At 40.0% G+C, this 536,771-nt stretch overlaps 2 protein-coding genes and 6 pseudogenes across 2 annotated transcripts; 2 read left to right on the top strand and 6 right to left on the bottom strand.

The window, feature by feature from the left end:
* Nucleotides 1-28,104: 28,104 nt before the first annotated feature.
* Nucleotides 28,105-34,703, bottom strand: LOC122891845 (annotated as a pseudogene).
* A 52,009-nt stretch (nucleotides 34,704-86,712) lies between these two features.
* On the top strand, nucleotides 86,713-86,907 carry LOC122892330 (H/ACA ribonucleoprotein complex subunit 3-like). The gene has a single exon (XM_044228650.1). It carries the CDS (start codon nucleotides 86,713-86,715, stop codon nucleotides 86,905-86,907), a length of 195 nt encoding a protein of 64 aa, XP_044084585.1.
* A 2,459-nt stretch (nucleotides 86,908-89,366) lies between these two features.
* On the top strand, nucleotides 89,367-92,586 carry LOC122891045 (annotated as a pseudogene).
* An 18,305-nt stretch (nucleotides 92,587-110,891) lies between these two features.
* Nucleotides 110,892-371,396, bottom strand: LOC122891044 (ankyrin repeat domain-containing protein 26-like). The gene is made up of 32 exons (XM_044226425.1): nucleotides 371,296-371,396; nucleotides 368,086-368,269; nucleotides 366,480-366,590; nucleotides 364,977-365,129; nucleotides 348,943-349,113; nucleotides 347,784-347,998; nucleotides 345,450-345,678; nucleotides 208,311-208,404; nucleotides 205,525-205,553; nucleotides 205,361-205,433; nucleotides 200,252-200,280; nucleotides 200,088-200,160; nucleotides 197,337-197,365; nucleotides 197,173-197,245; nucleotides 191,380-191,408; nucleotides 191,216-191,288; nucleotides 186,456-186,484; nucleotides 186,292-186,364; nucleotides 181,040-181,122; nucleotides 178,373-178,521; nucleotides 164,373-164,540; nucleotides 162,463-162,496; nucleotides 161,965-162,106; nucleotides 150,925-151,138; nucleotides 147,926-148,109; nucleotides 146,318-146,428; nucleotides 144,815-144,967; nucleotides 130,565-130,735; nucleotides 129,407-129,621; nucleotides 127,102-127,330; nucleotides 112,443-112,488; nucleotides 110,892-111,112 (listed from the first exon to the last, which is right to left on the bottom strand). Exons 1-32 carry the CDS (start codon nucleotides 371,394-371,396, stop codon nucleotides 110,973-110,975), a joined length of 3,807 nt encoding a protein of 1,268 aa, XP_044082360.1. The 3' UTR covers nucleotides 110,892-110,972.
* Nucleotides 223,952-225,181, bottom strand: LOC122892083 (annotated as a pseudogene).
* Nucleotides 267,195-273,541, bottom strand: LOC122892081 (annotated as a pseudogene).
* A 67,940-nt stretch (nucleotides 371,397-439,336) lies between the features above and the next one.
* LOC122892084 lies at nucleotides 439,337-440,521 on the bottom strand (annotated as a pseudogene).
* Nucleotides 440,522-482,371: 41,850 nt separating this feature from the next.
* Nucleotides 482,372-488,583, bottom strand: LOC122892085 (annotated as a pseudogene).
* Between the last annotated feature and the right edge of the window lie 48,188 nt (nucleotides 488,584-536,771).

Raw genomic sequence — 536,771 nt, 5'->3', positions numbered from 1 at the left:
AAGGCCTTAAACGACACACTGGACCAGATGGACATCACAGATATATTCAGAACACTTCATCCCAAAGCAACAAAATATACATTCTTCTCTAGTGCACATAGAACATTCTCCAGAATAGATCACATCCTCGGTCCTAAATCAGGACTCAACCGGTATCAACAGATTGGGATCATTCCCTGCATATTTTCAGACCACAATGCCCTGAAGCTAGAACTCAATCACAAGAGGAAATTTGGAAAGAACCCAAATACATGGAGACTAAACAGCATCCTTCTAAAGAATGAATGGGTCAACCGGGAAATGAAAGAAGAATTGAAAAAAATCATTGAAACAAATGATAATGAAAACACAACGGTTCAAAATCCGTGGGACACAACAAAGGCAGTCCTGAGAGGAAAATATATAGCGGTACAAGCTTTTCTCAAGAAACAAGAAAGGTCTCAGGCACACAACCTAACCCTACACCTAAAGGAGCTGGAGAAAGAACAAGAAAGAGACCCTAAGGCCAGCAGGAGAAGAGAAATCATAAAGATCAGAGCAGAAATCAATGAAATAGAAACCAAAAAAACAATAGAACAAATCAACGAAACTAGGAGCTGGTTCTTTGAAAGAATTAATAAAATTGATAAACCCCCGGCCAGACTTATCAAAAAGAAAAGAGAAAGGGCCCAAATAAATAAAATCATGAATGAAAGAGGAGAGATCACAACTAACACCAAAGAAATACAAACTATTATAAGAACATACTATGAGCAACTCTACGCCAACAAATTTGACAATTGGGAAGAAATGGATGCATTCCTAGAAACATATAAATGACCACAACTGAACCGGGAAGAAATAGAAAGTCTGAACAGACCCATAACCAGTAAGGAGATTGAAACAGTCATTAAAAATCTCCAAACAAACAAAAGTCCAGAGCCAGACGGCTTCCCGGGGCAATTCTACCAAACATTTAAAGAAGAACTAATTCCTATTCTCCTGAAATGGTTCCAAAAAATAGAAATGGAAGGAAAACTTCCAAACTCATTTTATGAGGCCAACATCACCTTGATGCCAAAACCAGACAAGGATCCCATCAAAAAAGAAAGCTATAGACCAATATCCTTGATGAACACAGATGCGAAAATTCTCACCAAAATACTAGCCAATAGGATTCAACAGTACATTAAAAGGATTATTCACCACGACCAAGTGGGATTTATTCCAGGGCTGCAAGGTTGGTTCAACATCTGCAAATCAGTCAATGTGATACAACACATCAATAAAAGAAAGAACAAGAACCATTTGATACTCTCAATAGATGCTGAAAAAGCATTTGACAAAGTACAGCATCCCTTCCTGATCAAAACCCTTCAAAGTGTAGGGATAGAGGGCACATACCTCAATATCATCAAAGCCATCTAGGAAAAACCCACCGCAAATATCATTCTCAATGGAGAAAAACTGAAAGCTTTTCCGCTAAGGTCAGGAACATGGAAGGGATGTCCATTATCACCACTGCTATTCAACATAGTACTAGAAGTCCTAGCCTCAGCAATCAGACAACAAAAGGAAATTAAAGGCATCCAAATCGGCGAAGAAGAAGTCAAACTATCACTCTTCGCAGATGATATGATACTTTATGTGGAAAACCCAAAAGACTCCACTCCAAAACTGCTAGAACTTGTACAGGAATTCAGTAAAGTGTCAGGATATAAGATCAATGCACAGAAATCAGTTGCATTTCTCTACACCAACAACAAGACAGAAGAAAGAGAAATTAAGGAGTCAATCCCATTTACAATTGCACCCCAAACCATAAGATACCTAGGAATAAACCTAACCAAAGAGGCTAAGAATCTATACTCAGAAAACTATAAAGTACTCATGAAAGAAATTGAGGAAGACACAAAGAAATGGAAAAATGTTCCATGCTCCTGGATTGGAAGAATAAATATTGTGAAAATGTCTATGCTACCTAAAGCAATCTACACATTTAATGCAATTCCTATCAAAGTAACATCCATCTTTTTCAAAGAAATGGAACAAATAATCCTAAAATTTATATGGAACCAGAAAAGACCTCGAATAGCCAAAGGAATATTGAAAAAGAAAGCCAAAGTTGGTGGCATCACAATTCCGGACTTCAAGCTCTATTACAAAGCTGTCATCATCAAGACAGCATGGTACTGGCACAAAAACAGACACATCGATCAATGGAACAGAATAGAGAGCCCAGAAATAGACCCTCAACTCTATGGTCAACTAATCTTCGACAAAGCAGGAAAGAATGTCCAATGGAAAAAAGACAGCCTCTTCAATAAATGGTGTTGGGAAAATTGGACAGCCACACGCAGAAAAATGTAATTGGACCATTTCCTTACACCACACACAAAAATAGACTCAAAAGGGATGAAGGACCTCAATGTGAGAAAGGAATCCATCCAAGTCCTTGAGGAGAACACAGGCAGCAACCTCTTCGACCTCAGCCTCAGCAGCATCTTCCTAGGAACATCGCCAAAGGCAAGGGAAGCAAGGGCAAAAATGAACTATTGGGATTTCATCAAGATCAAAAGCTTTTGCACAGCAAAGGAAAACAGTTAACAAAACCAAAAGACAACTGACAGAATGGGAGAAGATATTTGCAAACGACATATCAGATAAAGGACTAGTGTCCAAAATCTATAAAGAGCTTAGCAAACTCAACACCCAAAGAACAAATAATCCAATCAAGAAATGGGCAGAGGACATGAACAGACATTTCTGCAAAGAAGACATCCAGATGGCCAACAGACACATGAAAAAGTGTTCCATATCACTCGGCATCAGGGAAATACAAATCAAAACCACAATGAGATACCACCTCACACCAGTTAAAATGGCTAAAATCAATAGGTCAGGAAATGACAGATGCTGGCGAGAATGCGGAGAAAGAGGAACCCTCCTACACTGTTGGTGGGAATGCAAGCTGGTGCAACCACTCTGGAAAACAGCATGGAGGTTCCTCAAAATGTTGAAAATAGAACTGCCCTATGACCCAGCAAGTGCACTACTGGGTATTTACCCTAAAGATACAAACGTAGTGATCCAAAGGGGTACGTGCACCCGAATGTTTATAGCAGTAATGTCCACAATAGCCAAACTATGGATAGAACCTAGATGTCCATCAACAGATGAATGCATAAAGAAGATGTGGTATATATACACAATGGAATACTATGCAGCCATCAAAAGAAATGAAATCTTGCCATTTGCGACAACATGGATGGAACTAGAGCGTATCATGCTCAGCGAATAAGTCAAGCGGAGAAAGACAACTATCATATGATCTCCCTGATATGAGGAAGTGGTGATGCAACATGGGGGATTAAGTGGGTAGAAGAAGAATAAATGAAACCAGATGGGATTGGGAGGGAGACAAACCATAAGTGACTCTTAATCTCACAAAACAAACTGAGGGTTGCTGGGGGGAGGGGGGTTGGGAGAAGGAGGGTGAGGTTATGGACATTGGGGAGGGTATGTGCTTTGGTGAGTGCTGTGAAGTGTGTAAACCTGGCGATTCACAGACCTGTACCACTGGGGATAAAAATATATGTTTATAAAAAATTAAAAAAATTATAAATTAATTAATTAATTATATACAGTTTTTAAAAATCTTTCTCTTATTTACACAAAGATATAAAGGGATTTTGGGGGGTCATGACTATAATAATGAATTTCTTTTCAGACAATAATGGCTTATATTTTAAATTGCCTACCATTAACTTCCTTTTTGTTGTTGTCACACTGAGGTACTTTTTTTTAAAATTATGTTCAGTAGCCAGCATATACTACATCATAAGTTCTGGATGTAGTGTTCAATGATTAATTAGCTGCGTATAACACCGAGTGCTCATCACAACATGTGCCCTCCTTAATACTCATCACCCAGTTCCCCCATACCCCAACCCCCTCCGTTCCATAACCTTCAGTTTATTTCATGGAGTCTGGTCTCTCTAATAAATTTGTTCCTATTGTTCATGACAGTATTTAAATTCTTAAATAATTCTGAATATGGGACTATTAAGAAAGATATTAAGAGACTGTCTTTTTTCCACACTGTATTTTTTCCTGCTTTGTCGAAGATTATTTGCCCATAGAGTTGAGGGTCCATATCTGGGCTCTCTACTCTGTTCCACTGGTCTATGTGTCTGTTTTTATGCCAGTACCATGCTGTCTTGGTGACCACAGCTTTATAGTAAAGCTTGAAATCAGGTAATGTGATGCAGCCAGTTTTACTTTTGCTTTTCAACATTTCCTCAGCAATTTCGAGTCCCTTCTGATTCCATACAAATTTTTAAAATTATTTGCTTCAGCTCTTTGAAAAATACTGGTGGAATTTTAATTGGAATGGCATTAAAAGTATAGATTGCTCTAGGCAGTATAGACATTTTAACAATGTTTGTTCTTCTGATCCAAGAGCATGCAATGATCTTCCATCTTTTACTGTCTTCTTCGAGTTCTTTCATGAGTGTTCTGTAGTCCCTTTAGTACAGATCCTTTACCTCGTTGGTTAGGTTTATTCCCAGGTAGCTTATGTTTCTTGGTGCTATAGTAAATGGAATCAATTCTCTAATTTCCCTTTCTGTGCTTTCATTGTTAGTGTATAAGAAAGCCACTGATTTCGGTACATTGACTTTGTATCCTGCCACGTTACTGAATTGCCGTATGAGTTCTAGTAGTTTGGGGATGGGGTCTTTTGGGTTTTCCATATAAAGTATCATGTCATCTGCAAAGAGAGAGAGTTTGACTTCTTCATTGCCAATGTGGATACCTTTTATTTCTCTTTGTTGTCTGATTGCTGTTGCTAGGACTTCTAATACTATGTTGAACACGAGTGGTGAGAGTGGGCCTCCTTGTCGTGTTCCTGATCACAACGGGATGGCTGCGAGCTTTTTCCCATTGAGGATGATATTCTCTGTGTGTTTTCCATAGATAGATTTTATGAATTTGAGGAATGTTCCCTCTTTCCCTGTACATTGAAGCATCTGAATCAGGAATGGATGCTGGATTTTGTCAAATGCTTTTTCCTGCATCAATTGCGAGGACCATGTGGTTCTTCTCTCTTCTATTATTGATTTGCTCTATCACATTGATTGATTTGCAAATGTTAAACCATCCTTGCAACCCAGGGATGAATCCCACCTGATCATGGTGGATGATATATTTAATGTGCTGTTGGATCGCATTTGCTAGGATCTTGTTGAGAATCTTAGCATCCATAATCATCAGGGATATCGGTCTGAAATTCTCCTTTTTGGTGGGGTCTTTGCCAGCTTTGGGGATCAGTTTAATGCTGGCTTAAAGACAGTGTCTTCAATAAATGGTGCTAGGAAAACTGGACAGCTATATATGAAGAATGAAACTCAACCATTCTCTTACATCGTACACAAAGGTAAACTCGAAGTGAATCAAAGACCTCAACATGAGACAGGAATCCATCAGAATCCTAGAGGAGAACATAGGCAGTAACCTATTAGACATTGGCCACAACAACTTCTTTCAAGCTAGGTCTCCAAAGGCAAAGGAAACAAAAGTGAAAATGAACTGTTGGGACGTCATGAAGATCAAAAGCTTCTGCACAGCAAAGAAAACAGTCAACAAAACAGAGACGCAACCCACAGAATGGGGAAGATATTTGCAAATGACAGTATCCAAGATCTAGAAAGAACTTCTCAAACTCAGCACACACAAAACATATAATCATGTCAAAAAATGGGCAGAAGACATGAACAGACACTTCTCCAATGAAGACATACAGATGGCTATCAGACACATGAAAAAATGTTCATCATCACTAGCCATCAGGGAGATTTAAATTAAAACCACATTGAGATACCACCTGACACCAGTTAGAATGGCCAAAATTAGCAAGACAAGAAACAACATGTGTTGGAGAGCATGTGGAGGAAGGGGAACCTTCTTACACTGTTCGTGGGAATGCAAGTTGGTGCAGCCTCTTTGGAGAACAGTGTGGAGATTCCTCAAGAAATTAAAAATAGAGCTTCCCTATGACCCTGCCATTGCACTCCTGGGTATTTACCACAAAGATACAGATGTAGTGAAAAGAAGGGCCATCTGTACCCCAATGTTCATGGCAGAAATGGCCACGGTCGCCAAACTATGGAAAGAACCAAGATGCCCTTCAATGGATGAATGGATAAAGAAGTGGTCCATATTCACTATGGAGTATTATGCCTCCAACAGAAAGGATGAACACCCACCTTTTGTAGCAACATGGAAGGGACTAGAAGAGATTATGCTAAGTGAAATAAGTCAAGCAGAGAGAGTCAATTATCATATGCTTTCACTTATTTCTGGAGCATAACAAATAACATGGAAGACATGGGGAGATGATGAGGAGAAGGGAGTTGAGGGAAATTGGAGGGGGAGATGAACCATGAGAGACTATGGACTCTGAAAAACAAGCTGAGGGTTTTGAAGGGGCGGGAGGTGGGAGGTTGGGAGATCCAGGTGGTGGGTATTATGGAAGGCACATATTGCATGGAGCACTGGGTAGGGTGCATACACAATGAATTCTGTTACACTGAAAAGAAATTTTAAAAATAATAGAAAGATATTAGGGGCCCCTGGGTGGCTCAGTTGGGTAAGCATCTGCCTTCAGCTCAGGTCAAGATCCCTGGACCCTGGGATTGAGTCCCACATTGGGCTCCCTGCTCCGTGGGAAACCTGCTTCTCCCTGTCCCTCTGCCTGTGCTCTCTCACTTTCTCTCTCTCTGTCAAATAAGTAAAATCGAGAGGTGGGGGAGAGAAAGAGAAAGAAAACAAGACAGTGAACTTACACAATTTACACATTCGGGTTTTTTTTCCCCCACTGTTCTTTCATTATCAAAACTTTTTTACTCTGACCTCATCTATGTGACCACCAAAAGTACTTCACTCTGAAAAGTCTTACCTGGATTGTTATTTTGTGAAAAATTTTTAAGTCTTTCTTCTGTATGTTTGTCAATTATTTGGTGATTGCTACATATAAAAAGGGTGATAAATAATGTTACTATTTTAATAGATATGAAAAACATTTACCAAATATATCAAACTCATAAGTGTATTTGAAATAATATCAGAGCTAATATCAAAACTTAAATTACCCCATATACTTCAAAGTAAGGTGAACTAGTCATGAAGTAGTAACTTAGCAATTAGTCGTGTTCACTTGCCATAATGGAACGTGTTTTGAATTCAGTGGTCCTAACTCTATAACCACAGCTATTTGCTCTTGGAGGAGCCACTTCTCTCTGTCTCCAAGTCTTCCTCTATAAAACAGGCATCTTACTGCTTTATTTCACAATGTTGTTAAGAGGATTTAATGAAATATTTTATCCAAAACATGGCCTCTCAGGAAAGGTGATGCCCACCACTCTGGCAAGGTCAGTATGAGACCTTTCATCACCTCATAAGAAAAGGCGCTCTGCAGGACTTAAATCAGGCTTGAGATACAGGCCTAATAACAAAGGAGAAAGGAAAGTCCAGGCTCTTCCTATAGTATTATTTGAACCTCTTTAAGAGCTTAGAAGGTCCCAACTATCATCTGCTAACAAGATAGACAAGGAAAATCCTCAAGTGGAACTTCATTATGAAGGTCTGCACGAACATATGGGCTTCACGTAAGACTTGTGAGTGTGAAGGGAAGGGTGTGTGTGGCTAAAGCCAAGGGGGCCAGCAGCCAGAACAGGGTGCTGGTGCCTCAGAATAGCAGCTGAGCATATAAGCATATGTCACAAACTAAAAAATGTTGTAACTTTGAAGTCTCATTGTGGGTCACCATGAAGACTGGGGAATGCAGATCAGCAAGGGCTTCCTGGGAGCAAAGGTCAATCATAAACAGACTACAGGGGGAAAAATTTGCCTTCTAGAGGACAGGTCTGTATAAAAAGTTATTTGCAGGGGTGCCTGAGCGGCTCAGTCATTTAAGTGTCTGCCGTCAGCTCAGTCATGATCTTGGGGTCCTGGAATTGAGCCCGACTCAATTCATACTCTGGAATTGAGCCCCACTCTGGCTCCCTACTCAACCCCTCCCCCTGCTCATGCTCTTGCTCTCTCTCTCTATCTCTCTCTCAAAAATTAATTCTTTATTTTTCTTTCTTTCTTTTCTTAAGATATTTATTTATTTATTTGAGAGAGAAAATGAGAGAGGGAGAGAGAGAACATGAGAGAGGGGAGGGTCAGAAGGAGAAACAGACTCCCCTCTGAGCAGGGAGCCCACCTGGGGGGACTCAATCCTGGGACTTCAGGATCATGACCTGAGCCAAAGACAGTCGCTTAACCAACTGAGTCACCAAGGCACCACACAGCAATACTGCAGCAATAGAATCAAAGGAAACAAGGGAATTATAAGAATGTCATTTTTTCCTTCCAAATGACTTGAGAAAGAGGATGGTCTCTTTGGTCTTTGGGAACTCTTTAGGTTCTTGGAAAATTCAAAGGGGAAAGAATAGGAGAGAACCCTCAAGGGAAAGGATAGGGTTTTCTACTAAACTGAGCATCTCAGGACCCAAGTAACTAGTTGGAGGCGGGGGAGGTGATGTTGGGGCACCTAGGTGGCTCACTTGGCACTTGGTTAAGCATCTGCATTCAGCTTGGGTCACAGTCTTGGGGTCCTGGGATTGAGACCCACATCAGGCTCCCTGCTCAGCAGAGAATCTTCTTCTTCCTCTGTCCCTACTCTGCCCCTCTCTGAAAGAATTATAAATGAAATCTACAAAGAAAGGAAATGAGGAGAGGGAGGGAGGGAGGCAGGAAGGAATAAACACACAAATATAACATTCTTTGTACCCCATGCATAACAGTTATCCTTGGAATGAAACAGATACAGTTAGGATCCCTAAAGATAAAGGTCTCAATAGTACTGAGATCAAAAAAATCCTGCACTCATTTCTAATGCTGACTAGTCTAGCCTTTGTCTTGGTTTCTGGCAAGTGACATGGGCTAACTCACTTCGGTCCCCAAATTGCCAGAATCAAACTACGAACGCTCATCTGTTACATAAGAACTAAGAGTTCAATTATTTTAAACTTCACTTTAGTAATAACTAACATTTTAATGTAAACACTTACCCATCAAATCCACTAAAAAGAGCATAGTCTCCTGCCGTCCATCCACGTTCATCCCGAGAAGAGGTATTAACACCTTGCTGAAGGAGAAGCCTGACTATATCTGGAGATTTAGAAGGTGCAGCAAGCATGAGGGCTGTTCTAAAATAACAGAGACATAACTTCACCCTTAGGAACTTAGGGTTATCTAAACAGCAAATTTCATACACTTTACCAGGTTAATATCTTGCCTGTCGGTACAGAATTGACCATTAACAACTTCAAGTGTTTATCTTTGTAAATTACCTCCATGGCTAAAATTAAAAGACAAAAAAGAAGCCTCTTGTCCCACCTGGGTATGATAATAGAAGTTGCTAGTTTAAAGTCATTTGATGAACAAGAAACTATGCTGAGGTCACTTAACTTAACGAGTGAAGATTTTAAAAAAGAATTCCCATTTTTTTTCCCTTAAACTGATTCAGTGTATTTCCAAGTCTTCTAGAGGACAGGTCTGTATAAAAAGTTATTTGCAGGAGTGCCTGGGTGGCTCAGTGGGTTAAGCCTCTGCCTTCAGCTCAGGTCATGATCTTAGGGTCCTGGGATCGAGCCCCACATTGGCCTCTCTGCTCAGTGTGGAGCCTGCTTTCCCTCCTTCTCTGCCTGCCTCTCTGGCTACTTGTGATCTCTGCCTGTCAAATAAATAAATAAAATCTTTTTTTAAAAAAGTTATTTGCAGGGGTGCTTGGGTGGTTCAGTCTTTTAAATGTCTGCCTTCAGCTCAGTCATGAACTTGGGGTTCTAGAAGTGAGCCCCACATCTGGCTCCCTGCTCTAACCCCTTCCCCTGCTCATTCTCTCTCTCTCTCTCAAAAAACTATATCTTTAAAAATAAAAAAAAAATTTAAAAATCTACTTGCAGGCTTAAAATAACAGCATTCATACTAACAGTAATAAAAGACTATAGTTGCAGTTAATGGTACTAAAATAAGCATGGTTAGGCCCTAAATTAAATACTATATATATAAGATATTATTTACACACAACAACCCTTGAAGGATATATTATCCTTCTTTTCATATCAGAGAACGTATCTGATGATGATAAGTAATGTTTCCAGAGTCACATACCCAGCAAGTAGGAAAGGAATTAAACCTAGTCTTGTGTCTATCTAAAGTCCATCTCTTTTCTCTTTATCATCAACCTATGATTTGTCCTCACAAAAAGGAAAATCTATTCGATTAAAGTTATCTTTCATCCTTCTACCCTTACCAATGAAAAAATATATATGTATATATAACACATGAAAAGGATGATAAGCTCACCCTATCTGGAATAGTAATTAATAATCACTTAGGGATCGTCTAACATCAGTATTCTTTTATAAAAAATTTAAAGCAAGGAGTCATCCAAAAGATAAAACAACTCCTATTTATGTTTAATATGCATCTTTTAAGGAAAATGTATATGAAGTAGAAGTTTCTAAAAAATACTATTAAAGGGTTAAGAAGTTTAATATTGTGTCATAAAATAAAAGGAGTCCACACTTTATAATAAAACTAATATGAAACCCTTTTAGCTAACATAAAATCATATGGCAGAAAAAAAAAGAACGCAGATCACATCAGTCAATAATAGGAAGGAATATAAATTCTGTGTATACTGTTCTTCATGTTGCCCCATCAGAATAATTGCTTTCTAACTGATGACATGTCGACATTTTTCGCTATATAATTATAAATTAATCCTCTTCTTATTAAGTTACTCTTTCTGACTTAATTATTACCACACTAGAACAATATACGGTTTAAAAAACACAACTACTGTACCTTTTAAACTTATCAACCACATGTACATCTGCTTTTTTTCTAATTAACAATTCCACCATTTCGTGATTGTTTTCATTTACAGCAAGTAAAAACGGTGTGAATTCAAACTGTAAAAGTGTAAAAACAATTTATAATTTACAAAATTACATACTTCCATACTGAATTTTAAAACCGGTAAAGGATCCTCTAACCTTAAACACATACATAAGTACTCTCAACACCCCACCTTCCCCAGCCCTCCATCCTCCCCACCACCTCCCACCACCCTTACCCTCCCCCTGACCCCCTCACCCCGCTCTTTCACCATTGCTCCTTCTCTTGGCAACAGCCCTCCTCAGGGAACCTGGGAGGCTCAGTGTGAGCTTCTGCCTTCAGCTCAGGTCATGAGCCCAGCGTTCTGGGATCCAGGCTCACGTCAGGCTCCCTACTCAGTGGGGAGTCAGCTTCTCCTTCTCCCTCTGCCCCACCCCTCTGCTCACGTCTCTCTCCCACTCTCACTCTCTCAAATAAATAAATATTTTTGAAAAAAATAAATTAAATTAAGTTAAATAGCCCTCCTCCACCTCTTCAACAGATTAACTGTACTCATTCTCCAAATCTTACTTCAAACATTGACCGGTTCCAAGAATCTCGGCTTCTATCACAGCATTTACCACTGTATACTCCACTTATTTGATTGCACCCATCGAAACCAAGAGCTTCTTGAGGGAAGGGACTATATTTTATCTCTATATCTCCAAACTCTAAAACATAGCTGTAAAAGCCTAAAGTATTTTTACTGAGTTAACAGCCTAAATGATTATCTCTGGAGTAGTATTTCGTAAATTATATTCCAAAGAACATATACTTTGCTGGAAGGGGAGGATTGTGCCTCACTAGAAAGATTCAATGATCCTCTATGTTTGAGAAATATTACAGAACTGAACATTATCTCTAGTGCAAAAGAAATCGGTTTAAATTTGCTTATCCCCATTTGACAATACTTTCATGGCAAACATTAACATTTCAGAAATTAGTTTCAGGGATACAGTGTCGAGAGCTTTCCAATAAAGGTGAAGCTTTTCTCCAGGCTATATCAACATGCTTGATTCTCTTCTATCAATGGTCTCAGGTTCCCAGATGTCAACATAAAGCACTCTTGCTCCAAGTGGGTCACTAAGGAGATGGACTCTGAATTAAAAGAGCAGCTCTGGGGCATCTGGGTGGATCAGTCAGTTAAGCGTATGCCTTTGGCTCAGGTCATGTTCTTGGGGTCCTGGGATCCAGCCCTGCATCAGGCTCCCCTACTTTTCCCTCTCCCTATGCCCTTCCTCCCTACTCATGTGTGTTCACTCTCACGTTCTCTCTCAAATACATAAAATCTTTCTTTAAAAAAAAGTTCATTAAAGTGAAATCTTAAAACTTCAAATAACTGACTTGACAGTTTACAGCACTGTTAGCCAAAGCCGGCCTCTTTCAAAACTTGAAGAAAACCAACACTTGGGTCAACGAAAACTTAATAACTATAGTCAATTGTAGATAATTGCTGCATTTAAGAATGAAAATGTATCAAAAACTAGTATTAATATCAACTGAATCATAGAGACATAGATCACTTCTCTATCCCTATAATTAGATCATGGTCTTAGAGCAGAATAAGGCATATTCCATGTAAAATTACTCAAAATTACTACTTGGGTTAGAAGTCAAGGCATAAAATTCTTGCTATGTGAAGAACATGCTTTTCTTCTTATAAGTCTGTATATGTGCTTTCTTCCTGCTTTCTTTCTTTACAGCCCCTACAAAAATGTATTTCCTAAAAGTATGCTCAAGAAAAAAAATAAAAAATAAAAATAAAGTGAAATCTTAGACAATGAAGTTATTTCAAAATATTTTCATTTAGGGAATGCTCGAGCTTCTATATATGAAAAATTGACCCTATCTATGTGAACCAACAATGCTTCCTTAAGGGCCGCGGTAGGAGGTAAGGCATGCCAAAGAAATAACAAATGGAAGAGTGAGTGCGGTTCCCCATGACTCCCCATGCACAGCTACTACCCCCTGAGGACCTACACAATGCTGAGCAGGAACTACTCTGTGAAATGGGAGACCCCAATGCGGGACATGGCAGGCAGAGTGGCTATGAGCACAAGTAGATGCCCCTGGAGGATGCCATGACCCGATCCCCTTGCTCTCATCTTCAGAACCTTGGGGCCTGGAGTGCCCGGAGACTGCAACCTGCTGCTTTCTCCTCCCACTCACACTCACCCAAGTTACCCCACTGGGTCAAGGTCTCCCACCCCTTCCCAGAAGCACCCGTTTCCTAAGCCCCTGCACAGCACCCAGCCTCCATCATCACCTCACTCCCCTCAGGCCTTCAAGCCTTTGTGGGCTCTGAGCCCACCATCCACTCCTAAGCACTAATGGAAATATTCTTCTTCTGGGGTGGAAGGGCAGCTGGGAAAGAGAACTCTGCCCTTTCCGTGGGCTTCATCGTTCTCTAGTCCTCCCTGCCCTGGCTTTGGAGTTGTTTCCATGGTACAGGACTTGATGTATAGAATTCAGTATTTATTATTTATTACATATATGAATAAATATGTAAATAAATGTTTTGTAGCTAAAAAAATTTATATATATATATATGTTTTAAAATTTCAAATACTTTATACATAATGTTGACATACCTTGTTTCTTGCTTCAATACTTGCATGGTATAAAATCAGCTTCTCTACTATTGACGTGCTCTCACCAGCAACAGCATAGTGGAGGGCAGTATTGCCAAACTTATCCGTAAGATGTGGATTAGCACCATGTTCTAAAAGAGTAGTTACACATGCCTCTTCCTGGTATTGTACAGCCTGTCAGTAGTATCCCAAGAAACAGAGTGTAAATTCTGGGAATTTAAAGCAAGCATGCTACAACCAATTAGTTACATTTAATTGCAATAGATTTGCATTCTAAGTAATTAAATCAAATCCATCTCAGGCAGACACAGCTGCCACCACACACCTTCATTAGAGGAGTCCTACAGTCTCCATCATAGAGGTCAAGCTTGCATTTCCTCCCTACAAGAAAATCTACCATGTCGGCATGGCCGATGGTACAGGCCAGATGGAGAGGCGTCCTATAAAAGTGAAAGAAAGTTTTAGGAAATTATAGTGCACTATTTCAAAACATGCAATTAATTCATATAACTGTAAACTTTAAATAGCATCTTATTCCTTTGACTCAAAAACAAAGACTTCATTTACTTTCGAAGAAAGTACAATATTTATTAGTGATCATTCACCATACTAATAAAAGAGCAGGCTATCTGACTAGGTAGAGCATGACCTCAGGATTCAGCTCAACCTGGGTTTAAATCCTACTTAATAGGATTTAAACTTAATAGTTATGGTTCAGCCTTATCTTCAATCTCCTCATCAAAATAATGGAGATAAAAACAGTTATCTCATGTTCCCTGCCTTGCTCAGTTTGAAGGTCATGTGACTCTTGATCTCAAGGGTCATGAATTCAAGCCTCATGTTGACTACAGAGATTACTAAAAACTAATAAAAATAAAGAATAGTTATCTCCCAAGACCTCGTCACCATGCTTAAATGAGGATCTATGCAAAGTTTGTTTCATATTATTATTATGACTATTACTATTGCCACTATTGTACAAAGACAACACTCCCATTAGGCAAAGTGATACAATTATGCCTACTTCTCAGATATGTTTTAAATATTCACAAGAATACTATATATCAATGATTCTAGGAGGCTCATTTTGTCACCTTTTAGTATCTCTGACATTGGAATGTGATTTATAATTCAAAATGTCTTACAACTATAATTGGCAGAATTTTTAAAGGTTTCTTCTTGGTATACAAAATGGTGGGGCATCACACAATCAATGTGCCTTACGTTAAATGAAATAATGGTATATACATACAACAGCTCTACTGCAGTTCTAGTCACATGGTTGGCATTTAAATAAATTTTAGTTCTTGAAAGCACTATGGGAAAAGAGGACTAAAATAACAAAGAATTCTTTTTAAGTAAGTCTACACTCTGATTTTCAAGCCAAAGGAAGCTCAGGATTCAAATAAACAGGAAAAGTTTTATTTTTGTACCCTATGTATTTTATATATATTTTATATATGAAATAATGTATATTTTATATATCTTATACATAAATATATATTTATATACAATATATTTTCATATACATTATATCAAATAATAAATGAAAATTTTTTTTCATTTTATTAGATATTTAGATTTATAGATCATATGAAAATCAAGAATTACCAATTATCAATATTAGTACCAAGACTTCTTCTCCAGATAGTTTTCCATAGGTTTCAACTGGTTTTCCCCTCCACTTCAATTTTTACCTGAGGTTCAGGGAGGGGCTCCGAACCACAGCCCCTTCAGTCTCTGGAGGCCAGCATGGCCATCTTCCTTTTGGGGCACTCCCTGGCCCAACGCCCTTTTTCCTTATGGTAAGTGCACTGATCTGAATCTACATCTTCCTGCCTGCCTTCTCTGTGCTTAGGCTTTTCCTTCCATTTACCATCCCCTACCTGCCTCATTGTAATGCCAAAAAATTCCTCCTGTGCATCCCTGCTGTTAAACACCTTTTCTGCTATTCCCACTCACTCAGTCAGATTCTTCCCTTCAAATTCTTCAATTTTCTGAAGTTTCCTCCCTATATCAGGGGCTAACTGACTGGCAAAAGCAAGATCATCTAAACGCGCTATCATGCAACTTCCCTGAAGTTTACCTCAAGTTGTCTAGCTTAGGTAAACAAGCATTTAAAAACAATCAAATGGAGAATTTAACATCCATAAAGGTGTGTTATTAAAACATAATTTTTCTCTCTAAAATAACCCTCATTTCCAGAGATACCCAAATCAGGACTAATTTATTTGAAAAACAAGTCCAGTTTTAACATACTTGGCCTAATTATTTACATAAGCTCCGCAAGAACAGTGAGTGATCATATCAATCCTTTAGAGTCTCCTTTGCTGGAACTTCTCATATAGAATCTCTAGGTTGAACTTCTAGTAGCCTCTCCAGGCCAGAAGCCAAGCCACGTACTTGCCATCAGACATGCCTGCAATACCTCTCGATTTGGGCGAATTCCTCTTCCTGAGGTCCCCAAAGTATCCGGAGGTTCCTGCACCTGCCAGGAAGTGATATCCTTTACTCGCCTGGTGAGGCTGCTGGGAACTCTGTAAGCAAGGTATCAGGCCAACAGTATCAAAGGGCTTTCAGGCTCCAGGTTTTATAAAGTCAACCTTAGTTCCTTTAAGCTGTCTAGTCATAGCTGAGTCTTTTCAAATATGACATTCCAGTCAAAGCCTTGGTAAAATAACCAGTGTTTCCAATGGTGTCTTGTTACAAGGAGAACAGATTCTTATGGAACTTATGCAAATGACTGATTGCTATGGAAGAAAGAATACTTGCTGAGACCTTTCAGTTTCAGAGGGTTCAGATAGAAAGAGTCGAATACCTTGATTTGTTTACAAATGAGTACTTTTACATCTCTATAAGTTACAGATAACTTAAGATAAAGTGTAACGAGCCTGGAAGAGCAAACACTACAAAACCAGTAATGTTTAAAATAAGACAAAACATCAAGAGATACAACATGACAATCTTTCAGCTCATCTAGTCCCATGTTACTAATTCTGGTTTAGTCTGAATGCAGCTTTTACTTCTGGCAATTCTTACCCATTTTAGTTCCAGGATTTTAACATATCAAAGACCTGTAGTTGTTCTGAAAGTCTTCCCATATGAATTTCCTTTAAGGCGGAAGTCATTTTACAAGAGAATTCTTAGAAGGCAAATTTATGAATCAGTTAAGTACAAAACATGTTCACCAGCAGATTTCAAAAGCACAAACACAGTTCCAGCAACAAACGCTCTAGCATTTTATCCCATTTGGTTAAGACCTAGATGTACAACAAATTTAATTCCATTTGTCATTCAAGCAAACCTTCAAACTTTCCCAGTTTCAGGTTACCAAAGACTTTGAGAGCTCCTTAACATTTACTCATTAATACCCTGAGACACACAATTAACCATCAGTTTAGTCACCACTTTGCTAACAGATTTCATGTTCCACCTGGGCCCACTCCACTTCAAATGCCATGCTCTCCTGCCAGCAAGGGGGAGGGGCTAGGCAGTCCACATCGGGCCACAGAAGACAGGAACTGCCCCAAAACAAAGAGAGTTTCAGCAGCTTCTTGGGAATATTCCTTAACGTCTCTGTCTCGCGTTAGACTAGCCACAGTTGGCTCCAGTTATAGCCATTAAAAGTCAGAGTCCCCTTACTCTCTGCTTGCCCCATTTCTTCAAACACAGCAAACAACACAACAGACAACAACAACAACAACAACAACAAAAAAGACAAAGACAACTGCAGGCCTGTGGTCCTGCCACAGGTGGGGATTTTCTAGGGGGACTTGAACCCCCTGGACACCTAGGGGGACTCAAACCCCCTGGCTGCCTATGGGGACTCAAACCCCCTGGTGACCTACCAGTGGAGGGAAGGGGCGTCCCCGCATCCACTCTAGCCCTGGGGAGCATGGCTGCTCCAGCTTCTCCCCGGTGGGCCATACCCTGGAGCTCCACACCCAGACAGACAGGATCCCGTGATCTTACCTCCAGAGGCTTTTCCCAGAAATTCTGATGCTGGCTCAGTGTTCGTCGTTTGTTCCCGGACAATCCCGTAATCAAAGGAACGAGACTGATACAAAGCGAAGGTCAAGCAAAGCTTTATTTCGCGCCAAGCATCGAGAATCAAACTGACTGCCCAGGGCCATCTCTTGCAAAGAGATGACCCCCTCCCAGCCTCACAGACTTTTCTAGAGGTCGTTTAGCCAGGCTATACAAAGGTGGCCAATGAGATTGCGATACACAGAGAAAACTGCAGAATCATGTTAGGTCTGCAAAACACAGAGAAAACTGTCTGGGCTTTCTATGTGTGGCCAACTGAATTTCAATTTACCCTAGTAAATATACGGATGGCCAACTGAATTTCAATTTACCCTACTAGATATGTGCTTTCTATGTGTGGCCAATTGAATTTCAATTTACCCTAGTAAATATACGGATGGCCAACTGAATTTCAATTTACCCTAGTAGATATATGCGCACCCTACTGATTGGATGGCTTCACCTGGCCTGACCTGCCCTTGTACCTAGCCTTTGCAAGTTTTCCTCTGGGAGGGACGTGGTCAATCTAAGTTCACTACATAAACACAAAATGATTCCCTCTGGATAAGCAGGCCCTTAATGCCTATTACCGTTTCCTCTTGTCTCTTTTATTCACGTCTTGCCCACGCAGTAGCAACCGCTGCATTTTGACTATGTTGTCCATGACAGCAACTTTGTGGATCTTTTTGAGCTCTTTCACGCGGATGTTATACCGGGGCTGGGTCTCCGTGACTTCCTCCTTGTGAACCGAAGCCCTCAAGTCATTCATCAGCTCCATGTCAAAGGTCGAGGATGACTGCACCTTCGCAGTCCTGAAACCAAAAAACTTCTTCATTGTAAAGCCTGGCTTAACCAACACTCCACCTTCCGCTCGGCTCTTGGCCGCTTCTAGACACCAGCACCAGTGCTAGAGATAAGCCAAACGTAATGAGCAACAGTTAGGAATCTTGGAGCACCTAACAACCGTAACCATGATGCCAAGCACAAATGCGCTTGCGCACCTCTGAATCCCGCGTGGCTGCGCCTGCGCATAACGGGCAGCGACTAAAGGTGCCCAAAGCGCATGTGCGAGGCCCAAGCCTCTCAGATCTCAGTGTGACAGGGCCTCCGCTCGCCTCGCGCCTCGGGGCGGCTCCGGGCGGCGGGGCTTCCGCTCGGCTCGCGGCTCCAGGCGGCTCGGGGCGGCGGGGTCCCCGCTCGGCTCGCGGCTCGGGGCGGCGCGGCCTCCGCTCGGCATGCGGCTCGGGGCGGTGGGGCCTCCACTCCGCTCGCGGCTCGGGGCGGCGGGGCCTCCGCGCAGCTCGGGACGGCGGGGCCTCCGCTCGGCTCGCGGCTGGGGCGGCGCGGCCTCCGCTCGGCACGCGGCTCAGGGCGGCGTTGCCTCCGCTGGGCACGCGGCTCGGGGCGGCAGGCCTCCGCTCGGCTCGCTGGCTCGGGGCGGCTGGGCCTCCGCTCGGCACGCGGCTGGGGGCGGCGGGGCCTCCATTCGGCTCGCAGCTCGGGGCGGCTGGGCCTCCGCTCGGCTCCCGGCTCGGGGCGGCGGGGCCTCCGCTCGGCTTGCGGATGGGGCGGCGGGGCCTCCGCTCGGCTTGCGGATGGGGCGGCGGGGCCTCCGCTCGGCTTGCGGATGGGGCGGCGGGCCTCCGTTCGGCACGCGGCTGGGGAGGCGGGGCCTCCGCTCGGCTCGCCGCTCTGGGGCTTGGGACGGCGGGAGGGCAGGGCCTATACTCCACTCGCCGCTCGGAGGCTAGATCTGGGTAATAATATTTTAAAGACTCTGAAGACCTATAACAAACTAAGAAGTGTTTATTCATGAAAACTACTCAAGTTTTGGGGCGCCTGGGTGGCTCAGTGGGTTAAAGCCTCTGCTTTCGGCTCGGGTCATGATCCCAGGGTCCTGGGATCGAGCCCCACATGGGGCTCTCTGCTCAGCAGGGAGCCTGCTTCCTCCTCTCTCTGCCTGCCTCTCTGCCTACTTGTGATCTCTGTCTGTCAAATAAATAAATAAAATCTTTAAAAAAAAAAAAGAAAGAAAATTACTCAAGTTTTGATTAGAGTTGTGTGAGTCTGTGCTGTTCTCTTACTTCCCGTGCCAGAAACCTGTCACTTAGACAAGGGACTTGCCTGACATGAAGCAGAGTAAGTCAAAGAGGTGGCCTCCATGCTAAGCAGACAGGGTTCTCTAGCCTGAGGTTGCAATGCTGTTTGGGGGAAACAAGGTAAGAGTAGCAAGGTACTTACCTGTAGGCTCTGAGAGGTCAGGGAGCCATCTGAATGTGATAAGCACTCCACAGAAGCTCCAGGTTTACCCCGGGCATGCAGTCCAAACTGAAGCTGGTTCAAGCCACCCACATACCCATGGTTGCCAAGCCATGCGCATACACGCAAAGAAGCAAAAAGCTTGTTAGCAAGCAAAAACCAGGCAGCCTTGAAAATGACCCAAATGTTGAATGGACTTGGAAGCCCACACAGATCCATCAGTAGAGGAGAAAGCATGAATAATGGGGTCTGCACACAACATCTGCCCAATCTTTGGCTAAATGTTAAAGAATGCAGGCACAGCAGCAACATGTAGGAAGCAAGGCTTAAAAATTTAAGAAATGAACAGAGACATCAATGGCAGCACACTGCAGGAGAGACAGACTTCATAAATTTGCTGGAGGCAAGTTATTAAGCAAAACAAGACAACCCCCTGGGGTGGAAATCAGAACCCCTAATTGCTACATTACCTGAAATTTAACAAGATTATAAAACAAAGAGACAAGAAAGGTGACCCTTACTACAAAAAGCATTAAGGAGAAACCATCGAAGTATTTCCAGATGGTAGATTCAGCAAAGATTTAAAAGCAGCTACATGGACATGGTCAAAGACTAATGGAAATAGTGTTGAAAACCATGATGAAAATGACACAACACATGAAGAGTCTCAATAAAAAGATATACAGGGGTGCCTGGGTGGCTCAGTGGGTTAAGCCTCTGCCTTCAGCTCAGGTCATGATCTCAGGATCCTGGGATCTAGGCCCACATTGGGCCCTCTGCTCCGCAGGGAGCCTGCTTCCCCCTCTCTCTCTGCCTGTCTATATGCCTACTTATGATCTCTCTGTCAAATAAAAAAATCTTTAAAAAATAAAAATAAAAAAATAAAAAGATACAAAGTAAATTAAAGAATTGAATGGGAACTTATAGCTGAAAAATACAGCACCTGCAATGGAAAATTCAACTGATTCGAGATGACAGAAGAATCAGTGAACTTGAAGAATCAGAAATTAATCTTAAGCAGAGAGGGAGAAAAAAAACAATGAAGAAAAGGAACAAAGCCTGAGACCAGATCAACGATAAGTGTACCAACACATATGTAAGAAGACCCCCAGAAGGAAGACAGACAAGGATCAATAAATATATTTGAAGAAGTAATCACCAAAAACTGCTTAAATTTGATGAAAATCTAATCTGCAGATCCTTGAAGCCCAGGAAATCCTAACTAGGAAATAGACAAGCACATCCACACCTAAACATGTCATCATGGGGTCAAACTGCTAAAATCAAGGATAAGCAAAAAAAACCAAACCTTGAAATCTGCAAGAGAAAAAAACCAACCTATCACAAAAGGAGACCAAAATTATGATTAACAGCTGACTTCTTACAAAAAAATAAGGGGAGCTAGGAGTCTATGGGATAACATAATCTAAATGATTAAAGAATTTCAAAAAGGCAACCATGTGTTCTATATCCAGTAAAACTATTCTTAAAAAAACAAAGGCAAAAATAAATGACATTCCCAGAGAAAGACTGTGGAAATAAGATTCTATAAAGCACTAGTTATGTCACTGTATTGTTGAGCTGCTGTAACATGCACAGATATAACATATGACACAAGGAGCACAGAGAAGAAAATAAGATCTACTGAAACAAAGTTCCTACATTTGACCAGAATTAGAGTAGACTGACAAGATGCACACAGTCATACCTAGATCAATCACTAAGATGTAACTCAAAAAAGGAGGAACAGAAGGATCTCTTGAGATATGAGAAAAATAGGAAAGAAAAGGCAAAATGGGAAGTGTAGAAACAAGTATATCAAAACTAAATCTCAATTAACTAAACACTCCACTCAACAGAGATTGTCAATTGGATTTTTAAAAAGCAAGATTGATAAAGAACTTGTGTTCAGAATATATGATCTCTCACACCACATAATAAGACAACCCAAAAGGGACAGTGAGGGTGCTCTGAATGGATGTTTCTCCAAAGAAAATATACACATGGCCAATAAAACAGGAGAGGATATCACTAGTGTAGATAACCGTATGTTAATCCATGAGATATTATTTCATTCACACCAGAATGACTCTAAGAATGACTTTTTTTTTTTTTATCAAAAAGACTCTAAGAATATGCTGTAGAAGATACAGAGAATGATGCATTTCATCAGGTCCGTAAAAAGGTAAACAGAAACTTACTACATGACCCAGCAATTTCTACCCCAGAAGTCTATCTAGGAAAAATAAAAACATGCATCCACACGAAGACATGTATACACACGGGGAGAAGGAAGGAAGGAGAGAGGGACAGGGAAGGATGAAAGAGGAGAGAAAGGGGAAAGGGAAGTGGCCAATCAGAAAATGGGATAATGAATCTGGACCAAAGTTTGGAATTTAGATCAAGTTTGAAATTAGATCAAGATTTAAAGCTACCAAAAAAAAAAAAAAAAAGAGGCAAGATACTGTAGAGCAAACTCGCTCTATCAACTTCTTCAATGAAGACCATATACAGCTGAAAAGTTATTAGAAAACTGTAGGTAATTTTAATAGAATCACTTCAAGAATATAATCTGGTTGTAAAGCCAATACAATGAGCTCTAAAATAATTCTCTATTCAGTTAAATAAAGCCATCTGTAAATCCTGTAACAACATGTTCATATTCACAAAATCTGAGTGAAAAGCAAATATGACTTTCCATAACCAGGAGGGTAATTCAAAGTTCACCTTGAAAGGACTGAGATTTGGGGTTAATCTTTCTTTTAATACCAAGCATAATTATATAGTTATTCAGATTTTGAAGTGACTCACTTTTTATATAACAAAATATTTGTTGCTCTGAAATAAATCTCATTAGTAAGAATGATGATGTTTAAAGCAAAGCAAAAAAAAAAAAAAAAGACCATGAAAATGAAGCTGCATTTCTAAAAGGTTGTCATCATTTTAAAAATTCTGATTAAATCTGTACATTTACAATTCTCTATTAGATAGACAAAAACAGAACTATTTTATATGTGGACAATTGGGAGCACAATAATTAAGTGCATTTTAATGAAGTTTCCACTGACCTGTATAGAAATATGCTTCACTTGAGCCAAACGGCAGCATCTCTTCATCAAAGATAAATGGTACTATCTAAAAACAAAGATAATCCTTCGATAATTTTACGTTGCCAAGTAAAAGTACTTCCCAAGAGCTAAAGGCACAATTTTTATTTACATCTAGTAGAGGAACCAACCATAAAATCATTACTTATTTTCAACTGAATAACTGATTAACACTTCTCAAATAAGCTTCTTCCAGCCCTAATAGTTCTTTATTTTTCTTAACATATTTGCTAGGTTGATAATTTGCCATAGGTGTCATCATGAGAATAACCAGAATTAGATTAAATGTGACAAAAGAGAGACAAAGTGTTTCACACTCTTGAGTGATACCAAGGCAAGAATGGGAGAAAAGCATCGCAAAAGGAGACTACGGAAATGCTCCTTATAAATTCCTGCAGCAAAACCGGCAATGCATCCATGTTAAGAGTTCTCATCTCACTTCCAATTTCTTTCCCTCAAGAACAATTTGAATCTCTTTGGCATCCAAAGTCTCATAGGTTAGTAAAGCTTTTGCTAGATTCTTACGCTCTTTTGCATGAGTCTTCAAGAGACGTTTCGCTCGTTCTTATGAGTCCTGAAATGAAAAAAAGGAGGTATCTAAGAGGCAGAAAACTTAGTAGAAGATAAAATCATAAATAAGAAAAAAAAGTATATCCCTTAAGAATGTGAATTCTATTCATTTCTATTTATAAAAGATAAAAGCATGAATCTCTTTTTAAAAATTAATATAGAATGTATTATTTGCCCCAGGGGTACAGGTTTGTGAATCATCAGGCTTACACATTTCACAGCACTCACCATAGCATATACCCTCCCCATTGTCCAGAACCCAGCCACCCCATCCCTCTCCCCACCTCCCCCTAGCAACCCTCAGTTTGTTTTGTGAGATTGAGTCTCTTAAGGCATGGAGCTTTTAAACACCCAGCATGAAGCCTACTTGATTAATTGATTGATAGATAAGGCAACCTTGGTTCTCAAAGATTAGTTTCAGACTTGAAAACGTTCTATTTTAACCTCAAAATGTATCACATGGATAAGTGAGGACTACTTAGGCAGCTATACTTAAAGATACATAAACATATACTAACCTTATCTGCTTTTTAGATAGGGTCTGCAAACAAAGAAATCTATTTCTCTCTTCAATATACATGTTAAAAGGAAAGACAGGTTTGCTCCATTTGCCTTGTGGGATTTCACCAATTTATTCACTTTAAAGGGTGAGAAAAGATCTACTTTTCTATTCTTATTTGGTAACAACTTACCTGTCAGTCAGTGACCACTATACCACTGTAAAATGAGTTTACCAACAGCAAGAAGCATACGTCATATAAAAATAACACAAGTATTAAAAATAAACATCCTTAGACATTCTGAACAAAACTGTTATGGTCAAGTGAAATATCAAATTAAAGAGAACATATAAAGTATTATAAATATGTTATGGAATATTGAAACTAATAACCTAGGATGAATTAGTATTAACTTTAAAAACTCCACTGGAATGAAACCCGTACACTGTAACATGTAAGACTACGCTAAGGTTTTTATATCTTTAAGTTTCATATACATTTGAACCTAAAATGTATACTAGCTAAGCATCATTTTCCTTAATAACAATGTAAGTGTGCCATCTAGTGGAATGAGTACCTACCGCCCTCGCAAACTTAACATTTCAGAAAAGGATTAAGAGCAAAGAAAGAGTATTTCCGATGCTCTAATACTAGAAGAGATAATTTACTCAAGATAACATAAATAGTAAAAAAAAAAAAAAAAGAATGAAGATTCAGGCAAGGGAGAGAGAATTCCTCTTCTGAAACACCTTCTAAACCTTTCCATCATATAAACTTTTCATAAACTTAATGACTTTAAAGCTTTTACCTCCTTGAGTTAATCAAAACCTGGCCCTCCTGGGGACACTCCGAATCCCTCGACTGACAGCTACTGATTCCCGCCTATCCCAGATCTTTCAGAGTAAAGAGGTGAGACCATTGCTCCCCTCACCGCTGACAGACGATTATTTTACCATCCTCTTCCATAAAGCGTGATTCCTTTGAAGTTTACACCATCTGACTTCAACATCTTCATTCGGCCATCTACAACCCTAATTCCAGTTCTCGTTCACTAGACTTTCTGCCATTTAGCTCAGTCTTTTCCATTCTAAGACCTGCCTTCATGTACAACCAAATGGAATGCACATATCCAACCTCTGCACTAAGCACCAGACCCACGTATCCCTCCCCACGTGAAATCTTCACTAAGACACCTCAAATTCAGGGGCTGAGCTGGTTATGTGTCTGCCTTCAGCTCAGGTCATGATCCCAGAGTCCAGGGATGATGCCCCACATCAGGCTCCCTGCTCAACAGGGATATCTGCTTCTCCCTCTGCCCCTCACCCACCCCACTTTATGCTCAGGCTCTCTCGCTGTCTCTCAAATAAACAAGTAAAACCTTAAAAAAAAGAAAACACTTCAAATTCAATATGTATAAAACTCAGCTTATAATCTACACACTTCCCCACCTTAGGCCATCATCCGTGGTTTCTCAGTCAATGGCACACACAAACATTCTGAGGGTTTTGAAGGGGCGGGGGGGGGGTGGGAAGCTGGGCCAGACTGGTGGTGGGTATCATGTAGGGCACGTATTGCATAGAGCACTGGGTAGGGTGCATACACAATGAACTCTACTACACTGAAAGGTAATTTAAAAAATAAAAAATCTTTTAAAAAATAAAAAAATAAAAATTCTAGTATCATTTGATAGATATTTTCATGTTTGGAAGAGTAAATATGATTCAGTCTTGTAAGATAATGCCTCTCAAATCCATTAACATTAAATATTTGTGAAGGACTATTATCTTGGAAGGAGTTTTGTTTCTTATTTCAATTCCAGGACAGCCAACATGCAGTGCTATGTTGGTTTCAGGTGCACAGTACAGTGATTCGACAATTCCACACGTCACCCACTGCTCACCACAAGTGCGCTCCTTCATCCCCATCACCTATTCCAGCCTAGACGGGCATTCTGAATATAAATATTCAGAGAACCCCTTGTAAAACATGGCTCAAGTAACAGTGTCAATAACCAGAAGGCAGAACAAGGGTTGATAGAGATAGATAGCAGGCAAGCCTCATAAACAAAAGCATGCAAGCTAGTCGCTCTAGGAACAATAATTCTACAGCAGTCCATTATGAGAGCTACACTGTGACCGCTTCCTATCACAACTGCTGTAAGTACAGAATGTTAAACCACAGACTTGGGCAAAGATTACAAAAAACGATTAGATCAAATTAAAATATGAATAACTTCTTTGATAAAATAAAAAATTTAAAACTGCAATAAATTTTATTTTAAAAATGCTCTCCACCACCCCCAGACTTTTGTGATAGAAAGTTGTCAGAAGATTCTTTTAACAACTTGACTGAAATTTAATTCACACATCACAGAATTCAAAGTAGATAATCCAGTGGTTTTTAATATAGTCAGATTTGTGCAATTACCAACAATCTAACTTAAGAATATTTTTACTCCAAAAGAAATCCCACAGCCACCAACAGTCACTCTCCAGTCTTTCCTCCTTCTGGAAGCCACTTATCTACTCTCTGTTGCCCCCGATTGGCTGATTCTGGACATTTCACATAAACAGAATCATATGTGATGTTTGGTGATGGGCTTCCTTCTCTTTTAAAGTTCATCCACGTTTCAGTATGTATCAGTACTTATAAAAATGGTCTTTTAATAAGTACTGATCGAATGCTTCTGGGAAGCTTGTGGCTCCTATTATAACTCCTTCTCTGGGTTTAAAGCTAGTAAAAAAAGGAGGAAAGTAACATTTCACTGAAAATTAAAACAATATACATATAGAACTGCTCTGCACAAAACTATAATTAAATTTAGTAACAGTAAAGAAAAGGGACTGATCCTTTTTATACCCAAAGTGATAAGACATCCCTATTTTTTTTTTTCAGGAGGAAAGGAGGAGGGCGTGTTATGGAAGGCTTCCAGGAAGGGCGTGCGGGTCCGAGGACCGCCCCGGGAAACACCAGTGACTCTGCATCTCCGGGATTTACCTCAGCTGCCCCGTGCTCGCATGTCCACTGGCTTTAGAAGAGTCCGGGACAGAAACCGCGTGTCAAGATTACACCGAAAATGCGACCGGCTTCACTGGGCTGCCCCGAAGCTCCAGCGACCGACCATCGGGCCAGGGGCCGGACACCCCCCCCCCCCAAAACACCAGCCTAACCCGCCCCTCTCCCTCGCTGCCCCGAACACGAACACGGAGCTGCCCGCCGGCGTGCCCCCCACGGTTGCTGGGAGCACCGGTACCGGTTAACCCGCTGAGGGAGTGCGGGGGGCGGGGGCACGTCTGCCCGAAAGTCCTGTGTTAAGGAATCCCAGGCACAGCCCCGCGGCAGCCCCAGGGAGAGGGGGAGTGCGGTACTGGGCCTGAGGAGGGGAAAGGATGGCGAGCGTATAAAAGTTCAGCTATGGGGGCGCCTGGGTGGCTCAGTGGGTAAGCCGCTGCCTTAGGCTCAGGTCATGATCTCAGAGTCCTGGGTTGGAGCCCCGCATCAGGCTCTCTGCTCAGCAGGGAGCCTGCTTCCTCCTCTCTGCCGGCCTCTCTGCCTGCTTGTGATCTCTCTGTGTCAAATAAATAAATAAAATCTTTTAAAAAAATAAATAAAAAATAAAAGTTCAGCTATGCACACAGAGCTTCGGTTTCTGGTTTCTTTTCCTTTCTCCTTTGTAAAAACTTAGCTGCTTTTTAAAACAAAAAGCCTCGAACTAAAATGGCCCTGCTGCCAAACCACTACGCCTGGGGCTGTGGGTGCGGGGGGGGGGGGGGGGGGCAGGGAGGGAGGGAGAGGGATGGGGTCATCTGCACTGCACAAAGGCTCGAGTCACTCCACGGTCACTGTGGACAGGAGGCGGGGACGACATGGGGACGGGGTCGTTTGCTTGCTTGTTTGCTTCGTAGTAAAGCGAGCAGGTCAATGCCACACATCCACAGGGGCAAGCTGGCTGGACACAGAGCTTTCGGGAGTGGAGAAGGGAAGGGAGGTCTCTCAGTCTGGGCCGGGTGGTTGGACGGTGGATCTGGCGAGGTGTCCGAGATGTCTGCGAGTCTGGCTGTGTCCGGGCCCAGCGGCGGCCCTGTCCTCGAGGTGGGGGCGAGGCGTGGCCAAGCACCTTCAGGCCTTGCTCTCCTCCACTTTGACCGGCCCAGGCTTGATTGCTCCGGTTCGCTTCATCTGGGAGGCGGCTGAGGGGGCCTCCTGCAGTTTCAGGCTTCCCAGGCTGGGTTTTTCATCCACTCCTTGTTTGGCCTGTAAGTCTGCGGTGACGCCACGGAGCCTCCGGAAGGAACATTCTGTTTACTGTCGGCAAAGTGGAAGCCCTTCATCTCCATCTGAGAGGACTCTCTGCTGGTGTCAAGGACCGAAGGCTGGGAGCCAGGTGGAAGGATTCTTCGGGGGCCCGACAGAGAGGCTCTGCCCCTGGGGCGGCTGGATGGACTGCGGCAGAATCAGGGGCTGCTGCCCAGAGCCCTACCGTGGCAGGGGGAGCTGGGAGCCCGGCAGCGGCATCTTCAGCTGTGGGAGCTGGGAGTCCAACAACTGGGAGGCGCCCAGGCCAGCAGCCTGACCCAGCTGGCCCTCGTACACCAGAGCTTGGTTTCCACTCATGGGCTGGTAGGGGGAGCCGGACTGGGGCTTCACCATCTCTAAGGGCTGCATGCCTGGGAACGCCGAGTACGGAGGCTTCAAGGCTGTGCCTCCAGAGAGAATCACGGTGCTGGGCGGTGACAGGCTGGGATGCATGTACACCTGAGATCTGAAGGGCTGCAAGGAGCTGAAGATCTCCTGAGCCTGGGAGGCAGGCAGCCCGCCCCTCAGTCCCAGCTGGGCTGGAGCCTGCAGAGACGTGTGAAGGGAAAGCGGGATCTGCCCGGCAGCGGCAGCCTGCTGGTAACTCTGCTGCTGAGGTATGGTCTGGGGAACCAGCCGGGGCTGACTTGCGAACATGTGGCCGTCCAGGTAGAGAGGCGGCAGGTGACTGCCTGGAAGAGAAGCTGAAGGCGCGACAGAGGCCACAGGCATGGGCGGCATGGACACCCCACGGAAGGAGCTGTAGCTGACCCCATTGGAGGCTCCCACAGACGATGGGGGTTGGATGCCTGAGCCCGTCCCACTGGGAGAGCTCTGCACCGGCAAACTGGGGGAGTTTTCCCAAGCCTTGCGTGCAGACTCCATCTTCAGGGTGAGGTCCGCGGTGGGGAAGGACATCTGGGAGAGGCCGATGGCCCTCTGCATGTGATGGTCGCGCCGGAGGATGGGAATACTCGGGGCCAAGCCCGCGTTACTGGCCAAGGCATCCTGAAGTTTGACGACCGGATTCCCCGCAGGACCAGAGGCAGAGCCAGGCGGCAAGCTGAAATCAGAGTCTTCTGGATTGACTCCAAATTCAATGGGCGGCACCGGCAACACAGAATCCACGTGAAACAGGCTGGACGACGGCCCCCTGCAGCCGGTCGGCCCCCTCCGAGCCCTTTCTGTTTTTCAGAGACCGCTCATTGCCGGTGGGTCCTGGTCTGTGCTCCTTGCTCTGTCCTGACGCTTGTTCTGCATCCTTCGGCTGGGACTGCTTCTGAGCCTGCTCCTTGTGGCCGTCAGCCTTGGGCTCCAGGCCAGGTCCGCTCATGTCCTCCGCTTTCAGGGTGTCCTACGGGGAGCTGCACTGGGAGGAGGTCGCAGACGACTCCCGAGACTCAGCGCTCAGGTCAACGCCGCTGTCCCCCTGGCTGCTCTTAAAACCCTCGGCGGAGCCGGGCTCGGCGCTGCTGAAGGCAGTGGCGGCTTTTGTCCAGGAGTCGTTGGTCGGGGCCTGAACGGGGAGGGCCTGGCTGCTGCTCTCCCAAATCTCGGTGCCCAGGCTACTGCCGGGCACGGTCATGTCACTCTGCTCCAGGCACAAGTTGTTTTGCTTTTTAGCAAACCGGGGAGGAATACGGGAGGAAGACCTCGCCCCTTGACAGGCATCTGCACGGCCTGCTCCTTCCTCCTCCTCTCTTCTTCCAGCAGGCGGCGCTGCTTCTTGGTAAGGACCTCGATGCAGCCTTCACCCGGCAAGGGGCCCACTTCACTCTCCTCCCCAGGGCTGGACCCGCACTTTTCAATGATGGAATTTCCGTAGCTCAGGTCAAACTGTTTCATGGTCTCTCCCTGTTCACCCGCCCTCTGAACAGCCAGCTTGGCCTCCTTCTCTGCCTTCTCACAGGGGACATCAGGGGCGTCAGAAGTGGCATGGGCTGGTCGCTCCAGCGCGTAGTGGTCGCTCCCACCACCGCCTCCACCAAGACCTCCAGGCAAGGCCTCGTCTGGGGACCTTTTGGCTTTCAAAGGCGTCCCACTCTGTTGGCTCTCCTAACGGGGAGAAGCGTCACCGCCACCTGGCCTAACCGACTTCTCCCCAAAACCCCCGGATCCAGCTTTCCGCTCTGCCTGTCAGCCAGGGGCCTCTGGCTGGAGAAGCTCCTCTTGGCCAGCTCCTTCTTCTCGCCCACAGCAGCCCCGGGCAGGCTGCCGTCCGCCTGGGGGTCGGGTTCAGCCCCTGGGCCCTCGCGCCACTCCCCCCCTCTCCATGAAGTCGCTGCTCTCAGAGGCCAACTCCCACTCCTCATTGGCGTGATCAGATGAGTTCTGGTATGAGAGCTCGGGGGACCCACTCTTATCCCCGGGGCAGAGCTTGGGCCGGCCTGGCCATGGCCCTGCCGGCAGGTGGGGCTCCTCCTCGGGCCCCCAGAGGCCCAGGGACTCTCGCTCCTGCCGCAGGCGCCGAAAGCCTGGTGGCTTGTCCTGGCGAGGGGGGCGCCTTCTCCGGAACGGCCGGTTCTCTGCGCCTTCTGAGTCGGCCATGTGGTCGTCAGGGAAGAAGGGCCTCTTGTCCTCCAGGCGGCTGTCCTCGAAGGCCCTGGCACCAAAAGAGTCAGAATGTCTGTAGGCATCGGGGACACAGTCCCTGTCTGCGGGTCGCCGGGACCCGCACGCATCTGGGGAGCTGTACTCCTGCCAGGAGGCGCCCAGGCTCTTGCTCGGCCAGTGGGCGGCCTCTTTGGACACGAAGGTTCTCCGCGTGTAGCCTCAGCTGCTCAGCCAGGGAGGGAGCACCCGGCCAAAGGCAGGAGGGCCTCGGCTCTTAGCCTCCAGGCTTCTGTGGTCCTCGGAGCACACCTTGCTAGAGCGCCAGGAGTCCCTGAGTCCCCCTTCCTCAGGGAACTGCCCTCCCGCTCCAGGAGGGAGGCTTCGTTCCCCTTCTCTGGGCCTCGCTGCCGCCGCCGCTTGGGAAGCTCTTCCTACTCAGAGCCCTCACTGTGGGTCTCGCTGGCGATTCGCCGCCGCGGCTTGGCCCTGGGGAAGTCTTCCGGCTGGCCGAGGTCCCGCAGCCTCCGGCCACGGCCGCTCCTGGGCCGCCGCCTTAGATGCCCGGCGCCCCGAGTACCCCCCACTGCAGAGGCCAGGACCGCCGCCCACAGGCCGCCCTCGGAACGTGAACTCTCGGAAGCCGCGGCCGCGGCCCCGGGCCTGCCCTCGGCCCCCAGAGGCTTGCTCCTCATCAATAAAGATCCAGTTGTTCCTCTTTGTCGGGGGAGTGTCGCTGGACTCCCGGGGCGGTCTGCTCTCCCAGGCCCGGTCGGGCTTCTCGTCCTCTTCGCACCTGCCGGCCTCAAGGCCCAAGCCAGCGCGGGCGGAGCCCTGGTCCTCCAACGGGAGGGGGAGGAATTGGCCAGCGCAGGGTCCTTCTCTTCATCCTCATCCTTGTCCGTGGTGCGAACCGGCCCCTTCTCCTTGGCCATGCGGGCACCCTCCTCCCCCAGCTCCTGCTTCACCTTCTCGAGTTCCTTCTCCTTGTCCTCTACCTTGAGGGCTTTCAGCACGGGCTTCTTGATGGGCCGGACCTCCGCGTCCTGCCGGTCTGCTCTGGGTGCTGGGTGCTGGGTGCTGGGGCCCCGGGGCTCAGGCGGCCACTCAGGCTGCAGGGGAGGCTGATTGTTGGGGCTCCCTTCCTTCTCCCAGGAGGAGACATTAAATGATGGCTCCTCCCGGGGCGCCCCCTTCTCGATGCTGTTGGCTGTGTCGGTGGCCTCTGGTGGGTGGCTAACGTCCCAACTGTTATACTCTGGCTTTTTCTCGGCTGGGGCAAAGTCGGGCTCCAGCGGGGAACACCTGAGGTCTGGGGTGTGACCCCCAGGAGCACCTGCTTCCTGAACATGGTCTTGGGGTGGAAACAAAAGCTCCTGGCCTATTCTTTGAGAAGAGACACAGCTGTCAAAGTCGGCTTGGGCCTTCTTGTCAAAAGCACTCAAGAACTCCTCCCCTCTCTCCTCAAGGAGATCGCGCTGGGCGCCTACACCCCCTGACCTTCCGGGTGAGGCAGAGTAAGAGCTTTCATTCCTGACCTGCATGTCCATGGCCAAAGTGTCGTTGGATTTCGGCTGGGGAAGCGAGTAGCCCTTGCTCTGCAACGCCATGTAACCCTCGGGGCTCCACACGGGGGCTGGGTCGAGGGTGGCCACTTTCCTTTCTTGCAGTGGGGGCACGCAGCTCTGGTCCTCAGAGCGACAGCCAGTCCCCCCAAGGGCATCTGGGGCATCATGGGCTTCATCAGTCCCGAGGGGTGGAGGGCAGACGGGTAGAAATCCATGGGGGCGCGAGTGGGCGGGATTCGTGGGTCCATGTAGGAAGGCATCATCATCCACCTGGGATCGAAGCCCAGCATCTGGGGATGGTGGGGGTAGAAGGTGCGCTGTGGGTGCGATGGCGGCGGGTACACCGGCTGCCAGTGCTGCATTTTGTACAGCTGCTCCTGCTGCTGCTGGCGCTGGAATCTGGGAGGAAGTGACTTCTGGTACTTGCTGAACTCCTGCGCGGGGGACCCGGCCTCCCTGGCCCCCTCCTCACTGACGCCGCTCTGGGCCACGGCTGGAGGAGCCTTGGGGGCTTCTTCTGAAAACGTGCTGGGGGCTCCCTGGGCAGAGAACTCAGGAGAGCCTTTGCGCACAGCAGGGCCATTCTCCTGTGGGGGCGGCTTCTCAGTGCCTGGAGATTGGGGCACCTCCTTCTCTGCCTGCTTCTGGGCCTCACCCGCCTTCTGAGCCTGCTTGCACTTCTGATCCAGCTGCTTAAGCTTGGCGGCACAGGCAGCCAGCCTCTCTTCCCGGGCTAGGCGCTCCTCTTCCTCCTGGCGCTTTCGGGCTCGCTCCACAGCCTCGGACATCTCTGACTGCACAAACTTCTGCCGTGGGGCTGGCTTGTCCTCTTTGTCCTCAAGAGACTGTTATGGGAACATGCTGCCCAGCGAGGACTTCTGGTAGTCAGGGCCGGATGCCCAGCTGTGAAGTTTCCTAGAAGTTGGCTGAGGTTCTGGCACTTTCCGGACAACAGGGGTCACTGCTTCGCCCCAGTCTTTTCCTTCCTCCTGGGGACGCTTGGCATCAGCACTGTCCGCGGAGCTCATGGACAACTGCCGCTGCCGTCTGGGGTCCCAACTGCTCCACTTGGGCCTGCCGTCCTTCCCAACGTCCACCTCCTCTTCGTCATCACTGAACTTCAGCTTCTCGGAGTAGTCCACTTCCTCGTGCAGGCCTGCCCAGCCGTCATCGGCGTCGGCGTCCAGGTCATCCAGGCCCTTCAGGTTTTCCGCGTTGATGATGGTGGGCCGTGGGGCCCGGCCCACCAGCTGCCTCAGCGGGCGGATGGGGCGAGTCGTGCCCAGCCTGCTTTCCTTCCCATCTTGGTCATTCATCTGGAACTGTCTAAAAGGAACACGGGGTTCAAGACGGAGCTGGGGAAGGGGAAAAGATCCTCGTTCCTCTGTACCCTGGTTCTCTGATGACTGCGGTGAACACATAAAAGCAGGAAGCATGTCATGGTATGTAGGTGGGTGGTATACATTTCCCACGAACTGTGAAGCCCCTTTGCGGACAGGCTGAGCCGGCGGAGACAGGGGTCCTTAGAATCGCTGGTGCATGCCGAGGAGGGGGCTCCGTCTCCTGCACTCGAGTTCCTGCTGCCCAGCTCAGTTGGCGAGGCGCTCAGAGACCTGGCAGAAATTATGTTTCGCCCACCGCCCTCCCTCCAGCTTGTCACATTCTGAGGGCGGAGGCTTGGTCCTGGCCCATAGGACAGATCAAAGACGCCCCTTTCCTTGCCAGCCTTGTCCTGCCCTCCAGCTGCTCTCAGCGGAAACTCCTCGGGAGAGAAGGATAACAGTCGGCTTGAGCCCCTTAAACCACCTTCGTGTCCTGCTGGCTTTCCATTCAGCTGTGCCCATGACTTTGGTCCACCTGGCACTGAATTTGTGTTCTCCTGGCTGCTCGACTGTGTCGGCTTCTGTAAGCTGGAGACAGGCCTCTGCAAACCCGGCTGCGGCAGCGCCTCCGGCGGCGGAGAGCCGTCGCACTGGAACTCTTTGGGTTTGCTGATCCTGCTTGTTTGCCCATCCTCCCGTCCTTGGGAACTATCACGATGTTGGGGTCCTTTCCTCTGTTTTCAGACTTCAAGCTCGGCAGGTTTGCAGGTGGGGGCATGCGTCGGGCTGTGGCCACTTTCCCGAGACTCTGTAAGCCGCGTCTAGGAATGACTGAGGATCTGACCGCGTCTACTGATTTTCCTTTATACTTATCAAACAGGCTGAGAGTCCAATACTTGCTTTTCCCATCCTTGCCCTTGTTTATTTGCCCCAAACGATCGGACATTGCGATGAAATGTCATCTAGGAAGGACATTTTCTCGGCACCACTCCCGATCTGCCTGGTCTGGTTCCGCGGGCGCGACGGGGCCGGCCGATGGCGGTCGGGCAGCGGTCGGGCGCGGAGGCGGCGGGATGGCGGCGGATTGTGAGGGCCGCGGCGCGGCTGCTCGCTCGCTCGCTCCCTCCCGGGCTCGCTCGTCGCTCGCTGGCTCGCGGAGCCTCAGAGCCTGCGTCTGGCCGCTCGCCTCCCACTCGCACTCGGCTCCCCGCCCCCCCGCCTGCCGCTGCCCCCGCCTCCTCCGGCCTCCGCCCTCCCGCCGCTGCCCGCAGCGCGCCCTCCAGCCTGAGGGGGCCGAGCAAGGGGGGGAGGAGGGAGAGGGATCCCGGGGAGGCTGGGGGGGAGGGATCCCGGGAGGCTGGGGGGAAGGGCACGGGAGATGGAGCAGTGGGGGGTGCGGGGGTCCCGGCCCCTATTATTTTTTAAAACAACAAATGTTACTAGGCCAGTACTCAATAAAACTGCTAACAATAAATCACAAAGTCATCTATGATTACACGGCTTCACGGTATTTGTTCTACTTAGGAAGACATGACCTGACAGAAGCTAGGGTGAAAGATCTCCCGGGGCTCCAAGCACCCCGGAATGGACCCCTTCTCAGGAGGAGACCCCCGGACCCAAAAACCAAGCCGAGTCCACTGATCAGATGCAAACAGCACGAGGTTTATTGAGTTGACACAGGTACCTGTGGGCGATCAAGTCTTAGGAAGACTCGCGCGCCAGCCCTTTGTTCAGGGCCTTTTTATGGGGTTTGGGGAAGCGAAAGCATACGTACAGAAGCAGAAACATAGTTACAAGGTTCTTATTGGCTGGTTTGAATGTAAGGCATACTCGGTGTTTGTAGATTGGCTTTGAAGGACCCCAGCGAGCGAAGAGAAAGGTGGGGAGGGGGAGTGAGGAGGGGGAGTTGGACCTTATTACTCAGCAGAGAAACATCCTGCCTACGTGACTAGGCCCACGTACCTAGGCGACCCCCTTGCCTATGTGACTATGCGCATAAGGTATCCTGTTGAAACAGGAGACCAGTATCACCCCCTAAAGCCAAGTGGTTACAGAAAGGCAAGGGAGTGGTTAAACAATTAACTGGGGGAGGGGTCTAACAGGGGAAGGGCGAGCGATTACAGAAAAGCCAAGAAGCAGTTAGTTAATCAATGGCTGGGGGGGGGGTGTCTATATGCGGAGTCTTTCATTCCCCCCTTTTTCTTTATCATGGATAGAATCTTATATCCATTCGCTCTGGTCCTGTACCAGGTCAGTTTGGGATCCGGTCTGTCGAATTAGCTGATATTGCTGTGTCACCAGTGGTTTTGCAGCCCCAATAGCGACAATAAAAGTGGGATGTCCCACTACAGTAGGTCCACTCTCTGGGTCTGTGAAACACGGGGCATAAGTGTTCTTAACATACTTTGTTGACTTCAGTCCCCATAGCTTCCCCAAGGATTTAACCCGAGTCACCCCGGGGGGGATGGTTGTGAAGGCGGTCAAAGTAATTTTCTACGTCCTAATTGGCTGGAGTTCCCATTGCTAGCTTGCAGATGTTAGGGTGTACTAGCTGCAGGGCTTGCAGATGGGCTTGAGGAACTGAGTTATGTGTCTTTGGAAATTGGGCTATTGATAAGGTAACTTCTTTGTTGTAAATCTAAGGACATTTGCAAACAAAGGGAGACTCCTGCCTTACAAGACTGTGATCTCTGCAATATAAACATTTGTTCTTTTTTCAGGGCAGTCAGGGGTGCCTGTGAAATGTCATACATATTACCAAGGGGAGGGGTGGAGAGGGGGTGCAAGGCGCCAGCCCCTGCTCCCTCTTCAGCCAGCCTCCTGAACAATTTTGACCCTTAAATCTTTAAGGTGGTTGAAGGTGGAAGGTCTTATCTTCTGTAACTTCTTCCTGCTGAATAGGGGCGTAGAGCTGTCCCTACCTACTCAGGTCAACATTGATCAGTGGAGGAATGTATAGGGGAGTTACGAAAGGCGGAGGCAGCTGAATCCAGTGCTGACAGTGAAAAAGTATCTTTGCGCATGGTAAGGATCATCTGTCATGGTGAAGTCATTGCAGCGATGGAGTCTCGGCACCAAGTAGAGAAACAGCGAACAAAGCAACATATTAAGGCTAATAAGGCAATAAGAATGAGAAGCCCAAAAAGGAGATTTGGCTACAGTCCTCCTCCAAACCAGTAAGCTAACCAATTGCTGAGAGAGAGAGAAGGATCTTGTAGAGCTTTAATCTGGGCATTCATATCCTTTATTAATCCTGTGACACTTTTGTGATAGTCTGGGATGTACACACAACATTCTGTCTTGATAATTACATATATGCCACATGACATCCTCTAGTCACAAAGATGGAACAAAAATGGATGCTAAGTGATTATACCATTTAAAAAATAGATCGCATCCATCTTTGTTTTAAGTTGGGGAGACTAGCTGGAGTTGTAATGGTTTTAGTAATGCGCCCATGAATCCAGGCAAATCCTAAGGTACAGCGACCTATCCACCCTGGAGGAAGCCAGGGCCACAGGTTTGTTTCACATATCCAGTGGGTTCTGTTTGGAGCTGGCCATCTAATGCCAGGTCGCCTTGCCCAGTCAGTAGCAAACCAGTCAGTAGCCTGGAGTACTGTTACTTGGGAACACATTTCTAGTGATAGCCATCCTAGATATCGTGCGTTCTTTGCCCAAGTATCACTCGTATGATTTCTTTGTTCCCAGCATAAAACTGCCTTCTGACTGAGCCGTCCAATCGTGGGTGTAAGCCACAGATATGCATCCCAGATTTGATATACACCATCCTTAGTAAGTTAAGGAGGGTTTTGTAACTTAGGCTCATATTTGATTGGGGAGTTATGGCTTGATAGCAATCCCCTTTTTTTTCCAAATTGCTCCATGGGCATGTAGTACCAGGAAGGCATATTTGGAGTCAGTGTTAATGTTTATTCTTAGGCTTTGGCAATTGCAAAGTGCTAGTGAACACTACAGTATACCTAGCTTTTCTTATTTTTTTTTTCTATGAAAACTATTGTCATCAGTAAACTGTCATTCATCTGGCATATCTGTAAGTATAGCCCAATATTTAATTAGTCGGCCTTCATCATTCTTTGGTGGCCTTTGGCTTCTAAGACAAATCTGGGCCTGATGTAAAGTCATCACTGTCAGGGACTGTCCCATCGTGAGCTTTGAGGCTCTTTTATGAGGGCTGTTCTAGGTTTCACTAAAGCATCTATTTGCAATTGCACCTCAACAGAGGTGGCCTCTAGGATAAATATGACTAAGGGATGAAACCAATAAGAAGACCTTTGAGTGGTCCAGCCTTAACAATATCCTGATTACAGAGGATCACTGGCAAGTGAGAAAACTTGTCAAGAGATAAGGGGAGGCCCCCATGCATCATCCGATCTAATTATAAAGAAAGTGGGGTCATCCATTATCTCTGTAAGTCCATAGTTAATCCTATGGAGTGCAATAGGCTGGCCTTTAGGCAATTTTATTATCCCAGCCACAAACAAGGTGTTAGTTAAGTTATATAATTATAGGGGAATGGATCCCATTTTCCAGTTGTTTAATCATGTGCCGTGGGGTCTTGTTAATATACCCACAAGATAATAAGATCGATTAAAGAAGCTATTGTGTAACTTCTCTGAAGTTTACCTCAAATTGTTTAGCTTAGGTAAACAAACATTTAAAGACCATCAAATCTAGAATTTAACATCCATAAAGGTGTGTTACTAAAACATAATTTTTCTCTCTAAAATAAAAACCTCATTTCCAGAGATAGCCAAATCAGGACTAAATCACTTGTGAAACAAGTCCAGTTTTAACAAACTTGGCCCATTATTTACATAAGCTCAGCAAGAACAGTTGAGTGTGATCATATAGATCTTTTAGAATCTGCTTTGCTGGAACTTCTTATAAGGAATCTCTAGGTTGAACTTCTAGTAGCCTCTCCAGGCCAGAAGCCAAGCCACATACTTGCCATCAGGCATGCCTGCAATACCTGTCGATTTGGGCATATGCCTCTTCATGAGATTCTGCACCTACCAAGGAGTGACATTCTTTACTCACCTGGTGAGGCTGCTGGGAACTCTGTAAACAAGGTATCAGGCCAATAGTCCCAAGGGGCTTTATGGCTCCAGGTTTCATAAAGTCAACCTTAGTTCCTTAAAGCTGTCTGGTCATATCTGAGTCTATGCATGTCTTTTTCAACTATGACATTCCAGTCAAAGCCTTGGTAAAATAACCAGTTTCCAATGCTGTCCTGTTACAAAGAGAACAGATTCTTATTGAACTTATGCAAATGACTGATTGCCATGGAAGAAAGAATACTTATTGAGACCTTTTGGTTTCAGAGGGTTTAGATAGAGAGAAAAGTTGAATGCCTTGAGCACTTTTACATCTCTGTGAGTTACAGATAACTTAAGAAAAAGTATCCCTAGTCTGGAAGAGCAAACATTAGAGAGAACCAGCAATGTCTAAAATAAGAGACACAACATTATAATCTTTTAGTTCATTTAGTTCCATGTTACTAATTCTGGGGAATGCACCTTTAGTTAGTTTTGGAAATTCTTACCCATTTCAGTTTTAGGATTTTCAAGTATATCAAATATCTGTATTTGTCCTGGAAGTCCTTTATATAAATCTCCTTGAAGATAAAACTCATTTTACAAAAGAATTAAAACAATTACAAATGACAAAACTCGGAATGGATATGGTTAGAGCTGATGAGACAAGAGTTTACAATTTAGCTGGCAAGGAAATCAGGTTACTTCTGTGACATATAACATTTCTGTAATTATAATATCAAGCGATGATCTTTTAAAACATTTAAAACTTTAGGAAATGTATAGAATCTCTAGAATAATTATAGCATTTTCCCAAATGTAACCCAAGGTTTATCATTGGTTTAAATCTTGTCAACAATTGCTAAAATCTTAGAAAGTTTTAAAGCACATGCCTAAATATAATTAGGGATGTTAAACACGTGATAAAACAAAACATAGAGACTGGGTTTTCTGGGCTGGCAAAGAGAAAACCATTTACATTCTCTTATCTGATCAATTAATCTAAGAAAACTTTGTCCTTTTAAACAAAGAAAACCAGCTTTTTTTTTATACCAGTGTCTTTCCCTTTTTAATTTTATTTCTAAGTGTGCAGTCTTAAGATAGGAGTTTTCTGGGTTTTTCTCCCATCATGAATGATGTCGCAGACAAGGGAGGGGGATCTTTCCCCTGCTGTCCTGCTCGCATTCCCCACAGGAACTTAGGAGCGTTTTAGCTAAGGCCTGTCCGAATAAACCCTAGACCAGGCTACTCCGTGGAGTAGATGACCGTTCTGCCATATGACGCCCTGCGAGACTCAGGGTGCAGCCCACTCAGACTCCGTAGCCGAAGCAGTGAAGCCGTACAGACAGATTTACACAGTCAGGCACTCTTCAGATTCAAACAGGTTGGATACCCTCCCTTTTGGGTATCTCTGGCTAATGGGAGGTGATCAATCTCCCTTTTTACTCTTTACAGATTAGAGTGAATTTCTATGGTTACAGGCAATGGAGGATGGCAACCGGGTGTTTTCGCAGTCTCTCAAGGTTGGGCTGCTTTCTTAATCTCTCAAGGCCAAATGGCCCTTATACTTGGAAGTATAATCTATGTGGAGGCAGGTCAGGAGAGTATTAAATCACCTTGGAGGCTGTTTTTCTTTTTTTAGTCTGTCCTGACCATATCTAAAATTCCTTTTCTGAAGATTTCCCTTTACAAACCTTTTACATCTTTCCTTTGCATTCAGGTTTTGTCCCAAGCCATTTTCTTTCAAACAACCATTTTATTGAGGACAAAATTACCTTCCCTAACCTTCAACAAAATGTATTCCCATTCCTTAAATCTTTCTTACATATCTCCTACTTTCCTATATATAGTTTCCCTTTATTTTCATCAGTCTCAGTTACACTAAGCAGAATTTTGTATTGTTAGAAACACCTTTAGTTATTAGCCATTTGTGAACTGTTACAACAGAATTCTTCAGGTGGCAAATTTATGAATCAGTTAAGTGGAAAACAAGTTTACCAGCAGATTTAAATACTCTTAGTTTCTTTGCAGTAAGAAGTCAAAAGCATAAACCTACATCCAGTAATTAACGACTTAGCATTTTATCCTGTTTGGTTAAGATATAGATGTCCACAATTCAATTCCGTTTGTCATCCAAGCAAAACTTTAAAACTTTCAGGTTACCAAAGACTTTGAAAGCTACTTCAGCAATTACCCATTAGAACTTTGAGACAGACAATTAACCATCAGTTTAGTCATCTCTTTGCTAACAAATTTTAATAAATAACACAAGCTTATTTGACCTTTAATAAACTTTGATAGAATAAAAGCTTCACATTTACTGCTGTAACTTCAAAGACACATCTTATCTTAATTAAACCAACAAACTTAACTTAGTTCCAATAGTGATTTACATTTCACCTGGGCCCACTCCACTTTGAATGTTTACCTGAGACATGCATGGGAAGATCTGGAGTGGGGGTGCGTTAGGTCCAGGGGCTGCTCTTCTTGCTCCTTGACAGTGAAGAGAGAAGGAGCCATGGTGCATGATTGAGAGGCTAGTCATGCAGGCTGCACGCACATTGGTACAGAAATACGATAAGGGGGAAACAGAAGAAACAAAGTGCTGCCAGGAGGCAGAGAAAAGATTCCCGGTTTTAGAGCTCATAAGCCCCAACAGAGGAGCAGATGCCATGCTTTCCCACCAGCAAGGGGGGAGGGGTTAAGCAGTCCAAGTCGGGCCAGAGAACACAGGGAAACTTCCCCGAAACAAAGAGAGTTTCGGCAGCTGCTCGGGAATATTCCTTATGGTCTCTGTCTCGAGTTAGACCAACCCGTTGGTTCCAGTTATAGCCATTAACATGGGAAGTGAGTGAGGGAGAAACCCCCACATCTATTAGGAGAAACTCAGAATCTCTCCAGTGACCTAAAGTGAGACTTAAGGGGGTGGTAAGTGTTTGCCCCATTTTAGAGTCAAAGAAAACACCAAGGACAATAAGTAAGACACACAAAACAGTTAACAAGAAGGACGCTGCGCGATTTCGGTACAAAACCGAAAGCAAAAACTCAAGCGGAGATCCTGGGGGTCCGGATTCCCCCTCTCCAACCAAGGCCACGTATCTCTCTGATACAGGCTGAGCTCCAAATGCCCCGCTGCACCGGGGCCCAAATGTCCCGAAGGACTCAAATGTCCCGCCCGGGAGGACTACAAACGCCTCTGGAACGTCTTCCAGGGCTGCGAGGGAGAAGTCCGAGCCCGTCAGCTCCTTCTGGCCCCCGCCAAATACAAATGGATCCGATCGAACCCCAAACCAAACGCATGCGCAAATACTCAAATGTCCCGTCCGGCGGGACTACAAACGCCTCTGGAACGTCTTCCAGGGCTGCGAGGGAGAAGTCCGAGCCCGTCAGCTCCTTCTGGCCCTCGCCAAATACAAATGGATCCGATCGAACCCCAAACCAAACGCATGCACTTATTCACAAGTAACAGGTTCAGACGCAGCCACAGACGCAACGAACAGACACAACGAATAAAGTGCTGGCCAGCTTACCTCCTGACAGTGGGTCGGTGGTCCTTGGGTGGGGGGTCTCGTATCCCGGACGAGCCCCCAAATGAAAGATCCCCCGGGGCTCCAAGCACCCCGGAATGGACCCCTTCTCAGGAGGAGACCCCCGGACCCAAAAACCAAGCCGAGTCCACTGATCAGATGCAAACAGCACGAGGTTTATTGAGTTGACACAGGTACCTGTGGGCGATCAAGTCTTAGGAAGACTCGCGCGCCAGCCCTTTGTTCAGGGCCTTTTTATGGGGTTTGGGGAAGCGAAAGCATACGTACAGAAGCAGAAACATAGTTACAAGGTTCTTATTGGCTGGTTTGAATGTAAGGCATACTCGGTGTTTGTAGATTGGCTTTGAAGGACCCCAGCGAGCGAAGAGAAAGGTGGGGAGGGGGAGTGAGGAGGGGGAGTTGGACCTTATTACTCAGCAGAGAAACATCCTGCCTACGTGACTAGGCCCACGTACCTAGGCGACCCCCTTGCCTATGTGACTATGCGCATAAGGTATCCTGTTGAAACAGGAGACCAGTATCACCCCCTAAAAGCCAAGTGGTTACAGAAAGGCAAGGGAGTGGTTAAACAATTAACTGGGGGAGGGGTCTAACAGGGGAAGGGCGAGCGATTACAGAAAAGCCAAGAAGCAGTTAGTTAATCAATGGCTGGGGGGGGGTGTCTATATGCGGAGTCTTTCAGGGAACTTAATTTGTGAAAAATTATCCTCAAGCTTACGAATTCAAATTATTTGCTCCTAGACTTCCTGTTTGGTTCCAAAAGGTCATACATGGTTTTAAGAAGTCTTTCCTTCTGGGATACCTGGGTGGCTCAGTGGGTTAAAGCCTCTGCCTTTGGCTCAGGTCATGGTCTCAGGGTCCTGGGATTGAGCCCCACATTGGTTCTCTCTGCTCAGCAGGGAGCCTGCTTCCTCCCTCTCTCTGCCTGCCTCTCTACTTGTGATCTCTCTCTGTCAAATAAATAAAATCTTTAAAAAAAAAAGATGTCTTTCCTTCTTCCAAAGCAACCCTCCTTCTTGCTCTTTATATTATAAAAACTGATGCAAACTTTTAATCTACCACAACACTAAAAGCGAGTCACGAATTTTGTAGGAACCAGCAAACACTCTTTAAGTCTCCAAACAGACTAGAATTCTCAATGGGAATCATCACTTTCCTGTCATGATACAATCAATGAGAAAAGGTAGAGAGTCACCAATTAAGAAAGGTTCACTTATTTGTGGAGCATAACAAATAGCATGGAGGATATGGGGAATTAGAGAGGAGAAGGGAGTTGGGGGAAATTGGAAGGGGAGGTGAACCATGAGAGACTATGGACTCTGAAAAAAATCTGAGGGTTTTGAAGGGGCGGGGGATGGGAGGTCGGGGGTACCAGGTGGTAGGTATTATAGGGGGCACGGATTGCATGGAGCACTGGGTGTGGAGCAAAAATAATGAATACTGTTATGCTGAAAATAAATAAATATAAATTTAAAAAAAAGAGAAAGGTTGATACTTCAGTCACCCCACGAGTAATGGAAAGAACACAATGCAGAGAATCCAGCTTGTCTTGACTTCATGCACAGGGACTACTCTGTTGCCTACATTTTTTCCTCTTTCTTTCTATTTTTTTTTAAGATTTTATTTTAAAGTAATCTCTATACCCCACGTGGGGCTCAAATGTACAACTCCGAGAGGAAGAGCTGCATGCTCCACTGACTTAGCCAGATGCCCCGCTATTTCTCCAATGTTCCCAAATATATTACCATATCCCAAAGACAGATGAAGATTCAATTACCCATCCATTTCAGCAAGAAGCTGATTTACAGTCTGCCTTGAATATGGATGCATTGGAGACTCAATTCGCTTCCCACCAACAGATCTAATTCTTCAGTAAATATAACACAGGGAGCATTTGCTTTTGCTTCCCCTAGGAAAAGAGAAGAGATACAAATAAGCTTAATGAAGTCAATGTTTTTTGAACAAAATCATGTAAGTATTAAAAACCTGTAAAACTGTCAAAGGCAACAAAAGACATTCATTAAGGAGAAAGTCCATAAAGATGAGATCTCTCTTTCTTTTAAAAGTGATTTAAGAATGGTAGCCTCAGGAAAAAAACTGAAAAAAACAAAATGATATATAATAAAAACAGCCGAGTATTCATTCTTCTGACTGTACAAGCCACAGTCAGATTTGAGGCTAAATTATGAATTAATGAATAAGATAAATTCTGAATTAATAATTCAGAATAAATTCTGAATAAATTCTGAAAAATTCAGAATAAATTCTGAATTAATGAATAAGATAAAAAGGACAACAACAACAGAAAACCCAGCTTTTCAGCAGGCCCCAAGCTCACATAACACCTATAGCTCCTCTATTTGGGAAAGTACAGTTCTGTTTTAGGTCACACATTAAATTACCTAAAACCAAAACCCCACAATGGCGAGGTCAGCTATCAATCATAATCGAATAACAAACAGGTAAGAATCCCTCTTCCCCTAAAATTAACAAAATTTCGTATTGTATGAAAGGTACATTAAAGCGTACTAAATAGATTTCTGATATGGCTGGCTCCCACACTCACAAACATTTCATCAAATTCTGATCCAGAAGAATAATAAAAAGGAACATCAGCTTCTCCAGCTACAGCTCGAGCAAGAAGCATCTTTCCTGTCCCTGGTGGTCCAACTAAAAGTATTCCTGAAAGAGAAAACAAATACACTGATTCAACTTAAAAAATAAAAATAAAACCTGATGTGAACCTATGAAACAAACAGTTATTAATTAATGCATACATAGTTTTGAGGTTGAAAGCACATGACTATTATTTTGAAACAAAGCAAAACATATGTCTCTAGTAATGATTCTCTTCAGGAACTTCTTTAAAACTAACTTCCCTCCACCATTTAAGTCTTGAGAGAATGGAACATAATAAATTTATCTGTCATTAAACAAGTAAGATAAAATTCACATAAACACAGATTAAGAGATTAAGCAACCAAATGTGACACATGAACCCTTGACTTGATGTTCTTCCATAAAACACCTATTTCAGAAACTCTGATGAAAATTTGATGTGAACATCTGAGGAAATTTTGAAAAAATTCCGGAGTACAAGATATTAAGGAAATAATATTCAATTTTATTTGGTAGGATAAATTATTCTCTTCAGGATAATGTCCTTAGTCTTAGGTGACACATAACAAAGTATGTAGAAGTAAAGTAGTTCACTTCTGTAGCTTTGTAACTTTTCCTATGTTTGAAAATTTTTATAACAGCAGTACTTTTTCATAAGTTGGAATAACAGATTTCTCTGGTTTCCACAACTTTTCATTTAAAAAGGTAAAAAACCCTTTATTAGTTAATGCTATATTTTAACATAAAAACTATCTTTAAAGGAAAGTTGTTGAAAAATACCCCTAAGACTACCCCTTGTATTGCCATGTTATCGTCATTCTTAACTGGTTTAAGTGGTAGAATGTATTTTTGTAACTGAGAATTTTCCCATAATTTTGTAAAAGATCTCTTGTGATTAGAAAGAAAAGTGTTTAACTATTCTATGACTTTAAACTTTAAACTTTCTGATGTTATAGTACTGATTCTAATAAATGAATTCTAAATTTGCAGAGATTCATACCAACACTTTTATACACTGCTGAACACTGTCAGTAGAGATAGTGGGTGGTATAGAAACAAACCTTAACTATGAGTGCCGCCTTTAACTTACCAATTCCGTTTCTAGAATTAGAATCCAGAATAATGAATAAATAAATGAGCAAATCTAGACTTTATTCTGAAGAGATAATTAAGGATGTAGGCAAAGCCTTGAGATAATAAGATGATCATCACAGTGCTGATTTTATCGTTTTAATTAAAAATGTCTGAGTATAGTTGACACACAGTTACATTAGTTTCAGGTGTACAACATAGTGATTTGACAAGTTTAAACATTATGCTGTGCTCACAAGTGTAGCTACCCTCTGTCACCATACAACACTATTACAGTATCACTGACGGTATTTCCTATGCCTTTTACTCCTCTGACTCACTCATTTGACAACTGAAAGCATGTTTCTCTCATTCTTCTTCATACATTTTGCTCAGCCCTCACACTGCTAATTTTAACCACAAAACACTGGAAACCACAAAAGCTTAATGTAAGTGATTACAGCATAGCATGATCATTTGGTCCAGGGACACCACAAAGTCATTACAATCTTGGACCCAATTCTAGCATATGGTTTTCCCTCACACCAAGAAACAATTCTCCAACACCAGTTGGGCACCCTAACTTTCCAATCAATTCTGATGCTACCTACCTGGAGATAGCATCAAATACCGTAAGTTAAGGACTTCACCCCAAAAGACTGCAGAATACATACTAACTTGTGGAAAGTTCCAGCCCTCTTATCACATGGTTGATTGTCCTGGCAACCAGATGCTACCGTTAGGTGTGCTGTAAGAGCCGACTCATTAACAGAAGACAAATCTATTCCTATCATCACTATAAAACTACAAGAAATGGGACTAAGACCACATATATATTTTATTTTATTTATTTTATTTATTTATTTATTTGACAGACAGAGATCACAAGTAGGCAGAGAGGCAGGCAGAGAGAGAGAGGAAGGGAAGCAGGCTCCCCGCTGAGCAGAGAGCCCGATGCCGGACTTGATCCTGGGACCCTGGGATCATGAACTGAGCTGAAGGCAGAGGCTTTAACCCACTGAGCCACCCAGGCACCCCTAAATATGTATTTCTAATTATAAATCACAACAGTAATTAAAAGAGAAAACATCAAAAACAAACAGGACTATTCCACAAATTAGTATGTATATTGCACAAATTTTAAGGTCATGAAAGATCCACACCCACTCCCATAATAATAGAGAGGGGAGAGGAGACTGGGTGACTGAATCACTTAAACATTAGACTTCGGCTCACCTCATGATAGGGTCGTGAGACTGATCCCAGCATGGGGCTCTACACTCAGTGCACAGTTTGCTTCAGATTCTCTCCCTCTGCCCTCCCCCTCACCGGCTCCTGCACTTGCATGTGTGCTCACTCACTCTCTCTCAAATAAATAAATAGGCTAAACAACTTTTTCAGATTGAAGAAAAATCAAGGGGTGCCTGGGTGGCTTAGGCAGTTAGGCAGCAACTCTCGATTCTGATTCAGGTCATGATCCGTCTGATTGAAGATTCTCATTCTCTCTCTCCCTCTGCCCCTCCCCACTGCCTGCTCTCTCTCTCTCTAAAATAGTTTTTTAAAAAAGATTAAAGAAAAACTAAATGTGTAAACCTGGATTGAGTCTTAAACATGGATTTGGGGTGGGGGATGGGAAGACCTCACTACAAAAGGTATTAATAAGAGAAATGCAGAAATTTGAATATAACTAAATTTCATCATTAATTCTGGAACCGTGTGAAATTTCCTGACTTTAATAACTATACTGGAGTTATGTAATAGAATATTCTTATACTTTAGGATATACATAACAATGTATTTGGGTTAAAGGAGCAGGATATCTATGATTTATGCTTAAACAGTTTAAAAATACATTTATGTAAAGCAAGTGAGCAAATGACAAAGTGCTAAAAAACTACTAGTTTAGTTAAGAGTACAGCCTGGGTGGCTCAGTTGGTTAAGCAGCTGCCTTCGGCTCAGGTCATGATCCCAGCATCCTGGGATCGAGTCCCACATCGGGCTCCTTGCTCGGCGGGGAGCCTGCTTCTCCCTCTGCTTCTACCTGCCTCTCTGTCTGCCTGTGCTCGCTCTCTCTCCCTCTCTCTGACAAAAAAAAAAAAAAAGAGTACAGAAAGTTCTCTGCACTATGCTCACAATTTAAAATCTGAAATTGTAATAAAATTCAAAATCCCCTTCCTCTCAAAAAAAGGTTATAAATGGTATGTTCAGAATGAAGACTTATTTGTAAAATAGCCATTAAGAACTAAACCTTAAGCATTTGAATCAATAAAAATTAAATCAGCAATGGATTATTGTATTTTTTTAATGTCAAGTCATGGTAAAGGGAAGGTACCTTACCCATGGAAGTTTACCTCCAACTACAGTAAATTTTTGTGGGTTTGTCAAGAATTCAACAGACATCATTAAAAATGTTAGCTATCAATTTAAATTAAAAGCACATTTATGTGTGTACTTTTATGTATTTATTTTAAATTACTCTGGTTTAATAATACATTTGCAGCCAATTTGCAACCCTGTATTAGACAACTTTAAAGAGTTCTCAGTGGGGAAAAAAAGAACTCAAGTACACTGGTCAGGGTTAAAAAGAAACTACCTGATACGAAGTATAGCAAAACATAAAATATCTCTGGGCTGAAGGGCATTATGAAAATCTAGAATTAAACTCATGACTCTCTTAGATTCCTAGATCATTTTCTAGGACTTTCTCTAGGAAGAATACAATCGTTACACAGTAAACGAATGTTTTTTATTATGCTTAGAATGGTCTTTGAAAGTTACTGATTAAATTATTAAAACTTAATAAAATGTTTGTAAAGTTAACAGTTGTATGTAAAGCTCGGTCCATCCCTAAGGAGAAATGCATACATATGTTCACCAAGAAACATAAGAAATATTCACAAGACCACTCTTTAGGCCAAAACTAGAAACAACCAATGTCTACCTAATGGAGAATACACAATATTGTGATTCACAGAATGCTATGCAATGGGGATGAATGAAGTAAAACTTCATGTAAAAACATGGATGGATCTCATAAACATCACGTTGAATGAAAGAAGCCATATACACTACATGTATTATGTTTATGTAAAGTTCAAATGCAGGCCAATTAATGTATGTTATGAGTCAGAACAACGATACGCTTGTGGTGGGAAGAAAGGGACACTAGGAAGTTTCTGGTAACATTTCACTTCTTGAGCTGGGCGCCAATAATATACTGAGTTCACTGTGTGAAAACTTACTGAGGTACAGACTTGTGATTTGTACAGTTTTGTGTGAATGCTAAGCTTCAAAATTTATGTTTATAAAGAAATCTGGGGGGCTCAGTCATGATCTCAGGATCCTGGGATCAAGCCCTACTTCAGGCTCTCAGCAGGGAGCCTGCTCCTCCCTCTCCCTCTGCCACTCCCTCTGCTTGTGCTCTTTGGCACAGGCTCTCTCTTGAATAAATAAATAAAATCTTAAAGGGCACAGATTGCATGGAGCACTGGATGTGGTGAAAAAATAATACTGTTATGCTGAAAATAAATAAATTTAATTTAAAAAATTTTTTAAAAAATAGCATCCCCTCCAAAATAAAAAAAAAGTAGATAAAAAGAAATCTAGCCCTTTATCCATTAAAATACATTTTTAAAATATTCAAAGATATCCATATACTGAATGAAGGCCAAAAGACATTTGGTCAAGGTAATCAATAACTTTAAACTGTAGGAAAAGGGAAACAGATTAGATGTCATCTACTACTAAAGCTACATTTTCTCTGCCCAAACTTTCTGTCAAGAAAATTCCCAACTGAGGTATATAAAATCTTTATAGAATGGAGTTTAGGGATCAAGACAATGAATGAAGTTATAAAAGCCCTTATTAGTATTTTTATGGCAACTATATGTAAAATTATTCCTACAGAACCAGAAATTCTAGGTAAGGAAATGAAATTCCTATACTAGCTCTTTAAGAGTCAGTAAAACTGATCACAGGTACCACCTACTGACCCACCTATTTTGGTAAATGCTATAAATTACATTGGTCTATATAAATTTAGATTCGATAGCGATGGTGGCAATATAAAATTGTAACATTAATTATAATATCTGTTTAGATTAGCACAGAAAATTTTGTGATAATCTACAAACTTTGGGATGAGCCCTTTCTAAGATTATCTATACGTCTTCTTTAGCTTCATAATCAGAATTGGACACATTCCAAAAGAAGTGTAGTCTATTGAGTACTGAAGTGTATACACTGCAGGGAGAAAGGAAGAACGCCTCGCTGACCATAATCTCAGCACAGGTTCAAGGCGCATCTTAACATGGGCAGGACCCTTTGCACTCATCAGTTTTCAAATACTCACCGCACCAACCTCTTCCTCAATTATTCTCTTATCACATTCCGACAGGGTTCACAGCTGTTTAAATTGCCAAGGGAGGGGAGCCTGGGTGGCTCAGTGGGTTAAAGCCTCTGCCTTTGGCGCAGCTCACGATCCCTGGGTCCTGGGATTGAGCCCCGCATCCGGCTCTCTGCTCAGCACGGAGCCTGCTTCCCCTCTCTCTCTGCCTGCCTCTCTGCCTACTGTGGTCTCTCTCTCTGTCAAATAAATAAATAGTATCTTTTTAAAAAATTGCCAAGGGAAGGGAAGGACTACTTGGTATAAAATTATCATAGTGACTCCTGATACTTTATTCCCTAATAGTCGAGGCTGTGAAAAATATTTATGCATAGATAGGGAACAGAGTGTGGAAAGAGTAGGTGCTCTCATTCTACTCCATATTAAAGTAGCCTTTTGACTGATCAAGCAAGTCAGGCCCATTAATTATCAAGATCTTTGCTCTCTCTCTTCCTCTGGCTAGAAGTGTCCTTTGCTCAAATACATACATGGTTTAGGCACACCTGACTGTCTCAGTCAATAGAGCATGTGATTCTTGATCTCAGGGTTGCACATCTGAGGCCCGTGTTGGGCGTAGAGGGTATCAAGTTGAGCCCTGTTTTGGGTGTAGAGATCACTTAAAAAAAACATGCATGGTTTACTCCATCATCTTCAAATCATCACTCAGCGTCACATTCTCAATCAGACACTGAATATCCCCATTTAAAATTGTGATCTTTAGGGGCACCTCGGTGGCTCAGTGGGTTAAGCATCTGCCTTTGGCTCAGGTCATGATCTCAGGGTCCTGGGATTGAGCCCCGCATCAGACTCTTTGCTCAGCAGGGAGCCTGCTTCCTCCTCTCTCTCTACCTGCCTCTCTGCCTACTTGTGATCTTGTCTGTCAAATAAATAAATAAAATATTTAAAAATAAATAAATAAAGATAAAATTGTGATCTTTCACTCAAAATTCCCAGTCTTCTTCATGCCGCTCCATATTTTTCCTATAATGCTTCATCACATTTGAGCATACTCTATTATTTCCTCATATGCAATATCATGGTTTAGTTTCTGCTAGAAATGACAGCAGAGATTTATTTCTTCTGTCCCAATACCTAAAAGAGGGCTGGAGAATATGCAGTGAAGCTAAAACTTCCAAGGTTCTAATCACGGCTTCATTTTTCCTAGGGTCCAGCCCCACCCAGGAGCCCACCAGAATGGCTTCATACAAATGACAGTGCCATCGCCCAGGAAATTCCAAGGGATTTAGAAGCCCTGTGTCAGACATCAGCATCAAAGACCAAACTGCAGAAGCAAAGATGCACTTAGTACTCTTGTCATTTAGGGAATTACAAGAGTTTTAGTGCCTCGAACTGGAGGTAGAGACCAATATATATATATATTTTATACTTTTAAAATCAAATATTGGTCTTATATAATTAGTAATATTTGAAGAGTGCAGGGTAAACTTTTTAACTTACTCCTTTAATATGTTCAAAGGTGACATTTTTCATCTGGACGGGATCTACTGCAGATTCAAGCCCTGTTGTCCGGAAGCAGACTAAAGAGAACAAAAATAATTGTTTATATATTTGTTAGTTTCCTAAAATTTCAACCACCCTATTATTCAGATGTAAGAAAGCACAGAAAATTATATCTAAGTTTACATACATTAATTCATAGTGAAGTAAAGAAACTACATCTTCCAGATTTCTAGACCATGTTCAAGGAATAAATGACTCACATTAAAGTGACATCTTTTTTTTTAAGATTTTATTTATTTGACAGAGAGAGACACAGCGAGAGAGAGAACACAAGTAGGGGGAGTGGGAGAGGAAGAACAGGCTTCCGCCAAGCAGGGCATCTGATGCGGGCTCCATCCCAGGACTCTGGGATCATGACCTGAGCTGAAGGCAGACACTTAACAACTAAGCCACCCAGGGGCCCCTTCAGTAACATATTTACACCTTCCAATTAAAATAAAAAATTGGGGGCGACTGGGTGGCTCAGTGGGTTGGGCCACTGCCTTCAGCTCGGGTCATGATCTCAGGGTCCTGGGGTCTAGTCCCATGTCGGGCTCTCTGCTCGGCAGGGAGCCTGCTTCCTCCTCTCTCTCTCTGCCTGCCTCTCTGCCTACTTGTGATCTCTCTCTGTCAAATAAATAAAATCTTTTAAAAAAATAAAAAAATAAAAAATAAATAAAAATAAATAAAAAATTGGGGCACCTGTGTGGCTCAGTGGGTTAAGCCTCTGCCTTTTGCTCAGGTCATGATCTCAGGGTCCTGGGATCCAGCCCCGCATCAGGCTCTCTGCTCAGAAAGGGAGTCTTCTTCCCCCTCCCCCTCTGCCTGCCTCTCTGCCTACTTGTGATCTCTCTCTCTCTCTCTCCGTCAAATAAATAAATATTTTAAAATTAAAAATTATTTCCCTCTTCCCTTATCATATTTAACAAGAGAAATTTAAACCAATCATTCTCAAACTCAACTCTGCATAAAAATCACTTGAGAAATGTGTAAATGCAAGTTCCCAGGCCATGGCCCAGAATTCTGGTTTGTAGTTCTAGAAAAAGGCCCAGGACAGTTTGCATTTTTAACCATCACCCTAAATTATCCTGATACAACTAGTCAGGGATGCACACCACGAGATACACTGCCTTAAACCCAATATAAAAGCTGGCACTAGCATATTTTTTAAAGTGTATACCTTAAAAGGGATTATTTCACTTTTCATGTAGCCTCCTCCTCTAGCGACTGTTATTACTTGCCCTCAGATGATCTATATCAGTAATGACATCATTAAGAATGACATTGAAAACTTGGAAAGACAGTAAAACACTTCAGATCAACTACAGGGGACTATTACAAAGCTTTCTTAAAACCTCTCCCCTTTGGTTAAACTTCCCTACTGAACAGATGTAAGTGAGTAAATAGAGCAATTTCTAATTTCCTCAGAAAAAGACAAAAATATTGTCTTTAAGACAGAAATTTAGATGCAAAAAAAAAGATCAGTAAGCAAAACTAGAGTTTTGCTGAAAACACTTAACATACCAAGAATACACAAGTTGGCAGAGCAAATGTACACTGGACCCTAACAGTTTTAGCCCACTACATTGTTTATTTAAGGATCTACACAGTGAGACTTTATAAGTTATGCAAATTAAATTTATAGCCAAACCACGTGAACCTTATAAGAAATTATAAGGCAATGCACTTCATATTTTGATATATATTTTGGTTTCATATAAGAAATTAAGAAACATAAAACAATAGCCAGAACTAACCCCACCCCTCCAATATCGATCATATGGTGTCCCTACATTAGTTGTGTTTTGAAAATAAGGAGACAAAAGAAGGTGACTAGCTATAAAAAGAATATTCTGGGGGTGCCTGGATGGCTCAGTTGGTTAAGCATGACCTCAGGATCCTGAAACTGAGCCCCACATCCGGCTCCCTGCTCAACGGGGATCCTGCTTCTCCCTGTGCCTGGTGCTCCCCATGTTTGCACTCACTCTCTGTCAAATAAATAAAATCTTAAGGAAAGAAAAGAATATTCCTGGATGTTAAAATCTCATCTAAGATTTGATGCCACAAAAAACTTAAAATAGGGGCGCCTGGGAGGCTCAGTGGGTTAAGCCGCTGCCTTCGGCTCAGGTCATGATCTCAGAGTCCTGGGATCGAGTCCCGCATCAGGCTCTCTGCTCAGCAGGGAGTCTGCTTCCCTCTCTCTCTCTCTCTGCCTGCCTCTCCATCTACTTGTGATTTCTCTCTGTCAAATAAATAAATAAAATCTTTAAAAAAAAAAAACTTAAAATATCTGGGGTAACATGCAAGTTCTGGCATGAAGTCCTGATCCAGACGAACTGTTATTCTTTAATTGTTATTAGTTTTTTCTCTCAAGGTAACCAATCATAAAGAACATAGAAAACACGAAGTAAAAACTGAATAGCTCTCTACTCTGTTCCACTGGTCTATGTGTCTGTTTTTACGCCAGTACCATGCTGTCTTGGTGATCACAGCTTTGTAATAAAGCTTGAAATCAGGTAACGTGATGCCGCCAGCATTATTTTTGCTTTTCAACATTTCCTTAGCGATTCGGGGTCTCTTCTGATTCCATACAAATTTTAGGATTATTTGCTCCAGCTCTTTGAAGAATGCCGGTGGAATTTTGATCGGAATGGCATTAAAAGTATAGATTGCTCTAGGCAGTATAGACATTTTAACAATGTTTATTCTTCCGATCCAAGAGCATGGAATGGTCTTCCATCTATTTGTGTCTTCTTCAATTTCTTTCATGAGTGTTCTAAAGTTCCTCGAGTACAGATCCTTTACCTCTTTGGTTAAGTTTATTCCCAGGTATCTTATGGTTCTTGGTGCTCTAGTAAATGGAATCGATTCTCTAATTTCCCTTTCTGTATTTTCATTGTTTGTGTATAAGAAAGCCACTGATTTCTGCACATTGACTTTGTATCCTGCCACGCTGCTGAATTGCTGTATGAGTTCTAGTAGTTTGGGGGTGGAGTCTTTTGGGTTTTCCATATAAAGAATCATGTCATCTGCAAAGAGAGAGAGTTTGACTTCTTCATTACCAATTTGGATACCTTTTATTTCTCTCTGTTGTCTGTTTGCTGTTGCTAGGTTTCTAATACTATGTTGAACAAGAGTGGTGAAAGTGGGCATCCTTGTCTTGTTCCTGATCTCAATGGGAAGGCTGCAAGCTTTTTCCCATTGAGGATGATATTTGCTGTGGGTCTTTCATAGATAGATTTGATGAGGTTCAGGAATGTTCCCTTTATCCCTATACTTTGAAGCGTTTTAATCAGGAACGGATGCTGGATTTTGTCAAATGCTTTTTCTGCATCAATTGAGAGGACCATGTGATTCTTCTCTCTTCTCATATTAATTTGTTGTATCACATTGATTGATTTGCGAATGTTGAACCATCCTTGTAGCCCAGGGATGAATCCCACCTGATCATGGTGGATAATCTTTTTAATGTGCTGTTGGATCCTGTTAGCTAGGATCTTGTTGAGAATCTTAGCATCCATATTCATCAGTGATATTGGTCTGAAATTCTCCTTTATGGTAGGGTCCTTGCCTGTTTGGGGGATCAGGGTAATGCTGGATTCATAGAAAGAGTCTGGAAGTTTTCCTTCTGCTTCAATTTTTTGAAACAGCTTCAGGAGAATAGGTGTTATTTCTTCTTTGAAGGTTTGGTAGAATTCCCCAGGGAATCCGTCAGGTCCTGGGCTCTTGTTTTTTGGGAGGTTTTTTTTTTTTTTTTTTTTTTTATTTTTTTTTCTTTCCCCAATTTATTTATTTTCAGAAAAACAGTATTCATTATTTTTTCACCACACCCAGTGCTCCATGCAAGCTGTGCCCTCTATAATACCCACCACCTGGTACCCCAACCTCCCACCCCCCCGCCACGTCAAACCCCTCAGATTGTTTTTCAGTGTCCATAGTCTCTCATGGTTCACCTCCCCTTCCAATTTACCCAATTTCCCTACTACTCTCTAACGCCCCTTGTCCTCCATGCTATTGGTTATGCTCCACAAATGAGTGAAACCATATGATAATTGACTCTCTCTGCTTGACTGATTTCACTCAGCATAATCTCTTCCAGTCCCGTCCATGTTGCTACAAAAGTTGGATATTCGTCCTTTCTGATGGAGGCATAATATTCCATAGTGTATATGGACCACATCTTCCTTATCCACTCATCCGTTGAAGGGCATTTTGGTTCTTTCCATAGTTTGGCGACTGTGGCCATTGCTGCTATAAACATTGGGGTACAGATGGCCCTTCTTTTCACGACATCTGTATCTTTGGGGTAAATACCCAGGAGTGCAATTGCAGGGTCGTAGGGAAGCTCTATTTTTAATTTCTTGAGGAATCTCCACACTGTTCTCCAAAGAGGCTGCACCAACTTGCATTCCCACCAACAGTGGAAGAGGGTTCCCCTTTCTCCACATCCTCTCCAACACATGTTGTTTCCTGTTTTGTTAATTTTGGCCATTCTAACTGGTGTAAGGTGATATCTCAATGTGGTTTTAATTTGAATCTCCCTGAGGGCTAATGATGATGAGCATTTTTTCATGTGTCTGATAGCCATTTGTATTTCTTGATTGGAGAAGTTTCTGTTCATATCTTCTGCCCATTTTTTGATGTGTTTGTCTGTTTCGTGTGGGTTGAGTTTGAGGAGTTCATTATAGATCCTGGATATCAAACTTTTGTCTGTACTGTCATTTGCAAATATCTTCTCCCATTCCGTGGGTTGCCTCTTTGTTTTTTTGACTGTTTCCTTTGCTGTGCAGAAGCTTTTGATTTTGATGAAGTCCCAAATGTTTATTTTCGCTTTTGTTTCCTTTGCCTTTGGAGACGTATCTTGAAAGAAGTTGCTGTGGCTGATATCGAAGAGAATACTGCCTATGTTCTCCTCTAAGATTCTGATAGATTCCTGTCTCACGTTGAGGTCATTTATCCATTTTGAGTTGATCTTTGTGTACGGTGTAAGAGAATGGTCGAGTTTCATTCTTCTACATATAGCTGTCCAGTTTTCCCAGCACCATTTATTGAAGAGACTGTCTTTTTTCCACTGTATATTTTTTCCTGTTTTGTCGAAGATTAATTGACCATAGAGTTGAGGGTCCATATCAGGGCTCTCTACTCTGTTCCACTGGTCTATGTGTCTGTTTTTATGCCAGTACCATGCTGTCTTGGTGATCACAGCTTTGTAATAAACTTGAAATCAGGTAAGGTGATGCCGCCAGCTTTATTTTTGTTTTTCAACATTTCCTTAGCGATTCGGGGTCTCTTCTGATTCCATACAAATTTTAGAATTATTTGCTCCAGCTCTTTGAAGAATGCCGGTGGAATTTTGATCGGAATGGCATTAAAAGTATAGATTGCTCTAGGCAGTATAGACATTTTAACAATGTTTATTCTTCCAATCCAAGAGCATGGAATGGTCTTCCATCTTTTTGTGTCTTCTTCAATTTCTTTCATGAGTGTTCTATAGTTCCTCAAGTATAGATCCTTTACCTCTTTAGTTAGGTTTATTCCAAGGTATCTTATGGTTCTTGGTGCTATAGTAAATGGAATCGATTCTCTAATTTCCCTTTCTGTATTTTCATTGTTAGTGTATAAGAAAGCCACTGATTTCTGCACATTGACTTTGTATCCTGCCACGCTGCTGAATTGCTGTATGAGTTCTAGTAGTTTGGGGGTGGAGTCTTTTGGGTTTTCCATATAAAGCATCATGTCATCTGCGAAGAGAGAGAGTTTGACTTCTTCATTACCAATTTGGATACCTTTTATTTCTCTCTGTTGTCTGATTGCTGTTGCTAGGACTTCTAATACTGTGTTGAACAAGAGTGGTGAAAGTGGGCATCCTTGTCTTGTTCCTGATCTCAACGGGAAGGCTGCAAGCTTTTTCCCATTGAGGATGATATTTGCTGTGGGTCTTTCATAGATAGATTTGATGAGGTTCAGGAATGTTCCCTTTATCCCTATACTTTGAAGCGTTTTAATCAGGAACGGATGTTGGATTTTGTCAAATGCTTTTTCTGCATCAATTGAGAGGACCATGTGATTCTTCTCTCTTCTCATATTAATTTGTTGTATCACATTGATTGATTTGCGAATGTTGAACCATCCTTGTAGCCCAGGGATGAATCCCACCTGATCATGGTGGATAATCTTTTTAATGTGCTGTTGGATCCTGTTAGCTAGGATCTTGTTGAGAATCTTAGCATCCATATTCATCAGTGATATTGGTCTGAAATTCTCCTTTATGGTAGGGTCCTTGCCTGTTTGGGGGATCAGGGTAATGCTGGATTCATAGAAAGAGTCTGGAAGTTTTCCTTCTGCTTCAATTTTTTGAAACAGCTTCAGGAGAATAGGTGTTATTTCTTCTTTGAAGGTTTGGTAGAATTCCCCAGGGAATCCGTCAGGTCCTGGGCTCTTGTTTTTTGGGAGGTTTTTGATCACTGATTCAATCTGGTTATTAGATATCGGTCTATTCAGGTTGTCGATATCTTCCTGGCTCAATGTTGATATTTTATATTTTTCCAGGAATGCATCCATTTCATCTAGGTTGCTAAGCTTATTGGCTCTATGGTCAATTAATCTTCGACATAACAGGAAAAAATATAAAGTGGAAAAAAGACAGTCTCTTCAATAAATATTGCTGGGAAAACTGGACAGCTATATGTAGAAGAATGAAACTCGACCATTCTTTTACACCGTACACAAAGATCAACTCAAAATGGATAAAAGTCCTCAACGTGAGACAGGAATCCATCAGAATCCTAGAGAGAACATAGGCAGTAATCTCTTTGATATCAGCCACAGCAACTTCTTTCAAGATACGTCTCCAAAGGCAAAGGAAACAAAAGCGAAAATAAACTTCTGGGACTTCCTCAAAATCAAAAGCTTCTGCACAGCAAAGGAAACAGTCAAAAAAACAAAGAGGCAACCCACGGAATGGGAGAAGATATTTGCAAATGACAGTACAGACAAAAGGTTGATATCGAGGATCTATAATGAACTCCTCAAACTCAACCCACACGAAACAGACAAACACATCAAAAAATGGGCAGAAGATATGAACAGACACTTCTCCAATCAAGAAATACAAATGGCTATCAGACACATGAAAAAATGCTAATCATCATTAGCCCTCAGGGAGATTCAAATTAAAACCACATTGAGATATCACCTTACACCAGTTAGAATGGCCAAAATTAACAAAACAGGAAACAACATGTGTTGGAGAGGATGTGGAGAAAGGGGAACCCTCTTCCACTGTTGGTGGGAATGCAAGTTGGTGCAGCCTCTTTGGAGAACAGTGTGGAGATTCCTCAAGAAATGAAAAATAGAGCTTCCCTATGACCCTGCAATTGCACTCCTGGGTATTTACCCCAAAGATACAGATGTCGTGAAAAGAAGGGCCATCTGTACCCCAATGTTTATAGCAGCAATGGCCACAGTCGCCAAACTATGGAAAGAACCAAAATGCCCTTCAACGGACGAATGGATAAGGAAGATGTGGTCCATATACACTATGGAGTATTATGCCTCCATCAGAAAGGATGAATACCCAACTTTTGTAGCAACATGGACGGGACTGGAAGAGATTATGCTGAGTGAAATAAGTCAAGCAGAGAGAGTCAATTATCATATGGTTTCACTTATTTGTGGAGCATAACAAATAGCATGGAGGACAAGGGGCGTTAGAGAGGAGTAGGGAATTTGGGTAAATTGGAAGGGGAGGTGAACCATGAGAGACTATGGACTCTGAAAAACAGTCTGAGGGGTTTGAAGTGGCGGGGGTGGGTGGGAGGTAGGGCTACCAGGTGGTGGGTATTATAGAGGGCACGGCTTGCATGGAGCACTGGGTGTGGTGAAAAAATAATGAATAATGTTTTTCTGAAAATAAATAAATTGGAAAAAAAAGAAGAAGCTTTAACAGCTTTCTGTGAAAGCTGTGTTTAGCAGAGTAAAGATTTATTCTTTTGTAAAAAAAAAAACAAAAACTGAATAGCTGAGAAAGCAACAGGAACTACTTAGGATGGGCATTATTGCTTCATTTTAGACTGGTCAACTGAAAACTATGAGAATCACTTGAGGCAATTCTTAATTATATACTAAATTTATATATGTGTGTGTGTGTATATAGATACATATATTTTTTTCAATTTATTTATTTCAGAAAAACATTATTCATTATTTTTTCACCACACCCAGTGCTCATATATTTTTTTAAGATTTTATTTGAGATGGGGAGAGAGAAAGCACACAAGTGGGGGAAGGTGCAGACGTTTCGATCCAAGGACCCTGAGATCATGACCTGGACTGAAGGCAGATGCTTAACCAACAGAGCCACCGAGGAGCCCAAAATTTTTATATACTTATGTATAATATATAAATTTTTCATAAATTTATTAGTATGTCTTTGTATTCTTATTATACAATTATTCTACCTGTTTTTAAGTTTTATAATTGGACAGGTGTAACTTTCTAGAAGTCTGGAAAACCAACCACTAACAGAAGCTAAGCTAACATTTTTGCTCTAACATAATCCTTGGAACATTAACAAAATATTAATTATTTTCTCAAAATAAAACTTGAAATTCATACAGTGTCTGCAGGAACTTTTCTTGTAACCCACAAAGCAATGTAAATATAATGAGCCCTGATAATGCAGTTGGCATGTAACCATAACTGATTAAAACTTTTCTACTTCAATGCAAAAAAAAAAAAAAAACAAAAAAAAAAACCTCAAATTGACCCAATCTGTGAACTGTTGACTCAGGAAAGAAAGGCCTAGACACCAGAACAGTAAATGCTGGGGTGCCCGGGTGGCTCAGTGGATTAAGCCTTTGCCTTTAGCTCAAGTCATGCTCTCAGGGTCCTGGGGTCAAGCCCCACATCAGGCTCAAGTCATGGTCTCAGGGCCCTGAGATCAAGGCCATCAGGCTCTCCGCTTAGCAAGGAGACTGCTTTCCCCCGCTCTCTCTGCCTGCCTCTCTGCCTACTTGTGATCTTTCTCTCTCTCTCTCAAATAAATAAATAAAATCTTTAAAAAACAAAAACAAAACAGGAAATACTTCTTTTCTCCTGTCTAAGGTAGACTATGAAAAAAAAAGTCGAGTATTTAAAAGATTAAAAGTAAAAGTCAGATAAATAAAAAGAGCCTTTACCAGATAAAAATGGATTTTTTAAGAGTCCATAAATGCCAAACAGCAGCAGAACGAAGAGAATCAGACAAGTTTGTCTCAGAGAATATGGAAGAGGAAAAGAAAAAAACAATCCTTAAGTCAAATAACAACAATGACAAATGACACCTTGATGAAAAGCAAGAATTAGGTTATTGATGGTAATCATATTCCATCATATGCAATTTGGGAACCTGACATTCTTTTTTTTTTTTAAAGATTTTATTTATTTATTTGACAGAGAGAAATCACAAGTAGATGGAGAGGCAGGCAGAGAGAGAGAGAGAGAGGAAGCAGGCTCCTGCTGAGCAGAGAGCCCGATGTGGGACTCGATCTCAGGACCCTGAGATCATGACCTGAGCCAAAGGCAGCGGCTTAGCCCACTGAGCCACCCAGGCGCCCATGGAACCTGACATTCTTTTGTATAGTTGCCATGATTTCCTTTCAGCACCCTGTTATCAAAAACCTCATGAAGGAACTCCTGCTTCTGTCCTTGACTCTGGTTCTCATTTGAGAAAAGGGAGAGTGTCAACAGGTATTTCCATTTTGACACAGCTTAAGTGACAGATATAATGGAATATAACCAATGAAAAGGTGCATATGTGTTAGAAAAGTATGTGTAACCACTTAAAGGTAGGACTCTGACTTCCTTTTAGGTATACTTCCCAAATATGGATAGTGTCTAATCAACTTACCATTGGTTTTTTGCATTAGGGCTTGAGCTTTCAGACTGGTTTCTGCAAAACCAGTTTTAAGTGCATCTTGGTGAGCTTCAGGTATATTTTTGGTTTTCATGAGTTTGTCCAAACTCTCAACATCTGATCCCCTGTCCAACAGGAATCCCTAAATACACAAACAAGGCATCAGTACTGACTTACTATATAAATAACCCAATAATATAATGATCACTTACAAGAAAAATCCTTTCAAAAATTCTAGAATTTCTAGTTTTTGTTGACCATCAGAAGAATTACACTAAGACTTAAAAATAAATTACTTAATCAACATCAAGGAAACTAACCCTGGAACTTACCCTTCCATCAGTCGATTAAGAAAGAAACTCTCTGTAAGAACACAATATTGAAAACAATAGGTCACCTGTGGACTCAGGGTTCCAATGGTTTAATGTTCACACTCCTTTATCTCTACTAGAGGAAAAACCTCATTAATTTATTAAATGTTTATTGAGTACCTTTTACAAACTTGGACTTGTATAGGTTGTGAAAATGTAAAGATAAATAACCAATGATCAGAATGTTTTCAGTCTACTGGGGAGAGATAAACAAATAACTAATTTTTTGAAATCATTTTGATATTATGTTAGAAATACTAGGTCTAAAAAAAAGAAAGAAAAGAAATTCTAGGTCTGGGAGCACCTGGGTGGCTCAGTCAGTTAAGTATTCGATTTTGGTTTTAGGTCAGGTCATCATCTCAGAGTCATGGGGTCAAGCCCAACATTAGGCTCTGAGCTCTCAGCAAGGAGTCTGCTGAAGATTCTTTCCCCTCTCTTTCCCTCCCCCGCTTTGCTCCTTGTCTGATTGCATGCATTCCCTCTCTCAAGTAAAGAAGATCTTAAAAAGAAAAAAAAAAGAGGTTCTAGGTCTGGTGGTAAAATAAATGCTACCTCAGAAGTCAAGAGAGATGGATGGTACTTTGATAGGAATTGCATTAAATGTATAGATTGCTTTAGGTAGCATAGACATTTTCACAATATTTATTCTTCCAATCCAGGAGCATGGAACATTTTTCCATTTCTTTGTGTCTTCCTCAATTTCTTCATGAGTACTTTATAGTTTTCTGAGTATAGATTCTTAGCCTCCTTGGTTAGGTTTATTCCTAGGTATCTTATGGTTTGGGGTACAATTGTAAATGGGATTGACTCCTTAATTTCTCTTTCTTCTGTCTTGTTGTTGGTGTAGAGAAATGCAACTGATTTCTGTGCATTGATCTTATATCCTGAACTTTACTGAATTCTGAACTGTACAAGTTCTAGCAGTTTTGGCGTGGAGTCTTTTGGGTTTTCCACATAGAGTATCATATCATCTGTGAAGATTGATAATTTGACTTCTTCTTTGCCGATTTGGATGCCTTTAATTTCCTTTTGTTGTCTGATTGCTGAGGCTAGGACTTCTAGTACTATGTTGAATAGCAGTGGTGATAATGGACATCCCTGCCGTGTTCCTGACCTTAGTGGAAAAGCTTTCAGTTTTTCTCCATTGAGAATGATATTTGCAGTGGGTTTTTCATAGATGGCTTTGATGATATTGAGGTATGTGCCCTCGATCCCTACACTTTGAAGAGTTTTGATCAGGAATGGATGCTGTACTTTCCAAAGGGATATTGAAAAAGAAGCCAAAGTAGGTGACATCACAATTCCGGACTTCAAGCTTTATTACAAAGCTGTCGTCAGCAAGACAGCATGGTACTGGCACAAAAACAGACACATAGACCAATGGAACAGAATAAAGAGCCCAGAAATAGACCCTCAACTCTATGGTCAATTAATCTTTGACAAAGCAGGAAAGAATGTCCAATGGAAAAAAGACAGCCTCTTTAATAAATGGTATTGGGAAAATTGGACAGCCACGTGCAGAAAAATGAAATTGGACCATTTCCTTACACCACACACAAAAATAGACTCAAAATGGATTAAGGACCTCAATGTGAGAAAGGAATCCATCAAAATCCCTGAGGAGAACACAGGCAGCAACCTCTTCGACCTCAGCCGCAGCAACATCTTCCTAGGAACATCGCCAAAGGCAAGGGAAGCAAAGGCAAAAATGAACTTTTGGGATTTCATCAAGATCAAAAGCTTTTGCACAGCAAAGGAAACAGTTAACAAAATCAAAAGACAACTGACAGAATGGGAGAAGATATTTGCAAACGACATATCAGATAAAGGACTAGTGTCCAAAATCTATAAAGAACTTAACAAACTCAACACCCAAAGAACAAATAATCCAATCAAGAAATGGGCAGAGGACATGAACAGACGTTTCTCCAAAGAAGACATCCAGATGGCCAACAGACACATGAAAAATTGTTCCATATCACTCAGCATCAGGGAAATACAAATCAAAACCACAATGAGATATCACCTCACACCAGTCAGAATGGCTAAAATCAACAAGTCAGGAAATGACAGATGCTGGCGAGAATGCGGAGAAAGGGGAACCCTCCTACACTGTTGGTGGGAATGCAAGCTGGTGCAACCACTCTGGAAAACAGCATGGAGGTTCCTCAAAATGTTGAGAATAGAACTGCCCTATGACCCAGCAATTGCACTACTGGGTATTTACCCTAAAGATACAAACGTAGTGATCCAAAGGGGCACGTGCACCCGAATGTTTATAGCAGCAATGTCCACAATAGCCAAACTATGGAAAGAATCTAGATGTCCATCAACAGATGAATGGATAAAGAAGATATGGTATATATACACAATGGAATACCATGCAGCCATCAAAAGAAACGAAATCTTGCCATTTGCGACAACATGGATGGAACTAGAGCGTATCATGCTTAGCGAAATAAGTCAAGCGGAGAAAGACAACTATCATATGATCTCCCTGATATGAGGAAGTGGTGATGCAACATGGGGGCTTAAGTGGGTAGGAGAAGAATCCATGAAACAAGACGGGATAGGGAGGGAGACAAACCATAAGTGACTCTTAATCTCACGAAACAAACTGTGGGTTGCTGGGGGGAGGGGGGTTGGGAGAAGGGGGGTAGGGTTATGGACATTGGGGAGGGTATGTGCTTTTGGGTAAATTGGAAGGGGAGGTGAACCATGAGAGAATATGGACTCTGAAAAACAATCTGAGGGGTTTGAAGTGGTGGGGGGGTGGGAGGTTGGGGTACCAGGTGGTGGGTATTATAGAGGGCACAGCTTGCATGGAGCACTGGGTGTGGTGGAAAAATAATGAATACTGTTTTTCTGAAAATAAATAAATTGGAAAAAAAAAGAAGTCAAGAGAGGCATCACAGAGAATAGGATTTCTAAACCACAGAGAACACAAAGCATAAACACTGTGACAGAGCCATGAAATAACAGGCCTAAGCAGTCAGGAATGGCAAGCGATCTTGTATGACAGGACTTTAAATGCCAAGAAACAAGCGGAGCAGAGGATCAGAGGGGGTGCCATATTTAAAGATGAGAACAGAAAAATGGTTGGCAGAGGCCAAATTGATACTACAGCAGGAAACTGACAAGAAAGCAGGGAAGGGGCTAGGAGAAGAATAAATGAAACAAGATGGGATTGGGAGGGAGATAAACCATAAGTGACTCATAATCTCACAAAACAAACTAAGGGTTGCTGGGGGGAGGGGAGTTGGGAGAAGGGGAGTGGGGTTATGAATATTGGGGAGGTATGTGCTATGGTGAGTGCTGTGAAGTGTGTAAACCTGGCGATTCACAGACCTGTACCCCTGGGGATAAAAATATATTATATGTTTATAAAAAATAAAAAGAAAGCAGGGGAATACAATTATTACATTAAAACACTTTAGACAGATGGTGGGTTGGTGGCAGTCTGGAGGCTGGAGTCTGGAGAACTAGGCTGCAGCTCAGAGCTTTCTACCTTGCCTCTCTGCCATGCTCAGCATGTCTCTCATCTGCAGACTAGTTCCCACGTCACAAGCTGGCTGTAGCCTTCTCAGGACCCCATTCAGACACAACAGCATTGAGCAGAAGGAGGGGGACTGCTTATCCAGGTGCCTCTGATAACAAGAGAAGAGCCTTTTCTCCAAGAACACGAAGGCCTCTCACAGGCAGTGGCATGCCCGCATCAGATTCAATAACTGACAAGGAAACCGGGTCACAGTGACTGGCTTAGATCCATTAGAATTTCTTGCTGGGGTCTGGATACTGTATCTTTCTCAAGGCACATGAGTTAGGGTTACACACTGCAATGCAATAAAGGCTCTACATCCCCAGGAAAGGTGGGAACAGCTTTTAAGTAGGCAAACAAGATTTTTATTTTAGGTAACACTTCTGGAAACTTCGACATGCTTCCTAATGTGTATGGAAGAACACTAATTGCAACTGTCCACATCCAATCTCAGACCACCTTGACTATCCTATAATGCTATCCCATCCCAGTAATAGTGTGAGACTTCATCTAAAACTGTGCTAAATTAACTTGCTCCATTTAGTCTGCTTTTTACGTGGCTAGAGAGGAAATAAGGTGGGAGCAACATCTATTTCTTCTGAGAAATTGGGCTACTCTATCCACAACCTCCTCTGGAAGAACATACACAGTAGCCTGCTACATCCCTTTCATGTATGCCATTGAAGGTTCTGCTGACCATTTCACAACAATGCTCAAGACAGCCCAAACCTAACCATCATCACACACTGCTTTCTTTTAGATAGAAAAGTAAATTGTAAAGCAATATAAGAAATCTTTCATCTAACTCCTATTTTTTGAGCTCCTATTACATTCTCTTGCCTGGGACTATGGAATTAATGATTGGCAGACATAAGTCATGACCTTGTAGAGCTTGAATTGAGTAGGGAAGACAGGCATTATTGGCCAACAATAATAATAGAAGCAAATGTAAAATTATCAGTGATAAGCACCAAGAAAGAGCTGCAAGGCAGGTCCACAAAGGCAGACTTGAGGAGCTAAAGCTTGAGCTTATATCACGGAAAGATAGGAGTCCACCTGCTAAGTAGTGGAGAGGTAGAAGAGTGATCCAGACAGAAAGAGCCTCATGTGAGAAGACTCTGTGGCAAGAGAGAGCATGGCCAGAGAGGTCGGAGCATAGAGGAGTGAGGGAGGTGGTGCCAGAGAAACCCAGAGTGTAAGGGAGGGGCCAGATCATATAGGCACTGGTGACTTACGTTTAGAAACTGAGTCTTTATCTTCAATGTAAAGGGGAAATTCTAAGCAGTGGTATCAATAGATTCATATTTGAGGGGCACCTGGGTGGCTCAGTGGGTTAAGCCGCTGCCTTCGGCTCAGGTCATGATCTCAGGGTCCTGGGATCGAGCCCCACATCGGGCTCTCTGCTCAGCAGGGAGCCTGCTTCCTTCTCTCTCTGCCTGCCTCTCTGCCTGCTTGTGATCTCTGTCTGTCAAATAAATAAATAAAAATGTTAAAAAAAAAGAAATAGATTCATATTTGAAAGGGTTACTCTGCCAGGGTGAAGATCAGATTGCATCCAAGAAAGACATTTTTTAGGCTAATAATGCAGTATTCCACATTAAAAAAAATGTCATTCAGACTATGGTAGAAACTGACAGAAGAATTCAAAAGATGTTTCGAAAGTAAAAATTACAGAATGAAGTGGTCGATCGGATGAGTGGAAAACTAGCCTGTCCAAATGAATGGTGGTGCCAGTCAATGAAAAGGGAACATAGAAATAGGACTTGGAGTAGAGCGGATATCAAAAATACATGAAGATCTCATACAATTCAATAGCCAAACAAAACAAAACACAGTCTGATTTTGCAATGAGTAGAGGCTCTGAAGAGACATTTTTCCAAAGAAGACATACAGATGGCCAACAGGTACTTGAAAAGATGTTGGCCAACATTCCTAATGAAGGCATTTCTAATATACATGCCAACTTTTCAGACATTGTGCCTTCTTAGTCCACTAAGAATGGATGATTGTCTATCTCATTTCCTTAAGGCCAATAGGACAATTAACAGGGTAGAAATTATTCCTTAAAGTCAGGCTTCTTACCTGGTGTTTGGTTCATACCACTCAGATAGAACCTTTCTTTCCACAGCTTTGCTGTCAGAGTAAATGTTAAATACTCTGAGAATTTTGTGTAAAATAGTGTAGAAACTATCATTGTAAGACTATGATCAATTCTTTCAAACTAAGCAATCTAGTTTTCATAGTGAGGGGGAGGCAGGGGGACATTTTATTATAAGTCTGTTTCCAAGTTTTCCACAAGAAAACACAGTCATCATGTTAATATAATGGGTCAACCCATTATAAAATAAACTTAACCTAAAATATGTGAGTATATAATTAAACTTCTCAGTATTCTGTTGAGCTCTACAAAAGCTTCTAATACCGGCACTAAGAATGTTTACCCAGAAGAACACTTCTTTTCTTATATTCTCCAGATTTGGCAAGAGCCATCTTCCCAGACACTCACTACAGAACACTTATTACCTTTGTGAGATGGAAATTAATGAAAGTAACTACACCTAGAGCTTTCATTATTGGCACAATTACATGGCCACACATCAGTATAAGGAAACATCTCCAATTCCCTGCTTTGAACACAAAAATTTTAGTCCCAAGATTTCTGTTGGATATCTCATTCCAGGATTCCGAATGAGTCCTACATACAATGGGTCAAAGGAAATCTAGTCACATTTGATGATGCGGTGGGAAGGTACAGAGGGAGGGATAGAAGGAGGGAGAGGGAAAAACACTGATTTTAGTTCAGGAGACTCTGAGACCAGAAATTCTTCTCGAGTCAACCTGCCCACCATTATGCTTACCATAGAAGTAAATGACTAAAAAGAACAGGAAATACTAGAGGATAACAACAAATCAAACCTTTAATTCTCTCTAAGAGACTTTCCTCCTAGGTTGAAGATCTCCAGACTTAGATCTAGTCCTTATCCATAATTATAAGCTGTGCATTTTCCCTGCATTTAGTAGATTAGTTCTCACGCCATTGGGAACATTGGCCTGGGGCCATGTTACTATCCAGATACTTTCTTAGGAAGATATAATGCACATGGGTTACATTTAAAATCTGCCCATCAACCTCTTCTTTTGAGTATTGCACCTTGTGTGGTCCATATAATTCTTGTGCCAAGTGGAGACACAACCCAGACCCATCAATGAGGGTCTTTGTAGGAATACTGGGAGAGAAACTAATGGCTTCTGAGATCGATGGCTATGAAAATCGTGAACGTCTAGTGCAGCTGGGGCAGTCTATCCTGCAACCTGGACAGATGTGAGGAAGAATGAAGACAACAGGGGAAAAACAACAACAGCAACAACAGAACCAACAGTGGAACATCTATATGCAGCTGTTTGAAGTTATTCAAACCCTGAACTTTTAAGTCTCATGTGTGGATAAATCCCCTTGTGTTTAAGGTACTTTGCACTGCATTTCTACTACTTATAACCAAAAGGAATTGGACTGATGAAGAGAAGGAGAACAGGGAATGAAGGGACGGTGAGGACAGGAAGGTCTTAGAACTATAGCTAGACAACAGCCTTACAACAGCATTTATGACAGGAAGGTAGCTGGTTCCCCATTGGTTCCCTTCATTTGTCTTTTGTAGGCCAAAGACAGATTGCTAAACCAGAATATGGTTAACAGAGTTAGGCCAGAGCTGAGAAGTGGGTGGAATTGCCTTCTATTTTTTGCTTCTGCTTTAGGCACGGTTAGGCACACTGATCTCTTCCTTCTCCTTCCTCAAACACAACCTCAGTACTCCCCTCACTTCAAAATATCATTTCTAGGAGAGTTCAACTCACAGCACAGCTGACCTTCTTACCCTCCTTCTCCTCCTGCCTATATTCTCTGCCAGCTCATACCCTTGGACCAGACAGGAAACTCCTGGCCAAGACCACTTTACATCTGACTTCTCGTGGTAACCCAGTTTAAGTTGCCCAATGCCCTTTCACTTACAAAACCCCCAGAGAAACTCCTTTCCCTTAAGCTGAGATTTCAACCATTTCAACCAATTAATCCCATGCATATGCGATGCATATTATAAACCTTATTCCACCTACAAATTCTTATTTAATACTGTAACTCTAGCCTTATAGTCTATGAGCCCGTATTTGAGGGAAAGTTATAACCAAATGTCCCTAAACAGCTTGTAATCTTTAAAAAAATGTAAAAAAAAAAAAAGAAAAATAGCAATGCCAAACGTTTAAAAATAGGAAACTGGTGCCATCTTGTGGTTACAAAGAAGTAAAAATAAAAATTTTATCTCACTTTTTCAATATATTAAAGAATCACTGCCAAAATCAGGCCCACCTTAAACAATCATTTCTCTCAGTGTTCTGAAATTCCCAGATAAAACTTCTTATTCCTCCTTTAGAATATTGTTCATGTGGAGAGTTTTCCTTCTCAACCACACTCATTGCTATCTCAGCCAGGAAAATCTAATTTCCTGAAAAAAATAGTTTCCATTATACTTTGATTTTTGAAACAGAGACAGATCTTAATTCTGAATGCTAAGGTAATGCATTCATGGAAAAGAGCTCTAAGACATTTTTTAGGCATTAACATGGTAATCAGCAAATGTCTTTGAGAGATGATTCCAAGCACTGGAAACAACACATGACTGGATTTTTTAAGAGTCCATGAAAGTATAGGTTGACTTCCAGAAAACGTAATGCTATAAAAAGGGTTAAAATCCTTCTTCCCAGAAATGTCTGGGTTGACCAAAAAATAAGATGAGCACGAGCTAAGACGTCCTCCCAAATGCTGCCCATCTTACAGACTAAAGGAAAATGCCATGAGCTAACTAACAAGCATCCTTACTTTGAATACAAAATGTGCCATGGAAAGCAGAAGCAGACCTTCTGCATTGTAAAGGCATTCTGGTACTTCACATCTGTCCATGAAGACTAAAGGGATATCCCCATAAGCAATAATATTTGGGTGGTCTGCATTTAAACTTATAGGACCTCCTAATATAAGTTGATACAGTAATTTAAATAGTTCATGTTTAAATTTAATAATATACCTCAATAAGCAACATGTTCGTGGGTGCCTGGGTGGCTCAGCCATTAGGCATCTGCCTTTGGCTCGGGTCATGAATCCAGCGTCCTGGGATGGAGTCCCTCTTTGGGCTCCCTGCTCTTTGGGAAGCCTGCTTCTCCCTCTCCCACTTTGCCTGCTTGTGTTCCTGCTCTTGCTGTCTCTCTCAGTCAAATAAATAAATAAATAAAATCTTAAAAAAAAAAAAAAGGAAAGAAGAAACACATTTGTACTTTATAGGACTAGAAAGTAAATATACAGGAGAGCCTGCATGGCTCAGTTAGTTAAGCATCTGCCTTTAGCTCAGGTCATGATCTCAGGGTCCTAGGATCTAGCCCCAGGTTGGACTCCCTGCTCAACCAGGAGCCTGCTTCTCCCTCTCCCTTGGCCCAACCCCCACCACTCATGTGCTCTCTTTCTCTCTCTCAAATAAATAAATACAATCTTTTTTTTAAGTAAACACACAAATCTGTACTCTTTGCCTGATGGGAGTTATTGACAGGAACAATGAGAATAGAAATAGTAGCAGATTTAGAGGATGATTGTGGAACTGACCAGAGCAAGAAGAATAGAAAAAAAGTGAAGAATGCCAGGTCAGGGAGAGAGAAGGAAAGCAAAAAAGTATTACATAAGCATAGGGTAAAATTGTTGTGTGATGATCACATGTGTCTGAGCAAATGAAAGAGTAGTAACAATAAAAGCCAACATTTGTTGAACACTCACCATATGCCAGGTAGAATGTGAAATTCTGACTGTGTAATATTTAATCATCTTTGAAAAAGAAAAAAAACAAGTAGGTGAGCTTCCTAACACTACTATAATTAGACAGCTAGGTGGGATATTTCACAGAATTTTTCTCTTACTTCAAAATTCCTGAGATGGCTTTTAATGTATATGACATTCTGCTTCATAACCTTGCATGCTGTCCATACATTAACTAATCAAATATTCCAGACTTTTTTTTAAAGGAGATTTGAAACATTTTTAAGTGTCCTAAAGTCAGGATAAAATGGCCATATATGCACAAATTTTTGAAATCTCTCTCTTTCTTTAAAATTTATTTATTTAATAATAAATAGAGAGAGAGCAAGCAGGCATGCAAGAGGGGGGCAGAAGGAGAGGGAAGAAGAGAGAGGATCTCAAGAAGACTTCCCGCTGAGTGTGGAGCCTGACATGGGGTCCAATTCCACAACCCATGAGATCACGACCCATGTGATGACCACCTGAGCCGAAATCAAGAGTCAGATGCTTAACCAGCTGAGCCACCCAGGCGCCCTTCTTGAAATCCCTTTCGAAATCACTCTCAAAAGTGAATGACATGAACTTAAGAAATAAAAACAGTAAAGAACAGGTCTTTTATGATGAAACAAACAAACAAACAAAAGGTCCAATCTTATAACACAACCTTGCACCAAATTAAGATATAATGTCAGGAATGGAAAACTGACTTCCTTTCCAGAGAAGAGTATGCAAAGTAGCAGTAAATGGGAAAATTCTGGAAAACCCACAGTGCTAACAGCTCAGGGGCAGAAAGAGCATAGCTGGTTTCCATCCTCTTTCCCATGCTGGCAGGAAAGGGCTCAAGGCCTATGCTTGTAAGAATGGCCAAATTTACCTTCCACTTTGGCCCAAGGAGAAAAAACTGAAGGGCCAAAGTCCAATCACCATTTTTACACTCCTGGCAGTGGAAGTAGCAGTGATTCAGTAGGAGAGGAAAATCCAGAACTATTTTTTTTCACATTTGAATGTCTCTGTAATCTAACTTCTTAAAAAACTATAGCAAAAGAAATTTTCCATCTCCCAGATGGAAGAGTAAGTGATAATACAATCATCATTCCTTGTATTTTTCCTTTACCTTTGAATAGAAGAGTTAACTTTGCTGTGTTTTTTAAAAACTGTATTCTAAATGTAGGTCTCTGTTTTTTTTTAGATTTCTTCTAAAAATTAGTCAATGAGGCATTATTAGCATAGAACTAATACGCATTTACCATAGTGAAGAAAATATTTGTTATAAGAAAATAACTCCCCTTCCATACTCATTTGTGGATCTCTCTGGGACTTTCTAGGACCTTTCTTACTGCTAATAGAATTGGATTTTTCTCTAGGCTCTGAAATGGGACAGAATGGTGTATTAATTGAATGATCTCAGTGGCTGTTCTGAATTTAAAGATGAATGTTCACTTCTTTTCTATTTCCTATTCCAAATTTTGCCCAGCTATATGGTCCAATGTAGCTTCTCAGAGTTTCTGCAATGAGGTCAGATAACAGCACTAAAACATTAAAATGAAATCAAATATTCCAAATTAAATTAAAATATTCCAAAAATCATATATCAACATACCACGGTGATACTCCTAAATTCAATTTTTAAAAAACCTCCCATTGTTAATTTCCCAGTGATATCATTTAAAGATATAAATCTTAAAAAATTAAAATCCAAAATCTTTTAGTTGAAGACCCAAAGGGGTAAAGTGTGAAAAAATTCTGCTGTCTGTGTGCATTACGAATCCAAGAAATTAAAGTCCCCAATTTCAGTTTAAAGTCTAAGTAATCATTCTCTTCAACTGCTCATTTGCTCAATTTCAGTTAGATGAATTTTCCATGTCTTCATTCTTTAGGCAGCCGCAGCCTGGACTGTCCTTCTCTAGACTGGCTGCACTTCAGGACCTCAGATTTTGTGTCTGTTTGCTTGCCACACAGCTCAGCAGCCTCACTATGAAGGATCTAAAGCATATAAAATTACACAGCAATTGTTTTTCATACCTACACATTAACAAAAATAAAACAATCCCCAAATCTTAGGATAGTTAACCCAAACATAGTTATGCTCCAAATCTTAGCACTTAGTGTCATCGAAAGTCATAATAGAAACTCAAAATTAGCTGAAAAATATTTCTTTCAACTTTACTAGTCAACCTATGTTGCTTGTCTGAGGCCCATGCTTATGACCCTAAAAACCAATTAGGATTGCACAAGAATGTCCATAGCAGGGCCCCTGGGTAGCTCAGTTTGTTGGGCGACTGCATTCGGTTCAGGTCATGATCCTGGAACACCAGAATTGAGTCCCACATTGGGCTCACAGCTTGGTGGGGAGTCTGCTTCTCCCGCTGACCTCTTTCCTCTCATGATCTCTCTCTCTCATTCATTCTGTATATCTCTCTCAAATAAATAAATGAAATCTTTGAAAAAAAAAAAGAATGTTCATAACATTATGCATAACAGCCAAAACAAAATGCAAACAATCCAGGGGTGCCTGGGTCCTCAGTTGAGTACTCAACTCTTGCTTTCAGCTAAGGTCGTGGTCTCAGGGTCACTACACTGAGCTCAGCTAGGCTAAGTGCTCAGCAGGGAGTCTGCTTCTCTCCTTCCCCTTCGCCCTCTGTCCCTCCCCACTGCAGTCTCTCTCTTTCTCAAATAAATAAATAAATAAATAAATGTCTAAAAATAAATGTAAACATTCCAATGCTATCAACTGATGAATGGATGAACAAATGTGGCTCATCTATGCAATGACAAATTATTCTGCTAAAAAATAATGGGAGTTGCTACATGTGACAATATGGATGAACTTTGAAAACATTATGCTGAAGTGAAAGAAGTCAGTCACAAAGGCTACACACTGTATGATTCCATTTATATGAACTATCCAGAATTGGCAAATCTGTAGAGATAAAAAGTAGATTAGTGATTACCAGGTGGGGGAGGTGGAGAGAAATGTGACTGACTGCTAATAGATGTGGGGTTTCTTTTTGGTGTGATGGAAATATTCTGGAATTTGTTACTGGTTTTAGTTAATGGTAAACTGGCAATAGTGATAGTTAATATACTAAAAATTACTGATATGTACATTTTTTTTCAATTTATTTATTTTCAGAAAAACATTATGCATTATTTTTTCACCACACCCAGTGCTCCATGCAATCCGTGCCCTCTATAATACCCACCACCTGGTACCCCAACTTCCTACCCCCCGCCACTTCAAACCCCTCAGATTATTTTTCAGAGTCCATAATCTCTCATGGTTCACCTCCCCTTCTAATTTACCCAAATTCCCTACTCCTCTCTAACGCCCCTTGTCCTCCATGCTATTTGTTATGCTCCACAAATAAGTGGAGCATATGTACATTATTAAACCATGAATTTTCTTTATATTTATTTATTCATTCATTCATTCATTTTTAATTGGGGTGCCTGGGTGGCTCAGTCATTTTTAATTTCAATCATTTTGTTTTTTTAATTTTAATTCCAGTGTAATTAACATAGTGTTAAATTAGTTTCAGGAGTATAAGATAATGATTCAACACTTCTATACATTACTCAGTGCTCATCATAAGTGCACTCTCTCTTTTCTTTTTTTGTTTTAATTTTATAAATGTACTCGTAATCCCCTTCATCTATTTCATCCATCCCCCCACCCATCTCCCCTCTGGTAACCATCTAATTGCTCTCTACAGTTCAGAGCCTGGTTTTTGTAAACAAGTCCTTTTATATCTCAATTTTTAAAACCCTTGGGAGAATATCTCAAAGAGGTTAAATTTGATACTATGAGATTTACCACTTTTGTGGGACAAGGATGTGGTAGGGGCTGGGAGTCACTCATTTCTTTTCTCAGGCATTGTCATTTGAGATAATCCTCTCTCTCTCTCTCTCTCTCTCTTTTTCCTTTAAACTGGCAAGGGAGGCAGTTGGCATCAGACCCTGAGAAGCAGTTTTTCCCGTTCAGTTTCTACTTCCCCTTGACGGCCATCTTTCTGCATCAGAGTGGGCTCCCACATGGTGACAGGCTCTGCACTCTCTCCCAGGAACAGGTGTTTTGGGTCCCAAGCTACAAAGGAGACTGCCCCTTGGTATGGAGCATCCTAGGGATTGAGATGTTACAGGCTCTGGATGTCAAAGTGGAGAATGATCTTAAAGGCTTTTATGAACCATGCATATCCATGGCTTAGTCCCTCCATAGATTCCTCCCTTGGCTCTGAATTCAGTTCAAACACTATTAACTGGGGCACCTGGGTGGCTCAGTTGGTTATGCATTTGCCTTTGGCTCAGGTCGGGATCCCAGGGTCCTGAGATTGAGTCCCTGCTCAGCTGAGGGCCAGCTTCTCCCCCTCCCTTCCCCTCTGCCTGCAGCTCCACCTGCTTGTGCTCTCCCTCTGTCAAATAAATAAAATCTTAGCAAATACAATCTAAAGGGGGAAAAAAGCACAAAAGGAGAGCAGCCAACCCACACCTGCATAAGCCCTTTGCTTGCATGCTAGTTATCAAGCTCATACACATGATTTAGCTGCATTAAATTCTTGGCCTGTGGTCCTGGTTGAAGATCAGATTGTAAAAGCAGCAAATAATTACCGCCAGCCAAGATGCTCTTGTCCTTTTGAGTGAATCCTTGCCTCAGATGCACTTGTTACTGAGGTTCTGATGGCCCCTGTCTGCAGGCAGTGAGACCATGTAAAGCTATTAAATACCAGTGTCATTCAAAATAAAGCTGTTGTAATTCAAATTCTAAAGCCAGCCCCTGCTAGGCACCATGACCACCCACCAGTTAGTTCAAGACCAACATCTAAAACAACCACTTCACTGTGGTCAGAGTGGCCATAAATTACAGTGACTCATCAAAGTCAAAATCTCAGGTTGCCTAAGACTTGAAGTGTTTGCCAGGGGCCATGAGAAGTTTGAAAGCATAAAATTATTATAATCTCACTGCACAAAATAGGCCACTGCAAACCCCTACGGATATGAATCCTCATGGCCTGGCTGTAGAGAAACCAGTCTGAATATCATTGTGTTCCTGATTCACAAACAGAAATGGATAGATTATCTGTAACTTCCTACATAACCTCAAAGCCCTCAAACCTTAATCAAACACATAGCTCTATATAATGATCTCAATGGCTTTAAAAATAAGCACCAAAATCCTATGCTCCAAAATAGAATATATAAAAATGATAATAACAACTGTCTTCAAGTGATTGGATGGTGAATGATTTCTATTTTCTAATTTTAATCTCTAAAATTTTTCTATAAAAGTTTCAATCACTTACACAATCAGAAAATTCTCTAATTGACTCTGTGTCATGGAAGGGCCACACCTCCTGCTTCTACCTTCAGAAGCCCAGGGATGATTAGGATTCTGACACTTCCTAGAAACTGCTACAGCCTCCTGACATTGGAATGAGTCTGGATTTCACACTGTATCACCGCTAGCTCAGGAGCCTCTATATCTCCCATGAAGTTATGGGGTTTAACATAGAATCTCTGAAATTATAAGCCAAACAAAAATAAAGCAAAGTGGCCAAATGTTTGGATTTGACTTCATTTACCAGATAGCCAGTAAGCTCACTAAAGCCTTGACTGTCTTCCAGAGAGAGTCGTAGAGAATAGAGAACAGGACACAGTTGTACCTTCACTCGCTAAACAAGTTCACAAGATGGGGCTATGATCAATTTCAATTTAGAGCATTAGCTGAACTAGAAGAAATCTCAGCAGGCACTAAATAGATGTTTACTGTCACGGTGAAGTCTCTAAAGATACATTTTAAAGTTAAAAGAATATTTGATCAAACTAAATCGAACTCAGCATGATGAACAACATGCCATATATGCGCATACACAGCCCCATTCAATGTTTATCAATATGGATTAAAAAAAAATTGAGTCATCTCCCCATCACCTAGTAAGAAAAGCAGTTGAAGTAATAATTTGAAATTCCCTTCCCTCCACTGATGGGTAAACCAGCCCTCCCTCTTCTGCAAGAGTCCTGAAGGAGAAGAGAGTGGCACGGGCCTTCCTCCAACCCCACTGTCTCTTCTTCATCTCCCTTGTCCCTCCTTAGCTTTCCCCAACAAGCCACTGAAACTGCTTTTGCCCTCCTGGTTACCGGATTCAATGGGGACTTTCTTGCCCTCAACTGTATTCAATGTTGACCCCACTGTCTTTCTGCCACCACACAGTCCTGGTTTCCTCCTCCCTTTTGGACAATTTCTTCCTGGCTCCTTGGCTGGCTTCCCTACTGCTGAAACAATGAATGTTTCAGGGCTTCAGGGATTCAGGGCTCAGTTCTGGTCCTCTTCCCTATACAAATTCTCTGCAAGTGACTTCACCTAGTTGCATAGCTTGGAAGACCATATATAGACACTGACTTATATTTCTGGGTCAGACTTTCATCCAAGTTCCAGTCTCATGGACCACACTACTCAACACCCCCAACTGGCTGTCTATCAAGCATTTCAAATTTCCTATGTCCCTAATGGAACACTCCCTTTCTCTTTCCCTTTCCCATTTCAATATGTTCCTTTCTATTCATCACCACCTCAGCAAATGATACCCTTACATATTCAGCTATTCAAGCCAAAACCTAGGAGTCATCTTTGATTCCCCCTTTCCTGGGCCTCCCAGTCCAATCTAGCACTGTCTAGTTGACTCAGATCTGAAAAGATATCTTATCTCTACCCTAGTCCAAGCTATCAACATACCTTACCTGGAAAATTCCAATTCTCTTCTAAAAGATCTTTCAATTTACATTCTGGCCTCCTTATGTTCCAAAAGGCAAAGTTTGAAAACATAAATTCAGATAATGTCACTCTGTTGCTTAAAATCTTTCAATGACAGGTGACTGGGTGGCTTAGTCAATTAAGTGTGTAACTTCAGCTCAAGTCATGATCCAGGGTCCTGGGATGGAGCCACACATCTGGCTTCCTGCTTCTCCCTCTCCTCTCTGCTTGTGCTCTCACTATCTCTCTCTCTCTCTCAAATAAATAAATAAAATCTTAAAAAAATCTTTGAGTGATGTCCTATCATACTTAAAACACAAATTTTTAAAGATAGTCTACAAAGCAACCTGTATGATCTAGTTTACAATTTCATTTTCTACTATATATCCATATATTTGATTTTTTTATATATTTCTTTGTTACCTCAGATCTTTGCACTTTCCCCTTTTACTTTTGTGCTACACCTGAAGAATTTTTAAAAAAGTCTTGAGATTCTTTAGACCAAAACAATATTTTAGATAACCTATGGGAGTTGTTTTCAAACCTTCATAAAAGTATGGCCAATTAAGGATATATCCAAATTCTTTGGCCATGTCTTCCATTGGGAGCTATAGGGACTTCCTTGAACCTATAGACTGTAGAAATGTTTCATTTAGCCTCCTAAGATTACTGCTTCAACCATCTAATGACAACATGAACATTGGTTCCCCTCAAATCTTAAATTGTTAACCCTAGCTCCCCTGATAAATTCTTGGGACTCCTTGCAAGCCTCCAGTCTTGCTGGAATGGACGGATTCAAACTCTTAGTGTTTATGCTGCTTGCACTGTCTAAATAGTACAAATATGGAAGGATCTTTACATAGTGCAGCTTAATGAGGCCCACTATTCCCAATGCAGATTCGGTGTGGCCACTGCTGCCTTTCACTGACCAACCTTCAGAACAGGAGTCCCCTGCCACTTATTTCTTCCAATGGTGTTTGCCAAGGTCTCCACTTTAGTGGGATCTCCAGCAGACATTCCCATGCTGTGACTCTTGTACTGTACTCTTAATGGGTCAACATGAGTCAAATAGATGCTCTGCAGGGGCCTCTCCTGCTCTTCTGAGATGGTCTGGTGATAAGATAGCTGACTTTGATGGACAGCGATGCCACTGATGACTCCCCAGACTGTGGTATGGCCTTCTAGAGCTTGATAAAGGAAGTAATAAAAACATTATAGCTTTTATTTCCAAAATTAATTATAAGGGTAACAGTGATAATAAGTAAATAATGTAAATTTTTAATGACTGTCAATATAAGGAATTGTGCTAACTCAGGATCCATAAAACATGGTTCTTGACTTCTCCCTCTGTTACTATATAGCACAATGATTCACAAATTTTGGAGTGAATTTAAAAATCTGGGAAAGTTGTGAGCGACATCACCAAAATATCAATGTGGGAGACCTCCATCCCTTCAAAAAGATCATTAATCAGAAAGCTATCCGTGAATAAAAATGGCTCTGAGAGAGCTCAGGAGTCCTCTTAAGAAATTTTAGCAACACAGTAAAGCAAAAACGCTTGAGAATAATTACACAAGAAAAGAAGAATGTTTCATTTTGCCTGCATCATCTCACCCCTCAAGTTGGAACTGCTCAGTGCCAAGGGCCCCAGTCAGAGAAAGTTCCACTTACCAAAAAAGGAAAAGCGGAGTGAGTGACCAGCTTCTCCAGGTTTTCAGGGTACTACACAAAGGTCCAAATTCAGTTTTACCCCACCCAGAGACCAACAAAAGTAAGATAAACAGAGATGACTAGGAACAAGAAGAAACACAGTAGCTACTAATAGCAGTCACATAGCAGGACCCACTGCACTGAAGCCAGGCAGGTTTAGCCAGTAAAAAAATCAATTGCCAGCTTAGCTTCCATGGAAGTAAAGTCTCTTCCCATTAATTCCCCTCTCTGGCTGTGAAAAGAGCCTGGAAACTGCACCAGCAGGCAGCCCAGGCCTCTGTTGTTGCACAAGTGTAAGATGCCAGTCTAGACCCCCGACACTGACGCCACCAACATGTGTGCAATTAGGGCCATCCCATCTATCTGTGCACTTGCACACTGCAACCCTGAAAATCCTGATAATTGTCACTGGCCTCTGCTGAAGTTTTCAGGCCTTGGAGTAAGATTGTGGAGACATAGGGGATCACACGAACAGCCAGGGATTCTGCAATTGCTTGTGGGCCTGGACTAGGCCCTGTCTTCTGTCACTAGCCCCACCAGCTGTGCACCCACACATCCCAGGTTTGAATCCTGTCAAGAGTCTACATTGCTGTACACCCATGGAAATATCCAACAGCCATAGTAATGCAAGCCAGTGAGCCTGTAGCTGGGCCTGTCCTTTGCTGCCTTCCATGGCCTCACCACTGCAGGACATGCCCAACTGACACATGACATGACACAGGCACCTGCAGTTGGACTCTGCAGCCAAGTATGCCATCACAACGTCTGGCCACCACCACTACATGCCTAGTCCCTAACCGTTGTACCAGGAAGTGTCCCTGAGGACCCCAGCTACCCTTGAAACCACTATGGATCCCTTCAATGCTTACCAAGGACAACAGTGTTGTCAATGCTGTGGACCCTAGTGGCCTTAGCCAAAGAAAACCATGCCACCCACACCCCACACTTGGTGCCCTGCATCAGCATGCCCCCCTCTGAGGTCAAAGTCTTATATTACCCAAGTCAGGCCATAAAGTTCAGGTGACTACTTCAAAAGGCTATTGGAATCACAAAAAAAAAAATAGGAAAACATGACTCCACCAAAGGAATAGAGTAAATCTCCTGTAACTGGTCCCAAAGAAATGGAGATCCAAGAATTGCACAACAAATAATTGAAAAGAGTCATTCTAAAGATGTTCAGGAAACTATTAAAAAAACATATATAAACAACAAAATTTGGAAGACAATACAAGAAAAAAATGGAAAGCTCAGAAAAGAGAAAACATTTTTTAAAAACACGAAACAGAAATTTTGGACCTGAAGAATACAGTAACTGAATAGTTCAATAGAGAGCTACAATATCAGACTTGACAAACAGCATAAGGAATCAGTGACATAAAAGAGAGATTAACTGAAATTATCCAAATAGGGGAGCAAAAAGGAAAAAGAATGAAAAAGAATAAAGAAAACCTATGAAAATTATGGGGCACCATCAAAACAAAACAAAACAAAACAAAACAAAAAACAACATAAAGATCACTGGAGTCCCAGAAGGAGGAGAGAAAAATGTGGTAAAGAGCTTAGTTAAAGAAATAATGGCTGAGAACTTACCAAACCTGGGGGAGAGATTTGGAGATCCAAGTTAATGAAGGTAATAATAAGTCACCACAAAATTTCAACCCAAAATGATCTACAAGATGCATTATAATGTAACTCACTAAATCAAAGACAAAGAAAGAAATTTCAAAAGCAACAAGAGAAAAAAACTCTATCTTACAAGGTAAGTCGCATGAGGCTACAGCAGGTTTCTGAGCAGGGACCTTGCAGGCCAGGAGAGAATGGGATGATATATTCAAAATCCTGTGAGAAAGAAACTTCCAGCCAAGAATACTTAACCTGGCAAAGTTGCCTCAGAAAGGAAGGCAAAATGAAGACGTAGCCTAAAAAACGAAAGCTGATGGAGCGCACTACCACTAGAACTGCCTTAGAAGAAATGCTGAAAGGAGCACTTGAAACTGAAGTGAATGTATGACAATTAGTAACATGAAATACGCAACACTGGTATGGTAACCATTTAACTCTGGTTTCACAGTTAAAGGACAAAAGTTTTTAAAAATAACTACAGCTACGTATTGCCTGGAGCACTGGGTATGGTGCATAAACCATGAATTTTGGAACACTGAAAAAAAATAAAATGAAATTAAAAACTACAGCTTCAATGATTTATTAATGGATACACAATATAAAAAGAAGTAAACTGTGACATTAAAAATACAAAAGGGGAGTAAAAGTGTAGAGTTTTCACATGTGATTGAAGTTTAATTGTTATCAGTATGAAATAGACTGCTATACATATAGAAGTTTCTTGTAAGCCTCATGGTAGCCAAAAAGCAGAAACCTATGATACATTCACAAATGATACATAAAAGAGAATCAAAGCATTCCACTATAGAAAATTATCAATTCAGAAAGGAAGGAAGTCAAAGAGAAAGAAAGGTATAAGGAAACTATAAAACAGCTAGGAAACAATGAGATGGCATACGTAAGTCTTCACCTATCAATAATTACTGTAAATGAAAATGCACTGAATTCTTCCAGGAAAAAAACACAGAGTGGCTGAACAGATAAAATATATAAGACCCACATATATGCTTCCTACAAAAGACTCCCCTCAGCTTTAATACACATAGGCTAAAGGTGAGTGGATGGAAAAAGATATTCCATGCAAGTGGAAACCAAAAGAGAGCAGGAGTAGCTTTACTTACATTAGACAAAATAGACTTTAAGCCAAAAATAGTAACAAAAGACAAAGAAGGCCATCAAAGAATGATGCAAGAATCTACTGATCAACAATCATAAATACATATATGCATCCAACACGAGAGCACTGAAATATATTAAGCAAATACTACTAGATCTGAAGAGAGGGGCGCCTGGCTGGCACAGTTGGTAGAGCATCCAGATTTGGGTTTTGGCTTAGGTCATGATCAGGGTCATGAGATGGAGCCCCGCATCAGGTTCTGTACTCAATGCAGAGCCTGCTTAAGACCCCCGTCCCCTCTGCCTTTGCCCCTACCCAATGCTTTCTCTCTAAAATAAATAAATCTTGGGGTACCTGGGTGGCTCCGTGGGTTAAAGCCTCTGCCTTCAGCTCAGGTCATGATCTCAGGTCCTGGGATAGAGCCTCGCATCAGGCTGTCTGCTCAGCAGGGAGCCTGCTTCCTCCTCTCTCTGCCTGCCTCTCTGCCTACTTGTACTCTCTGTCTGTGAAATAAATGAGTAAGTAAAATCTTAAAAAAATAAAATAAAATAAGTAAATATTTTTTTAAAAGTCTGAAGAGAGAAACAGACAATACCATAAGAGTGGAAGACTTTAATACCCTATTTTCAATAGTAGATAAACCATCCAGACAGAAAACCAACAAATGAATAAATGTTGGGGTAAAATGGGCAATAATAAATACCAGAGCAGAAATATAATAAAGAAGCTTAACAAAACTAAACAAGGGGCACCTCAGTGGCTCAGTGGGTAAAGCGCCTGCCTTCCACTCCGGTCATGATCCTAAGGTCCTGGGATCAAGCCCTGCATCCAGCCCTCTGCTCAGCAGGGAGCCTGCTCCTGTCCCCCCTGCCCCCACCCCTGCTCTCTGCCTGCCTCTCTGCCTGCTTGTGATCTTTCTCTGTCAAAACAAACAAACAAACAAAAAACCAAAAAACCAGGGTGCCTGGGTGGCTCAGTGGGTTGGGCCACTGCCTTCGGCTCAGGTCATGATCTCAGGGTCCTGGCATCGAGTCCCGCATCAGGCTCTCTGCTCAGCAGGGAGCCTGCTTCCCTCTCTCTCTCTGCCTGCCTCTCTGTCTACTTGTACTCTCTCTCTGTAAAATAAATAAAATGTTTAAAAAAAAACAAAAACAAGAACAAAAAAAATCTAAACAAAACTTCGGCTACACTAAGAAGAAAAGAGAAGAAGACTCAAAGAAATAAAATCAGAAATGATCTTCTATTCCTTCCTGATCCAGTTTTGGAAGATTATATGTTCCTAGGATTTTATCCATTTCTTCTAGGTTGTCCAATTTGTTGGCATATTATTTTTCACAGTATTCTCTTATAATACTTTGTATTTCTGTGGTATCAGTTGTTACTTCTCCTCTTCCATTTCTGTTTTTGTTTATTTGGGTCCTTTCTCTTTTTTTCTTGGTCACAAAATATCTCAAATAGACATAGCAATCTTGAGAAAGAAAAACAAAGCTGGAGATATCACCATTCCAGATTTCCATAATCAAAACATTATGGTACTGTCACAAAAAGATCAGTGGAACAGAAGAGAGCTCAGAAATAGACCTATACTCATTAGCTCAATTAATCTATGACAAAGGAGGCAAGACTACAAAATGGGGTAAAGATAGTCTCTTTAATAAATGGTATAGGGAAACAGGACAGCTATATAAAAGAATAAAAATGGACCACCTTCCAAAGCCATACACAAAAATAAACTCAGAATGGCTTAAAGACCTAGATATGAGATCTGAAACCATAAAAATCCTAGAAAAGAACACAGGCAGTAACTTCTCTGATATCAGTCATATCAACATTTTTTAGATATGTTTTAGATATGTTCCCTAGGGCAAGGGAAAAAAAAGCAAAAATAAACTATTGGGACTACATCAAAATAAAGAGCTTTTGCACAGCAAAGTAAACCATAAACAAAACAAAAAGACAACCCTCAGAATAAGAGAAGATATTTCCAAGAGACATATCCAATAAAGGGTTAATATCTAAAATACATATTGAACTTCTATAACTCAACACTTAAAAAAATTTCAGTTTCAAAATGGGCAAAAGACTTGAAAAGGAGTTTTTCAAAGAAGACATACAGATGACCAAAGATCAATGAAAGATGCTCAACATCACTCATCATCAGGGAAATGCAAATCAAAATAACAATGACATACCATCTTATACTTGTCAGAATTGCTGCAATATAATCAAAACCACAAGAAATACCAAGTGTTGGCAAGGATGTGAAAAAAAAGAAAAAGGAATTCTTGTGCAGTATTGGTGAGAGTGCACATTGCTACAGACACTGTGGAAAACAATATGGAGGTTCCACAAAAAATTAAAAATAGAAATACCATATGACTCAGTAATTTCACGACTATTTACCCAAGAAAATGAAAATGATAATTTTGAACAGACATATACATCCCTATATTTATTGCAGCACTATTGACAATAGCCAAGATATGAAAGCAGCCTACATTTCTATCAGTAGACAAATGGATAGGGAAGAAATAGAAAATGGAACAAACTGAAAAAAACAGTCTGAGGGGTTTGAAGTGGCAGGGGGTTGGGAGGTTGGGATACCAGGTGGTGGGTATTATAGAGGGCACGGCTTGCATGGAGCACTGGGTGTGGTGAAAAAATAATGAATACTGTTTTTCTGAAAATAAATAAATTGGAGAAAAAAAAGAAAATGGAACAAACTGAGGGCTTTAGAGGAGAGGAGGGTGAGGGGATGGTGATGGGTATTAAGGAGGACAATGGGTGTTATACACAAACAGTGAATCATGGAACACTACATCAAAAACTAATGATGTACTATATGGTGACTAACACAACATAAAAGAAAGAAAGGGAGAAAGGAGGGAAGGAAGAAAGAAAGAGAGGGAGGGAGGGAGGAAAGAAGAGAGGAAGGAAGGGAGGGAGGAAGAAAGAAAGAAAATGGAATTCTATGCAGCCTTAAAAAGGATGAGATCCTGCCATATACAACAAAATGGATGGACCTGGATGGTAATATGCCCAGTGAATTAAGTCATACTGAGAAAGACAAATATGGGATCTAAAAAACTCAAATGAATAAACAGAAAAAATGCAGAATTAGACCTATAAATACAGAGAATAACCTGATGGCTGCCAGGGGAGTAGGAGTGAAGGGATGGGCGAAAACGTATGAAGGGGAGTGGAAGATATAGCCTTCTAGCTATGGAACAAATAAGTCATGGAAATAAAAGCCACAGCATAGGGAAAATGGAATTTTATGCATTGTATAGTTAAACATGAAAACTACAGGGGCACCAAAGTGACTTGATCAGTTAAGCATCTGTCTTCGCCTCAGATCATGATCATGATCTCAGGGTCCTGGGACTGAGACCTGCATTGGGTCCCTTCCCAGCAGGGAGTCTCCCTCCCTCTCCCTCTGCCCCTCCCTCTTGGCTTGTGCCCCCCCCTCAAATAAATAAATAATCTTTTCTTTTTTAAGTGGTTTAAAAAAAACAGGGTAGCGACATTTGTGGTGAGCATAGCATAATATATAGAGAAATTGAATGACAATGTTGTACACCTGAAACTAATGGAACATTGTGTTAACTCTACTCAAACAGGAAAAAAAAACAATTAAATAAAATCAGAAATGTAAAAGGAGACATAACTGACACCACAACTATACAAATATCGTAAAAGATTACTGGGAACCATCATATGGCAATAATTGGAAACCAAAAAGAAATATATAAATTTGTAGAAACATATAACCTATAAAGACTGAATCATGAAAAAATAGAAAATATGAACAGACCAAGAATGAGTAAAGACACTGAATCATTAATCAAAAACCTCTCAATGACAAGAAGACCAGCACCAGATAATTATATTGGTTGAATTCTACCAAATATTAAAGAAGCATTGGGAACATCTCCTTTCAGCATTGTCATGTTTCTCCAGTATTGTCTCAATGAGCAGGGAGACCAAGTCTATACTCTGAAGAAGCTTGACCCTATGGGACAACAGAACTGCTCCGTGCATCCTGCTCGGTTCTCCCCGGATGACAAATACTCTGGACACCGAATCAATCTCAAGAAATGCTTCAAGGTGCTCATGACCCAGCAACCACGCCCTGTCCTCTGAGAGTCCCTTAAGCTTCACGTTTCTTCTGCTACCCCTCAGAGACTTTCCGAAACCAAGCTCTTCAAACTGTGAGCCTTGAAGCCTTCTTACCACCCTTGCTGTTTGGAATCCGGTTTCATCATTTCCCTTGATCGTGCTTGTGCAGAGCAGTCATGGTAGCCTCCCTCTTAAGGGAACAAGTTTGAATTTTCTTTCCCTATTTTGAATCACTGCTAGGTTATTAAAATGATTTGAAAAAGCTAAAAAAAATTAAAGAAGCATTAACATCAATCCTTATCAAACTCTTCCAAAAAACTGAAGAGGAAGGAACACTCCCAAATTCATTTTACATGGCCAGTATTGTCCTGATACCAAAGCAGGATAAAGACACTACAAGGAAAAACAAAACAAAACAAACAAACAAAAAAAACCACAGACCAATATCTTCTCTGAACATAGATGAAAAATTCACAATAAATATTAGCAAACAAAATTCAAATCACAATAAAAGTACCATACACTATGATCAGGCAGGATTCATCCTTGTGATATAGGGATGGTTCAATATATACAAATCAATAAAAAACATAATAATAAGAAGAACAATCATAAGAAGAAGAACATCATCTTCATCATCATAATAATAACATCCTTAATAGAATAAAAGATAAAAATCATATGATAATCTCAGTAGATTCATGAAAAGCAATTGACAGATTTCAACATCCATTCACGATAAACACCCTCAACAAACTAGATAAAGAAACATATCTCAACATAATAATAAAAGCCATAATGGATAAGCACCCATATTTCATACTGAATGACAAAAGCGTAACAGCTTTTCCCCTAATATCAGGAACAAGACAAGGATGCTCACTCTTACCACACCGACTCAGTGCAATCAGGCAAGGAAAAAAAAAACTAAAAGTTTTCTAAATCAGAAAGGAAAAAGTAAGTTCTGTCTATTTGCAGATGACATGATTTTATATATGGAAAATCCTAAACATTCCACCAAAAAACTGTTAGATGTAATTAACAAATTCAGGAATTTGCAGGATACAATATCAACATGCTGATATCAGTAGTGTTTCTATACAATAACAACAAATTACCTGAAAAATCCATTAACAATAAAATCAAACACAATAAAATTCTTAGAAATATATTTAACTAAGGAGGTGAAAAGATTGTGAATAGCCAAAGCAATCCTGAGAAAGAACAAAGCTGGAGACATCATACTTTCTGATTTTAAACTATATGTAGTAATAAAGCTATAGTAATCACACAGTGTAGTATTGTTCATAAATTGGAAGGGGAGGTGAACCATGAGAGACTATGGACTCTGAAAAACAGTCTGAGGGGTTTGAAGTGGCGGGGGGGGTGGGAGGGTGGGGTACCAGGTGGTGGGTATTATAGAGGGCACAGCTTGCATGGAGCACTGGGTGTGGTGAAAAAATAATGAATAATGTTTTTCTGAAAATAAATAAATTGGGGGAAAAAAAAAGAAAAAAAAATAACAAAACACCTAAAATTAAAACAATACAGAATATTACTAGTAAAAAAAACAAAAACAAAAACAAAAAAAAAACCAGGCATTTAAATGAACAGAAAAGAGATCCTAGAAATAAACCCATACAGTTAAAGTCAACTAACTTTTGACAAAACATCAAGAATATAAAATAGGGAAAAATGGTCTCTTCAAAAAATGATACTGGGGAAACTACATATCCATATGCAAAAGAATGAAACTAGACTCCTTTCATCATACACAAAAATCAATTCAAAATATATTGAGGACTTGAAGGTAAGACCTTAAACAACAAAATTTGTGGAAGAAAACATAAGAAGTAAGCTCTTTAATGTCTTGGCAATGACTTTTTTTTTATTCCAAAAACAAAGGCAATGAATGAAAAATACATGTATGGGATGGCATCACACTAAAAAACTCTGTGTAAGGGTGCCTTGCTGGCTTGGTCAGTAGAGCATGCAACTCTTGATCTTGGGGTTGTAGGTTTGAGCCCCATTTTGGGTATAGAGATTACTTTAAAAAAATCTTTTCTTAAAAATTAAAAAAGAAAAAGCTCTCTGCAGCAGAGAAAACCACAACAAAAGCAAAAGGCAAGCGATGAAACAAGACAAGGATGTCCAGTCACCACCTTTAGTCTTCATATTCCTCGAAGTTCTACCCACAGCAATCAGATAACAAAAACATATAAAAGGTATCCAAATTGGTAAGGGAAAAGTAAAACATTCACTATTTGGGAGATGACATGATACTGTATGTAGAAAACCAAAAAGACTCCCCACAAAGCTGCTAGCACTGATAAACAAATTCAGTAAAGTTGCAGGATACAAAATTAATGCACAATAATCTGTTGTATCTCTATATACCAAAAAAGAAGCAACAGAAAGAGAAATATTTAAAAAATCCCATTTACAAATGCAATGAAATTGATGGATTGGATGGAATTGGATGAATTGATGGAATTGATGAAGAAATTGTGCTAGAGCCCCAAAAAAGTGACTTTTTTATAAATAAAAAGGTCCGAGATGTGGGATGTGGACTCAGACATACTGTATTTGTTCTGGATGATGGAACAGTGTATACATGTGGATGTAATGATCTAGGACAGCTAGGTCATGAAAAATCCAGAAAGAAACCAGAGCAAGTTGTTGCCCTGGATGCCCAAAATATCGTAGCTGTTTCATGTGGAGAAGCTGATACATTAGCACTAAATGACAAGGGCCAGGTGTATGCGTGGGGTCTCGATTCTGATGGACAGCTTGGCCTGCTAGGATCAGAGGAATGTATCAGAGTACCCAGAAATATTAAAAGTTTATCATATATCCAGGTAGTACAGGTTGCTAGTGGTTACTATCATTCACTTGCACTTTCTAAAGCAAGTGAAGTCTTCAGTTGGGGACAAAATAAATATGGCCAGTTGGGTTTAGGCATTGACTGTAAAAAGCAAGCTTTGCCACAGCTGATTAAGTCTTTGCTTGGAATCCCTTTCATGCAAGTTGCAGCAGGAGGAGCCCATAGTTTTGTACTCACCCTTTCTGGAGCTATTTTTGAATGGGGACGCAACAAATTTGGTCAACTAGGTCTTAATGATGAAAATGATAGGTATGTTCCTAATTTATTTATTTTTTTTAATTATTTTTTTTTCATTATACTTTTTTTTTTTCCTAATTTATTAAAGTCACTAAGAACTCAGAAAATAGTTTATGTTTGTTGTGGAGAAGATCATACTGCTGCACTAACCAAGGAAGGTGGAGTGTTTACTTTTGGAGCTGGAGGGTATGGTCAATTGGGTCATAACGCTACCAGTCATGAAATAAACCCAAGGAAAGTTTTTGAACTTATGGGAAGCATTGTCACTCAGATTGCTTGTGGAAGGCAGCACACTTCTGCTTTTGTTCCTTCATCAGGACGAATTTATTCTTTTGGACTTGGTGGTAATGGGCAGCTAGGAACTGGTTTAACAAGCAACAGGAAAAGTCCTTTCACTGTGAAAGGAAATTGGTTCCCTTATAATGGGCAGTGTCCACCAGATACTGATTCTGAAGAATATTTCTGTGTAAAAAGAATTTTCTCAGGGGGCGATCAAAGCTTTTCACATTACTCTAATCGCCAGAACTGTGGGCCACCAGATGACTTTAGATGTCCTGATCCTTCAAAACAGATCTGGACTGTGAATGAAGCTCTTATTCAAAAATGGCTGAGCTACCCCTCTGGAAGGTTGCCTGTGGAGATAGCCAATGAAATAGACGGAACATTTTCTTCCTCTGGTTGTCTAAATGGAAGTTTTCTAGCTGTTAGGGTGTATTCTTTTTTTCTCTCCCTCTCTCTCTCTCTCTCTTTTTTTTGTTTCTCTTTTATAGCAATGATGATCACTATAGAACAGGTACCAAATTTTCGGGGGTTGATATGAATGCTGCTAGGCTTTTATTCCACAAACTTATACAACCTGATCATCCTCAGATATCTCAGCAGGTGGCAGCTAGTTTGGAAGAGAATCTTATTCCTAAACTGACTAGCTCCTTACCTGATGTTGAAGCATTGAGGTTTTATCTTACTCTACCAGAATGCCCCCTGATGAGTGATTCCAACAATTTCACAACAATAGCAATTCCCTTTGGTACAGCTCTTGTGAACCTAGAAAAGGCACCACTGAAAGTACTTGAAAACTGGTGGTCAGTACTTGAACCTCTGCTATTCCTCAAGATTGTAGAACTTTTAAAGGAAGTCGTGGTACATCTTTTGAAACTCTACAAGATCGGCATCCCCCCTTCTGAAAGAAGAATTTTCAACAGTTTTCTTCATACTGCATTAAAGGTTTTAGAAATATTGCATAGGGTAAATGAGAAATCGGGACAGATTATACAGTATGATAAATTTTACATACATGAAGTACAAGAATTAATAAACATAAGGGATGATTATATCAACTGGGTCCAACAGCAGGCCTGTGGAATGTTGGTAGATATCCCTGTTACAATCTGCACATACCCATTTGTATTTGATGCCCAAGCAAAAACTACTCTGTTACAAACAGATGCAGTGTTACAGATGCAGATGTCTATTGACCAGGCCCACAGACAGAATGTCTCCTCTCTTTTTCTCCCAGTGATTGAATCTGTGAATCCCTGCTTAATTCTGGTCATGCATAGAGAAAATATTGTAGGATGGAAGTCCTTAGGAAAACAAAGAATATAGACTACAAAAAGCCACTCAAGGTTATATTTGTTGGAGAAGATGCTGTTGATGCAGGAGGAGTATGCAAAGAATTTTTCTTGCTCATCATGAGAAAATTGTTGGATCCTAAGTATGGCATGTTTAGGTATTACAAAGATTCCAGGCTCATTTGGTTTTCTGATAAGACATTTGAAGACAGTGATTTGTTCCACTTGATTGGTGTTATCTGTGGATTAGCAATTTATAATTTTACTATTATGGACCTCCATTTTCCTTTGGCTTTGTATAAGAAACTGCTAAAAAAGAAGCCATCCTTGGATGATTTGAAGGAACTAGTACCTGATGTTGGAAGAAGCATGCAGCAGTTACTGGATTACCCAGAAGATGATGTTGAGGAAACATTTTGTCTTAATTTTATGATCACAGTTGAAAACTTTGGTGCAACAGAAGTGAAAGAGCTGGTTCTCAATGGTGCAGACACAGCTGTTAACAAACAAAATCGGCAGGAGTTTGTTGATGCTTATGTGGATTACATATTCAATAAATCAGTGGCTTCCTTGTTTGATGCTTTTCATGCGGGCTTTCATAAGGTCTGTGGAGGAAAAGTTCTTCAACTCTTCCAGCCAAATGAACTACAAGCAATGGTTATTGGAAATACAAATTATGATTGGAAGGAACTGGAAAAGAATACAGAATACAAAGGGCAGTATTGGGCAGAACATCCAACGATAAAAATTTTTTGGGAAGTATTTCATGAATTACCACTGGAAAAGAAAAAACAATTTCTGTTATTTTTGACAGGTAGTGATCGCATTCCTATTCTTGGTATGAAGAGTCTAAAACTAGTCATCCAGTCAACAGGAGGTGGCGAGGAATATCTCCCAGTTTCTCATACCTGTTTCAATCTTCTGGATCTTCCAAAGTACAAAGATAAAGAAACTCTACGCTCTAAACTGATTCAAGCAATCGATCATAATGAAGGCTTCAGTTTAATATAACTTTGGAAATACTAACTAATCAGTTTATTGCAAAAGCATTAAACTAATTATTTGTGTTTTTCTTGTGGTGATGAATTCAGCAAGGTGACAGAGGTACTGTTATAATTCTTACTTGCAAAATGTTCAATGCTCTGAGTATTCATGAAAGCCAAAAAATATTAAAGGAAAATGAACAAACTGTGTTAATATTAAGCTTATTGTACAGAACCATGGATTTTTTTCCATCTTCCAATAAACATACAAGCATTGTGAATACAAAAAAAGGCAACCTATGAAATGGGGAGAAAATATTTCCAAACCATAATCAGTAAGTTGTTAATATCTAAAATATACAAGGAACTCATGCAATTCAATAGATAACTAGATAACCTAACTGAAATCTGGTCAAAAGACCTGAACATTTTTCCAAGATAAAAACACATACATGAAAACATGTTCAACACCACTAATCACCAGGGCAATGAAATCAAAACTATAGTGAGAAATAACTTTATACTTGCTAGAATGTCTAGTACCAAAACAAAAACAAAAAACAAAACCAAAAAAACAACCCCCAAGAGATACCAAATGCTGCTGAGAATGTGGAGGAAAGGAACCCTAATTCATTGTTGGTGGGAATGTAAACTGTTACAGTTACCACTGAAAACCATACGGAGGCTTCTCAAGAAAATAAAAACAGAACTACCATAGGATCCGTGAGTCCCACTTCTGGTATATGTACCCAAAGAAAATTCAATTATCTCAAAAGATATCTATTCTCCTATGTTCACAGCAGTATTCACAACAGCAGTATTCACAACAGCCAAGGTACAGGAAAAAGCTTGTTTTCATTAATGGATGAATGGATAAAATAAATAAATATATATATATATATATATATATATATATATATGCATTTCCTTACTTCAAAGGCTAATATTCCATATATATATGAAGTAAGGAAATCCTACCATTTGCAAGAACATGAATAGACTCGAAGGCATTATGCTAAATAAAGCAAGTGAGAGAAAGACAAACACTGAGTGATACCATGTATATGTGGAATCTACAAAAGTTTTTTTTTTTTTAAATTGAGCTCATATAAAAAGAGCAGAATAGTGGTTGAAGGGGCTGGAGAGTGGGGAAAATGTGTAGAGGTTTGAGAGAAGGACATAAGCTTTTAGTTATAACATGAATGTGTTTTGAAGATCTAATGTGTAACATGGTGACTATAGTTGATAATTGTGTTGTATAATTGAAATTTGCTAAGAAACTAAAACAACTGCTCTCACTAAATAAATAAATAAGTAAATATGGGGGGGCAGAATGCATTAATTAGATTGTGAGAATGCTTTCAAAATGTATACATATATCAACCTGTCACACTGCACGTTTTATTTTTTTAGAGTTTTGTTTGAATTCTAGTTAGTTAACATGCAGTGCAATATTGATTTCAGGAGTAGAATACAGTGATTTATCACTTACATAAAACACCCAGTCCTCATCACAACAAGTGCTCTCTTTAACACCCACCATCCATCTAGCTCATCCACTATGCAACTCCCTCCATCACCACTGTGTTTGCTCTCTATAGTTAAGAGTCTCTTATGGTTTGAGGCACACCTGGGTGGCTCAGTTGGTTAAGCACCTGCCTTTAGCTCCAGTCATGATCTCAGGGTCCTGGGATGGAGCCCCACATTGGGCTCCCTGCCCAGTGGGGAGCCTGCTTCTCCTTGTCCCCTTGCCTCCTCCCCCCTGCTCATGCTCTGTCTCTCTCTCTCAAAGAAATAAATAAAATATTTAAAAAAAATAGAGTCTCTTATGGTTTGGTTCCCTCTCTTCTTTCCCCTCCCATATGTTCATCTGTTTTGTTTCCTAAATTCCACATATGAGTGAAATCATATGGTATGTCTTTTTCTGACTGACTTATTTTGCTTAGCATAATACACTCTAGTTCCAACCACATCTGTGCAAATGGTAAGATTTTATTCTATTTAATGGCTGAGTAATATTCCATTATACATATATACTACATCTTCTCTATCCATTCATCAGGCAATGGACATTTGGGTTCTTTCCATAGTTTGACTATTGTTGATAAAGCTTCTATAAACATCAGGAGAACTATACCTCTTTGAATCTTTAGTTTTGTATCCTTGGGTAAATAACAAGTAGTACAATTGCTAGATCATAGGGTAGCTCTATTTTTAACTTTCTGAAGAAACTCCATACTGTTTTCCAGAGTAGCTGCACCAGTTTTCATTCCCACCAAAAAAGTGCAAGGGGTTTCCCCATTCTCCACATCCTTGCCAACACCTGTTATATTGTCCATTGTTAATTTTAGCCATTCTGGCAGGCATGAGGTGGTATCTCAGTATGGTTTTGATTCACAATTCCCTGATGGAGAATGATCTTGAATATCTTTTCATGTGTCTGTTAGTCATCCAGATGTCTTCTTTGTAAAGGTGTCTATTCATATCTTCCTCCCATTTCTTAGCTGGATTATTTGTTTTCTGGGTGTTGAGTTTGTTAATTTCCTTATTGATTTTAGATACTACCCTTGTATCAGATATGCCATTTGCAAATATCTTCTCCCATTCCATAGGCTGCCTTTTAGTTTCATTGTTTCCTTCACTGTGCACAAGCTTTTTATCTTGATGAAGTCCCAATAGTTCATTTTTGGTTTTGTTTACCTTGCCTCTGGTGCCAAGGTCAAAGAGGTTCCTGCCTATGTTCTCCTCCAGGAGTTTGATGGTTTCCTATTTCACATTTCAGTCCTTCAACCATTTTGAATTAACTTTTATGTATGGTGTAAGAAAGTGCTCCAGTTTCATTCTTCTGCATGTAGTTATCCAGTTTTTCCAAACCATTTGTTGAATATCCATTGGATATTCTTTCTGGCATTATTTAAGATTAGTTCACCATGTAGTTGTGGATCCATTTCCAGGTTATCTCTTCTGTTCTATTGATCTACATATCTGGTTTTGTGCCAGTAGTATATGGTCTTGATGACTACAGCTCTGTAATATAGCTTGATATCTAGAATCACGATGCCTTCAGCTTTGCTTTTCCTTGTTCAGGAGTGCTTTGGCTACTCAAGGTCTTTTGTGGTTTCATATGAATTTTAGGATTAGTTGTTCTAGTTCTATGAAAAACACATGTGGTATTTTGATAGGGATTGTGTTAAATGTGTAGATTTCTTTTGGCAGCATAGACATTTTAACAACATTGGTTCCAATCCATGAGCATGGAATGTTTTTCCAATTATTTTTTTCTTCTTCAATTTCATTCATAAGTGTTCTGTAGTTTTCTGTGTACAGTCTCTAGTTTTCTGTATACAGTCTGTAGTTTTCTGAATACAGACCTTTTACCTCTTTGTTTAGGTTTATTTCTAAGTATCTATTTTTTATGCAATTGCAAATGGTATCAATTCCTTAATTTCTTTTTCTGCTGCTTTATTGGTGTATAGAAATACAACAGGTTTCTGTATATTGATTTTACGTCCTATTACTTTGCTGAATTCATGTATTAGTTATGGCAATTTTTTTGGTGGAGTCTTTCAAGTTTTCTTTTTTTTAAGATTTTATGTATTTATTTGACAGACAGAGATCACAAGTAGACAGAGAAGCAGGCAGAGAGAGAGGAGGAAGCAAGCACCCTGCTGAGCAGAGAGCCTGATGTGGGGCTCGATCCCAGGACTCTGGGATCGTGACATGAGCCAAAGGCAGAGGCTTTAACCCACTGAGCCACCCAGGCACCCCTCTTTCAGGTTTTCTACATAGGGTATCATGTCATCTGCAAATAGTGAAAGCTTCTTCCTTGACAATTTGGATGCATTTTATTTCTTTTTGTTGTCTTATTGCTGAGGCTAAGACTGCCAGTACTATGTTAAATAGTAATGGTGAGAGTGGATATCCATCTTGTTCCTGACCATAGGGGGAAAGCTCTCAGTTTTTCCAAGTTCAGGATGATATTAGCTGAGGGTCCTTCTTATATGACTTTTATGATATTGTGGTATGATCCATCTATCTCTACTTCATTGAGGGTTTTTATCAAGAACAGATGCTGTATTTTGTCAAGTGTTTTTTTTTCTGCCTCCATTTAGAGAATCATGTGGTTCTTATCCTTTTATTAATGTGGTGTATTATATTGATTTGTGAATATTGAACCATTCCTGCAACACAGGAATAAACCCACTTGATTATGGTGAACACTTCTTTTAATGTATTATTCAATTTGATTTGCTAGTCATGTTCATCAGAGACACTGGCCTGTAGTTCTCCTTTTTAGTGGGGTGTTTGGCTTTCACATTGTACATTTTAAAGCTAAAAAATTTTTAAAAAAGAGAAAAATGTAGTCATCACTATTGTCTGTTTAGTGGCCCCTACCCTTAACCTTTATTTCTTTTTAAAAGCAGATCCTCAGGAACCTGGGTGGCTCAGTCTTGAGCATCTGCCTTCAGCTCAGGTCATGATCCCAGGATCCTGGGATCAAGTCCCACAACAGGCTCTGCACTCTGTGGGAAGCCCACTTCTCCTTCTCCCAATCCCCCTGCTTGTGTTCCCTCTCTCACTGTGTCTCTGTCAAATAAATATATAAAATCTTAAAAAAAACCCTCAGCTAATGAATTAAAAAAACATATTCTCAAATAATGAAAAACTAATTATTTTAATAGATTTATTTAAAGACCCAAAGAAAATGTATTTAAAAATACAATTACCCCAATTTAAATTCCTATGGATAGGTCAGACAGCAGCCTGGATACATCAGAGGTGACAACTAGGAAAATAGAAGAAATAATTGAGAATATAAGGAGAAAGACCAAAAAACAACCATGGAAACATGAAAAAGAGGTTAAGAGATATGAAGTTTAGATTAAGTCTAAATATCTTTTGAGACACCAAATCATAGATTCAAAAAGCCAAATGAAATTTATTATATTGTTAGACAGGATATAGTACATCAAAAGTTTTTGTTGTACTGTTCAATGATTTATTAGTTGCACATAACAGCCAGTGCTCATCCCAACACATGCCCGCTTTAATACCCATCACCCAGTTACTCCCTCGTTTGTTTCCCAGAGTCCAGAGTCTCTCATGGTTTGTCTCCCTCTCTGATTTCATCCCATTCCATTTTCCCTCCCTTCCCTGTGGTCCTCAACTCTATTCTTTATCTTCCACATATGAGTGAAACCATATGGTAATTGTCTTTCTCTGAATGACTGATTTCACTTAGCACAATCCCCTCCAGTTCCATGTCAATGCAATAGTGGGTATTCATCTTTTCTGATGGCTGAGTAATATTCCATTGTATATATAAACCACATCTTTATCCATTCATCTGTTGAAGGGCATCACGGTTCTTTCCACTGTTTGGCTCTTATGGACATTGCAGTTATGAACATTGGGGTGCTGTGCCCCTTCTTTTTACTACATCCTTATCTTTGGGGTAAAGACCTGGTGGTACAATTGGTGGGTCACAGGGTAGCTCTACTTTGAACATCTTGAGAAACCTCCACACTGTTTTCCAGAGTAGCTGTACCAGCTTGCATTTCCACCAACAGCACAAGAGGACTCCCCTTTCTCCATAAACTCACCAACACTTGTTTCCTATCTTGTAAATTCTGGTCATTCTAACCGGTGTAAGGTGGCATCTCATTGTGGTTTTGATTTGAATTTCCCTGATGCCTGGTGAAGTTGAATATTTTTTCATGTGTCTGTTAGCCATTTGGATGTCTTCTTTGCAGAAGTGCCTGTTCATGTCTTCTGCTCATTTCTTGACTGGATTGTTTGGTTTTTGGGTGTTGAATTTGAGAAGTTCTTTATAGATCTAGGATATCAGCCCTTAATCCAAAATATCATTTGCAGAGATCTACTCCCATTCTGTGGATTGCCTCTTAGTTTTGTTGACTGTTTCCTTTGCTGTGCAAAAACTTATCTTGGTGTAAGTCCCAAAAGTTCATTTTGCTTCTGTTTCCCCTACCTTTAGAGAGGCATCTTGAAAGAAGTTGTGGCCAGTGTCAAAGAGGTTACTGCCTATGTTCTCCTCTAGAATTTTGGTGGATTCCTGTCTCATGTTGAGGTCTTTCATCCATTTTATCCTTGTGTATGGTGTAACAGAATGGTCTAGTTTCATTCTTCTGCATGTGGTTGTAGAGTTTTCCCAGCACCATTTATTGAAAAAAATATCTTTTTTCCATTGGATGTTCTTTCTTGCTTTGTCGAAGATTAGTTGATCATAGAGTCCATTTCTGGGCTCTCTATTCTGTTCTTTTGATCTGTGTGTCTGATGTTGTGCAAATACCATACTGTCTTGATGACAATGGCTTTGTAATATAGCTTGAAGTCAGGCATTGTGATGCCTCAGTTTTGGTTTTCTTTTTCAACATTCCTTTGACTATTTGGGTTTTTTTCTGGTTCCACACAGATTTTAGAATTATTTGTTTTAGCTCTGTGAAAAATGTGTATGATATTTTGATAGGGATTGTATTGAAAGTGTAAATTGTGCTCTGGGCAGCATAAACATTTTAAGGATGTTTGTTCTTCCAATCCATGAGTGTAGGATGTGATTTCATCTCCTCAATTCCCTTCAAAAATGCTCTGTAGTTTCTAGAGTATAGATCCTTTGCCTCTTTGGTTAGGCTCATTCCTAGGTATATCGTGGTTTTTGGAGCTGTTGTAAATGCAATTCTAATTATGGAACATTATTAAGATAAATAATAAGACATCCAAATCTAGATACATAAGAGCATACCTGCAGTAAACAAACAAACAAAAAATTTTCCCCGTAAGTAAAATCTTTAAAGTAACCAAAAATTGTGGGAAAAAGGAACAGAGTAGGGAATAGATTATGTTCAAAGGAAAAACACGTAGACACCTGATTTCTAAAGAGCAATTATGAAAGACAAAGAGCAGTGGAATGATATTTTCTGTATGATTAAAGAAAATAACTATTCACCTAGGGTTTTCTATGCAGTGAAAATGTATATCGAAGGTAAGAGGAAATAAAGACATTTACTTATTTTTAAAAATTTTGTTATTCATTTGGAAGAGAGTGAGAGAAGAAAAGAGAAAGAGGGAGCACAAGTGGTGGGGAGGGGTAGACAGAGAGGAAGAAGACTCCAGGCTGAGCAGTGAGCCTGAAGTGGGGCTCGATCCCAGGACACTGGGATCATGACTTGAGCCAAAGCCAGACATTTAATCAACTGAGCCATCCAGGTGCCCAATAAAGACATTTTTAAATAGAGGTTCATTACCTGGCAGTTCTCACTTATGAAAATTTTAAAGTATGTATATGATGTATGTACCTAAAGTATATACATAAAGTATGTATATAATCCCAAATAGAAATTCTGAGATGTAAGAAAAAAGAAAAAAACTTAAATACATAGTTCAATTTAAATGAACATTGAGAGTATCATATAAAAGTTATAAAAATGGTCGATTATTTTTTAAAGATACAAGACAGAAAACACAAAGCAACAATACACATAAGTTTGAAGCCAAGTAAATTGAGTTAAATGTATTCAAAATTCCTTGTATTAACATTATCCATGGACAGGAGAAATTCCTCACTAGGATATTAGCATATCAATAGTAGCAATATATGAAACAAATGAATGAAATCACAACGAAAGGAATGAAATTCAGTTTCCCTAAGAAATGCAAGGTTGGTTTAACATGAGCACATAATGTAATTCAACACACTGACAAATTAAAAAAAATTATCTCAATATATGCAAAAGAAACATTCATTCAACATTCATCCATGATAAAACTTAGAAAACTAGTAGTATAAGGGATCTGTTAATATAATTGTAAAATAAAGACCCTCCGTAACCCCATAATAAATGCTCTTTGGTGTTCTCACCTTTTATAATCCTTTTCCCTGAAGTGTAGCCAAGATCTGTGACTTGACTCTAGCCATCAGAACATGGCAACTGTAAAGAAATCTTGCAGATATAATTAATTGTTAATTTCGAGTTAATCAAAAAGGGTTATTTGAAGCAGGTGAAATCCTTAAAAGACCACTGAGCCCTCTTTGCAGGGAAATTCTCCTTACTGGCCTCACGAAGTAAAAAGCCATATTGGAGAGGTCTACCTGGCAACAAACAAGGAACAGCCTTGCTACAGACTGAATATTTCTGTCCTCCCAGCTCCCAAATTAGGGTGTTAAATCTTAGTGTTCAGTGTAATTGTATTTAGAGGTAGAGACTTTGGGAAATGATTACTCGTGAAGGTGGAACCCTCATGAATGGGATTAGTGCCCTCATAAAGGAGTCCTGAGAGAGCTCCCTTGGCCCTGTGCAGTACGAAGAAACAGGAGGAAGACCACCATCCATGAACCAGGAAACAGGCCCTCACTGGACACTGAATCTGCTACTGCCTTGAATTAGGAATTCCCAGCCTCCAGAACTGTAAGAAACAATATAATAAGATAGTTTAGCAAGATAGGTGAATCTAAGCTCAATATGCAAAATAATTTTATTTCTATAACCTAGCAACAGGAAACGAAATTGACTTTTTAAAATAATATTTATAATAGGATCAAAAGTATCAAATACCTGGGAATAAATCTAAAAAATATCTGCAAGATCCTTGTAGGAAATTTTTTAAAAATTGAGAGTTAATCAATTAAAATAGTATTTGGAAAACTCAAGCAGGGAGTGCAGCAGGCAGAGGGAGAAGCAGGCTCCCCAGTGAGCTCAGAGCTCGATGCAAGACTCAATCTCAGAACCCTGGGATCATGGCCTGAACCACCCAGGCATCCCTGATCTCAATTTTATCAGAAGGAAACATAAGAAAAACCTGCACTGAAAGACATTCTACATTACTGGAATTAACTCTTCAAAAAATTAAACGTCATGAAAATCCGGGAAAGACTGACTATGGAACTGTTCAAAACTCAAAGAGACTAAGAGACACAACATCGGAATTAAATACATGGCTCTGAACAGGACCTTCCTTGCTGTAAAGGATATTACAGACAAGTGACAAAACTTAAAAGAACATGAGAATTAAATGATTAAATGATAGAATGTATAGAGTGCTTAGGTGGCTCAGTCGGTTAAGCAACTTCCTTGGGCTCACATCATGATCCCAGGGTCCTGGGATGGTGTTCTATATCAGTCTCTGTTTTCAGCAGGGAGCTCGCTTCTCCATCTCCCTTTGCTTGCAACTCTGCCTACTTGTGCTCTTTCTCTCTCTCTGTCAAATAAATAAATACAATCTTAAAAAAATGTATAGTTAATACAGTTTGAATGGGTGCAGCTATATGCATATTTTTTCAATAAAAACATGACAGTACTGTCAGTGTATTTTCCCTTCCTTAAGATTTTTTTCTTTCTTTTATTAAATTATTTACTTTAAGAAAAACAGTATTCATTATTTTTTCACCACACCCAGTGCTCCATGCAATCCGTGCCCTCTATAATACCCACCACCTGGTACCCCAACCTCCCACCCTCGCCCCCGCCACTTCAAACCCCTCAGATTGCTTTTCAGAGTCCATAGTCTCTCATGATTCACCTCCCCTTCCAATTTATCCCAACTCCCTTCTCCTCTCTAACACACCTTGTCCTCCATGATATTTGTTATGCTCCACAAATAAGTGAAACCATATGATAATTGACTCTCTCTGCTTGACTTACTTCACTCAGCATAATCTCTTCCAGTCCCGTCCATGTTGCTACAAAAGTTGGGTATTCAGCCTTTCTGATGGAGGCATAATACTCCATAGTGTATATGGACCACATCTTCCTTATCCATTCATCCGTTGAAGGGCATCTTGGTTCTTTCCATAGTTTGGCGATCGGGGCCATTGCTGCTATAAACATTGGGGCACAGATGGCCCTTCTTTTCACGACATCTGTATCTTTGGGGTAAATACCCAGGAGTGCAATTGCAGGGTCATAGGGAAGTTCTATTTTTAATTTCTTGAGGAATCTCCACACTGTTCTCCAAAGAGGCTGCACCAACTTGCATTCCCACCAACAGTGGAAGAGGGTGCCCTTTTCTCCACATCCTCTCCAACACATGTTGTTTCCTGTTTTGTTAATTTTGGCCATTCTAACTGGTGTAAGGTGATATCTCAATGTGGTTTTAATTTGGATCTCCCTGAGGGCTGGTGATGATGAACATTTTTTCATGTGTCTGATAGCCACTTGTAGGTCTTGATTGGAGAAGTGTCTGCTCATATCTTCTGCCCATTTCTTGATATGTTTGCCTGTTCCATGTGTGTTGAGTTTGAGGAGTTCATTATAGATCCTGGATATCAAACTTTTGTCTGTACTGTCATTTGCAAATATCTTCTCCCATTCTGTGGGTCGCCTCATTGTTTTTTTGACTGTTTCCTTTGCTGTGCAGAAGTTTTTGATTTTGATGAAGTCCCAAAAGTTTATTTTCGCTTTTGTTTTCTTTGCCTTCAGAGACATATCTTGAAAGAAGTTGCTGTGGCTGATATCGAAAAGATTACTGCCTATGCTCTCCTCTAGGATTCTGATGGATTCCTGTCTCACACTGAGGTCTTTTATCCATTTTGAGTTGATCTTTGTGTACGGTGTAAAAGAATGGTTGAGTTTCATTCTTCTACATATAGCTGTCCCATTTCCCCAGCACCATTTATTGAAGAGACTGTCTTTTTTCCACGGTATATTTTTTCCTGCTTTGTCGAAGATTAAATGACCACAGAGTTGAGGGTCCATAGCTGGGCTCTCTACTCTGTTCCACTGGTCTATGTGTCTGTTTTTATGCCAGTACCATGCTGTCTTGGTGATCACAGCTTTGTGGTAAAGCTTGAAATCAGGTAACGTGATGCCCCCAGCTTTATTTTTGTTTTTCAACATTTCCTTAGCGATTCGGGGTCTCTTCTGATTCCATAAAAATTTTTAGGATTATTTGCTCCAGCTCTTTGAAGAATACCGGTGGAATTTTGATCGGAATGGCATTAAAAGTATAGATTGCTCTAGGCACTATAGACATTTTAACAATGTTTATTCTTTGATCCAAGAGCATGGAATGGTCTTCCACCTTTTTGTCTCTTCTTCAATTTCTTTCATGAGTGTTCTGTAGTTCCTCAAGTACTGATCCTTTACCTCTTTGGTTAGGTTTATTCCCAGGTATCTTATGGTTCTTGGTGCTCTAGTAAATGGAATCGATTCTCTAATTTCCCTTTCTGTATTTTCATTGTTAGTGTATAAGAAAGCCACTGATTTCTGTACACTGACTTTGTATCCTGCCACGTTGCTGTATTCCTGTATGAGTTCTAGTAGTTTGGGGGTGGAGTCTTTTGGGTTTTCCATATAAAGAATCATGTCATCTGCGAAGAGAGAGAGTTTGACTTCTTCATTACCAATTTGGATACATTTTATTTCTCTTTGTTGTCTGATTGCTGTTGCTAGGACTTCTAATACTATGTTGAACAAGAGTGGTGAGAGTGGGCATCCTTGTCTTGTTCCTGATCTCAACGTGAAGGCTGCAAGCTTTTTCCCATTGAGGATGATATTTGCTGTGGGTCTTTCATAGATAGATTTGATGAGGTTCAGGAATGTTCCCTCTATCCCTGTACTTTGAAGACTTTTAATCAGGAACGGATGCTGGATTTTGTCAAATGCTTTTTCTGCATCAATTGAGAGGACCATGTGGTCCTTCTCTCTTCTCATATTAATTTGTTGTATCACATTGATTGATTTGCGAAAGTTGAACCATCCTTGTAACCCAGGGATGAATCCCACCTGGTCATGGTGATTAATCTTTTTAATGTGTTGTTGGATCCTGTTTGCTAGGATCTTGTTGAGAATTGTAGCATCCATATTCATCAGTGATATTGGTCTGAAATTCTCCTTTTTGGTAGGGTCTTTGCCTGGTATGGGGATCAAGGTAATGCTGGATTCAAAGAAAGAGTCTGGAAGTTTTCCTTCTGCTTCAATTTTTTGAAACAGCTTCAGGAGAATAGGTATTATTTCTTCTTTGAAGGTTTGGTAGAATTCCCCAGGGAATCCGTCAGGTCCTGGGCTCTTGTTTTTTGGGGAGGTTTTTGATCACTGCTTCAATGCCATTCCGATCAAAATTCCACCGGCATTCTTCAAAGAGCTGGAGCAAATAATCCTAAAATTTGTATGGAATCAGAAGAGACCCCAAATCGCTAAGGAAATGTTGAAAAACAAAAATAAAGCTGGCAGCATCACCTTACCTGATTTCAAGCTTTATTACAAAGCTGTGATCACCAAGACAGCATGGTACTGGCATAAAAACAGACACATAGACCAGTGGAACAGAGTAGAGAGCCCTGATATGGACCCTCAACTCTATGGTCAATTAATCTTCGACAAAACTGGAAAAAATATACAGTGGAAAAAAGACAGTCTCTTCAATAAATGGTGCTGGGAAAACTGGACAGCTATATGTAGAAGAATGAAACTCGACCATTCTCTTACACCGTACACAAAGATCAACTCAAAATGGATAAAAGACCTCAACATGAGACAGGAATCCATCAGAATCTTAGAGGAGAACATAGGCAGTAATCTCTTTGATATCAGCCACAGCAACTTCTTTCAAGATACGTCTCCAAAGGCAAAGGAAACAAAAGCGAAAATAAACTTCTGGGACTTCATCAAAATCAAAAACTTCTGCATAGCAAAGGAAACAGTCAAAAAAACAAAGAGGCAACCCATGGAATGGGAGAAGATATTTGCAAATGACAGTACAGACAAAAGGTTGATATCCAGGATCTATAATGAACTCCTCAAACTCAACCCACACGAAACAGACAAAGACATCAAAAAATGGGCAGAAGATATGAACAGACACTTCTCCAATCAAGAAATACAAATGGCTAACAGACACATGAAAAAATGCTCATCATCATTAGCCCTCAGGGAGATTCAAATTAAAACCACATTGAGATATCACCTTACACCAGTTAGAATGGCCAAAATTAACAAAACAGGAAACAACATGTGTTGGAGAGGATGTGGAGAAAGGGGAACCCTCTTACACTGTTGGTGGGAATGCAAGTTGGTGCAGCCTCTTTGGAGAACAGTGTGGAGATTCCTCAAGAAATTAAAAATAGAGCTTCCCTATGACCCTGCAATTGCACTCCTGGGTATTTACCCCAAAGATACTGCTTCAAACTCGTTACTAGATATTGGTCTATTCATGTTGTCGATTTCTTCCTGGTTCAATTTTGGTAGTTTATAGTTTTCCAGGAATGCATCCATTTCATCTAGGTTGCTAAGCTTATTGGCATATAACTGTTGATAATAACTTCTGATGGTTGTTTCTACTTCCTTGGTTAGTAGTGATCTCTCCCTTTTCTTTACTTTTTTTTTTTTTTTTTGGTTTTTAAACTTTATTCATTGAGTTATCTTCCTATATGAAATCACCAAGCTCATTACCCTTAGAACATAATTTTTCTCAAAATAGATAAAATGATATACATCAATGAAACTGTGCCTTGGGCACTTTACTTAAAAGAGGTTAAGTGTTTTTTTTTAATTTATTTATTTTCAGGAAAAACATTATTCATTATTTTTTCACCACACCCAGTGCTCCATGCAAGCTGTGCCCTCTATAATACCCACCACCTGGTACCCCAACCTCCCACCCCCCCGCCACTTCAAACCCCTCAGATTGTTTTTCAGAGTCCATAGTCTCTCATGGTTCACCTCCCCCCTTTTCATTCATAATTTATGAATTGGGCTTTCTCTCTTTTCTTTTGGATTAGTGTGGCCAATGTTTTATTGATCTTATTGGTTCTTTCAAAAAATCAGCTTCTAGTTTCATTGATACATTCTACTGTATCTCTGGTTTCTACCTCATCGATCTCAGCTCTAATCTTGATGATTTCCCCTCTTATGTGTGGAGTTGGTTTGATTTGTTGTTGATTCTCCAATTCTTTTAGGTGTAGAGACAGCTGGTTATTCTGGATTTTTTCAATTTTTTTGAGGGAGGCTTGGATGGCTATGTATTTCACCCTTAGGACTGCCTTTGCTGTATCCCATAGGTTTTGGACCGAAGTGTCTTCATTCTCATTGGTTTCCATGAATTGTTTCAGTTCTTCTTTGATCTCCTGGTTGATCCAAGCATTCTTAAGCAAGGTGGCCTTTAGCTTCCAGGTGTTTGAGTTCCTTCTGAACTTTTCCTTGTGATTGAGCTGCAGTTTCAAAGCATTGTGATCTGAGAATATGCAGGGAATCATCTCAGTCTTTTGGTATCAGTTGAGTCCTGATTTGTGACCCAGTATGTGGTCTATTCTGGAGAAGGTTCCATGTGCACTTGAGAAGAATGAGTATTCTGCTGTTTTAGGGTGGAATGTTCTGTATATATCTATGAGGTCCATCTGGTCCAATGTGTCATTCAATGCTCTTGTTTCTTTATTGATTTTCTGCTTCGATGATCTGTCTAATTCTGAAATGGGTTCAAAATGGGTCTCTTGTAGACAACATATGGATGGATCCTGTCATTTTATCCAATATGCAACCCTGTGCCATTTTATGGGTGCATTTAGGCCATTCACATTGAGAGTGATTATTGATAGATACGTTTTTATCGACATTGTGTTACCTTTGAAGTCTTTCTTTCTGTAGACTGTCTCTATATTTCTGTTCAATGCTATTCTTAGTATTTTTCCTCTTTTATAGAACCCCCCCTTAATATTTCTTGCAGTGTCAGCTTGGTGGTTGCATAGTGTTTTAAGCATTGCCGGTCTTGGAAACTCTTTATCTTTCCATCCATTTTGAATGTCAGTCTTGCTGGATAAAGTATTCTTGGCTGCATGTTCTTCTCATTTAGTGCCCTCAATATATCTTGCCAGCCTTTTCTGGCTTGCCAGGTCTCTGTGGACAGGTCTGACGTTATTCTGATGGGTTTCTCTCTGTAAGTAAGGGAGCCTCTTTGCCCTAGTGGCTTTCCAGAGATTATACCTACAATTATAATTCCTCAATTTGACTATCAGGTGTCGTGATGTTTTTTTGGAATGTATAACCTTGGGTGGAGACCGTTCAGCCTCTAGTACATGAACGCTGGTTCCATTCGCGAGATTGGGAAAATTTTCACGAAGGACTTGTTCCACTATATCTTCTAGATTTCTTTCTTTCTTCTCCCCTTCAGGGATTCCAATAATTCTGATGTTGGAATGCTTCATGGCATCATTTATTTCCCTGATTCTGTTTTCGTGGTTTCTAAGCTGTTTGTTCCAGGCTTCCTTCTGATCCTTTCTATATGTTTGTCCTCCAGATCACCTATTCTATCTTCTGTCTCAGTTACCCTAGCTTTGAGAGAGTTTAGATTGGAACTCATTGAGAGCATTGTGAACCTCCTCCCTGGTAGCTTTAAGGTCTTCCCTAACATTGTGAACATCATCTCTCATCGCTTTCAGCTCAGCCCTAATCAATTCCGTTTGGTCATCAATGGATTTCTCCAACCTAGCTATTGCCTGGATAATTGTTAGCCTAAATTCTCTTTCTGACATATTGTCTATGTTGATAGCCGTTGCCTCTGTTGCAGAAGGTCCATCCTCTTTATTATTCTTCTGTTGGGCATTCCTCCTCCTAGTCATTTTGGTAGGGGAAGACTGAACAGATGTAGCTGGATGTATCAACTGTGGTGCAGTCAAGGTGCACCCTGGAACACTCTGAGCAATCAGGATTCCCCACCCAAACTAGAGACAAAAGAAAAGAAAAAGAAAAAGAAAAAGAGAGTGGGGGGGAAGAAAGGGAAGATGAAAGAGAAGGTTCAACAAAAATGGTCCCCAAGGTAAGATTTATGAAGTAGACAAACAAAAACAGACAAACAAAAAGACTGATACAAGTATATGACAAGAGAAAAAAATATGCAAATAAACGAAGAACCTCATCAAAAGGAACCCCAAGTGTAAGATTTATATGCTATCAGGACAAACACAAAAACACAGAAAAACTGGTGGAAGAAAAAGATGGGAGAGTGGTTATAAATTCTCAGTGTGTATGAGGAAGGTTGTTTTGATTCTTCCTGGATGTATCTTGATATCTTTGTTAAAGGATTCAACTTTCCTAAGATAAAGGGGGATTAAAAATTGGTTTACCTATAGGGGTAGTATTGATTGGGGAAAGGTAGTATTGATTCAAACTTACTTTGGAGTTTAACTCTGTATGAATATTAGAAGATAAAAATAAAAAGGAATAAACTAGGCTAAGCTAAGCTAAAATTAAAAAAAAGAATTCAAAAAATAGAAATGCAAAAGGAAAACAGGTGTATGTATCAAAAAGTTCAGCTTAGAAGGCGATTATGAAATTTAATGTACTGTACAGCTCGCTAAATAGGTTAAAAAATTACCTATGTATTAAAAAAAAATGAACCAGAATAGTGGCAACGAGTGAAAAATAAAAGTTTTCGTATGAGTTAGTGGTTGTTCTCTTGTAGTCCTTTTTTTCCCCCTCTGTTTTTTCTTTCTTGGTATGTTTTCTGGGGGAAGGGTCTGCCACGTGGGTTTTCAGTCAATGATGTTCCCTGTGTTAAGTCCTCCCACCCACCTCAAGGGGGTGGGCTCTGAGGAAACTTTTTTTTTCAGGCTTTTGTTCTTTGGCGGTTTTTGTTTGTTCACTTTTTTCTCTCTCTCACTTTGACTGCTTTTGATGGTTTTTGTAGTTTTAGAGGAAAGCAAACCACACCCTGATCTCCCTCTCAGAGAGAAGCCTCAGTCTGGGTGCAGAGCCTAAATAAGTTTCCCCTTGGCTGCTGGCAGAGCAGGTTCCGAGTCGCGGTCCCTGGGGATGTAGGATCTTTTGCTTGTACCTTAAGCCAAGGCCGTGGCAGCTGTCTGGGCAGCTCCAGACCACCAGAGAGGGTCCAAGCCGCAATAGCACACTGAGATTTCCCCGCTGGCCAGGGCTGGGAGTGCCTGGTCTTTCTGGGTCTAAGAACGCCCGGCTTGTGCGCACCAATTTCAGGGGAGACTGTGGGTTGCGCGCGGGTCTCAGGCTCTGAGAATGGGGTGCAGGTCCTAAAGCACCAGGGTAGGCCCTCCGCGAACCTCTCTGGGGGGAGAGTTTGGTCTGAAAGAATGGCGCGTATCAAAGGGCACCGGCCGGGCCTTTGTATCTCTCTCAGGGGAGTATCTCAGACTCTATAGCAGGGCTCCATGTTCTGTCGCCCAGCGTGGCTCCCATCCCCTCACAGGAAATGGACCCCACGCATTCTCGGGTGTGCTGGCGGCTTAGGGACCAAGAGCTGGTTTCCCCGCCGCACTCTCTCTGCCTCAGCACCAGGGGAGGCTGTCCTGGGACTGGGGACTTAAGCCCCTGTCCCTAGCCACCCCGATTCCCACAATTTCCCCCTGCAATCCTTTGCTCTTTTGGAGTGCTTTCAACCAGTCTCTAAGTTAATGCTGGTCCCCAGACGCAGGGCACTCTCACTTGATTGGGGTATTACTTTCCAACCGGTCACCTCTGGTGGCTCCCTCCCCCTTCTGTTTATCTTCTGATATCAGTCTACCGTTCCCACTCAGCTTTACCTGCCCACTGGCATCTTCTGCCCCTGTAGAGATCCAGACGTGTAATCTCAGGCTGATTTCATGGGTGATCAGAGTTCTTTGGTAGGTAATCAGCTCACTTTGGGGTATAGGCTGAAAAGATGCCTCTTCCTACTTCCCCGCCATCTTGTCCCCCCTTCCTTATGATTTTAATAACACTTTCTTTTCTAGCTTATTATAAAAATATAATATGGAATACATATAACAAACAAATTTAGGCTAATTAACTGTTTTTGTAAAAGTTAGTTTTCTGGTCAATAGCAGATTAGTACTCAAGTGCCTGGGGAGTCAAAAGTTATTCACATATTTCTGACTGCAAATGGTCAGTGCCCTTAACCCCTGCAATTATTCAAGGGTCAACTGTATTGGAATTGTCTGATTGTCAAGGTTGTACAGTAGTTATGTGGAATGTACTGACTTGTAGGATATAAATGCTATGGGAATCAGGCATAATTTAAAAATTGTCTTGCAAATGGTTCTGGGGTAAAAGTTCTTTTTTATTTCTTCTAATTTTAAGACTCTTTGTCTTAAAATTAATGTCTGTCTAAATCTCTAGGTTCATATGTAGTAATAAAAATTGGAAAATACCAAAAAGTTCTCAATTAACAAGACTGAAGTATTCATGAAAACTTGGTTGGTTGGGTGCTGTTTAGAAAGCTGGTATTTGGGCAGCCTGAAGCATGTAAAACCCAATAATGCTGATTTCCACATTAAAAAAAATCTGCTTAAAAGTTAATTAGCTACCAAGAAACATAGCTAAAATATTATATAAACTTTCATTACACACATGATCCAAAAATATTTTCCTTTAAGAAAGATTTTTGCATATCATCCATTTAATAGGAAACTATTAAAATGTTGTATAAACATCCAGTAAATAAATTTCTACTATTTATGTTTCAGATGCTATACTTTTTCTTCAGAAACTCTGAGTATTCTCTGTGTGATTTCAGTACGTCATCACAATTTATATGACTTTCAAAAGTAGATTCTAAATAGGTGGTCCCACCAGATGAGCCTGATTCAAATTCAGCAGCACCTGAAAAGAAAAAGATTAATCTAAAATTAAAAATTAATCTAAAATTAAAAGATTAATCAGTCTTTATCTAAAATACTTCATTCTTAACTAAAAGTTATTAAGAAAACAAAGTTGAAGCTTTATGAGTGTTATGAAGAATGAAAAACATCTAATACAACTACAATATAAAATACAAGATTACTTTTAAATCTATTTTGCTCACAGTTGCCCACTGAGGTAATTGCTATTGTGGATAAATATCAGAGCTTCTGTTTTTCTCATTACAAGATGATAACAGAGCCCACCCGTGAACAATCATGTACAACAGACTGAAAAAATCAAACAGGCAATTTTCAGAGTTGAACATAAGAACATACAGAAGGAAAACCCTAGTTTTCTATGAATATCGTCTGCTCTTTGGTGGAGGGGATATGTAAGCTGATACCTGAAGGACAGGGAAGAAGCATGCCAGGTGGAGGGAAGACGCATATACAAAGAACATACACAGAGAGTGAGGAAGAACACTTGTGGAATTGCAAGTAGTCAATGCTGAAGAGGTGCAAGAGCAAAGCAGCAGAGTAGGGTAAATGTTAGCGATAGAGAAGGCTGAAAAATCTGACAAGAACCAAACTGATGTGGGTGTTTTTATTCCATGTATGGAGCTTGGAATTTTATCCAATGGCAAAAGGTAAATCAATGACAAAATCAACGACTGGAGGTTTAAATGTCACCTGTCAAGTGACGGCTATTTGAACTATAATTGCTTAAGTAAGTATCACCTAAGACAAGACTGCTTTTTTTCTTTTTTTTTAAATTTTGGTTTTATATCATTAGCAGAAATAAGGATTTAAGAAAGTCCTCATAGGGGCACCTGGGTGGCTCGGTGGGTTAAAGCCTCTTCCTTGGGCTCGGGTCATGATCCCAGGGTCCTGGGATAGAGCCCCACGTTGGGCTCTCTGTTTAGTGGGGAGCCTGCTTCTCCCTCTCTCTCTGTCTGCCTCTCTGCCTACTTGTGATCTCTCTGTCAAATAAACAAAATCTTAAAAAAAAAAAGAAAGTCCTCATATTCAGGTTGACAGTTCCAGAGGGATGGCAGAAGTGAAGGAAGATTACAGCTTGAAATAACATATAAATAGACATTTGGAGATTTTTTTTAAGTCTGAAAAATGATGACTAAATGAGGAATAAGTATGTTCCTCATTATGTTTATGTTTTACATTTTTATTAGATATATATATTAAAAAAATTAACATAGTACCTATTATCCAAACAATAGAAAGCAATGGATTTACCATTCATAGTTTATTTCAGAAATCAATGACCATCTTAATTCAGAAATTTGGCAACATACCTTCTTCTAGTTCTCTAGTTATATTTTTTTCCAACTCTTGCTGCCTCTGAAATAAGTCAAATATTTATAATGTTCAAGTTAAACAAGACACATAATTGTAGGAATTATATATAGCTTATGAAATGTGAACTTAAAATAACACTATTAGAGATTAAAACTAAGTTAGGGATTGCTTAAATAGAAAGATAATCACATAAATAAAATAAATCCCTACTTATTTTAATCTTAGGTAACAGAAGAAAGAGATATAACACTATTTAGATAAATCTGATAAAAAGTACAATTAATATTGGTCTATTAAATATACGTAATTTCTGGGAGAAGAGGAATATGGCAGAGGCATAGGGGGCCATAGTTTTGTCCAGTCCCTGGAATTCAGCTAGATAGCTTTCAAATCATTCTGAACACCTGTGAACTCAATCTGAGATCTAAGAAAAGAACTGTGATAATTCTACAAATAGAAAAGTGACCACATTCTGCAAGGTAGGAGGTGTGGAGTGGAGAAATGAATCCAAGGTGATACATGGGAAGATAAATTGTTGGGGGGATGCATAGACTGCTTATCAGAAAGTGATATAGTAGTGGTGTGCAAACAGGAACTTTTTTGTTTTTGTTTTTTTGTTAAGAGATTTTATTTATTTGAGAGAGAGAGAGAGAGACCACACGCACAAAGGGAGAAGCTGACTCTCCACCGAGCAGGGAGCCCAGTGGTGGGGCTTGATCCCAGACCATAACCTGAGCCAAGAGCACAAACAGGAACTTTTATACGTATAATCTGGTGAGGGACATCCCTGCTTGAAAAGCACTCAGGTGGAGAAGTGGGGTAGAATCCTAGGTAGAACTGCCTGATCTCGGGATCCCCGGGGTCACACAGAATGGGGTGCCTGAGTATGGGAGAGTTCCCAGGAGTTTCAGCAGGGAAACCAGCTGCAATCAAAGAGCGGAGGAGGGGGCTTTCAGCTCAGTGTTGCCATTAACCACAAACCCCAGACCATTGGGTAACCACTCTCAGAGCAGGGGCCAAACATGCAGAAGAACCAGGACAAGACCTCCTCCCTCCCCCTAGAGGACTGGCATGAATTCAGCCACAGAAGACTGCAAAGTTTAGATACTCCAAAGGGGGTTGCATGGCTGAGATAAAAATGCTCAAAGGCTGGGTGTACACAGAGTGCATACAGAAACCAGGGAGACGAGAGTGTTTGACAGCTCTTCTGTGAGGGCACACTGAACAGTGGAGGGTGCCTGCTTTCAGCTCAAGGGCTGGACACTGGGAGGCTCACATTTTTATTCTAATCCTCTCAAGCAGTGCAGAAAACCAGCAGGGAACGAAAGCCACAAAGAGGAATCTGGAGGCCCTAAATTAGCCTGGACCCCTGGCAAGGGCAGTGCAATACCATCAGGGCAAAGACCTCTGAGAATTAGCGCAACAGGTCCCTCCCCCAGAAAATCAGCAAGAACTTCCTGCTAGGATCAAGTTTAAGGAATCACAGACAACTGCAAAACTCTAGTGCTGGGGGAAAATACTATATAGAATCCGTGGCTCCTTAAACTTTCAAGTTTAATTTTCTTTTTCTTTTTCCATTACAACCAATTTCTCATTTTATCAACTCAGGTTTTTTAACATTTTTAATTTTAATTTTTATAGTTACATCCTATCTTTTCATAGTGCTTAAATTTATTTTTGCATATATATATATTTTTCTTTCTTTACAATTCTGGGATGTAGTTTCCTCTAAGAAACAGACCAAAATATACCCAGAATCTAGTGTATTGCTCTGTTCTCATCACCTGTCTGATTATATTCTTGCTTTTTAAATTTTTATTTAATTAATTTATTTATTTTGGTTTATAAAGATTATAGAGATTTGGTTTATAGAGATTATATTTCTCTGGGGTTGTTGTTGTTATTTTAGTATTTTGTTCTCTCATTTTCTATTCTTCTCTAGACAGAATGACTAGATGGAAAAACTCACCTGAAATAAGAGAACAGGTGGTACGACTGTCAGTTACCTAATCAGTATGGATATAACTAAATGGCAGAATTAGAGTTTAGGATAACAAGTATAAAAATACTAGCTGGGCTTGAACGAAGCACAAAAGACACTGGAGAATCCCTTTCTGGAGAAATAAAAGAACAAAAATATTACCAAGTTGAAATCAAAAGGTTATTAAGGGGATGCAATAAAAAAAAAATGGAGGCTTTACTGCTGGAAACAGTATGGAGGTTCTCCAAGAGTTAAATATATGATCTAGTAATTGTACTGCAAGGTATTTTCCCCAAAGATGCAAACATAGTGATCTGAAGGGGCACCTGGACACCAATGTTTATAGAAGCAATCTCCAAAATAGACTAACTGTGGAAACAGCCCAAATGTCCATCAACAGATGAATGGATAAAGAAGATGTGGTCGGGGAGGAGTCAAGATGGCGGAGAAGTAGCAGACTGAGACTACTTCAGCTAGCAGGAGATCAGCTAGAGAGCTTATCTAAAGAGTGCAAACACCTGCAAATCCATCGGCAGATCAAAGAGAAGAAGAACAGCAATTCTAGAAAGAGAAAAACCACCACTTTCTGAAAGGTAGGATTGGCAGAGAAGTGAATCCAAAGCGCCGGGAAGATAGACCCTGGGGGGAGGGGCCAGCTCCCGGCAAGCGGCGGAGCGACGGAGCACAAAATCGGGACATTTAAAAGTCTGTTCCGCTGAGGGACATCGCTCCAGAGGCTAAACCGGGGCGAAGCCCACGCGGGTTCAGCATGACCTCAGGCCTCGCAGGGAAACAGAAGGATCGTGGGTGTCTGAGTGTCACAGAGCTTGCGGGTATTGGAGCGGGAAAGCCGGCTACAGAGACAGAGCCAACAGTAAGCTCGCAGTTCGGGGTTACCTTGAACCGGTCGCAGGCTCGGTGAGCTCGGAGTGCAGCCGGAGGTCAGGCAGACGGGAGTTACTGGGTGCTGTTCTCTGAGGGCGCACTAAGGAGTTGGGCCCCGGGCTCTCCGCTCCTCCAAGCCAGAGACCAGGAGGCCGCCATTTGTATTCCCGTCCTCCGGAACTCTACGGAAAGCGCTCAGGGAACAAAAGCTCCTGAAAGCAAACCCGAGCGGATTACTCAGCCCGGCCCCTGGTAAGGGCGGTGCAGTTCCGCCTGGGGCAAAGACACTTGAGAATCACTACACCAGGCCCCTCCCCCAGAAGATCAACAAGAAATCCAGCCAAGACCAAGTTCACCTACCAAGGAGTGCAGTTTCAATACCAAGGAGAGCAGCAGAATTCCAGAGGAGGAGAAAGCAAAGCACGGAACTCATGGCTTTCTCCCTGTGATTTATTAGTCTTGCAGTTAAAGTAATTTTTTTTTTCATTTTTTTCTCTTCTTTTCTTAATTTTTCTTAACTTTGGCCCTTTTCATTTTTAACGTTTTTTAACTAGTTTATCTAATATATATATTTTTTCTTTTTCATACTTTTCTTTATTCGTTTTCTTTTTTAATTCCTTTTTATTTTTCCTTTCTGTTTTTTGAACCTCTTTTTATTCCTTCTCCCCACTCACGATTTGGGATCTCTTCTGATTTGGTTAAAGCATATTTTCCTGGGGTTGTTGCCACCCTTTTAGTATTTTACTTGCTCCTTCATATACTCTTATCTGAACAAAATGACAAGGCAGAAAAATTTACCACAAAAAAAAGAACAAGAGGCAGTACCGAAGGCTAGGGACCTAATCAATACAGACATTGGTAATATGTCAGATCTAGAATTCAGAATGACAATTCTCAAGGTTCTAGCCAGGCTCAAAAAAGACATGGAAGATATCAGAGAAACCCTCTCGGGAGATATAAAAGCCCTTTCTGGAGAAATAAAAGAACTAAAATCTAACCAAGTTGAAATCAAAAAACTATTAATGAGGTTCAATAAAACATGGAGGCTCTCACTTCTAGGATAAATGAGGCAGAAGAAAGAATTAGCGAAATAGAAGACCAAATGACAGAGAATAAAGAAGCTGAGCAAAAGAGGGACAAACAGTTACTGGACCATGAGGGGAGATTCGAGAGATAAGTGACACCATAAGATGAAACAACATTAGAATAATTGGGATTCCAGAAAAAGAAAGAGAGAGGGGAGCAGAAGGTATACTGGAGACAATTATTGGGGAGAATTTCCCCAATATGGCAAAGGGAACGAGCATCAAAATTCAGTAGGTTCAGAGAACGCCCCTCAAAATTAATAAGAAGAGACCCACACCACGTCACCTGATAGTAAAATTTACAAGTCTTAGTGACAAAGAGAAAATCCTGAAAGCAGCCCGGGAAAAGAAGTCTGTAACATACAATGGCAATACAATGGCACTAAATTCATATCTCTCAATAGTTACCCTGAATGTTAATGGGCTAAATGCCCCAATCAAAAGACACAGGGTATCAGAATGGATAAAAAAACAAAGCCCATCTATATGTTGCCTCCAAGAAACTCATTTTAAGCCCTAAGACACCTCCAGAGTTAAAGTGAGGGGATGGAAAAGAATTTACCATGCTAATGGACATCAGAAGAAAGCAGGAGTGGCAATCCTTATATCAGATCAATTAGATTTTAAGCCAAAGACTATAGTAAGAGATGAGGAAGGACACTATATCATACTCAAAGGGTCTGTCCAAAGAGAAGATCGAAGAATTTTAAGTATCTATGCCCCCGACATGGGAGCAGCCAACTATATAAACCAATTAATAACAAAATCAAAGAAACACATCAAGAATAATATAATAATAGTAGGGGACCTTAACACTCCCCTCACTGAAATGGACAAGGGGTGTAAGAGAGGAGTAGGGAATTTGGGTAAATTGGAAGGGGAGGTGAACCATGAGAGACTATGGACTCTGAAAAACTGAGCGGTTTGAAGTGGCAGGGAGGTTGGGGGTACCAGGTGGTGGGTATTATAGTGGGCACGGCTTGCATGGAGCACTGGGTGTGGTGAAAAAATAATGAATAATGTTTTTCTGAAAATAAATAAATTGAAAAAAAAATTTAAAAAAAAGATGTGGTGTATTACAAATGAAATATTACAAAGCCATCAAAAAGGATGAACGCTTAACAATTTACATTGATGTGGATGGAAACAGAGCGTACTATACTGAGAGAAATAAGTCAATCACAGAAAGGCAATTATCATATTGTTTCATACATATGGGGAATATAAGAAAAAGTGCATAGAATCATAGGGGAAGGTAGGGAAAACTAAATGGAAGAAATCAAAGAGGGAGACAAATCATGATGAGAGACTCTTAACTATTGGAAACAGACATTTGCTGAAGGGGAGGTGGGATGGGGGTAGGGGTAATTGGGTGATGGGCATGAAGGAGGGCATGTGATGTGTAGAGCACTGGGTATTACATACAACTGATGGTTAACTGAACACTATATCTGAAACTGATATATCATATATCAGCTAATTGAATAGAAATTTTAAAAAATTCATCACGTACATAATGGGTAATGGAGAAATAAAACCCTACTTATCTTTTACACACTTACTGAGCTATAATTAACTAATAAATATTAACTATTTCAAATTTTAAAAATTGGAGGCTCTAACTGCTAGGATAAATGACACAGAAAGGAGAAGTAGTGACAAAGAAGACAAAATGATGGAGAATAAAGAAGTTGAGAAAAAAGGAGAGATAAACAATTACTGGATCAGTAATTCAAGGGGAGGGGAGAATTCAAGAGATAAGTGATACCATAAAGCAAAACAATATTAGAATACTGGGATCCCAGAAGAGGAGGAAAGGGTGTGTGGAAGAAGGTATATCTGAGAAATTACAGCAGAGAACATCTATAACCCGTGGAAGAAAAAAGTCATTCAAATCCAGGAGGCACAGAGAAACCCCTTCAATTTCAATAAGAATAGGCCAACACTTTGATATATAGTAGTGAAGCTTGCAAATTTCAGAGACAAAGAGAAAATCCAGAGAGCAGCTCAGGACATGCCAGAAAGGACTGGCATGGTATAGTCAGGGTGCTAAACCAGAAAAATATGCAGCCAAGAATACGTTACCAGCAAGGCTGTCATTCAAAATAGAAGGAGAGATAAAGAGTTCCCAGGACAGAAAGAAATTAAAAAATTTGTGACCTCCACACCAGCCCTGCAAGAAATACTAAAGGGAATCCTGCAAGCAAAGAGAGAGCCCCAAAGTATCATAGACCAGAAAGGAATAGAGACAATGTACAGAAACAATGATGATACAGGTAATACAATGGCACTCAATTCATATCTTTCAATAGTTAGCCTGAAAGTAAATGGGCCACATTCCCAATCCAAAGACACAAGGTATCAGATTGGATAAAAAAGCAAGACCCATCAATATGCTGTCTGCAAGAGACTCATTTTAGATCCAATAACACCTTCAGATTGAAAGTGAGGAGGTGGAAAACCATTTACTGTGCTAATGGACATCAAAAGAAAGCTGGGCTGGCAATCCTTTTATCAAATTAGATTTTTTTTCAATTTATTTATTTTCAGAAAAACATTATTCATTATTTTTTCATCACACCCAGTGCTCCATGCAAGCCGTGCCCTCTATAGTACCCACCACCTGGTACCCCAACCTCCCCCCCGCCACTTCAAACCCCTCAGATTGTTTTTTCAGAGTCCATAGTCTCTCATGGTTCACCTCCCCTTCCAATTTACCCAAATTCCCTACTCCTCTCTTACACCCCTTGTCCTCCATGCTATTTGTTATGCTCCAGAAATAAGTGAAACCATATGATAATTGACTCTCTCTGCTTGACTTATTTCACTCAGCAGAATCTCTTCCAGTCCCGTCCATGTTGCTACAAAAGTTGGGTATTCATCCTTTCTGATGGAGGCATAATACTCCATAGTGTATATGGACCACATCTTCCTTATCCATTCGTCCTTTGAAGGGCATCTTGGTTCTTTCCATAGTTTGGCGACTGTGGCCATTGCTGCTATAAACATTGGGGTACAGATGGCCCTTCTTTTCACGACATCTGTATCTTTGGGGTAAATACCCAGGAGTGCAATGGCAGGGTCATAGGGAAGCTCTATTTTTAATTTCTTGAGGAATCTCCACACTGTTCTCCAAAGAGGCTGCACCAACTTGCATTCCCACCAACAGTGGAAGAGGGTTCCCCTTTCTCCACCTCCTCTCCAACACATGTTGTTTCCTGTTTTGTTAATTTTGGCCATTCTAACTGGTGTAAGGTGATATCTCAATGTGGTTTTAATTTGAATCTCCCTGAGGGCTAATGATGATGAACATTTTTTCATGTGCCTGATAGCCATTTGTATGTCTTCATTGGAGAAGTGTCTGTGTCAAGCTAGATTTTAAGCCAAAGGCCATCATAAGAGATGTGGAAGGACGCTATCATAATTAAAGGGTCTCTCCAAAAAGAAGATCTAACAATTTTCAAGATTTATGCCCCAACATGGGAGCAGTCAATTACATAAGCCAACTAATAACAAAATTAAAGAAACACATCGAACATGATACAATAAATAGTAGGGGACTTTTACACCTCACTCACTGCAATGGACCAGTCATCTAAGCAGATCAACAAGGACACAAGGGCTTTGAATGACACACTGGACCAGATGGGCTTCACAGATATATTCAGAGCATTCCATCTTAAAGCCACAGAATACACATTCTTCTCCAGTGCACATGGAGCTTTCTCCAAAAGAGATCACATACTGGGTCACAAATCAGGTTTCAACCGGTACCAAAAGTCTGTGATCATTCCCTGCATATTTCCAGACCACAGTCCCTTGAAACTTGAACTCAATCACAAGAGGAAATTTGGGAAAAACTAAAAAACATGGACTCTAAAGAGCATCCTATTAAAGAATGCATGGGCCAACCAGGAAATTAACAAACAAGTAAAAGAATTCATGGAAACAAAGGAAAATGAATACACAACTGCTCAAAATCTTTGGGATGCAGCCAAGGCAGTCCTGAAGAGCGAAGTATAGAGCGATACAAGCCTTTCTCAAGAAACAAGAAAGGTCCTAAATACACAACCTAACCTTCCACCTACAGGAGCTGGAGAAACAACAGCAAAGAAAGCCTAAATCCAGCAGGAGAAGAGAATTAATAATGACCAGAGCAGAAATAAAAGAAATAGAAACCGAAAGTACAGTAGAATATAGCAACAAAACTAGGAGCTACCTCTTTGAAAGAAGTAATAAGATCGATAAACCCCTGACCAGACTTTGCAAAAAGAAAAGAAAAAGGACCGAAATTAATAAAATCATGAATGAAAGAAGAGAGATCACAACCAACACCAAGGAAACACAAACAATTTTAAGAACGTATAATAAACAACTACTTGCCAACAAATTAGGCAATCTGGAAGAAATGGTAAGAGAAAAACCTGAACAGACCCATAATCAGCAAGGAAACGGAAACAGTCATCAAAAATCTCCCAAAAAACAAAACTCCAGGACCCGATGGCTTCCCTGGACAGTTCAACCAAACATTTAAAGAGGCATTAATACCTAGTCTTCTGAAGCTATCTCAAAAAATAAAAATGACGGAAAACTTCCAAACTCTTTCTATGAGGCCAGCATTACCTTGATCCCAAAACCAGACAAAGACCCCGACAAAAAGGAGAATTACAGACCAATATTGCTGATGAACACGGATGCAAAAATTCTCACCAAGATACTAGCCAACAGGATCCAACAGTACATTGAAAGGATTATTCACCGTGACCAAGTAGGATTTATTCCTGGTCTGCAAGGGTGGTTCAACATCTGCAAATCAATCAGTGTGACACAATACATTAATAAAAGAAAGGACAAGAACCATATGATACTCTCAATAGATGCAGAAAAACCACCTGACAAAGTACAGCATCCCTTCTTGATTAAAACTCTTCATGGTGCAGGGATAGAGGGAACATACCTCAATATCATAAAAGCCATCTACAAAAAGTCCACAGTGAGTATCATTTTCAATGGGGAAAAACTGAGAGCTTTACCCCTGAGGTCAGGAACACGGCAGGGATGACCACTCTCACCACTGTCGTTCAACTAGTACTGGAAGTCCTAGCCTCAGCAATCAGACAACAAATGAAATAAAGGCATCTGAATCATCAAGAAGTCAAACTCTCACTCCTCGCAGATGACGTGACACTCTACGTAGAAAACTCAAAAGACTCCATCCAAAAATTGTTAGAAGTCCTACAGGAATTCAGCAAAGTGGCAGGATATAAAATCAATGCACAGAAATCAGTTGCATTTCTATACACCAACAATGAGATAGAAGAAAGAGAAATTAAGGAGTCAAACCCACTTACAATTGCACCGAAAACCATAAAGATACCTAGGAATAAACCCAAACAAAGAGGCAAGGGATTGGTACTCTGAAAACCATAGAACACTCATGAGAGAAACTGAGGAAGACCCAAAGAAATTGCAAAAACCTTTCATGCTCATAGATTGGAAGAAAAATACTGTTAAAATGTCTATGCTTCCCAGAGCAATCTATACATTCAACGCAATCCCTATCAAAATACCATCAACATTTTTTCAGAGCTGGTACAAATATTCCTAAAATTTGTATGGAACCAGAAAAGATCCCAAATGGCCAAAGGAATGTTGAAAAAGATAACCAAAGCTGGTGGCATCACAATTCCAGACTTCAAGCTCTATGACCAAGCTGTCATCATCAAGACAGTATGGTATTGCCACAAAAACACATGCATAGATTAAAGAGCCCAGAAATGGACCCTCAACTCTATGGTCAACTAATCTGTGACAAAGCAGAAAAGAATGTCCAATGGAACAAAAGAAAGTCATTCCAACAAATGGTGTTGGGAAAACTGGACAGCCACAAGCAGAAGAATGAAACTGGACCATCTTGTCACCCTACATTAGACCCCATTTGGGGCATAAAAATAAGATTCAAAATGGATGTAAGACCTAAATGTGAGACAGGAACCCATCATAATCCTAGAAGAGAACCGAGGTTGTATTCTCTCTGGCTTTGGCCAAAGCAACTTCTTGCTAGACACGTCTCCAAAGGCAAGGGAAACAAAGACTTCATCAAGATAAAAAGGTTTTGCATAGCAAAGGAAACAACTGACAACACTAAAAGATGACCTACAGAATGGAAAATGGTATTTGTAATTGACATATCAGATAAGGGGCTAGTATCCAAAATCTATAAAGACTTATCAAACTCAAAACCCAAAGAACAATCCAGTCAAGAAATGGGTAGAAGAAATGAACAGACATTTCTCAAAGAAGACACACAAATGGGCAACAGATTTAAAAAAAATGCTCAGCATCACTTGGCATCAGGGAAATAAATATAAATCAAAAGCACAATGAGATATCACCTCACACCTGTCAGAATGGCTAAAATGAACAAGTCCGGAAACAACAGATGTTGTCAGGCATGCAGAGAAAGCAGAAGCCTCTTACACTATTGGTGGGAATGTAAACTGGTGCAGGCACTCTGGAAAACAGTACGGTGGTTCCTCAAAGAGCTGAAAAGAGAGTTACCCAATGACCCAGCAATTGCACTACTATGGATTTACCCCAAAGATATAAATATATTGATCCAAAGAGGCATCTGCACCCCAATGTTTATATCAGCAATTTTATTGATTTATTTATTTGAGACAGAATGAGAGATAGAGAGCACGAGTGGGGGAAGAGGCAGAGGGGGAGGAAACAGCAGACTCCCCACTTAGCAGACAACCTGCAGTGGGGCTCTATCCCAGGACCAAGGAATCATGAGCTAAGCTGAAGGCAGTCACTTAACCAACTAAGCCACCCAGGCACCCCTCAGTACCCTACATTAGACCCCATTTGGGGCATTCAATGAGAGGGTACCTTTTATAAGAAAGGTCTAAGTAAGAAAATTCTAGATGGGAATGCTTGTAATATACAGCTGACCGTTGACCAACATGGGTTTGAAGGGTGCAGGTTTACTCTACTTACACATGGACTTTTTTTGATACAGTATTTTAGTGTAGTTTCTCTTGTGTTTTTCTCAATAACATTTTTTCTATAGCTTTATTATGAGAATATAGTATATAATACATGTAATGTAAAAAAAAAACTGTGTTAATGAACTATTTATGTTATCAGTAAGGCTTCCAGTCACTAGTAGGCTATTAGTAGTTTGGTTTTTTAGATACCATGCAGAAGTGAAATCATATGGTATATGCCTTTCTCTGCATTATTTCACTTAGAAAAATACTAGGTCTACCAATGTTGTCACAAATGGCAAGATCCCATTCTTTTTTATAGCTGAATAAATACTTCATTGTATATGTATCACACATCTTCTTTATCTGTTCATCTATTGATGGACACTGAGGTTGCTTCCATACTTTGGTTATTGTAAATAATGTTTCAAAAAACATAGGGGTGCACATAACTTTTCAAATTAGTGTTTTCATTTGCTTTGGGTAAATACCCAGTAGTGGAATTGCTGAATGGTACTGCATTTCTATTTTTAATTTTTTGAGGAATCATACCACTTTTGGACAATAACATTATATTCAGGCCTTATAAAATTAGTAATATGACAACATTACTAGACAGCCTTGTAAAATTAATAACTCAATACCACTTGATGGGAGAAACATTTACTGAAGCAATTTTATAAAGCATTAATAAATACTATGTAACATATAAGACACTTTTTTATATGACATGACTTAAGGAATTACCAGTGTGATGTTATTGTCTTTTCCCCAAAAGCTTATCCTAAATATTTACTTCTGTGATCATTATTTCCAAGTGAGAACTGTGTTTAGATGGTGGAAATAGCTTGAAGTCCACTAATAAGGAGAACACATTTGCAATTTTATTTATACTTTTCCACTTATCAAAAAAAATAGGAGGGTAAGAAAATTATACACAGAAAAACAACGTGCAATGTATCAGCAAAAATTAATTCAAAGAATTATTAACGAAGAATTTTCTCATAAATGTTAGTTTGAAAACTATGGCTCATAGAAATCTAAGGGTCCCCTGGGACACAGCAGGATTGAGGGACAAGGAAGTCTACAGGTGTAGTCTTATCTCGCCTTTAGCTAAACAGCTCTACTTGTCTCTGTTTTATATAATACAGTTTAATGCAAAAAAAAAAAAAGATAAGTTCTATTCTTTGGAAAAAACAATTTTTCCCCAGAGGTATAAAAGTCACTAACTTAGTCAACGTCCCTAATTTCACGTAAGAGACAAAAAGGCCTCGGAGAGATTGTAATTTCCCTGAGGTCAAAAAACCACCTAGTTGCAGGCCAGGAATGTGTTTTAGTTACTTCCTCATATTCAGGTATGGAATCAGAAGAAACCCCGAATCGCTAAGGAAATGTTGAAAAACAAAATTAAGCTGGCGGCATCACCTTACCTGATTTCAAGTTTTATTACAAAGCTGTGATCACCAAGAAAGCATGGTACTGGCATAAAAACAGACACATAAACCAGTGGAACAGAGTAGAGAGCCCAGATATGGACCCTCAACTCTATGGTCAATTAATCTTCGACAAAACAGGAAAAAATATACAGTGGAAAAAAGACAGTCTCTTCAATAAATGGTGCTGGGAAAACTGGACAGCTATATGTAGAAGAATGAAACTCGACCATTCTCTTACACCGTACACAAAGATCAACTCAAAATGGATAAAAGACCTCAACGTGAGACAGGAATCCATCAGAATCTTAGAGGAGAACATAGGCAGTCATCTCTTTGATATCAGCCACAGCAACTTCTTTCAAGATACGTCTCCAAAGGCAAAGGAAACAAAAGCGAAAATAAACTTCTGGGACTTCATCAAAATCAAAAGCTTCTGCACAGCAAAGGAAACAGTCAACAAAACAAAGAGGCAACCCACGGAATGGGAGAAGATATTTGTAAATGACAGTACAGACAAAAGGTTGATATCCAGGATCTATAATGAACTCCTCAAACTCAACCCACACGAAACAGACAAACACATCAAAAAATGGGCAGAAGATATGAACAGACACTTCTCTAATCAAGACATTCAAATGGCTATGAGACACATGAAAAAATGCTCATCATCATTAGCCATCAGGGAGATTCAAATTAAAACCACATTGAGATATCACCTTACACCAGTTAGAATGGCCAAAATTAACAAGACAGGAAACAACATGTGTTGGAGAGGATGTGGAGAAAGGGGAACCCTCTTCCACTGTTGGTGGGAATGCAAGTTGGTGCAGCCTCTTTGGAGAACAGTGTGGAGATTCCTCAAGAAATTAAAAACAGAGCTTCCCTATGACCCTGCCATTGCACTCCTGGGTATTTACCCCAAAGACACAGATGTCGTGAAAAGAAGGGCCATCTGTACCCCAATGTTTACAGCAGCAATGGCCACAGTCGCCAAACTATGGAAAGAACCAAGATGCCCTTCAATGGACGAATGGATAAGGAAGATGTGGTCCATATACACTATGGAGTATTATGCCTCCATCAGAAAGGATGAATACTCAACTTTTGTAGCAACATGGACGGGACTGGAAGAGATTATGCTGAGTGAAATAAGTCAAGCAGAGAGAGTCAATTATCATATGGTTTCACTTATTTGTGGAGCATAACAAATAGCATGGAGGACAAGGGGCGTTAGAGAGGAGTAGGGAATCTGGGTAAATTGGAAGGGGAGGTGAACCATGAGAGACTATGGACTCTGAAAAACAGTCTGAGGGGTTTGAAGTGGCGGGGGGGTGGGAGGTTGGGGTACCAGGTGGTTGGTATTATAGAGGTCACGGCTTGCATGGAGCACTGGGTGTGGTGAAAAAATAATGAATACTGTTTTTCTGAAAATAAATAAATTGGAAAAAAAATTGAAATAGAAGTGTTATAAGCTTTAAAAAATGCTCCAAGTAAGACAACAATTAAGGATGTACTCTCAGGTAAGAAAACGATAACAATTACAACTTAAAAAGAAAAATTAATCTTTTTAGCATTACAAGTTTATTTAATTCATAAAAAGGACTTATCATGGATTCTTTTAAATAATAATTATCCATATTTGACTAAGTGTTTGGATTCTTATTGTTGACATATACACAGGGGTGGGAAAAATGGGTAACAGCAAACTTTAAAATTGTTATGAACAATTGCCAACCAGGAAATTTTTCAAAGCATCTAAGTATAGATTTCATTCGTGAGCAATAATATTTACTTTCTAAAATCGAATTTAGATGTAAGTTTTCAAGAAATTTACAATGTGTCCATTTTGAGGTGCCGGGGTAACTTAGTCAAGTGTCTGACTCTTGTTTTCGGCTCAGGTTATGATCTTAGGGTTGTGAGACTGGGCCCCATGTAGGGTTCCACACTCAGCAGGAAGTCTGCTTGAGAATCTCACACTCTCTCCCCCTCTTGTACACTCTCTCTCTAAAATAAATAAAATCTTGAAAAAATAATAAATATGCCAGTTTAGTTTTAATTATTGAATAAAGATAATAATAGGTATCTCTTGAAAGAGCTCCAGGAACAAAGAAAATAATCAAAATTTATGTCTCATTTCTTTATCAGCAATAATAATTATGACTTTTACTTAGTATGTAATAGTTAGCTAAGCAACTCAGAATCTTACCAAATGAAAAACAAAAATTATATGAGAAATCTGAAACCCAAGGAAAAAAAGGTAAGATAATATAACTAACCTTGAACAAGAAAGTCTCAATGTCATTACTTGAACGCCATGAGTTTGAGGTAGGAACCACCACGTTTTCTCTTAGAGCAACATTTCTATTGAATAGTGAACTATTATTAACATTTCTACCATAAGGCAGATCTAGGGCTGGCCTCATATTAATAGTGTCAAGCAAAGTTTGCTTTTGCTGTTTCTCCACCAGAAGTTTGGTACTGGTCTCGGCCAGCCTCTCACTAGTCCTGTTAGGATTACAAAACACAATACGTAGTATTTCATTTCTCCCCAAATCATCCTAAATTACTTGCATTTTTTTTTAAAGATTTTATTTATTTATTTGAGAGAGAGAGACAGTGAGAGAGAGCATGAGCGAGGAGAAGGTCAGAGAGCGAAGCAGACTCCCCATGGAGCTGGGAGCCTGATGTGGGACTCGATCCCGGGACTCCAGGATCACGCCCTGAGCCGGAGGCAGTCGTCCAACCAACTGCGCCACCCAGGCGTCCCTACTTGCATTTTTTTAAGTCTCCATAATAGTAAACAAAATGTGCCATTAAATAGTGTTTTAACATGATAAATGTGACAGAGCAGACCTACTATGTATAATTATAGGTTTAAAACTGTTCTAAAGAAGTCCATGTATCTCTAGGGTTCCTACCTAACAAGTAATTCAAATTAAGGAGAGAGAGAAATGGCTATCAGTGATGTCCATGGCCTAACAGGTTATACCTGCTGCCTTCTGGAATAGTTGTACTTAAAGATTCTTGGGGATGCCATGATACATACTTATATTTAGTAAACCAGTTTAGAGCTGCAAAAATAAACCATCCTGGGGGGTCTGGGTGGCTCAGTCGGTTAACCATCTGCCTTCAGCTCAGGACAGGACCCCATAGTCCTGGAATTGAGCCCCATACTGGGCTCCCTGCTCAGCGGGAAGCCTGCTTCTCCCTCACCCTCTGCCTGCTGCTCCCCTCTGCTTGTGCTCACTTGCTCTCTCTCTCTCTGTCAAATAAATATGACAAGGGGCGTTAGAGAGGAGAAGGGAATTTGGGTAAATTGGAAGGGGAGGTGAACCATGAGAGACTATGGACTCTGAAAAACAATCTGAGGGGTTTGAAGTGGCAGGGGGGGTGGGAGGTTGGGGTACCAGGTGGTGGGTATTATACAGGGCACAGCTTGCATGGAGCACTGTGTGTGGTGAAAAAAAATAATGAATAATGTTTTTCTGAAAATAAATAAATTTTAAAAAAAGTTTAAAAAAATAAATATGCCCTTCAACGGATGAATGGATAAGGAAGATGTGGTCCATATACACTATGGAGTATTATGCCTCCATCAGAAAGGACGAATATCCAACTTTTGTAGCAACATGGATGGGACTGGAAGAGATTATGCTGAGTGAAATCAGTCAAGCAGAGAGAGTCAATTATCATATGGTTTCACTCATTTGTGGAGCATAACCAATAGCATGGAGGACAAGGTACGTTAGAGAGGAGTAGGGAATTTGGGTAAATTGGAAGGGGAGGTGAACCATGAGAGACTATGGACTCTGAAAAACAGTCTGAGGGGTTTGAAGTGGCGGGGGGGTGGGAGGTTGAGGTACCAGGTGGTGGGTATTATAGAGGGCACAGCTTGCTTGGAGCACTGGGTGTGGTGAAAAAATAATGAATACTGTTTTTCTGAAAATAAATAAATTGGGAAAAAATTTAAAAAAATAAAATAAAAATAAATAAATAAATAAATAAATATGTAAAACCTTTAAAGGAAAATAAAAATTTTAAAAATCCCTCAAAGACATTTTTCAAATATTGGGTTTCACCACTCTTGTATATTTCACACATTACCTCAGAGAGATTGATCATTTGGCATTGAGGAAAAATTTAGACGAACAATGGCTAGAGAACTAGTAGATGGCAGAGTCATGATCAGAAAGAACTGAAACAGCTCCAGAAGCAATTAGGTTATAACACAGATACCAGGGTACTGGAGGTGGAATCTACCATTTCCAACTTGACCTTTTGGGTTAAAGATGTACTCTTCAAAAATAAACTAACATTAATAAATAAATATTATAGCGGGGGTGTGGGAGATCGGGGTACCAGGTGGTGGGTATTATAGAGGGCACGGCTTGCATGGAGCACTGGGTGTGGTGAAAAAATAATGAATACTGTTTTTCTTAAAATAAATAAATTGGAGAAAAAAAATTATACTATCTAGTTGGCTTTCACTTACTACTGATCTCATGAACGTGGCTCCAAAAAATTATGGTTTAGAGGCAAATTAATAAGCTAACTCTACTTTCTATGATTGTTTTAACTTACTTGTTCAGTTCATTTGTCAATGACATTCGATGTGTTACTTCTTCTAGGTAGAGATGCTTGTATATGTCCAATTCTGTTTTAGTAACGTCTTGAAAACTTTTCATTTTGGATAATTCAAATTCCAGCTCTTTAATTCTGAGTTCCATTTGACTTCTTACTGAAGCATTATTATTTTCTCTTAACTGTGCTACGCTTTCTTGAAATGCTACTTGCGTCTAAAGCAAATCAAAAGCATAGTTTTAAAATTGTTACAACCTGGGTAATTACAGTATATTTCTTTCTTTTAGTTTTGTGTCAATGATTCAGAGAGCAATTTTTAAAGTGGAAAAAAAAGCTGAAATGTAAAATATTTATCATTAATGTGAAATTGAATTAAATGTGAATAATGTTCATTCTTACATTAGAACTCATGCAATCTGATAATTCAAAGAATAATAAAATCATTTAAATTTTTTAAAAAGTGAACAATACAACTTCAGAATAATCGAGGTACCTGGGGTGCCTGGCTGACTCAGTCATCTGAGTGCTTGACTCTTGTTTTCTGCTCAGATAGTGATCTCAGTGTCCTGAGAGAAAGCCCTGTGTCCTACTCAGCATGAAATATGCCTGGAATTTTCTCTCTACCTGTCCATCCCCCACTCATGCTTTCCAAATAAATAAATAAGATATTTAATATAAAGAAAAGGAATAATCCAAGTATGGTACCATTTCTTTTATGTAGGAATGCCCAGAATGGAGCCCAAACAAGCAACTGACTGAGCCACCCATGTACCCCATGGTCAAAATTTTTAAAGCACAGTTTTTTCTTTTCCTCTCAATAGCCTTGTTTTATACTAACTGGTCTTAAAAAATAAAATGACTTTCTACTGTGAATCATTCTGAAAGATCAATTTAATGTGAATAATAATGAAAACTGAAATTTTTAAAGGGAAGGAACAAATGCTTTCAGAAATTTACCAAATTGCTATAAAGGAAGTAGAGGAAAACTCTACACTGCATATAACCAAAATGTAATTTGCAGTAAAATGAATTAAAGCATTTTATAGACAAATAAATTAATCTCTAAAAATAGATCGACTTCTTTTAATTTTTTTTTACGTTCAATCTTGTCCTTTCTTCAAAATCCCATTTATATTGTTCTATTTTACTATATCCTACCACGTTGCCTTCTACACAACTTCTGAGGTTTACTTCTTGTTGTTCCAACTTCTTTTTATTCTTCTCTAGCTTTTCACATTTCATCTGTATTTCTTTCATAGATGATAACTCCTGAATAAGAACCTGGTTTCTTGAAGACATAGTTTCCAGTTTTGCTGTAAGATCATCAACCTGCATGAATAAAATAATACAGTTTGGAGGCAGAGTGAAAAGAGTCTAATGCAAAAATAAGACCCCAAATTTTTTTCTAAGATTTTAAATCTCTGCACCAAACATGGGGCTTGACTCACACCCCAAGATCAAGAGTCACATACATTACTGACTGCTCCGGGCAGGTGCTCAGATTTTAAAATAAGTTCATTTTCAACAAAATGTTATCTATATTGTAGTACAGTCTTGGAATGCGGAACCTCAAATAACTCAGAAAATGAAGAACAAAATTCAAACCACTAGGAGTTGCTAAAATCTATCTCTGCTGTCATCCTCTTTGCCACACATTTGTATTTAATATTTATACTTTTATTTTTATGATTGTTTCAGATTTTTCCTCTGTAAAATAACTGTAAGTCACGTCTTAGTAGAAAGTCTCTTAACCCTTCCCTCATCTTAACACTCCATAACTTTTTCTAAAGATTTTATTTATTTATTTGAGAGGGAGAGAAAGCAAGACAGCAAGAGCACAAGAGCAGGGAGAGGGAGAAGCAGACTCCCCACTGATCAGGAAGCCAAGCATGGGGCTCAATCCCAGCATCCCAGGATCATGACCCAAGCCAAAGGCACTTAACTGAGCCACCCAAGTACCCTCGTACTCCTTAATTTTTAAAGAAGTTTTAGGAATACCGTATTGACTTATGTAGGTCTGAGCCAATAAATGCTTACCAAAATAAAACTTTGAAAATAAGACTCTAATTAATGAATCTATAAATACTGATTCTATTGCCATCAGCCTTTTTCTGAATTACAAATGTTTTATGCTAATTTCAATTGCATTCTGAGGAGAAATGATTCACAAGGTTAAGAAATCACATCTCTCAGTAAAAAAAAAATAGTGGGGAAAATTTAGTGAGATGATCCATATATTTTTGGATAAAAAAAATTCTTTAACTCGACAGTGTTACAATTTTTTGTTACTTCTCACAAAATAAGAGGATATACTAAGCAATGAAAACAACCAAAAAACTTGCTGGAGTTTCAGTGATGCTGAGTTGGGAAGAACTCCTTTCCTTTAGATATGACTGGAAAGACAAGTGGATGTGGTGGTTTTATACACTGACACTTCTCCCATGACAACCCCTCCGCTTCATATGTGCTGGCCTTAGTAACTAGTTCCTAGTGAACAGAATATGGCAGAGCTGCTGTGTGATTTTTAAGACGAGGTTAGAAAATGTGATATAGCTTCCATCTGACTTTCTTCTTCTAGGAAACCTCACCCTTAGAATCCAGCTGTTATGGGAAAGCCCAGGGTACCTAGTGAGTCTTCATGCAAATATTCCAGCTGAGACTGCCCTAGCTAACATCCTAGCCAAAAGCCAGCCTCAACAGCCAAACATGTGCATGAACAAGGTTTTAGATGATTCTAGTTCCCAGCTTCCAGTCATCCCAGGTGATGCCAAATGAAGAAGAAATGAGTTGGCCTTACTCAGCCTTGTCCAAAGATTTGTGAACAAGATAAATGCTGTTTTGAGCCACTAGGTTTTGAGATGGTTTATTATGCAGCAATAAATAACTGGCACAGATACTGATATTAAAATGGGGTGCTGCCATTAAAAAAGAAAACCAAAAAACTGAAACTAAACCTTCTTTGGACCAGGAGGTGGGTGGAACCTGAAAGAAGAGTAAGAGTGAGAAGGAGAAAAGCAATCTGAGGGGTTTGAAGTGGCGGGGGGGTGGGAGGTTGGGGTACCAGGTGGTGGGTATTATAGAGGGCACGGCTTGCATGGAGCACTGGGTGTGGTGAAAAAATAATGAATACTGTTTTTCTGAAAATAAATAAATTGGGAAAAAAAAAAAGCAAATCCAGGAAGACAAGGCCTATGGATGAAGCCAAAACTATAAACCCTTTATTAAGACTTGAGAAGGACTTAAGGTGTGCCTCAAATTTCTTTAAGGATCTTAAGAGTGTGAGAGTTTGAAAGGCATTGTCAAATGAGAGCTGCACAGGAAACCTCAGGTGAAAGCTTATCTCAAAAGACCCGGGAGAATGGCTTTTCTAATGGCACGAAATCCAATCATATTCAAGGAAAACTCAAAAAACTAAGAGAATTATAGTAGCAAAAACACTGTTTGCGAGCTTGGACTAAAAGAGACCAAAGACCAAACTAAATATAGGTCTTTGAGTCTTAGAATTCCCATCAGGAGGAAGCAGGCTGAAAAACAGGCTGAAAAAGCAGCTACAAATACGCATCATTCCTTATGAAAAGGACAGAACCAAGAGCTCAAAAAGTAAAGCAAACAGCCATGGAGAAGCATTCCCATGGTTAGGACTAAGTCCTCACTGAAGAACTGACAGCATGCTTCAGGGTGTGTTTCAAAACTGCTATGGACTAGTGTGCCTCCCATCTTCTTTCAATGGGAGAGTCCTTAGCAGGTTACCAGAGTGTTCCATTTTGAGTGGTAGAGAACTATCTTCCTTTTTTTTTTTTAAGATTTTATTTTATTTATTTGAGAGAGAGAGACAGTGAGAGAGAGCATGAGCGAGGAGAAGGTCAGAGGGAGAAGCAGGCTCCCCATAGAGCTGGGAGCCTGATGTGGGACTCGATCCCGGGACTCCAGGATCACGCCCTGAGCCGGAGGCAGTCGTTTAACCAACTGCGCCACCCAGGCGTCCCGAGAACTGTCTTCCTTAATTCCCAAGTGCTCAGATGGAGAGGACTTGCACTCAAGGGACTATACTTCAGGCACCTTATCCCTGCGGTACCTGATTAAGATGGTAAGATCTTGGACTCAAGCCCAAACCCAATGCCAGGAGAACTGAGATTTGTGGGAGGTAAGGGGGGGTGAGTGTATTTTTCATGTGGGAGGAATACAAAAAATTGTGGCCAGCGGGTAAATCATGCTGCTTTTAAAATGTGTCCATAGGTTTTTAAATATTCATTCCATTAAAAAAAAAAAAGACCATGGGCCTACCTTTGTGACTTTCCTCTAACAGAATATGGTGAATGTGATGCTCTGTGTATTCCAAGGCTAGGTTACAAAAGACAATAGAGCTTCTGCCTTGCTCTGCAGATCAGGCAGCTTTTTTTGGATTGGAATTTAGCCCGTCATCTTGTAAGAAAATTCAGGCCAAAAAGAGTCTAGGTGTGCCAGTGTAAGTGTTTCGGCTGCCTGCCCCAACTATAGTCCTAGACAATAGCCAGCATCAACACCACCAGATGTGAGTGAACAAATCTTCAAACATTTCCATCCCCAAGCCTTTCAGCTGCCCCACCTGAAGCTAGGCGAAGAGAACAAGCTGCCCTAGCCAGAATTTTCCTAACAGTAGATTTGTGAACAAAATAAATGTTATTTATTTAAGCCACTAAACTTTGGGGAGTTTGTTAAGAAAAAACAGATAGAAAAATGGATGACAAAAAGAGTTAATAAGATACATAATCTATATATTAGAAATTGGTCTCCATTAAAGTGGGAAGTAAAAAAGGTTAAGATTATTTTTTTTAATTTTAAAATATTTATTCATTTGGGAGAGGTACAGAGAGTCAGAGAACAAGCAAGGGGAGAGGCAGAGGAGAGGGAGAAGCAGACTCCCTGATGAGCTGGGAGCCTGACATGGGACTCGACAGGACCTGGAGATCATGACCTGAGCCGAAGGCAGACACTTAACCATCTGAGTCACCCAGGTGCCCCTAAGATTAATTTAATAATGACAAACAGTGCTAATGAGAAGAAGCCCATAACTAGAAGCAAGACCTAAGAAGTTTTTCTTTCTGTTTTCCCCCATTTAGAGTGTCATTACCTGTGCAATTTTTATATATGACCTTTATTAAGTTGAAGTATATTCCTTCTAAACCTACTTTTTGAAGCTTTTTATCATGAATGGATTTTTTACTCTCTTATCATGAATGGATGTTGCACTTTGTCAAATGCTTTTTATAAAAGATTTTATTTATTTATTTGACAGACAGAGATCACAAGTAGACAGAGAGGCAGGCAGAGAGAGAGGGGGGAAGCAGGCTCCCCACCTAGCAGGGAGCTTGATACGGGGCTAGATCCCAGGACGCCAGAATCATGACCTGAGCCTAAGGCAGAGGATTTAACCCAATGAGCCACCCAGGTGCCCCTCAAATGCTTTTTCTACATCTTTTGAAATAATCAGATGATTCTTCTCCTTTTATTAATTTGGTGTATCACAATGATTGATTTGCAGATATTAAAACACCCCCATAACCTAGGAATAAATCCCATTTGATCATGGTGACGATTTTTTTAATGTATTATTGGATTCAGTTTGGAGTATTTTGTTGAGGATTTTTGCAACCATGTTCACCAAAGATACTGGCTTAGAGTTCTTTTTGTGGTGTCTTTGTCTCGTTTTGCTATCAGGGTAATACTGGCCTCATAGAGTGAATTTGGAGTTTTTCCTTCCTTTTCTGTTTTTTGGAATAGTTTGAGAATAGGTACTAACTCTTCCTTTAAAATGCTCGGTAGAATTTGCCTCTGGTCCTGGACTTGTGTTTGTTCATGGTTTTTGGATTAATGATTCCATTTCTTTGCTGGTTTTCAGTCTCTTCAAATTTTCTATTCTTGTTTCAGTTCTGGTAATTTATAAGTTTCTAGGAATTTATCCATTTCTTCTACATTGTCCATATTGTTGGCATATAGTCATTCATAATATTCTTTTATAACTGTGGTGTTGATTGTTATTTCTCCCCTCTCATCTGTGATTTTACTGGGGTGCTTTTTCTCTTCTTTCTGATAACTCTGGCTAAAACCTTATCGGTTTTATTAATTTTTTCAAAGACCAGCTCCTGGTTTCATTGATCTCTCCTATTTTTGTCTTTTTAAATTTTCTATAGTGTTTACTTCTGCTCTAACTTTAAAAAAAATATTTGAGAGAGAGAGAAAGTGGGGAGAGGGTCAAATGGAGAGGGAGTAGAGAATCCTCAAGTAGACTCCCTGCTGAGCACAGAGCCAGAAGCAGGGCTCAATCCCAGGACTCTGAGATCATGACCTGAGCTGAAATCAAGAGTCTGCTGCTTAACCAACTGAGCTACCTACTACTACTACTGCTCTAATTTTTATTATCTCCTTCCTTCTGCTGCCTTTAGGCTTCATTTGTTGTTCTTTTTCTAGCTTCTTTAGGTGATGGTTAGGTTGTTGTAGATTTTTCTTATTTCTTGAGATAGGCCTGCATTGCTATATACTTCCCTCTTAGAACCATATTTACTGTATCTCAAAAGTTTGGTCAATTGTGTTTTCATTTTCATTTGCTTCCATGTATTTTTAAAAATTTATTCTCTTATTTCCTCATTGGTCCATTCATTGTTTAGTAGAATGTTACTTAGCCAACATGTATTTGTGGTCTTTCAGATTGTTTCCTGTAGCTGACTTCTAATTTAATAGTATTGTGATCAGAAAAGGTGCATGGTATGACTTCAATCTTCTTGTATTTATTAAGACCGGTTTTGTGGGTATTATGGAGGGCACGTATTGCATGGAGCACTGGGTGTGGTGCGTAAACAGTGAATTTGGGAACACTGAAAAAAAATAAATTTTAAAGAAAGACTTGTTTTGTTGACTAATATGTGATCTATTCTACAGAATGTTCCAGAATGTGTATTCTGTTGTTTAAGAATGGAATATTTTGAATATATCTCCTTAGTCCATCTAGTCCAGTGCATCATATGAAGCCACTGTCTCTTTGTTGACTTTCTGACCTGTCTATTGATGTAAGTGGTGAGTTAAAGTACCCAACTATTGATTATTTCTATTCCTTCCTAAAATATCTGAATTGTACATTGTCTTCATGGATACTTTTGCAATTGGGAATAAAAGAAATGAATTTCATTTAAAACATATATAATAAAATTAAAGGACCCTAGTATTACTGTATTATTATCAATTAGTTCTTTTATGTTAGTCATTAATTGTTTTATATACTTGGGTGATCCCATGTTGGGTGCATAAATATTTACAACAGATAGTTCTTTTTCCTGTCAGATTGTCCTCTTCATGATATAGTGCTCTTGTCTCTTACTGCAGTCGTTCTTTTAGACTCTGTTTTGTCCAATGTAAGTATTACTATTCTGGCTTTCTTTTTATATCCATTTGCAGGATACATGCTTTTTCCATCCCATGACTTCCAATCTGCAGGTGTCCTTAGGACAAAAATAAAACTCTTGCAAGTGGCTTATACATGGGTCTTGATTTTTTCTTATTCTTCTTCTTTTTAATCCACTCTGACATCCTATGTATTTTGATTGGCGCACTTACCCCATTTATATCCAAAGTAATTATTGATAGATATGTATTTGTCATTTTACTACTTGCTTTGTGGTTGTTTCTAGAGATTTTCTCTGATCATTTTTTGTGTCTTTGATGTTTTACTGGTTTTCTTTAGTGATGTATTTGGATTTCTTTCTCCTCTTTGAGTGTTTATCAGTGGTTTTGTTTTCTTTTTAGAGAGGGCATGAGTGGAGTGGGGAGAGGGAAAGAGAATCTTAAGCAGACTCCATGGCCGGAATAGAGTGCAGTGCAGGGCTCAATCTCACAACCCTGAGATTATGACCTGAGCTGAAATCAAGTCAGATGCTTAAACAACTAAGCCACGCAGACACCACTATTAGGGGGGTTTGCTATATAATTTGTATATAACCTCTTCTGCATATAGCAGTCTATATTAAGCTGCTGGTCTTTAAGTTTGAGCCCATTCTTTTCTCTTCTTCTCCCCATGCTTTAGGTAAAGTATTATATTTTATATCCTTTTTTCCTGAGTTCCTTAACTTATTTTTATATAAATGTTCATTTTTGCTACTTTTGTGTTTCCTGCCTTTATACTGTCACATTTTGTCTCTTCTTTCCACTCAAAGAGTCCCCTTTAATATTTCTTGTGGGGCTAATTTAGTAGTCACAAACTCCTTTAGTTTTTATCTGGGAAACTCTATCTCTCCTATTCTGAGTAATAGGCTTGCTGGATAGAGTATTCTTGGCTACAGATTTTTCTTATTCACCACGTTGAATAGATAATACCACTCCCTTCTGGCTTGCACAGTTTCTGCTGAAAAAGTTCCTGCTAGCCTTAAGGGGTTTCCCCTGAAATTTACTGACTTGTTCTCCTGCTTTTAAGATGTTTCCTTTATCAGTATATTTTACAAATTCAGTTACAATAGGTCTTGGTGTTAGCCTACTATTGTTGATTTGGATAGTTTTCTGTGTCTCCTAGATCTTGATGTCTGTTGCCTTCCCTAGATTAGGGACATTTTCAGCTATATTTCAAGAAACAAGTTTTCTTACACCTTTTTTCTCTCTTCTTCTACTGGGACTCCTGTAACATGAATGTTATTACATTTGATGGAGTCACTGAGTTCCCTAGGTCTGGTCTCATTTTGCATAATTCTTCTTTCTCCCCCTTCTTTGGCTTCATTGCTTTCCATTACTTTGACTTCTTAGTTGTTAATTTGTTCCTCTGTTTTTTCCAGCCTGCTGTTCATTGCATTACGTGTGTTTCTTAGCTCATTTATTCCACTCTTCAACTCTGACTCTTTTTTAACTCTTTTATCTCTGTTGTAAGGGTCTCACTGATGTTGTCATTCTTTTCTCAAGTCCAGTGAGTGTCCCTATGATCACTGCTTTAAATCCTCCATCAGCCATGATATTTACATCTGTCTCACTTCAATCTCTGGACCCGTGGCTTTATCCTGTTCTTTCATTTGAGATAAATGCCTCTGTTTTCTCATTTTATCTAAGTCTCTGCCAGCTTCTCTGTGTTATAAAAGCCAGTTATGTCATCTGCTCCCAAAAGTAATGGACTTATGCAAAAAGACGTCATGTAGCACCCAGGGTCTCGTGCTTAGGGGAGTATGTCTAGTGTGTGCAGCATGCACTCTGCTGTTGTGTTCTGGCTGCTCTATCCTTCAGGCCAGACATCTGCAGAGGCACTCCCTCACTGCTGTGGGCAGTGTTTGGTACCTGGCCTGAATGTAGCAACTTTTAACTAGGTGTGCCCTGGTGTGCTTGTGAAATGAGACCTGTCACCAACTCCACTGGAACTGAGGCCTTCCTGAATCTGGTCCAATGAGGTGTGGGCAGGGGCTTGTGCTGATTTTCTGGGGGAAAGGCCTGATGTGGTGGAACTGAGGCAAGAATGATTGAGCAGGGCAGTTCCACTGGATTACGAGGGGATGGTGCTCGGTGTAAGCAGTTTAGGCAGCCAGTGTCAGAGCTGCACTGCTTCCCACAGATGGCTCTGTCCTTGTGCTGAGGGGCACTGGAGGGAAATGGTACCAGCTGGTTCCTTTGTTCCTAGAGGGTGGTCTCTGTGAACACTGCCTCTCAGGGAAATGCTCTAAAAAGAGTGAGTAATTTCCCTACTGTATGCCCCAGACACTGTCCAGATCACTGTTTCCATGCTGTATGCTCCCGGGTTGTTTGCCTGCCTCTTCTCCAAGAGCAGCACAGTGCACTACAAGCTCTATCCCAGCCAAGCCCAATCACCTTTAGAATTCCAGGTTTTAAGCCCCCCTAGTTGTAAGAACTCATGAAATTAAGCTCTCACTTTCCAGTGTAGACAGTGGCTACAGGGAAATGTTCTTTTTGCACAGTCCCGTGTCTCGCTCCTGCCCTTCTCCATGACCATGACTCCCTCTCCTCTGCAGCAGCCAGGATCTGTTTCTCTCCTAAACCACATCTCTGTACTTCCTCCCTTCTTTGGTGTGGCCTCTTCTCTCAAATAGTGGACTTTGTTCTGTTAGTCTTCAGGGATTAGGTAAACCTAGGCTCCTCTTACTCTGCCACCATCTTCTTTTCTCTTGAGATATCTTTCTAAGTTTCCCTTCAATTACAAATTATTACAACTGGCAGGAATGCATTTTCAGATTTCCCCCTCAAGTTGGGGAAAAGAAAAACTCACAAGCAGAGAGACAATATGATTTGAAGTATAATAGCTAAAAAACTAGAAATGGTTCAATAACCAAAATTTGACCTTTTACCTGATTTCCATTAACTGAAATTCTAAAAGAAATAGACAGCTTTGAGTATTTTTAATCAATCTAATACTCAATCTTTATTCTGCTTTCATCAGTGAGGAAATAAAGAGAACATTATGGAATCATTTTTAATCTTTTCAGTAGAAAACCAAAGGTACTGTCCTTTGGCATTATTTAAACCGAGTATAACTTCTCCTTTATCTTACTCCAAGCTTATTTATGTGGGGAGGTAAGTAAGACCATCTCGTCTTTATGTTGTGCCACAAAGCTTTCCCATATCATACAAACTGATATGGGAAATCAGTTTGGAATTCAAACTGATTATCTACTATTGGTCTCTGAGAACTCCATTAAATAAAACCTGATAATTTACAGCTGTGTTCTTGAAATAATGTAATAAATGTTTATTCCATTAACTACGTATTAAGCCATTAAAGTACATATCTTTCTATTTAAACTAAAAGAAGATGGATAAAGACAACTGTGTTTTCTGACAATGTAGGATCTGTGCCAAGAACAGGATCAACACCAGTGTTATACACAAGAACCAAGTCAAAAGAGTATCTAATTGTGAGTTGCAATTTTGGATTAGCAAGATTTCAAAACAGGAAAGTTAAACGCCCAGAGTTCATCTTTTCCTTCCTAGATGGTGAAATTTATGGATGAGTCTACACTTTATAACAAGTTCATAAAACATAATGAAGTAAATAGTAGACAGCAGATCCTACAACCAAGATTTCATGAAAATGGATATGGGAAGCACTGAGTGAGAGACTGAAGATATGAATGGAGAAAAGAAACAAGACTCTAGCTTTTTGAGCCTAACTTCTCATCGGATCATGGAGTCAGCAAGGCATAAGTTGGTAAAACTCTCCTTTTTAAGAAGCAAAAAATGTCTACAGGAGTAAGGTTAAGTTCTACTACAGTAACTTTTTATTATTACATAAGTGAGCGGTAATTTGCAAGAGGACAAGGGAAGATGTCTCATAAAATTTGATTGGAGAGTGACATAAGGATAGACATATAGATCATTGTATTAGAATTGACCATCTAAAAAGAAAATGCTACATTATGGTGAACTGATGTACAACGAGGGTATAAAACAAATGGAATAAGAATAGTCTTTTTAGGGGCGCCTGGGTGGCTCAGTGGGTTGAGCCGCTGCCTTCGGCTCGGGTCATGATCTCGGGGTCCTGGGATCGAGTCCCGCATTGGGCTCTCTGCTCAGCGGGGAGTCTGCTTCCTCTCTCTCTCTCTGCCTGCCTCTCTGCCTACTTGTGATCTCTCTCTGTCAAATAAATAAATAAAATCTTTAAAAAAAATAAGAGCTAAAACTATAAAACTTATAGAAAAAAAATAGGTGTATCATTTGTGACTGGATTTGGCAACAGTTTCTTAGATACGACACCAAAAGACAAAAAATGATTAAGTATATTTCATCAAAATTAAAAACGTCTTTGCTTCAAACGTCACCATCAATAAAGTGAAAAGTCAAGCTACTGAATAAGAGAAAAGATTTCAAAATCTTATATCTGATAAGGGATCTGTATTTCAGATATGCAAATAACTCTTACAATAATGAAAAGACAACCCAATAAAGAAATGGGAAAATAATTGATTCAGTCTATAAGGAAGATATAGAAATGGATAATAACACACATAAAAAGATGAGATGCTCAACATAATTAAGTTTCTGTGTTTTTTTTAACATCTTAATTATTTGACAGACAGAGAACACAAGCAGGGGGAGCTGCAGAGGGAGAGGGAAAAGCAGGCCCTCTGCTGAGCAGGGAGCCTAATGCAGGGCTTAATGCCAGAGGCATCACAATTCCAGACTGCAAGCTCTATGACAAAGCTGTCATCATCAAGACAGTGTAGTACTGGCACAAAAACAGACACATAGATCAATGAAACAGAATAGAGAGCCCAGAAATGGACCCTCAGGTCTATGGTCAACTAATCTTCAACAAAGCAGGAAAGAATGCCCAATGGAAAAAAGACAGTCTCTTCCACAAATGGTGTTGGGAAAATTGAACAGCCACAAGCAGAAGAATGAAACTGGACCATCTTCCTATACCACACGCAAAACTAGACTCCAGATGGATGAAAGACCTCAATATGAGACAGGAATCCATCATAATCTTTGAGGAGAACACAGACGGCAACCTCTTTGACCTCAGCCGCAGCAAGTTCTTTCTAGAAACATCCCCAAAAGCAAGGGAGAAAGGGAAAAAATGAACTATTGGGACTTCATCAAGAGCAAAAGCTTTTGCACAGCAAAGGAAATAGTCAACACAACCAAAAGACAACTGACAGAATGGGAGAAGATAATTGCAAATGACATGTCAGATAAAGGGCTAGTATCCAAAATCTATAAAGATCTCATCATACGCAACACCCAAAGAACAAATAATCCAATCAGGAAATGGGCAGAGGACATGAACAGACACTTCTGCAAAGAAGACACCCAAATGGCCAACAGACAGATGAAAAAGTGCTCAACATCACTTGGCATCAAGGAAATACAAATCAAAACTACACTGAGATACCATCTTATACTAGTCAGAATGGTTAAAATTAACAAGTCAGGAAACATCAGGTGTTGGCAAGGAGGCAAAGAAAGGGGAACCCTCCTACACTGTTGGTGGAAATGTAAGCTGGTGCACCCACTCTGGAAAACAGCATGGAGGTTCCTCAAGAAATTGAAAATAGAGCTACCCTATGACCCAGCAACCACACTACTGAGTATTTACCCTAAAGATACAAATGTAGGTATCCGAAGGGACACGTGCATCCAAATGTTTATAGCAGCAATGTCCAAAATAGCCAAACAATGGAAAGAACCTAGATGTCCATCAACAGATGAATGGATAAAGAAGATGTGGTATATACACACAATGGACTACTAGGCAGCCATCAAAAGAAATAAAATCTTGCCATTTGCAATGACGTGGATGGAACTAGAGGGAAGGTATTATGCTGAGTGAAATAAGTCTATCAGAGAAAGACAATTATGATATGAGCTCTCTGATATGGAGGAATTTGAGAAGCAACGTGGGGGGTTTGGGGAGTAGGAAAGGAAAAAATGAAACAAGATGGGACTGGGGAGGGAGACAAACTCTTAATCTCAGGAAACAAACTGAGGGTTGCTGGAGAAGAGGGAGGTGCAAGGAATGGGATGGCCAGGTGATGAACATTGGGGAGGGCATATGCTAAGCTGAATGTTGTGAATTGTGTAAGACTGATGAATCACAGACCTTTACCCCTGAAACAAATAATACATTATATGTTCATTAAAAATAAAAAGACTGAGAGATGGTGAAATCAACCCAATTAACTGGGAGGATAAAATGTGATGGCAGGAAAATAAAAATAGATGTCTAGACAATAACTAAATGAACGTTCACAGCAGCATTATTAATGGCTAAAAAGAGGAAACGACCCAAAGGTGCATCAAATGATGAATGAACAAGGGTTTTAGCCCACAATGGAGTACTGTTTGATAATAAGGAATGAAACACTGATATATGCTATGACACAGGTAAACCCCAAAAACATTAAGCGAGGGAAGCTAGTCACAAAGGACCACACATTGTGTGATTCCCCGTATATGAAATATTCAGAATGGGAATCTCTATTGAGGCAGAAAGTAGACTGGTGGTTGCGTGAGCCTGGGGGCAAGGATTAAGGGTTTCTTTTCAGGGTATGCAGCCATCAAAAGAAACGAAATCTTGCCATTTGCGACAACATGAATGGAACTAGAGCGTATCACGCTAGGCGAAATAAGTCAAGCAGAGAAAGACAACTATCATATGATCTCCCTGATATGAGGAAGTGGTGATGCAACATGGGGGCTTAAGTGGGTAGGAGAAGAATCCATGAAACAAGATGGGATAGGGAGGGAGACAAACCATAAGTGACTCTTAATCTCATGAAACAAACTGTGGGTTGCTGGGGGGAGGGGGGTTGGGAGAAGGAGGGTAGGGTTATGGACATTGGGGAGGGTATGTGCTTTTGGGTAAATTGGAAGGGGAGGTGAACCATGAGAGACTATGGACTCTGAGAAACAATCTGAGGGGTTTGAAGTGGCGGGGGGGGGAGGTTGGGGTACCAGGTGGTGGGTATTATAGAGTGCATGGAGCACTGGGTGTGGTGAAAAAATAATGAATACTGTTTTTCTGAAAATAAATAAATCGGAAAAAAAAAAACGTCCTACTTGATGGCAGTAATGGTTGCACAATTCCATCAATATACCCAAACATTGAACTACAAATATTAAATGGGTGAATTGTATGGAATGTGCATTCCATCTCAATACAGCTTTAAAAAAATCCAATGGCAAGACCTAGATAATTTTCTTAATTCTCTCTTTTGGGTGTATATAGTATACATGAACTAAATATTTCTGTGCATTTATTATATATTGAAAAGGAAAAGAAAATGAAGGAAATGCCGAAGTTCAACTGGTTTGTGAAATCACTTCTCTGTACAAGTTATCCTGAAATCAGTACAGATTCTGTATCCATTCAAAAAAGTGAAGATGGGAAATAAGACAATTTTCTTAAACATTCTATTAAACATTATCTTCTGCTTTTACATAGCTTAGCTCATGATGGTAACAGAGAGATCATTAAAAAACATTATTTAGCACATCTGGGTGGCTCAGTTGGTTAAGCATTCAACTCAGGATTTTAGCTCAGGTCATGATCTTATGGGTCATGGAATCAAGCCAGCATGGGGCTCTCTGCTGGGCAGGGGTCTGCTTGAAATTCTTTCCATCTCCCTCTGCCTCTCCAACTGCCTCCACCACAAATAAATAAATAAGTCTTTTTAAAAAACTATTTAGTAGGAAAAAAGCCCAATTTCTGTGAAGAATGATGTATAAGTTTCAACTTTCCTAAGGGTAACTACTATAAGAAAAAATGTATAAAACAAATAACAGAATGAAAGTCAAAGTTTAAGATAAGTACATTGTGAAGATACTAAAATTATACTAAATTAATTATAATGAAAAATAGAAGGAAGTGGTCCATGGAAATAAGCATCCTAAAACACTTCATATTATTTAACCAACTACAGATTAACTTGACACGTGACATTTCATACATACCTGATTCCTACTCTGAGCCAGTTTTTCCTTTAAGTCTTTTACCTCATCTTCTAAATTCATAGGACAACGTGATGTCACCTCCAGTGAAGCCTCTGACATAGATAGTTTTTTTAGGGTATTGGCCAGTTCTTCTTGAAGTTGTCTCACAGCAACCTAATAAGACATTTCTGTTACTGGTTTTATAAATCATCTTACTATTAAATTATGTTAACAATATATAACTTTGACCTATGTACTTGGAAAATTTCACTACAAACATCAATTCATCTTCTTTTCCTAACATGTATACATTATGGCTGTTTAATGAATTTGGCTAAAGACACAAAAAGATGTTATCTGCCTAGTCAGTATTATGTTACTTAGATAATTAATTCAGCCCCACTATCCTTTCCTAGTGGGTGAATTTTCCCAAAGCTTCCCAATCGACTGAAGTCTCAAAAAGAAATGGGTATATAGGTGGGACTAGCATTGGTCAAGTCTACAGTATGAAATGTTTTCCCTCTTTTTTATTAGAGGCTTCAATTAATGTCAGAGTTCCACACATGTTCAATCCTCTGCTCAAATCCTTTTAATAGATAACTATCTCAGAACGTAAGTGAAGTCATTCTAATGGCCTTCAAGACCCTAGATGACCTGGCTTTCACCTCTCTCCATGACCTCCATTCCTGCTACACAAGAATCCTGCCACCCCTCATTAATCTGAAAATGGAGATCCAATGCCCAATTAATAAATAACAGAGATACAGTTCTCTTTGTGTTGGATAAACTTAGGCCCAAATGATAGTAACTGAGATTTGAAATGAGCAAATTATTTGTAAAATTGCTTAAAAAATTATAAATAGCAGTGGGAAGATTAAATCAAATATAGTTTTGCTAAAGCTCATCACAATTGTCCCAAATTATGATTTAATGAAAAGGAAGGGCCTGCAAAGGATTAAAAGGTCATAAGGATACATGATTTCAGACTAAAAATTCAAATTTATATAAATAAGAATAAAATTATGCCAACCTAAAATGTATATAAAGCTACTATGTGTAGTTTGCATAAATGTATAAATATATAAAAGTATATATGTATATAAATATATATATTTATACTTATAAACATATACTTATATATATGTATAAAAAGTACTGAGATACTGTACTTTTTATTCAGTTCACTTGGGAAATCTGGAGCTAACTGTCAAGTTAATCCACTTAATTAAATCTCAATTTCAAAATATGCATGCTTTAAAAATCCTCTATACTTGCAGTGTTGGCTTTTAAAATATATGTACATACATACATGGAGAAAATATATATATACAAATATATATGTATACATATATATATACACAGACATGAAGTGTATATATATATATATACACACACACATATATGTACACACATGTAGATAAAACAATAATTTCAGAAAATAAAATATATATGCATACAAATACATACACAAGTGTACTTCAAAATAACTAAAGAAAATACCCCAGAACTCCTTTTGTTACCCACTTCTATCTCCTCTTGTTTGCAAAGGTGATTCTTTAGAATTCCATCTTGTAATATTCTGGCATCCTGTTCTCGACAAAGTTGTTTTTCAGTATAATACCGTTCTTCCACAACCTAAAGACATATTTTCATTAGGATTTTGGATGACACCGTTAAAAAAAAAATCAACACATACTGTTTCCTGTTTTGTTAACTTTGGCCATTCTAACTGGTGTAAGGTGATATCTCAATGTGGTTTTAATTTGAATCTAGTGTTGGAGAGGATGTGGAGAAAGGGGAACCCTCTTCCACTGTTGGTGGGAATGCAAGTTGGTGGAGCCACTTTGGAAAACTGTGTGGAGATTCCTCAAGAAATTAAAAATAGAGCTTCCCTATGACCCTGCCATTGCACTCCTGGGTATTTGCCCCAAAGATACAGATGTCGTGAAAAGAAGGGCCATCTGTACCCAATGTTTATAGCAGCAATGGTCATGGTCGCCAAACTATGGAAAGAACCAAGATGCCCTTCAACGGACGAATGGATAAGGAAGATGTGGTCCATATACACTATGGAGTATTATGCCTGCATCAGAAAGGATGAATACCCAACTTTTGTAGCAACATGGACGGGACTGGAAGAGATTATGCTGAGTGAAATAAGTCAAGCAGAGAGAGCCAATTATCATATGGTTTCACTTATTTGTGGAGCATAACAAATAGCATGGAGGACAAGGGGTGTTAGAGAGGAGAAGGGAGTTGGGGCAAATTGGATAGGGAGGTGAACCACGAGAGACTATGGACTCTGAAAAACAATCTGAGGGGTTTGAAGTGGCAGGGGGGTGGGAGGTTGGGGTACCAGGTGGTGGGTATTATAGAGGGCACGGATTGCATGGAGCCCTGGGTGTGGTGAAAAAACAATGAATACTGTTTTTCTAAAAATAAATAAATTGGAAAAAAAATCAAAAGCTTAAGAGAACTTAAGAAACTGTTCAAAAGAAGTAGCCTTTTTAAATACAAAGATTTTTATCCTACACGAATAATTCAAATTTTAATTTAAATGACAGCTAAATTTGTCATAGATATACAGGTAGATATAATATGTGAAATAAAATTTCTTTACAAAACATTTAACTAATTCCATCAGAGTCTCAAGGTGATTTAGCCTATATTTTAATATAAAAGATCCAAAACCGGGGTGCCTGGGTAGCTCAGTTGCTTAAGTGTCTTACTCTTGGTTTCAGCTCAGGTCATGATCTCAAGGATTTAAGATCCAAGCCTAAGTCAGGCTCTGCACTCAGAGTCTGCTTGAGATTCTTATCCCTCCTTTTCCCTCCCCCTCTACACTTTCCCCTACTCATGCTCTCTCTCTCTAAAAATAAATATTTTTTAAAAAGTAGCCAACATGCATATTTATGTCAATTTACCCTCCATCCCTTCATTCAGAAAATATACATAGGGTTTATATGAGAAGCCAAGAATTCCAATAAATTAATGATTTTAGCTATAAATATCATAGTTCCTATTAGTATAAAACTAAATTTTTTATCTATTTTATACCTAAGTAATATACATTAAATCAAAGGGATATTATAAATAATAGTGATAGAAATATGCAATATTTATCAGACTTACCTGATTGAAATTATTTCTTACATTCCTCAATTCCGCATCTAGTGCTCTAAGCTTAAAATCAAGTTCTTGTTTTATTTCAACTTCTTTCTTATACTGCTCTTCTCTTTTTGTTAGTTGCTCCTGAATCTTTTCATATAACATTTCAGCGTTTCTTCTTTTTTGTTTTTCTTGTTTTAAAGTTAATCTGCAAATAAATGTGCTTAATTTAAAAGTTGTTTTGTAAACAATAAAAAGCTCATGTTATGATCTGGTGCCACATATGCTGGTTTATTATCCAAATGAAATTTGTATGTTCTCATTTTTTTTCCTTTCTAGGGCTCATGTTTGTAATTTCTCACTTCAATCTCTTCCAAAAGGTGTATATAATTGAAAAGAAGCAATGAAAAAGCATTATGCTGCTTAGTACTAGTATCTCTGGGAGACATCTCTGGGAGATACTAGGGAAAGGAAATTTGAAATTATTCAAGAAAGATTGGAAAATTATTGTTTTGTCCACATACTCATAATTACTCCTCCACTAGAGAAGATAATTTAGTTACTATTTAAAAAGAGAAGTTCCTGTCTCACATTGAGGCCTTTTATCCATTTTGAGTTTAACTTTGTGTACGGTGTAAGAGAATGGTCGAGTTTTTCTCTTCTACATGGATAAAAGACCTCAATGTGAGACAGGAATCCATCAGAATCCTAGAGGAGTACATGGGCAGTAATCTCTTCGATATCAGCCACAGCAACTTCTTTCAAGATATGTCTCCAAAGGCAAAGGAAACAAAAGCGAAGATGAACTTTTGGGACTTCATCAAAATCAAAAGCTTCTGCACAGCCAAAGAAACAGTCAAGAAAACAAAGAGGCAACCCACGGAATGGGAGAAGATATTTGCAAATGACAGTACAAACAAAAGGTTGATATCCAGGATCTATAAGAACTCCTCAAACTCACACACAAAAGAGACAATCATATAAAGAAATGGGCAGAATATATGAACAGACCCTTCTCCAATGAAGACACACAAATGGCTATCAGACACATGAAAAACTATTCATCATCACTAGCCATCAGGGAGATTCAAAATAAAAACACATTGAGATATCGCCTTACACCAGTTAGAATGGCCAAAATTAGCAAGACAGGAAACAACATGTGTTGGAGAGGATGTGGAGAAAGAGGAACCCTCTTCCACTGTTGGTGGGAATTCAAGTTGGTGCAGCCTCTTTGGAGAACAGTGTGGAGATTCCTCAAGAAATTAAAAATAGAACTTCCCTATGACACTGCAATTGCACTACTGGCTATTTACCCCAAAGATACAGATGTAGTGAAAAGAAGGGCCATGTGTTCCCCAGTGTTTATAGCAGCAATGGCCATGGTCGCCAAACTATGGAAAGAACCAAGATAACCTTCAACAGACGAATGGATAAGGAAGATGTGGTCCATATACACTATGGGGTATTATGCCTCCATCAGAAAGGACAAATACCCAACTTTTGTAGCAACATGGACGGGACTGGAAGAGATTCTGCTGAGTGAAATAAGTCAAGCAGAGAGAGTCAATTATCATATGGTTTCACTTATTTGTGGAGCATAACAAATAGCATGGAGTACATGGGGAGATAGAGAGGAGAAGGGAGTTGGGGGAAATTGGAAAGGGAGGTGAACCACAAGAGCCTATGGACTCTGAAAAACAATCTGAGGGGTTTTAAGTGGCAGTGGGGTGGGAGGTTGGGGTACCAGGTGGTGCGTGTTAGAGAGGGCACGGATTGCATGGAGCACTGGGTGTGGTGCAAAAATAATGAATACTGGATTGCTGAAAATAAATAAAAAATAATTTAAATAACTTTTTAAAAAATCAAAAAAAGAAGTTCCTGTTTATAAAGAAGTTATAATTCACTACAAATAAATTGCTACTTCATGAAACATCACAAGTAAGGTAGTGTACGACAGCATCTGCAGATGCATTTACACAATGTACACCCACAGATTACTGTGATCTAGGACTAGGCTAGGGAGTCGAATATCTGTTGCCCTATGATTTTTATGTTTCTTCTTCTGCAATACTCTCAATTTACCTTGTTATTATTCATTTCATTTTTTTAAAGATTTTATATATTTGATAGAGAGAACACAAAAAGGTGGAGTAGCAGGCAGAGGGAGAGGGAAAAGCAGGCTCCCCAATGAGCAAGAAGCCCAATGGGAGACTCAATCCCAGCACCCCGGGATCATGACCTGCAAAAGGCAGACACTTAACCAACTGAGCCATCCAGGTGTCCCTGCTCCATTTTTTCCCCAATTATACACAGATTTTAATTCAGGTAAAGAAGTACAAGGAACACTGGGAGAATTTGGTAATTGTGAGACAACATTTTCACAGAACACAATGTGTTTATTTTAATCTCTTCAGTGGAGGTTTTTTAAAAAGTATCTTAAAAGCCTTGTGTTGAAGATTATACATGCAAATTTGGACTGTAACTCTATAATAGAAACATGGATTATTTTGGTGAAAATGGTCTATAGCAAATTTTCAGTTTTAGATAACAGAATACTCAGATATAGAGCTTGTCAATTCTCATTGCAGGTGACACTCAAATTACACATTTATACATCTTGTTTTTAATTTACTTTTTATTTATTTTCAGCATTACAGTATTCATTATTTTTGCACCACACCCAGTGCTCCATGCAATCCATGCCCTCTATAATACCCACCACCTGGTACCCCAACCTCCCATCCCCCACCCCTTCAAACCCCTCAGATTGTTTTTCAGAGTCCATAGTCTCTCATGGCTCATGTAAAGAAGTTTTCTTCCCTATAAAATCCCAGAAGGTAAGTTAGCAATTTCAAAACTTCTATGCATCTGTAGATAAAAGTAAATAATTCAAAGGGTGCCTTGCTGGCTCAACTGGTAGAGCATGCGACTCTTGATCTCACTCTTGACTTCAAGCCCTATTTAAAAAAAAACACACAAGGTAAATAGGCCAAGTATTTCCTTAAACCAAGATATCATACCTCAAACTGCAGAGTTCATGCTCCCATTCTACTTTTTGAAGCTCCAACTTAGATATCATTTCTTTTGTTTCTGATAGCTCCTTTTGTAGTCCCTTAGCCATATTTTCCATTTTTTTATTTTTTCTTTTAAGTTGTCCACAGTGATATTTTATAAGTTCTATTAATCTTTCATATGAAAGAACCGCATGCTGGATTTTCAATAAACTGACAGAATCTACATCAGAGAAAAAATAAAAACAAATAAAATATATAGGGCACCTAGGTGGCTCAGCTGGTTAAGCATCTGACCTTTGGTTTCAGCTCAGGTCATACATAATCCCAGATTCGTCGGATCGAGCCCTGCATTGGGCTCCACTCAGCACAGAGTCTTCTTGAGATTCTTTCCACCCTTCCTCCCTCCTGCTCTGTTCTTTCCCACAGCCCCAGTCATGTTCGTTCTCAAATAAATTAATTAAATATAAAAAAGAAAAAATATATGAGTACTTTTTTTTCAATTTACTTATTTTTAGAAAAACAGTATTCATTATTTTTTCACCACACCCAGGACTCCATGCAAGCCGTGCCCTCTATAATACCCACCACCTGGTACCCCAAACTCCCACCCCCCCCCGCCACTTCAAACCCCTCAGATTGTTTTTCAGAGTCCATAGGCTCTTGTGGTTCACCTCCCCATCCAATTTACCCCAACTCCCTTCTCCTAACATCCCTTGTCCTCCATGCTATTTGTTATGCTCCACAAATAAGTGAAACCATATGATAATTGACTCTCTCTGCTTGACTTATTTCACTCAGCAGAATCTCTTCCAGTCCCGTCCATGTTTCTACAAAAGTGGGTATACATCCTTTCTGATGGAGGCATAATACTCCATAGTGTATATGGACCACATCTTCCTTATCCATTCGTCCGTTGAAGGGCATCTTGGTTCTTTCCATAGTTTGGCAATCGTGGCCATTGCTGCTATAAACATTGGGGTACAGATGGCCCTTCTTTTCACGACATCTGTATCTTTGGGGTAAATACCCAGGAGTGCAATTGCAGGGTCATAGGGAAGCTCTATTTTTAATTTCTTGAGGAATCTCCACACAGTTCTCCAAAGAGGCTGCACCAACTTGCATTCCCACCAACAGTGTAAGAGGGTTCCCCTTTCTCCACATCCTCTCCAACACGTGTTGTTTCCTCTTTTGTTAATTTTGGCCATTCTAACTGGTGTAAGATGATATCTCAATGTGGTTTTAATTTGAATCTCCCTGAGGGCTAATGATGATGAACATTTTTTCATGTGTCTGATAGCCATTTGTATGTCTTCATTGGAGAAGTGTCTGTTTATATCTTCTGCCCATTTTTTGATATGTTTCCCTGTTTTGTGTGTGTTAAGTTTGAGGAGTATATGAGTACTTTTTGCATATCAAAGACTGTATGTTTTCACATTCACTCATTCATACATTAATCAAATATATATTGAATGATTTCAATATCAAATATATTACTGGGATGCCTGGGTGTCTCAGTTGGTTAAGCATCTGCCTTCAGCTCAGGTCATGATCCCAGGGTCCTGGGTTCAAGCTCTACATTGGGCTCCCTACTCACTGGAGAGTCTGCTTCTCCCCCTGCCCAGCTCCTTCCCCTGCTTATGCACTCTGTCTTTTTTTTTTTTCAGGTCATGAACCATTTTATTCCAAACAAGACAAAAACAAACAAACAAAAACACTACTTTCTTCAATAGGCTTTCTTTTCTTCAATAGGCTAGATTTGATTTGCTATTTTAATTGGAATATTCATATACCATAAGTACAGTAGATTATTTTTAGAGCTGATTTGATTTGGATGTTGTCCTTTTCCAAGTTTCTTTATAGGGTTATGCTAGCCTCATAGCTGTGACTGTATCTTGGAAACTTAGAAGATTTTATGTTAGATATGCTGATACTAGAGGAATCATGTATACCTATTTAATCAGTTTTTTTAATTGGTTCTTACTTTATTCAGAAAATACTCTTTCAAGATTTCAGCCATGCTTTAAAGAGCTGAATATACACACACACAATACAGTGCTGAATGTAAAAAGCATATAAAAACCATTTCCCATGTCTTACTAAAGTAGAATATATGTGTACCCATTTAAAAGATATTTAATAATGCTCTTCCACATTTTCAGATATAGTATAAAAAGCTGAATATACACATTTCCTCATCTTACTAAATTAAAAATGTACACACACACACACACACACACATATACATTTTTTCCCCAGGACTCAGGTCTATCATAAAAAATTGAGTATAAACTTAAAAGAGATATGCATGAAGTTTGTTATTTTACTCAAAATTCAGGGGCAGGGCAGCTCTGCATCGTTTCCTCAGTTCAACAACGTCAAGGATACAGGTAATTCCAATCTATCCTGCATATCAATCTCAGCCTTTCACCCCTCCGGTAGCAAAATGGCCACAATTCCGGTATCACACAGACATACAGACATGCATCCTGTATATAAGAGGACTATTTCCTCCTATTTTGTTGGGCAAGAAAATTTAACCTGAAGCCTACTTGCAGAATTTTGCTCAGATCTTGTATGGCTAGGACTGGACATACATGCCCAGATGCAAAGCAAACTAGGAGAGCAAGACCTAGACTTTCGATGAGCAGCGGACAGTCCTGGCAAAGGGAGAATGGCTAACACCAACAGATAGGCAACCAACAGTGTCTGTCACAACAATATTGCCTTTTTTCTTTAAAACTCCTTTTTTTAGTTACATTTCCTCTCATTCATGATGCTTGAGGGTTTTTTCCTCCCACCTCAGGAAGTTTTCAAGGATTGTTGTTGTTGTTGCTTTGCTTTTGGCTTTGCTCTTAACTGGTTAGTTAGAGCTTTTCTACACACTAGAGCTGACTGCTTATTCATTCCCTCTCTCATTCCTCCGATTTCAACAAGTGTTTCCAGGGAACCTATTAGAACAGGCTGTGCACCAAGTACAGTGCACTTACAATGAACCGTGGCCATTAACTGTCCATATTTTCTACACATATTAAAAGAAGTTAATTTTCCTAAGGATAGCTCTATTGCATCCTACAACTTTCAACATGGAGTTGTTTGTCATTCACTCCAAATTGTAACTTGCCTTGATTTTCTTTCCCCTAGTGAGGCAAGAGGGCAAGGTGAACAAAAAGTTCGGTTTTCAATTATTCTCCAGAAGGAATTACCTGACATTCAAAAGATGATACAAGATGCTCCCATAGTCATGGTACACATAAAAGCCTTCCTCTCATATGATCTCTATCCACAAATATGAAAATAAATAGAAGCAGCTATTTAACTCACTTTCAATATGAGCCATACAATATTCTTTGGGATTTAATGTAATTATTTAATCTTATAATGCTAGTAAGATGGTGCTAACATTAACTTATAACTGAGAAAGTTTAGATCTAGTTAAGTAATTTGCCCTAAAAGGCAAGTAAGACTGAGCATTGCTTAAATCCTTTACCACTCTGCCTCAGTTTAAGTTAATTTTAGAGGAAACGCTTGCAAATATTTAAGATCTGAGTGGGATGGAAGAATCAGCTGCATTTTTAACATTACTGCAGTCTTCCTCAAGTATGAAGTGAGATGAGTAATTTGTTGGCTAAAGCAAATTGGTCTCCTATATTTAAGATATTTATATTATAAATCCTCTTGATTTCCCCCAGGCCAAATGACCTTGATGTTGCGAATTGTTGGTATGACAGTCTCTGACACATTAACTGCCTTCCAAAGCTTTCCCACTTTCCTTACATTCAAGGAGTTTTTTCACTTTTATATCAATTGAACCTTGATATCTAATAAATTTTGAAACATAAATAGAACCCTCTCAATCCCTAACATTTATAAAGTATATCAACATTAACACATGTCAAATAAATTATGGCCCTCAAATAAAGGCCCTGTATCCACAGTGTAAGCTCCGATATTAAGTGATTTTCAAAGGCTATCCCACATTCCTTAAAATCACAGGGGTTTTCGTGTTTTACTAGTTTGACTTTGCAGAGGTCCATAAAATTTTGAGCCTTCCCACTCCACTTCATTCACTCCTCTTTCCTGTGTGAATTCTTTGATGTTTACTAAGGGGTGAACCATGAATAAAGGCCTTCCCACATTGCTTGCATTTGTAAGGTTTCTCACCAATATGAATTTTCAGGTGTCGATTAAGTTCTGAGCCACGACCAAAGGCTTTTTCACATTCCTTACACTTATAGGGCTTTTCACCACTATGACTTCTCTCGTGATGAGTAAGTTCTGACTTTCGAATAAAGGCCTTCCCACATTCCTTACATTTATGGGTCTCTCACCCGTGTGAACTTTTTGATGTCGAATAAGTTCTGTGCTACAAGTAAAGGCCATTTTACATTCCTTACATTTATAGGGTTTCTCACCAGTGTGAGCTCTCTGATGTCGAGTAAGTTCCGAGCCACGACGAAAGGCCCTCCCACATTCTTTACATTTATATAGTTTCTCACCAGTATGAACACTCTGATGTCGAATAAGATGGGAATCAGAGATAAAAGCTTTCCCACATTCCTTACATTTATGAGGTTTCTCACCAGTATGAATTCTTTGATGTAGACTCAGTTGTGAGGCACAACTATATAACTTTCCACACTCCTTACATTCATAGCGTCTCTCACCAGTATGAATTATCTGATGAAGACTAAGTTGCGTGTTGTAACAGAAAGCTTTCCCACATTCCTTACATTTATGGGGTTTCTCACCAGTATGGATTCTCTGATGTCGAAGAAGATGTGAGGGACGGGTAAAGGCTTTCCCACATTCCTTACATTCATAGTATTTCTCATCAGTATGAATTCTCTGATGTAAACTAAGTTGTGAGGTAGACGGAAAGGCCTTCCCACACTCCTTACATTTATAGGGTTTCTCACCTATGTGGATCTTTTGATGTTTCCTAAGTTGTGAGTTAGAATGAAAGGCTTTCCCACATTCCTTACATTTATAAAGTTTCTCACTAGTATTAATGCTCTGAGGTTTAGTTGTTTCAGAGCCATGGATAACAGCACATTTCTTATTTTCTTTACTTTTTTTGCTTTCATGAATTCTCTGATGCTTAATCAAGTCTGACTTACTACTAAAGGCTTTCCCACATTCTCCACATTTACAGTCTTTCCTTATTACGATTTCTTTCATGTTGAAAATGGTGTGATTGGCACCTGGAAGTTTCCTTACATCTCTTGCATTAGTAGGTTTTCACTCTGGTGTGAACTGACTGAGGCACTCTCTGAACTGTGTTCTGAGTGGAAGTGAACCTTTCCTCAGAGGTTATAACAGGTTGTCTGAAATGTCCCTCCTGTTGTTTCTCCAAGTGGCATTTGATTTCTCTGCTATTTCCAAACCTAGTGCACTCAAGGCCGGAGCTTGTGAGTCTTTTTATCTCCAGGGGCAATGATTTAATTTCATAACTGTGCTCCTTTGGACATAAATTCTTGGTTTCTCTTCTGGACTCCCAATCTGGGGACCATTCTTTTTTATCCTGATTTTTAACCACCCAGGGCTCCTTCCCCTGTTCCAATAAGGAGATCACATCTGGCTTAGAATCAGAAAGTCCCAGTGAGATCTCCAACATTACATCACAGTACAAACCCTTCTGGGCAGAGTGCAAGCATTCCCACTCCTTTTGAGAGAAGTAAATGGCCACATCTTTGAACGTGAAGCCCTCTGCCATGACTTTTGATGTACAGTGGCTTTTCTCTCCTCTTCTGGATTCTTCTTGAACTTCTCCCGGGTCCTCACACACCAGTCTGGTCCAATCCGCAGGCGGACCGCAACGCCCCAAACCCTCGTCGCCAAACTCCCGCCAACTCACTAACCGCCAGCCAACTTCGGCCGGAAGTGGCAAATGCCGCAGAGCCCTCAGGGAAATGTAGTCCCGAGGAGGAAAAATCCAGCCAGAGCCTGGCGGGTACAAGGTTTCACCGCCCAGTGCGCGTCGGGTACTTAGCCTTCAGGCCAGTACTGACGGCCCACGCTAGCCTGAGCATCCTGAGGACCTGGGCGAACCGACAGGTCCAAGCAGCAGGAGTCGTCTGCTGGGGGGGAGAGAAAAAAAGTTGTGGACCGTGGAGACTTCTGGGAAATGTAGCCCACAGCGGAGGAAAGGGTGGGCTGGTCGGCCACCAGCACAACCCGAGTCCTCAAAGTTAACCCGTGAGCAACAGTTCTCGCTGCAGACTGCGCAGCGCACAGAGGCGGGAAGTTAAAAGCCGGGAAGCAGACGGTTCAGAGTTCTCTCCGCCAGGAACCGCGCTCTGAGAGCGGGATCAGAGGGGACGACTCCCCGCTACACCATGAATTAGGAGTCCTCCCGGACCTGGGCTATTCAGTCCGCCCCATGATCCTGCCTGGTGGAGTTTGGGTGCTCAGGTTTCAGTTGAGAATTCATCCCCCAGTCCCGGGCGCCACCAGAAAGTGCAGTACTCCCTTAGTCGATATGCTGCATTGTAGCAGCCCGGCATCCCGAACTTTCCACCCAATTCTGCACTCTGTCTCTTAAATAAATAAAATTTTTAAAAAAGCAAAAGCTATTACACTAAGCTCTGCAGATCTCTGGCTTTTATTTAGCTTAAAGTCTAGTGAAGGAGAACACAATTATGAATTCAGATAGTTCCTATAATAAAAGAGTTCTATGATCACATAACATAACTTGATCTATGGTAAGAAGGGAAGATTTCCCTGAGGAACTATTCTGAGAAATGAAGGAGGAGCGGGAAGCATGTGAGCAAACGAGGAAGGAGAGCATTAAAGACAGTCTACAGCATGTGACAAAGTTCTATTGCAATCTGCTTCTGGCCAAGATAGAGTAACAGGTACTGATTTATCTTCCTACCTGAAAAAAAGCCAAACAAAAACAGGTAAAATACACTTTAAAATCATTTTCAAGAAAAAGGAATCCAGGCAATGAAGGACAATGAACCCTGAAAACACAGGAAGTTAGCCTAACACATACCTGAGCTCACTGCCTTGGGACAATTTCCAGGCCATGACACAGGTGAAAAAACTGAGATAGACTCCACCAGACTCCCTGAGTTGAGGTGATGAAACTGAGTCTGGTGAAACCAAGACAGATGAGATCAGTGGTCAAAGCACAGGTGAGGAGAAAGCAGAAGAACGAACGAACCCTGGAGATCAGAAGAGTAATAACCAATGCATGCCCGTAAAGAAATCTCCTGCGACCAGGGGAAAGATCTGTCTAGAAAGAGCAGAGGAAACCCTTCCTGGAGCTCACATGGCACCAGGGGCAGTATCTATCCCCATTAGTCATGCTGGAAAAACTCATAACCCGCAGCACAATGAATAGAGTTAAGTAGGTCGTGCCTCAGCAGTGGGGAATTATGAGGTCTAGGCTGAACACTACTCTGGATTCACCTAACAATTCATAAGAGCAGGATGGGAAAGGATCAAACTGTTTGTCATTAACTTAGCTAGAATTCCAAAGAAAGCATAAAAAGGTAAGTGGAGGCGTAGAAGCTAATTTTTAAAAAAGCAAATAGCACTGACAGAGATTTAAATTATGTCAGACAGGAAAAACACACTGGATTGGAATAAACACATATTAGACAGCTCAAAATAAAAGACTGAAATTTGACATCGGAAAACTGTGAGAAAACTTCAGGTAACTAATATACAATTCCCCAAAGAGGCAGAGGAAAGGAACTAGAAAAAATATTCGAAGAAAAAAACAACGGGGTCACCTGAGTGGATTCATCAGTGCGTGTCCACCATCAGCTCAGGTCATGATCTCATGATCTCAGGGTCCTAGGATCAAGCCCGGGATTAGACTCCCCCGATTAGAGGGGAGTCTGCTTCTCCCCCTCCTTCTGCCACTCCTCCCTGGCTCCTGCACTCTTTCTCTTTCTCCTTCTCTCTCTCAAATAAATGAATACAATCTTTTTAAAAAAAGAAAAGAAAAAATGGCCAAAACCTTTCTAAACTTAATGAAAACTATAAACCCACAGATCCAGAAGGATCTGGCTAGGAGTGAAGAAAAGGAAGTAAACCTTTATAATTTTCTTAAACGACATATGATGTGTTATAACATTACTAGATGGAGGACTATGATGCTCAGGTCATATACTTTAGACTCTAATCACCAAAATAGCAAAACTAAAGAGTTATAGCTAGTAAGCAAAATACATACATACACATACACACATAAATAAAACTAAATCATAAAAATTACTTGCTCAATCTGAAAGAAATCAGAAAAGAAGAGAATGGAATGAAGAGCAGAAAGGACAAATTGAAGTCAAACAACATGATGACAGATTCAAATCAACTACATCAATAATCACATTAAATGAAAATGGTCTAAAAGCCTCAATGAAAAGGCAGACGTCAAAATGGATAAAAATGGAAGACCCAGCTATCTGCCACCTATTAAAAAATGCATTTTAAATGTAAAAACTACAAATGTGTTAAGAGGTCAGAAATATGACAGACCACACTAACACTGGGCAAAAGAAGGCTGAGCCTGAGTGGTTACATTAATAGCACACAAAATAGATTTCAAAACAAAAAACATTAGCAGCAATAAATAAGTTCATTTAATAATGATAAACCAGTCAACTAAAGGAAGCATAATAAACCTAAATGTTTATGCATCTATTAACAGGTTCAAAATACACAAAGTAAAATTGACAGAACTTCAGAGGAACAAGTAAATTCACAATTATAGTCAGAGATTTCAGTAGGCAGAAAATCAGCAAGGACATAGTAGACTTGAATGCCACTGTTCTTCTCAAGCATCCATGGAACACTTACCAAAAGAGATGATATTCTGGATCATAAAATAAATTATAATAGGAAGAGTAAGTCAAAAGAACTGAAGTCATAAGAGTGTATTTTATGACCACAAAGAAATCAAATTAGAAATCAAGAATAAAAATATCTCTGGAGAATACTCAAATATTTGCAAACTAATTAACACACATCTAAATAAACCCTGGGTCAGGGCGCCTGGGTGGCTCAGTCAGTTAAGTGTCTGCCTTCGGCTCAGGTCATGATCTCAGGGTCCTGGGATCAAGCCCCACACTGGGCTCCCTGCTTAGAGGGGAGTCTTCTTCCCCCCCAGCTCATGCTCTTTCTCTCTCTCTCTCTCTCTCTCTCTCAAATAAATAAAATCTTTAAATAACCCCTGGGTCAAAGAAGTAAAGAAAAAAGAAATTAGAAAATATTCTGAACTGAATGGAAATGAACATAGAAAACATATGAATTTCTGGAATCCTGCAGTAGCAGCACTCACATGAACATTTATAGCACTGAATGTATGTACTAAAAAAGAAGAAAAGCCTCAAACTGATGACCTTTGGCTCCACCTTAAGAAATTAGTAAAATAGTAGTTAAAAAAAAAGTTTGATAAACTTTGGTTATGTAGAAAAATCTGAAAGAATTTTTTAAAAAGCTACTAAAACTAATAAGTAAACTTACTAAGTTCAAGAATAAACCTGGACCATACCCTGTATCATAACTAAAACAGAATTCAAAATGGGGGCGCTTGCATGGCTCAGTCAGTTAAGTGGCTGCCTTCGGCTCAGGTCATGATCCACGGGTCCTGGGATCGAGCCCCATGTCCAGCTCTCTGCTCAGCAGGGGGACTATTTCTCCCTCTCCCTCAGCCTGCCATTCCCCCTGCTCATGCTCTCCTTCTCTGTCAAATAAATAAATAAACAAATAGAATCTTAAAAAAAAAAAGAATACAAACTGGATCTCATTGGTCACAGATAGAAATGTAAGACCTAAAACTATAAAATTTGGTTATTCAACTGCAAAACTTCTAAAAGAAAGCAGAGAGAAAACCTCTGACCTTGTGCTAGGCAAAGATTTCTCATATAGGAACACCAAAAGCAAAAATTCATAAAAGAACAAAGATATAAACTGGACTTCATAAAAAAAAAAAACTGCTCTTCAAAAGATACTGCTGAGAGAATGAAAAGTCACAGTCTGGGAGAAAATCTTTGCAAAAAAAAATACAGGTGATAAAGGAACTATATCTAGAATATACAAAGAATTCTCAAAACTCAACAGGTAAGAAAACCCAATTTTTAAAATGACAAAGGATTTGGACAGTTCAAAGAAGATATACAGATGGCAAATAAGCCCACAAAGATATGCTCAACATTATAAGTTATTGGGGAAATGTATATTAAAACCATAATGATACATACACTACAGACCCATCGGAACATCTAAGATTTTAAAAACTGACAATACTAAGTGTTCATGAATATATAGGGAGAAATCAGAACTCTCAGACATTGCTGGTGAGAATTGAAAATGGTGCAACTACTTTAGAAAACCATTCAGCAGTTTCGTAATGAGGGAATACAAAGAGACACGAGACTTAAGGGTTATTACCTGCCTGAATTACAGTTATGGTTTCATATGCATATACCCCTATGTCAAAACTATCAAATTATACAGTTTATGCATGTGCAGTTGTCCTAACTTAAGCTGTTGAGGGGAAAAAAGCTCTATTGTAAGGAAAAATATCTAAAACAGTGGCTGAGATATGGACAGAAGGATATGAAACAATCCAAGATGAGGCTGAGAACTGTGGTCTTTCACCCCAGAATGATGAGAAGTAATAGCTAAGCTTTAAACAAGGGGGTCACGTGATGAAATATAAATTTTTTTTAAATATATGGTAACTATGGTTGCAGAGTAGACCAAGATTCTGGGAGGTGGAATGACAAGGAAAACAGTCCCAAGGTTGTTTCAGTATTCTAGGACAAAAACAGTGGTAACCTGACCTTGGGTGAAGGCACAGAAGAGGAGAGTTAACACACATCAGGTGTGCCATTCCCATGATGAAAAGTATAGTGGAAATTATGGCTCTTTGCTAAGAGTATTCAACATTTCTCTATTTTCATATAAAACGTATTTCTGAGATGAGTAGCTCTATAACACATCAGTGTTGTATGGTACAGCACTAGACAAGAAGTGTACATATTACTATAGTAATGTACATACAAAGGCTTAATATTTACACAATGGTCTTACCTTTACAATCCATGGCATGCTGTTCAATTAGCGACATGCAAATCATATGATTAGAGTCAGGCATGTGGAAACCCTCCAAAATTGTTTCAGATGACAGAGTTAAGACACCGAAGTCATCCATAGAATCAATTTGTTTTTTGACCTACAAATAAATAATACTACTTCAGAATGTCCCCTAAATATTGATAAAATATACTGAGTGTAGAGAGATGATAAATACCCATATCTCTTTATAAGAGCAAAAAAAAAAGGTACTTTCAAAAGGACTGATTTTTATCAAAACAATCTTTACCAATAACTAGTATTTCTGAACAACTTTTTCAAAGTATATGTCTGTACAACAAAGGCAGATTTTCTCTTTTTTCACTATACCTTTCCTAAACTAATTTTTTTATCATGGAATAATATTTCCGATAAACATTATTTATCAAAATAACATAATAAAATAAAAATTTAAAAATTAATAAATGAAAAAAATTTTCCTATATATGTATTTACCTCTTCCTTGTCACTAGATGTTTTCTTTGAAGATCTAAAAAAAAACAGTTCTTTTCAGGCAAATATTAAATACTTAAAATATAAGGAATTTCTAAATCATATCTAAACTATATTATTAATAATGTTAAGAAAGCATTAAATTTAAATCAAACTGAGCAAAGGAAAATCATAACGTTACTTGCATTATTTGATATGATGAAATATACCACATTTTTGTTGTCATTTTCAATAAAAACAAGCTTTTATTGGTTCTGAAAACTATTTGGAAAGTGCAAATTAAGTTCTTATATGGAAGAAACCCTTTTTTAATAATCATGATATTAGTGTTTTGAGGATCTATTGTGTAAATACTATGCATTATTATGAAAACTTCACATGTTTTAAAGCTATTTTAAGCCTCACAACAATCTTACAAAACATAGGTAATTATATTTGGTATTTTACACAGGAAGAAAATGAGGCATAGAAAAAAGTAACTTCCCAAAGCTGGTACAGGTGGTCAGGAGTAGACCCAGGATTCAAATCCAGGAAATGTGCCTTCAAAACACGTGTTTTACAGTATATGGTGAAAGTAATATTTAAGTGTTTTTAAGTAATCTGATAGCAATTGAATCTATTAGTATTCCATTTTTAGCTATAGTTGTAATAATAATTCATAAATTTTAACCATTTTTTAAATAAAAAGACTTCATAAGTAGACAATATTGAAAATCTACTTTCAAACAACTCAAGATTTGCTTCTTCTACAGAAGCTGATCAATGGGCATTTGTTTATTCCCAAACAGACACTTATTGAGTATACTATATATGTGTCAATGACACTGTTGGTACAGGAATCTTCGGCTTTTGTAATTTAGAACTTTATAAACCAAAAGTAATAATCTATGATAGATTGATAAATATGATAGATAAAGTCTTTCCCCTTCCCCCAGAATCTAAACAAATGTTAAGTAAATATAACCAGATAATTCAAAGTCCCTAATAAATCCATAACCATTCATGATACTGTCAAAGGCACTGAATATCTAAAATTATCAAGGAATGGGGGTGCCTGGGTGGCTCAGTGAGTTAAAGCCTCTGCCTTCTGCTCAGGTCATGACCCCAGGGTCCTGGGATCAGGCCCCGCATTGGGCTCTCTGCTCAGCAGGGAGCCTGCTTCCCTTCCTCTCTCTCTCTCTACCTGCCTCTCTGCCTACTTATGATCTCTGTCTGTCAAATGAATAAATAAAATCTAAAAAATATTTTTAAAATAAAATTATCAAGGAATGATTTGTTCTATTCAGAATGGCCTAAGGTTTGTATATTTACTATTATATGTATAGTTTGAAATCCACGAATGATAGTATCTGCATATTCAATTTTACGAGAATACTCCACTGTGGAACCAATTCTGAATAAACAATTTCTTGACACAAAACTACATGAATAGGAGTACTAAGGACAATTACTATATCATCTTTAAAAGAATGTAATACAATCAATAAGCTTTCTAACATTTGGAAATGTGAACAAAATTTAATTAAATAACCATGCCTATCTCTATTGGATCATTTCTGGGAGCATACAAAGGTATTCTAAAAGCTCCCATCTTAAAATTAAAAAATAAAAAAAAATTCTTTTGAACTCCACATTCTTTTTCAGTTATCATCCATTTCTCTATTACCTTTCCCCATAAAAATTCTCTAAGAAGTTCTTTATACTTATTCATTACAGTCCAGCTTCCATGGTGACTGTTGAAACTGCTCCTTCTCAAAGTCACTTGTCCTCATCTTAACCTTTCAGGCAGTGTGTCAGATATACTTGAGTATTTCTTGTCTTCGCCTGTACCTACACTGCAGCATTTTATTTCCATAAAAAGTAATCACTGTTAAAATTCCTTCAGAGGGAAATAAAGAATTTATAGATTTTACCTTCCTTCATCCTGATCGGTTCCACTTGAAGTGCTGTCATTATTCATTTGCAGAGGACAAGAAGTTAGACAAGGGGCTTTCTCAAACCTTGATGTAATCACAGATTCTTTTGATGTTTGTTTTCCTTTATCCTTGGCCCTTCCTTTTTTTATATCCAAAGCAGGATCACTATTTTTAAAAATCCATTTAAAATATCCATTAAAAAGCTAATGTTTTCGGGAGCCTGGGTGGCTCAGTTGGTTTAGCCACTGCCTTTGGCTCAGTGGCCTTCTCCCCTCTTATGCTCTCTCTTACTTTCTATCCCTCTCTCTTAAATAAATGCTCGACATTTCTCTTATACCATACACAAAGATAAACTCAAAGTGGATAAAAGACCTCAATGTGAGGCAGGAATCTATCAAAATCCTAGAGGAGAACATAGGCAGTAATCTCTTCGACATAGGCCACAGCAGCTTCTTTCAAGACATGTCTCCAAAGGCATAGGAAACAAAAGTGAAAATGAACTTTTTGGGACCTCCTCAAGAAAAAAAGCTTTTGCACAACAAATGAAACAATCAACAAACAAAAAGACAACCCATGGAATAGGAGAAAATATTTGCAAATGACACTACAGACAGAAGGCTGATATCCAAGATCTAATAAAGAACTCCTCAAACTTAACACACACAAAACAGAAAATCACATCAAAAAATGGGCAGAAACATGAACAGACACTTCCTCAAAGAAGACATACAAATGGCTAATGGACACATGAAAAAATGGTCATCTTCACTAGCCATCAGGGAGATTCAAACCAAAACCACATTGAGATACCACCTTACACCAGTTAGAATGGCCAAAATCAACAAGACAGTAAACAACAAGTGTTGGAGAAGAAGTGGAGAAAGGGGAACCCTCTTACACTATTGGTGGGAATGCAAGTTGGTGCAGCCAGTTTGGAGAACGGTGCAGAGATTCCTTAAGAAATTAAAAATAGAACTTCCCTATGACCCTGCAATTGCACTACTGGGATTTTACCCCAAAGATACAGATGTAGTAAAAAGAAGAGCCATCTTTACACCAATGTTCATAGCAGCAATGGTCACAATCCCCAAACTGTGGAAAGAGCCAAGATGCCCTTCAACAGATGAATGGATAAAGAAGATATGGTCCATATGTACAATGGAATATTATGCCTCCATCAGAAAGGGTGAATACCCAAATTTTTTATCAACATGGACGGAACTGGAGGAGGCCATGCTGAGTGAAATAAGTCAAGCAGAGAGAGTCAATTATCATATGGTTTCACTTACTTGTGGAGCAAGTAATAACATGGAGCACATTGGGAGATAGAGAGGAAAAGTGAGTTGGAGGAAATCGGAGGGGGAGACAAACCATGAGAGTGGTGGACTCTGAGAAACAAACTGAGGGTTTTGGAGGGGTTGGGGTGGGGGGTTGGTTGAGCCTGGTGGTGGGTATTAAGGAGGGTACATATTGCATGGAGTGCTGGGTGTGGTCCATAAACAATGAATATTGGAGCACTGGGAAAAAATTAAATTTTTAAAAAATCCTTTAAAATTTTTTAAAGGATTTAAAAAACCAATGTTTTCTAATAATTTTACTGGTAAAGAATAAAAAACAATTTTTTGTAAAATTCTGCTAGCCATCTCAATTCATTTATTAGTTCACAGAACAGTTATGAAGTCCAATCATATATAAGCAAATACACATCCCTTGCTTCAAAGATTGATAAATATACAATTACAATACAATGTCTTTGTGGCAACAAAACAGCTGTGGACCTCTTTGTAGGAGCTGTGGAACCAAGCATCATAAACCAAGGGACCTAGGAAAACTCTTGCCTACCCATGCATCAGATAACAGACACACTCACTACAGTCCCAGCTATAGAGGCAGCAATAGCCCACAGACTGGCTCCAGCCCCTTCCTCTCAACCACATCTGGGAGCCCTTGGAACACACCTAGATAATCACCCATTGAAGAGAGAGCCTTTTTGGAAACCTAGATTTCCTACAGTAAAGTTCCAGCACACCACTAGAGCAAAAACAAAACAAAACAAAGCAAAACAGGTTTGGATACACTGGAAAGGTAGTCATTAAAGACTATTTCAAATGCAAAGACAGCAATGTAAAACTTCAAAGAATATAAAAAGTCAAGGAAATATGATACCACAAAATGATCACAATAATCTTCCAATAATTGATCTCAAACACATGAAGATCAGTAGTTTATCCAAAAAAGAATTCAAAATAGAAGTTTTAAGTAAACTCAGTGAGCTACAAGAAAACACAAAAAGCCAATTCAGGGGTGCCTGGGTGGCTCAGTCTGTTAAGCGCCTGACCTTTGATTTTGTTTCAGGTTATGATAGCAAGGTCATGAGATCCACCCCTGCATCGGGCTTATGCTCAGTGCAGTCTGCATGTCCCTCTCCCTCTGCTACTCACCCAGCTCACACACATGCTCTCTCTAAAATAAATAAATAAACAAACAAATAAAATCTTAAAAAAAAAGCCAGTTCAATAAGATGAGAAAAATACTAGAAGAACAAAATGAGAAGTTTAATAAAGAGTTGGAAGGGCACCTGGGTGGCTCAGTCGTTTAGGTGTCTGACTCTTGGTTTTAGCTAAGGTCATGACCTCAGGATTGTGGGATTGAGCCCCAGGTCTGCTTGACATTCTCTCTCCCTCTCTCTGTCCCACTCCCAACCTGATCTCTTTCACTTTCTCTCTTAAGTAAATAAATAAAATATACATTTTTTAAAAGAGCTGGAAATAGTTAAAAAATAACTAAAAAATTCTGGAGCTGAATAATATAGTGAATGAAATGAAAAAAAGCAATAGAAATCACTGACAGGGGTGCCTGAGTGGCTCAGTTGGTTAAGCGTCTGCCTTCAGCTCCCGTCATGATTTCAGGGTCCTTGGATCCAGCCTGGCATCAGGCTCCCTGCAGGGAGCCTGCTTCCCCCTCTCTATCTTCCTGCTTCTCTGCCTACTTGTGATCTTTCTTTCTCTGTCAAATAAGTAAAAATAAAATCTTTTTAAAAAGAGAGAGAAAAGAAAAGAAATCACTGAGAGGAAAATGGATCAAAAAAATCCTGTGAATTTAAAATTTTCAAATTTTAGAACTTTCAAATTATCCAATCAGTGGAGAACAAAGAAAAAAGAAAGAAAAGAATGAGAAAACCCTATGTGATTACGGGATACCACTAAAAGAAACAATGTGTAAATTACTGCAGTTCTGGAAGGAGGAAAAGGGAGAAAAAGACATAAAGCTTAAAGAAGTCATGGGTGAGAACTCTCAAACCTGGGGAAACATTTGGAATCCAAGTTTATGAAGTTCAGTCATCAAAAAACTAATTAAAGAGATTTTCTCCAAAACACATTATAATAAAACCATCAAAAATCAAAATCAAAGAGAGAATCATAAAAGCAGCAGGAGAAAAGCAGCTTGTCACCTACGAGTGAATCCTCATAAGGCTATTAGCAGTTTCTCAGCAGAAACCTTATATGCCAGGAGAAGAATGGGATTGTATATTCAAAATGCTGAGAGAGGGGCTCCTGGGTGGCTTAATGGGCTGGGCCTCCATCTTCAGCTCAGGTCATGATCTCTGGGTCCTGGGATTGAGCCCCACATCAGGCTGTCTGCTCAGGGGGGAGCCTGCTTCCCCCTCTCTCCAGCCTGCTGTTCTGCCTACTTGTGATCCCTCTCTCTGTGTCAGATAAATAAAATCTTTAAAAAAAATGCTGAGAGAAAAGAACTGCCAACCAAGAATACTTTACTGAGCAAAATTATCCTATAGAAATCAATCAAACCAAATCAGTAAGTTTGATACACATTAACAGAATGAAGGAGACAAGATGGCGGGGAAGTAGGAGGAGGCGCCTTTTTAACCTGTACCCCATAGTGAGCTGATTACCTACCAAGGAACTCCAATCACCCATGAAATCAGCCTGAGATCAGAATTATACACGTCTGGATCTCTACAGGGGCAGAAGACGCCAGTGGGCAGGTAAAGCAGAGTGGGAACGGCGGACTGGTATTGGAAGATAAACAAAAGGGGAAGGGAGCCACCAGAGGTGACCAGTTGGAAAGTAATACCCCAGTCTGAGAGTGCCCTGTGTCTGGGGACCAGCATTAACTTGGGAGACTGGCTGAAAGCACTCAAAAAGAGCAAAGGATCACAGGGGAGAAAGTGTAGGAATCGGGGTGGCTAGGGACAGGGGCTTAAGGAAAAAATAAGATAAAAACAGAGATGGAAGCAAACCGTAAGGGACTCTTAACTAGAGGAAAGAAACAGGGCTGCTGGTGGGGATGTGGGCGGGAAGATGGTCTAACTGTGTGGTGGGCATTAGGGAGGGCACTTATGATGAGCACTGGCTTTACATGCAAGTGATGAATCACTAAAGTCTACCCCTGAAACTAAGAATACAATGTATGTTAACTAAGTTGAATTTAAATAAAATCTAAAAAACAAAGCAGAAACAAGTAACATAATGAAAAAGCAACCTACAGAATGGATGAAAATATATGTAAACCACACTATCTAAAAAAAGATTAATATGTAAAGTATATAAAAAATTCATACAATTCAACAGCATAAAAACAATTCAATTAAAAACTGGGCAAGGCATCTCAATAGACAGCTTTCCTCAGAAGATATTCAAATGGCCAACAGGACCAAAAAAGGGGCTCGACATCACTATTCTTCAGGGAAATGCATATCAAAACCATAAAGATATACCTATCACCTCACACCTGTTAAAATGGCTTACATCAAAAAGGGAAGAGATACCACTGGCAAAGATGTACAGAAAAGGGAATCCTTACACACTGTTACAGGACTGTAAACTGGTACAGTCACTGTGCAAAACAGTGTGGAGGTTCCTCAACAAACGAAAAAATAGAACTATCAGAATATCCAGTAATCCCATTTCTGGGAACATTCTGACAGAAATGAATCAGTATCTCAAAGAGGTATCTGTGCCTCTACATTTACTGCAGCATTATTTACAACAGCCAAGACACGGAAACAACCTATGTGCCCATCAGTGGATCCACTGATTTTAAAATGTGGTATACATTTACAATGGAATATTTTTAGCCACAAAAAAGAGGGGAAACCCTGCCATCTGCAACAACATGAATGAACCTTGAGGGAATTAAGCTAAGTGAAGGAAGTCACGCAAAAAGATAAATACTCTATGATCTGACTTACACATGGAATCGTGAAAAAAAACACATTTATAGATTTGTGGTTGCCAGGAGTAGGAAGCTGAGGGAAATGGGTAGATATTGGCTAAAGGGTACAAACTTCCTGTTACAAGATTAGTAAGATCTGAGGATGTAAAGTACAGAATGGTGATTACAGTTAATAATACTGTTATATATTTGAAAGTTGCTAAAAGAGTTGCTAAAAAAGAAATGATAATTATGTGAGGTGATAGAGCTATTAACACTATTATCATTTTACAATATAAAAGTGTATGAAGTGGCGGGGGGGTGGGAGGTTGGGGTTACCAGGTGGTGGGTATTATAGAGGGCACAGCTTGCATGGAGCACTGGGTGTGGTGAAAAAATAATGAATACTGTTTTTCTGAAAATAAATAAATTGGAAAAAAATATAATAGAAATAGAAATAGAAATTAAAAAATAAATAGAAATTTTAAAAAAATGTATGAAAGTAACACAGGTATACCTTACACTTACACAGTTATCTGTCAATTATAGTCAAAATATCTGGACAAAATTCAACAATACTCACATGTCAAAAATAGCAATAATGTGATTAATTTTGTTTGAAAATAAAATTATTGGGGGTGCGTGGGTGGCTCAGTCAGATAAGGTCTGCCTTCAGCTCAGGTCATGATCTCCAGGTCCTGGGATCGAACCCCAAATCAGGCTCCCCACTGAGCTTCTCCCTCTCCCTTTGCCCCTCCCTCCTGCTCATACTCTCTCTCTCACAAATAATTTCTTTTTCATTTTCTTAAAGAAAATGATTTGGTAACTTTTGTATACTTTTAGCTTACTATTTAATCCTAATATAAAAAGCTAGATTTACTAATACAAAATTATAATTATTTTTTCATGGACTAAATGCATGCAAGAGAATATTATTAGCATATAGCTACATAAACTCACAAAAAGACTACATTTCCCACAAGAGATTATTAATTTAGGAATTGAACATGAGCCCCTAAGAGCACTGTAAACAAAAACAAAGCTAGCAATTATTGTTTTAAAACTGTTAAACAGATAACAATTCTAGTTAAAATTTAACATCCAAAAAAGTAGGATCTTCCTGAAAACAATTAGCTGCAGCGTCATGGAGCCATTGCTGTGGTGTGCCAGCCTTAGGGCAGGAGAAGGGAGAGCAACCAGGCAGGGGGCCGAGGCCCAGCGACTGCCATGCTCCCCTCCCCCAGAACTGCCCAGCCTGGTGCTGCCACCACTCTCCGGGTGGGAGAAAGGTGTTCTCAAGAGGAGGGCGAGCCCTGGACCGGAGAAGCACTTTTCCTCCTCCAACTACCTCCTGACTGGCAGTGCCCCCCTCAGGGACAGATCCCCGGCTCGCTGACCTGTCCTCACCTCTGCACTGACCTTGGCGACATGCTGAGGCCCAGCTTGGTGTTCCCTCTCATCTGAATCAATGGTGACATGTGCTTTTTATTTCTGCCCCGAGGGGTCAGGAAGAGTCTTCTGGAAGGTTTTGCCTTGGACATTCATAATCCAGCTCAGAGGCCTTGCCCTGCCCCTCCCTCCCTGCCCCCAATCACTGCAGTGTCCAGCCCAGTGTTGAACAGATTGTAGTGTTTTGTCTCATTACAAAGAAACAGACTTTAATTGGTAAAAAAAAAAAAAACCATCATATTTCATTTTCCTTAATAAAATATAAATGAAGTTTGTGATTCCTTTGATCCATTTTACTATAATTAAAACTAACATGAATACCAGTAAAAGAATAAGTAGAAAGTAACCACAATATTGGGCCCCCCAAAAATTAAAAAAAAATGCATACAACTGACAAGTTAAATTGTCAGAAGGGACCCATGACAAACTTTCCTTTTGTTTAAGTGAGAATTAGTATTATGTTAAAAACAGTATATGCAGTTTAAACCCCATTCACTCAATAAACATATATTGAATAGAACTATATATGCTAGAACATTTTCTAGGCACTGAGAACATGGCAATGAACAGATAAAAATCCTACTCATGAGTGAAGTAAATACAATAAACAATAAACTACCCAGGCAAAATAGCCAGTAGTAGAGGAGAAAAACTAAAGCAGAGAAATCAAATTTTGATGTGCTATAGGATAACCAAAAAATCAGGGTATTTCCTGAAATATAGAATAACCAAGAAATCGGGATAACCAAGAAAGGCCTTAATTTTTTTTAAGATTTTATTTATTTATTTGACAGAGAAAGAGATCATAAGTAGGCAGAGATGCAGGCAGAGAGAGAGGGGGAAGCAGGCCCTCTGCTGAGCAGAGAGTACTATACAGAGCTCCATCCCAGGACCCCCGCATCATGACCTGAGCTGAAGGCAGAGATTCAACCCAATGAGCCATCCCGGCACCCCAAAAGGCCTTAATTTTTAAGCAAAACTTTTAAAAAAAAAGGAAGGAGCAAGGAGCAAGCAAGCCGTAAGAGTATTGTTGGGAAAAGCACTCCAGACAGAGTCAACAGCAAGTAGAGAGGTATGCTCAAAGTGTTTATAGTGAGCAAAAAAAAAAAAAAGAAAGAAAGAAAGAAAAGAAAAGAAAAACATTCAGTGTGCCTCAACAGAGTGAAAAGGACAGAAAATAGGAGTTCAAATCAAGGAGAGGTGGTAAGCAATAGGGAGAGACCCGAGATGAATAGATCATACAAGGCTTTGTAGGTGTTAGAAAAAACTTCGGCACATACTCTGAGTGAAATCGGAGACAATTGGGGTTTGAGCAGAGGAAGACATAATCTGACTTGTGTTTTAAAAGATCCACTGTGTTTAGAATTAATGGAAAAAGAAAAGGCAAAAGAACAAACAAACAAGAAGACCAATTAGTTAATTATTACACTTATATAGACAACAGATGACGGTGGCTTGGTCATGGAGGATGTGTTTGGCTTCTGGATATATTTTGAAAGAAGACCTGACAAGATTTGCTGACAGAATAGATGGGACATGTATGAAAAAGAAAAAGACAGGAGTCAAAGATGATACCAAGTTTTTTGGCAGAGCAACTAGAAGAATTGTCATTAACTTAATTGGGAAAGACAAGAAAGGCAGGTATAAGAAAGCATATCAGCAGTTCAATTTTGGACATGTTAAGTTGCAATACCCAATAACTATCCCAAAGAAATATCAAATAGGTGGTTTTGTATGTAGGTCTGGAATCCCACAGAGAGATGTGGGCTGGCGATACAACCTTGAGGATCATTAGAATATTCAAGATAGTAAAAGTCAGGAGAAGGAAGATCAAGGACTGATTCCTGGAAGACTTCAATGTGGAAGAGGTGGAGAATGAAGAGAAAGAAGCAAACCGGGCTGAGATGTACAGACTAGAAAGGCAGTGGGGAAACCAGGTGAGTGAGTGATATTCTGAAAGCTAAACAAAGACAGAATTTTGGAGAAGAGAGTTTTCCAATGGGTCAAAGATTGCTGATAGGTTAAATAAAACGAGATCTAAGAAATTATGTCTAGATTTATTAAAATGAAAATCGGTGGTAACCTTTGAAAAGTCAATTCTGGAGTAATGGGAGTGAAAATTACTAGTGAGAATTCAATAGTGAATGGGAGGGAAATAAGGATCACTGAGTTTACATGGTTCTTTTAAGGATTTCATAGCTAAGTGGAATGATAATAGATGACTTAATTTTCTTGTTTAGTTCAATCCTTACACAATGATGATGTAGTATTTTTGTAATATCTTGAAATTTTTTAAATTGCATATATGTAGCACTATTTTTTTTTAAGTGCCTGACCAAGGGGATGCCTGAGTGGCTTAGTTGGTTAAGTCTCTGATTCTTGGTTTGGCTCAGGCCATGATCTCAGGGTTGTGAGATCAAGCCCTGCACAGGGTTCTTCTCTCAGTGCCAAGCCGGCTTGTCCCTCTCACCACCACCACACCTCAACCCCCACTCTCTTTCTAATATAAAGAAAAAAAATCTTTTTAAAAAGCCAGACCAAGGAATTAAATAATTCATGAAATTATACAAGCAAAAGACTCCTTAAACATTTTCTAGATATATAATATTATATAACCTGAATATCATTTTTCTCATGCTTAGAAAGACCACAGAAAAACTCTAAGTTCCAACAGCAGTATTTCATGCTTGATAAAAATCATCTAACTCTAGGATATCTTCTACTATCCAAAATCATTAGTCAGATTAAAATTCTGTAAGGAAAGTACAAGGGGTTTAGAATGTAGAAAATATCCCTATTTTGTAAATAGAATTCTCATAAATTCTATAATTTGAAGTTACTATTGAAAATTTTGGTGGGGTGCATATAGAAATAGATTCTCTTTAAAAAGGAAGGATAATAGCACGCATGCATGGTACCTTAAGAAGATGATTCAACACATTAGCAACATCTTAGTTTATACCACAGGGGTCAAATGAAAGTTTGCATAGAACATGGGACAAGTTGCCATATGAAATCTCTTGGTAATATTCAGATCAGTTTGAGGGTCCAACATTTGAGCACTCATGCATTAGGAACCAAAACCAAAACCTAGTGACTAGCAATTTTGTTGGTAATAAGTGTGCCAGTATAGCAGGTAACTTCCTTTTGCAACACATCAGATTTTAAAAGTATTCTATTTTTCAAAAAAACTCGACCATTCTCCTACACCATAAACAAAGATAAATTCTAAATGGATGAAATACCTCAATGTGAGACAGGAATCCATCAAAATCCTAGAGCTGGCGTGGGGGTGAGAGGTTGGGGTACCAGGTGGTGGGTATTATAGAGGGCACGGCTTGCATGGAGCACTGGGTGTGGTGAAAAAATAATGAATACTGTTTTTCTGAAAATAAATAAATAAATCAAAATCAAAAAAAAAAATCCTAGAGCAGCCCATAGGTAGTAACCTCTACAACATCAGCCACAGCAAATTCTTTCAGAACATGTCTCCAAAGGCAAAGGAAACAAAAGTGAAAATGAACTTTTGGGACTTCCTCAAGATAAAAGGCTTCTGCACAGCAAAGGACACAGTCAACAAAACAAACAGACAACCCACAGAATGGGAGAAGATATTCACAACTGACACTACAGATAAAGGGCTGGTATACAAGATCTATAAAGTACTTCCCAAACTCCACACCCAAAAAACAAATAATCAAGTCAAAAAATGTGCAGAACAACAGACCCATGAAAAAGTGCTCCACATCACTCCATAAAAGGGAAATACAAACCAAAACCACAATGAGATACCACCTCACACCAGTCAGAATGGCTAAAATTAACAAGTCCGGAAATGACAAATCCTGGTGAGCATGTGAAGAAAGGGGAACCCTCCTACACTGTTGGCGGGAATGCAAGCTGGTGCAACCACTCTGGAAAATAGCATGGAGATTCTTCAAAAAGTGAAAAATAGAGCCACCCTATGACCCAGCAATCGCACTACGGGGTATTTACCCTAAAGATACAAATGTAGTGATCGGAGGGGCACAGGCACCCGAATGTTTATAGCAGCAATGTCCACAATAGCCAAACGATGGAAAGAACCAAGATGTTCTTTCAAGATGAATGAATGGATATCAACAGATGAATGGATAAAGAAGATGTGGTACACACACACACACACACACACACACACATACATACATACAATGGACAACTATGCAGCCATCAAAAGAAATGAAATCCTGCCATTTGCGATGATATGGATAGAACTAGAGGGTATTGTGCTGTGCAAAATAAGTCAATCAAAGAAAGACAATGATCATATGATCTCCCTGAGATGAGAAAGTTAAAAGGCAACATGGAGGACTTGGGGGGTAGGAAAGAAATAAATGAAACAAGATGGAATCGGGAGGGAGACAAACAATAGGAGACTCTTAATATCACAAAACAAACTGAGGGTTGCTGGAGGGAGGGGGGGTAGGGAGAGGGTGGTTGGGTTATGGACATTGGGCAAGGTATATGCTATAGTGAGTGCTGTGAAATGTGTAAACCTGGCGACTCACAGACCTGTACCCCTGGGGCTAATAATACATTATATATTTAAAAAATAAAAAATTATATTTAAAAAATGGGCAGAAGACATGAACAGACACTTCTCCAAAGAAGACATACAAATGGCTAACAGACACATGAAAAAATGTTCATCGTCATTAGCCATCAGAGAAATTCAAATCAAAACCACATTGAGATACCACCTTATACCAGTTAAAATGACCCAAATTAACAGGACAGGAAACAAGTATTGGAGAGAATGTGGAGAAAGGGGAACCCTGTTGCACTGTTGGGAATGTAAGTTGGTGCAGCCGCTTTGGAAAATAGTGCGGAGGTTCCTCAAAAAGTTAAAAACAGGGTGCGGGGGTGGCTCAGTGTGTTGGGCCTCTGCCTTCAGCTCAGGTCATGATCTCAGGGTCCTGGGATTGAGTCCTGCATGGGGTTCCCTGCTCAGCAGGGAGCCTGCCTCCTCCTCTCTCTCTGCCTGCCTCTCTGCCTACTTGTGATCTCTCTCTGTCAAATAAATAAATAAAAACCTTATATAAATATATATTAATATCTAATATCTAATCATATATATTTTTTCATATAAAAAAGTTGGGTATAGTCTAATATACATATTAGATATATTATATATATAACAGAGCTACCCTAAGACCCAGCAATTGCATTACTAGGTATTTACCCCAAAGATACAGATGTAATAAAAAGAAGGGCCATATGCATCCCAATGTTCATAGCAGCAATGTCTACAATAGCCAAACTGTGGAAGAAGCAGAGGTACCCTTCAACAGATGATATGGTCGTCTGTTGGATAAAGAAGATATGGTCCATATATACAATGGAATATCCCTCAGCCATCAAAAAGGGTGAATACCAACATCTGCATCAACGTAATGGAACTGAAGGAGATTATGCTGAGTGAAATAAGTCAAACAGAGAAAGACAGTTATGACATGGTTTCACTTATTTGTGGAACATAAGGAATAGCATGGAGGAATTAGAAGGAAGTGGAAAATGAAGGGGGGAAAATCAGAGGGGGAGATGAACCATGAGAGACTATGGACTCTGGGAATCAAACTGAGGATTTTAAAGGGGAATGAGGTGGGGGAGTTGAGTGAGCCCAATGATGGGTATTAAGTAGGGCATGTGTTGCATGGAGCCCTGGGTGTTATACACAAACAACAAATCACAGAACACTACATCAAAAACTTATGATGTACTGTATGGTGACTACCATACCGTAATAAAAAAAAAAAAGAAAGAAAGAAAAAGGAATGCTGGGATAGAAAAATAAATAAGTAAATAAAAGTATTCTAAAATTTGCATAAAACATGACATCAAACCAAAAACTTTAAATATACTTTGTTAAACAATCAGTACCCTGTAGACCTAAACGCATTTTTTCCAACAGTAAAACATACTACATTGTTTTACAGGGGTGAAAATTTACTTCCCTATTGACAGATACTTAAGACTATCTCCAACTTGTTTATATGAAAATAATGCTATAATAAATATCCTTAATGTATGTCATATTATATATATATATATATATATATATATATATATATAATGTATAATAAATGTCCTTATAATGTGTGTGTGTGTGTTTACACAAGTCACATTTTCTTATAGGATCTAGTTCTGGCAATGAAGTTCTTGGGATAAGGGGTCAGAATATTTAAAATTTTTGAAACACACTGCTAAATCACCTTCAGAAAGGGTTTACTAATTTTATTCAACAACAGTGTATAAGAATGCCCTTTCCTCCAAAGAGGCTGCACCAACTTGAATTCCCACCAACAGTGGAAGAGGGTTCCCCTTTCTCCACATCCTCTCCAACACATGTTGTTTCCTGTTTTGTTAATTTTGGCCATTCTAACTGGTGTAAGGTGATATCTCAATGTTGATATCTCAATGTTGGTGATATCTCAATCAGAAGATGACCGGCAACTACAATCCCAGAATGCAAGTTGGTGCAGCCTCTTTGGAGAACAGTGTGGAGATTCCTCAAGAAATTAAAAATAGAGCTTCCCTATGACCCTGCAATTGCACTCCTGGGTATTTGCCCCAAAGATACAGATGTCGTGAAAAGAAGGGCCATCTGTACCCCAATGTTTATAGCAGCAATGGTCACGGTCGCCAAACTATGGAAAGAACCAAGATGCCCTTCAACGGATGAAAGGATAAGGAAGATGTGGTCCATATACACTATGGAGTATTATGCCTCCATCAGAAAGGATGAATACCCAACTTTTGTAGCAACATGGACGGGACTGGAAGAGATTATGCTGAGTGAAATAAGTCAAGCAGAGAGAGTCAATTATCATATGTTTCACTTATTTGTGGAGCATAACAAATAGCATGGAGGACAAGGGGCGTTAGAGAGGAGTAGGGAATTTGGGTAAATTGGAAGGGGAGGTGAACCATGAGAGACTATGGACTCTGAAAAACAATCTGAGGGGTTTGAAGTGGCGGGGTGGGAGGTTGGGGTACCAGGTGGTGGAGATTCTAGAGGGCTCGGCTTGCATGGAGCACTGGGTGTGGTGAAAAAATAATGAATAATGTTTTTCTGAAAATAAATGAATTGAAAAAAAAAGAATGCCCTTTTCTTCACATTTGCTAAATTTGGTTGTTAATTTTTTAATAAAATATTTATCATTATGATTGCAAAAAATGGTATCTCATTATTTAAATTTTTCTGATTAGTACCCAAGATGAAATAGCCTTATTAAAAAACATAAAATTTGTTAATCATGAGTGTAGCTCCAACTAGAATTTGTTTTATAGGAAAATAATAATTACCTACTATTTAAATATTGCTACAGGCTTACCCATTAGATTCTTCATTTTCTGTAATAGGACATAGGTTGTTACCAGTTTTTCCACTCCCTTTTGGATGCATTAGTCCAGCAGCAGAAGAAGAATATATGCTTTCTAATACTGCCACTTCATCATTTTGGTGCTCCTCCGTTTCTTCAATCTTTAATAGAAGTTTGATACGAAGGATAATTGTTACTAGTTTATTCATTAAAATGAACTTTTTTCATTAATTATACATGTTTTAAAGATTTTATTTATTTATTCATCAGAGAGAGAGAGAGCACAAGCAGGAGGAGGTGCCAGCAGTGGGAGAAGCAGGCTCCCTACTGAGCAGGGAGCCTAATGCAGGACCCCATCCCAGGATCCTGGGATCATGACCCGAGCCAAAGGCAGGCCCTTAACTAACTGCACCACCCAGGCATCCCAGAACTTTTTTCATTAATTATATCATTTGACTCTTAGTTTGTCATAATTTTAATTGATAAAAATATTTTATGTTTATCATTACAAGTAACTGCAATTTTTATAAATTCTACTTCATTTCTGTTTCAATAAAAAGAGAGGAATTGGGACGCATGGGTACCTCGTTGGTTAAGTATCTGCCTTGGGTTCGGGTCATGATCCCAGAGTCCTGGGACAGAGTTCAGGCCTGCTTCTCCTGCCAGTACTTACCCCTGCTTGTGTGCACACACTGTCTTGCTCTCTCTCTCTCACTCTCTCTCTGACAAATAAATAAAATCTTTGAAATAACTAGTTTGGTTTATACTTTTTTGCCATTTGCATGTCAAACTCTTGGTCTTCCTTCACTTCAAATGTAACCCGTGGATTCCTTACTTTTTTATGTTCTCTGTCACTATCAAAACTCATTTTTGTTAAAAATCTGCTCAAAGTCTGATTTGTTATCATTTTCAGAGTCTGATTTATTTTCACTTAAGGAAAGATCAGAAGATGACCGGCAACTACAATCCCAGTATGAATGAGAAAGAACGACATTTTTGAGTCTAGACTCTTTCTGTTCAGGTAATGCCCGAAGTGTGACAAAGACAGGCACTGCAAATGCATCTTTTTTCTCACAATAAAATCTATCATTTGTCAAATTAGAAGGTATTTCCATTAAGTTTGCTCCTTCTGTAAAGGGACCATGTAGTGACTCTTCCTTAGGATAAGCAGTAATGTTGTTTTTGTTTTTTGTTGTTTTTTGTTTTGTTTTGTTTTGGTTTGGTTTGGTTTGGGGTTTTTTTGTTGTTTTTTTGTTTTTTTCACAAACTTCACCAAACTTCTGCTTTAACTCTCTGGTGATGAGTTTTAACTTATTTTTCCACTCTAATGTGTCCTGTTTGGTCCACATGTCCTCACACTTTTGAACAGAGGGATGTTCTGAATATAACAATATATCATCCTCTCTATCACATTCCCTATTAATTCCTGGTTCCTAGGCCATTTTTGACAGATACAAAACTGGAAAGTGAAAGTGCTGTATTTGATTTTCAGATGTCCTCTCTGTCAGCATACATGTCTGTAAAATAAATTTATCTTTAAGTAATCAAGTATGGACAAAGTAAAAACTAGAAAATAATTAAAATTTAACTGTTAAATTTCTTAATCTATGTTAAGCTGCTCCCAAGTCACTGGATTGTAACTAAGAAGTGAAAAATAACTTGCCCTAGCCTGAAACAGAAGAAAAACACAAATCCATAAACTTAACTTTGTCAGTTTTTTAAACTAAACAATTCATTACATGTTACATCTACCAAAAAATGAATTACATGATTTTCAATGTTACAAACTTAAAAACATTTTATCTTGCCATACCTTAAACAGTGAGCCCCAATACGGCATTTGAGGATGTTTTTTAAAGATTAATAACTAGAGAATAGGCAAACTTATTATGGAGCCAAAATCAATAAACATCAATCAGAAAAGAAAAATAAATTCCTAAATTTTAATTCAAATTATATACTATGATAGTATTACACATCACTATAAATTATCTGCCTGTATCCAGCTATTGTAATGTCCACTGAGAGCAGATAAGAAAAAATGTTAATAATATTTACAGATTCCTTATACTGAAATGAAATAGCTGAAAATGTGCCTGTTTATTACCCAACTACAAAGGTCCCATCCTGGAAGGTGTGATTCTACAATAGGCAATTGTGTTGATTTTATGACCCTACTCTCTGAAGTCAACTACACAGAGATCACAAGGCAAAATAAATCTTTAATCTTGGCATTAGTGACAGGCAATACAGAACTGCACATTTTGAACCACTGAGAACTGCACATTAAGAACCACCAGAACCACTCCTTCTACATGAGTCCAAGTCAGTAGTCATCATTGTTATACTGCTCATAATTTCAACTGCTTAAACATACAGTTCAGTATTTGATGTTACCTTTTTAGCATGTAAAAACTTACAAAAATGGAAGAAGCAAACAATATTCAGGAATTTTTTTGGTCCAAATCCAAGGATAAAGTTTAACTATAAGCTACTATAAATTCTAACAATATTTTAAATTTGGTAACTTGTAAAATTTTACAAAAACTAAATATTAAGTTATAATCTATCAAATTCAATACGTTCTGTTCAGAAGATAATTTCAATTGAACTATGTTACATTCTTAAAGCAGGGAAAACAATATAAAATTGGAAATTTAAATTTAAATTTGTATATACCTGAAGGTGTTTATTTTCACTTTCATTAAAACTTTTTTCCTCTTTTTCTGTTGTCATTCCTAAGTCTAGTTCTGCTGAAAAATCTATATATTTTATTAAAATGGACAAATTAGAATGGTTAGATAAAAACTATGACTTTCATAAAGATAGAAAACAACATCTCATCAATTAAGAGTTTAAATTAAACTTAATCTTTAGCTGAATATTTAAAAAATACTTTTAATTATCAAAAATTTCAGCAAACCATTTGGGAAATACTAAATGTCACTAGGTTAAAGGCATACAAACATCTCAAAGAATCATTCACAAATTTGCCCACCTAATATCAAGGAACAAAACAATCAGAAACAAATTTTTAAAATGCAGCAGAAAGAGGGGCCCCTGGGTAGCTCAGTGGGTTAAGCCTCTGCCTTTGGCTCAGGTCATGATCCCAGGGTTCTGGGATCAAGCCCCGCATCAGACTCTCTGCTCAGCAGGGAGCCTGCTTCCCTTCCTCTCTCTGCCTGCCTCTCTGTCTACTTGTGATCGCTCTCTCTCCCTCTCTGTCAAATAAATAAAATTTTTAAAAATGCAGCAGAAAGATATAAAATCACAACAGACTATTCTTTACCTTGTTGTAGTATCTCTTAAAAAACACCCTAAGCTTCAACTGCAACATTATTCATGGTTTCCAAAATTAATAGTATTTTTTATGCCTGTATCAGTGTACAACCTTCCTAGGGGTGTATTTCCCTGATGAATGTAAACATTCCTAAAATGTTTTCCTCTACTACTTGACAAATTTCTTCACATCTTATAGGACACAGACTGCTACATAAAGTCATCCTTGATTAAGGCTACCCTTCCTTAGATAAATAGATTTTTTTCCTTGGGGCTACATTAGTACTATACAGATTTTTCTAGTGCGTCTTCACCACATGAACTGTAAGATACTTCTTTATGTATATATATATTCCTTTTGTTACTTGACTGTATGGGACAATCTCTCTCTTTCTCTTTTTTTAAGGGGGGGGAGGAGAAGAGGGAGAGAGAATTTTGACCAGGCTCCCAACCCAGCACTGAACCCCACATGGGGCTTGATCTCACAACTCTGAAATCATGACCTGAGCCAAAATCAAGAGTTGGACACTCAACTGACTGAGCCCCCCAGGAGTCCCTGTATGGGATAATCTCATAAATCATCTCTGTGTAAACACTCTTTATTTTACTCAGTAATTATTTACTGAGTACCCAGTAAGTGCTAGGTACCCAGGTTTAAAGAAGAATGTAGATAAAAGGTGTCAGGAATGGATTTTGTAGAGATAATGCCTGAACTGAGACAGCAACACTGAGGTCAGACAGATGCAAAGGGGCCAGAGGGCGGAAAATGGGCGGGGTATACAAGCCCGTAATAAGACAAGGGAGAGAAGCAAGCAACAGGGTAAATATCTGTCTAAAATACAGGAATCAAAGAGGAAGACATCACCAGCAGTTCAGAATGGCAGAGAAAAGGGCAGGCAGTAGAAAGGGTTAGAGAGTTTAGCAGAACTCAAAATTATGAAAGCTTTATATGTAATTTTAAGATACCTGGACACAAACATATTTTCAGCAATGGTTCACAGTCATATTTGCATTTGAGGCAGATCACTCTAAATGCTGTGGGGAGGGATGAATTTGAGAGGCATTGTAATAAAAGATGGGAGATGAATGAGAAGGCACTGATGCAAAATAAAGATGAAGTACACCTGAACTGACAGAATCGTTCTAGAAATATTGAGGATATAAAATTATCAGGGCCAGTACAGAATAAATCTATATTAAATGAATAAACACACAATCTTGGGTCCCGAGCAACCAACTCTGCTCATTACTTTACAAAAGGCATCAAGTGGGAATTATTCTACATGAACTGTTTTAAGTTGCATGTATTTATTTTATAAATTTTCTGTCCCATATCTTCCTGTGGGTGCTTTGTTTTAAAAGTCCTGCTTCTTGGATCCACCAAGCTCATGAGGAAGTAACAGGAGCAAGTCCCTTGTAGAGGTAAAGAACTTTGAATTTATTGTCTGTATTCACTACTCTAGGAGATAATTGAAAATCTTTTGAAAATACAGTGTTAGTATACAAGTAAAGAAAGAACATAAAACTACAAGGGTGAAAAAAATACTGTACAATTTATTAGTACCAATCTGATCATATGACTGATGAAAGGCCCTGAGTTAACTGGTATATTAAGTAGAGCACAAATTAGATATGGTTAATCAATAGACTGAGTATCAGGAGAATATTATATTTAAATGATATAGTACTCCTGAAAACCAATATTTCACCTATTCATCAAAATTAATGAAGGGGGGCACCTGGGTGGCTCAGTCAGTTAAACGGCTGCTTTCAGCTCAGGTCATGACTGGGTCCTGGGATGGAGTCCTGCATCAGGCTCCCAGGTCAGTGGGGAGTCTGCTTCTCCCTCTGCCCCTCCTCCCAATTTTCTCTCAATCTCTCTCAAATAAATAAAATCATTAAGTAATAATTACAATAATAATAATAATAATAATAAAGGGGCATCTGGGTGGCTCAGTGAGTTAAGTGTCTGACTCTGGATGTCAGCTCAGGTCATGATCTCAGGGTCATGAGATCGAACCCCACATCAGACCTCATGCTAAGCATGAAGCCTGCTGCTTAGGGTTCTCTCCCTCACTCCCTTTCTGCCTTCCCTCTCTCCCTCCCCACTTTCTTGCTCTCTAAAAAAAAATAAAAATAATAAAACAAGGAGATAGACAATGCATACATAGTTGAGAAGATGGTACTATATAGTAAATTCTCAGTGATTCCCATTATTGCTGGGAAAGCCAACTCTAAAATAAAGTCATAGAGAATGAGGAAATATTTTAATATTTGGCTTGGGAAGCTGCTTTTTCTAGTTACATTGAATATAATTTGACCAATACTTGTAAATTTAAAGCTATAAAAATAAGGCTAAGAAACTTTGTTTTCAATAAGCAATCTTTAGACCTCTACCTAGTATTCCCAGCAGGGCACAAACGTCTATATATAATCCTGCCACCCACTCTCAAGTGAATGCTAAAAAAAGCCTAAAAGAAATTATTTTCTCCTAATTCATTTTTTAAAAAAGATTCTATTTATTAAAATTTAAAAAAATAAGTATTTCAGAATTAGTGTCACACTTACTAATAATAAAAATTTTAACATTTAGGGAACTAATCCTGTAATTCTATAGTTTCCAAAAGGAGTTTGATTTGGTAGATCATATCAGTCTTTCAAGGGTTTTTGGAAACAACTATCATATCAAAAAATTAAATATCTTTACAAAAAAAAAGGCATAGCTTCAGTATCTCATTTGAATAATAAATACCATAATAACCTGTATCTTTGATGTCCAATAGACCTGAGGAGGATGAATATGTGGCTATGATTTACCCCATGTCTAGCACTCCATCTGCTTTCAGTATTCTTTGTGGCGCTGCTATGATTAAATACGTTCTAGTGCAAATACCCTTGAACGATCTTAAGTGAATTCCCTGGAGTTTCTTGCTCAACTCCAAAACTTCTCAGCTAACATGCTTTTTTTTCCCCTTGTTCCCATCACTGTCCCCTTCCTCAAAATTAATTTCTGAAAAAAAGAAAAAAAAAGTAATTTCTGGGGACATGTGAACAGAGCCTCAGATTGCACATCTGGCTCTTGATTTCAGCTCCCATCATGATCAAAATGTCCCGGGATAGAGTCGGACATCTGCCTCCAGGCTTGGAAGCCAGTCTCCTTGAGGAATCCCTCCCCTCTCCCGTTGCCCCTCCCCCGATCACTCTCTGTCATTGTCATTCTCTCTCCATAGAATAAATACAGAAATCCTTACGACAGAGTTATTGCTGGAACTATGGTATTGATTGTTCTGCTTTGACATCCCTTTTATTATGGATTATTCCAAGATTTCTCTCCTCTTTATTTAGCACTGATATCTTACATTTATGACAACCCTTTCTGCATCTCCTTGCTCGCCTCAAGCTGAAAACATGCTTACAAATAAAAGAAAATAATGTTTTCCTTCATCCTGTGGTGTCTTGAAGTATCCAGTGGCCTTTCCGAGTGTGCGTAGGTGGAAGTCTACACCCTTGCAATGGAGCACATGACTCAAGGATCACTGGCATTCACATCACCTGACAGGTCAGAAGGCAGGAGCCCAGACCTGTGGTCATACTGTTCATTACTTTTTGAAAGATTTTACTTATTTATTTGACAGACAGAGATCTCAAGTAGTCAGAGAGGCAGGCAGAGAGAGAGGTGGAAGCAGGCTCCCTGCGGAGCAGAGAGCCAGATGCGGGGCTCAATCCCAGGATCCTAAGATCATGACCTGAGCCCAAGGCAGAAGCTTAACCCACTGAGCCACACACGCGCCCCTCACCATGTGCATTTCTAACAAGGTCTCCGATGATTCAGTAAAATTGGAGAAATTCTGGCCCATACTGAGTCGCTGCCACATTCTGTTACCTTAACTTCACCTTCCAGAGCAAGCCTCACGTTTGTCACTATCAATTCTTCAAAACTGGAAATGTCTTAAAAGTCATTAACTTTCTAATGGACTTTGAATCATGGCTAAAGCTTCCCTGATTCTAGCAAACTGACCCTGCTTTCTTTCCCCTTCCAATTCTCTTACTTTGCACACAATGATACTACTTAGGAAGTACCACCATGTTATAGCCATTAAGACAAACACACTGCTAACCAAGATATAGCTCTGCATAATCTGCCACATCAGTCCTTAATGTTTGCCAAACTGTGAGGAAAGCAGGAAGGGGGGGGAAATTTGGGTCCACTACTCTGACAGGTTTTGGTAGTGGAAACTCACTTGATATTATTCCTGCATACCAAATAGTCTGCTTCTCATTTTAAAATAACTGACCTAAAACTTATAAATATTAAAAGCTCTTTTTCTAAGGGGGAGGGGTTATGGACTTTAGGGAAGGTATGTGCTTTAGTGAGTGATGTGAAGTGTGTAAACCTGGTGATTCACGGACCTGTATACCTGGGAATAAAAAATAAAAAATTTAAAATGCAAAAAAAGGCTCTTTTTCATAGGCTTGTAAATATCTTTTGTTCTAACATGAATATCAGCAATACCCTCTCCCTTATTTATGTCCAATCCTCCACATGAACTTGGTCAAAAAAATTAATCATAATTCAGAAGAAGAAGACTGTGAGCATTTTAAATATTGAAATGTACTTCTTTCCATTGTTATATTCCTATGGTAAAATTTACCTGACTTGGATGTTTGTGTTTCCTCCATTTCTCCTCCTTTCTTAGGACCAGAACGTTTCTCCTCGACAGGAGGCTGCAGAGGTATTGAAACAATAGGATTAGTACGTAGTGTACATTTCATACAATCTGTAGTTAACGATTCAAAATAAAAATATAAGTTTTACCTTCAACAAAGAATATTCTCCCGGAGACTCTGAAACGCAAAAGGGACATATAGTTAATTATATGTACCTATGAAAAACAACTACATTATCATGCAGTTAGTACTAAGATGAATCCTCATGCCTGGCTGTGGTTACATTAGGTTTTCATTTTCTCTTTCTAGAGATAGGAAGGAGGCTTAGGACAGTGACAAGACAGAAATAGAACCCATTATAAGTATTGAACAAAATAACAGAATATATGGCCCAAAAAACATGCAGTTAGGATTTCGAAAGTCAGATGATGTTTCAAAGGAGCATAACTAATGGAGAAGACTGCACGTATACCAATGTGAACATGCTGACTGTGGGGAGAAAAGCAACTTTTAATAAGAGGAATAAATAATAACCCTGAGAGGACAAATATGAAGGCCAATGGTAGAATGCTACATCACATCCTTAGTGCAGTACAGCAGAATCCTTTTTAACATTATACGACAAGCATTAACCACATTCTTCCGTTTGCCCTGTAATTTAGGCAGTCCACGTTTGCAAGGATAGCTCAACTGAAGGCATGATTGAGTTTTCATCAGAGAGAGCATTATGAATTGATTGCCTTGGATATACACTTGTGGGATAAGGGTTACTAAAAGTACTCATTTTGTCCATCCCCATGTGAGCTACTGCTATGCCTACATTTCCTGTATCCTCTAGTTTAGCCAACTTAAAGTTTCTGGTTTGTTGGTTTCATGGTTCGTTTGTTTGTTTAAGTTTATTTATTTATTTATTTATTTATTTTATTATTTTAATTTATTTTTATTATTTTATTCTTTATTAATAAAATTTTATAATTTTATTTATTTATTTATTTATTTGTCACACAGAGAGAGAGAGCACAAGTAGGCAAACAGGCAGACAGAGAGGGAGGGGGAAGCAGGCTCCCTGATGAGCAGAGAACCCGATGCGGGGTTCAATCCAAGGACCCCGAGAGCATGACCCGAGCTGAAAGCAGAGGCTTAAACCCACTGAGCCACCCAGGTGTCCACATCTTAAAGTTTCTTGATCCACTCATGCAAGAAGGTATATAAAACACATCTAAGAAATAATGTACAATAAGCTGTCAATAGGGAAATATGACTATCAAAGTGGAAGAACTCTATTTAGTTGCCACAGAATACTTAGGCACTGAAAATCTTTTGTATTTCAAAATCAGTGTCATACTTACAGATACTAACAATTTTAGCATGTAGGGATCCAACCCTATAAGTACTTTTGCTTGCAAAAGTACTTTGATTTGGTAGACAATGTCAGGGTTCTTTTCTTAATTTTTTATTTCTTTTCAGAGTAACAGCATTCATTGTTTTTGCACCACACCCAGTGCTCCATGCAATCCGTGCCCTCTCTAATACCCACCACCTGGTACCCTCAACCTCCCACCCCCTGCCCCTTCAAAACCCTCAGATTGTTTTTCAGAGAGTTTGTTATACATTGTGTCTCATGGTTCACCTCCCCTTCCAATTTCCCTCATCTCCCTTCTCCACTCCATCTCCCCTTGTCCTCCATGTTATTTGTTATACTCCACAACTAAGTGAAAACATACGATAAATGACTCTCTCTGCTTGACTTATTTCACTCAGCATAATCTCTTCCAGTCCCGTCGATGTTGCTACGAAAGTTGGGTATTCATCCTTTCTGATGGAGGCATAATAATTTGCATCTCCCTATTGGCTAGTGATGATGAACGTTTTTTCATGTGTCTGATAACCATTTCTATATCTTCATTGGAGAAGGGTCTGCTCATATCTTCTGCCCATTTCTTTATATGATTGTCTCTTTTGTGTGTGTTGAGTTTCAGGAGTTCTTTCTAGATGCTAGATATCAACCTTTTTTTAAATTTTTTTTTATTTTTTATAAACATATATTTTTATCCCCAGGGGTACAGGTCTGTGAATCGCCAGGTTTTCACACTTCACAGCACTCACCAAAGCACATACCCTCCACAATGTCCATAACCCCACCCCCCTTCTCCAACCCCTCTCCCCCCAGCAACCCTCTGTTTGTTTTGTGAGATTAAGAGTCACTTATGGTTTGTTTCCCTCACAATCCCATCTTGTTTCATTTATTCTTCTCCTAGACAACAACCTTTTGTCTATACTGTCATTTGCAAGTATTGTCTCCCATTCCGTGGTTGCCTCTCTGTTTTGCCAACTCTTTCCTTTGCTGTGCAAAAGCTCTTGATCTTCCTGACGTCCCAACAGTTCATTTTCAATTTTGTTTCCTTTGCCTTTGGAGACATAGCTTGAAAGAAGTTGCTCTGGCCAATGTCGAAGACGTTACTGCCTATGTCCTCCTCTAGGATTCTGATGGATTCCTGTCTCATGTTGAGGTCTTTGATCCACTTCGAGTTTATCTTTGTGTATGATGTAAGAGAATGGTTGAGTTTCATTCTTCTACATAGAGCTGTCCAATTTTCCCAGCACCATTTATGGAAGAGACTGTCTTTAAGCCAGCATTAACCTGATGCCCAAATCCGGCAAAGACCCCACCAAAAAGGAGAATTTCAGACCGATATCGCTGATGAGTATGGGTGCTAAGATTCTCAACAAGATCCTAGCAAATGGGATACAACAGCACATTAAAAAGATTATCCACCGTGACCACGTGAGATTCATCCCTGGGTTGCAAGGATGGTTCAACATTCGCAACTCAATCAATGTGATAGAGCAAATCAATAATAGAGGAGAGAAGAACCACATGGTCCTCGCAATTGATGCAGGAAAAAGCATTTGACAAAATACAGCATCCATTCCTGATTCAGACTCTTCAAAGTACAGAAAGAGAGGGAACATGCCTCAACTTCATAAAACCTATCTATGAAAGACCCACAGCAAATATCATCCTCAATGGGAAAAAGCTTGCTGCCTTCCCATTGAGATCAGGAACACGACAAGGAGGCCCACTCTCACCACTCGTGTTCAACATAGTATTAGAAATCCTAGCAACAGCAATCAGACAACAAAGAGAAATAAAAGGTATCCAAATTGGCAGTGAAGGAGTCAAACCCTCTCTCTTTGCAGATGACACAATACTTTATATAGAAAACCCAAAAGACTCCATCCCCAAACTTCTAGAACTCATAGGGCAATTCAGTAACATGGCAGGATACAAAGTCAATGTACAGAAATCAGTGGCTTTCTTATACACTAACAATGAAAATACAGAGAGGGAAATAAGAGAATCGATTCCATTTACTATAACACCAAGAAACATAAGATACCTAGGAATAAACCTAACCAACGAGGTAAAGGATCAGAATACTCATGAAAGAAATCAAAGAAGACACAAAAAGATGGAAGACCATTCCATGCTCTTGGATCGGAAGAATAAACATTGTTAAAACGTCTATACTGCCTAGAGCAATCTATACTTGGAATGCCATTCCGATCTAAATCCCACCAGTATTTTTCAAAGACCTGGAGCAAATAATCCTAAAAATTTGTATGGATGGAATCAAAAGAGACCCTGAATCGCTAAGGAAATGTTGAAAAACAAAACCAATACTGGGGGCATCAAGTTACCGGATTCCAAGCTTTACTACAAAGCTGTGATCACCAAGACAGCATGGTACTCGCATAGAAACAGACACATAGACCAGTGGAACAGAGTAGAGAGCCCAGCTATGGACCCTCAACACTATGGTCAAATAATCTTCGAAAAAACAGGGGAAAAGACAGTCTCTTCCATAAATGGTGCTGGGAAAACTGGACAGCTATATGTAGGAGAATGAAACTCGACCATTCTCTTACACCATATACAAAGATAAACTCAAAATGGATAAAAGAACATCAACGTGAGACAGGAACCCATCACAATCCTAGAGAAGAACATAGGCAGTAAACTCTTCGATTATCAGCCACAGCAACTTCTTTCAAGATATGTCTCCTGGAGATGCAACAAGGGAGGTTAAGGGGGTAGGAGAAGAATAAATGAAACAAGATGGGATTGGGAGGGAGACAAACCATAAATGACTCTTAATCTCACAAAACAAACTGAGGGTTGCTGGGGGGAGGGGGGTTGGGAGAAGGTGGGTGGGGTTATGGACATTGGGGAGGATATGTGCTATGCTGAGTGCTGTGAAGTGTGTAAACCTGGCGATTCACAGACCTGTACTCCTGTGGATAAAAATATATTATATGTTTATAAAAAATATAAATTTTTTTAAAAAAATGATATGTCTCCAAAGGCAAAAGAAACAAACGCAAAAAAGAACTTTTGGGACTTCATCAAGATTTGCTCTTCCTTTTAAAAGAATTAAGCTAGGGGCGCCTGGATGGCTCAGTGGGTTAAAGATTCTGCCTTCTGCTCAGGTCATGATCCCAGGGTCCTGGGATCGAGCCCCAAATCAGGCTCTCTGCTCCGCAGGGAGCCTGCTTCCTCCCCTCTCTCCCTCTCTGCCTGCCTCTCTGCCTACTTGTGATTTCTCTCTCTCTGTCAAATGAATAAAATCTTTTAAAATAAATAAATAAATAAATAAATAAATAAAAGATTTGAGCTAAAGCTTACATGTTTCTTAAGCTCTTTTTCTTAGTCTTGTAAATATCTTTTGTACAAACATAGATATCAGCAATAACGTCTACCTTCTTTATGTCAGAACAGCCACAGAAGGTTCCCCAGAGAAATTAGATAAATAAATAAATAAAGAGACTTCAGAAGAAGAATGCTGTGAGCATTTCAAATATTTTAGTGGACTTCTTTACACCGTTACATTTGATTGTAAAATTTACCTGATTGGGATGCTTTAATTTCCTCCATTTCTCTGGGCCGATTAGGAATACAAGATTTCCCCTCCACAGCAGGCTGAATGGGCATTGAAACAATATGATTAAGACATAATGGACATTTCATGCAACCTGTAGTTAAAACCTCAAAATAAAAATGTAAGTTTTACCTTCACGTAGGAATATTTTCCTGGAGAAGCTAAAAAGCAAAAGGGTCATATAGTTAACTCTCTGTACATATAGAAGCCAACAAACATTCATGCACTGAGTACTAAGCTGAATCCTCGTGCCTGGCTCAGATTACAAATGGGTTTGGGGGTGTTTCTGCAGACAGGAAGGTGGGTTGGGCAGAAGAACAATTTCTAAGGAGAGGAACAAATCGTGACCCTGAGCGGACAAACATGAAAGCCAGTGGTAGAATGCTACACCACATCCTTAAGGCAGCACAGCAGAATCACTTACACCATTGGACTCTAAGTATGTATGACCTTCTTCAATTTGTCCTGTAATGTAGGAGTACAGAGTGCTGATGATAGGTCCACTGAATGCGTAATTGACTTTTCATCAAGCAAAGCCTTATGAACTGATCATCTAGAATATACACTTTTGGGATAAAGGTTACTAAAAGTACTCATTTTGTCCATCCCCATGTGGGCAACTGGTATGACTACATTTCCTGTATCCTCTAGTTTAGCCAACTTAAGGTTTCTGGGTTTTGGTTTGTTTGTTTGTTTGTTTGTTTAATTTTATTTATTTCTTTGTCACACAGAGAGAGAGAGCACAAGTAGGCAAACAGGCAGACAGAGAGGGAGGGGGAAGCAGGCTCCCTGCTGAGCAGAGAGCCCGATGCGGGGCTCGATCCCAGGACCCCGAGACCATGACCCGAGCTGGACGCAGAGGCTTTAACCCACTGAGCCACCGAGGTGTCCCCATCTTAAAGTTTCTTGATCCACTCATGCAAGAAGGTATATAAAACACATCTAAGAAATAATGTGCAATAAGCTGTCAATAGGGAAATATGACTATCAAAGTGGAAGAACTCTATTTAGTTGCCACAGAATACTTAGGCACTGAAAATCTTTTGTATTTCAAAATCAGTGTCATACTTACAGATACTAACAATTTTAGAATGTAGGGATCCAACCCTATAAGTACTTTTGCTTGCAAAAGTACTTTGATTTGGTAGACAATGTCAGGGTTTTTTTCTTAATTTTTTATTTCTTTTCAGAGTAACAGTATTCATTGTTTTTGCACCACACCCAGTGCTCCATGGAATCCGTGCCATCTCTAATACCCACCACCTGGTACCCTCAACCTCCCACCCCCTGCCCCTTCAAAACCCTCAGATTGTTTTTCAGAGAGTTTGTTATTCATCGTCTCTCACGGTTCACCTCCCCTTCCTATTTCCCTCATCTCCCTTCTCCACTCCATCTCCCCTTTTCCTCCACATTATTTGTTATGCTCCACAACTAAGTGAAACCATAGGACATTTGACACTCTCTGCTTGACTTATTTCACTCAGCATAATCTCTTCCAGTCCCGTCCATGTTGCTGCAAAAGGTGGGTATTCATCCTTTCTGATGGAGGCATAATACTCCATAGTGTATATGGACCACATCTTCCTTATCCATTCGTCCATTGAAGGGCATCTTGGTTCTTTCCACAGTTTGGCGACCGCGGCCATTGCTGCTATAAACACTGGGGTACACATGGCCCTTCTGTTCACTACATCTGTATCTTTGGGGTAAATACCCAGTAGCGGAACTGCAGGGTCATAGGGAAGCTCTATTTGTAATTTCTTGAGGAATCTCCACACTGTTCTCCAAAGTGGCTGCACCCACTTGCATTCCCACCAACAGTGGAAAGGGTCCCCCTTTCTCCACCTCCTCTCCAACATACGTTCTTTCCTATCTTGCTAATTTTCGCCATTTTAACTTGTGTAAGTTGGTATCTCGATGTGGTTTTAATTTGCATCTCCCTGATGGCTAGTGATGATGAACTTTTTTGCATCTGTCTGATAGCCATTTGTATGTCTTCATTGGAAAAGGGTCTGTTCATATTTTCTGCCCATTTTTTATATTACAGCATGATACTGGCATAATAACAGACACATAGACCAGTGGAACAGAGTAGAGAGCCCTTATATGGACCCTCAACAATATGGTCAAATAATCTTCCACAAAACAGGTAAAAATATACATTGAAATAAAGACAGTCTCTTAAATAAATGGTGCTGGGAAATCTGGACAGCTACAAGTAGAATAATGAAACTTGACCATTCTCCTACACCGTACACAAAGATAAACTCAAAATGGATAAAAGACCTCAATATGAGACAGGAATCCATCAGAATCCTAGAGGAGAACATAGGCAGTAACCTCTTCGATATCAGCCACAGCAATTTCTTTCAAGATATGTTTCCAAGGGCAAAGGAAACAAATGTGAAAATGAACTTTTGGGACTTCATCAAGATCAAAAGCTTTTGCATGCAAAGTAAACAGTCAACAAAACAGAGAGGCAACCATGGAATGGGAGAAGATATTTGCAAATGACCGTACAGGCAAAAGGTCGATATCCAGGATCTATATAACTCCTCAAACTCAACCCACACAAACAGACAATCATATAAAAAAATGGGTAGAAGATATGAACAGACAATGTCAGTTTTTAAAGGGTTTTTCAATCAGCAATAATATCAATAAATTACCTATGTTAATAAAATAAAAAGCTATAGCTTCCATATCTCATTTAAATAATGAATATTAATCAAACATATATCTTTAGTGTCCAGTAGACTGGAGGAGGATGAATACGTGGCTATGATTTACCCCATGTCTAGCACTCCATCTGCTTTCAGTATTCTCTGTAGAGCTGCTATGATTTAATCTGTTCAGTGCAAATACCCTCAAGCCATCTCAAGTGAATTCTCTGGAGTTTCCTCATCAACTCCAAAATTTCCCAGCTAATGTGTCCTTCTTTTTTCCCTCATTCCTGTCACTATCCCTCTTCTTCAAAAGTAATTCTGGGGGCACCTGGGTGGAACAGCGGATTGGCCATCCAGCTGTTGATTTCGGCTCAAGTCATGATGGCACCGTCTTGGGATTGAACCCCGCATCAGGCTCTAGTCTCAGAAGTGAACCTGTTTGAGGCATCTCTCTCCCTCTCCCTTTGCCTGTCCCCCTAATCACTCACTGTCTCTCTCATTCTCTCTCCCTAAAATAAAGAAAGAAAGAAATCTTTAAAACAGAGTTATTTCTGGATCTATGGTCTTGATCGTTCTGCTTTTACACCCATTTTACTAGGGTTTATCTTCACCGCTTCTTTCCTCTTTATTTAGCCCTAGTATCTCACATCTATAACCTCTCTGTGTCTCCTTGCTCCCCTCTAGCTAAAAGCATGCTCACAAATAAAAACAAAATAATGCTTTTCCTTGATCCCATGGTGTCTTGAACTATCCACTGGCCCTTCCAGACTTCTCTACAGAAACCCCTTGCTACAGAGCACATGACACAGGGACCACAGACATTGGCATCACCTGAGAGGTCAGAGTGCAGAATCCCAAACCTGCTGCTCACAATCTGCATTTTTAGCAAGGTCTCTGATTACTAAAGTTGGAGAAATTCTAGTCCATACTGTGTCTGCTACCACATTTCTTTACCTTAACTTCACCTTCTAGAAGCAAGACTTATGTGCATCACTATCAATTCTTTGAAACTGGAAATGTCTTAAAAGTCGTAAGCATGGGGGCTTAAGTGGGTAGGAGAAGAGTCCATGAAACAAGATGGGATAGGGAGGGAGACAAACCATAAGTGACTCTTAATCTCATGAAACAAACTGTGGGTTGCTGGGGGGAGGGAGGTTGGGAGAAGGGGGGTAGGGTTATGGACATTGGGGAGGGTATGTGCTTTTGGGTAAATTGGAAGGGGAGGTGAACCATGAGCGACTATGGACTCTGAAAAACAATCTGAGGGGTTTGAAGTGGCGGGGGGGTGGGAGGTTGGGGTACCAGGTGGTGGGTATTCTAGAGGGCACGGCTTGCATGGAGCACTGGGTGTGGTGAAAAAATAATGAATACTGTTTTTCTGAAAATAAATAAATTGGAAAAAAACACACACACACACAAAAAAGAAGCCCTAGCAACAGCAATCAGACAACAAAGAGAAACAAATGGTATCCAAATTGGCAGTGAAGGAGTCAAAACCTCTCTCTTCACAGATGACATGATACACTATATGGAAAATCAAAAAGGCTCCATCATCAAGCTACTAGCACTCATACGGCAATTCAGTAATGTGGCAGAATACAAAGACAATGTACAGAAAACAGTGGCTTTCTTATACACTGACAATGAAAATACAGAGAGGGAAATTAGAGAATCGATTCCATTTAATATAGCACCAAGAAACATAAGATACCTGGGAATAAACCTAACCAACGAGGTAAAGGATCTGTCCTCATGGGACTACAGAACACTCATGAAAGAAATCTAAGAAGACACAAAAAGATGGAAGACCATTCCATGCTCTTGGATCGGAAGAATAAACATTGTTAAAACGTCTATACTGCCTAGAGCAATCTATACTTGGAATGCCATTCCGATCTAAATCCCACCAGTATTTTTCAAAGACCTGGAGCAAATAATCCTAAAAATTTGTATGGATGGAATCAGAAGAGACCCTGAATCACTAAGGAAATGTTGAAAAACAAAACCAATACTGGGGGCATCAAGTTACCGGATTCCAAGCTTTACTACAAAGCTGTGATCACCAAGACAGCATGGTACTCGCATAGAAACAGACACATAGACCAGAGGAACAGAGTAGAGAGCCCAGCTATGGACCCTCAACTCTATGGTCAAATAATCTTTGAAAAAACAGGGGAAAATATACCGTGGAAAAAAGACAGTCTCTTCCATAAATGGTGCTGGGAAAACAGGACAGCTATATGTAGAAAAATGAAACTCGACCATTCTCGTACACCATACACAAAGATAAACTCAAAATGGATAAAAGAACCTCAATGTGAGACAGGAATCCATCACAATCCTAGAGGAGAAGGTAGGCAGTAACCTCTTCGATATCAGCCACAGCAACGTCTTTCAAGATATGTCTCCTGGAGATGCAACAAGGGGGGTTAAGGGGGTAGGAGAAGAATAAATGAAACAAGATGGGATTGGGAGGGAGACAAACCATAAATGACTCTTAATCTCACAAAACAAACTGAGGGTTGCTGGGGGGAGGGGGGTTGGGAGAAGGTGGGTGGGGTTATGGACATTGGGGAGGATATGTGCTATGCTGAGTGCTGTGAAGTGTGTAAACCTGGCGATTCACAGACCTGTACTCCTGTGGATAAAAATATATTATATGTTTATAAAAAATATAAATTTTTTTTAAAAAATGATATGTCTCCAAAGGCAAAAGAAACAAACGCAAAAAAGAACTTTTGGGACTTCATCAAGATTTGCTCTTCCTTTTAAAAGAATTAAGCTAGGGGCGCCTGGATGGCTCAGTGGGTTAAAGATTCTGCCTTCAGCTCAAGTCATGATCCCAGGGTCCTGGGATCGAGCCCCACATCAGGCTCTCTGCTCCGCAGGGAGCCTGCTTCCTCCCCTCTCTCCCTCTCTGCCTGCCTCTCTGCCTACTTGTGATTTCTCTCTCTCTGTCAAATAAATAAAAACTTTTAAAATAAATAAATAAATAAATAAATAAATAAATAAATAAAAGATTTCAGCTAAAGCTTACATGTTTCTTAAGCTCTTTTTCTTAGTCTTGTAAATATCTTTTGTACAAACATAGATATCTGCAATAACATCTACCTTCTTTATGACAGAACAGTCACTGAAGGTTCCCCAAAGAAATTAAATAAATAAATAAATAAAGAGACTTCAGAAGAAGAATGCTGTGAGCATTTCAAATATTTTAGTGGACTTCTTTACACCGTTACATTTGTATTGTAAAATTTACCTGATTGGGATTCTTTAATTTCCTCCATTTCTCTGGGCCGATTAGGAATACAATATTTCCCCTCCACAGCAGGCTGAATGGGCATTGAAACAATATGATTAAGACATAATGGACATTTCATGCAACCTGTAGTTAAAACCTCAAAATAAAAATGTAAGTTTTACCTTCACGTAGGAATATTTTCCTGGAGAAGCTAAAAAGCAAAAGGGTCATATAGTTAACTCTCTGTACATATAGAGGCCAACAAACATTCATGCACTGAGTACTAAGCTGAATCCTCATGCCTGGCTCAGATTACAAATGGGTTTGGGGGTGTTTCTGCAGACAGGAAGGTGGGTTGGGCAGAAGAACAATTTCTAAGGAGAGGAACAAATCGTGACCCTGAGCGGACAAACGTGAAAGCCACTGGTAGAATGCTACACCACATCCTTAAGGCAGCACAGCAGAATCACTTACACCATTGGACTCTAACTAAGTATGACCATCTTCAATTTGTCCTGTAATGTAGGAGTACAGAGTGCTGATGATAAGTCCACTGAATGCGTAATTGGACTTTTCATCAAGCAAAGCCTTAGGAAATGATCAGCTTGGATACATACTTCTGGGATCACGGTTACTAAAAGTACCCATTTTTGTCCATACCCACGTGGGCTACCGGTATACCTACATTCCCTGTATCCAGTAGTGTAGCCACCTTAAAGTTTCTTCATACACTTATGCAAGAAGGTGTATAAAACACATACAAGAAATAAGGTACAATAGCTGTAAGTATGGAAATATGACTATGTATATGGAACAAAATCTATTTAATGGCCACAGAAATCTTATGTACTGAAAATCTTTTGTCACTGTCATACTTATTGATAAAAACAATTTTAGCATTCAGGGAACCAACCCTATAATTTCTCTTGATTCCAAACGTAGTTTGATTTGGTAGATCATGTCAGTCTTTCAAGGGTTTTTGGAAACAGCTATCATATCAAAAAATTACCTATCTTAAAAAAAATAAAGTCACAGATTGCTTATCTCATTTGAGTAATGAAGAGCGACGTAGCCCGTACCTTTGACGTCCAATAGACCTGAGGAGGATGAATACGTGGCTATGATCTACCCCATGTCTAGCACTCCATCTGCTTTCAGTATTCTTTGTGGAGCAGCTGTGATTTAATCTGCTCTACTGCAAATACCCTCGAACCATCTAAAGTGAATTCTCTGCAGTTTCCTCCTCAACTCCAAAACTCCACAGCTAGCGTGCCTGTCCCTTTCCCCTTGTTCCCATCACTATCCCCCTTCTTCAGAGGAATTCCTGGGGGCGCCTGGGTGGAGCAACGGATTGGGCATCCAGCTCTTGAGTTCGGCTCACGTGGCAATGGCCCGGTCCTCACAAAAAGCCTCGCATCTGGCTCCAGGTCAGAAGGGACCCTTCACTATGCCCTTCAAAAGTAATTTCTGGGAGTGCCCGGATGGAATAGCGGATTGAGCATCTGGCTCTTGATTTTGACTTAGGTCACGAGGGCAGGGTCCTCAGACTGAACCCGGCATCGAGCTCCAGGCTCAGAAGTGAGCCTGTTTGAGGAATCTCTCTCCCTCTGCCTTTGCCCCTCCCCAGATCTTTCTCTGTCTCTCTCTTTCTGGCTCCCTAAAACAATTAAAGAAAATAAATCCTAATAAAAGACTTATGTGTGGGTCTATGGCCTTGATTAATCTGCCTTTACACCCTCTTTATTAGGGGACTATCTCCACCACTTCTTTTCTCTGTATTTAGCACTAGTACCTTACATCTATAACCTCTCTTTCTGCATCTCCTTGCTCCCCTCTAGCTGAAAACACGCTTACAAATAAAAAGAAAATAATGTTTTCCTTCATCCTGTGGTGTCTCGAGGTATCCAGTGGCCTTTCCAGGTGTCTGTAGGTGGAAGTCTGCACCCTTGCGATGGAGCACATGACCCAAGGACCACTGGCATTCGCATCACCTGACAGGTCAGAATGCAGGATCCCAGACCTGTGGTCATACTGTTCATTATTTTTTGAAAGATTTTACTTATTTATTTGACAGACAGAGATCTCAAGTAGTCAGAGAGGCAGGCAGAGAGAGAGGTGGAAGCAGGCTCCCTGCGGAGCAGAGAGCCAGATGCGGGGCTCAATCCCAGGATCCTAAGATCATGACCTGAGCCCAAGGCAGAGGCTTAACCCACTGAGCCACACACGCGCCCCTCACCATGTGCATTTCTAACAAGGTCTCCGATGATACAGTAAAATTGGAGAAATTCTGGCCCATACTGAGCCACTGCCACATTCTGTTACCTTAACTTCACCTTCTAGAGCAAGCCTACGTTCGTCACTATCAATTCTTCAAAACTGGAAATGTCTTAAAAGTCATTAACTTTCTAAGCTTCCCTGATTCCCTCGAACGGACCCTGCTCCCTTTCTCCTTCCAATTCTCTTACTTTGCACTCAATGATACTACTTAGGAAGTATCACCGTTTTATAAGCCATTAAGACACACACACTTACTGCTGACCAGGACATAGCTCTGCATAATCTGCCACGTCAGTCCTTAATGTTTGCCCACCTGTGAGGAAAGCAGGAAGCGGGGGAAAATTTGGGTACACTACTCTGACAGGTTTGGGTAGTGGAAACTCACTTGATATTATTCCTGCATATCAAATAGTCTGCTCCTCCTCTTTAAAGAACTGACCTAAAGCTTACATGGTTTAACAGCTCTTTTTCTTAGGCTTGTAAATATCTTTTGTTCTCACATGGATATCAGCAATAACCTCTCCCTTATATATGTCCGATCCTTCACTTAAACTTGGTCAAGAAAAGTAATCATAATCAAGAAGAAGAAGACTGTGAGCATTTTAAATATTGAAATGTACTTCTTTCCATTGTTATATTCCTATGGTAAAATTTACCTGATTTGGATGTTTGTGTTTCCTCCATTTCTCCTCCTTTCTTAGGACCAGAACGTTTCTCCTCGACAGGAGGCTGCAGAGGTATTGAAACAATAGGATTAGTACGTAGTGTACATTTCATACAATCTGTAGTTAACGATTCAAAATAAAAATATAAGTTTTACCTTCAACAAAGAATATTCTCCCGGAGACTCTGAAACGCAAAAGGGACATATAGTTAATTATATGCACCTATGAAAAACAGCTACATTATCATGCAGTTAGTACTAAGATGAATCCTCATGCCTGGCTGTGGACAATTAGGTTTTCTTTTTTTCTTTTTTCTTCTTTTTGTTTTTGTTTTTGGATACAAAGCTTTATTATTTTTTTTTAATTTTTTCCCCAATTTATTTATTTTCAGAAAAACAGTATTCATTATTTTTTCACCAAACCCAGTGCTCCATGCAAGCCATGCCCTCCACAATACCCACCACCCGGTACCCCAACCTCCCACCCCCCCGCCACTTCAAACCCCTCAGATTGTTTTTCAGAGTCCATAGTCTCTCATGGTTCACCTCCCCTTCCAATTTACCCCAAATTCCCTACTCCTCTCTAACGCCCCTTGTCCTCCATGCTATTGGTTATGCTCCACATTAGGTTTTCATTTTCTCTTTCTAGAGATAGGAAGGAGGCTTAGGACAGTGACAAGACAGAAATATGAACCCATTATAAGTATTGAACAAAATAACAGAATATATGGCCCAAAAAACATGCAGTTAGGATTTCGAAAGTCAGATGATGTTTCAAAGGAGCATAACTAATGGAGAAGACTGCACGTATACCAATGTGAACATGCTGACTGTGGGGAGAAAAGCAACTTTTAATGAGAGGAAAAAATAATGACCCTGAGAGGACAAATATGAAAGCCAATGGTAGAATACTACATCACATCCTTAGTGCAGTACAGCAGAATCCTTTTTATCATTATACGACAAGCATTAACCACGTTCTTCCGTTTGCCCTGTAATTTAGGCAGTCCATGTTTGCAATGATAGCTCAACTGAAGGCATGATTGAGTTTTCATCAGAGAGAGCATTATGAATTGATTGCCTTGGATATACACTTGTGAGATAAGGGTTACTAAAAGTACTCATTTTGTCCATCCCCATGTGGGCTACTGGTATGCCTACATTTCCTGTATCCTCTAGTTTAGCCAACTTAAAGTTTCTGTTTTTTGGTTTGTTGGTTTGTTTAATTTTATTTATTTCTTTGTCACACAGAGAGAGAGAGCACAAGTAGGCAAACAGGCAGACAGAGAGGGAGGGGGAAGCAGGCTCCCTGCTGAGCAGAGAGCCCGATGCGGGGCTCGATCCCAGGGACCCCGAGACCATGACCCAAGCTGAACGCAGAGGCTTTAACCCACTGAGCCACCCAGGTGTCCCCATCTTAAAGTTTCTTGGTCCACTCATGCAAGAAGGTATATAAAACACATCTAAGAAATAATGTGCAATAAGCTTTCAATAGGGAAATATGACTATCAAAATGGAAGAACTCTATTTAGTTGCCACAGAATACTTAGGCACTGAAAATCTTTTGTATTTCAGAATCAGTGTCATACTTACTGATACTAAGAATTTTAGAATGTAGGGATCCAACCCTATAAGTACTTTTGCTTGCAAAAGTACTTTGATTTGGTAGACAATGTCAGGGTTTTTTTTCTTAATTTTTTATTTCTTTTCAGAGTAACAGTATTCATTGTTTTTGCACCACACCCAGTGCTCCATGCAATCCGTGCCCTCTCTAATACCCACCACCTGGTTCCCCCAACCTCCCACCCCCCGCCCCTTCAAAACCCTCAGATTGTTTTTCAGAGAGTTTGTTATTCATCGTCTCTCACGGTTCACCTCCCCTTCCTATTTCCCTCATCTCCCTTCTCCACTCCATCTCCCCTTGTCCTCCACGTTATTTGTTATGCTCCACAACTAAGTGAAACCATACGATAATTGACTCTCTCTGCTTGACTTATTTCACTCAGCATAATCTCTTCCAGTCCCATCCATGTTGCTGCAAAAGGTGGGTATTCATCCTTTCTGATGGAGGCATAATACTCCATAGTGTATATGGACCACATCTTCCCTATCCAATTCGTCCATTGAAGGGCATCTTGGTTCTTTCCGCAGTTTGGCGACCGTGGCCATTTGCCGCTATAAACACTGGGGTACACATGGCCCTTCTGTTCACTACATCTGTATCTTTGGGGTAAATACCCAGTAGCGCAACTGCAGGGTCATAGGAAGCTCTATTTTTAATTTCTTGAGGAATCTCCGCACTGTCTCCAAAGTGGCTGCACCCACTTACATTCCCACCAACAGTGGAAGAGGGTTCCCCTTTCTCCACCTCCTCTCCAACACACGTTCTTTCCTATCTTGCTAATTTTGGCCATTCTAACTGGTGAAAGGTGGTATCTCAATGTGGTTTTAATCTGCATCTCTCTGATGGCTAGTGATGATGAACATTTTTTCACGTGTCCGATAGCCATTTGTATGTCTTTATTGGAGAAGGGTCTGCTCATATCTTCTTGCCCATTTCTTTATATGATTGTCTCTTTTGTGTGTGTTTGAGTTTCAGGAGTTCTTTATAGATGCTAGATATCAACCTTTTGTCTGTACTGTCATTTACAAGTATCGTCTCCCATTCCGTGGTTGCCTCTCTGTTTTGCCAACTCTTTCCTTTGCTGTGCAGAAGCTTTTGATTTTCATGACGTCCCAACAGTTCATTTTCACTTTTGTTTCCCTTCCCTTTGGAGACATAGCTTGAAAGAAGTTGCTCTGGCCAATGTCGAAGACGTTACTGCCTATGTCCTCCTCTAGGATTCTGATGGATTCCGGTCTCATGTTCAGGTCTTTGATCCACTTCGAGTTTATCGTTGTGTACGATGTAAGAGAATGGTTGAGTTTCATTCTTCTACATAGAGCTGTCCAATTTTCCCAGCACCATTTATGAAGAGACTGTCTTTAAGCCAGCATTAACCTGATGCCCAAATCCAGCAAAGACCCCACCAAAAAGGAGAATTTCAGACCGATATCACTGATGAGTATGGGTGCTAAGATTCTCAACAAGATCCTAGCAAATGGGATACAACAGCACATTAAAAAGATTATCCACCGTGACCACGTGAGATTCATCCCTGGGTTGCAAGGATGGTTCAACATTCGCAACTCAATCAATGTGATAGAGCAAATCAATAATAGAGGAGAGAAGAACCACATGGTCCTCGCAATTGATGCAGGAAAAAGCATTTGACAAAATACAGCATCCATTCCTGATTCAGACTCTTCAAAGTACAGAAAGAGAGGGAACATGCCTCAACTTCATAAAACCTATCTATGAAAGACCCACAGCAAATATCATCCTCAATGGGAAAAAGCTTGCTGCCTTCCCATTGAGATCAGGAACACGACAAGGAGGCCCACTCTCACCACTCGTGTTCAACATAGTATTAGAAATCCTAGCAACAGCAATCAGACAACAAAGAGAAATAAAAGGTATCCAAATTGGCAGTGAAGGAGTCAAACCCTCTCTCTTTGCAGATGACACAATACTTTATATAGAAAACCCAAAAGATTCCATCCCCAAACTTCTAGAACTCATAGGGCAATTCAGTAACATGGCAGGATACAAAGTCAATGTACAGAAATCAGTGGCTTTCTTATACACTAACAATGAAAATACAGAGAGGGAAATAAAGAGATCGATTCCATTTACTATAGCACCAAGAAACATAAGATACCTAGGAATAAACCTAACCAACGATGTAAAGGATCAGAATACTCATGAAAGAAATCAAAGAAGACACAAAAAGATGGAAGACCATTCCATGCTCTTGGATCGGAAGAATAAACATTGTTAAAACGTCTATACTGCCTAGAGCAATCTATACTTGGAATGCCATTCCGATCTAAATCCCACCAGTATTTTTCAAAGACCTGGAGCAAATAATCCTAAAAATTTGTATGGATGGAATCAAAAGAGACCCTGAATCGCTAAGGAAATGTTGAAAAACAAAAACCAATACTGGGGGCATCAAGTTACCGGATTCCAAGCTTTACTACAAAGCTGTGATCACCAAGACAGCATGGTACTCGCATAGAAACAGACACATAGACCAGTGGAACAGAGTAGAGAGCCCAGCTATGGACCCTCAACACTATGGTCAAATAATCTTCGAAAAAACAGGGGAAAAGACAGTCTCTTCCATAAATGGTGCTGGGAAAACTGGACAGCTATATGTAGGAGAATGAAACTCGACCATTCTCTTACACCATATACAAAGATAAACTCAAAATGGATAAAAGAACATCAACGTGAGACAGGAACCCATCACAATCCTAGAGAAGAACATAGGCAGTAAACTCTTCGATTATCAGCCACAGCAACTTCTTTCAAGATATGTCTCCTGGAGATGCAACAAGGGAGGTTAAGGGGGTAGGAGAAGAATAAATGAAACAAGATGGGATTGGGAGGGAGACAAACCATAAATGACTCTTAATCTCACAAAACAAACTGAGGGTTGCTGGGGGGAGGGGGGTTGGGAGAAGGTGGGTGGGGTTATGGACATTGGGGAGGATATGTGCTATGCTGAGTGCTGTGAAGTGTGTAAACCTTGGCGATTCACAGACCTGTACTCCTGTGGATAAAAAATATATTATATGTTTATAAAAAATATAAATTTTTTTTTAAAAAATGATATGTCTCCAAAGGCAAAAGAAACAAATGCAAAAAGAACTTTTGGGAACTTCATCAAGATTTGCTCTTCCTTTTAAAAGAATTAAGCTAGGGGCGCCTGGATGGCTCAGTGGGTTAAAGATTCTGCCTTCAGCTCAAGTCATGATCCCAGGGTCCTGGGATCGAGCCCCAAATCAGGCTCTCTGCTCCGCAGGGAGCCTGCTTCCTCCTCTCTCTCCCTCTCTGCCTGCCTCTCTGCCTACTTGTGATTTCTCTCTCTCTGTCAAATGAATAAAATCTTTTAAAATAAATAAATAAATAAATAAAAGATTTGAGCTAAAGCTTACATGTTTCTTAAGCTCTTTTTCTTAGTCTTGTAAATATCTTTTGTACAAACATAGATATCAGCAATAACGTCTACCTTCTTTATGTCAGAACAGCCACAGAAGGTTCCCCAGAGAAATTAGATAAATAAATAAATAAAGAGACTTCAGAAGAAGAATGCTGTGAGCATTTCAAATATTTTAGTGGACTTCTTTACACCGTTACATATGCATTGTAAAATTTACCTGATTGGGATGCTTTAATTTCCTCCATTTCTCTGGGCCGATTAGGAATACAAGATTTCCCCTCCACAGCAGCCTGAATGGGCATTGAAACAATATGATTAAGACATAATGGACATTTCATGCAACCTGTAGTTAAAACCTCAAAATAAAAATGTAAGTTTTACCTTCACGTAGGAATATTTTCCTGGAGAAGCTAAAAAGCAAAAGGGTCATATAGTTAACTCTCTGTACATATAGAAGCCAACAAACATTCATGCACTGAGTACTAAGCTGAATCCTCGTGCCTGGCTCAGATTACAAATGGGTTTGGGGGTGTTTCTGCAGTCAGGAAGGTGGGTTGGGCAGAAGAACAATTTCTAAGGAGAGGAACAAATCGTGACCCTGAGCGGACAAACATGAAAGCCAGTGGTAGAATGCTACACCACATCCTTAAGGCAGCACAGCAGAATCACTTACAACCATTGGACTCTAAGTATGTATGACCTTCTTCAATTTGTCCTGTAATGTAGGAGTACAGAGTGCTGATGATAGGTCCACTGAATGCGTAAATGACTTTTCATCAAGCAAAGCCTTATGAACTGATCATCTAGAATATACACTTGTGGGATAAGGGTTACTAAAAGTACTCATTTTGTCCATCCCATGTGGGCAACTGGTATGACTACATTTCCTGTATCCTCTAGTTTAGCCAACTTAAAGTTTCTGGTTTGTTTGTTTGTTTGTTTAATTTTATTTATTTTCTTTGTCACACAGAGAGAGAGAGCACAAGTAGGCAAACAGGCAGACAGAGAGGGAGGGGGAAGAAGGCTCCCTGCTGAGCAGAGAGCCCGATGCGGGGCTCGATCCCAGGACCCCGAGACCATGACCCAAGCTGAACGCAGAGGCTTTAACCCACTGAGCCACCCAGGTGTCCCCCATCTTAAAGTTTCTTGATCCACTCATGCAAGAAGGTATATAAAACACATCTAAGAAATAATGTACAATAAGCTGTCAATAGGGAAATATGACTATCAAAGTGGAAGAACTCTATTTAGTTGCCACAGAATACTTAGGCACTGAAAATCTTTTGTATTTCAGAATCAGTGTCATACTTACTGATACTAACAATTTTAGCATGTAGGGATCCAACCCTATAAGTACTTTGGCTTAACAGAACAGGAAACAACATATGTTGGAGAGGATGTGGAGAAAGGGGAACCCTCTTTTTTTTTTCCCAATTTATTTATTTTCAGAAAAACATTATTCATTATTTTTTCACCACACCCAGTGCTCCATGCAAGCTGTGCCCTCTATAATGCTCACCACCTGGTAACCCACCCTCCCACCCCCCCGCCACTTCAAAGCCCTCAGATTGTTTTTCAGAGTCCATAGTCTCTCATGGTTCACCTCCCCTTCCAATTTACCCAAATTCCGTACTACTCTCTAAGGGGAACCCTCTTACACTGTTGGTGGGAATGCAGGTTGGTGCAGCCTCTTTGGAGAACAGTGTGGAGATTCCCCAAGAAATTAAAAATAGAGCTTCCCTATGACCCTGCAATTGCACTCCTGGGTATTTACCCCAAAGATACAGATGTCATGAAAAGAATGGCCATCTGTACCCCAATGTTTATAGCAGCAATGGCCACAGTCGCCAAACTATGGAAAGAACCAAGATGCCCTTCAACGGATGAATGGATAAGGAAGATGTGGTCCATATACACTATGGAGTATTATGCCTCCATCAGAAAGGATGAATACCTAACTTGTAGCAACATGGACGGGACTGGAAGAGACTCTGCTGAGTGAAATAAGTCAAGCAGAGAGAGTCAATTATCATATGGTTTCACTTATTTGTGGAGTATAACAAATAGCATGGAGGACAAGGGGGCATTAGAGAGGAGTAGGGAATTTGGGTAAATTGGAAGGGGAGGTGAACCATGAGAGACTATGGATCTGAAAAACAATCTGAGGGGTTTGAAGTGGCAGGAGGGTGGGAGGTTGGGGTACCAGGTGGTGAGTATTGTGGAGGGCACGGCTTGCATGGAACACTGGGTGTGATGAAAAAATAATGCATAATGTATTTCTGAAAATAAATAAATTGGAAAAAAAGTTAAAAAACATTGTAAGCTTTCTAATGGACTTTTTATCATGGCTAAAGTTTCCTTGATTTCCCCCATACTGACCCTCCTCCCTTCTTCCTTCCAATACTCTTACTTTGCACTCAATGATACTATTTATGAAGTACCACCATGGTTATGCCATTAAGATACACACACTTACTGGTGACTAGAACATAGCTCTGCATCATCAACCAGGGCAGTCCTGAATGTCTTCCCAACCATGAGGAAAGCAGTAAGAGCAGGAAACTTTTGGTATCCTACTCTGACAGGTTTTGGTACTGGAAGCTCACCTGATATTATTCCTGCATTTCAAATAGTCTGCTCCTCATTTAAAAGAATTATTTTGGTGGGGTTATGGACACTGGGGAGGGTATGTGCTATGGTCAATGCTGTGCAGTGTGTAAACCTGGAGATTCACAGACCTGTACCCCTGCAGCTTAAGAACACATTATATGTTAATAAAAAAATAAAAGATTTTAAAAAGAAAATAAAAAATAATTGTTTTACTTTACCACCTTCCACTCTAAGAGCTGCTTATTGTCCTTCATTTACTCCCTGTATTCTTGACTTTCTCATCAGTCACTCTTTTTATCCTTTCCACTTATTTCCTGACGTTCCTTGGGTCTTAGAGTATCTTGAAATGGAACCACTAATTAAGCTCCTTTGTGGCACCCTCAATTTCATCTGCTCCTGACACTGACACCTGATAAGACTTCAACCTATCTCCTTTTCAATCTTTCTCTTTATCTCTAATTCAATAGTTGAATTTCTATGGATATTGAAAAATATCAGTGCTCCCAATTTACACCAATATTTTATCCAATGACTTTTTAATAAAATACAATTCTTACCTTCTACTTTCTCATTTAATGTACTTGCCCCTTTCTGATCTGCATTCCCAGATAAATGATCAAGGTAGGTCTCTGGGAGACTCTCCAAATTACTCTGTTAAAATGAACAACAAAAATGAGTTGCATAAAGATTTCCTAATCCTTTTCTAAGAAAATATCTGAATTTCCTACTTTCATAGTAATCAGACTCACAAATAAGAAAAGCATATACTGAACACCAAAACATTTTAAAAACTCACATATGCTTTCTAAATTAAATATAATGTTTAATCTTCATTTGGCCACTGGCTATAAACTGAACATCAAATGCCAGAGTAAATATTTTCTTGGACAGAACACTGACTTATATGTACATTTCAACAGGAAGTAACAAAACACCTAACTCTCCTTTGCATTCCCCACCAAAATAAAAGGATATTAAAAATATGTATTTAAGTAAATTCTTTAGTAAGTATATTTGCTACAAATTTAAACTGTTCCTAACAGCAGAACATTTTTCCATGTTGAAATAGGACAGCTATATGTAGAAGAATGAAACTCGAACATTCTCTTACACCGTACACAAAGATCAACTCAAAATGGATAAAAGACCTCAACGTGAGACAGGAATCCATCAGAATCTTAGAGGAGAACATAGGCAGTAATCTCTTTGATATCAGCCACAGCAACTTCTTTCAAGATACGTCTCCAAAGGCAAAGGAAACAAAAGCGAAAATAAACTTCTGGGACTTCATCAAAATCAAAAGCTTCTGCACAGCAAAGGAAACAGTGAAAAAAACAGAGAGGCAACCCACGGAATGGAAGAAGATATTTGCAAATGACAGTACAGACAAAAGGTTGATATCCAGGATCTATAATGAACTCCTCAAACTCAACCCACACGAAACAGACAAACACATCAAAAAATGGGCAGAAGATATGAACAGACACTTCTCCAATCAAGAAATACAAATGGCTATCAGACACATGAAAAAATGCTCATCATCATTAGCCCTCAGGGAGATTCAAATTAAAACCACATTGAGATATCACCTTACACCAGTTAGAATGGCCAAAATTAACAAAACAGGAAACAACATGTGTTGGAGAGGATGTGGAGAAAGGGGAACCCTCTTCCACTGTTGGTGGGAATGCAAGTTGGTGCAGCCTCTTTGGAGAACAGTGTGGAGATTCCTCAAGAAATTAAAAACAGAGCTTCCCTATGACCCTGCAATTGCACTCCTGGGTATTTACCCCAAAGATACAGATGTCGTGAAAAGAAGGGCCATCTGTACCCCAATGTTTACAGCAGCAATGGCCACAGTCGCCAAAGTATGGAAAGAACCAAGATGCCCTTCAACGGATGAATGGATAAGGAAGATGTGGTCCATATACACTATGGAGTATTGTGCCTCCATCAGAAAGGATGAATACCCAACTTTTGTAGCAACATGGATGGGACTGGAAGAGATTATGCTGAGTGAAATCAGTCAAGCAGAGAGAACCAATTATCATATGGTTTCACTTATTTGTGGAGCATAACCAATAGCATGGAGGACAAGGGGCGTTAGAGAGGAGTAGGGAATTTGGGTAAATTGGAAGGGGAGGTGAACCATGAGAGACTATGGACTCTGAAAAACAGTCTGAGGGGTTTGAAGTGGCGGGGGGGTGGGAGGTTGGGGGTACCAGGTGGTGGGTATTCTAGAGGGCACGGCTTGCATGGAGCACTGGGTGTGGTGAAAAAATAATGAATACTGTTTTTCTGAAAATAAATAAATTGCAAAAAAAATAGGACACTTGACATAAGAAACCTTGGAGTAGATCATGTTGAGTATAAAGAATACAGTGTGGTAACTGCTGCTTCATTTGTATAAACAAAGCCTTGGAAACTTTATTGACAGGTTAATGGTTAAATGCAATGACAACGTAGGAAGAAAAACTTTTCTTGAAATTATGTTTAAATAATAGCAAAAGGTTTTAGATATAGGTATGAAACTCTCCAAAAAGTATAATAAGCTTTCATAAGGGAATAATAAGAGCATTTATTTATTAATTACCTAAATGGTACCAGGCACTTATTTTAGTATACCCATTTTCTTTTCTACAAACAACAATAATACCAATGGTTATGTCAATGGGGTGGATCTTCCTGCTTCCTGGTCATTCCAAGACATTAGAGCAAAATGATGACAGGTGTGATCCATGGTTCTGTCTGTCTAGAATGTCTAAAAGGTCCCCAAGATCTTCACACAACTGGTCCTTCTCATCCTTTACTTGGCAGCTCTTGCCACACTCAGAGAGATTGTTTCTGACCAACAAAATTCCATACACATTCTCATCTCCATCCTAACTGCAAACTCCCCCACTGTTCCCTAACTTAACATTCCCATTTTCTTTATATGAACCACTAACAGTGACTTACAGTGGGTTGTTGTTTCCTCATTTTTTTGCTTCAACCACTACAGCCTAACCCCTCAACTTGTACAGACTGGTACATAGCTGGTATTCAATAACAAATGTATTTAAGGTCAAAACACTTAAAATAATCTCACTGAGGGGGCGCCTACAGGGCTCAGGCAGTTAAGCAACTGACTGTTGATTTCAGTTCAGTTCATGATCTCTGGGTTGGGAGATTAAGCCCCATGTTGGGCTCCATGCTGAGCACAAAGCCTACTTGGGAATCTTTCTGTCCCTCTTCTTCTGCCCCTCCGCACCCCTCTCACATGCTCTCTCTTTCTTTTTCTCTAAAAAATAACAACAACAAGCTCACTGAGAAGGTCTCAAGTACCAAGTCACTATACTCAGTATCGACCCTCGCACAATGCAAGGTTTAAGAGCATTGATAGCCGTGCAGTCCAAACTCCACATATAACTTTGGATTGCCCAAAAACTTTACTCATCTCCTATTGAACTTCCTACTTCAAAAGCAATTAGACTTAAAAATAGCAAAAGTGTATATTAAAAACCAAAATATTTAAATAGAAGACCTTAGATCTCTAGAGTAGAGATCATTAGATCTGTAGATCTAATCTACTTCTTAATCCTCATTTGAATATTGACTCTGTAAACTGATCACGGAAGGTCAGAGTAAATTATAACCTAATGCTGACCTTACCAATAACGTAAAGTCAATTAACACATTTTGTATGTCCTGTATATTATATACTATACTCCTACAATATAAACTAAAGAAGAGGTTATGAAGAAAATCATAAGGAAGAGGAAAATACATTAACAGTACTGTACTGTATCAAAAAAAATCTCGAGTGTAAGTGGACAAACAATTCAAACCCATCTTGTTCAAGGATCAACTGTATACCTACACAATGTCACTGAAATTTAACATAGCCCAAATTAGAAATCCACCTGCCCATTCTAACTTTCCCCTTCTTTTCTTGACACTACTGCCATTTATTTTATTGCCCTTCAGAAATCTTCACATTTCAAAAAAGTGTCCTCGATATTTAGTAAATCACTAATACTGCTGTGATCATTTTTGTCTTGTGTTTCTATAGTGCCCTTAACAGTTTACAAAGTGTTTCCATATTTGTTCATTACACATACCTGAGAGGTAGGTATTAGAACCATTTTTATGAATGACGTCTGTGACATTCAAACAGGTTAAATAAGTTTTTCTGGGATCCCACAGCTACCAAGTGACAGAACCTGGATGCCACTGTATCTTTTGACTTCAAACACAGTGCTTGCCACGCTGTGTAGCACCTACTTGTGCTAAGAGATCAGGCCCTTTTTACCTCCCTCCATAGTCCGTCACCTTAGAAAAGGTCATCGTTACCTTACACTTACGTTTCTGTAAGTAAGGCTGCCACAAAGATACTCAAGGCATACTATTTTAACTATCGGAAATAGTTTTTGCCTATTGAAAGCACCACTAAACAAGGGATGCCTGGGCATTTCTGGGATCTAGCCCCATATGACAGTGGGGAGCCTGCTTCTCCCTCGCCCTCTGTCCCTCCCCCGGCTCATGCTCCCTTTCTCTCTCTCTCAAATAAATAAATAAAATCTTTTTAAAAATAAATAAAACACCACTAAACCAGTGGAAATAATACCACTAATACCATTATATTTTTATAATTTTTATTATAATCACAATGCTCCTTGTAAATCTACTTAACAATCCAAATATAATAGTTTCAGGGGCCCCCCATGGTTCAGTTGAGCTCTGTGCTCAGACTGGAGTCGGCTTCAGATTCTCCCTCTCCCTCCCACTCACTAACTCTCTCTCTCAACTACATAGATACACAAAATATTTTTAAAATATACATATGCATACATACAGATAGATAGATAGACAGACAGATAGATACACTTTCAAGTCCCAGGCATCATCTTTTCCAATTCCAACTTGTGAAAAACTAAAATCCAAACTCTTTCTAGATCTCATTAGGAGTTTTGCACATCCATGTACAGCACAGAATCATATATCTGGCCATAAGCTGGCCTGCAGTAATTCTTGGTTATTTAGATAATTAATTTCAAAACACAAACTAATTCCTTATCACGTCTAAGCCTCTGTTTTCTGCATTAATACTACACAGTTTTATTAGGTTTAGTTTGTAAATTAATAGAACTGTATTATGCTGGATTATTATATTTAGCACATAAATATTTTATCAATTACAGATAAAAAGTATAAGGAAATAGTTTTTATGGGCAAATGTAGAGATGAGTGAGTAAAGTCTAAGCATCCCTTTTACGTTTTAAAATCACTCCTTATTATTTTAAAATAATAATAAAACGGTACCTCAGAATCCCAAGGTGATTCTTCATTTTGTTCTGAGAACCCTAATGCTGACAGCATAACTATAAAATACAGTCACAGATACATTAATGAGAACTTGTATTATGAATTTTAAACGTATATACAAGCCTATCCCCCCTTCATGAATACTTCAATAAAATAAAAGTAAAAGCAGTAAAGATTTTCAGAGGGTTGAAGAATTTTCAGGAAGAAAAAGCTGGTATACTTAAAAAGAAAGACAGCAAAAAGTAAAAGAAAAATATCTTAATGAAATGGGGAACATAACTGGATCTACATACTGTGATATTTTTTATACTAGCATTTAAGCCTAGAAAAAAATGTGGAGATGTTCACTAACTTACCATGTCTATCATCTTCTGCCCTGTCAGCAGAAGTCAAACAGTCATTAGCTGTTTGTGCTTGTGGAACACTTTCAGTGATACCATTGTCCTTTGTTCCAGTCTCTGGCCGCTCCTCTCCTTCCTATAAAAACAACACAAAACAAAAACCCGACTTCAGAAAACATCACATCAATTCATGTGCTCACCCACTCACTCAGAAAGACAAATGCATCCGTCAAGTCATAGGCACTATCCATGGAGAAGCTGGAAATATAAATAAAAGAGACTGCCATGTATACTTGTAGGGGTAGAGATGGACAAAAACAAGAACAGAAGTGTATCATTTACTAGTTCTACAGGTGAAGTGAATAAAGCACAGTGAAGGCACAAAGGGGAAAACAGTTGTATATGGGAAGCTCAGGAAATGCTGCAAAGGTAGGGCTGTATCTTGAGAGAGAGACTACACAAAGACAGTGTGAAGGGTATTCTAGAAAAGGTAGAATGAGCAAAAGGATGACGTATGGAATAACACAGTAAGTGACGATAGCTACAGAAGGTGGCAAAACTGGAACACAATTTTGGGGAGTGGGATAGAGAGATAGAATTGGAAAACCAGGACTGAAACAAAAAAGGCAAGTGTGAGGCTGGAATATAAACTTTCTCCTTCAGGTAATGGGAATTCAATAAAGAAGCAGAGGAGTTACATCACCACAAATATATTCTAGAAAGATCACTCTGACAGCAATGTAGAAATGAACATAAAGGAACCCCACAAATATATTCTAGAAAGGTCAATATGACAGCAATGTAGAGATGAACAAAAGGAACCCAAGGGGCACCTGGGTAGCTCAGTGGGTTAAAGCCTCTGCCTTTGGCTCAGGGATCATCAGGTCATGATCCATGATGTGGGTGATCGAGCCCCGCATCAGGCTTTCTGCTCAGTGAGGAGCCTGCTTTCTCATCTCCTCTCTGCCTACTTGTGATCTGTCTGTCAAGTAAATAAATAAAATCTTTGAATAAAAAAAATGAACCCAAGCCAGAAGAGGATTTCAAAATTATAGGAGAGAGAGAGAGAGGGAATTATATTAAGATATGAAAAACGGGAAGCAGATACAAAATAGTGAATGGAGAGAGTGACTGAATGTGGTTTTTTCTTTTTTTTTGCTTTTTAATATTTTTTAAAGTTTTTATATTTATTTTTCAGAGAGAGCACAAGCAAGAAGAGCAGCAGGCAGAGAGAGAAGCAGGACTCCTCGCTGAGCAAGGAGCCCAACGAGGGACTCAAGCCCAGAACCCTGAGATCCTGACCCGAGCTGAAGGCAAACCCTTAATCGACTGAGCCACCCAGGTGCCCCTTTTTCTAATTAAATTCAATTAATTAACATATAATGTATTATTGGTTTCAGAGGTAGAGATATGATGATTTTTTTCTAAAAGATTTAATTTATTTATATTTAGAAGGAGAGGGTGTGCTTGCAGGTGGAGGGGCAGAGGAAGAGGAAGAGAGAGAATCCTCAAATAGACTCCCTGCTCAGTATGGGGCCTGACCAGGGGCTTCATACCAGGACCCTGAGATCATGACCTGAGCAACACCAACAGTCAGATGCTTAACCGAGCAAGCCACCGAAGTGCCCCTGGAGGTAGTAATTTCAGGGAAGTTTGGAGTCCAGGATTTTTCCTACTTCAGTGTTTCAGTGGTGCTATCTACTAGGATGGGGAAAACAAATGACAGAGCAGATTACAAAAAGTCAGGGAAGAAGAAAGCATCAGAAACAATGTCTTCAATCTGGGCCTTACCAAATTTGAAGCACCCTGGAGCCTTTTTCGTTTTTTAAGATTTTATTTATTTGTTTGTCAGAGACAGGGAGTACAAGGAGAGGGAGGGGCAGGCAGAGAGAGAAGCAGGCTCCCCGCTGAACAAGAAGCCCAATGCAGGACTCAATCCCAGCACCCTGGGATCACAACTTGAACCAAAGATAGATGCTTAACTGACTGAGCCACCCAGATATCCCAAAGCACCCAGAAGACTTATGAAGAAAGTTCTAGACAAATACATTTGGAGTAGGAAAAATGACATTACTCATGATGTTAAAAAAATAAATATCGGGTGCCTGGGTGCCTCAGTGGGTTGAGCCTCTGCCTTCAGCTCAGGTCTTGATCCCAGGGTTCTGGGATCAAGCCCAGCATCGGGCTCTCTGCTCAGCAGGGAGCCTGACTCCACCTCTCTCTCTGCCCGCCTCTCTGCCTACTTGTGATCTCTGCTTGTCAAATAAATAAATAAATTTTAAAAAAAAGATTAATAAAGATTTGACTGCAAAACACCAAGATTTTTGTAAGAATACTCATTTTTAAAAATTAATCTTAAAAGATGTATTATATAAAAGAAATATGGGATCTTAAAATTTTGAGGCATTTTTAAGTACTACTATGATATATGATAAAATACAAAACTCTATCTTAAAATTCACATGGTTTTCTTATTCCACTGTGAACAGCCTATTTTACCAGTAGTTAATGACCAGAGAAAGAATCTAGTATTAAAAAATAATCATGATCATCCAAGTTGAAGATTTTAAAGTCTCCAAATACATGTGTCATTACAAGCAGGAAACAATATTCACATGAGGAAAGAAGAAAGGGACATAAATAAATAAATAAATAAATAAAATCACCAGTATTTCTGAATTTCAGATATGAAAGAATTCACGTGTTAAATTTAACAACTATGGGAGCTCCTGGCTGCTTTAGTGGGAAGAGAGTCTGACTCTTGATCTCAGGGTTGTGAGTTCAAGCCCCATGCTGGGTATAGAGATTACTTAAAATTTTTTAAATTTAAAAAGAACCCCCCAAAACTAATAGCTATGAATACTAAAGTTCCTGATAATATAAAATATATCCACTGTTGGAGATATTTGAAAAAGTAAAAATCATCTTCCAGAAATAATTCTGTATACTCTGTTAGCAAACTTTCCTTCCTTATGATTCTATAATGACAACTAGTTCATATTAGGAAAAAAACTATAAATTGTGAGTTCATTCATTTGATGTGTGTGGATGTATCTATTGCAGATACAATTCAAAATAAATCAGAATCAAAAAACAAGATGTTAGGGGCACCTGGGAGGCTTAGTGGGTTAAAGCCTATGCCCTCAGCTAAGCTCATGATCCCAGGGTCCTGGGATCGAGCCCCACATCAGGCTCTTTGCTGAGCAGGGAGCCTGCTTCCCCCCACTCCTCTCTCTGCCTGCCTCTCTGCCTACTTGTGATCTCTGTCTGTCAAATAAATAAAATCTTTTAAAAAATTTTTATATTTTTTCTTTAAGAGTATTGCAGCTTAAAATTTATTTCAATTAATGGATAAAGATTAAGAACCTCACTTACATAGTCATAAATTTCAGTTTTAAGTAATGAAAAGACTACATAAGGTGTTTACTTATCTCCTCTCTTTATTCTCAAAAAGATCTAAAACTTTCCAAGATTATACCACACAGTAAATAAATTAGAAACCACAAGAAAGAGCACCTGGTTGGCTCAATTGGTTAAGCATCTGCCTTCAGCTCAGGTCATTATCCCAGGGTCATGGGATAGAGTCCTGCATCAGGCTCCCTACTCAGTAGGGTGTCTGCTTCTCCACTGCCCCTCCCCCTGCTCTTATACTCTCTCTCACACACACAGAAAAATAAATAAAATCTTTTTAAAAAAAGGATAATGGCCAAAATTCAAAATTCATAATAAATCTGATTAAGGCCTAAAACAGATTTCACTTTGCATTATCTATAAACACAGGTTTTGCTAAATTAAATATACAATATCACACCTTATCAACTGAAAAGAAAGAATAAAATTTTCTTCCACTTCTTCATAGAAATAAACTGTAAGTCATTCAGAGGAGTGAGCATTTTTTTTATTACCTGTCTTCGTTTTCTTAATTTGCACTTAAAATAATTTCTACCATATTTTATAATGTAGAGTATCTGCTCTCCCGTAGCCCCACAACTGCTATTGTGTTTTTATAATAATCTCTCTCAACTCTGCAAGCTTTACAGTCATCTAGCCCTTCTTAAATGAATTCTTTCCCTTCACCTCCTCCCTCATCTTCATATTCCATCTATAGCTGTTCTTTCCAGTTGCTCTGTAATTCTTTCCTTCCATAATGGCATACCTAAGAACTGTTCACTCCCACCAACCTTTATAAATCTCAATCCAATTACCTCTCTACCAGTATGACACTGTTTTCTCTTATGATCTTGAGGACTTCCATTTCTTCCTAAGATTCCTTTCATTAGAAGGATCAAGAGGATAAAATATGAAAAAAACATAGGGGAAAAGTTTAAAATGAAACAACTTACCTTTGAAGGACCAAGGCCTAACAATGTGAAAGGAGGTTTTAGAATAGAATCAGGTGATGGCAAAGCAGGAGGAGAAGAGTCACAGATGTCAACAGATGGTTTGGAAGGAACACCAACTGTATCTTCACATTTGTTTTCAGAATGATCATCCTCAAATAAAGTTTTATCTCCCAGTGATACAAGGCCAAGTTCTATTTCCACTTAGTAAAAAAACAAAATAAAGAGTATATGAAAATATCTGTAATTTCAAGTGACAACACAAGAATGGACAAAAATCAGTGCATAACCAGTCTTCAAACAGCTTACAGTTCTTGAAAAGCTGAGAAGCATTCATTAGTTTTCTTAAGTTTGGTTTTGAGGTATTCTGGAAAAAAAAATTAATAGTATTAAGGATTACAAATAACACATTTGGTAAAATAACTATAATATTCACCATTGTCAAATGAGAACCATTACACAAAGAACATGGGTTTTGGAATCATTCAAATGTAGATTCAAATCTCAGTTCTGCCATTTACTAGCCTACATTTTCTCATGGGGTGAGGATTATGAGAGATGTCTGTGTTCCAAAATTCATTGTTTATGCACCACACCCAGTGCTCCATGCAATACGTGCCCTCCTTAATACCCACCACCAGGCTCAACCAACCTCCCACGCCCCGCCCCCTCAAAACCCTCAGATTGTTTTTCAGAGTCCATAGTCTCTCATGGTTCTTCTCCCCTTCCAATTTCTCTCAACTCCCTTCTCCTCTCCATCTCCCTATGTCCTCCATGTTATTTCTTATGCTCCACAAGTAAGTGAAACCATATGATAATTGACTCTCTCTGCTTGATTTATTTCACACAGCATAATCTCCTCCAGTCCCGTCCATGTTGATACAAAAGTTGGGTTCTCATCCTTTCTGATGGAGGCATAATACTCCATAATGTATATGGACCACATCTTCTTTATCCATTCCGCTGAACAGCATCCTGGTTCTTTCCACAGTTTGTCGACTGTGGCCATTGCTGCTATGAACGTTGGGGTACAGATGGCCCTTCTTTTCACTACATCTGTATCTTTGGGGTAAATACCCAGCAGTGCAACTGCAGGGTCATCGGGTAGCACAGTTTTCCAAAGTGGCTGCACCAACATGCATTCCCACCAACACTGTAAGAAGGTTCCCCTTTCTCCACATCTTCTCCAACACTTGTTGTTTACTGTCTTGTTGATTTTGGCCATTCTAACTGGTGTAAGTTGGTATCTCAATGTGTTTTTGCTTTGAATCTCTCTGATGGCTAATGATGATGAACACATGGAACTGGCACAAAAACAGACACATAGACCAGTGGAACAGAATAGAGTCCATATATGGACCCTCAATTCTATGGTCAAATAATCTTCAACAAAGCAGGAAAAAAATACAGGAGAAAAAAGATAGACTCTCTATCTAAAATTCTAAGCTCACAATTAAAGGATAGTAAAAAATAGATTGTAAGCTTCTTTCTCATTTATTTATTTCCTCAACATAATTCATTTGCACTTATAAATCCTAAACATGAAAAGGGAATATAAATTTTTAAATTATGTATTTAAAAAAATTTTTATATTTAATTATGACACATTATGCACATTACATTACTTATAACATTCCATTATACAGAATTCCATCTGTCTGCTCATTAATTCACATTCAAAAAATATTAAAATTGCTTCTTCAAGCAAGGTTTTATTCTAGGTGTTCCAGGAGATGCACAATTATGTTTCCTAACACCCAATAGCTTATAATGATGCAGGAGCTTTAACATGAATATTTAAAGAAATATAAAGTGAATAGAAGTTTGAATCTTAGAATCTGATACAAAGATTATGAGTAGATATTTTAAAAAAACTAATATAAAAGATTTCTGAAAATAGACATTTTACCATATGGGTATGAAAAGCCTCTGCTTCTAGTGTTAATTATTATTTTAGGCAAAACATGTATTCTTCACTTAGATAAAGAGTTTTAACTATACTCTTTATGGAATTATTTTGAAAACACAGTAGAATGCCTTTGCAATATAAATTTAGGAAATTTAAATTTCTAAATTTCCTCAATTTCCAATCTTATTTTGGTCTAAATGTAGAACAAGGGATAGAAATAGCGAAAAAAAAACTTCTTTCATAAAACTGTATGCTACCAAAATAAAAAATGTCCAAGAAAAAACAATCTGTAATAAATAACTGGGTCCACTGAAGATTCATTTAGGCATGAGTATTATAAAAGCCACGTTAGAAGAAAAGAGATAGATAAAGAGAAAAAGAGAAAGGAAAAGAAAAGTCATGATAAGATCATTTAAAACTCAGAGTAAGAATCCTTATCCTTGACCAAATGTCATATTTCCTCCATCATGGGAAAGCTTTTCCCAATATAATTTTCCCGTCATTATATATTTCCAGCCCATTCTTTCTACCTTTGATATTTAACAGTGTTAAAAAAAAAATTCAACTTGTCATATTTCTATAAAATGGTTTGTTCTGACCAACTTTCCACTTCAAACATAAAATGATGATAGGCAGGCCACTGCTAAATTTTAGGAGTAAATAATACACAAAACTACATTCAGAGCAGAAAAATTAATTTCGCAAGAGAGTACATTACCTTCATATTCAAACTTAAGTCTTCATCATCTGATGTAGGCCATGAAGCATTATCATCACCAGGTTTAACGGAAATACTTTAGAGCAAAAATATACAACAAAAACAAGTTAATGAAAAAGAAGAATCAAGTGAAAAGTCATCTATTTATTTATTGAATGAAGTTTCTTGATGTAATTGAACTTTAGCCTCTGTTTTTGTTATTAAGATTTTATTTTAATTCCAGTATCATTAACACACAGTGCTGCATTATTTCATGTATACAATATAATGATTTGGTAATTCCATCACCAAGTGCTCATCACGACAAGTGCATTCCTTAACCCCTAGCTCCTATTTCATCTGTTCCCCCACCCATCTCCCCTCTGGTAACCATCAACTTGTTCTCTATGGTTAAGAGTCAGTTTCTTGGTTGTCTGTCTCTCGTTTTTTGTTGTTTTTTTTCTTTGCTCATTTCTATTGTTTCTTAAATTCTACATGTGAGTGAAGTCATATGGTATTTGTCTTTCTCTGACTTAACTCCACTTAGCATAATACTCTCTAGTTCCCTCTATTTCACTGCAAATGGCAAAATTTCATTCTTTTCTATGGCTGAATATTCCATTGTATATATATGTGCCACTTCTTTATCCATCCATCTATCAATGGACACTCGGGCTGACTATTGTAACTAATGCTGTAGTAACCATAGGGGTACATGTATCCATTCAAATCGGTATTTTCATATTTTGGGGGATAAATACCCAATAGTGTGATTACTGGATTGTAGGGTAGTTCAGTTTTTACCTTTTGGAGGAAACTCCATACTGTTTCCACGGTGGCTGCATTAGTTTGCATTCCCACCGATAATCCAAGAGGATTCCTTTTTCTCCACATAATTGCCAACACTGTTATTTATGTTTTTTATTTTAGCCATTCTGACAGGTAGGCAGTGGTATCTCATTGTAGTTTTGATTTCCATTTCCCTGATAATGAGTGATGCTGAGTATCTTCTTAGGTGCCTGTTGTTCATTGTGTGTTTTCTTTGGAAAAATGTCTGTTCGTGTCTTCTGATAATTTTTAAATTGGGTTGTGTTTTGGGTGCTGAGCTCTATCGATTCTTTTTATTTGTATATACTAACCCTTTATTGGCTATGTCATTTGCAAATATCTGCTCCTATTCCATAGGTTGCCTTTTCATTGTGTGGATTGATCCCTTCACTGTGTAGAGCTTTTGATTTTGATGCAGTCCCAACAGTTTGTTTTTGCTTTTACTGCTCCTGAGGCAAGAGAGTAAAAGCAAAAATAAACAGAAACAGATCCAGAAATACAGAGAATTCTGTATCGCCAAAAGAGAACAGGATGGGAAGATGGACAAAGTGGGTAAAGGGGAATGGGAGGTTCAGGATTCCAGTTATAGTAAGTCACAGGGATACAAGTACAGCATACAGAATACAGTCAAGGGTACTGTAATAGCATCATGCAGTAAGAGATAGTAGCTACGCTTGTGGTAGGCATGGTGTAACATTCAGAGTTCTTAAATCACCTGAAACACAACATAACATTATGGATCAACTATGCTTCAATTTAAATAAATAAACAAACAAATATACACATGTTAAAGAACAAATTTATGTTCTTAGTGGGAATACTGTTCCCAGAGAGATTAAAAACTATAGGGTCCAACTTTTTCCCTACACAGGTTCTGCCTTATTTAGGTCTATAAGAACTAGCAAGACCTTAATAGCCTTCATAAGCACTGAGATACCCAGGAAGAGAGACTGCTATAAAAATAGACTCCTGGTAGCTGTACCTCTATTTCCCTATACACGGCCTAATATTTTCTTTCTGTGAGCTCTTAGATCATTCTTTTGTAGGGCTCAGTGGTACCCTCTTTAGCCTATGAAAGCAGATTCCCAAAACAAGCATAGCATCAAATGGCCAAGAGCAGGAGCCATTTCCTGCTCCTGGAGGACAAGCTAAACAGACTTTCAGTCATCCATGTAATCATCTCAATGTAGACATGTTACCAACTACCCAAATGAAGCTCTGTTACTGATTTGACAGCCAGTCCTAGCCCACCAAACCCTACATGTACATGGGAAGGACATCAGAGAATTAGAAAAAGAGGTGGAGTGAGGAGACCCCTACCTTGGGCCATATATCTGTGTAGTTCCAAATCTCCATTCCCCCATTACTCGAGAGGATCTAAGCCAAGATTGGGCTGGAAGTAGATGGTATCGCATTCCTATATGCTGTAAAAAGCCTTCCCCGTGGCTCAAATGATTTTAATACCTCTCAACAGAAAACCTGAAGTATGCTAGTTCATTCAATTCAACCAACCAACAAAAAAAAACTGCTCATGATTCTCCTGAAACCTCTATTTTAATATGCTTTTCTAAACAACTCCCAATATCCTGTGTCCTTCATTCCTTTCTGTGTGTGTGTATCCTTCATTTCTGTAATACATCTTGATCTAACTTATCATAAGCCCAAATATTCTGACATCCTTTCTAAAATTCTTATTCCTATCCAACCCAGTGTTGTTATTCTTGAAACTCGACCTCTCCTGCCAATACCTTCCTTACGTACCTTCACTGTGTTCACTAGACCCACTCCCCATCTTTCTATTATTAAAACATTCACCTATTAAGATGAGAAAAAAAGGAAAAAACCTGAATGTAAATCTCATTTCTGTCACTTATCATATCCAAGTAAGTCACTTTAATCTCTTTTGCATTTCAAATTCTCCATTTAAATAATCACTTGGTGAGGATGTTAAACACAGGTTGTAGTACCAGAGGGCATTTTGATTAATTCATCTCTAAGATGCCCTAAAATCCTGAAATTCTATGTGCTTTTGATTTTGTCTATAGAAAACCAGAAAATACTTAGCTGGCAGAAAGGGGAAAAGTTAATGGAATAAAAGAAAACACCAAGAAAAGCAGAGAAGAAAGAAAAAAAAAGAACAAGAAAAGTCAATGGAGAAAAGGAAAAAACATCTACAAAAAAAGAAAAAAACTTCAAGGAACTGGTCAAAGGAACTAGCCTAAAGGGAAAACTAGACGGGGAAGTCAGTAAACAGGAATCATTTAGAAATATCCTCTAAATAGATGATAAAATTAATTAATGTATCATGGCCTACACCTAGATTACATATCCATCACTTCTGGAAAAAGCATTCATCTCAAGGAGAGCAGACATCTCTATATCTAAGAACTTGCCTGATTAGGTCTTGCTTATGTAAAAGCTAGGTACTATGGCCATAGATAATGAGAGCCATCCTAAAATCTTTGACAGTAAAAACAAGAGACTAGTTGCCACTGCACTAATTACCCCTAGTTATCACTAGTTGTCAAATATATTAGGACAAATGCTTGGACTAACCTGGTTTCTGAGGAAAACTCTAAATCAATAAACACATAACTAAATTTGATCTAGAGTTGACCTGACTAGGATCTGTAGCTTAACCCCAGTGCTGCTAAGGGACAAAAGAATCAATGTGGGAGTCACGCAGGCTGACAGTCAAATCATGGGTCTACTACTCATTTTTTTTTTTTTACGTTAAAGGATTCCTTTATATTATGATACCCTCCTTAAACAGAAACACAATTCAAATATAAACACACTTGTAAAACTCTTATTCTCTTAATCAAACCTTTGTTGACAACCACACTCAGCTACTAGCAGCATTTGGATGCAAAGGTTTCACTTGTGCTAATCTGGGCAAGCCAGGCAGAGACTCTGATTTGAAGACGTAACAGACACCCCTGCCAGTGGGCTCCTGCTGCTGTTGCTGCTGCTGCTGCTGCTGCTTCCAGACAGCACTGGTGGCATCTACTTAGGTTTTCTGCTTCCAGCTGAAGGTTTGCATATTTGTAATGGTTTCCGAATGGCCTCTTCACTGATAAAGCCTTTTTTGGTGAAGGCTGAGATTCTGATTTCAGGGCAGTTGGAGCACAGTCTCCTGAAGTCACTTCCAAAGTGACTTTGGATCACGTTTGGATGTAGGTTTCTTCTCCTTTTTTTCAACTGGGGATTTCTACCTTCACTTCTTTCCTTTTAATTTCTTCCACTTTATTTTCTCCCAGAGTGAAGTTCGCATCATCATCTTCACTCTCCCTAAAATCAGACTCATCCTCAGACTCTCCACCAGTGGCTTGGTTCAGAGTTCTCAGCACTACCGCCATGACTGCCTTCCGAAAGACTCTTCCTCTGCTGTACCACAGCTTTTGATGCTGCTTTTCTTTTCCCTTGAGCACCGCACACATCATCTCCCTCGGTAAGCTTATCCCAATCTAAATCATCACTGGCTACACTGCAATCGGAGAGATGGATTAGTCATTGTCCCAATTTCGCTGCTGCCACATTTTTTTTTTGGCATTTTTGGCACATTTTTCTGTCTCGAGCCTCTCCCACATCAATGGGGACGGCTGGAAGTTCCTTCACTGATAAAGCTAGCGCCACTTCTAAGTCTCGCTGGTAGAGTTCCTCACCTAAAGCCATCCTTTTTTAGGGGTTTTCTCTTGCAGTGGGATATCTTCTTTCTGGAGATTCTTCAGTTTCAGTTTCCTTGTTTCTAGTATTAACTCCTTTGGTGCTGTTCTGGGCTTCTTATTCAAAGGTGTGGTTGCGGAAAAAAAGTCATCATCACTGCAAGAATTTTCAAACTGTGAGTAACTGACTAGTTTCTTATGCCTCATGGGGGGCACCGTGGCCCCCTCTAAGACTGAAAATTCACAGCGTTCAAGCTCTTGTTACCAGCAGTGGCAGTTTCTGGGTCTGCTACTCTTTAACTATAGGATCATAGGTCAATTAATCAACATTGCTGAACCACAGAAGACTAATTCATTAAAAAATAGGCTGTAATAGCACATCTACTTTGTGATGCTATTGTAATGACTATATAAGTAAAGTAAATGTCAAGCATATAATATAGTGCCTAGCACACAATAGAACTCTCAATAAATGCTTTGCTCTGCATTCCCTTGTTAACACAGAATTTGTAAAAAAAAAAAAAAAAATCCACAAAAATCCTACCTGCTTAAAGAGTCTTCTTCAAAAGTCTTATTCGCCACTAGAGAAAAAAGCAAAGTACATTTTAAATCAACAACAGAAAAATACAGAATATTCAAAGTGTAAGACTGATGTGTTAAAAAGTATTCTTCGGGACCATACCTGGCAACCACACTGGAGTGAATATTAATTATACTATTGGTAGGCAGTTAACTCACTAAGAAATCTTACTTTCTCCTCTACATTTACCAAATGGAAGAAAAGAATGGTATCCATCAGAATTTGATACCTACAAGTGGATATTTATAATGACCACAATTTTAACCAAACCCTTGAGACTGACAGAAAATCGTGTCATTAGCACAATCATCATCATAGACTGACAATGTCAGGATTCTTCTAAATTCTTCAGGACTTTCACTATGAGGTGCAGTTAAAAGAGACTATACTTATTTTGGTGTAACACAACAGAACTTCTCCAGCTCTCCAGCAGGGGCTGTTAAGTTTGGGGTGAAACACCTCATCACAAAGTTTGGTCTACAGCCACGCTACTTTGCAGCATGGCAAAACATAGTAAACAGGGGCACCTGGGTGGCTCAGTGGGTTAAAGCCTCTGCCTTCAGCTCAGGTCATGATCTCAGGGTCCTGGGATCGAGCCCCGCATCGGGCTCTCTGCTCAGCGGGGGCCTGCCTCCCCCTCTCTCTCTGCCTGCCTCTCTGCCTACTTGTGATTTCTTTCTGTCAAATAAATAAATTTAAAAAAAAATATAGTAAACAGACTCTCTCTGGTCTTATTTCCAATTGCAAGGTAAATATAAAAGCTTTTAGCGATTTTAGTGATTCTGGTTCTATAAAGTATAACCTCTTGAGACAACCTACTTTCATTGCTGGAGAGTCTATCTGGATCCACCTCTTAGACCAGAATGGTACCAAAGATTAGTGCTAGGTAGCAGGATATGACGTCATTGTTCTCAACCTTCCCCACTATGTGACAAACGTCTGTAGAAATCACACTTTTTCAGTCTGTAAGGCATATGTCATCAGATCCTACACTGATGAACATAACAAAGGACAAAGATTATCTTGAATCACTATATTCAATTACCTCGGAATTTTAATTTTTTAAACATTCAAGAAGATATCCACTGTATGATTGCAACTAGATGACATTCTGGTAAAAGTAAAACTTTTTAAGTTAGGAGATAAGGGTTGTGACAAGGGGAACAGGCACAGCACAGAGAACTTTTAAGGCAGTGAAACTATTCTATGTGATACCACATGATAGATACATGTCATCACACATTTGTTAAAACCCATAGAATGTATAACACCAAGAATGAACCCTGATGTAAATTATGGACTGTGGATGATAAAGATGAGCTAATATAAATATAACAATGTACCACTGTGGTTCAGGATGTTAACAACAAGAAAGGCTACGTGTGAAGAGGAACATGCGGTAAATGGAAACTCCCTGTACTTTCTGCTATATTTTGCAATGAACTTGAAAATGCTGTCAAAAATAAGGTCTATTTACTGTGAAGGAAAAAAACAAAAGGTATCCATTGAGACTGCTAAGTGTTGGTACAAACCAGGTGATTTATCAAGTACTTATTACTTGATTTGCTTCCGGGAACCAAAATTTTGATATATGCTAGGGAGAAGATGCCTACATGATTATCACTTAAAGAAAACTTCAGGCGGGCGCCTGGGTGGCTCAGTGGGTTAAGCCGCTGCCTTTGGCTCAGGTCATGATCTCAGAGTCCTGGGATCGAGTCCCGCATCGGGCTCTCTGCTCAGCAGGGAGCCTGCTTCCCTCTCTCTCTCTCTCTCTCTGCCTGCCTCTCTGCCTACTTGTTATTTCTCTCTGTCAAATAAATAAATAAAATCTTTAAAAAAAATAAAAGAAAGAAAACTTCAGGCACTGAGTATCTATAAGATTCCTGTATTGGCAGACAACATCTCACATGAGCTGTTGTGATTTAATGCTGGAGGAATTTAGCACACCCATAGGCAGAGGATTCTTAGAAGCCTGCACTTGACTTCCTCTAGACGTTACTCCATGCACCTTTTCTCTGCTGATTTTGCTTTGTATCATTTCACCATAATAAACCACAGGCATGCATACAAATTTGCTGAGACATGTGAGTTCTTCCAGTGAATAACCACATCTGGGTGTCATTTTGGGAGCCTCTAATACCAATGCATCATATGCAATTTTTATGATTAAGGTTGATGTTTTAAGACACGATTACAGTTAGAAGGTTATTTCACAGAACACCTTTCCTTGAATCTGTTTTTCTTAGTATTTGCCTGGGAGACTGCTGTATTTCTATATCCATTTGAATAAAGGCATAAAAGGAATAAATGAAATGTCAGAAAATAATGTGAAACAATCAACAATTTTATTTTAATTGGGAAAAAAAGAGAATTCTGATGATTACCAATATGTCCTACAGTATAAAAGTTCCTATAAAAAAACTAAAAGGTCACATAAATTTTCTGCAACTAAATAGGGCTTAATTCACTTCTATTGTAGTTAAGAATCGATAAGGTAAGGGATAATTATAGAAAAATATATAACTATCATACACAGTACAATAACACACTATTGGTTATAGAGTTTTTTGTTTCCACTCATTTTCTTAATTTCTTATAGAATTAGAAACAGTTCACCTATTAATGGCAGTTGTTGACAAACTGCTCAAAAACTCAGAAATACTACATTCAAAATGTAGGATGAGTTATCCACTCCAGCCTGAAAATAGTGGATTTGATCTTTAGAGATCAAGAGAACTCATTTGGGGGAAAACAAAGTGAGTTATCTTATATACAGAGATGGTTAAAAACTTGTCAATCTAATTGGCCACATATTCTTGTTAAGCCACAGTTTACCAATTTCTGAAAAAATACAAAATCATGTCACATTAAAACTGTTATCAGGTAAAAATTTCTGATAATCCAGAAAATGCTTTCAATCTTGGCTAAACATCATCACTAACTCTGTCACTGTGGTACAGGTACAAAGAAGTTTAGCAAAAGAAACAACAAAATATGAAATACATTTTAGATTGGGTAGCCTGTTACCTTAGAAGGAAATATACATATGGTAGAAATGTGTTCCAATAGTGATAGATTCCAAGACAATTTTCCTTACTGCTTTCTTTACAGATGAAATTCAGAAAGGAGCAGTAAAAGTAGAGATATCAGAAGAAGGCAAATGAAAGAGGATGGAGAGAGACAGCACTAACAAAAATAGTCCAGTACTGACGTTTTTTACTGACACCGAATCCCTAGCAAGTGAGAACTAGTATATTCAGCATATCACCTTATATTTCCTCCTGGATATTATACTAGTTTTCTGCAATAAAATACTTAAAAAGAGGTCAGTTTCTCCCAAACTGCTGGTCTGTATAAAATATTTCTGATCAAAAATTAAAACTGTCAAAATACAGCTGCATCGTGATTCCATTTCAGAGAAAGGGACTGACAGTGGCTTCCTGCTTATTGCTTCCAGATTTTTGTCCTAGTATTCATCCAGGAGAATGTACCAGGGACTTGAAGAAAAGCTCAACTATCTCTACAAAAAACAGGTAAGAAAGACAACACTTTTCCTCACACTTGACCCCTAGGTTTTGACAATTATGGAAAAATGTTGGCCAGTCTACTCACAAGGCTAGACCATTTCCCCTTGACCCTGTCCAGGTAGATACTGCAGTTAGAAAAAGTTAGGAAGGACCTTACTTGATGTGTTATTTTTCCATATTTGGACACAAAATGTACCAGTCACATAAATAACAGACCATTCAACTCAAAAATCGTTCTTTTGAAAAGGTTACCACCAAAGAACTTTTAAAAGTTAAATCCAAATTTTTTTAGTGATTTTATTTGATACAATTAATACTCCATGACATTTTTTTTCAAATTTTTCAACAACATTTCCTCTAATTCCTCTCCTAAGTTTCCCAGCCACTTCTCAGTCTTCTGTACCAAGTCTTACACCTCCATCCACACTTTATATACTGGTATTCCCAGGCTTTGTTCACTGGCCTTCATCTATTTCTATATGTTTTCCATCATGGACAAGCTCAATCTTTGTCCAAGCTGTGACTTTGCCTAATAATTCTAATCAGTTTATTTCAAATCAGCACCTCCAAACTTGATGCTCTATCTCCAGCTAGAAACTCCTAGTATTCTATTATCCAATTACTGAAAATATACTACATGGATATTCCATCAAATTCAACATATACAGAAAATACCTGGTCTTCCCTATTCCCACTTCACTCCGATAAAGTCCTACTCATTCTTCATGGCCAGGTTAAATGTTAGTGCACAACCTGGAAATATATGACTCTTCTAAGATTTCTTCTTCCCTCTCCCTTTTTTAAGATTTTATTTATTTATTTGTGGCGGTCCTAAGGGGAAAATATATAGCCATCCAAGCCTCACTCAAAAAAATTGAAAAATCCAGAACACACCAGCTGTCTCTACACCTTAAAGAACTGGAGGATCAACAACAAATCAAACCAACTCCACACATAAGAAGGGAAATCATCAAGATTAGAGCTGAGACAATGAGGGAGAAACCAGAGATACAGTAGAACGTATCAATGAAACTAGAAGCTGGTTTTTTGAAAGAATCAATAAGATCGATAAGCCACTGGCTACACTAATCCAAAAGAAAAGAGAGAAAGCCCAAATTCATAAAATTATGAATGAAAAGGGAGAGATCACAACTAATGCCAAGGAAGTAGAAACAATCATCAGAAGTTATTATGAACAGTTATATGCCAATAAGCTTAGCAACCTAGATGAAATGGATGCACTCCTGGAAAAATATAAACTCCCAAAATTGAACCAGGAAGAAATCGACAAACTGAATAGACCGATATCTAATAACGAGATTGAATCAGTGATCAAAAACCTCCCAGAAAACAAGAGCCCAGGCCCTGACGGACTCCCTGGGGAATTCTACCAAACCCTCAAAGAAGAAATAACACCTATTCTCCTGAAGCTGTGTCAAATTCTTCTTTCTATGAAGCCAGCATTACCCTGATCCCCAAACCAGGCAAGGACCCTACCAAAAAGGAGAATTTCAGACCAATATCACTGATGAATATGGATGCTAAGATTCTCAACAAGATCCTAGCCAACAGGCTCCAACAGCACATTAAAAAGATTATCCACCATGATCAGGTGGGATTCATCCCTGGGCTACAAAGATGGTTCAACATTCGCAAATCAATCAATGTGATACAACAAATTAATATGAGAAGAGAGAAGAATCACATGGTCCTCTCAATTGATGCAGAAAAAGCATTTGACAAAATCCAGCATCCGTTCCCGATTAAAACGCTTCAAAGTATAGGGATAGAGGGAACATTCCTGAACCTCATCAAATCTATCTATGAAAGACCCACAGCAAATATCATCCTCAATGGGAAAAAGTTTGCCATCTTCCCATTGAGATCAGGAACAAGACTAGGATGCCCACTTTCACCACTCTTATTCAACATAGTATTAGAAATCCTAGCAACAGCAATCAGACAACAGAGAGAAATAAAAGGTACCCAAATTGGTAATGAAGAAGTCAAACTCTCTCTCTTTGCAGATGACATGATTCTTTATATGGAAAACCCAAAAGACTCCACCCCCAAACTACTAGAACTCATACAGCAATTCAGCAACGTGACAGGATACAAAGTCAATGTGCAGAAATCAGTGGCTTTCTTATACACTAACAATGAAAATACAGAAAGGGAAATTAGAGAATCGATTCCATTTATTATACCACCAAGAACCATAAGATACCTGGGAATAAACCTAACTAAAGAGGCAAAGGATCTGTACTTGAGGAACTACAGAACACTCATGAAAGAAATTGAAGAAGACACAAATAGATGGAAGACCATTCCATGCTCCTGGATCGGAAGAATAAACATTGTTAAAATGTCTATACTGCCTAGAGCAATCTATACTTTTAATGCCATTCCGATCAAAATTCCACCGGCATTCTTCAAAGTCCTGGAGCAAATAATCCTAAAAATTTGTATGGATGGAATCAGAAGAGACCCCGAATCGCTAAGGAAATGTTGAAAAACAAAAATAAAGCCGGCGGCATCACCTTACCTGATTTCAAGCTTTATTACAAAGCTGTGATCACCAAGAGAGCATGGTACTGGCATAAAAACAGATATATAGACCAGTGGAACAGAGTAGAGAGCCCAGATATGGACCCTCAACGCTATGGTCAATTAATCTTTGACAAAACAGGAAAAAATATACAGTGGAAAAAAAAACAGTCTCTTCAATAAATGGTGCTGGGAAAACTGGACAGCTATATGTAGAAGAATGAAACTCGACCATTCTCATGCACCGTACTCAAAGATCAACTCAAAATGGATAAAAGACCTCAATGTGAGACAGAAGTCCATCAGAATCCTAGAGGAGAATATAGGCAATAATCTCTTTGATATCAGCCACAGCAACTTCTTTCAAGATACATCTCCAAAGGCAAAGGAGACAAAAGTGAAAATAAACTTCTGGGACTTCATCAAAATCGAAAGCTTCTGCACAGCAAAGGAAACAGTCAAAAAAAAAAAAAAAAAGAGGCAACCCACGGAATGGGAGAAGATATTTGCAAATGACAGTACAGACAAAAGGTTGATATCCAGGATCTATAATGAACTCCTCAAACTCAACCCACACGAAACGGACAAACACATCAAAAAATGGGCAGAAGATATGAACAGACACTTCTCCAAACAAGACATACAAATAGCTATCAGACACATGAAAAAATGCTCATCATCATTAGCCCTCAGGGAGATTCAAATTAAAACCACATTGAGATATCACCTTACACCAGTTAGAATGGCCAAAATTAACAAGACAGGAAACAACATGTGTTGGAGAGGATGTGGAGAAAGGGGAACCCTCTTACACTGTTGGTGGGAATGCAAGTTGGTGCAGCCTCTTTGGAGAACAGTGTGGAGATTCCTCAAGAAATTAAAAATAGAGCTTCCCTATGACCCTGCCATTGCACTCCTGGGTATTTACCCCAAAGACACAGATGTCGTGAAAAGAAGGGCCATCTGTACCCCAATGTTTATAGCAGCAATGGCCACAGTCACCAAACTATGGAAAGAACCAAGGTGCCCTTCAACAGATGAATGGATAAGGAAGATGTGGTCCATATACACTATGGAGTATTATGCCTCCATCAGAAAGAATGAATACCCAACTTTTGTAGCAACATGGACGGGACTGGGAGAGATTATGCTGAGTGAAATAAGTCAAGCAGAGAGAGTCAATTATCATATGGTTTCACTTATTTGTGGAGCATAACAAATAGTATGGAGGACAAGGGGCGTTAGAGAGGAGTAGGGAATTTGGGTAAATTGGAAGGGGAGGTGAACCATGAGAGACTATGGACTCTGAAAAACAATCTGAGGGGTTTGAAGTGGCGGGGGGGTGGGAGGTTGGGGTACCAGGTGGTGGGTATTTTAGAGGTCACGGCTTGCATGGAGCACTGGGTGTGGTGAAACAATAATGAATAATGTTTTTCTGAAAATAAATAAATAAATAAATAAATAAAGATTTTATTTATTTATTTGACAGAGAAACACAGTGAGAGGGGGAACACAAGCAGGGGGAGGGGGAGAGGGAGAAGCAGGCTTCCCATGGAGCAGGGACCCCAATGTGGTGCTTTATCCCAGGACCTTGGGATCATGACCTGAGTTGAAGGCAGCTATTAAATGACTGAGCCACCCATGCATCTGCCTCTCTCCTCTTTCTACATCCAATAATCATGAAACTGTATTAACTATACTTATTTACTATCATTGCTTTATATTTCCCCTGCCACTGCCCTACACAAACATGAGCTCTTAACTGATGACTTCCAGAAGGAAAAAAAAAGCCACCAACTAGTATTGTTATTTCTTAAATGAATAAAAAGATTTTAAGCAAAACAAATGAAAAAGGGGGCACCCGGGTGACTCAGTTAAGCGTCTGCCTTCACCTCAAGTCATGGTCTCAGGGTCCTGGATCAAGCCCCATACTAGGCTCCCTGCTCAATGGGGAGTCTGCTTCTCCCTCTCCCTCTGCCCCTTTGCCCCACTTGTGCTCTCTCTCTAATAAATAAAATCTTTTAAAAGTTTTAAATTTTTAAGAAATGAGAAATACATGAGGCCTAGTAAAAGAACAACATTGTAAATTGATTAAATTGAGCCTCCTGACTTTTTCAGTAAAGAGGAGTGAACATTTCATAATGGGCTGATACTAGACTAAGGAAACATCTGTGTCCATTATCTTCCAGTCTCTTTACATGGTTTTTCCCAATCTATCCTCCACATGAGGGGTGACCAAACTATGGCCACAGGCCAAGTCGGACCAGTCACATGTGCCTGTGCCCCCATAAAACTTTATTTACAGAACCAGATGGTTGGTTCTTGCTATTCACCTACGTATTGCTACAGCTGCTTTCACACTATAGTGGTAGTTGTAGTTGAAAAACCACAGGGCCTAAAATATTCACTATCTGGCCCTTTAGAGAAAACCTTGGTGATCACTATTTTGTGCCACAACCAGAAGGCCCTAATTCAAATCTAATCTTGTTACCCTTCTTCATATTCTCCAGTGAGTCTCTGCATCAAGTACTGCTGGCTCCCTCCCCAATAACCATGTCATAGTCTTCATTCTTGCTGGAAAACCAGAACTTTATTTGGATATTTATTGTCCCAAACACGAAGAAGGTTGCCTTACCCCAACTTCAAAAGAATAAAGGATTATTATAAGCTAATTACAGTACCTGGTTTACCAGTGGCTGGTTTAGGAACAAGCATGTTATATAACCTAGCTTATAAGATGTTAGAGGAAAATTGCTGCAAGCCTCTGAGTTTTCTTCTTATTTAAAAGAAACATATAGGGGTGCCTGGATGGCTCAGTTGTTAAGTGTCAGCCTTCAGCTCGGGTCATGATTCCAGGGTCCTGGGATCCAGCCCCACATCAGGCTCCCCACTCAGGCAAGAGGCCTGCTTCTCCCTCTGCCGCTTCCCCCGGCTTGCATTCCCTCTCTGTCTGTCTCTCTCTGTCAAATAAACAAATAAAATCTTTAAAAAAAAATAAAAGAAGCATATAAAGAAAAACAGTCCTTCCATTCACTGGATATTGTCATGTGAGAATATGCCTCAAACTGTTGCTAATTAGCCAATCAGGAAAGGGCATACAAAATATTGCCAACCTCAAAGCCAAAAAGAGACAACTGGGATCCTGGAGACATCACTGAACCATCAAAACAATTCTGGTTCCTACTGTTTAAGTCTCTGTTTGGTTTGGTTTGCTTTTTTTAGATTCATTTATTTGAGAGAGAGTGAACGCATGCTAGAGAGAGTGCATGAATGGGAGAATGGCAGAGGAAGAGAATCGTCAAGCAGAATCCATGCTGAGCACGGAGCCCTGTGGGATGTGGGGCTTGATCTCATGACTGATGAGACTGTGACCTGAGCTAAAACTAAGAGTCAACGCATAATGACTAAGCCACCCAGGTGGCCCCGTTTTAGTCACTATTATAAGTCACCTGTTATTTGCAGCTAAAAGCATTCAACCTGATAAATTTCCCAAGGTCTACAGGGTAAGAGCTACACCTTTCCATGGTACTGAAAAACTTTCATTAGCTTGCCTTAGCTAAGTATTCACTCATTCCAACCATTCCCATAGCACACTTTTTGCACCAGCAAAACTGAACTGCTCGTAAGTGCTCCAAAGTTCACTCATACATCTGAGCGTCTGCACTGCTGTTCCCTCTGCAAAACATGTAATCTTGATGGACATTCCTCTTGCCAAACATGATTCTTCTGCTTATTTACCTGGCAAACTTACTACTCAGTCTGCATACTATCGACTCAATATTAAATACCAATAAAAACATAACAATGAGAATTATAAACACTAGGGCACTCTGGCACATAGTAAGCACGGAATAAACTAAATAATAAAAATAAAGTAGTAAAAATAGAAGAAATAATAAAAATGACAATGATAATAACAAACTCCTAGAGGGCAAGGATTGTGTTTTTTGAATGTTTGTATTCTCCATCAGAGTGACAGTAGCTAAAAGACACTTGATAGTTATTTGCTAAGTGAACAAATGAAAATGAGTAAATTGCCAAACCAACCTACAGATATTCTTTGATAAAAGTCTACTAAATTAAATGTTTCTTCATGCATTTTAGATTGTACAATGTACTAGATGCCACATCTAGGGAGAATGGTAGCATTTTTGTTATTATGAACCATTTTTCTTCTTTTATTATAATCTGTTGAGCCTCAGTTGCCCATTTGAATTTTTATTATGATAATCTCTTTACTAATGGCAACTGAGTATCATGTTCTAACACAATTACACTATCCCGGGGCGCCTTGGTGGCTCAGTGCGTTAAAGCCTCTGCTTTCGGCTCATCATGATCCCAGGGTCCTGGGATACAGCCCTGCATTGGGCTCTCTGCTCAGCAGGAAGCCTGTTTCCCTTCCACTCTCTGCCTGTCTCTCTGCCTACCTGTGATTTCTCTCTGTAAAATAAATAAAATATTTTTTAAAAATTACACTATCATGACAATTATGCAACAAAAGGAAGAAAAGATTGTTCTAATAAAGTCAACATATCTCATTCTCTTTTACTAATGAGAAATTAGTAAATAGTTGTTAATGGTGAGATCTTGTTGATACAACAATATGTAAAACAACCTATGCTTCTCAAGGCTTTTCTTGTCTGATTCCCGTACCATAGACGGTCACCTTTAAAGAAAAAAAAAAAAAACAGTCTCACTGGTATTGCTGCATACTAGCTAAGGTTTCCAGTTCGTATTTTTTGCCATTTGTTTCTGGTACCAGGAAAGTATTGTAGAGTTCCCAGTTTTAAGGATAGCTCCTTTTTTAATGAGACAAATCAGTATGTAATAATATTTACTAAATGTAATCCACTTGTAAAAATTTAAAGATCAATTTTCGTAACAAGTTCAATTTGTTTTAATATGATTAAAGAGGAAGTATAAAACATACTAACTTAAAAATCTTTCTCTCTAACGGGAAGGAGTCAAGATGGCAGAGAAGTAGCAGGCTGAGACTACTTCAGCTAGCAGGAGATCAGCTAGAGAGCTTATCTAAAGAGTGCAAACACCTGCAAATCCATCGGCAGATCGAAGAGAAGAAGAACAGCAATTCTAGAAACAGAAAAACCACCACTTTCTGAAAGGTAGGACTGGCAGAGAAGTGAATCCAAAGCGCCGGGAAGAGAGACCCTGGGGGAGGGGCCGGCTCCCGGCAAGCGGCGGAGCGACGGAGCACAAAATCGGGACATTTAAAAGTCTGTTCCGCTGAGGGACATCGCTCCAGAGGCTAAACCGGGGCGAAGCCCACGCGGGTTCAGCGTGACCTCAGGCCTCGCAGGGTCACAGAAGGATCGTGGGTGTCTGAGTGTCACAGAGCTTGCGGGTATTGGAGCGGGAAAGCCGGCTACAGAGACAGAGCCAACAGTAAGCTCGCAGTTCGGGGTTACCTTGAACCGGTCGCAGGCTCGGTGAGCTCGGAGTGCAGCCGGAGGTCAGGCAGACGGGAGTTACTGGGTGCTGTTCTCTGAGGGCGCACTGAGGAGTGGGGCCCCGGGCTCTCGGCTCCTTCGGGTCGGAGACCAGGAGGCCGCCATTTGTATTCCCGTCCTCCAGACCTCTACGGAAAGCGTTCAGGGAACAAAAGCTCCTGAAAGCAAAGCCCAGCGGATCACTCAGCCCGGCCCCTGGTAAGGGCGGTGCAGTTCCGCCTGGGGCAAGGACACTTGAGAATCACTACACCAGGCCCCTTCCCCCAGAAGATCAACAAGAAATCCATCCAAGACCAAGTTCACCTACCAAGGAGTGCAGTTTCAATACCAAGGAGAGCAGCAGAATTTCAGAGGAGGAGAAAGCAAAGCACAGAACTCATGGCTTTCTCCCTGTGATTTTTGAGTCTTGCAGTTAAAGTAATTTTTTTTCTTTTTCGTTTTTTTTCTCTTCTTTTGCTAAATTTTTAATGTTTTAAAATTTTTTAAATTTTTTTTTAAATTTTTTAAAATTTTTACCCTTTTCATTTTTAACGTTTTTTAACTAGTTTATCTAATTTATATATTTTTTCTCTTTCATATTTTTCTTTATTCGTTTTCTTTTTTTAGTTCCTTTTTTTTTCCTTTTTTTTTCTTTCTTTTTTTAGAACCTCTTTTTATCCCCTTTCTCCCCCCTCACGATTTGGGATCTCTTCTGATTTGGTTAAAGCATATGTTCCTGGGGTTGTTGCCACCCTTTTAGTATTTTACTTGCTCCTTCAGATACTCTTATCTGGAGAAAAAGACAAGGCGGAAAAATTCGCCACAAAAAAAACAACAAGAGGCAGTGCCGAAGGCTAGGGACCTAATCAATACAGACATTGGTAATATGTCAGATCTAGAATTCAGAATGACAATTCTCAAGGTTCTAGCCAGGCTCAAAAAAGACATGGAAGATATCAGAGAAACCCTCTCGGGAGATATAAAAGCCCTTTCTGGAGAAATAAAAGAACTAAAATCTAACCAAGTTGAAATCAAAAAAGCTCTTAATGAGATGCAATCACAAATGGAGGCTCTCACTGCTAGGATAAATGAGGCAGAAGAAAGAATTAGCGATATAGAAGACCAAATGACAGAGAATAAAGAAGCTGAGCAAAAGAAGGACAAACAGCTACTGGACCACGAGGGGAGGATTCGAGAGATAAGGACACCATAAGATGAAACAACATTAGAATAATTGGGATTCCAGAAGAAGAAGAAAGAGAAAGGGAAGCAGAAGGTATACTAGAGAGAATTATTGGTGAGAATTTCCCCAATATGGCAAAGGGGACAAGCATCAAAATTCAGGTGGTTCAGAGAACACCTCTCAAAATCAATAAGAATAGACCCACACCACATCACCTGATAGTAAAAATTACAAGTCTTAGTGACACAGAGTAAATCCTGAAAGCAGCCCGGGAAAAGAAGTCTGTAACATAAAATGGTAAAAATATTAGATTGGCAGCTGACTTATCCACATAGACCTGGCAGGCCAGAAAGAGCTGGCATGATATTTTCAGAGCACTAACGAGAAAAACATGCAGCCAAGAATACTATATCCAGGTAGGCTATCATTGAAAATAGAAGGAGAGATTAAAAGCTTCCAGGACAAACAAAAACTGAAAGAATTTGCAAACACCAAACCAGCTCTACAGGAAATATTGAAAGGGGTCCTCTAAGCAAAGAGAGAGCCTACAAGTGGTAGATCAGAAAGGAACAGAGACAATATACAGTAACAGTCACCTTACAGGCAATACAATGGCACTAAATTCATATCTCTCAAGAGTTACCCTGAATGTTAATGGGCTAAATGCCCCAATCAAAAGACATAGGGTATCAGAAAGGATAAAAAAACAAAACCCATCTATATGTTGCCTCCAAGAAACTCATTTTAAGCCTGAAGACACCTCCAGATTTAAAGTGAGGGGATGGAAAAGAATTTTACCATGGCTAATGGACATCAGAAGAAAGCAGGAGTGGAAATCCTTATATCAGATCAATTAGATTTTAAGCCAAAGACTATAATAAGAGATGAGGAAGGACACTATATCATACTCAAAGGGTCTGTCCAACAAGAAGAGCTAACAATTTTAAATATCGATGCCCCCAACGTGGGAGCAGCCAACTATATAAGCCAATTAATAACAAAATCAAAGAAAACACATCAACAATAATACAATAATAGTAGGGGACTTTAACACTCCCCTCACTGAAATGGACAGATCATCCAAGCAAAAGATCAACAAGGAAATAAAGGCCTTAAACGACACACTGGACCAGATGGACATCACAGATATATTCAGAACACTTCATCCCAAAGCAACAGAATATACATTCTTCTCTAGTGCACATAGAACATTCTCCAGAATAGATCACATCCTCGGTACTAAATCAGGACTCAACCGGTATCAACAGATTGGGATCATTCCCTGCATATTTTCAGACCACAATGCCCTGAAGCTAGAACTCAATCACAAGAGGAAATTTGGAAAGAACCCAAATACATGGAGACTAAACAGCATCCTTCTAAAGAATGAATGGGTCAACCGGGAAAATGAAAGAAGAATTGAAAAAAATCATGGAAACAAATGATAATGAAAACACAATGGTTCAAAATCTGTGGGACACAACAAAGGCAGTCCTGAGAGGAAAATATATAGCGGTACAAGCCTTTCTCAAGAAACAAGAAGGGTCTCAGGTACACAACCTAACCCTACACCTAAAGGAGCTGGAGAAAGAACAAGAAAGAGACCCTAAGCCCAGCAGGAGAAGAGAAATCATAAAGATCAGAGCAGAAATCAATGAAATAGAAACCAAAAAAACAATAGAACAAATCAACGAACTAGGAGCTGGTTCTTTGAAAGAATTAATAAAATTGATAAAACCCCTGGCCAGACTTATCAAAAGAAAAGAGAAAGGACCCAAATAAATAAAATCATGAATGAAAGAGGAGAGATCACAACTAACACCAAAGAAATACAAAACGATTATAAGAACATACTAGGAGCAACTCTACGCCAACAAATTTGACAATGTGGAAGAAATGGATGCATTCCTAGAAACATATAAACAACCACAACTGAACCGGGAAGAAATAGAAAGCCTGAACAGACCCATAACCAGTAAGGAGATTGAAACAGTCATTAAAAACCTCCAAACAAACAAAAGCCCAGGGCCAGACGGCTTCCCGGGGCAATTCTACCAAACATTTAAAGAAGAACTAATTCCTATTCTCCTGAAATGGTTCCAAAAAATAGAAATGAAGGAAAACTTCCAAACTCATTTTATGAGGCCAACATCACCTTGATGCCAAAACCAGACAAGGATCCCATCAAAAAAGAGAGCTATAGACCAATATCCTTGATGAACACAGATGCGAAAATTCTCACCAAAATACTAGCCAATAGGATTCAACAGTACATTAAAAGGATTATTCACCACGACCCAGTGGGATTTATTCCAGGGCTGCAAGGTTGGTTCAACATCTGCAAATCAGTCAATGTGATACAACACATCAAGAAAAGAAAGAACAAGAACCATATGATACTCTCAATAGATGCTGAAAAAGCATTTGACAAAGTACAGCATTTTCTCATTTCCTTCCTGATCAAAACCCCTCAAAGTGTAGGGATAGAGGGCACATACCCTCAATATCATCAAAGCCATCTAGGAAAAACCCACCGCAAATATCATTCTCAATGGAGAAAAACTGAAAGCTTTTCCGCTAAGGTCAGGAACATGGAAGGGATGTCCATTATCACCACTGCTATTCAACATAGTACTAGAAGTCAGCAATCAGACAACAAAAGGAAATTAAAGGCATCCAAATCGGCAAAGAAGAAGTCAAACTATCACTCTTCGCAGATGATATGATACTATATGTGGAAAACCCAAAAGACTCCACTCCAAAACTGCTAGAACTTGTACAGGAATTCAGTAAAGTGTCAGGATATAAAATCAATGCACAGAAATCAGTTGCATTTCTCTACATCAACAACAAGACAGAAGAAAGAGAAATTAAGGAGTCAATCCCATTTACAATTGCACCCCAAACCATAAGATACCTAGGAATAAACCTAACCAAAGAGGCACAGAATCTATACTCAGAAAACTATAAAGTACTCATGAAAGAAATTGAGAAAGACACAAAGAAATGAAAAAATGTTCCATGCTCCTGCATTGGAAGAATAAATATTGTGAAAATGTCTATGCTACCTAAAGCAATCTACACATTTAATGCAATTCCTATCAAAGTAACATCCATCTTTTTCAAAGAAATGGAACAAATAATCCTAAAATTAATATGGAACCAGAAAAGACCTCGAATAGCCAAAGGAATATTGAAAAAGAAAGCCAAAGTTGGTGGCATCACAATTCCGGACTTCAAGCTCTATTACAAAGCTGTCATCATCAAGACAGCATGGTACTGGCACAAAAACAGACACATCGATCAATGGAACAGAATAGAGAGCCCAGAAATAGACCCTCAACTCTATGGTCAACTAATCTTCGACAAAGCAGGAAAGAATGTCCAATGGAAAAAAGACAGCCTCTTCAATAAATGGTGTTGGGAAAATTGGACAGCCACACGCAGAAAAATGTAATTGGACCATTTCCTTACACCACACACGAAAATAGACTCAAAATGGATGAAGGACCTCAATGTGAGAAAGGAATCCATCCAAGTCCTTGAGGAGAACACAGGCAGCAACCTCTTCGACCTCAGCCGCAGCAGCATCTTCCTAGGAACATCGCCAAAGGCAAGGGAAGCAAGGGCAAAAATGAACTATTGTGATTTCATCAAGATCAAAAGCTTTTGCACAGCAAAGGAAACAGTTAACAAAACCAAAAGACAACTGACAGAATGGGAGAAGATATTTGCAAACGACATATCAGATAAAGGACTAGTGTCCAAAATCTTTAAAGAACTTAGCAAACTCAACACCCAAAGAACAAATAATCCAATCAAGAAATGGGCAGAGGACATGAACAGACGTTTCTGCAAAGACATCCAGATGGCCAACAGACACATGAAAAAGTGCTCCATATCACTCGGCATCAGGGAAATACAAATCAAAACCACAATGAGATATCACCTCACAGCAGTCAGAATGGCTAAAATCAACAGGTCAGGAAATGACAGATGCTGGCAAGAATGCGGAGAAAGAGGAACCCTCCTAAACTGTTGGTGGGAATGCAAGCTGGTGCAACCACTCTGGAAAACAGCATGGAGGTTCCTCAAAATGTTGAAAATAGAACTGCCCTATGACCCAGCAAGTGCACTACTGGGTATTTACCCTAAAGATACAAACGTAGTGATCCAAAGGGGCACGTGCACCCGAATGTTTATAGCAGCAATGTCCACAATAGCCAAACTATGGAAAGAACCTAGATGTCCATCAACAGATGAATGGATCAAGAAGATGTGGTATATATACACAATGGAATACTATGCAGCCATCAAAAGAAATGAAATCTTGTCATTTGCGACAACATGGATGGAACTAGAGCGTATCATGCTCAGCGAAATAAGTCAAGCGGAGACAGACAACTATCATATGATCTCCCTGATATGAGGCAGTGGTGATGCAACATGGGGGATTAAGTGGGTAGAAGAAGAAGAAATGAAACCAGATGGGATTGGGAGGGAGACAAACCATAAGTGACTCTTAATCTCACAAAACAAACTGAGGGTTGCTTGGGGGAGGGGGATTGGGAGAAGGAGGGTGAGGTTATGGACATTGGGGAGGGTATGTGCTTTGGTGAGTGCTGTGAAGTGTGTAAACCTGGCGATTCACAGACCTCTACCACTGGGGATAAAAATATATGTTTATAAAAAATAAAAAAAATTTAAAAATAAATAAATAAATTAATTAATTATATACATTTTTAAAAAATCTTTCTCTTATTTACACAAAGATATAAGGGGTTTTTGGGGGTCATGACTATAATAATGAATTTCTTTTCAGACAATAATGTCTTATATTTTAAATTGCCTACCATTAACTTCCTTTTTGTTGTTGTCACACTTAGGTACTTTTTTTAAAATTATGTTCAGTAGCCAGCATATACTACATCATAAGTTCTGGATGTAGTGTTCAATGATTAATTAGCTGCGTATAACACCGAGTGCTCATCACAACATGTGCCCTCCTTAATTCTCATCACCCAGTTCCCCCATACCCCAACCCCCTCCGTTCCATAACCTTCAGTTTATTTCATGGAGTCTGGTCTCTCTAATAAATTTGTTCCTATTGTTCATGACAGTATTTAAATTCTTAAATAATTCTGAATATGGGACTATTAAGAAAGATATTAAGAGACTGTCTTTTTTCCACACTGTATTTTTTCCTGCTTTGTCGAAGATTATTTGCCCATAGAGTTGAGGGTCCATATCTGGGCTCTCTACTCTGTTCCACTGGTCTATGTGTCTGTTTTTATGCCAGTACCATGCTGTCTTGGTGACCACAGCTTTGTAGTAAAGCTTGGAATCAGGTAATGTGATGCAGCCAGTTTTACTTTTGCTTTTCAACATTTCCTCAGCAATTTCGAGTCTCTTCTGATTCCATACAAATTTTTAAAATTATTTGCTTCAGCTCTTTGAAAAATACTGGTGGAATTTTAATTGGAATGGCATTAAAAGTATAGATTGCTCTAGGCAGTATAGACATTTTAACAATGTTTGTTCTTCTGATCCAAGAGCATGCAATGATCTTCCATCTTTTACTGTCTTCTTCGAGTTCTTTCATGAGTGTTCTGTAGTCCCTTTAGTACAGATCCTTTATCTCGTTGGTTAGGTTTATTCCCAGGTAGCTTATGTTTCTTGGTGCTATAGTAAATGGAATCGATTCTCTAATTTCCCTTTCTATGCTTTCATTGTTAGTGTATAAGAAAGCCACTGATTTCTGTACATTGACTTTGTATCCTGCCACGTTACTGAATTGCCATATGAGTTTTAGTAGTTTGGGGATGGGGTCTTTTGGGTTTTCCACATAAAGGATCATGTCATCTGCAAAGAGAGAGAGTTTGACTTCTTCACTGCCAATGTGGATACCTTTTATTTCTCTTAGTTGTCTGATTGCTGTTGCTAGGACTTCTAATACTATGTTGAACACGAGTGGTGAGAGTGGGCCTCCTTGTCGTGTTCCTGCTCACAATGGGATGGCTGCGAGCTTTTTCCCATTGAGGATGATATTCTCTGTGGGTTTTCCATAGATAGATTTTATGAATTTGAGGAATGTTCCCTCTCTCCCTGTACTTTGAAGCATCTGAATCAGGAATGGATGCTGGATTTTGTCAAATGCTTTTTCCTGCATCAATTGCGAGGACCATGTGGTTCTTCTCTCTTCTATTATTGATTTGCTCTATCACATTGATTGATTTGCAAATGTTAAACCATCCTTTCAACCCAGGGATGAATCCCACCTGATCATGGTGGATGATCTATTTAATGTGCTGTTGGATCCCATTTGCTAGGATCTTGTTGAGAATCTTAGCATCCATAATCATCAGGGATATCGTCTGAAATTCTCCTTTTTGGTGGGGTCTTTGCCAGCTTTGGGCATCAGGTTAATGCTGGCTTAAAGACAGTCTCTTCAATAAATGGTGCTAGGAAAACTGGACAGCTATATATGAAGAATGAAACTCAACCATTCTCTTACATCATACACAAAGGTAAACTCGAAGTGGATCAAAGACCTGAATATGAGACAGGAATCCATCAGAATCCTAGAGGAGAACATAGGCAGTAACCTATTCAACATTGGCCACAACAACTTCTTTCAAGCTAGGTCTCCAAAGGCAAAGGAAACAAAAGTGAAAATGAACTGTTGGGATGTCATGAAGATCAAATTCTTCTGCACAGCAAAGAAAACAGTCAACAAAACAGAGACGCAACCCACGGAATGGGGAAGATATTTGCAAATGACAGTATCCAAGATCTAGAAAGAACTTCTCAAACTCAGCACACACAAAACAGATAACCATGTCAAAAAATGGGCAGAAGACATGAACAGACCCTTCTCCAATGAAGACATACAGATGGCTATCAGACACATGAAAAAATGTTCATCATCACTAGCCATCAGGGAGATTTAAATTAAAACCACATTGAGATACCACCTGACACCAGTTAGAATGGCCAAAATTAGCAAGACAAGAAACAACATGTGTTGGAGAGCATGTGGAGGAAGGGGAACCTTCTTACACTGTTGGTGGGAATGCAAGTTGGTGCAGCCTCTTTGCAGAACAGTGTGGAGATTCCTCAAGAAAAATTAAAAATAGAGCTTCCCTATGACCCTGCCATTGCACTCCTGTGTATTTACCACAAAGATACAGATGTCGTGAAAAGAAGGGCCATCTGTACCCCAATGTTCATAGCAGAAATGGCCACGGTCGTCAAACTATGGAAAGAACCAAGATGCCCTTCAATGGATGAATGGATAAAGAAGAAGTGGTCCATATTCACTATGGAGTATTATGCCTCCAACAGAAAGGATGAACACCCACCTTTTGTAGCAACATGGACGGGACTAGAAGAGATTATGCTAAGTGAAATAAGTCAAGCAGAGAGAGTCAATTATCATATGCTTTCACTTATTTCTGGAGCATAACAAATAACATGGAAGACATGGGGAGATGGAGAGGAGAAGGGAGTTGAGGGAAATTGGAGGGGGAGATGAACCATGAGAGACTATGGACTCTGAAAAACAAGCTGAGGGTTTTGAAGGGGCGGGAGGGTGGGAGGTTGGGAGATCCAGGTGGTGGGTATTATGGAAGGCACATATTGCATGGAGCACTGGGTAGGGTGCATACGCAGTGAATTCTGTTACACTGAAAAGAAATTTTAAAAATAATAGAAAGATATTAGGGGCCCCTGGGTGGCTCAGTTGGGTAAGCATCTGCCTTCAGCTCAGGTCAAGATCCCTGGACCCTGGGATTGAGTCCCACATTGGGCTCCCTGCTCCGTGGGAAACCTGCTTCTCCCTGTCCCTCTGCCTGTGCTCTCTCACTTTCTCTCTCTCTGTCAAATAAGTAAAATCGAGAGGTGGGGGAGAGAAAGAGAAAGAAAACAAGACAGTGAACTTACACAATTAACACATTCGGTTTTTTTTCCCCCACTGTTCTTTCATTATCAAAACTTTTTTACTCTGACCTCATCTATGTGACCACCAAAAGTACTTCACTCTGAAAAGTCTTACCTGGATTGTTATTTTGCGAAAAATTTTTAAGTCTTTCTTCTGTATGTTTGTCAATTATTTGGTGATTGCTACATATAAAAAGGGTGATAAACAATGTTACTATTTTAATACTGATATGAAAAACATTTACCAAATATATCAAACTCATAAGTGTATTTGAAATAATATCAGAGCTAATATCAAAACTTAAATTACCCCATATACTTCAAAGTAAGGTGAACTAGTCATGAAGTAGTAATTTAGCAATTAGTTGTGTTCGCTTGCCATCATGGAACGTGTTTTGAATTCAGTGGTCCTAACTCTATAACCACAGCTATTTGCTCTTGGAGGAGCCACTTCTCTCTGTCTCCAAGTCTTCCTCTATAAAACAGGCATCTTACTGCTTTATTTCACAATGTTGTTAAGAGGATTTAATGAAATATTTTATCCAAAACATGGCCTCTCAGGAAAGGTGATGCCCACCACTCTGGGAAGGTCAGTATGAGACCTTTCATCACCTCATAAGAAAAGGCGCTCTGCAGGACTTAAATCAGGCTTGAGATACAGGCCTAATAACAAAGGAGAAAGGAAAGTCCAGGCTCTTCCTGTAGCATTATTTGAACCTCTTTAAGAGCTTAGAAGGTCCCAACTATCATCTGCTAGCAAGATAGACAAGGAAAATCCTCAAGTGGTACTTCATTATGAAGGTCTGCACGAACATGTGGGCTTCACGTAAGACTTGTGAGTGTGAAGGGAAGGGTGTGTGTGGCTAAAGCCAAGGGGGCCAGCAGCCAGAACAGGGTGCTGGTGCCTCGGAATAGCAGCTGAGCATATAAGCATATGTCGTAAGCTAAAAAATGTTGTAACTTTGAAGTCTCATTGTGGGTCACCATGAAGACTAGGGAATGCAGATCAGCAAGGGCTTCCTGGGAGCAAAGGTCAATCATAAACAGACTACAGGGGGAAAAAATTGCCTTCTAGAGGACAGGTCTGTATAAAAAGTTATTTGCAGGGGTGCCTGAGCGGCTCAGTCATTTAAGTGTCTGCCTTCAGCTCAGTCATGATCTTGGGGTCCTGGAATTGAGCCCGACTCAATTCCTACTCTGGAATTGAGCCCCACTCTGGCTCCCTACTCAACCCCTCCCCCTGCTCATGCTCTTGCTCTCTCTCTCTCTCTCTCTCTCAAAAATTAATTCTTTATTTTTCTTTCTTTCTTTTCTTAAGATATTTATTTATTTATTTGAGAGAGAAAATGAGAGAGGGAGAGAGAGAACATGAGAGAGGGGAGGGTCAGAAGGAGAAACAGACTCCCCTCTGAGCAGGGAGCCCACCTGGGGGGACCTAATCCTGGGACTTCAGGATCATGACCTGAGCCAAAGACAGTCGCTTAACCAACTGAGTCACCAAGGCACCACACAGCAATACTGCAGCAATAGAATCAAAGGAAACAAGGGAATTATAAGAATGTCATTTTTTCCTTCCAAATGACTTGAGAAAGAGGATGGTCTCTTTGGTCTTTGGGAACTCTTTAGGTTCTTGGAAAATTCAAAGGGGAAAGAATAGGAGAGAACCCTCAAGGGAAAGGATAGGGTTTTCTACTAAACTGAGCATCTCAGGACCCAAGTAACTAGTTGGAGGCGGGGGAGGTGATGTTGGGGCACCTAGGTGGCTCACTTGGCACTTGGTTAAGCATCTGCATTCAGCTTGGGTCACAGTCTTGGGGTCCTGGGATTGAGACCCACATCAGGCTCCCTGCTCAGCAGAGAATCTGCTTCTTCCTCTGTCCCTACTCTGCCCCTCTCTGAAAGAATTATAAATGAAATCTACAAAGAAAGGAAATGAGGAGAGGGAGGGAGGGAGGCAGGAAGGAATAAACACACAAATATAACATTCTTTGTACCCCATGCATAACAGTTATCCTTGGAATGAAACAGATACAGTTAGGATCCCTAAAGATAAAGGTCTCAATAGTACTGAGATCAAAAAAATCCTGCACTCATTTCTAATGCTGGCTAGTCTAGCCTTTGTCTTGGTTTCTGGCAAGTGACATGGGCTAACTCACTTCGGTCCCCAAATTGCCAGAATCAAACTACGAACGCTCATCTGTTACATAAGAACTAAGAGTTCACTTATTTTAAACTTCACTTTAGTAATAACTAACATTTTAATGTAAACACTTACCCATCAAATCCACTAAAAAGAGCATAGTCTCCTGCCGTCCATCCACGTTCATCCCGAGAAGAGGTATTAACACCTTGCTGAAGGAGAAGCCTGACTATATCTGGAGATTTAGAAGGTGCAGCAAGCATGAGGGCTGTTCTAAAATAACAGAGACATAACTTCACCCTTAGGAACTTAGGGTTATCTAAACAGCAAATTTCATACACTTTACCAGGTTAATATCTTGCCTGTCGGTACAGAATTGACCATTAACAACTTCAAGTGTTTATCTTTGTAAATTACCTCCATGGCTAAAATTAAAAGACAAAAAAGAAGCCTCTTGTCCCACCTGGGTATGATAATAGAAGTTGCTAGTTTAAAGTCATTTGATGAACAAGAAACTATGCTGAGGTCACTTAACTGAACGAGTGAAGATTTTAAAAAAGAATTCCCATTTTTTTTTCCCTTAAGCTGATTCAGTGTATTTCCAAGTCTTCTACAGGACAGGTCTGTATAAAAAGTTATTTGCAGGAGTGCCTGGGTGGCTCAGTGGGTTAAGCCTCTGCCTTCAGCTCAGGTCATGATCTTAGGGTCCTGGGATCGAGCCCCACATTGGCCTCTCTGCTCAGTGTGGAGCCTGCTTTCCCTCCTTCTCTGCCTGCCTCTCTGGCTACTTGTGATCTCTGCCTGTCAAATAAATAAATAAAATCTTTTTTAAAAAAAGTTATTGGCAGGGTTGCTTGGGTGGTTCAGTCTTTTAAATGTCTGCCTTCAGCTCAGTCATGAACTTGGGGTTCTAGAAATGAGCCCCACATCTGGCTCCCTGCTCTAACCCCTTCCCCTGCTCATTCTCTCTCTCTCTCTCAAAAAACTAAATCTTTAAGAATAAAAAAAAAATTTAAAAAATCTACTTGCTGGCTTAAAATAACAGCATTCATACTAGCAGTAATAAAAGACTATAGTTGCAGTTAATGGTACTAAAATAAGCATGGTTAGGCCCTAAATTAAATACTATATATATAAGATATTATTTACACACAACAACCCTTGAAGGATATATTATCCTTCTTTTCATATCAGAGAACGTATCTGATGATGATAAGTAATGTTTCCAGAGTCACATACCCAGCAAGTAGGAAAGGAATTAAACCTAGTCTTGTGTCTATCTAAAGTCCATCTCTTTTCTCTTTATCATCAACCTATGATTTGTCCTCACAAAAAGGAAAATCTATTCGATTAAAGTTATCTTTCATCCTTCTACCCTTACCAATGAAAAAATATATATGTATATATAACACATGAAAAGGATGATAAGCTCACCCTATCTGGAATAGTAATTAATAATCACTTAGGGATCGTCTAACATCAGTATTCTTTTATAAAAAATTTAAAGCAAGGAGTCATCCAAAAGATAAAACAACTCCTATTTATGTTTAATATGCATCTTTTAAGGAAAATGTATATGAAGTAGAAGTTTCTAAAAAATACTATTAAAGGGTTAAGAAGTTTAATATTGTGTCATAAAATAAAAGGAGTCCACACTTTATAATAAAACTAATATGAAACCCTTTTAGCTAACATAAAATCATATGGCAGAAAAAAAAAGAACGCAGATCACATCAGTCAATAATAGGAAGGAATATAAATTCTGTGTATACTGTTCTTCATGTTGCCCCATCAGAATAATTGCTTTCTAACTGATGACATGTCGACATTTTTCGCTATATAATTATAAATTAATCCTCTTCTTATTAAGTTACTCTTTCTGACTTAATTATTACCACACTAGAACAATATACGGTTTAAAAAACACAACTACTGTACCTTTTAAACTTATCAACCACATGTACATCTGCTTTTTTTCTAATTAACAATTCCACCATTTCGTGATTGTTTTCATTTACAGCAAGTAAAAACGGTGTGAATTCAAACTGTAAAAGTGTAAAAACAATTTATAATTTACAAAATTACATACTTCCATACTGAATTTTAAAACCGATAAAGGATCCTCTAACCTTAAACACATACATAAGTACTCTCAACACCCCACCTTCCCCAGCCCTCCATCCTCCCCACCACCTCCCACCACCCTTACCCTCCCCCTGACCCCCTCACCCCGCTCTTTCACCATTGCTCCTTCTCTTGGCAACAGCCCTCCTCAGGGAACCTGGGAGGCTCAGTGTGAGCTTCTGCCTTCAGCTCAGGTCATGAGCCCAGCGTTCTGGGATCCAGGCTCACGTCAGGCTCCCTACTCAGTGGGGAGTCAGCTTCTCCTTCTCCCTCTGCCCCACCCCTCTGCTCACGTCTCTCTCCCACTCTCACTCTCTCAAATAAATAAATATTTTTGAAAAAAATAAATTAAATTAAGTTAAATAGCCCTCCTCCACCTCTTCAACAGATTAACTGTACTCATTCTCCAAATCTTACTTCAAACATTGACCGGTTCCAAGAATCTCGGCTTCTATCACAGCATTTACCACTGTATACTCCACTTATTTGATTGCACCCATCGAAACCAAGAGCTTCTTGAGGGAAGGGACTATATTTTATCTCTATATCTCCAAACTCTAAAACATAGCTGTAAAAGCCTAAAGTATTTTTACTGAGTTAACAGCCTAAATGATTATCTCTGGAGTAGTATTTCGTAAATTATATTCCAAAGAACATATACTTTGCTGGAAGGGGAGGATTGTGCCTCACTAGAAAGATTCAATGATCCTCTATGTTTGAGAAATATTACAGAACTGAACATTATCTCTAGTGCAAAAGAAATCGGTTTAAATTTGCTTATCCCCATTTGACAATACTTTCATGGCAAACATTAACATTTCAGAAATTAGTTTCAGGGATACAGTGTCGAGAGCTTTCCAATAAAGGTGAAGCTTTTCTCCAGGCTATATCAACATGCTTGATTCTCTTCTATCAATGGTCTCAGGTTCCCAGATGTCAACATAAAGCACTCTTGCTCCAAGTGGGTCACTAAGGAGATGGACTCTGAATTAAAAGAGCAGCTCTGGGGCATCTGGGTGGATCAGTCAGTTAAGCGTATGCCTTTGGCTCAGGTCATGTTCTTGGGGTCCTGGGATCCAGCCCTGCATCAGGCTCCCCTACTTTTCCCTCTCCCTATGCCCTTCCTCCCTACTCATGTGTGTTCACTCTCACGTTCTCTCTCAAATACATAAAATCTTTCTTTAAAAAAAAGTTCATTAAAGTGAAATCTTAAAACTTCAAATAACTGACTTGACAGTTTACAGCACTGTTAGCCAAAGCCGGCCTCTTTCAAAACTTGAAGAAAACCAACACTTGGGTCAACGAAAACTTAATAACTATAGTCAATTGTAGATAATTGCTGCATTTAAGAATGAAAATGTATCAAAAACTAGTATTAATATCAACTGAATCATAGAGACATAGATCACTTCTCTATCCCTATAATTAGATCATGGTCTTAGAGCAGAATAAGGCATATTCCATGTAAAATTACTCAAAATTACTACTTGGGTTAGAAGTCAAGGCATAAAATTCTTGCTATGTGAAGAACATGCTTTTCTTCTTATAAGTCTGTATATGTGCTTTCTTCCTGCTTTCTTTCTTTACAGCCCCTACAAAAATGTATTTCCTAAAAGTATGCTCAAGAAAAAAAATAAAAAATAAAAATAAAGTGAAATCTTAGACAATGAAGTTATTTCAAAATATTTTCATTTAGGGAATGCTCGAGCTTCTATATATGAAAAATTGACCCTATCTATGTGAACCAACAATGCTTCCTTAAGGGCCGCGGTAGGAGGTAAGGCATGCCAAAGAAATAACAAATGGAAGAGTGAGTGCGGTTCCCCATGACTCCCCATGCACAGCTACTACCCCCTGAGGACCTACACAATGCTGAGCAGGAACTACTCTGTGAAATGGGAGACCCCAATGCGGGACATGGCAGGCAGAGTGGCTATGAGCACAAGTAGATGCCCCTGGAGGATGCCATGACCCGATCCCCTTGCTCTCATCTTCAGAACCTTGGGGCCTGGAGTGCCCGGAGACTGCAACCTGCTGCTTTCTCCTCCCACTCACACTCACCCAAGTTACCCCACTGGGTCAAGGTCTCCCACCCCTTCCCAGAAGCACCTGTTTCCTAAGCCCCTGCACAGCACCCAGCCTCCATCATCACCTCACTCCCCTCAGGCCTTCAAGCCTTTGTGGGCTCTGAGCCCACCATCCACTCCTAAGCACTAATGGAAATATTCTTCTTCTGGGGTGGAAGGGCAGCTGGGAAAGAGAACTCTGCCCTTTCCGTGGGCTTCATCGTTCTCTAGTCCTCCCTGCCCTGGCTTTGGAGTTGTTTCCATGGTACAGGACTTGATGTATAGAATTCAGTATTTATTATTTATTACATATATGAATAAATATGTAAATAAATGTTTTGTAGCTAAAAAAATTTATATATATATATATGTTTTAAAATTTCAAATACTTTATACATAATGTTGACATACCTTGTTTCTTGCTTCAATACTTGCATGGTATAAAATCAGCTTCTCTACTATTGACGTGCTCTCACCAGCAACAGCATAGTGGAGGGCAGTATTGCCAAACTTATCCGTAAGATGTGGATTAGCACCATGTTCTAAAAGAGTAGTTACACATGCCTCTTCCTGGTATTGTACAGCCTGTCAGTAGTATCCCAAGAAACAGAGTGTAAATTCTGGGAATTTAAAGCAAGCATGCTACAACCAATTAGTTACATTTAATTGCAATAGATTTGCATTCTAAGTAATTAAATCAAATCCATCTCAGGCAGACACAGCTGCCACCACACACCTTCATTAGAGGAGTCCTACAGTCTCCATCATAGAGGTCAAGCTTGCATTTCCTCCCTACAAGAAAATCTACCATGTCGGCATGGCCGATGGTACAGGCCAGATGGAGAGGCGTCCTATAAAAGTGAAAGAAAGTTTTAGGAAATTATAGTGCACTATTTCAAAACATGCAATTAATTCATATAACTGTAAACTTTAAATAGCATCTTATTCCTTTGACTCAAAAACAAAGACTTCATTTACTTTCGAAGAAAGTACAATATTTATTAGTGATCATTCACCATACTAATAAAAGAGCAGGCTATCTGACTAGGTAGAGCATGACCTCAGGATTCAGCTCAACCTGGGTTTAAATCCTACTTAATAGGATTTAAACTTAATAGTTATGGTTCAGCCTTATCTTCAATCTCCTCATCAAAATAATGGAGATAAAAACAGTTATCTCATGTTCCCTGCCTTGCTCAGTTTGAAGGTCATGTGACTCTTGATCTCAAGGGTCATGAATTCAAGCCTCATGTTGACTACAGAGATTACTAAAAACTAATAAAAATAAAGAATAGTTATCTCCCAAGACCTCGTCACCATGCTTAAATGAGGATCTATGCAAAGTTTGTTTCATATTATTATTATGACTATTACTATTGCCACTATTGTACAAAGACAACACTCCCATTAGGCAAAGTGATACAATTATGCCTACTTCTCAGATATGTTTTAAATATTCACAAGAATACTATATATCAATGATTCTAGGAGGCTCATTTTGTCACCTTTTAGTATCTCTGACATTGGAATGTGATTTATAATTCAAAATGTCTTACAACTATAATTGGCAGAATTTTTAAAGGTTTCTTCTTGGTATACAAAATGGTGGGGCATCACACAATCAATGTGCCTTACGTTAAATGAAATAATGGTATATACATACAACAGCTCTACTGCAGTTCTAGTCACATGGTTGGCATTTAAATAAATTTTAGTTCTTGAAAGCACTATGGGAAAAGAGGACTAAAATAACAAAGAATTCTTTTTAAGTAAGTCTACACTCTGATTTTCAAGCCAAAGGAAGCTCAGGATTCAAATAAACAGGAAAAGTTTTATTTTTGTACCCTATGTATTTTATATATATTTTATATATGAAATAATGTATATTTTATATATATTATACATAAATATATATTTATATACAATATATTTTCATATACATTATATCAAATAATAAATGAAAATTTTTTTTCATTTTATTAGATATTTAGATTTATAGATCATATGAAAATCAAGAATTACCAATTATCAATATTAGTACCAAGACTTCTTCTCCAGATAGTTTTCCATAGGTTTCAACTGGTTTTCCCTCCACTTCAATTTTTACCTGAGGTTCAGGGAGGGGCTCCGAACCACAGCCCCTTCAGTCTCTGGAGGCCAGCATGGCCATCTTCCTTTTGGGGCACTCCCTGGCCCAACGCCCTTTTTCCTTATGGTAAGTGCACTGATCTGAATCTACATCTTCCTGCCTGCCTTCTCTGTGCTTAGGCTTTTCCTTCCATTTACCATCCCCTACCTGCCTCATTGTAATGCCAAAAAATTCCTCCTGTGCATCCCTGTTGTTAAACACCTTTTCTGCTATTCCCACTCACTCAGTCAGATTCTTCCCTTCAAATTCTTCAATTTTCTGAAGTTTCCTCCCTATATCAGGGGCTAACTGACTGGCAAAAGCAAGATCATCTAAACGCGCTATCATGCAACTTCCCTGAAGTTTACCTCAAGTTGTCTAGCTTAGGTAAACAAGCATTTAAAAACAATCAAATGGAGAATTTAACATCCATAAAGGTGTGTTATTAAAACATAATTTTTCTCTCTAAAATAACCCTCATTTCCAGAGATACCCAAATCAGGACTAATTTATTTGAAAAACAAGTCCAGTTTTAACATACTTGGCCTAATTATTTACATAAGCTCCGCAAGAACAGTGAGTGATCATATCAATCCTTTAGAGTCTCCTTTGCTGGAACTTCTCATATAGAATCTCTAGGTTGAACTTCTAGTAGCCTCTCCAGGCTAGAAGCCAAGCCACGTACTTGCCATCAGACATGCCTGCAATACCTCTCGATTTGGGCGAATTCCTCTTCCTGAGGTCCCCAAAGTATCCGGAGGTTCCTGCACCTGCCAGGAAGTGATATCCTTTACTCGCCTGGTGAGGCTGCTGGGAACTCTGTAAGCAAGGTATCAGGCCAACAGTATCAAAGGGCTTTCAGGCTCCAGGTTTTATAAAGTCAACCTTAGTTCCTTTAAGCTGTCTAGTCATAGCTGAGTCTTTTCAAATATGACATTCCAGTCAAAGCCTTGGTAAAATAACCAGTGTTTCCAATGGTGTCTTGTTACAAGGAGAACAGATTCTTATGGAACTTATGCAAATGACTGATTGCTATGGAAGAAAGAATACTTGCTGAGACCTTTCAGTTTCAGAGGGTTCAGATAGAAAGAGTCGAATACCTTGATTTGTTTACAAATGACTACTTTTACATCTCTATAAGTTACAGATAACTTAAGATAAAGTGTAACGAGCCTGGAAGAGCAAACACTACAAAACCAGTAATGTTTAAAATAAGACAAAACATCAAGAGATACAACATGACAATCTTTCAGCTCATCTAGTCCCATGTTACTAATTCTGGTTTAGTCTGAATGCAGCTTTTACTTCTGGCAATTCTTACCCATTTTAGTTCCAGGATTTTAACATATCAAAGACCTGTAGTTGTTCTGAAAGTCTTCCCATATGAATTTCCTTTAAGGCGGAAGTCATTTTACAAGAGAATTCTTAGAAGGCAAATTTATGAATCAGTTAAGTACAAAACATGTTCACCAGCAGATTTCAAAAGCACAAACACAGTTCCAGCAACAAACGCTCTAGCATTTTATCCCATTTGGTTAAGACCTAGATGTACAACAAATTTAATTCCATTTGTCATTCAAGCAAACCTTCAAACTTTCCCAGTTTCAGGTTACCAAAGACTTTGAGAGCTCCTTAACATTTACTCATTAATACCCTGAGACACACAATTAACCATCAGTTTAGTCACCACTTTGCTAACAGATTTCATGTTCCACCTGGGCCCACTCCACTTCAAATGCCATGCTCTCCTGCCAGCAAGGGGGAGGGGCTAGGCAGTCCACATCGGGCCACAGAAGACAGGAACTGCCCCAAAACAAAGAGAGTTTCAGCAGCTTCTTGGGAATATTCCTTAACGTCTCTGTCTCGCGTTAGACTAGCCACAGTTGGCTCCAGTTATAGCCATTAAAAGTCAGAGTCCCCTTACTCTCTGCTTGCCCCATTTCTTCAAACACAGCAAACAACACAACAGACAACAACAACAACAACAACAACAAAAAAGACAAAGACAACTGCAGGCCTGTGGTCCTGCCACAGGTGGGGATTTTCTAGGGGGACTTGAACCCCCTGGACACCTAGGGGGACTCAAACCCCCTGGCTGCCTATGGGGACTCAAACCCCCTGGTGACCTACCAGTGGAGGGAAGGGGCGTCCCCGCATCCACTCTAGCCCTGGGGAGCATGGCTGCTCCAGCTTCTCCCCGGTGGGCCATACCCTGGAGCTCCACACCCAGACAGACAGGATCCCGTGATCTTACCTCCAGAGGCTTTTCCCAGAAATTCTGATGCTGGCTCAGTGTTCGTCGTTTGTTCCCGGACAATCCCGTAATCAAAGGAACGAGACTGATACAAAGCGAAGGTCAAGCAAAGCTTTATTTCGCGCCAAGCATCGAGAATCAAACTGACTGCCCAGGGCCATCTCTTGCAAAGAGATGACCCCCTCCCAGCCTCACAGACTTTTCTAGAGGTCGTTTAGCCAGGCTATACAAAGGTGGCCAATGAGATTGCGATACACAGAGAAAACTGCAGAATCATGTTAGGTCTGCAAAACACAGAGAAAACTGTCTGGGCTTTCTATGTGTGGCCAACTGAATTTCAATTTACCCTAGTAAATATACGGATGGCCAACTGAATTTCAATTTACCCTACTAGATATGTGCTTTCTATGTGTGGCCAATTGAATTTCAATTTACCCTAGTAAATATACGGATGGCCAACTGAATTTCAATTTACCCTAGTAGATATATGCGCACCCTACTGATTGGATGGCTTCACCTGGCCTGACCTGCCCTTGTACCTAGCCTTTGCAAGTTTTCCTCTGGGAGGGACGTGGTCAATCTAAGTTCACTACATAAACACAAAATGATTCCCTCTGGATAAGCAGGCCCTTAATGCCTATTACCGTTTCCTCTTGTCTCTTTTATTCACGTCTTGCCCACGCAGTAGCAACCGCTGCATTTTGACTATGTTGTCCATGACAGCAACTTTGTGGATCTTTTTGAGCTCTTTCACGCGGATGTTATACCGGGGCTGGGTCTCCGTGACTTCCTCCTTGTGAACCGAAGCCCTCAAGTCATTCATCAGCTCCATGTCAAAGGTCGAGGATGACTGCACCTTCGCAGTCCTGAAACCAAAAAACTTCTTCATTGTAAAGCCTGGCTTAACCAACACTCCACCTTCCGCTCGGCTCTTGGCCGCTTCTAGACACCAGCACCAGTGCTAGAGATAAGCCAAACGTAATGAGCAACAGTTAGGAATCTTGGAGCACCTAACAACCGTAACCATGATGCCAAGCACAAATGCGCTTGCGCACCTCTGAATCCCGCGTGGCTGCGCCTGCGCATAACGGGCAGCGACTAAAGGTGCCCAAAGCGCATGTGCGAGGCCCAAGCCTCTCAGATCTCAGTGTGACAGGGCCTCCGCTCGCCTCGCGCCTCGGGGCGGCTCCGGGCGGCGGGGCTTCCGCTCGGCTCGCGGCTCCAGGCGGCTCGGGGCGGCGGGGCCCCCGCTCGGCTCGCGGCTCGGGGCGGCGCGGCCTCCGCTCGGCATGCGGCTCGGGGCGGCGGGGCCTCCACTCCGCTCGCGGCTCGGGGCGGCGGGGCCTCCGCGCAGCTCGGGACGGCGGGGCCTCCGCTCGGCTCGCGGCTGGGGCGGCGCGGCCTCCGCTCGGCACGCGGCTCAGGGCGGCGTTGCCTCCGCTGGGCACGCGGCTCGGGGCGGCAGGCCTCCGCTCGGCTCGCTGGCTCGGGGCGGCGGGGCCTCCGCTCGGCTCGCTGGCTGGGGCGGCTGGGCCTCCGCTCGGCACGCGGCTGGGGGCGGCGGGGCCTCCGCTCGGCTCGCGGCTCGGGGCGGCGGGGCCTCCATTCGGCTCGCAGCTCGGGCGGCTGGGCCTCCGCTCGGCTCCCGGCTCGGGGCGGCGGGGCCTCCGCTCGGCTTGCGGATGGGGCGGCGGGGCCTCCGCTCGGCTTGCGGATGGGGCGGCGGGCCTCCGTTCGGCACGCGGCTGGGGAGGCGGGGCCTCCGCTCGGCTCGCCGCTCTGGGGCTTGGGACGGCGGGAGGGCAGGGCCTATACTCCACTCGCCGCTCGGAGGCTAGATCTGGGTAATAATATTTTAAAGACTCTGAAGACCTATAACAAACTAAGAAGTGTTTATTCATGAAAACTACTCAAGTTTTGGGGCGCCTGGGTGGCTCAGTGGGTTAAAGCCTCTGCTTTCGGCTCGGGTCATGATCCCAGGGTCCTGGGATCGAGCCCCACATGGGGCTCTCTGCTCAGCAGGGAGCCTGCTTCCTCCTCTCTCTGCCTGCCTCTCTGCCTACTTGTGATCTCTGTCTGTCAAATAAATAAATAAAATCTTTAAAAAAAAAAAGAAAGAAAATTACTCAAGTTTTGATTAGAGTTGTGTGAGTCTGTGCTGTTCTCTTACTTCCCGTGCCAGAAACCTGTCACTTAGACAAGGGACTTGCCTGACATGAAGCAGAGTAAGTCAAAGAGGTGGCCTCCATGCTAAGCAGACAGGGTTCTCTAGCCTGAGGTTGCAGTGCTGTTTGGGGGAAACAAGGTAAGAGTAGCAAGGTACTTACCTGTAGGCTCTGAGAGGTCAGGGAGCCATCTGAATGTGATAAGCACTCCACAGAAGCTCCAGGTTTACCCCGGGCATGCAGTCCAAACTGAAGCTGGTTCAAGCCACCCACATACCCATGGTTGCCAAGCCATGCGCATACACGCAAAGAAGCAAAAAGCTTGTTAGCAAGCAAAAACCAGGCAGCCTTGAAAATGACCCAAATGTTGAATGGACTTGGAAGCCCACACAGATCCATCAGTAGAGGAGAAAGCATGAATAATGGGGTCTGCACACAACATCTGCCCAATCTTTGGCTAAATGTTAAAGAATGCAGGCACAGCAGCAACATGTAGGAAGCAAGGCTTAAAAATTTAAGAAATGAACAGAGACATCAATGGCAGCACACTGCAGGAGAGACAGACTTCATAAATTTGCTGGAGGCAAGTTATTAAGCAAAACAAGACAACCCCCTGGGGTGGAAATCAGAACCCCTAATTGCTACATTACCTGAAATTTAACAAGATTATAAAACAAAGAGACAAGAAAGGTGACCCTTACTACAAAAAGCATTAAGGAGAAACCATCGAAGTATTTCCAGATGGTAGATTCAGCAAAGATTTAAAAGCAGCTACATGGACATGGTCAAAGACTAATGGAAATAGTGTTGAAAACCATGATGAAAATGACACAACACATGAAGAGTCTCAATAAAAAGATATACAGGGGTGCCTGGGTGGCTCAGTGGGTTAAGCCTCTGCCTTCAGCTCAGGTCATGATCTCAGGATCCTGGGATCTAGGCCCACATTGGGCCCTCTGCTCCGCAGGGAGCCTGCTTCCCCCTCTCTCTCTGCCTGTCTATATGCCTACTTATGATCTCTCTGTCAAATAAAAAAATCTTTAAAAAATAAAAATAAAAAAATAAAAAGATACAAAGTAAATTAAAGAATTGAATGGGAACTTATAGCTGAAAAATACAGCACCTGCAATGGAAAATTCAACTGATTCGAGATGACAGAAGAATCAGTGAACTTGAAGAATCAGAAATTAATCTTAAGCAGAGATGGAGAAAAAAAACAATGAAGAAAAGGAACAAAGCCTGAGACCAGATCAACGATAAGTGTACCAACACATATGTAAGAAGACCCCCAGAAGGAAGACAGACAAGGATCAATAAATATATTTGAAGAAGTAATCACCAAAAACTGCTTAAATTTGATGAAAATCTAATCTGCAGATCCTTGAAGCCCAGGAAATCCTAACTAGGAAATAGACAAGCACATCCACACCTAAACATGTCATCATGGGGTCAAACTGCTAAAATCAAGGATAAGCAAAAAAAACCAAACCTTGAAATCTGCAAGAGAAAAAAACCAACCTATCACAAAAGGAGACCAAAATTATGATTAACAGCTGACTTCTTACAAAAAAATAAGGGGAGCTAGGAGTCTATGGGATAACATAATCTAAATGATTAAAGAATTTCAAAAAGGCAACCATGTGTTCTATATCCAGTAAAACTATTCTTAAAAAAACAAAGGCAAAAATAAATGACATTCCCAGAGAAAGACTGTGGAAATAAGATTCTATAAAGCACTAGTTATGTCACTGTATTGTTGAGCTGCTGTAACATGCACAGATATAACATATGACACAAGGAGCACAGAGAAGAAAATAAGATCTACTGAAACAAAGTTCCTACATTTGACCAGAATTAGAGTAGACTGACAAGATGCACACAGTCATACCTAGATCAATCACTAAGATGTAACTCAAAAAAGGAGGAACAGAAGGATCTCTTGAGATATGAGAAAAATAGGAAAGAAAAGGCAAAATGGGAAGTGTAGAAACAAGTATATCAAAACTAAATCTCAATTAACTAAACACTCCACTCAACAGAGATTGTCAATTGGATTTTTAAAAAGCAAGATTGATAAAGAACTTGTGTTCAGAATATATGATCTCTCACACCACATAATAAGACAACCCAAAAGGGAGGTGAGGGTGCTCTGAATGGATGTTTCTCCAAAGAAAATATACACATGGCCAATAAAACAGGAGAGGATATCACTAGTGTAGATAACCGTATGTTAATCCATGAGATATTATTTCATTCACACCAGAATGACTCTAAGAATGACTTTTTTTTTTTTTATCAAAAAGACTCTAAGAATATGCTGTAGAAGATACAGAGAATGATGCATTTCATCAGGTCCGTAAAAAGGTAAACAGAAACTTACTACATGACCCAGCAATTTCTACCCCAGAAGTCTATCTAGGAAAAATAAAAACATGCATCCACACGAAGACATGTATACACACGGGGAGAAGGAAGGAAGGAGAGAGGGACAGGGAAGGATGAAAGAGGAGAGAAAGGGGAAAGGGAAGTGGCCAATCAGAAAATGGGATAATGAATCTGGACCAAAGTTTGGAATTTAGATCAAGTTTGAAATTAGATCAAGATTTAAAGCTACCAAAAAAAAAAAAAAAAAGAGGCAAGATACTGTAGAGCAAACTCGCTCTATCAACTTCTTCAATGAAGACCATATACAGCTGAAAAGTTATTAGAAAACTGTAGGTAATTTTAATAGAATCACTTCAAGAATATAATCTGGTTGTAAAGCCAATACAATGAGCTCTAAAATAATTCTCTATTCAGTTAAATAAAGCCATCTGTAAATCCTGTAACAACATGTTCATATTCACAAAATCTGAGTGAAAAGCAAATATGACTTTCCATAACCAGGAGGGTAATTCAAAGTTCACCTTGAAAGGACTGAGATTTGGGGTTAATCTTTCTTTTAATACCAAGCATAATTATATAGTTATTCAGATTTTGAAGTGACTCACTTTTTATTTAACAAAATATTTGTTGCTCTGAAATAAATCTCATTAGTAAGAATGATGATGTTTAAAGCAAAGCAAAAAAAAAAAAAAAGACCATGAAAATGAAGCTGCATTTCTAAAAGGTTGTCATCATTTTAAAAATTCTGATTAAATCTGTACATTTACAATTCTCTATTAGATAGACAAAAACAGAACTATTTTATATGTGGACAATTGGGAGCACAATAATTAAGTGCATTTTAATGAAGTTTCCACTGACCTGTATAGAAATATGCTTCACTTGAGCCAAACGGCAGCATCTCTTCATCAAAGATAAATGGTACTATCTAAAAACAAAGATAATCCTTCGATAATTTTACGTTGCCAAGTAAAAGTACTTCCCAAGAGCTAAAGGCACAATTTTTATTTACATCTAGTAGAGGAACCAACCATAAAATCATTACTTATTTTCAACTGAATAACTGATTAACACTTCTCAAATAAGCTTCTTCCAGTCCTAATAGTTCTTTATTTTTCTTAACATATTTGCTAGGTTGATAATTTGCCATAGGTGTCATCATGAGAATAACCAGAATTAGATTAAATGTGACAAAAGAGAGACAAAGTGTTTCACACTCTTGAGTGATACCAAGGCAAGAATGGGAGAAAAGCATCGCAAAAGGAGACTACGGAAATGCTCCTTATAAATTCCTGCAGCAAAACCGGCAATGCATCCATGTTAAGAGTTCTCATCTCACTTCCAATTTCTTTCCCTCAAGAACAATTTGAATCTCTTTGGCATCCAAAGTCTCATAGGTTAGTAAAGCTTTTGCTAGATTCTTACGCTCTTTTGCATGAGTCTTCAAGAGACGTTTCGCTCGTTCTTATGAGTCCTGAAATGAAAAAAAGGAGGTATCTAAGAGGCAGAAAACTTAGTAGAAGATAAAATCATAAATAAGAAAAAAAAGTATATCCCTTAAGAATGTGAATTCTATTCATTTCTATTTATAAAAGATAAAAGCATGAATCTCTTTTTAAAAATTAATATAGAATGTATTATTTGCCCCAGGGGTACAGGTTTGTGAATCATCAGGCTTACACATTTCACAGCACTCACCATAGCATATACCCTCCCCATTGTCCAGAACCCAGCCACCCCATCCCTCTCCCCACCTCCCCCTAGCAACCCTCAGTTTGTTTTGTGAGATTGAGTCTCTTAAGGCATGGAGCTTTTAAACACCCAGCATGAAGCCTACTTGATTAATTGATTGATAGATAAGGCAACCTTGGTTCTCAAAGATTAGTTTCAGACTTGCAAACGTTCTATTTTAACCTCAAAATGTATCACATGGATAAGTGAGGACTACTTAGGCAGCTATACTTAAAGATACATAAACATATACTAACCTTATCTGCTTTTTAGATAGGGTCTGCAAACAAAGAAATCTATTTCTCTCTTCAATATACATGTTAAAAGGAAAGACAGGTTTGCTCCATTTGCCTTGTGGGATTTCACCAATTTATTCACTTTAAAGGGTGAGAAAAGATCTACTTTTCTATTCTTATTTGGTAACAACTTACCTGTCAGTCAGTGACCACTATACCACTGTAAAATGAGTTTACCAACAGCAAGAAGCATACGTCATATAAAAATAACACAAGTATTAAAAATAAACATCCTTAGACATTCTGAACAAAACTGTTATGGTCAAGTGAAATATCAAATTAAAGAGAACATATAAAGTATTATAAATATGTTATGGAATATTGAAACTAATAACCTAGGATGAATTAGTATTAACTTTAAAAACTCCACTGGAATGAAACCCGTACACTGTAACATGTAAGACTACGCTAAGGTTTTTATATCTTTAAGTTTCATATACATTTGAACCTAAAATGTATACTAGCTAAGCATCATTTTCCTTAATAACAATGTAAGTGTGCCATCTAGTGGAATGAGTACCTACCGCCCTCGCAAACTTAACATTTCAGAAAAGGATTAAGAGCAAAGAAAGAGTATTTCCGATGCTCTAATACTAGAAGAGATAATTTACTCAAGATAACATAAATAGTAAAAAAAAAAAAAAAGAATGAAGATTCAGGCAAGGGAGAGAGAATTCCTCTTCTGAAACACCTTCTAAACCTTTCCATCATATAAACTTTTCATAAACTTAATGACTTTAAAGCTTTTACCTCCTTGAGTTAATCAAAACCTGGCCCTCCTGGGGACACTCCGAATCCCTCGACTGACAGCTACTGATTCCCGCCTATCCCAGATCTTTCAGAGTAAAGAGGTGAGACCATTGCTCCCCTCACCGCTGACAGACGATTATTTTACCATCCTCTTCCATAAAGCGTGATTCCTTTGAAGTTTACACCATCTGACTTCAACATCTTCATTCGGCCATCTACAACCCTAATTCCAGTTCTCGTTCACTAGACTTTCTGCCATTTAGCTCAGTCTTTTCCATTCTAAGACCTGCCTTCATGTACAACCAAATGGAATGCACATATCCAACCTCTGCACTAAGCACCAGACCCACGTATCCCTCCCCACGTGAAATCTTCACTAAGACACCTCAAATTCAGGGGCTGAGCTGGTTATGTGTCTGCCTTCAGCTCAGGTCATGATCCCAGAGTCCAGGGATGATGCCCCACATCAGGCTCCCTGCTCAACAGGGATATCTGCTTCTCCCTCTGCCCCTCACCCACCCCACTTTATGCTCAGGCTCTCTCGCTGTCTCTCAAATAAACAAGTAAAACCTTAAAAAAAAGAAAACACTTCAAATTCAATATGTATAAAACTCAGCTTATAATCTACACACTTCCCCACCTTAGGCCATCATCCGTGGTTTCTCAGTCAATGGCACACACAAACATTCTGAGGGTTTTGAAGGGGCGGGGGGGGGGTGGGAAGCTGGGCCAGACTGGTGGTGGGTATCATGTAGGGCACGTATTGCATAGAGCACTGGGTAGGGTGCATACACAATGAACTCTACTACACTGAAAGGTAATTTAAAAAATAAAAAATCTTTTAAAAAATAAAAAAATAAAAATTCTAGTATCATTTGATAGATATTTTCATGTTTGGAAGAGTAAATATGATTCAGTCTTGTAAGATAATGCCTCTCAAATCCATTAACATTAAATATTTGTGAAGGACTATTATCTTGGAAGGAGTTTTGTTTCTTATTTCAATTCCAGGACAGCCAACATACAGTGCTATGTTGGTTTCAGGTGCACAGTACAGTGATTCGACAATTCCACACGTCACCCACTGCTCATCACAAGTGCGCTCCTTCATCCCCATCACCTATTCCAGCCTAGACGGGCATTCTGAATATAAATATTCAGAGAACCCCTTGTAAAACATGGCTCAAGTAACAGTTTCAATAACCAGAAGGCAGAACAAGGGTTGATAGAGATAGATAACAGGCAAGCCTCATAAACAAAAGCATGCAAGCTAGTCGCTCTAGGAACAATAATTCTACAGCAGTCCATTATGAGAGCTACACTGTGACCGCTTCCTATCACAACTGCTGTAAGTACAGAATGTTAAACCACAGACTTGGGCAAAGATTACAAAAAACGATTAGATCAAATTAAAATATGAATAACTTCTTTGATAAAATAAAAAATTTAAAACTGCAATAAATTTTATTTTAAAAATGCTCTCCACCACCCCCAGACTTTTGTGATAGAAAGTTGTCAGAAGATTCTTTTAACAACTTGACTGAAATTTAATTCACACATCACAGAATTCAAAGTAGATAATCCAGTGGTTTTTAATATAGTCAGATTTGTGCAATTACCAACAATCTAACTTAAGAATATTTTTACTCCAAAAGAAATCCCACAGCCACCAACAGTCACTCTCCAGTCTTTCCTCCTTCTGGAAGCCACTTATCTACTCTCTGTTGCCCCCGATTGGCTGATTCTGGACATTTCACATAAACAGAATCATATGTGATGTTTGGTGATGGGCTTCCTTCTCTTTTAAAGTTCATCCACGTTTCAGTATGTATCCGTACTTATAAAAATGGTCTTTTAATAAGTACTGATCGAATGCTTCTGGGAAGCTTGTGGCTCCTATTATAACTCCTTCTCTGGGTTTAAAGCTAGTAAAAAAAGAAGGAAAGTAACATTTCACTGAAAATTAAAACAATATACATATAGAACTGCTCTGCACAAAACTATAATTAAATTTAGTAACAGTAAAGAAAAGGGACTGATCCTTTTTATACCCAAAGTGATAAGACATCCCTATTTTTTTTTTTTTTCAGGAGGAAAGGAGGAGGGCGTGTTATGGAAGGCTTCCAGGAAGGGCGTGCGGGTCCGATGACCGCCCCGGGAAACACCAGTGACTCTGCATCTCCGGGATTTACCTCAGCTGCCCCGTGCTCGCATGTCCACTGGCTTTAGAAGAGTCCGGGACAGAAACCGCGTGTCAAGATTACACCGAAAATGCGACCGGCTTCACTGGGCTGCCCCGAAGCTCCAGCGACCGACCATCGGGCCAGGGGCCGGACACCCCCCCCCCCAAAACACCAGCCTAACCCGCCCCTCTCCCTCGCTGCCCCGAACACGAACACGGAGCTGCCCGCCGGCGTGCCCCCCACGGTTGCTGGGAGCACCGGTACCGGTTAACCCGCTGAGGGAGTGCGGGGGGCGGGGGCACGTCTGCCCGAAAGTCCTGTGTTAAGGAATCCCAGGCACAGCCCCGCGGCAGCCCCGGGGAGAGGGGGAGTGCGGTATGGGCCTGAGGAGGGGAAAGGATGGCGAGCGTATAAAAGTTCAGCTATGCACACAGAGCTTCGGTTTCTGGTTTTGTTTCCTTTCTCCTTTGTAAAAACTTAGCTGCTTTTTAAAAAAAAAAGCCTGGAACTAAAATGGCCCTGCTGCCAAACCACTACGCCTGGGGCTGTGGGTGCTGGGGGGGGGGGGGGGCAGGGAGGGAGGGAGAGGGATGGGGTCATCTGCACTGCACAAAGGCTCGAGTCACTCCATGGCCACTGTGGACAGGAGGCGGGGACGACATGGGGACGGGGTCGTTTGCTTGCTTGTTTGCTTCGTAGTAAAGCAAGCAGGTCAATGCCACACATCCACAGGGGCAAGCTGGCTGGACACAGAGCTTTCGGGAGTGGAGAAGGGAAGGGAGGTCTCTCGGTCTGGGCCGGGTGGTTGGACGGTGGATCTGGCGAGGTGTCCGAGATGTCTGCGAGTCTGGCTGTGTCGGGGCCCAGCGGCGGCCCTGTCCTCGAGGTGGGGCCGAGGCGTGGCCAAGCACCTTCAGGCCTTGCTCTCCTCCACTTTGACCGGCCCAGGCTTGATTGCTCCGGGTCGCTTCATCTGGGAGGCGGCTGAGGGGGCCTCCTGCAGTTTCAGGCTTCCCAGGCTGGGTTTTTCCTCCACTCCTTGTTTGGCCTGTAAGTCTGCGGTGACGCCACGGAGCCTCCGGAAGGAACATTCTATTTACTGTCCGCAAAGTGGAAGCCCTTCATCTCCATCTGAGAGGACTCTCTGCTGCTGTCAAGGACCGAAGGCTGGGAGCCAGGTGGAAGGATTCTTCGGGGGCCCGACAGAGAGGCTCTGCCCCTGGGGCGGCTGGATGGACTGCGGCAGAAACAGGGGCTGCTGCCCAGAGCCGTACCGTGGCAGGGGGAGCTGGGAGCCCGGCAGCGGCATCGTCAGCTGTGGGAGCTGGGAGTCCAACAACTGGGAGGCGCCCAGGCCAGCAGCCTGACCCAGCTGGCCCTCGTACACCAGAGCTTGGTTTCCACTCATGGGCTGGTAGGGGGAGCCGGACTGGGGCTTCACCATCTCTAAGGGCTGCATGCCTGGGAACGCCGAGTACGGAGGCTTCAAGGCTGTGCCTCCAGAGAGAATCACGGTGCTGGGCGGTGACAGGCTGGGATGCATGTACACCTGAGATCTGAAGGGCTGCAAGGAGCTGAAGATCTCCTGAGCCTGGGAGGCAGGCAGCCCGCCCCTCAGTCCCAGCTGGGCTGGAGCCTGCAGAGACGTGTGAAGGGAAAGCGGGATCTGCGGGGCCGCGGCAGCCTGCTGCTAACTCTGCTGCTGAGGTATGGTCTGGGGAACCAGCCGGGGCTGACTTGCGAACATGTGGCCGTCCAGGTAGAGAGGCGGCAGGTGACTGCCTGGAAGAGAAGCTGAAGGCGCGACAGAGGCCACAGGCATGGGCGGCATGGACACCCCACGGAAGGAGCTGTAGCTGACCCCATTGGAGGCTCCCACAGACGATGGGGGTTGGATGCCTGAGCCCGTCCCACTGGGAGAGCTCTGCACCGGCATACTGGGGGAGTTTTCCCAAGCCTTGCGTGCAGACTCCATCTTCAGGGTGAGGTCCGCGGTGGGGAAGGACATCTGGGAGAGGCCGATGGCCCTCTGCATGTGATGGTCGCGCCGGAGGATGGGAATACTCGGGGCCAAGCCCGCGTTACTGGCCAAGGCATCCTGAAGTTTGACGACCGGATTCCCCGCAGGACCAGAGGCAGAGCCAGGCGGCAAGCTGAAATCAGAGTCTTCTGGATTGACTCCAAATTCAATGGGCGGCACCGGCAACACAGAATCCACGTGAAACAGGCTGGACGACGGCCCCCTGCAGCCAGTCGGCCCCCTCCGAGCCCTTTCTGTTCTTCAGAGACCGCTCATTGCCGGTGGGTCCTGGTCTGTGCTCCTTGCTCTGTCCTGACGCTTGTTCTGCATCCTTCGGCTGGGACTGCTTCTGAGCCTGCTCCTTGTGGCCGTCAGCCTTGGGCTCCAGGCCAGGTCCGCTCATGTCCTCCGCTTTCAGGGTGTCCTACGGGGAGCTGCACTGGGAGGAGGTCGCAGACGACTCCCGAGACTCAGCGCTCAGGTCAACGCCGCTGTCCCCCTGGCTGCTCTTAAAGCCCTCGGCGGAGCCGGGCTCGGCGCTGCTGAAGGCAGTGGCGGCTTTTGTCCAGGAGTCGTTGGTCGGGGCCTGAACGGGGAGGGCCTGGCTGCTGCTCTCCCAAATCTCGGTGCCCAGGCTACTGCCGGGCACGGTCATGTCACTCTGCTCCAGGCACAAGTTGTTTTGCTTTTTAGCAAACCGGGGAGGAATACGGGAGGAAGACCTCGCCCCTTGACAGGCATCTGCACGGCCTGCTCCTTCCTCCTCCTCTCTTCTTCCAGCAGGCGGCGCTGCTTCTTGGTAAGGACCTCGATGCAGCCTTCACCCGCCATGGGGCCCACTTCACTCTCCTCCCCAGGGCTGGACCCGCACTTTTCAATGATGGAATTTCCGTAGCTCAGGTCAAACTGTTTCATGGTCTCTCCCTGTTCACCCGCCCTCTGAACAGCCAGCTTGGCCTCCTTCTCTGCCTTCTCACAGGGGACATCAGGGGCGTCAGAAGTGGCATGGGCTGGTCGCTCCAGCGCCTCTGGCTGGAGAAGCTCCTCTTGGCCAGCTCCTTCTTCTCGCCCACAGCAGCCCCGGGCAGGCTGCCGTCCGCCTGGGGGTCGGGTTCAGCCCCTGGGCCCTCGCGCCGCTCCCCCCTCTCGATGAAGTCGCTGCTCTCGGAGGCCGTCTCCCACTCCTCATTGGCGTGATCAGATGAGTTCTGGTATGAGAGCTCGGGAGACCCACTCTTATCCCCGGGGCAGAGCTTGGGCCGGGCTGGCCATGGACCTGCCGGCAGGTGGGGCTCCTCCTCGGGCCCCCAGAGGCCCAGGGACTCTCGCTCCTGCCGCAGGCGCCGAAAGCCTGGTGGCTTGTCCTGGCGAGGGGGGCGCCTTCTCCGGAACGGCCGGTTCTCTGCGCCTTCTGAGTCGGCCATGTGGTCGTCAGGGAAGAAGGGCCTCTTGTCCTCCAGGCGGCTGTCCTCGAAGGCCCTGGCACCAAAAGAGTCAGAATGTCTGTAGGCATCGGGGACACAGTCCCTGTCTGCGGGTCGCCGGGACCCGCACGCATCTGGGGAGCTGTACTCCTGCCAGGAGGCGCCCAGGCTCTTGCTCGGCCAGTGGGCGGCCTCTTTGGACACGAAGGTTCTCCGCGTGTAGCCTCAGCTGCTCAGCCAGGGAGGGAGCACCCGGCCAAAGGCAGGAGGGCCTCGGCTCTTAGCCTCCAGGCTTCTGTGGTCCTTGGAGCACACCTTGCTAGAGCGCCAGGAGTCCCTGAGTCCCCCTTCCTCAGGGAACTGCCCTCCCGCTCCAGGAGGGAGGCTTCGTTCCCCTTCTCTGGGCCTCGCTGCCGCCGCTGCTTGGGAAGCTCTTCCTACTCAGAGCCCTCACTGTGGGTCTCGCTGGCGATTCCCCGCCGCGGCTTGGCCCTGGGGAAGTCTTCCGGCTGGCCGAGGTCCCGCAGCCTCCGGCCACGGCCGCTCCTCGGGCCGCCGCCGTAGATGCCCGGCGCCCCGAGTACCCCCCACTGCAGAGGCCAGGACCGCCGCCCACAGGCCGCCCTCGGAACGTGAACTCTCGGAAGCCGCGGCCGCGGCCTGGGCCTGCCCTGGGTCCCCAGAGGCTTGCTCCTCGTCAATAAAGATCCAGTTGTTCCTCTTTGTCGGGGGAGTGTCGCTGGACTCCCGGGGCGGTCTGCTCTCCCAGGCCCGGTCGGGCTTCTCGTCCTCTTCACACCTGCCGGCCTCACGGCCCAAGCCAGCGCGGGCGGAGCCCTGGTCCTCCAACGGGGAGGGGGAGGAATTGGCCAGCGCAGGGTCGTTCTCTTCATCCTCATCCTTGTCCGTGGTGCGAACCGGCCCCTTCTCCTTGGCCATGCGGGCACCCTCCTCCCCCAGCTCCTGCTTCACCTTCTCGAGTTCCTTCTCCTTGTCCTCTACCTTGAGGGCTTTCAGCACGGGCTTCTTGATGGGCCCGGACCTCCGCATCCTGCCGGTCTGCTCTGGGTGCTGGCTGCTGGCTGCTGGGGCCCCGGGGCTCAGGCGGCCACTCAGGCTGCAGGGGCGGCTGATTGTTGGGGCTCCCTTCCTTCTCCCAGGAGGAGACATTAAATGATGGCTCCTCCCGGGGCGCCCCCTTCTCGATGCTGTTGGCTGTGTCGGTGGCCTCTGGTGGGTGGCTAATGTCCCAACTGTTATACTCTGGCTTTTTCTCGGCTGGGGCAAAGTCGGGCTCCAGCGGGGAACACCTGAGGTTCCTGAACATGGTCTTGGGGTGGAAACAAAAGCTCCTGGCCTATTCTTTGAGAAGAGACACAGCTGTCAAAGTCGGCTTGGGCCTTCTTGTCAAAAGCACTCAAGAACCCCTCCCCTCTCTCCTCAAGGAGATCGCGCTGGGCGCCTACGCCCCCTGACCTTCCGGGTGAGGCAGAGTAAGAGCTTTCATTCCTGACCTGCATGTCCATGGCCAAAGTGTCCTTGGATTTCGGCTGGGGAAGCGAGTAGCCCTTGCTCTGCAATGCCATGTAACCCTCGGGGCTCCACACGGGGGCTGGGTCGAGGGTGGCCACTTTCCTTTCTTGCAGTGGGGGCACGCAGCTCTGGTCCTCAGAGCGACAGCCAGTCCCCCCAAGGGCATCCTGGGGCATCATGGGCTTCATCAGTCCCGAGGGGTGGAGGGCAGACGGGTAGAAATCCATGGGGGCGCGAGTGGGCGGGATTCGTGGGTCCATGTAGGAAGGCATCATCATCCACCTGGGATGAACGAAGCCCAGCATCTGGGGATGGTGGGGGTAGAAGGTGCGCTGTGGGTGCGATGGCGGCGGGTACACCGGCTGCCAGTGCTGCATTTTGTACAGCTGCTCCTGCTGCTGCTGGCGCTGGAATCTGGGAGGAAGTGACTTCTGGTACTTGCTGAACTCCTGCGCGGGGGACCCGGCCTCCCTGGCCCCCTCCTCACTGCCGCCGCTCTGGGCCAAGGCTGGAGGAGCCGTGGGGGCTTCTTCTGAAAACGTGCTGGGGGCTCCCTGGGCAGAGAACTCAGGAGAGCCTTTGCGCACAGCAGGGCCATTCTCCTGTGGGGGCGGCTTCTCAGTGCCTGGAGATCGGGGCACCTCCTTCTCTGCCTGCTTCTGGGCCTCGCCCGCCTTCTGAGCCTGCTTGCACTTCTGATCCAGCTGCTTAAGCTAGGCGGCACAGGCAGCCAGCCTCTCTTCCCGGGCTCGGCGCTCCTCTTCCTCCCGGCGCTTTCAGGCTCGCTCCACAGCCTCGGACATCTCTGACTGCACAAACTTCTGCCGTGGGGCTGGCTTGTCCTCTTTGTCCTCAAGAGACTGTTATCGGAACATGCTGCCCAGCGAGGACTTCTGGTAGTCAGGGCCGGATGCCCTGCTGTGAAGTTTCCAAGAAGTTGGCTGAGGTTCTGGCACTTTCCGGACAACAGGGGTCACTGCTTCGCTCCAGTCTTTTCCTTCCTCCTGGGGACGCTTGGCATCAGCACTGTCCGCGGAGCTCATGGACAACTGCCGCTGCCGTCTGGGGTCCCAACGGCTCCACTTGGGCCTGCCTTCCTTCCCAACGACCTCCTCCTCTTCGTCATCACTGAACTTCAGCTTCTCGGAGTAGTCCACTTCCTCGTGCAGGCCTGCCCAGCCGTCATCGGCTTCGGCGTCCAGGTCATCCAGGCCCTTCAGGTTTTCGGCGTTGATGATGGTGGGCCGTGGGGCCCGGCCCACCAGCTGCCTCAGCGGGCGGATGGGGCGAGTTGTGCCCAGCCTGCTTTCCTTCCCATCTTGGTCATTCATCTGGAACTGTCTAAAAGGAACACGGGGCTCAAGACGGAGCTGGGGAAGGGGAAAAGATCCTCGTTCCTCTGTACCCTGGGTCTCTGATGACTGCGGTGAACACATAAAAGCAGAAGCATGTCATGGTATGTAGGTGGGTGGTATACATTTCCCACGAACTGTGAAGCCCCTTTGCGGACAGGCTGAGCCCCGCGGAGACAGGGGTCCTTAGAATCGCTGGTGCATGCCGAGGAGGGGGCTCCGTCTCCTGCACTCGAGTTCCTGCTGCCCAGCTCAGTTGGGGAGGCGCTCGGAGACCTGGCAGAAATTATGTTTCGCCCACCGCCCTCCCTCCAGCTTGTCACATTCTGAGGGCGGAGGCTTGGTCCTGGCCCATAGGACAGATCAAAGACGTCCCTTTCCTTGCCAGCCTTGTCCTGCCCTCCAGCTGCTCTCAGCGGAAACTCCTCGGGAGAGAAGGATAACAGCTTGAGCCCCTTAAACCACCTTCGTGTCCTGCTGGCTTTCCAGTCAGCTGTGCCCATGACTTTGGTCCACCTGGCACTGAATTTGTGTTCTCCTGGCTGCTCGACTGTGTCGGCTTCTGTAAGCTGGAGACAGGCCTCTGCAAACCCGGCTGCGGCAGCGCCTCCGGCGGCGGAGAGCCCGTCGCACTGGAACTCTTTGGGTCTTGCTGATCCTGCTTGTTTGCCCATCCCGTCCCGTCCTTGGGAACTATCACGATGTTGGGGTCCTTTCCTCTGTTTTCAGACTTCAAGCTCGGCAGGTTTGCAGGTGGGGGCATGCGTCGGGCTGTGGCCACTTTCCCGAGACTCTGTAAGCCGCGTCTAGGAATGACTGAGGATCTGACCGCGTCTACTGATTTTCCTTTATACTTATCAAACAGGCTGAGAGTCGAATACTTGCTTTTCCCATCCTTGCCCTTGGTTATTTGCCCCAAACGATCAGACATTGCGATGAAATGTCATCTAGGAAGGACATTTTCTCGGCACCACTCCCGATCTGCCTGGTCTGGTTCCGCGGGCGCGACGGGGCCGGCCGATGACGGTCGAGCGGCGGTGGGGCGCGGAGGCGGAGGGATGGCGGCGGATTGCGAGGCCCCGGCGCGGCTGCTCGCTCGCTCGCTCCCTCCCGGGCTCGCTCGTCGCTCGCTGGCTCGCTGGAGCCTCGGAGCCTGCGTCTGGCCGCTCGCCTCCCTCTCGCACTCGGCTCCCCGCCCCCCGCCTGCCGCCGCCCCCTCCTCCTCCCGCCTCCGCCTCCCGCCGCAGCCCGCAGCCGCGCCGCCAGGCCTGAGGGGGCCGAGCAAGGGGGGGAGGGAGAGGGATCCCGGGGAGGCTGGGGGGGAGGGATCCCCGGGAGGCTGGGGGGAAGGGCACGGGAGATGGAGCAGTGGGGGGTGCGGGGGTCCCGGCCCCTATTATTTTTTTAAAACAACAAATGTTACTAGGCCAGTACTCAATAAAACTGCTAACAATAAATCACAAAGTCATCTATGATTACATGGCTTCACGGTATTTGTTCTACTTAGGAAGACATGACCTGACAGAAGCTAGGGAACTTAATTTGTGAAAAATTATCCTCAAGCTTAGGAATTCAAATCATTTGCTCCTAGACTTCCTGTTTGGTTCCAAAAGGTCATACATGGTTTTAAGAAGTCTTTCCTTCTGGGATACCTGGGTGGCTCAGTGGGTTAAAGCCTCTGCCTTTGGCTCAGGTCATGGTCTCAGGGTCCTGGGATTGAGCCCCACATTGGTTCTCTCTGCTCAGCAGGGAGCCTGCTTCCTCCCTCTCTCTGCCTGCCTCTCTACTTGTGATCTCTCTCTGTCAAATAAATAAAATCTTAAAAAAAAAAAAGATGTCTTTCCTTCTTCCAAAGCAACCCTCCTTCTTGCTCTTTATATTATAAAAACTGATGCAAACTTTTAATCTACCACAACACTAAAAGCGAGTCACGAATTTTGTAGGAACCAGCAAACACTCTTTAAGTCTCCAAACAGACTAGAATTCTCAATGGGAATCATCACTTTCCTGTCATGATACAATCAATGAGAAAAGGTAGAGAGTCACCAATTAAGAAAGGTTCACTTATTTGTGGAGCATAACAAATAGCATGGAGGATATGGGGAATTAGAGAGGAGAAGGGAGTTGGGGGAAATTGGAAGGGGAGGTGAACCATGAGAGACTATGGACTCTGAAAAACAATCTGAGGGTTTTGAAGGGGCGGGGGATGGGAGGTCGGGGTACCAGGTGGTAGGTATTATAGGGGGCACGGATTGCATGGAGCACTGGGTGTGGAGCAAAAATAATGAATACTGTTATGCTGAAAATAAATAAATATAAATTTTAAAAAAAGAGAAAGGTTGATACTTCAGTCACCCCACGAGTAATGGAAAGAACACAATGCAGAGAATCCAGCTTGTCTTGACTTCATGCACAGGGACTACTCTGTTGCCTACATTTTTTCCTCTTTCTTTCTATTTTTTTTAAGATTTTATTTTAAAGTAATCTCTATACCCCACGTGGGGCTCAAATGTACAACTCCGAGAGGAAGAGCTGCATGCTCCACTGACTTAGCCAGATGCCCCGCTATTTCTCCTATGTTCCCAAATATATTACCATATCCCAAAGACAGATGAAGATTCAATTACCCATCCATTTCAGCAAGAAGCTGATTTACAGTCTGCCTTGAACATGGATACATTGGAGACTCAATTCGCTTCCCACCAACAGATCTAATTCTTCAATAAATATAACACAGGGAGCATTTACTTTTGCTTCCCCTAGGAAAAGAGAAGAGATACAAATAAGCTTAATGAAGTCAATGTGTTTTGAACAAAATCATGTAAGTATTAAAAACCTGTAAAACTGTCAAAGGCAACAAAAGACATTCATTAAGGAGAAAGTCCATAAAGATGAGATCTCTTTCTTTCTTTTAAAAGTGATTTAAGGGGCGCCTGGGTGGCTCAGTGGGTTAAGCCGCTGCCTTGGGCTCAGGTCATGATCTCAGGGTCCTGGGATCTAGGCCCGCATTGGGCTCTCTGCTCAGCAGGGAGCCTGCTTCCTCCTCTCTCTCTCTGCCTGCCTCTCTGCCTACTTGTGATCTCTCTCTGTCAAATAAATAAATGAAATCTTTAAAAAAAATGAAATAAAATAAAAGTGATTTAAGAATGGTAGCCTCAGGAAAAAAACTGTACCATACAAAATGATATATAATAAAAACAGCCGAGTATTCATTCTTCTGACTGTACAAGCCACAGTCAGATTTGAGGCTAAATTATGAATTAATGAATAAGATAAATTCTGAATTAATAATTCAGAATAAATTCTGAATAAATTCTGAAAAATTCAGAATAAATTCTGAATTAATGAATAAGATAAAAAGGACAACAACAACAGAAAACCCAGCTTTTCAACAGGCCCCAAGCTCACATAACACCTCTAGCTCCTCTATTTGGGAAAGTACAGTTCTGTTTTAGGTCACACATTAAATTACCTAAAACCAAAACCCCACAATGGCGAGGTCAGCTATCAATCATAATCGAATAACAAATAGGTAAGAATCCCTCTTCCCCTAAAATTAACAAAATTTCGTATTGTATGAAAGGTACATTAAAACGTACTAAATAGATTTCTGATATGGCTGGCTACCACACTCACAAACATTTCATCAAATTCTGATCCAGAAGAATAATAAAAAGGAACATCAGCTTCTCCAGCTACAGCTCGAGCAAGAAGCATCTTTCCTGTCCCTGGTGGTCCAACTAAAAGTATTCCTGAAAGAGAAAACAAATACACTGATTCAACTTAAAAAATAAAAATAAAACCTGATGTGAACCTATGAAACAAACAGTTATTAATTAATGCATACATAGTTTTGAGGTTGAAAGCACATGACTATTATTTTGAAACAAAGCAAAACATATGTCTCTAGTAATGATTCTCTTCAGGAACTTCTTTAAAACTAATTTCCCTCCACCATTTAAGTCTTGAGAGAATGGAACATAATAAATTTATCTGTCATTAAACAAGTAAGATAAAATTCACATAAACACAGATTAAGAGATTAAGCAACCAAATGTGACACATGAACCCTTGACTTGATGTTCTTCCATAAAACACCTATTTCAGAAACTCTGATGAAAATTTGATGTGGACATCTGAGGAAATTTTGAAAAAATTCCGGAGTACAAGATATTAAGGAAATAATATTCAATTTTATTTGGTAGGATAAATTATTCTCTTCAGGATAATGTCCTTAGTCTTAGGTGACACATAACAAAGTATGTAGAAGTAAAGTAGTTCACTTCTGTAGCTTTGTAACTTTTCCTATGTTTGAAAATTTTTATAACAGCAGTACTTTTTCATAAGTTGGAATAACAGATTTCTCTGGTTTCCACAACTTTTCATGTTTCATTTAAAAAGGTAAAAAAAACCCTTTATTAGTTAATGCTATATTTTAACATAAAAACTATCTTTAAAGGAAAGTTGTTGAAAAATACCCCTAAGACTACCCCTTGTATTGCCATGTTATCGTCATTCTTAACTGGTTTAAGTGGTAGAATGTATTTTTGTAACTGAGAATTTTCCCATAATTTTGTAAAAGATCTCTTGTGATTAGAAAGAAAAGTGTTTAACTATTCTATGACTTTAAACTTTAAACTTTCTGATGTTATAGTACTGATTCTAATAAATGAATTCTAAATTTGCAGAGATTCATACCAACACTTTTATACACTGCTGAACACTGTCAGTAGAGATAGTGGGTGGTATAGAAACAAACCTTAACTATGAGTGCCGCCTTTAACTTACCAATTCCGTTTCTAGAATTAGAATCCAGAATAATGAATAAATAAATGAGCAAATCTAGACTTTATTCTGAAGAGATAATTAAGGATGTAGGCAAAGCCTTGAGATAATAAGATGATCATCACAGTGCTGATTTTATCGTTTTAATTGGGTGGCTCAGTGGGTTAAAGCCTCTGCCTTCAGCTCAGGTCATGATCCCAGGGTCCTGGGATCGAGCCCCACGTCGGGCTCTCTTCTCAGCAGGGAACCTGCTTCCTCCTCTCTCTGCCTGCCTCTCTGCCTACTTGTAATCTCTGTCTGTCAAATAAATAAATAAAATCTTTTAAAAAAATGTCTGAGTATAGTTGACACACAGTTACATTAGTTTCAGGTGTACAACATAGTGATTTGACAAGTTTAAACATTATGCTGTGCTCACAAGTGTAGCTACCCTCTGTCACCATACAACACTATTACAGTATCACTGACAGTATTTCCTATGCCTTTTACTCCTCTGACTCACTCATTTGACAACTGAAAGCATGTTTCTCTCATTCTTCTTCATACATTTTGCCCAGCCCTCACACTGCTAATTTTAACCACAAAACACTGGAAACCACAAAAGCTTAATGTAAGTGATTACAGCATAGCATGATCATTTGGTCCAGGGACACCACAAAGTCATTACAATCTTGGACCCAATTCTAGCATATGGTTTTCCCTCACACCAAGAAACAATTCTCCAACACCAGTTGGGCACCCTAACTTTCCAATCAATTCTGATGCTACCTACCTGGAGATAGCATCAAATACCGTAAGTTAAGGACTTCACCCCAAAAGACTGCAGAATACATACTAACTTGTGGAAAGTTCCAGCCCTCTTATCACATGGTTGATTGACCGGGCAACCAGATGCTAACGTTAGGTGTGCTGTAAGAGTCGACTCATTAACAGAAGACAAATCTATTCCTATCATCACTATAAAACTACAAGAAATGGGACTAAGACCACATATATATTTTATTTATTTATTTATTTATTTATTTATTTATTTAACAGACAGAGATCACAAGTAGGCAGAGAGGCAGGCAGAGAGAGAGAGGAAGGGAAGCAGGCTCCCCGCTGAGCAGAGAGCCCGATGCGGGACTTGATCCTGGGACCCTGGGATCATGAACTGAGCTGAAGGCAGAGGCTTTAACCCACTGAGCCACCCAGGCACCCCTAAATATGTATTTCTAATTATAAATCACAACAGTAATTAAAAGAGAAAACATCAAAAACAAACAGGACTATTCCACAAATTAGTATGTATATTGCACAAATTTTAAGGTCATGAAAGATCCACACCCACTCCCATAATAATAGAGAGGGGAGAGGAGACTGGGTGACTGAATCACTTAAACATTAGACTTCGGCTCACCTCATGATAGGGTCGTGAGACTGATCCCAGCATGGGGCTCTACACTCAGTGCACAGTTTGCTTCAGATTCTCTCCCTCTGCCCTCCCCCTCACTGGCTCCTGCACTTGCATGTGTGCTCACTCACTCTCTCTCAAATAAATAAATAGGCTAAACAACTTTTTCAGATTGAAGAAAAATCAAGGGGTGCCTGGGTGGCTTAGGCAGTTAGGCAGCAACTCTCGATTCTGATTCAGGTCATGATCCGTCTGATTGAAGATTCTCATTCTCTCTCTCCCTCTGCCCCTCCCCACTGCCTGCTCTCTCTCTCTCTAAAATAGTTTTTAAAAAAAGATTAAAGAAAAACTAAATGTGTAAACCTGGATTGAGTCTTAAACATGGATTTGGGGTGGGGGATGGGAAGACCTCACTACAAAAGGTATTAATAAGAGAAATGCAGAAATTTGAATATAACTAAATTTCATCATTATTTCTGGAACCGTGTGAAATTTCCTGACTTTAATTAAACTGTACTGGAGTTATGTAATAGAATATTCTTATACTTTAGGATATACATAACAATGTATTTGGGTTAAAGGAGCAGGATATCTATGATTTATGCTTAAACGGTTTAAAAATACATTTATGTAAAGCAAGTGAGCAAATGACAAAGTGCTAAAAAACGACTAGTTTAGTTAAGAGTACAGAAAGTTCTCTGCACTATGCTCACAATTTAAAATCTGAAATTGTAATAAAATTCAAAATCCCCTTCCTCTCAAAAAAAGGTTATAAATGGTATGTTCAGAATGAAGACTTATTTGTAAAATAACCATTAAGAACTAAACCTTAAGCATTTAAATCAGTAAAAATTAAATCAGCAATGGATTATTGTATTTTTTTAATGTCAAGTCATGGTAAAGGGAAGGTACCTTACCCATGGGAGTTTACCTCCAACTACAGTAAATTTTTGTGGGTTTGTCAAGAATTCAACAGACATCATTAAAAATGTTAGCTATCAATTTAAATTAAAAGCACATTTATGTGTGTACTTTTATGTATTTATTTTAAATTACTCTGGTTTCATAATACATTTGCAGCCAATTTGCGACCCTGTATTAGACAACTTTAAAGAGTTCTCAATGGGGAAAAAAAGAACTCAAGTACACTGGTCAGGGTTAAAAAGAAACTACCTGATACGAAGTATAGCAAAACATAAAATATCTCTGGGCTGAAGGGCATTATGAAAATCTAGAATTAAACTCATGACTCTCTTAGATTCCTAGATCATTTTCTAGGACTTTCTCTAGGAAGAATACAATCGTTACAGAGTAAACAAATGTTTTTTATTATGCTTAGAATGGTCTTTGAAAGTTACTGATTAGGGACGCCTGGGTGGCTCAGTTGGTTGGACGACTGCCTCCGGCTCAGGGCGTGATCCTGGAGTCCCGGGATCGAGTCCCGCATCAGGCTCCTGCTCCATGGGGAGTCTGCTTTGCTCTCTGACCTTCTCCTCGCTCATGCTCTCTCTCACTGTCTCTCTCTCAAATAAATAAATAAAATCTTTAAAAAAAAACAACAAAAGAAAGTTACTGATTAAATTATTAAAACTTAATAAAATGTTTGTAAAGTTAACAGTTGTATGTAAAGCTCGGTCCATCCCTAAGGAGAAATGCATACATATGTTCACCAAGAAACATAAGAAATATTCACAAGACCACTCTTTAGGCCAAAACTAGAAACAACCCAATGTCTACCTAATGGAGAATACACAATATTGTGATTCACAGAATGCTATGCAATGGGGATGAATGAAGTAAAACTTCATGTAAAAACATGGGTGGATCTCATAAACATCACGTTGAACGAAAGAAGCCATATACACTACATGTATTATGTTTATGTAAAGTTCAAATGCAGGCCAATTAATGTATGTTATGAGTCAGAACAACGATACGCTTGTGGTGGGAAGAAAGAGACACTAGGAAGTTTCTGGTAACATTTCACTTCTTGAGCTGGGCGCCAATAATATACTGAGTTCACTGTGTGAAAACTTACTGAGGTACAGACTTGTGATTTGTACAGTTTTGTGTGAATGCTAAGCTTCAAAATTTATGTTTATAAAGAAATCTGGGGGGCTCAGTCATGATCTCAGGATCCTGGGATCAAGCCCTACTTCAGGCTCTCAGCAGGGAGCCTGCTCCTCCCTCTCCCTCTGCCACTCCCTCTGCTTGTGCTCTTTGGCACAGGCTCTCTCTTGAATAAATAAATAAAATCTTAAAGGGCACAGATTGCATGGAGCACTGGATGTGGTGAAAAAATAATGAATACTGTTATGCTGAAAATAAATAAATTTAATTAAAAAAATTTTTTTAAAAATAGCATCCCCCCCAAAATAAAAAAAAAAGTATATAAAAAGAAATCTAGCCCTTTATCCATTAAAATACATTTTTAAAATATTCAAAGATATCCATATACTGAATGAAGGCCAAAAGACATTTGGTCAAGGTAATCAATAACTTTAAACTGTAGGAAAAGGGAAACAGATTAGATGTCATCTACTACTAAAGCTACATTTTCTCTGCCCAAACTTTCTGTCAAGAAAATTCCCAACTTTTAAAATCTTTATAGAGGTATATAAAATCTTTATAGAATGGAGTTTAGGGATCAGGACAATGAATGAAGTTATAAAAGCCCTTATTAGTATTTTTATGGCAACTATATGTAAAATTATTCCTACAGAACCAGAAATTCTAGGTAAGGAAATGAAATTCCTATACTAGCTCTTTAAGAGTCAGTAAAACTGATCACAGGTACCACCTACTGACCCACCTATTTTGGTAAATGCTATAAATTACATTGGTCTATATAAATTTAGATTCGATAGCGATGGTGGCAATATAAAATTGTAACATTAATTATAATATCTGTTTAGATTAGCACAGAAGATTTTGTGATAATCTACAAACTTTGGGATGAGCCCTTTCTAAGATTATCTATACGTCTTCTTTAGCTTCATAATCAGAATTGGACACATTCCAAAAGAAGTGTAGTCTATTGAGTACTGAAGTGTATACACTGCAGGGAGAAAGGAAGAACGCCTCGCTGACCATAATCTCAGCACAGGTTCAAGGCGCATCTTAACATCAGTTTTCAAATACTCACCGCACCAACCTCTTCCTCAATTATTCTCTTATCACATTCCGACAGGGTTCACAGCTGTTTAAATTGCCAAGGGAGGGGAGCCTGGGTGGCTCAGTGGGTTAAAGCCTCTGCCTTTGGCGCAGGTCATGATCCCTGGGTCCTGGGATTGAGCCCCGCATCCGGCTCTCTGCTCAGCATGGAGCCTGCTTCCCCTCTCTCTCTGCCTGCCTCTCTGCCTACTGTGGTCTCTCTCTCTGTCAAATAAATAAATAGTATCTTTTTAAAAAATTGCCAAGGGAAGGGAAGGACTACTTGGTATAAAATTATCATAGTGACTCCTGATACTTTATTCCCTAATAGTCGAGGCTGTGAAAATTATTTATGCATAGATAGGGAACAGAGTGTGGAAAGAGTAGGTGCTCTCATTCTACTCCATATTAAAGTAGCCTTTTGACTGATCAAGCAAGTCAGGCACATTAGTTATCAAGATCTTTGCTCTCTCTCTTCCTCTGGCTAGAAGTGTCCTTTGCTCAAATACATACATGGTTTAGGCACACCTGACTGTCTCAGTCAATAGAGCATGTGATTCTTGATCTCAGGGTTGCACATCTGAGCCCCGTGTTGGGCGTAGAGGGTTTCAAGTTGAGCCCTGTGTTGGGTGTAGAGATCACTTAAAAAAAACATGCATGGTTTACTCCATCATCTTCAAATCATCACTCAGCATCACATTCTCAATCAGACACTGAATATCCCCATTTAAAATTGTGATCTTTAGGGGCACCTCGGTGGCTCAGTGGGTTAAGCATCTGCCTTTGGCTCAGGTCATGATCTCAGGGTCCTGGGATTGACCCCCGCATCAGACTCTTTGCTCAGCAGGGAGCCTGCTTCCTCCTCTCTCTCTGCCTGCCTCTCTGCCTACTTGTGATCTTGTCTGTCAAATAAATAAATAAAATATTTAAAAATAAATAAATAAAGATAAAATTGTGATCTTTCACTCAAAACTCCCAGTCTTCTTCATGCCGCTCCATATTTTTCCTATAATGCTTCATCACATTTGAGCATACTCTATTATTTCCTCATATGCAATATCATGGTTTAGTTTCTGTTAGAAATGACAGCAGAGATTTATTTCTTCTGTCCCAATACCTAAAAGAGGGCTGGAGAATATGCAGTGAAGCTAAAACTTCCAAGGTTCTAATCACGGCTTCATTTTTCCTAGGGTCCAGCCCCACCCAGGAGCCCACCAGAATGGCCTCATACAAATGACAGTGCCATCGCCCAGGAAATTCCAAGGGATTTAGAAGCCCTGTGTCAGACATCAGCATCAAAGACCAAACTGCAGAAGCAAAGATGCACTTAGTACTCTTGTCATTTAGGGAACTACAAGAGTTTTAGTGCCTCGAACTGGAGGTAGAGACCAATATATATATATTTTATACTTTTAAAATCAAATATTGGTCTTATATAATTAGATAATATTTGAAGAGTGCAGGGTAAACTTTTTAACTTACTCCTTTAATATATTCAAAGGTGACATTTTTCATCTGGACGGGATCTACTGCAGAGTCAAGCCCTGTTGTCCGGAAGCAGACTAAAGAGAACAAAAATAATTGTTTATATATTTGTTAGTTTCCTAAAATTTCAACCACCCTATTATTCAGATGTAAGAAAGCACAGAAAATTATATCTAAGTTTACATACATTAATTCATAGTGAAGTAAAGAAACTACATCTTCCAGATTTCTAGACCATGTTCAAGGAATAAATGACTCACATTAAAGTGACATCTTTTTTTTTAAGATTTTATTTATTTGACAGAGAGAGACAGAGCGAGAGAGAGAACACAAGTAGGGGGAGTGAGGGAGAAGGAACAGGCTTCCGCCAAGCAGGGCATCTGATGCGGGCTCCATCCCAGGACTCTGGGATCATGACCTGAGCTGAAGGCAGACACTTAACAACTGAGCCACCCAGGGGCCCCTTCAATAACATATTTACACCTTCCAATTAAAGTAAAAAATTGGGGGCGACTGGGTGGCTCAGTGGGTTGGGCCGCTGCCTTCGGCTCGGGTCATGATCTCAGGGTCCTGGGGTCTAGTCCCATGTCGGGCTCTCTGCTCGGCGGGGAGCCTGCTTCCTCCTCTCTCTCTCTGCCTGCCTCTCTGCCTACTTGTGATCTCTCTCTGTCAAATAAATAAATAAATAAAATCTTTTAAAAAAATAAAAAATAAATAAAAATAAATAAAAAATTGGGGCACCTGTGTGGCTCAGTGGGTTAAGCCTCTGCCTTTTGCTCAGGTCATGATCTCAGGGTCCTGGGATCCAGCCCCGCATCAGGCTCTCTGCTCAGAAAGGGAGTCTTCTTCCCCCTCCCCCTCTGCCTGCCTCTTTGCATACTTGTGATCTCTCTCTCTCTCTGTGTCAAATAAATATTTTAAAATTAAAAATTATTTCCCTCTTCCCTTATCATATCTAACAAGAGAAATTTAAACCAATCATTCTCAAACTCAACTCTGCATAAAAATCACTTGAGAAATGTGTAAATGCAAGTTCCCAGGCCATGGCCCAGAATTCTGGTTTGTAGTTCTAGAAAAAGGCCCAGCCAAAGGCAGATGCTTAACCCACTGAGCCACCGAGGTGCCGATCACCCTAAATTATCCTGATACAACTGGTCAGGGATGCACACCACGAGATACACTGCCTTAAACCCAATATAAAACTGGCACTAGCATTTTTTTAAAGTGTATACCTTAAAAGGGATTATTTCACTTTTCATGCAGCCTCCTCCTCTAGCGACTGTTATTACTTGCCCTCAGATGATCTATATCAGTAATGAAATCATTAAGAATGACATTGAAAACTTGGAAAGACAGTAAAACACTTCAGATCAACTACAGGGGACTATTACAAAGCTTTCTTAAAACCTCTCCCCTTTGGTTAAACTTCCCTACTGAACAGATGTAAGTGAGTAAATAGAGCAATTTCTAATTTCCTCAAAAAAAGACAAAAATATTGTCTTTAAGACAGAAATTTAGATGCAAAAAAAAAGATCCGTAAGCAAAACTAGAGTTTTGCTGAAAACACTTAACATACCAAGAATACACAAGTTGGCAGAGCAAATGTACACTGGACACTAACAGTTTTAGCCCACTACATTGTTTATTTAAGGATCTACACAGTGAGACTTTATAACTTATGCAAATTAAATTTATAGCCAAACCACGTGAACCTTATAAGAAATTATAAGGCAATGCACTTCATATTTTGATATATATTTTGGTTTCATATAAGAAATTAAGAAACATAAAACAATAGCCAGAACTAACCCCACCCCTCCAATATCGATCATATGGTGTCCCTACACTAGTTGTGTTTTGAAAATAAGGAGACAAAAGAAGGTGACTAGCTATAAAAAGAATATTCTGGGGGTGCCTGGATGGCTCAGTTGGTTAAGCATGACCTCAGGATCCTGAAACTGAGCCCCACATCCGGCTCCCTGCTCAACGGGGATCCTGCTTCTCCCTGTGCCTGGTGCTCCCCATGTTTGCACTCACTCTCTGTCAAATAAATAGAATCTTAAGAAAAAAAAAGAATATTCCTGGATGTTAAAATCTCATCTAAGATTTGATGCCACAAAAAACTTAAAATATCTGGGGTAACATGCAAGTTCTGGCATGAAGTCCTGATCCAGACCAACTGTTATTCTTTAATTGTTATTAGTTTTTTCTCTCAAGGTAACCAATCATAAAGAACATAGAAAACATGAGGTAAAAACTGAATAGCTCTCTACTCTGTTCCACTGGTCTATGTGTCTGTTTTTATGCCAGTACCATGCTGTCTTGGTGATCACAGCTTTGTAATAAAGCTTGAAATAAGGTAACGTGATGCCCCCAGCTTTATTTTTGTTTTTCAACATTTCCTTAGCGATTCGGGGTCTTTTCTGATTCCATACAAATTTTAGGATTATTTGCTCCAGCTCTTTGAAGAATGCCGGTGGAATTTTGATCGGAATGGCATTAAAAGTATACATTGTTCTAGGCAGTATAGATGTTTTAACAATGTTTATTCTACCGATCCAAGAGCATGGAATGGTCTTCCATCTATTTGTGTCTTCTTCAATTTCTTTCATGAGTGTTCTGTAGTTCCTCGAGTACAGATCCTTTACCTCTTTGGTTAGGTTTATTCCCAGGTATCTTATGGTTCTTGGTGCTCTAGTAAATGGAATCGATTCTCTAATTTCCCTTTCTGTATTTTCATTGTTAGTGTATAAGAAAGCCACTGATTTCTGCACATTGACTTTGTATCCTGCCACGCTGCTAAATTGCTGTATGAGTTCTAGTAGTTTGGGGGTGGAGTCTTTGGGGTTTTCCATATAAAGAATCATGTCATCTGCAAAGAGAGAGAGTTTGACTTCTTCAATGCCAATTTGGATACCTTTTATTTCTCTCTGTTGTCTGATTGCTGTTGCTAGGACTTCTAATACTATGTTGAACAAGAGTGGTGAAAGTGGGCATCCTTGTCTTGTTCCTGATCTCAATGGGAAGGCTGCAAGCTTTTTCCCATTGAGGATGATATTTGCTGTGGGTCTTTCATAGATAGATTTGATGAGGTTCAGGAATGTTCCCTCTATCCCTATACTTTGAAGCGTTTTAATCAGGAACGGATGCTGGATTTTGTCAAATGCTTTTTCTGCATCAATTGAGAGGACCATGTGGTTCTTCTCTCTTCTCATATTAATTTGTTGTATCACATTGATTGATTTGCGAATGTTGAACCATCCTTGTAGCCCAGGGATGAATCCCACCTGATCATGGTGGATAATCTTTTAATGTGCTGTTGGATCCTGTTGGCTAGGATCTTGTTGAGAATCTTAGCATCCATATTCATCAGTGATATTGGTCTGAAATTCTCATTTATGGTAGGGTCCTTGCCTGGTTGGGGGATCAGGGTAATGCTGGATTCATAGAAAGAGTCTGGAAGTTTTCCTTCTGCTTCAATTTTTTGAAACAGCTTCAGGAGAATAGGTGTTATTTCTTCTTGGAAGGTTTGGTAGAATTCCCCAGGGAATCCGTCAGGTCCTGGGCTCTTGTTTTTTGGGAGGTTTTTGATCACTGATTCAATCTCGTTATTAGATATCGGCCTATTCAGGTTGTCGATTTCTTCCTGGCTCAATGTTGGTAGTTTATATTTTTCCAGGAATGCATCCATTTCATCTAGGTTGCTAAGCCTATTGGCTCTATGGTCAATTAATCTTCGACAAAACAGGAAAAAATATAAAGTAGAAAAAAGACAGTCTCTTCAATAAATATTGCTGGGAAAACTGGACAGCTATATGTAGAAGAATGAAACTCGACCATTCTCTTACACCATACACAAAGATCAACTCAAAATGGATAAAAGACCTCAACGTGAGACAGGAATCCATCAGAATCCTAGAGGAGAAAATAGGCAGTCATCTCTTTGATATCAGCCACAGCAACTTCTTTCAAGATACGTCTCCAAAGGCAAAGGAAACAAAAGCGAAAATAAACTTTTGGGACTTCATCAAAATCAAAACTTTTGCACAGCAAAGGAAAGAGTCAACAAAACAAAGAGGCAACCCACGGAATGGGAGAAGATATTTGCAAGTGACAGTACAGACAAAAGGTTGATATCCAGGATCTATAATGAACTCCTCAAACTCAACCCACACGAAACGGACAAACACATCAAAAAATGGGCAGAAGATATGAACAGACACTTCTCCAATCAAGACATACAAATGGCTATCAGACACATGAAAATATGCTCATCATCATTAGCCCTCAGGGAGATTCAAATTAAAACCACATTGAGATATCACCTTACACCAGTTAGAATGGCCAAAATTAACAAAGCAGGAAACAACATGTGTTGGAGAGGATGTGGAGAAAGGGAAACCCTCTTACACTGTTGGTGGGAATGCAAGTTGGTGCAGCCTCTTTGGAGAACAGTGTGGAGATTCCCCAAGAAATTAAAAATAGAGTTTCCCTATGACCCTGCCATTGCACTCCTGGGTATTTACCCCAAAGACACAGATGTCGTGAAAAGAAGGGTCATCTGTACCCCAATGTTTATAGCAGCAATGGCCACGGTCGCCAAACTATGGAAAGAACCAAGATGCCCTTCAACGGAAGAATGGATAAGGAAGATGTGGTCCATATACACTATGGAGTATTATGCCTCCATCAGAAAGGATGAATACCCAACTTTTGCAGCAACATGGACGGGACTGGAAGAGATTATGCTGAGTGAAATAAGTCAAGCAGAGAGAGTCAATTATCATATGGTTTCACTTATTTGTGGAGCATAACAAATAGCATGGAGGACAAGGTGCGTTAGAGAGGAGTAGGGAATTTGGGTAAATTGGAAGGGGAGGTGAACCATGAGAGACTATGGACTCTGAAAAACAGTCTGAGGAGTTTGAAGTGGCGGGGGTGGGTGGGAGGTTGGGGTACCAGGTGGTGGGTATTATAGAGGTCACGGCTTGCATGGAGCACTGGGTGTGGTGAAAAAATAATGAATAATGTTTTTCTGAAAATAAATAAATTGGAAAAAAAAGAAGAAGCTTTAACAGCTTTCTGTGAAAGCTGTGTTTAGCAGAGTAAAGATTTATTCTTTTGTAAAAAAAAAAAACTGAATAGCTGAGAAAGCAACAGGAACTACTTAGGATGGGCATTATTACTTCATTTTAGACTGGTCAACTGAGAACTATGAGAATCACTTGAGGCAATTCTTAATTATATACTAAATTTATATATGTCAGAGAGAAATCACAAGTAGACGGAGAGGCAGGCAGAGAGAGAGAGAGGGAAGCAGGCTCCCCGCTGAGCAGAGAGCCCGACGCGGGACTCGATCCCAGGGCCTGAGATCATGACCTGAGCCGAAGGCAGCGGCTTAACCCACTGAGCCACCCAGTGTGTGTGTGTGTGTATAGATACATATATTTTTTTCAATTTATTTATTTTCAGAAAAATATTATTCATTATTTTTTCACCACACCCAGTGCTCATATATTTTTTTAAGATTTTATTTGAGATGGGGAGAGAGAAAGCACACAAGTGGGGGAAGGTGCAGACGTTTCGATCCAAGGACCCTGAGATCATGACCTGGACTGAAGGCAGATGCTTAACCAACAGAGCCACCGAGGAGCCCCAAATTTTTATATACTTATGTATTATATATAAATTTTTCATAAATTTATTAGTATGTCTTTGTATTCTTATTATACAATTATTCTACCTGTTTTTAAGTTTTATAATTGGACAGGTGTAACTTTCTAGAAGTCTGGAAAACCAACCACTAACAGAAGCTAAGCTAACATTTTTGCTCTAACATAATCCTTGGAACATTAACAAAATATTAATTATTTTCTCAAAATAAAACTTGAAATTCATACAGTGTCTGAAGGAACTTTTCTTGTAACCCACAAAGCAATGTAAATATAATGAGCCCTGATAATGCAGTTGGCATGTAACCATAACTGATTAAAACTTTTCTACTTCAATGCAAAAAAAAAAAAAAAAAAAACACCTCAAATTGACCCAATCTGTGAACTGTTGACTCAGGAAAGAAAGGCCTAGACACCAGAACAGTAAATGCTGGGGTGCCCGGGTGGCTCAGTGGATTAAGCCTTTGCCTTCAGCTCAAGTCATGCTCTCAGGGTCCTGGGGTCAAGCCCCACATCAGGCTCAAGTCATGGTCTCAGGGCCCTGAGATCAAGGCCATCAGGCTCTCCGCTTAGCAAGGAGACTGCTTTCCCCGCTCTCTTTGCCTGCCTCTCTGCCTACTTGGGATCTTTCTCTCTCTCTGTCAAATAAATAAATAAAATCTTTAAAAAACAAAAACAAAACAGGAAATACTTCTTTTCTCCTGTCTAAGGTAGACTATGAAAAAAAAGTCGAGTATTTAAAAGATTAAAAATAAAAGTGAGATAAATAAAAAGAGCCTTTACCAGATAAAAATGGATTTTTTAAGAGTCCATAAATGCCAAACAGCAGCAGAACGAAGAGAATCAGACAAGTTTGTCTCAGAGAATATGGAAGAGGAAAAGAAAAAAACAATCCTTAAGTCAAATAACAACAATGACAAATGACACCTTGATGAAAAGCAAGAATTAGGTTATTGATGGTAATCATATTCCATCATATGCAATTTTGGAATAGTTCCCATTCCATTCTTTTGTATAGTTGACATTCTTTTGTATAGTTGCCATGATTTCCTTTCAGCACCCTGTTATCAAAAACCTCATGAAGGAACTCCTGCTTCTGTCCTTGACTCTGGTTCTCATTTGAGAAAAGGGAGAGTGTCAACAGGTATTTCCATCTTGACACAGCTTAAGTGACAAATATAATGGAATATAACCAATGAAAAGGTGCATATGTGTTAGAAAAGTATGTGTAACCACTTAAAGGTAGGACTCTGACTTCCTTTTAGGTATACTTCCCAAATATGGATAGTGTCTAATCAACTTACCATTGGTTTTTTGCATTAGGGCTTGAGCTTTCAGACTGGTTTCTGCAAAACCAGTTTTAAGTGCATCTTGGTGAGCTTCAGGTATATTTTTGGTTTTCATGAGTTTGTCCAAACTCTCAACATCTGATCCCCTGTCCAACAACAGGAATCCCTAAATACACAAACAAGGCATCAGTACTGACTTACTATATAAATAACCCAATAATATAATGATCACTTACAAGAAAAATCCTTTCAAAAATTCTAGAATTTCTAGTTTTTGTTGACCATCAGAAGAATTACACTAAGACTTAAAAATAAATTACTTAATCAACATCAAGGAAACTAACCCTGGAACTTACCCTTCCATCAGTCGATTAAGAAAGAAACTCTCTGTAAGAACACAATATTGAAAACAATAGGTCACCTGTGGACTCAGGGTTCCAATGGTTTAATGTTCACACTCCTTTATCTCTACTAGAGGAAAAACCTCATTAATTTATTAAATGTTTATTGAGTACCTTTTACAAACTTGGACTTGTATAGGTTGTGAAAATGTAAAGATAAATAACCAATGATCAGAATGTTTTCAGTCTACTGGGGAGAGATAAACAAATAACTAATTTTTTGAAATCATTTTGATATTATGTTAGAAATACTAGGTCTAAAAAAAAGAAAGAAAAGAAATTCTAGGTCTGGGAGCACCTGGGTGGCTCAGTCAGTTAAGTATTTGACTTTTGGTTTTAGGTCAGGTCATCATCTCAGAGTCATGGGGTCAAGCCCAACATTAGGCTCTGAGCTCTCAGCAAGGAGTCTGCTGAAGATTCTTTCCCCTCTCTTTCCCTCCCTCGCTTTGCTCCTTGTCCGATTGCTAGCATTCCCTCTCTCAAGTAAAGAAGATCTTAAAAAGAAAAAAAAAAAAGAGGTTCTAGGTCTGGTGGTAAAATAAATGCTACCTCAGAAGTCAAGAGAGATGGATGGTACTTTGATAGGAATTGCATTAAATGTGTAGATTGCTTTAGGTAGCATAGACATTTTCACAATATTTATTCTTCCAATCCAGGAGCATGGAACATTTTTCCATTTCTTTGTGTCTTCCTCAATTTCTTTCATGAGTACTTTATAGTTTTCTGAGTATAGATTCTTAGCCTCTTTGGTTAGGTTTATTCCTAGGTATCTTATGGTTTGGGGTACAATTGTAAATGGGATTGACTCCTTAATTTCTCTTTCTTCTGTCTTGTTGTTGGTGTAGAGAAATGCAACTGATTTCTGTGCATTGATCTTATATCCTGACACTTTACTGAATTCTGAACTGTACAAGTTCTAGCAGTTTTGGCGTGGAGTCTTTTGGGTTTTCCACATAGAGTATCATATCATCTGTGAAGATTGATAATTTGACTTCTTCTTTGCTGATTTGGATGCCTTTAATTTCCTTTTGTTGTCTGATTGCTGAGGCTAGGACTTCTAGTACTATGTTGAATAGCAGTGGTGATAATGGACATCCCTGCCGTGTTCCTGACCTTAGTGGAAAAGCTTTCAGTTTTTCTCCATTGAGAATGATATTTGCAGTGGGTTTTTCATAGATGGCTTTGATGATATTGAGGTATGTGCCCTCGATCCCTACACTTTGAAGGGTTTTGATCAGGAAGGGATGCTGTACTTTCCAAAGGAATATTGAAAAAGAAAGCCAAAGTAGGTGGCATCACAATTCCGGACTTCAAGCTTTATTACAAAGCTGTCGTCATCAAGACAGCATGGTACTGGCACAAAAACAGCCACATAGACCAATGGAACAGAATAGAGAGCCCAGAAATAGACCCTCAACTCTATGGTCAACTAATCTTTGACAAAGCAGGAAAGAATGTCCAATGGAAAAAAGACAGCCTCTTCAATAAATGGTATTGGGAAAATTGGACAGCCACGTGCAGAAAAATGAAATTGGACCATTTCCTTACACCACACACAAAAATAGACTCAAAATGGATTAAGGACCTCAATGTGAGAAAGGAATCCATCAAAATCCTAGAGGAGAACACAGGCAGCAACCTCTTCGACCTCAGCCGCAGCAACATCTTCCTAGGAACATCGCCAAAGGCAAGGGAAGCAAAGGCAAAAATGAACTTTTGGGATTTCATCAAGATCAAAAGCTTTTTCACAGCAAAGGAAACAGTTAACAAAATCAAAAGACAACTGACAGAATGGGAGAAGATATTTGCAAACGACATATCAGATAAAGGACTAGTGTCCAAAATCTATAAAGAACTTAACAAACTCAACACCCAAAGAACAAATAATCCAATCAAGAAATGGGCAGAGGACATGAACAGACGTTTCTGCAAAGAAGACATCCAGATGGCCAACAGACACATGAAAAAGTGCTCCATATCACTCGGCATCAGGGAAATACAAATCAAAACCACAATGAGATATCACCTCACACCAGTCAGAATGGCTAAAATCAACAAGTCAGGAAATGACAGATGCTGGAGAGAATGCGGAGAAAGGGGAACCCTCCTACACTGTTGGTGGGAATGCAAGCTAGTGCAACCACTCTGGAAAACAGCATGGAGGTTCCTCAAAATGTTTAAAGTAGAACTGCCCTATGACCCAGCAATTGCCCTACTGGGTATTTACCCTAAAGATACAAACGTAGTGATCCAAAGGGGCACGTGCACCCGAATGTTTATAGCAGCAATATCCACAATAGCCAAACTATGGAAAGAATCTAGATGTCCATCAACAGATGAATGGATCAAGAAGATGTGGTATATATACACAATGGAATACTATGCAGCCATCAAAAGAAACAAAATCTTGCCATTTGCGACAACATGGATGGAACTAGAGCATATCATGCTTAGCGAAATAAGTCAAGCGGAGAAAGACAACTATCATATGATCCCCCTGATATGAGGAAGTGGTGATGCAACATGGGGGCTTAAGTGGGTAGGAGAAGAATCCATGAAACAAGACGGGATAGGGAGGGAGACAAACCATAAGTGACTCTTAATCTCACGAAACAAACTGTGGGTTGCTTGGGGGAGGTGGGTTGGGAGAAGGGGGTAGGGTTATGGACATTGGGGAGGGTATGTGCTTTTGGGTAAATTGGAAGGGGAGGTGAACCATGAGAGACTATGGACTCTGAAAAACAATCTGAGGGGTTTGAAGTGGCGGGGGGGTGGGAGGTTGGGGTACCAGGTGGTGGGTATTATAGAGGGCACAGCTTGCATGGAGCACTGGGTGTGGTGGAAAAATAATGAATACTGTTTTTCTGAAAATATAAATTGGAAAAAAAAAGAAGTCAAGAGAGGCCTCACAGAGAATAGGATTTCTAAACCACAGAGAACACAAAGCATAAACACTGTGACAGAGCCATGAAATAACAGGCCTAAGCAGTCAGGAATGGCAAGCGATCTTGTATGACAGGACTTTAAATGCCAAGAAACAAGCGGAGCAGAGGATCAGAGGGGGTGCCATATTTAAAGATGAGAACAGAAAAATGGTTGGCAGAGGCCAAATTGATACTACAGCAGGAAACTGACAAGAAAGCAGGGAAGGGACTAGGAGAAGAATAAATGAAACAAGATGGGATTGGGAGGGAGATAAACCATAAGTGACTCATAATCTCACAAAACAAACTAAGGGTTGCTGGGGGGGGCAGTTGGGAGAAGGGGAGTGGGGTTATGAATATTGGGGAGGTATGTGCTATGGTGAGTGCTGTGAAGTGTGTAAACCTGGCGATTCACAGACCTGTACCCCTGGGGATAAAAATATATTATATGTTTATAAAAAATAAAAAGAAAGCAGGGGAATACAATTATTACATTAAAACACTTTAGACAGATGGTGGGTTGGTGGCAGTCTGGAGGCTGGAGTCTGGAGAACTAGGCTGCAGCTCAGAGCTTTCTACCTTGCCTCTCTGCCATGCTCAGCATGTCTCTCATCTGCAGACTAGTTCCCACGTCACAAGCTGGCTGTAGCCTTCTCAGGACCCCATTCAGACACAACAGCATTGAGCAGAAGGAGGGGGACTGCTTATCCAGGTGCCTCTGATAACAAGAGAAGAGCCTTTTCTCCAAGAACACGAAGGCCTCTCACAGGCAGTGGCATGCCCGCATCAGATTCAATAACTGACAAGGAAACCGGGTCACAGTGACTGGCTTAGATCCATTAGAATTTCTTGCTGGGGTCTGGATACTGTATCTTTCTTAAGGCACATGAGTTAGGGTTACACACTGGAATGCAATAAAGGCTCTACATCCCCAGGAAAGGTGGGAACAGCTTTTAAGTAGGCAAACAAGATTTTTATTTTAGGTAACACTTCTGGAAACTTTGACATGCTTCCTAACGTGTATGGAAGAACACTAATTGCAACTGTCCACATCCAATCTCAGACCACCTTGACTATCCTATAATGCTATCCCATCCCAGGAATAGTAGGAGACTTCATCTGAAACTGTGCTAAATTAACTTGCTCCATTTAGTCTGCTTTTTACGTGGCTAGAGAGGAAATAAGGTGGGAGCAACATCCATTTCTTCTGAGAAATTGGGCTACTCTATCCACAACCTCCTCTGGAAGAACATACACAGTAGCCTGCTACATCCCTTTCATGTATGCCATTGAAGGTTCTGCTGGACATTTCACAACAATGCTCAAGACAGCCCAAACCTAACCGTCATCACACACTGCTTTCTTTTAGATAGAAAAGTAAGTTGTAAAGCAATATAAGAAATCTTTCATCTAACTCCTATTTTTTGAGCTCCTATTACATTCTCTTGCCTGGGACCATGGAATTAATGATTGGCAGACATAAGTCATGACCTTGTAGAGCTTGAATTGAGTAGGGAAGACAGGCATTATTGGCCAACAACAATAATAGAAGCAAATGTAAAATTATCAGTGATAAGCACCAAGAAAGAGCTGCAAGGCAGGTCCACAAAGGCAGACTTGAGGAGCTAAAGCTTGAGCTTATATCGCGGAAAGATAGTCCACCTGGTAAGTAGTGGAGAGGTAGAATAGTGATCCAGACAAAAAGAGCCTCATGTGAGAAGACTCTGTGGCAAGAGAGAGCATGGCCAGAGAGGTCGGAGCATAGAGGAGTGAGGGAGGTGGTGCCGGAGAAACCCAGAGTGTAAGGGAGGGGCCAGATCATATAGGCACTGGTGACTTACGTTTAGAAACTGAGTCTTTATCTTCAATGTAAAGGGGAAATTCTAAGCGGTGGTATCAACAGATTCATATTTGAAAGGGTTACTCTGCCAGGGTGAAGGTCAGATTGCATCCAAGAAAGCCATTTTTTAGGCTAATAATGCAGTATTCCACATTAAAAAAAAATGTCATTCAGACTATGGTAGAAACTGACAGAAGAATTCAAAAGATGTTTCGAAAGTAAAAATTACAGAATGATGTGGTCGATCGGATGAGTGGAAAACTAGCCTGTCCAAATGAATGGTGGTGCCAGTCAATGAAAAGGGAACATAGAAATAGGACTTGGAGTAGAGCGGATAACAAAAATACATGAAGATCTCATACAATTCAATAGCCAAACAAAACAAAACACAGTTTGATTTTACAATGAGTAGAGGCTCTGAAAAGACATTTTTCCAAGGAAGACATGCAGATGGCCAACAGGTACTTGAAAAGATGTTGGACATCATTCCTAATGAACGAATTTCTAATATACATGCCAACTTTTCAGACATTGTGCCTTCTTAGTCCACTAAGAATGGATGATTGTCTATCTCATTTCCTTAAGGCCAATAGGACAATTAACAGGGTAGAAATTATTCCTTAAAGTCAGGCTTCTTACCTGGTTTTTGGTTCATACCACTCAGATAGAACCTTTCTTTCCACAGCTTTGCTGTCACAGTAAATGTTAAATACTCTGAGAATTTTGTGTAAAATAGTGTAGAAACTATCATTGTAAGACTATGATCAATTCTTTCAAACTAAGCAATCTAGTTTTCATAGTGAGAGGGAGGCAGGGGGAGTTTTATTATAAGTCTGTTTCCAAGTTTTCCACAAGAAAACACAGTCATCATGTTAATATAATGGGTCAACCCATTATAAAATAAACTTAACCTAAAATATATGAGTATATAATTAAACTTCTCAGTATTCTGTTGAGCTCTACAAAAGCTTCTAATACCGGCACTAAGAATGTTTACCCAGAAGAACACTTCTTTTCTTATATTCTCCAGATTCCCAGACACTCACTACAGAACACTTATTACCTTTGTGAGATGGAAATTAATGAAAGTAACTACACCTAGAGCTTTCATTATTGGCACAATTACATGACCACACATCCAAAAAAGCCATTTTTTAGGCTAATAATGCAGTATTCCACATTAAAAAAATGTCATTCAGACTATGGTAGAAACTGACAGAAGAATTCAAAAGATGTTTCGAAAGTAAAAATTACAGAATGAAGTGGTCGAAGTATAAGGAAACATCTCCAGGGCGCCTGGGTGGCTCAGTGGGTTAAGCCGCTGCCTTCGGCTCAGGTCATGATCTCAGGGTCCTGGGATCGAGTCCCACATCAGGCTCTCTGCTCAGCAGGGAGCCTGCTTCCCTCTCTATCTCTGCCTGCCTCTCCATCTACTTGTGATTTCTCTCTGTCAAATAAATAAATAAAATCTTTAAAAAAAAAATAAGGAAACATCTCCAATTCCCTGCTTTGAACACAAAAATTTTAGTCCCAAGAATTCTGTTGGATGTCTCATTCCAGGATTCCGAATGAGTCCTACATACAATGGGTCAAAGGAAATCTAGTCACATTTGATGATGGGGTGGGAAGGTACAGAGGGAGGGATAGAAGGAGGGAGAGGGAAAAACACTGATTTTAGTTCAGGAGACTCTGAGACCAGAAATTCTTCTCGAGTCAACCTGCCCACCATTATGCTTACCATAGAAGTAAATGACTAAACAGAACAGGAAATACTAGAGGATAACAACAGATCAAATCTTTAATTCTCTCTAAAAGACTTTCCTCCTAGGTTGAAGATCTCCAAACTTAGATCTAGTCCTTATCCATAATTATAAGCTGTGCATTTTCCCTGCATTTAGTAGATTAGTTCTCACGCCATTGGGAACATTGGCCTGGGGCCATGTTACTATCCAGATACTTTCTTAGGAAGATATAATGCACATGGGTTACATTTAAAATCTGCCCATAAACCTCTTCTTTTGAGTATGGCACCTTGTGTGGTCCATATAATTCTTGTGCCAAGTGGACACACAACCCAGACCCATCAATGAGGGTCTTTGTAGGAATACTAGGAGAGAAACTAATGGCTTCTGAGATCGATGGCTATGAAAATCGTGAACGTCTAGTGCAGCTGGGGCAGTCTATCCTGCAACCTGGACAGATGTGAGGAAGAATGAAGACAACAGGGGAAAAACAACAACAGCAACAACAGAACCAACAGTGGAACATCTATATGCAGCTGTTTGAAGTTATTCAAACCCTGAACTTTTAAGTCTCATGTGTGGATAAATCCCCTTGTGTTTAAGGTACTTTGCACTGCATTTCTACTACTTATAACCAAAAGGAATTGGACTAATGAAGAGGAGAACAGGGAATGAAGGGACGGTGAGGACAGGAAGGTCTTAGAACTATAGCTAGACAACAGCCTTACAACAGCATTTATGACAGGAAGGTAGCTGGTTCCCCATTGGTTCCCTTCATTTGTCTTTTGTAGGCCAAAGACAGATTGCTAAACCAGAATATGGTAACAGAGTTAGGCCAGAGCTGAGAAGTGGGTGGAATTGCCTTCTATTTTTTGCTTCTGCTTTAGGCACGCTTAGGCACACTGATCTCTTCCTTCTCCTTCCTCAAACACAACCTCAGTACTCCCCTCACTTCAAAATATCATTTCTAGGAGAGTTCAACTCACAGCACAGCTGACCTTCTTACCCTCCTTCTCCTCCTGCCTATATTCTCTGCCAGCTCATACCCTTGGACCAGACAGGAAACTCCTGGCCAAGACCACTTTACATCTGACTTCTTGTGGTAACCCAGTTTAAGTTGCCCAATGCCCTTTCACTTACAAATCCCCCAGAGAAACTCCTTTCCCTTGGGCTGAGATTTCAACCATTTCAACCAATTAATCCCATGCATATGCGATGCATATTATAAACCTTATTCCACCTACAAATTCTTATTTAATACCATAACTCTAGCCTTATAGTCTATGAGCCCGTATTTGAGGGAAAGTTATAACCAAATGTCCCTAAACAGCTTGTAATCTTTAAAAAAACGTAAAAAAAAAAAAATGAAAAATAGCAATGCCAAACGTTTAAAAATAGGAAACTGGTGCCATCTTGTGGTTACAAAGAAGTAAAAATAAAAATTTTATCTCACTTTTTCAATATATTAAAGAATCACTGCCAAAATCAGGCCCACCTTAAACAATCATTTCTCTCAGTGTTCTGAAATTCCCAGATAAAACTTCTTATTCCTCCTTTAGAATATTGTTTATGTGGAGAGTTTTCCTTCTCAACCACACTCATTGCTATCTCAGCCAGGAAAATCTAATTACCTGAAAAAAATAGTTTCCATTATACTTTGATTTTTGAAACAGACAGATCTTAATTCTGAATGCTAAGGTAATGCATTCAAGGAAAAGAGCTCTAAGACATTTTTTAGGCATTAACATGGTAATCAGCAAATGTCTTTTAGAGATGATTCCAAGCACTGGAAACAACACATGACTGGATTTTTTAAGAGTCCATGAAAGTATAGGTTGACTTCCAGAAAACGTAATGCTTACAAATAGCATGGAGGAAAAGGGGCGTTAGAGAGGAGTAGGGAATTTGGGTAAATTGGAAGGGGAGGTGAACCATGAGAGACTATGGACTCTGAAAAACAGTCTGAGGGGTTTGAAGTGGCAGGGGGGTGGGAGGTTGGGGTACCAGGTGGTGGGTATTATAGCGGGCACGGATTGCATGGAGCACTGGGTGTGGTGAAAAAATAATGAATAATGTTTTTCTGAAAATAAATAAATTGGAAAAAAAAGAATAAAAATAAAACCCACATCAAAAAAAAAAAAGTAATGCTATAAAAAGTGTTAAAATCCTTCTTCCCAGAAATGTCTGGGTTGACCAAAAAATAAGATGAGCATGAGCTAAGACGTCCTCCCGAATGCTGCCCATCTTACAGACTAAAGGAAAATGCCATGAGCTAACTAACAAGCATCCTTACTTTGAATACAAAGTGTGCCATGGAAAGCAGAAGCAGACCTTCTGCATTGTAAAGCCATTCTGGTACTTCACATCTGTCCATGAAGACTAAAGGGATATCCCCATAAGCAATAATATTTGGGTGGTCTGCATTTAAACTTATAGGACCTCCTAGTATAAGTTGATACAGTAATTTAAATAGTTCATGTTTAAATTTAATAATATACCTCAATAAGCAACATATTCGTGGGTGCCTGGGTGGCTCAGTCATTAGGCATCTGCCTTTGGCTCGAGTCATGAATCCAGGGTCCTGGGATGGAGTCCCTCTTCGGGCTCCCTGCTCTTTGGGAAGCCTGCTTTCCCTCTCCCACTTTGCCTGCTTGTGTTCCTGCTCTTGCTGTCTCTCTCAGTCAAATAAATAAATGAATAAAATCTTAAAAAAAAAAGGAAAGAAGAAACACATTTGTACTTTATAGGACTAGAAAGTAAATATACAGGAGAGCCTGCATGGCTCAGTTAGTTAAGCATCTGCCTTTAGCTCAGGTCATGATCTCAGGGTCCTAGGATCTAGCCCCACGTTGGGCTCCCTGCTCAACCAGGAGCCTGCTTCTCCCTCTCCCTTGGCCCAACCCCCACCACTCATGTGCTCTCTTTCTCTCTCTCAAATAAATAAATAGAATCTTTTTTTTAAGTAAACACACAAATCTGCACTCTTTGCCTGATGGGAGTTATTGACAGGAACAATGAGAATAGAAATAGTAGCAGATTTAGAGGATGATTGTGGAACTGACCAGAGCAAGAAAAATAGAAAAAAAGTGAAGAATGCCAGGTCGGGGAGAGAGAAGGAAAGCAAAAAAGTATTACATAAGCATAGGGTAAAATTGTTGTGTGATGATCACATGTGTCTGAGCAAATGAAAGAGTAGTAACAATAAAAGCCAACATTTGTTGAACACTCACCATATGCCAGGTAGAATGTGAAATTCTGACTGTGTAATATTTAATCATCTTTGAAAAAGAAAAAAAAAGTAATTCGGGGTCTCTTCTGATTCCATACAAATTTTAGGATTATTTGCTCCAGCTCTTTGAAGAATGCCAGTGGAATTTTGATCGGAATGCCATTAAAAGTATAGATTGCTCTAGGCAGTATAGACATTTTAACAATGTTTATTCTTCCGATCCAAGAGCATGGAATGGTCTTCCATCTTTTTGTGTATTCTTCAATTTCTTTCATGAGTGTTCTATAGTTCCTCAAGTATAGATCCTTTACCTCTTTAGTTAGGTTTATTCCCAGGTATCTTATGGTTCTTGGTGCTATAGTAAGTGGAATCGATTCTCTAATTTCCCTTTCTGTATTTTCATTGTTAGTGTATAAGAAAGCCACTGATTTCTGCACATTGACTTTGTATCCTGCCACGCTGCTGAATTGCTGTATGAGTTCTAGTAGTTTGGGGGTGGAGTCTTTTGGGTTTTCCATATAAAGAATCATGTCATCTGCGAAGACCCCGAATCGCTAAGGAAATGTTGAAAAACAAAAATAAAGCTGGCGGCATCACCTTACCTGATTTCAAGCTTTATTACAAAGCTGTGATCACCAGGACAGCATGGTACTGGCATAAAAACAGACACATAGGGGCCCTGGGTGGCTCAGTGGGTTAAGCCGCTGCCTTCGGCTCAGGTCATGATCTCAGGGTCCTGGGATCGAGTCCCGCATCGGGCTCTCTGCTCAGCAGGGAGCCTGTTTCCCTCTCTCTCTCTGCCTGCCTCTCCGTCTACTTGTGATTTCTCTCTGTCAAATAAATAAAATCTTTAAAAAAAAAAAAACAGACACATAGACCAGTGGAACAGAGTAGAGAGCCCTGATATGGACCCTAACTCTATGGTCAATTAATCTTCGACAAAACAGGAAAAAATATACAGTGTAAAAAAGACAGTCTCTTCAATAAATGATGCTGGATAAACTGGACAGCTATATGTAGAAGAATGAAACTCGACCATTCTCTTACACCATACACAAAGATCAACTCAAAATGGATAAAAGACCTCAACGTGAGACAGGAATCCATCAGAATCCTAGAGGAGAACATAGGCAGTAATCTCTTTGATATCAGCCAGAGCAACTTCTTTCAAGATACGTCTCCAAAGGCAAAGGAAACAAAAGCGAAAATAAATTTCTGGGACTTCATCAAAATCAAAAGCTTCTGCACAGCAAAGGAAACAGTCAACAAAACAAAGAGGCAACCCACGGAATGGGAGAAGATATTTGCAAATGACAGTACAGACAAAAGGTTGATATCCAGGATCTATAATAAACTCCTCAAACTCAACCCACACGAAACAGAAAAACACATCAAAAAATGGGCAGAAGATATGAACAGACACTTCTCCAATCAAGACATACAAATGGCTATCAGACACATGAAAAAATGCTCATCATCATTAGCCCTCAGGGAGATTCAAATTAAAACCACATTGAGATATCACCTTACACCAGTTAGAATGGCCAAAATTAACAAAGCAGGAAACAACATGTGTTGGAGAGGATGTGGAGAAACGGGAACCCTCTTACACTGTTAGTGGGAATGCAAGTTGGTGCAGCCTCTTTGGAGAACAGTGTGGAGATTCCTCAAGAAATTAAAAATAGAGCTTCCCTACGACCCTGCAATTGCACTCCTGGGTATTTACCCCAAAGATACAGATGTCGTGAAAAGAAGGGCCATCTGTACCCCAATGTTTATAGCAGCAATGGCCACGGTCACCAAACTATGGAAAGAACCAAGATGCCCTTCAACGGATGAATGGATAAGGAAGAGGTGGTCCATATACACTATGGAGTATTATGCCTCCATCAGAAAGGACGAATATCCAACTTTTGTAGCAACATGGACGGGACTGGAAGAGATTATGCTGAGTGAAATCAGTCAAGCAGAGAGAGTCAATTATCATATGGTTTCACTCATTTGTGGAGCATAACCAATAGCATGGAGGACAAGGGGCGTTAGAGAGGAGTAGGGAATTTGGGTAAATTGGAAGGGGAGGTGAACCATGAGAGACTATGGACTCTGAAAAACAGTCTGAGGGGTTTGAAGTGGAGGGGGGGTGGGAGGTTGGGGTACCAGGTGGTTGGTATTATAGAGGGCACAGCTTGCATGGAGCACTGGGTGTGGTGAAAAAATAATGAATAATGTTTTTCTGAAAATAAATAAATTGGGAAAAAAAAGTAGGTGAGCTTCCTAACACTACTAGAATTAGACAGCTAGGTGGGATATTTCGCAGAATTTTACTCTAACTTCAAAATTCCAGAGATGGCTTAATGTATATGACATTCTGCTTCATAACCTTGCATGGTGTCCATACATTAACTAATCAAATATTCCAGACTTTTTTTTAAAGGAGATTTGAAACATTTTTAAGTGTCCTAAAGTCAGGATAAAATGGCCATATATGCACAAATTTTTGAAATCTCTCTCTTTCTTTAAAATTTATTTATTTAATAATAAATAGAGAGTGAGCAAGCAGGCATGCAAGAGGGGGACAGAAGGAGAGGGAAGAAGAGAGAGGATCTCAAGAAGACTTCCCACTGAGTGTGGAGCCTGACATGGGGTCCAATTCCACAACCCATGAGATCACGACCCATATGATGACCACCTGAGCCGAAATTAAGAGTCAGATGCTTAACCAGCTGAGCCACCCAGGCGCCCTTCTTGAAATCCCTTTCGAAATCACTCTCAAAAGTGAATGACATGAACTTAAGAAATAAAAACAGTAAAGAACAGGTCTTTTATGATGAAACGAACAAACAGACAAAAGGTCCAATCTTATACCACAACCTTGCACCAAATTAAGATATAATGTCAGGAATGGAAAACTGACTTCCTTTCCAGAGAAGAGTATGCAAAGTAGCAGTAAATGGGAAAATTCTGGAAAACCCACAGTGCTAACAGCTCAGGGGCAGAAAGAGCATAGCTGGTTTCCATCCTCTTTCCCATGCTGGCAGGAAAGGGCTCAAGGCCTATGCTTGTAAGAATGGCCAAATTTACCTTCCACTTTGGCCCAAGGAGAAAAAACTGAAGGGCCAAATTCCAATCACCATTTTTACACTCCTGGCAGTGGAAGTAGCAGTGATTCAGTAGGAGAGGAAAATCCAGAACTATTTTTTTCACATTTGAATGTCTCTGTAATCTAACTTCTTAAAAAACTACAGCAAAAGAAATTTTCCATCTCCCAGATGGAAGAGTAAGTGATAATACAATCATCATTCCTTGTATTTTTCCTTTACCTTTGAATAGAAGAGTTAACTTTGCTGTGTTTTTTAAAAACTGTATTCTAAATGTAGGTCTCCGTTTTTTTTTTTTTTTAGATTTCTTCTAAAAATTAGTCAATGAGGCATTATTAGCATAGAACTAATACGCATTTACCATAGTGAAGAAAATATTTGTTATAAGAAAATAACTCCCCTTCCATACTCATTTGTGGATCTCTCTGGGACTTTCTAGGACCTTTCTTACTGCTAATAGAATTGGATTTTTCTCTAGGCTCTGAAATGGGACAGAATAGTGTATTAATTGAATGATCTCAGTGGCTGTTCTGAATTTAAAGATGAATGTTCACTTCTTTTCTATTTCCTATTCCAAATTTTGCCCAGCTATATGGTCCAATGTAGCCTCTCAGAGTTTCTGCAATGAAGTCAGATAACAGCACTAAAACATTAAAATGAAATCAAATATTCCAAATTAAATTAAAATATTCCAAAAATCATATATCAACATACCATGGTGATACTCCTAAATTCAATTTTTAAAAAACCTCCCATTGTTAATTTCCCAGTGATATCATTTAAAGATATAAATCTTAAAAAATTAAAATCCAAAATCTTTTAGTTGAAGACCCAAAGGGTTAAAGTGTGAAAAAATTCTGCTGTCTGTGTGCATTACGAATCCAAGAAATTAAAGTCCCCAATTTCAGTTTAAAGTCTAAGTAATCATTCTCTTCAACTGCTCATTTGCTCAATTTCAGTTAGATGAATTTTCCATGTCTTCATTCTTTAGGCAGCCGCAGCCTGGACTGTCCTTCTCTAGACTGGCTGCACTTCAGGACCTCAGATTTTGTGTCTGTTTGCTTGCCACACAGCTCAGCAGCCTCACTATGAAGGATCTAAAGCATATAAAATTACACAGCAATTGTTTTTCATACCTACACATTAACAAAAATAAAACAATCCCCAAATCTTAGGATAGTTAACCCAAACATAATTATGCTCCAAATCTCAGCACTTAGTGTCATCGAAAGTCATAATAGAAACTCAAAATTAGCTGAAAAATATTTCTTTCAACTTTACTAGTCAACCTATGTTGCTTGTCTGAGGCCCATGCTTATGACCCTAAAAACCAATTAGGATTGCACAAGAATGTCCATAGCAGGGCCCCTGGGTAGCTCAGTTTGTTGGGCGACTGCATTCGGTTCAGGTCATGATCCTGGAACACCAGAATTGAGTCCCACATTGGGCTCACAGCTTGGTGGGGAGTCTGCTTCTCCCGCTGACCTCTTTCCTCTCATGATCTCTCTCTCTCATTCATTCTGTATATCTCTCTCAAATGAATAAATGAAATCTTTGAAAAAAAAAAAGAATGTTCATAACATTATGCATAACAGCCAAAACAAAATGCAAACAATCCAGGGGTGCCTGGGTCCTCAGTTGAGTACTCAACTCTTGCTTTCAGCTAAGGTCGTGGTCTCAGGGTCACTACACTGAGCTCAGCTAGGCTAAGTGCTCATCTCTCCTTCCCCTTCGCCCTCTGTCCCTCCCCACTGCAGTCTCTCTCTTTCTCAAATAAATAAATAAATAAATGTCTAAAAATAAATGTAAACATTCCAATGATATCAACTGATGAATGGATGAACAAATGTGGCTCATCTATGCAATGAAAAATTATTCTGCTAAAAAATAATGGGAGTTGCTACATGTGACAATATGGATGAACTTTGAAAACATTATGCCGAAGTGAAAGAAGTCAGTCACAAAGGCTACACACTGTATGATTCCATTTATATGAACTATCCAGAATTGGCAAATCTGTAGAGATAAAAAGTAGATTAGTGATTACCAGGTGGGGGAGGTGGAGAGAAATGTGACTGACTGCTAATAGATGTGGGGTTTCTTTTTGGTGTGATGGAAATATTCTGGAATTTGTTACTGGTTTTAGTTAATGGTAAACTGGCAATAGTGATAGTTAATATACTAAAAATTACTGATATGTACTTTTTTTTCAATTTATTTATTTTCAGAAAAACATTATGCATTATTTTTTCACCACACCCAGTGCTCCATGCAATCCGTGCCCTCTATAATACCCACCACCTGGTACCCCAACTTCCTACCCCCCCGCCACTTCAAACCCCTCAGATTATTTTTCAGAGTCCATAGTCTCTCATGGTTCACCTCCCCTTCTAATTTACCCAAATTCCCTACTCCTCTCTAACGCCCCTTGTCCTCCATGCTATTTGTTATGCTCCACAAATAAGTGGAGCATATGTACATTATTAAACCATGAATTTTCTTTATATTTATTTATTCATTCATTCATTCATTTTTAATTGGGGTGCCTGGGTGGCTCAGTCATTTTTAATTTCAATCATTTTGTTTTTTTAATTTTAATTCCAGTGTAATTAACATAGTGTTAAATTAGTTTCAGGTGTATAAGATAATGATTCAACACTTCTATACATTACTCAGTGCTCATCATAAGTGCACTCTCTCTTTTCTTTTTTTGTTTTAATTTTATAAATGTACTCGTAATCTCCTTCATCTATTTCATCCATCCCCCCACCCATCTCCCCTCTGGTAACCATCTAATTGGTCTCTACAGTTCAGAGCCTGGTTTTTGTAAACAAGTCCTTTTATATCTCAATTTTTAAAACCCTTGGGAGAATATCTCAAAAGAGGTTAAATTTGATACTATGAGATTTACCACTTTTGTGGGACAAGGATGTGGTAGGGGATGGGAGTCACTCATTTCTTTTCTCAGGCATTGTCATTTGAGATAATCCTCTCTCTCTTTTTCCTTTAAACTGGCAAGGGAGGCAGTTGGCATCAGACCCTGAGAAGCAGTTTTTCCCGTTCAGTTTCTACTTCCCCTTGACGGCCATCTTTCTGCATCAGAGTGGGCTCCCACATGGTGACAGGGTCTGCACTCTCTCCCAGGAACAGGTGTTTTGGGTCCCAAGCCACAAAGGAGACTGCCCCTTGGTATGGAACATCTTAGGTCTGTGAACCCAGCTTCCCAGGGAATGTTCATCCCCAGAACTATTTCAGCAGGAGATCCACTTTCAGCAAGTTCCTGAAATAAAGGGGCTTTTGGTGAAGTGCACCTCTAGAGGCCTTGTGGGACAAATCCCCATGTCATTTCTACTGGAGACCGTGCATCCTAGGGATTGAGATATTACAGGCTCTGGATGTCAAAGTGGAGAATGATCTTAAAGGCTTTTATGAACCATGCATATCCATGGCTTAGTCCCTCCATAGATTCCTCCCTTGGCTCTGAATTCAGTTCAAACACTATTAACTGGGGCACCTGGGTGGCTCAGTTGGTTATGCATTTGCCTTTGGCTCAGGTCGGGATCCCAGGGTCCTGAGATTGAGTCCCTGCTCAGCTGAGGGCCAGCTTCTCCCCCTCCCTTCCCCTCTGCCTGCAGCTCCACCTGCTTGTGCTCTCCCTCTGTCAAATAAATAAAATCTTAGCAAATACAATCTAAAGGGGAAAAAAAGCACAAAAGGAGAGCAGCCAACCCACACCTGCATAAGCCCTTTGCTTGCATGCTAGTTATCAAGCTCATACACATGATTTAGCTGCATTAAATTCTTGGCCTGTGGTCCTGGTTGAAGATCAGATTGTAAAAGCAGCAAATAATTACCCCCAGTCAAGATGCTCTTGTCCTTTTGAGTGAATCCTTGCCTCAGATGCACTTGTTACTGAGGTTCTGATGGCCCCCTGTCTGCAGGCAGTGAGACCATGTAAAGCTATTAAATACCAGTGTCATTCAAAATAAAGCTGTTGTAATTCAAATTCTAAAGCCAGCCCCTGCTAGGCACCATGACCACCCACCAGTTAGTTCAAGACCAACATCTAAAACAACCACTTCCCTGTGGTCAGAGTGGCCATAAATTACAGTGACTCATCAAAGTCAAAATCTCAGGTTGCCTAAGACTTGAAGTGTTTGCCAGGGGCCATGAGAAGTTAGAAAGCATAAAATTATTATAATCTCACTGCACATAAAAGGCCACTGCAAACCCCTACGGATATGAATCCTCATGGCCTGGCTGTAGAGAAACCAGTCTGAATATCATTGTGTTCCTGATTCACAAACAGAAATGGATAGATTATCTGTAACTTCCTACATAACCTCAAAGCCCTCAAACCTTAATCAAACACATAGCTCTATATAATGATCTCAATGGCTTTAAAAATAAGCACCAAAATCCTATGCTCCAAAATAGAATATATAAAAATGATAATAACAACTGTCTTCAAGTGATTGGATGGTGAATGATTTCTATTTTCTAATTTTAATCTCTAAAATTTTTCTATAAAAGTTTCAATCACTTACACAATCAGAAAATTCCCTAATTGACTCTGTGTCATGGAAGGGCCACACCTCCTGCTTCTACCTTCAGAAGCCCAGGGATGATTAGGATTCTGACACTTCCTAGAAACTGCTACAGCCTCCTGACATTGGAATGAGTCTGGATTTCACACTGTATAACCGCTAGCTCAGGAGCCTCTATATCTCCCATGAAGTTATGGGGTTTTAACATAGAATCTCTGAAATTATAAGCCAAACAAAAATAAAGCAAAGTGGCCAAATGTTTGGATTTGACTTCATTTACCAGATAGCCAGTAAGCCCACTAAAGCCTTGACTGTCTTCCATAGAGAGTCGTAGAGAATAGAGAACAGGACACAGTTGTACCTTCACTCGCTAAACAAGTTCACAAGATGGGGCTATGATCAATTTCAATTTAGAGCATTAGCTGAACTAGAAGAAATCTCAGCAGGCACTAAATAGATGTTTACTGTTACGGTGAAGTCTATAAAGATACATTTTAAAGTTAAAAGAATATTTGATCAAACTAAATCGAACTCAGCATGATGAACAACATGCCGTATATGCGCATACACAGCCCCATTCAACGTTTATCAATGTATGGATTAAAAAAAAAATTGAGTCATCTCCCCATCACCTAGTAAGAAAAGCAGTTGAAGTAATAATTTGAAATTCCCTTCCCTCCACTGATGGGTAAACCAGCCCTCCCTCTTCTGCAAGAGTCCTGAAGGAGAAGAGAGTGGCACGGGCCTTCCTCCAACCCCACTGTCTCTTCTTCATCTCCCTTGTCCCTCCTTAGCTTTCCCCAACAAGCCACTGAAACTGCTTTTGCCCTCCTGGTTACCGGATTCAATGGGGACTTTCTTGCCCTCAACTGTATTCAATGTTGACCCCACTGTCTTTCTGCCACCACATAGTCCTGGTTTCCTCCTCCCTTTTGGACAATTTCTTCCTGGCTCCTTGGCTGGCTTCCCTACTGCTGAAACAATGAATGTATCAGGGCTTCAGGGATTCAGGGCTCAGTTCTGGTCCTCTTCCCTATACAAATTCTCTGCAAGTGACTTCACCTAGTTGCATAGCTTGGAAGACCATATACAGACACTGACTTATATTTCTGGGTCAGACTTTCATCCAAGTTCCAGTCTCATGGACCACACTACTCAACACCCCCAACTGGCTGTCTATCAAGCATTTCAAATTTCCTATGTCCATAATGGAACACTCCCTTTCTCTTTCCCTTTCCCATTTCAATATGTTCCTTTCTATTCATCACCACCTCAGCAAATGATACCCTTACATATTCAGCTATTCAAGCCAAAACCTAGGAGTCATCTTTGATTCCCCCTTTCCTGGGCCTCCCAGTCCAATCTAGCACTGTCTAGTTGACTCAGACCTGAAAAGATATCTTATCTCTACCCTAGTCCAAGCTATCAACATACCTTACCTGGAAAATTCCAATTGTCTTCTAAAAGATCTTTCAATTTACATTCTGGCCTCCTTATGTTCCAAAAGGCAAAGTTTGAAAACATAAATTCAGATAATGTCACTCTATTGCTTAAAATCTTTCAATGACAGGTGACTGGGTGGCTTAGTCAATTAAGTGTGTAACTTCAGCTCAAGTCATGATCCAGGGTCCTGGGATGGAGCCACACATCTGGCTTCCTGCTTCTCCCTCTCCTCTCTGCTTGTGCTCTCACTATCTCTCTCTCTCTCTCAAATAAATAAATAAAATCTTAAAAAAATCTTTGAGTGATGTCCTATCATACTTAAAACACAAATTTTTAAAGATAGTCTACAAAGCACCCTGTATGATCTAGTTTACAATTTCATTTTCTACTGTATATCCATATATTTGATTTTTTAATATATTTCTTTGTTACCTCAGATCTTTGCACTTTCCCCTTTTACTTTTGTGCTACACCTGAAGAATTTTTAAATAAGTCTTGAGATTCTTTAGACCAAAACAATACTTTAGATAACCTATGGGAGTTGTTTTCAAACCTTCATAAAAGTATGGCCAATTAAGGATATATCCAAATTCTTTGGCCATGTCTTCCATTGGGAGCTCTAGGGACTTCCTTGAACCTATAGACTGTAGAAATGTTTCATTTAGCCTCCTAAGATTACTGCTTCAACCATCTAATGACAACATGAACATTGGTTCCCCTCAAATCTTAAATTGTTAACCCTAGCTCCCCTGATAAATTCTTGGGACTCCTTGCAAGCCTCCAGTCTTGCTGGAATGGACGGATTCAAACTCTTAGTGTTTATGCTGCTTGCACTGTCTAAATAGTACAAATATGGAAGGATCTTTACATAGTGCAGCTTAATGAGGCCCACTATTCCCAATGCAGATTCGGTGTGGCCACTGCTGTCTTTCACTGACCAACCTTCAGAACAGGAGTCCCCTGGCACTTATTTCTTCCAATGGTGTTTGCCAAGGTCTCCACTTTAGTGGGATCTCCAGCAGACATTCCCATGCTGTGACTCTTGTACTGTACTCTTAATGGGTCAACATGAGTCAAATAGATGCTCTGCAGGGGCCTCTCCTGCTCTTCTGAGATGGTCTGGTGATAAGATAGCTGACTTTGATGGACAGCGATGCCACTGATGACTCCCCAGACTGTGGTACGGCCTTCTAGAGCTTGATAAAGGAAGTAATAAAAACATTATAGCTTTTATTTCCAAAATTAATTATAAGGGTAACAGTGATAATAAGTAAATAATGTAAATTTTTAATGACTGTCAATATAAGGAATTGTGCTAACTCAGGATCAATAAAACATGGTTCTTGACTTCTCCCTCTGTTACTATATAGCACAATGATTCACAAATTTTGGAGTGAATTTAAAAATCTGGGAAAGTTGTGAGCGACATCACCAAAATATCAATGTGGGAGACCTCCATCCCTTCACAAAGATCATTAATCAGAAAGCTATCCGTGAATAAAAATGGCTCTGAGAGAGCTCAGGAGTCCTCTTAAGAAATTTTAGCAACACAGTAAAGCAAAAACGCTTGAGAATAATTACACAAGAAAAGAAGAATGTTTCATTTTGCCTGCATCATCTCACCCCTCAAGTTGGAACTGCTCAGTGCCAAGGGCCCCAGTCAGAGAAAGTTCCACTTACCAAAAAAGGAAAAGCGGAGTGAGTGACCAGCTTCTCCAGGCTTTCAGGGTACTACACAAAGGTCCCAATTCAGTTTTACCCCACCCAGAGACCAACAAAAGTAAGATAAACAGAGATGACTAGGAACAAGAAGAAACACAGTAGCTACTAATAGCAGTCACATAGCAGGACCCACTGCACTGAAGCCAGGCAGGTTTAGCCAGTAAAAAAATCAATTGCCAGCTTAGCTTCCATGGAAGTAAAGTCTCTTCCCATTAATTCCCCTCTCTGGCTGTGAAAAGAGCCTGGAAACTGCACCAGCAGGCAGCCCAGGCCTCTGTTGTTGCACAAGTGTAAGATGCCAGTCTAGACCCCCGACACTGACCCCACCAACATGTGTGCAATTAGGGCCATCCCATCTATCTGTGCACTTGCACACTGCAACCCTGACGATCCTGATAATTGTCACTGGCCTCTGCTGAAGTTTTCAGGCCTTGGAGTAAGATTGTGGAGACATAGGGGAGCACACCAACAGCCAGGGATTCTGCAATTGCTTGTGGGCCTGGACTAGGCCCTGTCTTCTGTCACTAGCCCTACCAGCTGTGCACCCACACATCCCAGGTTTGAATCCTGTCAAGAGTCTACATTGCTGTACACCCATGGAAATATCCAACAGCCATAGTAATGCAAGCCAGTGAGCCTGTAGCTGGGCCTGTCCTTTGCTGCCTTCCATGACATCACCACTGCAGGACGTGCCCAACTGACACATGACATGACACAGGCACCTGCAGTTGGACTCTGCAGCCAAGTATGCCATCACAAGGTCTGGCCACCACCACTACATGCCTAGTCCCTAACCGTTGTACCAGGAAGTGTCCCTGAGGACCCCAGCTGCCCTTGAAACCACTATGGATCCCTTCAATGCTTACCAAGGACAACAGTGTTGTCAATGCTGTGGACCCTAGTGGCCTTAGCCAAAGAAAACCATGCCACCCACACCCCACACTTGGTGCCCTGCATCAGCATGCCCCCCTCTGAGGTCAAAGTCTTATATTACCCAAGTCAGGCCATAAAGTTCAGGTGACTACTTCAAAAGGCTATTGGAATCACAAAAAAAAAAAAAATAGGAAAACATGACTCCACCAAAGGAATAGAGTAAATCTCCTGTAACTGGTCCCAAAGAAATGGAGATCCAAGAATTGCACAACAAATAATTCAAAACAGTCATTCTAAAGATGTTCAGGAAACTATTAAAAAAACATATATAAACAACAAAATTTGGAAGACAATACAAGAAAAAAATGGAAAGCTCAGAAAAGAGAAAACATTTTTTAAAAACACCAAACAGAAATTTTGGACCTGAAGAATACAGTAACTGAATAGTTCAATAGAGAGCTACAATATCAGACTTGACAAAGCAGCAAAAGGAATCAGTGACATAAAAGAGAGATTAACTGAAATTATCCAAATAGGGGAGCAAAAAGGAAAAAGAATGAAAAAGAATAAAGAAAACCTATGAAAATTATGGGGCACCATCAAAACAAAACAAAACAAAACAAAACAAAACAAAAAACAACATAAAGATCACTGGAGTCCCAGAAGGAGGAGAGAAAAATGTGGTAAAGAGCTTAGTTAAAGAAATAATGGCTGAGAACTTACCAAACCTGGGGGAGAGATTTGGAGATCCAAGTTAATGAAGGTAATAATAAGTCACCACAAAATTTCAACCCAAAATGATCTACAAGATGCATTATAATGTAACTCACTAAATCAAAGACAAAGAAAGAAATTTCAAAAGCAACAAGAGAAAAAAACTCTATCTTACAAGGTAAGTCGCATGAGGCTACAGCAGGTTTCTGAGCAGGGACCTTGCAGGCCAGGAGAGAATGGGATGATATATTCAAAATCCTGTGAGAAAGAAACTTCCAGCCAAGAATACTTAACCTGGCAAAGTTGCCTTCAGAAAGGAAGGCAAAATGAAGACGTAGCCTAAAAAATGAAAGCTGATGGAGCGCACTACCACTAGAACTGCCTTAGAAGAAATGCTGAAAGGAGCACTTGAAACTGAAGTGAATGTATGACAATTAGTAACATGAAAGCACATAAATACGCAACACTGGTATGGTAACCATTTAACTCTGGTTTCACAGTTAAAGGACAAAAGTTTTTAAAATAACTACAGCTAAGTATTGCCTGGAGCACTGGGTATGGTGCATAAACCATGAATTTTGGAACACTGAAAAAAAATAAAATGAAATTAAAAACTACAGCTTCAATGATTTATTAATGGATACACAATATAAAAAGAAGTAAACTGTGACATTAAAAATACAAAAGGGGAGTAAAAGTGTAGAGTTTTCACATGTGATTGAAGTTTAATTGTTATCAGTATGAAATAGACTGCTATACATATAGAAGTTTCTTGTAAGCCTCATGGTAACCAAAAAGCAGAAACCTATGATACATTCACAAATGATACAAAAAAGAGAATCAAAGCATTCCACTATAGAAAATTATCAATTCAGAAAGGAAGGAAGTCAAAGAAAAAGAAAGGTATAAGGAAACTATAAAACAGCTAGGAAACAATGAGATGGCATACGTAAGTCTTCACCTATCAATAATTACTGTAAATGAAAATGCACTGAATTCTTCCAGGAAAAAAAACACAGAGTGGCTGAACAGATAAAATATATAAGACCCACATATATGCTTCCTACAAAAGACTCCCCTCAGCTTTAATACACATAGGCTAAAGGTGAGTGGATGGAAAAAGATATTCCATGCAAGTGGAAACCAAAAGAGAGCAGGAGTAGCTTTACTTACATTAGACAAAATAGACTTTAAGCCAAAAATAGTAACAAAAGACAAAGAAGGCCATCATAGAATGATGCAAGAATCTACTGATCAAGAAGATACAACAATCATAAATACATATATGCATCCAACACGAGAGCACCGAAATATATTAAGCAAATACTACTAGAACTGAAGAAAGGGGCGCCTGGCTGGCACAGTTGGTAGAGCATCCAGATTTGGGTTTTGGCTTAGGTCATGATCAGGGTCATGAGATGGAGCCCCGCATCAGGTTCTGTACTCAATGCAGAGCCTGCTTAAGACCCCCGTCCCCTCTGCCTTTGCCCCTACCCCATGCTCTCGCTCTAAAATAAATAAATCTTGGAGTACCTGGGTGGCTCCGTGGGTTAAAGCCTCTGCCTTCAGCTCAGGTCATGATCTCAGGTCCTGGGATAGAGCCCCGCATCAGGCTGTCTGCTCAGCAGGGAGCCTGCTTCCTCCTCTCTCTGCCTGCCTCTCTGCCTACTTGTACTCTCTGTGAAATAAATAAGTAAATAAAATCTTAAAAATAAAATAAAATAAGTATTATTTAATTTATTTATTGGGGAAAAAAAGAGGAAATAAAGACATTTACTTATTTTTAAAAATTTTGTTATTCATTTGGAAGAGAGTGAGAGAAGAAAAGAGAAAGAGGGAGCACAAGTGGTGGGGAGGGGTAGACAGAAAGAGGACTCCAGGCTGAGCAGTGAGCCTGAAGTGGGGCTCGATCCCAGGACACTGGGATCATGACTTGAGCCAAAGCCAGACATTTAATCAACTGAGCCATCCAGGTGCCCAATAAAGACATTTTTAAATAGAGGTTCATTACCTGGCAGTTCTCACTTATGAAAATTTTAAAGTATGTATATGATGTATGTACCTAAAGTATGTACATAAAGTATGTATATAATCCCAAATAGAAATTCTGAGATGTAAGAAAAAAGAAAAAAACTTAAATACATAGTTCAATTTAAATGAACATTGAGAGTATCATATAAAAGTTATAAAAATGGTCGATTATTTTTTAAAGATACAAGACAGAAAACACAAAGCAACAATACACATAAGTTTGAAGCCAAGTAAATTGAGTTAAATGTATTCAAAATTCCTTGTATTAACATTATCCATGGACAGGAGAAATTCCTCACTAGGATATTAGCATATCAATAGTAGCAATATATGAAACAAATGAATGAAATCACAACAAAAGGAATGAAATTCAGTTTCCCTAAGAAATGCAAGGTTGGTTTAACATGAGCACATAATGTAATTCAACACACTGACAAATTAAAAAAAATTATCTCAATATATGCAAAAGAAACATTCATTCAACATTCATCCATGATAAAACTTAGAAAACTAGTAGTATAAGGGATCTGTTAATATAATTGTAAAATAAAGACCCTCCGTAACCCCATAATAAATGCTCTTTGGTGTTCTCACCTTTTATAATCCTTTTCCCTGAAGTGTAGCCAAGATCTGTGACTTGACTCTAGCCATCAGAACATGGCAACTGTAAAGAAATCTTGCAGATATAATTAATTGTTAATTTCGAGTTAATCAAAAAGCGTTATTCTACGTAAGCCTGATTGAAGCAGGTGAAATCTTAAAAGACCACTGAGCCCTCTTTGCAGGGAAATTCTCCTTACTGGCCTCACGAAGTAAAAAGCCATATTGGAGAGGTCTACCTGGCAACAAACAAGGAACAGCCTTGCTACAGACTGAATATTTCTGTCCTCCCAGCTCCCAAATTAGGGTGTTAAATCTTAGTGTTCAATGTAATTGTATTTAGAGGTAGAGACTTTGGGAAATGATTACTCGTGAAGGTGGAACCCTCATGAATGGGATTAGTGCCCTCATAAAAGAGTCCTGAGAGAGCTCCCTTGGCCCTGTGCAGTACGAAGAAACAGGAGGAAGACCACCATCCATGAACCAGGAAACAGGCCCTCACTGGACACTGAATCTGCTACTGCCTTGAATTAGGAATTCCCAGCCTCCAGAACTGTAAGAAACAATATAATAAGATAGTTTAGCAAGATAGGTGAATCTAAGCTCAATATGCAAAATAATTTTATTTCTATAACCTAGCAACAGGAAACGAAATTGACTTTTTAAAATAATATTTATAATAGGATCAAAAGTCTCAAATACCTGGGAATAAATCTAAAAAATATCTGCAAGATCCTTGTAGGAAATTTTTTAAACATTGAGAGTTAATCAATTAAAATAGTATTTGGAAAACTCAAGCAGGGAGAGCAGCAGGCAGAGGGAGAAGCAGCCTCCCCAGTGAGCTCGGAGCTCGATGCAAGACTCAGTCTCAGAACCCTGAGATCATGACCTGAACCACCCAGGCATCCCTGATCTCAATTTTATCAGAAGGAAACATAAGAAAAACCTGCACTGAAAGACATTCTACATTACTGGAATTAACTCTTCAAAAAATTAAACGTCATGAAAATCCGGGAAAGACTGACTATGGAACTGTTCAAAACTCAAAGAGACTAAGAGACACAACATCGGAATTAAATACATGGCTCTGAACGACCTTCCTTGCTGTAAAGGATATTACAGACAAGTGACAAAATTTAAAAGAGCATGAGAATTAAATGATTAAATGATAGAATGTATAGAGTGCTTAGGTGGCTCAGTCGGTTAAGCAACTTCCTTGGGCTCACGTCATGATCCCAGGGTCCTGGGATGGTGTTCTATATCAGTCTCTGTTTTCAGCAGGGAGCTCGCTTCTCCATCTCCCTTTGCCTGCCACTCTGCCTACTTGTGCTCTTTCTCTCTCTCTGTCAAATAAATAAATAAAATCTTAAAAAAATGTATATTTAATACAGTTTGAATGGGTGCAGCTATATGCATATTTTTTCAATAAATACATGACAGTACTGTCAGTGTATTTTCCCTTCCTTAAGATTTTTTTCTTTCTTTTATTAAATTAATTTATTTACTTTAAGAAAAACAGTATTCATTATTTTTTCACCACACCCAGTGCTCCATGCAATCCGTGCCCTCTATAATACCCACCACCTGGTACCCCAACCTCCCACCCTCGCCCCCGCCACTTCAAAGACCTCAGATTGCTTTTCAGAGTCCATAGTCTCTCATGATTCACCTCCCCTTCCAATTTATCCCAACTCCCTTCTCCTCTCTAACACACCTTGTCCTCCATGATATTTGTTATGCTCCACAAATAAGTGAAACCATATGATAATTGACTCTCTCTGCTTGACTTATTTCACTCAGCATAATCTCTTCCAGTCCCGTCCATGTTGCTAGAAAAGTTGGGTATTCATCCTTTCTGATGCAGGCATAATACTCCATAGTGTATATGGACCACATCTTCCTTATCCATTCGTCCGTTGAAGGGCATCTTGGTTCTTTCCATAGTTTGGTGATCGTGGCCATTGCTGCTATAAACATTGGGGCACAGATGGCCCTTCTTTTCACGACATCTGTATCTTTGGGGTAAATACCCAGGAGTGCAATTGCAGGGTCATAGGGAAGTTCTATTTTTAATTTCTTGAGGAATCTCCACACTGTTCTCCAAAGAGGCTGCACCAACTTGCATTCCCACCAACAGTGGAAGAGGGTTCCCTTTTCTCCACATCCTCTCCAACACATGTTGTTTCCTGTTTTGTTAATTTTGGCCATTCTAACTGGTGTAAGGTGAAATCTCAATGTGGTTTTAATTTGGATCTCCCTGAGGGCTGGTGATGATGAACATTTTTTCATGTGTCTGATAGCCATTTGTAGGTCTTGATTGGAGAAGTGTCTGCTCATATCTTCTGCCCATTTCTTGATATGTTTGCCTGTTTCGTGTGTGTTGAGTTTGAGGAGTTCATTATAGATCCTGGATATCAAACTTTTGTCTGTACTGTCATTTGCAAAATCTTCTCCCATTCCGTGGGTCGCCTCTTTGTTTTTTTGACTGTTTCCTTTGCTGTGCAGAAGTTTTTGATTTTGATGAAGTCCCAAAAGTTTATTTTCGCTTTTGTTTTCTTTGCCTTCAGAGACATATCTTGAAAGAAGTTGCTGTGGCTGATATCGAAAAGATTACTGCCTATGCTCTCCTCTAGGATTCTGATGGATTCCTGTCTCACACTGAGGTCTTTTATCCATTTTGAGTTGATCTTTGTGTACGGTGTAAGAGAATGGTTGAGTTTCATTCTTCTACATATAGCTGTCCCATTTCCCCAGCACCATTTATTGAAGAGACTGTCTTTTTTCCACGGTATATTTTTTCCTGCTTTGTCAAAGATTAAATGACCACAGAGTTGAGGGTCCATAGCTGGGCTCTCTACTCTGTTCCACTGGTCTATGTGTCTGTTTTTATGCCAGTACCATGCTGTCTTGGTGATCACAGCTTTGTGGTAAAGCTTGAAATCAGGCAACGTGATGCCCCCAGCTTTATTTTTGTTTTTCAACATTTCCTTAGCGATTCGGGGTCTCTTCTGATTCCATACAGATTTTTAGGATTATTTGCTCCAGCTCTTTGAAGAATACCGGTGGAATTTTGATCTGAATGGCATTAAAAGTATAGATTGCTCTAGGCACTATAGACATTTTAACAATGTTTATTCTTTGATCCAAGAGCATGGAATGGTCTTCCATCTTTTTGTGTCTTCTTCAATTTCTTTCATGAGTGTTCTGTAGTTCCTCAAGTACAGATCCTTTACCTCTTTGGTTAGGTTTATTCCCAGGTATCTTATGGTTCTTGGTGCTCTAGTAAATGGAATCGATTCTCTAATTTCCCTTTCTCTATTTTCATTGTTAGTGTATAAGAAAGCCACTGATTTCTGTACCCTGACTTTGTATCCTGCCACGTTGCTGTATTGCTGTATGAGTTCTAGTAGTTTGGGGGTGGAGTCTTTTGGGTTTTCCATATAAAGAATCATGTCATCTGCGAAGAGAGAGAGTGTGACTTCTTCATTACCAATTTGGATACATTTTATTTCTCTTTGTTGTCTGATTGCTGTTGCTAGGACTTCTAATACTATGTTGAACAAGAGTGGTGAATGTGGGCATCCTTGTCTTGTTCCTGATCTCAATGTGAAGGGTGCAAGCTTTTTCCCATTGAGGATGACATTTGCTGTGGGTATTTCATAGATAGATTTGATGAGGTTCAGGAATGTTCCCTCTATCCCTATACTTTGAAGCGTTTTAATCAGGAACGGATGCTGGATTTTGTCAAATGCTTTTTCTGCATCAATTGAGAGGACCATGTGGTTCTTCTCTCTTCTCATATTAATTTGTTGTATCACATTGGTTGATTTGCGAATGTTGAACCATCCTTGTAGCCCAGGGATGAATCCCACCTGGTCATGGTGGATAATCTTTTTAATGTGTTGTTGGATCCTGTTTGCTAGGATCTTGTTGAGAATTGTAGCATCCATATTCATCAGTGATATTGGTCTGAAATTCTCCTTTTTGGTAGGGTCTTTGCCTCGTTTGGGGATCAATGTAATGCTGGATTCATAGAAAGAGTCTGGAAGTTTTCCTTCTGCTTCAATTTTTTGGAACAGCTTCAGGAGAATAGGTGTTATTTCTTCTTTGAAAGTTTGGTAGAATTCCCCAGGGAATCCGTCAGGTCCTGGGCTCTTGTTTTTTGGGGAGGTTTTTGATCACTGCTTCAAACTCGTTACTAGATATTGGTCTATTCAGGTTGTCGATTTCTTCCTGGTTCAATTTTGGTAGTTTATAGTTTTTCAGGAATGCATCCATTTCATCTAGGTTGCTAAGCTTATTGGCATATAACTGTTGATAATAACTTCTGATGGTTGTTTCTACATCCTTGGTTAGTAGTGATCTCTCCCTTTTCTTTTCTTTTTCTTTTTTTTTTTGGTTTTTAAACTTTATTCATTGAGTTATCTTCCTATATGAAATCAACAAGCTCATTACCCTTAGAACATAATTTTTCTCAAAATATATAAAATGATATACATCAATGAAACTGTGCCTTGGGCACTTTACTTAAAAGAGGTTAAGTGTTTTTTTTTTTCAATTTATTTATTTTCAGGAAAAACATTATTCATTATTTTTTCACCTCACCCAGTGCTCCATGCAAGGGGTGCTCTCTATAATACCCACCACCTGGTACCCCAACATCCCACCCCCCCCCCGCCACTTCAAACCCCTCAGACTGTTTTTCAGAGTCCATAGTCTCTCATGGTTCACCTCCCCCCTTTTCATTCATAGTTTTATGAATTGGGCTTTCTCTCTTTTCTTTTGGATTAGTGTGGCCAATGTTTTATTGATCTTATTGATTCTTTCAAAAAACCAGCTTCTAGTTTCATTGATACATTCTACTGTATCTCTGGTTTCTACCTCATCGATCTCAGCTCTAATCTTGATGATTTCCCCTCTTATGTGTGGAGTTGGTTTGATTTGTTGTTGATTCTCCAATTCTTTTAGGTGTAGAGATAGCTGGTTATTCTGGATTTTTTCAATTTTTTTGAGGGAGGCTTGGATGGCTATGTATTTCACCCTTAGGACTGCCTTTGCTGTATCCCATAGGTTTTGGACCGAAGTGTCTTCATTCTCATTGGTTTCCATGAATTGTTTCAGTTCTTCTTTGATCTCCTGGTTGATCCAAGCATTCTTAAGCAAGGTGGCCTTTAGCTTCCAGGTGTTTGAGTTCCTTCTGAACTTTTCCTTGTGATTGAGCTGCAGTTTCAAAGCATTGTAATCTGAGAATATGCAGGGAATCATCTCAGTCTTTTGGTATCAGTTGAGTCCTGATTTGTGACCCACTATGTGGTCTATTCTGGAGGAGGTTTCATGTGCACTTGAGAATAATGAGTATTCTGTTGTTTTAGGGTGGAATGTTCTGCATATATCTTTGAGGTCCATCTGGTCCAATGTGTCATTCAATGCTCTTGTTTCTTTATTGATTTTCTGCTTTGATGATCTATTTCTGAGAGAGGTGTAAGATCTCCTACGATTAGTGTATTCATATCAATAGGACTCTTTATCTTGATTAACAGTTTTCTTAAGTAATTGGCTGCTCCCATATTGGGAGCATAGATATTTACAATTGTTAGATCATCTTGGTGGATAGTCCCTTTAAGCATTATGTGGTGTCCTTCTTTATCTCTGACTACAGTCTTTAGTTTAAAGTCTAATTTCTATGATGTGAGAATTGCTACCCCAGCCTTCTTTTGAGGCCCATTGGCATGAAAAATGCTTCTCCTCCTTTCACTTTCAGTCTGGGTGTAACTTTAAGTTCAAAATGGGTCTCTTGTAGACAACATATGGATGGATCCTGTCATTTGATCCACTCTGCAACCCTGTGCCATTTTATGGGTGCATTTAGGCCATTCACATTGAGAGTGATTATTGATAGATATGTTTTTATCGACATTGTGTTACCTTTTAAGTCTTTCTTTCTGTAGACTGTCTCTATATTTCTGTTCAATGCTATTCTTAGTATTTTTCCTCTTTTATAGAACCCCCCTTAATATTTCCTGCAGTGTCAGCTTGGTGGTTGCATAGTCTTTTAAGCGTTGCCGGTCTTGGAAACTCTTTATCTTTCCATCCATTTTGAATGTCAGTCTTGCTGGATAAAGTATTCTTGGCTGCATGTTCTTCTCATTTAGTGCCCTCAATATATCTTGGCAGCCTTTTCTGGCTTGCCAGGTCTCTGTGGACAGGTCTGACGTTATTCTGTTGGGTTTCCCTCTAAGTAAGGGAGCCTCTTTGCCCTAGTGGCTTTCCAGAGATTATACCTACAATTATAATTCCTCAATTTGACTATCAGGTGTCGTGATGTTTTTTTGGGATGTATAACCTTGGGTGGAGACTGTTCAGCCTCTAGTACATGAACGCTGGTTCCATTCGCGAGATTGGGAAAATTTTCACGAAGGACTTGTTCCACTATATCTTCTAGATTTCTTTCTTTCTCCTCCCCTTCAGGGATTCCAATAATTCTGATGTTGGACTGCTTCATGGCATCATTTATTTCCCTGATTCTGTTTTTGTGGTTTCTAAGCTGTTTGTTCCAGGCTTCCTTCTGATCCTTTCTATATGTTTGTCTTCCAGATCACCTATTCTATCTTCTGTCTCAGTTACCCTAGCTTTGAGAGAGTTTAGATTGGAACTCATTGAGAGCATTGTGAACCTCCTCCCTGGTAGCTTTAAGCTCTGCCCTAACGTTGTGAACATCATCTCTCATCGCTTTCAGCTCAGCCCTAATCAATTCCGTTTGGTCATCCATGGATTTCTCCAACCTAGCTATTGCCTGGATAATTGTTAGCCTAAATTCTCTTTCTGACATATTGTCTATGTTGAGAGCCATTGCCTCTGTTGCAGAAGGTCCATCCTCTGTATTTTTCTTCTGTTGGGCATTCCTCCTCCTAGTCATTTTGGTGGGAGAAGACTGAACAGATGTAGCTGGATGTATCAACTGTGGTGCAGTCAAGGTGCACCCTGGAACACTTCTGAGCAATCAGGATTCCCCACCCAAACTAGAGACAAAAGAAAAGAAAAAGAAAAAGAAAAAGAGAGAGAGAGAGAGAGAGAGAGGGAAGAAAGGGAAGATGAAAGAGAAGGTTCAACAAAAATGGTCCCCAAGGTAAGATTTATGAAGTAGACAAACAAAAACAGACAAACAAAAAGACTGATACAAGTATATGACAAGAGAAAAAAATATGCAAATAAAGGAAGAACCTCATCAAGAGGAACCCCAAGTGTAAGATTTATATGCTATCAGGACAAACACAAAAACACAGAAACACTGGTGGAAGAAAAAGATGGGAGAGTGGTTATAAGTTCTCAGTGTGCATGAGGAAGGTTGTTTTGATTCTTCCTGGATGTATCTTGATATCTTTGTTAAAGGATTCAACCTTCCTAAGATAAAGGGGGATTAAAAATTGGTTTACCTATAGGGGTAGTATTGATTGGGGAAAGGTAGTATTGATTCAAACTTACTTTGGAGTTTAACTCTGTATGAATATTAGAAGATAAAAATAAAAAGGAATAAACTAGGCTAAGCTAAACTAAAATTAAAAAAAGAATTCAAAAAATTGAAATGCAAAAGGAAAACATAGGTGTATGTATCAAAAAGTTCAGCTTAGATGGCGATTATGAAATTTGATGTACTGTACAGCTCGCTATGATGGTAAATAGGTTAAAAAATTACCTATGTATTAAAAAAAAATGAACCAGAATAGTGGCAACGAGTGAAAAATAAAAGTTTTCCTATGAGTTAGTGGTTGTTCTCTTGTAGTCCTTTTTTTCCCCCCCTCTGTTTTTTCTTTCTTGGTATGTTTTCTGGGGGAAGGGTCTGCCACGTGGGTTTTCAGTCAATGATGTTCCCTGTGTTAAGTCTTCCCACCCACCTCAAGGGGGTGGGCTCTGAGGAAACTTTTTTTTTTCAGGCTTTTGTTCTTTGGCGGTTTTTATGTTTGTTCACTTTTTTCTCTCTCTCTCTCACTTTGACTGCTTTTGATGGTTTTTGTAGTTTTAGAGGAAAGCAAACCACACCCTGATCTCCCTCTCAGAGAGAAGCCTCAGTCTGGGTGCAGAGCCTAAATAAGTTTCCCCTTGGCTGCTGGCAGAGCAGGTTCCGAGTCGCGGTCCCTGGGGATGTAGGATCTTTTGCTTGTACCTTAAGCCAAGGCCGTGGCAGCTGTCTGGGCAGCTCCAGACCACCAGAGAGGGTCCAAGCAGCAATAGCACACTGAGATTTTCCCGCTGGCCAGGGCTGGGAGTGCCTGGACTTTCTGGGTCTAAGAACGCCCGGCTTGTGCGCACCAATTTCAGGGGAGACTGTGGGTTGCGCGCGGGTCTCAGGCTCTGAGAATGGGGTGCAGGTCCTAAAGCACCAGGCTAGGCCCTCCGCGAACCTCTCTGGGGGGAGAGTTTGGTCTGAAAGAATGGCGCGTATCAAAGGGCACCGCCTGGGCCTTTGTATCTCTCTCAGGGGAGTATCTCAGACTCTATAGCAGGGCTCCATGTTCTGTCGCCCAGCGCGGCTCCCATCCCCTCACAGGAAATGGACCCCACGCATTCTCGGGTGTGCTGGCGGCTTAGGGACCAAGAGCTGGTTTCCCCGCCGCACTCTCTCTGCCTCAGCACCAGGGGAGGCTGTCCTGGGACTGGGGACTTAAGCCCTGTCCCTAGCCACCCCGATTCCCACAATTTCCCCCTGCAATCCTTTGCTCTTTTGGAGTGCTTTCAACCAGTCTCTAAGTTAATGCTGGTCCCCAGACGCAGGGCGCTCTCGCTTGATTGGGGTATTACTTTCCAACCGGTCACCTCTGGTGGCTCCCTCCCCCTTCTGTTTATCTTCTGATATCAGTCTACCGTTCCCACTCAGCTTTACCTGCCCACTGGCGTCTTCTGCCCCTGTAGAGATCCAGACGTGTAATCTCGGGCTGATTTCATGGGTGATCAGAGTTCTTTGGTAGGTAATCAGCTCACTTTGGGGTATAGGCTGAAAAGACGCCTCTTCCTACTTCCCCGCCATCTTGTCCCCCCTTCCTTATGATTTTAATAACACTTTCTTTTCTAGCTTATTATAAAAATATAATATGGAATACATATAACAAACAAAACTCAGGCTAATTAACTGTTTTTGTAAAAGTTAGTTTTCTGGTCAATAGCAGATTAGTACTCAAGTGCCTGGGGAGTCAAAAGTTATTCACATATTTCTGACTGCAAATGGTCAGTGCCCTTAACCCTTGCAATTATTCAAGGGCAACTGTATTAGAATTGTCTGATTGTCAAGGTTGTACAGTAGTTATGCGGAATGTACTGACTTGTAGGATATAAATGCTATGGGAATCAGGCATAATTTAACAATTGTCTTGCAAATGGTTCTGGGGTAAAAGTTCTTTTTTTTTTTCTTCTAATTTTAAGACTCTTTGTCTTAAAATTAATGTCTGTCTAAATCTCTAGATTCATATGTAGTAATAAAAATTGGAAAATACCAAAAAGTTCTCAATTAACAAGACTGAAGTATTCATGAAAACTTGGTTGGTTGGGTGCTGTTTAGAAAGCTGGTATTTGGGCAGCCTGAAGCATGTAAAACCCAATAATGCTGATTTCCACATTAAAAAAAATCTGCTTAAAAGTTAATTAGCTACCAAGAAACATAGCTAAAATATTATATAAACTTTCATTACACACATGATCCAAAAATATTTTCCTTTAAGAAAGATTTTTGCATATCATCCATTTAATAGGAAACTATTAAAATGTTGTATAAACATCCAGTAAATAAATTTCTACTATTTATGTTTCAGATGCTATACTTTTTCTTCAGAAACTCTGAGTATTCTCTGTGTGATTTCAGTACGTCATCACAATTTATATGACTTTCAAAAGTAGATTCTAAATAGGTGGTCCCACCAGATGAGCCTGATTCAAATTCAGCAGCACCTGAAAAGAAAAAGAATTACAGTCTTTATCTAAAATACTTCATTCTTAACTAAAAGTTATTAAAAAAACAAAGTTGAAGCTTTATGAGTGTTATGAAGAATGAAAAACATCTAATACAACTACAATATAAAATACAAGATTACTTTTAAATCTATTTTGCTCACAGTTGCCCACTGAGGTAATTGCTATTGTGGATAAATATCAGAGCTTCTGTTTTTCTCATTACAAGATGATAAAAGAGCCCACCCGTGAACAATCATGTACAACAGACTGAAAAAAATCAAACAGGCAATTTTCAGAGTTGAACATAAGAACGTACAGAAGGAAAACCCTAGTTTTCTATGAATATTGTCTGCTTTTTGGTGGAGGGGATATGTAAGCTGATACCAGAAGGACAGGGAAGAAGCATGCCAGGTGGAGGGAAGACGCATATACAAAGAACATACACAGAGAGTGAGGAAGAACACTTGTGGAATTGCAAGTAGTCAATGCTGAAGAGGTGCAAGAGCAAAGCAGCAGAGTAGGGTAAATGTTAGCGATAGAGAAGGCTGAAAAATCTGACAAGAACCAAACTGATGTGGGTGTTTTTATTCCATGTATGGAGCTTGGAATTTTATCCAATGGCAAAAGGTAAATCAATGACAAAATCAACGACTGGAGGTTTAAATGTCACCTGTCAAGTGACGGCTATTTGAACTATAATTGCTTAAGTAAGTATCACCTAAGACAAGACTGCTTTTTTTCTTTTTTTAAAAATTTTGGTTTTATATCATTAGCAGAAATAAGGATTTAAGAAAGTCCTCATAGGGGCACGTGGGTGGCTCAGTGGGTTAAAGCCTCTTCCTTGGGCTCGGGTCATGATCCCAGGGTCCTGGGATAGAGCCCCACGTTGGGCTCTCTGCTTAGTGGGGAGCCTGCTTCTCCCTCTCTCTGTGCCTGCCTATCTGCCTACTTGTGATCTCTCTGTCAAATAAACAAAATCTTAAAAAAAAAAGAAAGTCCTCATATTCAGGTTGACAGTTCCAGAGGGATGGCAGAAGTGAAGGAAGATTACAGCTTGAAATAACATATAAATAGACATTTGGAGATTTTTTTTAAGTCTGAAAAATGATGACTAAATGAGGAATAAGTATGTTCCTCATTATGTTTATGTTTTACATTTTTATTAGATATATATATTAAAAAAATTAACATAGTACCTATTATCCAAACAATAGAAAGCAATGGATTTACCATTCATAGTTTATTTCAGAAATCAATGACCATCTTAATTCAGAAATTTGGCAACATACCTTCTTCTAGTTCTCTAGTTATATTTTTTTCCAACTCTTGCTGCTTCTGAAATAAGTCAAATATTTATAATGTTCAAGTTAAACAAGACACATAATTGTAGGAATTATATATAGCTTATGAAATGTGAACTTAAAATAACACTATTAGAGATTAAAACTAAGTTAGGGATTGCTTAAATAGAAAGATAATCACATAAATAAAATAAATCCCTACTTATTTTAATCTTAGGTAACAGAAGAAAGAGATATAACACTATTTAGATAAATCTGAGAAAAAGTACAATTAATATTGGTCTATTAAATATACGTAATTTCTGGGAGAAGAGGAATATGGCAGAGGCATAGGGGGCCATAGTTTTGTCCAGTCCCTGGAATTCAGCTAGATAGCTTTCAAATCATTCTGAACACCTGTGAACTCAATCTGAGATCTAAGAAAAGAACTGTGATAATTCTACAAATAGAAAAGTGACCACATTCTGCAAGGTAGGAGGTGTGGAGTGGAGAAATGAATCCAAGGTGATACATGGGAAGATAAATTGTTGGGGGGATGCATAGACTGCTTATCAGAAAGTGATATAGTAGTGGTGTGCAAACAGGAACTTTTTTGTTTTTGTTTTTTTGTTAAGAGATTTTATTTATTTGAGAGAGAGAGAGAGACCACACGCACAAAGGGAGAAGCTGACTCTCCACCGAGCAGGGAGCCCAGTGGTGGGGCTTGATCCCAGACCATAACTTGAGACAAGAGCACAAACAGGAACTTTTATACGTATAATCTGATGAGGGACATCCCTGCTTGAAAAGCACTCAGGTGGAGAAGTGGGGTAGAATCCTAGGTAGAACTGCCTGATCTCGGGATCCCCGGGGTCACACAAAATGGGGTGCCTGAGTATGGGAGAGTTCCCAGGAGTTTCAGCAGGGAAACCAGCTGCAATCAAAGAGCGGAGGAGGGGGCTTTCAGCTCAGTGTTGCCATTAACCACAAACCCCAGACCATTGGGTAACCACTCTCAGAGCAGGGCCAAACATGCAGAAGAACCAGGACAAGACCTCCTCCCTCCCCCTAGAGGACTGGCATGAATGCAGCCACAGAAGACTGCAAAGTTTAGATACTCCAAAGGGGGTTGCATGGCTGAGATAAAAATGCTCAAAGGCTGGGTGTACACAGAGTGCATACAGAAACCAGGGAGACGAGAGTGTTTGACAGTTCTTCTGTGAGGGCACACTGAAGAGTGGAGGGTGCCTGCTTTCAGCTCAAGGGCTGGACACTGGGAGGCTCACATTTTTATTCTAATCCTCTCAAGCAGTGCAGAAAACCAGCAGGGAATGAAAGCCACAAAGAGGAATCTGGAGGCCCTAAATTAGCCTGGAACCCTGGCAAGGGCAGTGCAATACCATCAGGGCAAAGACCTCTGAGAATTAGCGCAACAGGCCCCTCCCCCAGAAAATCAGCAAGAACTTCCTGCTAGGATCAAGTTTAAGGAATCACAGACAACTGCAAAACTCTAGTGCTGGGGGAAAATACTATATAGAATCCGTGGCTCCTTAAACTTTCAAGTTTAATTTTCTTTTTCTTTTTCCATTACAATCAATTTCTCATTTTATCAACTCAGGTTTTTTAAACATTTTTAATTTTAATTTTTATAGTTACATCCTATCCTTTCATAGTGCTTAAATTTATTTTTGCATATATATATATATTTTTCTTTCTTTACAATTCTGGGATGTAGTTTCCTCTAAGAAACAGACCAAAATATACCCAGAATCTAGTGTATTGCTCTGTTCTCATCACCTGTCTGATTATATTTTTGCTTTGTAAATTTTTATTTAATTAATTAATTTATTTATTTATTTTGGTTTATAAAGATTATAGAGATTTGGTTTATAGAGATTATATTTCTCTGGGGTTGTTGTTGTTATTTTAGTATTTTGTTCTCTCATTTTCTATTCTTCTCTAGACAGAATGACTAGATGGAAAAACTCACCTGAAATAAGAGAACAGGAGGTACGACTGTCAGTTACCTAATCAGTATGGATATAACTAAATGGCAGAATTAGAGTTTAGGATAACAAGTATAAAAATACTAGCTGGGCTTGAACGAAGCACAAAAGACACTGGAGAATCCCTTTCTGGAGAAATAAAAGAACAAAAATATTACCAAGTTGAAATCAAAAGGTTATTAATGGGATGCAATAAAAAAAAATGGAGGCTTTACTTCTGGAAACAGTATGGAGGTTCTCCAAGAGTTAAATATATGATCTAGTAATTGTACTGCAAGGTATTTTCCCCAAAGATGCAAACATACTGATCTGAAGGGGCACCTGGACACCAATGTTTATAGAAGCAATCTCCAAAATAGACTAACTGTGGAAACAGCCCAAATGTCCATCAACAGATGAATGGATAAAGAAGATTGGTCGGGGAGGAGTCAAGATGGCGGAGAAGTAGCAGGCTGAGACTACTTCAGCTAGCAGGAGATCAGCTAGAGAGCTTATCTAAAGAGTGCAAACACCTGCAAATCCATCGGCAGATCAAAGAGAAGAAGAACAGCAATTCTAGAAAGAGAAAAACCACCACTTTCTGAAAGATAGGACTGGCAGAGAAGTGAATCCAAAGCGCCGGGAAGATAGACCCTGGGGGGAGGGGCCGGCTCCCGGCAAGCGGCGGAGCGACGGAGCACAAAATCGGGACATTTAAAAGTCTGTTCCGCTGAGGGACATCGCTCCAGAGGCTAAACCGGGGCGAAGCCCACGCGGGTTCAGCATGACCTCAGGTATCGCAGGGTCACAGAAGGATCGTGGGTGTCTGAGTGTCACAGAGCTTGCGGGTATTGGAGCGGGAAAGCCGGCTACAGAGACAGAGCCAACAGTAAGCTCGCAGTTCGGGGTTACCTTGAACCGGTCGCAGGCTCGGTGAGCTCGGAGTGCAGCCGGAGGTCAGGCAGACGGGAGTTACTGGGTGCTGTTCTCTGAGGGCGCACTAAGGAGTGGGGCCCCGGGCTCTCCGCTCCTCCAGGCCAGAGACCAGGAGGCCGCCATTTGTATTCCCGTCCTCCGGAACTCTACGGAAAGCGCTCAGGGAACAAAAGCTCCTGAAAGCAAACCCGAGCGGATTACTCAGCTCGGCCCCTGGTAAGGGCGGTGCAGTTCCGCCTGGGGCAAAGACACTTGAGAATCACTACACCAGGCCCCTCCCCCAGAAGATCAACAAGAAATCCAGCCAAGACCAAGTTCACCTACCAAGGAGTGCAGTTTCAATACCAAGGAGAGCAGTAGAATTCCAGAGGAGGAGAAAGCGAAGCACGGAACTCATGGCTTTCTCCCTGTGATTTTTGAGTCTTGCAGTTAAAGTAATTTTTTTCTTTTTCATTTTTTTCTCTTCTTTTCTTAATTTTTCTTAACTTTGGCCCTTTTCATTTTTAATGTTTTTTAACTAGTTTATCTAATATATATATATTTTCTTTTTCATACTTTTCTTTATTCGTTTTCTTTTTTAATTCCATTTTATTTTCCTTTCTTTTTTTTGAACCTCTTTTTATCCCTTCTCCCCACTCACGATTTGGGATCTCTTCTGATTTGGTTAAAGCATATTTTCCTGGGGTTGTTGCCACCCTTTTAGTATTTTACTTGCTCCTTCATATACTCTTATCTGAACAAAATGACAAGGCAGAAAAATTTACCACAAAAAAAAAGAACAAGAGGCAGTACCGAAGGCTAGGGACCTAATCAATACAGACATTGGTAATATGTCAGATCTAGAATTCAGAATGACAATTCTCAAGGTTCTAGCCGGGCTCAAAAAAGACATGGAAGATATCAGAGAAACCCTCTCCAGAGATATAAAAGCACTTTCTGGAGAAATAAAAGAACTAAAATCTAACCAAGTTGAAATCAAAAAACTATTAATGAGGTTCAATAAAACATGGAGGCTCTCACTGCTAGGATAAATGAGGCAGAAGAAAGAATTAGCGAAATAGAAGACCAAATGACAGAGAATAAAGAAGCTGAGCAAAAGAGGGACAAACAGCTACTGGACCACGAGGGGAGATTCGAGAGATAAGTGACATCATAAGATGAAACAACATTAGAATAATTGGGATTCCAGAAAAAGAAAGAGAGAGGGTAGCAGAAGGTATACTGGATACAATTATTGGGGAGAATTTCCCCAATATGGCAAAGGGAACGAGCATCAAAATTCAGGAGGTTCAGAGAACGCCCCTCAAAATTAATAAGAAGAGGCCCACACCACGTCACCTGATAGTAAAATTTACAAGTCTTAGTGACAAAGAGAAAATCCTGAAAGCAGCCTGGGAAAAGAAGTCTGTAACATACAATGGCAATACAATGGCACTAAATTCATATCTCTCAAGAGTTACCCTGAATGTTAATGGGCTAAATGCCCCAATCAAAAGACACAGGGTATCAGAATGGATAAAAAAACAAAACCCATCTATATGTTGCCTCCAAGAAACTCATTTTAAGCCCTAAGACACCTCCAGATTTAAAGTGAGGGGATGGAAAAGAATTTACCATGCTAATGGACATCAGAAGAAAGCAGGAGTGGCAATCCTTATATCAGATCAATTAGATTTTAAGCCAAAGACTATAGTAAGAGATGAGGAAGGACACTATATCATACTCAAAGGGTCTGTCCAAAGAGAAGATCTAACAATTTTAAATATCTATGCCCCCAACATGGGAGCAGCCAACTATATAAACCAATTAATAACAAAATCAAAGAAACACATCAAAAATAATATAATAATAGTAGGGGACCTTAACACTCCCCTCACTGAAATGGACAGATCATCCAAGCAAAAGATCAACAAGGAAATAAAGGCCTTAAACGACACACTGGACCAGATGGACATCACAAATATATCCAGAACATTTCATCCCAAAGCAACAGAATATACAATCTTCTATAGTGCACATGGAACATTCTCCAGAACAGATCACATCCTCGGTCCTAAATCAGGACTCAACCAGTATCAAAAGATTGGGATCATTCCCTGCATATTTTCAGACCACAATGCCCTAAAACTAGAACTCAGTCACAAGAGGAAATTTGGAAAGAACCCAAATACATGGAGACTAAACAGCATCCTTCTAAAGAATGAATGAGTCTAACAGGAAACTGAAGTAGAATTGATAAAATTCATGGAAACAAATGATAATGAAAACACAATGGTTTAAAATCTGTGGGACACAGCAAAGGCAGTCCTAAGAGGAAAATGTATAGCAATACAAGCCTTTCTCAAGAAACAAGAAAGTTCTCAAATATACAACCTAACCTTACACCTAAAGGAGCGGGAGAAAGAACAACAAAGAAAGCCTAAACCCAGCAGGAGAAGAGAAATCATAAAGATCAGGGCAGAAATCAATGAAATAGAAACTAAAAAAACAATAGAACAAATCAACGAAATTAGAAGCTGGTTCTTTGAAAGAATTAATAAGATTGATAAACCCCTGGCCAGACTTATCAAAAAGAAAAGAGAAAGGACCCAAATAAATAAAATCATGAATGAAAGAGGAGAGATCACAACTAACACCAAAGAAATACAAACGATTATAAGAACATACTATGAGCACTCTACGCCAACAAATTTGACAATTTGGAAGAAATGGATGCATTCCTAGAAACATATAAACTACCAAAACTGAACCAGGAAGAAATAGAAAGCCTGAACAGACCCATAACCAGTAAAGAGATTGAAACAGTCATTAAAAATCTCCAAACAAAAGCCCAGGGCCAGACAGCTTCCCGGGGGAATTCTACCAAACATTTAAAGAAGAATTAATTCCTATTCTCCTGAAACGGTTCCAAAAAATAGAAATGGAAGGAAAACTTCCAAACTCATTTTATGAGGCCAACATCACCTTGATCCCAAAACCAGACAAGGATCCCATCAAAAAAGAGAGCTATAGACCAATATCCTTGATGAACACAGATGCGAAAATTCTCACCAAAATACTAGCCTATAGGATTCAACAGTACAATAAAAGGATTATTCACCACGACCAAGTGGGATTTATTCCAGGGCTGTAAGGTTGGTTCAACATCTGCAAATCAGTCAGTGTGATACAACACATCAAGAAAAGAAAGAACAAGAACCATATGATACTATCAATAGATGCTGAAAAAGCATTTGACAAAGTACAGCATCCCTTCCTGATCAAAACTCTTTAAAGTGTAGGGATAGAGAGCACACACCTCAATATCATCAAAGCCATCTATGAAAAACCCACCGCAAATATCATTCTCAATGGAGAAAAACTGAAAGCTTTTCCGCTAAGGTCAGGAACACGGCAGGGATGTCCATTATCACCACAGCTATTCAACACAGTACTAGAAGCCCTAGCCTCAGCAATCAGACAACAAAAGGAAATTAAAGGCATCCAAATCGGTAAAGAAGAAGTCAAACTATCACTCTTCACAGATGATATGATACTATATGTGGAAAACCCAAAAGACTCCACTCCAAAGCTGCTAGAACTTGTACAGGAATTCAGTAAAGTGTCAGGATATAAAATCAATGCACAGAAATCAGTTGCATTTCTATACACCAACAACAAGACAGAAGAAAGAGAAATTAAGGAGTCAATCCCATTTACAATTGCACCCCAAACCATAAGATACCTAGGAATAAACCTAACCAAAGAGGCACAGAATCTATACTCAGAAAACTATAAAGTACTCATGAAAGAAATTGAGGAAGACACAAAGAAATGGAAAAATGTTCCATGCTCCTGGATTTGAAGAATAAATATTGTGAAAATGTCTATGCTACCTAAAGCAACCTACACATTTAATGCAATTCCTATCAAAGTACCATCCATCTTTTTCAAAGAAATGGAACAAATAACCCTTAATATTTATATGGAACCAGGAAAGACCTCGAATAGCCAAAGGAATATTGAAAAAGAAAGCCAAAGTTGGTGGCATCACAATTCCAGACTTCAAGCTCTATTACAAAGCTGTCATCATCAAGACAGCATGGTATTGGCACAAAAACAGACACGTAGATCAATGGAACAGAATAGAGAGCCCAGAAATAGACCATCAACTCTATGGTCAACTAATCTTCGACAAAGCAGGAAAGAATGTCCAATGGAAAAAAGACAGCCTCTTCAATAAATGGTGTTGGGAAAATTGGACAGCCACATGCAGAAAAATGAAATTGGACCTTTTCCTTACACCACACATGAAAATAGACTCAAAATGGATTAAGGACCTCAATGTGAGAAAGGAATCTATCAAAATCCTTGAGGAGAACACAGGCAGCAACCTCTTCGACCTCAGCCACAGCAACATCTTCCTAGGAACATCGCCAAAGGCAAGGGAAGCAAGGGCAAAATGAACTATTGGGATTTCATCAAGATCAAAAGCTTTTTCACAGCAAAGGAAACAGTTAACAAAATCAAAAGACAACTGAAAGAATGGGAGAAGATATTTGCAAACGACATATCAGATAAAGGACTAGTGTCCAAAATCTATAAAGAGCTTAGCAAACTCAACACGCAAAGAACAAATAATCCAATCAAGAAATGGACAGAGGACATGAACAGACGTTTCTGCAAAGAAGACATCCAGATGGCCAACAGACACATGAAAAAGTGCTCCATATCACTCGGCATCAGGGAAATACAAATCAAAACCACAATGAGATATCACCTCACACCAGTCAGAATGGCTAAAATCAACAAGTCAGGAAATGACAGATGCTGGCGAGAATGCGGAGAAAGGGGAACCCTCCTACACTGTTGGTGGGAATGCAAGCTAGTGCAACCACTCTGGAAAACAGCATGGAGGTTCCTCAAAATGTTGAAAATAGAACTGCCCTATGACCCAGCAAGTGCACTACTGGGTATTTACCCTAAAGATACAAACGTAGTGATCCAAAGGGGCACGTGCACCTGAATGTTTATAGCAGCAATGTCCACAATAGCCAAACTATGGAAAGAACCTAGATGTGCATCAACAGATGAATGGATAAAGAAGATGGGGTATGGGGTGCCTGGGTGGCTCAGTGGGTTAAGCCGCTGCCTTCGGCTCAGATCATGGTCTCAGGGTCCTGGGATCGAGTCCCGCATCAGGCTCTCTGCTCAGCAGGGAGCCTGCTTCCCTCTCTCTCTCTCTGCCCGCCTCTCCATCTACTTGTGATTTCTCTCTGTCAAATAAGTACACAAAATCTTTAAAAAAAAAAAAAGAAGAAGTGGTATATATACACAATGGAATACTATGCAACCATCAAAAGAAATGAAATCTTGCCATTTGCGACAACATGGATGGAACTAGAACGTATCATGCTCAGCGAAATAAGTCAAGCAGAGAAAGACAACTATCATATGATCTCCCTGATATGAGGAAGTTGTGATGCAACATGGGGGCTTAAGTGGGTAGGAGAAGAATAAATGAAACAAGATGGGATTGGGAGGGAGACAAACCATAAGTGACTCTTAATCTCACAAAACAAACTGAGGGTTGCTTGGGGCAGGGGGGTGGGAGAAGGGGGGTGGGGTTATGGACATTGGGGAGGGTATGTGCTTTGGTGAGTGCTGTGAAGTGTGTAAACCTGGCGATTCACAGACCTGTACTCCTGGGGATAAAAATATATGTTTATAAAAAATAAAAAAATTTAATAAGAAAAAGAAGATGTCTCCATCAGAAAGGATGAATACCCAACTTTTGTAGCAACATGGACGGGACTGGAAGAGATTATGCTGAATGAAATAAGTCAAGCAGAGAGAGTCAATTATCATATGGTTTCACTTATTTGTGGAGCATAACAAATAGCATGGAGGACAAGGGGCGTTAGAGAGGAGTAGGGAATTTGGGTAAATTGGAAGGGGAGGTGAACCATGAGAGACTATGGACTCTGAAAAACAGTCTGACTGGTTTGAAGTGGCGGGGGAGGTTGGGGTACCAGGTGGTGGGCATTATAGAGGGCACGGCTTGCATGGAGCACTGGGTGTGGTGAAAAAATAATGAATAATGTTTTTCTGAAAATAAATAAATCGAAAAAAAAATTTAAAAAAAGATGTGGTGTATTACAAATGAAATATTACAAAGCCATCAAAAAGGATGAACTCTTTACAATTTACATTGATGTGGATGGAAACGAGCGTACTATACTGAGAGAAATAAGTCAATCACAGAAAGGCAATTATCATATTGTTTCATACATATGGGGAATATAAGAAAAAGTGCATAGAATCATAGGGGAAGGTAGGGAAAACTAAATGGAAGAAATCAAAGTGGGAGACAAATCATGATGAGAGACTCTTAACTATTGGAAACAGACATTTGCTGAAGGGGAGGTGGGATGGGGGTAGGGGTAATTGGGTGATGGGCATGAAGGAGGGCATGTGATGTGTAGAGCACTGGGTATTACATACAACTGATGGTTAACTGAACACTATATCTGAAACTGATATATCATATATCAGCTAATTGAATAGAAATTTAAAAAAATTCATCACGTACATAATGGGTAATGGAGAAATAAAACCCTACTTATCTTTTACACACTTACTGAGCTATAATTAACTAATAAATATTAACTATTTCAAATTTTAAAAATTGGAGGCTCTAACTGCTAGGATAAATGACACAGAAAGGAGAAGTAGTGACAAAGAAGACAAAATGATGGAGAATAAAGAAGTTGAGAAAAAAAAGAGAGATAAACAATTACTGGATCAGTAATTCAAGGGGAGGGGAGAATTCAAGAGATAAGTGATACCATAAAGCAAAACAATATTAGAATACTGGGATCCCAGAAGAGGAGGAAAGGGTGTGTGGAAGAAGGTATATCTGAGAAATTACAGCAGAGAACATCTATAACCCGTGGAAGAAAAAAGTCATTCAAATCCAGGAGGCACAGAGAAACCCCTTCAATTTCAATAAGAATAGGCCAACACTTTGATATATAGTAGTGAAGCTTGCAAATTTCAGAGAAAAAGAGAAAATCCAGAGAGCAGCTCAGGACATGCCAGAAAGGACTGGCATGGTATAGTCAGGGTGCTAAACCAGAAAAATATGCAGCCAAGAATACGTTACCAGCAAGGCTGTCATTCAAAATAGAAGGAGAGATAAAGAGTTCCCAGGACAGAAAGAAATTAAAAAATTTGTGACCTCCACACCAGCCCTGCAAGAAATACTAAAGGGAATCCTGCAAGCAAAGAGAGAGCCCCAAAGTGTCATAGACCAGAAAGGAATAGAGACAATGTACAGAAACAATGATATTACAGGTAATACAATGGCACTCAATTCATATCTTTCAATAGTTAGCCTGAAAGTAAATGGGCCACATTCCCCAATCCAAAGACACAAGGTATCAGATTGGATAAAAAAGCAAGACCCATCAATATGCTGTCTGCAAGAGACTCATTTTAGACCCAATAACACCTCCAGATTGAAAGTGAGGAGGTGGAAAACCATTTACTGTGCTAATGGACATCAAAAGAAAGCTGGGCTGGCAATCCTTTTATCAAATTAGATTTTTTTTCAATTTATTTATTTTCAGAAAAACATTATTCATTATTTTTTCACCACACCCAGTGCTCCATGCAAGCCGTGCCCTCTATAGTACCCACCACCTGGTACCCCAACCTCCCCCCCCCGCCACTTCAAACCCCTCAGATTGTTTTTTCAGAGTCCATAGTCTCTCATGGTTCACCTCCCCTTCCAATTTACCCAAATTCCCTACTCCTCTCTTACACCCCTTGTCCTCCATGCTATTTTTTATGCTCCACAAATAAGTGAAACCATATGATAATTGACTCTCTCTGCTTGACTTATTTCACTCAGCATAATCTCTTCCAGTCCCGTCCATGTTGCTACAAAAGTTGGGTATTCATCCTTTCTGATGGAGGCATAATACTCCATAGTGTATATGGACCACATCTTCCTTATCCATTCTTCCGTTGAAGGGCATCTTGGTTCTTTCCATAGTTTGGCGACTATGGCCATTGCTGCTATAAACATTGGGGTACAGATGGCCCTTCTTTTCACGACATCTGTATCTTTGGGGTAAATACCCAGGAGTGCAATGGCAGGGTCATAGGGAAGCTCTATTTTTAATTTCTTGAGGAATCTCCACACTGTTCTCCAAAGAGGCTGCACCAACTTGCATTCCCACCAACAGTGTAAGAGGGTTCCCCTTTCTCCACCTCCTCTCCAACACATGTTGTTTCCTGTTCTGTTAATTTTGGCCATTCTAACTGGTGTAAGGTGATATCTCAATGTGGTTTTAATTTGAATCTCCCTAAGGGCTAATGATGATGAGCATTTTTTCATGTGTCTGATAGCCATTTGTATGTCTTCATTGGAGAAGTGTCTGTATCAAACTAGATTTTAAGCCAAAGGCCATCATAAGAGATGTGGAAGGACGCTATCATAATTAAAGGGTCTCTCCAAAAAGAAGATCTAACAATTGTCAAGATTTATGCCCCAACATGGGAGCAGTCAATTACATAAGCCAACTAATAACAAAATTAAAGAAACACATCGAACATGATACAATAAATAGTAGGGGACTTTTACACCTCACTCACTGCAATGGACCAGTCATCTAAGCAGATCAACAAGGACACAAGGGCTTTGAATGACACACTGGACCAGATGGGCTTCACAGATATATTCAGAGCATTCCATCTTAAAGCCACAGAATACACATTCTTCTCCTGTGCACATGGAGCTTTCTCCAAAAGAGATCACATATTGGGTCACAAATCAGGTTTCAACCGGTACCAAAAGTCTGTGATCATTCCCTGCATATTTCCAGACCACAGTCCCTTGAAACGTGAACTCAATCACAAGAGGAAATTTGAGAAAAACTAAAAAACATGGACTCTAAAGAGCATCCTATTAAAGAATGCATGGGTCAACCAGGAAATTAACAAACAAGTAAAAGAATTCATGGAAACAAAGGAAAATGAATACACAACTGCTCAAAATCTTTGGGATGCAGCCAAGGAAGTCCTGAAGAGGGAAGTATAGAGCGATACAAGCCTTTCTCAAGAAACAAGAAAGGTCCTAAATACACAACCTAACCTTCCACCTACAGGAGCTGGAGAAACAACAGCAAAGAAAGCCTAAATCCAGCAGGAGAAGAGAATTAATAATGACCAGAGCAGAAATAAAAGAAATAGAAACCGAAAGTACAGTAGAATATAGCAACAAAACTAGGAGCTACCTCTTTGAAAGAAGTAATAAGATCGATAAACCCCTGACCAGACTTTGCAAAAAGAAAAGAAAAAGGACCGAAATTAATAAAATCATGAATGAAAGAAGAGAGATCACAACCAACACCAAGGAAACACAAACAATTTTAAGAACGTATAATAAACAACTACTTGCCAACAAATTAGGCAATCTGGAAGAAATGGTAAGAGAAAAACCTGAACAGACCCATAATCAGCAAGGAAACGGAAACAGTCATCAAAAATCTCCCAAAAAACAAAACTCCAGGACCCGATGGCTTCCCTGGACAGTTCAACCAAACATTTAAAGAGGCATTAATACCTATTCTTCTGAAGCTATCTCAAAAAATAAAAACGACGGAAAACTTCCAAACTCTTTCTATGAGGCCAGCATTACCTTGATCCCAAAACCAGACAAAGACCCCGACAAAAAGGAGAATTACAGACCAATATTGCTGATGAACACGGATGCAAAAATTCTCACCAAGATACTAGCCAACAGGATCCAACAGTACATTGAAAGGATTATTCACCGTGACCAAGTAGGATTTATTCCTGGTCTGCAAGGGTGGTTCAACATCTGCAAATCAATCAGTGTGACACCATACATTAATAAAAGAAAGGACAAGAACCATATGATACTCTCAATAGATGCAGAAAAACCACCTGACAAAGTACATCATCCCTTCTTGATTAAAACTCTTCATGGTGCAGGGATAGAGGGAACATACCTCAATATCATAAAAGCCATCTACAAAAAGTCCACAGTGAGTATCATTTTCAATGGGGAAAAACTGAGAGCTTTACCCCTAAGGTCAGGAACACGGCAGGGATGACCACTCTCACCACTGTCGTTCAACTAGTACTGGAAGTCCTAGCCTCAGCAATCAGACACAAATGAAATAAAGGCATCTGAATCAGCAAGAAGTCAAACTCTCACTCCTCGCAGATGACGTGACACTCTACGTAGAAAACTCAAAAGACTCCATCCAAAAATTGTTAGAAGTCCTACAGGAATTCAGCAAAGCGGCAGGATATAAAATCAATGCACAGAAATCAGTTGCATTTCTATACACCAACAATGAGATAGAAGAAAGAGAAATTAAGGAGTCAAACCCACTTACAATTGCACCGAAAACCATTAAGATACCTAGGAATAAACCCAAACAAAGAGGCAAGGGATTGGTACTCTGAAAACCATAGAACACTCATGAGAGAAACTGAGGAAGACCCAAAGAAATTGCAAAAACCTTTCATGCTCATAGATTGGAAGAAAAAATACTGTAAAAATGTCTATGCTTCCCAGAGCAATCTATACATTCAACGCAATCCCTATCAAAATACCATCAACATTTTTTCAGAGCTGGTACAAATATTCCTAAAATTTGTATGGAACCAGAAAAGATCCCAAATGGCCAAAGGAATGTTGAAAAAGATAACCAAAGCTGGTGGCATCACAATTCCAGACTTCAAGCTCTATGACCAAGCTGTCATCATCAAGACAGTATGGTATTGCCACAAAAACACATGCATAGATTAAAGAGCCCAGAAATGGACCCTCAACTCTATGGTCAACTAATCTGTGACAAAGCAGAAAAGAATGTCCAATGGAACAAAAGAAAGTCATTCCAACAAATGGTGTTGGGAAAACTGGACAGCCACAAGCAGAAGAATGAAACTGGACCATCTTGTCACCCTACATTAGACCCCATTTGGGGCATAAAAATAAGATTCAAAATGGATGTAAGACCTAAATGTGAGACAGGAACCCATCAAAATCCTAGAAGAGAACCCAGGTTGTATTCTCTCTGGCTTTGGCCAAAGCAACTTCTTGCTAGACACGTCTCCAAAGGCAAGGGAAACAAAGACTTCATCAAGATAAAAAGGTTTTGCATAGCAAAGGAAACAACTGACAACACTAAAAGATGACCTACAGAATGGAAAATGGTATTTGTAATTGACATATCAGATAAGGGGTAGTATCCAAAATCTATAAAGACTTATCAAACTCAACACCCAAAGAACAATCCAGTCAAGAAATGGGTAGAAGAAATGAACAGACATTTCTCAAAGAAGACACACAAATGGGCAACAGATTTGAAAAAATGCTCAGCATCACTTGGCATCAGGGAAATAAATATAAATCAAAAGCACAATGAGATATCACCTCACACCTGTCAGAATGGCTAAAATGAACAAGTCCGGAAACAACAGATGTTGTCAGGCATGCAGAGAAAGCAGAAGCCTCTTATACTATTGGTGGGAATGTAAACTGGTGCAGGCACTCTGGAAAACAGTATGGTGGTTCCTCAAAGAGCTGAAAAGAGAGTTACCCAATGACCCAGCAATTGCACTACTATGGATTTACCCCAAAGATATAAATATATTGATCCAAAGAGGCATCTGCACCCCAATGTTTATATCAGCAATTTTATTGATTTATTTATTTGAGACAGAATGAGAGATAGCACGAGTGGGGGAAGAGGCAGAGGGGGAGGAAACAGCAGACTCCCCACTTAGCAGACAACCTGCAGTGGGGCTCTATCCCAGGACCAAGGAATCATGAGCTAAGCTGAAGGCAGTCACTTAACCAACTAAGCCACCCAGGCACCCCTCAGTACCCTACATTAGACACCATTTGGGGCATTCAATGAGAGGGTACCTTTTATAAGAAAGGTCTAAGTAAGAAAATTCTAGATGGGAATGCTTGTAATATACAGCTGACCGTTGACCAACATGGGTTTGAAGGGTGCAGGTCTACTCTACTTACACATGGACTTTTTTTGATACAGTATTTTAGTGTAGTTTCTCTTGTGTTTTTCTCAATAACATTTTTTCTATAGCTTTATTATGAGAATATAGTATATAATACATGTAATGTAAAAAAAACTGTGTTAATGAACTATTTATGTTATCAGTAAGGCTTCCAGTCACCAGTAGGCTATTAGTAGTTTGTTTTTTTAGATACCATGCAGAAGTGAAATCATATGGTATATGCCTTTCTCTGCATTATTTCACTTAGCAAAATACTAGGTCTACCAATGTTGTCACAAATGGCAAGATCCCATTCTTTTTTATAGCTGAATAAATACTTCATTGTATATGTATCACACATCTTCTTTATCTGTTCATCTATTGATGGACACTGAGGTTGCTTCCATACTTTGGTTATTGTAAATAATGTTTCAAAAAACATAGGGGTGCACATAACTTTTAAAATTAGTGTTTTCATTTTCTTTGGGTAAATACCCAGTAGTGGAATTGCTGAATGGTACTGCATTTCTATTTTTAATTTTTTGAGGAATCATACCACTTTTGGACAATAACATTATATTCAGGCCTTATAAAATTAGTAATATGACAACATTACTAGACAGCCTTGTAAAATTAATAACTCAATACCACTTGATGGGAGAAACTTTTACTGAAGCAATTTTATAAAGCATTAATAAATACTATGTAACATATAAGACACCTTTTTATATGACATGACTTAAGGAATTACCAGTGTGATGTTATTGTCTTTTCCCCAAAAGCTTATCCTAAATATTTACTTCTGTGACCTTTATTTCCAAGTGAGAACTGTGTTTAGATGGTGGAAATAGCTTGAAGTCCACTAATAAGGAGAACACATTTGCAATTTTATTTATACTTTTCCACTTATCAAAAAAAATAGGAGGGTAAGAAAATTATACACAGAAAAACAACGTGATATGTATCAGCAAATATTAATTCAAAGAATTATTAACGAAGAATTTTCTCATAAATGTTAGTTTGAAAACTATGGCTCATAGAAATCTAAGGGTCCCCTTGGACACAGCAGGATTGAGGGACAAGGAAGTCTACAGGTGTAGTCTTATCTCGCCTTTAGCTAAACAGCTCTACTTGTCTCTGTTTTATATAATACAGTTTAATGCAAAAAAAAAAAAAGATAAGTTCTATTCTTTGGAAAAAACAATTTTTCCCCAGAGGTATAAAAGTCACTAACTTAGTCAACGTCCCTAATTTCACGTAAGAGACAAAAAGGCCTCGGAGAGATTGTAATTTCCCTGAGGTCAAAAAACCACCTAGTTGCAGGCCAGGAATGTGTTTTAGTTACTTCCTCATATTCAGGTATGGAATCAGAAGAGACCCCGAATCGCTAAGGAAATGTTGAAAAACAAAAATAAAGCTGGCGGCATCACCTTACCTGATTTCAAGTTTTATTACAAAGCTGTGATCACCAAGACAGCATGGTACTGGCATAAAAACAGACACATAAACCAGTGGAACAGAGTAGAGAGCCCAGATATGGACCCTCAACTCTATGGTCAATTAATCTTCGACAAAACAGGAAAAAATATACAGTAGAAAAAAGACAGTCTCTTCAATAAATGGTGCTGCGAAAACTGGACAGCTATATGTAGAAGAATGAAACTCGACCATTCTCTTACACCGTACACAAAGATCAACTCAAAATGGATAAAAGACCTCAACGTGAGACAGGAATCCATCAGAATCTTAGAGGAGAACATAGGCAGTAATCTCTTTGATATCAGCCACAGCAACTTCTTTCAAGATACGTCTCCAAAGGCAAAGGAAACAAAAGCGAAAATAAACTTCTGGGACTTCATCAAAATCAAAAGCTTCTGCACAGCAAAGGAAACAGTCAACAAAACAAAGAGGCAACCCACGGAATGGGAGAAGATATTTGCAAATGACAGTACAGACAAAAGGTTGATATCCAGGATCTATAATGAACTCCTCAAACTCAACCCACACGAAACAGACAAACACATCAAAAAATGGGCAGAAGATATGAACAGACACTTCTCCAATCAAGACATACAAATGGCTATCAGACACATGAAAAAATGCTCATCATCATTAGCCCTCAGGGAGATTCAAATTAAAACCACATTGAGATATCACCTTACACCAGTTAGAATGGCCAAAATTAACAAAACAGGAAACAACATGTGTTGGAGAGGATGTGGAGAAAGGGGAACCCTCTTACACTGTTGGTGGGAATGCAAGTTGGTGCAGCCTCTTTGGAGAACAGTGTGGAGATTCCTCAAGAAATTAAAAATAGAGCTTCCCTATGACCCTGCAATTGCACTCCTGGGTATTTACCCCAAAGATACAGATGTCGTGAAAAGAAGGGCCATCTGTACCCCAATGTTTATAGCAGCAATGGCCACAGTCGCCAAACTATGGAAAGAACCAACATGCCCTTCAACGGACGAATGGATAAGGAAGATGTGGTCCATATACACTATGGAGTATTATGCCTCCATCAGAAAGGATGAATACCCAACTTTTGTAGCAACATGGACGGGACTGGAAGAGATTATGCTGAGTGAAATAAGTCAAGCAGAGAGAGTCAATTATCATATGGTTTCACTTATTTGTGGAGCATAAAAAATAGCATGGAGGACAAGGGGCGTTAGAGAGGAGTAGGGAATTTGGGTAAATTGGAAGGGGAGGTGAACCATGAGAGACTATGGACTCTGAAAAACAGTCTGAGGGGTTTGAAGTGGCGGGGGGATGGGAGGTTGGTGTACCAGGTGGTGGGTATTATAGAGGGCACGGCTTGCATGGAGCACTGGGTGTGGTGAAAAAATAATGAATACTGTTTTTCTGAAAATAAATAAATTGGAAAAAAAATTGAAATAGAAGTGTTATAAGTTTTAAAAAATGCTCCAAGTAAGACAACAATTAAGGATGTACTCTCAGGTAAGAAAATGACAACAATTACAACTTAAAAAGAAAAATTAATCTTTTAGCATTACAAGTTTATTTAATTCATAAAAAGGACTTATCGTGGATTCTTTTAAATGATAAATATCCATATTTGATTAAGTGTTTGGATTCTTATTGTTGACTTATACATCGGGGTGGGAAAAATGGGTAACAGCAAACTTTAAAATTGTTATGAACAACTGCCAACCAGGAAATTAGTCAAAGCATCTAAGTATAGATTTCATTCGTGAGCAATAATATTTACTTTCTAAAATCGAATTTAGATGTAAGTTTTCAAGAAATTTACAATGTGTCCATTTTGAGGTGCCGGGGTAACTTAGTCAAGTGTCTGACTCTTGTTTTCGGCTCAGGTTATGATCTTAGGGTTGTGAGACTGGGCCCCATGTAGGGTACCACACTCAGCAGGAAGTCTGCTTGAGAATCTCACACTCTCTCCCCCTCTTGTACACTCTCTCTCTAAAATAAATAAAATCTTGAAAAAATAATAAATATGTCAGTTTAGTTTTAATTATTGAATAAAGATAATAATAGGTATCTCTTGAAAGAGCTCCAGGAACAAAGAAAATAATCAAAATTTATGTCTCATTTCTTTATCAGCAAAAATAATTATGACATTTACTTAGTATGTAATAGTTAGCTAAGCAACTCAGAATCTTACCAAATGAAAAACAAAAATTATATGAGAAATCTGAAACCCAAGGAAAAAAAGGTAAGATAATATAACTAACCTTGAACAAGAAAGTCTCAATGTCATTACTTGAACGCCATGAGTTTGAGGTAGGAACCACCACGTTTTCTCTTAGAGCAACATTTCTATTGAATAGTGAACTATTATTAACATTTCTACCATAAGGCAGATGTAGGGCTGGCCTCATATTAATAGTGTCAAGCAAAGTTTGCTTTTGCTGTTTCTCCACCAGAAGTTTGGTACTGGTCTCTGCCAGCCTCTCACTAGTCCTGTTAGGATTACAAAACACAATACTTAGTATTTCATTTCTCCCCAAATCAGTCCTAAATTACTTGCATTTTTTTAAGTCTCCATAATAGTAAACAAAATGTGCCATTAAATAGTGTTTTAACATAATAAATGTGACAGAGCAGACCTACTATGTATAATTATAGGTTTAAAACTGTTCTAAAGAAGTCCATGTATCTCTAGGGTTCCTACCTAACAAGTAATTCAAATTAAGGAGAGAGAGAAATGGCTATCAGTGATGTCCACGGCCTAACAGGTTATACCTGCTGCCTTCTGGAATAGTTGTACTTAAAAGATTCTTGGGGATGCCATGATACATACTTATATTTAGTAAACCAGTTTAGAGCTGCAAAAATAAACCATCCTGGGGGGTCTGGGTGGCTCAGTCGGTTAACCATCTGCCTTCAGCTCAGGACAGGACCCCATAGTCCTGGAATTGAGCCCCATACTGGGCTCCCTGCTCAGCGGGAAGCCTGCTTCTCCCTCACCCTCTGCCTGCTGCTCCCCTCTGCTTGTGCTCACTTGCTCTCTCTCTCTCTGTCAAATAAATATGACAAGGGGCGTTAGAGAGGAGAAGGGAATTTGGGTAAATTGGAAGGGGAGGTGAACCATGAGAGACTATGGACTCTGAAAAACAATCTGAGGGGTTTGAAGTGGCAGGGGGGGTGGGAGGTTGGGGTACCAGGTGGTGGGTATTATACAGGGCACAGCTTGCATGGAGCACTGTGTGTGGTGAAAAAAAATAATGAATAATGTTTTTCTGAAAATAAATAAATTTTTAAAAAAGTTTAAAAAAATAAATATGCCCTTCAATGCATGAACGGATAAGGAAGATGTGGTCCATATACACTATGGAGTATTATGCCTCCATCAGAAAGGACAAATATCCAACTTTTGTAGCAACATGGACGGGACTGGAAGAGATTATGCTGAGTGAAATCAGTCAAGCAGAGAGAGTCAATTATCATATGGTTTCACTCATTTGTGGAGCATAACCAATAGCATGGAGGACAAGGGACGTTAGAGAGGAGTAGGCAATTTGGGTAAATTGGAAGGGGAGGTGAACCATGAGAGACTATGGACTCTGAAAAACAGTCTGAGGGGTTTGAAGTGGCGGGGGGGTGGGAGGTTGGGGTACCAGGCGGTGGGTATTATAGAGGGCACAGCTTGCATGGAGCACTGGGTGTGGTGAAAAAATAATGAATACTGTTTTTCTGAAAATAAATAAATTGGGAAAAAAATAAAAATAAAATAAAATAAAATAAAAATAAATAAATAAAAAATAAATATGTAAAATCTTTAAAGGAAAATAAAAATTTTAAAAATCCCTCAAAGACATTTTTCAAATATTGGCTTTCACCACTCTTGTATATTTCACACATTACCTCAGAGAGATTGAGCATTTGGCACTGAGGAAAAATTTAGATGAACAATGGCTAGAGAACTAGTAGATGGCAGAGCCATGATCAGAAAGAACTGAAACAGCTCCAGAAGCAATTAGGTTATAACACAGATACCAGGGTACTGGAGGTGGAATCTACCATTTCCAACTTCACCTTTTGGGTTAAAGATGTACTCTTCCAAAAATAAACTAACATTAATAAATAAATATTATAGCGGGGGGATGGGAGGTCGGGGTACCAGGTGGTGGGTATTATAGAAGGCACGGCTTGCATGGAGCACTGGGTGTGGTGAAAAAATAATGAATACTGTTTTTCTTTCTTTTTTTTTTTTAAATATTTTATTTATTTGTCAGAGAGAGGGAGAGAGAGCGAGCACAGGCAGACAGAGAGGCAGGCAGAGGCAGAGGGAGAAGCAGGCTCCCCGCCAAGCAAGGAGCCCCATGTGGGACTTGATCCCAGGATGCTGGGATCATGACCTGAGCTGAAGGCAGCTGCTTAAGCAACTGAGCCACCCAGGCGTCCCTGAATACTGTTTTTCTTAAAATAAATAAATTGGAGAAAAAAAATTATACTATCTAGTTGGCTTTCACTTACTACTGATCTCATGAACGTGGCTCCAAAAAATTATGGTTTAGAGGCAAATTAATAAGCTAACTCTACTTTCTATGATTGTTTTAACTTACTTGTTCAGTTCATTTGTCAATGACATTCGATGTGTTACTTCTTCTAGGTAGAGATGCTTGTATATGTCCAATTCTGTTTTAGTAACGTCTTGAAAACTTTTCATTTTGGATAATTCAAATTCCAGCTCTTTAATTCTGAGTTCCATTTGACTTCTTACTGAAGCATTATTATTTTCTCTTAACTGTGCTACGCTTTCTTGAAATGCTACTTGCGTCTAAAGCAAATTAAAAGCATAGTTTTAAAATTGTTACAACCTGGGTAATTACAGTATATTTCTTTCTTTTAGTTTTGTGTCAATGATTCAGAGAGCAATTTTTAAAATGGAAAAAAAAGCTGAAATGTAAAATATTTATCATTAATGTGAAATTGAATTAAATGTGAATAATGTTCATTCTTACATTAGAACTCATGCAATCTGATAATTCAAAGAGTAATAAAATCATTTAAATTTTTTAAAAAGTGAACAATACAACTTCAGAATAATCGAGGTACCTGGGGTGCCTGGCTGACTCAGTCATCTGAGTGCTTGACTCTTGTTTTCTGCTCAGATAGTGATCTCAGTGTCCTGAGAGAAAGCCCTGTGTCCTACTCAGCATGAAATATGCCTGGAATTTTCTCTCTACCTGTCCATCCCCCACTCATGCTTTCCAAATAAATAAATAAGATATTTAATATAAAGAAAAGGAATAATCCAAGTATGGTACCATTTCTTTTCTGTAGGAATGCCCAGAATGGAGCCCAAACAAGCAACTGACTGAGCCACCCATGTACCCCATGGTCAAAATTTTTAAAGCACAGTTTTTTTCTTTTCCTCTCAATAGCCTTGTTTTATACTAACTGGTCTTAAAAAATAAAATGACTTTCTACTGTGAATCATTCTGAAAGATCAATTTAGTGTGAATAATAATGAAAACTGAAATTTTTAAAGGGAAGGAACAAATGCTTTCAGAAATTTACCAAATTGCTATAAAGGAAGTAGAGGAAAACTCTACACTGCATATAACCAAAATGTAATTTGCAGTAAAATGAATTAAAGCATTTTATAGACAAATAAATTAATCTCTAAAAATAGATCGACTTCTTTTAATTTTTTTCTACGTTCAGTCTTGTCCTTTCTTCAAAATCCCGTTTATATTGTTCTATTTTACTATATCCTACCACGTTGCCTTCTACACAACTTCTGAGGTTTACTTCTTGTTGTTCCAACTTCTTTTTATTCTTCTCTAGCTTTTCACATTTCATCTGTATTTCTTTCATAGATGATAACTCCTGAATAAGAACCTGGTTTCTTGAAGACATAGTTTCCAGTTTTGCTGTAAGATCATCAACCTGCATGAATAAAATAATACAGTTTGGAGGCAGAGTGAAAAGAGTCTAATGCAAAAATAAGACCCCAAATTTTTTTCTAAGATTTTAAATCTCTGCACCAAACATGGGGCTTAACTCACACCCCCAAGATCAAGAGTCACATACATTACTGACTGCTCCGGGCAGGTGCTCAGATTTTAAAATAAGTTCATTTTCAATAAAATGTTATCTATATTCCAGTACGGTCTTGGAATGCGGAACCTCAAATAACTCAGAAAATGAAGAACAAAATTCAAACCACTAGGAGTTGCTAAAATCTATCTCTGCTGTCATCCTCTTTGCCACACATTTGTATTTAATATTTATACTTTTATTTTTATGATTGTTTCAGATTTTTCCTCCGTAAAATAACTGTAAGTCACGTCTTAGTAGAAAGTCTCTTAACCCTTCCCTCATCTTAACACTCCATAACTTTTTCTAAAGATTTTATTTATTTATTTGAGAGGGAGAGAGAGCAAGACAGCAAGAGCACAAGAGCAGGGAGAGGGAGAAGCAGACTCCCCACTGATCAGGAAGCCAAGCATGGGGCTCAATCCCAGCATCCCAGGATCATGACCCAAGCCAAAGGCACTTAACTGAGCCACACAAGTACCCTCGTACTCCTTAATTTTTAAAGAAGTTTTAGGAATACCGTATTGACTTATGTAGGTCTGAGACAATAAATGCTTACCAAAATAAAACTTTGAAAATAAGACTCTAATTAATGAATCTATAAATACTGATTCTATTGCCATCAGCCTTTTTATGAATTACAAATGTTTTATGCTAATTTCAATTGCATTCTGAGGAGAAATGATTCACAAGGTTAAGAAATCACATCTCTCAGTAAAAAAAAAATAGTGGGGAAAAAATTTAGTGAGATGATCCATATATTTTTGGATAAAATTTCTTTAACTCGACAGTGTTACAATTTTTTGTTACTTCTCACAAAATAAGAGGATATACTAAGCAATGAAAACAACCAAAAAACTTGCTGGAGTTTCAGTGATGCTGAGTTGGGAAGAACTCCTTTCCTTTAGATATGACTGGAAAGACAAGTGGATGTGGTGGTTTTATACACTGACACTTCTCCCATGACAACCCCTCCGCTTCATATGTGCTGGCCTTAGTAACTGGTTCCTAGTGAACAGAATATGGCAGAGCTACTGTGTGATTTTTAAGGCGAGGTTAGAAAATGTGATATAGCTTCCATCTGAATTTCTTCTTCTAGGAAACCTCACCCTTAGAATCCAGCTGTTATGGGAAAGCCCAGGGTACCTAGTGAGTCTTCATGCAAATATTCCAGCTGAGACTGCCCTAGCTAACATCCTAGCCAAAAGCCAGCCTCAACAGCCAAACATGTGCATGAACAAGGTTTTAGATGATTCTAGTTCCTAGCTTCCAGTCATCCCAGGTGATGCCAAATGAAGAAGAAATGAGTTGGCCTTACTCAGCCTTGTCCAAAGATTTGTGAACAAGATAAATGCTGTTTTGAGCCACTAGGTTTTGAGATGGTTTATTATGCAGCAATAAATAACTGGCACAGATACTGATATTAAAATGGGGTGCTGCCATTAAAAAAGAAAACCAAAAAACTGAAACTAAACCTTCTTTGGACCAGGAGGTGGGTGGAACCTGAAAGAAGAGTAAGAGTGAGAAGGAGAAAAGCAATCTGAGGGGTTTGAAGTGGCAGGGGGGTGGGAGGTAGGGGTACCAGGTTGTGGGTATTATAGAGGGCACGGCTTGCATGGAGCACTGGGTGTGGTGAAAAAATAATGAATACTGTTTTTCTGAAAATAAATAAATTGAAAAAAAAAAGAGTGAGAAGTAGAGAAGAGTAAGAATGAAAACCAAAAGGGCTTCCAAGAGACTGTGAGTGGAAACCTGATGGCCCTTGAAGGGGCTTACAGCAAAGGTTTCTAGACAAGTGAAGAAAATGACACTAGAGGGAAAAGGAACTCATGCCACAAACCACATGAAAGTAAAACTGGTAGGAGAGATAAGCTAAAGAAAGACTATTCAATATGAAGGAACCAGGACTTACTGGGATCATCTATCTGTTCCTCATTTATAGCCTCTCCACATGCTGTATTATCAAATAACGCTAAAATAAAGAAATGTTTCTGGGTTAAAAGCAAATCCAGGATATCAAGCTTTTGTCTATACTGTCATTTGCAAATATCTTCTCCCATTCCGTGGGTTGCCTCTTTGTTTTTTTGACTGTTTCCTTTGCTGTGCAGAAGCTTTTGATTTTGATGAAGTCCCAGAAGTTTATTTTCGCTTTTGTTTCCTTTGCCTTTGGAGACGTATCTTGAAAGAAGTTGCTGTGGCTGATATCAAAGAGATTACTGCCTATGTTCTCCTCTAAGATTCTGATAGATTCCTGTCTCACGTTGAGGTCTTTTATCCATTTTGAGTTGATCTTTGTGTACGGTGTAAGAGAATGGTCGAGTTTCATTCTTTTACATAGAGCTGTCCAGTTTTCCCAGCACCATTTATTGAAGAGACTGTCTTTTTTCCACTGTATATTTTTTCCTGTTTTGTCGAAGATTAATTGACCATAGAGTTGAGGGTCCATATCAGGGCTCTCTACTCTGTTCCACTGGTCTATGTGTCTGTTTTTATGCCAGTACCATGCTGTCTTGGTGATCACAGCTTTGTAATAAAGCTTGAAATCAGGTAAGGTGATGCCGCCAGCTTTATTTTTGTTTTTCAACATTTCCTTAGCGATTCGGGGTCTCTTCTGATTCCATACAAATTTTAGGATTATTTGCTCCAGCTCTTTGAAGAATGCCGGTGGAATTTTGATCGGAATGGCATTAAAAGTATAGATTGCTCTAGGCAGTATAGACATTTTAACAATGGTTGATATCCAGGATCTATAATGAACTCCTCAAACTCAACCCACACAAAACAGACAAACACATCAAAAAATGGGCAGAAGATATGAACAGACACTTCTCCAATCAAGAAATACAAATGGCTATCAGATACATGAAAAAATGCTCATCATCATTAGCCCTCAGGGAGATTCAAATTAAAACCACATTGAGATATCACCTTACACCAGTTAGAATGGCCAAAATTAACAAAACAGGAAACAACATGTGTTGGAGAGGATGTGGAGAAAGGGGAACCCTCTTACACTGTTGGTGGGAATGTAAGTTGGTGCAGCCTCTTTGGAGAACAGTGTGGAGATTCCTCAAGAAATTAAAAATAGAGCTTCCCTATGACCCTGCCATTGCACTCCTGTGTATTTACCCCAAAGACACAGATGTCGTGAAAAGAAGGGCCATCTGTACCCCAATGTTTATAGCAGCAATGGCCACAGTCGACAAACTATGGAAAGAACCAAGATGCCCTTCAACGGAGGAATGGATAAAGAAGATGTGGTCCATATACACTATGGAGTATTATGCCTCCATCAGAAAGGATGAATACCCAGTAGCAACATGGACGGGACTGGAAGAGATTATGCTGAGTGAAATAAGTCAAGCAGAGAGAGTCAATTATCATATGGTTTCACTTATTTGTGGAGCATAACAAATAGCATGGAGGACAAGGGGCGTAAGAGAGGAGTAGGGAATTTGGGTAAATTGGAAGGGGAGGTGAACCATGAGAGACTATGGACTCTGAAAAACAGTCTGAGGGGTTTGAAGTGGCGGGGGGGTGGGAGGTTGGGGTACCAGGTGGTGGGTATTGTAGAGGGCACAGCTTGCATGGATCACTGGGTGTGGTAAAAAATAATGAATACTGTTTATCTGAAAATAAATAAATTGGGAAAAAAAAAAAAGCAAATCCAGGAAGACAAGGCCTATGGATGAAGCCAAAGCTATAAACCCTTTATTAAGACTTGAGAAGGACTTAAGGTGTGCCTCAAATTTCTTTAAGGATCTTAAGAGTGTGAGAGTTTGAAAGGCATTGTCAAATGAGAGCTGCACAGGAAACCTGAGGTGAAAGCTTATCTCAAAAGACCCGGGAGAATGGCTTTTCTAATGGCACGAAATCCAATCATATTCAAGGAAAACTCAAAAAACTAAGAGAATTATAGTAGCAAAAACACTGTTTGCGAGCTTGGACTAAAAGAGACCAATGTAGTACAAACTAAAAATAGGTCTTTGAGTCTTAGAATTCCCATCAGGAGGAAGCAGGCTGAAAAACAGGCTGAAAAAGCAGCTACAAATACGCATCATTCCTTATGAAAAGGACAGAACCAAGAGCTCAAAAAGTAAAGCAAACAGCCATGGAGAAGCATTCCCATGGTTAGGACTAAGTCCTCACTGAAGAACTGACAGCATGCTTCAGGGTGTGTTTCAAAACTGCTATGGACTAGTGTGCCTCCCATCTTCTTTCAATGGGAGAGTCCTTAGCAGGTTACCAGAGTGTTCCATTTTGAGTGGTAGAGAACTGTCTTACTTAATTCCCAAGTGCTCAGATGGAGAGGACTTGCACTCAAGGGACTATACTTCAGGCACCTTATCCCTGCGGTACCTGATTAAGATGGTAAGATCTTGGACTCAAGCCCAAACCCAATGGCAGGAGAACTGAGATTTGTGGGAGGTATGGGGGGGTGAGTGTATTTTTCATGTGGGAGGAATACAAAAAATTGTGGCCAGCGGGTAAATCATGCTGCTTTTAAAATGTGTCCATAGGTTTTTAAATATTCATTCCATTAAAAAAAAAAAAGACCATGGGCCTACCTTTGTGACTTTCCTCTAACAGAATATGGTGAATGTGATGCTCTGTGTATTCCAAGGCTAGGTTACAAAAGACAATAGAGCTTCTGCCTTGCTCTGCAGATCAGGCAGCTTTTTTTGGATTGGAATTTAGCCCCTCATCTTGTAAGAAAACTCAGGCCACAAAGAGTCTAGGTGTGCCAGTGTAAGTGTTTCGGCTGCCTGCCCCAACTATAGTCCTAGACAATAGCCAGCATCAACACCACCAGATGTGAGTGAACAAATCTTCAAACATTTCCATCCCCAAGCCTTTCAGCTGCCCCACCTGAAGCTAGGCGAAGAGAACAAGCTGCCCTAGCCAGACTTTTCCTAACAGTAGATTTGTGAACAAAATAAATGTTATTTATTTAAGCCACTAAACTTTGGGGAGTTTGTTAAGAAAAAACAGATAGAAAAATGGATGACAAAAAGAGTTAATAAGATACATAATCTATATATTAGAAATTGGTCTCCATTAAAGTGGGAAGTAAAAAAGGTTAAGATTATTTTTTTTAATTTTAAAATATTTATTCATTTGGGAGAGGTACAGAGAGTCAGAGAACAAGCAAGGGGAGAGGCAGAAGAGAGGGAGGAGCAGACTCCCTGATGAGCTGGGAGCCTGACATGGGACTCGACAGGACCTGGAGATCATGACCTGAGCCGAAGGCAGACACTTAACCATCTGAGTCACACAGGTGCCCCTAAGATTAATTTAATAATGACAAACAGTGCTAATGAGAAGAAGCCCATAACTAGAAGCAAGACCTAAGAAGTTTTTCTTTCTGTTTTCCCCCATTTAGAGTGTCATTACCTGTGCAATTTTTATATATGACCTTTATTAAGTTGAAGTATATTCCTTCTAAACCTACTTTTTGAAGCTTTTTATCATGAATGGATTTTTTACTCTCTTATCATGAATGGATGTTGCACTTTGTCAAATGCTTTTTATAAAAGATTTTATTTATTTATTTGACAGACAGAGATCACAAGTAGACAGAGAGGCAGGCAGAGAGAGAGGGGGGAAGCAGGCTCCCCACCTAGCAGGGAGCTTGATACGGGGCTAGATCCCAGGACGCCAGAATCATGACCTGAGCCTAAGGCAGAGGATTTAACCCAATGAGCCACCCAGGTGCCCCTCAAATGCTTTTTCTACATCTTTTGAAATAATCAGATGATTCTTCTCCTTTTATTAATTTGGTGTATCACAATGATTGATTTGCAGATATTAAAACACCCCCATAACCTAGGAATAAATCCCATTTGATCATGGTGATGATTTTTTTAATGTATTATTGGATTCAGTTTGGAGTATTTTGTTGAGGATTTTTGCAACCATGTTCACCAAAGATACTGGCTTAGAGTTCTTTTTGTGGTGTCTTTGTCTCGTTTTGCTATCAGGGTAATACTGGCCTCATAGAGCGAATTTGGAGTTTTTCCTTCCTTTTCTGTTTTTTGGAATAATTTGAGAATAGGTACTAACTCTTCCTTTAAAATGCTCGGTAGAATTTGCCTCTGGTCCTGGACTTGTGTTTGTTCATGGTTTTTGGATTAATGATTCCATTTCTTTGCTGGTTTTCAGTCTCTTCAAATTTTCTATTCTTGTTTCAGTTCTGGTAATTTATAAGTTTCTAGGAATTTATCCATTTCTTCTACATCGTCCATATTGTTGGCATATAGTCATTCATAATATTCTTTTATAACTGTGGTGTTGATTGTTATTTCTCCCCTCTCATCTGTGATTTTATTGGGGTGCTTTTTCTCTTCTTTCTGATAACTCTGGCTAAAACCTTATCGGTTTTATTAATTTTTTCAAAGACCAGCTCCTGGTTTCATTGATCTCTCCTATTTTTGTCTTTTTAAATTTTCTATAGTGTTTACTTCTGCTCTAACTTTAAAAAAAATATTTGAGAGAGAGAGAAAGTGGGGAGAGGGTCAAATGGAGAGGGAGTAGAGAATCCTCAAGTAGACTCCCTGCTGAGCACAGAGCCAGAAGCAGGGCTCAATCCCAGGACTCTGAGATCATGACCTGAGCTGAAATCAAGAGTCTGCTGCTTAACCAACTGAGCTACCTACTACTACTACTGCTCTAATTTTTATTATCTCCTTCCTTCTGCTGCCTTTAGGCTTCATTTGTTGTTCTTTTTCTAGCTTCTTTAGGTGATGGTTAGGTTGTTGTAGATTTTTCTTATTTCTTGAGATAGGCCTGCATTGCTATATACTTCCCTCTTAGAACCATATTTACTGTGTCTCAAAAGTTTGGTCAATTGTGTTTTCATTTTCATTTGCTTCCATGTATTTTTAAAAATTTATTCTCTTATTTCCTCATTGGTCCATTCATTGTTTAGTAGAATGTTACTTAGCCAACATGTATTTGTGGTCTTTCAGATTGTTTCCTGTAGCTGACTTCTAATTTAATAGTATTGTGATCAGAAAAGGTGCATGGTATGACTTCAATCTTCTTGTATTTATTAAGACCGGTTTTGTGGGTATTATGGAGGGCACGTATTGCATGGAGCACTCGGTGTGGTGCGTAAACAATGAATTTGGGAACACTGAAAAAAAATTAAATTTTAAAGAAAGACTTGTTTTGTTGCCTAATATGTGATCTATTCTACAGAATGTTCCAGAATGTGTATTCTGTTGTTTAAGAATGGAATATTTTGAATATATCTCCTTAGTCCATCTAGTCCAATGCATCATATAAAGCCACTGTCTCTTTGTTGACTTTCTGACCTGTCTATTGATGTAAGTGGTGAGTTAAAGTACCCAACTATTGATTATTTCTATTCCTTCCTAAAATATCTGAAGTGTACATTGTCTTCATGGATACTTTTGCAATTGGGAATAAAAGAAATGAATTTCATTTAAAACATATATAATAAAATTAAAGGACCCTAGTATTACTGTATTATTATCAATTAGTTCTTTTATGTTAGTCATTAATTGTTTTATATACTTGGGTGATCCCATGTTGGGTGCATAAATATTTACAACAGATAGTTCTTTTTCCTGTCAGATTGTCCTCTTCATTATGATATAGTGCTCTTGTCTCTTACTGCAGTCGTTCTTTTAGACTCTGTTTTGTCCAATGTAAGTATTACTATTCTGGCTTTCTTTTTATATCCATTTGCAGGATACATGCTTTTTTCATCCCATGACTTCCAATCTGCAGGTGTCCTTAGGACAAAAATAAAACTCTTGCAAGTGGCTTATACATGGGTCTTGATTTTTTCTTATTCTTCTTCTTTTTTTTTATTTTTTTTAAAGATTTTTATTTATTTATTTGAGAGAGACAGTGAGAGAGAGCATGAGCGAGGAGAAGGTCAGAGAGCGAAGCAGACTCCCCATGGAGCTGGGAGCCTGATGTGGGACTCGATCCCGGGACTCCAGGATCACGCCCTGAGCCGAAGGCAGTCGTCCAACCAACTGCGCCACCCAGGCGTCCCTTATTCTTCTTCTTTTTAATCCACTCTGACATCCTATGTATTTTGATTGGAGCACTTACCCCATTTATATCCAAAGTAATTATTGATAGATATGTATTTGTCATTTTACTACTTGCTTTGTGGTTGTTTCTAGAGATTTTCTCTGATCATTTTTTGTGTCTTTGATGTTTTACTGGTTTTCTTTAGTGATGTATTTGGATTTCTTTCTCCTCTTTGAGTGTTTATCAGTGGTTTTGTTTTCTTTTTAGAGAGGGCATGAGTGGAGTGGGGAGAGGGAAAGAGAATCTTAAGCAGACTCCATGGCCAGAATAGAGTGGAGTGCAGGGCTCAATCTCACAACCCTGAGATTATGACCTGAGCTGAAATCAAGTCAGATGCTTAACCAACTAAGCCACACAGACACCACTATTAGGGGGGTTTGATACATAATTTGTATATAACCTCTTCTGCATATAGCAGTCTATATTAAGCTGCTGGTCTTTAAGTTTGAGCCCATTCTTTTCTCTTCTTCTTCCCATGCTTTAGGTAAAGTATTATATTTTATATCCTTTTTTCCTGAGTTCCTTAACTTATTTTTTATATAAATGTTCATTTTTGCTACTTTTGTGTTTCCTGCCTTTATACTGTCACATTTTGTCTCTTCTTTCCACTCAAAGAGTCCCCTTTAATATTTCTTGTGGGGCTAATTTAGTAGTCACAAACTCCTTTAGTTTTTATCTGGGAAACTCTATCTCTCCTATTCTGAGTAATAGGCTTGCTGGATAGAGTATTCTTGGCTACAGATTTTTCTCATTCACCACGTTGAATAGATAATACCACTCCCTTCTGGCTTGCACAGTTTCTGCTGAAAAAGTTCCTGCTAGCCTTAAGGGGTTTCCCCTGAAAGTTACTGACTTGTTCTCCTGCTTTTAAGATGTTTCCTTTATCAGTATATTTTGCAAATTCAGTTACAATAGGTCTTGGTGTTAGCCTACTATTGTTGATTTGGATAGTTTTCTGTGTCTCCTGGATCTTGATGTCTGTTGCCTTCCCAAGATTAGGGACATTTTCAGCTATATTTCTAGAAACAAGTTTTCTTACACCTTTTTTCTCTCTTCTTCTACTGGGACTCCTGTAACATGAATGTTATTACATTTGATGGAGTCACTGAGTTCCCTAGGTCTGGTCTCATTTTGCATAATTCTTCTTTCTCCCCCTTCTTTGGCTTCATTGCTTTCCATTACTTTGACTTCTTAGTTGTTAATTTGTTCCTCTGTTTTTTCCAGCCTGCTGTTCATTGCATTACGTGTGTTTCTTAGGCTCATTTATTCCACTCTTCAACTCTGACTCTTTTTTAACTCTTTTATCTCTGTTGTAAGGGTCTCACTGATGTTGTCATTCTTTTCTCAAGTCCAGTGAGTGTCCCTATGATCACTGCTTTAAATCCTCCATCAGCCATGATATTTACATCTGTCTCACTTCAATCTCTGGACCCGTGGCTTTATCCTGTTCTTTCATTTGAGATAAATGCCTCTGTTTTCTCATTTTATCTAAGTCTCTGCCAGCTTCTCTGTGTTATAAAAGCCAGTTATGTCATCTGCTCCCAAAAGTAATGGACTTATGCAAAAAGACGTCATGTAGCACCCAGGGTCTCGTGCTTAGGGGAGTATGTCTAGTGTGTGCAGCATGCACTCTGCTGTTGTGTTCTGGCTGCTCTATCCTTCAGGCCAGACATCTGCAGAGGCACTCCCTCACTGCTGTGGGCAGTGTTTGGTATCTGGCCTGAATGTAGCAACTTTTAACTAGTTGTGCCCTGGTATGCTTGTAAAATGAGACCTGTCACCAACTCCACTGGAACTGAGGCCTTCCTGAATCTGGTCCAATGAGGTGTGGGCAGGGGCTTGTGCTGATTTTCTGGGGGAAAGGCCTGCTGTGGTGGAACTGAGGCAAGAATGATTGAGCAGGGCAGTTCCACTGGAGTACGAGGGGATGGTGCTCGGTGTAAGCAGTTTAGGCAGCCAGTGTCAGAGCTGCACTGCTTCCCACAGATGGCTCTGTGCTTGTGCTGAGGGGCACTGGAGGGAAATGGTACCAGCTGGTTCCTTTGTTCCTAGAGGGCGTTCACAGTGTTCTCTGTGAACACTGCCTCTCAGGGAAATGCTCTAAAAAGAGTGAGTAATTTCCCTACTGTATGCCCCAGACACTGTCCAGATCACTGTTTCCATGCTGTATGCTCCCGGGTTGTTTGCCTGCCTCTTCTCCAAGAGCAGCACAGTGCACTACAAGCTCTATCCCAGCCAAGCCCAATCACCTTTAGAATTCCAGGTTTTAAGCCCCCCTAGTTGTAAGAACTCATGAAATTAAGCTCTCACTTTCCAGTGTAGACAGTGGCTACAGGGAAATGTTCTTTTTGCACAGTCCCGTGTCTCGCTCCTGCCCTTCTCCATGACCATGACTCCCTCTCCTCTGCAGCAGCCAGGATCTGTTTCTCTCCTAAACCACCTCTCTGTACTTCCTACCTTCTTTGGTGTGGCCTCTTCTCTCAAATAGTGGACTTTGTTCTGTTAGTCTTTAGGGATTAGGTAAACCTAGGCTCCTCTTACTCTGCCACCATCTTCTTTTCTCTTGAGATATCTTTCTAAGTTTCCCTTCAATTACAAATTATTACAACTGGCAGGAACGCATTTTGAGATTTCCCCCTCAAGTTAGGGGAAAAGAAAAACTCACAAGCAGGGAGACAATATGATTTGAAGTATAATAGCTAAAAAACTAGAAATGGTTCAATAACCAAAATTTGACCTTTTACCTGATTTCCATTAACTGAAATTCTAAAAGAAATAGACAGCTTTGAGTAATTTTTAATCAATCTAATACTCAATCTTTATTCTGCTTTCATCAGTGAGGAAATAAAGAGAACATTATGGAATCATTTTTAATCTTTTCAGTAGAAAACCAAAGATACTGTCCTTTGGCATTATTTAAATCGAGTATAACTTCTCCTTTATCTTACTCCAAGCTTATTTATGTGGGGAGGTAAGTAAGACCATCTCGTCTTTATGTTGTGCCACAAAGCTTTCCCATATCATACAAACTGATATGGGAAATCAGTTTGGAATTCAAACTGATTATCTACTATTTGTCTCTGAGAACTCCATTAAATAAAACCTGATAATTTACAGCTGTGTTCTTGAAATAATGTAATAAATGTTTATTCCATTAACTACGTATTGAGCCATTAAAGTACATATCTTTCTATTTAAACTAAAAGAAGATGGATAAAGACAACTGTGTTTTCTGACAATGTAGGATCTGTGCCAAGAACAGGATCAACACCAGTGTTATACACAAGAACCAGGTCAAAAGAGTATCTAATTGTGAGTTGCAATTTTGGATTAGCAAGATTTCAAAACAGGAAAGTTAAACGCCCAGAGTTCATCTTTTCCTTCCTAGATGGTGAAATTTATGGATGAGTCTACACTTTATAACAAGTTCATAAAACATAATGAAGTAAATAGTAGACAGCAGATCCTACAACCAAGATTTCATGAAAATGGATATGGGAAGCACTGAGTGAGAGACTGAAGATATGAATGGAGAAAAGAAACAAGACTCTAGCTTTTTGAGCCTAACTTCTCATCAGATCATGGAGTCAGCAAGGCATAAGTTGGTAAAACTCTCCTTTTTAAGAAGCAAAAAATGTCTACAGGAGTAAGGTTAAGTTCTACTACAGTAACTTTTTATTATTACATAAGTGAGCGGTAATTTGCAAGAGGACAAGGGAAGATGTCTCATAAAATTTGATTGGAGAGTGACATAAGGATAGACATATAGATCATTGTATTAGAATTGACCTTCTAAAAAGAAAATGCTACATTATGGTGAACTGATGTACAACGAGGGTATAAAACAAATGGAATAAGAATAGTCTTTTTAGGGGCGCCTGGGTGGCTCAGTGGGTTGAGCCGCTGCCTTTGGCTCGGGTCATGATCTCGGGGTCCTGGGATTGAGTCCCGCATTGGGCTCTCTGCTCAGCGGGGAGCCTGCTTCCTCTCTCTCTCTCTGCCTGCCTCTCTGCCTACTTGTGATCTCTCTCTGTCAAATAAATAAATAAAATCTTTAAAAAAAATAAGAGCTAAAACTATAAAACTCATAGAAAAAAAATAGGTGTATCATTTGTGACTGGATTTGGCAACAGTTTCTTAGATATGACACCAAAAGACAAAAAATGATTAAGTATATTTCATCAAAATTAAAAACGTCTTTGCTTCAAACGTCACCATCAATAAAGTGAAAAGTCAATCTACTGAATAAAAGATTTCAAAATCTTATATCTGATAAGGGATCTGTATTTGAGATATGCAAATAACTCTTACAATAATGAAAAGACAACCCAATAAAGAAATGGGAAAATAATTGATTCAGTCTATAAGGAAGATATAGAAATGGATAATAACACACATAAAAAGATGAGATGCTCAACATAATTAAGTTTCTGTGTTTTTTTTAACATCTTAATTATTTGACAGACAGAGAACACAAGCAGGGGGAGCTGCAGAGGGAGAGGGAAAAGCAGGCCCTCTGCTGAGCAGGGAGCCTAATGCAGGGCTTAATGCCGGAGGCATCACAATTCCAGACTGCAAGCTCTATGACAAAGCTGTCATCATCAAGACAGTGTAGTACTGACACAAAAACAGACACATAGATCAATGAAACAGAATAGAGAGCCCAGAAATGGACCCTCAGGTCTATGGTCAACTAATCTTCAACAAAGCAGGAGAGAATGCCCAATGGAAAAAAGACAGTCTCTTCAACAAATGGTGTTGGGAAAATTGAACAGCCACAAGCAGAAGAATGAAACTGGACCATCTTCCTATACCACATGCAAAACTAGACTCCAGATGGATGAAAGACCTCAATATGAGACAGGAATCCATCATAATCTTTGAGGAGAACACAGACGGCAACCTCTTTGACCTCAGCTGCAGCAAGTTCTTCCTAGAAACATCCCCAAAAGCAAGGGAGAAAGGGCAAAAATGAACTATTGGGACTTCATCAAGAGCAAAAGCTTTTGCACAGCAAAGGAAATAGTCAACACAACCAAAAGACAACTGACAGAATGGGAGAAGATAATTGCAAATGACATATCAGATAAAGGGCTAGTATCCAAAATCTATAAAGATCTCATCATACGCAACACCCAAAGAAGAAATAATCCAATCAGGAAATGGGCAGAGGACATGAACAGACACTTCTGCAAAGAAGACACCCAAATGGCCAACAGACAGATGAAAAAGTGCTCAACATCACTTGGCATCAAGGAAATACAAATCAAAACTACACTGAGATACCATCTTATACTAGTCAGAATGGTTAAAATTAACAAGTCAGGAAACATCAGGTGTTGGCAAGGAGGCAAAGAAAGGGGAACCCTCCTACACTGTTGGTGGAAATGTAAGCTGGTGCACCCACTCTGGAAAACAGCATGGAGGTTCCTCAAGAAATTGAAAATAGAGCTACCCTATGACCCAGCAACCACACTACTGAGTATTTACCCTAAAGATACAAATGTAGGGATCCGAAGGGACACGTGCATCCAAATGTTTATAGCAGCAATGTCCATAATAGCCAAACAATGGAAAGAACCTAGATGTCCATCAACAGATGAATGGATAAAGAAGATGTGGTATATACACACAATGGACTACTAGGCAGCCATCAAAAGAAATAAAATCTTGCCATTTGCAATGACGTGGATGGAACTAGAGGGAGGGTATTATGCTGAGTGAAATAAGTCTATCAGAGAAAGACAATTATGATATGAGCTCTCTGATATGGAGGAATTTGAGAAGCAACGTGGGGGGTTTGGGGAGTAGGAAAGGAAAAAATGAAACAAGATGGGACTGGGGAGGGAGACAAACTCTTAATCTCAGGAAACAAACTGAGGGTTGCTGGAGAAGAGGGAGGTGCAAGGAATGGGATGGCCAGGTGATGAACATTGGGGAGGGCATATGCTAAGCTGAATGTTGTGAATTGTGTAAGACTGATGAATCACAGACCTTTACCCCTGAAACAAATAATACATTATATGTTCATTAAAAATAAAAAGACTGAGAGATGGTGAAATCGACCCAATTAACTGAGAGGATAAAATGTGATGGCAGGAAAATAAAAATAGATGTCCAGACAATAATGAAATGAACGTTCACAGCAGCATTATTAATGGCTAAAAAGAGGAAACGACCCAAAGGTGCATCAAATGATGAATGAACAAGGGTTTTAGCCCACAATGGAGTACTGTTTGATAATAAGGAATGAAACACTGATATATGCTATGACACAGGTAAACCCCAAAAACATTAAGTGAGGGAAGCTAGTCACAAAGGAAAACACATTGTGTGATTCCCCATATATGAAATATTCAGAATGGGAAACACTATTGAGGCAGAAAGTAGACTGGTGGTTGCGTGAGCCTGGGGGCAAGGATTAAGGGTTTCTTTTCAGGGTATGCAGCCATCAAAAGAAACGAAATCTTGCCATTTGCGACAACATGAATGGAACTAGAGCGTATCACGCTTAGCGAAATAAGTCAAGCAGAGAAAGACAACTATCATATGATCTCCCTGATATGAGGAAGTGGTGATGCAACATGGGGGCTTAAGTGGGTAGGAGAAGAATCCATGAAACAAGATGGGATAGGGAGGGAGACAAACCATAAGTGACTCTTAATCTCAGAAACAAACTGTGGGTTGCTGCAGGGAGGGGGGTTGGGAGAAGGAGGGTAGGGTTATGGACATTGGGGAGGGTATGTGCTTTTGGGTAAATTGGAAGGGAGGTGAACCATGAGAGACTATGGACTCTGAGAAACAATCTGAGGGGTTTGAAGTGGCGGGGGGTGGGAGGTTGGGGTACCAGGTGGTGGGTATTATAGAGGGCACGGCTTGCATGGAGCACTGGGTGTGGTGAAAAAATAATGAATACTGTTTTTCTGAAAATAAATAAATTAGAAAAAAAAACGTCCTACTTGATGGCAGTAATGGTTGCACAATTCCATCAATATACCCAAACATTGAACTACAAATATTAAATGGGTGAATTGTATGGAATGTGCATTCCATCTCAATACAGCTTTAAAAAAATCCAAATAAGACAATTTTCTTAAACATTCTATTAAACATTATCTTCTGCTTTTACATAGCTTAGCTCATGATGGTAACAGAGAGATCATTAAAAAACATTATTTAGCACACCTGGGTGGCTCAGTTGGTTAAGCATTCAACTCAGGATTTTAGCTCAGGTCATGATCTTATGGGTCATGGAATCAAGCCAGCATGGGGCTCTCTGCTGGGCAGGGGTCTGCTTGAAATTCTTTCCATCTCCCTCTGCCTCTCCAACTGCCTCCACCACAAATAAATAAATAAGTCTTTTTAAAAAATTATTTAGTAGGAAAAAAGTCCCAATTTCTGTGAAGAATGATGTATAAGTTTCAACTTTCCTAAGGGTAACTACTATAAGAAAAAATGTATAAAACAAATAACAGAATGAAAGTCAAAGTTTAAGATAAGTACATTGTGAAGATACTAAAATTATACTAAATTAATTATAATGAAAAATAGAAGGAAGTGGTCCATGGAAATAAGCATCCTAAAACACTTCATATTATTTAACCAACTACAGATTAACTTGACACGTGACATTTCATACATACCTGATTCATACTCTGAGCCAGTTTTTCCTTTAAGTCTTTTACCTCATCTTCTAAATTCATACGACAACGTGATGTCACCTCCAGTGAAGCCTCTGACATAGATGGTTTTTTTAGGGTATTGGCCAGTTCTTCTTGAAGTTGTCTCACAGCAACCTAATAAGACATTTCTGTTACTGGTTTTATAAATCACCTTACTATTAAATTATGTTAACAATATATAACTTTGACCTATGTACTTGGAAAATTTCACTACAAACATCAATTCATGTTCTTTTCCTAACATGTATACATTATGGCTGTTTAATGAATTTGGCTAAAGACACAAAAAGATGTTATCTGCCTAGTCAGTATTATGTTACTTAGATAATTAATTCAGCCCCACTATCCTTTCCTAGTGGGTGAATTTTCCCAAAGCTTCCCAATCGACTGAAGTCTCAAAAAGAAATGGGTATATAGGTGGGACTAGCATTGGTCAAGTCTACAGTATGAAATGTTTTCCCTCTTTTTTATTAGAGGCTTCAATTAATGTCAGAGTTCCACACATGTTCAATCCTCTGCTCAAATCCTTTTAATAGATAACTATCTCAGAACGTAAGTGAAGTCATTCTAATGGCCTTCAAGACCCTAGATGACCTGGCTTTCACCTCTCTCCATGACCTCCATTCCTGCTACACAAGGATCCTGCCACCCCTCATTAATCTGAAAATGGAGATCCAATGCCCAATTAATAAATAACAGAGATACAGTTCTCTTTGTGTTGGATAAACTTAGGCCCAAATGATAGTAACTGAGATTTGAAATGAGCAAATTATTTGTAAAATTGCTTAAAAAATTATAAATAGCAGTGGGAAGATTAAATCAAATATAGTTTTGCTAAAGCTCATCACAATAGTCCCAAATTATGATTTCATGAAAAGGAAGGGCCTGCAAAGGATTAAAAGGTCATAAGGATACATGATTTCAGACTAAAAATTCAAATTTATATAAATAAGAATAAAATTATGCCAACCTAAAATGTATATAAAGCTACTATGTATAGTTTGCATAAATGTATAAATATATAAAAGTATATATGTATATAAATATATATAATTATACTTATAAACATATACTTATATATATGTATAAAAAGTACTGAGATACTGTACTTTTTATTCAGTTCACTTGGGAAATCTGGAGCTAACTGTCAAGTTAATCCACTTAATTGAATCTCAATTTCAAAATATGCATGCTTTAAAAATCCTCTATACTTGCAGTGTTGGCTTTTAAAATATATGTACATACATACATGGAGAAAATATATATATACAAATATATATGTACACATATATATATACACAGATATGAAGTGTATATATATATACACACACACACACACATATGTACACACATGTAGATAAAACAATAATTTCAGAAAATAAAATATATATGCATACAAATACATACACAAGTGTACTTCAAAATAACTAAAGAAAATACCCCAGAACTCCTTTTGTTACCCACTTCTATCTCCTCTTGTTTGCAAAGGTGATTCTTTAGAATTCCATCTTGTAATATTCTGGCATCCTGTTCTCGACAAAGTTGTTTTTCAGTATAATACCGTTCTTCCACAACCTAAAGACATATTTTCATTAGGATTTTGGATGACACCGTTAAAAAAAAATCAACACATACTGTTTCCTGTTTTGTTAATTTTGGCCATTCTAACTGGTGTAAGGTGATATCTCAATGTGGTTTTAATTTGAATCTAGTGTTGGAGAGGATGTGGAGAAAGGGGAACCCTCTTCCACTGTTGGTGGGAATGCAAGTTGGTGGAGCCACTTTGGAGAACTGTGTGGAGATTCCTCAAGAAATTAAAAATAGAGCTTCCCTATGACCCTGCCATTGCACTCCTGGGTATTTGCCCCAAAGATACAGATGTCGTGAAAAGAAGGGCCATCTGTACCCCAATGTTAATAGCAGCAATGGTCATGGTCGCCAAACTATGGAAAGAACCAAGATGCCCTTCAACGGATGAATGGATAAGGAAGATGTGGTCCATATACACTATGGAGTATTATGCCTCCATCAGAAAGGATGAATACCCAACTTTTGTAGCAACATGGACGGGACTGGAAGAGATTCTGCTGAGTGAAATAAGTCAAGCAGAGAGAGCCAATTATCATATGGTTTCACTTATTTGTGGAGCATAACAAATAGCATGGAGGACAAGGGGTGTTAGAGAGGAGAAGGGAGTTGGGGCAAATTGGATAGGGAGGTGAACCACGAGAGACTATGGACTCTGAAAAACAATCTGAGGGGTTTGAAGTGGCAGGGGGGTGGGAGGTTGGGGTACCAGGTGGTGGGTATTATAGAGGGCACGGATTGCATGGAGCCCTGGGTATGGTGAAAAAATAATGAATGCTGTTTTTCTAAAAATAAATAAATTGGAAAAAATCAAAAGCTTAAGAGAACTTAAAAAACTGTTCAAAAGAAGTAGCCTTTTTAAATACAAAGATTTTTATCCTACACGAATAATTCAAATTTTAATTTAAATGACAGCTAAATTTGTCATAGATATACAGGTAGATATAGTATGTGAAATAAAATTTCTTTACAAAACATTTAACTAATTCCATCAGAGTCTCAAGGTGATTTAGCCTATATTTTAATATAAAAGATCCAAAACCGGGGTGCCTGGGTAGCTCAGTTGCTTAAGTGTCTTACTCTTGGTTTCAGCTCAGGTCATGATCTCAAGGATTTAAGATCGAAGCCTAAGTCAGGCTCTGCACTCAGAGTCTGCTTGAGATTCTTATCCCTCCTTTTCCCTCCCCCTCTACACTTTCCCCTACTCATGCTCTCTCTCTCTAAAAATAAATATTTTTTAAAAAGTAGCCAACATGCATATTTATGTCAATTTACCCTCCATCCCTTCATTCAGAAAATATACATAGGGTTTATATGAGAAGCCAAGAATTCCAATAAATTAATGATTTTAGCTATAAATATCATAGTTCCTATTCGTATAAAACTAAATTTTTTATCTATTTTATACCTAAGTAATATACATTAAATCAAAGGGATATTATAAATAATAGTGATAGAAATATGCAATATTTATCAGACTTACCTGATTGAAATTATTTCTTACATTCCTCAATTCTGCATCTAGTGCTCTAAGCTTAAAATCAAGTTCTTGTTTTATTTCAACTTCTTTCTTATACTGCTCTTCTCTTTTTGTTAGTTGCTCCTGAATCTTTTCATATAACATTTCAGCGTTTCTTCTTTTTTGTTTTTCTTGTTTTAAAGTTAATCTGCAAATAAATGTGCTTATTTTAAAAGTTGTTTTGTAAACAATAAAAAGCTCATGTTATGAACTGGTGCCACATATGCTGGTTTATTATCCAAATGAAATTTGTATGTTCTCATTTTTTTTCCTTTCTAGGGCTCATGTTTGTAATTTCTCACTTCAATCTCTTCCAAAAGGTGTATATAATTGAAAAGAAGCAATGAAAAAGCATTATGCTGCTTAGTACTAATATCTCTGGGAGACAACTCTGGGAGATACTAGGGAAAGGAAATTTGAAATTATTCAAGAAAGATTGGAAAATTATTGTTTTGTCCACATACTCATAATTACTCCTCCACTAGAGAACATAATTTAGTTACTATTTAAAAAGAGAAGTTCCTGTCTCACATTGAGGCCTTTTATCCATTTTGAGTTTAACTTTGTGTACGGTGTAAGAGAATGGTCGAGTTTTTCTCTTCTACATGGATAAAAGACCTCAATGTGAGACAGGAATCCATCAGAATCCTAGAGGAGTACATAGGCAGTAATCTCTTCGATATCAGCCACAGAAACTTCTTTCAAGATATGTCTCCAAAGGCAAAGGAAACAAAAGCGAAGATGAACTTTTGGGACTTCATCAAAATCAAAAGCTTCTGCACAGCCAAAGAAACAGTCAAGAAAACAAAGAGGCAACCCACGGAATGGGAGAAGATATTTGCAAATGACAGTACAGACAAAAGGTTGATATCCAGGATCTATAAGAACTCCTCATACTCACACACAAAAGAGACAATCATATAAAGAAATGGGCAGAAGATATGAACAGACCCTTCTCCAATGAAGACACACAAATGGCTATAGACACATGAAAAACTATTCATCACTAGCCATCAGGGAGATTCAAAATAAAAACACATTGAGATATCGCCTTACACCAGTTAGAATGGCCAAAATTAGCAAGACAGGAAACAACATGTGTTGGAGAGGATGTGGAGAAAGAGGAACCCTCTTCCACTGTTGGTGGGAATTCAAGTTGGTGCAGCCACTTTGGAGAAGAGTGTGGAGATTCCACGAGAAATTAAAAATAGAGCTTCCCTATGACCCTGCAATTGCACTACTGGCTATTTACCCCAAAGATATAGATGTAGTGAAAAGAAGGGCCATGTGTACCCCAGTGTTTATAGCAGCAATGGCCATGGTCGCCAAACTATGGAAAGAACCAAGATAACCTTCAACAGACGAATGGATAAGGAAGATGTGGTCCATATACACTATGGGGTATTATGCCTCCATCAGAAAGGACAAATACCCAACTTTTGTAGCAACATGGACGGGACTGGAAGAGATTCTGCTGAGTGAAATAAGTCAAGCAGAGAGAGTCAATTATCATATGGTTTCACTTATTTGTGGAGCAAAACAAATAGCATGGAGTACATGGGGAGATAGAGAGGAGAAGGGAGTTGGGGGAAATTGGAAAGGGAGGTGAACCACAAGAGACTATGGACTCTGAAAAACAATCTGAGGGGTTTGAAGTGGCAGGGGGGTGGGAGGTTGGGGTACCAGGTGGTGCGTGTTAGAGAGGGCACGGATTGCATGGAGCACTGGGTGTGGTGCAAAAATAATGAATACTGGATTGCTGAAAATAAATAAAAAATAAGTTAAATAACTTTTTAAAAAATCAAAAAAAAATAAGTTCCTGTTTATAAAGAAGTTATAATTCACTACAAATAAATAGCTACTTCATGAAACATCACAAGTAAGGTAGTGTATGACAGCATCTGCAGATGCATTTACACAATGTACACCCACAGATTACTGTGATCTAGGACTAGGCTAGGGAGTCGAATATCTGTTGCCCTATGATTTTTATGTTTCTTCTTCTGAAATACTCTCAATTTACCTTGTTGATTATTATTCATTTCATTTTTTTCAATATTTTATATATTTGATAGAGAGAACACAAAAAGGTGGAGTAGCAGGCAGAGGGAGAGGGAAAAGCAGGCTCCCCACTGAGCAAGAAGCCCAATGGGAGACTCAATCCCAGCACCCCGGGATCATGACCTGCAAAAGGCAGACACTTAACCAACTGAGCCATCCAGGTGCCCCTGCTCCATTTTTTTCCCAATTATACACAGATTTTAATTCAGGTAAAGAAGTACAAGGAACACTGGGAGAATTTGGTAATTGTGAGACAACATTTTCACAGAACACAATGTGTTTATTTTAATCTCTTCAGTGGAGGTTTTTTAAAAAGTATCTTAAAAGCCTTCTGTTGAAGATTATACATGTAAATTTGGACTGTAACTCTATAATAGAAACATGGATTATTTTGGTGAAAATGGTCTATAGCAAATTTTCAGTTTTAGATAACAGAATACTCAGATATAGAGCTTGTCAATTCTCATTGCAGGTGACACTCAAATTACACATTTATACATCTTGTTTTTAATTTACTTTTTATTTATTTTCAGCATTACAGTATTCATTATTTTTGCACCACACCCAGTGCTCCATGCAATCCGTGCCCTCTATAATACCCACCACCTGGTACCCCAACCTCCCACCCCCCACACCTTCAAAACCCTCAGATTGTTTTTCAGAGTCCATAGTCTCTCATGGCTCACCTCCCCTTCCAATCTCCCCCAACTCCCTTCTCCTCTCTATCTCCCCATGTACTCCATGCTATTTGTTATGCTCCACAAATAAGTGAAACCATATGATAATTGACTCTCTCTGCTTGACTTATTTCACTCAGCATAACATATAATGTATTATTGGTTTCCCCTATCATCCATTGATGTATTATTTTGAAGAATCTCATACTTCACAATACTAAAGAAGTTTTCTTCCCTATAAAATCCCAGAAGGTAAGTTAGCAATTTCAAAACTTCTATGCATCTGTAGATAAAAGTAAATAATTCAAAGGGTGCCTTGCTGGCTCAACTGGTAGAGCATGCGACTCTTGATCTCACTCTTGACTTCAAGCCCTATTTAAAAAAAAAACACACAAGGTAAATAGGCCAAGTATTTCCTTAAACCAAGATATCATACCTCAAACTGCAGAGTTCATGCTCCCATTCTACTTTTTGAAGCTCCAACTTAGATATCATTTCTTTTGTTTCTGATAGCTCCTTTTGTAGTCCCTTATCCATATTTTCCATTTTTTTATTTTTTCTTTTAAGTTGTCCACAGTGATATTTTATAAGTTCTATTAATCTTTCATATGAAAGAACCGCATGCTGGATTTTCAATAAACTGACAGAATCTACATCAGAGAAAAAATAAAAACAAATAAAATATATAGGGCACCTGGGTGGCTCAGCTGGTTAAGCATCTGACCTTTGGTTTCAGCTCAGGTCATACATAACCCCAGATTCGTCGGATCGAGCCCTGCATTGGGCTCCACTCAGCACAGAGTCTTCTTGAGATTCTTTCCACCCTTCCTCCCTCCAGCTCTGTTCTTTCCCACAGCCCCAGTCATGTTCGTTCTCAAATAAATTAATTAAATATAAAAAAGAAAAAATATATGAGTACTTTTTTCCAATTTACTTATTTTTAGAAAAACAGTATTCATTATTTTTTCACCACACCCAGGGCTCCATGCAATCCGTGCCCTCTATAATACCCACCACCTGGTACCCCAAACTCCCACCCCCCCGCCACTTCAAACTCCTCAGATTGTTTTTCAGAGTCCATAGTCTCTTGTGGTTCACCTCCCCATCCAATTTACCCAAACTCCCTTCTCCTAACATCCCTTGTCCTCCATGGTATTTGTTATGCTCCACAAATAAGTGAAACCATATAATAATTGACTCTCTCTGCTTGACTTATTTCACTCAGCATAATCTCTTCCAGTCCCGTCCATGTTGCTACAAAAGTGGGTATACATCCTTTCTGATGGAGGCATAATACTCCATAGTGTATATGGACCACATCTTCCTTACCCATTCGTCCGTTGAAGGGCATCTTGGTTCTTTCCATAGTTTGGCGACCATGGCCATTGCTGCTATAAACATTGGGGCACAGATGGCCCTTCTTTTCACGACATCTGTATCTTTGGGGTAAATACCCAGGAGTGCAATTGTAGGGTCATAGGGAAGCTCTATTTTTAATTTCTTGAGGAATCTCCACACAGTTCTCCAAAGAGGCTGCACCAACTTGCATTCCCACCAACAGTGTAAGAGGGTTCCCCTTTCTCCACATCCTCTCCAACACATGTTGTTTCCTCTTTTGTTAATTTTGGCCATTCTAACTGGTGTAAGATGATATCCCAATGTGGTTTTAATTTGAATCTCCCTGAGGGCTAATGATGATGAGCATTTTTTCATGTGTCTGATAGCCATTTGTATGTCTTCATTGGAGAAGTGTCTGTTTATATCTTCTACCCATTTTTTGATGTTTGCCTGTTTTGTGTGTGTTAAGTTTGAGGAGTATATGAGTACTTTTTGCATATCAAAGACTGTATGTTTTCACATTCACTCATTCATACATTAATCAAATATATATTGAATGATTTCAATATCAAATATATTACTGGGATGCCTGGGTGTCTCAGTTGGTTAAGCATCTGCCTTCAGCTCAGGTCATGATCCCAGGGTCCTGAGTTCAAGCTCTACATTGGGCTCCCTACTCACTGGAGAGTCTGCTTCTCCCCCTGCCCAGCTCCTTCCCCGGCTTATGCACTCTTTTTTTTTTTTTTTTCAGGTCATGAACCATTTTATTCCAAACAAGACAAAAACAAACAAACAAAAACACTACTTTTTTCAATAGGCTTTCTTTTTTTCAATAGGCTAGATTTAATTTGCTATTTTAATTGGAATATTCATATACCATAAGTACAGTAGATTATTTTTAGAGCTGATTTGATTTGGATGTTGTCCTTTTCCAAGTTTCTTTATAGGGTTATGCTAGCCTCATAGCTGTGACTGTATCTTGGAAACTTAGAAGATTTTATGTTAGATATTCTGATACTAGAGGAATCATGTATACCTATTTAATCAGTTTTTTTAATTGGTTCTTACTTTATTCAGAAAATACTCTTTCAAGATTTCAGCCATGCTTTAAAGAGCTGAATATACACACACACAATACAGTGCTGAATGTAAAAAGCATATAAAAACCATTTCCCATGTCTTACTAAAGTAGAATATATGTGTACCCATTTAAAAGATATTTAATAATGCTCTTCCACATTTTCAGATATAGTATAAAAAGCTGAATATACACATTTCCTCATCTTACTAAATTAAAAATGTACACACACACACACACACACACATACATTTTTTCCCCAGGACTCAAGTCTATCATAAAAAATTGAGTATAAACTTAAAAGAGATATGCATGAAGTTTGTTATTTTACTCAAAATTCAGGGGCAGGGCAGCTCTGCATCGTTTCCTCAGTTCAACAACGTCAAGGATACAGGTAATTCCAATCTATCCTGCATATCAATCTCAGCCTTTCACCCCTCCGGTAGCAAAATGGCCACAATTCCGGTATAACACAGACATACATCCTGTATATAAGAGGACTATTTCCTCCTATTTTGTTGGGCAAGAAAATTTAACCTGAAGCCTACTTGCAGAATTTTGCTCAGATCTTGTATGGCTAGGACTGGACATACATGCCCAGATGCAAAGCAAACTAGGAGAGCAAGACCTAGACTTTCGATGAGCAGCGGACAGTCCTGGCAAAGGGAGAATGGCTAACACCAACAGATAGGCAACCAACAGTGTCTGTCACAACAATATTGCCTTTTTTCTTTAAAACTCCTTTTTTTAGTTACATTTCCTCTCATTCATGATGCTTGAGGGTTTTTTCCTCCCACCTCAGGAAGTTTTCAAGGATTGTTGTTGTTGTTGCTTTGTTTTTGGCTTTGCTCTTAACTGGTTAGTTAGAGCTTTTCTACACACTAGAGCTGACTGCTTATTCATTCCCTCTCTCATTCCTCCGATTTCAACAAGTGTTTCCAGGGAACCTATTAGAACAGGCTGTGCACCAAGTACAGTGCACTTACAATGAACCGTGGCCATTAACTGTCCAAATTTTCTACACATATTAAAAGAAGTTAATTTTCCTAAGGATAGCTCTATTGCATCCTACAACTTTCAACATGGAGTTGTTTGTCATTCACTCCAAATTGTAACTTGCCTTGATTTTCTTTCCCCTAGTGAGGCAAGAGGGCAAGGTGAACAAAAAGTTCGGTTTTCAATTGTTCTCCAGAAGGAATTACCTGACATTCAAAAGATGATAGAAGATGCTCCCATAGTCATGGTACACATAAAAGCCTTCCTCTCATATGATCTCTATCCACAAATATGAAAATAAACAGAAGCAGCTATTTAACTCACTTTCAATATGAGCCATACAATATTCTTTGGGATTTAATGTAATTATTTAGTCTTATAATGCTAGTAAGATGGTGCTAACATTAATTTATAACTGAGGAAGTTTAGATCTAGTTAAGTAATTTGCCCTAAAAGGCAAGTAAGACTGAGCATTGCTTAAATCCTTTACCACTCTGCCTCAGTTTAAGTTAATTTTAGAGGAAAAGCTTGCAAATATTTAAGATCTGAGTGGGATGGAAGAATCAGCTGCATTTTTAACATTACTGCAGTCTTCCTCAAGTATGAAGTGAGATGAGTAATTTGTTGGCTAAAGCAAATTGGTCTCCTATATTTAAGATATTTATATTATAAATCCTCTTGATTTCCCCCAGGCCAAATGACCTTGATGTTGCGAATTGTTGGTATGACAGTCTCTGACACATTAACTGCCTTCCAAAGCCTTCCCACTTTCCTTACATTCAAGGAGTTTTTTCACTTTTGTATCAATTGAACCTTGATATCTAATAAATTTTGAAACATAAATAGAACCCTCTCAATCCCTAACATTTATAAAGTATATCAACATTAACACATGTCAAATAAATTATGGCCCTCAAATAAAGGCCCTGTATCCACAGTGTAAGCTCCGATATTAAGTGATTTTCAAAGGCTATCCCACATTCCTTAAAATCACAGGGGTTTTCGTGTTTTACTAGTTTGACTTTGCAGAGGTCCATAAAATTTTGAGTCTTCCCACTCCACTTCATTCACTCCTCTTTCCTGTGTGAATTCTTTGATGTTTACTAAGGTGTGAACCACGAATAAAGGCCTTCCCACATTGCTTGCATTTGTAAGGTTTCTCACCAACATGAATTTTCAGGTGTCGATTAAGTTCTGAGCCACGACCAAAGGCTTTTTCACATTCCTTACACTTATAGGGCTTTTCACCACTATGACTTCTCTCGTGATGAGTAAGTTCTGACTTTCGAATAAAGGCCTTCCCACATTCCTTACATTTATGGGTCTCTCACCCGTGTGAACTTTTTGATGTCGAATAAGTTCTGTGCTACAAGTAAAGGCCATTTTACATTCCTTACATTTATAGGGTTTCTCACCAGTGTGAGCTCTCTGATGTCGAGTAAGTTCCGAGCCACGACGACAGGCCCTCCCACATTCTTTACATTTATATAGTTTCTCACCAGTATGAACACTCTGATGTCGAATAAGATGGGAATCAGAGATAAAAGCTTTCCCACATTCCTTACATTTATGAGGTTTCTCACCAGTATGAATTCTTTGATGTAGACTCAGTTGTGAGGCACAACTATATACCTTTCCACACTCCTTACATTCATAGCGTCTCTCACCAGTATGAATTATCTGATGAAGACTAAGTTGCGTGTTGTAACAGAAAGCTTTCCCACATTCCTTACATTTATGGGGTTTCTCACCAGTATGGGTTCTCTGATGTCGAAGAAGATGTGAGGGACGGGTAAAGGCTTTCCCACATTCCTTACATTCATAGTATTTCTCATCAGTATGAATTCTCTGATGTAAACTAAGTTGTGAGGTAGACGGAAAGGCCTTCCCACACTCCTTACATTTATAGGGTTTCTCACCTATGTGGATCTTTTGATGTTTCCTAAGTTGTGAGTTAGAATGAAAGGCTTTCCCACATTCCTTACATTTATAAGGTTTCTCACTAGTATTAATGCTCTGAGGTTTAGTTGTTTCAGAGCCATGGATAACAGCACATTTCTTATTTTCTTTACTTTTTTTGCTTTCATGAATTCTCTGATGCTTAATCAAGTCTGACTTACTACTAAAGGCTTTCCCACATTCTCCACATTTAGAGTCTTTTTCCTTATTACGATTTCTTTCATGTTGAAAATGGTGTGACTGGCACCTGGAAGTTTCCTTACATCTCTTGCATTCGTAGGTTTTCACTCTGGTGTGAACTGTCTGAGGCACTCTCTGAACTGTGTTCTGAGTGGAAGTGAACCTTTCCTCAGAGGTTATAACAGGTTGTCTGAAATGTCCCTCCTGTTGTTTCTCCAAGTGGCATTTGATTTCTCTGCTATTTCCAAACCTAGTGCACTCAAGGCCGGAGCTTGTGAGTCTTTTTATCTCCAGGGGCAATGATTTAATTTCATAACTGTGCTCCTTTGGACATAAATTCTTGGTTTCTCTTCTGGACTCCCAATCTGGGGACCATTCTTTTTTATCCTGATTTTTAACCACCCAGGGCTCCTTCCCCTGCTCCAATAAGGAGATCACATCTGGCTTAGAATCAGAAAGTCCCAGTGAGATCTCCAACATTACATCACAGTACAAACCCTTCTGGGCAGAGTGCAAGCATTCCCACTCCTTTTGAGAGAAGTAAATGGCCACATCTTTGAACGTGAAGCCCTCTGCCATGACTTTTGATGTACAGTGGCTTTTCTCTCCTCTTCTGGATTCTTCTTGAACTTCTCCCGGGTCCTCACACACCAGTCTGGTTGAATCCGCAGGCGGACCGCAACGCCCCAAACCCTCGTCGCCAAACTCCCGCCAACTCACTAACCGCCAGCCAACTTCGGCCGGAAGTGGCAAATGCCGCAGAGCCCTCAGGAAAATGTAGTCCCGAGGAGGAAAAATCCAGCCAGAGCCTGGCGGGTACAAGGTTTCACCGCTCAGTGCGCGTCGCGTACTTAGCCTTCAGGCCAGTACTGACGGCCCACGCTAGCCTGAGCATCGTGAGGACCTGGGCGAACCGACAGGTCCAAGCAGCAGGAGTCGTCTGCTGGGGGGGAGAGAAAAAAAGTTGTGGACCGTGGAGACTTCTGGGAAATGTAGCCCACAGCGGAGGAAAGGGTGGGCTGGTCGGCCACCAGCACAACCCGAGTCCTCAAAGTTAACCGGTGAGCAACAGTCCTCGCTGCAGACTGCGCAGCGCACAGAGGCGGGAAGTTAAAAGCCGGGAAGCAGACGGTTCAGAGTTCTCTCCGCCAGGAACCGCGCTCTGAGAGCGGGATCAGAGGGGACGACTCCCCGCTACACCATGAATTAGGAGTCCTCCCGGACCCGGGCTATTCAGTCCGCCCCATGATCCTGCCTGGTGGAGTTTGGGTGCTCAGGTTTCAGTTGAGAATTCATCCCCCAGTCCCGGGCGCCACCAGAAAGTGCAGTACTCCCTTAGTCCATATGCTGCAAGGTAGCAGCCCGGCATCCCGACCTTTCCACCCAATTCTGCACTCTGTCTCTTAAATAAATAAAATTTTTAAAAAAGCAAAAGCTATTACACTAAGCTCTGCAGATCTCTGGCTTTTATTTAGCTTAAAGTCTAGTGAAGGAGAACACAATTAAGAATTCAGATAGTTCCTATAATAAAAGAGTTCTATGATCACATAACATAACTTGATCTATGGTAAGAAGGGAAGATTTCCCTGAGGAACTATTCTGAGAAATGAAGGAGGAGCGGGAAGCATGTGAGCAAACGAGGAAGGAGAGCATTAAAGACAGTCTACAGCATGTGACAAAGTTCTATTGCAATCTGCTTCTGGCCAAGATAGAGTAACAGGTACTGATTCATCTTCCTACCTGAAAAAAAGCCAAACAAAAACAGGTAAAATACACTTTAAAATCATTTTCAAGAAAAAGGAATCCAGGCAATGAAGGACAATGAACCCTGAAAACACAGGAAGTTAGCCTAACACATACCTGAGCTCACTGCCTTGGGACAATTTCCAGGCCATGACACAGGTGAAAAAACTGAGATAGACTCCACCAGACTCCCTGAGTTGAGGTGATGAAACTGAGTCTGGTGAAACCAAGACAGATGAGATCAGCGGTCAAAGCACAGGTGAGGAGAAAGCAGAAGAACGAACGAACCCTGGAGATCAGAAGAGTAATAACCAATGCATGCCCGTAAAGAAATCTCCTGCGACCAGGGGAAAGATCTGTCTAGAAAGAGCAGAGGAAACCCTTCCTGGAGCTCACATGGCACCAGGGGCAGTATCTATCCCCATTAGCCATGCTGGAAAAACTCATAACCCACAGCACAATGAATAGAGTTAAGTAGGTCGTGCCTCAGCAGTGGGGAATTATGAGCTCTAGGCTGAACACTACTCTGGATTCACCTAACAATTCATAAGAGCAGGATGGGAAAGGATCAAACTGTTTGTCATTAACTTAGCTAGAATTCCAAAGAAAGCATAAAAAGGTAAGTGGAGGCGTAGAAGCTAATTTTTAAAAAAGCAAATAGCACTGACAGAGATGTAAATTATGTCAGACATGAAAAACACACTGGATTGGAATAAACACATATTAGACAGCTCAAAATAAAAGACTGAAATTTGACATCGGAAAACTGTGAGAAAACTTCAGGTAACTAATATACAATTCCCCAAAGAGGCAGAGGAAAGGAACTAGAAAAAATATTCGAAGAAAAAAACAACAGGGTCACCTGAGTGGATTCGTCAGTGCGTGTCCACCATCAGCTCAGGTCATGATCTCATGATCTCAGGGTCCTAGGATCAAGCCCGGGATTAGACTCCCCCGATTAGAGGGGAGTCTGCTTCTCCCCCTCCTTCTGCCACTCCTCCCTGGCTCCTGCACTCTTTCTCTTTCTCCTTCTCTCTCTCAAATAAATGAATACAATCTTTTTAAAAAAAGAAAAGAAAAAATGGCCAAAACCTTTCTAAACTTAATGAAAACTATAAACCCACAGATCCAGAAGGATCTGGCTAGGAGTGAAGAAAAGGAAGTAAACCTTTATAATTTTCTTAAACGACATATGATGTGTTATAACATTACTAGATGGAGGACTATGATGCTCAGGTCATATACTTTAGACTCTAATCACCAAAATAGCAAAACTAAAGAGTTATAGCTAGTAAGCAAAATACATACATACACATACACACATAAATAAAACTAAATCATAAAAATTACTTGCTCAATCTGAAAGAAATCAGAAAAGAAGAGAATGGAATGAAGAGCAGAAAGGACAAATTGAAGTCAAACAACATGATGACAGATTCAAATCAACTACATCAATAATCACATTAAATGAAAATGGTCTAAAAGCCTCAATGAAAAGGCAGACGTCAAAATGGATAAAAATGGAAGACCCAGCTATCTGCCACCTATTAAAAAATGCATTTTAAATGTAAAAACTGCAAATGTGTTAAGAGGTCAGAAATATGAGAGACCACACTAACACTGGGCAAAAGAAGGCTGAGCCTGAGTGGTTACATTAATAGCACACAAAATAGATTTCAAAACAAAAAACATTAGCAGCAATAAATAAGTTCATTTAATAATGATAAACCAGTCAACTAAAGGAAGCATAATAAACCTAAATGTTTATGCATCTATTAACAGGTTCAAAATACACAAAGTAAAATTGACAGAACTTCAGAGGAACAAGCAAATTCACAATTATAGTCAGAGATTTCAGTAGGCAGAAAATCAGCAAGGACATAGTAGACTTGAATGCCACTGTTCTTCTCAAGCATCCATGGAACACTTGCCAAAAGAGATGATATTCTGGATCATAAAATAAATTAAAATAGGAGGGGTAAGTCAAAAGAAATGAAGTCATAAGAGTGTATTTTATGACCACAAAGAAATCAAATTAGAAATCAAGAATAAAAATATCTCTGGAGAATACTCAAATATTTGCAAACTAATTAACACACATCTAAATAAACCCTGGGTCAGGGCGCCTGGGTGGCTCAGTCAGTTAAGTGTCTGCCTTCGGCTCAGGTCATGATCTCAGGGTCCTGGGATCAAGCCCCACACTGGGCTCCCTGCTTAGAGGGGAGTCTTCTTCCCCCCCAGCTCATGCTCTTTCTCTCTCTCTCTCTCTATCTCTCTCAAATAAATAAAATCTTTAAATAACCCCTGGGTCAAAGAAGTAAAGAAAAAAGAAATTAGAAAATATTCTGAACTGAATGGAAATGAACATAGAAAACATATGAATTTCTGGAATCCTGCAGTAGCAGCACTCACATGAACATTTATAGCACTGAAAGTATGTACTAAAAAAGAAGAAAAGCCTCAAACTGATGACCTTTGGCTCCACCTTAAGAAATTAGTAAAACAGTAGTTAAAGAAAAAGTTTGATAAACTTTGGTTATATAGAAAAATCTGAAAGAATTTTTTAAAAAGATACTAAAACTAGTAAGTAAACTTACTAAGTTCAAGAATAAACCTGGACCATACCCTGTATCATAACTAAAAAAGAATTCAAAATGGGGGCGCTTGCATGGCTCAGTCAGTTAAGTGGCTGCCTTCGGCTCAGGTCATGATCCACGGGTCCTGGGATCGAGCCCCATGTCCAGCTCTCTGCTCAGCAGGGGGACTATTTCTCCCTCTCCCTCAGCCTGCCATTCCCCCTGCTCATGCTCTCCTTCTCTGTCAAATAAATAAATAAACAAATAGAATCTTAAAAAAAAAAGAATACAAACTGGATCTCATTAGTCACAGATAGAAATGTAAGACCTAAAACTATAAAATTTGGTTATTCAACTGCAAAACTTCTAAAAGAAAGCAGAGAGAAAACCTCTGACCTTGTGCTAGGCAAAGATTTCTCATATAGGAACACCAAAAGCAAAAATTCATAAAAGAACAAAGATATAAACTGGACTTCATCAAAAAAAAAACTGCTCTTCAAAAGATACTGCTGAGAGAATGAAAAGTCACAGTCTGGGAGAAAATCTTTGCAAAAAAAAATACAGGTGATAAAGGAATTATATCTAGAATATACAAAGAATTCTCAAAACTCAACAGGTAAGAAAACCCAATTTTTAAAATGACAAAGGATTTGGACAGTTCAAAGAAGATATACAGATGGCAAATAAGCCCACAAAGATATGCTCAACATTATAAGTTATTGGGGAAATGTATATTAAAACCATAATGATACATACACTACAGACCCATCGGAACATCTAAGATTTAAAAAACTGACAATACTAAGTGTTCATGAATATATAGGGAGAAATCAGAACTCTCAGACATTGCTGGTGAGAATTGAAAATGGTGCAACTACTTTAGAAAACCATTCAGCAGTTTCGTAATGAGGGAATACAAAGAGACACGAGACTTAAGGGTTATTACCTGCCTGAATTACAGTTATGGTTTCATATGCATATACCCCTATGTCAAAACTATCAAATTATACACTTTATACATGTGCAGTTGTCCTAACTTAAGCTGTTGAGGGGGAAAAAGCTCTATTGTAAGGAAAAATATCTAAAACAGTGGCTGAGATATGGACAGAAGGATATGAAACAATCCAAGATGAGGCTGAGAACTGTGGTCTTTCACCCCAGAATGATGAGAAGTAATAGCTAAGCTTTAAACAAGGGGGTCACGTGATGAAATATAAATTTTTTTTAAATATATGGTAACTATGGTTGCAGAGTAGACCAAGATTCTGGGAGGTGGAATGACAAGGAAAACAGTCCCAAGGTTGTTTCAGTATTCTAGGACAAAAACAGTGGTAACCTGACCTTGGGTGAAGGCACAGAAGAGGAGAGTTAACACACATCAGGTGTGCCATTCCCATGATGAAAAGCATAGTGGAAATTATGGCTCTTTGCTAAGAGTATTCAACATTTCTCTATTTTCATATAAAACGTATTTCTGAGATGAGTAGCTCTATAACACATCAGAGTTGTATGGTACAGCACTAGACAAGAAGTGCACATATTACTATAGTAATGTACATACAAAGGCTTCATATTTACACAATGGTCTTACCTTTACAATCCATGGCATGCTGTTCAATTAGCGACATGCAAATCATATGATTAGAGTCAGGCATGTGGAAACCCTCCAAAATTGTTTCAGATGACAGAGTTAAGACACCGAAGTCATCCATAGAATCAATTTGTTTTTTGACCTACAAATAAATAATACTACTTCAAAATGTCCCCTAAATATTGATAAAATATACTGAATGTAGAGAGATGATAAATACCCATATCTCTTTATAAGAGCAAAAAAAAAAGGTACTTTCAAAAGGACTGATTTTTATCAAAACAACCTTTATCAATAACTAGTATTTCTGAACAACTTTTTCAAAGTATATGTCTGTACAACAAAGGCAGATTTTCTCTTTTTTCACTATACCTTTCCTAAACTAATTTTTTTATCATGGAATAATATTTCCGATAAACATTATTTATCAAAATAACATAATAAAATAAAAATTTAAAAATTAATAAATGAAAAAAATTTTCCTATATATGTATTTACCTCTTCCTTGTCACTAGATGTTTTCTTTGAAGATCTAAAAAAAAACAGTTCTTTTCAGGCAAATATTAAATACTTAAAATATAAGGAATTTCTAAATCATATCTAAACTATATTATTAATAATGTTAAGAAAGCATTAAATTTAAATCAAACTGAGCAAAGGAAAATCATAACGTTACTTGCATTATTTGATATGATGAAATATACCACATTTTTGTTGTCATTTTCAATAAAAACAAGCTTTTATTGGTTCTGAAAACTATTTGGAAAGTGCAAATTAAGTTCTTATATGGAAGAAACCCTTTTTTAATAATCATGATATTAGTGTTTTGAGGATCTATTGTGTAAATACTATGCATTATTATGAAAACTTCACATGTTTTAAAGCTATTTTAAGCCTCACAACAATCTTACAAAACATAGGTAATTATATTTGGTATTTTACACAGGAAGAAAATGAGGCATAGAAAAAAGTAACTTCCCAAAGCTGGTACAGGTGGTCAGGAGTAGACCCAGGATTCAAATCCAGGAAATGTGCCTTCAAAACACGTGTTTTACAGTATATGGTGAAAGTAATATTTAAGTGTTTTTAAGTAATCTGATAGCAATTGAATCTATTAGTATTCCATTTTTAGCTATAGTTGTAATAATAATTCATAAATTTTAACCATTTTTTAAATAAAAAGACTTCATAAGTAGACAATATTGAAAATCTACTTTCAAACAACTCAAGATTTGCTTCTTCTACAGAAGCTGATCAATGGGCATTTGTTTATTCCCAAACAGACACTTATTGAGTATACTATATATGTGTCAATGACACTGTTGGTACAGGAATCTTCGGCTTTTGTAATTTAGAACTTTATAAACCAAAAGTAATAATCTATGATAGATTGATAAATATGATAGATAAAGTCTTTCCCCTTCCCCCAGAATCTAAACAAATGTTAAGTAAATATAACCAGATAATTCAAAGTCCCTAATAAATCCATAACCATTCATGATACTGTCAAAGGCACTGAATATCTAAAATTATCAAGGAATGGGGGTGCCTGGGTGGCTCAGTGAGTTAAAGCCTCTGCCTTCTGCTCAGGTCATGACCCCAGGGTCCTGGGATCAGGCCCCGCATTGGGCTCTCTGCTCAGCAGGGAGCCTGCTTCCCTTCCTCTCTCTCTCTCTACCTGCCTCTCTGCCTACTTATGATCTCTGTCTGTCAAATGAATAAATAAAATCTAAAAAATATTTTTAAAATAAAATTATCAAGGAATGATTTGTTCTATTCAGAATGGCCTAAGGTTTGTATATTTACTATTATATGTATAGTTTGAAATCCACGAATGATAGTATCTGCATATTCAATTTTACGAGAATACTCCACTGTGGAACCAATTCTGAATAAACAATTTCTTGACACAAAACTACATGAATAGGAGTACTAAGGACAATTACTATATCATCTTTAAAAGAATGTAATACAATCAATAAGCTTTCTAACATTTGGAAATGTGAACAAAATTTAATTAAATAACCATGCCTATCTCTATTGGATCATTTCTGGGAGCATACAAAGGTATTCTAAAAGCTCCCATCTTAAAATTAAAAAATAAAAAAAAATTCTTTTGAACTCCACATTCTTTTTCAGTTATCATCCATTTCTCTATTACCTTTCCCCATAAAAATTCTCTAAGAAGTTCTTTATACTTATTCATTACAGTCCAGCTTCCATGGTGACTGTTGAAACTGCTCCTTCTCAAAGTCACTTGTCCTCATCTTAACCTTTCAGGCAGTGTGTCAGATATACTTGAGTATTTCTTGTCTTCGCCTGTACCTACACTGCAGCATTTTATTTCCATAAAAAGTAATCACTGTTAAAATTCCTTCAGAGGGAAATAAAGAATTTATAGATTTTACCTTCCTTCATCCTGATCGGTTCCACTTGAAGTGCTGTCATTATTCATTTGCAGAGGACAAGAAGTTAGACAAGGGGCTTTCTCAAACCTTGATGTAATCACAGATTCTTTTGATGTTTGTTTTCCTTTATCCTTGGCCCTTCCTTTTTTTATATCCAAAGCAGGATCACTATTTTTAAAAATCCATTTAAAATATCCATTAAAAAGCTAATGTTTTCGGGAGCCTGGGTGGCTCAGTTGGTTTAGCCACTGCCTTTGGCTCAGTGGCCTTCTCCCCTCTTATGCTCTCTCTTACTTTCTATCCCTCTCTCTTAAATAAATGCTCGACATTTCTCTTATACCATACACAAAGATAAACTCAAAGTGGATAAAAGACCTCAATGTGAGGCAGGAATCTATCAAAATCCTAGAGGAGAACATAGGCAGTAATCTCTTCGACATAGGCCACAGCAGCTTCTTTCAAGACATGTCTCCAAAGGCATAGGAAACAAAAGTGAAAATGAACTTTTTGGGACCTCCTCAAGAAAAAAAGCTTTTGCACAACAAATGAAACAATCAACAAACAAAAAGACAACCCATGGAATAGGAGAAAATATTTGCAAATGACACTACAGACAGAAGGCTGATATCCAAGATCTAATAAAGAACTCCTCAAACTTAACACACACAAAACAGAAAATCACATCAAAAAATGGGCAGAAACATGAACAGACACTTCCTCAAAGAAGACATACAAATGGCTAATGGACACATGAAAAAATGGTCATCTTCACTAGCCATCAGGGAGATTCAAACCAAAACCACATTGAGATACCACCTTACACCAGTTAGAATGGCCAAAATCAACAAGACAGTAAACAACAAGTGTTGGAGAAGAAGTGGAGAAAGGGGAACCCTCTTACACTATTGGTGGGAATGCAAGTTGGTGCAGCCAGTTTGGAGAACGGTGCAGAGATTCCTTAAGAAATTAAAAATAGAACTTCCCTATGACCCTGCAATTGCACTACTGGGATTTTACCCCAAAGATACAGATGTAGTAAAAAGAAGAGCCATCTTTACACCAATGTTCATAGCAGCAATGGTCACAATCCCCAAACTGTGGAAAGAGCCAAGATGCCCTTCAACAGATGAATGGATAAAGAAGATATGGTCCATATGTACAATGGAATATTATGCCTCCATCAGAAAGGGTGAATACCCAAATTTTTTATCAACATGGACGGAACTGGAGGAGGCCATGCTGAGTGAAATAAGTCAAGCAGAGAGAGTCAATTATCATATGGTTTCACTTACTTGTGGAGCAAGTAATAACATGGAGCACATTGGGAGATAGAGAGGAAAAGTGAGTTGGAGGAAATCGGAGGGGGAGACAAACCATGAGAGTGGTGGACTCTGAGAAACAAACTGAGGGTTTTGGAGGGGTTGGGGTGGGGGGTTGGTTGAGCCTGGTGGTGGGTATTAAGGAGGGTACATATTGCATGGAGTGCTGGGTGTGGTCCATAAACAATGAATATTGGAGCACTGGGAAAAAATTAAATTTTTAAAAAATCCTTTAAAATTTTTTTAAAGGATTTAAAAAACCAATGTTTTCTAATAATTTTACTGGTAAAGAATAAAAAACAATTTTTTGTAAAATTCTGCTAGCCATCTCAATTCATTTATTAGTTCACAGAACAGTTATGAAGTCCAATCATATATAAGCAAATACACATCCCTTGCTTCAAAGATTGATAAATATACAATTACAATACAATGTCTTTGTGGCAACAAAACAGCTGTGGACCTCTTTGTAGGAGCTGTGGAACCAAGCATCATAAACCAAGGGACCTAGGAAAACTCTTGCCTACCCATGCATCAGATAACAGACACACTCACTACAGTCCCAGCTATAGAGGCAGCAATAGCCCACAGACTGGCTCCAGCCCCTTCCTCTCAACCACATCTGGGAGCCCTTGGAACACACCTAGATAATCACCCATTGAAGAGAGAGCCTTTTTGGAAAACTAGATTTCCTACAGTAAAGTTCCAGCACACCACTAGAGCAAAAACAAAACAAAACAAAGCAAAACAGGTTTGGATACACTGGAAAGGTAGTCATTAAAGACTATTTCAAATGCAAAGACAGCAATGTAAAACTTCAAAGAATATAAAAAGTCAAGGAAATATGATACCACAAAATGATCACAATAATCTTCCAATAATTGATCTCAAACACATGAAGATCAGTAGTTTATCCAAAAAAGAATTCAAAATAGAAGTTTTAAGTAAACTCAGTGAGCTACAAGAAAACACAAAAAGCCAATTCAGGGGTGCCTGGGTGGCTCAGTCTGTTAAGCGCCTGACCTTTGATTTTGTTTCAGGTTATGATAGCAAGGTCATGAGATCCACCCCTGCATCGGGCTTATGCTCAGTGCAGTCTGCATGTCCCTCTCCCTCTGCTATTCACCCAGCTCACACACATGCTCTCTCTAAAATAAATAAATAAACAAACAAATAAAATCTTAAAAAAAAAGCCAGTTCAATAAGATGAGAAAAATACTAGAAGAACAAAATGAGAAGTTTAATAAAGAGTTGGAAGGGCACCTGGGTGGCTCAGTCGTTTAGGTGTCTGACTCTTGGTTTTAGCTAAGGTCATGACCTCAGGATTGTGGGATTGAGCCCCAGGTCTGCTTGACATTCTCTCTCCCTCTCTCTGTCCCACTCCCAACCTGATCTCTTTCACTTTCTCTCTTAAGTAAATAAATAAAATATACATTTTTTAAAAGAGCTGGAAATAGTTAAAAAATAACTAAAAAATTCTGGAGCTGAATAATATAGTGAATGAAATGAAAAAAAGCAATAGAAATCACTGACAGGGGTGCCTGAGTGGCTCAGTTGGTTAAGCGTCTGCCTTCAGCTCCCGTCATGATTTCAGGGTCCTTGGATCCAGCCTGGCATCAGGCTCCCTGCAGGGAGCCTGCTTCCCCCTCTCTATCTTCCTGCTTCTCTGCCTACTTGTGATCTTTCTTTCTCTGTCAAATAAGTAAAAATAAAATCTTTATAAAAAGAGAGAGAAAAGAAAAGAAATCACTGAGAGGAAAATGGATCAAAAAAATCCTGTGAATTTAAAATTTTCAAATTTTAGAACTTTCAAATTATCCAATCAGTGGAGAACAAAGAAAAAAGAAAGAAAAGAATGAGAAAACCCTATGTGATTACGGGATACCACTAAAAGAAACAATGTGTAAATTACTGCAGTTCTGGAAGGAGGAAAAGGGAGAAAAAGACATAAAGCTTAAAGAAGTCATGGGTGAGAACTCTCAAACCTGGGGAAACATTTGGAATCCAAGTTTATGAAGTTCAGTCATCAAAAAACTAATTAAAGAGATTTTCTCCAAAACACATTATAATAAAACCATCAAAAATCAAAATCAAAGAGAGAATCATAAAAGCAGCAGGAGAAAAGCAGCTTGTCACCTACGAGTGAATCCTCATAAGGCTATTAGCAGTTTCTCAGCAGAAACCTTATATGCCAGGAGAAGAATGGGATTGTATATTCAAAATGCTGAGAGAGGGGCTCCTGGGTGGCTTAATGGGCTGGGCCTCCACCTTCAGCTCAGGTCATGATCTCTGGGTCCTGGGATTGAGCCCCACATCAGGCTGTCTGCTCAGGGGGGAGCCTGCTTCCCCCTCTCTCCAGCCTGCTGTTCTGCCTACTTGTGATCCCTCTCTCTGTGTCAGATAAATAAAATCTTTAAAAAAAATGCTGAGAGAAAAGAACTGCCAACCAAGAATACTTTACTGAGCAAAATTATCCTATAGAAATCAATCAAACCAAATCAGTAAGTTTGATACACATTAACAGAATGAAGGAGACAAGATGGCGGGGAAGTAGGAGGAGGCGCCTTTTTAACCTGTACCCCATAGTGAGCTGATTACCTACCAAGGAACTCCAATCACCCATGAAATCAGCCTGAGATCAGAATTATACACGTCTGGATCTCTACAGGGGCAGAAGACGCCAGTGGGCAGGTAAAGCAGAGTGGGAACGGCGGACTGGTATTGGAAGATAAACAAAAGGGGAAGGGAGCCACCAGAGGTGACCAGTTGGAAAGTAATACCCCAGTCCGAGAGTGCCCTGTGTCTGGGGACCAGCATTAACTTGGGAGACTGGCTGAAAGCACTCAAAAAGAGCAAAGGATCACAGGGGAGAAAGTGTAGGAATCGGGGTGGCTAGGGACAGGGGCTTAAGGAAAAAATAAGATAAAAACAGAGATGGAAGCAAACCGTAAGGGACTCTTAACTAGAGGAAAGAAACAGGGCTGCTGGTGGGGAGGTGGGCGGGAAGATGGTCTAACTGTGTGGTGGGCATTAGGGAGGGCACTTATGATGAGCACTGGCTTTACATGCAAGTGATGAATCACTAAAGTCTACCCCTGAAACTAAGAATACAATGTATGTTAACTAAGTTGAATTTAAATAAAATCTAAAAAACAAAGCAGAAACAAGAACATAATGAAAAAGCAACCTACAGAATGGATGAAAATATATGTAAACCACACTATCTAAAAAAAGATTAATATGTAAAGTATATAAAAAATTCATACCATTGAACAGCATAAAAACAATTCAATTAAAAACTGGGCAAGGCATCTCAATAGACAGCTTTCCTCAGAAGATATTCAAATGGCCAACAGGACCAAAAAAGGGGCTCGACATCACTATTCTTCAGGGAAATGCATATCAAAACCATAAAGATATACCTATCACCTCACACCTGTTAAAATGGCTTACATCAAAAAGGGAAGAGATACCACTGGCAAAGATGTACAGAAAAGGGAATCCTTACACACTGTTACAGGACTGTAAACTGGTACAGTCACTGTGCAAAACAGTGTGGAGGTTCCTCAACAAACGAAAAAATAGAACTATCAGAATATCCAGTAATCCCATTTCTGGGAACATTCTGACAGAAATGAATCAGTATCTCAAAGAGGTATCTGTGCCTCTACATTTACTGCAGCATTATTTACAACAGCCAAGACACGGAAACAACCTATGTGCCCATCAGTGGATCCACTGATTTTAAAATGTGGTATACATTTACAATGGAATATTTTTAGCCACAAAAAAGAGGGGAAACCCTGCCATCTGCAACAACATGAATGAACCTTGAGGGAATTAAGCTAAGTGAAGGAAGTCACGCAAAAAGATAAATACTCTATGATCTGACTTACACATGGAATCGTGAAAAAAAACACATTTATAGATTTGTGGTTGCCAGGAGTAGGAAGCTGAGGGAAATGGGTAGATATTGGCTAAAGGGTACAAACTTCCTGTTACAAGATTAGTAAGATCTGAGGATGTAAAGTACAGAATGGTGATTACAGTTAATAATACTGTTATATATTTGAAAGTTGCTAAAAGAGTTGCTAAAAAAGAAATGATAATTATGTGAGGTGATAGAGCTATTAACACTATTATCATTTTACAATATAAAAGTGTATGAAAGTAATACAGGTATACCTTACACTTACACAGTTATCTGTCAATTATACGTCAAAATATCTGGACAAAATTCAACAATACTCACATGTCAAAAATAGCAATAATGTGATTAATTTTGTTTGAAAATAAAATTATTGGGGGTGCGTGGGTGGCTCAGTCAGATAAGGTCTGCCTTCAGCTCAGGTCATGATCTCCAGGTCCTGGGATCGAACCCCAAATCAGGCTCCCCACTGAGCTTCCCCCTCTCCCTTTGCCCCTCCCTCCTGCTCATACTCTCTCTCTCACAAATAATTTCTTTTTAATTTTCTTAAAGAAAATGATTTGGTAACTTTTGTATACTTTTAGCTTACTATTTAATCCTAATATAAAAAGCTAGATTTACTAATACAAAATTATAATTATTTTTTCATGGACTAAATGCATGCAAGAGAATATTATTAGCATATAGCTACATAAACTCACAAAAAGACTACATTTCCCACAAGAGATTATTAATTTAGGAATTGAACATGAGCTCCTAAGAGCACTGTAAACAAAAACAAAGCTAGCAATTATTGTTTTAAAACTGTTAAACAGATAACAATTCTAGTTAAAATTTAACATCCAAAAAAGTAGGATCTTCCTGAAAACAATTAGCTGCAGCGTCATGGAGCCATTGCTGTGGTGTGCCAGCCTTAGGGCAGGAGAAGGGAGAGCAACCAGGCAGGGGGCCGAGGCCCAGCGACTGCCATGCTCCCCTCCCCTAGAACTGCCCAGCCTGGCGCTGCCGCCACTCTCAGGTTGGGAGAAAGGTGTTCTCAAGAGGAGGGCGAGCCCTGGACTGGAGAAGCACTTTTCCTCCTCCAACTACCTCCTGACTGGCAGTGCCCCCCTCAGGGACAGATCCCCGTCTCGCTGACCTGTCCTCACCTCTGCACTGACCTTGGCGATATGCTGAGGCCCAGCTTGGTGTTCCCTCTCATCTGAATCAATGGTGACATGTGCTTTTTATTTCTGCCCCGAGGGGTCAGGAAGAGTCTTCTGGAAGGTTTTGCCTTGGACATTCATAATCCAGCTCAGAGGCCTTGCCCTGCCCCTCCCTCCCTGCCCCCAATCACTGCAGTGTCCAGCCCAGTGTTGAACAGATTGTAGTGTTTTTTCTCATTACAAAGAAACAGACTTTAATTGGTAAAAAAAAAAAAAACCATCATATTTCAGTTTCCTTAATAAAATATAAATGAAGTTTGTGATTCCTTTGATCCATTTTACTATAATTAAAACAAATATCCAACTTTTGTAGCAACATGGACGGGACTGGAAGAGATTATGCTGAGTGAAATCAGTCAAGCAGAGAGAGTCAATTATCATATGGTTTCACTCATTTGTGGAGCATAACCAATAGCATGGAGGACAAGGGGCGTTAGAGAGGAGTAGGGAATTTGGGTAAATTGGAAGGGGAGGTGAACCATGAGAGACTATGGACTCTGAAAAACAGTCTGAGGGGTTTGAAGTGGCGGGGGGGTGGGAGGTTGGGGTACCAGGTGGTGGGTATTATAGAGGGCACAGCTTGCATGGAGCACTGGGTGTGGTGAAAAAATAATGAATACTGTTTTTCTGAAAATAAATAAATTGGGGAAAAAAAAAAAGAAAATTATAGGAAGATAAAGCAAATATTACAAACTGTTAGCTTTTAAACTGGGTGGGGGTTGGATGGTAAATGCATGTTCATTATCCTTTTCAACTTTTCTGTGTTTATAAGTTTTCATAATGACAAGATGGGGAAGTTTAATGGGCAGTTTTCCTCCTGTTACCCTTTTGATAATTTCTAATAAAGAAGAAGTGTAGATAAAAAAAAAAAAAAAAAGAATACCCCCAAAAAAAAAACTAACATGAATACCAGTAAAAGAATAAGTAGAAAGTAACCACAATATTGGGCCCCCAAAAAATTTAAAAAAAATGCATACAACTGACAAGTTAAATTGTCAGAAGGGACCCATGACAAACTTTCCTTTTGTTTAAGTGAGAATTAGTATTATGTTAGAAACAGTATATGCAGTTTAAACCCCATTCACTCAATAAACATATATTGAATAGAACTATATATGCTAGAACATTTTCTAGGCACTGAGAACATGGCAATGAACAGATAAAAATCCTACTCATGAGTGAAGTAAATACAATAAACAATAAACTACCCAGGCAAAATAGACAGTAGTAGAGGAGAAAAACTAAAGCAGAGAAATCAAATTTTGATGTGCTATAGGATAACCAAGAAATCAGGGTATTTCCTGAAATATAGAATAACCAAGAAATCGGGATAACCAAGAAAGGCCTTAATTTTTTTTTAAGATTTTATTTATTTATTTGACAGAGAAAGAGATCATAAGTAGGCAGAGATGCAGGCAGAGAGAGAAGGGGAAGCAGGCCCTCTGCTGAGCAGAGAGTACTATACAGAGCTCCATCCCAGGACCCCCGCATCATGACCTGAGCTGAAGGCAGAGATTCAACCCACTGAGCCATCCCGGCACCCCGAAAAGCCTTAATTTTTAAGCAAAACTTTAAAAAAAAAAGGAAGGAGCAAGGAGCAAGCAAGCTGTAAGAGTATTGTTGGGAAAAGCACTCCAGACAGAGTCAACAGCAAGCAGAGAGGTATGCTCAAAGTGTTGATAGTGAGCAAAAAAAAGAGAAAGAATGAAAAGAAAAGAAAAACATTCAGTGTGCCTCAACAGAGTGAAAAGGACAGAAAATAGGAGTTCAAATCAAGGAGAGGTGGTAAGCAATAGGGAGAGACCCGAGATGAATGGATCATACAAGGCTTTGTAGGTGTTAGAAAAAACTTCGGCACATACTCTGAGTGAAATCGTAGACAATTGGGGTTTGAGCAGAGGAAGACATAATCTGACTTGTGTTTTAAAAGATCCACTGTGTTTAGAATTAATGGAAAAAGAAAAGGCAAAAGAACAAACAAACAAGAAGACCAATTAGTTAATTATTACACTTATATAGACAACAGATGACGGTGGCTTGGTCATGGAGGATGTGTTTGGCTTCTGGATATATTTTGAAAGAAGACCTGACAAGATTTGCTGACAGAATAGATGGGACATGTACGAAAAAGAAAAAGACAGGAGTCAAAGATGATACCAAGTTTTTTGGCAGAGCAACTAGAAGAATTGTCATTAACTTAATTGGGAAAGACAAGAAGGGCAGGTATAAGAAAGCATATCAGTAGTTCAATTTTGGACATGATAATTTTGCAATACCCAATAACTATCCCAAAGAAATATCAAATAGGTGGTTTTGTATGTAGGTCTGGAATCCCACAGAGAGATGTGGGCTGGCGATACAACCTTGAGGATCATTAGAATATTCAAGATAGTAAAAGTCAAGAGAAGGAAGATCAAGGACTGATTCCTGGAAGACTTCAATGTGGAAGAGGTGGAGAATGAAGAGAAAGAAGCAAATCGGGCTGAGATGTACAGACTAGAAAGGCAGTGGGGAAACCAGGTGAGTGAGTGATATTCTGAAAGCTAAACGAAGACAGAATTTTGGAGAAGAGAGTTTTCCAATGGGTCAAAGATTGCTGATAGGTTAAATAAAACGAGATCTAAGAAATTATGTCTAGATTTATTAAAATGAAAATCGGTGGTAACCTTTGAAAAGTCAATTCTGGAGTAATGGGAGTGAAAATTACTAGTGAGAATTCAATAGTGAATGGGAGGGAAATAAGGATCACTGAGTTTACATGGTTCTTTTAAGGATTTCATAGCTAAGTGGAATGATCATAGATGACTTAATTTTCTTGTTTAGTTCAATCCTTACACAATGATGATGTAGTATTTTTGTAATATCTTGAAATTTTTTAAATTGCATATATGTAGCACTATTTTTTTTTAAGTGCCTGACCAAGGGGATGCCTGAGTGGCTTAGTCGGTTAAGTCTCTGATTCTTGGTTTGGCTCAGGCCATGATCTCAGGGTTGTGAGATCAAGCCCTGCACAGGGCTCTTCTCTCGGTGCCAAGCTGGCTTGTCCCTCTCCCCACCACCACACCTCACCCCCCACTCTCTTTCTAATATAAAGAAAAAAAAATCTTTTTAAAAAGCCAGACCAAGGAATTAAATAATTCATGAAATTATACAAGCAAAAGGCTCCTTAAACATTTTCTAGATATATAGTATTATATAACCTGAATATCATTTTTCTCATGCTTGGAAAGACCACAGAAAAACTCTAAGTTCCAACAGCAGTATTTCATGCTTGATAAAAATCATCTAACTCTAGGGTATCTTCTACTATCCAAAATCATTAGTCAGATTAAAATTCTGTAAGGAAAGTACAAGGGGTTTAGAATGTAGAAAATATTCCTATTTTGTAAATTGAATTCTCATAAATTCTATAATTTGAAGTTACTATTGAAAATTTTGGTGGGGTGCATATAGAAATAGATTCTCTTTAAAAAGGAAGGATAATAGCACGCATGCATGGTACCTTAAGAAGATGATTCAACACATTAGCAGCATCTTAGTTTATAGCACAGGGGTCAAATGAAAGTTTGCATAGAACATGGGACAAGTTGCCATATGAAATCTCTTGGTAATATTCAGATCAATTTGAGGGTCCAACATTTGAGCACTCATGCATTAGGAACCAAAACCAAAACCTAGTGACTAGCAATTTTGTTGGTAATAAGTGTGCCAGTATAGCAGGTAACTTCCTTTTGCAACACATCAGATTTTAAAAGTATTCTATTTTTCAAAAAAAAAAAACTCGACCATTCTCCTAAACCATAAACAAAGATAAATTCTAAATGGATGAAAGACCTCAATGTGAGACAGGAAACCATCAAAATCCTAGAGCTGGCAGGGGGGTGGGAGGTTGGGGTACCAGGTGGTGGGTATTATAGAGGGCACGGCTTGCATGGAGCACTGGGTGTGGTGAAAAAATAATGAATACTGTTTTTCTGAAAATAAATAAATAAATAATAATTTAAAAAAAAAATCCTAGAGCAGCCCATAGGTAGTAACCTCTTCAACATCAGCCACAGCAAATTCTTTCAGAACATGTCTCCAAAGGCAAAGGAAACAAAAGTGAAAATGAACTTTTGGGACTTCCTCAAGATAAAAGGCTTCTGCACAGCAAAGGACACAGTCAACAAAACAAAGAGACAACCCACAGAATGGGAGAAGATATTCACAACTGACACTACAGATAAAGGGCTGGTATACAAGATCTATAAAGTACTTCCCAAACTCCACACCCAAAAAACAAATAATCAAGTCAAAAAATGTGCAGAACTACAGACCCATGAAAAAGTGCTCCACATCACTCCATATCAGGGAAATACAAATCAAAACCACAATGAGATACCACCTCACACCAGTCAGAATGGCTAAAATTAACAAGTCAGGAAATGACAAATCCTGGTGAGCATGCGAAGAAAGGGGAACCCTCCTACACTGTTGGTGGGAATGCAAGCTGGTGCAACCACTCTGGAAAATAGCATGAAGATTCTTCAAAAAATGAAAAATAGAGCCACCCTATGACCCAGCAATCGCACTACGGGGTATTTACCCTAAAGATACAAATGTAGTGATCGGAGGGGCACAGGCACCCGAATGTTTATAGCAGCAATGTCCACAATAGCCAAACGATGGAAAGAACCTAGATGTTCTTTCAAGATGAATGAATGGATATCAACAGATGAATGGATAAAGAAGATGTGGTACACACACACACACACACACACACATACATACATACAATGGACAACTATGCAGCCATCAAAAGAAATGAAATCCTGCCATTTGCGATGATAGAACTAGAGGGTATTGTGCTGAGCAAAATAAGTCAATCAGAGAAAGACAATGATCATATGATCTCCCTGAGATGAGAAAGTTGAAAGGCAACATGGAGGACTTGGGGGGTAGGAAAGAAATAAATGAAACAAGATGGGATCAGGAGGGACACAAACCATAGGAGACTCTTAATATCACAAAACAAACTGAGGGTTGCTGGAGGGGGGGGGTAGGGAGAGGGTGGTTGGGTTATGGACATTGGGCAAGGTATATGCTATAGTGAGTGCTGTGAAATGTGTAAACCTGGCGACTCACAGACCTGTACCCCTGGGGCTAATAATACATTATATATTAAAAAAATAAAAAATTATATTTAAAAAATGGGCAGAAGACATGAACAGACACTTCTCCAAAGAAGACATACAAATGGCTAACAGACACATGAAAAAATGTTCATCGTCATTAGCCATCAGAGAAATTCAAATCAAAACCACATTGAGATACCACCTTATACCAGTTAGAATGACTCAAATTAACAGGACAGGAAACAAGTATTGGAGAGAATGTGGAGAAAGGGGAACCCTGTTGCACTGTTGGGAATGTAAGTTGGTGCAGCCGCTTTGGAAAATAGTGCGGAGGTTCCTCAAAAAGTTAAAAACAGGGTGCGGGGGTGGCTCAGTGTGTTGGGCCTCTGCCTTCAGCTCAGGTCATGATCTCAGGGTCCTGGGATTGAGTCCTGCATGGGGCTCCCTGCTCAGCAGGGAGCCTGCCTCCTCCTCTCTCTCTGCCTGCCTCTCTGCCTACTTGTGATCTCTCTCTGTCAAATAAATAAATAAAAACCTTATATAAATATATATTAATATCTAATCATATATATTTTTTCATATAAAAAAGTTGGGTATAGTCTAATATACATATTAAATATATTATATATATAACAGAGCTACCCTAAGACCCAGCAATTGCATTACTAGGTATTTACCCCAAAGATACAGATGTAATAAAAAGAAGGGCCATATGCATCCCAATGTTCATAGCAGCAATGTCTACAATAGCCAAACTGTGGAAGAAGCAGAGGTACCCTTCAACAGACGATATGGTCGTCTGTTGGTTAAAGAAGATATGGTCCATATATACAATGGAATATCCCTCAGCCATCAAAAAGGGTGAATACCAACATCTGCATCAACGTAATGAAGGAGATTATGCTGAGTGAAATAAGTCAAACAGAGAAAGACAATTATGACATGGTTTCACTTATTTGTGGAACATAAGGAATAGCATGGAGGAATTAGAAGGAAGTGGAAAATGAAGGGGGGAAAATCAGAGGGGGAGATGAACCATGAGAGACTATGGACTCTGGGAATCAAACTGAGGATTTTAAAGGGGAATGAGGTGGGGGAGTTGAGTGAGCCCAATGATGGGTATTAAGTAGGGCATGTGTTGCATGGAGCCCTGGGTGTTATACACAAACAACAAATCACAGAACACTACATTAAAAACTTATGATGTACTGTATGGTGACTACCATACCATAATAAAAAAAAAAAAAAAGAAAGAAAAAGAAATGCTGGGATAGAAAAATAAATAAGTAAATAAAAGTATTCTAAAATTTGCATAAAACATGACATCAAACCAAAAAATTTAAATATACTTTGTTAAACAATCAGTACCTTGTAGACCTAAACTCATTTTTTCCAACAGTAAAACATACTACATTGTTTTACAGGGGTGAAAATTTACTTCCCTATTGACAGATACTTAAGACTATCTCCAACTTTTTTATATGAAAATAATGCTATAATAAATATCCTTAATGTATGTCATTATATATATATATATATGTATGTATATATATATAATGTATAATAAATGTCCTTATAATGTGTGTGTGTGTGTTTACACAAGTCACATTTTCCTATAGGATCTAGTTCTGGCAATGAAGTTCTTGGGATAAGGGGTCAGAATATTTAAAATTTTTGAAACACACTGCTAAATCACCTTCAGAAAGGGTTTACCAATTTTATTTAACAACAGTGTATAAGAATGTCCTTTCCTCCAAAGAGGCTGCACCAACTTGAATTCCCACCAACAGTGTAAGAGGGTTCCCCTTTCTCCACATCCTCTCCAACACATGTTGTTTCCTGTTTTGTTAATTTTGGCCATTCTAACTGGTGTAAGGTGATATCTCAATGTTGGTGGGAATGCAAGTTGGTGCAGCCTCTTTGGAGAACAGTGTGGAGATTCCTCAAGAATTTAAAAATAGAGCTTCCCTATGACCCTGCAATTGCATGCCTGGGTATTTGCCCCAAAGATACAGATGTCGTGAAAAGAAGGGCCATCTGTACCCCAATGTTTATAGCAGCAATGGTCACGGTCGCCAAACTATGGAAAGAACCAAGATGCCCTTCAACGGATGAATGGATAAGGAAGATGTGGTCCATATACACTATGGAGTATTATGCCTCCATCAGAAAGGATGAATACCCAACTTTTGTAGCAACATGGACGGGACTGGAAGAGATTATGCTGAGTGAAATAAGTCAAGCAGAGAGAGTCAATTATCATATGGTTTCACTTATTTGTGGAGCATAACCAATAGCATGGAGGACAAGGGGCGTTAGAGAGGAGTAGGGAATTTGGGTAAATTGGAAGGGGAGGTGAACCATGAGAGACTATGGACTCTGAAAAACAATCTGAGGGGTTTGAAGTGGCGGGGGGGTGGAAGGTTGGGGTACCAGGTGGTGGGTATTATAGAGGGCACGGCTTGCATGGAGCACTGGGTGTGGTGAAAAAATAATGAATAATGTTTTTCTGAAAATAAATGAATTGAAAAAAAAAGAATGCCCTTTTCTTCACATTTGCTAAATTTGGTTGTTAATTTTTTAATAAAATATTTATCATTATGATTGCAAAAAATGGTATCTCATTATTTAAATTTTTCTGATTAGTACCCAAGATGAAATAGCCTTATTAAAAAACATAAAATTTGTTAATCATGAGTGTAGCTCCAACTAGAATTTGTTTTATAGGAAAATAATAATTACCTACTATTTAAATATTGCTACAGGCTTACCCATTAGATTCTTCATTTTCTGTAATAGGACATAGGTTGTTACCAGTTTTTCCACTCCCTTTTGGATGCATTAGTCCAGCAGCAGAAGAAGAATATATGCTTTCTAATACTGCCACTTCATCATTTTGGTGCTTCTCCGTTTCTTCAATCTTTAATAGAAGTTTGATACGAAGGACAATTGTTACTAGTTTATTCATTAAAATGAACTTTTTTCATTAATTATACATGTTTTAAAGATTTTATTTATTTATTCATCAGAGAGAGAGAGAGAGAGAGCACAAGCAGGAGGAGGTGCCAGCAGTGGGAGAAGCAGGCTCCCTACTGAGCAGGGAGCCTAATGCAGGACCCCATCCCAGGATCCTGGGACCATGACCCGAGCCAAAGGCAGGCCCTTAACTAACTGCACCACCCAGGCATCCCAGAACTTTTTTCATTAATTATATCATTTGACTCTTAGTTTGTCATAATTTTAATTGATAAAAATATTTTATGTTTATCATTACAAGTAACTGCAATTTTTATAAATTCTACTTCATTTCTGTTTCAATAAAAAGAGAGGAATTGGGACGCATGGGTACCTCGTTGGTTAAGTATCTGCCTTGGGTTCAGGTCATGATCCCAGAGTCCTGGGACAGAGTTCAGGCCTGCTTCTCCTGCCAGTACTTCCCCCTGCTTGTGTGCACACACTGTCTTGCTCTCTCTCTCTGACAAATAAATAAAATCTTTAAAATAACTAGTTTGGTTTATACTTTTTTGCCATTTGCATGTCAAACTCTTGGTCTTCTTTCACTTCAAATGTAACCCGTGGATTCCTTACTTTTTTATGTTCTCTGTCACTATCAAAACTCATTTTTGTTAAAAATATGCTCAAAGTCTGATTTGTTATCATTTTCAGAGTCTGATTTATTTTCACTTAAGGAAAGATCAGAAGATGACCGGCAACTACAATCCCAGAATGAATGAGAAAGAACGACATTTTTGAGTCTAGACTCTTTCTGTTCAGGTAATGCCCGAAGTGTGACAAAGACAGGCACTGCAAATGCATCTTTTTTCTCACAATAAAATCTATCATTTGTCAAATTAGAAGGTATTTCCATTAAGTTTGCTCCTTCTGTAAAGGGACCATGTAGTGACTCTTCCTTAGGATAAGCAGTAATGTTGTTTTTGTTTTTTGTTTTGGTTTGGTTTGGTTTGGGGTTTTTTTGTTGTTTTTTTTTGTTTTTTTTCACAAACTTCACCAAACTTCTGCTTTAACTCTCTGTTGATGAGTTTTAACTTATTTTTCCACTCTAATGTGTCCTGTTTGGTCCACATGTCCTCACACTTTTGAACAGAGGGATGTTCTGAATATAACAATATATCATCCTCTCTATCACATTCCTTATTCATTCCTGGTTCCTGGGCCATTTTTGACAGATACAAAACTGGAAAGTGAAAGTGCTGTATTTGATTTTCAGATGTCCTGTCAGCATACATGTTTGTAAAATAAATTTATCTTTAAGTAATCAAGTATGGACAAAGTAAAAACTAGAAAATAATTAAAATTTAACTGTTAAATTTCTTAATCTATGTTAAGCTGCTCCCAAGTCACTGGATTGTAACTAAGAAGCGAAAAATAACTTGCCTAGCCTGAAACAGAAGAAAAACACAAATCCATAAACTTAACTTTGTCAGTTTTTTAAACTAAACAATTCATTACATGTTACATCTACCAAACAATGAATTACATGATTTTCAATGTTACAAACTTAAAAACATTTTATCTTGCCATACCTTAAACAGTGAGCCCCAATACGGCATTTGAGGATGTTTTTTAAAGATTAATAACTAGAGAATAGGCAAACTTATTATGGAGCCAAAATCAATAAACATCAATCAGAAAAGAAAAATAAATTCCTAAATTTTAATTCAAATTATATACTATGATAGTATTATACATCACTATAAATTATCTGCCTGTATCCAGCTATTGTAATGTCCACTGAGAGTAGATAAAAAAAAATGTTAATAATATTTACAGATTCCCTATACTGAAATGAAATAACTGAAAATGTGCCTGTTTATTACCCAACTACAAAGGTCCCATCCTGGAAGGTGTGATTCTACAATAGGCAATTGTGTTGATTTTATGACCCTACTCTCTGAAGTCAACTACACAGAGATCACAAGGCAAAATAAATCTTTAATCTTGGCATTAGTGACAGGCAATATAGAACTGCACATTTTGAACCACTGAGAACTGCACATTAAGAACCACCAAGAACCACTCCTTCTACATGAGTCTAAGTCAGTAGTCATCATTGTTATACTGCTCATAATTTCAACTGCTTAAACATACGGTTCAGTATTTGATGTTACCTTTTTAGCATGTAAAAACTTACAAAAATGGAAGAAGCAAACAATATTCAGGAATTTTTTTGGTCCAAATCCAAGGATAAAGTTTAACTATAAGCTACTATAAATTCTAACAATATCTTAAATTTGGTAACTTGTAAAATTTTACAAAAACTAAATATTAAGTTATAATCTATCAAATTCGATACGTTCTGTTCAGAAGATAATTTCAATTGAACTATGTTACATTCTTAAAGCAGGGAAAACAATATAAAATTGGAAATTTAAATTTAAATTTGTATATACCTGAAGGTGTTTATTTTCACTTTCATTAAAACTTTCTTCCTCTTTTTCTGTTGTCATTCCTAAGTCTAGTTCTGCTGAAAAATCTATATATTTTATTAAAATGGACAAATTAGAATGGTTAGATAAAAACTATGACTTTCATAAAGATAGAAAACAACATCTCATCAATTAAGAGTTTAAATTAAACTTAATCTTTAGCTGAATATTTAAGAAATACTTTTAATTATCAAAAATTTCAGCAAACCATTTGGGAAATACTAAATGTCACTAGGTTAAAGGCATACAAACATCTCAAAGAATCATTCACAAATTTGCCCACCTAATATCAAGGAACAAAACAATCAGAAACAAATTTTTAAAATGCAGCAGAAAGAGGGGCCCCTGGGTAGCTCAGTGGGTTAAGCCTCTGCCTTTGGCTCAGGTCATGATCCCAGGGTTCTGGGATCAAGCCCCGCATCAGGCTCTCTGCTCAGCAGGGAGCCTGCTTCCCTTCCTCTCTCTGCCTGCCTCTCTGTCTACTTGTGATCGCTCTCTCTCTCTCTCTGTCAAATAAATAAAATTTTTAAAAATGCAGCAGAAAGATATAAAATCACAACAGACTATTCTTTACCTTGTTGTAGTATCTCTTAAAAAACACCCTAAGCTTCAACTGCAACATTATTCATGGTTTCCAAAATTACTAGTATTTTTTATGCCTGTATCAGTGTACAGCCTTCCTAGGGGTGTATTTCCCTGATGAATGTAAACATTCCTAAAATGTTTTCCTCTACTACTTGACAAATTTCTTCACATCTTATAGGACACAGACTGCTACATAAAGTCATCCTTGATTAAGGCTACCCTTCCTTAGATAAATAGATTTTTTTCCTTGGGGCTACATTAGTACTATACAGATTTTTCTAGTGCGTCTTCACCACATGAACTGTAAGATACTTCTTTATGTATATATATTCCTTTTGTTACTTGACTGTATGGGACAATCTCTCTCTTTCTCTTTTTTTAAGGGGGGGGAGGAGAAGAGGGAGAGAGAATTTTGACCAGGCTCCCAACCCAGCACTGAACCCCACATGGGGCTTGATCTCACAACTCTGAAATCATGACCTGAGCCAAAATCAAGAGTTGGACACTCAACTGACTGAGCCCCCCAGGAGTCCCTGTATGGGATAATCTCATAAATCATCTCTGTGTAAACACTCTTTATTTTACTCAGTAATTATTTACTGAGTACCCAGTAAGTGCTAGGTACCCAGGTTTAAAGAAGAATGTAGATAAAAGGTGTCAGGAATGGATTTTGTAGAGATAATGCCTGAACTGAGACAGCAACACTGAGGTCAGACAGATGCAAAGGGGCCAGAGGGCGGAAAATGGGCGGGGTATACAAGCCCGTAATAAGACAAGGGAGAGAAGCAAGCAACAGGGTAAATATCTGTCTAAAATACAGGAATCAAAGAGGAAGACATCACCAGCAGTTCAGAATGGCAGAGAAAAGGGCAGGCAGTAGAAAGGGTTAGAGAGTTTAGCAGAACTCAAAATTATGAAAGCTTTATATGTAATTTTAAGATACCTGGACACAAACATATTTTCAGCAATGGTTCACAGTCATATTTGCATTTGAGGCAGATCACTCTAAATGCTGTGGGGAGGGATGAATTTGAGAGGCATTGTAATAAAAGATGGGAGATGAATGAGAAGGCACTGATGCAAAATAAAGATGAAGTACACCTAAACTGACAGAATCGTTCTAGAAATATTGAGGATATAAAATTATCAGGGCCAGTACAGAATAAATCTATATTAAATGAATAAACACACAATCTTGGGTCCCGAGCAACCAACTCTGCTCATTACTTTACAAAAGGCATCAAGTGGGAATTATTCTACATGAACTGTTTTAAGTTGCATGTATTTATTTTATAATTTTTCTGTCCCATATCTTCCTGTAGGTGCTTTGTTTTAAAAGTCCTGCTTCTTGGATCCACCAAGCTCATGAGGAAGTAACAGGAGCAAGTCCCTTGTAGAGGTAAAGAACTTTGAATTTATTGTCTGTATTCACTACTCTAGGAGATAATTGAAAATCTTTTGAAAATACAGTGTTAGTATACAAGTAAAGAAAGAACATAAAACTACAAGGGTGAAAAAAATACTGTACAATTTATTAGTACCAATCTGATCATATGACTGATGAAAGGCCCTGAGTTAACTGGTATATTAAGTAGAGCACAAATTAGATATGGTTAATCAATAGACTGAGTATCAGGAGAATATTATATTTAAATGATATAGTACTCCTGAAAACCAATATTCCACCTATTCATCAAAATTAATGAAGGGGGGCACCTGGGTGGCTCAGTCAGTTAAACGGCTGCTTTCAGCTCAGGTCATGACTGGGTCCTGGGATGGAGTCCTGCATCAGGCTCCCAGGTCAGTGGGGAGTCTGCTTCTCCCTCTGCCCCTCCTCCCAATTTTCTCTCAATCTCTCTCAAATAAATAAAATCATTAAGTAATAATTACAATAATAATAATAATAATAATAATAAAGGGGCATCTGGGTGGCTCAGTGAGTTAAGTGTCTGACTCTGGATGTCAGCTCAGGTCATGATCTCAGGGTCATGAGATCGAACCCCACATCAGACCTCATGCTAAGCATGAAGCCTGCTGCTTAGGGTTCTCTCCCTCACTCCCTTTCTGCCTTCCCTCTCTCCCTCCCCACTTTCTTGCTCTCTAAAAAAAAATAAAAATAATAAAACAAGGAGATAGACAATGCATACATAGTTGAGAAGATGGTACTATATAGTAAATTCTCAGTGATTCCCATTATTGCTGGGAAAGCCAACTCTAAAATAAAGTCATAGAGAATGAGGAAATATTTTAATATTTGGCTTGGGAAGCTGCTTTTTCTAGTTACATTGAATATAATTTGACCAATACTTGTAAATTTAAAGCTATAAAAATAAGGCTAAGAAACTTTGTTTTCAATAAGCAATCTTTAGACCTCTACCTAGTATTCCCAGCAGGGCACAAACGTCTAAATATAATCCTGCCACCCACTCTCAAGTGAATGCTAAAAAAAGCCTAAAAGAAATTATTTTCTCCTAATTCATTTTTTAAAAAAGATTCTATTTATTAAAATTTTAAAAATAAGTATTTCAGAATTAGTGTCACACTTACTAATAATAAAAATTTTAACATTTAGGGAACTAATCCTGTAATTCTATAGTTTCCAAAAGGAGTTTGATTTGGTAGATCATATCAGTCCTTCAAGGGTTTTTGGAAACAACTATCATATCAAAAAATTAAATATCTTTACAAAAAAAACGGCATAGCTTCAGTATCTCATTTGAATAATAAATACCATAATAACCTGTATCTTTGATGTCCAATAGACCTGAGGAGGATGAATATGTGGCTATGATTTACCCCATGTCTAGCACTCCATCTGCTTTCAGTATTCTTTGTGGCGCTGCTATGATTAAATACCTTCTAGTGCAAATACCCTTGAACGATCTTAAGTGAATTCTCTGGAGTTTCTTGCTCAACTCCAAAACTTCTCAGCTAACATGCTTTTTTCCCCCTTGTTCCCATCACTGTCCCCTTCCTCAAAAGTAATTTCTGAAAAAAAGAAAAAAAAAGTAATTTCTGGGGACATGTGAACGGAGCCTCAGATTGCACATCTGGCTCTTGATTTCAGCTTCCATCATGATCGAAATGTCCCGGGATAGAGTCGGACATCTGCCTCCAGGCTTGGAAGCCAGTCTCCTTGAGGAATCCCTCCCCTCTCCCGTTGCCCCTCCCCCGATCACTCTCTGTCATTCTCATTCTCTCTCCATAGAATAAATACAGAAATCCTTACGACAGAGTTATTGCTGGAACTATGGTATTGATTGTTCTGCTTTGACATCCCTTTTATTATGGATTATTCCAAGATTTCTCTCCTCTTTATTTAGCACTGATATCTTACATTTATGACAACCCTTTATCCATCTCCTTGCTCGCCTCAAGCTGAAAACATGCTTACAAATAAAAAGAAAATAATGTTTTCCTTCATCCTGTGGTGTCTTGAAGTATCCAGTGGCCTTTCCGAGTGTGCGTAGGTGGAAGTCTACACCCTTGCAATGGAGCACATGACTCAAGGATCACTGGCATTCACATCACCTGACAGGTCAGAAGGCAGGAGCCCAGACCTGTGGTCATACTGTTCATTACTTTTTGAAAGATTTTACTTATTTATTTGACAGACAGAGATCTCAAGTAGTCAGAGAGGCAGGCAGAGAGAGAGGTGGAAGCAGGCTCCCTGCGGAGCAGAGAGCCAGATGCGGGGCTCAATCCCAGGATCCTAAGATCATGACCTGAGCCCAAGGCAGAGGCTTAACCCACTGAGCCACACACGCGCCCCTCACCATGTGCATTTCTAACAAGGTCTCCGATGATACAGTAAAATTGGAGAAATTCTGGCCCATACTGAGCCACTGCCACATTCTGTTACCTTAACTTCACCTTCTAGAGCAAGCCTCACGTTCGTCACTATCAATTCTTCAAAACTGGAAATGTCTTAAAAGTCATTAACTTTCTAATGGACTTTGAATCATGGCTAAAGCTTCCCTGGTTCTAGCAAACTGACCCTGCTTTCATTCCCCTTCCAATTCTCTTACTTTGCACACAATGATACTACTTAGGAAGTACCACCATGTTATAGCCATTAAGACACACACACTTACTGCTAACCAAGATATAGCTCTGCATAATCTGCCACATCAGTCCTTAATATTTGCCAAACTGTGAGGAAAGCAGGAAGGGGGGGGGAAATTTGGGTCCACTACTCTGACAGGTTTTGGTAGTGGAAACTCGCTTGATATTATTCCTGCATATCAAATAGTCTGCTTCTCATTTTAAAATAACTGACCTAAAACTTATAAATATTAAAAGCTCTTTTTCTAAGGGGGAGGGGTTATGGACTTTAGGGAAGGTATGTGCTTTAGTGAGTGATGTGAAGTGTGGAAACCTGGTGATTCACGGACCTGTATACCTGGGAATAAAAAATAAAAAATTTAAAATGCAAAAAAAGGCTCTTTTTCATAGGCTTGTAAATATCTTTTGTTCTAACATGGATATCAGCAATACCCTCTCCCTTATTTATGTCCAATCCTCCACATGAACTTGGTCAAAAAAATTAATCATAATTCAGAAGAAGAAGACTGTGAGCATTTTAAATATTGAAATGTACTTCTTTCCATTGTTATATTCCTATGGTAAAATTTACCTGACTTGGATGTTTGTGTTTCCTCCATTTCTCCTCCTTTCTTAGGACCAGAACGTTTCTCCTCGACAGGAGGCTGCAGAGGTATTGAAACAATAGGATTAGTACGTAGTGTACATTTCATACAATCTGTAGTTAACGATTCAAAATAAAAATATAAGTTTTACCTTCAACAAAGAATATTCTCCCAGAGACTCTGAAACGCAAAAGGGACATATAGTTAATTATATGTACCTATGAAAAACAACTACATTATCATGCAGTTAGTACTAAGATGAATCCTCATGCCTGGCTGTGGTTACATTAGGTTTTCATTTTCTCTTTCTAGAGATAGGAAGGTGGCTTAGGACAGTGACAAGACAGAAATAGAACCCATTATAAGTATTGAACAAAATAACAGAATATATGCCCCAAAAAACATGCAGTTAGGATTTCGAAAGTCAGATGATGTTTCAAAGGAGCATAACTAATGGAGAAGACTGCACGTATACCAATGTGAACATGCTGACTGTGGGGAGAAAAGCAACTTTTAATGAGAGGAATAAATAATGACCCTGAGAGGACAAATATGAAAGCCAATGGTAGAATGCTACATCACATCCTTAGTGCAGTACAGCAGAATCCTTTTTATCATTATACGACAAGCATTAACCACGTTCTTCCGTTTGCCCTGTAATTTAGGCAGTCCACGTTTGCAAGGATAGCTCAACTGAAGGCATGATTGAGTTTTCATCAGAGAGAGCATTATGAATTGATTGCCTTGGATATACACTTGTGGGATAAGGGTTACTAAAAGTACTCATTTTTTCCATCCCCATGTGAGCTACTGCTATGCCTACATTTCCTGTATCCTCTAGTTTAGCCAACTTAAAGTTTCTGGTTTGTTGGTTTCATGGTTCGTTTGTTTGTTTAATCTTATTTATTTATTTATTTATTTATTTATTTTTATTATTTTTTATTTATTTTTATTATTTTATTCTTTATTAATAAAATTTTATAATTTTATTTATTCATTTATTTATTTGTCACACAGAGAGAGAGTACAAGTAGGCAAACAGGCAGACAGAGAGGGAGGGGGAAGCAGGCTCCCTGATGAGCAGAGAACCCGATGCGGGGTTCAATCCAAGGACCCCGAGACCATGACCCGAGCTGAACGCAGAGGCTTAAACCCACTGAGCCACCCAGGTGTCCCCATCTTAAAGTTTCTTGATCCACTCATGCAAGAAGGTATATAAAACACATCTAAGAAATAATGTACAATAAGCTTTCAATAGGGAAATATGACTATCAAAGTGGAAGAACTCTATTTAGTTGCCACAGAATACTTAGGCACTGTAAATCTTTTGTATTTCAGAATCAGTGTCATACTTACTGATACTAACAATTTTAGCATGTAGGGATCCAACCCTATAAGTACTTTTGCTTGCAAAAGTACTTTGATTTGGTAGACAATGTCAGGGTTTTTTTCTTAATTTTTTATTTCTTTTCAAGTAACAGTATTCATTGTTTTTGCACCACACCCAGTGCTCCATGCAATCCGTGCCCTCTCTAATACCCACCACCTGGTTCCCCCAACCTCCCACCCCCTGCCCCTTCAAAACCCTCAGATTGTTTTTCAGAGAGTTTGTTATACATTGTGTCTCACGGTTCACCTCCCCTTCCAATTTCCCTCATCTCCCTTCTCCACTCCATCTCCCCTTGTCCTCCACGTTATTTGTTATGCTCCACAACTAAGTGAAACCATACGATAATTGACTCTCTCTGCTTGACTTATTTCACTCAGCATAATCTCTTCCAGTCCCGTCCATGTTGCTACGAAAGTTGGGTATTCATCCTTTCTGATGGAGGCATAATAATTTGCATCTCCCTATTGGCTAGTGATGATGAACGTTTTTTCATGTGTCTGATAACCATTTGTATATCTTCATTGGAGAAGGGTCTGCTCATATCTTCTACCCATTTCTTTATATGATTGTCTCTTTTGTGTGTGTTGAGTTTCAGGAGTTCTTTATAGATGCTAGATATCAACCTTTTTTTAAATTTTTTTATTTTTTATACACATATATTTTTATCCCCAGGGGTACAGGTCTGTGAATCGCCAGGTTTACACACTTCACAGCACTCACCAAAGCACATACCCTCCACAATGTCCATAACCCCACCCCCCTTCTCCAACCCCTCTCCCCCCAGCAACCCTCTGTTTTGTGAGATTAAGAGTCACTTATGGTTTGTTTCCCTCACAGTCCCATCTTGTTTCATTTATTCTTCTCCTAGACAACAACCTTTTGTCTGTACTGTCATTTGCAAGTATTGTCTCCCATTCCGTGGCTGCCTCTCTGTTTTGCCAACTCTTTCCTTTGCTGTGCAGAAGCTCTTGATCTTCATGACGTCCCAACAGCTCATTTTCAATTTTCTTTCCTTTGCCTTTGGAGACATAGCTTGAAAGAAGTTTCTCTGGCCAATGTCGAAGACGTTACTGCCTATGTCCTCCTCTAGGATTCTGATGGATTCCTGTCTCATGATGAGGTCTTTGATCCACTTCGAGTTTATCTTTGTGTACGATGTAAGAGAATGGTTGAGTTTCATTCTTCTACATAGAGCTGTCCAATTTTCCCAGCACCATTTATGGAAGAGACTGTCTTTAAGCCAGCATTAACCTAATGCCCAAATCCGGCAAAGACCCCACCAAAAAGGAGAATTTCAGACCAATATCGCTGATGAGTATGGGTGCTAAGATTCTCAACAAGATCCTAGCAAATGGGATCCAAAAGCACATTAAAAAGATTATCCACCATGACCAGGTGGGATTCATCCCTGAGTTGCAAGGATGGTTTAACATTCGCAAATCAATCAATGTGATAGAGCTAATCAATAATAGAGGAGAGAAGAACCACATGGTCCTCGCAATTGATGCAGGAAAAAGCATTTGACAAAATGCAGCATCCATTCCTGATTCAGACTCTTCAAAGTACAGGGAGAGAGGGAACATGCCTCAACTTCATAAAACCTATCTATGAAATACCGAGAGCAAATATCATCCTCAGTGGTAAAAAGCTTGCAGCCTTCCCACTGAGATCAGGAACACTACAAGGAGGCCCACTCTCACCACTCGTGTTCAACATAGTATTAGAAGTCCTAAGATGGAAATAGAGCGTATCATGCTAGCGAAATAAGTCAAACAGAGAAAGACAACCATCATATGATCTCCCTGATATGAGGAAGTGGTAATGCAACATGGGGGCTTAAGTGGGTAGGAGAAGAATCCATGAAAGAAGACGGGATAGGGAGGGAGACAAACCATAAGTGATCTTAATCTCACGAAACAAACTGTGGGTTGCTGGGGGGAGGGGGGGTTGGGAGAAGGGGGGGTAGGGTTATGGACATTGGGCAGAATATGTGCTTTAGCGTAAATTGGAAGGGGAGGTGAACCATGAGCGACTATGGACTCTGAAAAACAATCTGAGGGGTTTGAAGTGGCAGGGGGGTGGGAGGTTGGGGTACCAGGTGGTGGGTATTGCAGAGGGCACGGCTTGCATGGAGCACTGGGTGTGGTGAAAAAATAATGAATGCTGTTTTTCTGAAAATAAATAAATTGGAAAAAAAAGACACACACACACAAAAAAGAAGTCCTAGCAACAGCAATCAGACAAGAAAGAGAAAGAAATGGTATCCAAATTGGCAGTGAAGGAGTCAAACCCTCTCTCTTCGCAGATGACATATACTTTATATGGAAAACCCAAAAGGCTCCATCATCAAACTACTAGAACTCATACAGCAATTCAGTAATGTGGCAGGATACAAAGACAATGTACAGAAAACAGTAGCTTTCTTATACACTGACTATGAAAATACAGAGAGGAAAATTAGAGAATCGATTCCATTTAATATAGCACCAAGAAACATAAGATACCTGGGAATAAACCTAACCAACGAGGTAAAGGATCTGTCCTCAAGGGACTAAAGAACACTCATGAAAGAAATCGAAGAAGACACAAAAAGATGAAAGACCATTACATGCTCTTGGATCGGAAGAATAAACATTGTTAAAACGTCTATACTGCCTAGAGCAATCTATACTTGGAATGCCATTCCGATCTAAATCCCACCAGTATTTTTCAAAGACCTGGAGCAAATAATCCAAAAAATTTGTATGGAATCAGAAGAGACCCTGAATCGCTAAGGAAATGTTGAAAAACAAAACCAATACTGGGGGCATCACGTTACCGGATTCCAAGCTTTACTACAAAGCTGTGATCACCAAGACAGCATGGTACTCACATAGAAACAGACACAAAGACCAGTGGAACAGAGTAGAGAGCCCAGCTATGGACCCTCAACTCTATGGTCAAATAATCTTTGAAAAAACAGGGGAAAATATACCGTGGAAAAAAGACACTCTCTTCCATAAATGGTGCTGGGAAAACTGGACAGCTGTTTGTAGAAGAATGAAACTCGACCATTCTCTTACACCATACACAAAGATAAACTCAAAATGGATAAAAGAACCTCAATGTGAGACAGGAATCCATCACAATCCTAGAGGAGAAGATAGGCAGTAACCTCTTCGATATCAGCCACAGCAACGTCTTTCAAGATATGTCTCCTGGAGATGCAACAAGGGGGGTTAAGGGGGTAGTAGAAGAATAAATGAAAACGATGGGATTGGGAGGGAGACAAACCATAAATGACTCTTAATCTCACAAAACAAACTGAGGGTTGCTGGGGGGAGGGGGGTTGGGAGAAGGTGGGTGGGGTTATGGACATTGGGGAGGGTATGTGCTATGCTGAGTGCTGTGAAGTGTGTAAACGCGGCGATTCACAGACCTGTACCCCTGCGGATAAAAATTTCATATTATAGGATTATAAAAAATATAAAAAATTTAAAAAAATGATATGTCTCCAAAGGCAAAGGAAACAAATGCAAAAATGAACTTTTGGGACTTCTTCAAGATTTGCTCTTCCTTTTAAAAGAATTGAGCTGGGGCGCCTGGATGGCTCAGTGTGTTAAAGCTTCTGCCTTCAGCTCAGGTCATGATCCCAGGGTCCTGGGATCGAGCCCCACGACAGACTCTCTGCTCCACAGGGAGCCTGCTTCCTCCCCCTCTCTCTCTCTGCCTACCTGTGATTTCTCTCTCTGTCAAGTAAATAATATCTTTTAAAATAAATAAATAAATAAATAAATAAATAAAAGATTTGAGCTAAAGCTTACATATTTCTTAAGCTCTTTTTCTTAGGCTTCTAAATATCTTTTGTTCAAACATAGATATCAGCAATAACATCTACCTTCTTTATGTCAGAACAGTCACTGAAGGTTCCCCAAAGAAATTAATTAAATAAATAAAGAGACTTCACAAGAAGAATGCTGTGAGCGTTTCAAATATTTTAGTGGTCTTCTTTACACCGTTACATTTGTATTGTAAAATTTACCTGATCGGGATGCTTTAATTTCCTCCATTTCTCTGGGCCGATTAGGAATACAATATTTCCCCTCCACAGCAGCCTGAATGGGCATTGAAACAATATGATTAAGACATAATGGACATTTCATGCAACCTGTAGTTAAAACCTCAAAATAAAAATGTAAGTTTTACCTTCACGTAGGAATATTTTCCTGGAGAAGCTAAAAAGCAAAAGGGTCATATAGTTAACTCTCTGTACATATAGAAGCCAACAAACATTCATGCACTTAGTACTAAGCTGAATCCTCGTTCCTGGCTCAGATTACAAATGGGTTTTGGGGGTGTTTCTGCAGACAGGAAGGTGGGTTGGGCAGAAGAACAATTTCTAAGGAGAGGAACAAATCGTGACCCTGAGCGGACAAACGTGAAAGCCAGTGGTAGAATGCTACACCACATCCTTAAGGCAGCACAGCAGAATCACTTACACCATTGGACTCTAAGTATGTATGACCTTCTTCAATTTGTCCTGTAATGTAAGAGTACAGAGTGCTGATGATATGTCAACTGAATGCGTAATTGGACTTTTCATCCAGCAAAGCCTTAGGAAATGATCAGCTTGGATACACACTTCTGGGATCACAGTTACTAAAAGTACTCATTTTTGTCCATACCCACGTGGGCTACCGGTATACCTACATTCCCTGTATCCAGTAGTGTAGCCACCTTAAAGTTTCTTCATACACTTATGCAAGAAGGTGTATAAAACACATACAAGAAATAAGGTACAATATCTTTAAGTATGGAAATATGACTATGTATATGGAACAAAATCTATTTAATGGCCACAGAAATCTTAGGTACTGAAAATCTTTTGTCACTGTCATACTTATTGATAAAAACAATTTTAGCATTCAGGGAACCAACCCTATAATTTCTCTTGATTCCAAACGTAGTTTGATTTGGTAGATCATGTCAGTCTTTCAAGGGTTTTTGGAAACAGCTATCATATCAAAAAATTACCTATCTTAAAAAAAAAATAAATCACAGATTGCTTATCTCACTTGAGTAATGAAGAGCCTCGTAGCCCGTACCTTTGACGTCCAATAGACCTGAGGAGGATGAATACGTGGCTATGATCTACTCCATGTCTAGCACTCCATCTGCTTTCAGTATTCTTTGTGGAGCAGCTGTGATTTAATCTGCTCTACTGCAAATACCCTCGAACCATCTAAAGTGAATTCTCTGCAGTTTCCTCCTCGACTCCAAAACTCCACAGCTAGCGTGCCTGTCCCTTTCCCCTTGTTCCCATCACTATCCCCCTTCTTCAGAGGAATTCCTGGGGGCGCCTGGGTGGAGCAACGGATTGGGCATCCAGCTCTTGAGTTCGGCTCACGTGGCAATGGCACAGTCCTCACAAAAAGCCTTGCAACCGGCTCCAGGTCAGAAGGGACCCTTCACTATGCCCTTCAAAAGTAATTTCTGGGAGTGCCCGGATGGAATAGCGGATTGAGCATCTGGCTCTTGATTTCGACTTTGGTCATGAGGGCAGGGTCCTCAGACTGAACCCGGCATCGAGCTCCAGGCTCAGAAGTGAGCCTGTTTGAGGAATCTCTCTCCCTCTGCCGTTGCCCCTCCCCAGATCTTTCTCTGTCTCTCTCTTTCTGGCTCCCTAAAACAATTAAAGAAAATAAATCCTAATAAAAGACTTATGTGTGGGTCTATGTCCTTGATTAATCTGCCTTTACACCCTCTTTATTAGGGACTATCTCCACCACTTCTTTTCTCTGTATTTAGCACTAGTACCTTACATCTATAACCTCTCTTTCTGCATCTCCTTGCTCCCCTCTAGCTGAAAACATGCTTACGAATAAAAATAAAATAATGTTTTCCTTCATCTTGTGGTGTCTCGAGGTGTCCAGTGGCCTTTCCAGGTGTCTGTAGGTGGAAGTCTACACCCTTGCGGTGGAGCACATCACCCAAGGACCACTGGCATTTGCATCACCTGACAGGTCAGAATGCAGGATCCCAGACCTGTGGTCATACTGTTCATTATTTTTTGAAAGATTTTACTTATTTATTTGACAGACAGAGATCTCAAGTAGTCAGAGAGGCAGGCAGAGAGAGAGGTGGAAGCAGGCTCCCTGCGGAGCAGAGAGCCAGATGCGGGGCTCAATCCCAGGATCCTGAGATCATGACCTGAGCCCAAGGCAGAGGCTTAACCCACTGAGCCACACACGCGCCCCTCACCATGTGCATTTCTAACAAGGTCTCCGATGATACAGTAAAATTGGAGAAATTCTGGCCCATACTGAGCCACTGCCACATTCTGTTACCTTAACTTCACCTTCTAGAGCAAGCCTCACGTTCGTCACTATCAATTCTTCAAAACTGGAAATGTCTTAAAAGTCATTAACTTTCTAAGCTTCCCTGATTCCCGCGAACGGACCCTGCTCCCTTTCTCCTTCCAATTCTCTTACTTTGCACTCAATGATACTACTTAGGAAGTACCACCGTTTTATAAGCCATTAAGACACACACACTTACTGCTGACCAGGACATAGCTCTGCATATTCTGTCACGTCAGGCCTTAATGTTTGCCCACCTGTGAGGAAAGCAGGAAGCGGGGGAAAATTTGGGTACACTACTCTGTTATTCCTGCATATCAAATAGTCTGCTCCTCCTCCTTAAAGAACTGACCTAAAGCTTACATGGTTTAACAGCTCTTTTTCTTAGGCTTGTAAATATCTTTTGTTCTCACATGGATATCAGCAATAACCTCTCCCTTATATATGTCCAATCCTTCACTTAAACTTGGTCAAGAAAATTAATCATAATCCAGAAGAAGAAGACTGTGAGCATTTTAAATATTGAAATGTACTTCTTTCCATTGTTATATTCCTATGGTAAAATTTACCTGATTTGGATGTTTGTGTTTCCTCCATTTCTCCTCCTTTCTTAGGACCAGAATGTTGCTCCTTGACAGGAGGCTGCAGAGGTATTGAAACAATAGGATTAGTACGTAGTGTACATTTCATACAATCTGTAGTTAACGATTCAAAATAAAAATATAAGTTTTACCTTCAACAAAGAATATTCTCCCGGAGACTCTGAAACGCAAAAGGGACATATAGTTAATTATATGCACCTATGAAAAACAGCTACATTATCATGCAGTTAGTACTAAGATGAATCCTCATGCCTGGCTGTGGACACATTAGGTTTTCTTTTTTTGTTTTGTTTTGTTTTGTTTTTGGATACAAAGCTTTATTATTTTTTTTAATTTTTTTCCCCAATTTATTTATTTTCAGAAAAACAGTATTCATTATTTTTTCACCACACCCAGTGCTCCATGCAAGCCATGCCCTCCACAATACCCACCACCCGGTACCCCAACCTCCCACCCCCCCCGCCACTTCAAACCCCTCAGACTGTTTTTCACAGTCCATAGTCTCTCATGGTTCACCTCCCCTTCCAATTTACCCAAATTCCCTACTCCTCTCTAACGCACCTTGTCCTCCATGCTATTGGTTATGCTCCACATTAGGATTTCATTTTCTCTTTCTAGAGATAGGAAGGAGGCTTAGGACAGTGACAAGACAGAAATATGAACCCATTACAAGTATTGAACAAAATAACAGAATATATGGCCCAAAAAACATGCAGTTAGGATTTCGAAAGTCAGCTGATGTTTCAAAGGAGCATAACTAATGGAGAAGACTGCACGTATAGCAATGTGAACATGCTGACTGTGGGGAGAAAAGCAACTTTTAATGAGAGGAAAAAATAATAACCCTGAGAGGACAAATATGAAAGCCAATGGTAGAATGCTACATCACATCCTTAGTGCAGTACAGCAGAATCCTTTTTAACATTATAAGACAAGCATTAACCACATTCTTCTGTTTGCCCTGTAATTTAGGCAGTCCACGTTTGCAAGGATAGCTCAACTGAAGGCATGATTGAGTTTTCATCAGAGAGAGCATTATGAATTGATTGCCTTGGATATACACTTGTGAGATAAGGGTTACTAAAAGTACTCATTTTGTCCATTCCCATGTGGGCTACTGGTATGCCTACATTTCCTGTATCCTCTAGTTTAGCCAACTTAAAGTTTCTGTTTTTTGGTTTGTTGGTTTGTTTAATTTTATTTATTTCTTTGTCACACAGAGAGAGAGAGAGCACAAGTAGGCAAACAGGCAGACAGAGAGGGAGGGGGAAGCAGGCTCCCCGCTGAGCAGAGAGCCCGATGCGGGGCTCGATCCCAGGACCCCGAGACCATGACCCAAGCTGAACGCAGAGGCTTTAACCCACTGAGCCACCCAGGTGTCCCCATCATAAAGTTTCTTGATCCACTCATGCAAGAAGGTATATAAAACACATCTAAGAAATAATGTGCAATAAGCTTTCAATAGGGAAATATGACTATCAAAATGGAAGAACTCTATTTAGTTGCCACAGAATACTTAGGCACTGAAAATCTTTTGTATTTCAGAATCAGTGTCATACTTACTGATACTAACAATTTTAGCATGTAAGGACCCAACCCTGTAAGTACTTTTGCTTGCAAAAGTACTTTGATTTGGTAGACAATGTCAGGGGTTTTTTTTCTTAATTTTTTATTTCTTTTCAAGTAACAGTATTCATTGTTTTTGCACCACACCCAGTGCTCCATGCAATCCGTGCCCTCTCTAATACCCACCACCTGGTTCCCCCAACCTCCCACCCCCCGCCCCTTCAAAACCCTCAGATTGTTTTTCAGAGAGTTTGTTATTCATCGTCTCTCACGGTTCACCTCCCCTTCCTATTTCCCTCATCTCCCTTCTCCACTCCATCTCCCCTTGTCCTCCACGTTATTTGTTATGCTCCACAACTAAGTGAAACCATACGATAACTGACTCTCTCTGCTTGACTTATTTCACTCAGCATAATCTCTTCCAGTCCCATCCATGTTGCTGCAAAAGGTGGGTATTCATCCTTTCTGATGGAGGCATAATACTCCATTGTGTATATGGACCACATCTTCCTTATCCATTCGTCCATTGAAGGGCATCTTGGTTCTTTCCGCAGTTTGGCGACCGTGGCCATTGCCGCTATAAACACTGGGGTACACATGGCCCTTCTGTTCACTACATCTATATCTTTGGGGTAAATACACAGTAGCGCAACTGCAGGGTCATAGGGAAGCTCTATTTTTAATTTCTTGAGGAATCTACGCACTGTTCTCCAAAGTGGCTGCACCCACTTACATTCCCACCAACAGTGGAAGAGGGTTCCCCTTTCTCCACCTCCTCTCCAACACACGTTCTTTCCTATCTTGCTAATTTTGGCCATTCTAACTGGTGAAAGGTGGTATCTCAATGTGGTTTTAATTTGCATCTCTCTGATGGCTAGTGATGATGAACATTTTTTCACGTGTCCGATAGCCATTTGTATGTCTTTATTGGAGAAGGGTCTGCTCATATCTTCTGCCCATTTCTTTATATGATTGTCTCTTTTGTGTGTGTTGAGTTTCAGGAGTTCTTTATAGATGCTAGATATCAACCTTTTGTCTGTACTGTCATTTACAAGTATCGTCTCCCATTCCGTGGTTGCCTCTCTGTTTTGCCAACTCTTTCCTTTGCTGTGCAGAAGCTTTTGATTTTCATGACGTCCCAACAGTTCATTTTCACTTTTGTTTCCCTTCCCTTTGGAGACATAGCTTGAAAGAAGTTGCTCTGGCCAATGTCGAAGACGTAACTGCCTATGTCCTCCTCTAGGATTCTGATGGATTCCGGTCTCATGTTCAGGTCTTTGATCCACTTCGAGTTTATCGTTGTGTACGATGTAAGAGAATGGTTGAGTTTCATTCTTCTACATAGAGCTGTCCAATTTTCCCAGCACCATTTATGGAAGAGACTGTCTTTAAGCCAGCATTAACCTGATACCCAAAGCTGGCAAAGACCCCACCAAAAAGGAGAATTTCAGACCGATATCACTGATGAGTATGGGTGCTAAGATTCTCAACAAGATCCTAGCATATGGGATACAACAGCACATTAAAAAGATTATCCACCGTGACCACGTGAGATTCATCCCTGGGTTGCAAGGATGGTTCAACATTCGCAACTCAATCAATGTGATAGAGCAAATCAATAATAGAGGAGAGAAGAACCACATGGTCCTCGCAATTGATGCAGGAAAAAGCATTTGACAAAATACAGCATCCATTCCTGATTCAGACTCTTCAAAGTACAGAAAGAGAGGGAACATGCCTCAACTTCATAAAACCTATCTATGAAAGACCCACAGCAAATATCATCCTCAATGGGAAAAAGCTTGCTGTCTTCCCATTGAGATCAGGAACACGACAAGGAGGCCCACTCTCACCACTCGTGTTCAACATAGTATTAGAAATCCTAGCAACAGCAATCAGACAACAAAGAGAAATAAAAGGTATCCAAATTGGCAGTGAAGGAGTCAACCCCTCTCTCTTTGCAGATGACACAATACTTTATATAGAAAACCCAAAAGACTCCATCCCCAAACTTCTAGAACTCATAGGGCAATTCAGTAACATGGCAGGATACAAAGTCAATGTACAGAAATCAGTGGCTTTCTTATACACTAACAATGAAAATACAGAGAGGGAAATAAGAGAATCGATTCCATTTACTATAACACCAAGAAACATAAGATACCTAGGAATAAACCTAACCAACGAGGTAAAGGATCAGAACACTCATGAAAGAAATCAAAGAAGACACAAAAAGATGGAAGACCATTCCATGCTCTTGGATCAGAAGAATAAACATTGTTAAAACGTCTATACTGCCTAGAGCAATCTATACTTGGAATGCCATTCCGATCTAAATCCCACCAGTATTTTTCAAAGACCTGGAGCAAATAATCCTAAAAATTTGTATGGATGGAATCAGAAGAGACCCTGAATCGCTAAGGAAATGTTGAAAAACAAAACCAATACTGGGGGCATCAAGTTACCGGATTCCAAGCTTTACTACAAAGCTGTGATCACCAAGACAGCATGGTACTCGCATAGAAACAGACACATAGACCAGTGGAACAGAGTAGAGAGCCCAGCTATGGACCCTCAACACTATGGTCAAATAATCTTCGAAAAAACAGGGGAAAAGACAGTCTCTTCCATAAATGGTGCTGGGAAAACTGGACAGCTATATGTAGGAGAATGAAACTCGACCATTCTCTTACACCATACACAAAGATAAACTCAAAATGGATAAAAGAACATCAACGTGAGACAGGAACCCATCACAATCCTAGAGAAGAACATAGGCAGTAAACTCTTCGATTATCAGCCACAGCAACTTCTTTCAAGATATGTCTCCTGGAGATGCAACAAGGGGGGTTAAGGGGGTAGGAGAAGAATAAATGAAACAAGATGGGATTGGGAGGGAGACAAACCATAAATGACTCTTAATCTCACAAAACAAACTGAGGGTTGCTGGGGGGAGGGGGGTTGGGAGAAGGTGGGTGGGGTTATGGACATTGGGTAGGATATGTGCTATGCTGAGTGCTGTGAAGTGTGTAAACCTGGCGATTCACAGACCTGTACTCCTGTGGATAAAAATATATTATATGTTTATAAAAAATATAAAATTTTTTTAAAAAATGATATGTCTCCAAAGGCAAAAGAAACAAACGCAAAAAAGAACTTTTGGGACTTCATCAAGATTTGCTCTTCCTTTTAAAAGAATTAAGCTAGGGGCGCCTGGATGGCTCAGTGGGTTAAAGATTCTGCCTTCAGCTCAGGTCATGATCCCAGGGTCCTGGGATCGAGCCCCACATCAGGCTCTCTGCTCCGCAGGGAGCCTGCTTCCTCCCCTCTCTCCCTCTCTGCCTGCCTCTCTGCCTACTTGTGATTTCTCTCTCTCTGTCAAATAAATAAAATCTTTTAAAATAAATAAATAAATAAATAAAAGATTTGAGCTAAAGCTTACATATTTCTTAAGCTCTTTTTCTTAGTCTTGTAAATATCTTTTGTACAAACATAGATATCAGCAATAACGTCTACCTTCTTTATGTCAGAACAGCCACAGAAGGTTCCCCAGAGAAATTAGATAAATAAATAAATAAAGAGACTTCAGAAGAAGAATGCTGTGAGCATTTCAAATATTTTAGTGGACTTCTTTACACCGTTACATTTGCATTGTAAAATTTACCTGATTGGGATGCTTTAATTTCCTCCATTTCTCTGGGCTGATTAGGAATACAATATTTCCCCTCCACAGCAGCCTGAATGGGCATTGAAACAATATGATTAAGACATAATGGACATTTCATGCAACCTGTAGTTAAAACCTCAAAATAAAAATGTAAGTTTTACCTTCACGTAGGAATATTTTCCTGGAGAAGCTAAAAAGCAAAAGGGTCATATAGTTAACTCTCTGTACATATAGAAGCCAACAAACATTCATGCACTGAGTACTAAGCTGAATCCTTGTGCCTGGCTCAGATTACAAATGGGTTTGGGGGTGTTTCTGCAGACAGGAAGGTGGGTTGGGCAGAAGAACAATTTCTAAGGAGAGGAACAAATCGTGACCCTGAGCGGACAAACATGAAAAGCCAGTGGTAGAATGCTACACCACATCCTTAAGGCAGCACAGCAGAATCACTTACACCATTGGACTCTAAGTATGTATGACCTTCTTCAATTTGTCCTGTAATGTAGGAGTACAGAGTGCTGATGATAGGTCCACTGAATGCGTAATTGACTTTTCATCAAGCAAAGCCTTATGAACTGATCATCTAGAATATACACTTGTGGGATAAGGGTTACTAAAAGTACTCATTTTGTCCATCCCCATGTGGGCAACTGGTATGACTACATTTCTTGTATCCTCTAGTTTAGCCAACTTAAAGTTTCTGGTTTGTTTGCTTGTTTGTTTAATTTTATTTATTTCTTTGTCACACAGAGAGAGAGAGTACAAGTAGGCAAACAGGCAGACAGAGAGGGAGGGGGAAGAAGGCTCCCTGCTGAGCAGAGAGCCCGATGCGGGGCTCGATCTCAGGACCCCGAGACCATGACCCAAGCTGAACGCAGAGGCTTTAACCCACTGAGCCACCCAGGTGTCCCCATCTTAAAGTTTCTTGATCCACTCATGCAAGAAGGTATATAAAACACATCTAAGAAATAATGTACAATAAGCTGTCAATAGGGAAATATGACTATCAAAGTGGAAGAACTCTATTTAGTTGCCACAGAATACTTAGGCACTGAAAATCTTTTGTATTTCAGAATCAGTGTCATACTTACTGATACTAACAATTTTAGCATGTAGGGATCCAACCCTATAAGTACTTTGGCTTAACAGAACAGGAAACAACATGTGTTGGAGAGGATGTGGAGAAAGGGGAACCCTCTTTTTTTTTTCCCCAATTTATTTATTTTCAGAAAAACATTATTCATTATTTTTTCACCACACCCAGTGCTCCATGCAAGCTGTGCCCTCTATAATGCTCACCACCTGGTAACCCACCCTCCCACCCCCCCGCCACTTCAAACCCCTCAGATTGTTTTTCAGAGTCCATAGTCTCTCATGGTTCACCTCCCCTTCCAATTTACCCAAATTCCGTACTACTCTCTAAGGGGAACCCTCTTACACTGTTGGTGGGAATGCAGGTTGGTGCAGCCTCTTTGGAGAACAGTGTGGAGATTCCCCAAGAAATTAAAAATAGAGCTTCCCTATGACCCTGCCATTGCACTCCTGGGTATTTACCCCAAAGATACAGATGTCATGAAAAGAATGGCCATCTGTACCCCAATGTTTATAGCAGCAATGGCCACAGTCGCTAAACTATGGAAAGAACCAAGATGCCCTTCAACGGATGAATGGATAAGGAAGATGTGGTCCATATACACTATGGAGTATTATGCCTCCATCAGAAAGGATGAATACCTAACTTGTAGCAACATGGACGGGACTGGAAGAGATTCTGCTGAGTGAAATAAGTCAAGCAGAGAGAGTCAATTATCATATGGTTTCACTTATTTGTGGAGCATAACAAATAGCATGGAGGACAAGGGGCATTAGAGAGGAGTAGGGAATTTGGGTAAATTGGAAGGGGAGGTGAACCATGAGAGACTATGGACTCTGAAAAACAATCTGAGGGGTTTGAAGTGGCAGGAGGGTGGGAGGTTGGGGTACCAGGTGGTGAGTATTGTGGAGGGCACAGCTTGCATGGAACACTGGGTGTGTGAAAAAATAATGCATAATGTTTTTCTGAAAATAAATAAATTGGAAAAAAAAGTTAAAAAAAAGTTGTAAGCTTTCTAATGGACTTTTTAGATTTTATTTATTTATTTGAGAGAGAGAGACAGTGAGAGAGAGCATGAGCAAGGAGAAGGTCAGAGGGAGAAGCAGACTCCCCATGGAGCTGGGAGCCTGATGTGGGACTCGATCCCATGACTCCAGGATCACGCCCTGAGCCGGAGGCAGTCGTCCAACCAACTGCGCCACCCAGGCGTCCCTCTAATGGACTTTTTATCATGGCTAAAGTTTCCTTGATTTCCCCCATACTGACCCTCCTCCCTTCTTCCTTCCAATACTCTTACTTTGCACTCAATGATACTATTTATGAAGTACCACCATTGTTATGCCATTAAGATACACACACTTATTGGTGACTAGAACATAGCTCTGCATCATCAACCAGGGCAGTCCTGAATGTCTTCCCAACCATGAGGAAAGCAGTAAGAGCAGGAAACTTTTGGTATCCTACTCTGACAGGTTTTGGTACTGGAAGCTCACCTGATATTATTCCTGCATTTCAAATAGTCTGCTCCTCATTTAAAAGAATTATTTTGGTGGGGTTATGGACACTGGGGAGGGTATGTGCTATGGTCAATGCTGTGCAGTGTGTAAACCTGGAGATTCACAGACCTGTACCCCTGCAGCTAAGAACACATTATATGTTAATAAAAAAATAAAAGATTTTAAAAAGAAAATAAAAAATAATTGTTTTACTTTACCACCTTCCACTCTAAGAGCTGCTTATTGTCCTTCATTTACTCCCTGTATTCTTGACTTTCTCATCAGTCACTCTTTTTATCCTTTCCACTTATTTCCTGACGTTCCTTGGGTCTTAGAGTATCTTGAAATGGAACCACTAATTAAGCTCCTTTGTGGCACCCTCAATTTCATCTGCTCCTGATACTGACACCTGATAAGACTTCAACCTATCTCCTTTTCAATCTTTCTCTTTATCTCTAATTCAATAGGTGAATTTCTATGGATATTGAAAAATATCAGTGCTCCCAATTTACACCAATATTTTATCCAATGACTTTTTAATAAAATACAATTCTTACCTTCTACTTTCTCATTTAATGTACTTGCCCCTTTCTGATCTGCATTCCCAGATAAATGATCAAGGTAGGTCTCTGGGAGACTCTCCAAATTACTCTGTTAAAATGAACAACAAAAATGAGTTGCATAAAGATTTCCTAATCCTTTTCTAAGAAAATATCTGAATTTCCTACTTTCATAGTAATCAGACTCACAAATAAGAAAAGCATATACTGAAAACCAAAACATTTTAAAAACTCACATATGCTTTCTAAATTAAATATAATGTTTAATCTTCATTTGGCCACTGGCTATAAACTGAACATCAAATGCCAGAGTAAATATTTTCTTGGACAGAACACTGACTTATATGTACATTTCAACAGGAAGTAACAAAACACCTAACTCTCCTTTGCATTCCCCACCAAAATAAAAGGATATTAAAAATATGTATTTAAATAAATTCTTTAGTAAGTATATTTGCTACAAATTTAAACTGTTCCTAACAGCAGAACATTTTTCCATGTTGAAATAGGACAGCTATATGTAGAAGAATGAAACTCGACCATTCTCTTACACCGTACACAAAGATCAACTCAAAATGGATAAAAGACCTCAATGTGAGACAGGAATCCATCAGAATCTTAGAGGAGAACATAGGCAGTAATCTCTTTGATATCAGCCACAGCAACTTCTTTCAAGATACGTCTCCAAAGGCAAAGGAAACAAAAGCGAAAATAAACTTCTGGGACTTCATCAAAATCAAAAGCTTCTGCACAGCAAAGGAAACAGTGAAAAAAACAGAGAGGCAACCCACGGAATGGAAGAAGATATTTGCAAATGACAGTACAGACAAAAGGTTGATATCCAGGATCTATAATGAACTCCTCAAACTCAACCCACACGAAACAGACAAACACATCAAAAAATGGGCAGAAGATATGAACAGACACTTCTCCAATCAAGAAATACAAATGGCTATCAGACACATGAAAAAATGCTCATCATCATTAGCCCTCAGGGAGATTCAAATTAAACCCACATTGAGATATCACCTTACACCAGTTAGAATGGCCAAAATTAACAAAACAGGAAACAACATGTGTTGGAGAGGATGTGGAGAAAGGGGAACCCTCTTCCACTGTTGGTGGGAATGCAAGTTGGTGCAGCCTCTTTGGAGAACAGTGTGGAGATTCCTCAAGAAATTAAAAATAGAGCTTCCCTATGACCCTGCCATTGCACTCCTGGGTATTTACCCCAAAGATACAGATGTCGTGAAAAGAAGGGCCATCTGTACCCCAATGTTTACAGCAGCAATGGCCACAGTCGCCAAAGTATGGAAAGAACCAAGATGCCCTTCAACGGATGAATGGATAAGGAAGATTGGTCCATATACACTATGGAGTATTGTGCCTCCATCAGAAAGGATGAATACCCAACTTTTGTAGCAACATGGATGGGACTGGAAGAGATTATGCTGAGTGAAATAAGTCAAGCAGAGAGAGTCAATTATCATATGGTTTCACTTATTTGTGGAGCATAACAAATAGCATGGAGGACAAGGGGCGTTAGAGAGGAGTAGGGAATTTGGGTAAATTGGAAGGGGAGGTGAACCATGAGAGACTATGGACTCTGAAAAACAGTCTGAGGGGTTTGAAGTGGCGGGGGGGGTGGGAGGTTGGGGTACCAGGTGGTGGGTATTCTAGAGGGCACGGCTTGCATGGAGCACTGGGTGTGGTGAAAAAATAATGAATACTGTTTTTCTGAAAATAAATAAATTGGAAAAAAAATAGGACACTTGACATAAGAAACCTTGGAGTAGATCATGTTGAGTATAAAGAATACAGTGTGGTAACTGCTGCTTCATTTGTATAAACAAAGCCTTGGAAACTTTATTGACAGGTTAATGGTTAAATGCAATGACAAAGTAGGAAGAAAAACTTTTCTTGAAATTATGTTTAAATAATAGCAAAAGGTTTTAGATATAGGTATGAAACTCTCCAAAAAGTATATTAAGCTTTCATAAGGGAATAATAAGAGCATTTATTTATTAATTACCTAAAAGGTACCAGGCACTTATTTTAGTATACCCATTTTCTTTTCTACAAACAACAATAATACCAATGGTTATGTCAATGGGGTGGATCTTCCTGCTTCCTGGTCATTCCAAGACATTAGAGCAAAATGATGACAGGTGTGATCCATGGTTCTGTCTGTCTAGAATGTCTAAAAGGTCCCCAAGATCTTCACACAACTGGTCCTTCTCATCCTTTACTTGGCAGCTCTTGCCACACTCAGAGAGATTGTTTCTGACCAACAAAATTCCATACACATTCTCATCTCCATCCTAACTGCAAACTCCCCCACTGTTCCCTAACTTAACATTCCCATTTTCTTTATATGAACCACTAACAGTGACTTACAGTGGGTTGTTGTTTCCTCATTTTTCTGCTTCAACCACTACAGCCTAACCCCTCAACTTGTACAGACTGGTACATAGCTGGTATTCAATAACAAATGTATTTAAGGTCAAAACACTTAAAATAATCTCACTGAGGGGGCGCCTACAGGGCTCAGGCAGTTAAGCAACTGACTGTTGATTTCAGTTCAGTTCATGATCTCTGGGTTGGGAGATTAAGCCCCATGTTGGGCTCCATGCTGAGCACAAAGCCTACTTGGGAATCTTTCTGTCCCTCTTCTTCTGCCCCTCCGCACCCCTCTCACATGCTCTCTCTTTCTTTTTCTCTAAAAAATAACAACAACAAGCTCACTGAGAAGGTCTCAAGTACCAAGTCACTATACTCGGTATCGACCCTCGCACAATGCAAGGTTTAAGAGCATTGATAGCCGTGCAGTCCAAACTCCACATATAACTTTGGATTGCCCAAAAACTTTACTCATCTCCTATTGAACTTCCTACTTCAAAAGCAATTAGACTTAAAAATAGCAAAAGTGTATATTAAAAACCAAAATATTTAAATAGAAGACCTTAGATCTCTAGAGTAGAGATCATTAGATCTGTAGATCTAATCTACTTCTTAATCCTCATTTGAATATTGACTCTGTAAACTGATCACGGAAGGTCAGAGTAAATTATAACCTAATGCTGACCTTACCAATAACGTAAAGTCAATTAACACATTTTGTATGTCCTGTATATTATATACTATACTCCTACAATATAAACTAAAGAAGAGGTTATGAAGAAAATCATAAGGAAGAGGAAAATACATTAACAGTACTGTACTGTATCAAAAAAATCTCGAGTGTAAGTGGACAAACAATTCAAACCCATCTTGTTCAAGGATCAACTGTATACCTACACAATGTCACTGAAATTTAACATAGCCCAAATTAGAAATCCACCTGCCCATTCTAACTTTCCCCTTCTTTTCTTGACACTACTGCCATTTATTTTATTGCCCTTCAGAAATCTTCACATTTCAAAAAAGTGTCCTCGATATTTAGTAAATCACTAATACTGCTGTGATCATTTTTGTCTTGTGTTTCTATAGTGCCCTTAACAGTTTACAAAGTGTTTCCATATTTGTTCATTACACATACCTGAGAGGTAGGTATTAGAACCATTTTTATGAATGACGTCTGTGACATTCAAACAGGTTAAATAAGTTTTTCTGGGATCCCACAGCTACCAAGTGACAGAACCTGGATGCCACTGTATCTTTTGACTTCAAACACAGTGCTTGCCACGCTGTGTAGCACCTACTTGTGCTAAGAGATCAGGCCCTTTTTACCTCCCTCCATAGTCCGTCACCTTAGAAAAGGTCATCGTTACCTTACACTTACGTTTCTGTAAGTAAGGCTGCCACAAAGATACTCAAGGCATACTATTTTAACTATCCGAAATAGTTTTTACCTATTGAAAGCACCACTAAACAAGGGATGCCTGGGCATTTCTGGGATCTAGCCCCATATGACAGTGGGGAGCCTGCTTCTCCCTCGCCCTCTGTCCCTCCCCCGGCTCATGCTCCCTTTCTCTCTCTCTCAAATAAATAAATAAAATCTTTTTAAAAATAAATAAAACACCACTAAACCAGTGGAAATAATACCACTAATACCATTATATTATTATAATTTTTATTATAATCACAATGCTCCTTGTAAATCTACTTAACAATCCAAATATAATAGTTTCAGGGGCCCCCCATGGTTCAGTTGAGCTCTGTGCCCAGACTGGAGTCGGCTTCAGATTCTCCCTCTCCCTCCCACTCACTAACTCTCTCTCTCAACTACATAGATACACAAAATATTTTTAAAATATACATATGCATACATACAGATAGATAGATAGACAGACAGATAGATACACTTTCAAGTCCCAGGCATCATCTTTTCCAATTCCAACTTGTGAAAAACTAAAATCCAAACTCTTTCTAGATCTCATTAGGAGTTTTGCACATCCATGTACAGCACAGAATCATATATCTGGCCATAAGCTGGCCTGCAGTAATTCTTGGTTATTTAGATAATTAATTTCAAAACACAAACTAATTCCTTATCATGTCTAAGCCTCTGTTTTCTGCATTAATACTACACAGTTTTATTAGGTTTAGTTTGTAAATTAATAGAACTGTATTATGCTGGATTATTATATTTAGCACATAAATATTTTATCAATTACAGATAAAAAGTATAAGGAAATAGTTTTTATGGGCAAATGTAGAGATGAGTGAGTAAAGCCTAAGCATCCCTTTTACGTTTTAAAATCACTCCTTATTATTTTAAAATAATAATAAAACGGTACCTCAGAATCCCAAGGTGATTCTTCATTTTGTTCTGAGAACCCTAATGCTGACAGCATAACTATAAAATACAGTCACAGATACATTAATGAGAACTTGTATTATGAATTTTAAACGTATATACAAGCCTATCCCCCATTCATGAATACTTCAATAAAATAAAAGTAAAAGCAGTAAAGATTTTCAGAGGGTTGAAGAATTTTCAGGAAGAAAAAGCTGGTATACTTAAAAAGAAAGACAGCAAAAAGTAAAAGAAAAATATCTTAATGAAATGGGGAACATAACTGGATCTACATACTGTGATGTTTTTTATACTAGCATTTAAGCCTAGAAAAAAATGTGGAGATGTTCACTAACTTACCATGTCTATCATCTTCTGCCCTGTCAGCAGAAGTCAAACAGTCATTAGCTGTTTGTGCTTGTGGAACACTTTCAGTGATACCATTGTCCTTTGTTCCAGTCTCTGGCCGCTCCTCTCCTTCCTATAAAAACAACACAAAACAAAAACCCGACTTCAGAAAACATCACATCAATTCATGTGCTCACCCACTCACTCAGAAAGACAAATGCGTCCGTCAAGTCATAGGCACTATCCAGGGAGAAGCTGGAAATATAAATAAAAGAGACTGCCATGTATACTTGTAGGGGTAGAGATGGACAAAAACAAGAACAGAAGTGTATCATTTACTAGTTCTACAGGTGAAGTGAATAAAGCACAGTGAAGGCACAAAGGGGAAAACAGTTGTATATGGGAAGCTCAGGAAATGCTGCAAAGGTAGGGCTGTATCTTGAGAGAGAGACTACACAAAGACAGTGTGAAGGGTATTCTAGAAAAGGTAGAATGAGCAAAAGGATGACGTATGGAATAACACAGTAAGTGACGATAGCTACAGAAGGTGGCAAAACTGGAACACAATTTTGGGGAGTGGGATAGAGAGATAGAATTGGAAAACCAGGACTGAAACAAAAAAGGCAAGTGTGAGGCTGGAATATAAACTTTCTCCTTCAGGTAATGGGCATCCACTAAAGAAGCAGAGGAGTTACATCACCACAAATATATTCTAGAAAGATCACTCTGACAGCAATGTAGAAATGAACATAAAGGAACCCCACAAATATATTCTAGAAAGGTCAATATGACAGCAATGTAGAGATGAACAAAAGGAACCCAAGGGGCACCTGGGTAGCTCAGTGGGTTAAAGCCTCTGCCTTTGGCTCAGGGATCATCAGGTCATGATCCATGATGTGGGTGATCGAGCCCCGCATCAGGCTTTCTGCTCAGTGAGGAGCCTGCTTTCTCATCTCCTCTCTGCCTACTTGTGATCTGTCTGTCAAGTAAATAAATAAAATCTTTGAATAAAAAAAATGAACCCAAGCCAGAAGAGGATTTCAAAATTATAGGAGAGAGAGAGAGGGAATTATATTAAGATATGAAAAATGGGAAGCAGATACAAAATAGTGAATGGAGAGAGTGACTGAATGTGTTTTTTTCTTTTTTTTGCTTTTTAATATTTTTTAAAGTTTTTATATTTATTTTTCAGAGAGAGCACAAGCAAGAAGAGCAGCAGGCAGAGAGAGAAGCAGGACTCCTCGCTGAGCAAGGAGCCCAATGAGGGACTCAAGCCCAGAACCCTGAGATCCTGACCCGAGCTGAAGGCAAACCGTTAATCGACTGAGCCACCCAGGTGCCCCTTTTTCTAATTTAAATTCAATTAATTAACATACAATGTATTATTGGTTTCAGAGGTAGAGATATGATGATTTTTTTCTAAAAGATTTAATTTATATTTAGAAGGAGAGGGTGTGCATGCAGGTGGAGGGGCAGAGGAAGAGGAAGAGAGAGAATCCTCAAATAGACTCCCTGCTCAGTATGGGGCCTGACCAGGGGCTTCATACCAGGACCCTGAGATCATGACCTGAGCAACACCAACAGTCAGATGCTTAACCGAGCAAGCCACCGAAGTGCCCCTGGAGGTAGTAATTTCAGGGAAGTTTGGAGTCCAGGATTTTTCCTACTTCAGTGTTTCAGTCGTGCTATCTACTAGGATGGGGAAAACAAATGACAGAGCAGATTACAAAAAGTCAGGGAAGAAGAAAGCGTCAGAAACAATGTCTTCAATCTGGGACTTACCAAATTTGAAGCACCCTGGAGCCTTTTTCTTTTTTTAAGATTTTATTTATTTGTTTGTCAGAGACAGGGAGTACAAGGAGAGGGAGGGGCAGGCAGAGAGAGAAGCAGGCTCCCCGCTGAACAAGAAGCCCAATGCAGGACTCAATCCCAGCACCCTGGGATCACAACTTGAACCAAAGATAGATGCTTAACTGACTGAGCCACCCAGATATCCCAAAGCACCCAGAAGACTTATGAAGAAAGTTCTAGACAAATACATTTGGAGTAGGAAAAATGACATTACTCATGATGTTAAAAAAATAAATATCGGGTGCCTGGGTGCCTCAGTGGGTTGAGCCTCTGCCTTCAGCTCAGGTCTTGATCCCAGGGTTCTGGGATCAAGCCCAGCATCGGGCTCTCTGCTCAGCAGGGAGCCTGCCTCCACCCCTCTCTCTGCCCGCCTCTCTGCCTACTTGTGATCTCTGCTTGTCAAATAAATAAATAAAATTAAAAAAAAGATTAATAAATATTTGACTGCAAAACACCAAGATTTTTGTAAGAATACTCATTTTTAAAAATTAATCTTAAAAGATGTATTATATAAAAGAAATATGGGATTTTAAAATTCTGAGGCATTTTTAAGTACTACTATGATATATGAGAAAATACAAAACTCTATTTTAAAATTCACATGGTTTTCTTATTCCACTGTGAACAGCCTATTTTACCAGTAGTTAATGACCAGAGAAAGAATCTAGTATTAAAAAATAATCATGATCATCCAAGTTGAAGATTTTAAAGTCTCCAAATACATGTGTCATTACAAGCAGGACCCAATAGTCACATGAGGAAAGAAGAAAGGGACATAAATCAATCAATCAATCAATCAATCAATCAAATCAAATCACCAGTATTTCTGAATTTCAGATATGAAAGAATTCACGTGTTAAATTTAACAACTATGGGAGCTCCTGGCTGGTTTAGTGGGAAGATCAAGAGAGACTCTTGATCTCAGGGTTGTGAGTTCAAGCCCCATGCTGGGTATAGAGATTACTTAAAATTTTTTAAATTTAAAAAGAACTCCCCAAAACTAATAGCTATGAATACTAAAGTTCCTGATAATATAAAATGTATCCACTGTTGGAGATATTTTAAAAAGTAAAAATCATCTTCCAGAAATAATTCTGTATACTCTGTTAGCAAACTTTCCTTCCTTCTATAATGACAACTAGTTCATATTAGGAAAAAAACTATAAATTGTGAGTTCATTCATTTGATGTGTGTGGATGTGTCTATTGCAGATACAATTAAAAATAAATCAGAATCAAAAAACAAGATGTTAGGGGCACCTGGGTGGCTTAGTGGGTTAAAGCCTATGCCCTCAGCTAAGCTCATGATCCCAGGGTCCTGGGATCAAGCCCCACATCAGGCTCTTTGCTGAGCAGGGAGCCTGCTTCCCCCAACTCCTCTCTCTGCCTGCCTCTCTGCCTACTTGTGATCTCTGTCTGTCAAATAAATAAATAAAATCTTTAAAAAATTTTTTATATTTTTTCTTTAAGAGTATTGCAGCTTAAAATTTATTTCAATTAATGGATAAAGATTAAGAACCTCACTTACATAGTCATAAATTTCAGTTTTAAGTAATGAAAAGACTACATAAGGTGTTTACTTATCTCCTCTCTTTATTCTCAAAAAGATCTAAAACTTTCCAAGATTATACCACACAGTAAATAAACTAGAAACCACAAGAAAGAGCACCTGGTTGGCTCAATTGGTTAAGCATCTGCCTTCAGCTCAGGTCATTATCCCAGGGTCATGGGATAGAGTCCTGCATCAGGCTCCCTACTCAGTAGGGTGTCTGCTTCTCCACTGCCCCTCCCCCTGCTCTTATACTCTCTCTCACACACACAGAAAAATAAATAAAATCTTTTTTAAAAAAGGATAATGGCCAAAATTCAAAATTCATAATAAATCTGATTAAGGCCTAAAACAGATTTCACTTTGCATTATCTATAAACACAGGTTTTGCTAAATTAAATATACAATATCACACCTTATCAACTGAAAAGAAAGAATAAAATTTTCTTCCACTTCTTCATAGAAATAAACTGTAAGTCATTCAGAGGAGTGAGCATTTTTTTATTACCTGTCTTCGTTTTCTTAATTTGCACTTAAAATAATTTCTACCATATTTTATAATGTAGAGTATCTGCTCTCCCGTAGCCCCACAACTGCTATTGTGTTTTTATAATAATCTCTCTCAACTCTGCAAGCTTTACAGTCATCTAGCCCTTCTTAAATGAATTCTTTCCCTTCACCTCCTCCCTCATCTTCATATTCCATCTATAGCTGTTCTTTCCAGTTGCTCTGTAATTCTTTCCTTCCATAATGGCATACCTAAGAACTGTTCACTCCCACCAACCTTTATAAATCTCAATCCAATTACCTCTCTACCAGTATGACACTGTTTTCTCTTATGATCTTGAGGACTTCCATTTCTTCCTAAGATTCCTTTCATTAGAAGGATCAAGAGGATAAAATATGAAAAAAACATAGGGGAAAAGTTTAAAATGAAACAACTTACCTTTGAAGGACCAAGGCCTAACAATGTGAAAGGAGGTTTTAGAATAGAATCAGGTGATGGCAAAGCAGGAGGAGAAGAGTCACAGATGTCAACAGATGGTTTGGAAGGAACACCAACTGTATCTTCACATTTGTTTTCAGAATGATCATCCTCAAATAAAGTTTTATCTCCCGGTGATACAAGGCCAAGTTCTATTTCCACTTAGTAAAAAAACAAAATAAAGAGTATATGAAAATATCTGTAATTTCAAGTGACAACACAAGAATGGACAAAAATCAGTGCATAACCAGTCTTCAAACAGCTTACAGTTCTTGAAAAGCTGAGAAGCATTCATTAGTTTTCTTAAGTTTGGTTTTGAGGTATTCTGGAAAAAAAATTAATAGTATTAAGGATTACAAATAACACATTTGGTAAAATAACTATAATATTCCCCATTGTCAAATGAGAACCATTACACAAAGAACATGGGTTTTGGAATCATTCAAATGTAGATTCAAATCTCAGTTCTGCCATTTACTAGCCTACATTTTCTCATGGGGTGAGGATTATGAGAGATGTCTGTGTTCCAAAATTCATTGTTTATGCACCACACCCAGTGCTCCATGCAATACGTGCCCTCCTTAATACCCACCACCAGGCTCAACCAACCTCCCACGCCCCGCCCCCTCAAAACCCTCAGATTGTTTTTCAGAGTCCATAGTCTCTCATGGTTCTTCTCCCCTTCCAATTTCTCTCAACTCCCTTCTCCTCTCCATCTCCCTATGTCCTCCATGTTATTTCTTATGCTCCACAAGTAAGTGAAACCATATGATAATTGACTCTCTCTGCTTGATTTATTTCACACAGCATAATCTCCTCCAGTCCCGTCCATGTTGATACAAAAGTTGGGTTCTCATCCTTTCTGATGGAGGCATAATACTCCATAATGTATATGGACCACATCTTCTTTATCCATTCCGCTGAACGGCATCCTGGTTCTTCCCACAGTTTGTCGACTGTGGCCATTGCTGCTATGAACGTTGGGGTACAGATGGCCCTTCTTTTCACTACATCTGTATCTTTGGGGTAAATACCCAGCAGTGCAACTGCAGGGTCAGCGGGTAGCACAGTTTTCCAAAGTGGCTGCACCAACTTGCATTCCCACCAACACTGTAAGAAGGTTCCCCTTTCTCCACATCTTCTCCAACACTTGTTGTTTACTGTCTTGTTGATTTTGGCCATTCTAACTGGTGTAAGGTGGTATCTCAATGTGTTTTTGCTTTGAATCTCTCTGATGGCTAATGATGATGAACACATGGAACTGGCACAAAAACAGACACATAGACCAGTGGAACAGAATAGAGTCCATATATGGACCCTCAACTCTATGGTCAAATAATCTTCAACAAAGCAGGAAAAAAATACAGGAGAAAAAAGATAGACTCTCTATCTAAAATTCTAAGCTCACAATTAAAGGATAGTAAAAAATAGATTGTAAGCTTCTTTCTCATTTATTTATTTCCTCAACATAATTCATTTGCACTTATAAATCCTAAACGTGAAAAGGGAATATAAATTTTTAAATTATGTATTTAAAAAAATTTTTATATTTAATTATGACACATTATGCACATTACATTACTTATAACATTCCATTATACAGAATTCCATCTGTCTGCTCATTAATTCACATTCAAAAAAAAAAATATTAAAATTGCTTCTTCAAGCAAGGTTTTATTCTAGGTGTTCCAGGAGATGAACAATTATGTTTCCTAACACCCAATAGCTTATAATGATGCAGGAGCTTTAACATGAATATTTAAATAAATATAAAGTGAATAGAAGTTTGAATCTTAGAATCTGATACAAAGATTATGAGTAGATATTTTTAAAAAAACTAATATAAAAGATTTCTGAAATTAGACATTTTACCATATGGATATGAAAAGCCTCTGCTTCTAGTGTTAATTATTATTTTAGGCAAAACATGTATTCTTCACTTAGATAAAGAGTTTTAACTATACTCTTTATGGAATTATTTTGAAAACACAGTAGAATGCCTTTGCAATATAAATTTAGGAAATTTAAATTTCTAAATTTCCTCAATTTCCAATCTTATTTTGGTCTAAATGTAGAACAAGGGATAGAAATAGCGAAAAAAAAAAACTTCTTTCATAAAGCTGTATGCTACCAAAATAAAAAATGTCCAAGAAAAACAATCTGTAATAAATAACTGGGTCCACTAAAGATTCATTTAGGCATGAGTATTATAAAAGTCATGTTAGAAGAAAAGAAAGAGAGAGATAAAGAGAAAAAGAGAAAGGAAAAGAAAAGTCATGATAAGATCATTTAAAACTCAGAGTAAGAATCCTTATCCTTGACCAAATGTCATATTTCCTCCATCATGGGAAAGCTTTTCCCAATATAATTTTCCCGTCATTATATATTTCCAGCCCATTCTTTCTACCTTTGATATTTAACAGAGTTAAAAAAATTCAACTTGTCATATTTCTATAAAATGGTTTGTTCTGACCAACTTTCCACTTCAAACATAAAATGATGATAGGCAGGCCACTGCTAAATTTTAAGAGTAAATAATACACAAAACTACATTCAGAGCAGAAAAATTAATTTCACAAGAGAGTACATTACCTTCATATTCAAACTTAAGTCTTCATCATCTGATGTAGGCCATGAAGCATTATCATCACCAGGTTTAACGGAAATACTTTAGAGCAAAAATATACAACAAAAACAAGTTAATGAAAAAGAAGAATCAAGTGAAAAGTCATCTATTTATTTATTGAATGAAGTTTCTTGATGTAATTGAACTTTAGCCTCTGTTTTTGTTATTAAGTTTTAATTTTAATTCCAGTATCATTAACACACAGTGCTGCATTATTTCATGTATACAATATAATGATTTGGTAATTCCATCACCAAGTGCTCATCACGACAAGTGCATTCCTTAACCTCTAGCTCCTATTTCACCTGTTCCCCCACCCATCTCCCCTCTGGTAACCATCAACTTGTTCTCTATGGTTAAGAGTCAGTTTCTTGGTTGTCTGTCTCTCGTTTTTTGTTGTTTTTTTTCTTTGCTCATTTCTATTGTTTCTTAAATTCTACATGTGAGTGAAGTCATATGGTATTTGTCTTTCTCTGACTTAACTCCACTTAGCATAATACTCTCTAGTTCCCTCTGTTTCACTGCAAATGGCAAAATTTCATTCTTTTCTATGGCTGAATATTCCATTGTATATATATGTGCCACTTCTTCTTTATCCATCCATCTCTCAATGGACACTCGGGCTGACTATTGTAACTAATGCTGTAGTAACCATAGGGGTACATGTATCCATTCAAATTGGTATTTTCATATTTTGGGGGATAAATACCCAATAGTGTGATTACTGGATTGTAGGGTAGTTCAGTTTTTACCTTTTGGAGGAAACTCCATACTGTTTCCACAGTGGCTGCATTAGTTTGCATTCCCACCGATAATCCAAGAGGATTCCTTTTTCTCCACATAATTGCCAACACTGTTATTTATGTTTTTTATTTTAGCCATTCTGACAGGTAGGCAGTGGTATCTCATTGTAGTTTTGATTTCCATTTCCCTGATAATGAGTGATGCTGAGTATCTTCTTAGGTGCCTGTTGTTCATTGTGTGTTTTCTTTGGAAAAATGTCTGTTCGTGTCTTCTGATAATTTTTAAATTGGGTTGTGTTTTGGGTGCTGAGCTCTATCGATTCTTTTTATTTGTATACTAACCCTTTATTGGCTATGTCATTTGCAAATATCTGCTCCTATTCCATAGGTTGCCTTTTCATTGTGTGGATTGATCCCTTCACTGTGTAGAGCTTTTGATTTTGATGCAGTCCCAACAGTTTGTTTTTGCTTTTACTGCTCCTGAGGCAAGAGAGTAAAAGCAAAAATAAACAGAAACAGATCCAGAAATACAGAGAATTCTGTATCGCCAAAAGAGAACAGGATGGGAAGATGGACAAAGTGGGTAAAGGGGAATGGGAGGTTCAGGATTCCAGTTATAGTAAGTCACAGGGATACAAGTACAGCATACAGAATACAGTCAAGGGTACTGTAATAGCATCATGCAGTAAGAGATAGTAGCTACGCTTGTGGTAGGCATGGTGTAACATTCAGAGTTCTTAAATCACCTGAAACACAACATAACATTATGGATCAACTATGCTTCAATTTAAATAAATAAACAAACAAATATACACATGTTAAAGAACAAATTTATGTTATTAGTGGGAATACTGTTCCCAGAGAGATTAAAACTATAGGGTCCAACTTTTTCCCTACACAGGTTCTGCCTTATTTAGGTCTATAAGAACTAGCAAGACCTTAATAGCCTTCATAAGCACTGAGATACCCAAGAAGAGAGACTGCTATAAAAATAGAGTCCTGGTAGCTGTACCTCTATTTCCCTATACACGGCCTAATATTTTCTTTCTGTGAGCTCTTAGATCATTCTTTTGTAGGGCTCAGTGGTACCCTCTTTAGCCTATGAAAGCAGATTCCCAAAACAAGCATAGCATCAAATGGCCAAGAGCAGGAGCCATTTCCTGCTCCTGGAGGACAAGCTAAACAGACTTTCAGTCATCCATGTAATCATCTCAATGTAGACATGTTACCAACTACCCAAATGAAGCTCTGTTACTGATTTGACAGCCAGTCCTAGCCCACCAAACCCTACATGTACATGGGAAGGACATCAGAGAATTAGAAAAAGAGGTGGAGTGAGGAGACCCCTACCTTGGGCCATATATCTGTGTAGTTCCGAATCTCCATTCCCCCATTACTCGAGAGGATCTAAGCCAAGATTGGGCTGGAAGTAGATGGTATCGCATTCCTATATGCTGTAAAAAGCCTTCCCCGTGGCTCAAATGATTTTAATACCTCTCAACAGAAAACCTGAAGTATGCTAGTTCATTCAATTCAACCAACCAACAAAAAAAAAAACTGCTCATGATTCTCCTGAAACCTCTATTTTAATATGCTTTTCTAAACAACTCCCAATATCCTGTGTCCTTCATTCCTTTCTGTGTGTGTGTATCCTTCATTTCTGTAATACATCTTGATCTAACTTATCATAAGCCCAAATATTCTGACATCCTTTCTAAAATTCTTATTCCTATCCAACCCCGTGTTGTTATTCTTGAAACTCGACCTCTCCTGCCAATTCCTTCCTTACGTACCTTCACTGTGTTCACTAGACCCACTCCCCATCTTTCTATTATTAAAACATTCACCTATTAAGATGAGAAAAAAAGGAAAAAACCTGAATGTAAATCTCATTTCTGTCACTTATCATATCCAAGTAAGTCACTTTAATCTCTTTTGCATTTCAAATTCTCCATTTAAATAATCACTTGGTGAGGATGTTAAACACAGGTTGTAGTACCAGAGGGCATTTTGATTAATTCATCTCTAAGATGCCCTAAAATCCTGAAATTCTATGTGCTTTTGATTTTGTCTATAGAAAAACAGAAAATACTTAGCTGGCAGAAAGGGAAAAAGTTAATGGAATAAAAGAAAACACCAAGAAAAGCAGAGAAGAAAGAAAAAAAAAGAACAAGAAAAGTCAATGGAGAAAAGGAAAAAAAATCTACAAAAAAAGAAAAAACTTCAAGGAACTGGTCAAAGGAACTAGCCTAAAGGGAAAACTAGATGGGGAAGTCAGTAAACAGGAATCATTTAGAAATATCCTCTAAATAGATGATAAAATAAATTAACGTATCATGGCCTACACCTAGATTACATATCCATCACTTCTGGAAAAAGCATTCATCTCAAGGAGAGCAGACATCTCTATATCTAAGAACTTGCCTGATTAGGTCTTGCTTATGTAAAAGCTAGGTACTATGGCCATAGATAATTAGAGCCATCCTAAAATCTTTGACAGTAAAAACAAGAGACTAGTTGCCACTGCACTAATTACCCCTAGTTATCACTAGTTGTCAAATATATTAGGACAAATGCTTGGACTTACCTGGTTTCTGAGGAAAACTCTAAATCAATAAACACATAACTAAATTTGACTCTCTGAGTTTATCTGACTAGGATCTGTAGCTTAACCCCAGTGCTGCTAAGGGACAAAAGAATCAATGTGGGAGTCACACAGGCTGACAGTCAAATCATGGGTCTACTACTCATTTTTTTTTTTTTTACGTTAAAGGATTCCTTATATGATACCCTCCTTAAACAGAAACACAATTCAAATATAAACACACTTGTAAAACTCTTATTCTCTTAATCAAACCTTTGTTGACAACCACACTCAGCTACTAGCAGCATTTGGATGCAAAGGTTTCACTTGTGCTAATCTGGGCAAGCCAGGCAGAGACTCTGATTTGAAGACGTAACAGACACCCCTGCCAGTGGGCTCCTGCTGCTGTTGCTGCTGCTCCTGCTTCCAGACAGCGCTGGTGGCATCTACTTAGGTTTTCTGCTTCCAGCTGAAGGTTTGCATATTTGTAATGGTTTCCGAATGGCCTCTTCACTGATAAAGCCTTTTTTGGTGAAGGCTGAGATTCTGATTTCAGGGCAGTTGGAGCACAGTCTCCTGAAGTCACTTCCAAAGTGACTTTGGATCACGTTTGGATGTAGGTTTCTTCTCCTTTTTTTCAACTTGGGATTTCTACCTTCACTTCTTTCCTTTTAATTTCTTCCACTTTATTTTCTCCCAGAGTGAAGTTCGCATCATCATCTTCACTCTCCCTAAAATCAGACTCATCCTCAGACTCTCCACCAGTGGCTTGGTTCAGAGTTCTCAGCACTACCGCCATGACTGCCTTCCGAAAGACTCTTCCTCTGCTGTACCACAGCTTTTGATGCTGCTTTTCTTTTCCCTTGAGCACCGCACACATCATGTCCCTCGGTAAGCTTATCCCAATCTAAATCATCACTGGCTACACTGCAATCGGAGAGATGGATTAGTCATTGTCCCAATTTCGCTGCTGCCACATTTTTTTTGGCATTTTTGGCACATTTTTCTGTCTCGAGCCTCTCCCACATCAATGGTGACGGCTGGAAGTTCCTTCACTGATAAAGCTAGCGCCACTTCTAAGTCTCGCTGGTAGAGTTCCTCACCTAAAGCCATCCTTTTTTAGGGGTTTTCTCTTGCAGTGGGATATCTTCTTTCTGGAGATTCTTCAGTTTCAGTTTCCTTGTTTCTAGTATTAACTCCTTTGGTGCTGTTCTGGGCTTCTTATTCAAAGGTGTGGTTGCGGAAAAAAAGTCATCATCACTGCAAGAATTTTCAAACTGTGAGTAACTGACTAGTTTCTTATGCCTCATGGGGGGCACCGTGGCCCCCTCTAAGACTGAAAATTCACAGCGTTCAAGCTCTTGTTACCAGCAGTGGCAGTTTCTGGGTCTGCTACTCTTTAACTATAGGATCATAGGTTAATTAATCAACATTGCTGAACCACAGAAGACTAATTCATAAAAAAATAGGCTGTAACAGCACATCTACTTTGTGATGCTATTATAATGACTATATAAGTAAAGTAAATGTCAAGCATATAATATAGTGCCTAGCACACAGTAGAACTCTCAACAAATGCTTTGCTCTGCATTCCCTTGTTAACCCAGAATTTGTAAAAAAAAAAAAAAAATCCACAAAAATCCTACCTGCTTAAAGAGTCTTCTTCAAAAGTCTTATTTGCCACTAGAGAAAAAAGCAAAGTACATTTTAAATCAACAACAGAAAAATACAGAATATTCAAAGTGTAAGACTGATGTGTTAAAAAGTATTCTTCGGGACCATACCTGGCAACCACACTGGAGTGAATATTAATTATACTATTGGTAGGCAGTTAACTCACTAAGAAATCTTACTTTCTCCTCTACATTTACCAAATGGAAGAAAAGAATGGTATCCATCAGAATTTGATACCTACAAGTGGATGTTTATAATGACCACAATTTTAACCAAACCCTTGAGATTGACAGAAAATCGTGTCATTAGCACAATCATCATCATAGACTGACAATGTCAGGATTCTTCTAAATTCTTCAGGACTTTCACTATGAGGTGCAGTTAAGAGACTATACTTATTTTGGTGTAACACAACAGAACTTCTCCAGCTCTCCAGCAGGGGCTGTTAAGTTTGGGGTGAAACACCTCATCACAAAGTTTGGTCTACAGCCACGCTACTTTGCAGCATGGAAAAACATAGTAAACAGGGGCACCTGGGTGGCTCAGTGGGTTAAAGCCTCTGCCTTCAGCTCAGGTCATGATCTCAGGGTCCTGGGATCGAGCCCCGCATTGGGCTCTCTGCTCAGCAGGGGCCTGCCTCCCCCTCTCTCTCTGCCTGCCTCTCTGCCTACTTGTGATTTCTGTCTGTCAAATAAATAAATTTTAAAAAAATATAGTAAACAGACTCTCTCTGGTCTTATTTCCAATTGCAAGGTAAATATAAAAGCTTTTAGCGATTTTAGTGATTCTGGTTCTATAAAGTATAACCTCTTGAGACAACCTACTTTCATTGCTGGAGAGTCTATCTGGATCCACCTCTTAGACCAGAATGGTACCAAAGATTAGTGCTAGGTAGCAGGATATGACGTCATTGTTCTCAACCTTCCCCACTTTGTGACAAACGTCTGTAGAAATCACACTTTTTCAGTCTGTAAGGCATATGTCATCAGATCCTACACTGATGAACATAACAAAGGACAAAGATTATCTTGAATCACTATATTCAATTACCTCGGAATTTTAATTTTTTAAACATTCAAGAAGATATCCACTGTATGATTGCAACTAGATGACATTCTGGTAAAAGTAAAACTTTTTAAGTTAGGAGATAAGGGTTGTGACAAGGGGAACAGGCACAGCACAGAGAACTTTTAAGGCAGTGAAACTATTCTATGTGATACCACATGATAGATACATGTCATCACACATTTGTTAAAACCCATAGAATGTATAACACCAAGAATGAACCCTGATGTAAATTATGGACTGTGGATGATAAAGATGAGCTAATATAAATATAACAATGTACCACTGTGGTTCAGGATGTTAACAACAAGAAAGGCTACGTGTGAAGAGGAACATGCGGTAAATGGAAACTCCCTGTACTTTCTGCTATATTTTGCAATGAACTTGAAAATGCTGTAAAAAATAAGGTCTATTTACTGTGAAGGAAAAAAACAAAAGGTATCCATTGAGACTGCTAAGTGTTGGTACAAACCAGGTGATTTATCAAGTACTTATTACTTGATTTGCTTCCGGGAACCAAAATTTTGATATATGCTAGGGAGAAGATGCCTACATGATTATCACTTAAAGAAAACTTCAGGCAGGGCGCCTGGGTGGCTCAGTGGGTTAAGCCGCTGCCTTTGGCTCAGGTCATGATCTCAGAGTCCTGGGATCGAGTCCCGCATCGGGCTCTCTGCTCAGCAGGGAGCCTGCTTCCCTCTCTCTCTCTCTCTCTGCCTGCCTCTCTGCCTACTTGTTATTTCTCTCTGTCAAATAAATAAATAAAATCTTTAAAAAAAAAAAAGAAAGAAAACTTCAGGCACTGAGTATCTATAAGATTCCTGTATTGGCAGACAACATCTCACATGAGCTGTTGTGATTTAATGCTGGAGGAATTTAGCACACCCATAGGCAGAGGATTCTTAGAAGCCTGCACTTGACTTCCTCTAGACGTTACTCCATGCACCTTTTCTCTGCTGATTTTGCTTTGTATCATTTCACCATAATAAACCACAGGCATGCATACAAATATGCTGAGACATGTGAGTTCTTCCAGTGAGTAACCACATCTGGGTGTCATTTTGGGAGCCTCTAATACCAATGCATCATATGCAATTTTTATGATTAAGGTTGATGTTTTAAGACACGATTACAATTAGAAGGTTATTTCACAGAACACCTTTCCTTGAATCTGTTTTTCTTAGTATTTGCCTGGGAGACTGCTGTATTTCTATATCCATTTGAATAAAGGCATAAAAGGAATAGATGAAATGTCAGAAAATAATGTGAAACAATCAACAATTTTATTTTAATTGGGAAAAAAAAGAGAATTCTGATGATTACCAATATGTCCTACAGTATAAAAGTTCCTATAAAAAAACTAAAAGGTCACATAAATTTTCTGCAACTAAATAGGGCTTAATTCACTTCTATTGTAGTTAAGAATTGATAAGGTAAGGGATAATTATAGAAAAATATATAACTATCATACACAGTACAATAACACACTATTGGTTATAGAGTTTTTTGTTTCCACTCATTTTCTTAATTTCTTATAGAATTAGAAACAGTTCACCTATTAATGGCAGTTGTTGACAAACTGCTCAAAAACTCAGAAATACTACATTCAAAATGTAGGATGAGTTATCCACTCCAGCCTGAAAATAGTGGATTTGATCTTTAGAGATCAAGAGAACTCATTTGGGGGAAAACAAAGTGAGTTATCTTATATACAGAGATGGTTAAAAACTTGTCAATCTAATTGGCCACATATTCTTGTTAAGCCACAGTTTACCAATTTCTGAAAAAATACAAAATCATGTCACATTAAAACTGTTATCAGGTAAAAATTTCTGATAATCCAGAAAATGCTTTCAATCTTGGCTAAACATCATCACTAACTCTGTCACTGTGGTACAGGTACAAAGAAGTTTAGCAAAAGAAACAACAAAATATGAAATACATTTTAGATTGGGTAGCCTGTTACCTTAGAAGGAAATATACATATGGTAGAAATGTGTTCCAATAGTGATAGATTCCAAAACAATTTTCCTTACTGCTTTCTTTACAGATGAAATTCAGAAAGGAGCAGTAAAAGTAGAGATATCAGAAGAAGGCAAATGAAAGAGGATGGAGAGAGACAGCACTAACAAAAATAGTCCAGTACTGACGTTTTTTACTGACACCGAATCCCTAGCAAGTGAGAACTAGTATATTCAGCATATCACCTTATATTTCCTCCTGGATATTATACTAGTTTTCTGCAATAAAATACTTAAAAAGAGGTCAGTTTCTCCCAAACTGCTGGTCTGTATAAAATATTTCTGATCAAAATTTAAAACTGTCAAAATACAGCTGCATCGTGATTCCATTTCAGAGAAAGGGACTGACAGTGGCTTCCTGCTTATTGCTTCCAGATTTTTGTCCTAGTATTCATCCAGGAGAATGTACCAGGGACTTGAAGAAAAGCTCAAGTATCTCTACAAAAAACAGGTAAGAAAGACAACACTTTTCCTCACACTTGACCCCTAGGTTTTGACAATTATGGAAAAATGTTGGCCAGTCTACTCACAAGGCTAGACCATTTCCCCTTGACCCTGTCCAGGTAGATACTGCAGTTAGAAAAAGTTAGGAAGGACCTTACTTGATGTGTTATTTTTCCATATTTGGACACAAAATGTACCAGTCACATAAATAACAGACCTTACAACTCAAAAATGGTTCTTCTGAAAAGGTTACCACCAAAGAACTTTTAAAAGTTAAATCCAACTTTTTTTAGTGATTTTATTTGATACAATTAATACTCCATGAAATTTTTTTTCAAATTTTTCAACAACATTTCCTCTAATTCCTCTCCTAAGTTTCCCCAGCCACTTCTCAGTCTTCTGTACCAAGTCTTACACCTCTATCCACACTTTATATACTGGTATTCCCAGGCTTTGTTCACTGGCCTTCGTCTATTTCTATATGTTTTCCATCATGGACAAGCTCAATCTTTGTCCAAGCTGTGACTTTGCCTAATAATTCTAATCAGTTTATTTCAAATCAGCACCTCCAAACTTGATGCTCTATCTCCAGCTAGAAACTCCTAGTATTCAATTATCCAATTACTGAAAATATACTACATGGATATTCCATCAAATTCAACATATACAGAAAATACCTGGTCTTCCCTATTCCCACTGCACTCCGATAAAGTCCTACTCATTCTTCATGGCCAGGTTAAATGTTAGTGCACAACCTGGAAATATATGACTCTTCTAAGATTTCTTCTTCCCTCTCCCTTTTTAAAGATTTTATTTATTTATTTGAGGCGGTCCTAAGGGGAAAATATATAGCCATCCAAGCCTCACTCAAAAAAATTGAAAAATCCAGAACACACCAGCTGTCTCTACACCTTAAAGAACTGGAGGATCAACAACAAATCAAACCAACTCCACACATAAGAAGGGAAATCATCAAGATTAGAGCTGAGATCAATGAGGGAGAAACCAGAGATACAGTAGAACGCATCAATGAAACTAGAAGCTGGTTTTTTGAAAGAATCAATAAGATCGATAAGCCACTGGCTACACTAATCCAAAAGAAAAGAGAGAAAGCCCAAATTCATAAAATTATGAATGAAAAGGGAGAGATCACAACTAACGCCAAGGAAGTAGAAACAATCATCAGAAGTTATTACGAACAGTTATATGCCAATAAGCTTAGCAACCTAGATGAAATGGATGCATTCCTGGAAAAATATAAACTCCCAAAATTGAACCAGGAAGAAATCGACAACCTGAATAGACCGATATCTAATAACAAGATTGAATCAGTGATCAAAAACCTCCCAGAAAACAAGAGCCCAGGACCTGACGGATTCCCTGGGGAATTCTACCAAACCTTCCAAGAAGAAATAACACCTATTCTCCTGAAGCTGTTTCAAAAAATTGAAGCAGAAGGAAAACTTCCAGACTCTTTCTATGAATCCAGCATTACCCTGATCCCCAAACCAGGCAAGGACCCTACCAAAAAGGAGAATTTCAGACCAATATCACTGATGAATATGGATGCTAAGATTCTCAACAAGATCCTAGCCAACAGGATCCAACAGCACATTAAAAAGATTATCCACCATGATCAGGTGGGATTCATCCCTGGGCTACAAGGATGGTTCACATTCGCAAATCAATCAATGATATACAACAAATTAATATGAGAAGAGAGAAGAACCACATGGTCCTCTCAATTGATGCAGAAAAAGCATTTGACAAATCCAGCATCCGTTCCTGATTAAAACGCTTCAAAATACAGGGATAGAGGGAACATTCCTGAACCTCATCAAATCTATCTATGAAAGACCCACAGCAAATATCATCCTCAATGGGAAAAAGTTTGCCGTCTTCCCATTGAGATCAGGAACAAGACCAGGATGCCCACTTTCACCACTCTTATTCAACATAGTATTAGAAATCCTAGCAACAGCAATCAGACAACAGAGAGAAATAAAAGGTATCCAAATTGGCAATGAAGAAGTCAAACTCTCTCTCTTTGCAGATGACATGATTCTTTATATGGAAAACCAAAAGACTCCACCCCCAAACTACTAGAACTCATACAGCAATTCAGCAACGTGACAGGATACAAAGTCAATGTGCAGAAATCAATGGCTTTCTTATACACTAACAATGAAAATACAGAAAGGGAATTAGAGAATCGATTCCATTTATTATAGCACCAAGAACCATAAGATACCTGGGAATAAACCTAACTAAAGAGGCAAAGGATCTGTACTTGAGGAACTACAGAACACTCATGAAAGAAATTAAAGAAGACCCAAATAGATGGAAGACCATTCCATGCTCTTGGATCGGAAGAATAAACATTGTTAAAACGTCTATACTGCCTAGAGCAATCTATACTTTTAATGCCATTCCGATCAAAATTCCACCGGCATTCTTCAAAGACCTGGAGCAAATAATCCTAAAAATTTGTATGGATGGAATCAGAAGAGACCCCGAATCGCTAAGGAAATGTTGTAAAACAAAAATAAAGCTGGCGGCATCACCTTACCTGATTTCAAGCTTTATTACAAAGCTGTGATCACCAAGACAGCATGGTACTGGCATAAAAACAGATATATAGACCAGTGGAACAGAGTAGAGAGCCCAGATATGGACCCTCAATGCTATCTACGGTCAATTAATCTTTGACAAAACAGGAAAAAATATACAGTGGAAAAAAAGACAGTCTCTTCAATAAATGGTGCTGGGAAAACTGGACAGCTATATGTAGAAGAATGAAACTCGACCATTCTCATGCACCTTACTCAAAGATCAACTCAAAATGGATAAAAGACCTCAATGTGAGACAGAAATCCATCAGAATCCTAGAGGAGAATATAGGCAGTAATCTCTTTGATATCAGCCACAGCAACTTCTTTCAAGATACATCTCCAAAGGCAAAGGAAACAAAAGCGAAAATAAACTTCTGGGACTTCATCAAAATCAAAAGCTTCCGCACAGCAAAGGAAACAGTCAAAAAAAAAAGAAAAAAAGAGGCAACCCACAGAATGGGAGAAGATATTTGCAAATGACAGTACAGACAAAAGGTTGATATCCAGGATCTATAATGAACTCCTCAAACTCAACCCACACGAAACAGACAAACACATCAAAAAATGGGCAGAAGATATGAACAGACACTTCTCCAATCAAGACATACAAATGGCTATCAGACACATGAAAAAATGCTCATCATCATTAGCCCTCAGGGAGATTCAAATTAAAACTACATTGAGATATCACCTTACACCAGTTAGAATGGCCAAAAGACAGGAAACAACATGTGTTGGAGAGGATGTGGAGAAAGGGGAACCCTCTTACACTGTTGTTGGGAATGCAAGTTGGTGCAGCCTCTTTGGAGAACAGTGTGAAGATTCCTCAATAAATTAAAAATAGAGCTTCCCTATGACCCTGCCATTGCACTCCTGGGTATTTACCCCAAAGACACAGATGTCGTGAAAAGAAGGGCCATCTGTACCCCAATGTTTATAGCAGCAATGGCCACAGTCACCAAACTATGGAAAGAACCAAGATGCCCTTCAACGGATGAATGGATAAGGAAGATGTGGTCCATATACACTATGGAGTATTATGCCTCCATCAGAAAGAATGAATACCCAACTTTTGTAGCAACATGGACGGGACTGGAAGAGATTATGCTGAGTGAAACAAGTCAAGCAGAGAGAGTCAATTATCATATGGTTTCACTTATTTGTGGAGCATAACAAATAGCATGGAGGACAAGAGGTGTTAGAGAGGAGTAGGGAATTTGGGTAAATTGGAAGGGGAGGTGAACCATGAGAGACTATGGACTCTGAAAAACAGTCTGAGGGGTTTGAAGTGGCGGGGGGGTGGGAGGTTGGGGTACCAGGTGGTGGGTATTATAGAGGTCACAGCTTGCATGGAGCACTGGGTGTGGTGAAAAAATAATAAATAATGTTTTTCTGAAAATAAATAAATAAATAAATAAATAAAGATTTTATTTATTTATTTGACAGAGAAACAGCGAGAGGGGGAACACAAGCAGGGGGAGGGGGAGTGGGAGAAGCAGGCTTCCCATGGAGCAGGGACCCCAATATGGTGCTTTATCCCAGGACCTTGGGATCATGACCTGAGCTGAAGGCAGCTATTAAATGACTGAGCCACCCAGGCATCTGCCTCTCTCCTCTTTCTACATCCAATAATCATGAAACTGTATTAACTATACTTCTTTTCTAGCATTGCTTTATATTTCCCCTGCCACTGCCCTACACAAACATGAGCTCTTAACTGATGACTTCCAGAAGGAAAAAAAAGCCACCAACTAGTATTGTTATTTCTTAAATGAATAAAAAGATTTTAAGCAAAACAAATGAGAAAGGGGGCACCTGGGTGACTCAGTAAAGCATCTGCCTTCACCTCAAGTCATGGTCTCAGGGTCCTGGATCAAGCCCCATACTAGGCTCCCTGCTCAATGGGGAGTCTGCTTCTCCCTCTCCCTCTGCCCCTCTGCCCCACTTGTGCTCTCTCTCAAATAAATAAAATCTTTTAAAAATTTTAAATTTTTAAGAAATGAGAAAAACATGAGGCCTAGTAAAAGAACAACATTGTAAATTGATTAAATTGAGCCTCCTGACTTTTTCAGTAAAGAGGAGTGAACATGTCATAATGGGCTGATACTAGACTAAGGAAATATCTGTGTCCATTATCTTCCAGTCTCTTTACATGGTTTTTCCCAATCTATCCTCCACATGAGGGGTGACCAAACTATGGCCACAGGCCAAGTCGGACCAGTCACATGTGCCTGTGCCCCCATAAAACTTTATTTACAGAACCAGATGGTTGGTTCTTGCTATTCACCTACGTATTGTTACAGCTGCTTTCACACTATAGTGGTAGTTGTAGTTGAAAAACCACAGGGCCTAAAATATTCACTATCTGGCCCTTTAGAGAAAAAGCTTGGTGATCACTATTTTGTGCCACAACCAGAAGGCCTTAATTCAAATCTAATCTTGTTACCCTTCTTCATATTCTCCAGTGAGTCTCTGCATCAAGTACTGCTGGCTCCCTCCCCAATAACCATGTCATAGTCTTCATTCTTGCTGGAAAACCAGAACTTTATTTGGATATTTATTGTCCCAAACACGAAGAAGGTTGCCTTACCCCAACTTCAAAAGAATAAAGGATTATTATAAGCTAATTACAGTACCTGGTTTACCAGTGGCTGGTTTAGGAACAAGCATGTTATATAACCTAGCTTATAAGATGTTAGAGGAAAATTGCTGCAAGCCTCTGAGTTTTCTTCTTATTTAAAAGAAACATATAGGGGTGCCTGGATGGCTCAATTGTCAAGTGTCAGCCTTCAGCTCGGGTCATGATTCCAGGGTCCTGGGATCCAGCCCCACATCAGGCTCCCCACTCAGCAAGAGGCCTGCTTCTCCCTCTGCCGCTTCCCCCGGCTTGTATTCCCTCTCTGTCTGTCTCTCTCTGTCAAATAAACAAATAAAATCTTTAAAAAAAATAAAAGAAGCATATAAAGAAAAACAGTCCTTCCATTCACTGGATATTGTCATGTGAGAATATGCCTCAAACCGTTGCTAATTAGCCAATCAGGAAAGGGCATACAAAATATTGCCAACCTCAAAGCCAAAAAGAGACAACTGGGATCCTGGAGACATCACTGAACCATCAAAACAATTCTGGTTCCTACTGTTTAAGTCTCTGTTTGGTTTGGTTTGCTTTTTTTAGATTTATTTATTTGAGAGAGAGTGAACGCGTGCTAGAGAGAGTGCATGAATGGGAGAATGGCAGAGGAAGAGAATCGTCAAGCAGACTCCATGCTGAGCACGGAGCCCTGTGGCATGTGGGGCTTGATCTCATGACTGATGAGACTGTGACCTGAGCTAAAACTAAGAGTCAACGCATAATGACTAAGCCACCCAGGTGGCCCCGTTTTAGTCACTATTATAAGTCACCTGTTATTTGCAGCTAAAAGCATTCAACCTGATAAATTTCCCAAGGTCTACAGGGTAAGATCTACACCTTTCCATGGTACTGAAAAACTTTCATTAGCTTGCCTTAGCTAAGTATTCACCCATTCCAACCATTCCCATAGCACACTTTTTGCACCAGCAAAACTGAACTGCTCGTAAGTGCTCCAAAGTTCACTCATACATCTGAGCGTCTGCACTGCTGTTCCCTCTGCAAAACATGTAATCTTGATGGACATTCCTCTTGCCAAACATGGTTCTTCTGCTTATTTACCTGGCAAACTTACTACTCAGTCTGCATACTATCGACTCAATATTAAATACCAATAAAAACATAACAATGAGAATTATAAACACTAGGGCACTCTGGCACATAGTAAGCACGGAATAAACTAAATAATAAAAATAAAGTAGTAAAAATAGAAGAAATAATAAAAATGACAATGATAATAACAAACTCCTAGAGGGCAAGGATTGTGTTTTTTGAATGTTTGTATTCTCCATCAGAGTGACAGTAGCTAAAAGACACTTGATAGTTATTTGCTAAGTGAACAAATGAAAATGAGTAAATTGCCAAACCAACCTACAGATATTCTTTGATAAAAGTCTACTAAATTAAATGTTTCTTCATGCATTTTAGATTGTACAATGTACTAGATGCCACATCTAGGGAGAATGGTAGCATTTTTGTTATTGTGAACCATTTTTCTTCTTTTATTATAATCTGTTGAGCCTCAGTTGCCCATTTGAATTTTTATTATGATAATCTCTTTACTAATGGCAACTGAGTATCATGTTCTAACAAAATTACACTATCCCGGGGCGCCTTGGTGGCTCAGTGCGTTAAAGCCTCTGCTTTCGGCTCATCATGATCCCAGGGTCCTGGGATACAGCCCTGCATTGGGCTCTCTGCTCAGCAGGAAGCCTGTTTCCCTTCCACTCTCTGCCTGTCTCTCTGCCTACCTGTGATTTCTCTCTGTAAAATAAATAAAATATTTTTTAAAAATTACACTATCATGACAATTATGCAACAAAAGGAAGAAAAGATTGTTCTAATAAAGTCAACATATCTCATTCTCTTTTACTAATGAGAAATTAGTAAATAGTTGTTAATGGTGAGATCTTGTTGATACAACAATATGTAAAACACCCTATGCTTCTCAAGGCTTTTCTTTTCTGATTCCCGTACCATAGACGGTCACCTTTAAAGAAAAAAAAAAACAGTCTCACTGGTATTGCTGCATACTAGCTAAGTTTTCCAGTTCGTATTTTTTGCCATTTGTTTCTGGTACCAGGAAAGTATTGTAGAGTTCCCAGTTTTAAGGATAGCTCCTTTTTTAATGAGACAAATCAGTATGTAATAATATTTACTAAATGTAATCCACTTGTAAAAATTTAAAGATCCATTTTCGTAACAAGTTCAATTTGTTTTAATATGATTAAAGAGGAAGTATAAAACATACTAACTTAAAAATCTTTCTCTCTAACGGGAAGGAGTCAAGATGGCAGAGACGTAGCAGGCTGAGACTACTTCAGCTAGCAGGAGATCAGCTAGAGAGCTTATCTAAAGAGTGCAAACACCTGCAAATCCATCGGCAGATCGAAGAGAAGAAGAACAGCAATTCTAGAAACAGAAAAACCACCACTTTCTGAAAGGTAGGACTGGCAGAGAAGTGAATCCAAAGCGCCGGGAAGAGAGACCTTGGGGGAGGGGCCGGCTCCCGGCAAGCGGCGGAGCAACTGAGCACAAAATCGGGACATTTAAAAGTCTGTTCCGCTGAGGGACATCGCTCCAGAGGCTAAACCGGGGCGAAGCCCACGCGGGTTCAGCGTGACCTCAGGCCTCGCAGGGTCACAGAAGGATCGTGGGTGTCTGAGTGTCACAGAGCTTGCGGGTATTGGAGCGGGAAAGCCGGCTACAGAGACAGAGCCAACAGTAAGCTCGCAGTTCGGGGTTACCTTGAACCGGTCGCAGGCTCGGTGAGCTCGGAGTGCAGCCGGAGGTCAGGCAGACGGGAGTTACGGGCGCTGTTCTCTGAGGGCGCACTGAGGAGTGGGGCCCCGGGCTCTCGGCTCCTCCGGGCCGGAGACCAGGAGGCCACCATTTGTATTCCCGTCCTCCAGAGCTCTACGGAAAGCGTTCAGGGAACAAAAGCTCCTGAAAGCAAAGCCCAGCGGATTACTCAGCTCGGCCCCTGGTAAGGGCGGTGCAGTTCCGCCTGGGGCAAAGACACTTGAGAATCACTACACCAGGCCCCTCCCCCAGAAGATCAACAAGAAATCCATCCAAGACCAAGTTCACCTACCAAGGAGTGCAGTTTCAATACCAAGGAGAGCAGCAGAATTTCAGAGGAGGAGAAAGCAAAGCACAGAACTCATGGCTTTCTCCCTGTGATTTTTGAGTCTTGCAGTTAAAGTAATTTTTTTCTTTTTCGTTTTTTTTCTCTTCTTTTGCTAAATTTTTAATGTTTTAAAATTTTTTTAATTTTTTTTAAAATTTTTTTAAATTTTTACCCTTTTCATTTTTAACGTTTTTTAACTAGTTTATCTAATTTATATATTTTTTCTCTTTCATATTTTTCTTTATTCGTTTTCTTTTTTTAGTTCCTTTTTTTTCCTTTTTTTTTCTTTCTTTTTTTAGAACCTCTTTTTATCCCCTTTCTCCCCCCTCACGATTTGGGATCTCTTCTGATTTGGTTAAAGCATATGTTCCTGGGGTTGTTGCCACCCTTTTAGTATTTTACTTGCTCCTTCAGATACTCTTATCTGGAGAAAAAGACAAGGCGGAAAAATTCGCCAAAAAAAAACAACAAGAGGCAGTGCCGAAGGCTAGGGACCTAATCAATACAGACATTGGTAATATGTCAGATCTAGAATTCAGAATGACAATTCTCAAGGTTCTAGCCGGGCTTGAAAAGGGCATGGAAGATATTAGAGAAACCCTCTTGGGAGATATAAAAGCCCTTTCTGGAGAAATAAAAGAACTAAAATCTAACCAAGTTGAAATCAAAAAAGCTCTTAATGAGATGCAATCACAAATGGAGGCTCTCACTGCTAGGATAAATGAGGCAGAAGAAAGAATTAGCGATCTAGAAGACCAAATGACAGAGAATAAAGAAGCTGAGCAAAAGAGGGACAAACAGCTACTGGACCACGAGGGGAGGATTCGAGAGATAAGGACACCATAAGATGAAACAACATTAGAATAATTGGGATTCCAGAAGAAGAAGAAAGAGAAAGGGGAGCAGAAGGTATACTAGAGAGAATTATTGGGGAGAATTTCCCCAATATGGCAAAGGGGACAAGCATCAAAATTCAGGAGGTTCAGAGAACGCCCCTCAAAATCAATAAGAATAGACCCACACCACGTCACCTGATAGTAAAATTTACAAGTCTTAGTGACACAGAGAAAATCCTGAAAGCAGCCCGGGAAAAGAAGTCTGTAACATAAAATGGTAAAAATATTAGATTGGCAGCTGACTTATCCACATAGACCTGGCAGGCCAGAAAGAGCTGGCATGATATTTTCAGAGCACTAACGAGAAAAACATGCAGCCAAGAATACTATATCCAGCTAGGCTATCATTGAAAATAGAAGGAGAGATTAAAAGCTTCCAGGACAAACAAAAACTGAAAGAATTTGCAAACACCAAACCAGCTCTACAGGAAATATTGAAAGGGGTCCTCTAAGCAAAGAGAGAGCCTACATGTGGTAGATCAGAAAGGAACAGAGACAATATACAGTAACAGTCACCTTACAGGCAATACAATGGCACAAAATTCATGTCTCTCAAGAGCTACCCTGAATGTTAATGGGCTGAATGCCCCAATCAAAAGACATAGGGTATCAGAAAGGATAAAAAACAAAACCCATCTATATGTTGCCTCCAAGAAACTCATTTTAAGCCTGAAGACACCTCCAGATTTAAAGTGAGGGGATGGAAAAGAATTTACCATGCTAATGGACATCAGAAGAAAGCAGGAGTGGAAATCCTTATATCAGATCAATTAGATTTTAAGCCAAAGACTATAATAAGAGATGAGGAAGGACACTATATCATACTCAAAGGGTCTGTCCAACAAGAAGAGCTAACAATTTTAAATATCGATGCCCCCAACGTGGGAGCAGCCAACTATATAAGCCAATTAATAACAAAATCAAAGAAACACATCAACAATAATACAATAATAGTAGGGGACTTTAACACTCCCCTCACTGAAATGGACAGATCATCCAAGCAAAAGATCAACAAGGAAATAAAGGCCTTAAACGACACACTGGACCAGATGGACATCACAGATATATTCAGAACACTTCATCCCAAAGCAACAGAATATACATTCTTCTCTAGTGCACATAGAACATTCTCCAGAATAGATCACATCCTCGGTCCTAAATCAGGACTCAACCGGTATCAACAGATTGGGATCATTCCCTGCATATTTTCAGACCACAATGCCCTGAAGCTAGAACTCAATCACAAGAGGAAATTTGGAAAGAACCCAAATACATGGAGACTAAACAGCATCCTTCTAAAGAATGAATGGGTCAACCGGGAAATGAAAGAAGAATTGAAAAAAATCATGGAAACAAATGATAATGAAAACACAATGGTTCAAAATCTGTGGGACACAACAAAGGCAGTCCTGAGAGGAAAATATATAGCGGTACAAGCCTTTCTCAAGAAACAAGAAGGGTCTCAGGTACACAACCTAACCCTACACCTAAAGGAGCTGGAGAAAGAACAAGAAAGAGACCCTAAGCCCAGCAGGAGAAGAGAAATCATAATGATCAGAGCAGAAATCAATGAAATAGAAACCAAAAAAACAATAGAACAAATCAACGAAACTAGGAGCTGGTTCTTTGAAAGAATTAATAAAATTGATAAACCCCTGGCCAGACTTATCAAAAAGAAAAGAGAAAGGACCCAAATAAATAAAATCATGAATGAAAGAGGAGAGATCACAACTAACACCAAAGAAATACAAACGATTATAAGAACATACTAGGAGCAACTCTACGCCAACAAATTTGACAATGTGGAAGAAATGGATGCATTCCTAGAAACATATAAACAACCACAACTGAACCGGGAAGAAATAGAAAGCCTGAACAGACCCATAACCAGTAAGGGATTGAAACAGTCATTAAAAACCTCCAAACAAACAAAAGCCCAGGGCCAGATGGCTTCCCGGGGCAATTCTACCAAACATTTAAAGAAGAACTAATTCCTATTCTCCTGAAATGGTTCCAAAAAATAGAAATGGAAGGAAAACTTCCAAACTCATTTTATGAGGCCAACATCACCTTGATGCCAAAACCAGACAAGGATCCCATCAAAAAAGAGAGCTATAGACCAATATCCTTGATGAACACAGATGCGAAAATTCTCACCAAAATACTAGCCAATAGGATTCAACAGTACATTAAAAGGATTATTCACCACGACCCAGTGGGATTTATTCCAGGGCTGCAAGGTTGGTTCAACATCTGCAAATCAGTCAATGTGATACAACACATCAAGAAAAGAAAGAACAAGAACCATATGATACTCTCAATAGATGCTGAAAAAGCATTTGACAAAGTACAGCATCCCTTCCTGATCAAAACCCCTCAAAGTGTAGGGATAGAGGGCACATACCTCAATATCATCAAAGCCATCTAGGAAAAACCCACCGCAAATATCATTCTCAATGGAGAAAAACTGAAAGCTTTTCCGCTAAGGTGAGGAACATGGAAGGGATGTCCATTATCACCACTGCTATTCAACATAGTACTAGAAGTCAGCAATCAGACAACAAAAGGAAATTAAAGGCATCCAAATCGGCAAAGAAGAAGTCAAACTATCACTCTTCGCAGATGATATGATACTATATGTGGAAAACCCAAAAGACTCCACTCCAAAACTGCTAGAACTTGTACAGGAATTCAGTAAAGTGTCAGGATATAAAACCAATGCACAGAAATCAGTTGCATTTCTCTACATCAACAACAAGACAGAAGAAAGAGAAATTAAGGAGTCAATCCCATTTACAATTGCACCCCAAACCATAAGATACCTAGGAATAAACCTAACCAAAGAGGCACAGAATCTATACTCAGAAAACTATAAAGTACTCATGAAAGAAATTGAGAAAGACACAAAGAAATGGAAAAATGTTCCATGCTCCTGCATTGGAAGAATAAATATTGTGAAAATGTCTATGCTACCTAAAGCAATCTACACATTTAATGCAATTCCTATCAAAGTAACATCCATCTTTTTCAAAGAAATGGAACAAATAATCCTAAAATTAATATGGAACCAGAAAAGACCTCGAATAGCCAAAGGAATATTGAAAAAGAAAGCCAAAGTTGGTGGCATCACAATTCCGGACTTCAAGCTCTATTACAAAGCTGTCATCATCAAGACAGCATGGTACTGGCACAAAAACAGACACATCGATCAATGGAACAGAATAGAGAGCCCAGAAATAGACCCTCAACTCTATGGTCAACTAATCTTCGACAAAGCAGGAAAGAATGTCCAATGGAAAAAAGACAGCCTCTTCAATAAATGGTGTTGGGAAAATTGGACAGCCACATGCAGAAAAATGTAATTGGACCATTTCCTTACACCACACACGAAAATAGACTCAAAAGGGATGAAGGACCTCAATGTGAGAAAGGAATCCATCCAAGTCCTTGAGGAGAACACAGGCAGCAACCTCTTCGACCTCAGCCGCAGCAACATCTTCCTAGGAACATTGCCAAAGGCAAGGGAAGCAAGGGCAAAAATGAACTATTGTGATTTCATCAAGATCAAAAGCTTTTGCACAGCAAAGGAAACAGTTAACAAAACCAAAAGACAACTGACAGAATGGGAGAAGATATTTGCAAACGACATATCAGATAAAGGACTAGTGTCCAAAATCTTTAAAGAACTTAGCAAACTCAACACCCAAAGAACAAATAATCCAATCAAGAAATGGGCAGAGGACATGAACAGACGTTTCTGCAAAGACATCCAGATGGCCAACAGACACATGAAAAAGTGCTCCATATCACTCGGCATCAGGGAAATACAAATCAAAACCACAATGAGATATCACCTCACAGCAGTCAGAATGGCTAAAATCAACAGGTCAGGAAATGACAGATGCTGGCGAGAATGCGGAGAAAGAGGAACCCTCCTAAACTGTTGGTGGGAATGCAAGCTGGTGCAACCACTCTGGAAAACAGCATGGAGGTTCCTCAAAATGTTGAAAATAGAACTGCCCTATGACCCAGCAAGTGCACTACTGGGTATTTACCCTAAAGATACAAACGTAGTGATCCAAAGGGGCACGTGCACCCGAATGTTTATAGCAGCAATGTCCACAATAGCCAAACTATGGAAAGAACCTAGATGTCCATCAACAGATGAATGGATCAAGAAGATGTGGTATATATACACAATGGAATACTATGCAGCCATCAAAAGAAATGAAATCTTGTCATTTGCGACAACATGGATGGAACTAGAGCGTATCATGCTCAGCGAAATAAGTCAAGCGGAGACAGACAACTATCATATGATCTCCCTGATATGAGGCAGTGGTGATGCAACATGGGGGATTAAGTGGGTAGAAGAAGAAGAAATGAAACCAGATGGGATTGGGAGGGAGACAAACCATAAGTGACTCTTAATCTCACAAAACAAACTGAGGGTTGCTTGGGGGAGGGGGATTGGGAGAAGGAGGGTGAGGTTATGGACATTGGGGAGGGTATGTGCTTTGGTGAGTGCTGTGAAGTGTGTAAACCTGGCGATTCACAGACCTCTACCACTGGGGATAAAAATATATGTTTATAAAAAATAAAAAAAATTTAAAAATAAATAAATTAATTAATTAATTATATACATTTTTAAAAATCTTTCTCTTATTTACACAAAGATATAAGGGGTTTTTGGGGGTCATGACTATAATAATGAATTTCTTTTCAGACAATAATGTCTTATATTTTAAATTGCCTACCATTAACTTCCTTTTTGTTGTTGTCACACTTAGGTACTTTTTTTAAAATTATGTTCAGTAGCCAGCATATACTACATCATAAGTTCTGGATGTAGTGTTCAATGATTAATTAGCTGCGTATAACACCGAGTGCTCATCACAACATGTGCCCTCCTTAATTCTCATCACCCAGTTCCCCCATACCCCAACCCCCTCCGTTCCATAACCTTCAGTTTATTTCATGGAGTCTGGTCTCTCTAATAAATTTGTTCCTATTGTTCATGACAGTATTTAAATTCTTAAATAATTCTGAATATGGGACTATTAAGAAAGATATTAAGAGACTGTCTTTTTTCCACACTGTATTTTTTCCTGCTTTGTCGAAGATTATTTGCCCATAGAGTTGAGGGTCCATATCTGGGCTCTCTACTCTGTTCCACTGGTCTATGTGTCTGTTTTTATGCCAGTACCATGCTGTCTTGGTGACCACAGCTTTGTAGTAAAGCTTGGAATCAGGTAATGTGATGCAGCCAGTTTTACTTTTGCTTTTCAACATTTCCTCAGCAATTTCGAGTCTCTTCTGATTCCATACAAATTTTTAAAATTATTTGCTTCAGCTCTTTGAAAAATACTGGTGGAATTTTAATTGGAATGGCATTAAAAGTATAGATTGCTCTAGGCAGTATAGACATTTTAACAATGTTTGTTCTTCTGATCCAAGAGCATGCAATGATCTTCCATCTTTTACTGTCTTCTTCGAGTTCTTTCATGAGTGTTCTGTAGTCCCTTTAGTACAGATCCTTTATCTCTTTGGTTAGGTTTATTCCCAGGTAGCTTATGTTTCTTGGTGCTATAGTAAATGGAATCGATTCTCTAATTTCCCTTTGTATGCTTTCATTGTTAGTGTATAAGAAAGCCACTGATTTCTGTACATTGACTTTGTATCCTGCCACGTTACTGAATTGCCATATGAGTTTTAGTAGTTTGGGGATGGGGTCTTTTGGGTTTTCCACATAAAGTATCATGTCATCTGCAAAGAGAGAGAGTTTGACTTCTTCACTGCCAATGTGGATACCTTTTATTTCTCTTAGTTGTCTGATTGCTGTTGCTAGGACTTCTAATACTATGTTGAACACGAGTGGTGAGAGTGGGCCTCCTTGTCGTGTTCCTGCTCACAATGGGATGGCTGCGAGCTTTTTCCCATTGAGGATGATATTCTCTGTGGGTTTTCCATAGATAGATTTTATGAATTTGAGGAATGTTCCCTCTCTCCCTGTACTTTGAAGCATCTGAATCAGGAATGGATGCTGGATTTTGTCAAATGCTTTTTCCTGCATCAATTGCGAGGACCATGTGGTTCTTCTCTCTTCTATTATTGATTTGCTCTATCACATTGATTGATTTGCAAATGTTAAACCATCCTTTCAACCCAGGGATGAATCCCACCTGATCATGGTGGATGATCTATTTAACGTGCTGTTGGATCCCATTTGCTAGGATCTTGTTGAGAATCTTAGCATCCATAATCATCAGGGATATCGTCTGAAATTCTCCTTTTTGGTGGGGTCTTTGCCATCTTTGGGCATCAGGTTAATGCTGGCTTAAAGACAGTCTCTTCAATAAATGGTGCTAGGAAAACTGGACAGCTATATATGAAGAATGAAACTCAACCATTCTCTTACATCATACACAAAGGTAAACTCGAAGTGGATCAAAGACCTGAATATGAGACAGGAATCCATCAGAATCCTAGAGGAGAACATAGGCAGTAACCTATTCGACATTGGCCACAACAACTTCTTTCAAGCTAGGTCTCCAAAGGCAAAGGAAACAAAAGTGAAAATGAACTGTTGGGACGTCATGAAGATCAAATTCTTCTGCACAGCAAAGAAAACAGTCAACAAAACAGAGACGCAACCCACGGAATGGGGAAGATATTTGCAAATGACAGTATCCAAGATCTAGAAAGAACTTCTCAAACTCAGCACACACAAAACAGATAACCATGTCAAAAAATGGGCAGAAGACATGAACAGACCCTTCTCCAATGAAGACATACAGATGGCTATCAGACACATGAAAAAATGTTCATCATCACTAGCCATCAGGGAGATTTAAATTAAAACCACATTGAGATACCACCTGACACCAGTTAGAATGGCCAAAATTAGCAAGACAAGAAACAACATGTGTTGGAGAGCATGTGGAGGAAGGGGAACCTTCTTACACTGTTGGTGGGAATGCAAGTTGGTGCAGCCTCTTTGCAGAACAGTGTGGAGATTCCTCAAGAAAAATTAAAAATAGAGCTTCCCTATGACCCTGCCATTGCACTCCTGTGTATTTACCACAAAGATACAGATGTCGTGAAAAGAAGGGCCATCTGTACCCCAATGTTCATAGCAGAAATGGCCACGGTCGTCAAACTATGGAAAGAACCAAGATGCCCTTCAATGGATGAATGGATAAAGAAGAAGTGGTCCATATTCACTATGGAGTATTATGCCTCCAACAGAAAGGATGAACACCCACCTTTTGTAGCAACATGGACGGGACTAGAAGAGATTATGCTAAGTGAAATAAGTCAAGCAGAGAGAGTCAATTATCATATGCTTTCACTTATTTCTGGAGCATAACAAATAACATGGAAGACATGGGGAGATGGAGAGGAGAAGGGAGTTGAGGGAAATTGGAGGGGGAGATGAACCATGAGAGACTATGGACTCTGAAAAACAAGCTGAGGGTTTTGAAGGGGCGGGAGGTGGGAGGTTGGGAGATCCAGGTGGTGGGTATTATGGAAGGCACATATTGCATGGAGCACTGGGTAGGGTGCATACGCAGTGAATTCTGTTACACTGAAAAGAAATTTTAAAAATAATAGAAAGATATTAGGGGCCCCTGGGTGGCTCAGTTGGGTAAGCATCTGCCTTCAGCTCAGGTCAAGATCCCTGGACCCTGGGATTGAGTCCCACATTGGGCTCCCTGCTCCGTGGGAAACCTGCTTCTCCCTGTCCCTCTGCCTGTGCTCTCTCACTTTCTCTCTCTCTGTCAAATAAGTAAAATCGAGAGGTGGGGGAGAGAAAGAGAAAGAAAACAAGACAGTGAACTTACACAATTAACACATTCGGTTTTTTTTCCCCCACTGTTCTTTCATTATCAAAACTTTTTTACTCTGACCTCATCTATGTGACCACCAAAAGTACTTCACTCTGAAAAGTCTTACCTGGATTGTTATTTTGCGAAAAATTTTTAAGTCTTTCTTCTGTATGTTTGTCAATTATTTGGTGATTGCTACATATAAAAAGGGTGATAAACAATGTTACTATTTTAATACTGATATGAAAAACATTTACCAAATATATCAAACTCATAAGTGTATTTGAAATAATATCAGAGCTAATATCAAAACTTAAATTACCCCATATACTTCAAAGTAAGGTGAACTAGTCATGAAGTAGTAATTTAGCAATTAGTCGTGTTCGCTTGCCATCATGGAACGTGTTTTGAATTCAGTGGTCCTAACTCTATAACCACAGCTATTTGCTCTTGGAGGAGCCACTTCTCTCTGTCTCCAAGTCTTCCTCTATAAAACAGGCATCTTACTGCTTTATTTCACAATGTTGTTAAGAGGATTTAATGAAATATTTTATCCAAAACATGGCCTCTCAGGAAAGGTGATGCCCACCACTCTGGGAAGGTCAGTATGAGACCTTTCATCACCTCATAAGAAAAGGCGCTCTGCAGGACTTAAATCAGGCTTGAGATACAGGCCTAATAACAAAGGAGAAAGGAAAGTCCAGGCTCTTCCTGTAGCATTATTTGAACCTCTTTAAGAGCTTAGAAGGTCCCAACTATCATCTGCTAGCAAGATAGACAAGGAAAATCCTCAAGTGGTACTTCATTATGAAGGTCTGCACGAACATGTGGGCTTCACGTAAGACTTGTGAGTGTGAAGGGAAGGGTGTGTGTGGCTAAAGCCAAGGGGGCCAGCAGCCAGAACAGGGTGCTGGTGCCTCGGAATAGCAGCTGAGCATATAAGCATATGTCGTAAGCTAAAAAATGTTGTAACTTTGAAGTCTCATTGTGGGTCACCATGAAGACTGGGGAATGCAGATCAGCAAGGGCTTCCTGGGAGCAAAGGTCAATCATAAACAGACTACAGGGGGAAAAAATTGCCTTCTAGAGGACAGGTCTGTATAAAAAGTTATTTGCAGGGGTGCCTGAGCGGCTCAGTCATTTAAGTGTCTGCCTTCAGCTCAGTCATGATCTTGGGGTCCTGGAATTGAGCCCGACTCAATTCCTACTCTGGAATTGAGCCCCACTCTGGCTCCCTACTCAACCCCTCCCCCTGCTCATGCTCTTGCTCTCTCTCTCTCTCTCTCTCTCTCAAAAATTAATTCTTTATTTTTCTTTCTTTCTTTTCTTAAGATATTTATTTATTTATTTGAGAGAGAAAATGAGAGAGGGAGAGAGAGAACATGAGAGAGGGAAGGGTCAGAAGGAGAAACAGACTCCCCTCTGAGCAGGGAGCCCACCTGGGGGGACCTAATCCTGGGACTTCAGGATCATGACCTGAGCCAAAGACAGTCGCTTAACCAACTGAGTCACCAAGGCACCACACAGCAATACTGCAGCAATAGAATCAAAGGAAACAAGGGAATTATAAGAATGTCATTTTTTCCTTCCAAATGACTTGAGAAAGAGGATGGTCTCTTTGGTCTTTGGGAACTCTTTAGGTTCTTGGAAAATTCAAAGGGGAAAGAATAGGAGAGAACCCTCAAGGGAAAGGATAGGGTTTTCTACTAAACTGAGCATCTCAGGACCCAAGTAACTAGTTGGAGGCGGGGGAGGTGATGTTGGGGCACCTAGGTGGCTCACTTGGCACTTGGTTAAGCATCTGCATTCAGCTTGGGTCACAGTCTTGGGGTCCTGGGATTGAGACCCACATCAGGCTCCCTGCTCAGCAGAGAATCTGCTTCTTCCTCTGTCCCTACTCTGCCCCTCTCTGAAAGAATTATAAATGAAATCTACAAAGAAAGGAAATGAGGAGAGGGAGGGAGGGAGGCAGGAAGGAATAAACACACAAATATAACATTCTTTGTACCCCATGCATAACAGTTATCCTTGGAATGAAACAGATACAGTTAGGATCCCTAAAGATAAAGGTCTCAATAGTACTGAGATCAAAAAAATCCTGCACTCATTTCTAATGCTGACTAGTCTAGCCTTTGTCTTGGTTTCTGGCAAGTGACATGGGCTAACTCACTTCGGTCCCCAAATTGCCAGAATCAAACTACGAACGCTCATCTGTTACATAAGAACTAAGAGTTCACTTATTTTAAACTTCACTTTAGTAATAACTAACATTTTAATGTAAACACTTACCCATCAAATCCACTAAAAAGAGCATAGTCTCCTGCCGTCCATCCACGTTCATCCCGAGAAGAGGTATTAACACCTTGCTGAAGGAGAAGCCTGACTATATCTGGAGATTTAGAAGGTGCAGCAAGCATGAGGGCTGTTCTAAAATAACAGAGACATAACTTCACCCTTAGGAACTTAGGGTTATCTAAACAGCAAATTTCATACACTTTACCAGGTTAATATCTTGCCTGTCGGTACAGAATTGACCATTAACAACTTCAAGTGTTTATCTTTGTAAATTACCTCCATGGCTAAAATTAAAAGACAAAAAAGAAGCCTCTTGTCCCACCTGGGTATGATAATAGAAGTTGCTAGTTTAAAGTCATTTGATGAACAAGAAACTATGCTGAGGTCACTTAACTGAACGAGTGAAGATTTTAAAAAAGAATTCCCATTTTTTTTTCCCTTAAGCTGATTCAGTGTATTTCCAAGTCTTCTACAGGACAGGTCTGTATAAAAAGTTATTTGCAGGAGTGCCTGGGTGGCTCAGTGGGTTAAGCCTCTGCCTTCAGCTCAGGTCATGATCTTAGGGTCCTGGGATCGAGCCCCACATTGGCCTCTCTGCTCAGTGTGGAGCCTGCTTTCCCTCCTTCTCTGCCTGCCTCTCTGGCTACTTGTGATCTCTGCCTGTCAAATAAATAAATAAAATCTTTTTTAAAAAAAGTTATTGGCAGGGTTGCTTGGGTGGTTCAGTCTTTTAAATGTCTGCCTTCAGCTCAGTCATGAACTTGGGGTTCTAGAAATGAGCCCCACATCTGGCTCCCTGCTCTAACCCCTTCCCCTGCTCATTCTCTCTCTCTCTCTCAAAAAACTAAATCTTTAAGAATAAAAAAAAAATTTAAAAAATCTACTTGCTGGCTTAAAATAACAGCATTCATACTAACAGTAATAAAAGACTATAGTTGCAGTTAATGGTACTAAAATAAGCATGGTTAGGCCCTAAATTAAATACTATATATATAAGATATTATTTACACACAACAACCCTTGAAGGATATATTATCCTTCTTTTCATATCAGAGAACGTATCTGATGATGATAAGTAATGTTTCCAGAGTCACATACCCAGCAAGTAGGAAAGGAATTAAACCTAGTCTTGTGTCTATCTAAAGTCCATCTCTTTTCTCTTTATCATCAACCTATGATTTGTCCTCACAAAAAGGAAAATCTATTCGATTAAAGTTATCTTTCATCCTTCTACCCTTACCAATGAAAAAATATATATGTATATATAACACATGAAAAAGGATGATAAGCTCACCCTATCTGGAATAGTAATTAATAATCACTTAGGGATCGTCTAACATCAGTATTCTTTTATAAAAAATTTAAAGCAAGGAGTCATCCAAAAGATAAAACAACTCCTATTTATGTTTAATATGCATCTTTTAAGGAAAGTGTATATGAAGTAGAAGTTTCTAAAAAATACTATTAAAGGGTTAAGAAGTTTAATATTGTGTCATAAAATAAAAGGAGTCCACACTTTATAATAAAATTAATATGAAACGCTTTTAGCTAACATAAAATCATATGGCAGAAAAAAAAAAGAATGCAGATCACATCAGTCAATAATAGGAAGGAATATAAATTCTGTGTATACTGTTCTTCATGTTGCCCCATCAGAATAATTGCTTTCTAACTGATGACATGTCGACATTTTTCACTATATAATTATAAATTAATCCTCTTCTTATTAAGTTACTCTTTCTGACTTAATTATTACCACACTAGAACAATATACGGTTTAAAAAAACAACTACTGTACCTTTTAAACTTATCAACCGCATGTACATCTGCTTTTCTTCTAATTAACAATTCCACCATTTCGTGATTGTTTTCATTTACAGCAAGTAAAAACGGTGTGAATTCAAACTGTAAAAGTGTAAAAACAATTTATAATTTACAAAATTACATACTTCCATACTGAATTTTAAAACCGATAAAGGATCCTCTAACCTTAAACACATACATAAGTACTCTCAACACCCCACCTTCCCCAGCCCTCCATTCTCCCCACCACCTCCCACCACCCTTACCCTCCCCCTGACCCCCTCACCCCGCTCTTTCATCATTGCTCCTTCTCTTGGCAACAGCCCTCCTCAGGGGACCTGGGAGGCTCAGTCTGAGCTTCTGCCTTCAGCTCAGATCATGAGCCCAGCGTTCTGGGATCCAGCCTCACGTCAGGCTCCCTACTCAGTGGGGAGTCAGCTTCTCCTTCTCCCTCTGCCCCACCCCTCTGCTCACGTCTCTCTCCCACTCTCACTCTCTCAAATAAATAAATATTTTTGAAAAAAATAAATTAAATTAAGTTAAATAGCCCTCCTCCACCTCTTCAACAGATTAACTGTACTCATTCTCCAAATCTTACTTCAAACATTGACCAGTTCCAAGAATCTCGGCTTCTATCACAGCATTTACCACTGTATACTCCACTTATTTGATTGCACCCATCGAAACCAAGAGCTTCTTGAGGGAAGGGACTATATTTTATCTCTATATCTCCAAACTCTAAAACATAGCTGTAAAAGCCTAAAGTATTTTTACTGAGTTAACAGCCTAAATGATTATCTCTGTAGTAGTATTTCGTAAATTACATTCCAAAGAACATATACTTTGCTGGAAGGGGAGGATTGTGCCTCACTAGAAAGATTCAATGATCCTCTATGTTTGAGAAATATTACAGAACTGAACATTATCTCTAGCGCAAAAGAAATCGGTTTAAATTTGCTTATCCCCATTTGACAATACTTTCATGGCAAACATTAACATTTCAGAAATTAGTTTCAGGGATACAGTGTCGAGAGCTTTCCAATAAAGTTGAAGCTTTTCTCCAGGCTATATCAACATGCTTGATTCTCTTCTATCAATGGTATCAGGATCCCAGATGTCAACATAAAGCACTCTTGCTCCAAATGGGTCACTAAGGAGATGGACTCTGAATTAAAAGAGCAGCTCTGGGGCATCTGGGTGGATCAGTCAGTTAAGCGTGTGCCTTTGGCTCAGGTCATGTTCTTGGGGTCCTGGGATCCAGCCCTGCGTCAGGCTCCCCTACTTTTCCCTCTCCCTATGCCCTTCCTCCCTACTCATGTGTGTTCACTCTCACGTTCTCTCTCAAATACATAAAATCTTTCTTTAAAAAAAAGTTCATTAAAGTGAAATCTTAAAACTTCAAATAACTGACTTGACAGTTTACAGCACTGTTAGCCAAAGCCAGCCTCTTTCAAAACTTGAAGAATACCAACACTTGGTTCAAGAAAACTTAATAACTATAATCAATTGTAGATAATTGCTGCATTTAAGAATGAAAATGTATCAAAAACTAGTATTAATATCAACTGAATCATAGAGACATAGATCACTTCTCTATCCCTATAATTAGATCATGGTCTTAGAGCAGAATAAGGCATATTCCATGTAAAATTACTCAAAATTACTACTTGGGTTAGAAGTCAAGGCATAAAATTCTTGCTATGTGAAGAACATGCTTTTCTTCTTATAAGTCTGTATATGTGCTTTCTTCCTGCTTTCTTTCTTTACAGCCCCTACAAAAATGTATTTCCTAAAAGTATGCTCAAGAAAAAAAATAAAAAATAAAAATAAAGTGAAATCTTAGACAATGAAGTTATTTCAAAATATTTTCATTCAGGGAATGCTCGAGCTTCTATATATGAAAAATTGACCCTATCTATGTGAACCAACAGTGCTTCCTTAAGGGCAGCGGTAGGAGGTAAGGCATGCCAAAGAAATAACAAATGGAAGAGTGAGTGCGGTTCCCCATGACTCCCCATGCACAGCTACTACCCCCTGAGGACCTACACAATGCTGAGCAGGAACTACTCTGTGAAATGGGAGACCCCAATGCGGGACATGGCAGGCAGAGTGGCTATGAGCACAAGTAGATGCCCCTGGAGGATGCCATGACCCGATCCCCTTGCTCTCATCTTCAGAACCTTGGGGCCTGGAGTGCCCGGAGACTGCAACCTGCTGCTTTCTCCTCCCACTCACACTCACCCAAGTTACCCCACTGGGTCAAGGTCTCCCACCCCTTCCCAGAAGCACCCGTTTCCTAAGCCCCTGCACAGCACCCAGCCTCCATCATCACCTCACTCCCCTCAGGCCTTCAAGCCTTTGTGGGCTCTGAGCCCACCATCCACTCCTAAGCACTAATGGAAAGATTCTCCTTCTGGGGTGGAAGGGCAGCTGGGAAAGAGAACTCTGCCCTTTCCGTGGGCTTCATCGTTCTCTAGTCCTCCCTGCCCTGGCTTTGGAGTTGTTTCCATGGTACAGGACTTGATGTATAGAATTCAGTATTTATTATTTATTACATATATGAATAAATATGTAAATAAATGTTTTGTAGCTAAAAAATTTATATATATATATGTTTTAAAATTTCAAATACTTTATACATAATGTTGACGTACCTTGTTTCTTGCTTCAATACTTGCATGGTATAAAATCAGCTTCTCTACTATTGACGTGCTCTCACCAGCAACAGCATAGTGGAGGGCAGTATTGCCAAACTTATCCGTAAGATGTGGATTAGCACCATGTTCTAAAAGAGTAGTTACACATGCCTCTTCCTGGTATTGTACAGCCTGTCAGTAGTATCCCAAGAAACAGAGTGTAAATTCTGGGAATTTAAAGCAAGCATGCTACAACCAATTAGTTACATTTAATTGCAATAGATTTGCATTCTAAGTAATTAAATCAAATCCATCTCAGGCAGACACAGCTGCCACCACACACCTTCATTAGAGGAGTCCTACAGTCTCCATCATAGAGGTCAAGCTTGCATTTCCTCCCTACAAGAAAATCTACCATGTCGGCATGGCCGATGGTACAGGCCAGATGGAGAGGCGTCCTATAAAAGTGAAAGAACGTTTTAGGAAATTATAGTGCACTATTTCAAAACATGCAATTAATTCATATAACTGTAAACTTTAAATAGCATCTTATTCCTTTGACTCAAAAACAAAGATTTCATTTACTTTCGAAGAAAGTACAATATTTATTAGTGATCATTCACCATACTAATAAAAGAGCAGGCTATCTGACTAGGTAGAGCGTGACCTCAGGATTCAGCTCAACCTGGGTTTAAATCCTACTTAATAGGATTTAAACTTAATAGTTATGGTTCAGCCTTATCTTCAATCTCCTCATCAAAATAATGGAGATAAAAACAGTTATCTCATGTTCCCTGCCTTACTCAGTTTGAAGGTCATGTGACTCTTGATCTCAAGGGTCATGAATTCAAGCCTCATGTTGACTACAGAGATTACTAAAAACTAATAAAAATAAAGAATAGTTATCTCCCAAGACCTCGTCACCATGCTTAAATGAGGATCTATGCAAAGTTTGTTTCATATTATTATTATGACTATTACTATTGCCACTATTGTACAAAGACAACACTCCCATTAGGCAAAGTGATACAATGATGCCAACTTCTCAGATATGTTTTAAATATTCACAAGAATACTATATATCAATGATTCTAGGAGGCTCATTTTGTCACCTTTTAGTATCTCTGACATTGGAATGTGATTTATAATTCAAAATGTCTTACAACTATAATTGGCAGAATTTTTAAAGGTTTCTTCTTGGTATACAAAATGGTGGGGCATCACACAATCAATGTGCCTTACGTTAAATGAAATAATGGTATATACATACAACAGCTCTACTGCAGTTCTAGTCACATGGTTGGCATTTAAATAAATTTTAGTTCTTGAAAGCACTATGGGAAAAGAGGACTAAAATAACAAAGAATTCTTTTTAAGTAAGTCTACACTCTGATTTTCAAGCCAAAGGAAGCTCAGGATTCAAATAAACAGGAACAGTTTTATTTTTGTACCCTATGTATTTTATATATATATTATATATGAAATAATGTATATTTTATATATCTTATACATAAATATATGTTTATATATGATATATTTTCATATACATTATATCAAATAACAAATGAAATTATTTTTTTCATTTTATTAGATATTTAGATTTATAGATCATATGAAAATCAAGAATTACCAATTATCAATATTAGTACCAAGACTTCTTCTCCAGATAGTTTTCCATAGGTTTCAACTGCTTTTCCCTCCACTTCAATTTTTACCTGAGGTTCAGGGAGGGGCTCCGAACCACAGCCCCTTCAGTCTCTGGAGGCCAGCATGGCCATCTTCCTTTTGGGGCACTCCCTGGCCCAATGCCCTTTTTCCTTATGGTAAGTGCACTGATCTGAATCTACATCTTCCTGCCTGCCTTCTCTGTGCTTAGGCTTTTCCTTCCATTTACCATCCCCTACCTGCCTCATTGTAATGCCAAAAAATTCCTCCTGTGCATCCCTGTTGTTAAACACCTTTTCTGCTATTCCCACTCACTCAGTCAGATTCTTCCCTTCAAATTCTTCAATTTTCTGAAGTTTCCTCCCTATATCAGGGGCTAACTGACTGGCAAAAGCAAGATCATCTAAACGCGCTATCATGCAACTTCCCTGAAGTTTACCTCAAGTTGTCTAGCTTAGGTAAACAAGCATTTAAAAACAATCAAATGGAGAATTTAACATCCATAAAGGTGTGTTATTAAAACATAATTTTTCTATCTAAAATAACCCTCATTTCCAGAGATACCCAAATCAGGACTAATTTATTTGAAAAACAAGTCCAGTTTTAACATACTTGGCCTAATTATTTACATAAGCTCCGCAAGAACAGTGAGTGATCATATCAATCCTTTAGAGTCTCCTTTGCTGGAACTTCTCATATGGAATCTCTAGGTTGAACTTATAGTAGCCTCTCCAGGCCAGAAGCCAAGCCACGTACTTGCCATCAGACATGCCTGCAATACCTCTCGATTTGGGCGAATTCCTCTTCCTGAGGTCCCCAAAGTATCCGGAGGTTCCTGCACCTGCCAGGAAGTGATATCCTTTACTCGCCTGGTGAGGCTGCTGGGAACTCTGTAAGCAAGGTATCAGGCCAACAGTATCAAAGGGCTTTCAGGCTCCAGGTTTTATAAAGTCAACCTTAGTTCCTTTAAGCTGTCTAGTCATAGCTGAGTCTTTTCAAATATGACATTCCAGTCAAAGCCTTGGTAAAATAACCAGTGTTTCCAATGGTGTCTTGTTACAAGGAGAACAGATTCTTATGGAACTTATGCAAATGACTGATTGCCATGGAAGAAAGAATACTTGCTGAGACCTTTCGGTTTCAGAGGGTTCAGATAGAAAGAGTCGAATACCTTGATTTGTTTACAAATGACTACTTTTACATCTCTATAAGTTACAGATAACTTAAGATAAAGTGTAATGAGCCTGGAAGAGCAAACACTACAAAACCAGTAATGTTTAAAATAAGACAAAACATCAAGAGATACAACATGACAATCTTTCAGCTCATCTAGTCCCATGTTACTAATTCTGGTTTAGTCTGAATGCAGCTTTTACTTCTGGCAATTCTTACCATTTTAGTTCCAGGATTTTAACATATCAAAGACCTGTAGTTGTTCTGAAAGTCTTCCCATATGAATTTCCTTTAAGGCGGAAGTCATTTTACAAGAGAATTCTTAGAAGGCAAATTTATGAATCAGTTAAGTACAAAACATGTTCACCAGCAGATTTCAAAAGCACAAACACAGTTCCAGCAACAAACGCTCTAGCATTTTATCCCATTTGGTTAAGACCTAGATGTACAACAAATTTAATTCCATTTGTCATTCAAGCAAACCTTCAAACTTTCCTAGTTTCAGGTTACCAAAGACTTTGAGAGCTCCTTAACATTTACTCATTAATACCCTGAGACACACAATTAACCATCAGTTTAGTCACCACTTTGCTAACAGATTTCACGTTCCACCTGGGCCCACTCCACTTCAAATGCCATGCTCTCCTGCCAGCAAGGGGGAGGGGCTAGGCAGTCCACATCGAGCCACAGAAGACAGGAACTGCCCCCAAACAAAGAGAGTTTCAGCAGCTGCTTGGGAATATTCCTTAACGTCTCTGTCTCGCGTTAGACTAGCCACAGTTGGCTCCAGTTATAGCCATTAAAAGTCAGAGTCCCCTTACTCTCTGCTTGCCCCATTTCTTCAAACACAGCAAACAACACAACAGACAACAACAACAACAACAACAACAAAAAAGACAAAGACAACTGCAGGTCTGTGGTCCTGCCACAGGTGGGGATTTTCTAGGGGCACTTGAACCCCCTGGACACCTAGGGGGACTCAAACCCCCTGGCTGCCTATGGGGACTCAAACCCCCTGGTGACCTACCAGTGGAGGGAAGGGGCATCCCCGCATCCACTCTAGCCCTGGGGAGCATGGCTGCTCCAGCTTCTCCCCGGTGGGCCATACCCTGGAGCTCCACACCCAGACAGACAGGATCCCGTGATCTTACCTCCAGAGGCTTTTCCCAGAAATTCTGATGCTGGCTCAGTGTTCGTTTGTTCCCGGACAATCCCGTAATCAAAGGAACGAGACTGATACAAAGTGAAGGTCAAGCAAAGCTTTATTTCGCGCCAAGCATCGAGAATCAAACTGACTGCTCAGGGCCATCTCTTGCAAAGAGATGACCCCCTCCCAGCCTCACAGACTTTTCTAGAGGTCGTTTAGCCGGGCTATACAAAGGTGGCCAATGAGATTGCGATACACAGAGAAAACTGCACAATCATGCTAGGTCTGCAAAACACAGAGAAAACTGTCTGGGCTTTCTATGTGTGGCCAACTGAATTTCAATTTACCCTAGTAAATATACGGATGGCCAACTGAATTTCAATTTACCCTAGTAGATATATGGATGGCCAACTGAATTTCAATTTACCCTAGTAGATATATGCGCACCCTACTGATTGGATGTCTTCACCTGGCCTGACCTGCCCTTGTACCTAGCCTTTGCAAGTTTTCCTCTGGGAGGGGCGGGGTCAATCTAAGTTCACTACATAGACACAAAATGATTCCCTCTGGCTAAGCAGGCCCTTAATGCCTATTACCGTTTCCTCTTGTCTCTTTTATTTACGTCTTGCCCACGCAGTAGCAACCGCTGCATTTTGACTATGTTGTCCATGACAGCAACTTTGTGGATCTTTTTGAGCTCTTTCACGCGGATGTTATACCGGGGCTGGGTCTCCGTGACTTCCTCCTTGTGAACCGAAGCCCTCAAGTCATTCATCAGCTCCACGTCAAATGTCGAGGATGACTGCACCTTCGCAGTCCTGAAACCAAAAAACTTCTTCATTGTAAAGCCTGGCTTAACCAACACTCCACCTTCCGCTCGGCTCTTCACCGCTTCTAGACACCAGAACCAGTGCTAGAGATAAGCCAAACGTAATGAGCAACAGTTAGGAATCTTGGAGCACCTAACAACCGTAACCATGATGCCAAGCACAAATGCGCTTGCGCACCTCTGAATCCCGCGTGGCTGAGCCTGCGCATAACTGATAGCGACTAAAGGTGCCCAAAGCGCATGTGCGAGGCCCAAGCCTCTCAGATCTCAGTGTGGCAGGGCCTCCGCTCGCCTCGCGCCTCCGGGCGGCGGGGCTTCCGCTCGGCTCGCGGCTCGGTGCGGCTCGGTGCGGCGGGGCCTCCGCTCGGCTCGCCGCTCGGGGCGGCAGGGCCTCCACTCGGCTCGCCGCTCGGGGCGGCGGGGCCTCCGCTGGGCTCACGACTCGGGGCGGCTCGGGGCGGTGGGGCCTCCGCTCGGCTCGCAGCTCGGGGCGGCGCGGCCTCTGCTCGGCTCGTGGCGGCGCGGCCTCCGCTGGGCACGCGGCTCGGGGCGGCGGGGGCCTCCGCTCGGCTCGCTGGCTCGGGGCGTAGGGGCCTCCACTCGGCACGCGGCTCAGGGCGGCTGGGGGCGGCAGGGCCTCCGCTTGGCTCGCGGCTCGGGGCGGCGGGGCCTCCGCTTGGCTCGCAGCTCGGGGCGGCGGGGCCTCGGCTCCGCACGCGGCTGGGGAGGCGGGGCCTCCGCTCCGCACGCCTCTCGGGGCGGCGGGGCCTCTGCTCTGCTCGCGGCTAGGGGCGGCGGGGCCTCCGCTCGGCTCGCCGCTCTGGGGCTTGGGACGGCGGGAGGGCAGGGCCTATACTCGGCTCGCCGCTCCGAGGCTAGATCTGGATAATAATATTTTAAAGACTCTGAAGACCTACAACAAACTAAGAAGTGTTTATTCATGAAAATTACTCAAGTTTCGGGGCGCCTGGGTGGCTCAGTGGGTTAAAGCCTCTGCTTTCGGCTAGGGTCATGATCCCAGGGTCCTGGGATCGAGCCCCACATGGGGCTCTCTGCTCAGCAGGGAGCCTGCTTCCTCCTCTCTCTGCCTGCCTCTCTGCCTACTTGTGATCTCTGTCTGTCAAATAAATAAATAAAATCTTTAAAAAAAAAAAAAAGAAAGAAAATTACTCAAGTTTGATTAGAGTTGTGTGAGTCTGTGCTGTGCTCTTACTTCCCGTGCCAGAAACCTGTCACTTAGACAAGGGACTTGCCTGACGTGAAGCAGAGTAAGTCAAAAAGGTGGCCTCCATGCTAAGCAGACAGGGTTCTCTAGCCTGAGGTTGCAATGCTGTTTGGGGGAAACAAGGTAAGAGTAGCAAGGTACTTACCTGTAGGCTCTGAGAGGTCAGGGAGCCATCTGAATGCGATAAGCACTCCACAGAAGCTCCAGGTTTACCCGGGGCATGCAGTCCAAACTGAAGCTGGTTCAAGCCACCCACATACCCGTGGTTGCCAAGCCATGCGCATACACGCAAAGAAGCAAAAAGCTTGTTAGCAAGCAAAAACCAGGCAGCCTTGAAAATGACCCAAATGTTGAATGGACTTGGAAGCCCACACAGATCCATCAGTAGAGGAGAAAGCATGAATAATGGGGTCTGCACACAACATCTGCCCAATCTTTGGCTAAATGTTAAAGAATGCAGGCACAGCAGCAACATGTAGGAAGCAAGGCTTAAAAATTTAAGAAATGAACAGAGACATCAATGGCAGCACACTGCAGGAGAGACAGACTTCATAAATTTGCTGGAGGCAAGTTATTAAGCAAAACAAGACAACCCCCTGGGGTGGAAATCAGAACCCCTAATTGCTACATTACCTGAAATTTAACAAGATTATAAAACAAAGAGACAAGAAAGGTGACCCTTACTACAAAAAGCATTAAGGAGAAACCATCGAAGTATTTCCAGATGGTAGATTCAGCAAAGATTTAAAAGCAGCTACATGGACATGGTCAAAGACTAATGGAAATAGTGTTGAAAACCGTGATGAAAATGACACAACACATGAAGAGTCTCAATAAAAAGATATACAGGGGTGCCTGGGTGGCTCAGTGGGTTAAGCCTCTGCCTTCAGCTCAGGTCATGATCTCAGGATCCTGGGATCTAGGCCCACATTGGGCCCTCTGCTCCGCAGGGAGCCTGCTTCCCCCTCTCTCTCTGCCTGTCTATATGCCTACTTATGATCTCTCTGTCAAATAAAAAATCTTTAAAAAATAAAAATAAAAAAATAAAAAGATACAAAGTAAATTAAAGAATTGAATGGGAACTTATAGCTGAAAAATACAGCACCTGCAATGGAAAATTCAACTGATTCGAGATGACAGAAGAATCAGTGAACTTGAAGAATCAGAAATTAATCTTAAGCAGAGAGGGAGAAAAAAAACAATGAAGAAAAGGAACAAAGCCTGAGACCAGATCAACGATAAGTGTACCAACACATATGTAAGGAGACCCCCAGAAGGAAGACAGAAAAGGATCAATAAATATATTTGAAGAAGTAATCACCAAAAATTGCTTAAATTTGATGAAAATCTAATCTGCAGATCCTTGAAGCCCAGGAAATCCTAACTAGGAAATAGACAAGCACATCCACACCTAAACATGTCATCATGGGGTCAAACTGCTAAAATCAAGGATAAGCAAAAAAAACCAAACCTTGAAATCTGCAAGAGAAAAAAATAACCTATCACAAAAGAAGACCAAAATTATGATTAACAGCTGACTTCTTACAAAAAAATAAGGGGAGCTAGGAGACTATGGGATAACATAATCAAAATGATTAAAGAATTTCAAAAAGGCAACCATGTATTCTATATCCAGTAAAACTATTCTTAAAAAAACAAAGGCAAAAATAAATGACATTCCCAGAGAAAGACTGTGGAAATAAGATTCTATAAAGCACTAGTTATGTCACTGTATTGTTGAGCGGCTGTAACATGCACAGATATAACATATGACACTAGGAGCACAGAGAAGAAAATGAGATCTACTGAAACAAAGTTCCTACATTTGACCAGAATTAGAGTAGACTGACAAGATGCACACAGTCATACCTAGATCAATCACTAAGATGTAACTCAAAAAAGGAGGAACAGAAGGATCTCTTGAGATATGAGAAAAATAGGAAAGAAAAGGCAAAATGGGAAGTGTAGAAACAAGTATATCAAAACTAAATCTCAATTAACTAAACACTCCACTCAACAGAGATTGTCAATTGGATTTTTAAAAAGCAAGATTGATAAAGAACTTGTGTTCAGAATATATGATCTCTCACACCACATAATAAGACAACCCAAAAGGGACAGTGAGGGTGCTCTGAATGGATGTTTCTCCAAAGAAAATATACACATGGCCAACAAAACAGGAGAGGATATCACTAGTGTAGATAACCGTATGTTAATCCATGAGATATTATTTCATTCACACCAGAATGACTCTAAGAATGACTTTTTTTTTATCAAAAAGACTCTAAGAATATGCTGTAGAAGATATGGAGAATGATGCATTTCATCAGGTCCGTAAAAAGGTAAACAGAAACTTACTACATGACCCAGCAATTTCTACCCCAGAAGTCTATCTAGGAAAAATAAAAACATGCATCCACACGAAGACATGTATACACACGGGGAGAAGGAAGGAAGGAGAGAGGGACAGGGAAGGATGAAAGAGGAGAGAAAGGGGAAAGGGAAGTGGCCAATCAGAAAATGGGATAATGAATCTGGACCAAAGTTTGGAATTTAGATCAAGTTTGAAATTAGATCAAGATTTAAAGCTACAAAAAAAAAAAAAAAAAAGAGGCAAGATACTGTAGAGCAAACTCGCTCTATCAACTTCTTCAATGAAGACCATATACAGCTGAAAAGTTATTAGAAAACTGTAGGTAATTTTAATAGAATCACTTCAAGAATATAATCTGGTTGTAAAGCCAATACAATGAGCTCTAAAATAATTCTCTATTCAGTTAAATAAAGCCATCTGTAAATCCTGTAACAACATGTTCATATTCACAAAATCTGAGTGAAAAGCAAATATGACTTTCCATAACCAGGAGGGTAATTCAAAGTTCACCTTGAAAGGACTGAGATTTGGGGTTAATCTTTCTTTTAATACCAAGCATAATTATATAGTTATTCAGATTTTGAAGTGACTCACTTTTTATTTAACAAAATATTTGTTGCTCTGAAATAAATGTCATTAGTAAGAATGATAATGTTTAAAGCAAAGCAAAAAAAAAAAAGACCATGAAAATGAAGCTGCATTTCTAAAAGGTTGTCATCATTTTAAAAATTCTGATTAAATCTGTACATTTACAATTCTCTATTAGATAGACAAAAACAGAACTATTTTATATGTGGACAATTGGGAGCACAATAATTAAGTGCATTTTAATGAAGTTTCCACTGACCTGTATAGAAATATGCTTCACTTGAGCCAAACGGCAGCATCTCTTCATCAAAGATAAATGGTACTATCTAAAAACAAAGATAATCCTTCGATAATTTTACGTTGCCAAGTAAAAGTACTTCCCAAGAGCTAAAGGCACAATTTTTATTTACATCTAGTAGAGGAACCAACCATAAAATCATTACTTATTTTCAACTGAATAACTGATTAACACTTCTCAAATAAGCTTCTTCCAGCCCTAATAGTTCTTTATTTTTCTTAACATATTTGCTAGGTTGATAATTTGCCATAGGTGTCATCATGAGAATAACCAGAATTAGATTAAATGTGACAAAAGAGAGACAAAGTGTTTCACACTCTTGAGTGATACCAAGGCAAGAATGGGAGAAAAGCATCGCAAAAGGAGACTACGGAAATGCTCCTTATAAATTCCTGCAGCAAAACCGGCAATGCATCCATGTTAAGAGTTCTCATCTCACTTCCAATTTCTTTCCCTCAAGAACAATTTGAATCTCTTTGGCATCCAAAGTCTCATAGGTTAGTAAAGCTTGTGCTAGATTCTTACGCTCTTTTGCATGAGTCTTCAAGAGACGTTTCGCTCGTTCTTATGAGTCCTGAAATGAAAAAAAGGAGGTATCTAAGAGGCAGAAAACTTAGTAGAAGATAAAATCATAAATAAGAAAAAAAAGTATATCCCTTAAGAATGTGAATTCTATTCATTTCTATTTATAAAAGATAAAAGCATGAATCTCTTTTTAAAAATTAATATAGAATGTATTATTTGCCCCAGGCGTACAGGTTTGTGAATCATCAGGCTTACACATTTCACAGCACTCACCATAGCATATACCCTCCCCATTGTCCAGAACCCAGCCACCCCATCCCTCTCCCCACCTCCCCCTAGCAACCCTCAGTTTGTTTTGTGAGATTGAGTCTCTTAAGGCATGGAGCTTTTAAACACCCAGCATGAAGCCTACTTGATTAATTGATTGATAGATAAGGCAACCTTGGTTCTCAAAGATTAGTTTCATACTTGCAAATGTTCTATTTTAACCTCAAAATGTATCACATGGATAAGTGAGGACTACTTAGGAAGCTATACTTAAAGATACATAAACATATACTAACCTTATCTGCTTTTTAGATAGGGTCTGCAAACAAAGAAATCTATTTCTCTCTTCAATATACATGTTAAAAGGAAAGGCAGGTTTGCTCCATTTGCCTTGTGGGATTTCACCAATGTATTCACTTTAAAGGGTGAGAAAAGATCTACTTTTCTATTCTTATTTGGTAACAACTTACCTGTCAGTCAGTGACCACTATACCACTGTAAAATGAGTTTACCAACAGCAAGAAGCATACGTCATATAAAAATAACACAAGTATTAAAAATAAACATCCTTAGACATTCTGAACAAAACTGTTATGGTCAAGTCAAATATCAAATTAAAGAGAACATATAAAGTATTATAAATATGTCATGGAATATTGAAACTAATAACCTAGGATGAATTAGTATTAACTTTAAAAACTCCACTGGAATGAAACCCGTACACTGTAACATGTAAGACTACGCTAAGGTTTTTATATCTTTAAGTTTCATATACATTTGAACCTAAAATGTATACTAGCTAAGCATCATTTTCCTTAATAACAATGTAAGTGTGCCATCTAGTGGAATGAGTACCTACCGCCCTCGCAAACTTAACATTTCAGAAAAGGATTAAGAGCAAAGAAAGAGTATTTCCAATGCTCTAATACTAGAAGAGATAATTTACTCAAGATAACATAAATAGTAAAAAAAAAAAAAAAAGAATGAAGATTCAGGCAAGGGAGAGAGAATTCCTCTTCTGAAACACCTTCTAAACCTTTCCATCATATAAACTTTTCATAAACTTAATGACTTTAAAGCTTTTACCTCCTTGAGTTAATCAAAACCTGGCCCTCCTGGGGACACTCCGAATCCCTCGACTGACAGCTACTGATTCCCGCCTATCCCAGATCTTTCAGAGTAAAGAGGTGAGACCATTGCTCCCCTCACCGCTGACAGACGATTATTTTACCATCCTCTTCCATAAAGCATGATTCCTTTGAAGTTTACACCATCTGACTTCAACATCTTCATTCGGCCATCTACAACCCTAATTCCAGTTCTCGTTCACTAGACTTTCTGCCATTTAGCTCAGTCTTTTCCATTCTAAGACCTGCCTTCATGTACAACCAAATGGAATGCACATCTCCAACCTCTGCACTAAGCACCAGACCCACGTATCCCTCCCCACGTGAAATCTTCACTAAGACACCTCAAATTCAGGGGCTGAGCTGGTTATGTGTCTGCCTTCAGCTCAGGTCATGATCCCAGAGTCCAGGGATGATGCCCCACATCAGGCTCCCTGCTCAACAGGGATATCTGCTTCTCCCTCTGCCCCTCACCCACCCCACTTTATGCTCAGGCTCTCTCGCTGTCTCTCAAATAAACAAGTAAAACCTTAAAAAAAAACCACTTCAAATTCAATATGTATAAAACTCAGCTTATAATCTACACACTTCCCCACCTTAGGCCATCATCCGTGGTTTCTCAGTCAATGGCACACACAAACATTCTGAGGGTTTTGAAGGGGCGGGGGGGGCGGTGGGAAGTTGGGCCAGACTGGTGGTGGGTATCATGTAGGGCACGTATTGCATAGAGCACTGGGTAGGGTGCATACACAATGAACTCTAGTACACTGAAAGGTAATTTAAAAAATAAAAAATCTTTAAAAAAATAAAAAAATAAAAATTCTAGTATCATGTGATAGATATTTTCATGTTTGGAAGAGTAAATATGATTCAGTCTTGTAAGTTAATGCCTCTCATATCCATTAACATTAAATATTTGTGAAGGACTATTATCTTGGAAGGAGTTTTGTTTCTTATTTCAATTCCAGGACAGCCAACATACAGTGCTATGTTGGTTTCAGGTGCACAGTACAGTGATTCGACAATTCCACACGTCACCCACTGCTCACCACAAGTGCGCTCCTTCATCCCCATCACCTATTCCAGCCTAGACGGGCATTCTGAATATAAATATTCAGAGAACTCCTTGTAAAACATGGCTCAAGTAACAGTTTCAATAACCAGAAGGCAGAACAAGGGTTGATAGAGATAGATAACAGGCAAGCCTCATAAACAAAAGCATGCAAGCTAGTCGCTCTAGGAACAATAATTCTACAGCAGTCCATTATGAGAGCTACACTGTGACCGCTTCCTATCACAACTGCTGTAAGTACAGAATGTTAAACCACAGACTTAGGCGAAGATTACAAAAAACGATTAGATCAAATTAAAATATGAATAACTTCTTTGATAAAATAAAAAATTTAAAACTGCAATAAATTTTATTTTAAAAATGCTCTCCACCACCCCCAGACTTTTGTGATAGAAAGTTGTCAGAAGATTCTTTTAACAACTTGACTGAAATTTAATTCACACATCACAGAATTCAAAGTAGATAATCCAGTGGTTTTTAATATAGTCAGATTTGTGCAATTACCAACAATCTAACTTAAGGATATTTTTACTCCAAAAGAAATCCCACAGCCACCAACAGTCACTCTCCATTCTTTCCTCCTTCTGGAAGCCACTTATCTACTCTCTGTTGCCCCCGATTGGCTGATTCTGGACATTTCACATAAACAGAATCATATGTGATGTTTGGTGATGGGCTTCCTTCTCTTTTAAAGTTCATCCACGTTTCAGTATGTATCAGTACTTATAAAAATGGTCTTTTAATAAGTACTGATCGAATGCTTCTGGGAAGCTTGTGGCTCCTATTATAACTCCTTCTCTGGGTTTAAAGCTAGTAAAAAAAGAAGGAAAGTAACATTTCACTGAAAATTAAAACAATATACATATAGAACTGCTCTGCACAAAACTATAATTAAATTTAGTAACAGTAAAGAAAAGGGACTGATCCTTTTTATACCCAAAGTGATAAGACATCCCTATTTTTTTTTTTTTTCAGGAGGAAAGGAGGAGGGCGTGTTATGGAAGGCTTCCAGGAAGGGCGTGCGGGTCCGATGACCGCCCCGGGAAACACCAGTGACTCTGCATCTCCGGGATTTACCTCAGCTGCCCCGTGCTCGCATGTCCACTGGCTTTAGAAGAGTCCGGGACAGAAACCGCGTGTCAAGATTACACCGAAAATGCGACCGGCTTCACTGGGCTGCCCCGAAGCTCCAGCGACCGACCATCGGGCCAGGGGCCGGACACGCCCCCCCAAAACACCAGCCTAACCCGCCCCTCTCCCCCGCTGCCCCGAACACGAACACGGAGCTGCCCGCCCGCGTGCCCCCCACGGTTGCTGGGAGCACCGGTACCGGTTAACCCGCTGAGGGAGTGCGGGGGGCGGGGGCACGTCTGCCCGAAAGTCCTGTGTTAAGGAATCCCAGGCACAGCCCCGCGGCAGCCCCGGGGAGAGGGGGAGTGCGGTACTGGGCCTGAGGAGGGGAAAGGATGGCGAGCGTATAAAAGTTCAGCTATGCACACAGAGCTTCGGTTTCTGGTTTCTTTTCCTTTCTCCTTTGTAAAAACTTAGCTGCTTTTTAAAACAAAAAGCCTCGAACTAAAATGGCCCTGCTGCCAAACCACTACGCCTGGGGCTGTGGGTGGGGGGGGGGGCAGGGAGGGAGGGAGAGGGATGGGGTCATCTGCACTGCACAAAGGCTCCAGTCACTCCACGGTCACTGTGGACAGGAGGCGGGGACGACATGGGGACGGGGTCGTTTGCTTGCTTGTTTGCTTCGTAGTAAAGCGAGCAGGTCAATGCCACACATCCACAGGGGCAAGCTGGCTGGACACAGAGCTTTCGGGAGTGGAGAAGGGAAGGGAGGTCTCTCGGTCTGGGCCGGGTGGTTGGACGGTGGATCTGGCGAGGTGTCCGAGATGTCTGCGAGTCTGGCTGTGTCCGGGCCCAGCGGCGGCCCTGTCCTCGAGGTGGGGGCGAGGCGTGGCCAAGCACCTTCAGGCCTTGCTCTCCTCCACTTTGACCGGCCCAGGCTTGATTGCTCCGGTTCGCTTCATCTGGGAGGCGGCTGAGGGGGCCTCCTGCAGTTTCAGGCTTCCCAGGCTGGGTTTTTCCTCCACTCCTTGTTTGGCCTGTAAGTCTGCGGTGACGCCACGGAGCCTCCGGAAGGAACATTCTATTTACTGTCCGCAAAGTGGAAGCCCTTCATCTCCATCTGAGAGGACTCTCTGCTGCTGTCAAGGACCGAAGGCTGGGAGCCAGGTGGAAGGATTCTTCGGGGGCCCGACAGAGAGGCTCTGCCATTGGGGCGGCTGGATGGACTGCGGCAGAATCAGGGGCTGCTGCCCAGAGCCGTGCCGTGGCAGGGGGAGCTGGAAGCCCGGCAGCGGCATCGTCAGCTGTGGGAGCTTGGAGTCCGACAACTGGGAGGCGCCCAGGCCAGCAGCCTGACCCAGCTGGCCCTCGTACACCAGAGCTTGGTTTCCACTCATGGGCTGGTAGGGGGAGCCGGACTGGGGCTTCACCATCTCTAAGGGCTGCATGCCTGGGAACGCCGAGTAGGGAGGCTTCAAGGCTGTGCCTCCAGAGAGAATCATGGTGCTGGGCGGTGACAGGCTGGGATGCATGTACACCTGAGATCTGAAGGGCTGCAAGGAGCTGAAGATCTCCTGAGCCTGGGAGGCAGGCAGCCCGCCCCTCAGTCCCAGCTGGGCTGGAGCCTGCAGAGACTTGTGAAGGGAAAGCGGGATCTGCGGGGCCACGGCAGCCTGCTGCTAACTCTGCTGCTGAGGTATGGTCTGGGGAACCAGCGGTGACTGCCTGGAAGAGAAGGTGAAGGCGCGACAGAGGCCACAGGCATGGGCGGCATGGACACCCCACGGAAGGAGCTGTAGCTGACCCCATTGGAGGCTCCCACAGACGATGGGGGTTGGATGCCTGAGCCCGTCCCACTGGGAGAGCTCTGCACCGGCAAACTGGGGGAGTTTTCCCAAGCCTTGCGTGCAGACTCCATCTTCAGGGTGAGGTCCGCGGTGGGGAAGGACATCTGGGAGAGGCCGATGGCCCTCTGCATGTGATGGTCGCGCCGGAGGATGGGAATACTCGGGGCCAAGCCCGCGTTACTGGCCAAGGCATCCTGAAGTTTGACGACCGGATTCCCCGCAGGACCAGAGGCAGAGCCAGGCGGCAAGCTGAAATCAGAGTCTTATGGATTGACTCCAAATTCAATGGGCGGCACCGGCAACACAGAATCCACGGGAAACAGGCTGGACGACGGCCCCCTGCAGCCGGTCGGCCCCCTCCGAGCCCTTTCTGTTCTTCAGAGACCGCTCATTGCCGGTGGGTCCTGGTCTGTGCTCCTTGCTCTGTCCTGACGCTTGTTCTGCATCCTTCGGCTGGGACTGCTTCTGAGCCTGCTCCTTGTGGCCGTCAGCCTTGGGCTCCAGGCCAGGTCCGCTCATGTCCTCCGCTTTCAGGGTGCCCTACGGGGAGCTGCACTGGGAGGAGGTCGCAGACGACTCCCGAGACTCAGCGCTCAGGTCAACGCCGCTGTCCCCCTGGCTGCTCTTAAAACCCTCGGCGGAGCCGGGCTCGGCGCTGCTGAAGGCAGTGGCGGCTTTTGTCCAGGAGTCGTTGGTCGGGGCCTGAACGGGGAGGGCCTGGCTGCTGCTCTCCCAAATGTCGGTGCCCAGGCTACTGCCGGGCACGGTCATGTCACTCTGCTCCAGGCACAAGTTGTTTTGCTTTTTAGCAAACCGGGGAGGAATACGGAGGAAGACCTCGCCCCTTGACAGGCATCTGCACGGCCTGCTCCTTCCTCCTCCTCTCTTCTTCCAGCAGGCGGCGCTGCTTCTTGGTAAGGACCTCGATGCAGCCTTCACCCGCCATGGGGCCCACTTCACTCTCCTCCCCAGGGCTGGACCCGCACTTTTCAATGATGGAATTTCCGTAGCTCAGGTCAAACTGTTTCATGGTCTCTCCCTGTTCACCCGCCCTCTGAACAGCCAGCTTGGCCTCCTTCTCTGCCTTCTCACAGGGGACATCAGGGGCGTCAGAAGTGGCATGGGCTGGTCGCTCCAGCGCGTAGTGGTCGCTCCCACCACCGCCTCCACCAAGAGCTCCAGGCAAGGCCTCGTCTGGGGACCTTTTGGCTTTCAAAGGCGTCCCACTCTGTTGGCTCTCATAACGGGGAGAAGCGTCACCACCACCTGGCCTAACCGACTTCTCCCCAAAACCCCCGGCTCCAGCTTTCCGCCCTGCCTGTCAGCCAGGGGCCTCTGGCTGGAGAAGCTCCTCTTGGCCAGCTCCTTCTTCTCGCCCACAGCAGCCCCGGGCAGGCTGCCGTCCGCCTGGGGGTCGGGTTCAGCCCCTGGGCCCTCGCGCCGCTCCCCCCTCTCGATGAAGTCGCTGCTCTCGGAGGCCGTCTCCCACTCCTCATTGGCGTGATCAGATGAGTTCTGGTATGAGAGCTCGGGGGACCCACTCTTATCCCCGGGGCAGAGCTTGGGCCGGCCTGGCCATGGCCCTGCCGGCAGGTGGGGCTCCTCCTCGGGCCCCCAGAGGCCCAGGGACTCTCGCTCCTGCCGCAGGCGCCGAAAGCGTGGTGGCTTGTCCTGGCAAGGGGGGCGCCTTCTCGGGAACGGCCGGTTCTCTGCGCCTTCTGAGTCGGCCATGTGGTCGTCAGGGAAGAAGGGCCTCTTGTCCTCCAGGCGGCTGTCCTCGAAGGCCCTGGCACCAAAAGAGTCAGAATGTCTGTAGGCATCGGGGACACAGTCCCTGTCTGCGGGTCGCCGGGACCCGCACGCATCTGGGGAGCTGTACTCCTGCCAGGAGGCGCCCAGGCTCTTGCTCGGCCAGTGGGCGGCCTCTTTGGACACGAAGGTTCTCCGCGCATAGCCTCAGCTGCTCAGCCAGGGAGGGAGCACCCGGCCAAAGGCAGGAGGGCCTCGGCTCTTAGCCTCCAGGCTTCTGTGGTCCTCGGAGCACACCTTGCTAGAGCGCCAGGAGTCCCTGAGTCCCCCTTCCTCAGGGAACTGCCCTCCCGCTCCAGGAGGGAGGCTTCGTTCCCCTTCTCTGGGCCTCGCTGCCGCCGCCGCTTGGGAAACTCTTCCTACTCAGAGCCCTCACTGTGGGTCTCGCTGGCGATTCGCCGCCGCGGCTTGGCCCTGGGGAAGTCTTCCGGCTGGCCGAGGTCCCGCAGCCTCCGGCCACGGCCGCTCCTCGGGCCGCGCCGTAGATGCCCGGCGCCCCGAGTACCCCCCACTGCAGAGGCCAGGACCGCCGCCCACGGGCCGCCCTCGGAACGTGAACTCTCCGAAGCCGCGGCCGCGGCCCGGGCCTGCCCTTGGCCCCCAGAGCCTTGCTCCTCGTCAATAAAGATCCAGTTGTTCCTCTTTGTCGGGGGAGTGTCGCTGGACTCCCGGGGCGGTCTGCTCTCCCAGGCCCGGTCGGGCTTCTCATCCTCTTTGCACCTGCCGGCCTGCCCTGGTCCTCCAACGGGGAGGGGGAGGAATTGGCCAGCGCAGGGTCCTTCTCTTCATCCTCATCCTTGTCCGTGGTGCGAACCGGCCCCTTCTCCTTGGCCATGCGGGCACCCTCCTCCCCCAGCTCCTGCTTCACCTTCTCGAGTTCCTTCTCCTTGTCCTCTACCTTGAGGGCTTTCAGCACGGGCTTCTTGATGGACCCGGACCTCCGCGTCCTGCCGGTCTGCTCTGGGTGCTGGCTGCTGGGGCCCTGGGGCTCAGGCGTCCACTCAGGCTGCAGGGGCGACTGATTGTTGGGGCTCCCTTCCTTCTCCCAGGAGGAGACATTAAATGATGGCTCCTCCCGGGGCGCCCCCTTCTCGATGCTGTTGGCTGTGTCGGTGGCCTCTGGTGGGTGGTTAATGTCCCAACTGTTATACTCTGGCTTTTTCTCGGCTGGGGCAAAGTCGGGCTCCAGCGGGGAACACCTGAGGTCTGGGGTGTGACCCCCAGGAGCACCTGCTTCCTGAACATGGTCTTGGGGTGGAAACGAAAGCTCCTGGCCTATTCTTTGAGAAGAGACACAGCTGTCAAAGTCTGCTTGGGCCTTCTTGTCAAAAGCACTCAAGAACTCCTCCCCTCTCTCCTCAAGGAGATCGCGCTGGGCGCCTACGCCCCCTGACATTCCGGGTGAGGCAGAGTAAGAGCTTTCATTCCTGACGTGCATGTCCATGGCCAAAGTGTCTTTGGATTTCGGCTGGGGAAGCGAGTAGCCCTTGCTCTGCAACGCCATGTAACCCTAGGGGCTCCACACGGGGGCTGGGTCGAGGGTGGCCACTTTCCTTTCTTGCAGTGGGGGCACGCAGCTCTGGTCCTCAGAGCGACAGCCAGTCCCCCCAAGGGCATCCTGGGGCATCATGGGCTTCATCAGTCCCGAGGGGTGGAGGGCAGACGGGTAGAAATCCATGGGGGCGCGAGTGGGCGGGATTCGTGGGTCCATGTAGGAAGGCATCATCATCCACCTGGGATCAAAGCCCAGCATCTGGGGATGGTGGGGGTAGAAGGTGCGCTGTGGGTGCGATGGCGGCGGGTACACCGGCTGCCAGTGCTGCATTTTGTACAGCTGCTCCTGCTGCTGCTGGCGCTGGAATCTGGGAGGAAATGACTTCTGGTACTTGCTGAAGTCCTGCGCGGGGGACCCGGCCTCCCTGGCCCCCTCCTCACTGCCGCCGCTCTGGGCCAAGGTGGAGGAGCCGTGGGGGCTTCTTCTGAAAACGTGCTGGGGGCTCCCTGGGCAGAGAACTCAGGAGAGCCTTTGCACACAGCAGGGCCATTCTCCTGTGGGGGCGGCTTCTCAGTGCCTGGAGATCGGGGCACCTCCTTCTCTGCCTGCTTCTGGGCCTCGCCCGCCTTCTGAGCCTGCTTGCACTTCTGATCCAGCTGCTTAAGCTTGGCGGCACAGGCAGCCAGCCTCTCTTCCCGGGCTCGGCGCTCCTCTTCCTCCCGGCGCTTTCGGGCTCGCTCCACAGCCTCGGACATCTCTGACTGCACAAACTTCTGCCTTGGGGCTGGCTTGTCCTCTTTGTCCTCAAGAGACTGTTATCGGAACATGCTGCCAAGCGAGGACTTCTGGTAGTCAGGGCCGGATGCCCAGCTGTGAAGTTTCCTAGAAGTTGGCTGAGGTTCTGGCACTTTCCGGACAACAGGGGTCACTGCTTCGCCCGTCTTTTCCTTCCTCCTGGGGACGCTTGGCATCAGCACTGTCCGCGGAGCTCATGGACAACTGCCGCTGCCGTCTGGGGTCCCAACTGCTCCACTTGGGCCTGCCGTCCTTCCCAAAGTCCTCCTCCTCTTCGTCATCACTGAACTTCAGCTTCTCGGAGTAGTCCACTTCCTCGTGCAGGCCTGCCCAGCCGTCATCGGCGTCGGCGTCCAGGTCATCCAGGCCCTTCAGGTTTTCGGCGTTGATGATGGTGGGCCGTGGGGCCCGGCCCACCAGCTGCCTCAGCGGGCGGATGGGGCGAGTCGTGCCCAGCCTGCTTTCCTTCCCATCTTGGTCATTCATCTGGAACTGTCTAAAAGGAACACGGGGTTCAAGACGGAGCTGGGGAAGGGGAAAAGATCCTCGTTCCTCTGTACCCTGGTTCTCTGATGGCTGCGGTGAACACATAAAAGCAGAAGCATGTCATGGTATGTAGGTGGGTGGTATACATTTCCCACGAACTGTGAAGCCCCTTTGCGGACAGGCTGAGCTGGGCGGAGACAGGGGTCCTTAGAATCGCTGGTGCATGCCAAGGAGGGGGCTCCGTCTCCTGCTCCACTGTGTTGGCTTCTGTAAGCTGGAGACCGGCCTCTGCAAACCCGGCTGCGGCAGCGCCTCCGGCGGCGGAGAGCCCGTCGCACTGGAACTCTTTGGGTCTTGCTGATCCTGCTTTTTGCCCATCCCGTCCCGTCCTTGGGAACTATCACGATGTTGGGGTCCTTTCCTCTGTTTTCAGACTTCAGCCTCGGCAGGTTTGCAGGTGGGGGCATGCGTCGGGCTGTGGCCACTTTCCCGAGACTCTGTAAGCCGCGTCTAGGAATGACTGAGGATCTGACCGCGTCTACTGATTTTCCTTTATACTTATCAAACAGGCTGAGAGTCGAATACTTGCTTTTCCCATCCTTGCCCTTGGTTATTTGCCCCAAACGATCGGACATTGCGATGAAATGTCATCCTGTAAGGACATTTTCTCGGCACCACTCCCGATCTGCCTGGTCTGGGCCCGCGGGCGCGACGGGGCCGGCTGATGGCGGTCGGGCGGCGGTCCGGCGCGGAGGCGGCGGGATGGCGGCGGATTGCGAGGCCGCGGCGTGGCTGCTCGCTCGCTCCCTCCCGGGCTCGCTCGTCGCTCGCTGGCTCGCTGGAGCCTCGGAGCCTGCGTCTGGCCGCTCGCCTCCCTCTCGCACTCGGCTCCCCGCCCCCCGCCTGCCGCCGCCCCCGCCTCCTCCGGCCTCCGCCTCCCGCCGCTGCCCGCAGCGCACCCTCCAGCCTGAGGGGGCTTAGCAAGGGAGGGGGGAGGGAGAGGGATCCCGGGGAGGCTGGGGGGAAGGGCACGGGAGATGGAGCGGTGGGGGGTGCGGGGGTCCCGGCCCCTATTATTTTTTTAAAACAACAAATGTTACTAGGCCAGTACTCAATAAAACTGCTAACAATAAATCACAAAGTCATCTATGATTACATGGCTTCACGGTATTTGTTCTACTTAGGAAGACATGACCTGACAGAAGCTAGGGAACTTAATTTGTGAAAAATTATCCTCAAGCTTACGAATTCAAATCATTTGCTCCTAGACTTCCTGTTTGGTTCCAAAAGGTCATACATGGTTTTAAGAAGTCTTTCCTTCTGGGATACCTGGGTGGCTCAGTGGGTTAAAGCCTCTGCCTTTGGCTCAGGTCATGGTCTCAGGGTCCTGGGATTGAGCCCCACATTGGTTCTCTCTGCTCAGCAGGGAGCCTGCTTCCTCCCTCTCTCTGCCTGCCTCTCTACTTGTGATCTCTCTCTGTCAAATAAATAAAATCTTTAAAAAAAAAAAAAGATGTCTTTCCTTCTTCCAAAGCAACCCTCCTTCTTGCTCTTTATATTATAAAAACTGATGCAAACTTTTAATCTACCACAACACTAAAAGCGAGTCACGAATTTTGTAGGAACCAGCAAACACTCTTTAAGTCTCCAAACAGACTAGAATTCTCAATGGGAATCATCACTTTCCTGTCATGATACAATCAATGAGAAAAGGTAGAGAGTCACCAATTAAGAAAGGTTCACTTATTTGTGGAGCATAACAAATAGCATGGAGGATATGGGGAATTAGAGAGGAGAAGGGAGTTGGGGGAAATTGGAAGGGGAGGTGAACCATGAGAGACTATGGACTCTGAAAAAAATCTGAGGGTTTTGAAGGGGCGGGGGATGGGAGGTCGGGGGTACCAGGTGGTAGGTATTATAGGGGGCACGGATTGCATGGAGCACTGGGTGTGGAGCAAAAATAATGAATACTGTTATGCTGAAAATAAATAAATATAAATTTAAAAAAAAGAGAAAGGTTGATACTTCAGTCACCCCACGAGTAATGGAAAGAACACAATGCAGAGAATCCAGCTTGTCTTGACTTCATGCACAGGGACTACTCTGTTGCCTACATTTTTTCCTCTTTCTTTCTATTTTTTTTTAAGATTTTATTTTAAAGTAATCTCTATACCCCACGTGGGGCTCAAATGTACAACTCCGAGAGGAAGAGCTGCATGCTCCACTGACTAAGCCAGATGCCCCGCTATTTCTCCAATGTTCCCAAATATATTACCATATCCCAAAGACAGATGAAGATTCAATTACCCATCTATTTCAGCAAGAAGCTGATTTACAGTCTGCCTTGAATATGGATGCATTGGAGACTCAATTCGCTTCCCACCAACAGATCTAATTCTTCAATAAATATAACACAGGGAGCATTTGCTTTTGCTTCCCCTAGGAAAAGAGAAGAGATACAAATAAGCTTAATAAAGTCAATGTTTTTTGAACAAAATCATGTAAGTATTAAAAACCTGTAAAACTGTCAAAGGCAACAAAAGACATTCATTAAGGAGAAAGTCCATAAAGATGAGATCTCTCTTTCTTTTAAAAGTGATTTAAGAATGGTAGCCTCAGGAAAAAAACTGAAAAAACCAAAATGATATATAATAAAAACAGCCGAGTATTCATTCTTCTGACTGTACAAGCCACAGTCAGATTTGAGGCTAAATTATGAATTAATCAATAAGATAAATTCTGAATTAATAATTCAGAATAAATTCTGAATAAATTCTGAAAAATTCAGAATAAATTCTGAATTAATGAATAAGATAAAAAGGACAACAACAACAGAAAACCCAGCTTTTCAACAGGTCCCAAGCTCACATAACACCTATAGCTCCTCTATTTGGGAAAGTACAGTTCTGTTTTAGGTCACACATTAAATTACCTAAAACCAAAACCCCACAATGGCGAGGTCAGCTATCAATCATAATCGAATAACAAACAGGTAAGAATCCCTCTTCCCCTAAAATTAACAAAATTTCGTATTGTATGAAAGGTACATTAAAACGTACTAAATAGATTTCTGATATGGCTGGCTCCCACACTCACAAACATTTCATCAAATTCTGATCCAGAAGAATAATAAAAAGGAACATCAGCTTCTCCAGCTACAGCTCGAGCAAGAAGCATCTTTCCTGTCCCTGGTGGTCCAACTAAAAGTATTCCTGAAAGAGAAAACAAATACACTGATTCAACTTAAAAAATAAAAATAAAACCTGATGTGAACCTATGAAACAAACAGTTATTAATTAATGCATACATAGTTTTGAGGTTGAAAGCACATGACTATTATTTTGAAACAAAGCAAAACATATGTCTCTAGTAATGATTCTCTTCAGGAACTTCTTTAAAACTAACTTCCCTCCACCATTTAAGTCTTGAGAGAATGGAACATAATAAATTTATCTGTCATTAAACAAGTAAAATAAAATTCACATAAACACAGATTAAGAGATTAAGCAACCAAATGTGACACATGAACCCTTGACTTGATGTTCTTCCATAAAACACATATTTCAGAAACTCTGATGAAAATTTGATGTGAACATCTGAGGAAATTTTGAAAACATTCCGGAGTACAAGATATTAAGGAAATAATATTCAATTTTATTTGGTAGGATAAATTATTCTCTTCAGGATAATGTCCTTAGTCTTAGGTGACACATAACAAAGTATGTAGAAGTAAAGTAGTTCACTTCTGTAGCTTTGTAACTTTTCCTATGTTTGAAAATTTTTATAACAGCAGTACTTTTTCATAAGTTGGAATAACAGATTTCTCTGGTTTCCACAACTTTTCATGTTTCATTTAAAAAGGTAAAAAACCCTTTATTAGTTAATGCTATATTTTAACATAAAAACTATCTTTAAAGGAAAGTTGTTGAAAAATACCCCTAAGACTACCCCTTGTATTGCCATGTTATCGTCATTCTTAACTGGTTTAAGTGGTAGAATGTATTTTTGTAACTGAGAATTTTCCCATAATTTTGTAAAAGATCTCTTGTGATTAGAAAGAAAAGTGTTTAACTATTCTATGACTTTAAACTTTAAACTTTCTGATGTTATAGTACTGATTCTAATAAATGAATTCTAAATTTGCAGAGATTCATACCAACACTTTTATACACTGCTGAACACTGTCAGTAGAGATAGTGGGTGGTATAGAAACAAACCTTAACTATGAGTGCCGCCTTTAACTTACCAATTCCGTTTCTAGAATTAGAATCCAGAATAATGAATAAATAAATGAGCAAATCTAGACTTTATTCTGAAGAGATAATTAAGGATGTAGGCAAAGCCTTGAGATAATAAGATGATCATCACAGTGCTGATTTTATCGTTTTAATTAAAAATGTCTGAGTATAGTTGACACACAGTTACATTAGTTTCAGGTGTACAACATAGTGATTTGACAAGTTTAAACATTATGCTGTGCTCACAAGTGTAGCTACCCTCTGTCACCATACAACACTATTACAGTATCACTGACGGTATTTCCTATGCCTTTTACTCCTCTGACTCACTCATTTGACAACTGAAAGCATGTTTCTCTCATTCTTCTTCACACATTTTGCCCAGCCCTCACACTGCTAATTTTAACCACAAAACACTGGAAACCACAAAAGCTTAATGTAAGTGATTACAGCATAGCATGATCATTTGGTCCAGGGACACCACAAAGTCATTACAATCTTGGACCCAATTCTAGCATATGGTTTTCCCTCACACCAAGAAACAATTCTCCAACACCAGTTGGGCACCCTAACTTTCCAATCAATTCTGATGCTACCTACCTGGAGATAGCATCAAATACCGTAAGTTAAGGACTTCACCCCAAAAGACTGCAGAATACATACTAACTTGTGGAAAGTTCCAGCCCTCTTATCACATGGTTGATTGTCCTGGCAACCAGATGCTAACGTTAGGTGTGCTGTAAGAGTCGACTCATTAACAGAAGACAAATCTATTCCTATCATCACTATAAAACTACAAGAAATGGGACTAAGACCATATATATATATATATATATATATATATTTATTTATTTATTTGACAGACAGAGATCACAAGTAGGCAGAAAGGCAGGCAGAGAGAGAGAAAGGGAAGCAGGCTCACCGCTGAGCAGAGAGCCCGATGCGGGACTTGATCCTGGGACCCTGGGATCATGAACTGAGCTGAAGGCAGAGGCTTTAACCCACTGAGCCACCCAGGCACCCCTAAATATGTATTTCTAATTATAAATCACAACAGTAATTTAAAGAGAAAACATCAAAAACAAACAGGACTATTCCACAAATTAGTATGTATATTGCACAAATTTTAAGGTCATGAAAGATCCACACCCACTCCCATAATAATAGAGAGGGGAGAGGAGACTGGGTGACTGAATCACTTAAACATTAGACTTCCGGCTCACCTCATGATAGGGTCGTGAGACTGATCCCAGCATGGGGCTCTACACTCAGTGCACAGTTTGCTTCAGATTCTCTCCCTCTGCCCTCCCCCTCACCGGCTCCTGCACTTGCATGTGTGCTCACTCACTCTCTCTCAAATAAATAAATAGGCTAAACAACTTTTTCAGATTGAAGAAAAATCAAGGGGTGCCTGGGTGGCTTAGGCAGTTAGGCAGCAACTCTCGATTCTGATTCAGGTCATGATCCGTCTGATTGAAGATTCTCATTCTCTCTCTCCCTCTGCCCCTCCCCACTGCCTGCACTCTCTCTCTCTCTCTAAAATAGTTTTTAAAAAAAGATTAAAGAAAAACTAAATGAGTAAACCTGGATTGAGTCTTAAACATGGATTTGGGGTGGGGGATGGGAAGACCTCACTACAAAAGGTATTAATAAGAGAAATGCAGAAATTTGAATATAACTAAATTTCATCATTAATTCTGGAACCGTGTGAAATTTCCTGACTTTAATAACTATACTGGAGTTATGTAATAGAATATTCTTATACTTTAGGATATACATAACAATGTATTTGGGTTAAAGGAGCAGGATATCTATGATTTATGCTTAAACAGTTTAAAAATACATTTATGTAAAGCAAGTGAGCAAATGACAAAGTGCTAAAAAACTACTAGTTTAGTTAAGAGTACAGAAAGTTCTCTGCACTGTGATCACAATTTAAAATCTGAAGTTGTAATAAAATTCAAAATCCCCTTCCTCTCAAAAAAAGGTTATAAATGGTCTGTTCAGAATGAAGACTTATTTGTAAAATAGCCATTAAGAACTAAACCTTAAGCATTTAAATCAATAAAAATTAAATCAGCAATGGATTATTGTATTTTTTTAATGTCAAGTCATGGTAAAGGGAAGGTACCTTACCCATGGGAGTTTACCTCCAACTACAGTAAATTTTTGTGGGTTTGTCAAGAATTCAACAGACATCATTAAAAATGTTAGCTATCAATTTAAATTAAAAGCACATTTATGTGTGTACTTTTATGTATTTATTTTAAATTACTCTGGTTTAATAATACATTTGCAGCCAATTTGCAACCCTGTATTAGACAACTTTAAAGAGTTCTCAGTGGGGAAAAAAAGAACTCAAGTACACTGGTCAGGGTTAAAAAGAAACTACCTGATACGAAGTATAGCAAAACATAAAATATCTCTGGGCTGAAGGGCATTATGAAAATCTAGAGTTAAACTCATGACTCTCTTAGATTCCTAGATCATTTTCTAGGACTTTCTCTAGGAAGAATACAATCGTTACAGAGTAAACGAATGTTTTTTATTATGCTTAGAATGGTCTTTGAAAGTTACTGATTAAATTATTAAAACTTAATAAAATGTTTGTAAAGTTAACAGTTGTATGTAAAGCTCGGTCCATCCCTAAGGAGAAATGCATACATATGTTCACCAAGAAACATAAGAAATATTCACAAGACCACTCTTTAGGCCAAAACTAGAAACAACCAATGTCTACCTAATGGAGAATACACAATATTGTGATTCACAGAATGCTATGCAATGGGGATGAATGAAGTAAAACTTCATGTAAAAACATGGATGGATCTCATAAACATCACGTTGAATGAAAGAAGCCATATACACTACATGTATTATGTTTATGTAAAGTTCAAATGCAGGCCAATTAATGTATGTTATGAGTCAGAACAACGATATGCTTGTGGTGGGAAGAAAGGGACACTAGGAAGTTTCTGGTAACATTTCACTTCTTGAGCTGGGCGCCAATAATATACTGAGTTCACTGTGTGAAAACTTACTGAGGTACAGACTTGTGATTTGTACAGTTTTGTGTGAATGCTAACCTTCAAAATTTATGTTTATAAAGAAATCTGGGGGGCTCAGTCATGATCTCAGGATCCTGGGATCAAGCCCTACTTCAGGCTCTCAGCAGGGAGCCTGCTCCTCCCTCTCCCTCTGCCACTCCCTCTGCTTGTGCTCTTTGGCACAGGCTCTCTCTTAAATAAATAAATAAAATCTTAAAGGGCACAGATTGCATGGAGCACTGGGTGTGGTGAAAAAATAATGAATACTGTTATGCTGAAAATAAATTAATTTAATTTAAAAATTTTTAAAAAAATAGCATCCCCCCAAAATAAAAAAAAAATGTATATAAAAAGAAATCTAGCCCTTTATCCATTAAAATACATTTTTAAAATATTCAAAGATATCCATATACTGAATGAAGGCCAAAAGACATTTGGTCAAGGTAATCAATAACTTTAAACTGTAGGAAAAGGGAAACAGATTAGATGTCATCTACTACTAAAGCTACATTTTCTCTGCCCAAACTTTCTGTCAAGAAAATTCCCAACTGAGGTATATAAAATCTTTATAGAATGGAGTTTAGGGATCAAGACAATGAATGAAGTTATAAAAGCCCTTATTAGTATTTTTATGGCAACTATATGTAAAATTATTCCTACAGAACCAGAAATTCTAGGTAAGGAAATGAAATTCCTATACTAGCTCTTTAAGAGTCAGTAAAACTGATCACAGGTACCACCTACTGACCCACCTATTTTGGTAAATGCTATAAATTACATTGGTCTATATAAATTTAGATTCGATAGCGATGGTGGCAATATAAAATTGTAACATTAATTATAATATCTGTTTAGATTAGCACAGAAAATTTTGTGATAATCTACAAACTTTGGGATGAGCCCTTTCTAAGATTATCTATACGTCTTCTTTAGCTTCATAATCAGAATTGGACACATTCCAAAAGAAGTGTAGTCTATTGAGTACTGAAGTGTATACACTGCAGGGAGAAAGGAAGAACGCCTCGCTGACCATAATCTCAGCACAGGTTCAAGGCGCATCTTAACATGGGCAGGACCCTTTGCACTCATCAGTTTTCAAATACTCACCGCACCAACCTCTTCCTCAATTATTCTCTTATCACATTCCGACAGGGTTCACAGCTGTTTAAATTGCCAAGGGAGGGGAGCCTGGGTGGCTCAGTGGGTTAAAGCCTCTGCCTTTGGCGCAGGTCACGATCCCTGGGTCCTGGGATTGAGCCCCGCATCCGGCTCTCTGCTCAGCACGGAGCCTGCTTCCCCTCTCTCTCTGCTTGCCTCTCTGCCTACTGTGGTCTCTCTCTCTGTCAAATAAATAAATAGTATCTTTTTAAAAAATTGCCAAGGGAAGGGAAGGACTACTTGGTATAAAATTATCATAGTGACTCCTGATACTTTATTCCCTAATAGTCGAGGCTGTGAAAAATATTTATGCATAGATAGGGAACAGAGTGTGGAAAGAGTAGGTGCTCTCATTCTACTCCATGTTAAAGTAGCCTTTTGACTGATCAAGCAAGTCAGGCACATTAATTATCAAGATCTTTGCTCTCTCTCTTCCTCTGGCTAGAAGTGTCCTTTGCTCAAATACATACATGGTTTAGGCACACCTGACTGTCTCAGTCAATAGAGCATGTGATTCTTGATCTCAGGGTTGCACATCTGAGCCCCGTGTTGGGCGTAGAGGGTTTCAAGTTGAGCCCTGTGTTGGGTGTAGAGATCACTTAAAAAAAAAACATGCATGGTTTACTCCATCATCTTCAAATCATCACTCAGCATCACATTCTCAATCAGACACTGAATATCTCCATTTAAAATTGTGATCTTTAGGGGCACCTCAGTGGCTCAGTGGGTTAAGCATCTGCCTTTGGCTCAGGTCATGATCTCAGGGTCCTGGGATTGAGCCCCGCATCAGACTCTTTGCTCAGCAGGGAGCCTGCTTCCTCCTCTCTCTCTGCCTGCCTCTCTGCCTACTTGTGATCTTGTCTGTCAAATAAATAAATAAAATATTTAAAAATAAATAAATAAAGATAAAATTGTGATCTTTCACTCAAAACTCCCAGTCTTCTTCATGCCGCTCCATATTTTTCCTATAATGCTTCATCACATTTGAGCATACTCTATTATTTCCTCATATGCAATATCATGGTTTAGTTTCTGCTAGAAATGACAGCAGAGATTTATTTCTTCTGTCCCAATACCTAAAAGAGGGCTGGAGAATATGCAGTGAAGCTAAAACTTCCAAGGTTCTAATCACGGCTTCATTTTTCCTAGGGTCCAGCCCCACCCAGGAGCCCACCAGAATGACTTCATACAAATGACAGTGCCATCGCCCAGGAAATTCCAAGGGATTTAGAAGCCCTGTGTCAGACATCAGCATCAAAGACCAAACTGCAGAAGCAAAGATGCACTTAGTACTCTTGTCATTTAGGGAATTACAAGAGTTTTAGTGCCTCGAACTGGAGGTAGAGACCAATATATATATATTTTATACTTTTAAAATCAAATATTGGTCTTATATAATTAGATAATATTTGAAGAGTGCAGGGTAAACTTTTTAACTTACTCCTTTAATATGTTCAAAGGTGACATTTTTCATCTGGACGGGATCTACTGCAGAGTCAAGCCCTGTTGTCCGGAAGCAGACTGAAGAGAACAAAAATAATTGTTTATATATTTGTTAGTTTCCTAAAATTTCAACCACCCTATTATTCAGATGTAAGAAAGCACAGAAAATTATATCTAAGTTTACATACATTAATTCATAGTGAAGTAAAGAAACTACATCTTCCAGATTTCTAGACCATGTTCAAGGAATAAATGACTCACATTAAAGTGACATCTTTTTTTTTAAGATTTTATTTATTTGACAGAGAGAGACACAGCGAGAGAGAGAACACAAGTAGGGGGAGTGGGAGAGGAAGAACAGGCTTCCCCAAGCAGGGCATCTGATGCGGGCTCCATCCCAGGACTCTGGGATCATGACCTGAGCTGAAGGCAGACACTTAACAACTGAGCCACCCAGGGGCCCCTTCAGTAACATATTTACACCTTCCAATTAAAATAAAAAATTGGGGGCGACTGGGTGGCTCAGGGGGTTGGGCCACTGCCTTCAGCTCGGGTCATGATCTCAGGGTCCTGGGGTCTAGTCCCATGTCGGGCTCTCTGCTCGGTGTGGAGCCTGCTTCCTCCTCTCTCTCTCTGCCTGCCTCTCTGCCTACTTGTGATCTCTCTCTGTCAAATAAATAAATAAAATCTTTAAAAAAAATAAAAAATAAATAAAAATAAATAAAAAATTGGGGCACCTGTGTGGCTCAGTGGGCTAAGCCTCTGCCTTTTGCTCAGGTCATGACCTCAGGGTCCTGGGATCCAGCCCCGCATCAGGCTCTCTGCTCAGAAAGGGAGTCTTCTTCCCCCTCCCCCTCTGCCTGCCTCTCTGCCTACTTGTGATCTCTCTCTCTCTCTCTCTCTCTGTCAAATAAATAAATATTTTAAAATTAAAAATTATTTCCCTCTTCCCTTATCATATCTAGCAAGAGAAATTTAAACCAATCATTCTCAAACTCAACTCTGCATAAAAATCACTTGAGAAATGTGTAAATGCAAGTTCCCAGGCCATGGCCCAGAATTCTGGTTTGTAGTTCTAGAAAAAGGCCCAGGACAGTTTGCATTTTTAACCATCACCCTAAATTATCCTGATACAACTGGTCAGGGATGCACACCACGAGATACACTGCCTTAAACCCAATATAAAAGCTGGCACTAGCATTTTTTTTAAAGTGTATACCTTAAAAGGGATTATTTCACTTTTCATGTAGCCTCCTCCTCTAGCGACTGTTATTACTTGCCCTCAGATGATCTATATCAGTAATGACATCATTAAGAATGACATTGAAAACTTGGAAAGACAGTAAAACACTTCAGATCAACTACAGGGGACTATTACAAAACTTTCTTAAAACCTCTCCCCTTTGGTTAAACTTCCCTACTGAACAGATGTAAGTGAGTAAATAGAGCAATTTCTAATTTCCTCAGAAAAAGACAAAAATATTGTCTTTAAGACAGAAATTTAGATGCAAAAAAAAAAAGATCAGTAAGCAAAACTAGAGTTTTGCTGAAAACACTTAACATACCAAGAATACACAAGTTGGCAGAGCAAATGTACACTGGACACTAACAGTTTTAGCCCACTACATTGTTTATTTAAGGATCTACACAGTGAGATTTTATAACTTATGCAAATTAAATTTATAGCCAACCACGTGAACCTTATAAGAAATTATAAGGCAATGCACTTCATATTTTGATATATATTTTGGTTTCATATAAGAAATTAAGAAACATAAAACAATAGCCAGAACTAACCCCACCCCTCCAATATCGATCATATGCTGTCCCTACACTAGTTGTGTTTTGAAAATAAGGAGACAAAAGAAGGTGACTAGCTATAAAAAGAATATTCTGGGGGTGCCTGGATGGCTCAGTTGGTTAAGCATGACCTCAGGATCCTGAAACTGAGCCCCACATCCCGCTCCCTGCTCAACGGGGATCCTGCTTCTCCCTGTGCCTGGTGCTCCCCATGTTTGCACTCACTCTCTGTCAAATAAATAAAATCTTAAGGAAAAAAAAGAATATTCCTGGATGTTAAAATATCATCTAAGATTTGATGCCACAAAAAACTTAAAATATCTGGGGTAACATGCAAGTTCTGGCATGAAGTCCTGATCCAGACCAACTGTTTTTCTTTGTTATTAGTTTTTTCTCTCAAGGTAACCAATCATAAAGAACATAGAAAACACGAGGTAAAAACTGAATAGCTATCTACTCTGTTCCACTGGTCTATGTGTCTGTTTTTATGCCAGTACCATGCTGTCCTGGTGATCACAGCTTTGTAATAAAGCTTGAAATAAGGTAACGTGATGCCGCCAGCATTATTTTTGTTTTTCAACATTTCCTTAAGCGATTCGGGGTCTCTTCTGATTCCATACAAATTTTAGGATTATTTGCTCCAGCTCTTTGAAGAATGCCAGTGGAATTTTGATCGGAATGGCATTAAAAGTATAGATTGCTCTAGGCATTATAGACATTTTAACAATGTTTATTCTTCCGATCCAAGAGCATGGAATGGTCTTCCATCTATTTGTGTCTTCTTCAATTTCTTTCATGAGTGTTCTGTAATTCCTCGAGTACAGATCCTTTACCTCTTTGGTTAGGTTTATTCCCAGGTATCTTATGGTTCTTGGTGCTATCGTAAATGGAATCGATTCGCTAATTTCCCTTTCTGTATTTTCATTGTTAGTGTATAAGAAAGCCACTGATTTCTGCACATTGACTTTGTATCCTGCCACGTTGCTGAATTGCTGTATGAGTTCTAGTAGTTTGGGGGTGGAGTCTTTTGGGTTTTCCATATAAAGAATCATGTCATCTGCGAAGAGAGAGAGTTTGACTTCTTCATTACCAATTTGGATACCGTTATTTTTCTCTCTGTTGTCTGATTGCTGTTGCTAGGACTTCTAATACTATGTTGAACAAGAGTGGTGAAAGTGGGCATCCTTGTCTTGTTCCTGATCTCAATGGGAAGGCTGCCAGCTTTTTCCCATTGAGGATGATATTTGCTGTGGGTCTTTCATAGATAGATTTGATGAGGTTCAGGAATGTTCCTTCTATCCCTATACTTTGAAGCGTTTTAATCAGGAACGGATGTTGGATTTTGTCAAATGCTTTTTCTGCATCAATTGAGAGGACCATGTGGTTCTTCTCTCTTCTCATATTAATTTGTTGTATCACATTGATTGATTTGCGAATGTTGAACCATCCTTGTAGCCCAGGGATGAATCCCACCTGATCATGGTGGATAATCTTTTTAATGTGCTGTTGGATCCTGTTGGCTAGGATCTTGTTGAGAATCTTAGCATCCATATTCATCAGTGATATTGGTCTGAAATTCTCCTTTTTGGTAGGGTCCTTGCCTGGTTTGGGGATCAGGGTAATGCTGGATTCATAGAAAGAGTCTGGAAGTTTTCCTTCTGCTTCAATTTTTTGAAACAGCCTCAGGAGAATAGGTGTTATTTCTTCTTTGAAGGTTTGGTAGAATTCCCCAGGAAATCTGTCAGGTCCTGGGCTCTTGTTTTTTGGGAGGTTTTTGATCACTGATTCAATCTCGTTATTAGATATCGGTCTATTCAGGTTGTCGATTTCTTCCTGGCTCAATGTTGGTAGTTTATATTTTTCCAGGAATGCATCCATTTCATCTAGGTTGCTAAGCCTATTGGCTCTATGGTCAATTAATCTTCGACAAAACAGGAAAAAATATAAAGTGGAAAAAAGACAGTCTCTTCAATAAATATTGCTGGGAAAACTGGACAGCTATATGTAGAAGAATGAAACTCGACCATTCTCTTACACCGTACACAAAGATCAACTCAAAATGGATAAAAGACCTCAACGTGAGACAGGAATCCATCAGAATCTTAGAGGAGAACATAGGCAGTAATCTCTTTGATATCAGCCACAGCAACTTCTTTCAAGATACGTCTCCAAAGGCAAAGGAAACAAAAGCGAAAATAAACTTCTGGGACTTCACCAAAATCAGAACCTTCTGCACAGCAAAGGAAACAGTCAAAAAAAACAAAGAGACAACCCACGGAATGGGAGAAGATATTTGCAAATGACAGTACAGACAAAAGGTTGATATCCAGGATCTATAATGAACTCCTCAAACTCAACCCACACAAAACAGACAAACACATCAAAAAATGGGAAGAAGATATGAACAGACACTTCTCCAATCAAGACATACAAATGGCTATCAGACACATAAAAAAATGTTCATCATCATTAGGCCTCAGGGAGATTCAAATTAAAACCACATTGAGATATCACCTTACACCAGTTAGAATGGCCAAAATTAACAAAACAGGAAACAACATGTGTTGGAGAGGATGTGGAGAAAGGGGAACCCTCTTCCACTGTTGGTGGGAATGCAAGTTGGTGCAGCCTCTTTGGAGAACAGTGTGGAGATTCCTCAAGAAATTAAAAATAAAGCTTCCCTATGACCCTGCAATTGCACTCCTGGTCATTTACCCCAAAGACACAGATGTCATGAAAAGAAGGGCCATCTGTACCCCAATGTTTATAGCAGCAATGGCCACAGTCGCCAAACTATGGAAAGAACCAAGATGCCCTTCAATGGATGAATGGATAAGGAAGATGTGGTCCATATACACTATGGAGTATTATGCCTCCATCAGAAAGGATGAATACCCAACTTTTGTAGCAACATGGACGGGACTGGAAGAGATTATGCTGAGTGAAATAAGTCAAGCAGAGAGAGTCAATTATCATATGGTTTCACTTATTTGTGGAGCATAACAAATAGCATGGAGGACAAGGGGCCTTAGAGAGGAGTAGGGAATTTGGGTAAATTGGAAGGGGAGGTGAACCATGAGAGACTATGGACTCTGAAAAACAGTCTGAGGGGTTTGAAGTGGCGGGGGGGGTGGGAGGTTGGGGTACCAGGTGGTGGGTATTATAGAGGGCACGGCTTTCATGGAGCACTGGGTGTGGTGAAAAATTAATGCATAATGTTTTTCTGAAAATAAATAAATTGGAAAAAAAAGAAGAAGCTTTAACAGCTTTCTGTGAAAGCTGTGTTTAGCAGAGTAAAGATTTATTCTTTTGTAAAAAAAAAACAAAAACTGAATAGCTGAGAAAGCAACAGGAACTACTTAGGATGGGCATTATTACTTCATTTTAGACTGGTCAACTGAGAACTATGAGAATCACTTGAGGCAATTCTTAATTATATACTAAATTTATATATGTGTGTGTGTGTGTATAGATACATATATTTTTTCAATTTATTTATTTTCAGAAAATCATTATTCATTATTTTTTCACCACACCCAGTGCTCATATATTTTTTTAAGATTTTATTTGAGATGGGAGAGAGAAAGCACACAAGTGGGGGAAGGTGCAGACGTTTCGATCCAAGGACCCTGAGATCATGACCTGGACTGAAGGCAGATGCTTAACCAACAGAGCCACCGAGGAGCCCCAAATTTTTATATACTTATGTATTATATATAAATTTTTCATAAATTTATTAGTATGTCTTTGTATTCTTATTATACAATTATTCTACATGTTTTTAAGTTTTATAATTGGACAGGTGTAACTTTCTAGAAGTCTGGAAAACCAACCACTAACAGAAGCTAAGCTAACATTTTTGCTCTAACATAATCCTTGGAACATTAACAAAATATTAATTATTTTCTCAAAATAAAACTTGAAATTCATACAGTGTCTGAAGGAACTTTTCTTGTAACCCACAAAGCAATGTAAATATAATGAGCCCTGATAATGCAGTTGGCATGTAACCATAACTGATTAAAACTTTTCTACTTCAATGTGAAAAAAAAAAAAAAAACCTCAAATTGACCCATTCTGTGAACAGTTGACTTAGGAAAGAAAGGCCTAGACACCAGAACAGTAAATGCTGGGGTGCCCGGGTGGCTCAGTGGATTAAGCCTTTGCCTTCAGCTCAAGTCATGCTCTCAGGGTCCTGGGGTCAAGCCCCACATCAGGCTCAAGTCATGGTCTCAGGGCCCTGAGATCAAGGCCATCAGGCTCTCTGCTTAGCAAGGAGACTGCTTTCCCCGCTCTCTCTGCCTGCCTCTCTGCCTACTTGTGATCTTTCTCTCTCTGTCTCAAATAAATAAATAAAATCTTTAAAAAACAAAAACAAAACAGGAAATACTTCTTTTCTCCTGTCTAAGGTAGACTATGAAAAAAAAGTCGAGTATTTAAAAGATTAAAAATAAAAGTGAGATAAATAAAAAGAGCCTTTACCAGATAAAAATGGATTTTTTAAGAGTCCATAAATGCCAAACAGCAGCAGAACGAAGAGAATCAGACAAGTTTGTCTCAGAGAATATGGAAGAGGAAAAGAAAAAACAATCCTTAAGTCAAATAACAACAATGACAAATGACACCTTGATGAAAAGCAAGAATTAGGTTATTGATGGTAATCATATTCCATCATATGCAATTTTGGAACCTGACATTCTTTTGTATAGTTGCCATGATTTCCTTTCAGCACCCTGTTATCAAAAACCTCATGAAGGAACTCATGCTTCTGTCCTGGACTCTGGTTCTCATTTGAGAAAAGGGAGAATGTCAACAGGTATTTCCATTTTGACACAGCTTAAGTGACAAATATAATGGAATATAACCAATGAAAAGGTGCATATGTGTTAGAAAAGTATGTGTAACCACTTAAATGTAGGACTCTGATTTCCTTTTAGGTATGCTTCCCAAATATGGATAGTGTCTAATCAACTTACCATTGGTTTTTTGCGTTAGGGCTTGAGCTTTCAGACTGGTTTCTGCAAAACCAGTTTTAAGTGCATCTTGGTGAGCTTCAGGTATATTTTTGGTTTTCATGAGTTTGTCCAAACTCTCAACATCTGATCCCCTGTCCAACAACAGGAATCCCTAAATACACAAACAAGGCATCAGTACTGACTTACTATATAAATAACCCAATAATATAATGATCACTTACAAGAAAAATCCTTTCAAAAATTCTAGAATTTCTAGTTTTTTTGACCATCAGAAGAATTACACTAAGACTTAAAAATAAATTACTTAATCAACATCAAGGAAACTAACCCTGGAACTTACCCTTCCATCAGTCGATTAAGAAAGAAACTCTGTAAGAACACAATATTGAAAACAATAGGTCATCTGTGGACTCAGGGTTCCAATGGTTTAATGTTCACACTCCTTTATCTCTACTAGAGGAAAAACCTCATTAATTTATTAAATGTTTATTGAGTACCTTTTACAAACTTGGACTTGTATAGGTTGTGAAAATGTAAAGATAAATAACCAATGATCAGAATGTTTTCACTCTACTGGGGAGAGATAAACAAACAACTAATTTTTTGAAATCATTTTGATATTATGTTAGAAATACTAGGTCTAAAAAAAAAAAGAAAGAAAAGAAATTCTAGGTCTGGAAGCACCTGGGTGGCTCAGTCAGTTAAGTATTCGACTTTTGGTTTTAGGTCAGGTCATCATCTCAGCTTCATGGGGTCAAGCCCAACATTAGGCTCTGAGCTCTCAGCAAGGAGTCTGCTGAAGATTCTTTCCCCTCTCTTTCCCTCCCCCGCTTTGCTCCTTGTCTGATTGCATGCATTCCCTCTCTCAAGTAAAGAAGATCTTAAAAAGAAAAAAAAAAGAGGTTCTAGGTCTGGTGGTAAAATAAATGCTACCTCAGAAGTCAAGAGAGATGGATGGTACTTTGATAGGAATTGCATTAAATGTGTAGATTGCTTTAGGTAGCATAGACATTTTCACAATATTTATTCTTCAAATCCAGGAGCATGGAACATTTTTCCATTTCTTTGTGTCTTCCTCAATTTCTTTCATGAGTACTTTATAGTTTTCTGAGTATATATTCTTAGCCTCTTTGGTTAGGTTTATTCCTAGGTATCTTATGGTTTGGGGTACAATTGTAAATGGGATTGACTCCTTAATTTCTCTTTCTTCTGTCTTGTTGTTGGTGTAGAGAAATGCAACTGATTTCTGTGCATTGATCTTATATCCTGACACTTTACTGAATTCTGAACTGTACAAGTTCTAGCAGTGTTGGCGTGGAGTCTTTTGGGTTTTCCACATAGAGTATCATATCATCGCAAAGAGTGATAATTTGACTTCTTCTTTGACGATTTGGATGCCTTTAATTTCCTTTTGTTGTCTGATTGCTGAGGCTAGGACTTCTAGTACTATGTTGAATAGCAGTGGTGATAATGGACATCCCTGCCGTGTTCCTGACCTTAGTGGAAAAGCTTTCAGTTTTTCTCCATTGAGAATGATATTTGCAGTGGGTTTTTCATAGATGGCTTTGATGATATTGAGGTATGTGCCCTCGATCCCTACACTTTGAAGGGTTTTGATCAGGAAGGGATGCTGTACTTTCCAAAGGGATATTGAAAAAGAAAGCCAAAGTAGGTGGCATCACAATTCCGGACTTCAAGCTTTATTACAAAGCTGTCGTCATCAAGACAGCATGGTACTGGCACAAAAACAGCTACATAGACCAATGGAACAGAATAGAGAGCCCAGAAATAGACCCTCAACTCTATGGTCAACTAATCTTTGACAAAGCAGGAAAGAATGTCCAATGGAAAAAAGACAGCCTCTTTAATAAATGGTACTGGGAAAAGTGGACAGCCACGTGCAGAAAAATGAAATTGGACCATTTCCTTACACCACACACAAAAATAGACTCAAAATGGATTAAGGACCTCAATGTGAGAAAGGAATCCATCAAAATCCTTGAGGAGAACACAGGCAGCAACCTCTTCGACCTCAGCCGCAGCAACATCTTCCTAGGAACATCGCCAAAGGCAAGGGAAGCAAAGGCAAAAATGAACTTTTGGGATTTCATCAAGATCAAAAGCTTTTGCACAGCAAAGGAAACAGTTAACAAAATCAAAAGACAACTGACAGAATGGGAGAAGATATTTGCAAACGACATATCAGATAAAGGACTAGTGTCCAAAATCTATAAAGAACTTAACAAACTCAACACCCAAAGAACAAATAATCCAATCAAGAAATGGGCAGAGGACATGAACAGACGTTTCTGCAAAGAAGACATCCAGATGGCCAACAGACACATGAAAAAGTGCTCCATATCACTCGGCATCAGGGAAATACAAATCAAAACCACAATGAGATATCACCTCACACCAGTCAGAATGGCTAAAATCAACAAGTCAGGAAATGACAGATGCTGGCGAGAATGCGGAGAAAGGGGAACCCTCCTACAATGTTGGTGGGAATGCAAGCTGGTGTAACCACTCTGGAAAACAGCATGGAGGTTCCTCAAAATGTTGAAAATAGAACTGCCTATGACCCAGCAATTGCACTACTGGGTATTTACCCTAAAGATACAAACGTAGTGATCCAAAGGGGCACGTGCACCCGAATGTTTATAGCATCAATGTCCACAATAGCCAAACTATGGAAAGAATCTAGATGTCCATCAACAGATGAATGGATCAAGAAGATGTGGTATATATACACAATGGAATACTATGCAGCCATCAAAAGAAATGAAATCTTGCCATTTGCGACAACATGGATGGAACTAGAGCGTATCATGCTTAGCGAAATAAGTCAAGCGGAGAAAGACAACTTTCATATGATCTCCCTGATATGAGGAAGTGGTGATGCAACATGGGGGCTTAAGTGGGTAGGAGAAGAATCCATGAAACAAGACGGGATAGGGAGGGAGACAAATCATAAGTGACTCTTAATCTCACAAAACAAACTGTGGGTTGCTGGGGGGAGGGGGGTTGGGAGAAGGGGGGTAGGGTTATGGACATTGGGGAGGGTATGTGCTTTTGGGTAAATTGGAAGGGGAGGTGAACCATGAGAGACTATGGACTCTGAAAAACAATCTGAGGGATTTGAAGTGGCGGGGGGGTGGGAGGTTGGGGTACCAGGTGGTGGGTATTATAGAGGGCACGGATTGCATGGAGCACTGGGTGTGGTGGAAAAATAATGAATACTGTTTTTCTGAAAATATAAATTGGAAAAAAAAAGAAGTCAAGAGAGGCATCACAGAGAATAGGATTTCTAAACCACAGAGAACACAAAGCATAAACACTGTGACAGAGCCATGAAATAACAGGCCTAAGCAGTCAGGAATGGCAAGCGATCTTGTATGACAGGACTTTAAATGCCAAGAAACAAGCAGAGCAGAGGATCAGAGGGGGTGCCATATTTAAAGATGAGAACAGAAAAATGGTTGGCAGAGGCCAAATTGATACTACAGCAGGAAACTGACAAGAAAGCAGGGAAGGGGCTAGGAGAAGAATAAATGAAACAAGATGGGATTGGGAGGGAGATAAACCATAAGTGACTCATAATCTCACAAAACAAACTAAGGGTTGCTGGGGGGGTTGGGAGAAGGGGAGTGGGGTTATGAATATTGGGGAGGTATGTGCTATGGTGAGTGCTGTGAAGTGTGTAAACCTGGCGATTCACAGACCTGTACCCCTGGGGATAAAAATATATTATATGTTTATAAAAAATAAAAAGAAAGCAGGGGAATACAATTATTACATTAAAACACTTTAGACAGATGGTGGGTTGGTGGCAGTCTGGAGGCTGGAGTCTGGAGCACTAGGCTGCAGCTCAGAGCTTTCTACCTTGCCTCTCTGCCATGCTCAGCATGTCTCTCATCTGCAGACTAGTTCCCACGTCACAAGCTGGCTGTAGCCTTCTCAGGACCCCATTCAGACACAACAACATTGAGCAGAAGGAGGGGGACTGCTTATCCAGGTGCCTCTGATAACAAGAGAAGAGCCTTTTCTCCAAGAACACGAAGGCCTCTCACAGGCAGTGGCATGCCCGCATCAGATTCAATAACTGACAAGGAAACCGGGTCACAGTGACTGGCTTAGATCCATTAGAATTTCTTGCTGGGGTCTGGATACTGTATCTTTCTCAAGGAACATGAGTTAGGGTTACACACTGGAATGCAATAAAGGCTCTACATCCCCAGAAAAGGTGGGAGCAGCTTTTTAAGTAGGCAAACAAGATTTTTATTTTAGGTAACACTTCTGGAAACTTCGACATGCTTCCTAAGGTGTATGGAAGAACACTAATTGCAACTGTCCACATCCAATCTCAGACCACCTTGACTATCTTATAATGCTATCCCATCCCAGGAATAGTAGGAGACTTCATCTGAAACTGTGCTAAATTAACTTGCTCCATTTAGTCTGCTTTTTACGTGGCTAGAGAGGAAATAAGGTGGGAGCAACATCTATTTCTTCTGAGAAATTGGGCTACTCTATCCACAACCTCCTCTGGAAGAACATACACAGTAGCCTGCTACATCCCTTTCATGTATGCCATTGAAGGTTCTGCTGGCCATTTCACAACAATGCTCAAGACAGCCCAAACCTAACCGTCATCACACACTGCTTTCTTTTAGATAGAAAAGTAAGTTGTAAAGCAATATAAGAAATCTTTCATCTAACTCCTATTTTTTGAGCTCCTATTACATTCTCTTGCCTGGGACTATGGAATTAATGATTGGCAGACATAAGTCATCACCTTGTAGAGCTTAAATTGAGTAGGGAAGACAGGCATTACTGGCCAACAATAATAATAGAAGCAAATGTAAAATTATCAGTGATAAGCACCAAGAAAGAGCTGCAAGGCAGGTCCACAAAGGCAGACTTGAGGAGCTAAAGCTTGAGCTTATATCGCGGAAAGATAGTCCACCTGGTAAGTAGTGGAGAGGTAGAAGAGTGATCCAGACAGAAAGAGCCTCATGTGAGAAGATTCTGTGGCAAGAGAGAGCATGGCCAGAGAGGTCGGAGCATAGAGGAGTGAGGGAGGTGGTGCCGGAGAAACCCAGAGTGTAAGGGAGGGGCCAGATCATATAGGCACTGGTGACTTATGTTTAGAAACTGAGTCTTTATCTTCAATGTAAAGGGGAAATTCTAAGCGGTGGTATCAACAGATTCATATTTGAAAGGGTTATTCTGCCAGGGTGAAGGTCAGATTGCATCCAAGAAAGCCATTTTTTAGGCTAATAATGCAGTATTCCACATTAAAAAAATGTCATTCAGACTATGGTAGAAACTGACAGAAGAATTCAAAAGATGTTTCGAAAGTAAAAATTACAGAATGATGTGGTCGATCGGATGAGTGGAAAACTAGCCTGTCCAAATGAATGGTGGTGCCAGTCAATGAAAAGGGAACATAGAAATAGGACTTGGAGTAGAGCGGATAACAAAAATACATGAAGATCTCATACAATTCAATAGCCAAACAAAACAAAACACAGTTTGATTTTACAATGAGTAGAGGCTCTGAATAGACATTTTTCCAAGGAAGACATGCAGATGGCCAACAGGTACTTGGAAAGATGTTGGACATCATTCCTAATGAAGGAATTTCTAATATACATGCCAACTTTTCAGACATTGTGCCTTCTTAGTCCACTAAGAATGGATGATTGTCTATCTCATTTCCTTAAGGCCAATAGGACAATTAACAGGGTAGAAATTATTCCTTAAAGTCAGGCTTCTTACCTGGTGTTTGGTTCATACCACTCAGATAGAACCTTTCTTTCCACAGCTTTGCTGTCAGAGTAAATGTTAAATACTCTGAGAATTTTGTGTAAAATAGTGTAGAAACTATCATTGTAAGACTATGATCAATTCTTTCAAACTAAGCAATCTAGTTTTCATAGTGAGGGGGAGGCAGGGGGAATTTTATTATAAGTCTGTTTCCAAGTTTTCCACAAGAAAACACAGTCATCATGTTAATATAATGGGTCAACCCATTATAAAATAAACTTAACCTAAAATATATGAGTATATAATTAAACTTCTCAGTATTCTGTTGAGCTCTACAAAAGCTTCTAATACCGGCACTAAGAATGTTTACCCAGAAGAACACTTCTTTTCTTATATTCTCCAGATTCCCAGACACTCACTACAGAACACTTATTACCTTTGTGAGATGGAAATTAATGAAAGTAACCACACCTAGAACTTTCATTATTGGCACAATTACATGACCACACATCCAAGAAAGCCATTTTTTAGGCTAATAATGCAGTATTCCACATTAAAAAATGTCATTCAGACTATGGTAGAAACTGACAGAAGAATTCAAAAGATGTTTCGAAAGTAAAAATTACAGAATGAAGTGGTCGAAGTATAAGGAAACATCTCCAATTCCCTGCTTTGAACACAAAAATTTTAGTCCCAAGAATTCTGTTGGATGTCTCATTCCAGGATTCCGAATGAGTCCTACATACAATGGGTCAAAGGAAATCTAGTCACATTTGATGATGCGGTGGGAAGGTACAGAAGGAGGGATAGAAGGAGGGAGAGGGAAAAACACTGATTTTAGTTCAGGAGACTCTGAGACCAGAAATTCTCGAGTCAACCTGCCCACCATTATGCTTACCATAGAAGTAAATGACTAAAAAGAACAGGAAATACTAGAGGATAACAACAGATCAAACCTTTAATTCTCTCTAAAAGACTTTCCTCCTAGGTTGAAGATCTCCAAACTTAGATCTAGTCCTTATCCATAATTATAAGCTGTGCATTTTCCCTGCATTTAGTAGATTAGTTCTCACGCCATTGGGAACATTGGCCTGGGGCCATGTTACTATCCAGATACTTTCTTAGGAAGATATAATGCACATGGGTTACATTTAAAATCTGCCCATAAACCTCTTCTTTTGAGTATGGCACCTTGTGTGGTCCATATAATTCTTGTGCCAAGTGGACACACAACCCAGACCCATCAATGAGGGTCTTTGTAGGAATACTAGGAGAGAAACTAATGGCTTCTGAGATCGATGGCTATGAAAATCGTGAACGTCTAGTGCAGCTGGGGCAGTCTATCCTGCAACCTGGACAGATGTGAGGAAGAATGAAGACAACAGGGGAAAAAACAACAACAGCAACAACAGAACCAACAGTGGAACATCTATATGCAGCTGTTTGAAGTTATTCAAACCCTGAACTTTTAAGTCTCATGTGTGGATAAATCCCCTTGTGTTTAAGGTACTTTGCACTGCATTTCTACTACTTATAACCAAAAGGAATTGGACTGATGAAGAGAAGGAGAACAGGGAATGAAGGGACGGTGAGGACAGGAAGGTCTTAGAACTATAGCTAGACAACAGCCTTACAACAGCATTTATGACAGGAAGGTAGCTGGTTCCCCATTGGTTCCCTTCATTTGTCTTTTGTAGGCCAAAGACAGATTGCTAAACCAGAATATGGTAACAGAGTTAGGCCAGAGCTGAGAAGTGGGTGGAATTGCCTTCTATTTTTTGCTTCTGCTTTAGGCATGCTTAGGCACACTGATCTCTTCTTTCTCCTTCCTCAAACACAACCTCAGTACTCCCCTCACTTCAGAATATCATTTCTAGGAGAGTTCAACTCACAGCACAGCTGACCTTCTTACCCTCCTTCTCCTCCTGCCTATATTCTCTGCCAGCTCATACCCTTGGACCAGACAGGAAACTCCTGGCCAAGACCACTTTACATCTGACTTCTCGTGGTAACCCAGTTTAAGTTGCCCAATGCCCTTTCACTTACAAATCCCCCAGAGAAACTCCTTTCCCTTGGGCTGAGATTTCAACCATTTCAACCAATTAATCCCATGCATATGCGATGCGTATTATAAACCTTATTCCACCTACAAATTCTTATTTAATACCGTAACTCTAGCCTTACAGTCTATGAGCCTGTATTTGAGGGAAAGTTATAACCAAATGTCCCTAAACAGCTTGTAATCTTTAAAAAAACGTTAAAAAAAATGAAAAATAACAATGCCAAACGTTTAAAAATAGGAAACTGGTGCCATCTTGTGATTACAAAGAAGTAAAAATAAAAATTTTATCTCACTTTTTCAATATATTAAAGAATCACTGCTAAAATCAGGCCCACCTTAAACAATCATTTCTCTCAGTGTTCTGAAATTCCCAGATAAAACTTCTTATTACTCCTTTAGAATATTGTTCATGTGGAGAGATTTCCTTCTCAACCACACTCATTGCTATCTCAGCCAGGAAAATCTAATTTCCTGAAAAAAATAGTTTCCATTATACTTTGATTTTTGAAACAGAGACAGATCTTAATTCTGAATGCTAAGGTAATGCATTCATGGAAAAGAGCTCTAAGACATTTTTTAGGCATTAACATGGTAATCAGCAAATGTCTTTGAGAGATGATTCCAAGCAGTGGAAACAACACATGACTGGATTTTTTAAGAGTCCATGAAAGTATAGGTTGACTTCCAGAAAACGTAATGCTTACAAATAGCATGGAGGACAAGGGGCGTTAGAGAGGAGTAGGGAATTTGGGTAAATTGGAAGGGGAGGTGAACCATGAGAGACTATGGACTCTGAAAAACAGTCTGAGGGGTTTGAAGTGGCAGGGGGGTGGGAGGCTGGGGGTACCAGGTGGTGGGTATTATAGAGGGCACGGCTTGCATGGAGCACTGGGTGTGGTGAAAAAATAATGAATACTGTTTTTCTGAAAATAAATAAATTGGAAAAAAAAGAATAAAAATAAAACCCACATCAAAAAAAAAAAAAACATAATGCTATAAAAAGTGTTAAAATCCTTCTTCCCAGAAATGTCTGGGTTGACCAAAAAATAAGATGAGCATGAGCTAAGACGTCCTCCCGAATGCTGCCCATCTTACAGACTAAAGGAAAATGCCATGAGCTAACTAACAAGCATCCTTACTTTGAATACAAAATGTGCCATGGAAAGCAGAAGCAGACCTTCTGCATTGTAAAGGCATTCTGGTACTTCACATCTGTCCATGAAGACTAAAGGGATATCCCCATAAGCAATAATATTTGGGTGGTCTGCATTTAAACTTATAGGACCTCCTAGTATAAGTTGATACAGTAATTTAAATAGTTCATGTTTAAATTTAATAATATACCTCAATAAGCAACATATTCGTGGGTGCCTGGGTGGCTCAGTCATTAAGCATCTGCCTTTGGCTCGGGTCATGAATCCAGGGTCCTGGGATGGAGTCCCTCTTTGGGCTCCCTGCTCTTTGGGAAGCCTGCTTCTCCCTCTCCCACTTTGCCTGCTTGTGTTCCTGCTCTTGCTGTCTCTCTCAGTCAAATAAATAAATAAATAAAATCTTAAAAAAAAAAGGAAAGAAGAAACACATTTGTACTTTATAGGACTAGAAAGTAAATATACAGGTGAGCCTGCATGGCTCAGTTAGTTAAGCATCTGCCTTTAGCTCAGGTCATGATCTCAGGGTCCTAGGATTTAGCCCCACGTTGGGCTCCCTGCTCAACCAGGAGCATGCTTCTCCATCTCCCTTGGCCCAAACCCCACCACTCATGTGCTCTCTTTCTCTCTCTCAAATAAATAGATAGAATCTTTTTTTTAAGTAAACACACAAATCTGCACTCTTTGCCTGATGGGAGTTATTGACAGGAACAATGAGAATAGAAATAGTAGCAGATTTAGAGGATGATTGTGGAACTGACCAGAGCAAGAAGAATAGAAAAAAAGTGAAGAATGCCAGGTCGGGGAGAGAGAAGGAAAGCAAAAAAGTATTACATAAGCATAGGGTAAAATTGTTGTGTGATTATCACATGTGTCTGAGCAAATGAAAGAGTAGTAACAATAAAAGCCAACATTTGTTGAACACTCACCATATGCCAGGTAGAATGTGAAATTCTGACTGTATAATATTTAATCATCTTTGAAAAAGAAAAAAAAAAGTAATTCGGGGTCTCTTCTGATTCCATACAAATTTTAGGATTATTTGCTCCAGCTCTTTGAAGAATGCCGGTGGAATTTTGATCAGAATGGCATTAAAAGTATAGATTGCTCTAGGCAGTATAGACATTTTAACAATGTTTATTCTTCCGATCCAAGAGCATTGAATGGTCTTCCATCTTTTTGTGTATTCTTCAATTTCTTTCATGAGTGTTCTATAGTTCCTCAAGTATAGATCCTTTACCTCTTTAGTTAGGTTTATTCCCAGGTATCTTATGGTTCTTGGTGCTCTAGTAAATGGAATCGATTCTCTAATTTCCCTTTCTGTATTTTCATTGTTAGTGTATAAGAAAGCCACTGATTTCTGCACATTGACTTTGTATCCTGCCACGCTGCTGAATTGCTGTATGAGTTCTAGTAGTTTGGGGGTGGAGTCTCTTGGGTTTTCCATATAAAGAATCATGTCATCTGCAAAGACCCCGAATCGCTAAGGAAATGTTGAAAAACAAAAATAAAGCTGGCGGCATCACCTTACCTGATTCCAAGCTTTATTACAAAGCTGTGATCACCAAGACAGCATGGTACTGGCATAAAAACAGACACATAGACCAGTGGAACAGAGTAGAGAGTCCTGATGTGGACCCTCAACTCTATGGTCAATTAATCTTCGACAAAACAGGAAAAAATATACAGTGGAAAAAAGACAGTCTCTTCAATAAATGGTGCTGGGAAAACTGGACAGCTATATGTAGAAGAATGAAACTCGACCATTCTCTTACATCGTACACAAAGATCAACTCAAAATGGATAAAAGACCTCAACGTGAGACAGGAATCCATCAGAATCTTAGAGGAGAACATAGGCAGTAATCTCTTTGATATCAGTCACAGCAACTTCTTTCAAGCTACGTCTCCAAAGGCAAAGGAAACAAAATCAAAAATAAACTTCTGGGACTTCATCAAAATCAAAAGCTTCTGCACAGCAAAGGAAACAGTCAACAAAACAAAGAGGCAACCCACGGAATGGGAGAAGATATTTGCAAATGACAGTACAGACAAAAGGTTGATATCCAGGATCTATAATGAACTCCTCAAACTCAACCCACACGAAACAGACAAACACATCAAAAAATGGGCAGAAGATATGAACAGACACTTCTCCAATCAAGACATACAAATGGCTATCAGACACATGAAAAAATGCTCATCATCATAGGCCCTCAGGGAGATTCAAATTAAAACCACATTGAGATATCACCTTACACCAGTTAGAATGGCCAAAATTAACAAGACAGGAAACAACATGTGTTGGAGAGGATGTGGAGAAAGGGGAACCCTCTTCCACTGTTGGTGGGAATGCAAGTTGGTGCAGCCTCTTTGGAGAAACAGTGTGGAGATTCCTCAAGAAATTAAAAATAGAGCTTCCCTACGCCCCTGCAATTGCACTCCTGGGTATTTACCCCAAAGATACAGATGTCGTGAAAAGAAGGGCCATCTGTACCCCAATGTTTATAGCAGCAATGGCCACGGTCGCCAAACTATGGAAAGAACCAAGATGCCCTTCAACGATGAATGGATAAGGAAGATGTGGTCCATATACACTATGGAGTATTATGCCTCCATCAGAAAGGACGAATATCCAACTTTTGTAGCAACATGGACGGGACTGGAAGAGATTATGCTGAGTGAATCAGTCAAGCAGAGAGAGTCAATTATCATATGGTTTCACTCATTTGTGGAGCATAACCAATAGCATGGAGGACAAGGGGCGTTAGAGAGGAGTAGGGAATTTGGGTAAATTGGAAGGGGAGGTGAACCATGAGAGACTATGGACTCTGAAAAACAGTCTGAGGGTTTGAAGTGGCGGGGGGGTGGGAGGTTGGGGTACCAGGTGGTGGGTATTATAGAGGGCACAGCTTGCATGGGAGCACTGGATGTGGTGAAAAAATAATGAATACTGTTTTTCTGAAAATAAATAAATTGGGAAAAAAAAAGAAAGAAAAAAAAAAGTAGGTGAGCTTCCTAACACTACTAGAATTAGACAGCGAGGTGGGATATTTCGCAGAATTTTTTTCCCAATTTATTTATTTTCAGAAAAAACATTATTCATTATTTTTTCACCACACCCCAGTGCTCCATGCAAGCTGTGCCCTCTATAATACCCACCACCTGGTACCCCAACCTCCCACCCCCCCCGCCACTTCAAACCCCTCAGACTGTTTTTACTCTAACTTCCAAATTCCAGAGATGGCTTTTAATGTATATGACATTCTGCTTCATAACCTTGCATGGTGTCCATACATTAACTAATCAAATATTCCAGACTTTTTTTTAAAGGAGATTTGAAACATTTTAAGTGTCCTAAAGTCAGGATAAAATGGCCATATATGCACAAATTTTTGAAATCTCTCTCTTTCTTTAAAATTTATTTATTTAATAATAAATAGAGAGAGTGCAAGCAGGCATGCAAGAGGTGGACTGAAGGAGAGGGAAGAAGAGAGAGGATCTCAAGAAGACTTCCCACTGAGTGTGGAGCCTGACATGGGGTCCAATTCCACGACCCATGTGATGACCACCTGAGCCGAAATCAAGAGTCAGATGCTTAACCAGCTGATCCACCCAGGCGCCCTTCTTGAAATCCCTTTCGAAATCACTCTCAAAAGTGAATGACATGAACTTAAGAAATAAAAACAGTAAAGAACAGGTCTTTTATGATGAAACAAACAAACAAACAAAAGGTCCAATCTTATACCACAACCTTGCACCAAATTAAGATATAATGTCAGGAATGGAATACTGACTTCCTTTCCAGAGAAGGGTATGCAAAGTAGCAGTAAATGGGAAAATTCTGGAAAACCCACAGTGCTAACAGCTCAGGGGCAGAAAGAGCATACCTGGTTTCCATCCTCTTTCCCATGCTGGCAGGAAAGGGCTCAAGGCCTATGCTTGTAAGAATGGCCAAATTTACCTTCCACTTTGGCCCAAGGAGAAAAAACTGAAGGGCCAAAGTCCAATCACCATTTTTACACTCCTGGCAGTGGAAGTAGCAGTGATTCAGTAGGAGAGGAAAATCCAGAACTATTTTTTTCACATTTGAATGTCTCTGTAATCTAACTTCTTAAAAAACTACAGCAAAAGAAATTTTCCATCTCCCAGATGGAAGAGTAAGTGATAATACAATCATCATTCCTTGTATTTTTCCTTTACCTTTGAATAGAAGAGTTAACTTTGCTGTGTTTTTTAAAAATTGTATTCTAAACGTAGGTCTCTGATTTTATTTTTTTTGAGATTTCTTCTAAAAATTAGTCAATGAGGCATTATTAGCATAGAACTAATACGCATTTACCATAGTGAAGAAAATATTTGTTATAAAGAAATAACTCCCCTTCCATACTCATTTGTGGATCTCTCTGGGACTTTCTAGGACCTTTCTTACTGCTAATAGAATTGGATTTTTCTCTAGGCTCTGAAATGGGACAGAATGGTGTATTAATTGAATGATCTCAGTGGCTGTTCTGAATTTAAAGATGAATGTTCACTTCTTTTCTATTTCCTATTCCAAATTTTGCCCAGCTATATGGTCCAATGTAGCCTCTCAGAGTTTCTGCAATGAGGTCAGATAACAGCACTAAAACATTAAAATGAAATCAAATATTCTAAATTAAATTAAAATATTCCAAAAATCATATATCAACATACCACGGTGATACCCCTAAATTCAATTTTTAAAAAACCTCCCATTGTTAATTTCCAAGTGATATCATTTAAAGATATAAATCTTAAAAAATTAAAATCCAAAATCTTTTAGTTGAAGACCCAAAGGGGTAAAGTGTGAAAAAATTCTGCTGTCTGTGTGCATTACGAATCCAAGAAATTAAAGTCCCCAATTTCAGTTTAAAGTCTAAGTAATCATTCTCTTCAACTGCTCATTTGCTCAATTTCAGTTAGATGAATTTTCCATGTCTTCATTCTTTAGGCAGCCGCAGCCTGGACTATCCTTCTCTAGACTGGCTGCACTTCAGGACCTCAGATTTTGTGTCTGTTTGCTTGCCACACAGCTCAGCAGCCTCACTATGAAGGATCTAAAGCATTTAAAATTACACAGCAATTGTTTTTCATACCTACACATTAACAAAAATAAAACAATCCCCAAATCTTAGGATAGTTAACCCAAACATAATTATGCTCCAAATCTCAGCACTTAGTGTGATCGAAAGTCATAATAGAAACTCAAAATTAGCTGAAAAATATTTCTTTCAACTTTACTAGTCAACCTATGTTGCTTGCCTGAGGCCCATGATTATGACCCTAAAAACCAATTAGGATTGCACAAGAATGTCCATAGCAGGGCCCCTGGGTAGCTCAGTTTGTTGGGCGACTGCATTCGGTTCAGGTCATGATCCTGGAACACCAGAATTGAGTCCCACATTGGGCTCACAGCTTGGTGGGGAGTCTGCTTCTCCCGCTGACCTCTTTCCTCTCATGATCTCTCTCTCTCATTCATTCTGTATACCTCTCTCTCAAATAAATAAATGAAATCTTTGAAAAAAAAAAGAATGTTCATAACATTATGCATAACAGCCAAAACAAAATGCAAACAATCCAGGGGTGCCTGGGTCCTCAGTTGAGTACTCAACTCTTGCTTTCAGCTAAGGTCGTGGTCTCAGGGTCACTACACTGAGCTCAGCTAGGCTAAGTGCTCAGAAGGGAGTCTGCTTCTCTCCTTCCCCTTCGCCCTCTGTCCCTCCCCACTGCAGTCTCTCTCTTTCTCAAATAAATAAATAAATAAATAAATGTCTAAAAATAAATGTAAACATTCCAATGCTATCAACTGATGAATGGATGAACAAATGTGGCTCATCTATGCAATGAAAAATTATTCTGTTAAAAAATAATGGGAGTTGCTACATTTGACAATATGGATGAACTTTGAAAACATTATGCTGAAGTGAAAGAAGTCAGTCACAAAGGCTACACACTGTATGATTCCATTTATATGAACTATCCAGAATTGGCAAATCTGTAGAGATAAAAAGTAGATTAGTGATTACCAGGTGGTGGAGGTGGAGAGAAATGTGACTGACTGCTAATAGATGTGGGGTTTCTTTTTGGTGTGATGGAAATATTCTGGAATTTGTTACTGGTTTTAGTTAATGGTAAACTGGCAATAGTGATAGTTAATATACTAAAAATTACTGATATGTACATTTTTTTTCAATTTATTTATTTTCAGAAAAACATTATGCATTATTTTTTCACCACACCCAGTGCTCCATGTAATCCGTGCCCTCTATAATACCCACCACCTGGTACCCCAACCTCCCACCCCCCCGCCACTTCAAACCCCTCAGATTGTTTTTCAGAGTCCATAGTCTCTCATGGTTCACCTCCCCTTCTAATTTACCCAAATTCCCTACTCCTCTCTAACGCCCCTTGTCCTCCATGCTATTTGTTATGCTCCACAAATAAGTGGAGCATATGTACATTTTTAAACCATGAATTTTCTTTATATTTATTTATTCATTCATTCATTCATTTTTAATTGGGGTGCCTGGGTGGCTCAGTCATTTTTAATTTCAATCATTTTGTTTTTTTAATTTTAATTCCAGTGTAATTAACATAGTGTTAAATTAGTTTCAGGTGTATAAGATAATGATTCAACACTTCTATACATTACTCAGTGCTCATCATAAGTGCACTCTCTCTTTTCTTTTTTTGTTTTAATTTTATAAATGTACTCGTAATCCCCTTCATCTATTTCATCCATCCCCCCACCCATCCCCCCTCTGGTAACCATCTAATTGCTCTCTACAGTTCAGAGCCTGGTTTTTATAAACAAGTCCTTTTATATCTCAATTTTTAAAACCCTTGGGAGAATATCTCAAAAGAGGTTAAATTTGATACTATGAGATTTACCACTTTTGTGGGACAAGGATGTGGTAGGGGCTGGGAGTCACTCATTTCTTTTCTCAGGCATTGTCATTTGAGATAATCCTCTCTCTCTCTCTCTCTCTCTCTTTTTTTCCTTTAAACTGGCAAGGGAGGCAGTTGGCATCAGACCCTGAGAAGCAGTTTTTCCCGTTCAGTTTCTACTTCCCCTTGACGGCCATCTTTCTGCATCAGAGTGGGCTCCCACATGGTGACAGGGTCTGCACTCTCTCCCAGGAACAGGTGTTTTGGGTCCCAAGCCACAAAGGAGACTGCCCCTTGGTATGGAACATCTTAGGTCTGTGAACCCAGCTTCCCAGGGAATGTTCATCCCCAGAACTATTTCAGCAGGAGATCCACTTTCAGCAAGTTCCTGAAATAAAGGGGCTTTTGGTGAAGTGCGCCTCTAGAGGCCTTGTGGGACAAATCCCCATGTCATTTCTACTGGAGACCGCGCATCCTAGGGTTTGAGATGTTACAGGCTCTGGATGTCAAAGTAGGGAATGATCTTAAAGGCTTTTATAAACCATGCATATCCATGGCTTAGTCCCTCCATAGATTCCTCCCTTGGCTCTGAATTCAGTTCAAACACTATTAACTGGGGCACCTGGGTGGCTCAGTTGGTTATGCATTTGCCTTTGGCTCAGGTCGGGATCCCAGGGTCCTGAGATTGAGTCCCTGCTCAGCTGAGGGCCAGCTTCTCCCCCTCCCTTCCCCTCTGCCTGCAGCTCCACCTGCTTGTGCTCTCCCTCTGTCAAATAAATAAAATCTTAGCAAATACAATCTAAAGGGGGAAAAAAGCACAAAAGGAGAGCAGCCAACCCACACCTGCATAAGCCCTTTGCTTGCATGCTAGTTATCAAGCTCATACACATGATTTAGCTGCATTAAATTCTTGGCCTGTGGTCCTGGTTGAAGATCAGATTGTAAAAGCAGCAAATAATTACCCCCAGTCAAGATGCTCTTGTCCTTTTGAGTGAATCCTTGCCTCAGATGCACTTGTTACTGAGGTTCTGATGGCCCCCTGTCTGCAGGCAGTGAGACCATGTAAAGCTATTAAATACCAGTGTCATTCAAAATAAAGCTGTTGTAATTCAAATTCTAAAGCCAGCCCCTGCTAGGCACCATGACCACCCACCAGTTAGTTCAAGACCAACATCTAAAACAACCACTTCCCTGTGGTCAGAGTGGCCATAAATTACAGTGACTCATCAAAGTCAAAATCTCAGGTTGCCTAAGACTTGAAGTGTTTGCCAGGGGCCATGAGAAGTTAGAAAGCATAAAATTATTATAATCTCACTGCACAAAATAGGCCACTGCAAACCCCTACGGATATGAATCCTCATGGCCTGGCTGTAGAGAAACCAGTCTGAATATCATTGTGTTCCTGATTCACAAACAGAAATGGATAGATTATCTGTAACTTCCTACATAACCTCAAAGCCCTCAAACCTTAATCAAACACATAGCTCTATATAATGATCTCAATGGCTTTAAAAATAAGCACCAAAATCCTATGCTCCAAAATAGAATATATAAAAATGATAATAACAACTGTCTTCAAGTGATTGGATGGTGAACGATTTCTATTTTCTAATTTTAATCTCTAAAATTTTTCTATAAAAGTTTCAATCACTTACACAATCAGAAAATTCCCTAATTGACTCTGTGTCATGGAAGGGCCACACCTCCTGCTTCTACCTTCAGAAGCCCAGGGATGATTAGGATTCTGACACTTCCTAGAAACTGCTACAGCCTCCTGACATTGGAATGAGTCTGGATTTCACACTGTATCACCGCTAGCTCAGGAGCCTCTATATCTCCCATGAAGTTATGGGGTTTAACATAGAATCTCTGAAATTATAAGCCAAACAAAAATAAAGCAAAGTGGCCAAATGTTTGGATTTGACTTCATTTACCAGATAGCCAGTAAGCTCACTAAAGCCTTGACTGTCTTCCAGAGAGAGTCGTAGAGAATAGAGAACAGGACACAGTTGTACCTTCACTCGCTAAACAAGTTCACAAGATGGGGCTATGATCAATTTCAATTTAGAGCATTAGCTGAACTAGAAGAAATCTCAGCAGGCACTAAATAGATGTTTACTGTCACGGTGAAGTCTATAAAGATACATTTTAAAGTTAAAAGAATATTTGATCAATCTAAATCGAACTCAGCATGATGAACAACATGCCGTATATGCGCATACACAGCCCCATTCAACGTTTATCAATGTATGGATTAAAAAAAAAATTGAGTCATCTCCCCATCACCTAGTAAGAAAAGCAGTTGAAGTAATAATTTGAAATTCCCTTCCCTCCACTGATGGGTAAACCAGCCCTCCCTCTTCTGCAAGAGTCCTGAAGGAGAAGAGAGTGGCACGGGCCTTCCTCCAACCCCACTGTCTCTTCTTCATCTCCCTTGTCCCTCCTTAGCTTTCCCCAACAAGCCACTGAAACTGCTTTTGCCCTCCTGGTTACCGGATTCAATGGGGACTTTCTTGCCCTCAACTGTATTCAATGTTGACCCCACTGTCTTTCTGCCACCACATAGTCCTGGTTTCCTCCTCCCTTTTGGACAATTTCTTCCTGGCTCCTTGGCTGGCTTCCCTATTGCTGAAACAATGAATGTTTCAGGGCTTCAGGGATTCAGGGCTCAGTTCTGGTCCTCTTCCCTATACAAATTCTCTGCAAGTGACTTCACCTAGTTGCATAGCTTGGAAGACCATATACAGACACTGACTTATATTTCTGGGTCAGACTTTCATCCAAGTTCCAGTCTCATGGACCACACTACTCAACACCCCCAACTGGCTGTCTATCAAGCATTTCAAATTTCCTATGTCCCTAATGGAACACTCCCTTTCTCTTTCCCTTTCCCATTTCAATATGTTCCTTTCTATTCATCACCACCTCAGCAAATGATACCCTTACATATTCAGCTATTCAAGCCAAAACCTAGGAGTCATCTTTGATTCCCCCTTTCCTGGGCCTCCCAGTCCAATCTAGCACTGTCTAGTTGACTCAGACCTGAAAAGATATCTTATCTCTACCCTAGTCCAAACTATCAACATACCTTACCTGGAAATTTCCAATTGTCTTCTAAAAGATCTTTCAATTTACATTCTGGCCTCCTTATGTTCCAAAAGGCAAAGTTTGAAAACATAAATTCAGATAATGTCACTCTGTTGCTTAAAATCTTTCAATGACAGGTGACTGGGTGGCTTAGTCAATTAAGTGTGTAACTTCAGCTCAAGTCATGATCCAGGGTCTTGGGATGGAGCCACACATCTGGCTTCCTGCTTCTCCCTCTCCTCTCTGTTTGTGCTCTCACTATCTCTCTCTCTCTCTCAAATAAATAAATAAAATCTTAAAAAAATCTTTGAGTGATGTCCTATCATACTTAAAACACAAATTTTTAAAGATAGTCTACAAAGCACCCTGTATGATCTAGTTTACAATTTCATTTTCTACTATATATCCATATATTTGATTTTTTATATATTTCTTTGTTACCTCAGATCTTTGCACTTTCCCCTTTTACTTTTGTGCTACACCTGAAGAATTTTTAAATAAGTCTTGAGATTCTTTTGACCAAACCAATACTTTAGATAACCTATGGGAGTTGTTTTCAAACCTTCATAAAAGTATGGCCAATTAAGGATATATCCAAATTCTTTGGCCATGTCTTCCCTTGGGAGCTATAGGGACTTCCTTGAACCTATAGACTGTAGAAATGTTTCATTTAGCCTCCTAAGATTACTGCTTCAACCATCTAATGACAACATGAACATTGGTTCCCCTCAAATCTTAAATTGTTAACCCTAGCTCCCCTGATAAATTCTTGGGACTCCTTGCAAGCCTCCAGTCTTGCTGGAATGGACGGATTCAAACTCTTAGTGTTTATGCTGCTTGCACTGTCTAAATAGTACAAATATGGAAGGATCTTTACATAGTGCAGCTTAATGAGGCCCACTTTTCCCAATGCAGATTCGGTGTGGCCACTGCTGCCTTTCACTGACCAACCTTCAGAACAGGAGTCCCCTGGCACTTATTTCTTCCAATGGTGTTTGCCAAGGTCTCCACTTTAGTGGGATCTCCAGCAGACATTCCCATGCTGTGACTCTTGTACTGTACTCTTAATGGGTCAACATGAGTCAAATAGATGCTCTGCAGGGGCCTCTCCTGCTCTTCTGAGATGGTCTGGTGATAAGATAGCTGACTTTGATGGACAGCGATGCCACTGATGACTCCCCAGACTGTGGTATGGCCTTCTAGAGCTTGATAAAGGAAGTAATAAAAACATTATAGCTTTTATTTCCAAAAATTAAGTATAAGGGTAACAGTGATAATAAGTAAATAATGTAAATTTTTAATGACTGTCAATATAAGGAATTGTGCTAACTCAGGATCCATAAAACATGGTTCTTGACTTCTCCCTCTGTTACTATATAGCGCAATGATTCACAAATTTTGGAGTGAATTTAAAAATCTGGGAAAGTTGTGAGCGACATCACCAAAATATCAATGTGGGAGACCTCCATCCCTTCACAAAGATCATTAATCAGAAAGCTATCCGTGAATAAAAATGGCTCTGAGAGAGCTCAGGAGTCCTCTTAAGAAATTTTAGCAACACAGTAAAGCAAAAACGCTTAAGAATAATTACACAAGAAAAGAAGAATGTTTCATTTTGCCTGCATCATCTCACCCCTCAAGTTGGAACTGCTCAGTGCCAAGGGCCCCAGTCAGAGAAAGTTCCACTTACCACAAAAGAAAAAGCAGAGTGAGTGACCAGCTTCTCCAGGCTTTCAGGGTACTACACAAAGGTCCCAATTCAGTTTTACCCCACCCAGAGACCAACAAAAGTAAGATAAACAGAGATGACTAGGAACAAGAAGAAACACAGTAGCTACTAATAGCAGCCACATAGCAGGACCCACTGCAGTGAAGCCAGGCAGGTTTAGCCAGTAAAAAAATCAATTGCCAGCTTAGCTTCCATGGAAGTAAAGTCTCTTCCCATTAATTCCCCTCTCTGGCTGAGAAAAGAGCCTGGAAACTGCACCAGCAGGCAGCCCAGGCCTCTGTTGTTGCACAAGTGTAAGATGCCAGTCTAGACCCCCGACAATGACCCCACCAACATGTGTGCAATTAGGGCCATCCCATCTATCTGTGCACTTGCACACTGCAACCCTGACGATCCTGATAATTGTCACTGGCCTCTGCTGAAGTTTTCAGGCCTTGGAGTAAGATTGTGGAGACATAGGGGAGCACACCAACAGCCAGGGATTCTGCAATTGCTTGTGGGCCTGGACTAGGCCCTGTCTTCTGTCACTAGCCCCACCAGCTGTGCACCCACACATCCCAGGTTTGAATCCTGTCAAGAGTCTACATTGCTGTACACCCATGGAAATACCCAACAGCCATAGTAATGCAAGCCAGTGAGCCTGTAGCTGGGCCTGTCCTTTGCTGCCTTCCATGACCTCACCACTGCAGGACGTGCCCAACTGACACATGACATGACACAGGCACCTGCAGTTGGACTCTGCAGCCAAGTATGCCATCACAAGGTCTGGCCACCACCACTACATGCCTAGTCCCTAACCGTTGTACCAGGAAGTGTCCCTGAGGACCCCAGCTGCCCTTGAAACCACTATGGATCCCTTCAATGCTTACCAAGGACAACAGTGTTGTCAATGCTGTGGACCCTAGTGGCCTTAGCCAAAGAAAACCATGCCACCCACACCCCACACTTGGTGCCCTGCATCAGCATGCCCCCCTCTGAGGTCAAAGTCTTATATTACCCAAGTCAGGCCATAAAGTTCAGGTGACTACTTCAAAAGGCTATTGGAATCACAAAAAAAAAAATAGGAAAACATGACTCCACCAAAGGAATAGAGTAAATCTCCTGTAACTGGTCCCAAAGAAATGGAGATCCAAGAATTGCACAACAAATAATTCAAAACAGTCATTCTAAAGATGTTCAGGAAACTATTAAAAAAACATATATGAACAACAAAATTTGGAAGACAATACAAGAAAAAAATGGAAAGCTCAGAAAAGAGAAAACATTTTTTAAAAACACCAAACAGAAATTTTGGACCTGAAGAATACAGTAACTGAATAGTTCAATAGAGAGCTACAATATCAGACTTGACAAAGCAGCATAAGGAATCAGTGACATAAAAGAGAGATTAACTGAAATTATCCAAATAGGGGAGCAAAAAGGAAAAAGAATTAAAAAGAATAAAGAAAACCTATGAAAATTATGGGGCACCATCAAAACAAAACAAAACAAAAAACAACATAAAGATCACTGGAGTCCCAGAAGGAGGAGAGAAAAATGTGGTAAAGAGCTTAGTTAAAGAAATAATGGCTGAGAACTTACCAAACCTGGGGGAGGGATTTGGAGATCCAAGTTAATGAAGGTAATAATAAGTCACCACAAAATTTCAACCCAAAATGATCTACAAGATGCATTATAATGTAACTCACTAAATCAAAGACAAAGAAAGAAATTTCAAAAGCAACAAGAGAAAAAAACTCTATCTTACAAGGTAAGTCGCATGAGGCTACAGCAGGTTTCTGAGCAGGGACCTTGCAGGCCAGGAGAGAATGGGATGATATATTCAAAATCCTGTGAGAAAGAAACTTCCAGCCAAGAATACTTAACCTGGCAAAGTTGCCTTCAGAAAGGAAGGCAAAATGAAGACGTAGCCTAAAAAACGAAAGCTGATGGAGCTCACTACCACTAGAACTGCCTTAGAAGAAATGCTGAAAGGAGCACTTGAAACTGAAGTGAATGTATGACAATTAGTAACATGAAAGCACATAAATACGCAACACTGGTATGGTAACCATTTAACTCTGGTTTCACAGTTAAAGGACAAAAGTTTTTAAAAATAACTACAGCTACGTATTGCCTGGAGCACTGGGTATGGTGCATAAACCATGAATTTTGGAACACTGAAAAAAAAAATAAAATGAAATTAAAAACTACAGGTTCAATGATTTATTAATGGATACACAATATAAAAAGAAGTAAACTGTGACATTAAAAATACAAAAGGGGAGTAAAAGTGTAGAGTTTTCACATGTGATTGAAGTTTAATTGTTATCAGTATGAAATAGACTGCTATACATATAGAAGTTTCTTGTAAGCCTCATGGTAACCAAAAAGCAGAAACCTATGATACATTCACAAATGATACAAAAAAGAGAATCAAAGCATTCCACTATAGAAAATTATCAATTCAGAAAGGAAGGAAGTCAAAGAGAAAGAAAGGTATAAGGAAACTATAATACAGCTAGGAAACAATGAGATGGCATACGTAAGTCTTCACCTATCAATAATTACTGTAAATGAAAATGCACTGAATTCTTCCAGGAAAAAAACACAGAGTGGCTGAACAGATAAAATATATAAGACCCATATATATGCTTCCTACAAAAGACTCCCCTCAGCTTTAATACACATAGGCTAAAGGTGAGTGGATGGAAAAAGATATTCCATGCAAGTGGAAACCAAAAGAGAGCAGGAGTAGCTTTACTTACATTAGACAAAATAGACTTTAAGCCAAAAATAGTAACAAAAGACAAAGAAGGCCATCATAGAATGATGCAAGAATCTACTGATCAAGAAGATACAACAATCATAAATACATATATGCATCCAACACGAGAGCACCGAAATATATTAAGCAAATACTACTAGATCTGAAGAGAGGGGCGCCTGGCTGGCACAGTTGGTAGAGCATCCAGATTTGGGTTTTGGCTTAGGCCATGATCAGGGTCATGAGATGGAGCCCCGCATCAGGTTCTGTACTCAATGCAGAGCCTGCTTAAGACCCCCGTCCCCTCTGCCTTTGCCCCTACCCCATGCTCTCGCTCTAAAATAAATAAATCTTGGGGTACCTGGGTGGCTCCATGGGTTAAAGCCTCTGCCTTCAGCTCAGGTCATGATCTCAGGTCCTGGGATAGAGCCCCGCATCAGGCTGTCTGCTCAGCAGGGAGCCTGCTTCCTCCTCTCTCTGCCTGCCTCTCTGCCTACTTGTACTCTCTGTCTGTGAAATAAATAAGTAAATAAAATCTTAAAAATAAAATAAAATAAGTATTATTTTATTTATTTATTGGGGAAAAAAAGAGGAAATAAAGACATTTACTTATTTTTAAAAATTTTGTTATTCATTTGGAAGAGAGTGAGAGAAGAAAAGAGAAAGAGGGAGCACAAGTGGTGGGGAGGGGTAGACAGAGAGGAAAAGGACTCCAGGCTGAGCAGTGAGCCTGAAGTGGGGCTCGATCCCAGGACACTGGGATCATGACTTGAGCCAAAGCCAGACATTTAATCAACTGAGCCATCCAGGTGCCCAATAAAGACATTTTTAAATAGAGGTTCATTACCTGGATGTTCTCACTTATGAAAATTTTAAAGTATGTATATGATGTATGTACCTAAAGTATGTACATAAAGTATGTATATAATCCCAAATAGAAATTCTGAGATGTAAGAAAAAAGAAAAAAACTTAAATACATAGTTCAATTTAAATGAACATTGAGAGTATCATATAAAAGTTATAAAAATGGTCGATTATTTTTTAAAGATACAAGACAGAAAACACAAAGCAACAATACACATAAGTTTGAAGCCAAGTAAATTGAGTTAAATGTATTCAAAATTCCTTGCATTAACATTATCCATGGACAGGAGAAATTCCTCACTAGGATATTAGCATATCAATAGTAGCAATATATGAAACAAATGAATGAAATCACAACGAAAGGAATGAAATTCAGTTTCCCTAAGAAATGCAAGGTTGGTTTAACATGAGCACATAATGTAATTCAACACACTGACAAATTAAAAAAAAAATATCTCAATATATGCAAAAGAAACATTCATTCAACATTCATCCATGATAAAACTTAGAAAACTAGTAGTATAAGGGATCTGTTAATATAATTGTAAAATAAAGACCCTCGGTGACCCCATAATAAATGCTCTTTGGTGTTCTCACCTTTTATAATCCTTTTCCCTGAAGTGTAGCCAAGATCTGTGACTTGACTCTAGCCATCAGAACATGGCAACTGTAAAGAAATCTTGCAGATATAATTAATTGTTAATTTCGAGTTAATCAAAAAGGGTTATTCTACGTAAGCCTGATTGAAGCAGGTGAAATCCTTAAAAGACCTCTGAGCCCTCTTTGCAGGGAAATTCTCCTTACTGGCCTCACGAAGTAAAAAGCCATATTGGAGAGGTCTACCTGGCAACAAACAAGGAACAGCCTTGCTACAGACTGAATATTTCTGTCCTCCCAGCTCCCAAATTAGGGTGTTAAATCTTAGTGTTCAATGTAATTGTATTTAGAGGTAGAGACTTTGGGAAATGATTACTCGTGAAGGTGGAACCCTCATGAATGGGATTAGTGCCCTCATAAAGGAGTCCTGAGAGAGCTCCCTTGGCCCTGTGCAGTACGAAGAAACAGGAGGAAGACCACCATCCATGAACCAGGAAACAGGCCCTCACTGGACACTGAATCTGCTACTGCCTTGAATTAGGAATTCCCAGCCTCCAGAACTGTAAGAAACAATATAATAAGATAGTTTAACAAGATAGGTGAATCTAAGCTCAATATGCAAAATAATTTTATTTCTATAACCTAGCAACAGGAAACGAAATTGACTTTTTAAAATAATATTTATAATAGGATCAAAAGTATCAAATACCTGGGAATAAATCTAAAAAATATCTGCAAGATCCTTGTAGGAAATTTTTTAAACATTGAGAGTTAATCAATTAAAATAGTATTTGGAAAACTCAAGCAGGGAGAGCAGCAGGCAGAGGGAGAAGCAGCCTCCCCAGTGAGCTCGGAGCTCAATGCAAGACTCAGTCTCAGAACCCTGAGATCATGACCTGAACCACCCAGGCATCCCTGATCTCAATTTTATCAGAAGGAAACATAAGAAAAACCTGCACTGAAAGACATTCTACATTACTGGAATTAACTCTTCAAAAAATTAAACGTCATGAAAATCCGGGAAAGACTGACTATGGAACTGTTCAAAACTCAAAGAGACTAAGAGACACAACATCGGAATTAAATACATGGCTCTGAACAGGACCTTCCTTGCTGTAAAGGATATTACAGACAAGTGACAAAACTTAAAAGAGCATGAGAATTAAATGATTAAATGATAGAATGTATAGAGTGCTTAGGTGGCTCAGTCGGTTAAGCAACTTCCTTGGGCTCACGTCATGATCCCAGGGTCCTGGGATGGTGTTCTATATCAGTCTCTGTTTTCAGCAGGGAGCTCGCTTCTCCATCTCCCTTTGCCTGCCACTCTGCCTACTTGTGCTCTTTCTCTCTCTCTGTCAAATAAATAAATAAAATCTTAAAAAAATATATATTTAATACAGTTTGAATGGGTGCAGCTATATACATATTTTTTCAATAAATACATGACAGTACTGTCAGTGTATTTTCCCTTCCTTAAGATTTTTTTCTTTCTTTTATTAAATTAATTTATTTACTTTAAGAAAAACAGTATTCATTATTTTTTCACCACACCCAGTGCTCCATGCAATCCGTGCCCTCTATAATACCCACCACCTGGTACCCCAACCTCCCACCCTCGCCCCCCGCCACTTCAAAGACCTCAGATTGCTTTTCAGAGTCCATAGTCTCTCATGATTCACCTCCCCTTCCAATTTATCCCAACTCCCTTCTCCTCTCTAACACACCTTGTCCTCCATGATATTTGTTATGCTCCACAAATAAGTGAAACCATATGATAATTGACTCTCTCTGCTTGACTTACTTCACTCAGCATAATCTCTTCCAGTCCCGTCCATGTTGCTACAAAAGTTGGGTATTCATCCTTTCTGATGGAGGCATAATACTCCATAGTATATATGGACCACATCTTCCTTATCCATTCTTCCGTTGAAGGGCATCTTGGTTCTTTCCATAGTTTGGTGATCGTGGCCATTGCTGCTATAATCATTGGGGCACAGATGGCCCTTCTTTTCACGACATCTGTATCTTTGGGGTAAATACCCAGGAGTGCAATTGCAGGGTCATAGGGAAGCTCTATTTTTAATTTCTTGAGGAATCTCCACACTGTTCTCCAAAGAGGCTGCACCAACTTGCATTCCCACCAACAGTGGAAGAGGGTTCCCTTTTCTCCACATCCTCTCCAACACATGTTGTTTCCTGTTTTGTTAATTTTGGCCATTCTAACTGGTGTAAGGTGAAATCTCAATGTGGTTTTAATTTGGATCTCCCTGAGGGCTGGTGATGATGAACATTTTTTCATGTGTCTGATAGCCATTTGTAGGTCTTGATTGGAGAAGTGTCTGCTCATATGTTCTGCCAATTTCTTGATATGTTTGCCTGTTTCGTGTGTGAGTTTGAGGAGTTCATTATAGATCCTGGATATCAAACTTTTGTCTGCACTGTCATTTGCAAATATCTTCTCCCATTCCGTGGGTCGCCTCTTTGTTTTTTTGACTGTTTCCTTTGCTGTGCAGAAGTTTTTGATTTTGATGAAGTCCCAAAAGTTTATTTTCGCTTTTGTTTTCTTTGCCTTCAGAGACATATCTTGAAAGAAGTTGCTGTGGCTGATATCGAAAAGATTACTGCCTATGCTCTCCTCTAGGATTCTGATGGATTCCTGTCTCACACTGAGGTCTTTTATCCATTTTGAGTTGATCTTTGTGTACGGTGTAAGAGAATGGTTGAGTTTCATTCTTCTACATATAGCTGTCCCATTTCCCCAGCACCATTTATTGAAGAGACTGTCTTTTTTCCACGGTATATTTTTTCCTGCTTTGTCAAAGATTAAATGACCACAGAGTTGAGGGTCCATAGCTGGGCTCTCTACTCTGTTCCACTGGTCTATGTGTCTGTTTTTATGCCAGTACCATGCTGTCTTGGTGATCACAGCTTTGTGGTAAAGCTTGAAATCAGGTAACGTGATGCCCCCAGCTTTATTTTTGTTTTTCAACATTTCCTTAGCGATTCGGGGTCTCTTCTGTTTCCATACAGATTTTTAGGATTATTTGCTCCAGCTCTTTGAAGAATACCGGTGGAATTTTGATCTGAATGGCATTAAAAGTATAGATTGCTCTAGGCACTATAGACATTTTAACAATGTTTATTCTTTGATCCAAGAGCATGGAATGGTCTTCCATCTTTTTGTGTCTTCTTCAATTTCTTTCATGAGTGTTCTGTAGTTCCTCAAGTACAGATCCTTTACCTCTTTGGTTAGGTTTATTCCCAGGTATCTTATGGTTCTTGGTGCTCTAGTAAATGGAATCGATTCTCTAATTTCCCTTTCTGTAAATTCATTGTTAGTGTATAAGAAAGCCACTGATTTCTGTACACTGACTTTGTATTCTGCCACGTTGCTGTATTGCTGTATGAGTTCTAGTAGTTTGGGGGTGGAGTCTTTTGGGTTTTCCATATAAAGAATCATGTCATCTGCGAAGAGAGAGAGTTTGACTTCTTCATTACCAATTTGGATACATTTTATTTCTCTTTGTTGTCTGATTGCTGTTGCTAGGACTTCTAATACTATGTTGAACAAGAGTGGTGAATGTGGGCATCCTTGTCTTGTTCCTGATCTCAACGTGAAGGGTGCAAGCTTTTTCCCATTGAGGATGACATTTGCTGTGGGTATTTCATAGATAGATTTGATGAGGTTCAGGAATGTTCCCTCTATCCCTATACTTTGAAGCGTTTTAATCAGGAATGGATGCTGGATTTTGTCAAATGCTTTTTCTGCATCAATTGAGAGGACCATGTGGTTCTTCTCTCTTCTCATATTAATTTGTTGTATCACATTGGTTGATTTGCGAATGTTGAACCATCCTTGTAGCCCAGGGATGAATCCCACCTGGTCATGGTGGATAATCTTTTTAATGTGTTGTTGGATCCTGTTTGCTAGGATCTTGTTGAGAATTGTAGCATCCATATTCATCAGTGATATTGGTCTGAAATTCTCCTTTTTGGTAGGGTCTTTGCCTGGTTTGGGGATCAATGTAATGCTGGATTCATAGAAAGAGTCTGGAAGTTTTCCTTCTGCTTCAATTTTTTGGAACAGCTTCAGGAGAATAGGTGTTATTTCTTCTTTGAAAGTTTGGTAGAATTCCGCAGGGAATCCGTCAGGTCCTGGGCTCTTGTTTTTTGGGGAGGTTTTTGATCACTGCTTCAAACTCGTTACTAGATATTGGTCTATTCAGGTTGTCGATTTCTTCCTGGTTCAATTTTGGTAGTTTATAGTTTTTCAGGAATGCATCCATTTCATCTAGGTTGCTAAGCTTATTGGCATATAACTGTTGATAATAACTTCTGATGGTTGTTTCTACTTCCTTGGTTAGTAGTGATCTCTCCCTTTTCTTTTCTTTTTTTTTTTTTTTTTTGGTTTTTAAACTTTATTCATTGAGTTATCTTCCTATATGAAATCAACAAGCTCATTACCCTTAGAACATAATTTTTCTCAAAATATATAAAATGATATACATCAATGAAACTGTGCCTTGGGCACTTTACTTAAAAGAGGTTAAGTATTTTTTTTTCAATTTATTTATTTTCAGGAAAAACATTATTCATTATTTTTTCACCTCACCCAGTACTCCATGCAAGCTGTGCCCTCTATAATACCCACCACCTGGTACCCCAACCTCCCACCCCCCAGCCACTTCAAACCCCTCAGATTGTTTTTGAGTCCATAGTCTCTCATGGTTCACCTCCCCCCTTTTCATTCATAGTTTTATGAATTGGGCTTTCTCTCTTTTCTTTTGGATTAGTGTGCCCAATGTTTTATTGATCTTATTGATTCTTTCAAAAAACCAGCTTCTAGTTTCATTGATACATTCTACTGTATCTCTGGTTTCTACCTCATCGATCTCAGCTCTAATCTTGATGATTTCCCCTCTTATGTGTGGAGTTGGTTTGATTTGTTGTTGATTCTCCAATTCTTTTAGGTGTAGAGACAGCTGGTTATTCTGGATTTTTTCATTATTTTTGAGGGAGGCTTGGATGGCTATGTATTTCACCCTTAGGACTGCCTTTGCTGTATCCCATAGGTTTTGGACCGAAGTGTCTTCATTTTCATTGGTTTCCATGAATTGTTTCAGTTCTTCTTTGATCTCCTGGTTGATCCAAGCATTCTTTAGCAAGGTGGCCTTTAGCTTCCAGGTGTTTGAGTTCCTTCTGAACTTTTCCTTGTGATTGAGCTGCAGTTTCAAAGCATTGTAATCTGAGAATATGCAGGGAATCATCTCAGTCTTTTGGTATCAGTTGAGTCCTGATTTGTGACCCAGTATGTGGTGTATTCTGGAGGAGGTTTCATGTGCACTTGAGAATAATGAGTATTCTGTTGTTTTAGGGTGGAATGTTCTGCATATATCTTTGAGGTCCATCTGGTCCAATGTGTCATTCAATGCTCTTGTTTCTTTATTGATTTTCTGCTTTGATGATCTATTTCTGAGAGAGGTGTGTTAAGATCTCCTACGATTAGTGTATTCATATCAATAGGCCTCTTTATCTTGATTAACACTTTTGTTAAGTAATTGGCTGCTCCCATATTGGGAGCATAGATATTTACAATTGTTAGATCATCTTGGTGGATAGTCCCTTTAAGCATTATGTGGTGTCCTTCTTTATCTCTGACTACAGTCTTTAGTTTAAAGTCTAATTTCTATGATGTGAGAATCGCTACCCCAGCCTTCTTTTGAGGCCCATTGGCATGAAAAATGCTTCTCGTCCTTTCACTTTCAGTCTGGGTGTAACTTTAAGTTCAAAATGGGTCTCTTGTAGACAACATATGGATAGATCCTGTCATTTTATCCAATCTGCAACCCTGTGCCATTTTACGGGTGCATTTAGGCCATTCACATTGAGAGTGATTATTGATAGATACGTTTTTATCGACATTGTGTTACCTTTGAAGTCTTTCTTTCTGTAGACTGTCTCTATATTTCTGTTCAATGCTATTCTTAGTATTTTTCCTCTTTTATAGAACCCCCCTTAATATTTCCTGCAGTGTCAGCTTGGTGGTTGCATAGTCTTTTAAGCATTGCCGGTCTTGGAAACTCTTTATCTTTCCATCCATTTTGAATGTCAGTCTTGCTGGATAAAGTATTCTTGGCTGCATGTTCTTCTCATTTAGTGCCCTCAATATATCTTGCCAGCCTTTTCTGGCTTGCCAGGTCTCTGTGGACAGGTCTGACGTTATTCTGTTGGGTTTCCCTCTAAGTAAGGGAGCCTCTTTGCCCTAGTGGCTTTCCAGAGATTATACCTACAATTATAATTCCTCAATTTGACTATCAGGTGTCGTGATGTTTTTTTGGGATGTATAACCTTGGGTGGAGACCGTTCAGCCTCTAGTACATGAACGCTGGTTCCATTCGCGAGATTGGGAAAATTTTCATGAAGGACTTGTTCCACTATATCTTCTAGATTTCTTTCTTTCTCCTCCCCTTCAGGGATTCCAATAATTCTGATGTTGGACTGCTTCATGGCATCATTTATTTCCCTGATTCTGTTTTCGTGGTTTCTAAGCTGTTTGTTCCAGGCTTCCTTCTGATCCTTTCTATATGTTTGTCTTCCAGATCACCTATTCTATCTTCTGTCTCAGTTACCCTAGCTTTGAGAGAGTTTAGATTGGAACTCATTGAGAGCATTGTGAACCTCCTCCTTGGTAGCTTTAAGCTCTGCCCTAACATTGTGAACATCATCTCTCATCGCTTTCAGCTCAGCCCTAATCAATTCCGTTTGGTCATCCATGGATTTCTCCAACCTAGCTATTGCCTGGATAATTGTTAGCCTAAATTCTCTTTCTGACATATTGTCTATGTTGAGAGCCGTTGCCTCTGTTGCAGAAGGTCCATCCTCTGTATTTTTCTTCTGTTGGGCATTCCTCCTCCTAGTCATTTTGGTGGGAGAAGACTGAACAGATGTAGCTGGATGTATCAACTGTGGTGCAGTCAAGGTGCACCCTGGAACACTTCTGAGCAATCAGGATTCCCCACCCAAACTAGAGACAAAAGAAAAGAAAAAGAAAAAGAGAGAGAGAGAGAGGGAAGAAAGGGAAGATGAAAGAGAAGGTTCAACAAAAATGGTCCCCAAGGTAAGATTTATGAAGTAGACAAACAAAAACAGACAAACAAAAAGACTGATACAAGTATATGACAAGAGAAAAAAATATGCAAATAAAGGAAGAACCTCATCAAAAGGAACCCCAAGTGTAAGATTTATATGCAATCAGGACAAA

Source organism: Neovison vison, chromosome 12, assembly GCF_020171115.1.
Source record: "Neovison vison isolate M4711 chromosome 12, ASM_NN_V1, whole genome shotgun sequence".
NCBI lineage: Eukaryota > Metazoa > Chordata > Mammalia > Carnivora > Mustelidae > Neogale > Neogale vison.
This window is presented reverse-complemented; position numbering and strand designations above follow the sequence as displayed.

Excerpts from the sequence above, each read along its gene's own strand:
- LOC122892330 (XM_044228650.1), top strand. The coding sequence starts at position 86,713 with ATGTTTCTCCAGTATTGTCTCAATGAGCAGGGAGACCAAGTCTATACT.
- LOC122891044 (XM_044226425.1), bottom strand. The coding sequence starts at position 371,396 with ATGGATAAGGGACTACAAAAGGAGCTATCAGAAACAAAAGAAATGATA. Across the intron at positions 368,270-371,295 it reads CATGAACTCTGCAGTTTGAG|ATTAACTTTAAAACAAGAAA; the intron begins GTATGATATCTT and ends ATTTATTTGCAG. Across the intron at positions 347,999-348,942 it reads GTTGTGTAGAAGGCAACGTG|ACGCAAGTAGCATTTCAAGA; the intron begins GTAGGATATAGT and ends AATTTGCTTTAG.